This window comes from Lissotriton vulgaris, chromosome 7 (genome assembly GCF_964263255.1).
Source record: "Lissotriton vulgaris chromosome 7, aLisVul1.2, whole genome shotgun sequence".
Taxonomy (NCBI): domain Eukaryota; kingdom Metazoa; phylum Chordata; class Amphibia; order Caudata; family Salamandridae; genus Lissotriton; species Lissotriton vulgaris.
Window position 1 is genome coordinate 948,463,304 of NC_141695.1, and position 576,716 is coordinate 949,040,019.

Sequence of the window (576,716 nt, forward strand, 5' to 3'; positions counted from 1 at the left end):
CAAGAATTTTTTAACAACCAGGTTTATACAGTGCGCCAAACACGGCACTCTGAAATAGTCACCCAGCTCCATGGCCTTAACTTCATTGGCGCCATTATCCGTGGAAACATAACCAATCTGGCGTTTTTTGGGGGACAGCCAGTGAAGGACCTTTGTGTTAAACTCATCCAAAATGTTTTGTGCTGTGTGACGTTTCTCCAAGCCAAACATGGCTATTGTTGCATGTTTCCGAGCAGCTTTAAAAATGCTACAAATGGCGAAGTTTTCCCTTTTTGGGCAAACACTAAAGAAGTCCCAAGCTAGGGACTTGAATTGTCTGTGGGGGCCGGAGGAGGCGGCGCTACTGGTGTTGGTGGTCATGCTGCTAATGCCAGATGAAGTGGAGGATGTGGATTGCCGAACTTTAGTACGTTGTGCACTTTCACCACCACTAATTGAGGTCGAGGGGGATGGAGGTCCCTTCTGGCGAGGAAGAAATATGGAAGCGGTACGTGTTGGTGTACTAGTTAACTCCAATGATTGTTGTGTTTCCATTGCCTCCTCGTCGACATCATCATCACGCTCAGCAGCTTCTCGGGCTAGGGTCAAAATGTCTGTTTGCTGCATGCCCGCTGGGGCTGCAGTGACCTTTATGATGACTGGGTCGTCGTTGTGAGAGCCTTCATCAGCAGCAGTATCCGCCACTTCTTGTTGAGCCTCATCACACTTCATAACTATGAGTTTTTCGACGACCTTCCTTTTACGCTTAACTACCTTTGTCAGATCATGGTGTGCCTCACTCTCAGACGGCCGTGGTGGTTCCCAATTTTCATCCATATCATCAGAATGAGGTGGGCTTGAAGAAGATGTAGACACCACCCTTGATCTTTTCTTTGCTAGGGATGTGGAAGACAATGAATGATCATCAGGAGGAGTGGCTTCCTCAAATGATACCTCGGCTTGATTGTCGATTTCCTGATGTGCCCCTACTTCGGGAGGAACAACTATTGTGGGCACTTGTGACCCTCCATGCACCTCTGCTTGCGCATCTCCTTGCGCTACCTCTCCTTCCACATGTACTTGGGCTTGTACTTGCACATGTGGTTGTTGTTGCGGCTGTGGTTGTTCAACACTTGTCAGATGAGTTACAACAACCTGTGTTGATTGAGGGACATTGCTGCTACTTTCTTGCGATGAGCCAACATCACTGGTCGATGGTGATTGAACAACTAGACTAAGTGCCTCGGCAGCACTCAAGGGCTTGGACTTAAGTTGGCGTGGTGGTGGTGGTGGCACTGAGCCCAATGGAGCGGGGGTGCTGCTCCCAGCTTGGTCCCCAGCAGATCCCGCTGCTGCAGGCGTACTTTTTTTTTTACTCCCAAAAAATGTGGCGGGCGGCACACCAGTCTCCTTGGTAACTTGCTTCTTATGCTCCTTACTGACAACTTTCTTGCTAGAGGAGCTACGGGGAACTTTTTTTGGGGCCATCTTCTTCAGAGCAGGTCAGAACAGATGGCCGCAGTTGCACGAGTTGCAGAGTTGTCTGTGGAGAGACGTGACGTCGCGTGACGTTATGCTGCACACACACACCGCTGCAGGACTTCTTCCTGGCACTGGTGGTTCTCTTGAGTCTTGTGCACCTAAAAGCAATGGAAGACAGAGGAACATCAGTTCAGTTATACACCCCCAAAAAATCAAAAAACACAGAAAAATCAGCACAATCCCATGCCATCCATGATGTTTAAATTCAAGACATCCCACAGAAAGACTAGGCACATGCACCACTCACTACCCCTGGTGAAAAGGCCACAACAACAGCCCAAAAAAACGAAAATCACAGAAAAATCAGCACAATCTCAAGCCCTCCATGATGTTTAAATTCAAGACACCCCACAGAAAGACTAGGCACATGCACCACTCACTACCCCTGGTGAAAAGGCCACAACAACAGCCCAAAAAAACGAAAATCACAGAAAAATCAGCACAATCCCAAGCCCTCCATTGAGGTTTAAATTCAAGACACCCCACAGAAAGACTAGGCACATGCACCACTCACTACCCCTGGTGAAAAGGCCACAACAGCAGCCCAAAAAACGAAAATCACAGAACAATCAACACAATACCAAGCCCTCCATGATGTTTAAATTCAAGACACCCCACAGAAAGACTAGGCCTATGCACCACTCACTACCCCTGGGCATAAAGGTTGAAAGCTAGGCAAAATGGTTGCAGACCTAAGAACACTGCCTGCATTCAAAATGGCCCCCTGCCTCCCAGCACATGGCCAGGGCCTGCCTGTAGCAGCACTCAAAATGGCCCCGACCCACATGGCCAGTCTCCATGAACACCCCAAAAAATCGAAAAACACAGAAAAATCAGCACAATCCCATGCCATCCAGGCCCTCCATGATGTTTAAATTCAAGACACCCCACAGAAAGACTAGGCCTATGCACCACTCACTACCCCTGGGCATAAAGGTTGAAAGCTAGGCAAAATGGTTGCAGAGCTAAGAACACTGCCTGCATTCAAAATGGCCCCCTGCCTCCCAGCACATGGCCAGGGCCTGTAGCAGCACTCAAAATGGCCCCCACCCACATGGCCTGTCCCCATGAACACCCCAAAAAATCGAAAAACACAGAAAAATCAGCACAATCCCATGCATCCAGGCCCTCCATGATGTTTAAATTCAAGACACCCCACAGAAAGACTAGGCACATGCACCACTCACTACCCCTGGTGAAAAGGCCACAACAACAGCCCAAAAAAACGAAAATCACAGAAAAATCAGCACAATCCCAAGCCCTCCATGATGTATAAATTCAAGACACCCCACAGAAAGACTAGGCCTATGCACCACTCACTACCCCTGGGCATAAAGGTTGAAAGCTAGGCAAAATGGTTGCAGACCTAAGAACACTGCCTGCATTCAAAATGGCCCCCTCCCTCCCAGCACATGGCCAGGGACTGTAGCAGCACTCAAAATGGCCCCCACCCACATGGCCTGTCCCCATGAACACCCCAAAAAATCGAAAAACACAGAAAAATCAGCACAATCCCATGCCACCCAGGCCCTCCATGATGTTTAAATTCAAGACACCCCACAGAAAGACTAGGCACATGCACCACTAACTACCCCTGGTGAAAAGGCCACAACAACAGCCCAAAAAAACGAAAATCACAGAAAAATCAGCACAATCCCAAGCCCTCCATGATGTTTAAATTCAAGACACCCCACACAAAGACTAGGCCTATGCACCACTCACTACCCATGGGCATAAAGGTTGAAAGCTAGGCAAAATGGTTGCAGACCTAAGAACACTGCCTGCATTCAAAATGGCCCCCTCCCTCCCAGCACATGGCCAGGGCCTGTAGCAGCAATCAAAATGGCCCCCACCCACATGGCCTGTCCCCATGAACACCCCAAAAAATCGAAAAACACAGAAAAATCATCACAATCCCAAGCCATCCAGGCCCTCCATGATGTTTTTTTATTAAAGAGACCCCACAGAAAGACTCAGTCCACCCACCACTGAGTACCCCTGGGCAAAAGGCCCCAACAACAGCCCAAAAATCGAAAATTACAAAATTGTAGTTGCAGCAACTGTAATGCCCCAAACAAACTTACTTGTGAAATTTCTAATCCAAAAGTGATCCAAAGAAAGTCAAAAAGGCCTCAAACCCAAAAATCCAGCAGCATCCACAAAAAGTAATCCTTCCAGGTGAAGAATCCGAATGAAAGTGACCAGCACATGAAGAAAGCACTGGGAGGAGCCTGCTGGACAGGAACAGGAAGTTGGAGACTGTGGGGCACTTCCTTCCTCCCACCTCCCCCCAAAAATGGACTCCTTGCAAAAAGAAGTGCAGGCAAATGTCAACTTGAGGAGTTATTCTGATAAAAATCATCATTTTCAGAAGGTTTATGCTGCTTGCTGGTGGATTTCTTGTGCAGAATTGCAAATTTTGTATTTTCGCGAGTGCGAGATTGTTGCTGCCCGCCGCATGTACGGGTTCGCAATTGCGAACTCCCGCGATACGTGATCACGGCGTACTCGCATTGACAAACTCTCGCTGTGCAAGGTGGCGGGCGCGATGACGTAATCGCGGTCACCAAACTCCTGCGGGATCTCGCAGCAAGATCCAAAATGGCGCAGCACTCGCAAAATATCGAGAAAAACAACTCGGCAAACGCTGAATGACGGTAAGTGAACGCCGCGTGCCGCAAAATTGTATCACCAAGAAAAATAAATCCGCTGCATGCGAATTTGCGGATTTTCAGTAAATTAGCGAGCGTTTGCGGATTGCGAATTTACCGAAAATCCGCAAAATTCGCAAGCGGAACGGATTTTCCGCCCATGCTTACTAGGGATTCCCATCTCGTTTTTGTTTTCTCTGCAGTAAGTGCAACATGCAGCAATGTGTGCCTCAAAAAGCATCCTGCATCTATAGCTATTTCCTGTGAATCTAAGAATGACCTACCTTTTGCTTTTTTCCTTGTCGAAAAATCTTTAATAGGAACAAAGAATCCTCTTACTTTCCTCAGAGTGACAGGCCCTAGAGCCAATGGTGATGGATCCGGAGCCAATCCTGAATCTTAAAAAACATACCTTTGCTCTACAATAAAATAAGTCTAACTGGAAAATTGTGTTCTGCCCTGCACAAAGAACAGTAAGCTTTAGCTAATGTTCCAGGTTGTGTGGGTTCATTAGGTTTCCGCGCTTGTTAATGTTAAAAAAAAAATGGTGATCAATCATTACTTAATTTCTAGTATGTTAGGGCCTAGGACTCCTCTTCAGAAAATTAGTATGAATAATTTTGTATTGCTGCGGTTTACAATGAATCGTACTAACTAGCGTAAATAAAAAATATTTAATCCTTGCATTGGTCTCTGCACTCCATCTCCCCTCACCTTTCTATCTCTTGCACTACCTGCTATCTGTAGCTTATTTAGAAAAAAGTTTTTTTTAAATTTCTTTTTATTTTTGTTTTAAACTTTGACTCTTTAGCCTTCCTCTTTGCATGATGTTTTGCACATTGACATGCATTATTGATAAATTTCTGCCTTGCAATCTGTTATTTACTTCAGGTTTCAGTTTATAACTCAGACCTGGAGTTAAGGTTTAGTTGTACCTCATGGTATTTGAGCCTGGACACGAGACCTCTGCTGATGACATGTGGAGCTGAGCCCAGGCAGAGGTTCTGTTGTTGAAGGTTGCAGTGGCGGCTGGTTACATTTGAAAGTGGCAGGCCGTAAAAGTTCTCGATGTTGACCTGCAGTGAGCGAGTGAGTCCGACCGTCATAAGTGAGATTCCGAGGGTTCTCCGATGAGAAACGTTTGAAAAAATAATGGGCGACTTGTGCAATTTCCAGCAAATTTGACAAAACAAGACAGTAAGGCAATTTTGAAAGTGTAGTTAGGACATCAATAATGAGATTTCATCTGATAATGATGTAGGTACCTTCTTATTCAGTATAGCCACAGAACTAGATCCTAGATAAGCTATATGACTATACCTCCTTTGAGGGGACCAGCCTCTCCCACATAAAAATTAGATAGCTGTATGAACACCTGTCCAATTGGAGTAAGAATATTTGCCAGGCCTGGATCCTAGCCTGCTTTACCACTCTATTTCTGAGGAGGGCAAAAACACGTTTGCGCTCAGGTCATAAACTGATTGCTACATCTCCAACTGGAGGTAAAACCTTCCTCTACACGTTCATCTTGACTCCTTTATGAAGACATCTCCCAAGGGACTAAAAATCTTCCTTTTAATCAAAGGCCACTTTGTTATCGCATCTGTTGTCCCACACCTAGAACCGTGGTTGTTCTGTCGCTACAGCTCTGACTAGCAGCAAGGCCTCCCTCGAACTCAGACTTAGGGAGGCAGATTTATTTCTGACAGGAGCGTGCCCTTCGAGCCAATACTCGTTCAAAAGAATTGCAATAATCATTTCTTTTTTGCATTTTAATTGCTTGCCCAAACCAATTTCAAAATCTGTCCCACCCCATACACACCCTTGGCAATAACTATACTCTTGTCCGTGAACTGCTGCCACCTTAGCTTTGTAGGCTTGTTTTTCCCATTAAAAAAGCCGGAGTACAAGTCCCAGAATTGAAGGAGAAACCAGGACTGGAGCATTACATCAATCTCATTGCAAAACTTTCGGTTTATATCAGATGACAACAATATTGTCCCCCAGCAAAGGTTTTTAACTCATAGGTGTGTTCCCAGTTTCATTTAGGTCTACTGTGAACGGAAGCCTCAGCTTTTAATATCACAGTTATAAAAAAACAATCATTACATTTACGAAATAAAAAAAACAGAAAACAAACATGCTACTGATGAGTAGGTGCACTTCAGGGTATTTTGTTCCATCCTGGAGTTCAAGCCACGTGTTTCAAAAATGGTCTGTCCATCCCAAAGCTTTGCATTCTGGTACTTGTAGTTCTGTTGTTCTACCTAGTGCAAAAGCTACGAGTAGCAACAACATAATGCATCGTGATGATAGCGCACGTGGGTGCCAGCATAACCCTGATCCCCTGCTCGTGGGTGGGTGTAAAACACTCGACAAATCCATATAAAGAGAAACAACATGAGTACCATGAATCCTCGTGTAAACGTGCTGGGTAATCACCATGAGAACAATCAGTCGGAGCAGAGCAGATTTTCTTATTGGATCAAACAGCAGCAGGGCATATATTTACCCTCAGAACGCACAGTGCCACTTCTTACTTAGCAATCTCTCAGAGGTGGGCCATCTTTTACCGTTGGTACTCGAAGAAAAGAATACAAAATACTTGAAATGCTTCCTACGTTTAGAACTCAATGAGGATGCTTTTTTACATCAGCATTGGGAGTCTGCATGCTAACAACACAGGTCCGAATCACACCTGCACCATCTTTCCTCCACGCCGCCACCCAGTCCAGGAATCTGCTCCTGGCTGTCAGACAGTCCATGGCTATGTAGTGCCATACAAGTGTAATGCACCTAGGATCACTTGGCGCTAATAGTGTCCTTTGCAAAGTGCAGCATGGGAAGTAGAAACCTTGAGTCGGCGCAGCAGTGTGTCTTCAAGAATAGTGTTAAATGACTGCGCAGACTCAATTTGTCTGCTTCCCGCCTGCCTGCAACCTCTCCCCCACCCTTTGCCAACTTGTCATAGGGTGGGACCAGCCCCTTGTGACGAGCTGGAAATGGGTGGGGTAGCCTGCTCTTCACTCCCTGATTGACGTGAAGCCCCGGCACTACAGGGCTTTAGCCTGAAGCGCCCGGGGCAAACTTTAAGCCCACGTCATCAGGGGGTGGAGACTGGACCTTTGGGCTATGCATTTGCCGAGCTGATGACCTTACAGACCTCAGGTCGGTGAGCTCGTCAGCCCGGCAAATAGTTTGCCCAGTGTCACTCAGCGGCATTAACTCAGGCTAAGTGTCAGCCTGGCAGTTTGCAGCACTTCTGGCCCCAACACGGAAAAAAGAATGAAGTATTTACCCGTGCGTGAGTGCATCATGTATTTGAGCAACCTTGTTTGTTTTCATTTTAGAATTTGGTGATGGGGGTGTTATGTTGTATTTTCTCTATTGTATGTTGCTTTAAGGCTCGTGTTGGAGCGAGCCTCTAGAATGCTTGTAGCATCATGAATGTTCTTACTAAGTGAGTCAGTTGGAGCCTGGCTGCATCCCTGTTCAGTTGTGCTTCCTGGCACCACTTGTTCTTCCTATTTACCTTACTTCAATAAACAACTTAAAAGGACTTCTGCTTCATTCTCTACTTTACAATTGGCGACGACGAGGGATACGGATCATTTTCGACGTCGTGGTGAAATTTTTGCATTTTAATTGAAAAAAAAAATCATCATTTGTTTTGTGGAACTGACAATTTAATATCTCTGGAATACGCCTTTGTGAGCCTATTGAACCTGCCATCCCTGCGTGAGCCGACTACGACTTCTACCAAGTTTATTAAGGTAGGCGGAAAGTCGCTTGAACTCACGGTTCTGTTAGGCGGCGCCTGCTGGCATCTTTCAACCGAGTGCAGAGTTCCATGCACGATCGCTTGGCTGCGCGACGATCTTTTGCCTGCGCGACCCCACGATCCACTTCAGAACATCTTCTTCTTCTCCGCACTTTGACGCTGCATTACTTGCGGGATGACGGAAGCGCGCAAGGTCACGCAGCGTGACCCTGCGTAGCGGCCATTTTGGGTTTTCCCCTCATCGGAAATACGCGGTCAGTTTCACACGCAGAATCTCACCACGAAGCACTGAATAACTGAATAAGCAGCAATATTAAGAATATTTATTTTAAATTTAAGCAATTCATTGACATTTCACAGGAAGAACAGGTGAGACTGTCGGGACACTTTTACATTACTTCGTGTTTTGTTGGAACATACTTTATTGTGTATTATTGGAGCAATTTATTATACATATAAGTGTATTACTATTTATGGATACTGGAGATCAACTTCAGGGTACATTGAGAGAGGTGATGGCTCAACAAAGTTTTGTAATCAGCCCTCCACAACCTTTTTGGGCTACAGGATCTCAACCAGGTATGAAGTGGGTAGAATGGAAAGAGTATTTTACCAATTATATTTGTGCTATTGATGAAAATGCTAAAATGAAACCAGAACAAAAGAAAAGAATACTTTTACATTCCTTGGGACCAAAAGGTTTAAAAACGTATTCACGAATGCAGAAAGTAGTTAATGCAGATTTAAGTGAATTTGATAATGCCATTGCAGATATGGATAGATATTTTGCACCAAAAGTGTGTATTGGTGTGGTCAGGCACAAATTTTTCCAGAGGAAGCAAAAGAAAGAAGAATTGGTCGATGAATGGTTAGATGACTTAATAAAACTGGCAATTGACTGTAAATTTGGAAATTTGCATGACAACCTCATTCGGGACCAACTTGTTATGCACAATGACAACTCACCAATTCAGGACCGTCTTTGGGTAAATGGTGATGCACCCTTGGATGATGTACTTGCTATTATGAGGAAGTCGGAAATGTCCGGGAGATGTGCTAATGTTGTCAAGGACTCAATAAAAGAATCAGATAAATCGTCATCTGCAGTTTTCAAAATACAAGGAGCAGCAAAGACTCAGTCTAGACAGTTTCAGAATAGAAACTTTAATCAACCATTCAGGAATCAAGGAAGAGAAAAGGATGTAAATGAGAGAAGGTGTTACCGTTGCGATAGCAAAGAACACATGGCTTACAGCAAATCGTGCCCTGCCTTAAGAAAAAAATGTGGAGTGTGTGGATTGATAGGTCATTTTAGAAAAATGTGTCGCAAGCGCAGTAATGTTAAATGTATCTGGAATGAAGATTTGAGTGCTAGCGAGAGTGGCGAAGATGAGGAAGTTTGAGTGAAAAATGTGAGGGGTAATTATATGCTCAATATCACTGACGAAGCAATGGAGGGTAAACCAATTTGCGAAGTGTCTTTAGGAGGTATAAAGGTAAATGTGTATGCAGATTCTGGATCTCCATACACTATTATTAATGAAGAGATATGGAAGAAGAAATTTACACACAAGAAAGGGGATAAATTGAATGCCTCTGATGTTAATCCTGTGAGCTACACGGGAGAAAGGATAGGTTTGTTGGGTTTCAGATGGCTCACCTTCCTTTTTAAAGGTAGATTAACAAGAGGGAAGTTATACATTACCAAAACGGGACCATCTGTCCTAGGGTGGCATGACCAGAAAAATCTTCACATCATTCTGGACCCTAACAGCAAAGAGAAGGTGTTGGTCTTGGATGAATGTAGCAAGATAGAAGATATCTTGAAAAGTAGATTCACTAATGTAGTGGGAGGAAAGTTGGGCAAGTTGAAAGGTTTTGCGCATAGGATTATGCTCAAAAGTGATGCACAACCTAAAGTGCACAAGGTCAGACCTATTCCCCTGTTAATAAGGGACGAGGTAAAGAAAGAAATTCAAGGCCTTTTGGCTAAAGGTGTTATCGAGGAAGTAGATTCATCAGAGTGGATTAGTCCAGTAGTAGTAGCGAGGAAACCTAATGGCAAAATCCGCTTATGTATAGATTTACGCCATCTTAACAAAAATATTGTGATTGAGAGGTTCCCGTTACCAAAAATTAATGAGATGGTCTCTTCCTTAAGAGGAGCAACTTGGTTTTCCACGATAGACCTTTCTGCTGCCTATCACCAGGTAGTTTTGGAGCCAGAATCAAGGCATTTAACGGCTTTCATCACGCCATTTGGCTGTTTCCAATTTAGAAGAATGCCTTTTGGGCTTGCTTCAGCCGCGGCTGTTTTTCAACGGTTAATGCACAAACTATTTGGTGATATGGAAGGTATTTGTTTTTTCCAGGATGATGTTTTAATTGCAGGTACCAACAAAGAAGATCATGATGTAAAACTGTGGAAAGTGTTTGACACACTAAATTCAGCAGGATTAACTGTAGAGTTATCCAAGTGTAAATTTGGCGAGAGAAGTGTCTCTTATCTAGGACATATCATCAGTGAGGAGGGCATCAGGCCAAAGGTGTCGCTGGTAGAAAGCATTGTTTCATCACCTGCGCCTGAATCTAAAGAAGAGATTAAATCCTTCTTAGGAATGGCAGAGTACTGCGCTAAATTCATAAAGAATTTCGCTTCTAAGGTGTATAATATTAGATCATTATTTAAAAAAATGTGAAATTTGAATGGACAAAGGAGTGTGAAAGGGAATTTGCAGAAGTTAAATGGGAATTGCAAAAAGTAAATGCCTTGTCGAGCTTTGATCCCAATTTAGATTGCCTTTTGACAACTGATGCAAGCGATATAGGTTTAGGCGCTGTACTGTCGCAGGTTGGGGATGGTGGAAAAGAGAGGATTATTTTGTTTGCGTCCAGGGCCTTGTCACCAGCAGAAAGCAGGTACCCTATAATAGAAAGGGAAGCTCTAGCTTGCGCGTGGGCATTAGAGCACTTTCGTGCATTTGTGTGGGGTAAAATGGTAAACATCAGGACAGATCATAAACCGTTAGTCCACATTTTATCTACAGATGGAACTGCAACAGCTTCTGCTAGATTGGCAAGAATTTCAATGCGTATGAAGGAATACATATACTGTATTAGTTACGTACCAGGAAAAGATAATGTAGTGGCGAATTGTTTGTCTAGACTGCCTGCACCGTTAGAAGAGTGTGTTGATGACCCATGGGGGAATTTTAGCGTAGCTTTGATACAAGATTCTGGGGTTCCTGCCATCAGCAGAGTAGAATGGTCTAAGGAGCATGATATGGACAAAGAGTTAGTAGAAATTTCAAAATTTATTTGCAAAGGATGGCCTAAAGAAAAATTTATGAGAGGCAGTTTGAAACCGTTTTGGGAAGTACGTTCGGAGTTATCTTTTGAAAAGGAGGTTTTAATGAGAGGGGACAGGATTGTTCCACCTGCAGGATTAAGGAAAAAAGTTTTACAAATGTGTCATGAGGGACATTTTGGAATAGTGAGAACTAAGTTGGCTGTCAAGAGTTTGTTTTGGTGGCCGAAGTTGGATAAGGAGATAGAGACTTTTGTAGAAATGTGTCTAGTTTGTAGTTCAGCTGATAAATCCTTGAGGACATTGAGACCAACTATGAGCGAGGGACTTATTCCGGATCTTCCCTGGGAGACTATCGCAGTGGACATTTTTGGTCCGATAGGTGACGCGAAAGAATATGGTCTAGTTGCTATTGATCTTTTTACTAAGTGGCCCGTGGTTAAGTTTGTGGAAAAAGTGGACACTCAAGCAGTTTTGAAATTCTTAGATGAAATTTTTATGATGGAAGGGTTGCCTGTGAATATCTTAACAGATAATGGAGTGCAATTTTTATCTAAAGCTGCTAAGGAGTATTTTGACAAGTGTGGTATCAGACATAAAACAACCTCTTTGTACAATCCTAGCAGGTATGGAACGGTGGAACGCTTTAATAGGGTGATTAAAGGTGTTTTGCAGGCGGCTAACAACAAAAATGTGGATTGGAAAATGGAGATACAGAAGGCGGTTTGGTCTTATAAAGTGACTTTGAACAATTGTACTGGTGTGTCCCCTTTTGTGATGATGAGAGGTAGATTACCCAGATGTAAGTTTAATCCAGGTTGGCTATTTAAGGACAGTGTGCAGAAATGGTCACCTGAAGAAGTGAAAAAGAATTTAGAATTAGTTCATTTCAAAAGCAAGGAGTACTATGATAAACGACATGGTGCTAAGGACATTATAGTGAAAGCTGGAGATTGGGTCAGGATCAGGAAACCTTACAAGGTTCTGAAGGGTGAAAATAAATTTGATTCGCCAAATAAAGTTGTTGATGTTTTTAGGAACTCAGTTAGACTAAGTGATGGTAAAGTTTGGAACCTTAAGGATGTTGCCTTTGACGTTTGTCAAAATCATGATGAGGAGCAAGTTGTGTGTAAGAAATCAAGTGATTTTGATTGGGTGGAAGACTACTTTGAAAACAGTGAGTTACAATCTCAGTTAGCTCCAGGTAGTTTGTTTCCTCAATCAAGGGAAGGAGAAGGGATGGTTTGTGATCCTGTTAGGGACTGTCAAGTCGATGGGTCCTTGCCAGGTCAAGGTGACGTAGGGAACAAGGATGGAAACGGGGATTCTAGTTCCACTGGCATAGACGAAAATTCAGAGCCTTGCTTGACTGGTGCAGGAGGCTCAAAAAGGAAAAGGGTTTTGCCTTGTTGGTTTAAAGACTGTGTTAGGTAGGTTATCTTAAGTTTTTTGTTTTTTTTCTCTTTCTTTTTTTTATTATTACTTTCCTCGTTTTTCTTTTTACTGTTATCCTAACTGTATATACATTCTGTTTCTTTGTAAGGGGGGGGGGGATGTGTTGTGTTGTATTTTCTCTATTGTATGTTGCTTTAAGGCTCGTGTTGGAGCGAGCCTCTAGAATGCTTGTAGCATCATGAATGTTCTTACTAAGTGAGTCAGTTGGAGCCTGGCTGCATCCCTGTTCAGTTGTGCTTCCTGGCACCACTTGTTCTTCCTATTTACCTCACTTCAATAAACAACTTAAAAGGACTTCTGCTTCATTCTCTACTTTACAGAGGGGGGGCGAAAGTAAAGGGGGAGGAGCCCCAACGCCCTGCAAGAGAAACCTCTACTGGAAGGTTGTGAGCGGTTATCCAATAGGGTAGTATAACTTATTTTGGAGAAAGTGGAGCAAGTCTGTTATTCTGCTCTCTTCACTTACTCTTACATTCAATAGAGGCAAGGGTAGCTTCCAGACCAAGAGAACAACTTTGCAGCAGAGCTAGTGTAACCATTAAGCAGTTTTTTCTTTCCACGTACAATATTGTGTTCAGAAATTATGAAAATATAAATCTGGATATACAAACCGGCTGAGGATATGCAACAAATATAATTCAATTACAGAAAACATACCGCTTTTTGGTATAATATGGCTTGGCAGCATTGGTTAATATATGCACACTTTAACTGGCAAAGCAACTTAAACGCCACCCCCAGCCCTGCCAAGTGGCACACATCTCACGTTAGAATAACGCATTTCCAGTAATTTTCCTGCTTTTCCGCAATGCCTCAGTTTGTCACGCAAAAGAACTGTGTCCTGAAGTGCAATAAAACCGTGAAGTTCCAGCGAGACAGCTTTGCTGGGACGGACGCATTAAAAACCATACTTGTTTTTCAAAGGCCACAAGATGGCGCAGGTGTACAATGTGAGGTATAGGAATCTCAATATATTATGACGTGGTACTATCCTGCTATCACAGAAATTCATATGCAAGCCAAACGAAATTTAGAGATTTGAAGGACTAAACACAAAACCACACACCCACATAATTAATGTAAAAAAGCCCCCCTGCTCAAACTATAGTATCAAACAGATGTTGATGTCCAGCTGCAAAACTAAGATTCTAAATACATGCCAAAAACTGTTTAAACTGCATAAAAGAGGAGCCTATTTGGAGAAGTGTACAGGGATAAGATCCCCTCAGGGGGCCCTCTCTACGTCAGCCTCGGGTCCCACATGGCAGAGAGCCTGGACAGACTCTGTCAGTTGATCATGATGGTTGCCAGCCAGTGAGGCGCAGGCTGGCTAAGGCAGAGAAGCTCTGTTTCATTTGAGGCAGAGAAGCTCTGTTTAATTTATTGCTTCTCTGCTACCCTGCCCGGCAACAGGTGTCCGACAGCTGTGCGCTGTGCCATGCTACTAATTAGTGTGTGTGACATTATACGGTTCACGAGAAAGTGTCACTCATAGTCGCTGAATGTCACTCATAATTACAATGAAACTATGAAAATTTCACACATAAGCAATCTGAAACCTTGACAGCTATGCGAGTCCACTCTACGACACTCTACTCCACTCTATACCACTCCACTCTTCTGTACACCACTAACATTTAAGCCATGCTAAACAGCAGCCACACTGGTGTACAACAAGGCTAAAACACATTGGCAAAGCACATAACTCTCTCCTAGCCAAGATCTATTGGCTTTGCCAGTGCTTGTTAGATGAGTGACTTATTTTCCTTGTGGTTGAAGCAGTACAACTACTAGCAGCATGGCGCCCATAATTGACAGCTATTGTTTCCTAAGTTAGCACTCTAGTTCTTTCTCTAGCTGCCATGACGCATGGCTTTTTTGGCATCAGGAATGGTTTGTGATACCCTTGTCTGCTTCTGCGATTGGCCGTTTAAAAAGCCCTTACAATGTGTGTCTGTGTGTGTGTAAATAAGAAAGCCGGATGAAGTTGGCAGTGGCTTCTGAGACATGAGCAAGATATTGCTTCCGGGTTCCTGCGAAGGTCTTTCTGGCAGGAGAGAAATGTACTGTCAGAGCTGAGGCTGGTCTAGAAGAGAGGGCGGGGACATGGCGGAGCTCTATGTAAAACCAGGTGAATGCGGAGGCAGAGAAAATTAAGAAAAAGAAAGGGTGGGAGGTTTGACGGCGAAACTCTCGGGGGAACGAGTGTTTGTGCTACTGAGTAAGAAGGACAACGATATACATGGGTTTCACGTAAAGACAGGTTAGGGCAAAAAGATAAGCTGTGCTTTGGTTGGAATACGAAGTAATAACATGGTTGATCTGCTTGTGAAATAGTGGAGTAAAGCGATAGAAGACAATGGGGAAAATGTTGGTGGGATGCGTGAGAGCTGACAGGGGTAAGTTCTTTCGGAGTAGCTTTATTTACCTTAATGGTACAGTAAAATACGGATCGAGCGATGTGTCTGTAGTTTAAGAAGATCGGAAAATGTGTGAGTTCTGATAATGGCTAGCAAGTACATTGAAATACCCCACCTGAGCCACACAACTAATGACATACCGAATACCCATGCAAAATAAAAACCGAGCAAACCCGACTCTTAGGAGAGTTCTCTATACTCTTTCATCTTCCTTCGTCCTTCAACCCTTTTATCTATTCAGCAACCCATCTCTAAACCTCTTCATCGTTCTGTTATTCCCTTCTACCATATATGTGTGTTTATGTATGTATGTGTGTGTGTGTGTGTGTGTGTGTGTGTGTGTGTGTGTGTGTGTGTGTGTGTATATATATATATATATATAATCAATCCTTTTCACGTATCCACCAGTCGTTATAGCCATGTATCCATCGCTTATCCCAACTTTCCTTTAGCTCTTCCCCACATGTCCATTATTCAGTTCATTTGAAGCCTCTCTGCGCGTTTCCTGTTTTCATCATTTCTTTTCATTATGTATGAGCTGCGCTGTGCTGACAAAAGAGGCCCAGAAACAATTAATATTTTAGTGGGAAACAGTTCAACAGCTCTTGGTATCGCTCCTGTCTTATTGTAATTTTTAACAGAGATCTCAAGTTTCCCAGGTCCATGTGAGATTTGCTGTTCCACTGTAGGGTTTTTACTTTGCATTGTTAGACTTGTCTTCATGCTTTGATAATGGATCAAACAAGACTGCAAGTCACAGAAATGTAAAGCAAAACTTGGACTGGATGAGCTGCTCATGCATGGATTTAAGAAACATGACTGCTTTGTTTTATTTGAATTCAGATACATGTTTTGTTTTTATAATGACCCGCCACTGGGAAGTTCTAGTTGGAACCACGTTTTCATAGAAAAAGTATTTTTTTGTTTTGTTTATAACTTTGGCGCTGTTTAGCAATCTGCTCCTACCTGGAAAGTTTCAAGGTGATCTGTTAAGCAGGAGTAGAAAAAAAGCGAGCGAGGTTTCCCAAAATGCATTTCCCTTGCAATTTTCCAATTGAACCATAATTATTGCCCAGATTTCTGGAATTAAACAGATTGTAAAAATGTGTTACATTGCCCCTTAAGAATGCTATACAAAACGTTTTACACTTTATCCTTTATGTAATTTACTGTGATAACATGGTACATGATAGGTTTACAAACCATATTAAAACATTACTGTATGTTTAGCATCTTTTGTACATCATTCCCGGGTTAGATTTTGCCATATGTGCTTTTTACCTGGTACACTTTGTTCTTTCAGAATGTTTAAACTTAAAAAATGCCCTTTTACCTCACTGTAGGTAATCAGGAGAAGGGCTGGAATGACCCTCCTCAGTTTTCGTATGGGCTGCAGAGCCAAGGAAGTGGTAACAAGCGTCCACCTCTGACCAAGCGGGTACCTGCTCCTCTGGAAGGATCTCCACAAGGTTGGAAAGTAAACTTTTGCTACTGTTACATTTATATTTATTCATCTCCTTACTGCACCTATTTTACCTTCAAATGTTGTTGGTTCCTCTTCTGTTTTTCTGTGCTTGTGTAACTTTTTTTGCAATATGGGCTAAAAGTAGGGTCCAACAAAGACTTTTCAGCGTTAGAACAGTATCTATGCATTATTTCTAAATTAATGTGAGGGTCTCTAATAATAACGATTTCAGCACAATTCCTTATAATCCTAGCTGTGTATGCCAATATTAGCTACAAGTTAAGTCCCTTAGTTCACATAACCCGAGTAGCTTGCTTTGGAAGGTATCTTGGCTCTTTATCGTTTCTTAAGATTTCATAGAAGATACCCAATAATTCAGTCCTATTCAAGCTTTGCAAAGTCATATACATGTAGCTATAGCCAACATGTGCTTTGCTGTGCCAAATTAGCCAATGAGCTTTCGCATGGCTTTAAGTAAAATAAAACTCAAGTTCGGTGCAGTCCGTAAAATGAATCATGAGCATAGTGCGAAATAGTACCATGATATTAATTGTATATCCCCGAAGTGTAAAAACATGATGAGAATTACTGTAAAAATATACAAAGAAGAACAGTGAAAAGTAATTAAGTACTTGAAGGGGCCCCCAGGACTGATAGTGGAATTTCAGAAGAACCATACAAGATTAAGAGAAGAAAACAAAACAATGAGGTTAATAGGTTATCAGCGTAGTCAATTTCTCAAACTAAAATCCCAAAATTGAATTGCACATTTTTAACATGCCAGTAGTGGACGTGGTGATGTAAAATGAACAATTTGGAAACTACTGTCCATTCATGGAAAAGTTTGAATTAAAGTGAAAGTATAGTGTTACAGAAGTAATGAAAACGGAGAAATTTGGCCAAAAATGCTTAAATCCAGCGTCACTTAATCTATTAATCTTAATCTATTAAAGACGTACACGAGGTATGATTTGTCTCTCAGAGCCCTGGAAGTGTTCAAAGAGCTTGAGGTTTTTATTTAGCTGTCAAATATCTGTGGTGAGAATTAGCGTCCAATGTAGAAGCTGTTGTTGAGGCATCTTTTACAGTCACTTAGGTAGCAGGGCAACTCGTACTAGCATGCTTCTCGCTTTTCCCAAATCATGGCAGCTAGTACCAATGGCATGTGTGTTGCTTTCATTGGCAGCAGTAGAAATCGCACAACATCGTCAGGTGTTGCTTCTACTGTTGTGACTTCCTCTGCTCATCAGATCAAGAACATTTGGGACTTCAGTGAATTGATTGTAGTACTAGCAGTAACACTCACAGTTGGTACGGCTGTGATGATGGGTGATGCTACCCATGGACAGTACTACCAAAGGCATGATACCAGCTGCCTTAAAGTCAAACCATTTAATCATGCGTTGGGTGATTCCGTATGTATTATTGGAATATGATGTATTTATTCAGAGCAAAAAAATCTTAAAAAGTGGTTACCTTTACATTGGTCTGTGGCTTTTGCAGTGCACTTCTGTGACAAAACCTTTACATATTACACATGCAAAGCATTCATATGTTTAACCATTAGATTATATACCTTCTGCCTAGCAGAGTGTAGAATTTAGCAGGTAAAAATTACTTCTTTTTAGATGGACGATTTGTGCAATTTAATCTTTTATATGGATTTGGATTCTGTGTTCTGATTCTTCTTTTTCATTTCAGTGTTTATTACTTCTGATTAGTCCAACTTCTGTACGTAGCATAGTCCACAAAACAACAAAAAGTCAACCAAATTCTGCTTGTGATTGTAGCCATAACTGCATTAAGGGCTTATTACGAGTTTGACAGTCTCAAAGACCACCAAACAGCCGTGGAGGGAGTTGCGGTGGGGCAGAGAGGCGGGGCAGGGGCAGGGTGGGGATGTGCTAAAAACCAGCATAAGGATAATTGGAGGTAAGTAAACAATTTAATTAATAAAATTAATTTCGTAGCGTGCCCTGCTTCGCAAAATGCGATGCAGCGCGCGCTACGAAATTCGGTTTATTAATTAAATTGTTTACTTACCTCCAAATATTCATATGCCGGTTTTTAGCACATCTCCACCCTGCCCCTCCCCGCCTCTCTGCCCCACCGCAACTCCCTCCACGGGCCGCGGCTGCCGCCAAATCCGTGGTGGTGGTTGGATGGCCTGATTGCGAGTCTGGCGGTCAGACTGCCGTCAGCCCGCCATACTACCCCCGGCACTGCCAGGGTCATTGATCCTGCAGTGCTGGCAGTGTGCGGTGGGGAGAAATGGAGGCAGTGCCGAGCCTGGCACTGCCGTCCATATCACGACTTGCCCTTTCGCAGGTGAAACCACCATGAAAAAGCTGGTTGAACGGGAAGGAGGGGCCTCAAACAGGGCCCCTGGGTGTCGTTGCCCATTTTATTATGTGACTGGGGCAAGTGTTGTGCCCCCTTATGCCTGCACTGTCATGTGCGCACTGTGTGGCATGCCAGTAGTGCATGCACATCAGTGCAGGCACTGCTGGGCTGCTGCATTTTCTTCGGGCTCACTTAGTGAGCCAAAGCATATAGACAGCCAAAACCGCTGCAGGCACCCTGCCGGCCCAGCGGTCCAGTCGTAATGAGGCGGTTTTATTTTTTTGCACAAAGGCCTCAGCGGGTCATAGTGCTTCAGAGTAATTGCTGGAGCATACACTGAAAGGTATCCACATATTAGCTTGCAAAATAATTTCACAAGTTGATTTGACAATCCAAATTAAAACTAAGCTCATATGATTGATGTGAGCAATCCATATTAGACCCAGTTGCTTACTTTATTTTTCCTTTTTTTGGATTTTGATATTTCCAAAAATAGAAGACCTTTGAAAACATATAATACACACTAGACCGGATAGATTAGTTTATGTGGACATTTCGCCAATTTGATCTACAATAAGTAAGTAAGTAAGTAAAATTTTTATTGTATATGGTTAATAAAAACCTTTACAAAAAGAGAGAATTTAAGAGAACTTATTCCAATAAAATAAATAAGAATACATCTACTGACATGTGACCATTTCAGAGTAAAAAAAAAAGTCTATCTTTCATTGTTTGGCTTCAAAGTCTTTTGTTTCAGTGAGACTTTGTATTTTGTCCCATTGGTTGCCTCATTTTCGTTTTTCATCAATAGGAGGCTCACTTTCTGAAAAAAACGGGTGGCCCTGCAGGCTATCTGCAGCTGTTCACTGTTCAGTACTAACATGACTGCCGACCGACAAGTTCTAATATGGGAGAGGCGGAATATTTGGAGTAGATAATACCGTCTCAGGTTGCTCAGAGCGGGACAAATCTACAATAAACACTTTGATTTGCCTCCCACTGTGCTCCTCATCTCTAATGCTGTGGCTCAGGCCATTGTGATAATGTTCGTGTAATCTTCATCTCTCATGCTGTGAGTGGTTCCTTCCAGTGTGGTATACGTCTCACTCTCACTGGCTCCTCCCAGTGCGATCTTCGCCCATAGTGCAGCAGATCCTTCCACTGGTTTTCGTACCCCACTAAGGGGCAGATTACGAGTTTGGCGGTGCAAAACTGGGTCCGCCAAACCCATGCTCAGGCCGTCCGCCGGATTATGAATATTTCTCGTGTTTGCCGGACTTTTCTTTTTTCAAGTCAAGTCAAGTTTGAATTTGTATAGCGCACTACTCACTACATTCCTACGACAGTGCTTTGAAAATGGCCACCACAATGGGAACACCAAAAACAATTCCTGCATGGCATGGACTGTAAAGTAAAAGGGAATGGTGGTTCACTGGTGGCTGCAGCGGGGCAATGGCGGTCCAACTGCCCTAATTGTCGCCAGACTTGTAAAAGCCTGTAGTTAGTCCAACCAGTGTGAACTCCGTCCTTCATGTAGTTACCACTTCTAGCTGGATCTTCATGCAGGAACCCGTCCAATTTTTATATTCTCTCCTTACGCAGTGATCCCTTCCTGTGTGCTCTTAGCCCCTTATGCAGTGACTCCTTCTAGTGTGATCGACATCGTTTATGCAGTGACTCATTCCAGTGTGGGCTTTTTTTTCTCTCGCATAAAGACTCCTCACTGTGTTGTGTCTCCATCATTCATGCAATTACTTCTCCCAGTATGGTCTCTCCTTGCAGTTAAGTGTCTTCCTTCTTATATTTTCCATCCCACACTCGCTGAATAGTATCCCTTTAACAGCGGTTGCTCCAAGAATTGCTGCCATCTATACTATTGTTTGTTACTTGAATTACGCATTAATAAAGCACCTTGCTTAGGAAAGATAATAGCCTTTCAACACTTCAGTAAAGTTATTGTTTGGGACTGCTTTTATCACGAGGCCTTAAATTGTATTTGCTTTGGTAAAATGTAATAATGAATTCAATAATGTAGTATTGAGTTAAATAACTGATTCCTACTAAATGAACGTGTATGTCAGTTAAAGAATGAAAAGATTTTCCCAGATTTAGGAAACCCCTTAAATCTTTTGTATTTTAATTCTTTACTGTTTTAAATCTGCTTCAGTCTTGCCCATTATCGCTGTTAACAGCATTAAAATACCCTTGGATTTAAGCACCAGTTAAGTTGATGTTTAGTACTTACTAGCTTGCACTATTTACTGCATTGCAGTTTTCTCCTTTGTGTATATGTAGATTAAATTGCTCACTGTCATTGTTCAACTTCCACAAACTGAAAGTACTAAAACCCCAAAATTACACTCGTACTTACAGTCTAGTATATGAGTTCTCGTTCTAGAGCATATGTTAACATGCGACAGTAGAAACAAGCGACGGAAGTACTTAGCATTTTAACGTTTGCACATGCTCCAGTTCGGCATTTGTGACCGTCAAAATGTTTTTTGTTATTTTATAATCCCATTTTAGGAGACAGAAAATGTTTTCTGACTCTTAAGATGGATTTCTAAATGGATACTTATTTGTTATCTGGAAGGAGCGTGCTGTAGGCTTCCTTTCGAAATACCAAATCAGTATCAAATGCAGCAATGTTTTACTGATGCTTTAAAAGAGGTGATAAAACATTTGTAAAAAGAAGACTGGTCTGTGTGGGACCACTTCCCCTTTGTGAATGTAAGAAAACGTTTAAGTGGAAGCACTGGTCCTCTGGAATTAAAAAAAAACAAAAAACTTTTCTTTTCAAATGCAGTCCCCTTTTCTTTAAGGTAAATGGGCTACATTCTTTTTAATGTGTGCTTTACTAAAAAGCAATCACCGAGGTGGTGGTCTACTAACATCAAAAGGCTGAGATAGCATTCTCCTGCAGGGAAAAAATGAACTCTTTCAGCACTCCTTGAGATGCGTTTCAACTGTATCAATCGTTAAACAACACAGTAGTTTCAGTCGTATTTATTTTATCTTCTTTTGATATTTAAGGTTGTAATGTTCAATTCACATTATTCATTGCTGTAGAGTATTCACAATATTAACAGGTTTCCCCAATGCATTTCGGGCACTCGCCCTTCTTCACAGGGTTATTCCTGTTAACCGTAGGTTCAATCTCATAACTTCCTCCTATGAGGCGGAGGGTCTGGTCCCACCAGGACCTCCAGGTGAGTAAGACGGCTCGGGGAGCCCACCCCCGGCAGCTTATTCTCCGTGCCTGGTCCCACCCGGGCCCTCTGCCGCTTTGGCACTGCTGGAGGTGGGGGGAGCCCACCCCTGGCTGCTCATTCTGGCTCCCGGCCCGGCCCGCACTCTTGTGTGCGGCCGCGGGAACCAGTGCTGCCCTTCTGGTCTGCCCGCTCCGGCGGGCAGACGCTGCGGCTGCAACAGGACCGGTGAGTCTTCGGGGGAGTGCAACGGCACTCCTCCCTACCCCCACCTTTCTGCATGTCGGAGCCCGGGGATGGAGTCCCGGGTCCCTGGGCCACCATTTCTCTTCACGGGCACAACAGCGCTCCCCGCCTTATCTTCTCTTTGGGGCCTGGAGATGGGGTCCCGGGCCCCTGGGGCACATTTTCGCGGGGTGCGTAAAAATGTGCGACAGTGCCCCCGCTTCTCTTCGTCGTGGGCCAGGGTGGGCTCCTGGCACCCCACTGGGCACTTTCACGGGGGAGCGCGATGGTGCCCCACCGACTAGACTTCTTTTGGGGGCAGCCTTGGGACCTGATCCACCCCGGGGGCACGTCATGGCCCGGCAGCGGAGCCCCAGGCACTTCGTCGTTGGTCCCTCCAGAGGTCGCCTACCTTCTGGGGGGCTTATCTTGGCCCCCAGGAGTCCGATTTGGATGATCTTGGCCTCTTCTTGCTCCTTGTGGCCCTCCACAGACACTGGGAGCACTCTCTTTATCCCTCCTTGTCTCCACTCTACAGGGAGCGGTCTTCGCTGGCTTCCCGCGCCAGCCCTTCGCCTGCTCTCCCACTGGGCCTCTCTTCTCCGGGCGCAGAGGCCCCTGCTTCTGCGTACTTTCCCTGGTCTCTTCTCCTGGCACTGTTCAGGATCCTGGGGGCAGTCCGGGTGTTCCTCCTTGCAACCGCCATGCTCCAGCACCTTGTGCCTTGGCAGACCATACCCCAGAGAGAGCTTCTCTTCCTGTGCAAGCACTTTTTGAAACTTGAGTAGGGGGCTGGCAGGAAGTCTCGGTCTGTCCTATCAAACAGCGACACATCACTTCACTGCCCCTGCTCCCTCCTTCCTCCCCAGCCTCTGGGTTTGTTCAAAATGGCGTCAAACAGGGTCTCTTGCCACATGGTCTCTGAAAAAGCCCCTTCCCTCCTTGGTGCAGGCTGGTGCCTAGCACACAGTGATAGCTGCTAGTGGATGAGCCTGTAGCCCCACCCATCTTCTCTTCGTGGAGAGGAGGCCTTAGCTTGTGGAAAAAAGGTTATCAATCCACCCTGCTGAGGTCAGCCCTCAGGAAGGGTCTGGTTATGGCTGGCTCAGAGAAATATATGACAGTTCTGGATGACTCAAAAGCAGTACAAATATGACTTTGGACTCTGCAGAATACTCTTCCTCACAGCTGTTACAGTGGACTTTAGTGCATGTCTCGAATTTGTAGGCCTTATTAAAGTTACTTTAGCCCATGGGCTCTACACCCCATAGAGGAATATTAAAGTGAAAAACAGTAAAACACACTGACTTTCCCTGGTATGTTTCTTCCCAGTGTATAAACCCCATTCCATGTCACCACCCAATTCTGCAAAAGTCCTGCCACACCATTCACTCTGTAGCTGCTCCTGGACAGCGCACACTAGGAATCTCCCCTGCACAGCACCTACACATGTGCACACTCATGTACACCTGTGTCTGCATGTAACCAGCCGGTGTCCCTTACTCCAGCTGCTGCGCAGTTGCCTGGTCAAGCCAGTGGGACACCAGTAAAATCCCAATGCAGTCTCTTTCATCCTGAGTTCACTGTGGGTGAGTCCCAACTTATGAGGCTCCCCCATAGTAAAAGCTCAACAATTACGTGCTGAAAAAGCGAAAATCCGGGCGGCCCATAGTTTCAGAACCACCTTCTAACAAACCTTAAATAAGAATTGAAGTGAATGTATTCAAAAGAAGATGGAATAAATATGACTGAAACTAAAGTGTTTACTGATTGATACAGTTGAAACGCATCTCATGCAGTGCCGAAAGAGTTAGTTTTTTCCCTGCAGGAGAACGCTATCTCAGTACTTATGACCAATACACCTCGCAATCAGGAGGTGACACACTCAGGCACCCAGAAACTAATGAACTAGTGAAAGTGAAGTTTACTACCAACACACCTCAGGAGTGCAAACGTCAATTTTCTCGCTTTCTAAAACATCAGAAGGCTAGCATCCCTGTGATGGCTTTGCAATTTGACTTACCTCACTAATATTCATGAGGTAGGTCTGATTCTGATACACTACGATTTGGAATTAGTAGATAGCTAGGTTCTTAAAATGCTTTACTGGTTGCAAATTGCGACCTGTATTTTGCAGCCATTAAATAGTATGCATAGCCCAATAATCTCTTAAGATCGCTTTTTCCGAGTTTCATTTTCAAACAGTATAGCAAATTGCCTTCCTTAACTCCCTGTTTGGCTGTGATTAGTGTATGTGAGACTAACCAACCAGACTCGGATCACAGTAGTCACTATAAGTAAAAGGATCCTAGTACTTTTGAGGTGCCTTTGAGTTTACCTGGCACATCTTGTATAGTAAACTAATGGGAAGAAAACAGTTTTTTAGGTCTCCTGGCGTTTAACAGCGCGTCAGCGCTGTGTCCGCCAGGAGATCTTTTGTCAGCGACTCTCAGTCCCAGGAGACAGTCCTGGCCACGCGCATCCTTCCAGGCGATTTGTAACTGGAACGCGCGCTGTGGCCAGGCGCTGTCTCCTGGGAAGCGCAAGCACCCCACACGCATGCGCATACACACACACAAGCGCCCATGCACGCACGCACATACATACATACAGAGACACCCCCCCTGACACATACACACACGCGCGCACACACACACACACACGTGCACCGAGGCCCCCCCCCCCCCCCCTCCCTTCCTCCCTCCCCCGCCGTCACCGTCGCACGCATACATACACACACGAGCATGCACGCACACACACACACAAGTGCACCAAGCCCCCCCCCAGCCTTTTTTTGAACTTACCTGGCCAATGTCGGGGACTCTGCTCAGCACGCGGCGCCCAACCTCCTGCTGGCGCGGCCCCGGGGCTCCACACCGCTCACAGGAGCCCCGGGCCGCGAGACGCAACGACTCCGCCTGCCTCCTCTTCCGCTCTGAACGTGGCTCCGCCCCCGTCACAGGCGACCGTGCCTGACTTCCGGGGCGGCCGCGGCGGCATTCCGGGGGCATACTCGATTCTATATTTAAAGTGCCTCCTACTGTGTAATGTGACAGGCGGCCTGAAATTATGTTTTGCGAGACGTTTTTATTGCAGAGAAACATTTGCAAATGGAAATATAAGCGCCCCTCAGTCCACACACTGATTTTCTAGAGGTTGACAACAGCCTCCTTTTGAGCGCATGGTGAATATCCACAGGAAAACAACATCCCCCCCATACCGCCCACTACAATCATCAATTGGGAATTGGAAGCACCCCCTTTAAGCACCCTATAAGAACTCACTGACGATAAAGCCCCAAGAAGCTCACCCTTACGGCCCACACTCAATAGCAACAGAGAAATATTTACGCCCTGATCATTAACCGAGAGACATTTCCCCTTCCTGCACAGACAATGTCAAACTGCACATCTCATCGTGTTTCCGGTTCCTTTGAAAACATGTTAGGTTGATGAAAGTTTAAGTGAAAGGGGCACTTTAAGTCGTTCTGCAGAAGGATCAGGGGCTGCCTGGCTGTCCTGTCTGGTGCTGCGGAGACAGGGAAGGGGTGTGCTGAAAGCTGAAAGCAATGCAGCCCCAGTGCCAGACTCCCTTGCCTTTTCCCAGTTTGATGCAGAAGTATTTAACAAGGAAATAAAACAGTCTCTCACAAAAGTATGCAGAAAACGGTGAGACCTATTAAATGAGTGCAGAGTGAGTGCAGAGTTGTAATGCAGAGTAGTGAGTAGTGAGTGCAGAGTGGTAATGCAGAGTAGTGAGTGCAGAGTAGTGAGTGCTGAGTGCAGAGTAGTGAGTGCAGAGTAGTGAGTGCAGAGTAGTGAGTGCAGAGTAGTGAGTGCAGAGTAGTGAGTGCAGAGTAGTGAGTGCAGAGTAGTGAGTGCAGAGTAGTGAGTGCAGAGTAGTGAGTGCAGAGTAGTGAGTGCAGAGTAGTGAGTGCAGAGTGCTGAGTGCAGAGTGCTGAGTGCAGAGTGCTGAGTGCAGTGTAGTGAGTGCAGAGTAGTGAGTGCAGAGTAGTGAGTGCAGAGTAGTGAGTGCAGAGTAGTGAGTGCAGAGTAGTGAGTGCAGAGTAGTGAGTGCAGAGTAGTGAGTGCAGAGTAGTGAGTGCAGAGTAGTGAGTGCAGAGTAGTGAGTGCAGAGTAGTGAGTGCAGAGTAGTGAGTGCAGAGTGGTAATGCAGAGTGGTAATGCAGAGTGGTAATGCAGAGTGGTAATGCAGAGTGGTAATGCAGAGTAGTGAGTGCAGAGTGGTAATGCAGAGTAGTGAGTAGTGAGTGCAGAGTAGTGAGTGCAGAGTAGTGAGTGCAGAGTAGTGAGTGCAGAGTAGTGAGTGCAGAGTAGTGAGTGCAGAGTAGTGAGTGCAGAGTAGTGAGTGCAGAGTGGTAATGCAGAGTGGTAATGCAGAGTGGTAATGCAGAGTGGTAATGCAGAGTGGTAATGCAGAGTGGTAATGCAGAGTGGTAATGCAGAGTGGTAATGCAGAGTGGTAATGCAGAGTAGTGAGTGCAGAGTAGTGAGTGCAGAGTAGTGAGTGCAGAGTAGTGAGTGCAGAGTGGTAATGCAGAGTGGTGAGTGCAGAGTAGTGAGTGCAGAGTAGTGAGTGCAGAGTAGTGAGTGCAGAGTAGTGAGTGCAGAGTAGTGAGTGCAGAGTAGTGAGTGCAGAGTAGTGAGTGCAGAGTAGTGAGTGCAGAGTAGTGAGTGCAGAGTAGTGAGTGCAGAGTAGTGAGTGCAGAGTAGTGAGTGCAGAGTAGTGAGTGCAGAGTAGTGAGTGCAGAGTAGTGAGTGCAGAGTAGTGAGTGCAGAGTAGTGAGTGCAGAGTAGTGAGTGCAGAGTGGTAATGCAGAGTAGTGAGTGCAGAGTAGTGAGTGCAGAGTAGTGAGTGCAGAGTAGTGAGTGCAGAGTAGTGAGTGCAGAGTGGTAATGCAGAGTAGTGAGTGCAGAGTAGTGAGTGCAGAGTAGTGAGTGCAGAGTAGTGAGTGCAGAGTAGTGAGTGCAGAGTAGTGAGTGCAGAGTAGTGAGTGCAGAGTAGTGAGTGCAGAGTAGTGAGTGCAGAGTAGTGAGTGCAGAGTAGTGAGTGCAGAGTAGTGAGTGCAGAGTAGTGAGTGCAGAGTAGTGAGTGCAGAGTAGTGAGTGCAGAGTAGTGAGTGCAGAGTAGTGAGTGTGCAGAGTAGTGAGTGTGCAGAGTAGTGAGTGTGCAGAGTAGTGAGTGTGCAGAGTAGTGAGTGTGCAGAGTAGTGAGTGTGCAGAGTAGTGAGTGTGCAGAGTAGTGAGTGTGCAGAGTAGTGAGTGTGCAGAGTAGTGAGTGTGCAGAGTAGTGAGTGTGCAGAGTAGTGAGTGTGCAGAGTAGTGAGTGTGCAGAGTAGTGAGTGTGCAGAGTAGTGAGTGTGCAGAGTAGTGAGTGTGCAGAGTAGTGAGTGTGCAGAGTAGTGAGTGTGCAGAGTAGTGAGTGTGCAGAGTAGTGAGTGTGCAGAGTAGTGAGTGTGCAGAGTAGTGAGTGCAGAGTAGTGAGTGCCCAACCCACTCGCGGTAGCTTGCCTCGCTTTATGTCTCTCTCCACACGCCTAGCGGCCGCCACTTCTCACCTCCTTTGCAGAGTAGGCCTCAGCTAGCTTCGTGCTCCATCTACCAGTTCGGGCCGAATTTGCAATCGGCACCCTGGGCAGTTCTTTCAGGGCTTGCGGGTAGGTCTCTGTGCCCCACGGCGGGGTGGGGGGGAGAAACACCAACCTCAGCGAGCAGCTCCGACTTCACCCGATGGGCACACCAGGCCGCAGGTTGCCTCGTGGCACGGCCTACACCTCCTCGGGCTCGCGTGATGTTCCCAGGCGGAATGTCAATAACTCAAACTTTAATGCTCCGAGATCTATTGCACTGCAAATGCTTGTTTTTGTACTCTTGCGTGGTGAGGTGCCCTAGGGGGAGGAGGAGGCCGTTGTTTTGGGTTTGCGGACAGTCGCAGAATCGAAAGCAGACTTTCAGTGAGTGTTTTTTTCATTTATTTTTTAAATCGATTGTTATGACTATGCTTTTGTCCCTGCCTGTTCAGCTTCATTACAATAGCGATTGCGAAAGCTATCAATTTCAGTGCTACTTTTTCTTGCAGCATTTACCATCTTTATACAACAATTCAGAGTTTGATAACAAATTAATGTAACACATTGTAATATACAATGCCAATAGCTCAAACTTTAAAGCTGGGAGACCTATTGCATTGTAAATGCTTGTAATGAATATGTGTAAGATGTGCACTATTAAGGTGGATTATTCAACCAACCTGCATGTCTTCTGATTAACAGCTGATTCATTTGTGTTGTTTTAGTCCCACCACCTCAGTCTTTTGTCTCGCCAACTCCTCCAAAGATGCCTCCTGCCTCTTCTACACCCCCTCTGGCTCCCCCACCAGCTGGACAGACATATTCTCGAACTGAGGATGTGAAGCAGTCTCCCATTGTGGCAGATGGAGAGTGCAATGTTTCACTGCAAGATGTTTTGGGTCCATTAAACCAGCTTCTTGATGGCTGCAGGGAGGCTGTTCGGGTAGGTGGTACATTTCCATCAAGCAATTCTATATTGGGTGGTAGATATGTTTTATTTATTTTTGTTCATCTCCAAACATGTATTTGAAAATTAGTTCTTTGGCCTAATTTTAAGTACCTGTGTTTGAATTCTGAGCTTACTTTACCAATACAGCATTTATGACTGGGATGTTGGCAAGAATGTTTTTATTATTTAAGTACATTGCATACTTGTTGAGTGCAAAGTAAGCCAAAGGCAGTTTAGTACTGAATAAAATAATCGAACATCATTGAGAAATGCATGCAAAAGCATACGCGTCCAACTTGAGAATACTTTGCAAACGTAATGTCCTCGTATATAGCCATAATAATCCACATCGAAATGAAATAGGAAAGACATTTACATTCTCAACTACATCATAATTTAAATATACCATCTGTTTTTTCAAAACGAAAGGTCATCCAGGATCAGCGTGCTAACAGGTTGCATAATGTGCCAAAACAAAATTTCAACTGAATCGATGGGCTGGCACAAAGGTTTCTGTTTCAAATAGGTGAAACCCTAGATCCTAATAATAATAATAGATTAGCTACCAGAATGGACCGAAGTGGGATTAGCAAATTCATGGCAAAGGAGGGAGTTAATCTAATGGGTTGTTTGGTCTTTAAGATAATTTGTTTGGTCTATAAAGTGGATAACCAAAAAGGTCAACAAACAGTGGTCATATGATAGGAGTTATGCACTTTGACGAACACACGAGTTGTTTCAATGTGCTCCTAAATTGATTTGAATCCACAATGAATCTCAAAGATTTGACTTGCGCAATTTGTTTGGGAGAAAGGCCAATTATTGAAGAGCTCAGTAAGTCACTGTTAAACAGGCTGGTAAATTGAACAAATATGCTGTTTTGATGGTTTAAATTTCAAAGGCCTTTAGCCATACTCCAATTAACGGCCCTGAGGCTGCCTGCCTGCCAAACAGATTATGTCCTACAAAGAGAACAGTTGAAGAAATACCTGGTTGTCATCTGCATAGCTTTAGACACTGATATTGATATCCCCAGGATACCTTGGTCATCTGCTATATTTGCAGTGCCCAATACTGTTATTTCACAAACTGAAGCACTATTTAAATAACTTATTAAATAATTTTTGTTATAATTTCAGAGACTTTGGGTTGCCACATTAATATAGGAGGTCACACCAATAGCTGTGATATTTAACTGTAACCATCTTCCTAAATCTGGAAGACTGGCATCTGTTAGTGGCTTCGAGCATGTGTTGTAGTGCTATACACAACCAAATTAATGATGGGCATCTAAAGTTAAACTTGTTTGAATTTGAGGTTTTTGCAAACTTTATAAAATACAAACTTGGGTGTTGTTCGGTGTTTCTGCTTCATATTGTTGTAATGTCAGTGCATGGTTGGGCATCATCAACCTCAACCCTTGCCTGACCTTCTTCATGGGCTAATGTCCTGAAGGTTGGCAGTGAACGTGGCTTGGAAATTAGGCTGAATTGTGAAAGTAGTATTACAAAAGCACATTCCATAATTATCTCACTGGAAGTGCAAGCCATTTCTTGTTTAAGAAGCCCATCTAAATGAATGACGTTTTGCTGTCTGCCGTGAGCCTCAACCTCAAATATTACACTTTTGTGATGGCACATTGATTTGTATATTTGCCCCCAAATATCTGATATTTGTGTTACTGACCCTATACTCTATTGCTTTTGACACATATGCGATTCATTGAAAACTTTGAAAGTATACATTTTAAAATTATGAATGATTCTGAAATATTTTACACCACACTTGAGCCATGGCATAGTTTTAAACCAGGTTTTCCTCCTTGCCTTTTTTTTCTTTTCATGTCAAAATCAAACATATATTCAGAAACAAGGCTGGCAAAGCAAGTGCTTTACGCTATTCCTTTTTTTACATCAAAACTTTGGCTGATGAGGAATTTTGTGAACTTTGTATGAGTTTGGGCTTTCCACTTGCTCTGCCTGTCTTATTTAGTAGTGAAGAGAGAGAGCATTAGCACATATTGACTGGTAGATTACTGGTAAGGCCTTAAAAATAATATGTCTCCAGAAGTGTTAATCAAGCTGCATCATGTCTTTCTACCCTTTCAGAAAACGATTTGTGATGATATTAGCCGACGCCTTACTATATTCGAGCAGATGTGGAATAGTGGCAAGCTATCACCTTCTGTAAAGAGGCGTATGAACATCCTAGTTCGAGGTGAGTCTATGAAAGATGAACACTGTACAACCAGTAATGCAGGAGTAGAAGCCTGATCATCTGTCCTGCTCTAAATGTCCATGCTTCCAGTGACACAACTGTCTTCATGGCATGGTCCTTAAAGAGGCTACAGATTTACATCCTTCACGATAGTCGGCATTGTTAAATTAAGACACGAGAAATGGCTGTGCTCCATTGTTATGCTCCATACAAGTCCTGTCATAGATTCTATTAGTCTGGCCTCTCATGAGTTACCTTACATTAGCTGTGCCAAGAAACAAGTCCCTTTTGGGATTTATTAAGATCTACTCCGAAAAACAAAACTTTAAGCTTTAGAAACATGACAAAATAATACATAAAAATGAAAAAGCAGCCAACAAGTGGGTAATATGAGGATGGAATAGATGCAGTCTAAATGTTTATAAACCCGACCAGTGGAAATCACAGAATTGAATGTCGTGAGCATAATGTAGGACTCGGGATTAGCAAAACTTTAGAACGTCAGACCTCTTCAAACTATAACTTCTGTTTTTGTAGTATTGTTATAATTGTATAAGATATTAACTTGTATGTAAATGTTATTTTGATTCTAGAGCTACAGGCGCAGAACTGGGATGCTGCAGATGAGGTCCATCGTTCCCTTATGGTAGATCATGTTAACGAAGTCAGTCAGTGGATGGTGGGCATCAAACGATTGATTGCAGAAGCCAAAAGCTTGCCTTCAGAAACATCTTCTCTACTCAATGAAAAGTGAACTGCCGTAGGAAATCCTGGAGACACTCAGTATTGCACAACGTTTGTATCCCAACTTAGATTGGAATCTTCATGAAACTCATGGAATTATAGAACACAAGCTCTAGCTTTTGATTTGGACTTTCTTGCATCAGAAAAAAGACATTTTTTCCAATGGAAAACCTAGACTCTAATAAAGAACTTTTCTAAAGACTCAAATATTTGTGCCCACTCTGGTCACAATTTACATTTGTATGCTTGCTCTGACACAACCATAACCGGTTGAATGATAATGTATAAAACTTACAAGGGATCACTTGGAATCTGCTAAAGCCTACATGGAGGGCACTAGCTGAGATTATGAGTGGCAGTATTGTCTTCCTTAGTTCTGAAAGCTATGATAAAATAATGTTTCCTCAGAATAAAGATGTAATTCTTATCCACAAAGTGAGTATTTATAGCAAAGTTTAGTGCTTGGGGTTTAATGCATACTTTTTTGTAGCTATTAAGGACTTGATTATATGTTTGGCAGGGGGGTTCATTTGTCTCGCCTAATTGCTTAATTATTAGAATAAACAAATAACAGTGTTTTCAAATTGGAACACATCCAGTGACCATGATTACTTGATGTAGGTGAGGATGCTCCAATTAGATGACAGGATCTTCCGGAGGAGTCTGACCCAATATTAGACAATATGTTTGTGTTACTCCCTGCCTGGTCCTAATATGCCTTGAAGGTGAGGAAGAACTCTGGTTGGGTTCACTTGCTTTAAGCCCAACCCCATGTGTCTACTTCTTTGGGGAATCCCTAGGTATTTGTTGGTCCCTGGGAATATTGATGGCTCCTGTCACACCTACACCCCTGAGGACCACAATAATCCTTACTCTTGCATAGCTGGGGTAATGCCGGGTATTTAGCAGTTAGTGTGGTCTTCTACAGCTTTGGGATCAGCCTGGCAACCTTGCATGGCCACTAAGAAGAACATGGCATCAACATTATGCAGCTTCCACCCTCATGCTGATGTCAGCCATCGCTTCAACATTTTCCCACCATGCCTGGCATCCCTGTAATTAAAGGGTGATGCTGCTACTGGATGTGGCGGGGTGTAGGCATGGATGGAGATGATGCCTCTGCCGAGTCTAAAGCAAAGCCTAATGGACCTAGTTTAAAAGAGTAAATTAGGTGTGTACTCTGTGAAGCTGCAGCCTTGTTGGCTGGGTTCCAAATAAATCCTGTAGCAGCTTTGGCTTTTTCTGCATAGAGAAAAAAAGATCCTACTCCCATAATGCTCAATAACTGGTCACAGTCTAAAGGGCTTACTCTTGGCTACAGGCTGCCAGGTGCGCAGATTTGATGAATGCTGACGCCAAAGTAATCTAAATCTTACTCTGTCTACAACACTACACATTTTTCAGAACTCTTGGATGCGCCCCACTATATGGATCCATGTTTGACTAATTTGAAGAATTATTTTTGCTCAGTCGTGACATGTCAGGAGAAAAACACAATTGCCTTACAACTCCTCAAAAAATCCTTGACACACAACATCTGCCTTTGGTGCTTATTTTCTTGAATAATTCACAACTAACATGGTTTCTTCTGGATTAACTTCTCCCATGGTAGACGAGAGGCTTTTTCAGTACTGTCCACATAGAAAGGTTTTTAAATAGTTTTCTTAGAAGTCTTGGAATCTAATCCATTTGACTCGACGAATCTTTCATAATGTGGCATTATCTGCCACAGTTGGTAGTTCAAAGGCTGGAAAACAGGAAAGTAACCCAATACTATCCACTCCGCTTTTGTTTGTAGAAAGTATCTGAGGCTCCTAGAAGCCTCTTGCGAGCTAATCAAACACAAGGTAGCCAGGCCTCCCTATATAGCTGGTATAGGGTTTCTTTTTCCTGCGTTTTTCCCATGTTCAAAGTGAAGGTGCATACATCAGTTCATACTGAATGAATCATGTGGGCCCTCCAGTACATAACTGGTACTGGAAAAGCCAGTGCTTTAGTATAGAGGTGCATTTCACACTTTCCGAACCCTCCAGCCTTGATTCATGACGAATAAATGCTGATTGTTTGTTCGAGTGTTTGGCTCACATGTTGAACCTGCCTTTCGTTGCTTATGTTTAAAGGCCAAGCAGTAAGTGTGTTACACCAGACAATCAACCGGTGACTTTCTCAGTGCTCTTATATGGGTGTAATGTTTGGGAATGTAATGGGGAGATGGTAGGGGTTAGAAGCATTGTATATGAAGCCTAGTTTAAAAAATAAAGAAATGCAGATGTTTTATAATGGGTTATCATTTTTTACTTATTCAGCTATTCTTACACCTTCGTTTTATGCTTTCTGCTGCTGTGTTTTAGGTACTTGGTTTTGGCTTGGTCAAACGTTTTGTCTTGGTTCAGCATGTAAAGCTTGTGTGTCTTGATGCCAGACTCAAATGAATCTATGTACTCATTAAAATGGCCATCTTTCACAGCTTTAAGAGCTGAGACCATCACCATGCCCCCGGTCACCTTGCTGAGCCATTTTTAGGTCTTTGCCTAGTGCATGCACTGCTGCTGCAAGTCTCTTGAAAACAAAAAGAAAACGTAAAAAGGGCTTAGAGCCAGTCCATTATTTACCATTAAGTAGCCTCCAGGTGCCTCTCATTTCCTTGCTTTCCATTGGCCATCGCCTCCCGACTGCTTCAGTTTTCACTGTCTTTTTGTCCCTTTGATGGAGCCTGTAATAAGTACAGTTTCCTGTCCAGGCCAGTGTCCATCCCCTGGCCTGGCACTTCGGGGGTACTTTTTTCTTTTTTTTGCGCTCCATAAGATTTTATCATCTGTCTCCTCTGCTCTACATTCTTGCCAGTCCCACACCCACCCACCCTCCTGCTGTCCCTTGCTCCCCATTGGTATTGTAATGTAATGTAATGTATGTGGTCTTGTAAAGCGCACTGCTGCCCTGAGGCGTCGTGGCGCTGTAGACCGCTGGGGAACCCGTCCTGGCTATCCCTGTGAGATGGTCCCTATCCTGGGTATTTCCAAGGTGAAACTAGGCTTCCCCGGCGAATGTGGGGGGCCGTTGTAGAGATGAGGCAAGCTAATGCCCAGAGTTGCCAAGTGTGATCCCTGGTTAGAGTAGGCACCGAGGCGAGAATTATCGAGTCCGCTGACCCTGGTCCACAACCCTGCCGCTTCGGGAATTGAACCCTGGTCCCGGGCCGTTCTCTGCTTCCGGGTCTGCCGCCTCTAACCAGTGAGCCACAGCACTCCACTGGTGCTTACCCCTTTCCCCTCCCACCATCCCTGGTGTTGGTTGTTTCTCCCCTCCCTCCTCCTGTGATGTGGCACCTACTTGCTTGCGCCCCCTACGACTCTTGTGTTTCTTTCTTATTTTTTGGATTTTAATTGAGATTGCAAGACTCACTTCTTTTCTTGGGCTCCCTTGGAGCCTGTACTGCCAGCAGCTGAAGAGTGTGCGTGTTCACTTGAGCAGGTGCGTTAGCTGGTATGTCAGAATGCTGCATTGTATGCCCAGAACAGTCATACATGAGACCTACTGGCTTTGCCAGTACTTGTTAATGTTTGTGACAGTTCACACTTAAGCCTTCATTTTTTTTTTTAATCCAAAAGATAACCAGGTCATGTGCATACATTTGCGCGGGACCTGGCACAGAGCCACTAAGTGCGATATTTCTAGTAACAACATGGATGGCAACATTTTTCTTTCTCTGAGGAGGGCCTGGCTTCCCCAGGGAGTAGAAAAATCCCTAAATGTTAATTGGCCACCCCCCTTCTAAAAACCATCCTTCATATTTAGTGGTGGGTTCCTGCTCCGGGATTCCAGGGTGTCCTTGATCCCCAAATAGGAATCCATAAGGAAGAGACACTCATGAAAAGGGAAGACTCTACTTTTTCTAGTTGTGCCTCTCTTGACTCAGGTGATGTCTGGTAGGGGGTTGAGAAGTCCCCCTTACTACCTTTTGAGCACGGAGGATGTGAACATTTTTTGCTTCTGGGGGTCTGCAATAACAACAGATGTTGCACTGGGGGTTTCTACCTCTTAAGCTTTAACTGTGGCCATCCGTGCCAGCCTCTTCCCCTTATCCCCTTTTCCGTGCACAATCCATGACCACGCGCCACTGATGTCATTGATGCAACTGAGAAACCGGCAGATTAGTAGCTCTCGTAGTCTATTGCCATATATATGGTCCTTCAAAATAATGATCACTTAACATGTATTCCAGAAACTTCGATTTAAAAAGAGGAATTTTCCACTCGTCAAGGTAGAGGGAAATCTTGATAATGGTCTAGTGAAAAAGAAAATCAGCTGGAAAAGAAATCAAACACTACTATATTTGCTGGTGCTTCAAATTAACTGCAACATAAAATGTTTCCATGTGGTCGCTTAAACTATATGTTTAAAGGTTATTTTAATTAACTTTTTCGAAAGATGATTAATGCTATTTCTTACTTAAAAGTTTGAAATTAAAATGCAGCATTTTCAAATTTAAAGGCTGCTTAGAAAAGTTGGTATGGTTGTTTTTATCCTGCTAAACATTTTTTACATTTCTTAATTGCCTTAAATATTTGTCTAAACATCATTTTATAGTTTGTTTTCTTTTTACACTAGGTGAATGTATGTTTTTTTCAATCAACACACTTATCCTATACATTTTCAATGCTATATTTTTGTAATTTGTTATATGAACTAGTTACTATTTTCTGAGCGACTACTCGCCAGAATCGTTTCTTCATAGGGTTTTCTTCATTTCGAGTTTATTATTGCAACATAGTCCTAAAGACAACATCCACAGTAGAACAGTGAAATCTTCTTAGGTTAGAGGAAAACGAATTAAGACCATTTAAAAAAAAATTGGGGGGGGGGGGGGGGGGGGTAAATTCACTTTCTAATTTTTAAACAGAACAGGAGGCCAGCATGTACGTAGGTTTTCATCATGCAGTATTGCATTATCCAACTTAATATCTATCAATAAACATCTACCCCCACCACCATCCTCCCTGAACACAAGTTTCTTATCTTTATACATCATATCCACTGTAATCTTTATCCATATACCAATCACGTGTCGTGATTATAATAGTGCAAAAACAACAATTGATGGACAGAATGCAGAACAATGTCATACATTCACCCCCGTACAGAGATCTGGGCCTAAATCCATAGTTTTTTTGCACTCCACACCAGCTCAGTCCAGACATGGCCATATGCAAATCAGCCTTGACCCTGTGCCTCATGGGAACAGTCCAGCCCGAACTGCCAAGCCATGTCTTCCCTGTACCGGAATCAAGCATCCTAGGACCGGTTTCTGGCTATCAGCCGTCTTCAGTCAGGATAGCTTGACTCCAGTGGTGTGGAGAGCACGGGACACACGTCTGAGCATACCTGTCCCACTCTGGGTGACAAATGCAAAAACAGCAATTGATAGACAGAATGCAGAACAATGTCATACATTCACCCCAGTACAGAGATGCGGGCCTAAATCCATCGTTTTTTTGCACTCCACACCACCCCAGTTCAGACATGGCCATATGCAAATCAGCCTTGACCCTGTGTCTCATGGTCCAGCCAGAACTGCCAAGCCATGTCTTCCCTGGACCGGAATCGAGCATCCTAGGACCGGTTTCTGGGGTGGTGTGGAATGCAAAAACACGATGGTTTTAGGCCCAGATCTCTGTACTGGGGTGAATGTATGACATTGTTCTGCATTCTGTCCATCAATTGTTGTTTTTGCATTTGTCACCCCGAGTGGGATGGGTATGCTCAGACGTGAGTTCCAGGCTCTCCACACCACTGGAGTCAAGCTATCCTGGCTGAAAACGGCTGATAGCCAGAAACCAGTCCTAGAATGCTTGATTCCGGTCCATGAAGGACATGGCTTGGCAGTTCGGGCTGGACTGTTCCCATGAGGCACAGGGTCAAGGCTGATTTGCATATGGCCATGTCTGAACTGGGGTGGTGTGGAGTGCAAAAAAACGATGGATTCAGGCCCAGAACTCTGTACTGGGGTGAATGTATGACATTGTTCTGCATTCTGTCCATCAATTGTTGTTTTTGCATTTGTGATTATAATAGTGCCACACTTGTTTCGGTCGATCTTTTCGTGGCTGACAAAACTGATATAATTAATCTCCATATTAGAATATTCTCAGGGCCCTTAATTTAGGAGGGCATGTTACCTCTCTCTTTGCTCCCTACATATTTGATTGTATGGGTTGCCACATACATAGAAAGTTATCCTGTTCTTTAGTAATGTGCTATCAACCACACCACTGCCATTGTTTCCCATATTCGCCAATACCAAATCTGCCAAGTTGGGTTTGTTTGCAATGGTGACCGTCTGTCTCGCTTCCCAGTCTGGCGGTCAAAAGCTTAATATTGTGACATCTGGTATGGGAACCCCAGCAATCTACTTAATAGTTGAACTTCCTTCCAATATATGCTTATTGTTGGCCATGCCCAGAATATGTGAAGTTTTGTGGAGATTGCCCGGAGTGAGCTACCATCCAGTAATCACTTTTAAAGCTCACTCACTGTGCTGACACAAAGACTATTTTTAGGTGGAGCCTGGCAGTGCGCATGGGATGTCTGCAAGACGTGGTAGTTACTAAATGGAATGTAACCCCACCTGCTGCGCCCCATAGGTTGACTCCAACATCACTCTTCTTTGCTGGCTCCTGATTGGTTCTCTCACCAGATATATAACATCCGTTTCAAGCTGAGGAGCACCCCTCCGCTACAGATTAATTTTCCTTGATTAGTGGCCGTCTTCTTTGATGCAGGTTCTATTTCTTCTTCCTCCCTTCCATTCCCCCACACTGGCTTTAACAGTGCTTGTTTCTTTTGCGTCATTTGGCTATCAGGGCAAAACACGCTCTGATGACTGCATTTAAAAAAACAAATTATGTTGGTAATGGTTTTCGAGAGGAGACGTGTGGAAGCAGCCTCTACAATGAAACGCCACACTGCTGGACACCTACAACTGTAGTACATGTCCACCCACAGGTATTCCAGATTATTTTTCTGCCACCCCCCCTCTCCCTTTCCGTGGCAGAGAGCAACCAAGGCTAGTCAATTGTCTATGTTGGTGGCTAAATCCGGATGAGCAGTCTTGTGTTTCCGCTGCTTTCCATCCTGGGTGACCTTTCTGTACAGCTCCACTCCCCACCCCTACTGAGGCAGCCCTGCTCACCATGGCGGATTTTTACATTTTCATCTCAGTGAGGTGGGGAATGGGGCCCCCAATTAGGACCATACTTCTGTTTTCCTTGGCCAGCAGGAGAGCGGGATAGCAGGCATCGACAACGAGCACTTTTCTTATTTTCATGAGTTCCATTTATTTCAGTCCCAAGATCTTGGTTAAGGGACTCGTGCAAAAGTTGGACTTTAGGAAAATCAAACCTATTTTGGTACCTGATGGGCTGCAGGTATGATTGGGTCTGTGCATGGTAGGTGAGCTGTTAATGCTTCTTTTATTTGTGAGATTAATCTCAATACGAATGCAGCGGGGAGAGGGAGGCAGAGAGTAGTCTGTTTGTAGGCTAGGACTGTCATTCATAGAATGCATATATTTAGTTTTAAAAATTCAACCAGTTCCATATTTATTGTCGTACTAATTTTCTTGTGCACGAAAGTAAAGAAAATAAGAGCAGTGTTTTTACCAGTTAGGTAAAGCAGCGTCAACAGCTAGCACAGCAGTGGCATAGCTAGTGTGCCAAGGACCCTAGTGCAAGAAAGGAAAACGGGTACACTAACTACTGTATTGTTGTAAAAAACAGCAGTAATCTGGATTTGGTGGGCCCCTCATGCGTGTGGGCCCTGGTGCCACTGCACTCTTGATTGAGAAGGCCCTGATAGTGCTTTAAACTGATTGGCATGGTGGTGGCAGTAAGATGACCCAGCACGGCTGGCACTACACCTTCGTAAACTAGAGAGCAGTTGTAGGGTTCTTGGTGGCGAGATGGGAGAAGGATCTCCCACCGGTGGTTGTTCTTCGGATGCGCGGGACGGTGGCGAATGAGAGGTCAGCGGATCGTAGCTGGAGGTTGGGGGTGTAGAAGGAGAGCCGTCTGTTGAGACAGGCTGGGCCGGTCTTGTGGAGTGCCTTGTGTGCATGGATGAGGAGCTTGAAGGATATCCTCTTGTTGACGGAGAGCCAGTGTAGGTTTCTCAGGTGGGGGGTGATGTGGCCATGTCGTGGTACATCGAGGATCAGTCGTGCCACATCGAGGATCAGTCGTGCCGAGGCGTTTTGGATGCGTTGTAGTCGATTGATGAGCTTGGTCGGGGCTCCCGCGTAGAGGGCGTTTCCGTAGTCGAGTCTGCTGCTGACGAGGGCATGTGTGACTGTCTTTCTTGTATCTGTCGGGATCCATCTGTAGATCTTGCGGAGCATGCGGAGGGTGTTGAAGCAGGAGGAGGAGACGGCGTTGACTTGCTTGGTCATTGAGAGCGTTGAGTAGAGGATGATTCCCAGGTTGTGTGCGTGGTCGGTGGGGGTCCGGGCTGCCCCCAGTGCCGTTGGCCACCAGGAGTCGTCCCTGGCTGACGGGTTGGAGCCGAGGATGAGGACCTCCGTCTTGTCCGATAGCAATAATATACACTCATCAATACTACTAAATAATAACAGACTCCCTGTACAATTTATAATGTTTATCAAAAGATAATAAAAAATAATGATCAACAAGTACCTTCTTACAATGCAAATCTTAGATTATCACAGAGAAAACATAAAGTAAGAATCAGGGAAATTGAACTACGGCCAAAGAGCAGTAAGGCCCCTCAAGAAGAGTCGAGTAGCAAAGTTTGTCAGGAATCAGGAAACCGGTTAGCCTCTATCTGGAAACAGCAAACCTACGACAGCGTTGATCTCCCGCTTCCTCTAAGCGACACCCGACACCTCTACCAAACCCCACCCACTGGGCACCTCAATTATACCCTAAAACCCAAATGTCCAACCCACGTTTGCTTAAATATGAGAATAAACTCTGTCTCTCATTGGCTAAGGATGGGGGTGTACTGTCACACCATTCTCAGCATGACCATTTTATTCAATGTTCTTTCGTCTTAAACTTTCAGCATTACAACAGATTCTTCCCAGGAAATGGAATACATGTTTCCTGTGAATATGTGACGTCATCCCGCATGTTATTATCCCGCATACCATTATCCCTCATTTTTAATCCCGCAAATACAAATATATTGCATTATTTAATAACGATGTCAAAATATCGAAAAAAATCATTCAATACAAGAAAATATACTTTTAAAACGCATATATTGAGCACTAATACTATTTGATCGAAAATTAAATATGTAATGTGCTTCATTACATTGAAAAACACAGTTTATAAACGAGATGTTGAGTACTGGGACGGGGCAGTGTAAAAAATAGGGGTTTTGGGTGGGTAAGTAACTTAAAACTCATATGCAGGTAAGCACTTCATCCGCATTGCCCGCTGAATTCCTGCACACTCGTGGCCCCTTCTAACGACCTTCTCATTCCATCATTCTATAAATTTAGGTGCAATCCTTGTCATTATATGCTCGCATCCACACATTAACAAAAATTATCCTGCACCTACAATGCGCCTACAATGCATTGCTGCACATCGAATAAGTATGGCATAATTATCGGAAAGGGAATTATAAACTAGAGCATATGCAGGTAAGTGCTGCTTTTGCATTGCCCCGCTGAATTCCTGCACACTCGTTGCCCCTGCGCCTACAATGCTTTGCTGCACATCAGATAAGTATGGCATAAGTAGGTAAGCGCTGCTTCTGCATTGCCCCGCGGGATAATTGTAACGCGGGATAATGGTATTGCGTAATAACGTAATCGCGGGATAAAAGTATACGGGATAATGACATATGCGGGATAAAAGTATGCGGGAACAAAGTACTCGTGATAAAAAATGCGGGATAAAGGCTACAAACCATTTCCTGCAGCACATTTCATGTAGCAAGTATTTGTGCTTCCATTGTTTACCTCTGCCATCTCGAAAAGGAAGTTGCTCGCTTCCACTGATTCTCATCCTTTTCTCTGTAGCTTGACAGTCACTCAGAACATTATGAAGGACACGTACAGCTTTTGCGTTCTCTCTTCTTTCTCGAAACTCTCTTTAGTTCATTTTATTTTTCCACCAAATATTAACCCCAGACTGGTATGTAGAAGAGTAGACCCATTCTTGCTTTTCTACAGAAAACAAACATTATTTTCATGAAATTTAATTTCATTGCACACCATCCCAACATTGCACTAACCCATGCACAACCCGTGTTATTTTCTGGCAAACATTATTAACGTGCACAAAAGCAGCATTAGTCTTTTATTTTTCTTAAAGCCAAGAGCATTTGCAGCCTAGTGTCATGCATTAGTTTACACATCCGCAAAAGCATTTCCCCTTATTTTAGTTTTCTTTTCACAGCACACTGTTAATGAATGTTGCTGAGGGTTCAATCCGAGAAAGTTTCATTTTTGCAAAACCGTGCTCCATCATAGCCTGGCACACCTGAGGACATCACAGGCATTGCTTACCTCCAATATAATTTCACTAGACGGTTGTTTTAGTTGCTGCGTGATGACGTCCGCGCACTGCTCTAGGGGAGACGAGAGGCTGATCTGGAATTACTCTCTGCTTGCCATTGAATTATTTACAAGATGTCAATGGAAAACAGCAGGTAGGCAATTATCATGTCTGTAGGTATCAGCAGCTTGGGAATATATTGTCAAACTGACAAACGAGGAGTATCCATCTGGGTGAAGCAGCATCACATGCATGCGCTTTCATACAGTGCTAATGCCTATGCTTCTATATGTCCACGCTGTGCTGATGCTAGTTTTTGTCTTGCTATTGAAGGCAAAACGTGTCATCTATGACTAAAATAGTAGAAGCAAACAATTTAGCTTGCTAATTTTGCCTTTCACTCCCTGCATCAGAATTCACATTTGCTAATTAATCTTCTCAGTGAAGCACCATTTCATTTATTTATATGGTTTTAAATAGCGCAAACATGACTCTTGCGGGTATCGGAGCGCTTTAGAGAGTTACAGCGAGTAGAGTAGTAAAAAAAGAGTAATAGCACATTCAATAAAAATTCACTAACAACCAAGTATCATAGTTCTGTCATCAATAACAACATATTGTTATAGTTCAGCCCACTGCAGGTACCAGGCAGTGTGGAGGACTAGGGGGTAAAGAAGTTACTACATGGAAAAGTGCTAAAAGGTAGCCAGAGAGAAGTATTAATGTGAGCGCCTGAAGATACTTGAGTCAAAGGGCCATATGTATCAAGCAAATTAGCATTCGCAAAGGCCGAAATTCGCAGAATTTCGGCCTTTGCGAATGCTAATTTGCTAAATGGTATGTATGACACATTTTGGCAGCAAAATAAGGAATCGCAAAATTTGCTATTCCTTATTTTGCGATTGCACTTAAGGAATCGCAAATTGTGCGATTCCTTAAATGCAATGTATCAACAGAAATTTAATGCAAAAATGCCCATAAGGATTCGCAAATTACCACCAACTTCTAGTTGGTGGTAAGTTGCGAATTCTTTTAAAAAAGCAATTTATTTAAAATCCAAAGGTGCCATATGACGCTCATACATGCCCTTAGGGCATGTATGGGCGCCATATGCCAACACATGTCATTTTCAGGGGTGCAGCAGGGTGTTCTTGTGACACCCTTGCACCTTTGAAAATATTCCTAAATTGCGATTAGCAAATTGCTAACCGCAAATTTCCCCTTCATTCCTATGAGCCTCCTGGCCCATAGAAATGAATGGGAAATTTGCGATTAGCAATTTGCTAATCGCAATTTAGGAATGTTAAGGAATCGCTAACAAGAAGCGATTTCCTACATACATACCATTTTGCGATTTCTAAATAGCGATTCCTTAAAAATCGCTATATAGAAATCGAAAATGGTCAGGATGATATATATGGCCCAAAGGATCTAGGTAAGAAGTGTGTTCATAAGGATTTCCTTGACTTCTGTCTAGTTGTTATGGGCAGAATATTTTTTATATGTAATGTAAAAAAAGATTTGACATTGAAAGATCCTTTCATATTTCTTCTGGAGGTGGTTTGTTCAATATTCATGGGGGCGCACCAAATAGAAGTCCAAAAAGATGGTAAGTAGAAAATTTCTTGGAACCAGCCATGCCGACACGCTAACAACAACGCCAAAAAATACAGTATCGCAACGATCTCTTACAAATACGAACAGGGATGGAAAGAAATTGGACTTCCTGAATCGATTTGTGGGCAACAACTACAAAGATTGGGAACGTGGAAACATATAAGGCAAGACACAAACTGCACAGATAAAAGACTAATACAGGAAAAATTAAACGAACAGGACCAACCAAGAAACCAGTGCGGGGGCGAGGTTTTTGATCTCTATCTTATCACCCTTGATCTAAACCCCGTTCTGGTCGACTGAATCTTTATTGCCTGTCATTGAGGGAAGGAAGTGCATCTCTTACCAGGTTAGTTCAATCAATAATGGACTCCGCTCGGAAGAACCACAAACTACTTCTAGCTTTCAAAGATTTATTATAAGATTAAGATAAGTTGCAAATACAGGCATCTCAGAATAATATTCACAAGATATATGGGTACGACTACATACATGTGCTCTCTGAAAGCCCTCAGACGAGCAAAGAAAACTACCAAAACTAGTTCTAAAATTAGTAGGGCTGCAAGCATAGACACATATTGTGATCTCTCAGTCATCTACCACCGTAATAAAGGTTTCAGGTTAGGCTGTCCCTACCCTGCTCTGGATGGTATCCCTACTTAACAGAATCCCAACCTAACAAAAGGTGTCAGTTGTGAGCGACTTCCAAGGAAGATCACTCACTCTTAGTCTCTAGGTGAAAACCTATGATCTCCAGTCATGACCCCTCTCTGCCTACCCATCCGCTCTCTAAAGGGTCCTCAGGCATCTGCTCTAACTCCACCCAGGGGTGCTGTCCCTAATACAAAACATACAACAACATTTGAGACGCCCCTTGTGAGACGCCCCTCACGTGGTGTTGCTTCTGGCTTTTTCCATGCTGGTTTCTGTTGGGCCTCGTGCGTTAGAGTTGACCTTGCTTCTCAGACTCTTCTCCGGCCCGCCGATACCCCTCAAACATTCCTGAACCCTCCTCCGTGTCTGTGCCAGTCTCCTGAACAACCCTCTATTCATAAAATGTATAATTGGATCCCCCCTTTCTCTTGCAGACAGACATCTGCAGCTAGGATCCCAATTCTCATAAACTTCTAACGAAAGCTTGCAACATTATTCTCAGCACAGACTAATACGTGTAAATCAAAGTCTTTAAACATTTCAAGCCTACAACATTTCACATACTGATTATATCCTTCGAATCCTTCTTAATTAATAGCATGTTAATACTCTACTTTATGATTAAGTAAACACATCTATAAAATATGACCTATTAAAGATGACTACTAAATGACATTAGTGCAATCCATGTCGTGCAAACGAGTACCTTTCCCAACCCTTGCAGCTTTGGCCCTGAGGCCTACTCCGTAGCATGACATCCTTACATTTTAGCAGCTACACAACATGGATCAGGATTAATCTTGTCCAATAAGGCTATATAGTTTTCACACATTTCTACATTAGTTCCACTCCTATATAAATCTCTAGGTTAACTACACATTTCAGAGTATAGGTGCATATAATCTCAGCACTCATGGCATTTCTCTTCATGACTTGTGCTTACTACGTGTAAATATGATGTACTTATACATTTAGGTCAGTTTGCGCTCTCTCACCAGGTTGGGAACAGGGGAATTACTTGAATACAAGATGCCCTGAAGAAACTCCTTGGTAGGGAGTGAAACGCGTTGGCTGAATTCGATGTATACTATTTGATGATCTGTATTTTAATAATGGACAAAGATAAATAAAGAAATTTTCTACTTACCATCTTTTTGGACTTCTATTTGGTGCACCCCCATGAACATTGAACAAACCATTTAACTGATCTGGAGAGCACAGCAACGCCAAACAGCAGCTGACGTTGGGGTTTGGCAGCACAAAAAAACACATATAGAAATAGGACCTAACTTGGAACTGGATTTTAAGTGCGGCACTGTAGGGTCCCCTGCTGTTCTTTCGTATTAATTTCTTCTGGAGGTGTTTGAACATACGTATGAAACTTTAATAGAGCTTTACCATGCACGGTCATTGCCTGATGGGTTTAACAGTGAGCAGTGTACTAAGCAGTTACACTGTTGGTCTCTGATGCTTCTTCATTGCTTGTTGTCATCTTTGTTTGTTGTCATCTTTGTTTGTGACCTAATTTAAAGGGAGTGGTCTGCGCTGTTAAGTGAGGCAGCATCTTTACTTTTGTTGGCATTATTGATTGCTTCAGTAGGACACTTGCTGTTTCAGTTTCACTTGTGCCCCAAAATTACAATTTGTTATATATATTTTATAGAGAAAGGAGTTTCCTAATGTAATATTTTATAAAAAGTGCAACATCCAGTACAACTACTGGAACCATGGTTAAACTTTACAAAGAAAATGATTACGTTTATGAACATTGGCGCAAGCAGCTGACCAAGAATTCTACTGTAATACATATACATTTAACTTGTTTGAGTGACGATGTGCGAGCCTCATTCACAAAAACACTGCAACAGCAACTCTGGACCCCACAAGGACATAACTAGCATTGCCCCTTTAATAGGTCCCTCGAAACCACCCTCCCTGTCCTCCTCCTTCCCGTCTTACCACTCTCCCCCACACAGAAGCACTCTGTGTTGTCCCTTTAGTGCGTCACTAGCTCTGACTTCAGCAAGCACTCTAATCTTTGCATTTCCATATCCAGCCACCTTCTGCTTTATTGTCATGCTTACCCTCAGACTGACCCATCAGCAAGAGCTGGGCTGCACCACTCCAGTTGTGCTGAGTGGACTGCCCTGCTCTCACGCACTGCTCCTGCCTGCCTCTGACGTGCCCGAGGATGCCCATTACAGATTATTTTTCCACCAACCCCATCTCTCCCCCACACATCCACTGCCCCTCTCGTCTCTTTCTCACACTATCCCAGCTAATCTTGCAATTCCCCTACCCCCTCTCAACCCTCCTTCACACTCCGTCTCCTCTGCCGCCTGCTCACACATGCTACCTTTACATATGACCTTTCCCTGTGCAAACGTCTATCTCTCGCCCCCACCCTCTGGGTGCCCCTCCTACCTCATCCCTCTCCTAATCTCTCTCACACCTCTCTTATGCACTCTTCTCGCCACTCTCATAGGAGTTCACATCAGGTCTTCAAGCACTATTTCTTCCCAGGGCTTTTCTGCGTACACAGCCTCTTAATGCGTCAGTGGCCTGCTTGCCCCTTCTTTCTCGCACACTCTGCTCCTCTATCTAGAGTTAATTCACCACTCCATGCACAAACCACCTATCTATTCTATGCAGCTCTCACCCCTACCTATTAACCATGTCTATAATTCCACTACACGAATACAATACAAACACACAATTTTACCCCACACATTCAAATTCAACCCACACAATACCACTCCAAACCACATACATCACTCTAATCCAAACCACATATATAAAATACATTGTAATTTACAGCACTGTTGGACTTGGCCCTTTTTGGCTAAAGTTCCATAAACATTTTGCCTTCCGCCTAGCCCTTTTTCTGACATAGTGTTGCCGATTTAGATGCTTTGGGCACTTTGCCACTGCTGATCAGTGTCAAAGTGCAAGTGTTCCCTGTATAAAGTCTAATGGTAATTGGTTTCCCATTATTGGTATGTTTGTCTTACTAGTAAAGTCCTTTGTAAAGTGCACTATATGTTCCAGGGCTGGTAATACAAACGCTACTAGTGGGCCTGCAGCCCTGATTGTGCCACCCACACAAGTAACCCTGAAAAGAGACCTCATGCCTGCCACTGCAGTTTGTTAACTGCCTTGTTGTCCTGACAAGTGCACCCACTTGCCAGGCCTTACCTTCCTTTTTTATGCACATGAGACACCTCTATAGTAGGCCCTAGGTACCCCCCTGGGCAGGGTGCAGTGTATGTGAAAGGTAGGACATGTACTAAATGTAAATGTAAATGTAGTGCTTTTATATAGCGCACAAATCACCCCCGAAGGGGTCCCAAGGCGCTGTGCACATAACGATGTGGAACCCTACCTGGCCTTTCCCTGTGAAGTGCCCACTCCTGGGCACCCCCAAGGTGAAGCCAGGCATCCTAGCATTGTTAGGATCGTTGTGGAGATTAAGCAAGCTATTGCCCAGAGCTGCAGAGTCTGACCCATGATTAGAATAGCGGTACAAAAGGGGGTGGTGATGGACGGAGCATCTGAACCAATCAAACACTCACACCCAGTCAAAAGATCTGGGTTTGATCCATTACCGTTTATTAGCCCACTCTGCCACCCCAGTTCAGACATGGCTATATGAAAATCAGTCTGACCCGTCCATCACCACCCCCTTTTGTACCGCTTTTGGCCGCCATAAGTGTGGCAGGGCATGCTCAGACGTGAGTCCCTTTCTCACTTTGCCACTGGATTCAAGCAAGCCGGGCTGAAGACGGCTGGAATGCCAGAAACCGGTCCTCGGAAGCTTGTTTCCGGTCCAGGGAAGACATGGCTTGGCAATTCGGGCTGGACTGTTCCCATGAGGCACAGGGTCAGACTGATTTGCATATAGCCATGTCTGAACTGGAGTGGCAGAGTGGGCTAAAGAACGGTGATGGATTAAACCCAGATCTTTTGACTGGGTGTGAGTGTTTGATTGATTCAGATGCTCCATCCATCACCACCCCCTTTTGTTGTAAGGGATTTTATGTCTTTCCAAGTACCTGACAATTTGTGTTTTCCTCAGCATTTTTTAAATTGTTTTCTAGTCAAATTTGTATTAGTGCTTTTTTAGGTCTCAGCTAGACATCTCGAAGAGACACTGTATCTACTTTGTTGGCTTCAGCCTGCCTATATGCTTCCCATTTGCTGGCTCATTTGCCATTATCCTATTCTTTATCTCCATGTGCCTCTTCCTGTGTTTACCCTTCCTCAATAGCAAAGACCAAGTAAACTATCCATTGAGGGCTCTCATTTTATGGCCATTTTATGAACTTCTTTGTTCTGGGTTTACGAGGCCTCCTCAGGAGCACTGGCATTTTTCAATCGCTCCGAGCGCCGTTTTATTTTTTTTTGCTTATCCTGTCCCACACTCTCTTGGCTGCTTGCACTGTGCTTCTTCACAATCGCTTCCCCTTCATATTTCACATAGACCTGTATCTACTGCCATCGTGGCTGTCAGGTTGCTGGGCCGCACTTGCGCGGGGTGGTTAGCGCTGTGGCAACACAAGGACCCGGACACCAGTTTGCTGCTCCTCGTCGTCCGGACTAACCCTCGGGCCACGCCTCTTTTATTTATATAGTACGCGGCGTGACGTTCCACACCCGCGTATGCGCACGCCTACGTGCGCGAACAACTAGACTGCTAACCCACAGTCCAAAGACATTACATTCCTTTCAACCTTTATTTGAACAAAACACAATAGTCACACATGAGTCACTAGGTAAAATGATATTAATAAAGCATAGCGTGGGCCGTCTGGCCTGTTACCAGTCTGGTGGCTAGGGAGTCTGTGTTCAGCCCACGGCAAAGTCCTCCAGTTGTGAAGACGGGCCGGGTTCCTTCTCAGCCCATAGCCCGCGGCTTCCCCGCGGGGTCTCCTGATGTGGTGTTCTGGTAGGCCGGGGCCCCGTAGGGAAGTGAGGACTGTCGATTCTCGGCGTCTCAGCAGCAAGGGGGCTCGCTGCTGAGCTTTCACCTTGGGTGTCATCTTCACCTCCTGGTGGACTGTTGTTCCCTTCCGGCAGATTAGGTGGCTCTTGGTCGGACTCTTGGCATTGGTGATCCCCTGGTTGAGTGGATGCTTTCTTGAAGAAGGAAATGTTGCGCGTGACGGTCTCCCTTCCCCGTTGGGCTGTCACCATGGTGCCAGTGCGGCGCGTGACTGTCCAGGGTCTCGGTTCAAATGGGAGCCTGAACTTGCTCCCGGGATATCTATCTTTCGCGTAGACTTGGTCTCTTTCCCGAATGGATGGTTCCTTGGCCCTGCGTCGGAAGCTGGCGTAGTCATTTGATCGCCTCCGGTTGAACAGGGTTCTTCGGGTGTTTGCACTGTTTGGAGTCCAGGTATGATGGTTGGGGATTGTGTCTCTGACTGTCCTCCCCATTGCCGACGGGCCTGGGGTGGCTTCAGTAGTGCGATGTGGTGTGAGCCGGTACTCCCTCAGGAACGTGTATATAGCCCTCTCCAGTGGGGCTTCTTTGGCATGGGCAATCCGGATGACTTTGTTCAGAGTGCGCATGAACCTCTCAACCTCCCCGTTGGCTTGAGGCCATCGGGGGTCACTTTCCGGCGCTGGATTCCCCACTCCCTGAGGTCGTCTGCAAATTCTTGTCCCTGGAAGGGTGGTCCATTGTCGGTCTTGACCCACTCGAAGATGCCGTGTGTGGCGATGACCTTCTCAAACTTCGCTATGACTTCTTTGGCTGTGAGGGTTGTCACGATTTCCACCTCTGGGTATTTGGTGAAGTCGTCAATGATGACGAGCATGTATCTACCATTTGGAAGGTGTCCGAAATCCGCGCTGACATGTTCCCATGGCCTCCGCGGGTTGTCTTCGGTGATGACCGGGGGTGGGCATTCGGGTTGCCCCGCAGCCTGGCACCATTGGCATTCTTTGACAGTTTGTTCCACTCTGGTGTCCATGTCCGGAAACCACACCTTTGCGCGGAGTCTGCTCTTGGTTTTCACCATCCCTTGGTGTCCGCGGTGAGCTAGCTCGATTGCTTGTTGGGTCAGGCTCATTGGCATCACGATCCGTGGTCCCCTCAATAGGCACCCTTGGCTGTCAACGGACAGTTCCTCTCTTACTTTCAGAAGTGTCTCTAGGGCGCTCCTCGCCTGTGGTGTCCTCTTGCTCAGTGACGTTTGAAGGGCCCTCCAGTCGTTGGCCTGTAAAGCGTTCACCACTAGTTGGAGGACTTCATCGCTGCGGGTTGCTTCAATGATCATGTCCATGCTCATTGGTAGGGGTCTTGATCTTCCAGTACCACCTTGACATATTCCTCTGTCTCTTCTGCATCCTCCTCTTCTCCACTAGTCGCTGCTCGGGGGTGCCTCGAGAGATAGTCTGCGGGGTTTGTCGCTCCCGGCTTGAATTCCAGTTGGTAAGCGTACTCCTGGAGTTGCAGGATCCATTTCTCTATTCTGGGTGGTGGTTTGGAGACCGACCCTCGGAATAGGGGGATCAGGGGCTTGTGATCCGTGGAGACGGTAAACGGGTGTCCGTATACGTACACGTGGAAGTGCCTGCAGGCCCAATGGATTGCAATTGCCTCCCTCTCAATCTGGGAATACAGTTGTTCAGTTTCGGTCAGTGACCGGCTGGCGTAGGCAATGGGTGCCCAGTCTTCTCCGCCCTGGCGCTGTGTCAGCACGGCTCCCAGGCCATAAGGGCTGGCATCCACGGCTATGTTGGTCGGTTTCGCCGGGTCAAAGTACAACAGAGTCTTATCCGCCGACAATGCGGCCTTGGTGTTTTGGAATGCAACATTTTGTTCCTCTGCCCACTGCCAGGGGGTGGTGGACTTGGTGAGTTCCCGGAGGGGCCTGGTGAGGTTGGACAAGTCTGGGATGAACCTCCCGCAGAAGTTTACCATGCCCAGGAAACTTCGTACCTCCGATATGTTTGTCGGTGCTGGGGCAGCTTGCACGTCCTTTACTTTGTCTGGGTCAGGGGCGATCCCTTGGTCTGAGAAGGTGTATCCAAAAAAACTAATTTTGTTCTGGAGGAATTGGCACTTCTCACGGTGCAATGTCAGGCCCGAGTCTTTTATTCTCTGCAACACGCCCCTTAGTCTTTGGTGGTGTTCTTCAACGGTGTTCGCGTATATGAGCAGGTCATCGCTGACGTTCAAGACTCCTGGGAGCCCGCTCAGAACCTCCCTGATGGTGTTCTGGAAGACTTCAGCTGCGCTGGAGATACCTAAGTTGAGTCGTCGGTATCGTCTGAGACCCACATGGGTGGAGAAGGTGGTTATATACCGGGAATCCGGGTGCAGGGGCAGCTGATGATAGCCTGATCTGAGATCCATTTTGGATAACCACTTTGCTCCGTTCAATTCTCCCAGAATGTCATCAATGGTGGGTGTTAAATGTCGCTCCCTCTTGACTGCCGCGTTGGGTAGGCGCATGTCGACACAGATGCGGACCTGTCCCGGCTGTTTGGGTTTTCGCGCCACCACGATTGGCGATACCTACGGAGTGGGCCCACTGACTTTTTCAATTATGCCCTGTCGCTCGAGAGCCTCGAGTTCTTCTTGCACTTTCTTCCTTAGATGGAATGCTATTCTTCGGTGTCTGAGGGCAACCGGTTGAATGGATGGGTCTATGTGGAGAGACACCTCTTTTCCTTTCAGACACCCAATGCCTCGGAACGTGCCCTTGAATTCTTCAAGAATCGTGTTCAACTCCTCTTCCAATACTGCCATTGCGAATGATATTAGTTGGAGTTCTTCAGCCGCCTGTCCACTGAGGAGCATGCCACTGCCTTCTTTGGTTACATAGACGGTTGTCGGGACCTTCCGGTCCTGGTGTTGTAGTTCCGTTTGGAAGTATCCAATCAGCGGAATCGGGGTCTTTTGTTCGTAGGCGAAGACTCGGATCTTGGCTGTCTTCAAGGCCGGCTTTTCCCGCAATTGGTTGTATACATTTGCCGCCATGAGTTCAATCGAGGCTCCCGTATCGATCGTGGCCCTCACTTCTTGTTGGTGTATTCTTATGTGGCACTTTGGGAGACGTGTAAAGATGAGGCGGAGGCAGGAACTGCTGCTAGGAGATTTCATTCAAGAGAAGAGAGCCGTCCAGCATGAAGGAGAGACAGGGCAGCTGCAACTGCCAAACAGGGAACACTGGAGGAGAATGCACAGTACAAGAAGAACCCACAGGTGACATCATGGAGTTCCAACAAGTATTGCATAATACAGATCACCACACACCTCCCCCCTTTCTAAAAAAAAAACAAGATTGAACTACGATGAATAGTAAATCATACATAGTCATGAAATCTGTTGGGTCTAACAATCAACCTAGAGCTTTTCCTTAAACCATTGTCAACTTGGACATTGGGGGTAGGAACAGTTGCACGAGAAGCACGAGAGGGATCTCTGGCAACGCGAGAAGTGCTCCACCAATTTCCATTTGACAATTTGACAGCATTTTTGCGAACTTCCACAACTTGTTGGGAATCGAGAAACTTGGAAAGACCTTTTTTAACAGTGACAGGATTCTTAATCTTGACCCAGTCACCAGCATGAATTCTATGAAAAGACCTCTTAACATGTTCCACGTCACAAGGCAGAGAACTGGAAGATTTCTTGTTGGCACAATCCCATGCCACTTCCAAATCACAACCTTTGTGGAGACTCTTGACCATCCAAAAAGGAAAAGCTTGGGAGGAAGCTTTCCTTCCTCTCATCAATTCAAAAGGGGAGAAGCCTGTAGCAACATGTGGGGAAATTCTATAAGACCATACAAGATCTTTTACAGCTTGGAAAATACAGCTATTGGAATTGAAGGCGGCCTGCACACATTCAACAATAACTCTATTGAACCTCTCGGTTTTGCCATTGCTCTGAGGGTGATACAAAGGAGTTCTGGTGTGTTTGATACAACAATTGTTCAAAAAAACACTCATTTCCTTGGAGATAAACTGAACCCCATTGTCGGTGAGGATTTCTTCTGGACAACCCTCCCTCAGAAAAATTTTGGTCAGGCAATCAATAACGCTCTTTGAATTGGGAACATTGATAGGTTCAACCTCAACCCACCTAGAGAGATGATCGACGAGGACCAAGAAATACTTGGAAGTGTTGGGAAGAACATGGAATGGACCCAGAAAGTCCAGGCCAATTTTTTGCCAAGCTCTGCTGGGTGGGGGAACAACAGAATCACAAACACCTTCCAAAACAAGGACTTTATCGCTGGTGTCACAGCGTGTGCAAAGTTTGACAGCATCCACAATTTGATTGTCCATTCTTGGCCACCAGAAATTTGACCTGACATTTCTTTTGGTAATGGTGGCACCCAGATGACCAGAATGAGCATCAGCAATAATTTTTTCCCGGTAAACAGAGGGAGGAATAAATTTATTGCCCCTAACAATTTTGCCACTTTCCAAGGAAAGTTCGGAATTGATTTTCCAATAAATTTGAAGCTCAGGGGAAAGAGATTTTTCCTTGGGGCAACCTTTCTGTATGAAAGAGACAACATCCCTAAGTACAGTATCATTCTCAACAGCATTAACCCAATCATTCTCAGCGAAGGAGATGGAAATTTGTGAAATGTTGGCCACAAAACACTCTTCAATTTCTGTTTCCCACTCATTTTCGTTAGGTTCTTGTATGGGTAACCTGGAAAGACAGTCAGCACGTTTGTTCTTGCCCCCAGGAATGTAAACAACTTTGAAGTTGTATTCTAGAAGTTTAGTGGAGAGTCTAGCCAACCGTGCGGTTGTGCGCTTGACGTTTCTGCCGGAAAGAATGTCGACAAGAGGTCGGTGGTCGGTTTGAAGAACAAATGGTCTGCCCCATAAGTAAGATTTAAACTTTTCAACACTCCAAGCACAGGCCAGCAGTTCCTTTTCAATAACAGAATATTTGCGCTCGACAGGGCGGAGAGTCCTGGAGGCAAACCCCACAGTAAATTCTTTACCATAGGCCAATTGTGAGAGAACAGCTCCTAGGCCATATTCACAGGCGTCAACGGTGACAAAAGTTTCTCTGTTGCCATTGAAAGGTTGAAGAGCAGGAGCTTTGGTGATGTGTTCTTTGATGAGCTGGAAACCTTTCTCACACTCATCAGACCAACTGAAGGTGGCGCCTTTTTTGAGTAGAAGTCTAAAACATTCAGTGGTCTTGGCGTAGTCTCTCATGAATTTGGAGTAGAACTCACAGAGACGGAGGAAGGACAGAAGCTGTTCTTTGTTAGAAGGAGCAGGGGCCACAATGATACTTTTGACTAGACCTGGCCTGGGCTTAATACCACATTCAGAAATGGTATGACCAAGGTATTCTACTTCTCTAGTTTTGAATACACATTTACTCTTTTGTAGGGTTGCACCTCTTTTTTCCAAAATGTTGAAAACTTGGTCAATGACTAAATTATGTTCGTGTTCAGTTTGAGTGAAGATAAGGATGTCATCCTGGAAGACGACAACATTAGAGAGTTCCTCAAACATTTCAGACATAATACGCTGGAAAACAGCGGCGGCAGACGCCAACCCAAAGGGAAGACGACGAAATTGAAAAACTCCATCAGGAGTTACAAAAGCAGTGAGATGACGAGAGAGTGGATGTAACTCAATCTGGTGGTAGGCTGCCTTTAAGTCAAGTTTAGAAAACCAAGTGGATGAGCCCACTTTAGCTATCAAATCCTCAATGCGAGGGAGGGGAAAACCATCGACCCAGATAGCTTCATTGAGACTGCGTAAGTCCACACACATCCTGAGATCGCCAGACCTTTTTCTGGCAAGAACAATGGGAGAAAGCCATAATGTGGATTCTACCTTTTCAATGATTTCTTGCTCGCATAATGACTTAAGGTGTTTGGACAAATCTTCTCTAATACTAAGGGGAACGTTCCTAAGCTTGTGTTTGATTGGGGAAACACCATCTTTGACCTTGATAAAGTGTTGAAAATTGGTAATCTTGCCCAAACGATCTTCAAAAATTTTTTTTAATTTGTGCTCCCAGAATTCACTATTAAAGATGTTGCAAACAGGGGTAGAAGATGCAGGAGAGGAGAGATTGCATCCTTCAATGAATACAGGGTTGGGTAAACCAGGTTTAATGGTGACACCAAATTCTGCCTGATGTATGAGTCCTAGAACATTGATACCACGTTTGGCAACATAGACCTTCCCCTTGATGGATTTGCTAAAGATGGAAATTTCGGCCAAGAAATAACCTAGAAGGTTGATTCTGCTTCCTTCAAAGGCCACAGAAAGGACATCAGGAGGAAGTAGACATTTATTTTGCCAAAGGTGAGAATATTTCTCATAGGAAACGATAGTGATGCGAGCACCGGTATCTACCAGTAGTAGGATATGGTGATTGTCAATAGTGGCATCAACTTCAGGATCAGGAACAAGAAAAGTACGGCTAATAGTGTCATTGTCTTTCACTACAACAACATATTCCTGATTGGTCACATCACATTCAGAATGTTCAGTTGAAAGCTCAAGGGAATTTGAGTCTTGAAAGGAATCATTTTCACACATGACACTACGTACATTACCCCTTCTACCTCTCATGCATACTCTTGAAAAATGACCATTTTTCCCACATTGAGTGCATTGTTGATTGGCAGCAGGACAATTTTTAAAATTGGAAGCATGGTAAGAAGAGCCACATCTATAACAGAAAGTACTTTGGCTGAATTGTCTATTAGGCATGAAAGGTCTTCTAAAACTGGTGTTTCCCATTCTTTTGAAATAGCCACAAGAGTCACGAGAAATGGAAATGGGAGATTTGGTGGGAAAAGATACCTTAGTGGAAACAGCACCAGAGATGGAAGTATTAGAAAGAGAAACCTCTAATTGTTTGGAATCTTCTAAGGATGTTTCAATACTTTTGGCTATATCAATAGCCTTGTCAAGAGAAGGATCTTTGCAGGATAAAAGTTTCCCTTGGATTTGTTTGCAAGAGCACCGAGCAACAAGCTGGTCTCTGATAAGTTGAGAGGTGAAATTGTCAAATTCACATTTAGACGCAAGTATTTTTAAGGCAGTAACGAAAGTATCAATGCTTTCTTCGGGTTTTTGAGCTCTAGTAAAGAATTTATAACGGTGTACAACCATATTCTTGGTTTTAACAAAATACTTGTCTAATTTAGCTATAGCTATTTCAAATTCGTCGGGAGTTTCGCCAGTAGGTGGAACATAGACCGGTAAATGGTCAAAAACGTTTTGCCCTTCTACACCAAGATGATAATACATTAAACTTTTTTTTCTTTCTGCACGGTATCTAAGACCATCAATTGCTCCTAGGTAGGCCATAAAGGATCTCAACCAAAGTTTCCATTCAAGAGGAGGGTCTCCAGGAGTCTGAAGAAAAGGAGCAGGAGGAGATACATTTTGCATTATGAGATCTTCAATTTTCCTTTAAGTACAAGGAGAAAAAAAAATTGTTGTAAATATGGCAGATTGGATGTGTTGGTCTTTTGTTAGGAGTAAAATGCGTGCAGATCAGCGTGTCAAAAGAAACAAAAGTTGTGCACGTCAACGTGTAGAGAAACTGCGTGCAGTAGCTGTGCACGTCAGCGTGTAGAAAAGAATGCGTGCAGCAGCTGTGCACATCAGCGTGTAGAGAAAAATGCGTGCAGCAGCTGTGCACGTCAGCGTGTGGATACTGAATACTCTGGCGTGTTAATGAGGAAAATCAGGCTGAGCTATGGCTGTGCGCATCAGCGCGAGATTTGTTTCCTTGTCGAATTGTTAAATAGTGTGCTTGAACCATGCACGTCAGCGTGTAAAGTGTTTAAAGCTGTGCGCATCAGCGTAGAGAACTATTTAAAGCTGTGCGCGTCAGCGTGCGTCGGCTGTGTGGACTGAAAGCGAATGAATCCGATGAAGTATTTAAAACTGTGCGCATCAGTGTAGAGAGAAATTCAGAGTTGTGCGCATCGGCATGCGTCGGCTGTATGAGTAAGCTGTGTAGGTTGAAGTCGACAGCTGGCAAAGTCAAGATAAAGCAGACAGGAATGAGATGGACGCGAAGGCTTTATGACGTAGATGACGTGGTGACAGGCATAAACAGAACGCGTCTTGCTGGTTGCTAAGGAAACATGTGCTGGCGCTGGGCGTCTAGTTGGTTGCTGAGGAAACGCATGCTGGCGCTGGACGTCTTGCTGGTAGTTAAGGAGACAAGAAACGCGATGACGCAGAATGGAGAGATTCCACTACGTCATCATTCTGTAGCGGAGCTCGAAGGTGGCGGAGCAAGCAGCGGAGAAATAACCAGCGTCGATGAGGAGCAGCGAAGACACAGACAGCACTCGGTAGGACTTGACTTTAGACGGTGAAGGCACAGGGAGCGCAGATAAAACGTAGCGCTAGTAGAAAGAGGAGTAGATAGCGCGAAGTAGAGTAACAGTTAACAAAGCGCTAGAGGGTGTGCTGCTTGATTGATTGATGCGCAAAACGAGGCAAATGGTAGAAAAAGAGTCTGTTGGCTGCGACGGCTCTCTGAAGTGAAACGTGGGGGAAATGTTTGAGAAAAAAAAAGGTACTCACAAGAAAGTAGATCGAAGGTATGGAAAATGTTCAAGAGTCCAAACCGTTTTCCTGGAAGTTAGTTAGTGAGTAGATCCGACAGCTGAGGAACAGCTGACCATCCTCAGTCGCCAATGTAAAGATGAGGCGGAGGCAGGAACTGCTGCTAGGAGATTTATTCAAGAGAAGAGAGCTGTCCAGCATGAAGGAGAGACAGGGCAGCTGCAACTGCCAAACAGGGAACACTGGAGGAGAATGCACAGTACAAGAAGAACCCACAGGTGACATCATGGAGTTCCAACAAGTATTGCATAATACAGATCACCACAAGACGCCTCTTCTTCCTCTGTGGCTGGTCGATGGTGAACACGTAGTGGACCGGATAGTCGTTGGAATCATCGTCCATGTCCTCACTGTCTGGGCTTTCTCTGATGGCGTGGGCTGCCTCGGGTTTTTGCTTGGAGGACCTGCAAACTGCTGCGAAGTGATTCATCCGTCCACACGAGCTGCATTTCCTCCCGCGTGCCAGACAGTCTTGAGCGCGATGGGGCATGCCTCCGCTGTATCCGCATTCTTTTCGACGTTCTTGCGGGTTCCTTCCTCCGAATTGGCGTGACTTAGGCCGCACAGCGTTGACTTGTTCAGCTGTGTTGACTTGCTCCGCTTTGACTGGCCTATGGAGTGCCGCCTCCATGTGTGACGCTCTCGCTTGTGACAGTTCTTTGGAGCGGCCTAGTTTCAAAATGTCCGCTAGTGGTTTTCCGTCCTCTTGGAGGATTTTCACTCTCAGGTTGGATGAGTAGCACCCCTGTATTATTTGGCCACGTATCTCCTCTTGTTCGTCACGGAAGCCACAGGTGCTGGCGGGTTCTTTAAGCCTGCCATGGAATGCGTCCAGTGACTCTTCGGCCTCCTGTCGCGTCTGCCTGAATATGAATCGTTCATAATCTTTGCTGGCCATTGGCTTGAAATGTGCGTTGAGCGCATTGAGGAGTGTGACGTAGGTGTGCGGCGTGGCTTCTACCAGGGTCTTGTAAATTCTGTGGATATCCTTCCCTCCTAGATGAAGGAGAAGCGCCCTGCGGCGTTCTCTCGCCGTGCCAGCACCTTCGAAATAGAACTGCAACCGCTCCGTCCAGTCTTTCCAGCGCGGCGCCTGGGACGCAGGTGCGCCGTCGACCACAAACGGCTCGATGGGGGGAATGGCCGCCATTTTGGCATGTGGGGTGCCTCAGTGCACCGATGGGGGCAACGCGGGCGCTGTGACTGCTAGGGGCGATGTCCCCACAATTCGCCTCACTGATGGGCCGCTTGGCAGTGCTTGCTCTCACAGGCCGGCGATGAATGTGGCCACACGACGTGGTGAGGTACTCGCTTATGTGGGCGGAAAGGGTGCGTTGCCTCCACCGGCTAACTGCGGGCTGCGAGTGTCCTTACCCCTGTGCTGCTGGTCGAGGGTAATGGCTCTGCCCCCAGGTCACTACTCCGCCCGTCACACTCTGCTTCTTGGGCACCTCCGCGGGGCCGCAGGTAATGCGCGCCGTCACTCGCCGACTCCAGTGACTGGGGCAGGTAGTTCCGACCGGGCCCACTGCAACCGGGGCCTCTGATGCCGGTCGACCATCGGTGCACAGCAGGAGGGCAGACGGGAGCGGCAGGCGGGGCACAGCATGGGTCCGTTCAGACCCTTGTCGCCATTGTCAGGTCGCTGGGCCGCACTTGCGCGGGGTGGTTAGCGCTGCGGCAACACAAGGACCCGGACACCAGTTTGCTGCTGCGCGTGGTCCGGACTAACCCTCGGGCCACGCCTCTTTTATTTATATAGTACGCGGCGTGACGTACCACACCCGCGTATGCGCACGCCTACGTGCGCGAACAACTAGACTGCTAACCCGCAGTCCAAAGACATTACAGTGGCTGACCGTCAGGCACTTTTGACAGCAGCTCAGCAGGCAAATCACGGCCACTCAAGAGTAAAAGATATGTTACACAGATCGCCTCCACAGATCATGTCGCAAGGCCCTCACTTTGCAACACTCCAGTATGGCCGCCAATCAAAACGCAGAGGAGAAAGGGTGGAAAAATACTCTGAATTCCAGTATCCAAGTCAAGTCAAACACTAAGCCGCAAATATAGATTTTTTCATTTTAGTACGTTACGACATATTTGAGGAGGCGACCATGTTAGGTGTGGGAAAAACATCTTATATAGGGCATGTGAACCACACCCCACACATGCCCTAAACATTCGTCCGGCACTTTCACTTTCACATGATCCCCATCAATTTGCTATCAAGGGACGTGCCATCTTGAAATGGAAATGTATGTGGTTCAAACTTACGTGCGCCACACTCTCCAAATGATTTGACATGCTCGAATTATTTCCATGAAACATCATGCAGCTATAGTTTCATCAATTTCGTCAGCTCAGAAGCAGTTCAAATGTGTGCACAATTGCACTTTGCTTTATTTAATAGCAGATTAGCAAGTTATGCGTTTGCTTTAATTATTGGGAAGATGTGTAACAAAACAGAACTTGACTTCATCTAATGCGCTCTCAGCTCTGCCAAGTGTCATGTATCAGATTAACGCATTTCAGTCATGGTCCTCGCATTACAGCATCACCACTTTTAAAGCATGCGTTATGTGCTTCTTGAGCTCTCCCCCTGCAGTTGCTCAAGAACCACGGCATGTGTGAAAATGTTATCAGTGAACCCTTGTTTGGGAAGCCTGCATGACCTGCCCGAGATCGAGGAGAGGTTATGCGTGTCAGAGTAACTGCTAGGACACAGCTCGGGACTGGTGATGTGAATAACGTCACTAATAAGGTGTGTTAGGGCCTACCTGATTGGATATGCCATAGTGTTGCCAGGACCCCTGCTCCCAGGCTCCTTGAATTATCAGCATGGTCGTACAGTCGGTCATAATCTGAGGGATTCAGCGACGTTTCTTATTGCAATGAAGTGCGCTACGGACACAGGCACACTACATAGACAAGTGAGTTGGAACAAAGGAGAGCGCTCCATAAGACAATTTATTTTACATGTTCTACTCTGTGCAGCAGTTCCACCAGAAATAAATTCAAACAAGCATTGGCATAGCCATTAGGTCTCACCTTTGGGACTTATAAGTATTTAGTTATGCAGCACAATATCCTTTGTGCAACAACATCAACTGTTGCATGGCTAAACACTTATAAGGTCCCAAAGGCGAGACCTATTGGCTATGTGTAACAGAGCGAGGCGGAGTGCTACCGAGGAATGGTGGACTCCCGTAACTGACCCTGTCATGCCTCCTTCCTTACAGACTGACCCCTGGGATACAGGACTGGACGACGTAGATGAGGAACGCGGCGCCTTTAATTGGGCGTACTCAGAGGAGGAGGTGACCCCCTCCTCCTGTATACGTCTGCGAGGTCGGATTGGATAAAGAGCAGGAAGTACGGAAGGAAGCATGTGACATCACCCCGGAGGAGGAGAAGGCGAGGAGCGGCGTCGGAGAGCGGTTGGAAAGAAGCGGAGAAGTCGGTAAAGAAGGACACCGGAATTCCGAAGAACAGGCCGGAAGAGACGAGTCCCACGGAGAGCCAGGAGGCCAACGACCCTGTGAGCCGCCGTGCCACTCTCCCGGGGGAGGAGCGTGGCTGTCCCAGGTACGGGAGCGTATGGCGGTGTGGGTGGGAAGAAGGCGTGCATGTAAATAGTGTACAGCAACCCCCGTTCGTGTTTCCTCGTATTTCCCTACCTCTTGTGTTCATTACCCCGCGTTTAACCCTCACCTTCTGTACCCTCCCCACGTCACCGACTGAATAGCAGCAAGTTCAACACTGGTGCCCTCCCTCCCCCACTTCACACGGCCCCAAGGTGCAATTCCCAAAAAGACTGTAGAACTAACGGTTCCCTCTCTGTTGGTCTTCCTTTTCATGGGCTCCGGAGCGACGAGACAACTCCTTGACCAGACCTTGAGGCCAAGACCGGAAGACCAAAGACCCGAGAGAAGGAGACAACCCCGGTTCAAAGACGGATCCCAGTCAATTTGCTAGGGAGAGACTTACAGTTAGGACCCGGAGAACTTTGCAACCAAACCCTAAACGTGCAATACCAATAAAACCCTCTTTGCTTCCAAGACCTGCTGTCCATCCCGTTTCTGATTCTCTACCGGGTTTGCCTAGCAGTCCTGTCCCAGAACCAATACTCAGACCTCCGGGTAACCCCTCACCCCTACACCCGGTCACAGTGGTGTCAGAAGTGGGATCTACTCCCTCTGAGCAAGAAACGACTATGGAACAAATCATACAGACACTAGTCGATGGTCAGCAAAAACTGGAATGGGCGGTCAGCCAACAAATCAGTACAGCGGATGCGGATCGAGCCCTGTTCCGTAGCACTATGACGCAACAAATGGATAGTTTGCAAAAAGTGGTTCAGACACCGGGGACCGCTGTCTCGGTGGATCGAAGACCGGCCGGACCACATCCAGCCGGAGTCTCCTTACAGAAGTATGTAATTGGAGAAGACCCGGATGCCTTCCTGGTCAATTTCGAGAGGGCCGCACGGGCGTGTGGGTGGCCAGAGGAAAAATTGCCCTTTTTTCTTGCGCCCTTGCTGACGGACGAAGCACAGACGGCATACCAGGTTGCAAATCATGCAGGCACCTCCTCATATACTGCAATCAAGGAGGTGATACTAGATCACCTCGGGATGGACCCCGAAGCATATAGACTCAGGTTTCGGAAGGAGAAAGGGGTCACAGGGGAAAACCCTAAGACACTGTATTTACGCCTGAAAATGGCGGCAGAAAAATGGTTGCGTCCCGAAAGCAGGAGCAAGGAAGATGTTATGACGAGCATTATACTTGAACAATTTATGGAAGCTCTACCCTATGGGACCCAGCGGTGGCTAAGACAGCACCCCGGACGGACCGCAGCTCAGGCTATAGAAATGGCGGCGAATTACACCAGAGCAACTTCTAGACCTTTTCCATGGGAGACTGAAAAACCCTCAAAGGCTCTGGTACCACCCCCTAAGACAGAGAAAAAGAAACCCATCTATGAACCCCTAAAGCCACGGCCATTCCGTCCGGATGTTACTCCAATGAGGGGACCCCAGTGCTTTGAATGCGGGGAGTGGGGCCATATTGCGAGGTTGTGCCCCAGAAAGCAACCGGTTGAGGAACCCATGGAAGTTGGGTATATACCCAAAGGTGTGATGTACTCCGCCGAAATGGGACCTTCTTATTATGTAAGGGTACTGGTGAACCAAGCACCTGTAAAGGCGCTTCTCGATTCAGGGTGCAGACAATCCGTCATACGGGAGAAATTGCTGGTACCATCCCAAATAGGGCGGGAGGGCGTAGTACACATCCGGTGTGTCCATGGGGACGTGAAGACATATCCCCTTGCACGCATCACTATAAACCCGATAGGAAGGGAACCATGCTCAGTGAGAGTAGGAGTGGTTGCGTCACTACCCGAGGAGTTGATCCTCGGGGTGGATAATCCCCATTTCCTGGCCTTATTTAAACGAGAGTTAGCCAGTCGACCGGTGGAGGCCTTCTTATCAGTCGAACCCTGGGTCATAGACAAGGGGTTCAAATTCGCACAAGCCAACGATCCGACCCTTTTGAATGTGTGGGAAGCAGCCTACGTGGCGCAAACCACCGGCACTGTTCAGGGATACCCCAGGTTTAGGATCGTAAACAATCTACTCTATCGAGAAGGGAAAGAGGGGGACCAAGGGCAACTGGTGGTACCAAAAGAGTTCCGTGAACAGATACTGTTCTATGCACACACTCATTTAACCGCAGGACACAGTGGGGCCGAAAAGACCACCCAAAATATACTGAGACTGTTTTTTTGGCCTGGAATCTACAAAGAGACCGAAACCTACTGCCAACACTGCGAGGTGTGTCAGAGGAGAAACCTGACTAAACCCCCAGCAGTGCCTCTGCAACCCCTGCCCATGATAGGTAATCCCTGGGAACGCGTGGGGATGGACCTCATAGGACCCTTGCCCCGCACTTCTCGGGGTCACACTTATGCTCTAGTGGTGGTGGACTACTCCACCCGCTTCCCTGAGGCTTTTCCTCTACACACCCCGACCACCAAGAACGTAGCAGAGAAGCTGGTGGAACTGTTTTCGAGAGTCGGATACCCCCGGGAAATCCTAACGGATCAGGGGACACCTTTTGTGTCACGGATGATGAAGGAGGTTTGCAAGACCCTGGACCTTCAACACATCCGCACTTCCGCTTACCACCCCCAAACGGATGGTTTAGTGGAACGGTACAATAGGACTTTAAAATCCACTCTAAAGAAACTGTTGAGTGCCGAAAATAAAGACTGGGACAAAATGCTCCCATTGGCCCTGTATGTAGTAAGGGCCCAAGTCCAGAGCAGCCTGGGATACTCCCCATTTGAACTATTGTATGGCCGGCAACCAAGGTCACTACTTGAAATAACTAGAGACGTCTGGGAAAGAGAAGAGGCTCAGGAGCAACGTTCACTACTGCACTACACCCAGCAGTTGCGGTCCAGATTAGGCAAGTTGAGAGATCTCGCCTACTCGAATCTAAAGTCGGCCCAAAATCACCAAGAGCAATGTTATGATAAAGGGAAAAGGTGGAGGTCGCTGAACACCTTCAGCTCCCTTCTTCCACGCAAAAATTCAAGAGCGAATGGAAGGGACCATACCAAGTTCTAGAGAAATATGGCAATACGACCTATAAGATACAGCTATCACCCAAACGCAATCAAACATAAAACATAAATCTCCTAAAAAAATGGTTAGGACCAGTCCCACAATCATCTAACCTGGTGCTACCCGAAAATAGTACTGAGACAACCTTGGACTGTTTGCCTATCAATCCAGAACTCACAGATGAGGAGAAACAGACCTTGCTTGAAGGACTCCGCCCTTTTTCTCAGTTGTTCTCAGACACACCTGGGTGCACCCACTTGGCAGAACATGAGATACATACGGCCAAAGGGAGTATAGTAAAACAGAGGCCTTATCGCATCCCAGCTGCAAAAAGGGCAGACGTAAGAAAGGAGGTTGCGAGTATGTTAGAACTGGGGGTTATTAGACCGTCAAAAAGCAGCTGGTCATCCCCCATAGTCATGGTGCCCAAGCCCGATGGGTCCACTCGATTTTGCATGGACTTCAGGGCATTGAATGCAGTGTCCACTTTTGATGCGTTCCCTATACCCCGGGTGGACAAACTCATAGAGCGGATAGGAGATGCCAAATACATAACCACTCTGGACCTGACAAAAGGATACTGGCAGGTGCCCCTAAGGAAGGAGGACCGTCACAAAACAGCCTTTGCCACCGAGGACGGTCTGTACGAATTCAACGTCCTCCCTTTCGGACTCCACGGGGCTCCTGCCACGTTCCAGAGGCTTATGAACAATGTATTGGCCCCTCATACCGCCTATAGTTCGGTGTACCTTGATGACATTGTCATCTTCAGTCAATCTTGGAAAGACCACTTAGAACACCTGGCTAACGTACTGTCCTCTCTGGGTAAGGCCCGTCTTCATATTAATGCCAAGAAGTCCCGAGCAGCCTTCCCAAAAATACCTCGGCTTCATGCTAGGGGATGGGGTAATAGCTCCCCAAGAAGAGAAGATAAAAGCCATAACGGAGACCCCATTTCCCTCCACTAAACGGGAACTAAGGGCGTTCCTGGGCCTTATGGGCTACTATCGAAGGTTCATTCAGAACTTCGCAGACATCGCCTCCCCCCTGACCAATTTGTTGCAGAAGAACGTCAGAAATGCACTGCCTCAACCCCCTCCCCTGGAAGCCAGGAACGCCTTTCTTCACTTGAAGAGAGCCATTACCACCAGTCCTGTGCTTATTCCACCCGATTTCGGGCGTCCCTTTATACTGGCCACTGATGCTTCAGAGACGGAAATCGGGGCAGTTCTGTCACAGATAGGGGAGGACAATGATGAACATCCCGTACTGTATGTCAGCCGCAAGCTCCACCCTAGGGAAAGGAAGTATCCCACGGTTGAAAAAGAGTGTTTAGCTACACGCTGGGCTGTGGATAAAGTTTGTTACTATCTGGAGGGAAGGGCGTTCACGTTGTATTCCGATCATGCGCCACTGCAGTGGATGCAGAGGAACAGGACTCAGAATGCACGGATTCTACGATGGTTCCTCTTTCTTCAGCCCTTTGTGTTATATTCTGACTTACTAGGTATTTCCCTTTTAATCTATCCCTGTACATATTTCCCTTTTAATAGAATCTTTGTTCTTTGTTGCACATGCACACTGTCCATGTCATTCCATTTGGAATTGTTATGATCTGAAATGTTATACTGGGATTGTTAACTTGAAGGTTGGAAGTACTGTGCTGCAGCTGATTAAATCCTGGACTTATCAAAATACCATTGGATTTCTCCTTTATTTACTACAAAATTGGCGACGAGGGTGACCAGTACCTACTACTTCTACATCAGCAGCACAGGCGTGGTACAAAATTGGAAATTGGAAAATTTTTGGAGTGTTTTACAGTGTTTTTGCTATTTTCAGAAACTATTGGATTGTGGATTTATTTTCCAGAAGTACTTGGATTTTATGGAGTGTGACCTGTAAGTTTACAGGGAAGGATCCAATTTTACCTCCGTTTTCTTGGAACTACGTGATTTTCTCTGAATCCAAAGTGAATCTGAATTGCCATCGCTACTACCGCTTTGAGTCTTTACACTGTGTGAAAACTACGATCAGTGTAAGCTTTTCCTGTGAAATCCTGCAATTTTTGGACAAATACATCGTGTTTACCTTCAAAAAACGGCACGCAAGCAAAGTTTTCTGTTGCTTCTTCCGTGCGCCGCCGAGCGTGCTGTATCCATGGAGATAGACGAAGGCAAACGCAACGCATGACGTAATGCGCAACGCGTACGCAGCGGCCATATTTGTTTACCTTTCGAAGTTCACGGACGCTGCCGCGAAGCACAGCGCGTCTCCCTGAGGCTGTTGGTAACGCGTGTGAGAAGCTGTTTGTGCACAGCGCATCTCCCTGAGGCTGTTTGTTTCGCGTGTAACAACATTTAAACAACGAAACTGGAATTGAAGGTACTTTTAGACTGAATGATTGGAAAGTTTTAATCGAGAAGATTTACTACACGTTGGAATTTTGAAATCCTGCGCTGATTTCACTGGAATTTCGCTGATGTACACAGCTGGTGTACTCATTAACTTGTATTTCATTTATTTGTAGCTGTTGGTGTATGGTATTTTCGTTCTTATTGTGTTTCATTTATTTATGCTATTTACATTTCATTTATTTTTGTTCATTGCTGTGATATTTGCATTCACTGGTTAATATGCAGTTCGATCCTCCTTCAAAATTTTTGCAAAGCAAAGGTGATCCTCCCATTCCATGGAACAGATGGAAGGAGGAGTTTATGACTTATTTAAAAGCTATTGATGGGGAAAGGATGGGAAATGAAAGGAAGAAAAATATCTTTCTACATTGTCTGGGCTCCGAAGGGCAAGCTATTTTCAGAAACTTACCATCCATTCCTGGTGATAATGGGGTTTTTGATGAAGCTATGCTTCGTGTGGAAACACGTTTTAAACCCACCACTAGTCTAGCTTTAAATCGGTACAAGTTCTATACCAGAACACAAAAGGAAAATGAATCTTTTGATGATTTTCTAACAGGTTTGAGAGCTCTAGTTATGCCATGTAATTTTGGTGATATGACAGATGAGATGCTTAGAGATAACATAATTGTGAATGTTAAGTGCAAGAAAACACAAGAACAGTTGTGGATTGTAGGCAACCCAACCTTGTTGGAGTGTATCTCTACTGCTAAAGCTTTTGAACAGTCTAACAAATGGATGAAAACGATAGAGGAAACAAGCAATAAGAGTAGTAAGAGTGATAAGTTAACTGAAGAAGTATGTGCGATGAACAATGTTGCAAGAGGTCCCCAAAGTCATAAGTTTGGACCACGTAACCGCATCGTGTGTTTTAGATGTGGGAGTTACAATCATGTTGCTACTTTCAAATTTTGTCCTGCTTTAGGCAAAGAGTGCAACAAATGTGGAAAGGTGGGTCATGTTTCTAACTCATGTAGAGAGGACAAAAAGAGAAGTGGGGATAAAGGGAATTATTTCAAGAAAAAAGAAGTTTCTTGTGTGAGAGATGAGACAGATTACGATTCAAGTTTAGTTAGATATGAACATGCTGTGTCTGATGAACCTAATAGAGTAAGTGGGATGATTGTGTCTATTATAAGTTTAAGTTTGCTTGAGGAGGATTATTTGGAGTCCCCCAAATGTGTTGTTAGGTTTAAAGGAGTAGAGTTAGAGTTGATGGCTGATTCTGGGTCTCCTTGGACCATCATAACTGAGAGGTATTTTGATGAAATGTACAAGAATATAATTTCTAAGAGTGAATTGTGTCCTCCTGATGTCATGGCAAAAGGTTTTAATGGTTCTAGTATTGATTTTATAGGATATATTGCTTCCATGATTTATTTTAAAGACCAATCTGCATATATCAAACTGTATGTGGTTGTAAAGGGAGTGAATGTTTTGGGGTGGCGGGATCAATTCAGACTTCACATTACATTGAATCCACGCAACAAAGATCCTGTCATGGTGTCACATGATTGTGATATGTCAGAAGATGGCATCAGATCAGTAGAAGAGAGTAATGTTTGGAAGACACTGTCGGACGAGTTTCCTAGTGTGTTTTCAGATAAATTAGGTAAATTAAGTGGTTTCACTCATGTCATTAAGCTTAAACAACGAGCTATGCCGGTTGTACAAAAACTTAGACCAGTACCACTTAATGTTAGAGAAGAATTAAGTGACGCACTAAATGACATGTTGAAAAATGATGTCATAGAAGAGATAGAGTCATCCGAATGGGTTTCGCCAGTGGTTTTGGCACGCAAACCTGACAAATCTTTGAGGTTGTGCATAGATTTGAGAGCACTCAATGCGAACATAGTGGTAGATTGTCATCCCCTGCCCAATATCAACGAAGTCGTGAGTATGCTGGGAGGAGGTGTTATATTTTCCACGTTGGACTTGAGATCGGCGTATCATCAGGTTGTGTTAGCAGAGGAATCACGCCATCTCACAGCTTTTATCACACCACAGGGTTTGTTCCAGTTTAAACGGATGCCGTTCGGTTTGGCGTCGGCAGCCTCTGTTTTTCAGAGATCTATGTATCATATATTTAAGGACATGAGTGAGTACGTGAAGTGTTTCCAAGATGATATCTTGATTTTCTCCAAAAGTGATGAGACACACATGGAGCATTTGAGGAATGTGTGTAAGATGTTAGATAAGTTTGGACTTACTATTAAGAGTAAGAAGTGTAAGTTATTTCAGAAAAACATAGAATATTTGGGACACACAATCTCTGGTAATGGTGTTGCTCCAAAAAGATCTTTGGTGGATGCTATTTTAAAGGCTCCCGCACCAGATTGTAAGGACAAGTTGTTATCGTTTCTAGGACTGTGTGAATATTACAGTAAGTTTATTGCAAATTTTGCGACCAAGGTGGAGCCGTTAAGGGAGTTGACAAGGAAGGATGTAGAGTTTTTGTGGGGATCTAAACAGCAAGATGCTTTCGAAAGTGTCAAACTTGATATGGTGTCAGCCCCTACTTTAAGACCGTTTTGCTTGAATAAACTTTGCATTTTGACGGTAGATGCAAGCCTTTATGGTTTAGGTTGTGTGCTTTCACAACGTTCAGGCAAGGAAGATTGGAATGTTGCGTTTGCATCTAGATCTTTGAATCAAACTGAAAGACGGTATGCTGTCATAGAAAAGGAATTGTTAGGATGTGTATGGGGCGTTGAGCATTTCCGGAATTACATTTGGGGTGCAAGGTTTCTAATACGCACTGATCACAAACCATTGGTGGGCATTCTTTCACCTGTTGGAGGGTTAAATGCTACAGCTCGCATTGCTAGATTGATGTCACGTTTGCAGGAATATAATTTTGACATTGAATATGTACCTGGGAAGCTAAATGTGACTGCAGACTGTTTGTCTAGATTGCCATGTCCAGGTACTGGGGTTGAAGAAGATACGGAGGTGGTAACCAGTATTTCTGAAATGTTTTCAGAAAAATACAATGTTATATCAGAGGACATGTGGATTAGAAGTATGAATGAGGATGATTTGCTGTGTAAGGTCAGAGACTATGTGAAGTTGGGTTGGCCTTCCAAAGAACGTATTCCTGCTGAGATTATACCATTCTACAACATTGCTGATGAATTGGCCATTGAGGGAGATCTTTTGTTCAGAGCTGGGAAATGTATTCCACCGTTGGCTGTAAGAGGTGTTATTTTACAAATGAGTCATGAATGTCACATGGGAATGTCTTCTATGAAAAGATTGATTAGGTCTAATTTCTGGTGGCCAGGGGTTGATAGATTAGTGGATAAGTTTGTCAGAGAGTGTCCTGAGTGCATTGAGAGTGATAAATCGTGTAGGTGTGATCCGGCACCTTTAGTTCCTGTGAAGTGGCCAGATCATCCGTGGCAAAAGTTAGGGATTGATATCGCTGGCCCGTTCAATTTTTTACCACAAGAACGTAGGTTTGCCATTGTTGCTGTGGACTATCACTCCAAGTGGCCTGAGGTCAAACTAGTACCTCATCCAAATACTGAGAGTGTTATTCTATTTTTAAAAGAGATCTTTTCCAGAGAAGGTTCTCCGGAATGTATTGTATCAGATAATGGGGTACAGTTCAAGTCCTCACTGATGTCAGAATGTTTGAGTACGTATGGCATTAAGCATTGTACCACTGCTCTGTATGAACCACAAGGTAATGGACTAGTGGAGAGATATAATCGAGTCCTCAAGCAAGACATACTTTGGGCTCGCAAATCTGGAGGGTTGTGGAAAGATAAATTGAGAGAAAAGTTATGGTTATACCGTATTACACCTCATGCCACTACTGAAGTCTCTCCTTTCCGTTTACTAAAAGGTAGAGATCCTGCTTCGGGGTTATGTCCTTGGTGGTTTAAGAAAAGTTGTAGTCATCAAGTGACTGATGTGAATATTAAGGATGTGGCTGAAAAAGTGGAACTCAAACAAGACAAATACAAATGCAATTATGATTCTAGGATGAATGTTAAGCAACCAGTATTCATGGTTGGTGATGTTGTTAGGATTCGCCAACCAGGTTATATTGCTAAAGGAGAAAACAAATTCGGTAAGCCAATGAAAGTTATGCGAGTTTATCATAATAGTGTAGTTACACAAGATGGGAAAAGATGGAATGTTAGAAGAGTTTCAAAATGTGTATCATAGTTGTTTTTTTTATATACACATTCTGGATGTTTTCATTTACAGCGTTTAAAAGTAAATGTCTTCTTCCTTTTCCTTTAAGGGGGAAAATGTGTTATATTCTGACTTACTAGGTATTTCCCTTTTAATCTATCCCTGTACATATTTCCCTTTTAATAGAATCTTTGTTCTTTGTTGCACATGCACACTGTCCATGTCATTCCATTTGGAATTGTTATGATCTGAAATGTTATACTGGGATTGTTAACTTGAAGGTTGGAAGTACTGTGCTGCAGCTGATTAAATCCTGGATTTATCAAAATACCATTGGATTTCTCCTTTATTTACTACACTTTGCCTTTACGGTGGTGCATAGGAAGGGAAGGGACAATGGGAACGCTGATTATCTCTCTTGCATGCCGGTTCTCCCCGATCGGGAGAATCCAGGGGGGGAGGAATGTAACAGAGCGAGGCGGACTGCTACCGAGGAATGGTGGACTCCCGTAACTGACCCTGTCATGCCTCCTTCCTTACAGACTGACCCCTGGGATACAGGACTGGACGACGTAGATGAGGAACGCGGCGCCTTTAATTGGGCGTACTCAGAGGAGGAGGTGACCCCTCCTCCTGTATACGTCTGCGAGGTCGGATTGGATAAAGAGCAGGAAGTACGGAAGGAAGCGTGTGACATCACCCTGGAGGAGGAGAAGGCGAGGAGCGGCATCGGAGAGCGGTTGGAAAGAAGCGGAGAAGTCGGTAAAGAAGGACACCGGAATTCCGAAGAACAGGCCGGAAGAGACGAGTCCCACGGAGAGCCAGGAGGCCAACGACCCTGTGAGCCGCCGTGCCACTCTCCCGGGGGAGGAGCGTGGCTGTCCCAGGTACGGGAGCGTATGGCGGTGTGGGTGGGAAGAAGGCGTGCATGTAAATAGTGTACAGCAACCCCCGTTCGTGTTTCCTCGTATTTCCCTACCTCTTGTGCTCATTACCCAGCGTTTAACCCTCACCTTCTGTACCCTCCCCACGTCACCGACTGAATAGCAGCAAGTTCAACACTGGTGCCCTCCCTCCCCCACTTCACACGGCCCCAAGGTGCAATTCCCAAAAAGACTGTAGAACTAACGGTTCCCTCTCTGTTGGTCTTCCTTTTCATGGGCTCCGGAGCGACGAGACACCTCCTTGACCAGACCTTGAGGCCAAGACTGGAAGACCAAAGACCTGAGAGAAGGAGACAACCCCGGTTCAAAGACGGATCCCAGTCAATTTGCTAGGGAGAGACTTACGTTTAGGACCCGGAGAACTTTGCAACCAAACCCTAAACGTGCAATACCAATAAAACCCTCTTTGCTTCCAAGACCTGCTGTCCATCCCGTTTCTGATTCTCTACCGGGTTTGCCTAGCAGTCCTGTCCCAGAACCAATACTCAGACCTCCGGGTAACCCCTCACCCCTACACCCGGTCACACTATGCCAATGCTTGTTTAGTCTTTCCACGTCATCCATGCCTTCAATACGGATAAGATCAGCAACACAAGATGCTATGCTGTAAAGTGCGCTATAAAGTGCCCTTGAACACCAAACCAACTCATTGTGCTACTGCAAAAAAAATACCAGGTAGTTCTGTGCAAGGGTAAGTGCTATGGTGTTGGGCCCAGAAGCATAGTTTGCACCGCAAATGTTTTACAAACTAGACCTGAACTCCTCACTGAGGCAAATGTACGAGGGTAGACCACACTAAATTAAATGATTTCCTTATGTTATCCCTTCTGCCACGGAAACTCTACTGGCTCCCACAGATGTGAATTAAGTTCAAGGTCTTTGCATCCTTTTCTACGCGTTTCAAGTTGTGAACCCAACTCCAGAACCCATTCAAAAGCTTGTCACTCACTACATGCCAGCATGGACCCACTAATTCAGTAGTGGCACATTGATCTTCCAACTGAAAACCAAACGAAAGCCAAGATAAATAAACATGGAGACAAAACTATCAAAGTACTTGGACTCTGCCAAACATGGAAAAGCTCAGAAGAAAGCTGAAAACATCTAAATTCAAGGAAAATCTTCAAAACATCCCTTTGACTATACAGGACAACTTCCTCCTTTGACAGAGGGACTGGGGACCGTAGTGGAGAAGTGTGGCTCAATGCTTAGAGCGGCAGACCTTGATGCAGAACGCTGGCCAGGGACCAGGGTTCGATTCCCGCCTCGGCGGGTTTCGCGCTTAAATTCCTCTGACCGGATATTCTCGCCTCAGTGCCGATTCTAAGCATGGGTCCCACGCTGCAACTCTGGGCAATAGCTTGCTTAGTCTCCACAAAGGCCCCCTGATACACAAGGGATGCCTGGTTTCACCATGGGATGCCCAGGAGTGGACACCCCACAAGGAAAAGCCAGGAGGGGTTCCCTTGTGGTAGGAGTACAAGCGCCGGGATGCCTCCGGGTCACTGTTCGCGCTATACAAATACGCCACATTTACATTTACATTTACATTTCTAATGATTTTGACATCTTCTATGACAGCCCTATGGAATGGGGCCACCTGCAGTATATCAAAGTGTTTCTGACTCTGCAAAGTCCTGCTTGCTAAAACCTTGCTCCAGGATACTAGTTAAGAGAAATATGTTCACTAGCACATACCACAGTGCAATTGAAATGAATTTACATCAAGAAATAAGGTCACGATGTAGAAAGCCCAGGTTGCACACTATAGCTTGCAAATTGCACTATGACTTGCGTGTGACTTGGGCTTCATTTTGTGATCTGACTGATGTGATAATCAGTTGCATCACAAAATGTGGATTCATAGAAAGTCGCAACACCTCTACCTCATGAATATTAAAGAGGCAGGAAGCATTCTTTCAATCCTCATGAGAATGCCGGCAAATGCAGGGATGGATGCATGCGAGATGCAGCAGACTCGCATCTGTACTAGTTTCGCATTCCTTCCAGGTGAATATTATTCTTAAAAAAGCAGCCAAAGCAGCCGGTGTCCCGAAATAGACAAGCGTGAGGGAGCTAACTGCAAGCCCGGGAGTGGTGCGTGCGTGTGAGCGCAGTCTGCTCATTTTGGAAGCATATACTCGTGCTTGTGGCGCGCCCCTTCGCACTCCTGCAAGGTGGATACCGCCACAAGCACGAGTATGTGCTTCCAAAAAGAACAGAACAACGGCTAAAGGTCTCCTATGCAGACCTAAAAAATCAGCATAGAAGCACGTAGACCCCTTTCTGAAAGAACAAACTTCATAGCTATCTTGCTATAAACCCAACGTTAAACATTTCAGCTATGTGGTTTATTTTGTTTGTTTGAATGTGGATGCTCAAAGGGACCTATCGCTATTATTCTCATGACTCCCCTACCAGGTTGCTCATACGTGCCCAGACTGGTTTCTCTTCCTAGTAGCTTACATCCTTCCTTGGCAGTTTGTAAGTTTTAGGTTCTATTGTTGTACTGGAAAACCATACCACATGGCAATGTCCACCAAATTGTATTTTTTCTCATCGTTTAGGGCATCTGTTAGGAGTTTCAGCTTTTTTTTTCTCTGTAGTGAAAACTCAGAATGGGCTTGTAGCATAATTAGCTTGTTGCCCTGAAGAGGAAAGGTGAGAATTTCTATGCTTCTTTTAGTATGACCTCTTTTTGTGGAGATGAAAACAATTTCAATACTATGTCCCTCGGCATGATGTTGTTGATGTCAACATTTCATGGTCCCTCTTTATGTTCTTTCAATAGCCGCTTTTCCCTCCTTTAAGTGCAATTATATGACGAGTCCACGGTGGAGCCTACTGAGCTTCAGTGTCTTCCAATATGTCTGTGTTGTCACTGAGATTATTCAAGACACATCATGCATGGTGGGTCACCATTGTTTTGGCCCTTTGGAGCATTGACTCTTTTGTTTTAGTCTGCCTTTGGCCAGTTTTCAAGGGCTTGAGCGTGTAATGTTAATTGAATTTGTATAGTACATGGCTACCCAGGAAGGGTTTCCCAGCGCTATGCCACCAAAACATACACTTTAAAAAGATAGTTCCTATTCTAAGAGGTTTAGAACATCCAGGTTTTCAACCTCTTGCGGAAAGTCAAAAAGGAGTGATAGGCCCTCAGATATGGAGGGAGGGAATTCCGTAGATATGGGCCTAAAAATAGAAGGCTCGTCCTTCTTGCAGAGATATCTTGATTCTGGGAACAAAATTTAGGTCAAGATTACTTAACCGCAGGGACCAACTCGGTGTATAAGACACCAGAGATCTAAGATAGATGGTGTTAGACGGGGACCCGGAGGGTCGGCCGAGTACAGGGGGAGAGGCCTCCGGTGAGGGCTGTCTCCGGCGATCGTACAGACAAGTAACTTCCCCCCCACAAATGGACACCACACAAGGATGAGTTCAACACACTTTATATACGAATCTTGAGGCAAGGTGATACGATACAGTGGGGTCAGGAGTCTCTGTAGGGGAAAGGGGTAGCGGGACAGTCTTAGTACCGGTCCGGTACAGGTGCGGCAAGAGGGAAGCTCACAATCCTCGAGCTTGGGGATCCGCAAAGATGGGCCGCGGCAGCGCCAGCAGGCTAGGTCGATGGTTCACAGCAAGGAGGGCCGCGGCAGCGCCAGCAGGCTACGAATACGGAATGAGGTGATGAGGGCCGCGGCAGCGCCAGCAGGCTAGGACGATGGTTCACAATGAGGAAGGCCGCGGCAGCGCCAGCAGGCTACGAAGATGGTGCACGATGAGAAAGGCCGCGGCAGCGCCAGCAGGCCAAGACGATAGTTCACGTGGAAGAGGGCCGCGGCAGCGCCAGCAGGCTTCGGAGATGGTTCACAAGAAAGGGCCGCGGCAGCGCCAGCAGGCCTTCAAGGATGAGTCCCTCACGGTGTCTCTCGACTCCAAGATACAACTGCCTTCCTGCTCTGGAGCTGCCCCAGTTATAGGTCTGGCCTCCTTTGATGTCCGGACCCTCGCACTTGGAGGTCGGGAGGTCCGGGATGAGGGAGTCCAGACACCCAGCAGGGGGTTGGAGCCAGCGCCCGGGGAGGCCGGGGGCGATCAACACCTGGCGGAGGGGAGCCATTGACACTCCTTCTCCCATTGACCTGCCAAGTGGTCTCTTCACCCCCTGGGTGGATGGTGGTGCCTCGATGTCGGGGCCTGGCCAGGCCCAGGGTTGGGGTTGAGCCGAGGCCACGCGGCCTTGTTATGTAGTGTCCAAAGATGGCGGCTGGGCCGGGGCAGTGGTGCTGACGGGGGCCCGGGCCAGGCGATACCGGGGTGTTCGGGGGCTGGAGTTCCGTTGTGGATGGGTCGTGGGTTGCCCTAGCGGGTTGCCGGGATGGTTCTTGTCGGGGATACAGAGAGAGCAGGGGTCCGGTCCTCGTCATGCGGGGAGGGAGCGGGCCTTCTCCGAGGCCTGTCCAACATGCGTCCCCCCCAGTTGAAGGCAGGGAGAGTCACCCATCCTCTTGGGTACTCTCCTCGCCGAGGCGGAAGAAGCGTGACAGGCCGTCTGCGTTGGCGTGGTCCTGGCCTGGACGATGCTCCACAGTGAAATCCATCCCCTGCAGGGAGATGGACCATCGCAACAGTTTCGGGTTCTCTCCCCGCATCTGCATCAGCCATTGCAGTGGTCGGTGATCTGTTTGCACCTGGAAGTGGGTACCGAAGAGATAGGGCCGGAGCTTCTTGAGGGCCCATACCACAGCGAAGGCCTCGCGCTCGATGGTGCTCCAGCGCTGTTCTCGGGCCAGCAGGCGTCGGCTGATGAAGGCCACTGGCTGATCGACTCCCTCGGTGTTGAGTTGCGAGAGGACGGCCCCAATTCCATGATCTGAGGCGTCCGTCTGCACTATGAATTCCCGGCTGTAGTCGGGGGCCTGGAGCACGGGGCGGTGCACATGGCGGCCTTCAATTTCTCAAAGGCTGCTTGACAGTCCGGAGTCCAGTTGACTGTTTTGGGGTTTTTCTTGGATGTGTGTTCTGTGAGGGGCCCCACAATGCTGCCATAGTCCTTTACAAACCGCCGGTAGTACCCGGTGAGCCCCAGGAAGGCTCGGACCTCGGTTTGGGTGACAGGTGGTTGCCAGGCCTGGATGGCAGCGATCTTGAGCTGGAGGGGGGCCACCAGACCGCTCCCCACTTGGTGTCCCAGGTAGGTCACGGACCCTTGGCCAACCTGGCATTTGCTGGCTTTGATGGTGAGCCCGGCCTGCCGGAGGCCGTGCAGGACTTCCCGGAGGTGGTGGAGGTGATCTGCCCAGTGGCGACTGTACACAACAATATCGTCCAGATAGGCGGCGCTGAATTCTTCGAGGCCCGCCAGTACCTTGTTCACGAGTCTCTGGAAGGTAACAGGGGCGTTTTTCATGCCGAATGGCATCACTTTGAAGTGGTAGTGGCCATCCGGGGTAGAGAAGGCGGATCGCTCTTGGGCCCCGGGGGTGAGGCCGATCTGCCAGTAGCCCGCTGTTAGATCGAAGATGCTCAGGTAGCGGGCGGCCCCCATGCGGTCAATCAGCTCATCCGCCCGGGGGATGGGGTGAGCGTCGGTTCTGGTAACGGCGTTCAGGCCCCGATAGTCCACACAGAACCGGAGCTCGGGGGCAACGCCCGGGGCGGCAGCCTTGGGGACCAGTACGACTGGGCTGGCCCAGGGGCTGTCAGATGGTTCGATCACTCCTAGAGCCAGCATTTTGGTGACTTCGTCATGGATGCAGGTGCGCACTCGATCCGGCACTCGGTACACCCTGTGTCGGATAGGGGGGCTATCCCCGGTGTCCACGTCGTGAAGGCACCAGGGGGTGACCCCGGGAATGAGGGAAAACAGGTCTGCGAATTGTAGCAGGAGATCTCGACAGTCTTGGCGTTGCTCTGGGGATAAGGCATCGGAGAGTCTGACCCCTTCCACGGAGCCGTCCTGCTCGAGTGTCCTCAGCAGGTCAGAAGGGGCTCGGAGTCCTCCTCCATCCCACTATTGGTAGCCATCAGGAGGCTGAGTTCTGAGTGTACGAAGTGGGGTTTGAGTCTGTTGGCATGGAGGACCCGTAGGGGGTTCCGGGGGGACTCCATGTCGATCAGGTAGGTGACGGGACCCTTGCGCTCTATCACCTTGAAGGGCCCGGTCCATTTGTCCTGTAGGGCACAGGGTTCAACCGGGGACATCACCCAGACTTGTTGTCCCGGCTCGAACTCGATGGAGGAGGCATGCTGATCATACCATCTCTTCATGTCCTCCTGACTGGCTTCAAGGTTGGCCTTGGCGAGCTCCCTGAATCGCCGGGTCTGGTTGCGGAGGGTCAGGAGATACTTGTATACATCCGGAGGAGTCTTCTGGGGGGCCACCTCCCACCCTTCTTTGACCAGGCTGAGGGGACCCCGGACGGGGTGTTCATACAGGAGTTCGAATGGGCTGAAGCCCAGGGATTTCTGGGGGACTTCTCGGTAGGCGAACAGGAGGCACGGGAGCAGCACATCCCATTGGCGACGTAGGGGTTCTTCTAGGCCCATGATCATCCCCTTGAGGGTGCGGTTAAACCGCTCGACCAGGCCATTTCCTTGTGGGTGATAGGGGGTCGTGAATTTGTAGGTGATCCCGCAGAGGACGGCCCGGGACCAGGGTTCGATTCCCGGCGTGGCAGGTTTCCGGACCAGGGTCAGCGGACTCGATAATTCTCTCGCCTCGGTGCCCACTCTGATCAGCGTTCACACTCGGCAACTCTGGGCATTAGCTTGCCTCATCTTCACTAACGGCCCCACCAGACCGCCGGGGATGCCTGGTCTCACCCTGGAGATACCCATTAAGGGACCATCTCTCAGGGAAGCCAGGAAGGGTTTCGCAGTGGTCGAAGCGCCTTGGGACCCTCCGGGTAAGTAGTGCGCAATATAAATGCCTATACATTTACATACATTTACAGAGATAAAGTTCGTGCCCCTGTCGCTGACGACTTCCCGGGGGAAGCCCACCCGAGAGAAGATTCCCATCAGGGCTCGGCCTACCACGGGCGCCGTCACGGTCCGAAGAGGGATGGCCTCGGGATAGCGGGTGGCGTGGTCCACCAGGACCAGGATGAACCGGTGCCCTTGTGCTGTTCGGGGGTCCAGGGGCCCCACAATGTCTATTCCCACCCGTTCAAACGCGGTGGTGACGATGGGGAAAGGCTGCAAGGGTGCTTTGAGTTTTCGGCCGCTCTTCCCGCTGGCCTGGCAGGTTGGGCAGGCCCGGCAGTGGTTTGCTACATCATTTCGCATCTTCGGCCAGTAGAAGTGGGTCACCAGGCGGCTGTACGTTTTGTCTTGCCCCAGGTGTCCGGCAAGAGGCACATCGTATACTAGGTTCAAGAGGAAGTCTCTGAAGCGGAGGGGGACCACCAGCACCCGGCTGGCCCCCAGCTCAGCAATCTTTTGCTCACTGTAGAGCAGGTCATTGTCCCAATAAATCCAGTGGGCCCCCGAGGTGTCTCCTGTGCTCTGGGTGAGGGCTTGCTGCCGGAGTCCCTCGAGGGAGGGACATGTTCTCTGCTCCTGTCGGAATTGTTCCTGAGTGGGGCCACCCTCTTGACGCCACTGGGCCAGTTCGGGAAGGTCCCGGAGCCGATCGAGTCCTTCTTCGCTGTGTTCCGGAGAACTGGCTTCCAGGGTGGCTCCCTCGTTGACGATCGGGGGAGGAGGCTCTGGCCATTAGGGTTCTTCGGGACTGGGGATGGTGCGGGCGGCCATGGACCGGGTCGTTACGCAGACCCATTCAGGGAGGCCCAGCATCCCCAGGTGCTCTCTTCTCTCGACGGCTGACCAGGGAGAACTCTCGAGGTCGTTCCCCAGGAGGCAGTCCACGGGGGCATCATCGCGGACAGTCACTTTCAGCATTCCGGATACTCCTCCCCACTCGAAGGGGACGCAGGCCATCCAACATAGGCTTTCTGAGTTGTCGGCCGACCGTACGAGGCAAAGGATATTTGGCAAGATCTGGTCCGGGGTCACCAGATGGCAGCGGACTGCGGTCACACTGGCCCCGGTGTCGCGGAGGGCTTCAGCCCGGTGCCCATTAATGTTGACCCACTGGCTGTACTTCTGCGTGTTGGCGGGAAGGGGTGCCCGCGGGATCAGGTCTCTTTCCCCTAGGCAGACCAGGGACATGGCGGCGGGTTCCCACTCGGGCTGGTCTGGCTCGTACTCTTCAGTGTCTTCTTGGGTTTGCTCTTCTCCCAGGGCGGCGGCAGCGACCTGGCGGGGCATAGGGCTCTGGTTCTTCGGGCAGTTGGGATCATTGGCGTAGTGGCCGGGTCGCTGGCATCGGTGGCAGGTAACGTTGGCGCGGAAACCTGGTCGCATCGGGAGGCTCCCCCGGCCGGTCGGGGGCGGGGTGTTGCTGGCGGGAGCCACCGGGACGGTATCTCTTCCCCGACCCTGGCTCCTCCTCCCCCTCGGGGGCGATGGAGCCCTTGGGCGGCTCTGTTCTGTTCGCTGGGCCCGTTTCGGGGAACTCGGGTGCTTTCCCACCGGTCAGCCTCGACGGCGAGTTGCCGAGGTTCAGTCAGTTTACTATCAAGGAGGTGCTGCCTGAGCTCGACGAAGCAGTTATTAGAGAGGTGCTCCCATACAATAAGGTCAAAGAGTTGCTCGTAAGTGGTCACCTTGCTGCCCTTGATCCACCCCTCGACGGCTCGGCTAAAGAAGTTCACGTACTCCACCCAAGTCGTACCCCGGATCCGTTTGCAGTCGCGGAACCTCTGGCGGTACATCTCGGGCGTGAGTCCGTATCGAGTGAGGAGAGCGGCTTTCATGTGGTCGTAGGACGTCATCTGATGGTCCGGGAGTTGCAGCAGGGCGTCTCGCCCTTCGTTGACAAACCTCCCCCATAACCCGGCTCCCCAGTCGCTCCGGGGAATCCGGTGGGAGGTCATGGCTACTTCGTAGGCTTTGAACCATTGCTGGATATCATCGTTCCGGTAATATTCTCTGACGACATCCTTGGGGATGTGGACCTTGGGGTCCGTAGTGACAGGGGGGCTCGGGTGTCCTGGGGACCCCGAGGTCTTTGTTATGCCTCCGAATCTCTAGTTCCTTCAAGTTGCGCTCATGCTCGTAGGCTAGCTTTTTCTCTTCTAACTCTCTCTGCCTTTGTTTCTCTTCTCGCTCCTCTCGGAGCCGTAAGTGTTCCAAAGTTATTTTTTGTTCCGCCAATTTGAGTTCTCCATCCAAGCGAAGTCGAGCCAGCTCCAATTCGTGGAGCCTGCTCTTCTCTCGTTCTCGGGCCTCCTCTGGTGAGAGACCCGGTCTTCTTTCTTCTGTCGGCGCGGTGCTTGATTCGGTTGTCTCTTGGCTTTGGTTTTGGGGTACGGCCGTACCCGTCTCTGCCCAAGATTCCAGGGCGTGTTTGAAGTCCTCTTTCGTGCTCAGTCCTGTGGTAGCAATGCCCAGTTCTATGCAGAATTGTTTTAGTTCTCTGTGGCTGTACTCTTCCAGCTTTTCCATCTGGAATTTTTCCGTTGTTCCGCTCTCTTTTGTTGTCATGGTGGTTGTGTGTCGTGGGGTGAGTCACTCTCTGTACGATTACGCGTTGGCTCGGACCGCGCCGCTGGCCACCAATGTTAGACGGGGACCCGGAGGGTCGGCCGAGTACAGGGGGAGAGGCCTCCGGTGAGGGCCGTCTCCGGCGATCGTACAGACAAGTAACTTCCCCCCCACAGATGGACACCACACAAGGATGAGTTCAACACACTTTATATACGAATCTTGAGGCAAGGTGATACGATACAGTGGGGTCAGGACACGAGGATCCTCCCAATTCTAGTCTCTGTAGGGGAAATGGGTAGCGGGACAGTCTTAGTACCGGTCCGGTACAGGTGCGGCAAGAGGGAAGCTCACAATCCTCGAGCTTGGGGATCCGCAAAGATGGGCCGCGGCAGCGCCAGCAGGCTAGGTCGATGGTTCACAGCAAGGAGGGCCGCGGCAGTGCCAGCAGGCTACGAAGATGGAATGAGGTGATGAGGGCCGCGGCAGCGCCAGCAGGCTAGGACGATGGTTCACAACGAGGAAGGCCGCGGCAGCGCCAGCAGGCTACGAAGATGGTGCACGATGAGAAAGGCCGCGGCAGCGCCAGCATGCCAAGACGATGGTTCACGTGGAAGAGGGCCGCGGCAGCGCCAGCAGGCTTCGGAGATGGTTCACAAGAAAGGGCCGCGGCAGCGCCAGCAGGCCTTCAAGGATGAGTTCCTCACGGTGTCTCTCGACTCCAAGATACAACTGCCTTCCTGCTCTGGAGCTGCCCCAGTTATAGGTCTGGCCTCCTTTGATGTCCGGACCCTCGCACTTGGAGGTCGGGAGGTCCGGGATGAGGGAGTCCAGACACCCAGCAGGGGGGTGGAGCCAGCGCCCGGGGAGGCCGGGGGTGATCGACACCTGGCAGAGGGGAGCCATTGACACTCCTTCTCCCATTGACCTGCCAAGTGGTCTCTTCACCCCCTGGGTGGATGGTGGTGCCTCGATGTCGGGGCCTGGCCATGCCCAGGGTTGGGGTCGAGCCGAGGCCACGCGGCCTTGTTATGTAGTGTCCAAAGATGGCAGCTGGGCCGGGGCAGTGGTGCTGACGGGGGCCCGGGCCAGCCGATACCGGGGTGTTCGGGGGCTGGAGTTCCGTTGTGGACGGGTCGTGGGTTGCCCCAGCGGGTTGCCGGGATGGTTCTTGTCGGGGATACAGAGAGAGCAGGGGTCCGGTCCTCGTCATGCGGGGAGGGAGCGGGCCTTCTCCGAGGCCTGTCCAACAGATGGGGCCGAAATTAGATAGACATTAATGCACATAACACAGTGCTTTGAATTGGACACAATGCTCAATAGGGAGCCAATGAAGATCTTTGAGTAGATTGGCAGTCTGAGAGAACTTCGAGGGATGGAGTAAAAGTCTAGTAACCTTCAACCGTCTGAGTAAACTCTTCTTGAGCCCTAGATAGAGAATGTTTCCATAATCTAACATGGACATAACTAGGGCCTGAATGACCATTCTTTTGGCAGAACTGGAAAGACAGCCCAAGACTTTCTTAAGCCATTTTAGGATGCCAAACAAGTGGCAGCCACCTTCATGTCTATGTCTAAGTAGGGATATTTATATAGCACAACTGATACTCCTAGGAGTGTCCTGCAGCTGTTGCCGAAAGGGTGACAGTGGGGAAAGAAGAAAGAAACTAGGGGCTTGAAAAAAGCCATGTTTTAAACTTTTTATGAAACACAGGTGTTGCCTTCATACATCTGAGGGTCAAGGGCAGTTTGTTCCACAGGGAAGGGCCCAAGAAAGAAATGGCTTTGCCCCCTGACCTTGCCTTCCAGATTCACAGGATTCGGGCAAGGTAGAGATTCGCAGAGCCAAGGTTTCTCTGTGGGGCATGGAACATAATCCTGTTTTGTAGATAGCCTGGGCCAGTTCCGTATAGAGCTTTCTGTGTCACAAGCAGAGTCTTAAAGATAATCTTCTTCCTTACTGGCAACCGATCAAAGATCTAACGTATGGCTGGCCAGGTGAGTGGAGGTAAGAATTGTTTGAGTATGGCCCATAGCTGCTATGTTCCCCAGACGTTTTAAGCTTTCTTTAGCAGATTCGCAATCCATGTGTAAGTTAAAATCCCCCAACAAGATACAGTGTGGGTATCTGAGGGTCAGAGGGGAGAACACTTCACACAGAGAGGATACGAACCCTCCGGAGGGACCAGGAGATCTATAGATAAGTGCCCCAGATATAGATTGCTTAGATGAGAGAGAGAGAGTACGCCCTAAAATCTCAGCCTCTTTTAATTCCATATGGGGCAGCTGGGTCAAGGTATAGCATTCCTTATAAATAATAGCAAGTCCTCCTCCTCTGCCCTTGTCTCGATCTTTCCTTACAATTTTAAATCCTTTAGGACCTGCTGACTAGCTATCCTGGCCAGAGGAATCTGTAAGCCAAGTTTCTGTTATACATAAAGTGTCAGGGTATTCATCACATAGTAAGCCATGAAAATGATTAGCATGCTTTGGGAGGGAGCGAGAGTTGATCAGAACTGCCTTAAAAGGGGGGTTCAGCTTGGGTTGATGAATAGAGGAGTGCTACCTACGATTAATGTTGAAGTCACATGACATACACTTATTCTCTGAGAGACCTAGAGTATAGGGGTTAAAAGGTATACATCTTAGAGTTGGGGCCAAATCATGAAGTTGAAAAGGGCTATAGGAGAGATGGGCAGTCCATTTATGATGGCTCCGGCATAGTGGCTGGCACTGGACGCTTCCTGGATGCTGACGGGTTCAGATGGGCTAAATCGCATCCGAACAGCATCCCTGCTTAAATGCATGTGGGAGGCCCGGTAAGCTAGAGCACGCACTCACAAAGATGGCCGCTCTAGCTGTCATTATAGAGGAAATATGGCCTCCGTGCAGAAGATTCTCATGTACGCAGACTAACAGAACCCCAGCTGCTCCCTTCACTTGAGCAGAATTTGGTGCATGTCCTCCAACAACTCAGGTCAGTGTCCAGTTCAAATTCAGATTACAATTTTTAGTTCAGTTTTTGTTAACGTTCAAGATCATATTCATGTAAATAGTAGAATAATAGCCACCTAGGGAGTAAAATTAATTAAAATCCAGAACGCATTAAAAGCGCACTTAAAAGCAGCAAAAACACACATTAAATCAGGGAAAACAAGCAAGTGTGAGAGAAAAACCCACCACAAACCTTACAGCACCCGCGTCCGCACAGCGTCCCTGCTTAAATGGATGTGGGAGGCCTCGGAAGCTAGAGCGCGCTCTCCCAGAGATGGCCGCTCTAGCTGCCCTGAAAGGGGAAATATGGCCACTGTGCACAAGCTCCTCATGTACACGGACTAACAGAACCCCAGTTGCTCCCTTCACTTGAGCAGAATATGGTGCGTGTCCCCCAACAACCCAGGTCAGTGTCCAGTTCAAATTCAGATTCAGATTACAATTTTTAGTTCAGTTTTTAGTTAACGTTCAAGATCATTTTCATTTAAACAGTAAAATAATAGCCACCTTGGGTGTAAAATTAATTCAAATCCAGAGTGCATTAAAAGAGCACTTATAAGCAGGGAAAAACACACATTATATCAGGGGAAACGAGCAAGCGTGAGATAAAAACCCACAGCAAACCATTTGGTGACTCATGGATAATTTGTTTTACAGCCAAACTACCAAGTTCTTGACTACAGGAGCAGAGCTAGGAATGCTACCCATCACCTTTGGCCAGATTGGGCCCCAAGAGATGAAGGTTACCCACCAGCAACATCTTGGTCTTGTCCCCGTTTAACTTTATTTACAAGTCTTTTACAAGTCTTTTCATTCATGAAAAGACTTATCTTTTACAAATTTTTTTACAAATCTTTTACAAGTCTTTTCATTCATGAAAAGACTTTTAAAAATGGCTTGTCAAGGCTTCTGCGCTGTTATTTTCTTGAGAGGACAAGGACACAGCAATCTGAGTATCATCAGCATATGACAAGATAGTAAGACCACACTTTTTCATGATGCCCACAAGTGGCCTTACATAGAGGCTGAAGAAGGTAGGACTTTAAGTGGAAACTGGAGTGACTCCAGATGGTAGATGTTGTGGCTTGGAGCAATGCTGATGAGATTGGACCTGAAAATTCCGGTCCTGCAGATAGGGCATCAACCAAGACTGTGCCCTGCATGCCCATTGCCTCTAGTCTTTGAAGCAATGTGGCATGGCTCACTGTGTCAAAGGGTGTACTGAGGTCCAAAATGATCAGCTCCACCTTTATCCAATTGGCGCCTAAGATAGTCCATAACTGCTAAGAGAGCTGGTTCTGTACAACGTCCTGTTCTGAAAACAGATTGAGAGTGGTGGAACAGGCCATTGAACTCTGTGAACAACAAAAGCTGTTTGTTCACATGCTTTTCTCGCTCCGTGGATAGAGTGGGTAGTAGAGAAATCAGCCTATAGCTTGACCACGTGTAAGTATCTTTCGCAACATCCGCATTATTCCAAAGCATGTGCCTGAGACTGACTTTACCTGATCGTCCATAGAGAGTTTATTGTCAATTATAATTCCAAGTTCCTTACCTGTTTTTTTGGACTAGGTGCTTACCCCAGTTCCATAGGCCACCATTCCACAGACCATAATTCTTCAGCCTTCCCGAACAAAAGAATCTCCATTTTGTTGGAGTTAAGCTGAAGGAAGTTCTTACTCATCCATGTGGCTATTCTCAACATACAGAACTTAAACTTAGCTCTCGTTGCCGCTGGATCGTCTCAATGGGGATTATCACCTGGGTGTCGTCCGCATACGAGATCATCTGAAACCCGCCAGATCAAATAATGGCAGCCAGAGGAGCCACCTAGATGTTAAACAAGGTACAACTTAAAATGGACCCCTGGAGGACCCCCTTGTCTACTAGATCAAAGAGGTGTTCTGAAAACATGGTCATCCAATCCTTGGCCCCTCTGCAGAGCGCACAGAACAATGGTCAGATATACCAGTGCAATAGTAATTCTATGCAGTTATGTGTTAAGGAGATAAACTATTGGTCAAAATATTGAGAAAGTAAAAGAAAATGCAGTGCACACAAGTGAATGGTGCATTTAGTGTTTGGGGTGTTGAAGTGAAAAAGATGAGAGGAAGTACACACGGGAGAGTGAAAATGTGCAGGAGTGAATAGGAACGAGATGAGGTGTGAGATCTGCAGATTGATGATTTCAGAAGGATATGAAGAGAATAAGGGTACATGTATGTAACTTAAACTGCAGAGGAATGTGGTGTGAACAAGAGTGATTGAGATCACTTCAACAGACCTCTGTAAGGTTTTACCCCAGTCGCATAGTTTGAGAACTGGATCAATTGCAGTATTATTTACATCAAAATCATTGTTACATTTATCTCATACAGCTGACAACGATAGACAAAGGCAATAGTAATGGTTTGCTTTAGGTATTTATTAGTTGTGCTCTATATCTGGATTATCTGGATGCAATAAGCACAGGGAAGCAGTAAAATACCAGTCAGATGACACACTACCGTAAGCACAGATTTTTTGTTTATATGATCAGACGACACCCTTAATCGCACAGGTCACACCCCTTTTAGAGACACACCAGCTTTTTCATCCCACTTAAAGCCCTGCACATAGGGACCGGCAGAGCTGTTTAAAGCTGCCAGCTTACTGGAAACCATAAACTGCATGCTTGTCTCTCATACTTATTCATCCGTCACACTGCTAGGCTGAGTGCCCCATAACAGAGAGAACTGCGCTTAGGTAGTCATCATACATAACATGCAAACACTTCACATACAGGATCAAAACAAAGACAACACACTTCCAACCACACAGCTTACACAGTATAACCGGCTACAGATGTAGGCAAGCATTTCAGTGCCCCACGTAGGGGTAGTAAGTTCTATATAAATGTTGCAGTACAATACTATTGCATCTCCTGCAATATCTGTGCAGCGTCTGTTAATGAAGGCTTATGAATTATTTATTAATCTTATCTTTCTTCTGAGCCTTTCTTTTGTACACTTTTCTCTTCTTCTACCACTTGATGATCTTTGAAGGCCTTCTGGATTTATTTTTCCTGTTCCTCTCTGCCTTTGTCTACCTTTTTCTTCCTCTTCCCCTTCGGTTTATTTAATTTAGTTTAATTGATTTATTCCTTCCATTCGTACATTTGTGGAAATATACCTTTTTTTAGGTGTACACTGGCGGAGGGTCACCCTTTTGTCCACAGGTTCAAAAACCAACAAAGTAGAGATCAGCATTGTAGTAGGAATAAATAACAAGGTTATTAATCATTCATGAGTGGGACCACGCCCACACAGCACTCTCAAGTGCTGGAGGAGGTAGTGCTCTGAAGAAACAGAACACAGGTCTTTTTACAGGTTTTGTGCAGCGTAAGCTTGGGTAAGTATCAGGGACCCCCTGTTAAGGATCAACTCCTGGGTCAGGGAAACAATAATTTTTTGAAAAGGTATACACCCAGGCAGACTTTAGCTACAAGGAACTGGCTAATTCGCAACACATCTTATGAACAACATATGATAGACACACAAATAGTAAAAAACAAGTAGTACAACAGACTGTTATGATATCAAAAATATATTTTTAATCTCGATTTCTTTTAAAAAAATTATATAAAAAAAGGTTTAGTAAATATCACTGTGTATATATGATGTATATAGTCAAGAAATTGATACATTGATTATGAATGGCAATTCCATGATACATTGTTAAAACCAAAACAGAAAAGAAAACAATTAAAAGTTAGTTTCAGAATTATTTCTCCAAATTTTGTTAGACTTGGGCTGTGTCAACGCGTTTCGACAAATCTTTTGTCTTCATCAGGACTTTAGAATATGCAGCCAGGTAGAATAAAACAGGTTTTAGATAAATGTATGGTCAACACTTTCTAGGTTACATTCAGCAACTTTTGTTTTGACTAACCGAAGGTGACCAACAATTCACAACAATTCATATCAGTCCATTGACAATTTTTATATTTAATAAAAACATGTTATGCGTTAGCTCCAAAAGCAACGTCAAATAGAATTCATTTTCTTAGCCAGGCTTGTGTATTGCATATGAATGATAGTACAGAATCTTAGAAACCACAGAGTGCATTCGTTTTAGATACCTATATTCTAGCGGAGCCAGATAAGTAAACATTTTCTTAAAGATAGGAAAGGAAAAGGTACCTTCCCCTTTACATGGGTTACGTAACATTTAAAGGCTTATTCTTATTAGACAAGTTTAGACATCATTAGGGAGTTTATCAAACTAATTCCTTATCTAATCATTAATATATTAAAAAGTATCTGCTGATTCTAACAACCATTCTTTAGTGGACTATTTTAGTGGCTGCTAGCTATGTATATATCCATGTCATCCCTCGGTTCCTCATCTCTAAAAGAGTGGGGACAGCCAAACCGCAATATGCATTTACCATGGTTTGTTGCAGCTATTCAGTGTGATACCTAATCCCTATTTACTTTCAGGGTCATGCTAACCATTCTCTTATTATCTCGAATAATATCTTACCTACAAAGAGAAATTGGTAATGACCTTCCACTGTAACCTTTTTTGGAAGACTGCACAAAAATGAAATACCAATATGTTTTGTCTCTTCTATTAAACAGATATCACATACCGCCCACATCTAATATAGAGAAGGTGCCTCACTCCCAACATCATTTTTGTGCAGTCTTCCAAAAAAGGTTTCTCTAAGAGAAAAAATTTTTGTGCAGCGTAAGTACATGAACAGAAATAGGGAGAAGAAGTTTTAGGAATAGTTATCAGCAAACAAGGGCTGACAAAAACGACATGGTCATCAAAGTGGGAGGGCGAACAGAAATGCTTATGGAAGCAATAGATGATTGACAGTTAACAGATGTACTGGCAGCTACAACTGAGTCAGGAACAGCCGCGGCCCGTGGAGGGAGTTACGGTGGGCAGAAAGGCGGGACGGGGGAGGGGCAGGGTGGGGGGTGCTAAAAACCAGAATATGGATAATTGGAGGTAAGTAAACAATTTAATTATTAAAACAAATTTCGTAGCGCGCGCTGGATTGCATTTTGCGATCCAGGGCGCGCTACAAAATTCGTTTTATTTATTAAATTGTTTACTTACCTCCAATTATCCATATTACGGTTTTTAGCACCCCCCAACCTGCCCCTCCCCCGCCCCATCTCTCTGCCCCACCGTAACTCCCTCCACGGGCCGCAGCTGGTCAGGAAGTCAACTATAGACAGCACAAGCAGAGTGAAAAGATGAAAGAATTACAAAGAAAACCTAAATGGACACCTCAGCCAAAATGGCTGCAGCTCATGCCAAGTAAAATATTCCACATCTTTCCATTCTTTTCACACTCTCAAGGGCTCCCTTCCCTCGTTTATTATGGTCACTTGGACAGCAAAGCTGTCACCACACAATTATGTGAGAATCACCAGGAGAGGGGATTTGGCTCCGCCCACATGTTGGAAGTCAGGCATACATGTGGTGATTGGGCAGAAGTTGTGCTTTTATAAAAGTGCTTGTCCTTCACACAGATATGATAATTTATTTAACGTATCCTGCTGCCTGAGCTTGAAATTTCAGGCGCAATCACATAACATTGTAACGCTATTAGTCTTAGTCTTAGATAACTAAATAACTAAATAATATATTGTGGTTTTCTCTGGCACCAGCAGAGATGGAAGGAGAGCAGTTATTAACTTGCATGGATTAGTAGGCCTGGCTTCACAGTGAAACTCGCCTTTTAACCTACACCAACTTTATTTTACAGTTCAATGCTTTAACATAAATACATATCCACTCCTATGCTATCTTAATGCGTCAAATTATGTACAACACCTTTAAAGTCAGACCTAGTGGCATTGCCAATGCTTGTTTTACATTTTATTTCCACCCCTCAATCAGCCTCCTCGTCTTGGCAACAAAAGCAGCACTGGTTAAATCTGAGTTATTTATGATCCTTGGGCGCCGAAAGTGCTCACAGACAGCAGACAGTTGAAATTGAAACCGTTCTGCACTTCAGAGTCATGTGCTCGGGGCTCAATGAGAGAAGCCCTGGCTATGTACCGGAGGCTGCTCGTATTGTTAGAAGCACTAAATGGGAGACTGCCCTGCCTCCCCTCCCCCAAATCCTCGCCCCTCTGGAACAAGTCAGGATAAAAAACTTGACCCTGCTCAGTTAACCTCTTGGCCAAACCTCTTTCTCATTTCAAAACTTTACATTGTATTTTATTATCTTGTAGCATTTATCTAGTGCCTCTTAGACATAACCTGCCCGTGAAATGCTTTGGGTAGATGAGAAACACATTACTCCATTTGGTGAATTTCGTTGCTGGGGTATGTGTTTCTAGAGTGACCTGTAGAAGTGCTTTGGTGTTATGCATAGAGATCCAAGCTTTCAGTGGAATGAAAAAGCGTAGGGTCTCTAAAAGGTCTGTGGTCTGAGGCACTAAACCAACAATCCTTTGCAAAAGGTGTGGCATAAAACATGTAAAGTTAAATCTTGTGCTGCCCATTGTACCACACAACCAGTATTTTGGTGTCTCTCTGTGAGATTTCATTATAGACCTATCACACAATAACTGGCATGCATCTAAAACAAGACCAACCTATTGACTTTGTCAATCATTGTTAACAGTATTAAATAAATGAACAATGATTTTGTTGTGAATAATCAGAATTTTCTAAAGTTTTAATTTTGAAAATAGGAGTGAATTAAACATTAGAAAGCTTGTGGCAGGGGTGGTAGTCTTCAGAGTGTCTTAAGCACTACCAGTCACATCACTTTTCACTGTTGTCTCTTGGTTAGACACCTATGTCACTGATTCTTCGCACATCTTTCCGAAGTCCTCAATTTGCACCCTCATATCACTCTCTCCTAGATGTACATCCTTGCATCTCCTGTAAGTACAATGTACCCACTAAATTGTAAGCACTGCATTTTCTTTTACTTCCATCTTGTCAATATTTAACAGTGGTGTACCTCCTTCACACACATTTGTATAGAATAATTCTAATTGGCACACATGATCATTGCTTAGTGTGATCTATGGAAAAGCCAAGGATTGGATAAACATGTATTTCGAACGCATTTATGGCCTACTGACAGGTTGCATGATAAACTCGCACTGCTTTAAGCCTCAACTTCAGAGGTCTCACTTGTGACCTGCTACAAACACCCACCCACAACCTGAACTCACACAGACACCTAGAGACGAATCAGCTCCCACAAGATCAATGTGCTGCACGAAAAAAACTACACACACAACATCGGTGAAAAAGCAAAAAGTCGTTAGAGAATGTAAGATTAAGTTAAACATGTAAAGTGTTAACAGGAAATATGACCTTAAGAGTTTTTACAGTCATTGCTATCCCGACCGTTGTTTTCTGCTTGTAATTTAAGGACATCATTAAAGGGCCGAATATGGATCGGTTTCAATGTCCGTTGTTAATTACAGCCGGGTCTGAGACCTAAGGGGGCTCGGCCTACTTAAAGCTCTCTGGCGATCTAAGGGGTAACCCTTACCTCCTAGTCTGTCTTCCTCGCCACAGTAATTACCTATGAGCCTCCGGCTCCCACAGAAACTCCAAGCATAAACCTTTCGCTCTAGTGTCCCTCTCCCTCCTCCAAGATGGCCCCCAGTGGCTCCAGCCAATCCCATAAAGGGATACAGAATCAGCAAAATGACCTGTTCTTTTTTTCGGCTCTACTCCGAGTGCTGTCTCCCTGGTGGTCAGGTGAGTGGGGCTGGGATCTTGCTTGAGCAGCCCCTTATGGCCTTTTGGTATTACGTTTGGTGGATGTAGTGTTCTGTTTGAGTTGTTTTTACACTTGTTGGTTTATGTTTTAGGTTTGTTTCTCTTTTTCCCCATGCGTTTGCCTCCGCGCTCCGTGTCCTGCTGTAGCAGACCTTGGAGGCGCTTCTTTTATGTGATTCGGTCGCTTTGGACCTCACTCTCTATGGGGGCGCCTGGGGTCCTGCTGTGCGGAGCCGATTACAGGTTTGATCTCTTCCCGGCCGCGCGTCCTGCTGAGCAGACATGGCGCGGCCGAGTGCGCTTGTAATTGGGACCGGATTTCCCTCCCGCTTACCTGCTGCTGCGTCTGGATATAGCTCGTAGGAGATCTTTGTGACTTCCTCGAGCGGCGGTTTTCATGCCGTTTTGATGGTGCACGTGCTGGTCTGCCTGCGATCATATGCTCTTTGGGGGCGTGGGTTGAGTGATTTGAATGGTTGCCTAGCAACCTCGGGTCCTTTTTCACCGGGCGTGTGGGGTTCTCAGTTGCCTGTGTTTGTTCCCTCGTCTATGGTGATCATGGAGCGTGGTTCTTCAGACATGCCTGATCCTGGTTCATTTTCAGAGGCTTCTACTTCTGGGGTGACGATTCCTTCTATTGAGTTTTTGCAACAAATGATTAACTCTGCTGTGGCTGCTGCCTTGCAGGGTCAGGGGCCTGTTCCTGCTGATAAAAGGGCCAGATGTGATAGCGCTCCTGCTCTTGATTCAGACGCTAAGGAGGATGTTGACGTAAAGGGTCGCTTTGTGCAAGGGGCGGATCTTAAGTTGGTCCTTGGACACATTCGCAGAAATTTGGTGTTTCCTGATTCTGTGTCCCCTCTTGATGGTGATTTATTCTCCCAGTATCAGCGTCCTGAGTCTGAGTCTTTGCCCATTCATTCTTCGGTATTGAAGGTTTTGGAATCGGAATGGAAGGATGTGGACAAGGGGTCCTTTCCACGTTTTCTGAATAAACGCTATCCTCTCCAGGATTTTGCCGTGAAATTTCCTTCCTCGGTCAAGGTGGATTCCTCGATGGCCAGTATGTCGTATCATGGAGCTGTTGTTTCTGAGGATTCCTCTCCTGCTGACCCTGTAGATCGGAAGGTGGATGGAGCGGTGAAGCGCACTTTTGTGGCTGCTAATTTTTCCATTTGAGCGGCGGCCTATTCCTCTTACACGATCCAGTCCTTGCTTAAGGATTTTCAATCTCTGTCTGAATTGTTGGACCAGGGGGAGGATGTCTCTTCTACTCTGGCGATGATGGAGCAACAGGTTCGACTGCTTTCTGATGTTTCTTTTGATTCGTTGGGGGCGGCGGGTTCTGTGGCTGGGTCTTCTGTCGCTGCGAGACGTCAGTTGTGGCTCCGCTCCTGGAAGGCTGATGCTGCACAGAAGGGTCTCCTGATGAAGAACCCCTTTTCTGGGGTTAAGCTGTTTGGTTCCCCATTGGATGAGATGGTGAAGAAGACTGCAGAGGACCGTAAGCTCCTTGCTCCTGAGCGGGTTGGTCGCTTCCGTGCCTTTGGTTCTCAGAGGGCTTTTGGTCCTTCTCGGAGGGGCCGTGCTGGTCAGCCCTTTCGTGGGAGGGAGCGTGGCCAGGGTGCTCCTTCCTTTGATAAGTCCCGGTTCTCCGGAGCTTCTGCCTCCTCCGCTCCTGCTTCTAAGTCATGACTGGATCGCTCCTGGTGTGGGTCCTGTTGGGGGTCGCCTCACTTGCTTCATGGAATATTGGCGCAAGACTGTGTCAGTCCAGTTGCTGCTTCAGGTGGTTTCGGAAGGTTTGCGTCTTGGGTTTACCCAGACTCCCCCAGATTGTTTCAGATCCACTGCTTGTCCCAGAGACCCTCTAAGACGGGTGGCGCTTTTGGAAGGCATCGAATCCTTGGTAGTCAAAAATGCGGTGATTCCTGTGCTCGACGATCAGTTGGGGTTGGGCGTGTATTCCATTCTATTTTTGGTGTCCAAACACACAGGGGATCTCAGGCCTGTGATGGACTTGAAGTGGGTCAATACTTTCATTTCTCACCAGATGTTCAAAATGGTTTCGCTACAGTTGATCCTTCCTCTGGTGTCTCAGGGGGAGATTTCCTGGCCTCAATAGACTTGAGGGATTCATATCTGCATGTGCCTGTTCACCCCGATTCTCAGAGGTTTCTCCAGTTCTGCATCCTGGGTCATCACTACCAGTTCCAGGTATTACCTTTTGGGCTCTGCTCTTCTCCCAGGATTTTTACTAAGGTTCGGGCTCCGCTTATTGGACATTTGCATGGGGAGGGAATTAGTGTTTTTCCTTATCTGGACGATATTTTGATTTCTGCTTCTTCTCTTTCTAAGGCAGAGTTGCATGTCCAGAGAGTGTGCCATGTCCTGGAGCATCACGGATTCCTAGTGAATGTGCCGAAGTCCTCCCTGGTTCCTGCGCAGGAATTGGCTTTCATTGGGGCTCTGTTCAAGACTAAGTTGGGGATAGTGTTCCTGCCCCCTGCTCGGATTCTGTCCCTGATGTCTGCAGTTCATTTCCTGTTGTTGGGGCCTTCTCATCCTGTGAGCCTGTGGTTAAGCGTTCTGGGTCTGATGTCGGTGTCTTTGTTGATGGTACCATGGGCTCGCCTCCACGTGTATCTGGTGGTGTTCCACATTTTGTTGCATTGGGTCCCCTGTTCCCTAGATATGAATGTTTTGAATCCTATGTCCGAGGATGTTCGAGTGGTCCTGGGTTGGTGGTTGGATGAGGGTCATCTGTCCAGTCTGCTGGGTTGGGGTGCTACTGTGTGGGATTCATCGACCCAGGGGGTTTGGGCTCCCTCAATGATGTCTTGTTCCTCCAACTTCAAAGAACTGGAGGCTGTTCTATTGGGTCTTTTGGCCTTCTCATATCTTCTTCGGGGTCACCATGTGCAAGTCCGGACGAACAATCAGGTGGTGATGTCCTATGTCAACCATCAAGGGGGTTGCAGAGTTCTTTCCCTCAGTTGCCTCGGTCGTCGGATTTATTCTTGGGCGGAGTTGAATCTGTCATCTCTGTCTGCCATTTACCTGCCCGGTCGGGGGAACACTGTGGCGGACTGTCTGAGCCGGGTGTTTCCTTCCATGGGGTCTTTGTCCCTGACGACGTTGATGTTCCGGAGGTTGGTGAGGATGTTTGGTCTCCGATCGTGGACCTCTTTGCCTCCCAGTCAAATGCCAAGGTCCGCTGTTTTTGCGCGATTATGCCTTGCCGGGATGCTTGGAGAGTGGATGCTCTGTCTTTCCCTTGGCCAAAGGGGCTCTTGTATGCCTTTCCCCCTGTTCCCCTGATTCCGGCGGTCTTGCAGAAGATCAAGAGGGAGGGGTCCTTTGTCCTTCTGGTGGTTCCGGGATGGTGTCGTCGCCCTTGGTATCCACTGTTGTTGGAATTGGCTGTTACTCCGGGGTGGGCCTTGCCGTTTGTACCTTACCCTCTGTTGGGGCCTCTTCTTCCTCTGCCGGTGTCCCTGGGTCTTTGGGCCTTGCTCTTGAGAAGGATTCGCTGATGCGTGATGGTTGTTCTTTGAGTGTTGCTGGGATCATTCAGCAGTCCCGAAGGCCTTCTACGCTGAACTCCTACGCGAAACATTGGGATAATTTTGCTTCTTGTTGTGTAGGTTGCGGGTTGTCAGTGGATTCTTTGTACCCGGCTCGCAATCTGGATTTTTTTAATGATGGGTTTGTGTTGGGCTTGGCCATTTAGACTCTTCGAGCTCAGTGGGCCACCATTCGGGCATTTCATGTCCTCCCTTTGATTTCAATTTCTCCTTTGGTGGCACTTCTTTTTAAATCTCTTTCTTTCCAACGTCCCCGTCCTATCCTGTTTCCTCCTCCTTGGGACCTTCCTTTGTGTTGCGTTCCTTGCAGTTGGCTCCTTTCGAGCCGTTGGAGTCGGTGGACTTGAAGTTTTTGACGCTCAAGGTCGTGTTTCTTGTGGCTATTGGTTCTACCAGGCGTATTGGGGAGTTGGGGGCTTTCCTGAGGTCTGCCCCTTTTTTGGTCATTTTGTCGGATCATGTGGTCTTGCACCCTCATCCTACATTTGGGCCTAAGGTGAATTCTTATTTTCACCAGTCTGCGGAGGTGGTTCTTCCGGTTCTTTGCCCTGATCCTTCCTCGGATGAGGATTGCCTCTTGCACCTCTTGGATGTTTGTAGTGCCTTATTGATTTATTTGTCACGCACGTCTTCCTTTTGTAAGGTGGACAATTTATTTGTCAATTTTGGTCTGTTGCATCAGGGCCTAAAGCCCTCCCTCTCCACGGTCAGTCGTTGGATTAAAGAGGCCATTCTGTTGGCTTATGGTTCTGTTTCTGAGGTTCCCTCTCTTCTGGTTCAAGGTCGGTCCACCAGATCTGTTGCTGTGTCATGGGCTGCTTTCAAGGGGGTCTCCATGGAGGATGTTTGCAGGGCTGCTACTTGGTCATCCCCTCATACCTTCATGTCCCATTACCGCCTCCAGGTTAGGGGTGGGGGTTCTGTTTCATTTGCCTCTTCTGTTCTATCTGCGGGGGTTCCTTGAGAGGTTGTCCTTTTTGGTTGCTATGCCTCTTGTTATTAAACTATGTTTTCGCTGCATTGTTGGTGTGGCCTGTTTTCCTTGCATGAAGCTGATTTGCTTTGGTATCGGCTCATGGGTAATTACTGTGGCGAGGAAGATAGACTAGGAGGTAATGCCCCGGTTACTTACCGGTAATCTTCATCACTCCGAGTCCTTGTCTTCCTCGCCACAGTATAGTTTCCCTTCCCTCCCGGCCCTGGTGGTGGCTTCATGTCTGCGGCTTGGTTTTCAGGTCATTTTGGTGATTCTGTATCCCTTTATGGGATTGGCTGGAGCCACTGGGGGCCATCTTGGAGGAGGGAGAGGGAGACTAGAGCGAAAGATTCATGTTTGGAGTTTCTGTGGGAGCCGGAGGCTCATGGGTAATTACTGTGGCGAGGAAGACAAGGACTCGGAGTAATGAAGATTACTGGTAAGTAACCAGGGCATTACTTTGCACCGTTAAAACCATGGGTTTAACGGGGTCGCATGCATTTTTTCAGCTATTATGTTATTTTTGTGACGGGGTGAAGGTGATGGAAAAATGGCTACTTCAGGCTAAATTATCACAGGAACTGGTGCGGGCAAACAACCACATCCTAATTGCTGCACAATACTCTTTTGCATAACGTGGACTGTCTTCTCTGGGTGTTGACTTTTTAGGATTGATAATATATAGGCAATACAATATTGTCTGCTCCACAGTGTGCAAAACCTATTTTTATTTTTAAGGAGAGTATACAAATGCATTTACTACACTGTTGAAATCTTTTTTTGTAATTAAGATCTAATCAGACTCCTCCGACTCTTCTTGGTCTGGATATATAAGAAAGCCAGTGAAAAGACTGTCTGTCCAATAGGGGTCATAGAATAGTCCATTCTGCTCGGAATAGAAGATCTGGAGCCAGACTTCATCTCTCCTCTTTAGCAGAAGTATGGTGGAACCAGAAGCAACATCGTGGTTGCCAGTGTTTGCGTCAAATGTCTTAATGCGGTATTGACCATTGTGCACCAGCCCTATCGCCAAGTGTTTGTTTGCCAACGTGATATCATATGTAAAGTAATAAATTCCAGGAATACTGCATACGTACTTGCCACTGGAGACATTGTAGTGTCCACCCTCATTCATGAGTACTTTGTCAAATGTTATGGGCAAGCGTTCTTTCGGGTAGCTCTTGGTGACAGCAACAGAGAAGGCAGACTTTGCTTTTTTCACACCACACTTGCACGGCCCTGGCATTCCAGTCTCCCCTGGTTTCCCCTGAGGACCTTTCTTCCCTGCTGCCCCATCTTTTCCTGGGTCTCCTTGTATCCCTTTTGGTCCTCGTGGACCTGCTCTGCCAATGGCACCAGCTTTTCCCTTTGCTCCCGGTTTTCCAGGGTTGCCTGTTCTGCCAGGAGTACCTGCAATAGAAAAATGAGATGTTGTTTCAGATCAGTACTCATCCCTGCAGGAACATCTGTACCTATAATAACAGACCGGATTACAGGAAACTGCAGTGATATGGCTTGGCCACCATAAGGAAAACAAAGAGAAGCAGTTGATTAAATTCACCCACGGCGAGAACTGTCCAGGTAAGGATTCAGATGTTGTGCCCGTGGTCATACTCTTGAAGTTCACAGATTTTTTTCACATAGCAAATTACAGTGTATCTTGTTTTCCCTTGTTATGAATTGCAAGACATACTGTCGATGTGGCCTTTCCTGGTACCACTATATGGTTGTGATTACTTAAGTGCAGAGAGTCTATATTTGACTCTATGATAACACTGGGACAAAAACAAAACAAAGAACTGTCTTGGTATGGTTACGATTCCCTTTAAACATGAAGCCAGCCTGTGATCTTCCTAGTTTTGCCCTCAAAAGCAATTCTCATAGATCTTCTTTCTGGCCATGAAGACAAGGCTCTATAATGCATTCCAGATCAATCTGAGGTAAAGACCCTAAGAAGGCCCACTGTGCCTGGCAGTCACAAAGAGCCATGCAGCAAGACCCAAGTCAAGTCAAGGCTGGACACATAGAGAGAAGAGAGTGGAGCATGTTGGGGAGAAAGACAACTGGTGCAATGACAGGGGAGAGGCAGAGCAGTAGAGAAACAGTAAGTGGCACTTGACCAAACATTGACAGGAAACAGTGGGCATCAGGGGATGGAAACATGACAATTAAAACAATAAATGGGAGGCAGTACAGCAGGGGTCCAGCAATTAGAACATAACAGTATGACAGGATGGTGATGAAGAGCAGAACAGGACCCTTAAATTGACTGAGACAAGCCTAGCATCGGGTAGAGTCTGGGGGTGTTGTATAATGGATTTCAATAGGGCTCTCAGACTTTTGCTTGGAACCACTGCTTGACCGGTTTACACCAGTTGGAAAAGCTGGTGACCAAAAGACATGACACTCCGATCAGGCAACCAGATAGCATGTCACATTGTGGATGCCTTACCATCTTCTCCTGGTTCTCCATTCTCCCCATCTTTTCCATCAGGTCCATCTTTTCCTGGGAATCCTACTCTCCCGACTGTTCCTGGAGATCCGGGTTTCCCTGGCAAGCCTGGGGGGCCCTGAGGCCCCAACATGCTGCAAAGGAGCTGTGGTGATTCCCTCGGCAATGTTTCCTCTTTTTCAAGGGACACTCCAACAAGACTGTTAGCAGCAAAGAACAAAATCCAAAGGTGGAACAGCAGAGACAGCATGACAGCCCTGTTCAGAGAGAACATAAATAGAAGATATGGGAAACGACCTTGTCAAACAGGCTTGGCGCTAAGAGCTATACATATCTAAGAACAACACTTTATGGGGCAGTCAGTGATGCAGCAGTTAATGATTGGTATATCAGGAAATCGAGCGCATCTCACATGCCAGTAGGACTTGGCAAGGTCTTCGTTTCCTAGCCACGTTGCACTGTTCTCTCTGGCCAAAGGAAATTGCTGGGTTTACTAGGGTCACGGAATTGTGCCTCACACCACATAGAACCTGAAATTTGCATGGTCTCTTGGGCTATTTTGCTCACATTCTTTCAGCCGAATTAAACTCCACAATTATTCCCAGTCTCAGGATCATAGGAGAAATTAAGTGATGAATAACGGTCCCAGCATTCTTAGTAGATAATTCTTATTTCAGCAACTGCTTTAGCCCAACAGACCAGTTACATCTCATGATAAAAAAAAGGCAGCATCAAAACTCCTTGTGAGAATGCGAGGTTACAAGCTTGATAAAATAAACAAATACTTTTCAGTGTTCTAGGACATAGGCTCACAGACCTGTCTACATATACATCACCCGTGTGTGACTTATCCACAATGACTAGTTTTCACAGAGTCGTAATCGTCCAGGATACTTCAGTGTCCAACTGTTTGATGGAGAGACATAGATTTTGCAAGGGCTAAGATTGCATTTTAAAACTTTGTTTTGCACTTATTACATAAGGAACCTTACTAAAACCTATACGTGTTTATCTCTAAGTTTACAGAAACCCCAAATGAACAGAAAGCCACAACATTCTTTCCAGATCAATTGTTTGAGCATAGTCTGTGGTATTTTCCAGTGGAAAATACAGTCTGGCTGGTGTTTCTGGTCCTTTCTTCTACACGCTAGGAAAACCTTGTGGTACATATGGCAATCACCAACAAGAAATCAATGAATATGTTTACAATTCTAAATTATTTCCAGATTTCGGAATTAGTGCTTAGACTGCTGGCTGCTCAGAGAGTGTGTGAGCTCTCTCTTTAGAAATGTGTGTAACTTGGAAGGTCATAACCAACGTCTTGATTAGTCAGCCATGTCACTGAAATGCTGTTAGTCCATTTCGTCTTTTTTATGTATTGTGGTAGGCCCATGAACCGTTGCTATCTTATGCTACATCCACATGATCCTTGACAGGGGAGACACAACAGCCTTCATTCTCCTCGAGTTCTCTGCAGCAGCTTTTAAGAGGGTCTTGCACTCCATCCTCATCATACTCCTGCACGAGACTAGGCATCCAATGACTTTCTCTTTACTGGATCTTCTTCCTCTTAAAAGATAGAATTCAAGGTGACAGCCTGGTGCCTTATCCTCAGAAGTCCACAACTCATCTGCGGATTGCCTCAAGGTTCATCACTCAGCCCCACCCTATTCTGCGCATACATGATCCCTCTGGCCAATATCACCCACGCACACATCAACATCCTCTCCTACGCTGATGAGACACACCTTATACTCTCCTCTCAGACAAAACCCTCAATACATGATACAAGTTCAGCACCTGCATGATCAAATTCACTAAATGGATGAATGCCAAATGTTTCAAGCTCAATACCAATGACAAAAGTAGTGATCTTCACCAAGAACGCTTCACCATGGGACTTTAATTGGTAGCTGGCTTAACTTGGACCCACACCCAGAACCTATTCCAGGAACCTCAGAATAATCATCAACAGCAAACTGGACATGACTGCATAAGTCAATGCCATAACAGCATTCTGCTTCCACACTCCGAAAATGCTAGGAAAAAGCTTCAAATGACTCCCTAGCAACACTAGTAAAACTCACTCATGTCCTAGTCACCAAAAAGTTGGACTATGGAAACACCCTCTGTGCTGGTATCACCAAGCAACTCACTAGAAGGCAACAAAGCATCCAGAACTCAGCAGTCAGAATCATACTCAACATCTCACACAGAACTCACATCACACCACACCTTAGGGAGCTCCACTGACTCCCGATACACAAGTGAGCCAAACTCAAACTCCTCATACAGACACTCAAGGCACTACACTACTTATACCCCACCTACCTGAACAGTAGCATCTCCTTCCACCAATCACCCTGACAACTCCGCTCTGCAGGTCTCCTACTCGCACACATCCCACAAATACTCAGAGCCAGATTTGGAGGACGGGCATTCTCTAACATCGCTCTTAAAGCATAGAACGGCCTCCTACAACACATCAGAGACTTCTTGTCTCTTCTTAACCGCATCGCTGCGGCGGCAAATTACAAAAAGCAGCTTTACATGACGAGCTCAGCTCGTCATCCGCACACGACCATCGTGGCTGATGACGAGCTGAGCTCGTCATCAGCAGTGAAGGGGTTAAGTAACCCAAGGAGCTGAAGACCTGGCTTTTCAATTAACCAACCTACAACAGAAATTGCTGGGCACACAAACCTGCGCAGAATTAGGATACCCTTGTGGTTGATAATGCATTTTCCAAATACACATAAATGAGGTAGTGTGCAAGTGCTTCTATGAAATGTATTTTGGACCTTCCGATGTGCTATTGATTCGCTCTGGTAGTACTTAGAAGGGGGTTTAAACCCATAAATGAAGAGTAGAACGGGAGATTAACAATCCACATCAAACAGCAAAGGAAAACTTTAATTAATTGCACTGAAAGAGGAATACTTGAAGGAAAAATGAAAATAGTCACCTCTAGACTCCCAAACCACAATTGATAAGACTGCACTTCCGGCGTTCCTCTATCCATTTTACAAATAAGTGTTCGTGAGCATATATTGGTGTGTCATTTACACATACATACCTACCCTACTAAGAAGTGGAAGAGTGCAAATATCTGCCCTGATGCCCCGTTAACATTTGATCAGCCTTATTTTATCTCTCTCGTTCTCAGTATAAAATTGTTTACGCATAAATAAATTATTTGTATGTTGGGGTGCTTTTCTGTATGCAACTCTTTTGTCTGCAGCTTAGATCTGCAGCGCCCAACATAGGTCAACGCAACACCTTATGAGTGTGCAAAGACTTTCACAATGACACAGACCCACCTTTAACCCAGTCACCTATATATTAACCTAACCGCAGCAGTACACATTGCATGCAGCCCCTAATACCATCACATGCACAACATGACTCCAAGCCATATAGTTGGCAAAGGGTTTGTCTCCTCAAAAACACATCTATATCCTCTCACCAGTCTACAAAGGAACCATCCAAAAGAAGTTCACTTACGCTTACCAAAGCCACGTGCACATAGGATTGTATCAAGGCCACAGAATAAGCGAATATGCATGAATCCTTAATAATCATCTTAACTAAAGCAATAGACAAACCATGCACCTAAACAAAACAATGGGCAATGTGCTTTGCCACACACATTACTGGACTTAATGCTCCAGACAGATTCAAAATAGGGTCAAGAGGCCCCCACCTAATGCAGCCCATCAATAAACAGCACACAAGCCTCCTCTAACCTCACCCCCTCACTTTCCATTATTACTCCCCTCTAAAGACTGCAAAGCACAACTAAACAGAATACTTTGACTTTGGTGAATTAGTGCGCAAGAATTGTAAGCAATTACAGTTTAAGTGCTTCATGACCACAGGAATGTGATGTGGCTTTTGAATCCCATGGCTCAGTTGTTATAGTGCAACACTCCTTGCTGAACTGTTTTATTGAGCCCCATACCTCTTTGAAAGCAGAAGTAAAACTAGGACTGTACTTAGTGAGTGAGGGGGAGGGGAAGGGGGCTTTTAGAAATACATTGCATTTTGCTTTAATTGTCTAGCTCAACTGAAATTTGCAAACAGAGCCTTGCAATTTTAGCCAGTCAAGAGATAAGGAGACCTATGGTGGCCTGGTGGCCATCTACATTCTACTGAACCATCCCACCCACTTTGGGAGGAACGCACAACCTATGACCTCTCCAGGGGCAATGAGAGTAAAGGCCTCACTGTCAGTCACAACTGATGCAGACCAGAGGGGTGGGTTGAGCAAGCAAAATAGTGCATAACCTATGTCCTACTTGAGGTAAATCCTGATTTTAAATTGACTTTGTTTAGGGAGCAGAAACCTACAAGCATACATTCTATCAGGCATTAAATGGAATGGGAATCTATACTACTTCCCAGGATTTTAAAAGAAAAACTACAGAATGAAAACGCAACGTTAAAATGTAAAGTTGAGTACAACGCAGACACCTAGGTATTTTGAGGAGCAGCAATAAAATGGGACCTTTTCGTATATTGTTGAATATAACTATTGGGTAATGTCAGCATGGCAAGAAATTTTTGTTTGGTGGATTCTTTGTGTGAATAGGATTAAAGACTTGATTTCAGTAATACGACCTTCCATCCTTGTCCATATAGTTATGAAGGAATGTTAGGCTGTGATTAGTAGTAGACTCTACCTGTAACTTAAACTGTGGAAAGTAGGTCTCTGTGAGAAGAAAAGTTTGGAGAAATGTTCAAAAGTATGATAGCACAACCTTAGGTCATATTGCCAAGCAGCTCAACTTGTGGTGATCAACAGCTGGGCTCCTGGGGACCGGGAGGACCCAAGTTTCTATACAGACTGGTGGCTTATGGGACAAGACAAATATAATAAAGCGCTTTATACGAACCCTAAGAAATTAGACCTTACTGGGCCGACAGCACGTGCAATTGAAACCTGGCACGTTTTCAAGAAGAAACTTGGCTGGCACAACAAAATTACACGTGCGACCCCACTCTGGGAACACAAACAATTGGGCCGCTTGAGTGCCTGCCCTGGGTGGGACCTGATAGGTATCTTAACGGTGGGGGATATGTGGCGTTCCAAGGGATTGGGCTCTTTCGCTGACCTACCAAAAGAATATGACCTTGCACAATCCGAAACATACAGATATCTACAGATCAGCCATGCGCTCAAAACTGCAAAACCGGGGAGGGGCCCACTTCCAGAGGCTTCCCCACTGGAAGACGGATGATACTTGACCCCATGAATAAGAAGGCTATATCCCTCACCTATAATAAACTGATTAACAATCGCCCTGATCCTTTAATACGTCTGCGGCAGCATTGGGAGGCAGATCTGGGTGTGCTGGAAGAAGATGATTGGCGAGACACCTTGGCCTCTCTTAGGTAGGTGGCCATCCTTGCCTTGTCCAACTCAAGATCATACATAGAGTTTATCTTGCTGCGGGAGTCTTGGCTAAGATGGATAGGAGGGCTGATCCTTCTTGCCTAAGACAATGTCACCAGGTGGGAACTTTCTTCCATATTCTCTGGGAGTGCCCAGCTGCTCAATCATACTCCGACTGATCCGGAGCCACTTGCCCCCCCCACCAGCGCCTTGAGACCCTCACGGGTGAGTAGCACGCTATATAAACTCCTGATTGATTGATTGGGGAGCTGTCACCAAACAATTGGAGAAAGCTGGGGGGAAGAAATTGACTGATACTCCGAAACTATGTCTGCTAAATGTCTGGGATGCCACAGACCTCACCCAAACTGAGAAATCATGGGTGTCATTGGGATGGGCCCTCGCAAAACAAAACATTGAACAAAAATGGGGTGTTGGGGAGATTCCATGTATTAGAGAATGGGTTGCAGATATGGACAGAGCTATGATCGCAGAGAAATATGTTTTCAAACATAGAGGATGCCCCCAAATATGGGATCATAAGTGGGCGAAATGGAATGAACATAGGGGAGAAATATGTTTGTCTCCAATTGTGGAACTACGTCGTAGTGAAGTCAGATTACACGACCTACTAAATACTAAGTGAGAGATACAGGAATAATTAGTCACGGTGGTATCAATTTATGTAAAATAACTTATATAGATTTTGCATCTGTTTGTATGCTTCTGAAAACTGCTATTTGTTTTGTTGATCAATAAAAAGAGTTTTTTTAAAAAGTATGATAGCAACACTTTAAGAGTTCAACGCTGTAGGGGCAGACATCTGATGCTATCAGATCCCAAAACAGACAATACGATGCAGATTATACAGATTAAATGAAGCCCAGCGTCCACCCCTATTAAACACTGCTTAACATTTGCAAGCGTGTTCTATCTAGCAAAACAAACCCCAGATTGGGAACAGATCAACAATTATGCCTAATAATAGTTATTCTGAAGAAAACCCGTACCATGTTAAAACAGTGACTGCATCTGTTCGTTATTGCTCACACGTGCTTCATTCCACAATAATTTGATATTTCTGGGAATGCAGCACATTTTGTAAACAATTATGTAGCAACATTTCTTGGATATTTACAGACGGCCCGAAATACTAATAGGCAGCTCGCAACTTGTAGGTGAAAATTATGCACCTCTCTGTCATTTTGTGACGTAACCTATGTACTAATAGGCAGTGTCGCAAAATGACATGTCTAATAAAAATTCGTTAGGTAGGTCACTATTTGCGATCCATTGTGATTGGCTATGAACAGAGAGGTGGTGGCCTGCAAGGAAAGCAGACCACGTCCATGAGGTCACCTTCTCAACAGGAAACCTTTTTTTAAAGCGTCCCAAATTCCTTCCTGGAAAAGGTAGTACTTTAAATAAATGCTCATGTTTGTTCTTCTGGTCCGTTGCCTCCTCCACCTCCCAAAACCACCTGATGTAATTCCCAAAGGAGAAGATGTCCAAGTGGAACAGCTCCCTTTTGTGCATAAATTACCACCTCCTTTGAGATTTTGGTAACTTTTCAATGTTTTGCGATTGCGATCACAAACTTTCAGTACACCTCGTTGCGTACTGCAATAAGGAAGGGATGCCACTTTCAATTCACCTGCTAATTGCAATGCTGAATGAACAGCAGACCTCCTTCATTCACTCACAAAGGTGTTTCCTCAATTAAAAATTGCTTTAGTACATGGCAAATAAGTATTTTATGATTGCAGGCCCTGGGATTTTGTGAATAGGTGAGTTTACAACAGAAAAATGGTTTGGCATATATCTGGCCCCATTTTCCCTTCCAGTCATGTCTGAGCCCAAACTCGAATTTATTTTAGCTTAATCATAGTGGACTATTCTGTTTGACACATTACTTCCCATCCATAAAAATGTTATGAATAAAACCTGCTATCCCATATCGCAATTTTCCAGGGCTGCCAAATTGATGCTGGGTTGGCTTCATCTAAGAGCACAAATCTGTTCACTTGCACCCATTGTTGGAACTATTGCTTCATTCACCGATACAGAGAGAAACATCTTTGAGTGCCCACCCTGCGCACAACACAATTTGCTGTGTTTGAATGTTCAGGAAGAAATTGGGTTATTATTTAGGGTGGGTGACTACCAACCTCAAGGAACAATCACAAGCTTTGTCAGGGTGAACCCTTAAAGTCACTATATTAATTTGAGCTCAGCCCCCTGGTAGCTATGGCACATCGCAGACAGGATTAATTCAGGGCAATGTGTCAAATATTTTCTGCAGTACTAATACAGTAATAAACTTAAAATGCAAAACAAAAACAAAAAACTCCCAACCACATTAGACAAAATAGAGTCCAATGTAATAAGCCAAATGACACCAAAATGGCAAAAATCTGATAAGGGTAACCGGAGATATGCATTTTTAAAGTTTGAAGTGGAAATAGCACCAAAAAGCCCAAAGCGACAGTTATAGTTTATGGTCACTGTAGACCAGGACCTAGGCCAAATTTGAGGCTGACCTCGATGCTGCATGGGTGGGATGCACTAACCAGGTTCATCCTGGTCAAAGATTTTACCTTATGATTTCATTTTTTAAGACCCAATCCACTACATGAGTTCACTTCTAAATTTAGAGACTCACAGGGTGTCAGGCAGAGGCCAACAGCAGGGCCTGGTCCAGGTGCCAATAGGTCAGCTAGGTCAGCAGGGTACTTCAATGAAAAGCCCTGTTGTAGATTTTGTATCCCTGTAGCTTTAATAGGAGGTCAGTGCTATGTCCCTTAGAGACAACTTCTTTGTCCTAGGTTACGGTACAAGATGGAGCAGGTTTTGTCTTTTAGGGCTCCTCTCAGCTCCTCTTCAGATCTTCATCAGGTCCAGAAGTGGGATGCCACATTTGTGCCTACAACCAGCTGGTGGGTGGGAATGACTGCTCAGCATCCCCTAATCAATGAGGTAAATGTTCCCAGCCCTACCGACTTTGAGCATTTTCAAGATGGCAGAAGTCTTCGGCCACACTAAATTTGGACTCTGAAGGCTTTGTCTGTGCAGGGATATCTTAAGTATTTTGGGGGCCCCGGGCCAAACATAATATCAGGCCCCCGGCTCCAATCAACTCTGAATGTATTATCCATTTGCAGCTCATTCAAGCCCTAAGCAACTATGGTTGATCATTGACAATACTCTTTTTTGACCCTCCAGTCCTTTACAGGGACCCCAGTGCTTCAGGGAACACCCATTCAGTGCAAAGCCTTTGAATATTTATAAGATATTGGAGACCTTGAAGCCCCCTTTCATATTATGAAGGAGGCTCCATCATGTTTGCGGTATGCCTCTGTCTTGGACTGTCCTGAAAGCTTAATGATGAGGCACCAAGCAAGATGGGGGCCCTGGGCCAGAGCCCACTTTGCCCATGCCTTAAAATGTCTCTGCGTGTGTGTGGCGGGGGGGGGTGTGCTATAGTAATCATGGTGTCCTCAAACATTCAACACTAAAATCGAGTTTGAAGTATTCACTGTAACTATAATAAACCCAGAGACATATGTCTGGGAGGACAAAAGCAGAATTCCTCACAACTAGATAGTGGATACACAAGACATTCAAGAAGGATTTGACAATCGTATATCAAAAAGGATGTTCACTGCCCCCACCCTTCTGCGGAGCTCAGAAGAGTCATCCCTGCCCATTCAGATCGATATGTCAATCATTGTGTCCTAGTGTGTAGCTCCTGGAAGGAATGTAAAACCTATTTGAAGGCTACTCACTGGCTGAGAGAGCTAGCAGAGCATTCTGCTGATTAGCCATCTGAAAGTTCAGTCCGGTAAAGGGTGACTTTCTAAAAGTTAAGCATTTTTCCTTATTATTTATCAAAAAATCAACTTCACCATGAAATTGTATTTTAATAACTATTAAAATAATAGTTTAATTATGTTCTAGTCCCATTCCAGAAATACAGTATTTGGATTTTAATATGTGCTTTGGTTTTCAAGGACAGCTGGGACTACCACAATATAAAATCATTTTGGGTTGCTAGTCACTGTGAATGCCTGTTAATATTAACTTTCTACATGTCCTACTTTTAACTACCACAGACGCTACCTTGTGGGATATAAGGCCTACATAGAGGTAATTTATTCATATTTAAAGGAGAAGTTTAACCTGCCAAAAGGATTTATTTTAACAGGCCGAATTCCAATTGTTACCATACTACAGCTAGGCTACACTAGTAGGCCTGAAGCCATGTTTTACATTTGTGCTCTAGTGGTGTTTCATTGAGGCTATGCATTGAACTGCATACGGAAATCAAGCCCAAGAAGTAACTACATGCAGTTTGGTATCCCTGCAATGCCCAAAGTACTTGTGCTTTTTTTTGTGCCAATCTTCAAAGACTGGATTGGGTATAAGTACTGGACGTCTAGCACCATATACTGGGGACACTTCTGGATTGAGGACATTCTGTCACAAAGAAGAGCTGTGTTGATGTCAGGAGATATTGCCACTTAGCTGTTTGCTTTGCTGTGCTGGCCTGCTGCTGCTGATTCTGTCCTGGGAGTCAAGAGACTGGACTTTGCTTTCTACATCCTGGTTCCAAGGTTTCTCCAAGGGCTTGAGTTGAGCTTGCTTCCTGTTGGAAGTCTCAGGGCCATCAAAGACATCACCTGCAGCATCTGGGCTTTTCTGCTGAGAGCCCTACTCTGCCAAGTGGTGCCAAATCCAGCTCCTGGGCTCTTGGAAGTGAGTTTGCTGTGTTCAACAAGAAGAAACCAGCCGATCAGTGTGACTTTGGAGGTGCTGCCGCTCTTCGACACTGCACCGCTGCCTACAACGGAGCTGTGGTCCCTGCTCAATGCAATGACTGCGACTTGGAACTCAGGCCTCGATGCCGTCGCAGTGCCTCCGAAACCCCCCACAGAGGGAGTCTCGAGTACCGTGTCATCGAAGTCCATGGCACCCGACTCCACACCAGGGACAGTGGTGTGACATTGACACTGCGAAATCGACACAGTGGGTCATAACTCTCTACACTTTATCGACTATGCACCGCCAACGGAACTGGTGCATTACTGCACCACCTCCCCTGTGCCTTGCAACATCCTGCGCACCGATGTGCCAACAACCTGCACCAATAGTAAGGAACTAACGCTGCACTGGCACCAGTGGCACCTCGAAACTTCTTTGTTTTGTCATCATTTCCAAGTTACTGTAACCGGGGTTTGAATTACTCGGTAGCCGGTGTGCGCTCCATCGCGTTCGACCCCAAACTTTAAGATTCTACTCCGTCTAGCCGGTCGTTATAGCCCCAGTTGCAGCTATTGTGTTTCTGCGTATTATAATTGCATTTAATTCTTTGAAAATTCTTAATTTGATTGGGGTATGTTGGATTTTTTTCGTTTTGGTCTTGCTTTACTCAGATAAATATTGGCTATTTTCTAAACTGATGTAGGGTATCTGTGTGTGTGTATACTGTACTGTACTGTACTATACACATTTCCTCTAAAGATAAGCCTGAATGCTCTTGCCAAGCTACTAAGGGGGTGAACACAGGTTATTTTGAGGGTATAACTTACTTACCCTGACTAAAGTGAGGATCCCTGCATGGACAGTGTGCAAACCACTGCCACCAGAAACCCTGTTTCTAACATTGGGGAATGGGCTTCAAGGCTAGGCAGGAGGCAAATCACGTAATCTCTCCGTGCCTGAAGATGAATGTGTTAGTCTGTAATGCAAGCGGTGCTCATGTAAAGCGCTCCGATACTTTCGGGTTGAGTTTGTGCTATATAACACTTAAAGAAACACAATACAGGTGTTTTCCAACTATAACCCCCTACCACCTAATTGAGAATAAACTGGTTTAGATATGAGGGATATTGTGGTAGCTTTTCAGGAGGATAGTTTAATTTGTCAACCAACTTTAAACTTGTTTTCTGACCAACCCGAACAAGATTACTCGCCTGACCCACCGGATTATCTGGTGTGGAGCGGTTCTAGTTGAGTGGGTGCTTACGGCCGGTCATGTACCCCCAGCATTATAAGGTAAGGGCCTGGAAAGTGTGCTAGGCCTGGAAGTACAGTGAGGTGCTTCCATTGTAGGTCGCTGCCCAAGTGAACGTACTTAGGTGGGGGTAGCATTGTGTACGCTGTTGTAGTAGCAGTTGGTTAGAAGCAATGGCCAGCAAGGTAATGCGTGGCGAAAAGCGCTCTTGCATGGAATACATGATGGAGACAATGATGCGCAAGATGGTTACTATGGATAAGAGATGGAAGAAGGTTGGTAAATTAGGGCAGGACCTTGCGGATCTCAGAGAAAAGGTGGAGGGACAGGGTGATGCTGTGGATAGACCAAGGCGAACCATAGTGCCCCCCAAACCCAGGGGAGAATTGTCCCCCCTTCCCAAGTGGGCTAGACCCAAGAAAGGGGTAACAAAGGAAAAGAATAGGCCAAAAGCACCTGTGCCAGTCCCACAGCCCAGGGATGATGGGGAGGTGCTCGGCCCATCGGTAGTGGTTCCTCTGAGAGGTGTTCCTTTGTGTGCCCCTGTCCCGGTTGTTCCCGCGGGGGTGGTCCGTCTAGGAGTGGTTCCGTCAGATGCCCCGGCCCTGGTTGTCCCGGCAGGAAGCGAAGGCTCTAACCCAGTTCCACAGGACTTAGTGGCACAGTTAGCCGCAGTTCTTCCATGGTTAGGGAAGGCAGGGATGTTTTCTGCATCAGTGAGGGCGAAGGGATTGGGGAGGAACCATTGGCAGAAGCAAGAAGGATGGTAGCTCAGTTTGTGTTAACGCCTGGGGGTATGTCAGGAGAGGAGCTGGGTACATCTTTCCTTCCCAAGCCAACCAGTGGGGTACCTCCACTTGAATCCAACAAGGAAGTGCCAGTGAACAGTCTGGCGAAGGAGAAGTTGACAGAGCCAGCTGGAGCAGCTCCAGTAGGTAGGCAGTTAACATTGCAGCTATTGGGTGTGGGTGAAACCCGCAGCGGGCGGGAGCATTTGGCAAGACACGTGACACAGGAGGTGAAAGAAAGGATTTGGTCAGGAAGTTATGTTAGTATGTTCTCATTGCTTCTTGATGAAACAGAAAGGGAGGAAGCAAAGAAAAAGAAAGACTGGATGCTCCATAGAGAATGGGCAAGTGAACTGTTAAAATTCAGGATTGAGGAGAACTTGAATAACTGGATTAGAGGTTTCTCAGTATTTATGGCAGTGATGGCTGAACGTTTTCCTAACTTACAGGCAGAGATGGCATGTTACCAGAGCCGGATTACTATGGCTCATGACAAATATGGGGGCATGGGTTGGAAGGAGTATGATAAATAGTTTAGGAAGGCTAAGGCAGCTGACCCATCCCTTTCCTGGGACTGCATTGACACAATCTTGCGGTTAAATCAGTTTGGGGTGGCAGCGCAGCCCAATAACGGGGGCCAGTCATTCAAAACCTTTCAGCCCTTTCTGCCTCCTCAAACCACAGGCCCTGCCCCTAGTCCGGGTAGCGGGGGAGGACGGAAGTGGACATGATGGGACTTTTAATAGGGCTGCATGCACCAGGACTCCAGCCACATTCAAGATCAAACACGTGTGCTCTATCTGTGCCAACCCATCGCACCCAGAGTCCAAATGTTTTAAGAAATCAGGAGTTAAGGGAAGGAGGAAACAGGAGTGAGGGGGGGACACGACATATGGCACACTCACCCAGTAATATAATGGCTATGACTCCTTGGCTGAACAAAAACACCCTTCTCATTCCACTGCTAGAACGTTGCTGAAGATTTTGATGTATGGGTTTATGATCCCTGCACCTGACTACGCGGGGCACCTGCATGCAAAAATGGACTCTCTGTTAGGACCAATCACGGCGTGACTGCTAAAAAAATTGAGAAAGAACTACGCCGGGCAGAATAGTTGGGCCATTTGATTGCATCCCGGTACACAATTTTGTCTGCTCCCCTTTGGGGGTGGTTCCCAAAAAAGAGGTCGGAGAGTTCAGGTTGATACATAATCTATCAGCACCCAAAGGCAGCTCATTGAATGATGCTATCAGTGATGAGATTTGTAGTGTAAAATATGCTTCCTTTGACCAGGTGTTGGAGGTGCTCAGGAGCTTGGGCCCTGGTGCATTGCTGGCAAAATTTAATCTGCCTTTCGTTTATTTCCAATTCACCCATTGAATTTTCACCTTCTGGGTTTTAAGTTTCAGGAAAAATTCTACATGGATATGTGTATGCCCATGGGTTTTTCGGTCTCCTGCGCTTACTTTGAGAATTTCAGTTCATTTTTGGAATGGGTTTTTACACAGGAGACAGGGCATCAGTTGACTTTCTTATCCTGGGGTCAGCAGGCTCCCGCAAGTGTGGGTGGGCACTGCAGGAATTTAGCGCACTCATGCGGACTTTGGGGTTCCCCTGGCACCGGGAAAGACAGTAGGACTAACAACAACAATAGAATTCTTGGGCATTGAGCTAGACTCAGTCCAAGGGTGTTTTCGGTTACCGACAGATAAGATTAAGAAATTCAAGACAGCTTGCAGCAATGCCTGGCGAAAGATAAGGTTACCTTGCATCAGTTACAGCAGACGGTAGGGCAGTTGAATTTTGCTCTTAGAGTCATACCGATACCGAAGGCACAACCTTTTTCCCGCTCCATCTCCCAGGCCATGGCCAGTCTCAAAGAAAAGCACCACCACACCTGGCTATCGGCTGAGGTTAGGCAGGACATGCGGATCTGGATGGCATTCCTGCAGGACTTCAATGGCAGGGTAGTCTGACCCGGTCCACCCACTACTTCTGTGGAGTTAGGTTTACTGACTGATGCTGCGGGTAGTGTGGGATTTGGTGCCATACTCGGTAATGAGTGGGTGGCTCAGCATTGGCCAGCTTGGTGGGTGGAGAATGGGGTGACAGCGAACATTGACTCCTTGAAACAGTTTCCAATCTGGGTGGCATTAAATGTTTGGCCAGAACGTCTGCATAATCAATCAGTGGTGTTCTGGTCGGATAACATGACTGTAGTCGAATGCATCAACCAACAGGCAGCACGGTGTAAAATGATTCTCCACCTGTTGAAAGAGATAGTGTTGTTATGTATGACACTGAACATGCAGTTTAAAGCTAAACATGTGCCAGGGGTATTGAATAATGCTGCTGATGCACTCTCTCGCTTCAAGATGCAGGTTTCAGGACACACCTCCCCTCTGCAGAAGCGACTTCAACATGCCCCCAACTACCGAACTTCGTGGCAGCTAGCCTAACTACCAGGACCAGGAAAGCTGATGAAGAGGCGTTTTGGGCATATTGTACATTCTTGGGAAGGGAATGGGCTGAGAAGTGGCATGATACAGGGGCACTTCTGCGTTACTTGGGGGCTTTGAACGAAGAGGAGCGCTCAGCGGCAGCAGCCAGGTGGCATGTGGCAGCAATCTCTTTCTTCACGCAAACTAAAGACAGGGGAGATCCCACCAACAGCTTCACAGTTAGGAAAGCCTTGCTAACATCTTTACTTGGGGCTCTTGACATTATTTGCAACACCACAGGGGAAGCTCTGTTTTTTAAAGCAGCCTTTTCATTAGCTTTTTATGGTGCTTTTGGGATAGGGGAATAGGTGGCCCAGAATAAGCAGGATGTGCAAGGGGGTCTGCAGTTAAAACATGTAAAAATACGAGGTGACGCCTTATTGATATCCATTAGGAAATCAAAAACTGACCATGAGGCCCGTGGTGAGGAGGAAGTACTACATCGGGCACATGGTAACCCTTGCTGCCCCCTAACACAGAGGCATTCTTACAGAATAGACCTAGTACAGGGGGGGGGTGACATTGTTAATCCATGCTGACGGTACCCCGCTCACAAGGTTTCAGTTTTAAAAAGTCATGGATATGGCAGTACATAAGGCAGGTTTGGATCCTAGTTGCTTTGGGACTCATTCCTTCAGAATAGGGGCTGCCACTGAAGCGACGGCAAGGGGTTTTCACAGCAGCAATGTTAAAAAGATTGGGAGGTGGTCCTCCAATTGTTTTAAGTGCTACGTGCGGCTGCACATGTTGTGAGTAGGGCATTTGCCCGGTGCTGATGCATATTCCTTCTCTGCTTACATTTACAGTTTCTCAAGGCTGTCACGCAGGTGGGAAAATGGCGGCGGCACATCACCAGCTACTATCAACACAAGGGCATGCACATTCACGGAGATCAGGACCACCTGTCATTTGGATGATTGGCCATTCATATGTGAGGCGTTTGAATGCAATTTTCTTTTCAGGGAATTACAAATCCAGAGCTGAACAGGCGGGCTTTAGGGTGTCATTTTATGGAAAGGGGGGTCTCCAATTTAGTCAGTTCAGGGGTTTTATAATGGACCTGTTGAGCAAGGGTGGGGCTCCCCCTAGTATCATTATCTTGCACCTGGGAGGGAATGACCTGGTGAATCTGGGTAGAAGGAGCCTAGTGGAAGACATAAAAACAGAAGTGGGCTGGTTAGCTAAGACATGCCAAGGGTGCACCATAGTATGGTCACAGATGATACCCAGATTTCCATGGAGGGGGGGAGTCTGTGAGGGCACTGAATCACTCAGTAAGAAGGACCAATAACAAGATAGAGAAGTTGTTTAGGTCTCCTCATTTACAGACGATTGCCCACGGGTGTATCAGGGTGGAGCCGTGCATCTTAAAAGACGGTGTCCACTTGTCGAAAGTAGGTAATCAAATCCTTTTAGAGAATCTGCTGGCATGGTTAGGGGGCTTCAGAAGCAGGACATGACCCTCTAGTTAGCAATTAGGGAGGGACAGATAGTCGGTCAACTATGTTGGCCTGTGGCGGTAAGGTAATGATTGGTGAGCAGTAAATTTAAGGTCCTTAGAGGGCGGTGCCATTCTTGAATGGAGTCGCCCAAGGGGGAGGGACAAGTGGTCTATCCTAGAACTCCAGGAGCAATTACAGCCGGTTGGCTGGATGGGTGCGGGGGAGTGGGGAGTTACGCTTTACCTAGGCTGGTCGGCCACCCTGCACTTGCACAATGGGGCCAGTAAAGGGTGCAGAACTGCCAGGGCCCCTTATGGAGATACTATACAGAGTGTACGGTGGTAACCGGGGGGAGTACCCTCACGGTGAACGGGCCCTCTGCGAATGCTCACTCCGGTGGGAAGGCGGGCTTAATTAGATAAGGAATGACACCAGTTATTTACCTTGCCGTAGGCTCAAATAGGGATACGCAGAAAAGTAACTGCTATTATGATTATTGATGATGTTATGTTTAGATTTGGATAGGAATAACTTGTATTAGAGTTATGTTAAGGTTAGCCATCTGACATCTGTACTTATCAAGGTAATCAATCTCATTTTTATGTTTTCTGCGTATTTTTGTAAATATTGTAAATATTAAGTTTGTTTTAATTTTATGTTAATAAATACGTCCTGGGGTTATCTATGACCTCCTTATCCAAAACTCTTGTTATTTGATATTATCTGGGTCTTGACAAGGGAGGAGGGGGTAATAGGTAGTACCAGGCCATAGAGAAAAGGCGGGGCTGGCATCGGACACACCAAAATTATGGCAGTCGTGCCGGCCCCTGACGACCATAGAGGCGGGCCTGTCACGCGTAGTAGTGATGCGACAGGCGTGCTTCGATCGCGATTGGTCGTGGGGTCCCGAGCGTGACCCGGAAGTGATTGGAATCATTTCCGAGTCACGCTTGTGGACAACGCCAGGCCGGTTAGAACCGGCCTGGCCATAGAAGCTCCATAAAAGGCTGGGGAGCAGAGGAATCGTCCTCTTTGCTCCTCGTGCCCCCCAGCTTGTCATACCAGCTTCACTAGGAGGCTGTAATTCTGGCTGTAATTCTATTTTCCCACCCACCGTCCCCTAAAGCAAATGTTTGTGGTGTATGCTTTGTACTATTTTCTTTAGTTATGTCCGGGTTAGGTGTGTTTTCCCCTTTTATGGGTCATCTATTGTCGTATTTAGTGCAATTGCTTGGTCAGGCGGTAAGGTCATGATTGGTGAGGATGGGTGCGGGGTAGTGGGGAGTTCCGCTTTACCTAGGCTGGTTGGCCACCCCGCATGTGCACAATGATGCCAGTAAAGGGCGCAGCACTACCAGGACCCCTTATGAAGTATACACAGCGTACGGGGTAACCGGGGGGGGGGGAGTACCCTCACGGTGAATGGGCCCTCTGTGCATGTGCATTCCAGTGGGAGGGTGGGCTTAATTGGATAAGGATCTGACACCAGTTATTGACCTTGCCGTAGGCTCAAATAGGGGCACGCAGAAAAGTAACTGCTATTATGATTATTGATGATGACATCTTTAGATTCGGATAGGAATAACTTGTATTAGAGTTATGTTAAGGTTATCCATCTGACATCTGTACTTATCAATGTAATCAATCTCATTTTTTTGTTTTCTGCGTATTTTTGAAAATATTGTAAATATTAAGTTTGTTTTAATTTTTGTTAATAAATACGGCCGGGGGTTATCTACGACCCCCTTATCCAAAACTCTTGTTATTTGATATTATTTGGGTCTTGACAAGGGAGGAGGGGGTATTAGGTAGTACGGGGCCATATTCTTCATGACTATATTTACTCCTACACAGTTGTGATGATACCTGCTTAAATCGTTTACAAAATACTGAGCGTGATTTACTTATACGATCATCAGCGGCCCTTACTCCTCTTCTCCATGTAATGTAATCCCTTGAATGTAACTGTTAACTTGTTGCTGATGAGAACGAAAAGAGGGCCGTCTCTCGACGAGTGGGGGGTTCATGGCAAAGGAATGGCAGCTGTAGCACTCAGCAGTGCAATGAGACAATCCTGCATGGCAGCGCACGCATTGTAAGCATGTGGCTTGCCTTTGTACTCACGGCCAAGCCCCCTGGAGCTCCTATGCAGCCCTTAAGTTTGCTTTCAATGTGCTCCTATGTTCTAAATTTTGGCGCACTCTTCCATTGCTGTGGAAATGGATTGCACCAAGTTGTTGTGCGCAATTTTCCATCCACACGGGCCCAGAGTCATAGTGTGCGCACAACATGACACACTCCTCACCATCACTGCCAAAATCCATCCCACCCCACTCTTGCCAGGCCCATAAAGTCACACAATGCGGTTATATTGTCTAGGGCGTAGATTTTATTCACTTCAAGCAGGATAATTCAAGACAACCACTACATGGATATAAGTAAACTACTTGGATACACAGAATATACATGTTGCACCCTCTAGTGATATTTTCATGTCAAAGGCACTAAGATATTAAAATAATTATTACATTTCAGCAAAGCATTAAGCTGTCCATCCTCATGAAAACACTACTGCGCACATTCTGCCGGCAGGCTACAATGTGCTACAGCAAACAGTTGCATTATCTGAACCAGAGCATGGCATAATGCACAGGCTCTCAGAGGTACCTGAACAATGTCAAAACTTTCCAGCACACACCTATCAAATACATCAAGACATTAGAATTGTCATCACAGGTGAGCATAGCCTTATGTTGTTCATAGTCTTGAAACCTCTGCTGCGCACCTTGTGCCGGCAGGCCACAGGGTGCCGCAACAAACAGTTACCTTACTTGAAATCCAGGGCACCGCATAGCGCACCGGCCCTCCGAGGTGCCTGAACACTGGCAGTCTCCCCAAGATTCATCTCAGTCCTTAAGTGACGTGTTCGAGCAGTAGTGTTGAGGACCGCCGGCAGGCCGGTCCCCCTTTTTACCGCCAATCCATTGCACACTTCAATCCTACCCCGTCTTGGGGTCCATCCAGTCACTCAACCTCCTTTGTTGAGCATGCCCCTTCGTTGTTAACTGTCAGCGCTCCGCCACCCCGCTTTACCTCAATGCCGGGTGGGTGGGTGGTTTTCCGTCACTCTGCGGCTGTGGTCCAGGGAGACAAAGAGGACGTCCCCCTCGAGGCACTGCCTTAAATACCTGCCAGATAAGATTCGGTTTCGTTTACCCCTGGACACTCCAGAAACCGCAACTTAAGCCAGTCTGGACCCCTCCTCAAACCAGCCCCCAGAGTGATGCTTGGTCACATGGCGCAACTAAGGGAGCTCCTCCTCTAAGCGAGTGGGGCTCCTGCTCAGTCTTTACTGGCTCTCTGCTCCCTACAGACACCGGGGAGGTCTCACTTGGTCTCCAGAGGACTCGGGGCAATCAATTTTGATGGAGCGCCCCCTGAGCCGGGGCGCCGCTCTCCCTCACAGCTGGCGCCGGCATGCCTTCTTCGCACCCGGTCCGCCGATCACACGAGGCCGGAGCATCACTTGCTCCCTTCAGCGGCCCAGGCCCCGAAAGGCCTCCAGCTGCCGGTCGCCGCAGCCACGCTCCCGGTCATCGGGGAGGGACAGAACGAACACCTCCCGGCACCGGTGGGCAGTCACCAGCCGAATCCGTCGATAAATTACGGATTTATGGGGCCTTCAGATCACCCTCTGGAGCGCCGCGGTGTTATCTTGTTTGCCGCCCGGAAACGCCCCCGACAATCTGCATTTTTTAAATCTCTATACCCGTTATTTTACTCTGACCCAGGCACACTTGTGAACCATTGCTGGCAGGAAATAATGTAGCTTGAGTACGCATGGGGTTGGAGATCTTATCTAACGGAGAGCCTAAATAATTTTAACTCTCATCCTTTTGATCACTTAGCTAGAAATAAAGCCGCGTTCAGACAGGCATTAAACCAATCAGCCAACTTCCTATCGATCATATTGGAGAAGGAGGAGTTTGCAAAAAAAAGGCAGGCTTGGTCAGTTATTAATTCATTAATCAAATTGGAGCCACAACTTTATCCTATTTTCCATTGTAAACCGTTCAAAAGAGATAAATGTATGTTGTTACAATTTGAACGATATCCAACAAAGGATGGAATTCCCTCATGGGTACAAAACTGGTCATCAAACAGATTGTGCAGTTTTTATAATAAATTACTATTGCATATTGTATCTATTTGTCCTCGATTTTTACAAGAGAGGACAGCCCTACTAAAGCCTATCCTTAAAGAAAATGGGGTTAGAACATGTTACCAAGCAATTATACCCTGCCCTTCAGGGAAATCTGTTTGCCTGATTACACAGTTCGTAAAGTTTATTCTTATTGCAGAAAAATAGATAACCTCTGAGTGCTCCCCCGATATTAGGGGTAGTCTATAACAATGTATAATCTGTTTTGTTGATATTACAACTGCTGCGATATCGGAATATGCTGATAGTCAATTGTAATTCTATAACTTGATCTTGAAGATGCACGTATGGCTCAGGAGCGGACATTTTATAGGGTTCTATTTGACTGTAGTAACTAGTAAAAATTCTAATCATCAACTTCTTGATCGTGTTGGTGCAGGTTGATCCATGAGAATTATTTTTAAATAATAAATAAGAATGTTATTTGAAGCAAGAAAGGCCCTTGCTGAAGGAATTGCATAAGGCACTTTAACTATGACACTTTAATTCATTATTTTTTAAAGAAAAGTAATGTAGTGTTGGTTGTTTAATGGAAGATTTCATTACTATATGCAAATGAGCGCTGTCTTATGTTGAAACACTCGAATTTTTCATTATTGAATGGAACGTCAAATTAAGTAAGGTTGGCACTTTCGGAATAAAAATATAAAGGCTCTTTATCTACGGCACTTTAACTATGGCACTTTAATTCACTCGGCGTGCTTCAACATCCTACGCATGCTACGGAAGATCTTCCGGTGGATCCCCACCGAGACCAGGAAGACCGTCACCCAGGCCCTCGTCACCAGCCGACTGGACTACGGCAACGCCCTCTACGCCGGTACCACCGCCAAGCTCCAGAAGAGACTCCAGCGGATCCAGAACGCCTCAGCCAGACTCATCCTCGACATCCCACGAACCAGCCACATCACCGGACATCTGAGAGACCTTCACTGGCTCCCCGTCAACAAAAGAATCACCTTCCGCCTCCTCACCCATGCACACAAAGCCCTACACGACCAAGGCCCGAGCTACCTCAACAGCCGGATCAACTTCTACGCTCCCAAACGCCACCTCCGATCAGCCAACCACGCCCTCGCCGCCGTCCCCCGCATCCGAAGAGCGACTACAGGAGGAAGGTCCTTCTCCTACCTGGCCGCCAAGACCTGGAACTCCCTCCCTCCCTCCCGACCTGTGCCTGACCCAAGACCACCTCTCCTTCAGGAAGAAGCTGAAGACCTGGCTGTTCGAGCAGTAGCGGCACCCCCCCCCCCTCCCCCCCCCCCCCCAGCGCCTTGAGACCCTACGGGTATGTAGCGCGCTCTATAAGTGTCACTGATTGATTGATTGATTGATTGAATTTTAAAAAAAGTAATGTAGTGTTAGTTGTTTTATGGAAGATTTTATTATTATATACAAATGAGCCTGGTCTTATGTTGAAACACTCAAATTTTTAAGTATTGATATAGAACGTCAAATTAAGTAAGGTTGGCACTTTTAGAATAAAGATATATCTCCACCCTTCCCGCTGATCTGAAGGGCCAGTCATCTCTTGCCTTTTTCCGGAAGAATTTAAAAACCTGGCTATTTGCAGAATCCTACATGTAATATCTGTTTCCTCCTTCTGCCTCCGACCATTCAGCTGTTTATTCTTCCATCTGTTGCGCCTTGATGCCTTCGGGTTAAGTTGCGCCTATACAAATTGCCAATTCATTCATTCATATAATGGCACTTTATCTACGGTACTTTAATTCAGGATTTTAAAAAGTATCATAGTATTGAAAGTTTTATGGAAGATTTTATTATTGTACAAATAAGCATTCCTATAATAAGGAATAACAAATTAATTGAAATGTAATGCTATCTCCAAAACCGTTATAAATTTAGCAATGTATTGTTGTGCTTTTGTTGTTGGAAGAAAACACAAATGCTCGAATATGTTTATATAATCTTATGTACAAATGAATGCATTTTTTATACTCTTTGATTGTAACAATTTTAATTTATCACCAATAAAGATTTTCTTCTTCCCCGAAGTGCCTGAGTGTGAATATAACGAGAAGATAAGCGAAACCAATTGACTTTGTCAGTGCTTTTTTTAATTGTTCTTATGGCTTTTATCTGTAGTCTCTTGAACATAGGGTCAGTTAAAGACAATGCTTATCATCAGTATCAGCAGTGGCATTATAACTTTCCACAACTGCGCTCCCAAGTCCTCGAATTCTCGAAACTACATGGGTGAACTAATGACTAGGTAAACATATATAAATGTGTAGTTTGCCTGCTACAATAAGATGCTGTAAACTGCTCATTCTGGTGCCTCACTGCGTGACATCTGTAATCTAGATCAAGTTGAGGGGAGTTTAGGGATCATTTGCGTAGCACACTGTCTGTTGAAGCGATTGAGAGGACAGAGCAGCTTGTTCAAGTCCTAGGCCCCAAGAGCCTGATACCTATCTTACGATTTTTTTTAACTTTCATGAAGGTTCTCGTGCCACAAACATAAGTTTGGGAAGATAACGCTGGACTTCCTTGAACAGCCTGCTGCATTTGATGCTCTGGATAAGGTTATAAATATGAAAAGAAGGGAAATGTGTGTGAACCTTATATAAGACAATGCTGTGCCAACTGGGAGAGATTGGTGGGAAAATCAGGGCCAGGTGGAGAGCTGTAGCCTCGACACAGATCGAAGACTAGTCATGGTATAACAAAGGCAGACTGAGAGGATCTCGCATACTTGTAGGCACAACTCTTGCATTCCAACTAGCTCCATGAGATACATTACAGGCCAGCCAGGCTGTGTCTTATTGTCCCTGACTTATCAAGCCAGTCTGTTAGGTGTTGGGGGGGAGGGGATTGGGGGGTGGGGGGCTTTGTGCGCATATCCTGGAGGACCCGCCCCAACCTACAAGATTCTGGGAGGAGATTGAGAGAATGCTGAAGGTATCGATCCATAGGGACCCAATTGTAATCGTAGGTGGGAATAGTATGGAATCCATAACAGTCCCAGGAGACTGGTGCCACTTGTCTAGTGAACGTTTGCATTGCTTTCCACTGGTGTGGGAAGCATAAGCATAGTGTGAAGAATTTGTTACTTGAGCTCACTAGCTGGCAGGAACTAGGGGAGATTACCTGAAAGAAATTCCGCCATGCCCCACTGCCCAGAGATATACGAGCTGCATCTGTGCCTATCCATTGGATCTGGGTGAGATAACATGGCCATGGTAACTGCGGGGGGTGTTATATGTTGTTGTTCTGTCTCTTAGCGCCGGGAAACCCTTATGGGTAGCTGTCGCGCTTAACAAAATCAATTAATAAATAAATAAAACCTGGAAATCCCTTCAGTCATTGGGAGAAGGCACGTTTTCTAGCCGAACTGTTAGGTCGGAGGGTGGGTTCTATGTTATTATCCTATTATATATGGATCAAATGATATTGCCATGTTATACAGAGTTTAAATAAAATGAAGTAGAGCAAGTCACGGTGAGCGCTGGGAACGCTACTGAGAGTGCTATCAGAGTGGAGTTTTGGGAGCTGGGATTCATAGAGAGGGTTTTTCCGTGGATTAGTGGTGAGCAGGGAAGTGACCCCGACAGATGACCTATGAGAGGTGATGATGCCACAGCACATGTGTGTATGAAGGTAGGGTTACTGTAAAGACTCTGCCAGGCTTTAAATAGGAAAAATCATATTTCTAATGCACAATCCCCTAATTTGTCCATAAACAATCCCAGTCGTCAAAGCCTCCGCTACCAATGTACAATATTAGAATCAAAACCAGTTTTAGCAAACAATATTAAAATCAACAGCACACTGCACTGCGCTTGTGAGCGTCGTCGAGGGAGCCTGGCCCTTTCCATCGGGTGTAGGAGAGGGGAAGGATTCTTTAATCTAAGGAAAACGTTAGAAAAAAAGAGTCTGAACAGTGTGAATTAAACACGGTGTTTCATGCAGGACCATGCTAGCCCTTAACCCTAAAAGCAGCTCAGAGACCACCGAAAAAACGCAATTATGCAGACAGGATTGTACAGCGAAGCCTCCTGGAAGGCCTGCTCAAACACATTTTTAATTCATATCCAGGACACAATCTGGTGAACGACCCCTCAAAGAAATACTAATGTTGTTTTTTCCAAGTCCCCTTGTTTGTATCCTACTTCCATAACCGGAGTACATTATACTAAAAGGTGCGTGACATAAGACTCTCCCCAACTTTTAAAGCAACGATGTGCTGCGGGACGCCTCAAGAAGGCAGCGTTAACACTTTGAAATATACAGCATTCTCTATAAACGTAATGTGCACTCACCGGGAATAATCTATGCAGCAGCACTACTGAAAATAGAAATATTTTCGGGCTCCTTGGAGACGCAATGTGAAAAAGCTAAATTGTTTTTTTTTTATTCTTTTTTTTTCACGATGCCCCAGATGTGGGATTTCCGCAGCGTTCGAGCTGAAAAGTAAATTTGTTTTCTCATTTTCCCAGCTTCCTCTCTGAGTCCAGTTTTCAGTTCATCCTTGCCAAGGCATATTTTTATCATGCTGTAACAGGGAACAGCTTCTTCTGCATGTCACGTGGTGCTCGGAGACACGTTCTGTTAACATATGGCCAAGACAATGTGTGGCCATGCCTATTGTTTGAAGCGCCATTCCCGGGGTTTTATTTGGCCTCCCACTCACCTCGGGTTCTTCTAAATCCAGTCTAGAAAATTTGAATGATTATAATAATACAATAATTTTGTGAAATGGATTTTCATGGAGGAAAATCGTGGATATTTTCAAAATGTGACAGTATATCTATTACGAATGTGATAGAAAGAGGGACATTGTGGAAATTTGGATGTCAACCAATGTTCCATCTTTGTTTGGGACAGCTCTAACTATGAGGATGTGTGCGACGCGAGAAAACGGCGAGCGGGAAGTGGGTAGGGGTGGGGACATCTTGGTCTTGGACCCCCGTTCTCTGGGCCTTGCCTGGGTCCCCCATAGGGCACAAGTCCTAAAAAAAGAAATGGGGGGCTAACCAGGTTAGGCATTATGCAAATGAAATCATGAAGCGTACCATCACAGCGCATGATGTCACGATGCATGACATTGCATGTGACATCATAGGAAGTGACTTCACTGGAAGTGACATCACAAGAAGTGACATCAGATATTAAGACCTCACACATATGATTATCAGGCATGTCATGAGTACATTTAAGAGCATTATGAGATTTAACAAATATGATTTGGCATAGGGATTGTACCAAAAAAGTGTTGCAGTCCCAAATCCAAATCTGGGCCTTAATTAATAAATTAATTTTTTTAAGACCTGCCACAGAGAAAGTGACAACAAGGAGAAGCATGGCAGTAGATCTGTTATGCTTAATCGGAGGCAAAGTCTACATTTTAAAATATTTGATTGGGTTAAGGCATCTGCTATGAAGGTGCACAGTACATCTCGGGGAATAGTAAAAATGGTGAGATAACTCTGGAGTGTGAGGTTGCAAGTTGGCTCCAGTCAAGATATTCAAATAAAAGGAGGCCTAATGGCCCTGATCTTCGGCCCAGCTGGAGGTGGAAAAAGAAACTCCCTCAGGGAGGCGAGAAAAAAGCCTGCACGTTGCTGCTGGGACTGAAAGCAGACAACGTACTGTCGCTGCTGAAAGTGTCCCTGCGTCACACTTTAATACTATAAAAAGCCAATATATTTATAAACACAAATATGTGTGTGTATATTTTGTGTGTGTGTAGATATATGTACACATACAAGTATATATCTATTATTATTATTATTATTATTATATTACTATTATATTTAAGTTTATAGAGCGCACAGCTACCCGGAGGTTTCCTGGCGCTAGGGACCAGATGAAGGGAGTGTACCGGCGAAAAAAGCCTCAGAAAGAAAGCGATTATTGGTTAAATAACCAAGTTTTAACCTCCCTACGAAACTTGAGATAGCAAGATTCAGTACGCAAGGATAAAGGAAGAGAGTTCCATAGGGAGGGGGCCAGACAGGAGAAGGAGTGGCCACCAATTCTGGCTCTTTTGACCCTAGGGACCTGGAACCTATGCTGGTTGGATAAACGAAGGCTGCGGGGTGGACAGTACTGGTGAACTAAAGTGCTAAGATAAAGTGGAGCCCTGCCTGCATTAATTCTGTGCATAAAGCAGAGGGCCTTAAATTTAGTACAGCTTTCAATACGGAGCCAGTGCAGGCTACGTAGAGAAGTGGAAGTGGAGGATTTGTTAGGGAGTTTGCAGAGCAGCCGGACCGCCATGTTCTGGACTGTCTGTAGTTTGCGAGTCACCTCCTTGCATGCCCCCAGGAAAAGAACGTTGCCGTAGTCCAGTCTAGAAGTAATTAAAGCCTGGACTACGGTTTTCTGTGTCTCCTGAGAAAGCATCCAAATTATCTTTCTAAGCCACTTGATGATAGTGATGCATGTAGAGGAGGTTTTGACCACGTGTTGCTTCATGGACAACTGGTCGTCAAAGATGATGCCAAGATTTCGTGCTGTTCTAGATTTATATATCTATATCTATATCTCTCTCTCTCTCTCTCCCTCTCTCTCTCTCTCTCTCTCTCTCTCTCTCTATATATATATATATATATATATATATATATATATATATATATATATATATATATATATATATATATATATATATATACATATATATATTCACTGAAAAAACCATAGGTTATAGACCATATATAGTTAGGGATTAGCATTTAAAAAACCTTATTTTATTTGCACAAAACCATTGATATTCCATATATAGTTAGTTGCACTAACTATATATCGCGGACCCGCAATCCACTGCTAATGATGTCACATATTACATCATTCATGACATGGTCAGTGACATCACTGATGACATCACTGATGACATCTCAAATGACATCACTGATGACATCACTGATGACAACACCCAGTGACTGTATGTTTCTGTAAAGTTAAAATATGTCTTACATATTGAAGAATGAGTGGATGTATAAGTGTCTGGATGAAGGATTTAGTAGGTGCATGACTGACTGTATGAGAGAATGATTAAATGTGTCTCACTGAGTGCATGGGTTAGTGATTAAAGTGTCTTAATTTGGCAATCATTATTTATGTTCTTCTGTAAACTGCTGCATGTTTAAATCAGTAGCTATATCAGTAACTATATGGGTTATTGAATGGTTGCCCAAGTATTTGTATGGGAGACTGAGTATGTGTGTGGGTGGCTGGGAGGTGTATAACTCTGTGCATAGATGTGTGAGCAGTTGATTCCCTAGGTGTATGGCTTCAAAAGTGCATGTAGAAACAGCTGTATGGACAGTTGACTGTGTGCATGAGTATATTGGTGAGTGAATGGATATCTCAGTTCTACATGTCAAAGTAAGTACATATGTAAAACACACTCCATGTGAGAGTTGACATATATAAATAACTGAACATAAGAGCCAGTGAATGTGAGAGTGGCTGTATGAATCATTGTGAACTTGTATCAAGGATTGTATAAGAGAGTAAATATGTGTTAGTATATGTTTGAATAAGTAAGGTGTGTATAACTGTATAGTTGAGGAAATGGAGGTGTGATTGATTCTTTGCATGACTGACTAGGTGTGTGAGTAACTCCATGGATGTGTGACAGTCTGTGAGTGCCTGTTTACACTGAGTGTATCTAAGGTTATATTAGAGTCTGAAGATGTATTATCACATAAATGATATCATCAGTGATGTAATCAGTAATGTCAAATGAGATGTCAGTGATGTCATCAGTGATGTCATTTGAGATGTCATCAGTGATGTCATCAGTGATGTCATTTGAGATGTCATCAGTGATGTCATCAGTGATGTCACTGACCATGTCATGAATGATGTAATATGTGACATCATTAGCAGTGGATTGCGGGTCCGCGATATATAGTTAGTGCAACTAACTATATATGGAATTTCAATGGTTTTGTGCAAATAAAATAAGGTTTTTTAAATGCTAATCCCTAACTATATATGGTCTATAACCTATGGTTTTTTCAGTGAATTTTCAAGGTTTTGTAAATGCAAATTCCTAACTATATATGGTCTATAACCTATGGTTTTTTTCTGTGAATTTCATTGGTTTTTTAAAAGCTAATATCTATAGCTGTAAAATATATTCTTTATTAAGTGACGTATCACATAGCCCGTGAGACGCCTCATGATGCATCGCATAACCGTGACGTATCGTCTCTGCAGCGCAAACCAAACCCAAAACGTAAGCGCGCCAAAACACGCTTAAAGATATATATATATATTTTTAACCTTAATTAGACAAAATCCACACGTGCACATATCACAAACGTTCAAAAAACACAATATGTCGGACTCCCGTTACGCTGCCGGTTAGCTGCCCGGTTAACGTACCAGGAAGCACCTTTACCGCGAAAAATCGCATTTTTTTTTTCACCCCCCAGGGAACTTTAATAGCCCCCTCATCAATCCTAGGGGTTCAGGAGGGGTCTGCCTTACCCCTTTCATTCATTTACACCTTTTTTCCACCTCTTTTCTCTCGATCCCACAGAGAGACAAGATGGCGGCCGCTCCAGACTGTTTACAATGATAACAGCCAATCAGCTTCTCCTCAGACTCCCGTTACACTGCCGGTTAGCTGCCCGGTTCGCGTACCAAGACGCGTCTCTACTGCGAAAAAATCGGAATTTTTTTTTTTGGGCCCAGAGTGGCTCTATAATATCCCCTCATCAATCCTAGGGGGTCAGAAGGGGTCTACCTTGCCCCTTTCCTTCATTTCCCCCTTTGTTTTGGCCTCCTCTTGTCTCTCGATCCTACCGAGAGACAAGATGGCGGCCGCTCCGAACTGTTTACAATGTTGACAGCCAATCAGCTACTCGTCAGACTCCTGTTACACTGCCGGTTAGCTTCCCGGTTAGCTGCCCGGTTCGCGTACCAAGACGCGTCTCTACGGCGAAAAAAACTGATTTTTTTTTTTTGGGCCCAGCGTGGCTCTATAATATCCCCTCATCAATCCTAGGGGGTCAGAAGGGGTCTACCTTGCCCCCTTTCCTTCATTTCCTCCTTTGTTTTGGCCTCCTCTTGTCTCTCGATCCTACCGAGAGACAAGATGGCGGCCGCACCGGACTGTTTAGAATGTTGACAGACACCGGAGAGCCAATCAGCTTCGCTTCGCAAAGTTCCGATAAGCGAAAAGTACGCGAACCGGAGCGCTGCCCGGAGCGCTGTTACAGATATATATCTTGATTTAAACGTTAATTTCTCAAAATCCACTGAAGCACATATATTGAGACCTAGCAAAGGCACATCGGGCTAACAGTCCCTACAATTTTGCCAAGTTTCGTGCAAATCCATTCAGCCGTTCGAGCTAAAAGTGAGTCCAACCGCCCTGTGGAAAACTCAATGTTAAAAATGCGTTTTGGGACCCCCCTTTTTTCTCAGCCCCCCCTTGACGAAACCCCCCCAAATTTCCAGGAGCTGCTCAGAAACAAAATGTGCCATTTTCCTGAAAATTTCAGCCGATTCCGTCCACAAACGCCAAAGTTATTAGACATAGAATTTTCAGAAATCCCATAGGGAAAAAATCCTAACTATATATACCTACTGGCGACCGCCAGTAGGTAATATATATATATATATATATATATATATATATATATATATATATATATATATATATATATCACCGGTCGCCAGTAGGTATATATAGTTAGGACCTAGTTACTATAGGAAATTCCGAACATTCTATTGGGAATAACTTTGGCCCTGATTGAGGGATCTGCCTGTAATTTTCCTTAAATTTGCCTCGCTGCGCTCCGCTCCTTCCCTGAAAATTTCGGGGGGATTCGTCAAGAAGGGGCCGAGAAAAAAGGGGGGTCCCAAAACGTGTTTTCCCCATGTTAATTTCCATAGGGACATTCTGACAAGGCTACAGCTCGAACGGCTGAACGGAATTACACCAGATTTGGCAAAATGGTAGGGACTGGTATGCAGCAGTGCCTTTTGTATGTTTGGTGTAAATCCTTTCAGTAGTTCTTGAGAAAATTGAATTTGAAATTTATCAAATGGCATTTTCTATGGGACCTTTAGACACGGCTACAGCCTGAACGGCTGAACGAATTGCACCAAACTTGGCAAAATGGTAGGGACAGGTATGCAGTAGTGCCTTTTCTATATTTGGTGAAAATCCCTCCAGTAGTTGTTGAGAAAATTGATTTGAGCAAATTATATATCTATATGCGCTCAACATTCTATTGGGAATAACTTTGGCGCTGATTGAGGAATCTGTGTGTAATTTTCCAGAATTTTGGTCAGCTCCACTTCGCTCCTTCCCTGAAAGTTTCGGGGGGATTTGTTAAGCGGGGGCCGGAAGGGGGGTCCCAAAACGTGTTTTCCCCATGTTAATTTCCATAAGGACCTTTAGACACGGCTACAGCCCGAACGGCTGAATGGAATTACACCAAACTTGGCACAATGGTAGGGCCTGGTATGCAGATGGGCCTTTGCTATGTTTTGTGAAAATCCCTCCAGTAGTTCTTGAGAAAATTGAATTTGAAATGTTTCAAAAGGCATTTTCTATGGGACCTTTAGACACGGCTACAGCCCGAACGGCTGAACGGAATTACACCAAACTTGGCAAAATTGTAGGGACAGGCATGCAGTAGTGCCTTTTCTATATTTGGTGAAAATCCCTCCAGTAGTTGTTGAGAAAATTGAATTTGAGGAAATGATATATCTATATGCCCCCTTTTCGCGTTTTCCACTCTTGTTTTGTGCTCTCTTGTGCCTCACTTCTCCTGAGAAACAAGATGGCTGCTCAGGTGATCTCAGAAGGATAGTAACATATATAAACGTTATCCGCTAATAGAATTAGCATTAACAAAACCTTTGAAATTTATTGAAAAAAAATATAGGTTTCACACCTGATATAGTTAGGAATTAGCATTTAAAAAACCTTGCAAATTCACTGAAAAAAACCATAGGTTTCAAGCCTTATATAGTTAGGAATTAGCATTTAAAAAATCTTGCAAATTCACTTAAAAAAACATAGATTTCGGGACTTATATAGTTAGGAATTAGCATTTAAAAAACCTTGCAAATTCACTTAAAAATCCATGGGTTTCAGGCCTTATATAGTTAGGAATTAGCATTTTAAAAACCTTGCAAATTCACTTAAAAACATTTTCTGCCTCTGCTCATTTATGATCTGTACTTTGCCTCTTTCTGCTCATTCAGAACAATTATTTTGCATCTTTCTGCTTGTTTCTGACCTTTATCTTGCCTCTTTCTGCTAATTTCTGACCTTTAATTTGCCTCTTTCTGCTCATTTATGATCTCTATTTTGCCTCATTCTGCTTATTTCTGGTCTCTATTTAGCCTCTTTCTGTTAGTTTTTTGCCTCTATCTTGCCTCTTTCTGATCTCTATTTTTCATCTTTCTGCTTGTTACTGACCTTTATTTTGCCTCTTTCTGCAAAATTCTGACCTTTACTTTGCATCTTGCTGCTCATTTCTGACCTTTATTTGTCCTCTTTCTGCTCATTTCTGATCTTCATTTTGCTTCTTGCTAGTCATTTCTGTGCTTCATTTTACCCCTTTCTGTTCGTTTCGGACCTTAATTTAGCCTCTTTCTGCTTGTTTCTAATCTCTATTTTGCCTTTTTTGCTAGTTTTTGACCTTTATTTTACCTCTTACTGCTCGTTTTGACCTTTATTCTGCCTCTTGCTGTTCAGTTCTGATCTCTATTCTGCCTTTCTGCTAGTTTCTGACCTCTATTCTACCTCTTTCTGCTTGTTTCTCATCTTCATTTTGCCTCTTTCTGCTAATTTCTGACCTTTATACTGCCCCTTTCTGCTCGTTTCAAACCTTTATTTTGCCTCATTCTGCTCATAGCTGACCTTTATTCCCCCTCTTTCTGCTCATTTCTGACCTTTATTTTGCCTATTTCTGCTTGTTTCCCACCTTTATTTTGCCTCTTTCTGCTCATTACTGACCTTTATTCGGTTTCTTTCCGCTCAAAGTTGTGGTCCCTGGGGCCCAAAAGAGCCACTGGAAGGGAGGGTCTACGTGGCCCCATCAATTATACTATGAAAGCCCTGGGGGGTGGTGGTTCCGGGTCTTAAAAAAACCTCAGGCGGGGGGTCCGGTGCGCCCCCTCCTTTTTATAATCAGGGATGCCACCGTGACCTGGCCCACCGGGGGCTAAACAGTAGATAAGTGAGGGAACCCATGCTTCTTTTTAAAAAAAAATCTGTGGGCGCTGCAGATCCAGCGTAACTCCCACCCAAAAAATTGCTTTTTACCTTTCGGGCTCCCATGGGTACCCTAGGACCAGACCTAGCAGGTTAGGGTATTCTTACCCTGCCCCCTTTTCTGATTTTGTAAGTGTTTTTTTGTGGGACTCTGGTGTTGCTGAGTCCCAAGATGACTGTCAACACTTCTTTGTTGAAGTGTTGACAGCCAATCAGATTTAAGCACAGGGACAGTTGGATGCTCGGAGGATCAGCTTCCCTATAATTACAGTCTTTTTAATATCTCAAAAACTACTGAATAGATTTACACCAATTAACAAAAAGTGTTCTTTCTGGACCAAAAGCTACCTTTCTGCCAAATTTGGTGTAAATCCGTCCAGCGGTTTGGGCTGTTGTCATGACTAAAATCTCTATGGGAATTAACACTGGAAAAACACTTTTATATACCCCCCTTTTTCTCAGTTCACGCTTGAAAGATCACCCCAAAACTTTCCATGCACAACAAGAAACACCAGGAAACTTTTTGGGGAAAATCTTGTGAAGATTCGTCAACCGGTGCCAAATATATAGGCAAGTCAAAACACTCTTTCCTATGGAAACATGGTCCTAATTATGACTATATTCACTGAAAAAAAACATAGGTTTCAGGGACGTTATAGTTAGTTGGACATTTCACTCGTACAAAACCTGAGAAATTCTGTGGTTATAGTTAGTTCAGCTAACTATAACTTAAGCCCCTGCAATGCACTGCTGATGACATCACATATTACATCATTCATGACATGGTCAGTGACATCACTGATGACATCACTGATGACATCTCAAATGACATCACTGATGACATCATCCAGTGACTGTGTGTTTATATAACGTTTAAATATGTTTTATATAGATGCCAAGGTGTATTGAAGAATGAGAGGATGTATGGAAGATTTAGTAGGTGCGTGACTGACTGTATAAGTGATTGATTAAATGTGTCTAACTGAATGCATGACAACAGACAGACTGATATAGACATTCACACAGTGATGTCACTGACCATGTCATGAATGATGTACTATGTGAGGTCATGAGCAATGTATTGTGGGGGCGTAAGTTATAGTTAGCTCAGGTAACTATAACTGCTGAATTTCATTGATTTTGTATGAGTGAAATCTGAGCCTAACAATAATGTCCCTATAACCTCTGTTTTTTCAGTGAATATATATATTTTTATATTTGTGTATATAAATTACAACTACTGTCACTGGGTCTCTCCTTCTGCCCCAAAAACGGCTTCAAATACACCCAAACAAGAATAGATGTTTTTTTAAGTTCATCCCAAAACTGAAGCTGATTAAATTTCACAAATTAAAAAAAGCCAATGACCGTGCAACTTCTATCGCTGACAAAAATGCACCCAGCAAGTCTTTTCAAATTTCTGATGTTCCGGGATTAAGAGTAGTGCAATCTTTGGCATGTGATGACGAAGAGCCTGAATATGATAACACTCAGCAAGAATTGGGCAGTATGGGCATTGCGTGTAGCAGCTCCGCCCTAAGCCCATTCAAACCTGCATCAACGTTCATGCCAATCATGCCGCGGGATGCCATTGACATTTTCAGTGATGTGGTTGTAAATGATCTCAAGAAACTGAATAGAGAATTGGTAAATAAAAAACACAACAGGAGTTATAAGGAAATACAGTATACCAAACTGGTGAAGAAAATCAAGGATAACAAGAGTATCATTGTCAAAAACGCAGACAAAGGCGGAAATATTGTCCTATGGCCAAGAGACCTCTACATAAACGAGGCTAATAAACACTTGGATGATGCATTGTGTTACAAGAAAGTCACGTTCAATGAATTAAATAAAGTCAAGGAATTGGTTTTTAAAGAGTTATCACAGTGGAAACGGATGGGCTTGATCAAGCAAAAATGAGGGTTTTAGAACATGCTAGGGCCATAAACAATGGAGACCTGACATACCCAGTGGCTCGTCATTTCAAAGAATTTCATAATGGGAATAGGAACCTTTTGACATATTTCTGCTTAGACCATGTACTGCAGAACCCTAGGGGGGGAGATAGATTGATGACCCTTAGGAGACTTGAGTCCAGGTATATTATTGATCTCAACACCAAAACACCGGGAGGCTTGAATTCGCATGAGGAACTGGCAGTACATTTGGGGATAATTGATGGGGTTTGAACTGAAGAGACTCTTTGTAACTGGATCTGATGTATGATTACACCCTTTGGGTTTTGGTCTTTTATTTGTAGGTGGTTGATTATGATTTTGGACATTATGGACATCGTAGTGCAATAGCTCGTCTAGGAGCTGAATTGTAACATGAATGATTAGCCCATCTAAGGGCGTTATGAACGCAACTGAGTAATAAGCGTGATATGGTAAGCTCATCTATGGGCACTATGAAACTGTAACATGTGGTTACAAGCAATAACGCCGATGCACTTTGTAGTTTATTTTGAATGCAAGTGTTGAAATATGTTACACCACTCTAAGATGGCGACTGAGATTTAGCGCTGTTGTCCTATGACTATGTCCATTAATGATGTTTGAACATAAAAACGGCCGTTACGGCGGCGCCATGTTACCATCGACGAAGGCGAATGCCGAAACGCGTCTGGACACCGTGAGCTGAATAAAATCCTAAAAGCTCGCCACCGTGAGTGCTGGTCTTTTGTGGTGCATACTACGAAACTCTGAGCAGTCATATATATATATATATATATATATATATATATATATATATATATATTTATAATTTATTTATTTTTCTCCAATAGCCCACGCTTTGAAGAGGCCCACAGACGCGGGATATTGACGGCCTGCAGCTCCTCTTTGCTCGGACCTTTAACCTCGCCTGGCGTGTTTCGGAGTATAACAGCTCCTTGTTCACAGGCATTCGATTGCAAGTGCAGAGAGTGCGTTCTTTGAAGCTTTCGGGCCATTGGAATACATAAACTACACGCCAGCCCCGCCGTGAAAGAATGCACCGTCTCGACAATAAAGAGAGGCTGCGCGGCGCTTTGGAACTTTGCCGTTGCTGCGATCAGTCCATAAGTTTGGAGATAAAGAAATCGGCAGGACATTTGAGGCCCCACCGGAGGGGTAGAAATGCTCTTTAATTAAGGTTTGCACAGAAGTCACTATGAGGACAACTACTTTCCAATTGGGGACTCGATGTCCCAACATGCAACGTACTATACACAAGCACTGCGTATGACCCACTGGGGGTCTCTGCATGTAATTAAAAGCAGCAATTGGAAGCATCTGTGTGAGCCTGAGCTGCCCATGAGGAAGAGGCTGTGTCCTTGAAACGCGTCAGAGAAAAATGTTACCTGAAATGAAGATGTAAATGTATGTATGAAACTTATATAGCGCAGGACTTACCCTGGGGCATCTCCGCGCTTGATTAGGGAACCCGTCCTGGTATTCCCCTGTGAGATAACCCTGGAAGGGTATCCACAAGGTGAAAGCCAGGCATCCCGCCGCGAAGGGCCGATGTGGAGATTAAGCAAGCTATTGCCCAGAGTCGCAGAGTGTGAACCCGTGAGTCGAGAAGGCACCGGAGCGAGAATTAACAAGTCCGTGGGATTATTGAGCCCAAAACCCGCCGAGGCGGGGAATTGAACCCTGGTCCAGGGCCGAACTCAAGCTCCAGGTCTGCCGCCTCTAACCCCTGAGCCACACTTCTCCACAAGAACAGAAGAAGATGCCGGTTCTCCGTGAACAATAAAAGCTGGTTGGTTTTAAATTGCTGGGAGCGCAATCTTTGAAGCTTTTGGACCATTGGAATACATATATATATGTATATGAGAATCAGCTCCTTACAGTTCCGCTTAGCGCACCACGCCAGCAACGAAGGAGACGGACCAGCCAGGTACAGCAAGATGGTAAGTTTATTTCACAGAGAACAGCTACGCGTTTCGGGCCAACTCGCCCTTGTTCACACTGTAATTGTACTGAAAACAATTGCGTTTTTTTATATGCTTAGAAAGGGAACACACCTCTAGTGATTACATCATAAGTCACATGGTCATAGACATAGACAAAAAGAAAAAAGCATTTTCACTTTTGCTTTTTCTTTCTAATTGTAAAGCATAGTTTTTGCAATAACGGGATAAATCCCAATTAGTTTAATAAATGTAACTGACATCTAGGAAACAAATTTGTTCTGTATAAATACATATATAATATATTGCACATACTATTATTTAAGAAATTCAGCATTAATATGTCTATAAAGTGATTAGTGCAACAATAGAAAAGCAGCAATTGAGATAAAGTGCATATAAGATTGTGTAAAAGATTGTGCAAAGGAAGCAAAAAAGTACATACTGCAAGGTCAAGAAGTAATTCATTATCTGCAACTATATATACACCCAGGTCCCTGAGATAGTTGCATTAAAATTTACTAAAACAACCTTAAAAAACAGTACAAACATGTGCATGTGTATGTCAACCATGGTTCTCAACAAGATATGTGATGAACCATGTATGAACATGAAAAAGAAAGATAAAGGATCATCATACATTTATAAATAAATATACAAATATCTAAAAATGCATAAATAGTGTAAGTAGAAAAATAGTTGAAATTTTCAATTGAAATGAAGATATCAATTTATCTGAAAATAAAGAAGAAAAGTACAATGTATTACGATGAAGTTAAAAAACTGTATCATTGTATATATAAATATCTCTATACCATAGTATTAAAATTTGTCACTTATATCAAAAATAGAGAAACGCCAGCTTAAAGTACAGAGAGTACACATTTAAATGGCAACTGATAGTAATGTCACACTCAATAATAGGGATCCTAACTATTGAGTGTAAAATTGATATACACTGTGAATGACATAAGAGAAAGCAGATGTATAAAATATACAATAGATCATATAAAGTGATGCATCTCTTCTGTGGTATTTAATCCATTAGGCCATGTACTGTCAAATTCTAAAATCATTTTTGTTTCCAACTGTCTGAGCATAAGTTCTCGATCACCACCTCTTCTCAGTAGGGGAATGGCACCCACCATAAAATATTTGAGACATGACACATCTTAGTTGTGGACAGTCTTGAAGTGGCGGGCAACAGGATAAGCCGGATCACTATGAATGATAGCTCTCAAATGCTGCAATATCCTGATATGCACCTGCAGCCTGGTACTACCAACATAGTTTAAGCCACAGGTGCAGGTCAGGACATATACAGCATAATCAGTTTTGCAATTTTAACTGCCAGTAATTGGCTTACCTTCAGGGCAGAAAGGGGTCGAGTAACGAGAGGCATTTATCCCAAATTTGCAGGCTCGACAGCTTGAACATTTTTGAAAACCTTTAGCAGGCTGAAGCCAAATTTTATTCTGCTTGAGTTCGGGTGCTGCCTTGTCCAAGGCAGATCCCATATTTTTAGCCCTTCTGAAAGTGATTACAGGGGACTGGGGAAGCGTAGGCCCCAGAATGTTGTCACTTAATTATATGGGCCAATTCTTCTTCATAATGGCTTTAAGTTGTCTATCTTCTTTGCTAAAGGTGGTTATCAAGCGTGGACAGTTGGCATTGGGAGTCGGTTTGACAGAGATAGCTTGAGTGTCACTTTCCTGATCTTTTTGCTTAAATAGACTTTCTCTAGCTCTAAGTTTGGACTTATCAATAGCCAGTTTAAGTATGTCATCAGTATAACCTTGTGCTTTGAAACGGGCCATCATATCTTTAAGGCAAGATATATATATATATATATATATATATATATATATATATATATATATATATATATATATATATATATATATATGTATGCATGTATGTATGTATGTATGTATGTATGTATGTATGTATATATATATATATATATATATATATATATATATATATTCAATAACAAAAGTCCAGTGAAGTACGCTCTCAGGAATCAAACAGCTCAGCCAGAAGTATATTGCAACCTTGGTTTATTCACACAACGCGTTTCGGCGACCTGCCTTGATCACGTGTGACAACAAAGTGAAAAAAAGTGTGCTTTTTACATACAATAACATGAAAATCGAGGTAGGACTTAGGTTAAATCATCACTAAACGGTCGGACATATTGGAGTGGTCATCATATGTCGACAAGCGTGGCTAAAACCAATGCATCATAATTCAAGTTCACATTGTATTAGATTGTTATACTTGTGTTCCCAATAGTGGGAGAATTAACTCATACAACTACATATACCCGTTGTGAAGTAGCTAATGGTAAGTAAACCAAAACCCTCAGACATATTGGACAGATTATCATATGTCGACTTCGTGGCACTAAACATCCAACATGTGCAACAGTACATATAATATGGATTGCATCAGGAAAGACAATCATGCAATGTTCCAATCAAGAACTGTACGTGCTATATGAGCAAAGAGTCGGCCGTCTAGCACCAAACATATAAAATTATATCGCCCAGCGAAAAATTAATTTCAAATCAAAGCCAGGTCTTATACTGCCTCAAATATCAACATGTACTACAATCTAGATCATACATTTCATTGATAAATAAACTCGTACGAGTACTGAACAGACATATCTCCATATTCCATACGTGCGAGTTTGACAAAAAGGCGGAAGGCACAAATGCAATGATGGCGTGTGAGCCACCAACCTCCGTGGCAAATAAGTCCAAACCCCGGGTAATGAATATCCCAGAAGGAGCATTAACAAGTGTGCCCAAAGTGCTTCGTGTAGCATGCAGCGGGTCAGAACCACATAAAAGTTTGTAGGCATTTTGGATAAAAAAATGTTGCTACGCATGGTCCAAATGGGGATCTTAATGACAAGTGTCCGTTGGAATAAAAAAAGTGCCAATCGTAAGCCACTCTAGGGTAAGGTGCTCGAACATGGTAATTACCTCCTACCACGACTTAAAAAAGTGAGAAATAGGTGAGTGAACGATACCTGACCGTGAAAACGTGTCTAAGAGAAGAAGTGCAAACTGGAAGTGTCATTGACAATAGTGCCCAAATCTGGAATCCATTCAACCAGGAGACCCTGGCTGTACACCTGTAGACAGATACATAAAAATAAAAATTCATTAAAATCATTTCCAAGTAATACTAGCACACTTCAAACATTTCGGCAAAAAACAGGCAAATATTCATCTTTATAATACAATCCTTTCATTTTAGTCCTCTGTAATACAGGGCCGTATATATGTGTGATCTAAGAGTCAGCCCTCAAATGTATTTCTAACTCCTCGTCCCAGTTGAGCCCACCTGGGTATTTGCTTTGGAAGTTAATGATGTGTTTAGACTCTTGTTGTCTAAGGGCTAACAATCTGTCTCCCCCTCGTGGTCTGGCTGGAACCTGTTCAATGAGCATATAGTTCAAAAGGTTAGCATCAGAAAAATGTTTCTCATTGAAATGCCGCACCACCGGGTATTTAGGGTCATGGTTGGTTATGGCTCTGCGATGTTCCAATATTCTCTTTTTCGCACAACATTTTGTGCTCCCTATGTACCACAGGTGACACGGACATTCAATCACATATATCACATACATTGTGCTACAAGTAAGGAATTGGGTTATTTTTCTTGTTACACCATTGTAAGTGACTTCATTTTTGAAGATGCTGTTGCTACAGGCTTTGCAATGGCCGCAGGGGTAAAAACCTTGCAGACCATTGACTGTAACGTCATTGTAAGCTGTGACATCATTCTTGGAAACCAGATCCCTGATATTGCGATTCCTCTTGTATGTAATACTGGGTCTGATATTGACATTATTGCCTATTGTATTATCCTGTCTGAGGATATTCCAATGTTTGGCAATAACTCTTTTGACAGAGGCCGACTGAGAATTATAGGTCAGTATAAGCCTGGTTGTTTCATCAGACTCAACACTTGATGACTCTGCCTCTGTTAGGGTTTCTTTTCTATCAACCTTGTCTGCCCTTGTGATAGCTTGTTTGATAACCCAATTAGGATATCCTCTCTCCTTGAACCTTCCTGCAATAATATCCCGTTCTTTCTGGAATGCTTCAACAGAGTTACAATTCCTCTTTGCTCTCAGTAGTTCACCATAAGGTATGCTCCATTTGAGCACCTCCGGATGACTACTGAGGGCGTGCAATATGCTGTTACCAGCTGTCTCTTTGCGAAACAGTGACGTACAGATAGTATTGTCCTTGATCTCCAGTCTCACATCAAGATATTCCACCATGGTATTATTGATGGTACCTGAAAGTTTGATATGATATCTGTTGGCATTTAATTTGGCAAGGAAGGATTCGGCCTGTTCTTTGTTCCCCTTGTAGACAATGAATAAATCGTCAATATATCGTAGCCAAACCTTGACTCTACCAAAATCTTCCTTTAGGGTGGTGCTGCCATGGATCTCCTGCTCCCAGTATCCCATAAAAAGATTAGCGAAACTGGGAGCAAAGCAAGAACCCATGGCAGTACCATTGGTCTGCCTGTAGAGGGCGCCGTCAAATGAAAAGATATTATTTTTTAGACAAAAATCAATCATCTTCATAACCATGACAGTGTGTTCAAAGAATTTGAGGGGTCTATTGCGTAGAAAGAATTCACACGCCTCAAGACCTTGTTGGTGTTCAATTATGGTGTAGAGTGAGTGCACATCTAACACCATAAAGATCCAATCATTTTCCCATTTAAGGGTGTCAATTTTGCTAAGAAAATCCTTGGTGTCTCTCAGGTAGCTAGGTAGGTTAACCACATACTCTCTAAGGAAGTAATCTACGTACTTGGAGATATGTTCGCAGATACTTCCAATAGAGGAGACTATTGGTCTGCCAGGAGGTTGGGTCTTGTGTTTATGTAGCTTGGGTAAGAGGTACAAGATAGGAAGAACAGGATTATCCCTCGAATTCTTTGAACACACTGTCATGGTTATGAAGATGATTGACGGCGCCCTCTACAGGCAGACCAATGGTACTGCCATGGGTTCTTGCTTTGCTCCCAGTTTCGCTAATCTTTTTATGGGATACTGGGAGCAGGAGATCCATGGCAGCACCACCCTAAAGGAAGATTTTGGTAGAGTCAAGGTTTGGCTACGATATATTGACGATTTATTCATTGTCTACAAGGGGAACAAAGAACAGGCCGAATCCTTCCTTGCCAAATTAAATGCCAACAGATATCATATCAAACTTTCAGGTACCATCAATAATACCATGGTGGAATATCTTGATGTGAGACTGGAGATCAAGGACAATACTATCTGTACGTCACTGTTTCGCAAAGAGACAGCTGGTAACAGCATATTGCACGCCCTCAGTAGTCATCCGGAGGTGCTCAAATGGAGCATACCTTATGGTGAACTACTGAGAGCAAAGAGGAATTGTAACTCTGTTGAAGCATTCCAGAAAGAACGGGATATTATTGCAGGAAGGTTCAAGGAGAGAGGATATCCTAATTGGGTTATCAAACAAGCTATCACAAGGGCAGACAAGGTTGATAGAAAAGAAACCCTAACAGAGGCAGAGTCATCAAGTGTTGAGTCTGATGAAACAACCAGGCTTATACTGACCTATAATTCTCAGTCGGCCTCTGTCAAAAGAGTTATTGCCAAACATTGGAATATCCTCAGACAGGATAATACAATAGGCAATAATGTCAATATCAGACCCAGTATTACATACAAGAGGAATCGCAATATCAGGGATCTGGTTTCCAAGAATGATGTCACAGCTTACAATGACGTTACAGTCAATGGTCTGCAAGGTTTTTACCCCTGCGGCCATTGCAAAGCCTGTAGCAACAGCATCTTCAAAAATGAAGTCACTTACAATGGTGTAACAAGAAAAATAACCCAATTCCTTACTTGTAGCACAATGTATGTGATATATGTGATTGAATGTCCGTGTCACCTGTGGTACATAGGGAGCACAAAATGTTGTGCGAAAAAGAGAATATTGGAACATCGCAGAGCCATAACCAACCATGACCCTAAATACCCGGTGGCGCGGCATTTCAATGAGAAACATTTTTCTGATGCTAACCTTTTGAACTATATGCTCATTGAACAGGTTCCAGCCAGACCACGAGGGGGAGACAGATTGTTAGCCCTTAGACAACAAGAGTCTAAACACATCATTAACTTCCAAAGCAAATACCCAGGTGGGCTCAACTGGGACGAGGAGTTAGAAATACATTTGAGGGCTGACTCTTAGATCACACATATATACGGCCCTGTATTACAGAGGACTAAAATGAAAGGATTGTATTATAAAGATGAATATTTGCCTGTTTTTTGCCGAAATGTTTGAAGTGTGCTAGTATTACTTGGAAATGATTTTAATGAATTTTTATTTTTATGTATCTGTCTACAGGTGTACAGCCAGGGTCTCCTGGTTGAATGGATTCCAGATTTGGGCACTATTGTCAATGACACTTCCAGTTTGCACTTCTTCTCTTAGACACGTTTTCACGGTCAGGTATCGTTCACTCACCTATTTCTCACTTTTTTAAGTCGTGGTAGGAGGTAATTACCATGTTCGAGCACCTTACCCTAGAGTGGCTTACGATTGGCACTTTTTTTATTCCAACGGACACTTGTCATTAAGATCCCCATTTGGACCATGCGTAGCAACATTTTTTTATCCAAAATGCCTACAAACTTTTATGTGGTTCTGACCCGCTGCATGCTACACGAAGCACTTTGGGCACACTTGTTAATGCTCCTTCTGGGATATTCATTACCCGGGGTTTGGACTTATTTGCCACGGAGGTTGGTGGCTCACACGCCATCATTGCATTTGTGCCTTCCGCCTTTTTGTCAAACTCGCACGTATGGAATATGGAGATATGTCTGTTCAGTACTCGTACGAGTTTATTTATCAATGAAATGTATGATCTAGATTGTAGTACATGTTGATATTTGAGGCAGTATAAGACCTGGCTTTGATTTGAAATTAATTTTTCGCTGGGCGATATAATTTTATATGTTTGGTGCTAGACGGCCGACTCTTTGCTCATATAGCACGTACAGTTCTTGATTGGAACATTGCATGATTGTCTTTCCTGATGCAATCCATATTATATGTACTGTTGCACATGTTGGATGTTTAGTGCCACGAAGTCGACATATGATAATCTGTCCAATATGTCTGAGGGTTTTGGTTTACTTACCATTAGCTACTTCACAACGGGTATATGTAGTTGTATGAGTTAATTCTCCCACTATTGGGAACACAAGTATAACAATCTAATACAATGTTACTTACAATATGAACTTGAATTATGATGCATTGGTTTTAGCCACGCTTGTCGACATATGATGACCACTCCAATATGTCCGACCGTTTAGTGATGATTTAACCTAAGTCCTACCTCGATTTTCATGTTATTGTATGTAAAAAGCACACTTTTTTTTACTTTGTTGTCACACGTGATCAAGGCAGGTCGCCGAAACGCGTTGTGTGAATAAACCAAGGTTGCAATATACTTCTGGCTGAGCTGTTTGATTCCTGAGAGCGTACTTCACTGGACTTTTGTTATTGAATATTAATTACCGGCGGCTCCGCCGGAGTGTACGCCACTTGTCTACGGGTCACCACGTTGCAGCAGGAGCGGCATTGTATTGGATATATATATATATATATATATATATATATATATATATATATATATATATATTCACTGAAAAAAGCATAGGTTTCAGCCACGTTATAGTTAGGAATTAGCATTTAAAAAAACCTTAGAAATTCACTGAAAAAACCATAGGTTTCACACATGTTATAGTTAGCTGGACATTTCACTCATACAATGCACTGCTGATGACGTCACATATTACATTACTCATGACATGGTCAGTGACATCACTCATGACATCACTGATGACATCTCAAATGACATCACTGATGACAACACTGATGACATCATCGAGTGAATGTGTGTCTTTCTGAAAAATAAATATCTTTTTTATATGTATATCTAAAGGTCGATGGAAGAATAAATGGGTAAATAACTGTCTAAATGAATGGTTTTTTTTGTAAAATTGATTGTATAACTGACTTATACAGCTCTCACTCACAGTGGGGGAGGGGCTCCTCCCATGCAGCTGCCACGGCCGTACCTGCAGGGGTATAAGTGCCTCCGAAGCACCCCGGATGGAATCCCAGCGGGGCAGCACACCTTGGGTCAGATTCCAGCTCTCAGCGACCCCTACGATCCAGGTCGCAAGTCCCGATTCTGCATCCCCAGTCCTCAGCTACGGCGCGACGCCATCTTGGGAGCCGTCAGCTTGTCCGGGCGCGGCTGATTTCCAGCCCCTGAAGCTCAATTAACGGAGCCTTCCTCCCGATCTCAACGGCAGGCAACAGCGGGGCACATCCTCTAGCAGTTTTGGTGTTCTCTGGGGCCACAGGGCACCGGAATCAATGGCGGATGATGCTTTCAGCCGGAGCTCGGCGAAAGCACGTCTTACTCGGCATGCTGCTGGCCACACCCCATATATGATTAAATTCTTGACTCCTTTCACCAACAGAAGCATTACTGATTATAATTTGCATGATGTAACATAAAATAAACGCAGATGAAAAATCTTCGTAGATGAATTGAATGAAAGATGAGGAGACCATGAAAGAACCTCTTCCATGATTGTGTCTTGAAGTTTTTAAGAAAGGAGCATTATATATGGTACAGCAGCCAGAGAGAAATAAGACAGTCGAGAAATTAGGATGGAGTGAGTGTGAACATAGCTATCAAATAAAGGGAAAAACTCTTCCAAATGTAGAAAGAAGTATTAAAGATGCATTCTACATATGTGGTAAATCAGCTTATTACCAGTTACCACATCATTGGGTTGGTAGTTCCTTTGTTGCATTAGTTCTTCTTTGAATTTATCATACTGATGAGATAGATTTACCTCTTGAGAATTACATTAGATGAAGCAGACAAAGCTTTTAGCAGATTCTAAGTAATATCTTTGAAGCAGTAATAACATCTATAGGAGTAGCACTGAATGATGTAAAGATTAGAAAACTGTCTAGCTTAGTTGACAGGTTTGCTACTAACACCGCAGGTGCTTTAACCGTGATCAATAAAGAAATGCTTGCAATTCCAACTATGATTATGTCAAATGATCTTGTGTTGGATTGGCTCCTCAGAAAGGAAGGTGGAGTTTGCAAAGTCATTAACCCCACTATTTGTCATATTAATCAGTATTTCAATTGAGCTATTTTCTTGAAATGTTGCAAGGGAATTTCATCATCGAAGAGAATGACTTGTGGGTATAAAAAAATGTCAGCAACAAGAGGAAGAAAACAAAAGAGACTTGATGTCAAAGTTGAGGTGAAGCAAAGTGAACTTTATGATAACACAAAGGATCTTGAAGAGATCATACAGAAGAATCTAGAGTTAATGAATGATATACTGTAATAAAAAACAGAAGTGATGATGGAATCATTGGTAGGGGGAAGTGAGTGCTGGTTTTCTGTCAAATAAAAACAATGTGCTATAATTTCAACTAACTCTAATGATGGACCATGTTTACATCATCATCCATCTTGTTTAAACTTTGCACTATGTCATGTGATATTATTGGTGATTCCAGTTCAAAAAGAAACTTTAATAGTTTCACACAAGTTTGCTGAAATTGTTCCCAGATAACGCTTCCTGGATGTGCTAAGCCAAGGACAAATCTTGCTCACCCTAGTTCTGTTAACATTGTATCAGCTAAATTGCATAGCCAAGAATGTGAGAATGATCGAACACTGGTGTGTTAGTGGTGGGAAAATCTCGGAATGTATTCTATGTAGAATTGTTTCTTTTTACTGTTTCCTATTTGTTGAAGCTTAATCATGTATTCTCACCAAATGTATGAACCCCATGGTCTAAAGTCCTATATAAAGGTTACCTTTCTCTCACAAGGGAGAACCCCTGCTCCTATTCTTAGCAGGTGAATCTATGCTGAATGCTGAATGCGGGACATCATCAACACCTCCTTCGACACTGCTACCTTCCCGGAGAGCTGGAAGCACGCCGAACTCAGCGCTCTACTCAAGAAACCATCGGCTGACCCCACCGACCTCAAAAACTACCGCCCCATCTCGCTGCTCCCGTTTCCTGCTAAAGTCATCGAGAAGACCGTCAACAAGCAGCTGGCGCCTTTCTCGAGACGAACGGATCCCTCGACCCCTCGCAGTCTGGCTTCCGGGCCAACCACAGCACAGAGACCGCCCTGATCGCAGTCACCGATGACATCCCAGCGCTGCTCGACAACGGAGAAACAGCGGCCCTCATCCTCCTCGACCTCTCCACGGCCTTCGACACTGTCTGCCATCGTACCCTAGTACAACGCCTCAGCAACGCCGGAGTCCAGGAGAAGGCACTGGAGTGGATCATCTCCTTCCTCGCCGGTAGGACACAGAGAGTCCGCCTCCCTCCGTTCAGATCAGAATCCATCGAAGTCATCTGCGGCGTCCCTCAAGGCTCCTCGCTCAGTCCAACCCTCTTCAACATCTACATGAGCCCCCTCGCAGACATCGCACGCCAGCACAACCTCAACATCATCTCCTACGCCGACGACACCCAGCTGATCCTCTCCCTTACCAACGACCCCGCCACCGCCAGAGCCAACCTTCACGAAGGGATGAAAGAGGTAGCCGAATGGATGAAGAACAGCCGCCTGAAACTGAACTCAGATAAGACGGAAGTCCTCATCCTGGGACCCTCACCCGCCGCGTGGGACGACTCCTGGTGGCCCCCCGCCCTAGGCAGCGCACCCAAACCAACAGATCACGCACGCAACCTGGGCTTCATCCTGGACTCCTCCCTCTCCATGACCAGACAAGTCAACGCCGTCTCCTCGTCGTGCTTCAACATCCTGCGCATGCTACGTAAGATCTTCCGGTGGATCCCCACCGAGACCAGGAAGACGGTCACCCAGGCCCTCGTCACCAGCCGTCTGGACTACGGCAACACCCTCTAAGCCGGAACCACCGCCAAACTCCAGAAGAGACTCCAGCGGATCCAGAACTCCTCAGCACGACTCATCCTGGACATCCCCCGTCGCAGCCACATCTCCGGACACCTGAGAGATCTGCACTGGCTTCCGGTCAACAAGAGAATCACCTTCCGTCTCCTCACCCACGCACACAAAGCCCTACACAGCCAAGGCCCAGGATACCTCAACAGCCGCCTCAACTTCTACGCTCCCAAGCGCCAGCTTCGATCAACCAGCCTCGCTCTCGCCGCCGTTCCCCGCATCCGTAGAGCCACCACAGGGGGACGGTCCTTCTCCTACCTCGCCGCCAAGACATGGAACTCCCTCCCCACCCACCTCCACCTGACCCAGGACCACCTCGCCTTCAGGAAGCAACTCAAGACCTGGTTGTTCGAGCAGTAGCAGTTCCCCCCCCAGCACCTTGAGACCCTCTGGGTAAGTAGTGCGCTATATAAATGCGATGATTGATTGATTGATTGATTGAATGTCTTACTGAATTGTACTGAGTTCTTTCACGCAGGATTCACATGCTTTGCTGCTAATTAACGGAGGACATATTCTGAATTTTCACTCTGTACTTGAATAAATCATTAAAAAAAGAACTATTCTCTGTCATTCTTATGTGAATGTTTCAGAAGTACTTTATGGGCCCTTTTTAGGTCTCGCTCGAGACCTATTGCTGCAGAGATGGCTCTGAACGGAGACAGACCGGGGCACGAGCGCTGATTGCACATCGTGGACGCGCATGCCCAGCCCCCCGGAGCCGTGCACATCTCCAGATTGCCAGCCATTCTTCTCAGTCTCCCGCTCACACACACACTGCATACACACACCCCCCCAACCTACTCATGTGCACACACACACACTGCATACACACACGCTCACACACACACGTGCACACCCCCCCTCCCCCCTCCCCCCAACCTGCTCACGGGTGCACACACACACACACACACAGTCATACACACTCGAAGTGCCCATCTCCTGTCTAGCTAGCCTGATGCACCAAAAAACAGTCCTCCTACTCACTGGGCTGACTCAGGACTCCCCCGCTGCTCTCCAGGCCGGTCTTTCCTCCTCAGGTGTGTAGGGTCAGCGGATCTGGCTCGGCAGCAGGCGGGGCTCTCCATGAGCACGGGAGCCCCGACGTCCGATGTGCACGCTCACGGCACACGGAAACGTGCGCAGCGTGACTTTGAGTGTGCGCCCGTACAGCTGAGGTGCATGCTCCCGACGTTATCCTTCACTTGTTTAATCGGTTTTTAATTTTTTTAAATGGCCTTCCTTTTAACGGTTTTTTTTGTCGCGGGACACCATTTCTTACTGCAGAATCCTCTTTATTGGCACAAGTGCGTCACTGAAATATGAATTAATAAAAATATTTTCATTTTGCCGGACGGCGCGCGCTCCGGCCCGCCACGCCCCCTCCTGCGCTCGAGGTTGCACAAGGAGGAAGCACGTGGGCAGCTGGTGTTAGGAGCTACAAAGGGGCAGGCGAGCCCGTTGGTGAGGATTATGTTCCTTTGTGGGGTGCCCTGGGCTGGGAATGTTGTCTGTGCGGCTGATTCCGTGGTCTTGTTCGTGCAAAGTGCATCCCTTGGGCTGCCCGTGTGTTTTGTCTTGTAATTACCTATTGTGACGGAGGGCGGCCTCACTGAATGCTCATCATATATGTATGTACTTGTGTGTATATGCAAATGTATATAATTGGGGTCTATTGTGCTTTGCTGATGGTACTGATCTGTTGGATTTTCATGATGCACTCAGGTTGACAGTGTAATTGAATCCTTTTGTGACATCCTGGAATAAGGACATTTATCTGACGTATAGAAGGGGGGGTAGGAAGATGCTGAGCATACTGTGGCCGAACTGTTAATGTAGTGTGTGGTCAGCTTCAGGCTCCACGCGCCCCTGCCATAGTGCCTCTTGTAGCGCGCTGGTCTAGTGGGCGCTTTGTGGGGCCCCGCGCTCTCGGGTCCTTGCATCTCAGTACGTCAGTCTGTCTGCTGGCGGGGGGGGATGGATGTATGTTGATACATCGTGCACCATTCCATCGCGTGCTTTTAGCACGCGTTTAATACATCGCAAAGTCCACAACTTCGTCAACTGCGTTGATTGCAATTGGCAAGTACATAACTTCTCAGACTAGGAAATCGCAGGTCATGACAACGCGTCGAGGCGCGGACAGAGGCACAGTGATGAGAAGGTCGCCACCCTGCACAGATCGCTATAATGATGTGCAAAGGTGACCAGCTGGAGTGATGGGGCTAAGCAAGGCAGACAGGAGCAGGCAATGGATTCTGAATGCAAGAGGTTAAGAGGGGGGGGGGCTGGCGCGGCAGCAGGTGAGGAGCGAAAGGAGGCAGAAACAAAAAGCGCTGCAAGTCTGAGAGAAGTCAGGCGCCTCCTTCCAGTTTTGGGAGTTAAGTGTGTTCCGGTTCAGAGGGGACCGACCTGGTCTAGCAGTTCGGGCTGGACTACTCCTGGCCAACCGCTATAATAATGCAATAACAAAACAATGGGGGAGAACAAGTGTAGGCGCAAGGGCAGGGACTCTGAATTGATCACACTTCTACAGACCCTCAGAGGCACGGGCGACAGGCATCGAGTGGGGAGCGGACCAGGGATGATTTAATGAGGTACACTTTTACTTTATAGAGGGCACACCTAATCTGTAAAAACGAAAACCATAATATTGTGGAAGCGGTTGTAGCAATGCAAACTAAATTAACTGAGTAGGGAGTTCAGCTTGGTTAATGTATCTGCTACAGGAGCGCACGTGCGTTCGCCTAGCTCAAGATGAAAACTGTGAGGGGCAAACTCAAGTCTTATCTTTAACGCGATGAAAACCATCGAGAAGGGGGGGTCCCAACACCTGTTTGTGTACTGCTTTCTACAACTGCAAGAATAGCAGCAAGCGCTTTTTAAAAACCTTTATCGACCCAGTTTGCACATTTTATTACGAGGGACAACATTCTGGAAAAATCTAAAAACAGTAATCTTGTGTAACTGATACAATTATCAGGGAGAAAGAGACGTGAACATTGGATAATCTTAACCCAGTGCACTAAAGCGCTTCGATGCCAGCTATTTTTACAGCATCAAACACAGTAGACAGCTCTGCTTAAAGAAATTCCCTTTTACCGTCAGGCAACAGGGTGGAGGCAGGAACTACAGTTATTCATCCAGGATCACAAGCATTGCTCAAGTGGGGGAGCCCAGAGTAAAACCGCAGTTTTCTAGCTTAATTGATGGGGATTTAGCACGGAAACCACATGTCGCCCGTAGGCAGAGTGCTGAATGCAGCCGTTATGAACGTCACTTTTAGCCGGCACAGCCACGTCCCGTCCTAGCTCACCCTGGGTTCCACCCCGGGACTTCCATCTCACAGGTTCTCCCTGCAGTCACAGCTCTGGGACAGGAGGGCAAGGAGCCTGCCCTTTGAAGTGGGGGTTGCAGCAGAGGGCTTTTCACAATGTACTGAAATTTAGACATATGAAAGGTCAACAGTGAGAATTTTAGAAAATAAAATAACCTCTGTTGCCGCCACTCAGCTGACCTCAACACCTCCCCCCAACAGACTTCTTGGCCTTTGCCTAGTAAAACTCGAACCCCTTTAATTAGATCCTGGTGGAATGGCGGTGACACAGGAAACTCTGCAGGATCTATGTGTCAGAAGCGTACCTGTATTCTTGGCTTTTCCGTGGGAGCTGATGACCTGAGGGAGGAGCCCTGCTGAGTAATTCCTAATTCCCTCACCTCCCTGGACCCGGATTTCTCCAAGGCCAGGAACGGAAGGGAAAGGGGAAGTGGATTGACAAGAGAGACTGCCACCCTGGTGCCTAAGGACTCTTCAACCAATGGCCCAACTGCACCTAAAATACGAAGAACAACATAAATACCGTTCCCAGAAGAATTGGTTTCTACACTATTAGCACCCACTAGTTTCTCAATTTACCTTACTCTAGTGTGGAATTTGCTGCTCTCTAATTCTTCATATTTGTAGATGATGCTTCATATTAAACTTCGTTCATACAGTTCAATGTTCATTGATTGTTGATTGTGGTATGATGGAATGTAGGTAGACAGCAGTATAAATTATATGCATACAATTAATACCCCATTTACTGCGCTCAACAGGAATGATGACTGGAAGTTGCAGGAAGCAATGAAGAATATTGGATAATGTTCCAGAAGGTAATCTCTCGCAAAGTTCACAGAAGTACTGGTAGCCCAAGACTGAGGCTATACAACAGGTACACCCTAATAATGCAGGCTTAGAATTCAGGAGAGTTCAGGAGAGTTCAATAGAGAAGAAAATAACAAGGAGCTTTCCTACTGCATTGTCGGTAGTTCAGAACTGCAGTCCAGGATTTCGGGTCAGGAGATCTTCAGAGACTAACGCTGCTGCCGGGTATCAAACACCAAGGACTCCACCAGAACAGGAATTGCTGGTATCTTAATTCTAGTCAGCAGGAGACCAGCCACCGTGAGGTGAGGCGGGAAAAAAACGGAAGCCTCAAGAACGGACAAAACGGGACTAGCTCACGGGCCAAAAACTAACCAGGAAGAATGGCCGCGGGAGCTACGAGACTCGTACTAAGCTAACGAGTCTTCAACTGGGACAAAAGCCCCCCAAAATACGGATAATTGTCCAAACTTCGGAAGCGCTGAGGAAGCGCGACCTTCAGAATCCAAATCGACAGTTGAAGTGCGCAGAGCAGAGGGCTCTCGCGCACGAAATGGCGGACAGGCAGCGGAACGCTAGAACGCTGACCGACGAACTCTAGTGGCACAACCAGGAACCCTTACTGCTCATTAGACCTCTGTTGCGCCACTCTCTGCCGCCAACTCCAAAAGGACAAAAACGGAGTGGCACATGAAAAATGCCCTGAACGAATCTTGTGAGGGGGAAAGCGGGATCTGACAGTACCCCCCACTAAAGCCCCCTCTCTAGGTTTCTGTGGGTAAGTCTTGTGAAATTCAGTGACCAGTCTGGGAGCGTGTACATTAGAACTGGGCTCCCAAGAACGATCCTCAGGGCCGAAACCCTTCCAATCCACTAAGTAGAATAGTCTGTTCCTTTTCAATTTGGAGTCCAGAATTCTTTTCACCTCAAACTCTTGAGCAGACTCCACCTGAACTGAAGTTGGAGAAGGGTCACATCTCAAATCAGGTGGGCTAGGTTTGACCAAAGAGACATGGAAAGTAGGATGGATTCTCATGGATTTTGGAAGAACTACTCTCACACTAACTGGATTAATCATACGATCTACTGGGAATGGACCTACGTAACGAGGTTGGAATTTTCTATTCCCCACTAACCTCATGTGTTTAGTTGAAATCCAAACCTTGTCCCCAGCCTTAAAAATCGGGCTTTCTCTTCGTTTTTTATCTGCTTGTTTCTTGTATCCTGATTTTGCCTTGGATAGATTGAGAGATGCAGACTGGAAAGCTGTCTGCAAATTCTGAATCACCTCTGCTGCTGCTGGGACCTCCACTTCCTCCCTACCAACTAGCATATTGGGATGACGACCAGAGTTTAGAAAAAATGGGGAGAACCCAGTTGCTGAATGAATGGAGTTATTATAGGCAAACTCCGCTGTACTTAACAATGAAGGCCACTCTCCTTCCTGATCCATCAAATACAGCCGAAGGTATTGCTCCAGATCCTGATTTACTCTTTCCGTCTGTCCATCCGTTTCTGGATGAAAACTGGTGGACAGACGAGAATCCACCCCCAACCCCTTCAAAAAGGACCTCCAAAATCTAGACACAAACTGTGGTCCCCGGTCAGAAATGACAACCTTCGGAATCCCATGCAACCGGACAATGTGTTGAATGAACAAAGAGGCTAGTTGTGGGGCCGTGGGTAAGGTCTTTAGGGAAATGAAATGACTCATCTTGGAAAATTGGTCAACCACCACCCAAATCACAGAAAATCCCTGACTGGAGGGCAAATCCACTATAAAATCCATAAGGATAGTATGCCACGGGGACGGGGCTGATGGCAGGGGCATGAGTAAACCTTGAGGAGCCTGCCTAGAACTCTTTCCCTTGACACACTGCTCGCAGGTGGCTACGTGCTGTCTCACCTGAGCTTCCATTCCAGGCCAGTAAAAGGTCCTCTTCACCAATTCCACCGTTTTGACTTCTCCTTTGTGTCCTGCAAGTGGATGATCATGTAGAAGCCGGATGACCCTTTCTTGAAGTTCCTCACTGGGCACAAACATCTTTCCCAGAATATAAGGTTTTCCCTCTCGAATTTCACGACCCTCTCCTTCCGCCAGCCAATTGTGAAATTTCTCCTTTCGAAACTCTTCCATGATTAAATTTCCCAAGTCGTCTTCGGCCACCGTTGCTATGAGTCTTTCTTGAGGGATGATATATCCTTCGGAAACCTTTTCACTCTGTTCTTCCGAACTGAGGCAGGATAAGGCGTCTGCCTTTCCATTCGCAGATCCAGGCTTGTAGGTTAACACAAAGTCATAATCTGCAAAAAAGAGCGACCATCGCAGTTGACGAGGTGTGAGGGTTCGAGCTGATTTCAAAAATTGCAAATTACGGTGATCTGTGAAAACCGTTATCACATGTCTTGCCCCAAGCAAATAATGCCTCCAAACCTGGAAGGCATCCTTGACAGCCAGTAGTTCCTTGTCCGCAATGGAGTAGTTGATTTCAGCAGGAGATAATTTCCGCGAATGATACGCCACTGGATGTAACTGACCCGTCTGTTTATGACATTGGGAAAGGATTCCTCCAATGGCCAGATTTGAGGCATCTGCTTCAATGAAAAAAGGTTCCTTTAAATCCGGGTGTTGTAACACCGGGGCTGATACAAATGCTTCCTTTAGCAATTGAAACGAATCTTCAGAATCTTGACCCCAGACAAATCGCGCATCCTTCTTCAAAAGGCGGGTAATGGGGCTCACCTTTTCCGAAAAATTTTGGATGAACCTCTGATAGAAGTTGGCAAATCCCAAAAAACTTTGTATCTCTTTCACACATCTGGGAGCTGGCCAAGATTTGATTGCCTGGAGTTTGGAGTCATCCATATAAACCCCTCTAGGAGACAGAATGAATCCTAAAAACTCCACCTTGGACGAATGGAAGACACACTTCTCCAATTTCACGAACAGGTGATGCTCCAATAAACGCTCCAAAATCACTCTCACATGACCGACATGTTCCTCCAAACTATTCGAGAAAATGAGGATATCGTCGATGTAGACCACAGCAAATCTATCTAGAAATTCTCGAAGCACATCATTTACAAAATGCTGGAAGGCAGCTGGGGCGTTACAGAGCCCAAAGGGCATGACTTGGTATTCAAACAACCCCAACCGCGTTCGAAAGGCTGTCTTTCATTCTTCTCCTTCTGCCATTCTAACAAGATGATACGCTCCTCGAAGGTCCAACTTGGTATAGATGCATGCGTCCTTGACCTGATCTAAGAGCTCAGAAATGAGAGGTAACGGATAACGATTCTTCTTTGTCACAAGGTTTAAGGCTCTATAATCTATACAAGTTCTCAAAGAACCATCCTTCTTGGGAATGAAGAAGAGAGGCGAGGACACCGGGGACTGGGAGGGTCGTATAAATCCGCACTCTAAACTTTGCTCAATGTATTCCTTCAAGTGCAAATTCTCTGGCTCAGACAATGCATAAATACGACTGCAGGGTAGGGTTGCTCCAGGCTCCAACTCGATTCGACAGTCGTAATCCCGATGAGGTGGTAATTTTCCGGCTTCTTGTTCATTAAACACCTCTGCCAAATCCTGGTATTCCGGGGGAATTTCAGGGAGCTCTACCGCACAAATCATCTGTGCTTGGTCTGCCAAACTGGATGACAACGTGGTCTTCACCTCTTCAAATTGCTCACAGAAACAATGTTCATGACAGAAAGTTGAATTCATTTCCACAGTACGCCTAGACCAATCGATTTGTGGGTTGTGTTCTGTGAGCCAAGGCAATCCCAAAATCATCTGAAATTGAGGCGCATCAATTAAATTGAAACTAATATTGCTTCGATGTTCTCCAGGGCCTACCACCAAAATTGCTTCGGTGTCAAAGACAATAGGTCCTGATGATAAGTTGGTACCATCCACTGCTCTAACCGGCTCCGGCCGAAGTTTCTTCTCAAATTTTATGCCAATGGTTTTTGCAAACTGGATATCGCAAAAATTTCCAGTGGCACCCGAATCCAACATTATGTCGACCTCTTCTTCTCTCTTTTCCCCAAAGCGAATTTTGCAGGACAGGATCAGATGTGGAGCCGCCGACTGGAGAGTGTTCGCTAATGATTGGGGTTTTGGAGTTGACTCAAAAGGAGCTTCCACCAGAGCAACTCCGTCTACTGGTGGAGCCTGTCTTTTACCCATTGCTTGGATTTTGGTTTCTTGGGACATTCTCGAACAAAATGACCAGACTGGCCACAATACATACAGAGCCGTCCCATTTGGCGTTTCTCCCTTTCTTCCTTGGACAGCGGACCACGAACGGTGCCAATTTGCATAGGTTCTTCTGGAACAACCCCTTCAGAGTTCTTGGCCGGTTCCGCTCTAACACGATCAAATCTAGGGGGAACTAGCTTAAAGTCTTTTCTCTTTTCACTACGACGTTCTAACTGACGCTGATCAATTTGAAGCACCAAATCGATGAGCTCTGACACATCCGTGGGCCTCTGGGGAATCTGCGACAACCCATCTTTCAGCTCATCCTTGAGGCCTCTGTAAAAAATTGCAGCTCTTTTTTCAGAAGGCCAATTCGTTTCCACAATTAATTTGTTGAATTGAGCAAGGTATGCCACCAGTTCTCGATTGCCCTGTTTCAGATCCAATAATTCGTTATCTGTAGTCTGGGAGATGGTTCTCCTATCGAAAATCCGTAAGAACTCTTTCTTAAAATCTTCAAACTTGTACAGCACTGGATCATTAGAGGAGACCAATGGCATAGACCACGAAGCTGCGTCTCCACTCAGGTAAGAGAGCATGAAAGCCACCTTGGATTGATCCTCCTTAAACAAAATGGGCTTACATAAAAAATGTAGAGAGCACTGTGTCATGAAGATCTGCGCCTTATTGGGGTCCCCCTGAAACCTCTCTGGGGCTGCCAAGGGAATGGTGGGGGACATGGCATGCACAACTTGAGTGGTAAGGGACGATGAAGTAGTTGGGGAAGGATCAAACCCTGGGGCCCTTAAACCCTCAAAATTAGGACTAGGACTGGTGGACATCTGATCTATTCTTTGCCTAAGAATACTTGCCTCTTGATTAGATTTTCTAACCTCTTCCCTGGTCTCACTAAGTTGTTTCTGCAAGCCTTCCAAAATTGAGGCTAGCGCTTTTACATCTAACCCCTCAGCCATTTTGCTCAGACGGAATAGAATTGGAGGGCACTTCAATCTGTCAGAAGCGTACCTGTATTCTTGGCTTTTCCGTGGGAGCTGATGACCTGAGGGAGGAGCCCTGCTGAGTAATTCCTAATTCCCTCACCTCCCTGGACCCGGATTTCTCCAAGGCCAGGAACGGAAGGGAAAGGGGAAGTGGATTGACAAGAGAGACTGCCACACTGGTGCCTAAGGACTCTTCAACCAATGGCCCAACTGCACCTAAAATACGAAGAACAACATAAATACCGTTCCCAGAAGAATTGGTTTCTACACTATTAGCACCCACTAGTTTCTCAATTTACCTTACTCTAGTGTGGAATTTGCTGCTCTCTAATTCTTCATATTTGTAGATGATGCTTCATATTAAACTTCGTTCATACAGTTCAATGTTCATTGATTGTTGATTGTGGTATGATGGAATGTAGGTAGACAGCAGTATAAATTATATGCATACAATTAATACCCCATTTACTGCGCTCAACAGGAATGATGACTGGAAGTTGCAGGAAGCAATGAAGAATATTGGATAATGTTCCGGAAGGTAATCTCTCGCAAAGTTCACAGAAGTACTGGTAGCCCAAGACTGAGGCTATACAACAGGTACACCCTAATAATGCAGGCTTAGAATTCAGGAGAGTTCAGGAGAGTTCAATAGAGAAGAAAATAACAAGGAGCTTTCCTACTGCATTGTCGGTAGTTCAGAACTGCAGTCCAGGATTTCGGGTCAGGAGATCTTCAGAGACTAACGCTGCTGCCGGGTATCAAACACCAAGGACTCCACCAGAACAGGAATTGCTGGTATCTTAATTCTAGTCAGCAGGAGACCAGCCACCGTGAGGTGAGGCGGGAAAAAAACGGAAGCCTCAAGAACGGACAAAACGGGACTAGCTCACGGGCCAAAAACTAACCAGGAAGAATGGCCGCGGGAGCTACGAGACTCGTACTAAGCTAACGAGTCTTCAACTGGGACAAAAGCCCCCCAAAATACGGATAATTGTCCAAACTTCGGAAGCGCTGAGGAAGCGCGACCTTCAGAATCCAAATCGACAGTTGAAGTGCGCAGAGCAGAGGGCTCTCGCACACGAAATGGCGGACAGGCAGCGGAACGCTAGAACGCTGACCGACGAACTCTAGTGGCACAACCAGGAACCCTTACTGCTCATTAGACCTCTGTTGCGCCACTCTCTGCCGACAACTCCAAAAGGACAAAAACGGAGTGGCACATGAAAAATGCCCTGAACGAATCTTGTGAGGGGGAAAGCGGGATCTGACACTATGTTAACAGACTCATGGTTGGTGGAAACTCCCTGCAGGTGTAACGGTGGCACCCTTATACCTGTAGGAAACCCCCAGCAATGTTTCCAAGCACTAAAGAATGCTGGAGTGCAGGCATTCATCCACCCATCATTCATCCACCCATCCTTTCATCCATCCATCCATCCAACCATCATTCATCCACCGATCTTTTCACACATCCATCCATCCACCCACCCTTTCATCCATCCATTCATCCACCCTTTCATCCATCCATTCATCCACCCTTTCACCCGTCCATCCATACATCCCCCATCCATCCACCCTTCCATCCATCCACCCATCATTCATCCATCCACCTTTTCAAACATCCATCCATCCAACCTTCCATCCATCCACACATCCTTTCATCCATTCACCCATCCTTCATCCATCCAGCCACCCTTTCATTCATCCATCTACCCTTTAATCTATCCATCCACCCATCCTTCATCCATCCACCCTTTCAACCATCCACCCTTCTTTCATCCATCCACCCTTTTCATCCATCCACCCTTTCATCCATCCATTCATCCATCCACCCTCTCATCCATCCATCCACCCATCCTTCATCTATCCACCCTTCTTTCATCCAATCACCCTTTCATTCATTCACCCTTTCATTCATCCATTCACCCTTTCATCCATCCATCCACCCATCATCCATCCATCCACCCTTTCATCCATCCATCCACCCTTTCATCCATCCATCCTTTCATCCATCCATCCATCCATTCACCCACCATTCATCCACCCACCTTTTCACACATCTATCCATCCACCCATCATTCATCCACCCACCTTTTCATCCATCCATCCATCCATCCACCCATTATTCATCCACCCACCTTTTCACACATCCATCCATCCACCCATCATTCATCCACCCACCCTTTCATCCATCCACGATCTTTCATCCATCCATTCACCCACCCACCATGCATCCACCCTTCATGCATTCACCCTTTCATCCATCCATCCACCCATCATTCACCCACCCATCATTCACCCACCCACCCTTCACCTACCCACCCTTCACCTACCCACCCTTTCATCCATCTATCCACCCATCACGAAACACCTTACAATAATATCGCGTGACTGTATTAATTGACACTGCTATTTATTTATTATAACACTCCTTACTATGCAGTCAATTAGAACAGAGGAATGTTGCAGTCAATTTGAACACCGAGCTTCCAATGCAGTCAATTTGAACAGCGTGACTGTATTAGCTTGACTGTATTAATTGACTTTCCAACATTGCTTACAATGCAGTTAATTTAACTTTAGTGCCGGAGCATGACATCGAACGTACTTTCCCGTCTTTTGTGCCACTATGTGACATCATGCTTACTTTTCCGTCTTTTTATGACTGCATTTGGAGCGTGTGTAGAATGCAGTCAATTTTACTTTTGTGCCGGAGCGTGACGTGACAGTGCGCTTACTTTCCTGTCTTTTAATGACTGTATTTGGAGCGTGAATGTATACAATGCAGCCAATTAAAACATCGCATTAACGTTTACATCGTAAAGTTGCGTTGTTGAGGCTTATGTTGCCATGTATTACGATGTAAACGTTTAAGCGTTGCTGTGCCTTGCGATGTAAACGTTATTGCGATGTTCTAATTGCGTTGTAATGTCCTTGCGAACGGATCACTTTGTTGTGATCATTCTAAGAATAAACCAGAAGCTGGAAGAAAGGCAGTTAATTTGGCGGTCAAATGTCAATCTACAGTCAAAGGTCATCCCGAGGTTTTTGACCTTTGAAACGGGTGTATGACACTCACCAAGCTCTGAGGGCCACCAGTTTGGGGACCAAGCAATGGGATTAGCGCCCAGCATCAATACTTCGGTCTTACTGCCATTAAGTTTAAGGCAGTTGGATTGCATCCACGAATTAACGTGGCGCATGCAGTTATTGAAGCGGGCGGCAGTTTCCTCCACTTTGTTGGTGACTGAAATAACTACCTGTGTGTCATCCGCGTAATACACTATTTAAAACCCATACTGTCTTATCACTGCTGCCAAAGGTGTCACATAAATGTTGACAATTTTGACAATGTTTACAAATCTGCACAAGATCCGTGGAATATTAAACACATTTTTCAAAAACGATTTGTGCATTGTGTCTTCTGTGATTGTTTTACTCTGCTCCACACTCACTCAATTCACTAAAATGTGCGGTAGTGGACAGATCACTACATTTCCTTGTGCCTCGTATCTACTTCCTGTGAAAAATAGATGCGGTTCGAAGCACTCCTACGCCACTGTTAAGCGCCATATCAATTAACTGGCGACAGTACTTGTTTATTTGGGTGTTTCTTTTTTTGTTTGAAAGTTACATGGGAATTATTTTACCTGACAATCACTTCACGTTTAAATGGTACTCTCCGAAGACCGAAGATGGGGTAGAGTGTATTTATTTGGCGCAAGAGGTACTTTTTTCTGCTCTGGTTTGTGTCTCTGTGTAGCAGAGTTATGTGTACAGCGTTGACAAGCTCAGTGGTAGGTTACATGAAAAGCGCATTATTCTGCAGAGCTGCCAGTGTTTTGTTCCCAGGTGTTCATTCCCGCTGTGGCCTCAACATAGAGACTGTGACCAGGTAGTAATATATGACAGGGTGACTTCAATAACATAGTGTGACATCACCTAACCTAAAATGAGGTTTTAGCATGAAATAAATAACACAACATCATACCACTACATGCAACATAATTCAACTGCACATAATTAGACTCTACACAATACCACATAAATACAGCCCACATAAACCACTGTCACATAGCAACACTCCACATAGATACTACAGACTATGCCACACAATTCCAAGCAGCATAATTCTACTCAACTCTACAGTTTCACCCCACACAATTCAACTCCACACCTTTCCATTTCACACCACATAATTGTACACCAAACCACATCATTCAACTCAACAACACAATTACACAACACACCACATATATCCAATCCATAGCACAAAATTCCACATCATGCCACAAAATACAACACACCAAATAATTAAACTCCACGACATACCACACCACAACACAAAATACCATTACACATAATCACACTTCATAACTCACAATCCCATTCCATATAATTCCAGTATGCTCAATAACACATAATTAATATCCACACAATCCCACTGCACACTATGCCACTGAATTCCACTACACAAATCCACTCCACACCACACAATTCCACAACTAACAATACCAATTCAACCCCCATAATTCCTCTTCACACCACATGATTCATCCACTCCAAACAAAAACATATGGCTAAAAGACATTGTCATTTACACGACCAATAGCTCTAACTCTCACAAATGCGAGACCGGTGCATTGCAATTGCTTGTTGATTAGAGTGACAGTTCCAATCGTGGAGCAGCTAAGTCTGAGCTACAGGGACTACCCCACTTTCAGGATTGAAACACCAAGGCTAAATGGCATGGCCTAAGTTAGGAACTTGTTGGGTTTCTAAGCACTGGCACCCTTCTCTGCTTTTGTATCCCGTTCTTCTTCTCATTCCCTTCACTTTATTTCCCTTCATTTACTTTCAATACTATTTGCGTTATGTTACTTTCATTCAGTGTCCAGGTTGTGGTTTCCTTTCCACGTTAATTTTACATTTAATTTGTGTATCTCACTCTTGGAGCTGATTATTGCTGAGGTTATCCCGGAATATGTGTAGCCTTGGAAGTGATTATGTGTGTGTGTGTATATATATATATATATATATATATATATATATATATATATATATATATATATATATATATATATATATATATATATATATATATATATATATATATTCATTTACACACACCCATACATGGCAACATTTTGAAAGAGGGTGAAGGGGGGAGGGGGCATATCAGAGAAATGTTTTTCCCTACTAATATTAAAACAGTCAATTTTAGGCAAGAGACTGCTCAAATGAATACATTTTAGCTTTAGAAATCGAGTCTCACGCCTGCCTGAATGGGGTCCGTTGGCATGTATGACACATTTGCACGGAGCCTTTACCAACATGGCCGCTGGTTCGGCAGAGATGCCTCGCTGCTGTGGAGTCTGATCTGGCGGCTCTCCCCCCTCTGACCGGGAGGAGTGGTGATTGCGGCGAGTAGCCTGCGAGGAACCACTCCAGTGTAATCCATGGCTAGAAACCGGAGCCTGCAGTGAGTGATGGCGGTCCCGGGATGTAACCCTGGACATGCCTACCCTCCAGTCCCGACCTATATTGCTTGGCACACTGCAGCCCCTTCCGGAACATACCCAACCCAGGCCCCCAGAGAACACTCTTCATCGGAGCGGCCTGTCCCGCCACTGACTCCCATGGACCTCTTTACTTTTTCTTTTGTCCTGGCCGCCATTTTGCTGCTGTTCTCGGCCGCTTTACTCTGGACCCTGACCCGCCATCTTGTCCATTCCCTCGTCCTTTACCCTTTTCCCTTGTTCCCCCTTGATGATCCTCAAATGTTTCTTCTCTTTTCTGTTTTGCCTTTTCTCCATACCCTTGTATACCTCCCACCCTCTTTTGGTGCTGTGACTGCGTCCCCCCTCCGACCCCACTTAATAGAACTCTGCTCTCCTGTTTTTTTGGGTCTTGACCTGAGAAAATCTACTTTGTCTATATATATGTATATAGAGATAACTCTAATCACTAGTATATGCAGTAGACCTTGGTACTCTCTACCATTCCTATGTGACTCTTAAAGTATATCCATTTGTATCTCTTCCTTGAGTGACTTTACTACTTGTACATTTGCAATTTTTCTTTCTGTTTGTATTTCTTCCTTGTGTGACTTTACATCTTGTACATTTGCTATTTTTTTCTGTTTGCATCTTTTATGTAACGCATGTAATCCTAAGTCCTTATGTTTTGCAACTGGTTCTTATGTAAAGCGCTCTGACAGCTTCGGGTAAAGTTTGCGCTATATAAAATCGCATTAAATAAAAATAAATAAATAAAAATATATACTAACATTAGCTATGGTAAGACCTCCACCCTGAGCCCCCTGCCCTTCTACCCACTTTGTGCCCCTCTGCTAGGAGCATGCAGCCGACCACCTGCATAGTAGGAAAGAAATAAATGAATTATATCAGGCTTTAGAGGGGGGCGTGGGCATGGAAACAAGAGCATATGTTTTTATACAGCTTTTCATGATGAGTTGACCTTCATCCCAAAAAGACTGCCTGGGGAAATTCGGGACGTCTGTTAAGACTATGCACTTAAAAGCGAAGACTATGCACTCAAATGCGAACTCTTGTAACGTATCGTTTGCTTCCTCTTGTATTTTGTTTGCTTTTGATACATGCACAATTGCCACCATTGCCTACGTAACGTTTGTTCTTCTGTTCTGAGTGTCTGCCATTTATTGCAGTATTATACCTCTACTTGAACTTTTTAAGCTTTTGTATTATGCACATGTCACTTTTTAGGTCTCGCCTGAGCCAATGCGGTTGCGCATTGCTCTGGCGAGATTATAGTAAGCGGAAAAGAAAAGTCTACCAAAACGGCTGCGGATCGCATACAGTTCATGTGATCTAAGATCGTGCACACCATCGCCAGCCACATAACACACCCCCATTTGTCTGTGCCTCGGCATCAGACTTCAAAGGCTGACGCTCCCCCGCCCCCCGTGTGCACATCGCGCACCACCATTTATCTGTGCCTCGGCATCAGACTTCAAAGGAAGCCGCTCCCACGCTTCCCCGCCCCCCCATCAGACTTCAAAGGAATGCGCTCCCAAACTTGCTGGCCTCGCTCTTGTGAACCTTTATTTACTTGTTTTCATGGTCTGTTCTTCATCCATCTCTCTCTCTCCTTACCTCTGTTTCATCCCCTCTCTCTCGCTTTCAACCTTGTTGTTTCATATTGTTTGCCCTGGCAATTCTCTTCCCTACAGGCTCACTTCTGTTGCTCGCTGCTTTTGCTCCTATGAATTTTGGCCTATCTCCTCCCTCGCTGATCTTGGATCTCGGCCCCCTCCTCCTCTTTCCTCTCTCCCTCGCCTCTCCCGTGCTTACTGTTCCTGTCTCCTATTCATTCATCTTCCTCATCCAATTTACCACCCTCTCTTCATCTTGCAGACCTACTTCCATTCTTGGCTAAGAAAATCATTGCAGTATTGGTCTGTGCCTACTCGTCTCTCTTCATAACACATCCCATGCTTTGTTAATCAATGTTATATACATAACGAGGGTTTTGTTTACAGGTCTATTAAGAGGATACTTCACTCGGGGGCACCACCACATCACTCGGGGACACCACCACATCACTCAGGGACACCACCACATCACTAAGAAACACCACCATATCACTCAGGGGCACTACCACATCACTCAGGGACACCACCACATCACTCAGGAACACTATAACATCACTAAGGAATCAATCAATCAATCAATCAGATTTATGAAGCGCGCTACTCACCCGCTAGGGTTTCAAGGCGCTGGGAGGGGAGGGATCCGTTACTGCTCGAAAAGCCAGGTCTTGAGTTGCTTCCTGAAGGAGAGATGGTCCTGGGTCATCCGTAGGTGGATGGGGAGGGAGTTCCATGTCTTGGCCGCCAGGTAGGAGAAGGATCTTCCTCCGGCGGTGGCTCTGCGAATGCGTGGGACGGTGGCGAGGGCGAGGCTGTTCGATCGCAGCTGGCGGGTGGGCGTGTAGAAAGTGAGGCGGTTGTTGAGGTACTTGGGGCCCAGGTCGTGGAGAGCCTTGTGTGCGTGGGTGAGCAGTCTGAACGTGATTCTCTTGCTGACGGGGAGCCAGTGCAGGTCTCTCAATTGGGCGGAGATGTGGTTGTGGCGGGGGATGTCCAGGATGAGTCGTGCGGAGGCGTTCTGTATGTGCTGGAGTCTTTTCTGTAGTTTGGCTGTGGTTCCCGCGTAGAGGGTGTTCCAGTAGTCCAGTCGGCTGGTGACGAGTGCCTGGGTGACCGTCTTCCTGGTTTCGGTGGGGATCCATCGGAAGATCGTTCGGAGCATGCGCAGGGTGTTGAAGCAGGATGACGAGACGGCGTTGACTTGTCTGGTCATCGAAAGGGAGGAGTCCAGGATGAAACCCAGGTTTCGTACGTGGTCCGTTGGCTTGGGGGTTGTGCCCAGGGCAGGGGGCCACCAGGAGTCATCCCAGGCGGAGGGGGATGATCCCAGGATGAGGACTTCCGTCTTGTCTGAGTTCAGTTTCAGGAGGCTGTTCTTCATCCACTCGGCGACGTCTTTCATTCCTTCGTGTAGGCTGGTCTGGCGGTGGCGGGGTCGTTGGTGAGGGAGAGGATCAGCTGGGTGTCGTCGGCATAGGAAATGATGTTAAGGTTGTGTTGGCGTGCGATGTCTGCGAGGGGGCTCATGTAGACGTTGAAGAGGGTGGGGCTGAGTGAGGATCCTTGGGGTACTCCGCAGATGACTTCGGTGGCCGCGGATCGGAATGGGGGAGGCGGACTCTCTGGGTTCTTCCGGCGAGGAACGAGCTGATCCACTCCAGTGCCTTCTCTTGGATTCCGGTGTTGCTGAGGCACTGTATTAGTGTGAGGTGGCATACTGTGTCGAACACTGCAGAGAGGTCCAGGAGGATGAGGGAAGCTGTTTCTCTGTTGTCAAGCAGGGATCTGATGTCGTCGGTGGCTGCGATGAGGGTGGTCTCAGTGCTGTGGTTAGCTCGGAAACCGGACTGTGAGGGGTCGAGGTATCCATTTGTCTCGAGGAAGGTGGTGAGCTGTTTGTTGACGGTCTTCTCGATGACTTCGGCAGGAAAAGAGAGAGGTGAGATGGGGCGGAAGTTCTTGAGGTCGGTGGGGTCCACTGTTGGTTTCTTCAGGAGGGCGCTGAGCTTGGCATGCTTCCAGCTCTCCGGGAAGGTGGCGGTGGTGAAGGAGATGTTGATGATGTCCCGGAGTTGGGGTGTGATGATGGGGACAGCCTTGTTGAAGACGTGGTGGGGGCAGGGGTTGGTAGGGGAGCCAGAGTGGATGGTGTTCATCGTGCGGATGGTGTCTTCGGAGCTGACCGGGGTCCAGTTGCGGAGGGTGGTGGGGGGGCGTTGGTTCGGTGGTTGGGTGCGTGATCTGTGCGTCAAAGCTGTTGTGTATGTCGGCGATCTTGCAGTGGAAGAACGAGGCGAGTGAATCGCAGAGGTCTTGCGAGGGTGTGATGTCGTTGTTTCCGACGCTGGGGTTAGAGAGTTTTTTGATGATGCTGAAGAATTCCTTGCTGTTGTGGGAGTTGTTGTCCAGTCGTTCTTTGAATGCTGGTTTTTTTGGTGGTGCGGATCAACTGGTGGTGTATGCGGGTGAGGTTCTTGTGGGCTGTCATGTTTTCTGTAGTCTGGTCGTGTCTCCAGGCTTTTTCGAGGATGCAGCAGTTTTTCCTGGAGGTTTTGAGTTCGTTGGTGAACCATGAGGCTTTCTTGCTGCAGAGTCTGCTGGATGGGTTCCTCAGAGGTGCAAGGTCGTCGGCGCAGTTGGTGAGCCACTGTGTGAAGTTGCGGGCTGCTTCGTTGGGGTCCGTTGCGTTGGCGGGAGGGTTCTGGCTGAGGAAGGTGGTGAGCTGGTCGGCTGTGATCTTACTCCAGCTTCTGCGGGGAACCTGTTGTAGGTGGTGGTGGGTCGTGGTTCTCCTGAAGTTGAAGTGGACGCAGCTATGGTCCGTCCAGTGCAGTCTGGTGGAGTGGCTGAAGGAGCTGTGCTTGCTGGAGGAGAAGACGGGGTCAAGCGTGTGGGCAGCGTAATGGGTGGGGGTGTTCACCAGCTGCTTGAGTCCGAGGTTGGCGAGGTTGTCCAGCAGGGTGGTGGTGTTGCTGTCATTGTTGTTCTCCAGGTGGAAGTTGAGGTCCCCTAGGAGGATGTAGTCTGAGGAGGTGAGGGCATGCGGGCTGATGAAGTCTGCAATGGCTTCGCTGAATTGTGTGCGTGGTCCCGGGGGTCTGTAGATGAGAGTGCCTCTGAGGGTGGTCTTGGGGTCGGTGTGTATCTGGAAGTGAAGGTGCTCGGCGGCGTTGAGGGTGTCGTCGGAGTTGGTCGTGATGCGGATGGTGTTTCGGGTGCGGAGCAGGTACGAGGCAGGTGAAATTGCAGTCTTGGCAGGTGAAGGGTCCGTGGGTGCGTTTCGGGGTGGCTCGGTAGCAGGCGGGGTTAAGGCCGGGTTTGAGTGCGTGGAGGGTGGGTCCGTCGTGTGGGCTGGCATCGTCGGGGGCCAGGGGTCCTGGCGCTGGGCGCGGTCCAGGCGGGGACGGGCGTAGACGGGCTTGCCTTTGGCATGCCTTTGGCGCGCAATCGGCACGCCCGCTGCGCGTGGCCACTGCGCGTACGCGTGGTCCCCGCCATATATGACGAAGTGGGAGGGAGGAGCAGCTAGGAGGCGGGAGCGGGGTGGCGAATGGGGACCGGGGGAAAGGAAGAGGGGGCGGGGATGCAGAGGAGCGGCGGCGGTGACCGGGGGGGACAAGGTCGGGCAAAGCAGTCAGGGAGGGAGCGGCGGGAAAGCAGTCACAGGAAGCGGCGAGGGGGCAGGCCTGAGGGCGGAAGCCCAGGCAGCAGGAGTGGCGGCAAGTAGGGCAGCAGCGGTGACCAGGGCACACGGGGGCAGTGCGGTGGTGAAGTGACCGGGTTTAGGGTCACAGCTTACTGCCGCGCGGTCCCCGCCATATATGGCCAAGTGGGAGGGAGGAGCAGCTGGGAGGCGGGAGCGGGATGGCGAATTGGGACCGGGGAGAAGGAAGGGGGGCAGGCCGCAGAGGAGCGGCGGCAGTGAGCGGGGGGACAAGGGTGGGAAAAGCAGTCACGGAGGGAGCGGCGGGAAAGCAGTCACAGGAATCTGCGGGAAAAGCAGTCACAGGAAGCGGCGAGGGGGCAGGCCTGAGGGCGGAAGCCCAGGCAGCAGGAGTGATGGCAAGTAGGGCAGCAGCGGTGACCAGGGCACACGGGGGCCGTGCGGTGGTGGAGTGACCGGGTTAAGGGTCCACCACCATATCACTCAGGGGCACCACCACATCACTCAGGGATACCACCACATAACTTAGGCACACCACCACATCACTCGGGGACACCGCCACATCACTCAGGGACACCACCACATCACTCAGGAATACCACCACATCACTCATGGACACCACCACATCACTCGGGGACACCACCACATCACTCAGGGGCACCACCACATCACTCAGGGGCACCACCACATCACTCAGGGACAACACCACATCACTCGGAGAAACCACCACATCACTCAGGGACACCACCACATCACTCGGGGACACCACCACATCACTAAGGGACACCACCACATCACTCAGGGACACCACCACATCACTCGGGAACACCCCCACATCACTAAGGAACACCACCACATCACTCAGGGACACCACCACATCACTCGGGGACACCACCACATCACTCAGGGACACCACCACATCACTAAGGAACACCACCACATCACTCAGGGGCACCACCACATCACTCAGGGACACCACCACATCACTCAGGGACAACACCACATCACTCGGAGAAACCACCACATCACTCGGGAACACCACCACATCACTCAGAGACACCACCACATCACTCGGGAACACCACCACATCACTAAGGAACACCACCACATCACTCAGGGGCACCACCAAATCACTCAGGGACATGACAACATCACTCAGGGACACCACCACATCACTCTGGAACACCGCCACATCACTCAGGGACACCACCACATCACTCGGGAACACCACCACATCACTCGGGTACACCACCACATCACTCGGGGATACCACCAAATCACTCTGGGACACCACCACATCACTCGGGGACACAACACCACTCGAGGACACCACCACACCACTCAGGGACACCACATCACTCAGGGGCACCACCACATCACTCAGGGACAACACCACATCACTCGGAGAAACCACCACATCACTCAGGGACACCACCACATCACTCGGGGACACCACCACATCACTAAGGGACACCACCACATCACTCGGGGACACCACCACATCACTCGGGAACACCACCACATCACTCAGGGACACCACCACATCACTCGGGAACACCCCCACATCACTAAGGAACACCACCACATCACTCAGGGACACCACCACATCACTCGGGGACACCACCACATCACTCAGGGACACCACCACATCACTAAGGAACACCACCACATCACTCAGGGTCAAAACCACATCACTCAGGGACACCACCACATCACTCAGGGACAACACCACATCACTCGGAGAAACCACCACATCACTCAGGGACACCACCACATCACTCAGGGACACCACCACATCACTAAGGGACACCACCACATCACTCGGGGACACCACCACATCACTCGGGAACACCACCACATCACTCAGAGACACCACCACATCACTCGGGAACACCACCACATCACTAAGGAACACCACCACATCACTCAGGGGCACCACCAAATCACTCAGGGACATGACAACATCACTCATGGACACCACCACATCACTCTGGAACACCGCCACATCACTCAGGGACACCACCACATCACTCGGGAACACCACCACATCACTCGGGTACACCACCACATCACTCGGGGATACCACCAAATCACTCTGGGACACCACCACATCACTTGGGGACACAACATCACTCGAGGACACCACCACACCACTCAGGGACACCACATCACTCAGGGACACCACCACATCACTCAGGGACACCACCACATCACTCAAATACACCACCACATCACTCAGCCCAACCACATCATCACTGAGTCAGCACCACAACAGCACTGTCCTTACTTGCTACCAACAAGCATTGCCATAGCCAACAGGACTCGCATTAGGAAAGTGTAAGCTATTGGCTTTGTAAATAACAATGATATTAATTAAGATATTTTCAAAGCCAACACATATTTTTAAAAAATGTCATTTACAATACCAATAGCTCACACTTTCCTAATGCGAGACCTATTGCATGCACATGCTTGTTTTTCTCTAGTAACGTACGTTTGCTACCGCTAGTATTTTGTTTGCATACATGTACAATTGACACTATTGCCTCATGTAACGTAACGTTTGCTTTTGTAATATGCTCACATGTAATTTTCTCCTCATGTATCATTACTGTTCCTATTGTGAAGCGCTCTGACACCTTCGGGTAAAGTCCGCGCTATATATAAACGCATAAAATAAATAAATAAATAACACAGAGGGACCCGGTGCATAAAAATCGAAAGTTAAACCCTTCACCACATCACAGACCTCAACCATTGACCCAATGGGGAAAGTGATGATTGCGTTGAAAGGCTGTCCGTATTTTCAGCTGTAGCCAATTGGCGCAAGCCGATTCCTAGCCAATCAGAGCCTGCGCTGCCTCCTTTCGCCAGACCCCCTCCTCCCTTCAGGCACATTTAAGTGTAAAAAACTCGAACCCACTTGGCTAAGATTCCACCAATCCTAGATCACCTTACGCATCACCAGTTCCTCACTCCGAGACGTTCTAGAATATGTTCACCCATTGGATTCACTATTATGTGACCCGGAAGTACTATTTTTACGTATCAATAACATCCGTTGAAAGGTCATTGCGAGAAACTGACGTCTAACAACCTTTTAGTAATGTTATTTACTATCCAGGCATTTGGAAAATTGGGTTCGATCAGTTTTCTGACTAATGTGTGGGTACCAGCGCTTATTCTGTTGTGCGGTTTGGCTTCATGTGGTGTATTATAAGTGGGTCTCGGGTGCTTTCAGACTCGCTTTTTGCGCTCTGTTTGGATGCTGGCTCTTATATTGCACTGGTGTTATTTTATCATGTTGACAAAAAAAGTTATAGTCTTAATATTTGCATCTCGTTACACCCACAGAGTAAAAGGTTAGATCTTTAAATCTAGACAATAATGGCTTCTACAACCGTTGAGGTAATCCCATCGGCGGGGACTGGGGAAGCAATGGGTCTGGAAGAACCAAAGAAGATGACAAGAGAAGACTGGCGAAAAAAGAAAGAACTAGAAGAACAGAGGAAGCTCGGAAATGCCCCAGCTGAGGTGGATGAAGAAGGAAAGTAAGTGTTCTTTGACATAACCATGGAAGAGTGAGGATTGAAGTTGATGGGCGTTGTTCACTATTAGCTATCCCTCCCATTCATCTCTGCTTTCCCATGATTGAATAGTACTTTGTTACACTGGTTTTTAATACAGTTGTTGCGCAGATATGGCATTTGATAATCTTGATTGTTGGAGTATAGTTGCTAGATCATTTTAATGTGAGTGATTGTGCAACAGGTTGTTACACCTGGCTTTAGATTTCCTACGGCACAGACACTGTCTTCTATAAGGGAAAAGATGATCATTTGGGCCAGCTGTCGTAACATTTCTAGACCGTCTCTCGGCAACCTTTTGACACAGTGGGCTGCATGATAGATTGAAGGATGTGGTCAGAATGGTGGACCCTACTTACTTGGGCGTGGGTGGGCAGTGATTATATACATCCTTACTGTGGGGCCTGGTGTCAGGAGGGGTGCGCGGCAGCAATAGCGCGCTGATAACCGGCCATGGGGATCAGGGGCACAGGACAATGAACCACACACACACCATGGCTACACTGTCGTACCGGAAGTCCCGAGCGACCCTGGACCATTTATTTATAGCCTTCTGGTCACGCCTGGCCAGAAGATGATACATTGTGTGGGAGTGTTTCCGGGGCTCAGCCGAGACCCTCGGAAACGCTAGAGCGCTAGAGCGCTACATCCCTTTGCAAGTTGGTCTTTTGAACAATCGCAGTTAACAATTAACACGCAAAGTCTGCAAGCCTCTGGCTAGGCCTCGGGTTCGGTCTGAGGTTGTATTGCTGTCTTCCTCTTGAGGGGGTACGTTGTGTACCGTCTCTTGGTGGAGATCGTGGTGCCATTACAGAGAGATCCTCTGGCGACTCAGGACGGACTGGTTCTGACTCACTTGCAGTGATCTCCCCCGCCGGCGGTTCACTAGCTTGTTCTGTTTCACTAGGAGCAGATGGTATTCGCTTGAACCACGATACATTTCTGGTCACTTCTTCTCCATTTCGCTGTGCTGTTATGGCTGTTCCTTTTGTTGCCTTGATTACCCATAGTTCTGCTTCGTACGGGGTACAGAACTTTCCGCCGGGTCTTCTGGCTCGGATCAATACTGAGTCTCCAGGGACCAGTGCCCGGTCCTGCGCCCTCCTTTTCTGACTTGCTTTGTCATTAGTCCTCCTTCTTCGTTCTAGGGTGAACTCAAGTGAGTATGGCTCAGGTACCCAGTCATCTGCCATGGGAAGTAGGTCTCTCCGCTGCCCTGCCATAATAAGTGACCAAGGTGATCGTTGAGTCGTGCTGTGGGGTGTGCTCCGATATTCTCTGAGGAAATGTTGGAGGGCCTCTTCGGGGTCAGCTTCTTCCTCTGTAGCTATCCGCAGAGTTTTATTAATGGTCCTCATGAACCTTTCTACTTCCCCATTGGCTTGGGGCCATTGCGGTGTGATACGACGATGCCTCACTCCTAGCCTTTGCAAGAACTCTTTGAAGTCGTTGCCCTGGAACGGGGGACCGTTGTCTGTCTTAAATACGTGTGGGATACCAAACATGGCGAAGGCTTTGCTCAAGATCGGCTGGATGTTAGCAAAGCTAGTGGATGGAGCTAGGTCTACAATGGGATACTTGGTGTAGCTGTCTATGAGCACTACCATAACTCTCCCACCTGGGAAACTGCCAAAATCCAGACTGACCCATGACCACGGAGATGGTGCAGGGTCATCCGTAATGATCGGCGCTGGAGCACTAGTTAACTGGCACAGTCGGCAGTTCTGCACTACTGCGCCAACACTCTTTTTCGAGGTCCGGGAACCACACCTTTTCCCGCATTCTGGCTTTCATTCTTCGAGTGCCCTGATGTCCTGCATGGGCGAGTGTTGTTGCCTGTTCTTGTAGCGCTAGAGGAAGTACCACTCGAGGTCCTCTTAGTATGAGCCCATTTTCCGCGATGCTGAGTTCATTGTGAACTTTCCAGAATTGGCCTAAGCGCAGTCGGTCTGCTTCACTCCAGCCTGGGGTATTTCGTAAAAAGCCTTCCCAGGATCCTGATCGTATCGCTTCCACGATCCTTTGGATGATTGCGTTGTTGGCATACTGGGATACAATCGTGTCCCCCGACAATGCTTGGGGGCAGGCCCATTGGGATATCATGTTCACAAATTCTTCCGTCTGTGCGTCTTGTTTGTTTTCTGGCGCTTCTTCGGTGGTTTGATGTCCAGATAAAAAGTCGGCGGGATTCTTCGCTCCGGGCCTGTACACGAGGTCCATTTGATACTGTTGTATTTGAATGGCCCAGCGTTCAATCCGAGGTGGTGGATGAGGAGCAGTGCCTCTGAACAGAGGTATTAATGGCTGATGGTCAGTCACCATCCGAGACGGGTGTCCAGTGATGTATAAGTGGAAATGGTTACAGGCCCATTTTACTGCTAGTGCCTCCCGTTCAGTTTGGGAGTAACGCGCCTCAGTCGCTGTGAGCGCCTTACTCGCGAATGCTAGAGGGGCCCACACTCGTGGCTCCGTTTCTTGCATAAGCAAAGCTCCCAGACCGACTGGGCTGGCGTCTACCAGTTTTTCAGTGTGTCTTGATGTATCGAAATAGGACATGGTGCTTCCGTCTAACAGCGCTTCTTTGACTTTGTTAAATGCCTCTTCTTCTTCTCTGGCCCATCTCCACTGACTTTCCTTCTTTGTCAAGTTTTGTAGTGGTTCCGCGATGGTGGCTAGGTTTGGAATGAACCTTGCACAGTATTGGGCCATGCCCAGGAAGCTTCTAACTTCAGAGGCTGTTGTGGGTGCAGGTGCGTGTCTGATAGCCTGAGACTTTTTGGGGTCCACTTTGACTCCGTCGGAGTTGAATACGTATCCAAAGAATTCCATAGACTTTTGGAAGAACTTGCACTTGTCTTTGTGCAGTGTCACTCCGTGTTCGGCCAATCTTTTGAGTGTGGCTCTCAGTCTTCTATGATGTTCTTCGCTTGTTTTGGAGTGTATTAAGATGTCATCGCTGACGTTTAATACTCCCTGCAGTCCTGACAGAATTTATTTTATGGTGTCTTGAAAGATTTCAGCTGCGGAAGATATGCCGAAATTTAATCTTTTATACCTTCTGAGGCCCAGATGTGTTGAGAACGTAGTGATGTACCTGCTCTCTTAGGCTAATCTTTATTGGTGGCATCCGGCGTTCAGATCTAGTTTTGAGAACCATTGGGCTCCGTTGAGATCAGCTAAGATGTCGTCCACTGTGGGCGTGATGTGCCTCTCCCTTTTTATTGCTTTGTTGGGCATCCTCATATCTATGCAGATTCTCATTTTTCCAGGTTGCCTGGGCTTCTCTGCTATTACCATGGGAGATACCCACGGTGTCGGGCCTGTCACTTTCCTCAATGACTCCTTGTTTTTCCAATTGTGCTAGCTCTTCTTCGACTGCTGTCTGTAGGTGGAATGGAATCCTCCGGTGCCTCTACGCGATTGGTTGAATGGCTTTATCAATGTGAAGTCTCATGGGTGGCATCTTGATCGTTCCTAATCCCACAAAGAGTGATAGAAATAGGTGTAGAATGTCTTCTGTTTCGAGTGCCTTCACGGCATTGGCAAAAGCAATAAGGTTGAGGTCTTCCGCTGTGTGGCTCCCAACAAGGAGGTCAGCTTCTTTGTCGACGACGTGGAACGTCGTCGTCACTTCTCGATCTTCGGACTTGACTTGCACTAGCATCTTTCCTTGTAGGGGAAGTGGCTCTTGGCTGCCATACGTCAGGATTCGGATCGTGGATGGTACCAGCTGTGGTTTTGGGTGAAGGGCTTTGTAGTGCTGCATGGCCATCACATTGACGGTGGCGCCAGTATCTATCACTCCAGTCACTGAGGATCCATCAAATTGGGTTGGGGGACTTTTCAAATCACTTGTGAAGGACACAAAGTAGCACTCATCGTCCTCCTCAGTAGATGAGTCATTTAGGCGCTCGTGGTAGTGATGTTGGGTCTTCGTGGAGCGTGAGGACAGGGTGCCATCTAGAGCTAGGTGTCTGACGGCTCCAGTTATTGTCTTTTTTCCTGACTGATTCTTTCCTCAGAAGCCACCTCTGCATACGCTTGCAAAGTGGTTTTGTATTCCGCATTTCGAGCAGGTCTTTGCTCGCGCGGGGCAGCTGTCCGGGGCATGTTCTTCACGTCCACAGTAGCAACACGACGCTCGTAGTGGTGTTCTGGTTGGCCATCGCCCGCTCCGGCCAGGGTTTCGGATGGCATCTACTCTTTCGGTCTTCACCCTGACTCCGGTGTCCGTACTAGGATTGAGGGCACCTTCCATCACTCTGGATCGGGCGTCTGACAGCTCGTGCGACCAAGCAAGAATCAGTATTTCTTCTAGTGTGAAGCGCGGCTGACGCAGTATCAACGTTATCAGCGGTTTATTACGGCATCCTTGAATCAGTTGCGCAGTAACTTCTTTTGTCGGGTCATCTTCTGTGCAGGTGCTTATCAACTCTTAGGCGTCCATGGAAGGCATCCATAGTTTCCCCTTCTCTCTGTCTTGAGTGCCGGAACTTAAAATGCTCGTAGTGCGGATTGAGTTGAGGGTCAAAGTGAGCATTTAATGCTCAAACCGCAGCGTCGTAATCATTGTCTGCTCCGGTGTTTTGGAGGTGCGCAAAGAGTTTGTAGATTTCATCCCCACCAAACTGTAACGGTAGTGACTGTTGTGTCGGGTGATGGGGACAGGATGGCCCTAGGGAGATCTTTCTGGGACCTACACTCAGGGGCATCTAATTCTGACTAGGCCTAACACGTGGCCATAGAATAAACTCAGCCGGACACTGGGAATAAGTTTGCTTGCTCGGTCGGCGCGTCTCTCTCTGAACGCCCTCGCACGTGCTCGACCTCTTTTTATTATAGGGCAGTCACATGACCAACATGTCCGTCCCTCGGGATATCGGGGGTGGACCTTCAGGAACATAACATTCCTCCTAAAATAAGGAAAAACCAAAACAACTGCAAACATTAAAACATAATTCAACCATAACTTTTATCACTCAGGAATATTGGGACCGATGCCTTCAGCGTCCTTCAAATGCCAGTGCATTCAGTTCAAACATTACGTGCATATATGTAAATGGGAACAGTCTTACGTAAAGTAATCTCTCAGCCAGCCGGAGGGGGTGGGATTGTCACGTAGTTGGCGTAGGGACCCCCGATGAGTCATCAGTTCCGTTCCAACCTCCACTTCTTGTCTTGGCGCCTCTCTGTCGGCCCCCTCCGGATCTGAGGCATCATCCAGGGCCTCCGCGTCACCGCCCACTTCTTCGCTAGAAACCTGATGCTCGTCCCGTGGCCTGACCTCGTGCTGAGATGTTGATTCACCAGTCGGCAACGTAGTTGCAGTTTCGGTTTGTTCGCCGCCTTGCTGGCGCCTTGGCTCGCTGCTTGAGGGGTGATACAGTTTGAAATGAGACACATTGCGAGTCACCCTGTCTCGCCCTCGAGTGGCTGTGATGCGGGTGCCTTTCACCCCACTGACTCGCCATGGTCGTTTTTCGTAATTGAGTTTGAATTTGCCACCCATTGCACGATTCCTGATAAGCACCAGGTCGCCTCTTTTGAAGTGGGGGGCCACAGCCCGGCGTTTCTTACTGATCTTGTCACATGCAGAATTTCTTTTCTTCTCCACTGTGTGTTCATCTATCATTTCAGGTGCCCACTGGGGGTGATGGGGAATGGAGTCAGTTATTACCCTTCCTAGGAGGAGATGTGCGGGAGCTACCCCAGTTGTGGAGTGCGGGGTCTGGCGGTAACTTCGGAGGAACGTGAAAATGGCCATTTCCACTGACTGCCCCTTGTCATGCGCAATGCGAATGACCTTGTTCAAGGTCCTCATGAATCTCTCGGCCTCCCCGTTGGCTTGAGGCCACCTCGGTGTGATGCGCCTGTGACGCGTTCCCAGAGACGAGAGATATTCAGCAAAGTCTTGACCCTGAAATGGCGGTCCATTGTCCGTTCTGAGTTCCCTCATGGCTCCAAGGGTGGCAATGATTTTTTCTATTTTGGGGATAACACAGTCTGCACTGGTGCTGGTGACAATTTCGACCTCAGGATATTTTGAGTGGTCGTCTATCATTACCAGCGTGTGTCTTCCATCCGGAAGACTACCAAAATCCATGCTGACTCTTTCCCAGGGACCTCGGGGCCTGGGTTCCACAATGATGGGGGCCTCACGGGGACTGTCGCCCGTGACTTGACAGGCCGTGCACGTTCGCACCACGTTCTCCACCATGTCATCCATGAGCGGGAACCACACCTTTGTCCGCAGCCGGGCCTTCGTCTTGACCATCCCCTGGTGCCCCACGTGTGCCAGTTGAACCACTCGTCCTGTCAAAGCCGTCGGGATTACCAGGCGATGCCCTCGCAGAAGGCACCCCGCCGCGTCTTCATTCAGTTCAGCCCTCACGTGGTACAGACTGTCCATGATTTTCTGGGCCTCTGGTGTGAGTACTTTCCAGCTCTCCTTGGCTTTCTGCCAGTTGGCCGTTCGGAGTAGATCCTTGGCCCGCTGTATGCAGGCATCCTGAGCCGTGATGCTCACGACCTCTTCCAAGGATATGGGGCGCGGGCATGATCTGGCCACGACCCACTGAACATAGGCCTCCGTCTCTTCTGCCTCATCCATCTCCTCCGGGGTTGCCGGCCTGGGGTGTCGTGACAGATAGTCCGCAGGATTCCTTGCCCCTGGCTGGTACTCGATGGCGCAGTTATATTCTTGCAGTTGCAAGATCCACTTTTCAATCCTAGGGGGTGGCTTGGAGGAGGTGCCTGAAAACAGAGCCAGCAGCGGTTTGTGGTCCGTCACTACTGTGAAAGGCTTGCCATATACGTACAGGTGGAAGTGCCGACATCCCCAATGTATTGCAATGGCCTCCTTCTCGATTTGGGAATATCTTTGTTCTGTGTCCGTAAGGGACCGGCTGGCAAAAGCAACAGGGGCCTAGTCTATCTCATCTCGGGCTCTCTGCATCAGAACGGCCCCCAATCCCGCCGGTCCGGCATCTACTGCAATGAGAGTGGAGTGTCTTGGGTCAAAAAATGCCAATGTGGTGTTGCTGGAAAGTGCGCTCTTAATGTCTTGAAATGCCCTTTCCTGCTCAGGTCCCCAGTTCCATGGGGTGGAATCTTTGGTTAATTCGTGCAGAGGGAGGGTCAGGTTGGCTAAGTCCCTTATGAAACGGCCACAGTAATTTACCATCCCGAGAAAGCTTCGAACCTCCGTGACAGTGGTAGGCGGAGGTGCGTCCTTGATGTCTTTGACCTTGTCGGGATCAGGGTTGACGCCATCGGCTGAGAACACATATCCGAAGAACCCTAGTTTGGTCTGAAGAAATTCGTATTTGTCTCGGTGCAGAGTGAGTCCAGCGCTGCGGAGCCTGCGGAACACCTGCGCCAAGCGTTGGTTGTGTTCAGGAATTGTTCTTGCGTGCACCATGATGTCATCACTGACATTGATCACCCCCGGTATGCCAGTAATTAGTTCTTGGATAACATTCTGGAACACCTCGGCAGCGCTGGATATCCCAAAACTCAACCTGGTGTACCTGCGCAGTCCGATGTGGGTGGAGAACGTCGTAATGTTCCGGGACTCTTTGTCCAGTACAAGTTGATGGTACCCCGCCCGGAGATCCAACTTGGAGAACCACCTGGCCCCGGCCATCTCTCCGATCAGGTCGTCGATCGTGGGGGTGATATGTCGTTCCCTTTTGATGGCCGCATTGGGTACGCGCATGTCCACGCAAATCCGGACCGCTCCAGGCTGCTTTGGTTTCCTTGTGACCACGATGGGTGATACCCAGGGGGTGGGGCGGGACACCTTCTCAATTATCCCCGCTGCTTCCAGCTTCTGTAGTTCTTCCTCGACCAGTGGTCTCAAATGGAACGCAACACGACGGTGTCGCAGGGCCACCGGTTGAACAGTGGGGTCCACATGCAGGTGTATTTCCCGACCCTTGAAGCAGCCAATCCCTTCAAACAGGTCAGAAAAGTCTGCAATCAGTTGCTGCACCGATTCCTCATGCACCCCAAACGCAAATGAGACCACCCCCAAGTCCTCTGCCGTCCGGCAACTCAGGAGCATGCCTTGACCTTCTTCCGACACGAAGATGTTGGCTCGCGTGATTTTGTCTCCGTGTCGGACCGCTGCTTTAAACTTTCCCCGAATGCGGAGGGGAACGTCCTGACCGTAGGCAAAGACGGTGATCGGAGTGGAGCGGAGGCTGGGAGGAGTAGTCATGTCTCCGTAGAGGGATGCACTCATGAGATTTATCGAGGCGCCCGTGTCCACGGTCGCCATGATGTCCTGATCCGCCACTTGTATAGCGCACTGTGGTAGTGTCCTGGTGCGTCTGGTGGCAGTGCCGATCATGTGCACCTTGTGTACGGATCGCTCCTCCTCGTCGTCGTCCATATCACTGTTGCTGGGTCCTCCTTCCGCGCCTTCGGGCTCAGCCACCGTATGTATTGTCTGGCGGGGCTTGCTGAACTTTTTGGACCGGCACACTTTTTCAAAGTGATTCATTTTCCCGCAACCGGAGCATATCTTGCCCCGGGCTGGGCATTCTGGCGCCGGGTGTCTCGGGCCTCCACAGTAACCACATGACTGCGCTGAAGCTCCGCCCTGCGGAGTTGTTGTTCGCTTCGCCCCTTTGGGCTGTGGGCGGACTTGTAGTCTATTAACCGGCTCCACTTTCATGTTGGCCTGTAGAGCTGCTTCCATGTGGGCTGCCCTGGCCTTGGACAGCTCCTTTGTGCGGCCCAGCGTGAGAATGTCTGGGAGAGGTTTCCCCGACTCCTCCAGTATTCTCTCGCGTAGTTTAGCAGAGGCGCATCCCTGTATTATCTGGCCTCTGATCTCTTCCGTGACATCCTGAAATCCACACGTTAGTGCTAGTTTCTTCAGGAACATAACAGTGTCCTTTTAACGTCTGCATCCTTTTCTCTTGTGGCTACCAAATAGTTGTTTAGTCGTCCGATCCGGACCGCCCAACGTGGCGCAGCCGTTGCAGGATCGATCAGCTCGCTGAACGGTGGTAGTGCTTGGATCTGTGAGTGAGCTAATTGTGTCGTTGGCGGCCCCACAGGTTGTACTGGGGGTGGTCCTGCTGGGGGTGGTCCTTGCTGTTGCCCCCCGCTGCGGCACCTGGCGGGTTTCCTTGCGATGGTCCCCTTCGGCAGCACCTGGTTGATCTGACATGACGCAGTCTTTGTTGTCCGGCGCTATTTCCTGTGCTCTTCTGGGTCTTGGAAATTAGCTAAAGGTGTAAACTGTCTTTTACCGGTTTCGCCACTACTTGTTTATTACTGGCGTCTCTTTGGTTTCCTTGCTGACTGGTGTCGTCACCACGTTTTTCTGGTGCTCCTTGGCTGGCTCACTACTTATCGCTGCTGGTCTTGTATGTGCCAGTACTTGTTTACTTGGTGTGCCCTTTTGCCAGTGCTCGTTTATTCTGCGCGCTCTTTTGCCAGTGCTTGTTTGTCTGTGTCACCTTTTGCTGCGTCTCTGCCCGGTGATTGTCTCTCTTTCCGGTGTTGCTGGTGCTTCAGCGCCTTCTTCGGGCCTTCCGCACGTGTCTCTGTGCTCGGTGCGGGCCTCGCTGCTGTTGTGCATGTGCGCGCCTCAGTGCCTTTCGATCAGCTCCCTCGTTAGCTGGGCCTGCCGCTGGTGCTCACGTCTCTCTGGCGCTTCATTCACCGGGCCCTCACGCAGCCCTTGACACATGCTGCTTACCGGTGCTCCCGTTCTTCACTGCATGCACCTTCCGGTATCGGCACTCGTCACGCTGTCAGCAGCCCACGATCTCAGGTGCGGCTTCTTTGTTTCGGGGGCAATCACTGAGATCCCACCCTCGTCGCCAGTGTGGGGCCTGGTGTCAGTAGGGGTGCGCGGCAGCAATAGCGTGCTTATGACCGGCCATGGGGATCAGGGGCACAGGACAATGAACCACACACACACCATGGCTACACTGTCGGACCGTAAGTCCTGGGCGACCCAGGGCCATTTATTTATAGCCTTCTGGCCACGCCTGGCCAGAAGGTGATACATTGTGTGGGAGTGTTTCCGGGGCTCAGCCGAGACCCTCGGAAACGCTAGAGCGCTACACTTACTTCACATGATGTATGCTAGCCATAAAAAACATTTCCAGAGCTCACCCTTTCTTCGTTGTCATATTCAAGGATTTGGAAATATTCTGATAAATAAAACAAGGCCCAAAACCTCAAACAAGTTTTTGTTTGCTAGAAAAAAATTTAACTTTATGCCAACTCCATGCCTATCTCTACCTGTGCATTTACGTACTTTCCAGCTGCACTAATTTTTAGGTCTCAGCCTGGCGAAAAGCAGCACATGCGCTGCTCTGCCATGCAGAGGACCTTTTGGAATTGATACCAGTCCAGCATGCACGCGGGGAGACAAACAAGACAAAAGATATGCACACGGGATTGGATGCTTTACTGGCGGTGTGACACTCTGGGGCCTTTCTTTTCGCCGCCAGTAAAGCCAGTCCCCGCGTGCACATCTTCTGTCCGCCCTGTAAAGAGCCTGTGCTTGTTTTACAAGGATTGGCAAGGAGCAAAGACTTCCTATCTGGAAGTCGTAGTCCCTGTTCACCATCATTGAGTGAAAATGTCACGTTACACTGGTTTGTCCAACAAAAAATGTACTTGAGTAGGATGTTTCTGATTTTATTTATTTAGTTTTTTAATTTTTTTAAATATCTTTATTGAATTTTTTATCATTTACATGAGACAAACAAATCAAACATAAACACATGGTACACGTCCTGTAAGGAAAAAGTAAAAAAATGATCGCTACGTCCACGTGTACATCCTTCTAGTTATTATCTCTTAGGAACCATAGCGTTATATGCACCTGCATTGCACGAGTTGACCTGTTGGAGTAAACTAGTATGGGTATTTAAAACCCGCGCACACTTTCACCTAATTGAGGGGCAGGAATTATCCATCACATGTGGTGTCTCCTAATAGTGATTAATCAGATGCAATCTTGTCTACCATTACAGTGGTGCAAGGTCCCTATGCGGTTCAGCTGCTGTAGAACGACAGACAATAATGCATGTGCGATAGGAGTTGAACATCATCATCTGATGCAATATATCAACATTTTTTTAACATTGAAACCACAACTATTTAATATAAACAGCTACAACTGACTAAACACATAGACAAGTTTGATCTCCTCAACGCTCATCAATCAGGCTTCCGTGCAGGGCACAGTACCGAAACAGCCATGACTCACATAGTGGACGACGCCCTCCAAATCCTAGACCAAAACGATACCTGCCTCCTCATCCTTCTGGATCTCTCCTCAGCATTCGACACAGTTAAACATGAGAACTTACTCGAACTGTTAAACACAAGAATGGGCATATCAGGGACTGTTCTCAAGTGGTTCACCTCCTTTCTACACAACCGCTCACAAAGATTCAAAAGCAACAACCTGATGTCCTCTCCGGTACCTGTATCGCTAGGCATCCCCCAAGGATCCTCCCTCTCCCCAACACTGTTCAACCTAGTTATGGAACCTCTCACTACTTTGCTACAGACATCCAATGTTCACTTTCACATGTATGCCGACGACACCCAACTCTATCTCAAAATACAATCCCCCAAGGACATCATGCTTCTGAACACCACGATCAGAAACACCCAATCCTGGCTTGCAGAGAATCACCTCAAACTCAATGCCCTGAAGACTCAGTTCCTCCTGATCTCACCTCCCGCAATAATCTCTACGGCTCAAACATGGCTTAAGCACTTAACGGCTTTAAATGTACAACCTACCGTCGTAGACTCAGCAAAATCCTTAGGCACAACACTTGACGCCAATCTCAACATGCAGCAGCACATCAGCAAGGCAACCAAAGGAGCGAACTTCCAAATCAATACCTTGAGAAAACTTAAAGCCTTCCTTCCAGCCAAGAACTTCCAAACTGCAGTACAATCTATAGTCATCCCGCACATAGAATACGGAAGCACCGCCCTCTGCGGGCTCCCCCTAACTACAATGGCACCCCTAAGAGCGTCCCTTAACGCTGCAGCGAGACTCATCACTGGCGCAAAAAAACACTCGCATATTTCCCCTGACTTTAAATCCCTGAACTGGCTACCTTTTGAAGCCAGAATACATCTGAAAATCGCCTGCATGACTCACAAGGCTGTACACATGAACTCACCCGCCTACCTCACTCAAAAGCTGACAATCTTGGGTGGCTCTAGAACTACTAGAAGCACAAACAATCTTCTGCTGAAACCTCGAAGATTCAGGAAGGAAAAAACCTATAAACGCTCCTTTTCAGGAATGGCACCCAGGATCTGGAACTCACTCCCTCCTGAAATAAGGCTCATCTCCTCCAACAAACTGTTTAAGAAAGAAGTAAAAGCGATCCTCATGGCTAAATACACATGATCTATTATCCTGTAGCTCTCATGAATCCGCTCCGTAATACCTGCCTGACCCCTTGGTCTACTTGTACTACTTGTATTATGACTTATTTGATTGTATATGTTCCCTCTTTGTATTTTGATGTATTGTTGACGCACCTGTCTGACTTTGCACACTGTACCTACACCACCTCAACCATCCCTACTTTTGTACTACTGATGCACCTGTGTGACTATACATCCTGCACGCATCTACCTCAACTATGCCCACCTTTATGTTCTCTCCAAAAACACTTGTAGCACGCTTAAACAAGTATATGCTTATTTTTGTACTTTTATATTATTGGCGCAACTGTTTGACTATGCACCTTGTACTGACACTACCTCACCTATGATCTACCTCCTGTTTTTTGGCCTACCTATGTAACTATGCACCTTGTACCTAACTACCTCAACTATTGCATTCGATTACTCCATCTCCCCCGTGCCCTTGTAAAGCGCTCTGATATCTGCAAAGATGTTGTTCGTGCTATATAAAACTTTCAAACAAATAAATAAATAAATAAAATAAAAGCAAAAGAAAAGGCGATATCCAATACATAAAAGAACATGTGCCTAACGTACATGCCGTTCAAAGGAGGTCATGTCGAGGGTCGTGTGTGCAGCAGAAGTGAGTTACTTTTCCTGGCTGATGCGCGGTTGCATGGACACTAAGTTATCTGGCATTTGCAGTTGTGTCTGGAATGTCTTGGAGGAATTTGGGGCCATTGCCCAACTGGACAACTGTGGCTATAATGTCTTGTGAATGCTACCCATCTGCTCCACCCAGGCAACAAGTCAGGGAACATCTTCCACCTGTTGCATGGGCAGCACCTGCAATGCCGCATTGGCCTGTATAAGGGCCTTCAGTATATTGTCCCAAGCCTGCACGATGGGAAACTTGCGCAGCCCAGCCGTTTCTTCCCTATGAGAATAGTGCTCTCCGCCTGTGCCCAAACTTCTAAGGATTTCAACCAGTGGTGTGTTTCCGGAGGGTCCTTGTGTTTCCATCTCTTGGTTATCAATCGTTTTGCAGTGATTACGCCTAAATCACAAAATCTAGAGCTTACATTGTTAGCTTTTGTTTGTTTATAAAAACCCAGAATGCAAACCTCCCACATGTTCGGGTCTTAGGGTGTTGGTGCTGCTTGCTAGAGTTTCTGTTATCTTGTGCCAATAGGACTGGAGCAGGCGGCAGGACCACAGCATATGTAGTAGGTCAGCACCTAGAAAATTACATCTCAGGCAGTCAGAGGTGGTGATGTTAAAATATTTGTTGATCTTGTCTGGTGAGAGATACGCTCTATGTAGTAAATACGTTTGTATAAGTTTAAATCGCGAGTTGCGTGGTATATGTGTGGCACTGGCTAAGACACGATCCCAGTCTTTATCTGCCCAGCCTTGACCTCTGTCCTCAGTCCTTCTCGCCCGGAGTCCCTGTGTTGGTTTTAAAACGTGTGTGATCAATGCCTGCACTAGCCAACGGATCACGTGCGATCCCTCTCCCATCACATGCAGGTACTGTAACAACTGATGTGTCTGCGGCTCTACCGTCAAGTCTCCTCATTTTAGTGTTAGTGTTCATATGCAAGCTGCATGCAGGAGGAACTGTCCCACCGGCAGGCCAGTATCCGAGCCAGGGTTTCAAAGGGCAACAAGGCATGGCCCTGCCTCAGTCCAGGGCGTCAGCGCTATGTCCATTTCAAAGTCTCTGCCCGTGGGCGTCCCGGCGAGTGGCAATGTTGGGGTATAAGGAATGGCATCCTTTTTTAGCTGGAGGCTTCTCCGGTAACATTGATGAGCCAGTTCTAAGTGTATCTGTGTCGGGCGAGGAAGTTTTAACAGTGGGTGGAATAAACTCTAAATTTGTATCTGTGTCCATGAAGACGATTCAGTCGCAGTGTCTGCCAGGTTCTTGCCGCTCAGTCATTTTGCGACCCATTGGAGCTGTGCAGCTAAGTAATATAATTCTAAACAAGGAATTGCTAAGCCCTGTATTCCATATTAGACCCCTTACCAACCCTTCCAGCTCACAAAACAATCTCACCGGAACATATACCGGAAGATTAGCAAAATAATATAATAGCTTAGGTAACATTATCATTTTAGTTAGGGTGATACGGCTCATCACGTTGAGCCGTAGAGTCTTCCAGAATTTGCCCGTAAGGAGGAGATGGCGCGCACCAGGTTGCCTTCCAGTGTGTCCGCTGGGGATCTGTAGATGTATACGCCCAGGTATCTGAATGTGGTCGGATAGCAGGTAAGTGTCGTCCCAATAATTATTATATCAGCCTCGCCCACGTCCTCGCGAAAAGAATATGCGCCCAATTTGGCCCAGTTTACCTTGAGGCCTGAGACTTCCTCGAACCTACGGAATATCTCGGATATGGCTGGCAGCATAACATGCTTGTCCCTCACATACAGCAACAGGTCATCAGCATATAGGGACACCGAGTGAAGACCATCTTCCAGGGGTATGCCCCAGTCTGCACCGCTTTCTCGCAGCATAGCTGCCAGAGGTTCCATTGCGAGGGGAAAAAAGCAATGGGGACAACGGGCATCCCTGCCTGGTTCCACGTCTGACCCTTATTGCGTCAGATATGAGTTTTCCTGTGCGGGCCCGTACTGTGGGTCGTTGGTACAGTAATTGCACCAGCTGCAGGTACTCGTCTCCTAACTCGTATTTGTGTAGTACAACTGCAAGGTAAGGCCACTCCACCGAATCAAAGGCCTTCTCCAGGTCTAGCACGAAGCATCCAGAGCGCGGCCAGGTCCACGTTGCCTATCTCTGCACTCTAAATAACCTGCTTATGTTAAGAGAGGTGTTCCTAGTCGGGACACATCCATTTTAATCGCTGTGGACCAAAGATGGTACAAATGGAGCTATTTGCCTAACCAGGGCAGAGGCAAGGATTTTATAATTCGTATTTAGCAGAGCCAACGGACGATAGGAACCGAGGATTTCGGGGTCCCTGCCTGGTTTCAGGAGGGAAATAAGTGTCGCCACATTTTGCGTAAGTGTAAGGGCCGAGACCTCTAAGGCCGCTGCGTATACCCACTACAACTCCAGCACTAATATGTCGGAATAGGCTTAAAAAAATTCAGCCGGTAGTCCGTCTGGCCTTGGAGATTTGCCGTTCGACAAGGAGAAGATGCTATCCCTCTTTTCATCTGGTAGGAAAGGAGCACCCAAGTCATCTTGTTGATGCTTTGTCAACCGTGGCAGTTAAGTGGGATGTTTCTGATGACAAGGAGCTGATCTAGATCTTTCTTTTTTAAATTTCTAAATCAACAAATGCTAATTGAGGAAAGTGAAAGGTCTTGTTTGCTGGTGCTATGTGTATTGTGCCCGGGCTTGCAGCTAGTGCTTTTCCAACACATATTGTGCACATTGTGGAAAGATGCATCCGCTGTTTGTCATCTGCTCAAATATTTACATCCTGTCTTTGGCACCGAGTAGCTGAAAGAACTCTGTTCACTCTGAAATCGAACAATAGCAAAAGTTATGTATAAATAGATGCATGAAGGTCCATTCCTGCCACATCACTGCTTGCACCAAGCTTAAAATGTGACCCAATGAAAATACATAATGATTTTCACGTTTGTTTAGAAATAGGTATCCGATTTTTTTTTTTTAATGATATGTGGGTAACGTTTGCAAAATTACACCTATTTTGTGAAATACATTCCAGTGATGCTGCAAATATCTCTTCAAGAGTATAACTCGCCAAGAAAAATCGCAGGAGCTACCAGGTTGACTAGAAAATGTCTCTCTGCATGACGTGTTCTAATTAAACCAATCTCCTGCAGGTTATAAAACATGCAAACGTTTGGATTAAGCAAAATAATAACAAGCATTTACAATGCAACGGTTTCGCCTTTCTAAAAGTTAGAGCTATTGGCATTGTAAATGACAAATGTTTTATTTATGTGTTGGTTTTGAAAACAGATAAATAAATGGCATTGTCATTTACAATGCCAATAGCTTAATCTCGCAAATGGGAGACATCTTGCATTTGCATCCACAAGCAGACACACAGAGAGCCACCAAGCCACACACACAGAGCCACCCACACACAGAGCCACCTACAAAAATAGCTAGCCACACAGATAGAGACCAACACACACAGAGCCCCAACGCACACAGTCCCAACACACACAGTACAATAAATAAGTTGAGGACTGTGCACCATCGCTCTGTAATGAGTACACATTTGCAGGCAGCTGCACACTGTAAAGAATGCATGCCTATTTTGTGCATATATATTCAACCTAGCTCGTTCACATATTGTAAGCACTCTACTATGTGACCTATACTGAGCAGACCTATGTCACCAAAATACACTGCAAGCACCCACCTATGTAGCCTATGATGTGCAGTTCAACGACCATAGCCTACACATGAAGCTTTATACCAAAACACACTGCATGCCCAGGCCCGTCACCCACGATACACAGTGCAAAATCAGCTCCACCAGCTGGAAAACAAAAACCTAGCTGCCTACCACAATACTTTTCTGAGCATGCTGACATCTGTGTCATACTGAGCACTCAGCTTACAGCCACGGGGCATTATGCACATCAACCTAGAGTACAAAACAGAATGCAATCACATACAGTAAACTGCTCGCTGTCTGTCGCAAACTGACCAATTCCAATTGTCATACATGATACACGCAAATCCAGGTGTAACTTACAGCAAACTACAGCTGGCTCTTGCTAACTTTTCTACGCAGTGCACAACCAGTTGTTACTATTTTTGCACAGGAACCTGCTATGCACTGTACAATGCAAGCAGTTGTTACTTTACTTTATATACATCATGTGTCACCTATATCATAGTATGCACAGCTGGATGACAACCACTGTGCATACAGATGTCACTAATGGTGCACAATCAGCTGTCACTCCTAGTACACCGCACAGCCAGCTGTCACCTGTAAAATGTACGACTAGGAGTTGCCTACAGTAACTGTTCCCAACCAGCTTCCAACAGTGCACAATCAATCGTCATAAGCAGCACACTTACCCGCCGTCCACAGTCCAGCTGTCACCTATAGTCCAATTACACAGCCAGCTGTCACCCACCATACACAGTCATCATTACAGTACACTGGGCCAGGCAAGTGCTGTGAACTGCAATCCACTGCACATCCAGGAGACACGGACAGCGGGAGGGGTGGTGGAAACGGGCACACGGACAGCGGGAGGAGGGCGGGAACGGGCACAGATACAGCGGGAGGGGGGGCGGGAACGGGCACACGGACAGCGGGAGGGGGGGCGGGGAAGTATGCTTTCCGCAGCATGGACAACTTGAGTGTATGAGGGAGGGAAGCAGCAGCATGGGCAACTGGAGGGTGTGAGGGAGGAAAGCAGCAGCATAGACAACTGAAGGGAGGGAAGCAGCAGCAAGGAAAACTCGAGGGACAGAAGCAGCATGGACAACAGGAGGGTGGGAGGAAAGCAGCAGCATGGACAACAGGCAGGTTGGAGGGAGGGAAGCAGCAGTATAGACAACAGGAGGGTGGAGGTATTTAAGAAGCAGCATGGACAACTGGAATGTGGGAGTGAAGCAGCAGCATAGACAACGGGAGGACAGGGGGATTTAAGCAGCAGCATGGACTACAGTAGGGTGTAAGCGAGGAAAGCATCAGCATGGACAACGGAAGGGTGGGAGGGACGCTAAGCAGTAGCATGGACAACGGGAGGGTGGGAGGAGGGAAGCTGCAGCATGAACAACAGGATGGTGGGAGGGGGAAGCTGCAACATGGACAACGGAAGGGTGGGAGGAGCGAAGCTGCAGCATGGACAACAGGATGGTGGGAGGGGGAAGCTGCAGCATGGACAACGGGAGGGTGTGAGGGAGGGAAAGAAGGAATAAGGGAAGCAGCAGCATGGACCACGGGAGGGTGGGAGGGAGCAAGGGAGGGAAGCAGCAATACAGACAACAGGAGGGAGCTACACTGACAATGAGTAGCACAACGACGGAAAGAAAAACATCAACATGATGAAAAGAAGAAAGAAAAAAGAAACCAGACAGAAAGATGAAAGTAGAAGAGAAAAATAGTACCAGACCAGTGGAAGGATACTAATCAAGACAAAGCAATCAGTACTTGGTCCATGAGCCACACAAAAGAAGTGAAGCCAGCTCACGCTGGCCAAATGCAAGACAGCAAGAGTGACAAACCCACAAATGGTAAGCAGTAGGCAGGCTCCTACACTATCTCGTGCATGCAATAGAGCATGCGCTGTTTTATGTGAGACGTAAAAACTGCCATTTAGATTACTCCATAACACATACTTCATAGATTATATTAATTTACACCCATAGCTATGAAAGAAGAAAACGTTCTCCGTATTGTAAAGTCCCCCCCCCCCCCCCCCATAAAATGTTCACTACATTTTAAAGCCCCACGGTCCCACCGACTTACATAATACAGTCTTAGCAAGGGCCATTGGATTTGTGTGATTTTGTGACTGATGCATTGTCCGCATAACTTTGGATTTGCTCCATGATCCAAATCGGTTGTATAATCAGCAGATTTTAACAAAAAAACTATTTCTAGAGTAAGCTAATCAAAAGTTAGTAAAACACGGTTACAAATGCTGCCACACAGTGGGTGGCCCTTCGCAATGGCCGACTAGTCGGTCACCTTTCTGTTGCTTATTGCTATATTTGGATGTTGAACGAGTATTATTGAGGTGAAACCTTTGGTCAGACGATGTTGATTTGTGTAAGAACGACAGACTAAAACTAATACAATGACAAAATGTGGCGCATTATGCTGCATAATTTGCCTTTTCCTGCCACATAATTTGGTTCTCCCTTGTCGCATAATTCTTGAGGCCCTGGTCATATCGTACCTAATTTCGAAGGACTACTTATATTTCTCATTAATTTCCAGACTGACGTTCTAAAATGCGTATAATGTGTTTTTCACAATGCCATCTAGACTTTTTAAGGCTGTCGCCTACGGAGCCTGAAAACAAACTCCATAAATGACCACATGAGCGAAGTGGTTACCTGTGTCTCGGTTACTTCTAGCCAAATTAGGGAGTTTTCAGAAACTGACCAATATCGCGCGCCATATAATAGCTGCGCTTTGGTATTTATGGAGGCTGCCGAGGAAATTCCCTTCCTTTGCACACACGCCGGCTTCCCAAAAAGGCCCAGAAACTACAATGTTTTGCATCCAATCCGGAGGCGGCGCCGACTCCAGGCCGGCTATTGTTATCAGCCATCAAATAATTCATGGCTCTTACAGGCGTATCACACGGATTTGTAGGCACGTTGTGGGGCTGGAAACGAGACACCCGATTCAAATTTCAGACACACACCGCACAGTGCAGGAACGAGGCCAAAACATACACGCAAAGCCATCAACGATATGCCAAGGCGCTCATTGATCACAAAAAGAGAAGCGCCTTATAAAACCACATACACAGTGTATGCATAGAATACGCTCCTCCTTGGCGATCACGCTAAGGGTCTGTAATAACACTCCCACCTTCACGTTTGCGTGACGAAATTGTAGCTCACTGTATGGATTTAACCCCTTGTGATTTTTTTGAGCTAGAGGCCCTCCAACACTACAGCGTGTTATTTAACGGTGGATAGATAGGACTTTAAAATGCTGAGCATTTTCCATCCGTGTTTGCGTATATCTCAGAAACTGTAACAAACTCACTGCAGCCACGAACACGACAACATAAACAAGCTCAGGCGTCCACAGACAAGGGAGAGTCACAGAAGTAGAGCCAGGCAAGGAAAGAGGTACATCCCCGCTGTGGTGACTCCTGCCGTCTGCAGCTCGCAACCGACACCACACTGCTGCGGTAACTCCTGCCGACTGCAGCTCGTCCGACATCGGCCAGCGGCCTCAGTGTGCAGCCCACCCCTTCCAAAACACGTCCAAAATGGCCAAAACATGCAGAGAAAAAAAAATAAACACCCGCCCACCGCCGCAATGACGTTTACAGAGGGGTGGAGAGCGAAAAAATCACCGGAACGCCCACGAATCTGCTCGGGGAATGAGTGACGCATCTCTGTTCCAATGGCTAGCCTCCATTTATGGAGCTAGCCAATGGAACAGAGAGGCGGGACAAAGCCCCAGACTGCTTCTCAAAAGTTTTCTCCTGCGTGAACGCTGCTGTGCAGCAGACGCCAGGCGAAACCTAAAAACTTGCACTTTTAATGGTAGTCCTTCAATGTTTATGGTATGTTTACTACTCACTCTCTATTACTCTCTAATACTCCCTCTCTTCTACTCTCTACTACTCACTCTACTACTCACTCTACTACTCTCTACTACCCTCTTTTACTAACCCTCTACTACTCACTCTCTACTACTAACTCTCTACTACTCAATCTACTACTCTACCTACTACTCACTCTCTACTACTCACTCTACTACTCACTCTGCTCTCTACTACTATCTCTTACTCACTACTACTCACTCTCTCTATTCTCTACTATTTACTCTCTACTACTCACTCTTTACTACTCCCTACTACACTCTACTACTCACTTTCTCCTACTCACTCTACTACTCACTCTCTACAACTTACTCTCTACTACTCTACTCACTCTCTACTACTCTACTACTCTCTCTATTACACTCTACTACTCTATTACTCTCCACTACTCACTCTCTACTACTCACTCTACTATTCACTCTACTACTCTACTCTCTAATATTCACTCTCTACTACTCTCTATTACTCTCCACTACTCACTCTCTACTACTCACTCTACTATTCACTCTACTATTCTCTCTCTACTCTCTAATATTCACTCTCTACTACTCGCTCTCTACTACTCTGTACTCTACTACTCTCTACTACTCACTCTCTACTATTCACTCTCTACTATTCTCTCTACTATTCACTCTACTACTCTCTCTCTACTATTCACTCTATACTACTCACTCTCTACTACTCACTCTCTATTACTCACTCTATATTACACTCTACTACTCTCTACTACTCACTCTCTATTCTCTACTATTCACACTCTACTACTCACTCTCTAAAACTCTACTACTCTCTCCTACTCACTCTACTACTCACTCTTACTACTTACTCTCTACTCACTGCTACTCACTCTCCACTACTCTCTCTTTATTACACTCTACTACTCTCTATTACTCTATACTCTCTACTACTCACTCTACTACTCTCTCTCTACTATTCACTCTCTACTACTCACTCTCTACTATTCACTACTATCCTCTCTCTACTACTCACTCTACTTACTCTCTACTACTCTATACCTACTACTCACTTTACTCTCTGCTACTCACTCTCTTCTCTCTACTACTCTCTCTCTATTACTCACTCTACTACTCTCTAGTACTCGCTCTCTCTATTCTCTACTATTCACTCTACTATTCACTCTCTACTATTCACTCTCTATTACTCTCTCCTACTCACTCTACTACTCACTCTCTACTACTCACTCTACTACTCTCTCTCTATTACACTCTTCTACTCTCTACTACTCGCTACTACTCACTCTACTACTCACTCTCTATTACTCACTCTGTACTTCTCTCTCTACTCTACTTCTCACTCTCTACTACTCTGTACTCTCTACTCTCTCTACTACTCTCTACTACTCTCTCTACTATTCACTTTCTACTACTTACTCTCTACTACTCTCTACTACTCACTCTCTACTACTCTCTACTACTCACTCTTTCTATTGTCTACTATTCACTCTACTACTCACTCTCTCCTCACTCTCTACTACGCACTCTCTACTACTCTCTTCTCACTACTACTCACTCTCTACTACTCTCTGTCTATAACACTCTACTACTCTATTACTCTCTACTTTATACTACTTACTCTCTACTACTCAGTCTCTACTACTCTCTCTCTACTCCACTCTGCTACTGACTCTCTACTACTCTGTACTCACTTTACTACTCTCTACTACTCTACTATTCACTCTACTATTCTCTCTACTACTCTCTCTACTACTCACTCTACTTACTCTTACTACTCTCTACCTACTACTCACTCTCTACTACTCACTTTACTACTCATTCTCTACTACTCACTCTACTTCACTCTCTTTTACTCACTCTCTACTACTCGCTCTCTCTATTCTCTACTATTCAATCTCTACTACTCACTCTCTACTACTAACTCTCTACTACTCACACTCTACTCTCTACTACTCCCTCTCTACTACTCTGTACTCTCTACTCACTCTACTAACACTACTGTTCTCTCTACTACTCTCTTCTACTCACTCTCTACTCTACTCCCTACTACTCTATTACTCTCTCCTACTTACTCTCTATCATTTACTCTCTACTATGCTCTACTCACTCACTACTACTCACTCTACTACTCTCTCTATTACACTCTACTACTCTCTATTAGTCTCTACTACTCACTCTACTATTCACTTTCTACTACTCTACTACTCTCTCTGTCTACTACTCTCTCTCTCTCTACTCACTCTCTACTACTCTGTACTCACTCTACTACTCTACTATTAACTCTATTCTCTCTACACTACTCACTCTACTTACACTCTACTACTCTCTACCTAATAACTCTCTACTACTCACTTTACTACTCACTCTCTACTACTCTCTTTTACTCACTCTCTACTACTCTCTACTACTCACTCTCTCTATTTTCTACTATTCAATCTCTACTACTCACTCTCTACTACTCCCTCTCTCCTCACTCTACTACTCACTCTCTACTACTTACTCTCTACTACTCTCTCTCTATTACACTCTACTCCTCTGTCTACTCTCTACTACTCACTCTACTATTCACTCTCTACTACTCTCTCTCTCTACTCTCTACTATTCACTCTCTACTACTCTGTACTCACTACTCTCTACTATGCACTCTCTACTATTCTCTCTCTACTATTCTCTCTCTACTACTCCACTATTCTCTACTATTCACTCTACTACTCACTCTACTACTCTCTACTACTCACTCTACTACGCTCTACTACTCACTCTGCTCTCTACTATTCTCTCTATTACTCACTCTCTCTATTCTCTACTATTCACTCTCTACTACTCTACTACTCACTCTCTCCTACTCACTCCACTACTCACTCTCCACTACTCTCTACTATTCTCTATTACACTCTACTACTCTCTATTACTCTCTACTCTACTACTCACTCTCTGCTCATCTCTCTACTACTCACTCTACTACTCACCCTACTATTCACTCTCTACTACTCTCTACTATTCACTCTCTACTACTCTGTACTCTGTACTCACTCTTCTACTCTCTACTACTCTCTCTACTATTCACTCTCTGTTACTCACTCTCTACTACTCTCTACTAATCTCTCTCTATTACACCCGACTACTCTCTATTACTCTCTCTACTCTCTATTACTCACTCTCTATTACACTCTACTACTCTCTACTACTCTCTATTACTCTCTACTACTCTCTATTACTCTCTACTACTCTCTACTCTCTACTACTCACTCTCTACTACTCACTCACATTACTATTCACTCTCTACTACTCTCTCTACTCTCTACTATTCACGCTCTACTACTCTGTACTCTGTACTCACTCTACTACTCACTCTACTATTGTTTCTCTACTACTCTCTCTACTACGCACTGTACTTACTCTCTACTACTCTCTACCTACTACTCACTCTCTACTCTCTACTACTCTCTCTCTATTACTCTCTACTACTCTATTCTCTACTATTCACACTCTACTACTCTTTCTACTACTCTCTACTACTCATGCTACTACTCACTCTCTACTACTTACTCTCTACTACTCTCTACTCACTCACTACTACTCACGCTCTACTACTACTCTACTACTCTCTCTATTACACTCTGCTACTCTCTCTCTAATACACTCTACTACTCTATTACTCTCTACTACTCACTCTCTACTACTCACTCTCTACTACTCTATTTTACTCACTCTCTACTACTCTCTACTACTCACTCTCTCTATTTTCTACTATTCAATCTCTACTACTCACTCTCTACTACTCCCTCTCTCCTCACTCTACTACTCACTCTCCAACACTTACTCTCTACTACTCTCTACTCACTCTCTACTACTCTCTCTCTATTACACTCTACTCCTCTCTCTACTCTCTACTACTCACTCTACTATTCACTCTCTACTACTCTCTCTCTCTACTCTCTACTATTCACTCTCTACTACTCACTCTCTACTACTCTGTACTCACTACTCTCTACTACGCACTCTCTACTATTCTCTCTACTATTCTCTCTCTACTACTCTCTACTATTCACTCTACTACTCACTCTACTACTCTCTACTACTCACTCTACTACTCTCTACTACTCACTCTACTCTCTACTATTCTCTCTATTACTCACTCTCTCTATTCTCTACTATTCACTCTCTACTACTCTACTACTCACTCTCTCCTACTCACTCCACTACTCACTCTCCACTACTCTCTACTATTCTCTATTACACTCTACTACTCTCTATTACTCTCAACTCTACTACTCACTCTCTGCTACTCTCTCTCTACTACTCACTCTCTACTACTCACCCTACTATTCACTCTCTACTACTCTCTACTATTCACTCTCTACTACTCTGTGCTCACTCTTCTACTCTCTACTACTCTCTCTCTACTATTCACTCTCCGCTACTCACTCTCTACTACTCTCTACTACTCTCGCTCTATTACACCCTACTACTCTCTATTACTCTCTCTACTCACTCTCTACTACACTCTACTACTCTCTACTACTCTCTATTACTCTCTACTACTCTCTACTCTCTACTACTCACTCTCTACTACTCACACTCTACTACTCACTCACATTACTATTCACTCTACTACTCTCTATTACTCTCTACTACTCTCTATTACTCTCTACTACTCTCTACTCTCTACTACTCACTCTCTACTACTCACACTCTACTACTCACTCACATTACTATTCACTCTCTACTACTCTCTACTCTCTACTATTCACGCTCTACTACTCTGTACTCTGTACTCACTTTACTACTCACCCTACTATTCTTTCTCTACTACTCTCTCTACTACGCACTGTACTTACTCTCTACTACTCTCTACCTACTACTCACTCTCTACTCTCTACTACTCTCTCTCTATTACTCTCTACTACTCTATTCTCTACTATTCACACTCTACTACTCTTTCTACTACTCTCTACTACTCATTCTACTACTCACTCTCTACTACTTACTCTCTACTACTCTCTACTCACTACTACTCACGTTCTACTACTCTCTACATTACACTCTACTACTCTCTCTCTATTACACTCTACTACTCTATTACTCTCTACTACTCACTCTCTACTACTCACTCTCTACTACTCTCTCTCTACTACTCTCTCTACTATTCACGCTCTACTAACTCTACTACTCTGTACTCTCTACTAACACTACTATTCTCTCTCTACTACTCTCTCTACTATTCACTTTCTACTACTCACTACTACTCACTCTACTACTCTACTACTCACTCTACTCTCTACTACTCTCTATTACTCACTCTCTACTCTACTACTCTCTATTACTCACTCTCTACCACTCACTCTCTATTACTCACTCTCTCCTACTCACTCTACTACTCACTCTCTACTACTCTCTATTACACTACTACTCTATTACTCTCTCCTACTCACTTTACTACTCACTCTACTACTCACTCTCTACTACTCTCTCTCTCCTACTCTCTACTACTCTCTCTCTCCACTATTCACTCTCTACTACTCAATCTCTACTACTCACACTCTACTACTCACTCTACTACTCTGTACTCTCTACACAATCTACTAACACTACTATTCTCTCTCTACTACTCTCTCTCTACTACTAACTCTACTACTCGGTCTCTCTACTATTCACTCTCTACTACTAACTTTCTACTACTCACTCTCTACTCTACTACTCACTTTCTACTACTCACACTCTACTACTCACTCTACTACTCTGTACTCTGTACTCACTCTACTAACACTACTATTCTCTCTCTACTAGTCTCTCTCTCTACTCACTCTATTTCTCTCTCCTACTCACTCTCTACTCTCTACTACTCTATTACGTACTCTCTACTACTCTCTACTACTCACACTCCTACTCACTCTATTACTTACTCTCTACTGCGCTCTACTCACTCACTACTACTCACTACTACTCTCTCTATTACACTCTACTACTCTATTAGTCTCTACTACTCACTCTACTATTCACTTTCTACTACTCTCTCTCTACTACTCACTCTCTACTACTCTGTACTTACTCTACTATTCACTCTACTATTCACTCTACTATTCTCTCTACTACTCACTCTACTACTCACTCTACTACTCTCTACTACTGTCTCTCTACTTTTCACACTCTACTACTCACTTTCTACTACTCACTCTCTACTACTCACTCTCTACTACTCACTCACTACTCGGCGCGTTTCGGGACCTAGTCCCTTGGACTCGTGACCAAGGGACTAGGTCCCGAAATGCGTCAAGTTGATAAATGCATATATACATATACGCATACATATGCATGTTATGTACATGAAAGTTTGAAAAACACTAATAAAAGCAAAGCTAAAAAGCCACCTAATTACAAACAGAATTGCTTTAACTTAAACGAGGGTGAGACCTATTGCATTTTCAATGCTTGTTTTCCACTGGCCTGATGTTTAAAAGCTTATTACAATGGCATCTCTCAAGATGGTAAGTGTAAAAGATGTATTAGCTCACATGCATGCAGCGAGAAGTCTTGCATTTGTTTTATTCACAGTAAAAGAAAACCATCAAGGCACAAGGGAATACATAAGTAGAACCATCGCATTTAATATAAGAGGAGCGAAACCTTAAAAGGTTGAGAGATATGTGGTGGGCAGAAACACGTGTGAAGAGAGATTGAGGGTGGTAATATGTTTGCATTCAGAGATGCTGTAGAGTTGTCTGTGGCCGATTACCATTGCTTAATTTGTGCAGGTGTATTTGGCATAGACACGTTTTTTTCACATATTGGCACATATTCACGACAGCCTGTTCCAGCCCCAAACCCGGTCTATTTTTAAAAGAGCAAAGGAGCAAAGTGTTTGCAATCTGATATAAATTAAAAGTACAAAAAAATGCTATAAAAGATAATCAATTTTATTCCCAGGCTAAACTGTAAGGGTTAGGCCGAGCTTAAGCACGTAGATATTGTTATTGTTTTCAATGAAAAAGTCTATTCTGGCCATAAACAAAAAACAAATCTGTTAACCAAGTAAGATGTAGAAATAAATGCTTTTAGAAGTTCTTTTAATATTTGTGGACTATTAGGCAAATAGAATGATGTTTAATATTTGTGACGTGAACCGCAGCTTGCAAAAGCCAACGCGGTTTTCTAATCTGACGTAAACCGTTCAGAATAGCCCACACTGCCCCTGAATCCAGGCCAGGTTTTGTGTACGGACACACATCTACAGGGACATGGCACCATTTTTGTGAAAAAAAACAGAGGTAATAAGTTGGAAATCCCAGAGCCGCAGAGAGCGAGTGGAAGGCGCAGCCCTAGGTTTGCAGCGACTGTAAATTGTACTTTAGCGATCCTACTGGAGCAAGGGGGGAAGAAAAAGTGAGTGTTAAAATAAGGCACGAAAAGTTGCCGCTGAGGGAGAGTACAGCAGCGAGGTTTAGGATATCGAAAGGAAGGCAAACACTACGCAATGTGGGCAGCGTGGCATTAAATCATGCTGCTGTTGTGCATTATAGATGCCGTACCAAGAGAGACGGATCACAAGACAAACAAGTTTGGATTACAGGGGAAAGCAGCGGCGCCGGCAGTGCTGCTTAAAGTGTGTGCAATGTGCGCGCGAGAGAGACAAGCCCGGGACTGGTGCGTGCATGCGCAGTCTGCTGTTTTTGGAAGCACATACTCGTGCTTGTGGCGCGCCGCTGCGCACTCCCGCAAGCTGTATGCCGCCACAAGCACGAGTATGTGCTTCCAAAAAGAGCTGAACGCCGGCTAAAGGCCCTCCTTTGCAGTGCATGCGCACTGCGTAGGCGAGACCTAAAAAACTGAGCATGGAGGCTCAACTTTTCCAAGTCACACCGAGGACTTTTGTTCCAAAAATAAGTATTAATCACCTATCAATAAGGCATGAGTGAATTCTATCCTTTATATAAGAGGCTTGTCAGTCACAGGTGTCCTAAGCACTAATTCACTAGACAGAGGAATACTCTCGTTTTCTGGATACTTAAAACCTGATTCAGCCTATATTTTGGAGATCCTCATCTAGTTCAGAAGAATGGTCTTTACAGTTGAGAACATAGGGGCATACTTGTATTTAAGTGCCCTTTTGACATGGTCACCACCACTTTTTGTGTGGTATCTGATGCAATTTTGACAGAAATGCACTAGGTTCCTGCTATCCAGGTCCCCAGTTTCAGATCTCTTATCCTAAATCTGTAAATTGCACTAATGAAAAGTTGCATTAGTATCTTGTGGACCTAGGTCTAATTTCTACCCAAGAATTGGGAAAGGAGGCAGGCCATTGGGTCAAAACAAGGGTGACCAAAACTTCGACTGGGGATATCCAAAAGAAAGGGGTTACAAAACTTCCCCTGGGGAAAGGGGGTGATCTCCCTCAAGACAAAAACAAAGAGCCTTCTAAAGGCCCCCAAAAACCTATTCAGGAGGGTAGGTACAAGAAGCCTTCCCAGCTCACTGATGGATAGACGGGTAAAAATGTTGAACCTGTAAAGGCTTGATGTTGCAACTGTAGGAAGGTTGGACACCCAAAAGGAGATGCTACCTGTCCCAAAAAAATGCCCCTAGTCCTCCACTAGTTGGCAATAGTGTGTCAAATGTCCTGAAGGGATCAACAGTGTGCCCAGAGCTAATCAGGTTTAACAGTGAAGCTGTCTTAGTTTCCGCAGCGGAGGGTGAGTTGGCCACTTTAGCTCACTGGACCCCTAATTTAAAGAAGTACTTACAATTACAATAGCTCTTAGTGAATGGGACTAGGAAAGAAGCTGTGAGGGATACAGGTGCCAGTGTCACTATGTTGAGAGATGCACTGGTTTCCCCAGACAATACCGGAGTGGAAAAACTTATCCAGTCACCAACGCTGACAGTGTCACCATAGTCCCTTCCATGACTATGGTGACCTTAGAATGTGGGGTTTACTGTCGTAAAGCAGGTAGTGGCTTCTCCAAGACTTTCAGCTGCCTGTCTGCTTGGAAATGATCTGGAGACCCCAGCATGGGCTGATGTAGATAAAAAAACATGAGCACCCATGCTGCAAATCGCTGAGATAGTGTGTGTGAAGACAAGAGCACAAACATGAGTACAGAGTGAAACAGGAGGGATGGAGTCTGAAAGGATGCGCAACCTCCCAAGAGGAAGGGTAAGACAACTGGGGGACCTGCTTCTACACAGCAACAAGCTCAGGACCCCTCTCCCAAGGAGGAGGACTTGTCAGTCCAGGAGGAAACTGAGTCCATGGAACTTGGACCTTAATAGGTTGATCTCCTGGGCCAAGACCGGCCCTTTAAGGAACAGCTGTGCCTTGGACAACAAGTCTTTCCCACTCTTGAGAGCTGCTGAACAGGAAAAGGGAGATGTCAGTGGCTCTCACAGGGTCTATTGGGAGGAAGGACTCCTGTACACCGAGGCCAGAGGCCCAAATCTGGTGCCACTAGGAGAGTGATAGTGCCTCAACTGTAAAGAGAGTTCTTACTCACATTGGCCATGACATCCCCCTAGCTGGGCACATGGGCCAGACTAAAAGTTGGCAAAACAGGAAGATGCCCAAAGGCCCCCTTAATTCCACTGCCAGCGTTTGGAGTTCCAGTTAAAAGGGTTGGTGTGGACATAGCTGGTCCATTGGAACCACCCACAGCCTCAGGAAACACATTTATATTGGTAGTAGTGGATTATTCTACCAGGTACCTGAAGCAATTCCCCTTAGGACTACAGACTACTACAGATCCTGCAGTATCCAAGGCCCTCATTGGTGTCTTCACCAGGATAGGTTTTCTTAAGGAGGTGGTGTCAGACAGCAGTACTAACTTCTTCTCTGCATACCTGAAACACATGTGGAGTGGACTTCAAATTCACTACACCTTACCACCCACAAACCAGTGGCCTTGTTGAGAGATTCAACAATACATTATAGAAACAGGGGAAGGACTGCAGGCTTTAGAGCGTCTTTCTTGAACTAATCACTTCTGTAGGACTCCTAGCGAGCTGGTGGCAGGCCATTACAGGTTTTATCGCAGCCTACATATGCTGAAACTTTTTACTATTGAGTAAAAATGACTTGAAGTGATCTCTCTATAGTAACTTAACTCTGGGGAGATCAATAGAACACCTTTTATATGGACAGATTGCACACACTTTGCACCAGTGAACTTTAATTTCCCACCACTCGATGTCTGCAAATGTAGGGTTTGCACAGTTGCCTTGGTGCAATTATCGTTTACATGTTGCCCTATCTGACTGCGTTTAAACATATTTTCTGGTTCATTATTAAAGGGTTCAAGTAGAACCAAAGGTTAGTGCTAACATTACTGGGACAGTGTGTGTGGCGCTATACCGCCAGCGCCTGTTATACGCTGAGATAAGACTGTTGTAGGAAGCACAGGGCAGCTTCAGACATCACTATGGAAACAAGCATTACAAAAAAGTAATTACACAACCTCACAAAAATTGCATTAGCCGGTTATACTTGTTACAAGGTGGAATCGACAAGGAACTTTCTTTTCAACGACATTCTAGATGCCTCCATTCAACACGTGATATTAAGAGGAGATGCGTGAGTGCACATGTAAACATAAAGAAAATAAAGTTTCATTGAAACTGCTGAGTCACGGAATGGCAGACTCATGAAAGGGGCTCTGTAAATCATGTAACTACAGCAGCGCGACCTTTAACATTAACTGCATCGGTTACTTCTCGATCACTCCTACCCGCTCACTAGGCTGCACTTCTTAACGGAACCGTCCAAAGACACCGCAATATAGGGTTAGTAACAGAAGCAGCTCCGAATTTGAAAATGTTGTAAATTTCAAACTAAAAATACTTCCGCAAAAAACACCTGCATTTACTTTTCCATTACCACGTTTTAACCAAAGACGAAAACGATCCGTTTCTTCCTTTAGAAAAAAAAAGTCCGTCCTCCGATAAGCGCCTTCCAATGAGGACATGTGCATTATGTGTACTCCTGCTCTTTTTCGTAGTAACTCTTCATTTTTTTTTAACCTTTCATTTGTTTTGGGAGCACTGCTATTAAGAGATTCCGGTCTGTGTACCTATGTATCTTCCAGGAGCCATGGCAATACAGATAACACAAACACAAAAGCAGCATGCATCATTCCATCAGAATTTTACAATTTACAGAGGGGTTGAACTATGTCGGGATAGGCGTTCCTTGTCGAGTCTTCAAGCTGTTATACCGTTGCAAGATACTCTAATTAAGCCCATGAGGAAGGATGCCGAAGAAAGAAAAAAAAATAAACACGCCCACCGCCGCGATGACGATCAGAAAAGGGTGGAGAGGGAAGAAATCGCGGGAACGCCCACGAATCTGGTCCGGCCATGACGGACAGATCTCTGTTCCAATGGCTACCCTCCATTTATGGAGCTAGCCAATGGAACAGAGGGCGGATTCCCAAGCCATATAGTATTCTCATTAGGTTTTCGCATGCGCGAAAAGCTGCGCTTTGCGCAGCTTTCACTTAGGCGAAACCTAAAAATATAGCTCTATTCAAAACTTATATTTGGCTTTTGTCAAAACTGTCTTTGTAAGGTCTCACTCTGGCCTAGTTTTATCATGTTCCCTATGACCAATTAGAAGGTCATCAAAACATGTGGAGGATCTCCATTTCAATGTGATTGTATTTTAGTGCAAAGGTAGGATATTTTATTTCTTTAAATGTTCACAATGGTCACGGAGGTCATAACATAAGGATAAGTCATCGAGAGGAAGTGAAAGCTGTTCAGAAATAAACTATTGTTTTCTTTCGCAGATTATATTACGGTCTTATTGACAGAACCCAGAAGCTCATTTTCAGTGGCTATGTTTGAGATTGAAGAGTTTTGTAGGGTTCAAAATTAACCAGAGCAATTCATCTGCGTGGCAGATTCTGAAAAGTTTTTGACAATACATATGTTGAAGCAGCCCACTCCAATATGTCTTGCCCTGTGTGAAATACATAGAGGCCAGCCTCTCCTAAAATTGCACACGTCCATGCAAGGAGAATTTGATAAGCTAATAAGGACATAAACATTATATAGAAACTAGGGGTCGTTATGGCTCTTGGATTGGCTGTATTTCCTCTTTAAAGGTGCCCAAGCTTTTGTACTAAGTGCTTTCATTGACCGTTTTATTACAAATGTTATCCTGACCAAGCACACACCGGATTGAGATGTTTCAATTGACTAGTGCTAACAAGAACATCTAGTTCATGGAGGGTTAACTACGTTGGACTGAATGAGATACTTCGTGCCTGCTCAGCTGAAAGGCACAAGCAGATGGAAGATGGTTGAAAATCTACACTCCCCCCCCCCCCCCCCCCCATTATTATATGTGGCTGATTGCCTTGTGGAGTCAGAGTTGGAGGGTGCTCTGAAATTAGACTTCAATAGTGGTGAAGCCCTTAGACTAGTGCTTCATTGACTAAAACATGAAACAATGAAAAAGCCCGGAACAAGAACTAATGCTAGTCTGTAAGTTTCTAGGCAAAAAGTGAGAAAAACTGGTGCTTGCCAATTGCAAGCTTTGAGATTGAAAAGACTCACAAGAGCACCTAAATAAAGTGGACGAAATTTTCCAGAAGTTCAACAACTCCTTTAGGGTAGAGCTCAAAAACAGGAGCCCACAGGAGAAACTTAACTATGCACCTCTCACTGAATATGCACCTATAACCCCCAACCTTGTTGCTAAACTACCCAATATCTCCAAATATGGATCACCACAAAAATATGGCTCACCACAAGATACTTGCCCTCCCAGCTTACTCCAGCTTGTCATAGGTCATAGCAACCAGCCTCGCATACATCTTCAACACTGTTCTCTACAGGAGTCTTTCCATCCATCCATCCCCCTAATAAAGAAACCTAGCCTGAACCCGGCCGGCCCCACGACCTACTGCCCCATTTCCTGTCTTTCCCGCCTGGCAAAAATCGAGGAGAAAATAATGAATAAGCAGTTGGCCCAATTCATCCACAATAACAATCTGCTTGATCCAAGTCAGTTTGGTTTTAGACCGGGGTATAGTATGGTAACAGCCCTAATTAAAGCCACAGAGGAGGTAAGGGCTGCACTAGATAAAGGAGGCTCTGCAGCCCTTATCCTCCTTGACCTGTCTACAGCCTTTGATACATTTGATCAGAAGCTCCTGATCAACCGTTTAGCAGCACTAGGTGTTAAGGACATTGCGCTGTCCCTCCTGACCTCTTTCCTGTGTAATAGGAAACAGTTGGCGGCCATGGGCTCCTATAAGTCCTCAGCTTTGTGGAAGAGGGGCGGCGCAGTGGCCAGGGTGCCTGACTCCGGACTACAGGGTTGACGGTTTGATCCCCAGTGCCGGCGGCAGGTTAGCCCAGCACCATGTGACTCAGGGCAATAGCTCGCTTAATCTTCCCGACAGCCCCCAGCGCCGGGACACCACTTCGGAGGTAGCTGTGCGCTTTACAAATACTTGTATTTCATTTTTTTTTTCACTCCCTTGCGGGTCCCCCAGGGAATATTGCTTAGCCCTACACTTTTTAACATCTACGTTTCTGAATTAGTCACTCTTATCAAAAGCTTTGACTTTTCACTTACATCATACACTGATGACACTCAATAGTGTCAGCCTTCAGCGACAATCCCAAAATCTCTACACACTTCTAAGAAAGTATGAGAGTTATCAGCTCATGGATGAGTGGCCACTGTCTGATGCTGAACTCAGGCTAAACAGAGGTGATAATATTTGGCAAGTTTTCTCCGGCCTGGTCTCCCTCATCCCCATCCCCCCCCCCACCCCCCCCCCCCTTCAGTAACCAAGCCAAGAACTCAACTATGGTACTCCGGTATCAGTTGCAGTCTCTTCATCCTCTTACTGCCTCGGAATGACTAAAAAATCCGCCCCTACATTCATGCAGATAGCAAAAATACAGTTATCACCACTCTGGTACTATCCAACTAGACTATTTTAAAGGACTCTACATTAACATTCAGGAAAAGCAGACTAATAGACTCCAGATGGTACAAAACGCTGCGACTAGAATACTAGGATTGCTAAATTCCATTCAGATTCTCAAAGTAGGTCGTGTGTCAGGTTAAAGGCTAGGTATTGGTCGATGATAATTCTTTTCAGCCTGGACGTGAAAAAAGAATGCAGGACGAACAAGGGGTAAAAAAACGAATTTACTTCTTGATCTGGCCCAGAAAGGAGACACAACAGTGTGGGAAATGTGTATTAGAATTGTGGTAGTGTTTTTGTTCACCAAATTAGGCATTTTCAGAGGCTGTTCAGCCATAAGGTTTACTCAGCTAAAGAGAGGAAGCAGGCGTATTCTGTGTAAATATGAATTCTCGTACATATGCATTTGTGTTTCTCTTTATTAAAATACATGTGCTGTCATAAAACTGCAAAAAAAAAAAAGAACTCAATATAAAGAATTAGCAAAAATAGAGTTGGTTAGAAAACCTGTTATGTATATTTATGCAAAATTGAGACCCTCACTGTGCCTTGAGTTGCACTTTATAAGAAACCTGATTTAATTGATTGAAAATTGAAGAGTGATAGGAAAAATATATAAAAGTCTACAAGTCTACAAGTTAAGCATCATTAGTGAGCCGTTAATCATTTAAATGTCGATATCCTAACCTCCTTAAAGCAGTGGATACTTAGTTATTTTTGTGTACTCGCTGTTGCAAACGTTTTGAATACCTTCACACTACTTTTCCTGACAAAGGTTTCTATTATTTTACTAAGTGGGCGGATCACCAATTAAATGTGCTTATGTAGAATAGCTTTGTTGATGTTATGAATGATACATGAGATCTCATCTTAGCATGTTTAGGTTCAGTCCACCTGGGCAAAAATAAGTAGTATGACATGCATAGTTTTTTTCTTTGAGAGTTTCTCCCTTTACAGAAAAATAAAGCATGGGGAGCAACTGATTAGTTGGAATATCTAATTGTAACCTGTTAATTTCTTTCATACAGAGACATCAATCCCCACATTCCTCAGTACATTTCCTCTGTCCCGTGGTATATCGATCCTTCAAAAAGACCAACCTTGAAGCACCAGAGACCGCAAGAAGAGAGGCAGAGGGAGTTCACCTATTTAGGGGAATGGTATAAGAGAGGGGTCCAAGAGGTAATGCCACTTTCATTTCTTGTACACACCAACAGCGTGCCCTGAAACAAATACAGAGAATGCCACACATTTTTGATTCTCATTGAAGTGCGTAGTGTCTGATTTCAGCAGCCTGAGGAAAAGTGATGTATAGAAGTTAAAATTGTGGCTGTTCCACTATGGCGAACAATTGCCAAATGTTTTGCAAGTTAAAAGGTCCTCTTGAAAATGTTGACTGGCTATGAGGAAGCCTTAGATCCTGTGTTGTGCAAAATGTTTATTGCGATGAGGAGTTTATTAAAGTATAATTTGTAACCTGGAGAAGGGGGCATCAAGTGATTTTAATTTAGTGTAGTTATAAGCGATCCCTACTTTGTCTTTTACGAAGGAGGTCTCATACCTGTAACTCGGTAAGATTGAATGAAATATTATTGTTCCACTCACTGGTTTGTTTATGCAATAAATAGTCTATATATTTATTTCTAGATATACCCATATATATCAGTCTCTATCTATACCTTCTGCGGTGCTGAAGTGGGATAGCTGTTTAAGTAGCTTCTTAGGTTTAATGTTATTTATCTTTCATTGTTAGCCCTTAACATTGACCAGTCTTTAAGCATAATTTGTGTGCAGCTGGTCAGCTTAATAAGCATCGTCTTAATGAAGTCAGTTGAGCATCCAATATCCAAAATATCTTATTTTAGTTCAACTATTACAAATATTTCATATCCTAATAATCAAATTTACAATTTTTCTTCGGCAGGCTGCCATCCCAACAAAATACCGTGAGGGTGCATGTCAAAACTGCGGAGCTATGACGCACAAAAAGAAAGACTGCTTTGAGGTAAACTTCTGAGGGTAGATTAAAGGAGGGATTTGTTTCAACTATGCTATACTTAATTTCATCTCCACCCCTCATAACATTCTTTCCAAGGCATTGATATAAACGATGTTTTGGAAACTGTATCCCTTGTTAAGCAAAGTAGCCAGTCATTTCTTCACCCTTCCTCGTAAAATGGTTAAAGCTTGAGAAATGATTGAGATTTTACATTTTATACATTGCTATTCTCTTGTTGGGCAGGTTGCATTTTTTACATTACCATTCTCTTGTCAAGAAAGTGAGAGACTGGCACCAGGTTCTATGGGTCTGTGTTGGTGGCCTCAGCAAACCGAGTAAAAACCTTAAATCATGAAAAGAAGAGATAAAAATCAGGGAACACAAAAGAGGGATTTTTTTTTTTTTTTTTTTTTTCATAAGCAAGTTTCATTTTTAGGTCTCGCCTATCCACGCAGCGCATGCGCTGCTCGCCTTGGTGAGACCTATTGTTGTCGGTTTGGTGGGCGAAGGGGGACAGGAGATGTGCACGCGCCCGGACAGGCGATGTGCACATCTCCTCGTGTACGGCTCGCGATTTCACAGCAGATCGTAACCGGCAGCGTACGCGCCCAGACAGGAGATGTGCACGCCTATGGTGTGCAGGCACGGCGCGTTTACGTCCGCTGCTTCCATCGCTCGCTTGCATACAGCGGTGTTAACATCGCGCTCTGTGAAGTCTTTCAGCCGCCCTCTCACCGGTCCTTGTTGTCCTGTGCAAGGTGCACTCTATGTGTGACAGGAAGTCTCAGCTGTGGCCCATGTGATGGGAGAGTTCTGTCACAGCCGGCCTCTTCCCATCCATCCTCAATCATCAGAAACACAATACATTCACCACAACATACTATTGTATTTAATGATGAACTAAGACTTAACATCTGCCAAGGGGGTTAAAAGCGTCATCCATGTTTTAATATGTATCTATCGTTAAAATCTAGTGATGTGACACTGAAACGCCTTTAAGATTATTTATTACACCTTGCCGTCGGAAGAAGTGGTGCCTAAATCAGCATTTAATTACTCTGAAGAGAGCGAGTGAAGGGACGTTTGGATTGGAATGCTATTTAAATGCCCCGCCACAAAACAAATTTGTATGGTCAGTTCGAGAGGCGTCGCTACTCCAGGTCCAGGCGTCTGTTTGAAGGTGACTTTTGTCACTGATGCTCTCTGGGTGCCCGCTGAGGCCACCGGGTTATAACTTGCACTATCACTAGGCCCGAGCAACTCCTCAACTAGACCTCGGCCATTCATAATCTTAATGAGTCAAGCCACCTCAGAGTTTGCTCACAAATGCTGGCTGTGTAAAGTTAGGTGTTAGGGACAGCAAAACGCTCGCGTGTTTTATGGAGTTATAAAGTAAGGGATTGTTTATCACAAGAAAAAATTTATTTGTGGAGAAGGGAAGTAAAAACATAAGTGCATTGTTACCTTTAACATAAACCAAGTCCATCAAATTTTTATACAACGCATGCAGCTGCACCAAGAGACTCGCTAAGTAATAAACATGCTGTACAAATTTCTACAGAAAAGGACGCAAAACGACTACTTTGTTTTATTATGATGGGGGGGCAAATCCTTACCAAGTGCATTAATATGTGGCATTGGAGTGGTGCACTACCCAGGTGGTCAGTTCAAGAAGTATGTTCACTTGTAGAGTTGTATCAAAAATCAATTCTTTATTTTCAAAGTCATCCGACAAAACAAAGTTCCAGCCAACCCATTTAGTTCATTAAAGAATGAACTTCTTCAGAGCGATCGTAATTAGGTGGGACGACGAGGAGAAAGGCTAATCCTACAGCCGTGTCCTGTGATGCACGTGGTGCGGGCCAGCTCCGTTGCGCCCGTCTTAGTTGATACAACCAAGCATCAGTTCTGCATGTTGCCAGTAGTCGCAGAACGAGTGTGGCCTCCTTGATAATGGCCAAGATCCTTGGTTCTGAGAAAGCAGTATGCCTGGGTATGTCCCGATCCGGTCAGAACAGGTGCAGGAGTTGTATGTGCACACCAACCCAAACTATCTTTGGATTTACCATACAGGGATGTAGCAGGGAAGTGCAGCTATCCCGGTCTGCCGTTTCTCGCATTTTTCCACTAATATTTGGCTGTTTACATCATGTATTAAGTAATTTTAAAGGAATTACTTAAAGGCGTTTTTGTGCAATGGAAGGCAACTCTCAACCGCATACCACATCATTGTACTCCACCACATAGCACCCCACAACAGAAAATACAATTCCACATAATTCCACTCCAAAACACACAATCCCACTCCACATGCTTCCAGTACATTCAATACCATGTAAATCCACAACACACCATGCCACATAATTCCAAACCACAAATCCACTTCGCACCACACAATTCCACACCACACAATTACACAACTAACTAATCCAAGCCAACCCACATAATTCTACAACACACCACATACATACACTCCATAACACATAAGTAAACAAAATGCCATTTACAATGCCAATAGCTCAACAAATGCGAGACCTATTGCATTTCCAGTGCGTGTTTACTATAGTTGCATCGGGGTTGCTGTATCATATGGGACAATACTTTTTTATTAGCACTACAAAAGAATCCCATCCTTAAAATACTTATGTATTTATGTGCGTAAAATATATATATACATAATGTTTGTGTGGGTGTATTTCTGAAAGAGACACGTTGGTGATAAATTCCTTACCTTAGAATATCCCCAGGTGTCGGACTGGATCCGGAAAGTTTTCGATAGGCGTCATCGTACGGCTCTGCGTGCTTCATTGGCGTATTCACCGAGATGACGTCACTGGAGCTACTTAGATGCGCCCACGCGCGCTGACGTCAGCTCTTTCTTTTTCTGCTCCAGCAAGCGCAGATCCGGAGAGAGCGGTACCCTGTCACTTGTTGACTAAAGTATTTGTTTGATATAAATTGTAAGTGAACGTACTCCTGGTGCATAGGGATGCTCGGTTTCAAGCTTTGCGAGTCCTGTCCGCTCACGATGTCGCTGACGGACCCGCAACGTGAGTGTCTCTTCTGCCTGGGGCGTGACCAGGACACGGAGTCGTGTTCCCACTGCCGGGCCATGGCCCGAAAACTTTGCTGGAGCGGTCCTGAAAGTGGCTGGAGGCCCGGAAGTCGGCCCCACGTCGTTCCAGGCCCTGGTCCCATGGGAGATCAACGGCCCAGTCGCAGAGCAAGCACCGTCATTTGAAGTCTTCGCACTCGTGAGTCAGGTAAGGCGAAGCACCAAAAGTCAAAGAATCGTTGCTGCTCTTCGTCCTCCTCTCGCGGGACACGGCTGAGGGGGCAGGTGGCACCGCCCCTGCGGCTCCAACAGAACCTGAACACTTACCGTTTGCTTACCCACCTTTTCAGGGTCGATCGGCGACTCCGGCCAAATTGCAAGAGTTTGTATCTGCAATGACACGTATCTTCCGCCCGTGCGTCCCCGTCGGATCGCCTTCGGGTCCCGCGAGCCCCACTGTTTTGTGTTTCTTGACTTCGCCGGCTCGGGCCCTGACGTTATCGACGTCCAGAGGCCTTAATAGATCTGGCCGGGGCTCCCCTTTCTTGCCGGTGGAGCCCGTATGGCCCCCACCAACGTCGCCGCCGGCGCAACGAAGCCCGGCAAGCCAGGAATACCGAACGTGTCACGTCTGGCAGCTGGTGCGGGACGGGTCCCCCATACAACATGGCCTGTACTTTGGAAAATCCCAGCTTGCACAACTCCATCCGGTAGGCCGGGACGGACCATCCCCTGTTGAACCAATCGTGAACCACCAGCAAACATGTGGCTAGGAAGTAGAGGTACAGATGCGTCATGCCCATGCCCCCGTCGAAAGAAGGGATCTGACATGTGGAGAGAGCTAGGCGCGACCTCCCACCCCCACATAAAAATTTGGTAAGTAAGCCGCCCAACTCCTTAAACCAGGATCTGGGAAAACAGAACGGGGTGTTCTGGAGGGCATAGAGGGACCTGGGAAGCATCAACATTATAAACAAGGCGACCCGGCCCAGAGGGTTCAGGGGCAGTGTCTTCCATTTCTGAAGGTCTTCTTTGGCCTTTTTGACCAGTGGGGTTACTTTGAGGGACCAGCCCAGTTCAAGGAGCAGGGTAATCCATATTCCCAGGTATATAAAGTAGTTATGCCGGATTGGAATATTCGACTGCCAATCGTAACAGTCCAGGACATTCGGCTATGATTCTGATCTTTCAGCCCTCGTCCTGGGTTTCGGTCAAGAAGACCTTGAGGCTGCTGGGACTCATGGCCTCCTGCATCCTGCTGACCAACCATGCCAGGTGGCACATGCGGGCTCTGCAGTGGGACCTAAAGTTTCAGTGGGTGCAGCATCAGGGAAGCCTGTCCGACTCGGTCCAGATCTCAGAGGGCACTGCACTACAATTGCAGTGGTAGCTCACGAATCGGCACTGGGTCAGCGGCATATCTCTCTCCCTTCCCCAACCGGAGCACACATGAGGGACGCGTCCCTCCTGGGATGGGGCAACCACATGGGAGAGGTGGAGATCAGAGGCCACTGGTCTCCGGTGGAGTCCCTGCTCCATATCAGCCATCTGGAGCTTCGGGCGATCCTTCTTGCACTGAAAGCATTCCTTCCCTCTGTCAGGGGGAAGGTAGTGCAGGTGTTCACAGACCGCACCACCGCCTTGTGGTATTGCAACAAACAGGGTGGGGTGGGGTCGTGGACCCTATGTCAGGAGGCTCTGCGCCTCTGGACATGGCTGGAACGTCACAGCATTTCCTTGACGGTTCAACACCTGGCGGGTTCTTTGAACGCCAGTGCAGACGAACTCAGCCGCCGGTGTCTGATGGATCACGAATGGCGCCTTTACTCGGAGGTGGCGCAAGGTCTCTTTCAACAGTGGAGAGAGCCTTGGTTAGATCTATTCGCCACCCAAGAGAACACGCAATGTCATCAGTTCTGCTCATTGGAATTTCCAAGGCGGCACTTGCTCGGCGACGCTTTTCGACGCGAGTGGAGTTGCTGTCTGTTGTACGCCTTTCTGCCTATACCACGTCTATCCAGAGTGCTGAAGAAGATCAGGCGCGACCAGGTTCAAGTCATCCTTGTGGCTCCGGACTGGACTCGGAAGAGTTTGGTATCCCAAGCTACTCCGTATGAGCTTGGATCCCCGATCCGACTGCCTCTGGGGGAGGACCTTCTGTCCAGCAGCAGGGACGGTTCTCTACCCGAGCCTGCCCAGCCTCCACCTACATGTGTGGAGATCGACTGGCGAAAGTTGATTCCATTTGACTTGCCTCCCGAAGTCTGTGATGTCATTCTGGCAGCCAGGCGACCCTCCACGAAATCGGTATGCGCCTGCAGGTGGAACAAATTTGTGGCATGGTGCACAGCCAAGACTGTGGATCCCATTTCTGTCCCTCTTTCTGAGGTCCTTTTGTTCCTTCTTTCTCTGGCCCAATAGGGCTCTGCTCTGGGCACTATCAAGGACTAACCAAAGGGGGTGATGGACGGAGTGTTGAACATTGCAAGCACTCACCCCCAGTCAACTGATCTGGGTTTAATCCATCATTCTTTAGCTCACTCCGCCACCCCAGATCAGACATTGCCATATGCAAATCAGTCTGACCCTATGCCTCATGGGAACAGTCCAGCCCGAACTGCCAAGCCATGTCTTCCCTGCAACGGACACAAGCATCCTGGGACCCGTTTCTGGCTAATAGGCCGTCATCAGCCAGTTGACTGGGGGTGAGTGCTTGCAATGTTCAACACTCAGTCCATCATCCCCTTTGGTTTTGCACTAGCAAGCACTACCTTTCGGCCATTTCAGCCTTTCTGAGGCTTCCAGATCAGCCTTCTCTTTTTAAGTCCCCTGTTGTACAGAGATTCTTTTTTTGATATTCAAGTTTTATTGATTTTAAAACATACAAACAATTCAGCAAAATCACAGATAGCAGTAATCCATTTACATCATCAAAATCTATGTGACCCCAGGGCTGCACCCCACGGGGTGTACAACCAGAGGAAGACTTGAGATGTCATTCGCTTTCTTCTACAACGCCCAGCCATTTACCCCACACCCATCGATATTTCTTGGGGGATCCACACGCTGTATATAGAGCTTTCTCTTGTGTTGCGCACCAGTGCGCCCCCTACGCCACTTTCCTAGAGCTGGTGGATCGGGACAACTCCATGCTGCCACTATGTCACGCTTTGCAACTATCATAGCTGTGTTAAAGAAGGTCTTATCTTTCCGGGACCCATTTAGCCCATCTGTGATCCCAATAATGAATGTCGTGGGTTGTGAGGCACTGTCCACCCCAAGACCTCTGTAAGTTCTCCTTCAATGGCTCTCCAAAGATTTGCCAGCCGGGGACAGGCCCAGACCACGTGAAAAAAATCTGCTGGGGCCTGGGCGCACCTAGCGCAGGACGCATCAGAGCGTAAGCCCGCCCGGTGAAGGCGTACCGGAGTTAGGTAAGCGTTGTGCAAGTAATATAATCGGATTAGTCTAAGTTTGGCGGTGGCGGTAATTGTTTTGGGTGCCATGAGCGCATCGCGCCAATCCACCTCATCCAGTGGCCCCACCCAATCTGCCCATTGGTCCTTCAGTCTGTTCAACGAGGTGGGAGTGTTGTTGATTAAAGTGTGGTACATACGGGAGATGCCCCCCCTACCCAAGTCCCCCAGTAGCGTCTGGGCCTCTGTGGGGCAGTATTCCGGGAGCCGGGTGTCATCTATGATGTGTATGTTAAGGTCGTGTCTTAACTGTAAATATTTATAAAATTGGAAGGGGTGCAGGGAATAACGGGTGCGCTTATCTTGGAAAGCATGTGGCCCCCCACCCAAACCTCCCCAAGCTGTGATATGCCTATGAGGTCCCAGGTTTTAAACCCCCGTAGACCACTCACTTCCCGGAGCCAAGCCCCTTGGCAGAGGGCAGTGCATTGGGTCAATTTGCCGGTCCAGACGGTTTGGCGCACCGAAGCCCGGCAAGCCAGGAATACCGAACGTGTCACGTCTGGCAGCTGGTGCGGGACGGGTCCCCCATACAACATGGCCTGTACTTTGGAAAATCCCAGCTTGCACAACTCCATCCGGTAGGCCGGGACGGACCATCCCCTGTTGAACCAATCGTGAACCACCAGCAAACATGTGGCTAGGAAGTAGAGGTACAGATGCGTCATGCCCATGCCCCCGTCGAAAGAAGGGATCTGACATGTGGAGAGAGCTAGGCGCGACCTCCCACCCCCACATAAAAATTTGGTAAGTAAGCCGCCCAACTCCTTAAACCAGGATCTGGGAAAACAGAACGGGGTGTTCTGGAGGGCATAGAGGGACCTGGGAAGCATCAACATTATAAACAAGGCGACCCGGCCCAGAGGGTTCAGGGGCAGTGTCTTCCATTTCTGAAGGTCTTCTTTGGCCTTTTTGACCAGTGGGGTTACTTTGAGGGACCAGCCCAGTTCCAGGAGCAGGGTAATCCATATTCCCAGGTATATAAAGTAGTTATGCCGGATTGGAATATTCGACTGCCAATCGTAACAGTCCCTTGACAGGTGAAGTGGGACCAGTACTGATTTCCCAGGGTTCAGCCGGAGGCCTGACGCTCACCCAAGCATGCTCAGCCAGAAAGAGCAGGACGTCGTCCGCGTAGAGCGCAATCTTGTCCGTTTTTGTGCCTGGCCTCTCCCATCCCTTAACATGGGTGTCAGCCCGCACCAGGGCCCCCAGGGGTTCCATTGCCAGGGCAAACAACAGGGGCGATAGGGAGCAACCCTGCCGCGTGCCCTTAGCAATGGGAAAGGCCTCGGACATGGCGCTATTCACCTACACCCTTGCCCGCGGCTGCGCATAAAGTACTCGGACCAATGCCCGGAACTGGGGCCCGAATCCCATCTCAGACAGCACGTCTTGGAGATATACCCAATCCACCGAATTGAAAGCTTTTTCGAAATCTGTAAGGAGGGGGACCAAATAGGGAGTGAGTAGGTGTCGGTGAGGCAAAGCCAGTTGTACCCTCCGGAGGCTGTAGCCATTGGGCCGGGATGGTGGCATAAAGTTTGATTTCTGTATTGAGGAGGGATATGGGACGGTAATCTGCACAGTGACAGGAGGGAGGCTGGGATTTCGGAAGGACCACAATAGTGGCAATGTCTGTCTCCGGCGGGAAGGAGCCCCGATCAAGGGCTTCCTCAAAAAGGCCAACCGTGTGGGGCACCAGTGTATCACGGTAAACCGCATAATATTCTTGGGGGAGACCATCTGGTCCCGGAGTCTTGCCCGGGGGCGTGAGAGAAATGGCTTCCTCAATTTCTTTTCTAGAGATGTGGCGGTCTAGATCTTTTTGGGCTGCCATTTCTAACCGGGGAGACTGACACAGCTCCTTCCAAGGAGAACTCGGAGCGATAATTCAGGAGTTTGTGCAGCATACAAACGCTGATAGTAGCTGGCGAACGTGTGTGCCATCGCTGAGCACACCGATCCCTGGTCGTCCACCTCTTCCGGAATTATACGGTTCACCCTGGGAAAAATGGCCAGCCTGTGTAAAATTGTGCCATTTTTATCCCCCATCCATAGATTCTTGCCACCGAGGACCTCCATAGGAGCTTAGCCGCGTCTATGGATAGTTGTCTAATCTCGGACGGGAGAAGGACTAGTTGTCGGCTTTGGGCAGCGTCATCAAGCAGGGAAAGTGACTGTTCCAAACGAAGCGCCTGCACCACTTTTGCAGTGATTTCCCGGTGTTGCTCCTGCCTCTGCTTCTCGAGTTGCCCTTTTGCGAAGCCCCAAATGGTTGCCTTTCCTGTCTCCCATAGAGTCCCCGGGAAGGATACGGAGCCCTCGTTGGTGAGGAAGTATTGCTCGAGCTCCTTCCCTACCATCTTCTTAAATTCTTTGCCTTGGAGAAACCATGTATTCATCCTTCACGTTTGACGGGCCGAGGGAGGGGGTCTCCCCGTTCTGAGGAGCACCGGGGAGTGGCCTTAAATTCCTCTGGGTAGGATACGAGTAACTACAACTGTCGAGCAGTCAGTGGCAGGGAGAAAAATCATGTCTATGCATGTCTGCGTGTGGTGGGCTGCAGAGGTATGAATAAAATGGGTGGCACTCAGGTGCCACGTGCGCCACACATCGCAGAGGCCCCGTGACTCGGACAAAGACCTCAATTGTTTTGCTTGCGCAATGCGGACAGCGGAGAAAGGGCCCGTTGTCTCGAAGGCCAGATTGGAGACCACGTTGAAGTCACCGCCCACAACCTTGACGCCCAGAGGGAGAGTGGTTAGCAGTGTGGAGGTCTGTGCCAGTGTAGAGGTAAGCATAGAGGGAGGCGAGTATAGGGACATAAGATGGAAGGGGAGCCGGCCAAAGAACCGCACTCCATCATATATGTGCCTTGAGGATCGTGGGTCACCCGGGACAGAACGAAGGGAAAGCTGCGTCTCATGAGGCTGGCCACCCCACAGGAACCCCTGGAAAAACCGGAGTGCCACACTCAGAAAGGGGCAGTAGTTACCCAATAGATAGGTCTCCTGGAGGAAAAGGATGTCAATGTGGAGGTGTTGCGCATAGCGCAGGAGAGCGGTGCGCTTCAGCCTGTCCGGGATACCGTTAACATTCCAGGACAGGACATGGAGGGAAGCCCTGGTCATAGTGTTGTCAGTCATGGCAGGTGGTGTCTTGGGCTAGGCCGCGTCGCCCCGTTGGGCGGTGTGAGTGCAAGCTGAGGCCGATATGTGTGCGGTTCGACTCTCTATGTGGCGTTAATTGTGAAGCCAGGGTAATTATGAAATGCTGAAAGTAATCATACATTGTATTTTGACATCAGGCTTTCTGATACTGAAGAAGAAAGGCAAACAGACACAACTAGTATAATGTATCGTCAACAAACCCAAAGTGATCCTGAATATTTTATGGTGATCGGTCAATGCACGGCATCCAGGGGACTGGACTGCTGCTTGTTGGGCTATTGGAAGGACTTCCGCTTTGCCTGGGAAACACCTGTGCTGGCCTACCTGTGTGCATCCCTTTGGTCTCCCACAGTGATCTTGCGAGGCTTGTTGGCTTCTCAGGGCTGATGGGCAGAAGCGCGTGGTGAGCGCTTTCTTCCTGGTTGTACTGTGCTGGAAGCGCGTGACGAGCGCTGGTGAAAGGGCCCTTGGTGTGTGGAGCAGCAGGAGGTGAGAGATTGTTAAAGAATTGCTCTCTCCCCTCCCCCCTGGCAGCTGGTGAGTGTGTTCACCCCCGGTGACGTGCGGTGCCCTCCACAGTGAAAGTGCGTGGTGAGTGGTAGAGGTTGGAGCACCAGTTTGTGCAATTGTCAAGTGCGGGGGAAGTGCTCCGCTTTTAAAAGAACTGCTGCTGAGCCAGCATTCGTCCATAGGCTGCTGCGGAGTGCACCAAGTCGGTGTGCCCTGGCTGCGAGGAGCCAATGCGATAAAGCCGGCGACCCCCAGTTGCACAGCAACCAGGAAGTACCTGAAGCGGCTGCACCAGTGGGCTTGGCCTTCCGGCACAATGAACAAGGAACATTGAAGCCGTCCTGAGGCCGTACTTCTGGAACATCCTGCAGTGCAACCTGGGAGGGCTGGGAAGCCTTGAAGGGCTCAGACCACGCATGTAGAAACAAGCATTGGCCGTGTATCCGTGAAAGTGACGTGGCCGCGAAAGTGAAAGTGATTGCGCGCTGCGAGCGATGCGCATGACGAGGAAAGCTAGAGGGCGCCTCTGCTCGTTAGCGCGCGCCCGCGAGCATAACCGCAAGCTTGAGGCCAGCAAAAGCATGTGGTAGCCTTTTCTCTCGCAAATTCAAAACCTATTGCATTCCAAATGCTTGCGGTATCGCTGAATCGCCCCCTTCTGTCTCCCATGGCTCCTGAAGATCTCCCCGTTTGCTACGAATTGAACAAACAAGCCGGTGGTCACAACTGTGCATGAGAGACCCTCCTGCAGTAAGAGAAACTCATTAAACAAAATAGTGTTTACTGACTAAAGAAGACGTACCATGTAACAACCGAAGTAAATGGGCCAGTCCCCATGTGGATAGTGGGGGTGGGATCCCATACTTTACACTTTACTACAGCAAACAACACATTACAGTATATATCAAGATTTACTTCAGGAGGAACTGTGTTGGGGTTAACACCAACTACACGTGTATGCTGGAATATATGTTTGAACATTTTTAGTACTTAATATTGTTATTAAATCAAGAGACACGAATGCTGGCACGGCAGTGCATTACAAAGCACATTGCAACGTTCTTTTCATGCCCCGGTTTCTGCCCCTCTCTTGCAGTTGTGCCTCATAGCGCTGTGTCTGTGTTTATCGTTTGCAGTCCCTTTTAATTCAAGTCCTTTGATTAGCTGAAGGCAGTTTTTGAACAGATGACTGGTGCGATGGCCATTCATCCAGTGCTATCCCGGCATGCACTCTGATGCTAACAGCACTTAGCCAAAGTACCTTCACATCGTCTCGGTGAAAGCCTCGCCTCCCCCCACATACGGCTATATCATGTAAACACTTATGCGCCGTGGCCATTGAACCTAGTGATATTACTGCATCAGGTAAACTGATGGTGTCAGCGTCATGTGGCGGCTATTTTGAGACATTCTGGCAATGATATGTGCTCAAAGCAAGAATGGGAATGTGTAGGCAATGAAATATGGCTGCAATAGTTTACATATTTTATAGTTATTCAAAATGCTAGTTATTGAAATGACACTCGCAAGATGAAAAGTACAGTAAATGATGCACTGCTGTGGTACCATCCAACCGTGTGTCAGTTAGTTAGTGCAAAAGGCCGATGACCGCATTTACCGCCGAGAGATTCAAATACCGCCGGCATACCAGCCCTACTTCTGGCACTCTTCCCCAAACTAAGCGTTTTACTCATTTACGTAAGTGCGATGTTGATTTCCTTGAATCATACAATTGAGATCACGTCCTGTCCTGGCAAACCACTCAACTGTACATTTCAGTACTGAATGGATACCTTACTACTGCTGTTTAAAGAACGCAGTTTCATCTCTTCCGGCGTCTGTTGGAGCTGGACATGTAACTCTGAACGCAGCCCCCAACCAGCGCCCATAATCATACATGCAGCACGTGGCGCTTTATGAATGGCGTTAAATAAAGAACAAATTAATCCAGTAAATGCAAAGTCGTTTTGGGTGAAAGCCCTTCATTGGTTCTTCAATGCAGTGTCGCTAGATATTTTCAACGGGTTAACCCTACACGCACAATTTTCTAGAATGAATCACAAGTAAAAACGCTTTGTACAACATCAAGATGATGCCTTTTTGTTGCCTTTCTGTAAGAAAAACATGCCTGCATTAAAAAACAAGCCTGGGAGTTGTGTGCGCGCACACGCTAAAATAAAATAAAAAAAGAAATTAAAAAAAGCAAGCGAGTGGTGCGCGCTATGGCTAAAGTGAAAGCAGGCTGGCGAGTGGTGTGCGCGCACCATGACGAGAGAGGAAAGCCAGGTGGCACCTCTGCTCGTCATTGTGCACGTAACCGCACGCTCTATGCCAGACAAAGCGTGAGGTCGGATTTTTAAAAGTCCACTTACTAAATGTCTCGCCAGAGCAGTGCATGAGCTGCTTCAGGCCAGACCTAAAAAGGAGCAATTTCCTGCACAAGGAGTATAATTTTACTAGGGACTTACAGTGGTTCCAAAGGGTGTTACAATCAGACCATTTTACCTTGCTTCTGGGAAAGAGCTCTGGCATTGGGGTCTGGTTAGCAGGGACCCAGGGCACATCAGTCGAAAATAATCAGTACCAGTGGCAAAAAGTAGGAGTGACCATGATAAAAAGGGGCACTGTCCTCCAAGCCCAGGCTGGGGAGCTCTGGTGCAGATGTGTTCTGTCTGGTGGGTCGGTGAGTTAGAGGCTCTCACAGTTCTTGGGGTACCTGCTGAAGAGTGAAAAGAACCACAGCAGGGCCACTCTTGGCTTGGAGCTGGCCTATCTCAAAGTCCCTTAACCTGCAGGTAAGTTTTAGCGGCGATGGTGTTACGACTGAACACAAACAAGCCGTGGGGCTTGCATCTGTCGGTGCCTGCTGGTGTAGGGGAGTGGCTTCTCCACTCCAAGGGAAATGTTGCTGGGTCAAGGCCAACTGCCAGGGTGACTAACATATATTACCTGCAGTGTGTGTGCCATGTTGTATTTTCAAACACCATGTCACGCAGTCTGCAATGGCAGCCTGCATGTAATTTGTATGGGAGTCCCTTAGGAGGGTATAATACATAATGCAGCCCTTAGGGGACCCTCTTTAGAAGCCATGCCCTAGGGACGTACAGGGCTGTTAAAGTGAGTGCCAAATGTGTTACAATTAGGCCATTTGACCGTGTTTTTATGGGAGGAGACCTGGCACAAGGGCCTAGTCAGCAGGAACCCTTGGCACCTCCAGTTGAAAAACATCAGTACAAGTGGAAATAAAGTGGAGGTGCCAATGACAAAATGGGGCACGTTCCTTCAACTAGGAAAGTACACATTGAACTGTTAAAATGGAAGATTACCTAATTGAAAATTGGTCGGTATTGCACTGTTAAATGAAGATTGAATATGGAAATGAAAGATGCAAGGTCTACATCTATAATTAAGATAACAGGCCTTCTGAAGGCAAATGCCTATGAAAATGTATGTTTTGCTTTACCACTACCTCATTCTATTTTTCTGTTGTTTGAAAATGTCTATAACTAAATATAATGTATAGTATGTCTATATATTAATTTACCTTCTGTTTTAAATCCTGTTTCAATTATTTTTACCAGCACACTTACATCGCAAAGTTCTGTTGTGATGGGGATGTTGATCACCATTTCCTTTGATGCGGCCATGTTCCTCTTTGTGCACTGTAGGTTGGAGACCCCTGAAATATAGGCATACGTTATTTGTTATGTTCGAGTAAAATGAATTTGAATCTGTTTGTAACAATGGTATTTTTGTTCTTTTAGAGACCCAGGAAAGTTGGGGCCAAATTCACTGGAACAAATATCGCACCAGATGAGCACTCTCAGCCACAGCTAATGTTTGACTATGATGGAAAGAGAGATCGCTGGAATGGCTATAACCCTGAGGAACACATGAAGATTGTGGAAGAGTATTCCAAAGTGGACCTGGTTTGTTCATTTTTTGCTTATTCAGGGTAGAGCTGGGATCCTATTTCCATATGAAGATGATAGTTTGTGCCAACAAGTTTTGTTCAGGTTTCTTGTTACCTTCGACTTTTAATTGGATATGATTGACAATGGGTTCATCTGTTGACTGTTGAAATCGTTTTTTGCCGCCTGCACATTATGGGATAGACACATCAGAACAGCTCAGAGATTACAGTAGGAAAATCTGAACCTCTCATATGTCTAGTACTGTAACTCTAAAAAATAAAGAGGCTGATCTCTTTGGGTTTGTTTTGTAAGGGAATAGGGGAAGAGATTTCAATATGCAGGAAAATATTAGTGCCTCTGTGTCTGTGAGACATATGGTGTGAGGGGTGCAGGGGCGATTCCTAATATAAACCTAGGGGTTTTTATCTCCATGCCAGTGAATGCTTTAAATAGTCCATATGCATTGTACATTCTTCAAGATGATTGGAACTGAAAGGATTGCGGGCACAGCAAATACATGTAAAGAATGCTGGGCAAAGTAAGGGGTCGTAGAGCACAACTGAACCAGGGATGTTGTTAGGCCAGGCGGCAGGCAGATTCTCCTACATTGGATCTCTTATATATTCACATGTTTGAATCTTACCCCGTCATCAGGCTGGGAATCCCGCTACATATAAATAGCAGTATACAGTGTAAAATATAGAGGCAAACAGTATATAATGTAAAATGGCCCTATGTCTTTAACAACATAGTATGTTCAGTAACACATCAACCTCATTTGAAGGACCAAAACTTCAGCCAATGAACTGGATGCTAAAGCATTCCCACTCCTCCTCCTCCCCAGATGCCACCATAGCTCAGATTTTCTTCCGTGTGTGAGGGAGTCCTCTGTCAGAGCTCTGCTCTAACCTTGGGTTCGTTCAGATTATGTGGATGTTTTATTAAACATACTATGTTTCAGGCATATGGCCATTTTACAATATATACTGTGTATTCTATATTTCACACTGTGTATTACTATTTTAATGCATCAGAGATTCCCCAGCCTGACGACAGGGAATAATTCAAGCATGTGAATCTATACAAGATACCAATGTTGGAGAGCTGGAGTTACATTTAAGTAAATCATTTCTTACTCGATCACCATGATGTTGCCACATGCATGGCCAATCAGCCACAAACATTTTTGTGATGAGACCAAACATTTCCCACCTTCTGATGTTTAAAATTCAGAGATTGTGTAGAGCGGTCATCTTGGCTCCTCTTTCCATGAAGTGTCCAGTGCTTCAGTAGTTTTATGAATCTTTCATTCAACTCCCTTTCCCACAAATGTATTAGTTGTAGATGTATAACCTATTACACAAATCTGTGCTGCTACCTAGTGTTATAAGTGAGTGATAGAGAATAAGGGCTGCTTGTCTGTTACATTTCCTGTAAACATACTAGATTGACACCCACTCTTGTACTGGAAGTATGATATACTTGCAGTATTTTTTGTGTTAAGTAATTACCTGGGTATAGTTATTTGACTTTTAATTTTTTACCTTATAATGCACTCTTCACAACCTGAAATAGTGTTAGTTTGTATAATTTCTTTAAGGACTTGTACACCCAGTAACCTAAATGAAAGCAATGACTAATCATTGTATATACTAATAGCTCTGGATAAGAAGCTCCTCTTATAAAATATGTTGTATCCTGACCTGGTGAAATTCATCATCTTGCAAGGAAAGTATGACAAGCTAGTTGTGCAACTACATATTATGGATGGAATATGTAGCACCTTTGGCTATGTGTCTGCTTCACGGCATGTGTTTTTCAAATGTTGCTCCTCTCCATTACAGGCCAAGCGTACACTGAAAGCTCAGAAACTACAAGAGGAGTTGGCTTCAGGAAAGCTAGTGGAGCAAGCGGTGAGTAAAACGGACATAAAAGGGAACAAAGTAACACACAGAATAATTTTTTCAGTATTGTCGGTACCTTTCGGTGGTGCAATTATTATATTGTGGGGAAAGGAAAAGGGGCATAGAGTAGTGTCAAGGCAACAAAGGGACTGGTAGTGGGTGAACACAAAGCGGGGACTGCAGTTGTCTAATAATGTCAGCACCATATTCTAAGCAGACATCAGAGGAGTTGTTGGTAATCAGCTGTTTCCCCTTCAGGACCCTGTATTGCTGTACAAGACCAGTTCTAGTAAGTGGGTAAAATGTTAAGTAGGGCTGTCAATCCACCAGATTAAATTCCTATTGGATTATTTATTTTTATGTACAGTGATAAAAAAAATATCTGCAGTTATGAAAGCCATTACTGTTTAACTTTCTCCTTAAATTGTGGGTACACGTTATTGTGTTTGAGCACTTTAGGACTCAATTATGTTTTAGTAATCAAATTTATTTAGCCCTGTGACAGCCACAAGATTGTGATTACTTCTGTTTTTGCAGTTACATAGGTACATCTGTTTGGAACTCTCATCCCTTTTTGATGGTTCCAATGTTTTAAGCATGATGTTTTGTATCATGTTTCTCTTGCAAAAGAGCTTAGAATCAGCCAATTATCTTATGTTGTATGGGGCTCTCTAATAATAGAGACCAAGGCACATCACACAGATGCTTGTCTGTGTCATATGTAGGAGTTGATGGCTTCTGGTCTTATGAGGAGCATTTTTCCCAAGGCAGAATGTATTATTTTCTTTCTCCCCAAAGTCTTCTTTTTGGTCTCTCCCTGAGTGGTTTATTTATCTCGTAACCCAAGCTCAACAATATTAATACATACTTCTTCTTGCTTCATTTATGGACATTTGTGTCACCTTTATTATTCTTGGAAAAATTATACCTTATCATTCTGGCCCTTGATTTTAGGACAGCAGCTTAATTGCTGGCTCCTGTCTCATATTGACGGAGAAGTACATAGAAATACTTTTATTTTTCTCTCCCACAGGTCCTCTGAGGGTGACATTCATTAGTATGCCTTATAATTTCTGTCCTCGTGATTTAATTTTTGGTTAGTTTTTTTGTAGTGACTCCCTTGAACTATTATTCAGTGCATTACCTGTTGTGTTTAAGATACCTTATCTTGGGCAAAAAGCATACCTAAAAGATGAAGTGTGGTTGTCAGTTGACTTGCTCCCCTCTGGCAGCAAGTCTGTCAGGCATCTTAAAAGTGGTTTTGAGGGGTTTAAAGAACTGGTTTTACTAGGGTGGTAGCTGAATGTGTGCTGAACCTTAGGAGTAAGTAGTAAGCCCTGCTTTAAAGGATTCACTGATGTATTTGTTTTTAAATATTACCACTCTACAGTAAGACCCATATTGTAACTGTGGATTTCTGCTTGACTTAATTGATAAGTGCATACTACATGGCCTTCTTAAGCTACATGGCGAGGCTTAGAAAAACTATAGACTGACACTTTGACAAGATCTAGGTAATTAGATAGACAAATAGGCCAGTATTTGGAATTGTGGGGTCATGCAATATTTTGTTCTTTCTGAAGAGGAGTCACCAATAGATCTGTCTCGACCTGTGAATTATTCTCCAGGTGTAGAATGTCTTCAAGAAACTGGGATATTTTACATTACCACCCAACTGCAAATTATGCCATTATATGTCTTGGCTAAGCTGTTCACTCAATTTTCAGTTGGTGAGATAAATGAAATCCAAACTTTAGTTATATGTGTGAGAAAGTGGCTCTATATATACTGGACTATAATGAAGTACAGTGTGTATAGAGTCGACCAACCCCAAAGGTATAACAGAGGTTAAAGTCAGAACTGACCTTACTCTCAAAAGTGGTAGCTTGGTCGAGCAGTAAGGCAGTACCAGAGGGCAGTGCAAAGCATTTGTTGTGCACACTCAGTCAGCAAAGGATTTCACACACTCAAAGACTGAACTCCAGGCCAATTGTTTTTATATCCAAATATATAGTTGTTTTATTTTTAGAACCAACTGGCATAAAAATATACTTTAATAGGTATGAGTACTCTCATGTAATTACTTTGCAAGGAAGCAATAAAGTTTGTGAACACAATAGATACAGGGGTTGCCGAAGGCAACACAGGTCTAGACACACTTTAGCATGGAGCTCAATGGGTTTTTAGCATATAAGTACAGTTGATTACTACACAGATTACTTTAGTAGTTCCACGACTAGATTCTAGATTCAGTCCTGGGGTCTAAACTGAAACCAATTCAGTAAAATCGTTTTAGTTACTGTAGTGAATTTTCATGAATATAAAGCTGTTTTAAAAGTTCACACTTAGAACTTTTCAAGGTAAATATGACAATGTTATCTATCCAATGGGAGACAACTCAGGTTGCAGGTAAAGTACGATCACGTTACTTTTGTAATCCAGTATTGGGCTCCTGGGGCCAGCACTGGGGTCTCAACTTAAAACATGTAGATAATTGCGTTTCAGCATTTCGTAAGATTTTTAAAGAATATGTCACATTTTCAAAAGTAGACAGAAGAAATTTCAGAGAAAAGCAAACAATGGATTCCTATGGATAAAATACAGGTTACTTATAAACCCGGTAAGGATTACTTTAGTGGTTCAGTACTGGGCTACAAGGTACAGTATTGGCTTCTCCCCTGATCACAGGTGAGTACTTCGGAATTCGGGTGATTTTATATGAATATTTTTAGTTTCCAAAACTTCACACTTAGAAGATTTTTCAAGTCAAACCAGTCCATGTTATCCAATGGCAGGTAAGTGAGTTACGGTTTCCAGGTGAGTACTTGGCTGATGAAGTCAGGGTTCTGGGCATAGACTCAGGGGTCCCCCAGTGTCAGGTAAGTACAGTTAGTTCACCCCCAGCGGCACAGGGACGGCCGGGTTCAGAGGTAGTTAGGCCCAATGATATCCAAATGAGGGAAAGGGGGCCTCCGGTTAGTGGCTGCTGGCTAGCAGGCACGCAGCTGTGGGAGCTGAGCTCCTGGTCACCTGCCCAGGGCAAGGGGGGACGTTGGATAGGATAAAGGTGGCACAGCCAGCGGCACTCGGGCAGCTGGTTGCAGGGTGCTTTTGAGGCATTGGGCGCTCAATGTTATCCAATGGGAAAGGTCAAAGGGGAACAAAGACTGCAGGCTCGGGGACGGAGACTCTCCAGGGGCGACCAGCACTTTGAGAGGTAAGTTGGGATCTTGGAGCACAGGTAGGTACCCCAAAGGGAGGCACAGGGGGCTGTAGGGCGCCGGGTGCAGGGGTGTCTTTGGGTGTCGGAAAAGCTTACCCTCAGCTGGTTGTGGTTGGGGTGGCCCCTGGTTCTGAGTCTGCAGGCGTCGTCTGGATTGTTGAGGAGTGTCTTTGGGCACTGGACTTCGGGTCCCAGTCGCCAGGGGGGACATTTTCGTGGTCTCGGTTCGGTTGGGCCCGGCCCGGGCTCGGCGGGTGCAGAGTCGGCTGGTCCGGAGCTTCCTGGTTGGCACCAGGTGGGTTGTTGCAGCAGAGCCTCTGCTGATGGGAGTCCCAGTCTTTAGGAGAGTCAAGGCAGGCAGGTATTCTGGGTGTCCCAGGGTTGCTGTCCACAGGAGTCGCCGGGATTAGGCAGGAGCAGGTTCCAAGATCAACAGTCCGGTAGGGCTGGGGTCAAGTCTGTCGTCCTGTGGTTAGCAGCTGCACGGCGGGTCTCCTTCTTGATCTTCTTTCTACTTTTCTTCTCGGGATCTAAGGAAGGAAGGTTCAGGGAGCCCCTAAATACTGAATTTAGGGGCGTTACAGGTAGGGCAAGGACAGGGACGAATGCAGGAGCCTAGCTGGGATTGGGCAGAGCTCCCCAATTTCAAGATGGCCGGAGCCCGGGGTTGTGCTTAACCTCATCTCCCCCACCTGAGGGTTGGGGTTGGCACAGGCTGGAACCCCCCTCACCCCCCCTTCCTGACATAGTTTTTTAGGTCTCGCTGAAGCAATGCGTTAGCATTGTTCGGCGAGATTCTAGTAAACGGTCCGAAAAGTCTACCCAAGCTGCGGATTAGACACAGTTCATGTGAGTAAGGTGCGTGCACAACGCCAGCAACATCACCCACCACCATTTGTCTGTGCCTCTGCATCAGACTTCAAAGTCTGCCGCCCCCCCCCCCCCCCCAATCAGACTTCAAAGGCAGCGGCTACCCCGCCCCCTGCTTCAGACTTTAAAGGAGTGCGCTCCCCCGCCCCTGCAATGCCGAGAGCTTGTTTATAGAGAGCGGCTCAGTTTTCTTGTAACAAATCCACCCCTCTAGTTTTATTTCTTACACATTAAATTCCGAGCCCGATTTTTCCACGTTTTGCTTTCTTTTATTTTGTTTTATTTTAGGAGATCGTGGTAACACTTTTGATTAGTGATTTTAAGTGACTGCAGTCTTGTGGGGTTGCCTAGAGAAAGCACACACTTTTCTTTCCTAAACCATTGCCCATTTTTCACGGAGCAGTCCTGCTTTGCTCAAGTAACCTGCAAGCATTTTGTAGGCAAGTGCATTAATTGTGAGTGTTCTGCATCCATGCTCTAGAGCTCGTGAGCATTTAGTAGGGAATGCTTATCTTGCTTAGCTTTTCCTCTTAAGTGACTCCATCCAAATAACACTTGGGTAAAAAAAAAAATGTAAGTTTGCAATAGTGCAGATTTTCAGACGGAAACTATCGTTGTAAAAACGACAGGAAGGACTCTTAGTTCTTTGCAAGGACTGTGGTTACTTCACAGGAACAGAAATACATGGCCTTGCACACCACTACTTGTGATCCTGTGTCTAGTACCTGGGATACAGAAGCACTAATGGTCATTTGATACCACAACACTTAGCAATGTCCATAGAGTCAAGTCAATGGAATCAACTCAATCCATTCACACAACAACTTTCATTCTCATCACTCAAGACATTTGTATCATTACATTTTCTTGGAAAAAAAACCAATAGCATATCTTCTCACAATAATTTCCTTAGAATACAAACTATCACACACCTATACTCACCCTCACCCTCACACTCCCCCACCCTCACACACCCACCCCCCACAACCCCACATCCCCTCACCCTCCCTGACATCCCCTCACCCCCCTCACATCCCCTCACCCTCACACACCCCGTCACCCTCTCACACTCACTTACCCTCTCACCCACCCTCTCACCCTCACACACCCTCTCGCCCTCACACACCCTCTCACCCTCACAACCCCACCCTCACACCCCCCCACCCTCACACACCTTCACCCTCACACACCCTCACCCTCCCTCACACACCCTCTCACACTCACCCTCTCACCCTCACACACCCTCTCAACCCCTCTCACCCTCACACACCCTCTCATCCTCACACACCCTCTCATCCTCACACACCCTCTCACCCCCTCACCCTCACACCCCCTCACACTCACCCCCCCTCACCCCCTCACCCTCACACCCCATCACCCTCACACACCCCCACCCTCACACACCTCCACCCTCACACCCCCTCACCCTCACACCCCCTCACTCTCACACCCCTTCACCCACTCTCTCATCCTTATTCATCCTCTCACCCTCACACACCCTCTCACCCTCACAGACCCTCTCACCCTCACAGACCCTCTCACCCCCTCTCACCCTCACACCCCCTCACCCTCACACCCACTCAACCTCACCCTCACACCCCCTCACTCTCAGACCCCCTCACTCTCAGACCCCCTCACCCTCACACCCCCTCACCCTCACACCCCCTCACCCTCACACCCCCTCACCCTCACACCCCCTCACCCCCCCCTCACCCTTACCCCCCTTCACCCCATCACCCTCAACCCTGTCACCCTCGCCCACCCTCTCACACACCTTCTCACCCTCACACACCTTCTCACCCTCACACACCTTCTCACCCTCAAACACCTTCTCACCCTCACACCCCCTCTCACCCCCTCACCCACCCTCACACACCCCCTCACCCTCACTCCCCTCACCCTCACCCCTTCACACCCCCTCACCCTCACACCCCCTCACCCTCACACCCCCTCACCCCCTCACCCTCACACCCCCTAACCAGCATAGCATAACAAAACATAGCATAGCATAACAAAACACAGTATAACATAGCATAACAAAACAGCATAACAAAACACAACAAAGCATAGCATAGCATAACAAAACGCAACAAAACATAGCAAAGCATAACCAAACATAGCATAACAAAACAAAGCATAGCAAAACAAAACATACCATAGTATAACAAAACATAGCATAGTATAACTAAACACAACAAAACATAGCAGAACAAAACATAGCATAACATAACAAAACATAGCATAACATAACATAAAACAAAGCATAGCATGACAAAACATAGCATAACATAACAAAGCATAACATAACATAACAAAACAAAGCATAGCATGACAAAACATAGCATAACAAAACATAGCATAACATAACATAGCATAATTGTAATTGTAATGTAATTGTAAAAATATTTGTTAAGCACGGTTGCTGCCCATAGGTGTCCAAGCGCTGAGGTGAAGCAGAGAAGTGACGGGAAGAAGAGCTAAGGTACACAGGATTTGGCAAACAGCAGTGTCTTTAGGTTTTTACGGAATAAGAGAAGGTCTGGGTTGGACACAGCATAACAAAACACAACAAAGCATAGCATAGCATAACAAAACGCAACAAAACATAGCAAAGCATAACCAAATATAGCATAACAAAACAAAGCATAGCAAAACAAAACATACCATAGTATAACAAAACATAGCATAGTATAACTAAACACAACAAAACATAGCAGAACAAAACATAGCATAACATAACAAAACAAAGCATAGCATGACAAAACATAACATAACAAAACAGAGCAAAACACAACAAAACAAAACATAGCATAACAAAACAAAGCATAGGAAAACATCGCATAGCATAACAAAACACAACAAAATATAGCATAGCATAACAAAATACAACATAGCATAGCATAACAAAGCAAAGCTTAGCATAGCATAGCATAACAAAACATAGCATAACAAAACATAGCATAATAAAGCATAGCATAACAAAACATAGCATAACAAAACATAGCATAGCAAAACAAAGCATAGCATATTAAAACACAAGTCATAGCATAGCATAACAAAACATAGCATAGCATAACAAAGCATAGCATAGCAAAACACAACAAAACATAGCATAGCATAACAAAGCACAACAAAACATAGCATACATAGCAAAACATAGCATAGCATAACAAAACATAGAATAGCATAACAAAGCAAAGCATAGCAAAACACAACAAAACATAGCATAGCATAACAAAACACAACATAGCATAGCATATCATAACAAAACAAAGCATAGGATAGCAAAGCAAAGCATAGCAAAACACAAAAAAACATAGCATAGCAAAACACAACAAAACATAGCATAGCATAACAAAACAGAGCATAGGAAAGCAAAACTAAACATAGCGTAGGAAAACAAAACATAGCATGACATAACAAAACATAGCATAACATAACAAAACACAACAACACATAAGAAAACATAGCAAAACACAACAAAACATAGCATAGCTTAACAAAACACTACAAAACATAGCATAGTAAAACAAAACATATAATAGCATAACATACCAAACACAACAAAACTTAGCTAGGCATAACAAAACATAGCATAGCAAAACAAAGCGTAGCATCATAAAACACAACAAAACATAGCATAACATAGCATAGCATAACAAAACATAGCATAGCATAACAAAACATAGCATAGCATAACAAATCACAGCATAGGATAGCAAAACATAGCATAGCATAACATAACAAAACATAGGATAGCAAAACAAAACATAGCATAGCATACAGCATCACTCGGCACCACCACAGCATCACTCAGGGGCACCAGAACATCACTATGCGCTACCACAGCATCACTGAACGCCACAGCATCACTCGTTTGTCATCACAACATCACTCAGCGTCACCACAGCATCAATATGCGCAACCATTCAACAATAACTGGTTCAAATATGTTCTCTCAATGTTTTAAGCTTTATTACAAATGTAACCAAAATATGTTAATATTTCACTTCTGTTCTTTGATTTTCGTCACAATAAAATACACTGAATATAATCTTCACAAAAGTTATTTACAAAAGTTTAAGCTATTGCCATTATAAATTACAATAACTTTTAGTTAAGTATTAACTAATAAAACAAATTAAAAGCCATTGTTATTTGTAATATCAATAAATGTAAGTCACGTAAATACAACACATATTGCATTAAAATGCTATAGGTGTCACATTTGCGAAGTTATAACTATTGGTATTGCTAATGGCAAAGCTATTAATTTCGCTATTTTCAAAAACAAAACATAAATAAAAAAATTGTCATTTACAATTCCAATAGCTCAAACCTTCCTAATGCGAGACCTATTGCTTTGCAAATGCTTGTCCTGCCAGTCTTCCCGCCAGAGTGGGGGTCAGGAATGGTGGGGGCTGGTAGCTGGGTACAGCAAATGGTCTGGGGAAGCTCACAGAGGCGGCATGCCTTTGAAGCTTCCCCCTGCCCATCCTGGGGAGGAGACCTAGCACCTCACCCAGGATGTGCATTGTTGCAGGCCCAGGAGAGCTGGGGCTCTCCTACCCAGGGATCCAGCAACATGTCTGCTTTGTGGCAGCCTCTGCAGCCACTCAGTCCAGACGTGGATTGTAGGTTAGGTTTTCAGGGGGTATCTCTAAGATGCCCTCTGGTGCATTTTACATTAAATTCCACACTGGCATCAGTGCGGGTTTAATGTGCTGAGAAGTTTGGTACCAAACTTGTCAGTCTTCAGTGTAGCCATTATGGTGCTGTGGAGTTTGTAATGACAACCTCCCAGCACCATGTACTCTTAATGGCATCACTGCACTTACAGTGCCCAGGAATGGCCATGGGTACTGTACGGGCACAGGGCTCATGCACCTGTGCCCACACCTCTGGCATAGGGCACCCAGCTAGAGGGGTGACTGAAGTATGGCAGGGCAGTGGGTTCTGTGGGCATGGCACACAGAGATGTGTGCCATGTCGACTCTTTGTTTGGTTCTGTACTCAGACACTCAGCCTGCAAAGGCAGTGTGTGGGTGTCAGGGTACAGGGCACGTGAGGGTGGCACAATAAGTGCTGCAGCCCTCATGGGCCTTTTCTGGTCACCATGCCCTGGGTACCTAGGGTACCATTTACTAGTGGCTGACAGGTGGCCAGAGATGCCAATTAGGTTTTAGTTTCAAAACAGTTTTAGGGAAGGAACACAGGCCCTGGGTACCTGGTTGGCAGGAACCCAGGGGCCACTCAGTCAAAGCACATCAGCAGTTCAGAAAAAAGTGGAGGCATTTTCTCACACAACCCCCCCCCCCCCCCCTATCCTCCCCCCGCCACAAAAAAAAACAAAAGGTGATGAGACTAAACTTGCCCCAGGGAGTCTTAATTGTCAAAGTGGAAGAACCTGGAAAGTCCATCTGCATTGGCATGGGTAGTCCCTGGTCGGTGTTCCACTTCAAAGTCCATTCCCTGTAGGGAGATGGACCATCTCAATAGTTTGGGATGTTCCTCTTTCATCTGCATTAGCCATCTGAGAGGTCTGTGATCAGTTTGAACCAACCAGGAAGTGAGTTCCAAACAGGTAGGGCCTCAACGTCTTCAGGGACCAACCCACAGCAAAGGCCTCCCTCTCAATGGCACTCCAACGCTGCTCTCTGGGGAGTAGCCTCCTGCTTATAAAAGCAACAGGTTGGTCTTGGCCTTCCTCATTGATCTGGGAGAGGACCACTCCTATCCCTAGCTCTGAGGCATCAGTCTGCACTATGAACTGCTTGGAGTAGTCTGGTGCTTTTAGAGTGGGTGCTGAGCACATTGCCTCTTTCAGGGTGTCAAAAGCCTTTTGGCAGCTAACAGTCCAGTTCACTTTCTTGGGCATTTTATTGGATGTGAGTTCTGTGAGGGGAGTCACAATGGACCCGTATCCCTTCACAAACTTCCTGTAGTATCCCGTCAAACCAAGGAATGCCCTGACTTGGGTCTGGGTGGTTGGAGCTGCCCAGTCCAGGATGCTCTGGATCTTAGGCTGTAAGGGTTGGACCTGGCCTCCACCAACAAGGTGGCCCAAGTACACCACAGTGCCCTGCCCTATCTGACATTTGGATGCTTTGATAGTCCTGCAGAGTGCAGGGCTTGTAGGACCTTCCCAAGGTGGATCAGGTGATCCTGCCAGGTGGAGCTGAAGACAGCAATATCATCAAGATATGCTGCACTAAAGGCCTCCAATCCAGTCAGGACTTGGTTCACCAACCTCTGGAAGGTGGCAGAGGCATTCTGTAACCCAAAAGGCATCACAGTAAACTGGTAGTGCCCATCAGGGGTGGAGAATGCTGTCTTTTCATTGGCTCCTGGGGCCATGCCAATCTGCCAGTACCCTGCAGTTAAGTCAAAGGTACTTAGGAATTTGGCTGCCCCTAGCTTGTCTATCAACTCATCTGCTCTTGGAATGGGGTCAGCATCTGACTTGGTGACAGAGTCAAGCCCTCTATAGTCCTCACAGAACCTCATCTCTGTTTCCACCCTGTTGATGAGGTTTTGAGACCAGCAGCCCTAGGCTAGCCCAGGGGCTCTCAGAGGGTTCAATCACCCCTAGCTCCAGCATCTTGCTCACTTCAGCTTTGACGCTTACCTTGACTTGGTCTGATTGTTGATAGATTTTGCTTTTGACAGGGTTACTGTCACCAGTGTCCACATCATGGGTAAACCAGCTGGTCAGACCTGGGGTCAAGGAAAAGAGACTGACAAACTGTTGCAAGGCTTGCCTGCAGTCAGTCTGCTGTTGGGGAGTGAGGGTGCCTGAAAAGACTACTCCATCCACTGACCCTTCTTTTGGGCTGGAGGAGAGGAGATCAGGGAGAGGTTCACTCACTGCTTCCTGTTCCTCATTTATTTATTTATTTATTTATTTATTCAAAGTTTTATATAGCGCGAACAAGATCTTAACAGATATCAGAGCGCTTCACAGGGGGGGGGGAGTGGGCAAACAGGAGGGAGAGTAGACTTAATAATTGGGTACAGTATAGTGAACGGTAGCATAATAGGATAACAGTCATGTGCTAATAAGATACAGGTAAACACTCAGACAGTAAAATAAGGCGGTGCCGAGTCTTTGATCTAACTAAAATAGAGATCATGAAATAGCAGAGAACACTCAAATAGACAAAAATATAAGACGGTGCTGAGTCTGAGCTAGCTACAATACAGTTCTAGAGATAACAATAAACATTCAAATAGACATTATGATAGGGCGGTGCAAAGACTCTGATCCAGCTGCCATAGAGATCAGTGGATACCAGTAAACCCTCAAAAGACAATACTATAGGACGGTGCATAGTCTTTGATCCAACTGCAAAAGAGGTCAGTAGGTCATGAACATAAAGTTATTGGAACATTAAGTATCCAATGTTACAAGATCGGTGCAAAGTCTCTGAGCAGCAACAGTAAGGATCAGGTAAACTTGGCCATAAGGATGGCTTTCACTTCTTTCTTGAAGAGTACAGTGGAGGAGATAATCCTCGTTTCAGGAGGGAGTGCATTCCAGATCCTGGGTGCCATTCCTGAGAAGGAGCGTTAGTAGGTTTTTTCCTTACGGAATCTGCGAGGTTTCAGGAGCAGACTTTTTGTACTTCTATTGGACCTTCAACCTCCTGATATAGTCAACTTTTGAGTGAGGTAGGTGGGAGCCTTGTGGTGTATGGCTGAGTGTGTCATAACTGCAATTTTCAATTGTATTCTGGCTTCGAGGGGAAGCCATTTCAGGGATTTCAGGTCAGAGGTTATATGAGAGTAGAAAGGAAGAGACAGTAGTGGTGTATCCAAAAGGAAAAGACCGCACATTCACTGGTGACAATTAGGTATTTGATAAGTACTGGAAATATAATAAATCTTCAGTTGCGAAGACGGAGTGCTCTACAGACCACTATCCCCCACTACCAAGAGAGATTAAATGACAATCATAGATTGACAGATACAAATGAAGCAAGAGGGTCAAATCTGGCACATTCCTAATAAACAAGTGTCTACAGGGACAAAATGGATCTCCTGGTTGTTTCTCAATAAACAAAGATTTTCCAATATCAGTAGTGGTTGGACATCACAAACAAACAAGAAAGTTCAGATTCTTATGTTCTTTATTCAAAATCCATGGGAGTAAGCTTGACAAAAAACAGCCGACACGTGTTTCGTCAGTACTAAAGGTAAGTACTAAAGACTTTTTCAAGGCTAGGCAAGACGTGAAATAACGTTGTATGTCACAAAAGGGCTTGTCCAGGCATATAGATTTAAAATGTGGAACCATATACAAAAGAAAGTCCGGAAAGGTAAAGAAAATGTCCGGATGTTGAAGGATGTGGAATCAAAGCATCCTGGTCTGGTTTATAATAAAAACACCAGGGGCGATCTGCAAGTACCAAGCGCAGGGCTCTCCCCGACGAATGAAGTAGCCAGATGTGCTCAATCAGGACAAAGCTTTATATAAATGTCCAAGTGGTGAGTAGCAAAGTTATTGGGGGTGCAGTCCAGTGCTCACTGTGCTCACTCATAGGTATGTGAGCTTATGTGACGAGCGTCCCTAGAAGACGGGTCCAATATACTGCAGCCAAGCCCCACTGCAGCGAAAGACGTGATGAATCGAGTCCGTATAGTAGCGGAATCAAAGACATACGACGTTATTTCACGTCCTGCCTAGCCTTGAAAAAGTCTTTAGTACTTACTTTTAGTACTGACGAAACACATGTCGGCTGTTTTTTGTCAAGCTTACTCCCATGGATTTTGAATAAAGAACATAAGAATCTGAACTTTCTTGTTTGTTTGTGATGTCCAACCACTACTGATATTGGAAAATCTTTGTTTATTGAGAAACAACCAGGAGATCCATTTTGTCCCTGTAGACACTTGTTTATTAGGAATGTGCCAGATTTGACCCTCTTGCTTCATTCGGTTATATGAGAGTGTTTCCTTGAGCCCGTAATGAGTCTCGCGGCAGCATTTAGGGAGGCTCTTAGGGGTGCTGTTGTTGCTTGAGGGAGACCGCTGAGGGCCACAATTCCATAGTCTATGCGGGGGATGACTAGTGCTTGTACAGCAGTTTGGAAGTCCTTGGTTGGGAGGAAGGGTTTGAGTTTCCTCAAAGTGTTGATTTGAAAGTTAGCTCCTTTCGTTGCTTTGCTAATGTGCTGTTGCATATTGAGCTTTGCGTCAAGTGTGATGCCTAAGGATTTCGCAGAGTCCACGACGGTGGGTTGGACATTGAATGCTGTTAGGTGATTGAGCCATATTTGGGTGGTGGTAATTTTAGCAGGGGGTGATATCAGGAGGAACTCAGTTTTCAACGCATTTAGTTTGAGGTGATTGTCGGCCAACCAAGATTGGGTGTTCCTAAGTGTGCAGTTCAGAAGTTTGATATCTTCCGGGGATTGTACCTTTAGGTAAAGTTGAGTGTTATCGCCATACATGTGGAAGTGTACATTGGATGCCTGGAGCATGGTAGCGAGTGGTTCCATGATGAGGTTGAACAGCGTGGGTGAGAGGGAAGATCCTTGTGGGACGCCTAAATCTACTGGCACTGGAGAGGACAGCACGTTGTTGATCTTGAACTTCTGGGATCGGTTGTGTAGGAAGGAAGTGAACCATTTGAGTACAGTCCCGGATAAGCCCATTCTGGTATTCAGGAGCTCTAATAGGTTCTCATGTTTGACCGTGTCGAATGCTGAGGAGAGGTCCAGGAGAATGAGGAGGCATGAGTCGTTGCGATCCAGGATTTGGAGGGCGTCATCAATTATGTGTGTCATGGCCGTTTCCGTGCTGTGTTTCGCTCGGAAGCCTGATTGATGAGGGTCAAGGAGTTCAAACTGGTTAATGTGTTTTGTTAGTTGGAGTTGCACACATTTTTCCAACAGCTTGGCCAGAGTGGGGATATTGGTGATAGGGCGGTAGTTGTTTAAGTCAGCCGGATCAGCTGTAGGTTTCTTGAGTATGGGCGTGACTTGCCCCACTTTGAGGGAGTCTGGAATGAGACCTTGCTGAAGGGAGCTGTTAATGATTTTAGTCCAGAGTGGGAGAAGAACGGGGATAAAGTCTCTAACAGCATTGGCAGGTAGTGGGTCTGTGAGGTGATTAGAAGGCTTCAAGGTGCCGAGCAGTTTGTGTATTGCTTCTTCAGAGTAGGTGTCGAAAGACAACCAGGAAGCGTTATTTTTAGGTTGGGTGTCGGGCATTTTGGTGATGCTCGGGTATCGACTTACATCATTAAGGAGGTCACTCCTTATGTTGTCGGTCTTTAGCTTAAAGAAAGCAGAAAAGTCTTCACAGTGTGGGATGTTGTTTGTTGTGACGTTTGATAGTAGGGGTTGCGTCTTGGTTTGAGTTTTGACTAGTTCGAACAGCTTTCTTGGTCTGTTTTTTGCTTGGTCCAGCTGAAGGCTGAAGAAATCTGATTTAGCGCGCTTTATTTTCCTAAAGTAGGCCTTTCTCTTGCTCTTAAGTATTTTGCCATCATCACCATCAGCATGGTGAGGTCAACCCTGTCATTGTAGAGTTTGAGGCGGCTCACATGGATAACCCTTTTGGGTGTCCTGCTGGTGCCCAGGTCTACTAAGTAAGTGACCTCACTCTTTTTCTCCAGGATAGGGTAAGGGCCACTCCATTTGTCTTGGAGAGCCCTTGGTGCCACTGGCTCCAAAACCCACACCTGTTGCCCAGGTTGAAATTCAACCCTGGCAGCATTTTGGTCATACCAGTGCTTCTGCAGCTCCTGGCTGGCCTCAAGATTTTTGGATGCCTTCTCCATGTACTCTGCCATTCTGGACCTTAGGCCAAGCACATAGTCCACAATGTCTTGCTTGAGCTCTTGGAGAGGCCTCTCCCACCCCTCTTTCACAAGACAAAGTGGTCCCCTTACAGGGTGGCCAAACAGAAGCTCAAAGGGTGAAACCCCCACTCCCTTCTGAGGCACATCCCTATAAGCGAAAAGCAGGCATGGCAACAGGACATCCCATCTCCTTTTGAGTTTTTCAGGGAGTCCCATAATCATACCTTTCAATGTCTTGTTGAACCTCTCAACAAGACCATTGGTTTGTGGGTGGTATGGGGTAGTAAACTTGTACTGCATCCCACACTCCTTCCACATATGTTTCAGGTAAGCAGACAAGAAGTTGGAACCTCTGTCTGAAACCACCTCCTTAGGAAACCCTACTCTGGTGAAGACACCTAGGAGGGCCGTGGCAACTGCAGGAGCTGTACTAACCCTAAGGGGAATTGCTTCAGGGTTCCTAGTAGCATGATCCACTACTACTAGAATGAATGTGTTCCCTGAGGCTGTGGGAGGTTCAAGTGGATCCACGATATTTACACATACCCTTTCAAAGGGTACCCCCACCACTGGCAGTGGTATCAGGGAGGGGCCTTTGGTTTACCACCTGTCGTGTCACTGGCCTGACAGGTAACACAGGAGCTTGCAAACTCCTTTACTTTTTAGTTCATCTGAGGCCAGTATAAATGGCTAACTAGCTTTTCCCAAGTTTTTGTCTGCCCCAGATGTCCAGCTAGGGGTATGTCATGAGCTAAAGTTAGGAGAAACTCCCTGTACTTCTGTGGCACTACCACCCTCTTGGTAGCTCCAGGTTTGGGGTCCCTTGCCTCCGCATACAGTAATCCCTCTTCCCAATAAGCTCTGTGGGTACCACTGACATCTCCCTGTGCTTCTGAAACAGCTTGCTGCCTTAGGCTTTCAAGAGTAGGGCAGTCTCGCTGACCCTGGCACAGCTCTTCCCTAGTGGGTTCCCCTGGGCCCAGGAGTCCAACCTGGTAAGGCTCAAGCTCCATGGGCTCAGGTCCCTCTAGGGTTTCCAAGTCTTGTCCCTGGGGAGAGGGGTCATGAGAGGTTTGCTGTGTAGAATCTGGTCCCCCAGTCTTCTGGATTTTTCTCTTGGTTGGTTGGGCCATAGTTTCAGACTCTAAACCTACTTGTTCACCCTTCTTTTTGCTCTGTGCTCTGGTTTGCACACACACTAGTCTAGGGATACCCAGCATGGCTGCATGGGTTACTTGCTCAACCTCTGCCCAGGCTGAGGTTTCCAGATCATTTCCAAGCAGACAGTCAGCTGGTAATTGTGAAGAGACCACTACTAGTTTCAGGCCAGTAACCTACCCCCAACCTAATGTCGCCATAGGGCATTGGGTGGTATTGCTGTCCGCATTAGTGACTGGGTAGGTTTTCCCAATCCAGTATTGCTCTGGGGAAACCAGCATTTCCTTCACCATAGTGATACTGGCACCTGTATTCCTCAGGGCTTCTACTCTAGTTCCATTAATGGAGGGGTATTGCAAGTACTTTTTACAATTGAGTGGCCAACCAGCTACAGTGGCAAACTCCATTTTCCCCAAGGAGACTAGACTAGCTTGAGTGTATTCCCAGATTTGCTCTGGCACTCCTCTGATCCCATCTGTAGATTTACTGTCCCTGGGGTAGCTGTACTGGGTGCCTTAGGGGCTTTGTTGTAGGGGCAGTTCTTGTCTACAGTTAAATGTCCCAACTTCCTACAGTTGTTACAATAGGCATTGTTAGGATCAAAGTTTCTTCCCCTATAGGGCTGAGGCACATAGGGAGTAGTGTGGGACCCACCCACCGGCACAGGTTTTTGGGGCCCTTGAAAGACTCAACTTTTTATCTTGGGGATTCTCACCACCTTTCCCCTGGGGAGGTTTTGTGACCACCTTCTTCTGGTCACCCCCAGTGGCTGTCCTTGTCACCCAAGTCTTGACCCAGTGGTCTGCCTTCTTTCCCAATTCTTGGGTAGAAATTATACCTAGGTCTACCAAATGCTGATGCAACTTTTCATTTGTGCAATTACTCAAAATGTGTTCCTTAATAAATAAATTATAAAGTCCAGTAAAATCATGCACATTGTGTCCAGTTAACCAATCATCCAGTGTCTTTACTGAGCAGTCTACAAAATCTATCAAGGATTGGGTCTGGGTTTTGTGAGCCCCCTGAACCTAATTCTGTACTCCTCATTAGTGAGTCCAAATCCCTCAATCCGAGTTTTCTTCATAAGACCCTGCATCTGGCCCAGCAAGGGTCAGAAGCCTGTCTCTGCAGTTACCAGAGAACAGTTCCCATAGGAGTGCCCCCCAGAGAGGTTTCTTTAGTCTTCTGATATCACAAGCCCTCTCAAAGGCTGTGAACCACTTGGTGGTGTCATCACCTTCCTCAAATTTAGGGACAATCCCTTTAGGGATCTTAGGATCGTAAGATTACTCTTTATCCTTATTATTGGTATTGCTGCCACAAGAGATGGGAGCTGAGCCCATCTTTTTCCTTTCTTTTTCTAGAGCCAGGAGTCTGGTCTCTAGGTCTAATCTCTTGGCCAACTTTGCTAAGAAGTTGTCCTCTTCATTGGGGCTCTCCCCAATGTGTCCCTGGGGCCCAGTCCACCTGTGTGGTTCCCAGGCTCCCACAGGCTGACTCTTGGACTTAAGACTACATAGACCCTTTCTTCCCTAGGGATAATGGGGGGGGGGGGAATTATCCTCCTCCTCTTCCACCCCTTCTTCCTCTGGCTGGGTGTCACCCTGCTCAGAGGTGTGGTCCTTTGCATACTCAGTCAGGAGCTCATGGAGCCCTTGTTTGGTTGGATTCAGACCTACAACTATTTTGTTATCTTTGCATAGGGCCCTCAATTCCTTGAAGTCCAAGTGCAAGTAAGGTGTGAAGTCAAGTTCCTCCACCATGTCTACATTATCTTCACTAATAGCTGGGTTCTTTTGAGACATTCTAACCTGACAGTTCTAACCCTCTACCCTAGCTTATAGTGACTTTTATTTTTCAAAAATTCTAATGGGACTTAAGCAAGGCCCTACCAGACTTTTAGTATTTTTGGAAAAGACCAATTTCAGAATTCTAAAGGCAATTTATGAGTTCTGTCGTGTGATCAGATGGTAACCAAGTAGTCCAACAAATGCAAGTTTGTATCCCCCCGCTGATCCACCAATGTGAGAAAGTGGCTCTATATATACTGGACTATAATTAAGTACAGTGTGTATAGAGTCCACCAACTCCAAAGGTATAACAGAGGTTGAAGTCAGAACTGACCTTACTCTCAAAAGTGGTAGCTTGGTCGAGCAGTAAGGCAGTACCAGAGGGCAGTGCAAGCATTTGTTGTACACACTCAGTCAGCAAAGGATTTCACACACTCAAAGACTGAACTCCAGGCCAATTGTTTTTATATCCAAATATATAGTTGTTTTATTTTTAGAACCAACAGGCATACAAATATACTTTTCAAGGTATGAGTACTCTCATGTAATTACGTTGCAAGGAAGCAATAAAGTTTGTGAACACAATAGATTCAGGGGTTGCTGATGGCAGCACAGGTCTAGACACACTTTAGCATGGAGCTCAATGGGTTTTCAGCATATAAGTACAGTTGATTACCACACAGATTACTTTAGTAGTTCCAGGATTCTAGATTCAGTCCTGGGGTCTAAACTGAAACCAATTCAGTAAAATCGTTATAGTTACTGTAGTGAATTTTCATGAATATAAAGCGGTTTTAAAAGTTCACACTTAGAAACTTTTCAAGGTAAATCATCATAAAATCTTTATTTTGGTGCTAAAAGTACCATAAAAGCACAGGTTTTAAAAGACATGCAACATCATGTAGCAGAAAATTGTTATAAAAACACACAATCAATTGTTACAGTCACAATGAAATCACATAGAGAGTAAAATTTATTTAAAAATACGGGCAAGTTATGCACTATTCTAGGGGACTAGGAAACCAAAGAAGACCCCCATAACAGAATACATTGTTTAGCCCTAGATACTTGAGGATCTCCTTATACGCCACATGGCTGCTAAGAAATGGGAAACTGCAAAAACAATAGGTCCTGAGGTGCAATTTTGCATTACTCTAAGTGCTTGCATGAACTGCCGGAAGCCAACATTTCTACAAAGTGGGAACAGCCAATATTTCCTTGGTTTGAGGTATGCAGGGCAAAAGAAGACGTGTTGGTCTGTTTCACTGTCGCATTGACATAGGGGGCAGTTTTTCGGTGCAGACATGCTCCAGTTGCATGTGAAGGCCCGTATGGGTAATACGCCATGTCGCCATTGCACGTAAAGTTTTCTTGCTATGACGGGATAGATAACATCCAGGAAGCCTCCAAAATGGTATGTATCTTTTCCCATAAGAAAGGATACCGTTCTGGAGCCATGCTTAGGATTGCGCATGGCCATATTCAAGCTCTCAGCGCGATATCCTTTCGAGAGCATGGTAGCCGAAATCTGATTACATCCCCTCTCAGGGTCAGTCCATAGGCTTGGAAGTCCCAGTCTAGTAAGTTCCTTCTTGATGAAGGCAAGCCATGGTATTTTACGTGCACTGCTCCTAATAAGTACTTCTTTAAGCTCCTGCCTATAATTAACCAGCTCAGGTGCAACCCAGAGACGGCGCCAGTACCTTAGTGGTCTTAAAGCTAGCTCCTCCTCGATTGGGGTGATCCCCAAATCAAGTCTCAGTGGGAGGAGCGGGGTACTAGGCGGGAGAGCTAATAAATTCCATAAGAACTTATTCTCAACCCTGTAAATTTTGGATTTGTTACAGTGATCCCACAGCTCACCACCATACATACTTGCACCCCTAGCCTGTGATTTGTAGACCTCCAGAGGAGAACCCAATGGCTTTATCATTGAGGTATTGGATAGCCTCAAGATCCCTCCTGCTAATTGGGCAAGCTTTAGCTGGGATTTATTTGCCTGGGGACCCCACGTCAAGCTCTCATTGATCGTGACACCAAGATAAACAAAGGTACTAACTCTTTCCAGTATTATTTTGACCCGGGTAGGATTGGGTCTTGTGGTTCTGGGTGGGTTGAAGATCATGGATTTTGTTTTCAGTGAATTAATCTCCAAACCTTGTTTGTTACAAAATTCTACAAATCCGTCCAGTATTCTCTGGATACCCATCGGGGATTTGGAAAGCAATAGGGTATCGTCGGCGAACATTATCGCCGGTACCCTGTTCCCGGCTATCTTCGGCGCATCATTATTCAGCACCCCATTCAGATGCGTGATTACCCCGTTGACATAGAGGCAAAACAGGGTCGGTGGGAGCACACACCCCTGTCTTACCCCCATGCCAACGGGGAATCTGGATGTGGGAGTGCCACTCTTCCCGCAGCTGACTTGGGCAAAATTTGCCTCATGTAACCTAATCAGGACTGTGAGAAAATGATCGGGGATGCCCAGATCTAAAAGGACTTTCCACAATTTGCCTCAAGGTACAAGATCAAAGGCAGACCGCAGGTCTACGAACACCATACAGAGACTGCCACCCTCTATAAGCACAGTTTTCCAATGTAATAATACTAGGCGAAAGATTTTATCTATGGTGGAGGTGTTCTTCCTAAACCCTGCCTGATAGGGGCTAAGTATTTCAAATACCTCCATCCAATCCTGCAGTTGATCTAAAATAAGTCTCACAAAGATCTTCTGCGGGACGTCAATGAGACTTATGGGTCTGTAGTTGGATGGGAGCAGAGGCGAGCCCTTTTTAAAGATAGGTACTATCTCTGCTCCCAGCCAAGTACTAGGGAGCACCATTCCTCTCAGGATTGCATTAAATACCAAACCGAGTTAGGGGCCCCAGACTTTTGGTTGGTGCTTGAAAAGACTGCCCGTAAGTTTATCTAGACCGGGAGCTTTATTTAATGCAAGTCTGTCAATGGCAGTGCATACTTCAGCCACCGTGACCATACACTCCTCAGGGCAGACAGTACTCAAACCATAGGCCAGTAAATCTACAGACGCATCTTCAGGACTAGCCTTGCAGGAGTACAGAGTCCGGAAATAGTCTTCCCATACCTCAGGCGCTAGGTTCGGTTCTACTGCTTGTTTTGATTGTCCTGAGCCTACACTCATTATTGACCAGAATGTTTTGAAGTCTTTACAGTTTAGGGCAGAGGATAAACTGAACCACTTTTCCTCGTCCCATTCTTCTTTAGCGCACTTGATCTTTTTCATATACTGAGCCCTCTTAACTTTTATTAGGGCTCTATTATTATCTTTTACGGCTGCCACTAACTCTGACTTTGCTTTCCTGCTTGCCTTGTTATACCAGGGGGAACAGGGAGTACTACTTCTTTCCCTAGCCACCCTGGGATTTAGCACTTCAGCCAAGCTGCATACTAGACTCCCATGCAAGGCCTCTATCCGTACGAGAGAGTCAGGTGATGATGGCAAGTCATTCAGAACAGCAGCTTCTGCCAGCAGCGGGACTGCGAGATTGTATAGTTTTGCAATCTGTTCTGGTTTTTCCTTTAGTCGCGACCATCTAATTCTGCGCCTATTGTTTGCCAGGGTCAGATTGTTGATACTTTCGCCCCTCGATGGATCCCCGGCCTACCATTCTTTGGCAAGGCCATTTCTAAAATCAAGGCGTTGTGGTCACTGTCCTCTCTCGGTGTTACATCAAAATCGATACCATTCGGCCATAACCTGGTTTCCACCATGAAGTAATCGAGATGTGATGTTCGACCAGCTTTATTGTATGTGTGTTTGGCTGGAACGTCCGATTGGGTACGACCATTACATGCTCGTAGGGAATGGGTGATGGTTAGTGCAGTGACTTGGACAGCTAGTGGAGATCATGCCCTAACACACGGGGCCTGGGTCATGGGGATTGACCGAATGGTCATCCTCTGCTGTAAGGGTACCTTCATTTAAACACTCTAGGGGCTCGAAATGACAATTTTAAGTCGCCCCCTACCACTATATTGCAATCATTAGGAATAGCTGAAATAAAAGTGTAAAGATCATCAATAGTTCTAGACTCACTGCCTGCTCTAACTGGGCGTGAGTAAACATTAATCAATGCTAGCTTGAAGCGATTTGGCCAAGCAAGGACCACGCATTGTATGTCTCTGGAGTAGGTGGTAAGAATACTAGCTTTACAGCCCAGGTGTGTTCCAACCGAGGTTGCAAGGCCACCAGATGGACGCCCCCTCCCACTCCATACTGCCGGGACGTGGAAGGAGGCAAATCCCACTCTGAATTCTTCCGTGCGTGCCCAGGTCTCTTGGAAGAGGCACACATCATTTTTATCCATAAATGATCCCCATTCTGGACATATGATTTTATTGGATAGTCCAGCAAGATTCCATGTCACAATTTTTATAGATTCTAGGTTTATGGCAGGGACTCTTCTCTCAATTAGTGCCTCATTCTCCACTTCTATAGAGCCAGTTCTACGGCTATTACCAGTAATCATCTTGGCCCCCCCACTGATATAAATTACAGGCCATCTAGCTAATTGAAATTTGGATACATCTGCTGTACTTAGTAGGGCTACCACACCACATGTATCATTCCCTATCAATGTATCCTCCTGCATGCATCCTCCCATTTCCAGCCCATCCATTCCACTATTCGCCCCCTGTGTGCCCCTGGCGTTGATATCCAGTTCACTGGGATTTAGTCAATCCACCATGTCTAAGGAACTGAATCTGTTATATAGACACGTGTCCTCAGCTACCAGGGATTCTCTGCGTCTGCCCTGTCTTGTACCTGTTCTTGTTGTAGAGGCTACACAGTTCCAACCTGCATACCTTTCACTAGTATTGTGCGGTGGAACAGGTGGATAAAAATACGAGAGGGGAAGGGACTGAATGGCTGACGCTGGTGTGAGATAGGGCCACTGGCATACATGGGACACTGTTCGTGTATCCCTAAAATTGATTTGGACACAGTCTCCCACGAGATCCTTAGTTCTTTGACCTACCCATGCTACTCTTCGGACCATCAAAATTTCGCTAGTAACATCTTGTGGTAATGGTCTATTTATTTTTATTTAGCCAGTCAGTTACTTTATTCTTGAGGGTGGTGTGTGTTTCTTCTTGCCCATTCGTCAGTGATGGTACCCCAGCAAGAACCACTACGAGGGGACTTCATTCTGGGGGTAGGTCAATTTGCACACCGCAGATTTGTTCTTGCTAAGGGGTTTTGGGGCAGCATTTGGATTTGTCCTCACTGTGTCCTTGCTTTGGGGTGCCTGTCCGATCCCTTGGCTACAGCCACTGTTTTAACCTGTTGTAGATTCCCACCCTGTATTCTCGACATACTCTCACCTGTCCCAGGTTTAGCCGATGATGTGTTCCCGACCCATAATACACTTTGATGATCTAACACTGATCTCACTCCACTTGGGTCATTTGCTCTATGGGGAGTAATGAGCGATTGCTCCGTGGTAGGGGTGCTAGCGTTTGTTTGCGCGCCAGGGGTTGTATCTAAAGAGTTAGTGAGTGAGAGTAGGTTTGCTTCAATGGCAGCCATTCTATTCAATAGGGACATTAGGCATTCAGCAATTATTGTCCCCACCTTCTCCCAAAAGACACTTTTCAAAGTGACCACAGGAACCACGGGTATGTCCGGTATAATTGGGGGTGGCGAGATCTCCGCCTTCTCAGGCACCACACTTCGGTCCACCATCACTGGCTCCCCACTTTGATCCACATCTTTACTCCCCTCCCCCACACACTTCAATGACCTCCCACCACCCGCACAGTTTTTTCCCTTTTGTCTATGGCCTGCCCTCCGCTTGGTTTTTTGACCTTGTTTATCTTTTAAAGATTCCAGTTTTTGCTTACACAAGGCTGAATTAGATCTGGTTGTTGCACAGCCTGTCTGATTCGGTGTGCTTGATTCTTGATCGAACTCCTCAGTCACAAGTATGGTATTACTGTCCAATGGGGGGAGATCATTGATAGTTACATTTAGGGCCTCCGGGGAAAGAGTGTCCCGCAGTTGTCCATTCTCCATCGAGGTGAACGTGGCGGCAGCGGAGACTCCTGGTCCTGGGAGTCCCTCTGGTTCCCTCTCTCCCCTCCGGTCAAGAAAGCTGCTGTCGGACAAAAAAACCGCTGTGAGCGGCACCTGCGAAGCGGGGGCCGCGAGCGGTGATAAGGCAGTGATAAGGCAGTGGCTAGGGGAGGAGCACGGTGATGGCGGCGGCAGCGGAGACTCCTGGTACTGGGAGTCCCGCTGGTTCCCGTTCTCCCCTCCAAGGTAAATCTGACAATGTTATCCAATGGGAGAAAATTCAGGTTGCAGGTAAAGTACGATCGCATTACTTTTGTAATCCAGTATTGGGCTCCTGGGGCCAGCACTGGGGTCTCAACTTAAAACAGGTAGGTAATTGCGTTTCAGTATTTCGTAGGATTTTTAAAGAATACTTAAAATTTTCAAAAGTAGACAGAAGAAATTTCAGAGAAAAGCATACAATGGATTCCTATGGGGAAAATACAGGTTACTGATAAACCCGGTAAGGATTACTTTAGCGGTTCAGTACTGGGCTACAAGGTACAGTATTGGCTTCTCCCCTGATCATAAGTGAGTACTTCGGAATTCGGGTGATTTTATATGAATATTTGTAGCTTCCAAAACTTCACACTTAGAAGATTTTTCAAGTCAAACCAGTCAATGTTATCCAGTGGCAGGTAGGTGAGTTACCGGTTTCCAGGTGAGTACTTGGCTGGTGAAGTCAGGGTTCTTGGCATAGACTCAGGGGTCCCCCAGTGTCAGGTAAGTACAATTAGTTCACCCCCAGCGGCACAGGGGCGGCCGGGTGCAGAGTTAGTTAGGCCCAATGATATCCAATGAGGGAAAGGGGGCCTCCGGTTGGTGGCTGCTGGCTAGCAGGCCACGCGGCTGTGGGAGCTGAGCTCCTGGTCACTTGCCCAGGGCAAGGGGGGACATTTGGTAGGACAAAGGTGGCACAGCCAGCGGCCCTCGGGCGGCTGGGTGCAGGGTGCTTTTGAGCCGTCGGGTGCTCAATGTTATCCAATGGGAAAGGTCAAAGGGGAACAAAGACTGCAGGCTCGGGGACGGAGACTCTCCAGGGGCGACCAGCACTTTGAGAGGTAAGTTGGGATCTTGGAGCACAGGTAGGTACCCCAAAGGAAGGCACAGGGGGCTGTAGGGCGCCGGGTGCAGTAGTGTCTTTGGGTGTCGGAAAAGCTTACCCTCAGCTGATTGAGGTTGGGGTGGCCCCTGGTTCTGAGTCTGCAGGCGTCGTCTGGTTCGTCGAGGAGTGTTTGGGCACTGGACTTCGGGTCCCAGTCGCCGGGGGGACGTCCTCGAGGTTTTGGTTCGGTTGGGCCTGGCCCAGCGGGTGCAGAGTGGGCTGGTCCGGAGCTTCCGGGTTGGCACCAGGTGGGTTGTTGCAGCAGAGCCTCTGCTGATGGGAGTTCCAGTCTTTAGGAGGGTCAAGGCAGGCAGGTATTCTGGGTGTCCCAAGGTTGCTGTCCGCAGGAGTCGCCGGATTAGGCAGGAGCAGGATCCAGGATCAACAGGCCGGTAGGGCTGGGGCCAAGTCAGTTGTTGTCGTCCTGTGGTTAGCATCTGCACGGCGGGTCTCCTTCTTGATCTTCCTTCTTTTTTCTTCTCTGGATCTAAGGAAGGAAGGTTCAGGGAGCCCCTATATACTGAATTTAGGGGCGTTACAGGTAGGGCAAGGACGGGGACCAATGGGGTCCCTGTCCTGGGGTGGGTCACCCCCTAGCCTTCTCTTCTCCTGTGGAAGTGGGGCAGGAGCCTAGCTGGGATTGGGCAGGGCTCCCCATCTTCTAAATGGCCGGAGCCCGGGGTTGTACTTCACCTAGTTTCCCCACCTGAGGGGTGGGGTTGGCACAGGCTGGCACCACCCCCTTCCTGACATAGTTTTTCCCGCCAGTCTTCCTGCCAGATTGGGGTCAGGACTAGTGGGGGCTGGTTGCTGGGTACAGCAAATGGTCTGGGGAAGCTTACAGAGGCGGCATGCCTTTGAAGCTTCCCCCTGCCCATCCTGGGGCGGAGACCTAGCACCTTGCCCAGGATGTGCATTGTTTCAGGCCCAGGAGAGCGGGGACTCGCCTACCCAGGGATCCAGCAACATGTCTGCTGTGTTGCAGCACACAGGGGTGTGTGCCATGTCGACTCTGTGTTTGGTTCTGTACTCAGACACTCAGCCTGCAAAGGCAGTGTGTGGGTGTCAGGGTACAGGGCCCCTGAGGGTGGCACAATAAGTGCTGCAGCCCTCAGGGGCCTTCTCTTGTCACCATGCCCTGGGTACCTAGGGTACCATTTACTAGGGTCTGACAGGTGACCAGAGATGCCAATTAGGTTTTAGTTTCAACACAGATTTAGGGAAGGATTGCAGGCCCTCGGTGCCTGGTTGGCAGGAACCCAGGGCCCACTCAGTCAAAGCATATCAGCAGTTCAGAAAAAAGTGGGGGCATGCCAATGCAAGAAAGATGGCACTTTCTCACAATCTGGATTCCAACTATTAAGATAGGGTCAAACATTGGTTCTTTGTACTCCCTTCCTTAACTCTCGGTTTTCTGCAACACAAAATAAATTAAATGAATGCTCTTCTCCAGTCTTTCTTCTACAGAACTGGTGATTCATTTCATGAATTGTAGGTTTTGGAGTTTTTAAAGGCAGCATTACCAAGTATTTTAAAAGTAAGATTTTTAAAATTCTTTTTGATTTTTTCTGCCTGATATGGTGCGGACATAGTCTGATTTGCTTTCCCAGAATGACCACGGTGGTGCCACATCCTGTTGGAGTATATAACATTGATTTGGGAGTGGTTACATGGGGTTGTTCTGCCATTTCCAAATGCGATGGATGGAGTGATCAGCCAGCATTTGTCACTGATACTTGCATTGTCATGTGCTGATCACTTTATACTGTACCACCCGAGTGTCGCTCTTTAGAAGGCACATTCTTGATTCTTGAATCTACAGTTAATTTTATATTTCCCCAAATCCACTCATCTCAGAACTTTCTGCACGGGTCTTTCCCCAGCCTATACCATCATGTCTCTTTTCCAAGTTTGTATGGTGAGGGAGACATCTGTATTGTAAGAATACACCTTTGGGAAAAGAAAACTGTGCTCCTCAGTCTTCTTCTTGAATATAGGATTGTTTGTTTGGCATATTCAGTCAGCTGTAATAATTATTAATTAGGTATGCCCACTAATAATCGAGAACATCCGAAAGCGCAGTCCTCCCTTGCGTACAGATCTGTAGAAAGTCTTTCTTTTGAATGAACTATTGCCATTCATTCACATTAGCTAGTCTATAAAGCCACAGGGTTTATAGGTGTATTCTCCAACCAAAAGATATTATCTAAATGAGGACTTCTCTTTCCATTAATGACAGTGTGATACCAGCAAAGCATTGCTAATCTTCTAAAAATCTATTTTGAATTTGCTTGAGGCTCAGACTCGCTTCACTCTTGACACCCCTACTACCAATGAGTTTCAGATATAAAAAATCTTTTAGCACTGTATCCTCTTCAGTGTCCAGTATCTCTTTAGTAGTTTTGAGGTGGAGTAATGGGTTGTGCAAAATCTCCTAAATACTTGTACATAAAGTAATTGATATTTGTATGTTGGCAGCATTCATTCCAAGGACCCAGTGTTTTGCAAAGATACTATTTTCTTTGGAATGTTACCAATTATTCAACTGACCTAAGTGATGAGACTTCTTTTTTTATTTACTTCAGAACTCTTCCAAGAAGCACTGGGGAGAAGACGACTTGAATTCACAGGTAGGAGCATTCATATACTAGAGTCTAATGAATCTTTTTTTATTTCCAGGAAGTTATGCATGTGAAATTTAATTATAAATATATTTTCTCTGATATGTGGGTTGGTAGTTTATATTTTTTCTCTAAATAAGATTTACCTCACAGTTTTGGCCATAATGCATGCTAAAACAAGAGACCTAACGAGTGGGAAGATGAGAGAATAAACAATAGACCATATATTTTTACTTGAGCAGAGTAACAAATTTAATGACTGACAGGGCAGAGAAAACTGCGTTTAGCAGTGAAAAAAGAACATTGTGAGAAGGAAAAGTTTAGACTTTGTCTGGATTCCTGCAATCGAAAGCACGGATACTCCTGTAAAGTAATTGCACTTTTTCACGAAGGTGCAACATGTCATCGTGTTTCCATGTGAACCAGGAAACACAGAGAGAGAATTGAGGAGGTCGCCACAGAGAGAGAGATAGAGGATATTTTTAGATATATAGATACCCACATAGAAAGAGATAGATGTATAGGATGGAGAGAGTTACATTTAGACAAAGAAAGGGATTAAGGGACAGAGGAACTTAATAACTGAGAGATATGTAGAGAATTAGGGGGGTATTTAGACAGAGAGAGGGAGAGACAAATGGAGCCAGAGAGTAATACAAATGCAGAGGGAGATGTGGTGACAGATATACAGATAGATGGAGCTACAAAGAAAGATAAAGTGAAAGATGGAGAGACAGATGGTTCTCACCATGTCCTACCGGAATACAGATGTTCATGTGATGAATAATGCACACAAATTTCACTTTGTCATTATCGAGCAAAGAAGTTAGTCAACGTTCTTGCAGGAAAAAGTGTACTCAGTGATTTATTAAGGTGTGGAAGATACTTAAACATCATTAGCTTTAAATAAACTTTTCCTAACATCATTATCCATCTCTCATTTTTTGACAGGAATACCCACCCATTACAAAACTCATTGAGCTTTGGGATGTTTGCGAGTATTCATTTAAGCATAGCTCTAAAGATCCTGTAAAAGTAGCCGAAGTTTAGGCTAGACTTTGATTGGACAATCCAAAATCCTGATTCGTTCTTTGTGTTCTTTGTGTTTTTAATCATTCATTTGTAAATTTAGTGTTGTGGGCTAGATCAGTCATGTTGCATGAACCATTTTTGGTTAAGCTTTAGCTTTCTCGGAGATGTTGTCATGCTTTCCTCTTGAATGTACTGGTATAGAGAGGAGTTCATGGCAGACTCCTCTTTAGAAAGGTCCAGTGACTGCATAGTAAGTCCAAATTGTCACCCCTTAACCACCATACTGGATGGTTTTTATGAGGTTTTTGCTGAATTGCACATCTAAGCTGTGTAGTAATGTTCCTTTTGGAAAAATAGAGCTTTCTCCTGGTTACCTGTTCATGAAAGACTTAATTGTTCAGTCCTTTCCTATTGTTAGAACGAACTCTGACACATACCATATTGATAGAAGATTGTAAATCCTCTAGATTTACCTTTGGGGTTCTCTGTGATCACCAAGAGCATCATACAGTGCAATTTTGTTGTGCATTTACTATAATGAAAATTCTACATAGATTGGCAATAGTCTTAAACTTACTGCATTTGTATACTTTTCTCCATGTGGAACGATGCACTTCGTATTGTTTTGAAATTTCTTCATATACTTCCACAGACCTATGAGAAAAATCTTTTCTTTCTCTGAGACCATCTGATATTTTTTGACCTAAGCATGATGTGTTATTAGATATTTGACAATGTTTCTTTTTTTGTGTGCAGGTGTGAGCACTTTCTTAGTTATCATCTGCATATGTACCTGTAAGGGTGCAATTTCTGTTTTTCTCAAGGCTTCTGAATGTTTGCTTATTTTTTTGTTTTTGTTTTCTTAAGATATGACTTGGTGACAATTATGTTTTTTTGTCACATGAAATTAGAATAATGTATTGGTAGTACTCTGTGAGGACTAGATGAATGAAATATATACTATGTAAGGCCATTGAATCTTGAGAGGGTGTGCGTTCTTCCCATCACTGTAAGGCCATCTAAGCAGTGAATACTAAGGATCTTCTTTCATATTTCCAAGAAGACCTGTGTTTTTAAGGGCATTCAACAGCATATACTTGTTCTGCTGTGTGGTGTTATACCTAGTCTAGCAGGGCTCAAGAGATTTTCTTTTTTTATACTTGGGCACAAGTTTTAAAACAGCTGTTCGTCATAACAAAGTCACACCTGTAGTCCACCATGCTTCGTATGGAGAATGTCACTTTGCTGTTTGAGCAAGTCTCACTTATGTCAGCATGTTCGTGTTTAAAATTGATTGGTCAGATTTAGATTACTGTGGATATAAACCTCATTGCCCATTCCATCCTGCATTTGTTAGCTTGATTTGAAACTGGCTTATAACACAAGTTGTTATTTGTGGGGCAGGGACGTTGAGAATATAAACTATGATCAGGAACCTAAAACAGTTATATTTTGTCAAACCTATCAAGGTTTCCAACTATCTGACCATCACCTGTTTTAATGGGTATTTCGAGATCATGCGCCTACCTTAGAGGCAAGGGAGCAGTGAACAAGAGTCGTATCCCACTGTGCAATTAAGAATCATCCGTGATCTGGTGTTTTCCACAGCACAGTGAAACTAAGTAGTCCATTTTCCATTCTGATGAGCAGCACACCTCAAGGTAGATGAAGATCATTTTGTTTTTGTTTTCATAGCATACGACAAAGCATGTGTGCACTACCACAAACCCCTTATATTTTTTCCTAATGAAAAAATACTTTCCTCCAAAAATCAAGCTTAATCTCAGATTTTAGAATTTGCAACCTCCTCTTTAGTTCTTTCAAATGTTATATGGTGCCAAAACTATTCCTTCCTTTTATATAGTTTTTAAACAACATGAACACCTTCTTAAACCTTTTTGCTTAGTTGCCTTTTTAATGAATGGAGCATGTAGGAAGCATCTTTTTTGTGATATATCAAAAAGTTGATATACCACGTAAAGAATCCAGGGGTTCCTTTATGAGCGAACAGGGACTTGCTATGCAGCTACAAGATGGCTTCAATGAAAATAGGGATGCCTGGTATCCAACATCCCATATTAGAAAACCCACACTGATGCCGGTGTCGGATGTACAAATACATGCACTTAGAGGACACATTGCTTCCTTCAGAGTGTCAAAAGCCTTTTGACAGCTCATGTGCAGTTAACTTTCTTTGGCATCTTCTTGAAGGTCAGTTCTGTGAGGGGGCCCTGCAATGGACCCTTATCGGCTCACAAATCTCCTGTAGTGCCCAATCAAGCCAAGGAATGCCCTGACTTAGTCTGGGTGCTTGGGGCTACCCAGTCCAAAATTGTCTGGATCTTACGTTGTAGGGGTTGAACTTGGCCTCCACCTACCAGGTGGCCCAAGTATACAACTGAGCCCTGCCCTATCTGGCACTTTCTTGCCTTGATAGTGAGGCCTGTACTTCTGAGAGCCTCAAGGACCTTGCCAAGGTGGACCAGGTGATCCTGCCAGATGGAGCTAAAGAGAGCAGTATCGTCGAGATGTGCTGCACTAAAGGATTCCAACCTGGCAAGGACTTTATTCACCAACCTTTGGAAGGTTGCAGGAACATTCTTAAGTCCAAAGGGCATGACAGTAAACCGATAGTGCCCATCTGCTGTGGAGAATGCTTATTTCTCTTTTGCTTCTGGGATTACACCTATCTGCCAGTACCCAGATGTCAGATCAAATGTATTGAGATATTTCGCTGCCCCTAACCTGTCAATTAGTTAATCGGCGCTATAGGAATTGGGTGTGCATCAGCCTTGGTTACACAAAAGTCTTTACCCTGCGCCCAATGGGAACAGTCCAGACGGGACTGCCAGGCGAGGTCCTCCCTGGACTGGAAACAAGCATCCTTGGACCGGAGGTGGTGAAGTGAGCTAAAGAATGATGATGGATTTAACCCAGATCAACACTCTGTCCATCATCTCCTTGTGTTTCCTTTGTTCGCCCTAAGCTGGCAGGGTATGCCCGGACGTGGGTCCCTTGCTCACTTTGCCACTGGATTCAAGCTAGCCTGGCTGATGAAGGGTGGATTGTTCCCATGAGGCACAGAGTCAAGACTGATTTGCATATAGCTGGGTCTGAACTGAGGTGGCAAAGTGAGCTAAAGAATGATGATGGATTTAACCCAGATCTGTAACTGGGGGTGAGTGTCTGAAAAGTTTCAGCACTCCGTCCATCATCTCCTTGTGTTTGGTTTGTTCGTCCTAAATTGGCAGGGTATGCCCAGACGTGGGTCCCTTGCTCACTTTGCCACTGGATTCAAGCTAGCCTGGCTGATGAAGGGTGTTACCTAGAAACCGGTAACAGGATGCTTGTTTCCGGTTCAGGGAAGACCTGGCTTGGCAGTTCAGGCTGGACTGTTCCCATGAGGCACAGGGTCCGACTGATTTGCAGATTTGAGTCTGCACTGAGATGGCGAAGTGAGCTAAAGAATGATGATGGATTTTACCCAGATCTGTACCTGGGGGTAAGGGTCTGAAAAGTGTCAGTACTCCGTCCATCATTTCCTTGTGTTTGCCTAGTTTCTGAAGATCTACATCTCCAGTGTCTGCCTTTTCTGGGACACTTCTAGGATTGCTCCGAGAGGTACTGCTTTCTTAAGGGGTAAGGATAGACTTACTGTCAACCGCAAGCACCTCTTGTTCTTCCTCATCTTCCCCATCGGGGGAACTTTTATTTTCTGTCCGGAACTGCTGCAGTTTAGCTTTTGTGGGTTTAGGTTGCATGGCAATTTTCCATGTTTTACAGAGCTCCTTAAGTTGGGGTACTCTAAGGTACACATAGGGTGCCACGTTGAGTTCCTGGGAGGGCTCTTCTTCATACATGGTTTTAAAGTAGTTGGGAAGTTTTTAAGAATTTACAAAAAATGCGAAGTACTGGTTAAGGCCTAAATGCTTTACTACTTTTTAAATTTGAAATAGTTTTGCAAAGGGACTTGACCAAGGCCCTAACAGCTAATTTAATACAATTTAGAAAAAATCTCAAATCGAAAAAATGTGTTCAAGGCATATGAGCTGCAGATTGTACACTATGCATTAGATCGCCACCTGGTGTTGGGCTCGGATGAATGCAAGTTGTTGTCTTCTTGGAAGAAGCCTTTGTAGTCATGAGATAGGTGACTCCTCCCTTGGACAGTACTGCGCATGGGCATCGACTCCATCCTTAGATTGTTTTTTTCCGCCACTGGGATCGGATGAAAGTTTCTCCGCTCCGGCTAGAACAAGACTTTTCAGCAACTTCAAAGCGCAGAACTTCCACAAACTTCTACAAACTACCTTCGACATCGACTACGATACTTTCGACGTCATCAGTTCCATTCCGGTCATCAACGCGGGCCGTTGGGCCTACCGACGCTGTGCGGCCTACACCACATGGAAAGAACTCCGTTCAAAAGATGCCCAGTATGTCGAGCAAAGTTTCCACATAGCGACCACCACGAGGTCTGCAACCTCTGTCTATCGCCGGAACACGACGAGTCTACCTGCACAGCTTGTGCATCCTTCCGATCGAAGAAAACAATCCGAGATCGGAGAGCCCGTCGACACGAAATGAGGAGACCAGCTCCAGCACCGGAGGACATCTTCGATGAAGAGGTTCCCCTCATTCCCGAAGAAGACTCACCTGATCTCCAGATCGTATCAGAGGCAGATGACTCCGATGCCTCCATTCCATCGGGCCAGCGCGTGAGTACTTCTGCCCCTGCACCACATATTCTGTCCAAACCGAAGGCCGCCTTCCAGCCCGGCTCCGAAGAAAACAACTAAGCATTCTAGTGCCTCGACACCGAGCAAGCCTCTCCCAGCGGCACTGAAAACTAAAGATGCCTCGGTACCGAAGCCAAAAGACCCGTCGGCACCAAAGCCTAAAACAGTACCGGCACCGAAACATAAAGACGTACCGGTACCGAAACCTAAAGAAGCACCGGCTCCGAAGCCGTCCACTTCTAAACCCTCGGCGCCGAAAAACACGAAGCCTGATTCAGAGGTGCCCAAATCCTCGAACATGCCTACGAAGCCGAAAACGACACCTTTGGCACCGAAAACTACGCCACAGGACGTTATGATAACTCCCAAGGCTAAAGACACACAGCAACCTCCCCTGGTACCGAAAAAATTGACGCCCAAGAAGGTTGTAGAGCAGGAGGAGCTTTTTACACTAGATCCTCGACAAAAGAAGATCTACATCAGCCCAAAGACAGGTCATGTAGGTGCTACACCTCACAAGAAGAGACCAGCAGATGCACCACCCACACCTGTGGTTCCTGCCAAGAAAAAGGACTGTGCAACATCTCCTATGCACCCTTCCTCTCCTATAACTTCTCTTCCTTCTTCTCCTGTTCCTCCTCCAATATCACCTCAAACCTCTTCTGTACATTCTCCATTATCATCACATTCCTCACAGCAGAATGATGATGAATAAAATTTAGGTGGAGGGGAGGACATGCAAGAACCTGATTCATTCCCTTTAGATGAGGGTATATAGGATTTTTCAAACCCAAGAAATGTGTCTATATGGGACTTTACAAACCCAAATGTGCCTGACATTCCTGAACCGGAGTCATACCCATCAAAACCTTCCCCTCCAGAAGTTACCATTGGTTTTGATCACCTGTTAAACAGGGCTGCTGTTTACCATGGGGTCCCTATTCACTCCGATAATGTTGAGGAAGATTTTCTCCTAGATACCTTTGAGCAGTCTCATCGGTCTGCTCAAATTCTTCCCATGATAAAAAGGGTCATAAAACACGCTTCAGATGTATTAAAAGACCCTGTACGCACTAAGATATTAAACCCTAGAATAGAGAAAAAATATAGACTAGCACCCACAGATTCAGTCTACATAAAAGGCCACCTACCACTAGACTCATTAGTGGTGGCCAATGCTAGAAAGAGGGAAAATTCTCAGACTTCTGGAGAAGCACCCCCACCTGACAAGGAATCAAAAGTGATTGATGCGTCAGGTAAAAGAATAGCTGCACAAGCTACATACATTTGGCGTATAGCCAATACATAAGCCTTCCTCTCTCGCTACGATAGGGCTCATTATGATCAATTAGAAAAACTACTTGAGCACCTGACAGATCAGTATAAGGATCAGGCAAAGGACCTTATACAAGAAGGCAAGTTAATCTCCAATGCCTCTATAAAATGCGCACTGAATGCCGCAGACACAGCATCCAGGGCTGTAAATACCAGTGTCATACTTAAGAGACATGCGTGGTTACGCATTTCAGGGTTTAAACAAAAAGTGCAAACCATCATTTTAAACCAACCATTTAACCAGAACCAGCTATTTGGCCCAGAAGTAGACACTAAACTAGAATAATTGAAGAAGGATACCAACACCGCAAAGTCTATGGGGTCTTTACAGTCTACACCAACTAGAAGCTCCTTTCGTCGCTCCTTCTACAGAGGAGGCTCCAAACAAAATGGAGCAGACACTACAACATCTTTCAAATCACTAACGTCCTCTAGCAAGGGATACTTTAGAGGAGGATACAGAGGCAATAATAACAAAGGAAGAGGTCGCGGTAACAAAGCAACCGATCCTTTCCGCCACAAAACTGTGGCTTCCCTCTGCTCCCCCCCACAGCATTCCACTCCTGTAGGGGGCAGATTAACACTGTTCCTGCCTGTCTGGAACTCCATTCCAACAGACAAGTGGGTGAGACAGATTATCCAACATGGCTACTGCCTAGAACTTACAGCAACTCCCCCAACCAAACCTCCCAGGCAGCGTCGAAGCAGAGTCAGACCATCTGACTCTGCTTCGACAGGAGGTTCTATCAATTCTACAAAAATATGCTATTCAAATAGTTCCTTTAGAATAACAAGGAAAGGGGGTTTACTCTCTGTACTTTCTAATTCCCAAGAAGGACGGAACACCAAGGCCAATTCTAGACCTTAGGCCCCTCAACCATTATATACAATCTGATCATTTTCATATGATCACTCTACAACAAGTGCTTCCACTGCTGCAACAAGGCGACTTCCTTACAGCACTAGATTTAAAGGACGCCTACTTCCATATCCCCATACATCCTGCTCACAGAAAGTATCTCCAGTTTGTACTGGAAGGACAACATTATCAGTTCAACGTCCTTATATTCGGGGTGACAACGGCACCATGTGCATTCACAAAGTGCCTGGCAGTGCTAACAGCAGATCTTAGACGACAACAAAATTAAAGTTTTCCCTTATTTAGACGACTGGTTCATAAAAGCCAAGTCATTCAATCAGTGTGTTCAACACACACATCAAACAGTTCAAACGTTGCACGACTTAGGGTTTACAATAAACTACACCAATTCGCACCTGCAGCCTTTGCATATACATCAGTATCTAGGGACTACACTAAATACATCTACAGCCCTAGCGTATCCCAGTCCAGCCAGGATACAAAGCATTCAAGCCTTGGTCAACACTTTCCAACATCAACAGTCTCTGCAAGCCAGAATGTTCATGAGACTAATAGGCATGATGACATCTTGCATCTTCATAGTACCTCACACAAGATTGCAAATGTGTCCAATACAAGAGTGCCTAGCACAACAGTGTAACCAAGCTCAAGGTCAGCTCAAAGACCTGGTGTTGGTCGACAGCCGCTCGCATCGCTCTCTGCAGTGGTGGAACACCAAAAAATTGACAAAGGGTCGGCCGTTCCTCGAGTCTGTTCCACAAGTAGTGCTCACAACAGACGCATCCCTCACAGGGTGGGGAGCCCATCTCTTACATCACACAACTCAAGGTCAATGGACCAAACACCAGAAACAGTTCTATATCAACCATCTAGAGCTGCTAGCAATATTCTTAGCACTCAAGACTTTTCAACTTCAAAACAAAGCTGTCGTAATCCGGACGGACAATATGACAGCTATGTACTATATACAAAAACATGTGTGGACACACTCTCTGCAACTGTCCCGGCTTGCACAGAACATTTGGAGATAGGCCATTCCTCAAAACATACATCTGTTAGTGGAACACCTTCCAGGAGTTCACAATCAGATAGCAGATCTGTTAAGTCGGCAGTCACAACAGATTCATGAATGGGAACTACATCTACAAGTTCTTCAACCATTCTTCCAATGGTGGGGGCACCCACACATAGATCTGTTTGCCACCCACGAAATTGCAAAATGCCCAGCCTTCGCCGCCAGGTTTCCAAACCCACTGTCCGAAGGCAATGCGATATGGATGAACTGGTCAGGCAGATTTGCGTATGCTTTTCCGCCTCTCCCACTCATTCCATGAGTAGTGCGCAAGCTCAGACAACAGTCTCTCACATTGATCTTAGTAGCTCCCGCATGGGCACGCCAACCGTGGTTCACCACACTACTAGATCTCTCTCTGGTTCCACATCAAAAGCTTCGGCTCACACCCTCCCTGTTAACACAGAACCATGGAGAAATGAGACACCCAGACCCAAACCAACTGAATTTGGCGATCTGGCTCCTGAAGCCTTAGAGTCTGGTTATCTGAACATACCACCAGACTGTATGAACATCATTAAAAAGGCTAGGAGACCTACTACCAGAGCGTGTTATGCCGCTAAATGGAAAAGATTTGCCATTTATTGCAATAATAACCAAATTGATCCCCTGGATGCTTCCATCCAGAATATCATTTACTACCTTTTACATTTACAAAGGTCTAACTTGGCATATTCCTCCATACGCCTGCCCCTGGCAGCAATTGCAGCCTATTTACAAAACAGGCAACATCTGTCTCTCTCCAGAGTACCTGCAATTAAAGCATTCATGGAAGGTTTACAAAGAATAATCCCACCTAGATTATCACCTTCTCCCGTGTGGAACCTGAATCTTGTCCTTACAAGACTCGTGGGGCCCCCTTTCGAGCCTCTACATAAATGTGAACTGCAATTCCTAACTTGGAAAACAGCTTTCCTTGTTGCCATTACTTCTCTCAGAAGAGTAAGTGAGATACAAGCTTTCACTATACAAGAACCATTTTTTCAGATACATCCTAACAAAGTGGTTCTTCGATCTAATCCAAAATTTCTTTCACAGGTCATCACTCCTTTTCACCTAAATCAATTCGTAGAGTTACCTGTGTTTTTCCAAAACCCAGACTCTGTAGCGAAAAGAGCTTTACACACATTGGATGTTAAGAGGGCTCTCTTATACTATATTGATAGAACTAAATCCTTTTGAAAAACAAAACAATTGTTTGTATCTCTCTCCTCCACACAAAGGCAACCCCATCTCCAAAGGTGGGATTGCGAGGTGGATTGTAAAGTGTATACAAATATACTATATTAAAGCTAAACGTACATTAACAGTTCCTCCTAGAGGGCACTCCACTCGCAAACTAGGAGCCTCTATGGCTTACTTAGGAAACATACCCCTAGAGGACATATGCAAGGCAGCAACATGGTCTACGCCTCACACCTTCACAAAACACTATTGTGTTGATGTGCAAGCCAAGCAGCAAGCTGCAGTAGGCCAAGCTGTCCTTAGAACTCTATTTCAAACTACTACAACGGATACAGGTGACCACAACTAGGGCAGACACTGCTGCACAATCAATGCATAGTGTACAATCTGCAGCTCATATGCCTCGAACGGAAAATGCTACTTACCAGTATGCATCTGTTCTTGGCATGTAGAGCTGCAGATCTGTACACACCCTCCATCCTCCCCGGGACTTGTATCCGTTCCATTTTTTCATCTTACTTAGATGCACATGCATGGACATCCTTTTTTTTTTCTTCTTTACTTCTACTAACTCCATCATTTCCCATCATGGCGAAAAACAATCTAAGAATGAAGTCGATGCCCATGCGCAGTATTGTCCAAGGGAGGAGTCGCCTATCTCGTGACTACAAAGACTTCTTCCAAGAAGACAACAACCTGCAATCATCCGAGCCCAACACCAGGTGGCGATCTAATGCATAGTGTACAGATCTGCAGCTCTACATGCCAAGAACAGATACATACTGGTAAGTAGCATTTTCCTTTTAGCTAGTGACAAATTTGGATTTCTCTGTGGAATCACCTATCAACCAAGTGCTGCAGCAAATGTTAAGTCTTGCATCACACTGCTGCCACCAACGGTAGGAAACTGGTACTTTGTGATAAATTAAAAAGCTGATATGCAATTTAAAGTGTCCATGGGTTCCCTTATAAGTGGACAGGGGCTTGCTATGCAATCCCAAAGTGCTCTATTAGTGGGTAATGTGGTCGAGCAGCCATAGGCTTAACACAGGGTAGTGCAAGACCTTTGCAAATACACACAATGATTAATAAATTAAACACACAACTTAAGAAGGAGAGCCACAACAATTTTAAAAAATACCCAGTGCCTTTATATATGCTTAAAGCGATACAAAAGGGGATGATGGGCGGAGCGTTTGAGCAAATCAAACACTCACCCCCAGTCAACTGATCTGGATTTAATCCATCACCATTCTTTAGCTCCCTCAGCCACCCCAGTTCAGACATGGCCATATGCACATCAGTCTGACCCTGTACCTCATGGGAACAGTCCAGCCCGAACTGCCAAGCCATGTCTTCCCTGGACTGGAAACAAGCATCCTGGGACCGGTTTCGGATTCATAATCCTCATTAGCCAGGCTATCTTGAATCCAGTGGCCAAGTGAGCAAGGGACTCACATCTGAGCATACCCTGCCAACTAAGGGCGAACAGAGCGATACAAAAGGGGATGATGGACGGATCATTTGAGCAAATCAAACACTCACCCTCAGTCAACCAATCTGGGTTTAATCCATCACCATTCTTTAGCTCACTCAGCCCCCCCCAGTTCAGACATGGCCATATGCAAATCAGTCTGACCCTGTGGCTCATGGGAACAGTCCAGCCCGAACTGCCAAGCCATGTCTTCTATATATGTTTAGGCATGAGAGAAAAATCGTTAAGGTAAATACATTTTTATATCTAAATTATTTTTAGTTGAAAAAGTGGCTCTGCAATTCCTGAGTTCTGCAATGTTATCCTGTGGAAGGAAGAAAAACTTCTGCAAACTGGTATAGTATAGCGACTTACAAGACCCACCAAGGTCCAAGGCAGCACCAACAATAGAACACCATTGGCATGACGGCAGCCAGGTGCCGGGTGCAAATCAACGTTGAGAGCCCAATGTATATCAATGGAGATCAGTAACTGCGAAAGGAGGCTGCCGGCTCTGGACAGGAAGCCAGGGGGGCTGAACCAGAAAGTGTGCTCAGGCCTGTGATGCTCAGGGAGGGGCTGGGGGGCTTTGGTCCTTTTCTCCAAGGCCCAGGAGCGACGAATGCAGTGGTGGCTTCGAGTGTTGGTGGTTCCGGAGGTCTCAGTCTCTTATCTTTTGGAGTTTCTTTAGAACAGGTCCACTGTTCACAGGAGGTGTTGAGTCTTTTTCCAAGACAGGCAGTACTCCTAGGTTTTTAGAGTCAACAGCTGCTGGCCGAGTGAGCTTTGGCACAGTTTTCGACAATGGATGTAGATATGCCGGCAGGTTTGGTACCAGGCCAGCTGCTCCTTCTCTCTGCATTTGCGTCTCTTCTGTGTCCTTCCTCTTCTTAGGTCATCATGATCTGCTTTTCTGGTGCCAGGGGCTCTCCTAAATACTGATATTAGGTGAGTGTAGGGAGGTAGCCAATAGGCTACTGACACCTGGGGTCACTATGCCCATTTCCTGTGGGAAATGGGCGTAACCCTGTCCCAGAATTCCTAAGTATACTACCACAAAGACGGCTACTTATGAAAAATTGTGTTCACCTCATAGTAGCCCCCCTTCTGGGTGGTACTAGCCTGGGGGTGGCATCCCTCCCTCACAAGCTAATATTCTCTCCTCTCCATGTGCCAAAAGGGCTCTGAACAGAAGATTGACTTCTCTCCTATGAGGGGAGCCAGATTCGCATTCCAAAGGCAACAGCTTCTTTAAAGCTTTCCGGCCTAAGGAGTCTAATCAGTAGGTCATCCTGGTGGAGGGGTGTTACACCCTCTTTCTCAACAGGCTTTTGTTCTGGGTCTCCTGAGAGCAAAGGCTCTTACCCTAGGAGGTCATAACAGCATCTTGGGTGGCAGGCTGATAGAAACCAGGCAGCAAGCACATCAGAGGCTGGGAGGTTTTCAGGAGGGAGGTGCCCTCTGAGTGCATGTATTGGTAAACCCGACACTGGTATCGGTGTGGGTTTACCAATATTAGATGTTTGATACCAAACATCCCTATTTTTAGTGAAGCCATCATGTAGCTGAGGAACTCGTTTTCACCAGTGTCCAGCACATGTCTTAAGATGGCTTCCCTGGTCATTTGTGGTGGCAGTCAAAGGACTGACCAGCACAGGGGCATATCTACTCAAGTAGGTGTGCCCTCACATGTAATATTCATTACCCTGCGTTAGGGCTGTCAGGCCATCTGTAGGGGGGATTTACACATTTTACATGCATTGTTTGGGGACCTGGCACACAGGGATGTGTGACATGTCGTGGTTTCATTGTTGTCTGTACCAAGACATGAGGTGTGCAATGTCAGTCTTTCATGTGCTTGGTGAGGGGTCCCTTAGGGTAGTACAATTTGAGCTGCAGCCCTTAAGGGCCCTCTTTAGTAGCTCAAGCTTTAGGTACCAGGGTACAATTTACTAGGGATTTACAGTGGGTGCTAAAGGTTTTGCCAATCTGGTGAACAATTTTACAGTTTGGGGAAAAAGCTCTGACCCTGGGGACCTGTTAGCAGGAACCCAGTGCACTTTCAGTTGAAATCACATGATTTACTAGGTAAAAAGTGGGAGTGACCATGTCAAAGAGGGTCACTTTCCTACAGAGAATATGTTATACTATAATTTCCAGAGTTTAAAAAAATGTTCACTAAACATTTTATTGAAATGAACAAATAGTTAATGGAAACAAATCACCAACCAGATATTTTTTTAAAAAAAAGACAGACAACATGCTTATTTTGCATAATATAGATTACAACAAACTGGAGAAATGCAAAATTATCCCTTCTTGATATTTTATTTGGAATTCGTTTTTTACATGAACTTATATTCATTATTTGGACTTGTGCATTATTCCTTACGTTGGTAACTGGTTGCTCTATTCTGCTACAGCTTCTTCCCAAGATGTTCATAAATGTTATAAGTACCAGATGCCATTTTTAGACCTGAAATCCCAAATGCTACTTTGTTTTTGATTCTTCCAAATGTTTTTCAGGATAGGGATCACAACAGCGAGGATGAAGATGAAGACAAGTATGCCGATGACATTGACATGCCTGGGCAGAATTTCGACTCAAAGAGGCGCATCACTGTCCGGAATCTTCGTATCAGAGAAGATATTGCTAAAGTAAGTCAGGAGTTTGTTTAGATCATGGGTATCCATAGGCCAGTAGTTAAGAAGTTATTTGGTCTATTGTGCTCAAAAGATTTTCTTTGGAAGAATACAAATGTTAAAGCCTTGTATACGAGTTGTGGCTTTTCAATCAACACTAAAGCATCTTCTAAATACCATTTTTGAAGGCAGAACACAGTCACCTGCTCTTAGTGATGTGCTTTTTGATGGAAAAAAGAGCTTGAGCGCTTCATCATAGGCTTTTTGTTTATATTCATGAACAATTGATGTGCCTTCACATGTACTCTATTTTGATGCACTTTTTTAGCAGGGAAATAAAACTCTCTGATCATGGGAAAAAAATGTTGATCATGAGGCAATTTTTTCTGTAAATATTCTTTTAATTTTAAGACCAAATATTCGAAATTGAAATTCACCATAAAAACTCTATTGCATTTTCTGCCTTATAAAAAAATACAAATAGCCTTCATTAGAGGAAATGCTGCTCCACCCCAGTATGTGTTACAGTTACATTTGCTACCTTATTATATTTTTTAGTTTTTGTAAGAGGAATTTCCAAACACAGGGCTTTGACCTATGCGAGAGGACGTCATGCTTTTCTGACAGGAATATAGTGTGAGTGGAGTAAAGTGAAAATTTTGCCTGTGTTCCTCAGCCCTCACTTTTTGTTTCTAAAAGAAATGTGATTTTCTACATGGGTATGAAAGAACGTGAGAGAGATGTTGAGGACTGTTGTTTTGTGGATCATACATTTCTTCAGAATATGACTGGTGTTTACACCAGTTTTGAGGACCAGCACAGTAAATATTACATGGGGGAGCTGTTTTCCTTCTCGAGTACTTTTGGCCTCCACTGTTCAATCTCAAAGGGCCCTCAGATGCTCTTTGATATTTTTTATAGTTCTTGATTTCAAGAAACGCCCATGGCATAGTTAGCTATCCTCTAAAAGGATCCATGATGTCAGACCGATGCACTCCTGCGAGGGAGCTCAATGAATGTCAGTGGACTTAGAAGTTCATTGGAGATTGTGTATTCATTCACATTACATAATACAACCTCCATTAGACTTGCTAGTAGAAGTGGCCTTTATGATTCAGTTGAGCTTTCTCCTTTCTCCAAGAGCATCAGTAACACAACAAAAACCACATTCTACGAATGTTACAGAACAGGACTGTAGAACGAATTGAATTAATTGCATTTTGAAATACTGAGGGACATATTTTCAACCCTTGGTGCACAGGTAAAGAAACAAGGAAACCTGTTAACATTAAAATAATAAAATAATGTGCTAGACCTACTCATGCCAACGTTTAAAGCGTTGTTATATTAAATACAGTACATTACAACTCATTCATGTTAATTAAACAAACATAATCTGTCCTCATTATTTAATTTTACATTTGCTTAGATTTAAGGATCTTTCCTGATGGCCTTTGCTGTGTTCCATGTTTTCTGATATTTAAGATTTAGGGTTTGGAAACCTAGTACAGAATTTCTAAATAGTTAAATAGGTGCAATATATTACCTTTTACATTTTTCCCAATAGATTTAGACGTTTTTCTCATTCCCTCTGTTCCCTCAACTTTGTATTTGTTTTTCTTATTCAAAGTAAGAGGGAAATACAGACTGTTTGGTGAATGGCACAGAAAGGAACAAGGCCAAAATGTAGGGTAACATGTTTGACTCATGGTATAGAAAGCCATGAAATTGTGCAGTCAAAAATGCTTGTATGAGAATATGAAGTCCGGCTTTCAAGGCAGTTTACAAAAGAGGAGATTGTGACATGTCTAGCCACATAATCAGAATTCTGCAAAAAATGCCAGCTATTAATGTGGCAGGTAAATACATAATTAACATTGTGTTATTGATAAACCAATAATATTGATAGGAGTCATGGATCTGCATTGGGTCAGTGCTTCTTAGCAATAAAAGAGCCAATGAGACATATTGGTTGTGTGCGTCTCATAGGTTGATGGCCCTAGCCATTGAATACAAAATTACAAGGAAACCCAGAGAACCGTCATAGGGAAGTCCCCTCAAGAAAATCCACACAAGTTGATGTTCCAGTACCATGAAGGTTTATTAAAGATTTGGAATAGTTACAGAAGGCAAAAAAGTTAATGGTTATTCAGTTGAGTATCAATATCATACATCAATTAGTAATAATGACTGTGCCCTTCCTTAGCATTTGCCAGAACCTCATAGGTTTTAGCACAAGGTAAATAAGGAGACAAACCACAAATCGGCAGAAGGATCGCTCAATTTCGAAGGTCAAGAAAATAATGAAACATTTCTAAGTATAAACTCAAATAGTAATCTGACATAGAATCAACTTGGTAAGAAAGCAAGGGAAATCTTAACTCGCCTCACAAATACAGCTCTTTTTATGTTTTAAAGCAGAGGAACCATACACAAATGATTCATCAATATGTCCTACAAAAGAAAACAAACGCACATTCACATTACACAATACAACATCCATTTGACTTGCTTGTAGAAGTGGCCTTTATGATACAGTTGAGCTTTCTCCTTTCTCCAAGAGCATCAGGAACACACAAAAACACATTCTAGAAATGTTACAGAACAGGACTGTATAACTAATGGAATTAATTACATTTTGAAATACTGAGGAACATATTTGCAACCCTTGTTGTACAGGTAAAGGAACAAGGAAACATGTCGACATTAAAATAATGTGCTACACCTACTCATGTCAACGTTAAAAGCTTTGTTATATTAAATAAAGTACATCTATCTTTTATGCAACTCATTCATGTTAATTAAACAAACATAATCTGTCATCATTATTTCATTTAAAATTTGCTTAGTCAGTTGTAGGATATTAATTGATAGATTTAAGTATCATTTCTGATGGCCTTTGCTTTGTTTCAAGTTTTCTGACATTTAAGATTTGGAAACCTAGTACTGTATTTCTTAATAGTTATACAGGTGCAATATAGTACCTTTTTAATTTTGCTTCTTAGATTTAGAAGTTTTTCTCATTTCCTCTGTTCCCTTAACTCTGTATTTGTTTTTCTTATTCAAAGTAAGAGGGAGATCCAGACTGTGTGGTGAATGGCAAAGAAATGAACCAGGCCACAATGTAGGGGGAATGAGTTTGGGTTCAGAAATTATGACCCCTGCACAAGGATAGCAGTAAATAATAGCAAGTGGTTTCACTGAATTGAAATTGAGGTTGAAACAAACTGAAGTTTCAGTTCCCACTTTAACTCAACTTCATGATCAAAATATTGGTTTCAAAGCTGTCTCCCAATCTGATCAACATGTTGCAAAGCATGTCAGAGGATGTGTCTCCGCTATTCTATTCAGTGTTTCAGAATGTTAATGAAGAATGTTAATTACCTGGATCACCAGTTCTCTGTCATGAGAATCATGTTAACTTCATTAAAAACAAGCCGTTCATCCCTTAAAGAGGTAGTGTTACAGAAGTAGTCACAGCTTTAGATTCTTTATGTGTTCTGTTCTTCAAGAGGTGACTTCAACGCTGCTGGTCGCCCTGACTCGACCTCTCTCCCTGCTTTGCTGTGCCCGGTCTCCCTCCCGCCGCTGCTGTTGTTACCTTAGTGGCCGCCGAGCGGAGGGAGACTACAACTCCCAGCCTGCCCAGCGTCCCGGATCCACTCCAGCGGGGTCATCGCGCCCTGAGGCGCTAGAAAAACGCTGCTCCCTCGGCAGAGCGGGTGTTCTGTTCTTCAAGAGGTGACTTCAACGCTGCTGGTCGCCCTGACTCGACCTCTCTCCCTGCTTTGCTGTGCCCGGTCTCCCTCCCGCCGCCGCTGTTGTTACCTTAGCGGCCGCCGAGCGGAGGGAGACTACAACTCCCAGCCTGCCCAGCGTCCCGGATCCACTCCAGCGGGGTCATCGCGCCCTGAGGCGCTAGAAAAACGCTGCTCCCTCGGCAGAGCGGGTGTTCTGTTCTTCAAGAGGTGACTTCAACGCTGCTGGTCGCCCTGACTCGACCTCTCTCCCTGCTTTGCTGTGCCCGGTCTCCCTCCCGCCGCCGCTGTTGTTACCTTAGCGGCCGCCGAGCGGAGGGAGACTACAACTCCCAGCCTGCCCAGCGTCCCGGAACCACTCCAGCGGGGTCATCGCGCCCTGAGGCGCTAGAAAAACGCTGCTCCCTCGGCAGAGCGGGTGTTCTGTTATCCAAGAGGTGACTTCAACGCTGCTGGTCGCCCTGACTCGACCTCTCTCCCTGCTTTGCTGTGCCCGGTCTCCCTCCCGCCGCCGCTGTTGTTACCTTAGCGGCCGCCGAGCGGAGGGAGACTACAACTCCCAGCCTGCCCAGCGTCCCGGATCCACTCCAGCGGGGTCATCGCGCCCTGAGGCGCTAGAAAAACGCTGCTCCCTCGGCAGAGCGGGACGCGAGCGGGACGCCCGGACGAAGCCCGGACAAAGGGCGGGCCGTCTGAGGCCGTCCGAGGCTGGACAAGGTTGGGTTGGGCCCGTTACTCTGCTAGAAAACCTGATGTAAGGATGTGAGCCTGTGTTATAGCTGGGGGTTATTAATTGAATTATTGACTCTTGGAGCACCTGTTTACCCCGTACTTTTGAAAAGCATTGTCTGTTAGTGAAATATGCCCGGCAAAAAGTTATCCCCTGCAAAAAACACTATGGACAACTATATCTTTCAGGTAGTTGCCAAAATCAATAGTGACAGGAGAACTTCGCTTGGCCGGAGTTCACCGTCTGCCCTGAGTTCACCAACTTCGCCGGCTTCAGCCTGTGCCGAGTCCACGGAGCAACCCATCTCCTACTGTCCACCTGTAAATGAATCTGTCCAAGCTGATATCTCTGTAATGAACCAGTCGGCTCTGATTGAGTTAGACAGCGAGAGTGAGACGGACACTGATCAACAATTACCCGAGGACAAAGCCCCCACTCCGGTGCCTGCTCCACGATCCACCAGAGGGGCTAAAAAGCCACAGCCACAGCCGAAACGATTTGGGCTCAGATCAAGCCGCAAAAAGATTGCATCGCCCCCTAGCAAATCCGCAAGGGAAAAAGAAGTCACTCTGGATGACGTTTCTATGTCTCTTACTAGTGGTCAATTTAAGAACTTACTGAGTATGATAGACACTAAGATAAAGGACATTGTTAATCCGCTGTTAGGCAGAATTGATAAACTCACTAAGGAAGTGAATCGCCTTGGGGGTTTACTGAATCAAACCTTATCTGAAGTAGGCAAACTACCAGAAGCTGTTTCTAGCAGGGTGGAGTCCAGTAAGGCCTCTTCTTCTTTGGTGGGTGGTGGGGTTTCCTCACTACCAGTTCCTTCGGTGGCTCCCTTGATATCCATTATAGATAGTGCAGAGAACAAAAACGTTCCTTCAGATACATCCTCCGCCCCAGAATCTGTAAATGGCTCGGTAGAGTTAATAGTTGAGGCCTCTCCATTGGTCTTGGTTTTAGCCAATGTTCCTCTTTTGCAGCCTGGTCAGGAAGAATCTACCTCATCCCTATTGTCTAAAGCACTTTATTGGCTAACAAATAACATGGTAATAACTCCAAGGGGTAGGCACCAATTGGCTGACGAAATAGTAAAGGCTAGAAGGGTGAGGTGGATAGGTAATAGTACAAAGAAATTTCTGGGTGACTGCGTCATCCTACATTTTTCTGACCCAGAGGTTTTGGCCAATATTCTACCCAACCTTCTACCTCCGCAGCGGGGATCGACTGAAATCATTCCACTCACTTTAGACTTTTTCTATCAGTGTAGTAGGAGGGTCTCTAATAAAACAATGCTAAAAACTAAGTGGAACGTTGTCCCAACAAAAGGGCGGACCAGAGAGGGGTTTAAATCTAGAGAATAGATTTTCAGCCCTTTCCAATCTTGATGACTGTGATTGACTCTCTATAAATCTAAGTCAAGTACCACTAGCTAATGGGGATCCAAATTCGGATAGCTTATCTACCCAGAATGTTAATTGCCTTACTAATGATTTGTTGAATAACTTGGTTGTCCATCCAGAGGGTGAGGCTTGTGTACTAAACTCTTTTCCTGGATTACGCCAGGGTCGCTTGTCTGGAGTTGCTAACCTACTCTGCTGGAATATAGCTGGTCTGACATCCAAGCTCGATTGTGGGGACTGGCTTGGCTTTGTTACCCAATTTGATATTTGTATATTCCAGGAGACTTGGGCTTGCGATCCTGTCTTTGTATTAAGCTATTTGAATTTTTATGTGGCAGCTGTCAAGGGTCCGAAAGGTAGACCTATGGGGGGGCTTACTATCTGGATTCGACAAGCACTAAATTTCTCAGTTAAAAATATAGCTACTGGACACAATGATATCCAGCTTATTAGGATTTCTAATGACAGAACAGGGTCACTTGATATTTACAATATTTATATTAGGAGTTCCAAAGGTCGATCTGAAACATTATTAACTTTGGCCGACCTCATCGAGGAGCACTCCATTAAAAATAACATCGTTATAGCAGGAGACCTTAATAGGACGTTCGAGCCATTGGTTGTGGGAGATGCTTTCACTGGTGCTGATGAGGATTCCTTCTGGGGCATCCCTGAACTACAACTGAAACCAGTCTCCCGGTGGACAGAGGACATAATAGCTATTAATGCACTGTGTCTTGAAAAAGGTTTGAGAGCTATGAACGGGAGAACAGCTGGGGACAGAATTGGTTCACCAACTTTCGACAATGGGAGGCACAAAAGTCGAATTGACTATGTGATCTGCAGTTTGCATCTGTGGCCTGCCCTTTGTGATATGGAAGTCATCATAAGATCTGAGAGTGACCATAACCCCCTAAGTGTGACTCACAAATGGTGGCCTGCTGAATCAAACTTTAGCTGCATGAATGAATTCGTTCCTCCACCCATTATCCCCGAGAACAATATGCGTAGGCTACGTTGGGACACTGTAGCGAGAAATCAGCAGGCTATTGATATTATTAACAGTGAAACCGATCAAGCCATTCTAGCTATGGAACTGGCTAATGCCTCTCCTAAGGATCTGGGTGAAGTGGTTAAAATACATGATACCCTCTTTGGTAAGATCAAGGCGCACTTTCTAAGACCTGATAAACATAAGGGGGTTATTACCAGAAAAGATGCTAGATGGTATAACTCTGATTGTAGGAAGGCAAGACTCGACCTTGACCGGGCAATCAAGAAGCGAGACTGTGTGTCTGTTTCTCTAGCCAGGAAAGAATATAAACTATGCATTGTTAAAGCTAAGAAGGATTGGGACGAGCAACACTGGTGCAAACTGAAAATGGCCAGTGACAGGAAGGATTCCAGGGTATTCTGGAATATTGTAAAATGGGGTTCTGAGAGAGCTGAAGAGTCACCAAGTAATAACGTCTCACAGGAGGAATGGGTTAAATTTTTTAGTTTGCAATACACTCTTAATACCCGGGTCTCAGTTGACGTCAGTACGGCTATGAAGTTTTTTGAAGATGACAATTTTAACTACAAAGAGATTATGTCTGCAATCTGTGCAGTAAAACGCGGGCGAGCTCCAGGACAAGATGGAGTACCCGCTGATATATTCCTAAATGATAGTGAACGCTGGTGCAAATATATACATTTGCTTATAAACTCAATTGCTCAAGGAGCAGATGTCCCTGATTCATGGAGGGGTGCAGTTATTATCCCCGTGTATAAGAAGGGGGACCGAGCTCAGCCCTGTAACTATAGGCCTATTAGCCTTATTGACACTGTGCAAAAAATCGTGGGTCGCGTGGTGGTCAATAGGCTTCTCGACTGGGCTGAGGATTTTAATATTCTATCTCCATTCCAAGCAGGTTTTATAAGGGCAACAAGCACGATCGATCAAGTGTTCCGCTTCCAATTATTACAGTGGAAAACCGTGGTACTGGGGGGGTGTAGCCTGTACGCGGCATTTGTCGACTTGCGGGCTGCATTCGACCTGGTCCCACGTGCAAAACTGTGGCAGGTCTTGCATAGCTTGGGGGTTTCCGATGAGTTACTAACCCTGATATTGCGCCTCCACGAGTCTAACTATGCAAAAATTCAGTGGGGCGGACACGGGATGGTCACTCCTGATTTCCGTGTTGAAAAAGGGGTCAGACAAGGGTGCTCAATGGCTCCTACACTATTTACATTGTTCATAAACGGGGTAGTTTCTCGATTGGTAACTGCGAATGTTGATGCTCCTTCTCTTGCAGGACTAAAAATCCCCATATTAATGTTTGCGGATGACACGCTAATTTTATCAAAAACCCCTAGTGGACTACAGCGTGCTCTGACAATTTTTGAGAACTTTTGTGGGGAACATGGACTGGAGGTGAATACTACGAAAACTAAACTAATGAGCTTCAAGCCGCAGCGTAGCTTTAAGTCCAAAATTATGATGAGTGGTGGGCCTTTAGAGTTAGTTAAATCATTCACATACCTAGGTATCCAAATAACTGATGACCACAGGTGGAGCCAGCATATAAATATTGCTATTTTGCGACACAAACAAATAGCTGGCACAATTAATTCTGAACACAGGAAATCGCTAACCAAACCTGTTAAACCAGCCCTATTGGTATATGAAGCAAAGGCTATTGGGTCTGCACTTTACGGCGCTGAAATGTGGGGCTTTGAAAATCTTACATCTCTACAAGCCTCTGAAAATAAATTTTTAAGAACTCTTACCGGTACACCTAAAAGTACTCCGTTGTTGCCTCTCCGATACGATCTAGGAAGGAAACAAATCAAGGACTTGGCCAGATTACGCCCGATCTTGTATTGGCGCAGACTCTGGACCACTCCTGAGCTCTCACATTATGCCGCGGGTTTTGTGGATGTGATCAAGGCTGATGGCTTTCACAAGATAAGCTGGCTTAAATCATTGAAATCTATATTGTTTGAGCTAGGGCTGAGTTCTTTATGGCAGGACCCTGCTGGGACATCTTTCCCTTCTAAGCGTGTCTTAAAAGATATTTTTTGGGAATGGATTGCTACTAAAACTTTAAATGTTGCAAGCTCTGGGTCCATGTCTTCGCATTTTCTTGAGGCCAAAATGTATCCAGTCTTGGAACCATATTGGGATATCATCTCCAAACCAGGTGATAGGAAGCTCTTATTCCAACTGAGAGCTGGTGCACTTCCTATAAAAATATTGACAGCTAAATGGGGTTCAGGTGGAAGTAGCACCTGCCCAGCTTGTGGGTTGGGGGATGAGTCTCTGGGTCACTTTCTGTTTTCATGCGGATCATATGCTATTCCAAGATGAGTATGGTTAGCTCCAATGTGCAGGAACCTTGGGACATCAAGTAGTTCTGTAGCTATGCGAATTATTTGTACGACTCAAGTTTCTTGGATCCTGATAGCTACAGCAAAATATCTGGGTTGGGCATGGATGCTCAGGCAGAGACTGCTAGTTAAATAACTATTCTCTGCCCGACAATTTAGACAGAGACTGCTAGTTAAATAACTATTCTCTGTGTGACAAATTGGCCCTCATGAATTTGACATTACTGCTTTTTATTTATCAAGGACTATGTATCAAGATAGAGACTGCTAGTTAACCAACTATTCTCTGTCTTGATAATTGATTTTTTGCATTTGTATAATTGCTTTTAGACTCCAGCGTTTCTCATCTTGAAAAGTATTTTTATCTAATGTTTTAATTCTTCTTTTAACCGAATGAATTTCTTTTTTATATGTAACTTATAGTGTTGCGTCAATGTGCTGGATTGTAAATTTAATTTGTTTTTAAAATTCTTGTGTATAATATGCTTTTATGAGTAACAACTCGAATAAAGCACTTTGACTTGTTGACTTGATTCTTTATTCTTCGGTAGACCATCACAATGGACTGTGACACCAACTGTCGTGGTTATCAATATATAATTTCTGGACATACAAAACTTTTCTGTTGAAATCTCAGTAGGTCTGTTTCTATTTAGACCTTATCAGATTTTTAAAGTTTTTTTAAATAAGCTCCACTTGTATTAAGGTGGTGCGATCTTTAACCTCCGAAACCATAAATTCCCAACTTTGCCCCATTTGTTTCATGTAACACAAGGCTGTTTGAGTGAGGGATCCACTTTAATGTCACTTGAAGGAATGTTATAAAATGATGGATACGTTATAAAAAAAATACTCTGAACATGGTCTAAACTTATAATGCACAGTTCATTGCAGCATGAATGGGATGTTATTTATGTAATGCAACAATACTTACTTTTTTCTATAGTACTTGAGGAATTTGGATCCAAACTCTGCTTACTATGATCCCAAGACGAGAGCTATGAGAGAGAACCCATACGCCAATGCTGGCACAAACCCAGATGAGTAAGTGACCATTTTCTTCCTGCTGCTTTGATATCTTGCCACGTTGCAATAATCCAGTGTGACGTAAACATGCATAGAAGTTATTAACAGTGAGATTCTCAATTGGGCTGTTGCCAATACTTCTTGAGAGACTGATATGATTAAACTATAGCAAGGGCCTCCAAACTTTTCGCTAGTGAGAGCTACGTCTGACCGGTGAAAATCGTGAGCTACTGAAAGCCAAGTCACTCTCGCATTGTTACCAGACACCCCCACACCCAGCTTTATTGACTCTAAGCCTAATGTTCATATAGCCATGGTAATGTCCATAGAGATAATTTGAACAGAATACTATGATTAGGGGCATTATGACAGGGTTGCCATGTGTGGGAGCATAGTCTTTAGGGATGTATGCACATGTGTGCTTATGAATGAGATATGTGTGTTTACGGATTACCGAGAGACCTTTTGCCATATGTGGCACCGTTACATGTTTAACACACGTGGGAGAAATTTACAGTGCAGAAAAATGTTCTGCCAAAATATTTAGAGTTAGAGAATGTTTCTACACTTTCAATTTCTCCAACATAACATAACAGCTGTATTTTTCCCTTATAAATATGGCACTGTATTGAGAAAAAATAAACTGAATTAACTTTGTTTATATGGATTCCATAAAACTCATAATTTAAATTTTCTCCCATTTCCAAGTGTCACATTTACAAACACCAAGCATCTTCTTCCCACTTGGTGCCATAATTGTAACAGAAAAATACATTTGTTTAAATAAGAGGATGTTTTTTTTTTTTTTTTTAAATTTTTGAAAACCTTTATTGTGCATAAAAAGAACAAATACGGGCCCACAACCTTCAGGCCGGCCACGATACATTTGGAGCACAAGTGCAAGCAATACGGTTCCCCAGCGGCTTCAGACGGCATAGCAACTATCCCTGGACATATACAGAATGGAACATGTCGCCGAGGAGAAGGAGCATTGAAGGTTAAGTTTTTAAATTTTTTCGGGCAAAATGAAAGCAGTGAAGAATAGGAACGAAGGAGAATTGAGTCCGTACATGAGCTTCACAACATGAGCAGGTAGCATCATCAATGGAAATAACAATGGAATTTAACCCTCCGGGAAATATGGCGGTACAGAGGAAAACAACAGGAGCATCAGTCAGCATTTCAACCCCACCCACAGCGCCACCCACTCCCTGCTAACCCCTATCGCGGACCCAGAACAGAAACAAGATCAAGAAAGCGCAGAAAAATAGAAAAAATAAGGCCCATAGAACGAAATGAAAGAAAAACGGATCTAACCCCCCACCCTACACCAATGCGGAGGCTACGGCCTACCCCCCCCCCCCGACAATGTGCCTGTCGCCCAATAAAGAACCCGAAATATAGACCAAGAAAAGAGGGAAGAGAGAAAGAAGATAAAGAAGGAAAATGGAATGTTAACACTTGAATATATAGGGAGGAAGAAAGAGTAAACTATTCTATCACTCCCAAAGAAAAAAAGGGGGGGATGTGGGGAGGAGCCCACCCAATATCGAGCCTCCCGGACTCTCCAGCCCTATGCAACTCCTACGCCGTGCAGAGCAATAATTCGAAGACATACAATCAAAAAAGGAGCAGAAGTAGTCACATCCAGGTTATCGAGTCAGCACATGAACCATCCCCCCATCACTAGAACGTACGATAGAACATACACACCTCCACTCCACATGAGAGTTTGCCACAATCAGCAACAATAACAGGATAAATTGCGAGGAGGCACAGCTTCAATACACGCCGATGGGGCGTCCCAGACCGAATCCCCACCAGACAGAGCAGCGTAAGTCGTCACACATAAGCCCCTAGCCCTGACCAGACCGCAGACGATCCCTCCACCATGACACCCGGCAGAAGTTCGCCACTGACGAAAGAAAGAAACAAGATGGCCCCCCTAGGTAGTATAAGAGCAGAAAGGAGCAAAATGGACGCCGCCCAGCAAAAACAGTTCTCCTGTCCCCGTGAATCATCAGCGGCAGAACAGCCAGGCATCGCAAGGCATGTAGGAAAGTCTGTAGATCACAGTGTCCATGGATAGCCAGTTGAGGCGCCGACTGCGCAGCAAACGAGGGCTGCAATATCACGGAGGAAATCTTTGACACAAGCAGAGAGGGATACACTGTAGCGTCGTCAAAGGAGCTATCCACCATTCTTGTAGCCGGCAACATTGTATCCCAGGTGGAACTTAGCGGAGGCGGAGCGAGGGAAACAGGTCTGTGGTATAAGCGCCGCCGGATGAATCACAGCATCAAGCTTCTCGCACAGTGTTCGAATATTCGTACACATCTCGGCTCTCAATTCGGCAAGCGCCACCAAGACAGTGTTGTAAGTCACGTCAGGGGAACGTGCCACCCTGACCGCAGTTTGAGGCGCAGTTCGCCATCCAGCAGACCGGTCCAGTGACTGTTCGTCGTCACACTCCCGGGTCACCACGTAAGGGAGCATCGCTTCCATGACGCCCGCCATCACTTTCACACACACGGACAAGCCGTGACTGTGCAGGCGAATCCTCAAGGGAGACAAGGTCCCCGGCCACCAGTCAAGAGCCCCCCCCCGGCAAACTCGGGGCGGGGGTACAACAAAAGGCAGGCTCCGCCAGTCAGCTACACACCAGTACGGGAGGGGGGGGGGGGCACGGCGCAACTCACCTGGACACCCCTCAAGCGAAGCGGTAGCGTAGCATCAGTCAGTAGGAGTAAACTTCGCAGAGGGGGCCAGGAAGCAGCGTCGCGCAGCACAAAGTAAGGCAGATCGCCGGCCTCCCCCCAGCTCGGCTGGGTTACGGTGCTGCAGCAAGCGCCATCTTAGCGGGGCCGCCCGGGTCTCAGCTCCAGGTCCAGGGGCGGTCGCCAGCACAATTCAGCCGGTTCTCGGGCTAGAAGGCTGGTAGGAGTTTCAAAAAGACACTAACAGCCTCAGCGTCCTATCGCCGTCATCCCACTGTCGCGTAGAGCCCGGATAGAAGGCAGGATTAATCGGTGGGAGACAGATGCACGGAGAGCCGGGAGACTAGACGTCCGTCTCCGTCGCCATCTTGGCTCCTCCCCAATAAGAGGATGTTTAAGTGAATAAACATGCTTCATGAACCATTAAGAGATATTTGGCTTAATTGAAAGTGGAGAAAGACATTAATAGTTATTTTTTCAATGAAAAAGGTTTCTTCACTTTGGCTTTTTTCCATTTCAAACCAGCATTTGCAATGCAATAGGTCTTGCATTATTGAAAGTTTGAGCTATTGTGATTGCAAATAATAATGCAACGGCAATAGGTAAAACTTTCATTAATGCGAGGCGGAGTGGGGGACCCCACTGGTGACTGCGGAGGCAATGAAGGTGGTAACCTGGGAGGTGGTGGAGCCTGTGAAGGAGATGGAAAAGGAGGAAGAATTGGAACACAAGGGAGAAGGATGGTGTGCCTATTCTTGTGTTTTAGGATTAGGAGCTGGAGATTGCTCCAATGGCAGCTGTTTTGAAAAAGTCGTTTTTTTATTTCTGAGACAAAATCTCCAAGGGTGTTGATAATGGGAGCTTCGTGGTGATCCTCCCTATCTGTGGATGGATGAACAGTTGCTTTTGCCTTGCATATAGCTGCTCCTGCAGTCTCTGTAGGTATGGTTGCTCCTGATCGTTCGAGAGGGTCAATGCCCGGAGCCGTGACCAGTGTCAGTTCTAAAGCTGTTCGGAGCAGACTGTAACCCGAAAATGGTGAAGCCCCTAAGCCTGTGTGTTGGTGGGAAGACTGGATGCCTGTCCCGTTTGTTGGCGGTGCAATGCCTCTGTCTGAGCCCTTCTCCAAGGCTGGGCACGGGTGTCACCCATACTCCTGACCCCTTTGTCCAATCCCCGGAGTTTGTCAAGGTGATGAGACTTTTTGTTCCTCTTCCTACTGGTCACAGTCGGGGAAAACACCGCCTCTAGGCAAGCTGGGTGGTGTCTGAATCGGTGGAACTCCCTAGGGTCCATAGTCCTCACCTTCTTCAACGTCGAGCTGGGTCTCTACACTGAAGAGGTCATTGGTATGATCGGAGGCTTGCACCCCCATCTTCTGGTCGGCCCACGTTTGTTATCAGCGAACAGGTGGTCTTTTTCGGGCACATGGTGAGGGAGACGTGGCACATAGTATTGTCTTAGTAAGTTGTAGAGGCAGAGATAGGACACCTACTGGTGATCAGACCACTGAAATCTGCCATGGTTCTGTGGGACGGTATTAAAATGGAGCCCGTTTTATCACCCTGAGTGCATTCTCTGTGAAGAAGCAGTCGAAGATGCAGACACATGGCCCTGTAGAGGGCCTGAGGCCCTCATGTTAGGAGTCAAGGTTTAAGTCAGTCTCCAGAGGCTGTTGCTGAGGAGATCCCAAACAAATGGAATCGAATTTCACTGCGTCGGCCCAACAGAAGCATGAAGAATGCGATGAACTCGCAGTCGTGGTAATCCATGTTGGAATCATATGGAGGGGAAAAAAAATAATATGGAGTCAGTGCCTATGTATACTGCCATTAGATTCTGTTCTAGCAGCTGTGATCTTCTAACAAAGAATTCTTTGAGCAAGTGCCAAACAAACAATCCACCCAGCTTAGTTCCCGTGATCGAGGCGCCGCCATGTTTGAAGAGGACACCTCCACATAAAACATGCTCGCGGCCTAGCTGAACAAAGCCTTTGAGCCTCAAGCTGAGGTATTCACACCAAGTTATCACACTCCCAGACACGTTCCATTTTCCTTCTTAGTAGTGAATGACATTTCAGGATAAAAAAGAGACACTGTGGTGAAAGGATGTTTGCCCTGCTTCCATTGTTTTCATATTTGGTTCAATCTTAGCACAGGTCTTTGTGGCCTATGAGCCTTGCAAAATCACCTTTGACATGTGTCTGGGCATGTTAACTTTCCTTTGGATGTCCTCTTAATAGTCCCTTCCAACTCTCTCTCATCCTCCATCCCCCATTAACTCTGCTCTCACCTCTATCAAGAGGCCTTTGAACCAATAGTATCCAGGAGGTGTGTTGTTTCTTGTTCTAGACAACTCATACTACTGCTCCTCTGAATCACGACCCCAGACAGCAGAGTCTATTGAATAAGTGTATTGGATACTTTTGCTCAAGTCTGCCCTGCGAGAGAAAAGCTTTTGCCTGTCTTGTTCATCCAAGAACTCTGGCCTTAGGCTCTCTAGGCAATAGTTAGGAAATGATAAAACTATCCTTACTACTTTCAGGCTAGTCACAATGTCTTGGGCTAGCACGACTGATGCCAGTGCACTTGGCTACATCCTATTGACCCTTCCCACAGAGAAGATGTGATTTGTAATCTGCCGTTATCAGCATTAGAGGATGAAAGTACACCGAGCCCCACCAGTCCGATATAAATCAAACTAACTCCTACCAGTTTAAGGCTGGTTGCCAGGTATCAGGCCAACCTAGCTGATTCCTGGACTCTTGCCCTCAACCTGATAACATTTCCCACTTTGAAGATGTGATCAATAATCTGGCCTTATCTGCATTGGAAGATGAAATTATGCCGAGCCTAACCAGCCAGGAAAAAGCAAACTACCCCCCAACACTTTACGAATGGTCACGAACTGCCAGGATAGCCTTGCTGATTCATTTGGCATGTGGTGCCCTCCTGCTGACTTGTCCTTTTACGAAGACTTGACCCACAGTCTTTGTTTACCAGATTTAGAAGGTGAAAGTATGCTGCACAGATTACCCACTACCACTTCAAGGCTGGTTGTAATGTCTTAGGAGAGTCTTGCTGATTCCTGTGCACTTGGACCCATCTTGTTGACCCTCAGCACTGGAGAGATGCCCTCCACAATCTGCAGGTGTCAGTGTTTGAAGTAGAAGTACATTGAACTATGTCCATGGTAACTTCACACATGTCTAACTTTGACTTCTTGGTGGCAAGGGCGTCGGAGGGTGCAGTTGTCAGGACTTTCCTTCTCAAGTTGCCTCTTTTAGGTGAGGAGCCTCTTCTTCACTTGTAGTATTGTATTGTATCATTTATATAGCGCTTATTACCCCTGTGTGGAGCACTCCACGTGCCTACACACATGAATAGGAAGCCACCCTGTGTAGTGTGTATGATTGGAAAGGTACTGGGCATTGTAGCCTATTCAAGAATTGTCTGCATGCTGTGTGTGATGACCCCCCAGGTGGTTATTGTGTTATGGGACAAAGCTGATAGCGGTGTTAGAGACAGACACACAAACAATATTTAGACCAGCACTTGGGCCATTTTACTACAAACAGACTTTATTAAAGGAACTTTTTTCAGGAACAGTCTTTTAAACAGAGGAAAGATATTTTCAGCAAAATCTGGACGGAAATTGTTACCTCATCAAAACCCCTTTTTCCAACCATTATTTTGCCAGGAGGCGAGTGTGCTACACAAAAAACACAACGTCCTCGGCAACACCTGGAAGCTAATTGCACGTGTCAGAGAAAAGCTGTATTACATCTAGACTGCCCCTAAAGTTCTTTGATACCTACGTTATACTGTTTATCAATATTTTGATATAAATTGAGTTAAGATGGTGAGATAAGGTGTCATTGCTATTGTTTAATCCATGCTTGTTATGTTACATGCTTTTAATAAAGCTCTTATTCACAGAGTTCTTGGCCCCTTAGCACTTTATGGTGCGGAACACGTGACTGTAGTTGAGTTGTACCCTGAAGATCTCCCCGGGGGTGGGGGGTCCAGATCCAGGAAGCCAGAGGGGATTTTGTAGGTCGACAGAATTTTCCAATTTGTTACTAATGCGCCTACACAAGTGGACACGCATCTGTAGGCGCTGGGCCGAGCTTGGGTGGGCAGATTCCATGTCACCAGGGTCCATCCCCCTCCCGCATCTACACTCATTTTAGAGCCCGCCACCAACTACCGCTTTTAATGTCCTTTAACGACCGCCATAAACAGCGGCGGGTCGTCAAGGCCTCATCAGGGCGCGTTAAAAAGGGCCCCTCTGCCGATAGCGTGCACACGGGGATAACGAGGCGAGGGGTACCCTGGAAACAACGCTGAAAGAAAGGCCTGGGAGGCTGCAAATCATTACTGGATGGGGGCTGTGCTGATGAGCAGCAAACCCACGCTCTTCGAAGTGCACCAATGATTAACGTGAAAGAAATGGAGATTAATTATTGCCCCAGTATTGGAACTTTCATAGATTCCCATGCTTTGTATCATTCCCCGTCGTCGGAATGGGAGCCTCGGTAAATAGTAAAAAACCATAGTAGTAAGCACAAAGTGAAAAATAGGCCTAGGCCTCATCTCATTTTGTAGCTTATCCACCTCTTTTTGTAAAAGAGACCAAATTTCTGCAGTAGCCAATCAGAGCAGCCTCACCCCATAGAACCTTCCTGAGAGAAGCTCAGAGCCTCAGATTTTTCTACCGCACGTTGTGCAAGGGAGTCTCCATTGAGCTCTGCTCAGTTTTCTTCAATTTTTTCTGGTTATTTCTTCAACTACTTGGATTTTTTTCTCAGCATGTCGGAGAGGGAAGCCCTTTTTAGAGCCTGTGCCACCTGCTCTAAAAAGAGGTTGTTTGTCGAGGACAAACATGAGGATTGTATCTACTGTTTGTATCCGGACCATAAACCAACAGGCTGTCCGATTTGCAGATCCTTCTCAGCCAAGACCTTGAGGGACAGGGAAGGACGTCTCCTCACATGGCTTCAGAAGATGAAGGACCGGAAAGACATTATTTCTTCGGACAGTGAGGGCTCCTCGTCTATGGTGTCATCCAGAAGGTCTCTGAAAAGGGGTAGGTCCCCCCTTTCTGCTTCAGACGAGTCCCGTCACAAGGCCTTACCAGGGACCTCTGACAGGTCTGACAGGCCGGCTGCCCAAAAATCTCCTCACCGAGGTGAAAAGGAGAGGCAGGGTAAGCCTGAGGAACAACTGGCCTCAAAAAAGGTGAGAAAGGCTTCTACAGTCTCTTCACCTTCCTCAGAGAAAGATCGTGGGGTCAAGAAGCCTTCAACCCCGGCTCAAGAGGTCGCTTCAGACAAGAAGCAGAAATCGTCGACGACTAAGCTCCCAGGTACGTCGTCTACGAGTGTTAAAAAGGACAGCTCTACCAGGGTTGCCTCGTCGACGGGCTCGTCGACGACGGCTGTGTCGACGCCTACACCGTCGACTGTTTTCAAGGCTCCGGAATCCTGCTCGTCGTCGACGAGGGTGACCATCTCCACGTCGACGACAATGTCTGCAAAGCTGCCGTCGACGGTGTCGTCGACGAGAACGACTTCGACGACGACGATGTCGACGACGCCGGTTACCATGTTGATGACGACGAGCTCGTCGACGGTCCCGTCGACGATACCACCATCGTCGACGATGAGCTTCACCTCGTCGACGATGCTATCCTCGGCGACGAAGACAGTATCTATGTCTACACTTCCACTGTCGACACAGACCCAGAAGACCTTCCCGTCGACGACGGCCTCGTCGACGACGGCCTCGCCGACGACGGCCTCGTCGACGACGGCCTCGTCGACGAAGACCTCGTCGACGATGGAAATTTCGGAAAAACAGGTTTTTTCGCGGAAAAGGAAACAGATCACGCCAGAGATGACGTCTCCTCGCCAGGTTCAGAAGTTACCACCTAGCCTTCTATTGGAAGATGACTCTGAGGAAGAGACTTTCAGTGAATTTGGGCAGGCCTATAGCCCTTCTGACCTCCAGGTTAAGGTGCAGGAATTTAGCTCTGAAGAGGAGCAGATGGAACGACAGCACTATGCTCCAGAGCGTTATTATGAGGAGGAACGCACTGCTACCAGGCACGTGCCTCCACAACAGCCTATGCGTCAGTTACCCGAAGGTATGGTGGCAATACCATCCACTTTAGTGGCGGATTTACAACTTATGTTGCGGGACTACAAGCAACGTTTCCCGGCGCCTCCGGAAGCCCAACAGGTGCGCCCCCCGACACCTCCGCCTCAGACATTACGTCCTGTGGCAGACCATTCTTTGCCCCCAAGAGAGCGTGCCACTGCGCTGGAAGTGCGCCCTCAAGAGGTGGTACAGGTACAAGATACTGATGATGATGACGTGGCGTCTTCAGATGCAGACCAGCAAGCGGATCCTGATCAAGATCAACAGGCGCAATGGAATACTGCTGACCCTATAGATCCGGACAACACCGACCCAGATAATATTACGTCGCCTCCAGCGGACGTAGGAGGGTTTCACAACTTAATGGACAGGGCATCCAAAAGATTTGGTCTTCCAGTGACCACAGTTCAATCGGATTGCTTTTTATATGACTTTAAAGAACCATTCAAAAAGTCAGTGAGGTCCATTCCAATCATTGAACATGTCTGGTCTGAGGGCTTGAAGGCTATGCATAATCCGGCCACAGTCCTCCCGGTTCTTCCGAGACTAGAAAAGAAGTACAAAGCACCGGATGGCAGTCCGGCATGTTTACTTGGCCAACCGAAACCGGATTCGGTCATTTCGCAGGCTGCCCAGAGCAAGTCCAAGAATCCTTCTACGCCGATGACTACACCGCCGGATAAGGAGGGCAGGCGCCTAGACAATGTGGGCAAGAGGTTTTCAGCTATGGCCAGTCTCCTGGTTAGGGCAGCCAATGCTTTAGCGATTCTGGGACGCTATGATCGGCAAATGTGGTGCGACCTTGCTCCATTTGTAGACGAACTGCAGGATTCGTCTGAGGAGGTGAAGAAGATTTTGCTCGAAGGGGAACGGGCCTCTTCGGAGGTCATTGATGTGGCAATGGATATTGCGACCACCGCATTCCGAGCACTAGCCGGCTCGGCGGTTCTGCGACGCCAAGGGTGGTTAAAGGCCACATGGTTCAGGCAGGAGGTGCAGAATAAGATCTTGGATCTACCATACGACGGTGAGATGCTATTTGGCAAGCACGTCGATGAGGCCCTGCAAGGCATCAAGAAGGACACGGATACAGCTAAGTCCTTGGGTACATTGCAGTATCGTAAGGTGCCTTTCAGGGGAGCTAGAGGTAGAGGTTTTTCTTCTTATCGTGGAGGAAATCAAAATCGCTACTCTTCTGGATCTCAGTCCAGCCAGACGTATAAGCCACAATACTCTCAAAGGGGTTCTTTCTCTCGCCAGCAGCCTAAAGGACGTCAGGGGCAGCAAAGGAGAGACAACACCAGGAAACAATAGCGGCCAGGTGGCTCTTTCCACTGTTCCTGTTCCCTCATTCACATCTGTGGGGGGCAGGATTTCCCATTGCCTAAACAACTGGATGATTATTACATCGGATCAGTGGGTCCTCCAGATTGTCAGAGAAGGACACACATTGGAGTTTCAAGACCTTCCTCCAACAAGAGCGCCGGATGCCTTCCCTCCAAAACATCTCAGGCTCCTTCATCTCGAAGCCCACCAACTTTTCACCAAGGGGGCGGTAGAGCCTGTGCCCCTTTCGCAGAAGGGGAAAGGGTTCTATTCCAGGTTCTTCCTGGTTCGGAAGACAAAGGACAAGTGGCGTCCAATTTTAGATCTACGGCAGCTCAACACTTATCTCGTGAAGTTGTCCTTCAGGATGGTCACTCTTCAGGACATCCTTCGTCTGCTCAATCCGGGGGATTGTATGGCGACCCTAGATTTGGAAGACGCCTACTTCCACGTTCCTATTCATCCAGCTCACAGGCAATATCTGCGATTTACAGTGGGCAAGAATCACTTTCAATTCAAGGTACTGCCATTTGGTCTCCGGTCCGCCCCACGGATCTTCACAAAGGTTCTAGCTCCGGTGGCAGCTTTTCTCAGGAAACAAGCTATTCAAGTGTTTCCATACCTGGACGATTGGCTGCTGAAAGCTCCATCTGTTCAAGAAGCGTCCAGTGCAGTCCGGACATGCAAAGATCTGTTCGAGCGACTAGGTCTTCGACTCAACAGGGAGAAATCGGTTCTATACCCATCCAGGTCAGCAAGGTTCCTAGGAGCCATCCTGAACACGGACAGTTGCTTAGCCCTTCCATCGGAGGAACGCCAGACCAAACTAATGTGTTCGGCTCGTCTTCTCCAATCTCGAAAGACACTGACAGTTCGCAAGTACAAATCACTTCTCGGATCGATTTCATCTTGCATTCCTTTAGTTCCGCACTGCAGGCTCAGGATGCGTCCACTACAAGAACAACTAGACAGACAGTGGCGGCAAGTCACAGGATCCTTCGACGACAAGGTTGTCGTTACCAAGGAAATGAGAAAAGCAGGCAGCTGGTGGCTGAAAAAAGACAATCTTTCCAAGGGCTTATCGTTCCTCCTTCCTCCATCTCCCCTGATTGTAACAACGGATGCTTCCATGGAAGGATGGGGAGCGGTCCTCCAGGAGCTAAAGGTCAGCGGTCACTGGAGTCCAGTGCAACGCAAGTTCCATATCAACCTCCTGGAACTTCTCGCTATCCGCTTGGCTCTTCAAGCTTTTCTTCCGAGGATTCAAAACAGTGTAGTGCTGGTTCGTACGGACAACACTACAGCCATGCACTACATAAACAAACAGGGTGGCACAAGATCCTCCACCCTTTCCAAGGAAGCCCAAACGCTATGGAATTGGTTAATACAGAACAACGTCTCCCTCTCAGCGGAACATCTAGCGGGGACACTCAATGTCAAGGCGGACGCTTTGAGTCGTCAGAGGACAGTCTCTCACGAGTGGGAACTGGATCAGACCGTTCTGGAGGAACTCTTTGCTCGATGGGGGACACCCTCCATCGACCTGTTTGCGACTCCCCAGAACGCCAAATGCCTGTCCTTCGCAAGCAGGGTTCACCATCGGGAATCCTTGGGGAATGCGCTTTTGATTGCCTGGTCAGGCGCCTTTGTTTACGCCTTTCCTCCCATCCCACTGATTCCGAAGTTGATCAGCAAACTCAAGGTGGAACCATGCAGGATGATTCTGATCGCTCCAGCATGGCCCAGACAAGTTTGGTACTCGGAGCTTCTTCTCCTCTCCCAGGACCAGCCAGTTCTCCTACATCCTGTTCCAACTTTGCTAACAATGTCTCACGGTCAGGTTCTACATCCGGACTTGAAGTCCCTGCGATTGACAGCGTGGCTCCTGAGTTCAGAGAGTTCCAGGGTTTAGATCTCTCAAGGGAATGTAGAGACATTCTAGCTCAGGCTCGAGCCCCTAGTACCAACAGGACCTATCGAGCCAAATGGAAGAGATTCTGTGTTTGGTGCCAGAAGGAAGGTTTACACCCGTATACTTCTTCTCCACACAAGCTCTTGCCTTACATTCTTTCACTGGCAAAATCGGGATTGGCTCCATCTTCGATAAAGGTCCATCTGGCAGCCATCTCTAGATTCCGACGTTCATCTTCAGGTCCTTCCCTATGGTCGGCAAGGATTGTCAAGCAATTCCTGAAGGGTTTATTCAGGGTCTTTCCTCCAGTCCGGCCACCACCTCCGACCTGGCACTTGAATCTAGTTTTGTCATCCCTCATGAAAGCCCCTTTTGAACCTGTACATAAGTCTGACCTTAAGTTTCTTTCTTGGAAAGTGGCTCTTCTCTTGGCCCTGACATCGGCTCGCAGAGTAAGTGAGATCCAGGCTTTCACGATTGAGGAACCATTTCTCCAGTTTAAAAATAATGTGCTGATTCTACGGACAAATCCGAAATTTATTCCGAAAGTACCTTCGGAATTCCACCTGAATGAACCCGTAGTCTTGAAACCATTTTTTCCAAAGCCTTCTTCGCCTGCGGAAAGAACTCTGCACTCTCTGGACATTCACAGATGCCTGAAATTCTACCTGGAGCGAACGAAGCATTTCAGGAAATCTTCACAGCTCTTTGTTTCCTTCAGTGCTCCACGCAAGGGTTGTGCAGTTTCTAAGGCTTGTATTTCCCGTTGGATTTCCAGTGCTATACAATTTTGTCACCAGGCGGCTGGGAAACCTCTGCAGCGAGCAGTTCGTGCTCACTCTACCAGATCCATGGCTTCCTCTGCGGCGTTATTCGCAGGAGTCCCTATCAAGGACATTTGCAGGGCGGCAACGTGGAGCAGTGTCCACACCTTCACCCGCCACTACTGTCTGGATTCTTCTGTGAAGGAGGATGCAGCAGTGGGCCAAGCAGTCCTGAGGAATCTTTTCCAATAAGTCGGTGAGCTTTTCCTTTCTATCCCGCCTTCCTATTGCATATTTTGTATACTGCATTATTGTCATATTTCATGATCCTATGTGTTCTGCTGTTCTTTACAGAGATGTGTCACTTTTTCAGGTTCAGGTATGGCAAAATATGCTTTTCTTTACTGCTAACTACTCTGATACAAAGCATGGGAATCTATGAAAGTTCCAATACTGGGGCAAGAAAACAAGTTACTTACCTGTAACTTTGGTTCCCCAGTATTGGTAACTTTCATAGATTCCCATGCGCCCACCCACCTCCCCTGGGAAAGCTCACTCTTCTGATCTTGGTGGATAGCTGTATACAACGGCAACGAAAATCTGAGGCTCTGAGCTTCTCTCAGGAAGGTTCTATGGGGTGAGGCTGCTCTGATTGGCTACTGCAGAAATGTGGTCTCTTTTACAAAAAGAGGTGGATAAGCTACAAAATGAGATGAGGCCTAGGCCTATTTTTCACTTTGTGTTTACTACTATGGTTTTTTACTATTTACCGAGGCTCCCATTCCGACGACGGGGAATGATACAAAGCATGGGAATCTATGAAAGTTACCAATACTGGGGAACCAAAGTTACAGGTAAGTAACTTGTTTTCTTCTTTCATCGTAAAGGCCTATGGTGCGCACATTTCCAAGGAAGGCAGATACTAGACGGTAGAATAAAAGGTCTGTCCGGTCTGGGTCCCAAAAGAATTACTTTTATCATAATTAGGAGCGAACATACCCCACTCTGTGAAATGTAGGCATCACGCCTGGTGTCTGGCCTGGACAAACATGGCTGCCGCGACGTCAGAATCCTTGTGAGACCTGCCACTGTTATGGCTTTATGATCACAAAAACAATATTAGTTGGAAATTGGTTTTATGGGACAGCTGGGATGCCCCCAGAAGATGCACTCGAGGCACTGAGGGCAGATCTGATGGTGATGGCGCTGGAGAATCTAGCAAGTTTCAGGCCGCTAATGTTTTTGTTGCGGTCAACACAGAATCCAGAGGCAGGCATTGTCCAACAACACTAAGGACAAGGCACCCCCTCCCAAGAACTTAAGCCTTCTTGCACAACGCAAGATATGCAGCCCTCCGTTTCGCCAGGAAAAGAAATGGCTTTTGTCTCTTCCGTGTGAAATGGATCCAAAAATAAAGAAGAAGTGCACGAGCCACTACGAGCCAGTTTCAATTATCGCGCCCTTGTCTGGGCATGATAATTGAAATCACATGGCCGTTTGGTGTCTATTACGCGCACCAAGGGCGTAATAGACTCCAAATTGACCAATTGCATGCAGTCTTTAATAAAAAGACGCACACAAAGGCCAATCATATAGCTTAAAAGGAATCGCACATGCAGAGCGTGTGCGATTCCTAGGTCACCTTCAGTACACCGTTTATCAACTACTAAATGTCTCGTGCTGCACAGTGCACCGCTAGGCGCGAGACCTAAAAAATTAATATTTTTCAGGTATACATACCGGCCACTGGGAGCAATAGGCCTGCTGCTTATAATTGTGACACTTTGAAATGGGAGGAATTAAAATGAAGAGTTAATCATTAAAGTAATTTTTCATTTTCATTTTCTTTCATTTAAAAGTATTCAGAAACATCATTTTGTGCTCATGCTCCAGAACGTTTATTTAAGAGTTAAATACCTCAGTACTTCAGTTCTTTACCTCTGTGCCCCAGCCATGCCCATAAATCTGACTGAGCACTGCTCATTATCAGGCACTGCTTTCTGCAACATGATAATAATATTGGAAAGTGAACACAGCTTTCCCATAATGTTAAAAGAAAAATGGGACCCTGTGCTTATTTAAAAATGAACTGAAGGTTGTGAGCTAGTTTGAAGGTGCCTGGGAACTACTGGTAGCTCGCAATCGTCTCGTTGGAAACACATGTAACGCAAAGGTGTTACTAGCCAATGATTTACATTTAAAGTGAGTATGGATTTGTTTATCCATGCCCTAAAAGTTAAATACAATGTCGTCAAAACAGTTATGTCATGTTAAGTCACGTTCCATATGGTAATAAAATCACATACTGTCTGACCCGATTGTAAAATGAGCATTCTTACTTGACTAGCTAGGACATGCTAACTCTACCTGGAACATCAAGCAATCGCAGAGACTTTGCTTGAGTTCCTAAGCAGAGCATGCATATAGATTGTCAAAGTTGAAACTTCATACCAAATGTATAATAAAATTACAAAGAGACTACTTGTGAAATTATCTTGTCAGCTACAAAGTATTCATTGCCTTGTTTGTGTCCACAATATGCCACATTCCATATGTAAATAGTTTGCATCTACTTCACAGACTAACCTTGAAAGCAGCTGCATAATACAATTTGGTCTAATGGGACCACCTACTCGATACACAGGATTAGGGCCTTTGAGAAACAAGAAACACATTTACATACTAAGGATACCAGACAACTGTTACTCAACTTTCTGACTCTACTGGGCAGGACTCAGAAGCGACCATAAGTGCGAAAGGTGCGAACACTTGAACTCTGACCTTATACACGTCCCATTGTTGTGTTTGAATTTTAACTGGTCAGTCATATGGTACACGTCAACTGAGGTGTCCAACTCGCATCTTTAAGACTCGCAGCACTTCATGACACTATCCCATTTCCGAAATAGACTCCGACTGGAGGAGATCTCTCTCCACTTTGCTGGCAAGAACTGCAGTGTGCATCCTCTGTTACTTGAGAAAGCCTAATATGGAGAGTGCTTCACCAAAATGTTCAGAATGCAAGAAGACTAAGATCAGATGGGCACATTTGACATGATTTGGACACCCATGATAGGTAACAACTGGCAGAATTATGCTTTCTTCACACTTTCTTATCAATTTTGTCTCAAGCTGTATCCTGAAAACCCACTACTAGATGCACTACTCCTAATGTCTTAGAAAATTCTGTGGCCTTTGAGCTCCCAATTTCTTGTTAAATCCCTTTTGGAGGCAAGACACCAAGTGCTGTGGTGGCATCCTCACCACTATTTACATCATAATGACTGTTCTAGGCATCGAGTCACACATTAAACTGACTTTGTGTTTTTATCACACTGCTCGATTACTTACTAAACAAGAAGCCCCTTTTACTAATGACAAAATAACGTGAATAACCATGGAGGCCAATTGATACACTTTGTTGAAGTCAAAGGACCCAATGAAATCCTTGCAAATCATTCACAATTCTCTCACTTCCTTCTCCCTCCCACCTTTCTCTTACAATAAGTATGAACTAGATGTTGATTATTGCATCCCATTTCCCCTCTCAATTCCTTTCCTTTTTCATCTCCCTCTTTTGTATCATACTCTTTGGCCAGTAATTTCCACTTGAGTAAATGAGAGGAAAGCCATTCGATGTTTAAAATGATTTAATCTTGGCTTGGAATATCCACATTAAGGATTGGTCGAATCAACAACACAAGACCCCATGAATACTGTTTTATATAGTTAATTAGTGTGCAACTCCCACCAACATGGATTGACATACCTGTTATTATATTTCTATTTTCTAATTGTCTTCGCATTGTCTCTACATTTGTTTGAGTGCATTTGTTTGAGTGCTTAATGTCTGTTGTATTTTATACAAACATATATTTTAAAAAATATTAACGAAGGCTGAGAGAAGCACAAGGGCTTGTTTGGTGAAGTAACAGTTTTATAAAATAAAGTAACAGAGAAGTGTTGTCAGTCTTGGTACCTATCTTCTTCCTAGTAATATTAACCCCGTAACATTTTCTTACCACAGTGTTCCAGTTCTGAAATCAAATTGTTCTTAGCCAAGTTTCTGGCTAGAACCGCTACTTTTCTTCACTTAGACGAGCCACAACAGTTCTGGGGAGATAGGTACTTGAGAGGTCCAGCAGTCAGAGTCCTCATTTCACTTTTCTCACTTACCGTGGTACAGCCAAGAAATGGTTCTGATGCTGGGATTAGTGGATGCTGAGGATGTTGTAGAGATGCAGTGAGTGTCGGCAATTGTTTTCGGCCTCAGAAATCGATGTCTCATTGTAAGAAAGTGGCTCTATATATACTGGACCAAAGTAAGGTACAGTGTGTATAGAGTCCACAATCTCCAGAGATATAACAGAGGTTAAAGTCAGATCTGACCTTACTCTCTAAAGTGGTAGCTTGGTCGAGCAGTAAGGCAGTATCAGAGGAAAGTGTAAAGCATTTGTTGTACACACCAAGTCAGCAAAAGGTTTCACACACTCAAGAACTGAACTCCAGGCCAATTGTTTTTTAATCAAAAGATATAGTTGTTTTATTTTTAGAACCAACAGGTATAAAAATATACTTTTCTCAGTATGAGTGACTTCAGGTAGTTACTTTGCAGAAAGGCAATAAACTTTGTAAGCACAATAGTTACAGTGGTTGCAATCGGCAACACAATTCTAAACACAATTTAACATTGAGCTCAATGGGTTTTTCTACATAAATGCAGTTGATTACTTTAAGGATTACTTCTCTAACCACAGGACTGGACCCTGGATTCAGTCCCAGGACCTAAGCTGTAAACAGTTAAGTAAAAGCGTTTTGGTTACAGTTGTGATTTTTAAAGAATATAAATGTATTTTCAAAGTTGAAACTTTTCAGTGAAAACCTACCAATGTTATCCTATGGAAGAAATTCAAGTCACAGGGAAAGTAGGTTCTTGTTAATTTTGTAATCCAGTACTGGACTCTTAGGTTCAGCACTGGGGTGTCTACCTAAGACAGGTAAGTAATTACGGTTTAGTAGTTGGTACGATTTTTAAGGAATATTTGTAGTTTGCAAAAATAGAAGAAATTTCACAGAAAAGCAATCAATAGTTTCCTATGGAATACATTTTGGTTACTAGTAAACAAGGTTATGATTACATTCGGGGTTCAGTACTGGGCTAAAAGGTACAGTACTGGCTTCTCTCCTGATCACAGGTGAGTAATTCGGAATTCGTTATTCGGTTGATTTTAGATTAATATTTTAAAGTTTCAAAACTCCACACTTAAAATAAATTTTAAGTGAAACCAGTCAATGTTAGCCTATGGAAGAAAAGTGAGGTATCGGCTTTTAGGTAAGTACTTGACTGGCAGGGTTAAGGTTCTGGGAATAGACTCAGGGGTCCCCCAGGGTCAGGTAGGTACAGTTGGTACACCCTCAGCGGCACAGAGGCAGCCGGTTGCAGAGGTAGTTAGGCCCACAGGGATGAGGGCCATGTAGACTCTTTGTTTAGATCTGCACCAGGACACTCAGCCGGCAAAGGCAGTGTGTGTGTGTCAGGGTACAGGGCCTCTAATTGTGGCACAATAAGTGCTGCAGCCCTTAGAGCTCTTCTCTGGTTACAATGTCCTGGGTACCTAGGGTACCATTTACTTGAGGATGACATGGGGCCAGAGATGCCAATTGGGTTTAGGCTCTAGTACAGTTTTTAGGGAAGGAGCACAGGCCCTGGGTACCTGATTGGTAGGGAACCAGGGCACACCAAGGAAAAGTGCATCAGGTATCAGGCAAAAAGTGGTGGGGGGGGGGGTACTGCAACAGAAACTCACTTTCTTACACTCACTATGCAGCAGGGAAGTCAAGTGCAGGTCCAATCTGAAAGAGACACGTTAGTGATAGATTCCTTACCTTAGAATATCCCCAGGCGTCAGACTGGATCCGTAAACCCCCCTGCGCGTTGGTAGACGTCGTCTGCGGCTCTGCGTCTTCGACTCTTATCTGTGCCGGTAGGGATGCCCGGGTTCAAGCCCTGCTCGAAGTGCGACCGACTGATGTCGGTCACGGACTGTCAGAATCTCCGGGGCGCGATGGGACACCGCTGACCACAACCGCCGAAAATGAGGCCGATCCACACGTCACGAGCGGCTCAGGAACCACAAGGTCCGGCATGCTTAGCGCACTCATCGCGCACCCGGAAATGCGTACTTAATGCGCATTGGACGGAAGGGTCACTGTCGAATATTTTGGTTTTGCAGCGTGAATCTTTCTGGATTCACTATGCTGTGCATTATTCCGCGATCTGGTGGTTGGGTCGACCCAACCACCAGATCTCAGAATAATGCACAGCATAGTGAATCCAGAAAGATCTTCAAGCTGCAAAACTACACCGACAGGTAAGAAACTATTCGTTTTGCAGCGTGAATCTTTCTGGATTCACTATGCTGTGCATTATTCCGCGATCTGGTGGTTGGGTCGACCCAACCACCAGATCGCGGAATAATGCACAGCATAGTGAATCCAGAAAGATCTTCAAGCTGCAAAACTACACCAACGGGTAAGAAACTATTCGTTACTGGCCGTCCGTCCGTTGTGTCCCGCTGTACCTTGGATCCCGGGAACCTGGAGCTGTGTGCAGTTTCGGCCTTGGAGGCGGTTCCGCATTACGGAACTCAGGTACCCAGTTACAGGAAGCGAGCGGCTGCTCGTTTCAGATTACCGACTTGGAGTCCGGGTACAGCGTTGGTTTTTACGCTCCCGGGACGGACTGGAACAGAGACGCCCGCCAAAGGAGGTGGTTGCTGCGTCTCTGTTTTGGGAGGCTTGTTTATTGATACGGACCCCTCGGTGGAGCGCCCGGCCGGGTGTTCCTGAGGCGAGAGTCTGAACTAAGAGGACGCCTTGGCGAGAATACCCCGTCAGTCGTTCTCGAACGGCATTTTCGGCCGTTACTCGGCACAGTGTCCTCTGTTGGATGGATACCGGGACCGGTGTCCATGCAGAGGACGGTTGGATCTCGGCCCTCATGATCCCAGGGCCAACGACTGATGGGTAACGTATGAATTGCCTTTACTTTGCGAGACTAAGAATCGCGTGTACTATAGTTTTCCCTAACCTAATTGTACTTGTGATTATTAAACAAGAACATAGCAGTACACTTGCATCTTGTGGGGTTTTCTTACTAAACATACTCGATCCCGAGAAACAGGGAGATTACACGGACCCCCATCGCCAGTGCCTGAAGTGCTTAGGCCTCGATCACGATGACCACACCTGCTCCGACTGCCGGGCCCTGACGTCGAAGGCTAGGCGGGAGCGGTCCCGCAAGCGGCTCGAGCTCCGGCAGTCGGCCCCGCGCCTCTCCAGGTCCCGGTCCCGGTCCCGGTCCCATGGGAGGTCGAGGGACAGGTCGCGGGGTCGGAGTCATCGCAGCTCCGGGAGTGGACACCGGTCGTCAGGCTCCAAGTCCTCAGGTAAGAGGCATGAGAGGTCGGAGCGACGTCATCGTTCCTCCGACTCACCCCGACGCTCGCACGATGCGGCCGAGGGCTCGGGCGACACCGCCCGCGCGGCTCCGCGGGAGTCGCAAGCGTCGCCGCCTGCCCCACACCTTCGGGTCCCTGGGCACGGCGACGCCGGAGGAGATCGAGCGGTACCTCATGGCCATGAGGTCCCTCCCTCCTCAATCGGGTTCCGCGGCGCCTTCGGGCCCAACGGTCCCGACTGGAGGCCCTAGCGGGTCGGGTGCTTCGGCCCCGACGCCGCCGGCGACTTCGGTCCCGGCGCCGCAGGACCTCACTGGATCCGCTTCCGGATCCGGGTCGTCGCCGGTCGACCTCACGACCTCACCGGCGCTGGGCGCCGCTTCCGACGGCCTTTGGAGATTTTTATTTCCACGAGGAGGCCCCGTCTACTAATCCTGTTTTACTGGAAAGGGGTGACGAGGAGGATTGGGAGGGGTCTGAGGACCCTCTGGCACTGGAGTGCCAGTCTCAACACGACTGGACATATGAGCTTGGGGAGGCCAGTGGTATTGACACATCGCCAGACACTGGATTTGTCTCCCCTCCGACTGTGGCTTCGGAGGGGGGGTCTAGATATAGTGTAGTGTTGACGAAGGCAGCCAAGACCTTACACCTTGAGCTCCCCGTCCTAGCCGTGAGGACTAACCTTCTCACTGAGGTCCTCAAACCGCAGTCAAGCTCCAGCGAGCCTCTGCTGCCGTTCAATGAGGCCTTGTGTGACGTTCTTGTGGGCACTTGGTCCAAGCCCGCCACAGGCCCGCCTGTGGATAGGAACGTGGCCAGACGCTACCACCCGGCCCCGGGCGACCCATGCTTTTTGTCCACCCACCCCACCCCTGAGAGCCTGGTCATCCAGGCCTCAAATTCCCAGACCGCATTCCCGTCGGCCCGCCCGACCTGGAATCCAAGTGATACGAACAGCTTGGGAAGAAGGTGTTCTCGTCTGTGAGCATAGGGCTGCGGTCTGTTAATACCGCCTGTCTCTTGGGCCGCTACACCCACACTTTGTGGGATGCGGTTGCGGACGTGCTGCCACAATGTCCGGAGGAGGTCCGGGCTAAACTCGCCCAAACCCTTGCGGAGGGCCGAGATGCGGCGCGTTATTCCATCCGGTGTGGGCTGGATACAACGGACTCACTGGGCAGGGCAATGGCAACGACGGTGGCGGTTCGACGCCACGCCTGGTTGAGGTCCGCCAACTTCTATGCCGATGTCCAGGCCACACTTCTGGACATGCCGTTCGATGGCCGTCGCCTCTTCGGCGACAAGGCAGACCATGCGCAGGAACGTTTTAAGGACTCCAGGGCTACGGCCAAGTCCTTGGGCCTCTCAGCCCCACGCCAGCAAGCAGGTGCCTTTCTCTCCTTTCGTGGCCACGGAAGGGGCGAACCCACACGTGCAGCCAGCCACGCGCCGCAGAATGTTCAACAGCGCGGTGGCGGCTGTGGAAACCGCTGTGGCGGCGGTCGGGGACAGCGGCGAGGCCAGTCCACATCTCCCTCCACAGCACCCGCCTAGTCCGAGTTTTCAGGCCCATGTGAGGCAGGGTTCGCCATCACCTCTCCCACTGGCGCACTATCACGTCGGACAGGTGGGTGCTGCAGATCGTCCGAAGGGGCTACTCCCTCCCCTTCGAGGCGACCCCTCCATCCATGCCACTGCAATGCCACCGCGTGTCGGGGGATCACTTGCAACTTCTGCAAGAGGAAGTCACGGCCCTCTTGGCCAAGGGGGCCATCGAGCGCGTTCCTGGGCCAGAAGTAGGGTGTGGATGTTACTCCCACTACTTTCTGGTACCCAAGTAGGGCAAAGGGGGCCTACGCCCTATCTTGGACCTGCGGAACGTCAACGGCTTCCTCCGGAAGGAGAAGTTCAAGATGCTAACTTTGGCTCAGGTCCTAGCTGCCCTGGACCCGGAAGACTGGCTGGTAGCTTTGGACTTGCAGGACGCTTATTTCGACATCCCCGTCCTGCCGGCCCACCGGCGTTACCTGCGGTTCATGGTAGGCCAAGAGCACTTTCAGTTTACCGTGCTCCCCTTCGGCCTTACCAGCGCCCCACAGGTGTTCATGAAGGTGATGTCGGTGGTCGCAGCTCATCTGCGCAGGTTAGGGGTGTCAGTCTTCCCCTACCTAGACGACTGGTTGTTGAAGGCGGGCTCGCCCCAGACAGTCATCAGCCACCTCCAGACTACGGCCGACCTCCTGCATTTGCTGGGGTTCTCCATCAATGTGCCAAAGTCGCACCTGTGTCCCTCTCAGAAGCTCCTCTTCATCGGAGCGGTTCTCGACTCGGCGCAGTTTTGGGTTTACCCTCCCGAACAGCGGGTTCGGGATATACAGGCTCTGATTCCCATCTTTCAGCCGTTATCCCGAGTCTCGGTCAGGTTGATGCTGCGACTTCTGGGGCTGATGGCCTCCTGCATCCTTCTGGTGCATCACGTCAGGTGACGGATGCGGGCTCTGCAGTGGGACCTGAAGTTTCAGTTGGCCCAGCATCAGGGCAACCTGTCCGATCATGTCTTAATCTCGGAGGGCACTGCGAGACAACTGCAGTGGTGGCTCACGGAACGTGACTGGGTCAGTGGCAGATCCCTCTCCCTACCCCAACCGGAGCACGTGGCTGTGACGGACGCGTCCCGCCAGGGCTGGGGAGGACACATGGGAGAGGCGGAGATCAGAGGACTCTGGTCTCCGGCGGAGTCCCGGCTCCATATCAACCTCTTGGAGCTGCGGGCGATTTGTCTAGCACTGAAGGCATTCCTCCCCTCTGTCCGGGGGGAGTGTAGTGCAGGTGTTCACGGACAACACCACTGCCATGTGGTACTGCAACAATCAAGGCGGGGTGGGGTCGTGGACCCTATGCCAGGGGGCTCTGCGCCTCTGGCAGTGGCTAGAACATCAGGGCGTGACTCTGGTGGTTCAACACCTGGCAGGCTCTCTGAATGCCAGGGCGGGTGAACTCCGCCGTCGGTGCATGATGGATCACGAATGGCGTCTGAACTCGGATGTGGCGCAAGGCCTTTTCGGCAATGGGGAGAGCCTTGGTTAGATCTATTTTCCACAGAAGAGAACGCGCAATGTCATCAGTTCTGCGCGTTGGAATTTCCAAGGCGGCACTCGCTGCTCGGAGACGCTTTTCGCCGCGAGTGGAGTTGCGGTCTGTTGTACGCCTTTCCGCCTATACCACTTCTGCCCAGAGTGCTGAAGAAGATCAGGCGCGACCGGGCCCAGGTTATCTTTGTGGCTCCGGACTGGGCGCGAAGATACTGGTATCCCGAGCTACTCATCATGTCAGTCGATCCCCCGATTCGTCTGCCTCTTCGGGAGGACCTTCTGTCGCAGCAGCAGGGGACGGTCCTGCACCCGAACCTGTCTAGTCTCCACCTACAAGCTTGGAGATTGAGCGGAGGCAGTTGAGGCCATTTGACTTGCCTCCCGAAGTCTGTGATATCATTCTGGCAGCCAGTCGTCCCTCCACAAAGTCGGTATACGCCTGCAGGTGGAACAGATTTGTGGCATGGTGCACAGCAAAGGCTGTGGACCCTCTCTCTGCACCCCTTTCTGAAGTTCTACTCTTCCTTCTTTCCCTTGCCCAGCAGGGCTCTGCTCTGGGCACTCTTAAGGGGTACCTTTCTGCTCTTTCCACCTTCTTACGGCTACCTGATCAGCCTTCCTTATTCAAGTCCCCCATTGTAAATAGATTTCTGAAGGGCATCACACACATGTTCCCTCCTGTTCCCTTCGTGATGCCCCAGTGGGACTTGAATCTTGTACTCCCTTATCTAATGTGTGCTCCCTTTGAGCCGCTCCATAACTGTCCTCTCCGTCTTCTTACCCTGAAGACTGCTTTCCTGGTTGCCATCACCTCTGCCAGGAGAGTGAGTGAGCTCCAGGCTCTATCTTCTACTCCACCATTCCTCTCTGTTCATCCGGACAAGGTGGTGTTGCGTACACGACCTTCCTTTCTGCCCAAGGTTGTCATGGCCTTCCACATCGTGCAGTCCATTACCTTGCGCACCTTCTTTACGCCTTCGCATCCCTCGAAAGAGGAAGAGAGGCTCCACCGTCTGGACCCAAAACGTGCGCTCTCTTATTACTTAGATCGCACACGCCAGTTCCGGGTGGATGACCAACTCTTTGTTGGTTACGTGGGCGCGAAGAAGGGAAAGGCGGTACACAAGAGGACCATTTCACGGTGGATCATCTTGTGTATTCAGGTATGTTACTCCATGGCCAAAATGGAGCCCCCTGCTGGATTGCGGGCTCATTCCACTCGAGCCACGACAACAACAACTGCCTTGGGCCGAGGAGTCCCCTTACAGGACATTTGTCAGGCAGCTACGTGGGCCTCGCTGCACACGTTCGCAAGACTATACTGCCTGGACAGTCAAGTCAAGAGGGATGGCTTCTTTGGCCGTTCCGTCCTCCAGGACTTTCTGGTGTGATTATTGGTTAGCAGACCCACCACCGGGGTTGGTATTGCTGGGGTATGTATTCTAAGCAATGTTCCCTCTAATTATTTTACTCTGTGTGCAGCAGAGTAAGGTCTCTGTGCGCTGCAGCCAAGGCTATGTGCGCCAAGAACCTGACCGTGCGTGTAGACCAGGGCTTTGAGTGGGATGAAAATACTTGCGGCCGTTACTTTTATGGCCGCGCAGCCAATGCTTGTTTTGCCTTGTGACTTATAATACTCTGACCAGAGCACCCTCAGTGGCACTAATGGACACGAATAGATAGTTTAGAAGTTATTGTGCAATATCTGTAGCCAAACACTTTGTTTCTGATATAATTTACTGCACTAACTGTGCCGCACAATATATTCATTTTAGGTGGTAACAACAGATCTCCTTAGAGGATATGTAAATTCGGTCCAATTCTATTTTAGCATATAGTGCTACAGATTTTCCCCAATCTTTCTTCATCCCAGTCCAAAGAGACCACCCACCTGACCCACACCTAGCCTATCTCTCAACACAACATGCCCAGCCATAATAGTGTGCTTGGGCTCTGCCCGGTTTCACCTTCTTACTAACAGAATAGTGCGGATGCTAACTAACGGGAGGAGCGAAAATGGGAGACTCGCTGACTCTCTGCTCGTCCTGATAGTGCCCGTACTCGGGGCCTTCTTTGTCATCAGTTTATAGTCTGAGAATTTTGAGTAAAACTGCACCCCTTTTTCCTTGGCCAAGTGGTAGTTTCTCAAGTCCTGTATGATGTCTATAATGAGGTTGAGGACGGCGCTGTCTCAGAGCTCGACTGGCTCGTTTCTCTCTTTGCAGCCTCCGGCCACTAGCATGCAAAGCAGCAGCGCCATCTAAAAGGGGCTCCTCGGATGGCTCATGGTGGGCAAGCAGATGAGGACAGCCTCAGACAGCTCCGGCTGTGAGACGCAAACACATGTTCACTGGAGGAAAACTGCAAGACCCTCATCAAAGAATATATAAAAACATCACCCACGCACTTTCCCGGCACTTCTCATATATGAATAACGGCTGTACGCACATAAAATTCAGCTTAGGGAAGCCTGCCTGCTGTGCTGAATGCAGTCTGCAGGGCAGACAGGCTCTGCTTAAATATTGTTCTAAACGCATTTTCTGAGCATTTGAACATTTCCCTTTTCGTCGATGCATTCTTCCATTGACTATGTCTGTATACAAACCCCCCGTCCCATCCGCCCATCCATCCCCTAGCCATCCATCCATCCAACCCATAGTGTCACTCATCTAGCATCCAAGTAAACTAAATCCATCCATCCATTCATCATCCACATATACTTACACGCTATCCACACACTCAAACCCATCCAGCTACCCCTTAAGCCCATCCATCCAACCCATAGTGTCACTCATCTAGTATCCAAGTAAAATAAATTCATCCATCCACTCATTCATCCATCCACATAAACTTACATCCACCATATCTACACACTCAAACCCATCCAACTACCCCTTAAGCTCATCCATCCTTACATACAGCTCATTCACCCACTCAAACCCAGCCAGCTCCCTAACCCACAACCCGTCCATTCATGCGTACATCCATCAGCACAACTCGATTTGAATAAATCTATATCTATCTGTCTGTCTGTCTGTCAGTCTAGCTGCAGAGAGAATGCAGTCAAATATGTATGTTCAGACCATCCACGTCTGCCAATGTGGGTTCCTTCTGTATATTTTCTCTGTCCTTCCCTCCCCTTTGTCTTTTTGACAGCATGTCTATCTTTTTAACTGGATATTGTCATTCAACCTGTACATAAACTATACACAAGCTGTATGCATATATATTTTTCTTTCAACTTTTTCTGTATTTCCCAATGTATGTTTTTTTTGATCTCTGTCTATCCAGTTACCTCGGTGTACAACTGTTTGTAAGTCAGTACATCGTTAAGTGCGTTGTCTATGTTTGTCTTCCGGGCTTTTGTCCCTGCTGGCTTCGCTTTGCCTGTGTAATGCTATGTGTCTGTCCCTTTCTCTCTCATTTTCTGTTTCTGCCTGCTTGCATCATGGCCACCTGTCTCTTAGGAATGTCTGTCTAATGTACCTTCGTACTTAGGACACTTTCCGCTGCTCTGGTTGGCTGTGTGTATATCCGTCTGATCGGGGGTCTGCCTGCTTAGCCAAATACTGTAAAAGTGATTGTTGCATGCGTGCCACTACCACAAATAGTTTCAAGTATTTCAAATACTGGAGCAGGAACCTGCGCATAGTCTTATAAGTAAGCAGAAGTGTGACATGAAATAGATAGTACCTCGCCCCCTCCGATGATTTACCTGCTTTTGACAAGACCTCCATGTGTGCCTTCCTTTCCTGAATTCGATGCCTCTTCCGTGAAAGATGAAGCACCAGAGGAGACAGCAGCCCCTTCCTTTTACATAAAAGTTTGCAGACAGTGCTTTGAATGTACCTATAGAAGTACAGGGACTTACTATTTAGTACCTACTTTCTCCTGAGGGGTGCCAGACTCCCCAATTAAATGTATTGCAGCACTTCTGAAAAGTGCCGGTATTCAAATTAAAAAAGCGCAGGTACTTGGCACCGGACAGAACTGCCCTTTTAAAGCACTGGTTTAGGACTCCAAGAGCAAGCCAAACATGTTCAGTTTGCCAATGCTTGTTTCACTGACAGTCAGAACTTGAGGCAAAATATTTCCATTTTATTTGTCAGGGCCCGATATGCTACTTTACATCACCCTATCCAGATTAATTTCACCTGTTTATACACAATTATTGCGTGTTTTCTTTCCCTAAAATTGTTTCTGCAACTTTATTCTGAAAGTAAACAAACAGGATGGCATGCAGGCTGCGTGTGTGCGAGTCACAAGAACAGCTTCACTCTGTTTTTTATCTGCGTGCCTAGACATGGCAGATTTGTTTGTCAATTGAGCAGGCTACACCATCACCGCTCTTGGCTGCCTCTTATAAAGCATAGGATTCTCCTGAGGTGGCTCAATATGATATTATCGACATCCAAGTGGATGGAAAACAATAACAAAAAGTCGACTTGGCAACCTTTGGCGAGCGTGTGCTGCTGAAGCGCTCCGGCCAGTTGTGGTACCAGGAGGGCTCAGGCAATTCTTACCCTTTGTAGATGACGAAGCCGCAGACCCAAGTGGGAAACCCCGGGAGTTGCACCAGCGACGTGTTACGAGTCACCCGAGTCGCCCAGCGCCCTTCCCGGCCATTGTGAAAATATTCCTGTTAATTGCAGCGCATGACGGGCGCTGTGATTAACAGGAATCCTTTCACAAAGGCCCTTAATCAGCACCCAGTCGCGCTGTATTTAGAAAATAAATTAAGCAAGTCTGGAAGCACAACATGTGCTTTACACACCGTGCTTACAGACTTGTTTCATTTCTTTTCTAAATACAGCGCCGCTGGGTGCTGATTGCGGGCCATTGGGAAAATATTCCTGTTAATTGCAGCGCCTGACGGGCGCTGTGATTAACAGGAATACTTTCCCAAAGGACTCAGACAACTAGGAAAATTGCCGTTTTTCACCACTTGCATTTTAAAAGCGGGTGGCGCCGGCGAGAACGTGTGCGCGCTAAGCATTGAACTATGCGCGCTCAGTGCTTTAAAGGTGCGCGCGAGCGCAGCCGCGCACGTTAGAGGGAACACTGATTCTAAGGTAAGGAATCTATCACTAACGTGTCAGTTACTACTTGTGTAACGATATATCTGTAAGAGACATTAGTTAGTGATAGATTCCTTACCGACCCACCCATTCTCCCCGTTCTGCAAACCGATATCTAGGGTTAAGGTCATCCCCTTTCAGGGCCCTAGTTTCATGGCACCAGTGTTAGTTCTATCATGGCTCTGTGTATCTGGTGCGGAAAAGCTGTGTATCAGAACTGACGTCAGCGCGCATGGGCGGCATCTAAGTACTCTGACGTCATTCCAGCGCTAACAACGCCGACGACGGACGCGGAGCCGCAGACAACGCCTACCGACGTGCAGGGGTATTGCTATGCAAAAATTTCCGGACCCAGTCTGATGCCTGGGGATATTCTAAGGTAAGGAATCTATCACTATCTAATGTCTCTTACAGATATATCGTTACACAAGTAGTAACTTGTGCGTCGCCACTGGTCTCAAAATTGCAGCAGTCTCAGCGGTTGCTTACAGGTAGGCAGATATTTTGTTTGTGGGGAACGAAAAGCAAAGATATGCAGTCCAATCTTTGGTGCAAACCCTCCCTGCTGTGTCCAGGGAGCAGCAGGGCAGTCCTTCTTCTGTCTTCTTTCCAGTTTATGACTGATCTGAGAACTGTGTATCTGGGTGCCACTTTTATGCCAGTTTCTTGTTTGTGGAAGGGAGGATTCGCTAGCCCCCATGGCCTCGTGGGAACTATTGCCCCACGGCAATAGTTCCCATGAGGCAACCTTTATCATTATACAACACTTCCTGAGGGGTTGGCCAGCAAACGGTCTCAATATTACCATCCCCTGTGTAGGAGAAAGTATTCTGTCTGCCTATACAAAGGAGCAGGCAGGCGTAGCTGTGATCATCATTTGCTGCTCTGAGGTGGTAGCCTCTTTGACGCCTGGCCATCTGTGGTCACCACCTGGTAGTCATCCTGCTGGAGGAGGTCAAACCTCCTCTCACCAGCAATTGTTTGTTCCCTGTGCCTGGGAACACTTCACACTTCCTAAAAGGGGACAGCATTATGCAATGTCGAGTTGGCAGTTTTAATGCTGTCGGACTAGATTGCAGTGGCAGGACTCGAGTCACGTTTTTACTCTTTCACTGTATTGGTGGCAGAGTTAAGAGCTGCAATCCAGTAGTGACCTTGAACTTACTAGCCCTGGGTATCTCTTGTGCCATGTCCTAGGGGCTTATGGGTAAGTTAAATGAGTCACGCATGAACCAATTTAACTTGTACTTTGGGAGTCAGAGCACATACACTGTAGCATGGCAGCAGGCCCCAGTACACTACTGGGTTGAAAAAACAGCTTCAGTCCAAAAACATCAGGGGAAGTGTGCTGCTAGATCAAACAAAAAGAGGTCCGGTGCTTGATCATACGAAAAGAGGTTCTTTCCTACAATGGATGGCACAGAGATGCCAGTGAGTATCAGGGTGGGCAATTTAGATGGGAAGCAAACCTGATCAAATATGTAGGCATACAAATGTATCTGATAGGGACATCTGGACACAGATTCCTTACCTCTGAATTTCCAGGCATCAGGCTGGATCCGGGAAGATTTTTCTTAGCAGCACTCCTGCACGGTGGTAGGTGGCATTGGTCGACTCCGTGTGACGTCATCGGTGTAGTATTAGTCATCTCCATGACATCCGTGTGACGTCATCGGTATAGTGTTAGTCATCGTAGTGACAGCCACGTCGTCAGTATAACCACCACTCTGGCGCGCTGACGTCAGTTCTTTATTTTCCGCGCCAGCTGGTGCCAATCCGTTGGAGAGAGCTACCCTCTGTCACTTTTTGACAGACTTTTTGTCGACTTCGTTAGTGTGTTTAGGAATGTTGAGTAAGAAGACTTTTGGGTTCAAGCCGTGCAGCGCCAGTCACTGCGCCATGTCGGTCACAGACCCCCATTTGGTTTGTCTGTGGTGCCTGTAGCACGACCATGACTCCAAGTCGTGCTCCGACTGTCGGCCCATGGTGCCAAAGGCTTTGAGGGAGCGGTCCTTAAAGCTTCTCGCAGTCCAGTGACCAGCACCTCAGAGGTTGCCTTGCCAGTCTCTATCCTGGTCCAGTTCTCGGTCGCGAGGAAGGCCCCATCACCGATTCGGTGATTTGAAGTCCTCTTTGTCGAAGTCAAGTAAGAAGCACCACAAAAAGCACAAGAAGTTAAAGCGTGCTTCGACTTCGCCCATGTCTCGTGATGCGGTGTAGGAACCTCCACGCTAGAGTGCCCCCCTCCCCCTCTCGGTTGGCTCTGTGTTTTCCTCCCGCCCCAACCCCTACCCCTCCCCCCCACCCCCCCCCCCACCCCCCGCCCACAGACAACTCACAAAGAATGTTATGACACCATGGTTCCGAGGACAAAGGAGCCCCATGGTTCCTGTGCCGGCGGCTCCGGCCCGGCTCCACAGTCTCCAAGTGGACCCATTCTGGGTCCGGACCGACGCCGGTCACACCTCAGCAGCAACCATCCCCAGCGTCTCGTCCAGCGTGTAGGTCCTCACTGGCGCCTCCCCAATCCTCATTCCCGACGACACTGAGCCAGTCAGGCGACTTCCGACGCCTAGACCAAAGCTGTACGGCTCCATGCCTTTCTCTCTGCCCTATTCTGAAGGGTTAGGGATGGAGGAAGATGATTGAGAGGGGGAGCATGATCCCTTAGAAATGCCGCAACACCAGGACCTGGACTGGTATGAGGAATTGGGTGATGCATGACAAGGATACTTCTATTTTAAATCTTCTTTATTACCTCTACCTCTACCTCTGCCTTTCACCTGTGTTTGAACACCTCCATTCATCACAACACCTCCCATAGTAGAAAACTGCCCATTTGGAGTATTCTGACCTTTTCCCTGCAAACCTGTCTAAGAACCATCTACAAAATTCTCACCTTTCTGTGCTGCTTTCATTTGTGCCCACATCAATTTCTCTTTCAATTTCTTGTGCCTTGAGTCAATGTGGTTGCTACAATATTTTTCATAACGAAGTATCTCATCTATACTTGTGCTTTGCTAACATATCAAATGCTGCTGAATCATATTGCTAGTTTCTGGTTTCAGTCCAAACACAAACCTATTCACAAAATGTCCCATCTTTTTATCAGTGATACTCTCCATACCACTATATTGTTTAAACACCTATAAAGCCTCTCATATCATGCATGCACTGTTTCCTTTGACTCTTGAGTTGTCTTGCACCTACCTAGACTCTGGCATGCTTTCCCCTCTAACCCTGGCTATGGTGGAGAAAGTTCCTTTTGCCATGGTGGGAGGTCCTTGAACTACAGCTTCCTACAGTGGCGTCAAGACAAACGTCTTGACAGAGGTCCTGCAGCCTGGGGTCTCGTGCTCGGATCCCCTACTGCCTTTCAATGAGGCCTTGACAGATGTCCTTCTGGGGACATAGTCCAAAACCAGCACACAGGCTTCGGTGAATAGGTCGATCGCCTGCTCCCACCGCCTGCACCGCGGGAACCATTTTTCCTCATCACCCATCCCACTCCCAAAAGCTTGATAGTCCAAGCTTCCATCTCCTGAGGTGAATTCCCTTATGCACCCCTGGACAGGGAACCCAAGATGCTGGAAAACTTTGGGAAGAAAATATTCTGGTCGACACTGCATGCCTCTTGGGCTATTACTTCCATTCTATATGGGATACGGTAGTGCAGGTACTGCCCAGAGTCTCTGAGGAGTACCGGGCTCAACTCTCCCAAGCTATATCAGATGGGGGAGACGCAGCGAAATTCGCCATCAGATATGGCTTTGGCTCGCTAGGTTGAGCGATTTCCACCACAATGGCAGTTTGTCGCCATGCCTGGCTGAGAACATATGTTTTTTCGGGGGATGTCCAGGCCAACCTCCTGGACATGCCTTTTGACGACTCCCGTCTCTTCGGGGATAAGGCGGATTCTGCCCTTGAGCGCTTCAAGGATTCGTGGGCCACGGCCAAGTCTTTGGGCCTCACTACTGCCCCCAAGGCTTCATCCAATTTTCTCTCCTTTTCATTGCTACCTGCAGCGCCAACCCTATACTGGCCAGAGGGCACTGCAAATTCAGCAACCTCTACGGGGCCGTGGACGCGGCTCACCCCAGCCTTGTGGATCAGGAACCAGAAGTTGAGCCAAGCCACCATCGCCTCCTCCACCGGAAAACCTTCTTAGTCCGATCCCCCTGGACCACTCTCAGCCAGTTGGTGGCAAAATATGCCATCACTTCAACCACTGGAAAACATTGCATCGGACAGGTGGGTGCTGCAAACAGTCCAGAGGGGTTACTCCCTCCCCTTTGAGACTACTCCTCCCTCTATGCCACTAGCATATGATTGGCTGTCGGAGGATCACCTTGTTTTGCTCCGCGAGGAAGTCAATGCTCTCTTGGCCAAGGGAGCCATACAGATGGTTCCCGAGCGCAAAGTAGGCAGTGGTTGCTATTCCCGCTACTTCCTGGTCCCCAAAAATGATGGAGGACTTCGCCCTATCCTAGACCTCAGAACCCTCCATTTCTTCCTCAAAAAGGAGAAATTCAAGATGCCCACCCTTGCTCAGGTCCTGTCTGCCCTGGAAAAAGAGGACTGGATGGTAGCACTGGACTTGCATGATGCCTACTTCCATATCCCCATCCTGCCTGCCCATTATCCCTACCTGCGGTCCACAGTGGGCCTTGAGCACTTTCAGATCACGGTGCTTCCCTTTGGCTTCACCACTGTTCACAAAGGCGATGGCAGTGGTCGCAGCTCATCTGCGGAGAGCTGGGGTTCCACTCTTCCCCTATCTCGGTTGTTGAAGGTGGGCTCGTCCCAGGCAGTTGTCTCCCACCTCCAGACGACGGTGAACCTCTTCACTATCAACGTGCCAAAGTCACACTTGACTCCCTCTCAGTCACTTCGTTTCATTGGGGCGGTTCTGGACATGATGCAGTTTCGTGCCTATCCTCCCGATGGGCGAGTCCAGGACACAGGAGTCAAAGGCTCCTGTGCAGGAAAGTACATGTGAGAAAGTGCCTCATTTGACGTGGTTAGCCCCCCTCTTAATGCATGGAAACTGATGTGGTTTCGATTGTAGTGCACAGGATCCCTGCCAACCCGGTCCTCCTATGCCAGTGCTTCTTCCCAATAACTATTCCACAATTGGCCCTTCAGGCCATTTTTAAGTCCCTAGTAAATTGTACCTGGGTACCTAAGGCATTGGGACTGAAGAAGGTTCCCTTGAGTCTTCTCACCTCGGCCATGCAGACTGCCACTGCCGCATGCAAGACAAATTGACAAAGTCAACATGGCACACTGCCTGTGTGCCAAGACAACTAGCCCTGCCTAAGGTATAGGTAATTCTCCCCCTCTGTCAGGCTTACAGCCCTAAGACTGGGTGCACTATTACACAGGTGTGGGCATATCTGCATGGGCTGTTAAGTTTCAGCCTCTATCCTGGGTTTCAATGAGACTGACTCTGAGGCTGTTGGGTCTCATGGCCTCCTGCATCCTGCTAGTGACCCATGCAATGTGGCTCATGCGGGCTCTGCAGTGGGACCTGAAGTTCCATTGGGCACAGCATCGCGGAAACCTCACCGACTTGGTTCAGATTTCAGAGGGCACTGCAAAAGATCTGCAGTGGTGGCTGATGGACAGCGAGTTGTTTAACGGCAAACCCTTCTCCCTTCCCCACCCTGATCTCACAGTAGTGATGGATGCGTCCCTTCTGGGCTGGGGTGGCCAACTGGTGGAGGTGGAGATCAGAGGATTCTGGTCTCTGGCGGAAGCCAAGCTCCACATCAACCTGCTGGAGTTTTAGGCGATCCGACTGGCACTAAAAGCCTTTTTGCCGTCTATAAAGGGAAGGCTTGTTCAAGTGTTCACAGACAACACTACCGTCATGTGGTACTGCAATAAACGGGGCGGAGTGGGGCCGTGGACCCTTTTAAGAGGCCCTGCGTCTCTGGACTTGGCTGGAGCGCCCCTGTGGCTCAACACCTGGCCGGTTCTTTAAATGCTAGGGCGGACAAGCTCAGCCGAAGGTTCCTTGAGGATCACGAATGGCGTCTCCATCCGGAGGTGGCACAAGGTCTCTTTCAGCAGGGGGAGAGGCTTGGTTAGATCTGTTCACCTCTGGAGAGAGCGTGCAATGTCAGCTGTTTTGCGTGTCAGAGTTTCCAAGGCGGCGCTTGCTCTGCAACACTTTTCATCGCGAGTGGAGCTCAAGCCTCATATATGTCTTTCCGCCCATACCACTTCTGCCCAAAGTGCCCAAGTAGATCAGCAGCAATCTGGCTTAAGTTATTCTTGTGGATCCAGACTGGGCGCAGAGAGTTTGTTATACAGAGCTTCTAGACATGAGCACTGATCCTCCGGTCAGGCTGCCCCTTCGGGAGGATCTTCTGTCGCAGCAGCAGGGGAGGGTCCTCCACCCAAACCTGTCCACTCTCTGCCTCCTTGCGTGGAGATTGAGCTGCAACAGTTGACAGCTTTTGACCTTCATACTGAAGTCTGTAAGGTATCTTGGCAGCCAGGTGTCCCTCTACAAAATCAGTATATGCCTTCAGATGGAACAAGTTTTGTAAATATTGTACAGACCGGTCTATTGACTCTTTACCTGCTCCCTTATCCGAAGTCCTTCTCTTCATACTTTCTTTGGCCCAGCAGGGGTCTGCTCTGGGCACTTTGAAGGGCTACCTTCCTGCCCTTTCTTCTTTTCTTCAGTTGCCTGAACATCCATCCTTGTTCAAATCTCTTATAGTGCAGAGATTTTTGAAAGGGCTAACCCATTTGTTTCCCCCTTCACCTTTTATAATGCCACAGTCGGACCTTAATTCGGTGCTCACCCTTTAGATGTGTGCAAAGTTTGACCTGTTGCATAACTGTCCTCTGCGGTTGCTCACCATCAAGACAGTTTTTTGGTGTCAATAACCTGTGCCAGGATAGTCGGCGAACTACAGGCGCTATCTTCAAAGCCTCCTTACCTGACGCCCTTTCCAGATAAGGTAGTACTCTGGACTAGGGCATCTCTTCTTTATAAGATGGTAACACCCTTCCATCTGTGACAGTCGATTACCCTGCCCACCTTCTATGCGCCTCCACATCCTTCCAATGAAGTGGAACGTCTCCATTGTCTGGACCCAAAAAAAGCTTTATCGTTCTACCTTGATCAAACCAAAGAGTTCTGGGTGGATGACCCACTCTTTGTAGAGTACGTGGGCACAAAGGGAGGTCGTGCTATCCAGAAGAGGACTATATCCAGATGGGTTATCCTCTGTATACGAATTTGTTACGCTTTAGCGAAGAAGGAGCCCCTGAGGGCTTAGGGGCCTAATCCACAAGGGCAAAAGAAGGCACCACGGCTCTCCAGCATTCTGTTCTCGTTTTGGATCTATGCCTAGCTGCCATATGGTCATCTCTGCACACATTTGCTAGACACTATTTCCTGGGTTCACAGAGAGGGTCTTTTTGGTCGCTTTGTTTTGCAGGATTTTCTGGTCTGAACCGTTCTGCAGGATTTTCTGGTCTGAACCGTTCTGCATTCCCTCCTCCGGGTATGGCATTGCTTGGGTATCTGTTCAAAGGTAAGGAATCTGCGGCTAGATGTCTCTATCAAATGGGCAAGTTACTTACCTTCGGTAACGCCTTATCTGGTAGAGACCTAATCTAGCCGCAGATTCCTTATCGACTCACCCATCCTCCCCGCACTGCGGAACGGGGTTTTAAGTGTCAGGGATGTCCCCTTCAGGGCCCTAGCTGTTCGTTTTTTAACACAACATGGTCAGTCACTTCATTGCTCCACACTTCTGGCGTGGAAAGTGGGGAAAAGTACTGGCGTTGGGGCGCCGGAATGGCAGTTAAATTGACGACGCTGACGTCACGACGACCAACACAATGCCGATAACGTCACTTGGAGTCTACAGATGCCACCTACCGGCACGCAGGGGTACTGCTACGAAAAATCTTTCGGATCCAGCCTGACACCTGGAAGTTCAAAGGTAAGGAATCTGTGGCTAGATCATGTCTCTTCCAAAGAAGGCATTACTGAAGGTAAGTAAGTTGTCCTTTGAAGCCCAGAAGACACCATTGAGTTATGCGTTCTGGAAGACGTTGCCATTAAGTATAATTGGAAGGGAGGTGCTTGCCAAAATGGTGATACTACCTAGGATGATCTATCACTGTACAAATCTCCCTTAGAAAATACCTTTAAAACATTTCAGCGATTTAAACTCCTTATTAACATAACAAATCTGGAAAATGGGGAGATGGAAATTTGCATTCTGTAGATAACGGCTTCCAACATCTAGAAGAGGGTTAGGGTTCCTTAACTAGGAGTGCTACTGAACAGTGGTCCAGCTCCAGTGGGCTGAGAGATGGCTGACTGACACTCCCCTAGAGTAGGTGGCCTGGGCATGGCCAAATAAAAACCTCCTGTTGTCTTTGGCAAAATACAAGGAGGATTTATTTACCGGACCTTGCAGCTATTATGACACAAAGCTCTGGAAAGTTTTGCCATGGTTGTCATAATTGCCCGACATATTCGCCAAACATTTCAATAAAAAGGTTAGTGGAAGGGAAGTAAATCAGCCCACATGACTGGGGATAATGCAGCCTATACACAACGGGGCTCCTTATGGGGGCAGACAACTGAGAACATCCACAGAAACAAGCAAACTAAAAGAAACAGAACTTATTTTTTTTAAAATATGGCAGGTTAGGAGAAAACAACACTGTGACTAAATACTAATTTTAATGGGGTAAGAGTGCTTTCTCTTTGGCCAAGTCGGCAATAATTTACTCTTTGGCAGCTCCATTGTGACTGAATCCTTAAGATTTGGCAGGAGTGTATTCCAAAGATTTCATTTTTGGTTGTTTTTAATTTTTTCTTTCAAGCAGAACCCCCAACACATAGCCCCATCCATGGTTAAATTTAGAAGCATTTGTTAAAGGAAATTTTGATAAACAGTACGTAAAAACCTGTTGTGTTTGAGAACCATTAAACCTCTCGTTCACTACAGAACATCCAACCACTTCCAGTGTCTTCATATAACCTTGCAATATGTGTGCATGCAAGGCCTCTGTATTTTGTGTCACCAGTGTACATAGTAAACGTATCTCTAGTGATAATTCCCACTTCTACTTGTTTCTGGAAGTACTCTAGATGATCCTCCACCTCTTGGTTGTGGCACTAGAATTGCTTCATGCTGGTTGCTTAAGACATGTCGATACGATGGCAAGACCTGCTGCTTTCTAGTCTCTAAGGCTCTTCTCTGTAGGGAGCTGGCTCTCTATATAATGTTCCAAAATTCGATGTACTATGCAGAGAGCCCAGATATCCCAATTAGTGTACAGGGACTTTCTTTAACAATCCCAAGGTGCTCTATTTGCGGTAGTCTGGTCGAGCACCCTTAGGCTTACCAAAGGAGATCAACACCAATTTTATTTAATAAACAGATTTTCATAATTTAGACACCAATATCTTCTAGATCAAGTAAGTACTTTTCGAGTCAGCAATTTTTAGAAACATAGGAAATACAGCTGTCAAATTTGAGGCATGAGCTTAGACCACAGTAATGTTATCCTATGGGAGAGACATACACTACATAGGGTCAATTACAAACGACTTACAGGACTGTTCTTCTGTATGTAAAGTAAGTATGGGGCAAGGTCCAAGAAAACACCCAATGTTAAGTTTTACCTGCCCTGGGGTGTCCAGGTGCAAAGGTGGTTTTTGCGGTGGAAGCCTCAAATGCTACACATTGAAGACAATGGGTAAAGGTACCTGCCAAGACATGCTGCAAGTTGGGCCTGGGGGACCAGTCTGGCAGAACCCATGTGGTGGAAGGGGGTGGACACAGCTCTTGAGGGTCTCCAGGCCACTGAAACACCGTCTGTTTCCGTGCACACGTGCTGGGGGGTTTGGGTGTGTATGTGTTTTATCCAGCGGGTCTACGAGTTTGAGGCTCTCACAATTCTCGGTGCACCTGCACAAGAGGGAGAAGAAGCAGAGCAAGCCGATTTCTGGCATGTAGCAGGCCTTTTTTGGAGTCCCTCGTCATGCAGGTTGTTTTTGGCAGTGGTGTTCAAGCGGAACGCAAACAAGCGTTGGCGCTTGCAACAGGCTCCTGTGTAGGAAAGTGCATGGGAGAAAGTGCCTCTTTTTACATGGTTAGCCCCCCACTTTTGCCTGGAAATTGATGTGGTTTCGATTGTAGTACACAGGATCCCTGCCATCCAGGTCCCACTGTGACAGTGCTTCTTCCCTATAACTATCCACAATTGGCTCTTCAGGCCCTCCTTAAGTGCCTAGTAAATCGTGCCTGGGTACCTAGGGCACTGGGACTGAAGAAGGCTTCCCTAGAGTCCAGTTACCTCGACATGCAGATTGCCACTGCCGCCTGCAGTGCCTGGTGGAGACAAAATGACAAAGTCAACATGGCCCACTGCCTGTGTGCCATGCCAACTAGCACTGCCTAAGATATGGGCAATTCTCCCCTCTGTCAAACCTTACAGCCTTAAGACAGGGTGCACTTTTTCAACTGTGTGTGCATATCTGCATGGGCTAATATGCCCCTACAATAGTTGTCTATTCTTAAATACTGTAAGTGCCAGTGAAGCAATAAAGAGTACATGGGCTAAAAACCCAACAACTTGAGTTCCTGTGACGAGGAAGGGAGGACCGACACTATGAGAGGGAGGCCGCCACCATGTAGCCCTGGTATCAGCTCCTCCCCGTCTATGTCTCCACAGTGTCCGCCACCAATACAGGCTCCCTGCATGAATCCAACAACCGAAACTGAGCCATGTTACTTTAACTGGGCGAAGTTAGCAGGCGTTCCAACCCCCTTCAATGACGTCACCGGAGAGGACGACATAAAAATGTGGAACCCCATTGGAAGGGTGTGCGAGTCACCAGCTCGGAGTGAAGCGGAGGAAGAGACGGTGTTTACGGAGTCAAGAGGCGTAGAGCAAGAACGCCAGCAAAGTCCGAAGAGGGCCATGATCGGGAGCAGGAGACGAGAGGAGCCAGGAGGCCAACGTCCCCACGCGCCGCCCAGCCGCTCTTCAGGAGAAGAGTGGCTTATGCAGGTACGATCGTGTATTGCGCGCTGGGCGGGGATAAGAGTGTAAGCCGATCCCCTCACCAGATCCCTTCTTCCTGAGCACATGCCCTTCCTGTGCACTGCCCACACCTACGTGTTTGTGTACAGCACCGTGTGCCTTCCCTCACTCTGCCTTCCCTTATAACTTAAGTAACGGGGCATTACCTAATACTGCCTTTCATTTTCTTTTGGGGCTTCTGTACGGGTGAGGAATCAACCTGGAGAGACGACGTCGGTCCCCTAAGAGCTGCCCCTTATCAGAAGACGAACCAGAAGCTACCCTACCTTACTACCGCCCCAGCCCTAGAAGGAGGAAATTATTGTTAAGCCTTAATAAATAACCTGCATTCAAAGAACCTTTGTCCTTGCCTTCCTCTATCAAGCTCACAGTTCCCCAGCATCATAATGGCTTCTCTGAACCCAGGAGTGTTTTGTACCAAACTACTCCTCTCAATACCCTGATGCTAGTGTGGGGTTTATTGACCAACGTACCCAGAGGGCACCCCAGAGGTGCCCCCTAAAAACCTACCAACCCCGGTTTGGTCAGAGACTGGCTGTAGGTAGGCTGCCACCACTAGACATGTTTCTGGACCCCTGAGTTGAGAGCCCCTGCTCTCTGGGACCAGAAAGAAAGCACATCTCCCCAGAATGGACAGAGTGCTCGAGAGGGAAGTTTCAAAGGCCTGCCCCCTTAGTAATGTTACCCCCAGCCTCTGCTGCTAGCAGCAGAAGGCAGTCTCCGGTTTACACTCCCACCTTAGGCAGGAAAACTGGTGGGAAGAACTAGGAAGATAAGGTGTGCTCACCTGTGCCAACTCCACCCATAAGGTGAAGTGAAGCTCATCTTTCAGTCCTGGCCATCTTGAAGATGGGGGGACTCCTCCATTCAGGACTAGGACTATGCCCACTCCCACAGGTGGGTGGCATAATTGAGGGTGTAGACACCCCAAGTTATGTGCCCATAGGCTCCACCTGTCACTCCCTTAAAACGCCGCATAATCTAGTATTTAGGTGGCTCCCCCAGACCCTGAAACTATTTCCTGCTGACCTAAGAAGAAGGACGAAGAAGACGCTGTGCAGAGAAGACTGTCAACACCCACTAATTTGCTCAAGCCCTACCGACCTATCTACAGCTTCAAATACCCTGCAAAAAGAATTCACACCTGTTGCGGCATCCAGTGACCTCCACAACCCCTGGGAGAACGGCCTGCTTTTGAAGAAGACCAGGATTCCCAAATCACAGCGGCTCTGTCCTCAAGAAAGCAACACCAAGGACTCTGGTGCGCCCCGGATCTGCGATCCCTGACCACTGTGCACCCGACGCCTCCGGCCTCTGTCCAGGTTGCCCACAGATCCAGAAAAGGTTCCCCAGCACTCCTGAGACCAAGTCCAACATTAGCTGACCCCTCCTGGACCCCACGAAGGTGTCTGCCATGTGAATCCAAATGCTCCCACAACCGCGAACGGCTCCGTTAATAGAAATCCAACTTAAAAGGACACCCCTGCACCCGAAGCCTCTGGGCCTTGAGGGGCACGACTGACCATGTCCCTACAACCTACTGTATCGCAACTTACAGCTGCTGTCACTGGTTTCCTTCGCGCAGCCTCCAGTACGTCGCCTGCATTCTGTTTCCCAAACCGAGTTTCTCCATTGAATTGCATTGGGCACCCAACACAGTGTTTACACCGTGCACCCGGCCGCTGGTGGTGTTTGTATGGTGCTGCCTTGTGGCTCCCCTGTGCTTATTTTAACCTCTGAAACTTGACCCCTGCAACCAATTTACTTACCTGCAAGCAGCAGATCTTCAAGCACCCCCAGTCTCTGTGGGGCATCATTGGGCTTGATCTTCAACTTTGACCTCTGCTCCCCACCACCCCTGTGTGGCTGGTGGTGCATTGTTTATGATTACGTGAACCATAAGAACCATGACATGTAAATGTCATGGTACTTATAGAGCGCACTGTCACCAGACGGTCACCTTGCGGTGTCGCCTATTCGGCTTCCTGGCGCTGATACTCATACCGCTGTGGAACCCCTCCTGGCTTTCCCTGTGAAGTGTCCACTCCTGGGCACCCCTAGGGTGAAGCCAGGCATCCTTAGCGCTGTTGGGGCCGGTGTGGAGGCTAAGCAAGCTATTGCCCAGAGTTGCAGCGTGGGGCCCATGATTAGAATAGGCACCGAGGCGAGAATTAACAGGTCCGAGGAAATTGAGCCTGAGACCCCGCCGAGGCGGGAATCGAACCCTGGTCCCTGGCCAGAGCTCTCCATCAGGGTCTGACGCTCTAACCATTGAGCCACACTCCTCCACAAAAACTCCTCCCAGCCCTTCAGACCATGAGTCCATCTGCTGCCCCTGCAACCCAAAGACTGGATTTATAAGTTGTTCACTTACCTGTAAAACTGCATTGTTTTCCTCCATAGGTTAACATTGCAAAAACAGAAAATTGCGATGTGCCCACTTTTGAAAATCGAAAAGAATTCCTATTTAAAAACACTTACCTTTTTGCAAATATCTTGGTCTTAAATTAAATCTTAGGCAAAGCTTATTTTAAAAATTGGTGTGAATCTCCTTTTGAGTCGTGTGTCAATTATTGGTTATTGTGTGCACAACAAATGTCTTACACTCCTCTGTGTTAGGCCTAAGGCTGCTCGCCCACAATACCACAAATAGAGCACTTTGGGTTTGCATTGAGCCCTATACACTTCTGAGAGAGTAAGGAGTCCTCTGTAGGCCCCCAAAAATCTTTCTAGTGAGGAGAGCCTGGGACAACTCACAAAACAAAAGTGGGTTCCAGGGTAAGAACTGGGACTCCAAGAAGGCGTGATGCCTTAACTGTAAGCAGACAGGGCACCAATCCAAGGACCCTTCCTGTCCTAAAAACAAACCTATTAGGGTGCCTCCAGGGATTGCTAGTGTAGCTTTTTAGGAGAATTTCTCATATGAGGAGCTCCTCCAAGCCTTTGACTGGAAAGCGGCCCCAAAAGGTGAGTTGGAGATTCCAGAGGGGAGTAGACACTTCCACCACCTACCTGTGAATGGAATCCCAGCCTTTGCCTTGAGTACCAGTCACACTGTTGTGCATGACAGGTTGGTACTCTCAAAATAATATATTCCAGGTGAGACTAAAAGAGTAAGGGCTGTCCTAGAGGAGGTTAGTGTTAGGCCTGGGGCTTTAATACTCTTAGAGATAGTCGGGCCTCTTAGTTGGAGAAGGGTGGCAGTTAGTACAGACTTCCCCCTGACTGTCTCCTTGGAAATGACCACCCACAAGTTGGTCTGAGCCAAAGTAAGGTACTGGTCCAGTGCCAGTTCTCACTCAAGGATTATGGAGAAGCCAAACCTACAGTTAGTGCAAGTAAGCCTCAGAGGAAGTGGTAAAAGAAGAAGTTAGGAAAGGTGGGCAACTTTTAGCCAAAGTTCCAGTAAGCCAAGGAGATCCTGCCCCTGTTTGGTAGAAGGGGGGCTTCCTAAGTGGCCCTGGTGAAGCCTTATCTAACCCACAAGATGTCTTGACTAGTCAGGCAATTGTTAAGCCTGAGAGGGTGGTTCCTGAGCTAACAGGAGGTAGAGTGGAAGAATGGTGTTTGCTACAGGATGTAGTAACCCCGCCACTCTAAAACAGCAGAGAAGCTGCCTGAACCCAAAGAAACCTATGAGTTGGCATCTTCACCTCTCAGTGAGGAGCTAATTGGGTGGTTCTGGGAACTGGCAGCTGTCAGTGGCCTCTGCTGAGTGTAAGCCTTTATGGCTACACTGTCCTTGGCATGGTGGTCTGACCCCATGTCAAATAGCATGCTAGGCCCCCTGACCCTGTTGGTCATGATGAGGTTACTCAAGTTGTGTGTAACCTCTTTGGGTAAGATGGGGGTTGCACTGGCTAAGATAGAGTTAGCCGAGGTAGACACCTCTATGGTCAAGGAAAGTAAAGAAGCAGACAAATAATGTTTTAAATTGGTTACTAACACTGTTGAGGTAGGTCAGCTTTGCAGAGGGAATGACCTAAATAGGAGGATGTAAGGCAGAGTAGGCCATGCAACAATCAAGCTGTTTCATTACTCTTACTGGCCTGATAAACTATGAAGACTCTCCCAGGTTTAACAAAGTCTCCTGGGTTGGGGGGGGGGGGGGGGGCAGAGGGGGGCTTGTATAGGATACTGGCTTTTTGTTGCAGTGCACCCCCCCCCCCCCCCTCTCTGCCAACACACATGTTTCGCCTGGTATTTGATGCAACTTTGAAACTTTGACTGAAGTGTACTGGGTTCCCGTTAACCAACATGCAGGGTTGTTATCGCAGGCTGAGTGTCTTTGTGCAGACAAAAGTGAAAACATGACATGTCACACATCCTTGTGTGCTATGTCCCCTAACACTTCATGTAATATTTGTAATTCACCCCTACAGCAGGTCTGACATCTCTAAGCCTGGGTGCAGAATAGTACGTGTGAGGGCATACCTGCATGAGTAGATATGCCCCAGTGCTGGTCTAACCTATACAAGTGACCAGGGAAGCCATTGTAAAACATGTGCTGGACACTAGTGAAAATGGATTACCCAGCTACATGATGGCTTCACTGGAGTTAGGGATGTTTGGTATCATATTGATAAGCCCACACTGATGCCAATGTGGGACTTATCAATACATGTACCCAGAGGTTATCTTAGAGGGTGCCCCCTGAAAACCTACCAGCCTCTGGTGTACTTGCTGACTGGTTTCTGACAGCCTGCCGCCAGAGACACTGTTCCGACCTCCTAGAGTGAGAGTCTCTTTTCTCATAAGACCCAGAATAAAAGCCTGTCCCGGAAGAGGGTGTAACACCCCCTTCCACAGGATGACCTGCTGATTAGCCTCCCTGGGCTGGTGAGCTTCAAAGGAGCCGCCATCCTTGGACTGCGAATCTGGCCCCCCTCACAGTAGAGGAAGCCACTCTTAACCCCCGTCCAGAGCCCCCTTGGCACCTGGAACAGTGGGAAAATGGGCTAGTCAGGTGGGCACACCACCCCCAGGCTAGTACCACCACTAAGGTGGGCTACTGCGAGGTGGACACTATTTCTCAAAGGTAGCCATCTTTGTGCGGGCATACGTAGGAATTCGGGGACAAAGTTATGATCACTTCCCACAGGAAGTGGTCATATAGGGAACATAGTAAACCCATTGGTCAGTAGCCCTTTGGCTAAACCCTACACTTTAGGGAAGGCCCTGGTAGCAGAAAAGCAGATTTTGATGTCCTATGAAAGAGGATGCGAAGAGCCGCAAAAGCAGAAGACTAAAGAGAGCACCTGGCTTGGCCCCAGCACTGCTGTCCTACCTGCCATTCTCTAACCAACCTGCTCCAAATATGACTCTCCTGCAGCTGTGTACCTCCAAAACCTGGGAGGACTCCTCTGGCCCGAGTTGAGACGGACCACCGGTGTCAACAAAGTCTCCCAATGTAAATGTAAATGTCATGGTACTTATAGAGCGCACTGTCACCAGACGGTCACCTTGCGGTGTTGCCTATTCGGCTTCCTGGCGCTGATACTCATACCGCTGTGGAACCCCTTCTGGCTTTCCCTGTGAAGTGTCCACTCCTGGGCACCCCTAGGGTGAAGCCAGGCATCCTTAGCGCTGTTGGGGCCGGTGTGGAGGCTAAGCAAGCTATTGCCCAGAGTTGCAGCGTGGGGCCCATGATTAGAATAGGCACTGAGGCGAGAATTGACAGGTCCGAGGAAATTGAGCCCGAGACCCCGCCGAGGCGGGAATCGAACCCTGGTCCCTGGCCAGAGCTCTCCATCAGGGTCTGACGCTCTAACCATTGAGCCACACTCCTCCACAAAAATTCCCAGCCCTTCAGACCATGAGTCCATTGTGGTTTCACCCCTCGTGGACTCTCCAACGGCACCTGCAGCCTCTGCACACAGGCACCATACACTGCAACTTCTCCCAGTAGGAAAACCCAATGGCTAAAGACCCCCCCCCCCAGGGCCGTGAAGAAGAGGACCGCAAGTGTTCCTATGTCCCTTAGCATTGCAAGCCTTGAACCTCGAAGCCCCGCTACTTTACCCTGATTAGCCTTGCCGCCTCTTTTTGTAGTGGCTGACCTCCATAGAAACGTATTGGGCTCCTGGTACTGTTTTGCATACTGCACCCGGTTGTCCTTGTGCCTCTGGTAGTATACTTCTAGTGCTGCCTTGGACCCTGCCCATCAGTCACTTTAACTCCTGGAGATTGGTCTTGTAAATGGCTTTACTATACCTGTTTGCAGAACTTGTTCTTCCTTCCTTAGGATAACATTGCAAAACTCAGAAATTTTAAAGTGAAACGAATTTCTATTTAAAAACGTAGTGACCTGAACAATTTTTCTCTGATGCCTAAACATATATATACCAATACTTGCTAGTTTTCTCAATTGTTGTGAATCTCCTCCTTTAGTAGTCTCATTTATTGATCATTGTGTGTATTTGCAAATGTCTTGCACTCCTCTCACATAAAGAGCCAACGTCCTACAAACCCCCACACTGGTAAAGAAATCAATGAGGGCCATAGCCACTGCATGAGCCGTGGTAGTCCTTAGGGGAATTGCTTCAGGGTACCTGGTAGCATGATCTACTACTACCAGTATGAATATGTTCCCTTATGCAGTTGGAAGGTCAAGGGGACCAACAATGTCAACCCCTACCCTCTCAAAGGGAACCCCAACCACTGGTAGTGGAATTAAGGGGGCCTTTGGTTTGCTATCTGTTTTGCCACTGGCTTGACAGGTAACTCAGGAGCTGCAAAACTCCTTTACTTTCTGTGACATACCTGGCCAGTAGAAGTGGGTGACTGACCTACTCCAAGTCTTTGTCTGGCCAAGATGCCCAGGTAGGGGGATGTCATGTGCTAATGAGAGTACGAACTCTGTACTGCTATGCACCACTCTCCTAGTGGCACCCGTTTGGGGTCTCTGGCTTCAGTATAAAGGAGCCCCTCCTTCCAAAAGATTCTTCCTTTTCCTGGTCAGCAGCTTGCTGTCTCAGGCTTTCAAGAGTGGGACTGGTCCTCTGTCCCTGGCACAGATCTTGCCTAGAGGGTTCCCCTGGGCCTAGGAGCTCTGCTTGGTAAGGCCCAAGTTCCTGGGGCTCAGTTCCCTCAAGCGGTGACAGATATTCTCCCCGATAAGAATGGACTTGATCTTTTCTCTATTCAGAAGTTTGTTTCCCAGCCTTCTTGGCTTTTCTCTTGCAGAGATGGGCCATTATTCCAGGCTCCATCCTCTTTTTCACCCTGGCCTTTGAACTGTGCTCGAGTTTTCACCCACACCCATTCAGGTATTCCCAGTATGGCTGCCTGGGATTTTATCTCTACCTCAGCCTATGCAGAGGTCTCCAGATCATTTCTTAGCAGACATTGGATTGGAGTTGCAGGGGACATGAACAACTTCTTTTGACCAGTAACCCCTCCGCATTCTAAGGTCACCATTGCCATGGGAATTTACCTTGGTATGGTTGTCAGCACTGATGACTGGATACGTTTGTCCAGTCAAGTACTGTACTGGATATATCAGTTTTCCAGTCATCAGGGTAACAGTTGTACTGGAATCCCGCAGTGCTTCTACTTCAACCCCATTGATATGTGGCTTTTGTCTGTATTTCTCCAGGATACTGTGCCAGTCAGCCAGTAGCTATATCCACCGCACCCTCCGAGACTAAAGTAGCTTTAGTGTGCTCTCTGACCTAGTCAGGGCGCACCAAAGATCCCATGTAGACACTTGCCACCCCAGTGGAAACTGGATATGCACTAGTGGGGGGCTTGTTGGGAAACGCAGAGTCCTCAGTTTGGTGTCCATTAGCCTTACAACTGACACACCAAGCCTTTTTGGGATCCCAGTTCTTACCCTGGTACCCACCTTTGATTGTGAGGTGTCTCTGGACCCACTGTCCTGAACAGGTTTTTGAGGGCCTTGAGAAGACTTTTTACCTTTTCCTTTAGACTTTCTCACAGCGTTCCCTTGGAGGGAGATTAGGAACCCCTTCCTTATGGTCACCCCCACCATGGGTCTTTTTTGACACCCTTGTTTTGACCCAATGGTCAGCCTTCTTCCCCTGCTCTTGGGGAGCAACTAACCCTAGATCCAGTAGGTATTGATGCAGTTTTTCCATTGTAAAATTACTTTCCAAGTACTCGTTTGTCAAGAGATTGAAAAGCCCTTCATAGTCTTGCACCTTACTGCCTTTCATCCAGAGCCACCTGGTGTTTTGACTGAGAAGTTACCAAAATAATCCCAGGACTGGCTTAAGGTTTTGTGAGTCTCCATTAACTTAATCCTGTATTCTTCAGTTGCAAGTCCAAAGCCCTCAATCAGGGTATCCTTCCTGAAGTCATAGGACTCAGCATTTTCCTCATTAGGTGTCAGAAATCTATCCCTGCCCTTGCCTGAGAAAAGCTCCCAGAGTAGAGAGCCCCAATATTTTTGACTGAGCTTTCTCATTTTACAACGCCTCTCAAAGGCTGTAAACCATTTTGTGATCTCATCATCCTCAACATATTTTGGGACAGTCCCTTTGGGGATTTTGAGTTCAAAGGTTTCCTCTATCTCTCTATTTTCCTTATTGCTGCCACTATTCATGGGTGGTATACCCATCTCAGCTCTATCTCTTACAATGGCCAAGATTTTGGCCTCAAGGGCCACTCTTCTGGCTAGTCTCTCCAGCTTTAGGATTGAATCCTCTAGTTCGTCTATGAGCCAGGAGGGGCCTGACCTACCTCCAGGTACAGTGTTAGGAAAGAGGTTCCTCTTCCTCTGGTGTATTGGAAGGGGAACTATCCCCATGAGTACTTTTGCCAGTCTCATCTTCACTGGGTCATCTTCAATAATGTCAGTGTTTTCTTTTGCCTGGGCTCTATCAAACTCCACAAGCAACTCCTGGAGTTGTTCCTTGGCTGGGTTAAGGCCAGCTGTAATTCAAAAAGCCTTACAGAGGTTATTTAACTGCTTCAAACTAAGTTACAGGTTAAGAGGCAAGTTAAGTTCCTCAGCTCCCTCCTCTGAGGCTGTCATGTTTAGTTTAGTTGGAGCCTTTTTAGAAAATCGACAAACCATTCTAAAATAGACTTTTGAGACCTAACTACAAGCATACTTTTTAAATTTGTAATACAGGTTAGACTGGGGGACTGATCATGAGTCCCTAACAGTTCAGATGAAAAATTTAGGAAAAATCGAAAATTCCCAAAAATATTTTGACCAAAGTTAATTGAGGATTCCTTAGTGGAATCACTTATTAACAGAGCGATACAACAAATGGAAAGTCTTGTATCCCAACGCTGCCACCAATGTAAGAAGCTGGCTCGTGATATAGTGTACCAAAATGAGTCCAGTTACCCCTTTAATAGTGTGCAGGGGCTTGTTTTAACAATCCCAAGGTGCTCTATTTGTGGTAGTGTGGTCAAACAGTCTTATTCTTATAAGAGGGGAGTGTTAGGCATTTGTTGCACACACAGAGTCAATAAATGAGACACACACTCAATAAGGAGATCTACACTAATTTATAAAAAAAATGACACAGATTGTTCTATTAATTTAGACACCAAGATCTTCTAGATCAGGTAAGTGCCTTTTGAGTTAGCGATTTTCAGAAACAGAAAATACAGCTGTCAGATTTGAGGCATGAGCCACGAACGCTGTATTTTTATCCGATGGGAGAAACATACACTTTATAGGGTCCGTTGCAAATGACTTACAGGACTATATTTCTGGTCTTAAGTTAAGTAGAGGCCAAGGTCAAGAAAGCACCAAGAGTACCGTTTTACGTACTCAGGTGTTTCCGGGCCCGAAGGTGCTTTTCGTTATGGTAGCCTCGAACGCTACATATTGACGTCAATGGGGAACAGTACCTGCAAAGAAAGTCTGCAAGTCGGGGGTTGGGTACCAGTCAGGCAGAATGGCTCTTGAGGGTCTCGGGGCCAGAGAGACACTCTCTTTTTCCATGTACTCTAGCTTGGGTGCATAGGTGTTTCATCAGGCAGGTCAGTGAGTATGATGCTTTCACAATTCTTGTTGCACCTGCAGAAGAGGGGGAAGAAACACAGCAAGACTACTTGCATGGATATGGCCTCTGTTGGAGTCCCTTGTCATGCAGGTCAGTTTTTGTGGCGGTGGTGTTCGGGCTGAACACAAACAAGCCTTGGTGCTTGCAACAGGCTTCAGTACCCAGGGGTAGGTCAGCATCTCGAAGACTCGATGGGGCTGACCTCCTTGACATTCAGTTACCTCCTCCCGGGCTGCTATTGCTTCGGTAGACCCAGTGGTCAGCAGATCGGTGGCTGCAGGGAAGTGGCTCCTCTACTTCAAGGGAGATGCTGGCAGTTCGGCGAAGTCCTAGGCAGCTCTCCAAAGCTTTAGGAGGATGCAGAGCTGCAGTGCTAGTTAGGACTTTGCATTTGTCGAGACAGAAGCGGGCAGGCATGGTTGGGCGCCAAGTGCACAACTAGTACACAGTTTTTGCATCCCTTGTCTCCTCTTTGTCCTTCAGCTTCTCTTTAGTCAAGTGAATTGAAGATTTTGGTGTCAGAGGACCACCTAAATACTCAATTTAGAGACTTTAAGGGGAGTGAAGGGTAGTAGCCGATAGGCTACTTACCCCTGGGGTCACTACACCCTCTATATGACCACTTCCTGTCCCAGAGTCCCTAATTCCACCAAACACAAGATGGTGGAATCCTTCTTCGTGAAGCACATCAGGTAGCCTACCTTTGGGGTGTGGCTAGCCTGGATGTGCAACACACGTCCTTGCATAGCTAATTTCCCACCTATCCTGGTGCCAAATGGGCCTCGGGTGGCATCTCCTAGGTCTGGGGAACACCCGGGGTCGCATATCAAAAGCTGCAGGTGCTTTGAAGCCCCTGGTCTTTGATATGCTACATCACTACTCATGCTGCTGGAGGAGGTGATAACACCTTCCTTTGGAACAGGCATTTTTTCTGGCCTCAGGGAGCATGGGCTCGTCAGTGGTGGCAGGCTGGTCGATACCAGTCAGATAGCACTCTAAATAGTGGTAGGTTTTCTGGGTGCACCTCTAAGGTGCTCTCTGGGTGCAGGTCATAATAAATCCAATACAGGAATCAGGATAAATGTATTAAGAAAATATGTTTGATGCCAAACTCCATTGGTTTCAGTGAAGCCATGATTTTGCTGGGGAACTTGTAGTAACCAGTGCCCAGTACATATACTTAAGATGGCTTCCCTGTTCGTTTGTCCTATCTAGTAATTAAACTAGACAGCACAGGGGTATATCTGCTTGTGCAGACATGCCCTCACATGTAATATACCAGTTCCCGGTACATATACTTAAGATGGCTTCCCTGTTCACTTGTACCATCTAGTAATTGAACTAGACAGCACAGGGGCATATCTGCCTATGCAAATATTCCCTCACATGTAATACAGTGCACCCTGCCTTAGGGCTATAAGGCCTGCTGTAGGGGTGACTTACATATATAACATGCAGTGACTTTGGTATGGCTTACAATGAGTGTACTATGTCGTTTTTTCACTCGTGGTTTGCAACATGACACAGTCTGCAATGGCAGGGTACATACAATTTGTTTGGGGGGAGTCCCTCAGAGTGGCATGACACGTGCTGGAGCCCTTAGGGACCCTCATTGGTACCCATGCCCTAGATACCAGCGATGTGACTTACTAGGGACTTACAGGGTTGCTAAGGTGTGTGTTAATTAGACCATTTTACCTTCTTTTTAGGGTATGAGCATTGGCACTGGGGCCTGGTTAGCAGGGTCTCAGTATATCAGTACAGTGGCAAAAAGAGGGGGCTTACCAGGAGAAAAAAAGAAGCACTTTCTAACATCCCCATCCTGTTTTCTGACATTCTACATTCAGTCTTCTGATGCCTGCTTCTGTTCCTTTCTTGCTCCCTGTGATACTTTCTTTCTCCCTGTGATACTTTCTTTCTGCTTCTGTTTTAAGTCTGTCAACTTCTACCTTCTTCCGCACATCAACATTGGCTTTACAACTGTCTCCTGACACAAACCTTCTTTCCCCCATTTGCTCCTTGTGACACTGGAACCTGCTCCTCTTCTCTCGTGTGACACAAGCTCTCATGGTCTGATACACTTACTTCTTATCTTTGCTTACTTTTACTGTCACTAGAGCGTTCCATAATTGTCTCATGCCATTTTTCTTAAAGTAAAAAAAAAAATCTGTTTTATCCATTGTAATCGAAGGGCGGCAACTGTAACTTGTTGAAATGTTTGGAATGTTTTGTATTCTGAATATATTTGCTGCCAGAAACAGATATGCAGGCAGAATGATATGTGTTTTACCTAAAACGTTTTTGAAATTTAAACTTAAATTCCCTCTGTTAGTTACTGCAAAGAGTACCGATAATTTTTGTGACAATTCAACAGTGTACCTTTCGCCATTTTGAAGCTATCGACTGAAGATTTGTGAAATGTTACGACATTAATATCAACTGCTCTAAAGAGTATAATATTGTGTATTTCCTGCAGGGTCAGCTATGCTGGAGATAACTTTGTCCGTTATTCTGGTGCAACGATTTCTATGGCACAAACACAGTGTGAGTAACTTCGATTCCCATCACTATATATAGATGTCAATGCAGACCCTGTAGTCCTAGGAAATCCTCAGTGACTGGATTTGGCTGTGACCCCCAAGTTTATTCATAAGGCCTGTACCCCAGCCAATAGTTTTGCAGTTGTAATGCTTTATTTTGATGGATTATGGGATTACTGCATGTTATCAATGCCACAATGCTTCAATCCTGGGCTTTTCATTTACAAGTTGTTGCTTATTTTTGGGTTGGTTCTATAGGAAGAACTGAAAGGAGACAGGACTACAGCTCTCAGGATTAACTAAGTTGGTAAAGAACAAAAGCACAGACTGTATTCTTGGTGATATGAATTCATCTGGTACTCTCTGTACATCCGACTTGCCAATAGTTTTATTTGACAATAGGAGGTGAATGTGTTTATAGACTTTTTTTGTTTAGCATCATTCTACCATGGGCTTGAGTCCATGTTAAGTTCCTTATAAAGCATTGTGACATCCTCGAGATCTAATTTTAAGACAAAAAAGTATGACACATACTATGCAATGATTTTTTTTTTTAAGTCCGAATTCCAAATTGATATTTGGCCCAGAAAATGATTAAAGCAGTTGGAGATAGTGCTTCATCCTTCACCAAAATTGAAAATATTGAATCATTTTTACTTGGAATTGCTTTTTTTGCAAATATTAACCAGGGTTAGCTCACTCAACTACTTGCCCACATATAACCTGGTTTAAGGTTGAGATTGTTCGGATGATAGCAGTACTATGTGCATTAACTCGAATGTCTACGCCCTTTGGTAGTAAGATTCAAACTTTGCTATCTAAAGACATGAGGACGCAGAAGACAGTGTTTGAAAACACCATAGAAATAATCTGTTAAAGCAGATATGGAAACTAATGGTAGGTACTATGAATTCTAACTATCATCGAAACGTTAGGGCTCTTGTTGAAAAACGCATGAATGGAAAAGACTGCATTGAAGTGTTTACAATGATAGTGTTGCATGGACTTTCTGATAGAGAAATGTAACTGCAGATTTTTCACCTTCGGACTATTCCCCTGACCTCAGACTAGACCTGAAAGCTTTTGTGCAGTACCTCTGCGCATCAGTAGGTGGCATTGAATAGCTCTGCACTGATGTCGTCCTGCTCCGGAAATGACTTGAGGGCCTATATACTATCCTCTTCCATGCACTGACGTCAGTTCCTTTCTGCCTTGCCTTCGGACGTGGATCCGCAGTTAGCGCTCATCTCTTTGAGACAGCTTTTTAACCAGAATTTTCAATGTGCACTGAAAATATCACCTCCCAAGACTACAGGATTCAAACCTGGCAAGGACTGTTGCAGACCAGTTTCTGGAACAGCTATTTATTGTAGGAATCTGGCTCTTTATACAGTATACTAAAAAGAGTTATGCTGTGTAGAGTCCAGGTATCCCCTATAAATGGATAGAGACTTGCTCTAACAAGCCCAGGGTGATCTGTTTTTGGGTAGTTTGGTGAAGCGGCCTTAGGCTTATTAGACAGGAGTGTTAGACATTTGATGCACACACTCAAAAATGAGATCCATACCAATTTAAAAAATAACATTTGTAGGAAGCTGGCTCTGTATATACTATACCCAAGTAAGGTATAGTGTGCACAGAGTCCAGTGGATCGCCAGAGGTATAGCAGAGACTAAAATAGATATGTTACTCTTTTCTGTGGTAGTGTGGTTAGCAGTCAGGTTTATCAGAGGGTAGGGACATTTTAATCCTTCATTGGACACTCTCAGGCAATAAATGATTTCACACACCAGAAGACTGAATCCAGACCAGTTGTTTGTATAAAAAGTTATTTTGTTGTTTTATTTCTAGAACCGAGATTTACTAGGTAGCAGGTATGTGAAACATTTCATACAACGTTACTTTTTAAAATAAATTTAACACTGCATTTGTAGAAACATTCATATTACTTTTGCACTTGAGAAAACTGTTCAAAAGCACTTGAAATTACTTTTAGATTATATTTAGATTACTTTCATAGTTTAGCATGAAACATTCTCCTAACACCGTTCAAGCAACACAGGACGTTAGGAAACAGGTTAACTCTGGTGAATTCACTAAGTTACTTTTTGTTTCAGTATAAGACAGTTCAACACAGAATCATTTTCAGAGAAAACCCACCATTCAGTCCTATGGAGAAAAACAAAGTGTTAAGTTTGCAGGTAAGTTAATGGTTTCAGAGTTGAAGTTTTGGAGTGTAGAACTAAGGTTTTCCTAAGGTTCAGGTTGGCGCTCAAGTGGCACGACCAGGGAACTCGGGCCGTGGGCGTCGGGTGCAAAGTGGTGAGGACTTGCTGGTCCGGCTAGATCTGGAGTCCGGGCTTAGGTTGGTATTGGACAAATATGGTGTCCACTGGAGTTCTGAGTTCTTTAGCAAGACAGTGCAGGTCCCCAGGGATCTTGCAGGGGTGAAGATCAAGAGACAGGCCGGTAGGGCTGTGGCCAAAACAGTTGTCTTTGTCGTCCTCCTTTTCTGCAGCACAGCTTTCCGGTCCTTCTTCTTGTCACAAAGAATCTGAAGAGGCAAGGTTCTGGGGTGCCCCTAAATACTAGATTTAGGGGCGTTACAGCGGTGTGCAGGTTGGGACCATTGGGTCCCTTTCCTGGGGTGTCTACACCCTCTAGTAAGTCACCCACCAGTGGTTGGGAGACATAGACGTCTTCCTGTTGGAGGGTTCCCCCCTATCTCCAAGATGGTGGGGACTGAGAGGTGGCCCTTACTTCACATCCCCCACCTGGGGTTGGCAAAGGTGGGTACACCACCCTTCCTGGCTAGGTTTTTCGCTGGTTCTCGCGCCCAAACTTGGTGTCAGAACCGGTGGAAGCGAGTTGCTGATATCAGCAAAAGGCTGGGGCTAGCTAACAAAGGCAGCAGGCCCTTGAAACTCTCTCTTCAGGTACACTGCCCATCCTGTGGGAGTAGACATGACACCTCTGCCAGGATGTGCTCTGTTTCCAGACCCAGAGAGCGGAGGCATCTCTACCCAGGGGTCCAGAACTCTGCCTTGTAGTGGCAGATGGTTGGGAGCCAATCAGGAATCACACTAGAGTTGGTTGTTTTTCAGGGATGCCCTCTATGTGCATTTTCCATTAAATCTAACACTGGCATTAGAGTGGGTTTAATGTGCTGGGAAGTTTGATACCAAACTTCCCAGACTTCAGTAAAGCCATCATGGAGCTGTGGAGTTCGTGCTGACAAAGTCCCCGCCCACGCACTCAAAATGGCTCCACTGCACTTACAATGTCTGTGAATGGCAGAGGCACTGTAGGTGCACATTGCTCATGCCCTCACCTGTGGTGTGGTATCCCTGCATTTTGCGTTGTAAGATCTGCTAGAGGGGTGACTTACCCATGCCACAGGCAGTGTTGGTGGGCATGGCACACAGGTTGTGTGCCATGTTGAATCTTCAGTATGGTCTGCCCCAAAACACGCAGCCTGCTCTGGCAGTGTGTGGATGTTAAAGTGAGGGGCCTCTGAGTGTGGCATAATCCATGCTGTGGCCCTCAAAGGCTCTCTCTGGTCACATTGGCTTTGGTACCATGGCTACCTTTTACAGGGGTCTTACAGGTGGCCCAGAGGTGTGTCAGTTGTGTATAACAAATGTACTATGTTGGGAAACAAAGTCCTGGTGTGCAGGATCCCAGCACACTCTTAGTCAATTTTGCATCAGGTATCGGGAAAAAAGTTATGGGGTAATCATGCAAAATGAGACACTTTTCTACAGCCCCCACCCCCCAAACGAAAGGGAATGAGACTAACCTTTCTTAAGAGTCTTCATCATCTAAGTAGAAGAACCTGAAAGTCCATCTGCATTGGTATGGGCAGTCCCAGGTCTGTGTTCCACTGTAAAGTCCATTCCCTGTAGGGAGATGGACCACCTCAAGAGTTTGGGATTTTCACCTTTCATTTTGCATTAGCCATCTGAGAGGTCTATGGTCAGTTTGGATTAGGAAGTGAGTCCCAAACAGATAGGGTGTCTGCTCCTTCAGAGACCAAACCACAGCAAAGGCCTCCCTCTTAATGGCACTCCAACGCTGTTCCCTGGGGAGTATCATCCTGCTTATAAAACCAACAGGTTGGTCCTTGCCGTTGAGAATAGGTGCTGAGCACATTGCCTTTATCGGGGTGTCAAACGCCTTTTGACAGCCAACTGTCCAGTTCATTTTCTTGGGCATCTTCTTGGAGGTAGGTTCTGGGAGAGGGGGAGGGGTTGTGTAGCCTCACAGTCCAGAATGGTTTGGATCTTGTGTTGCAAGGGTTGTATCTGGCACTTAGATGCCTTGATAGTTAGGCCTGCAGTTTGAAGAGCCTGTAAAATCTTCCCCAGGTTGATCAGGCGATCCTGCCAGGAGGAGCTAAAGACTGCAATGTCATCAAGATGTGCTGCACTAAAGTTCTTCAACCCAGCAAGGACTTGATTCACCAATCTTTGGAAGGTGGCAGGGCGTTTTTTTAAACCAAAGGGCAAAACCGTGAACTGATAATGCCCATCAGGTGTGAAGAATTCGTTTTTTCCTTTGGCTCCTGGGTTCATGCCAATTTGCCAGTACCCTGCTGTTAAGTCAAAGGTACTGAGAAATGTGGCTGCCCCTAATCAGCTCATCAGCCCTGGGTATGGGGTGAGCATGTGACTTATGGCAGCATTGAGATCTCTATAGTCCACACAGAACCTCATCTCCTTTTTCCTCCCTGTGGGTGAGGTTTGGGGACTAAGACCACAGTACTAGCCCTGGGACTTTCAGAGGGCTCAGTCACCCCTAACTCCAGCATCTTGTTTACCTCAACTGTGATGTTCTCCTTAACTTGGTCAGAGTGTCGATAGATTTTGGTTTTGGCAGACAGTCTGTCCCCAGTGTCAACATCATAGGTACACCAGTGGGTCTGACTAGGGGTTAGGGAGATGAGCTCAGCAGACTGTTGCAGGGCATGCCTGCAAGTCAGCCTGATGTTCGCAGTGAGGTTTTCTGAATAGATAACTACATCAACTGTCCCATCTTGGGGTCTATAAGAGAGGAGGTTAGGGAGAGGTTCACTCTGTCTCCTGTTCCTCATTAGTGGCCAACAGCTTGGATACATCAGCCCTGTCACAGAAGGGTTTCAGGCAGTTTACATGGGGTGCCTGCTGGTGCCCAGGTCTACTAAGTATGTAACCTCACTCTTTTTCTCAAGGATAGATTAAGGGCCACTCCACTTGTCCTAGAGGGCCCTCGCTGCCACAGGCTCCAAAACCAACACCTTCCGCCCTGGTTGGAACTCCAGTAGTGCAGCTTTTGGTCATACCATAGCTTCTGGAAATGGTGGCTGGCCTCAAGGTTTTTGGATGTCGTTTCCATGTACTCTGGCATCCTGGAACAAAGGCCTAGCACATAGTCCACCACATCTTGTTTAGGTTCACGGAGAAGGTTCTCCCAACCTTCTTTTACAAGAGCAAGTGGGTGTAGTGAATTTGTAGTTCACTCCACACTCCTCCCACATGTGCTTCCGGTATGCAGACATGAAGTTAGTACATCTGTTTTCCACCATCCCCTTAGGAAGCCCTACGATGGTGAATACACCAATGGGGGCCTTGGCTACTTCAGGAGCTGTAGTAGTTCTAAGGGGAATTGCTTCGGGATATCTGATAGCATGATCCACTACTACAAGTATGAATTTGTTTTCTGAGGCTGTGGGTGGTTCCAGTGGACCAACTATGTCCACACCAACTCTTTCAAAGGAAACTCTAACAACTGGTAGGTGAATTAAAGGGGGCCTTTGGGTGTCCACCTGGTTTGCCACTGGCTTGACAGGTGACACAGGAGCTGACAAACTCCTTCACTTTCTGGGACGAGTAGAAATGTCTGACAAGCTATTCCCACGTTTTAGTCTGGCCCAGGTGCCCAGCTGGGGTGGTGATGAGGGGGTGAGGGGGGCAGGGTGAGGGGGGGTGTCATGTGCCAAAGTAAGTAAGACCTCTCTATACAGTTGAGGCACTGCCACTCTCCTGGTGGCACCAGGTTTGGGGTCTCTGGCCTCAGTGAACAGGAGCCTCTCCTCCCAATAGACCATGTTGGAGCCACTGACATCTCCCTTTTCCTGTTTGGCAGCTTGCTGTGGCAGGCTCTGAAGAGTAGGACAGACTTGCTGCCACAAGCACAGCTGTTCCTTAGATGGTTCCGCTGGAGCCAGGAGCACAACATTGGCAGGTCCAAGTTCCAGGGGCATATTCCCTCTTAGAATGATACGTCCTCTCCCTGAGAGGGGTCCTGAGCGTGTTGCTATGTAGAAGCTGCTCCCCCAGTCTTGTTACCCTTCCTCTTGAGAAGTTGAGCCATCCTTTCATGCTCCAACACTCCTTTTCACCCTGAGCTAGAGTGTGTGCTCTTGTTCTCAGACACACTGCCTTGGGGATATGCAGCATGGCTGCATGTGTCTTCCTTTCTGCCTCAGCCCATGCTGAGGTCTCCAGGTCACTTCCAAGCAGACAGGCGTTTTTGAGTTTTGCAGAGACCACTACCTGTTTCAGCCCAGTAACACCCCTGCCTAATGTCTCTGTAACCCTAGAATGGATAGTAGTGACGCTGTCAGCGTTGGTGATTGGATATGTTTTTCAGTCGGGTATTGCTCTGAGGAAACCAGTGAAGCTCTCACAATAGTGACATTGACACTTGTATCCCTCAGAGCTTCTATTCTGGGCCTGTTCACTAAGGGGTATTTGTAAGAAAGTGGCTCTGTATGTACTGCACCAAAGTAAGGAACAGTGTGCACAGAGTCCACAGTCCCCAGAGGTGTGGCAGAGGTTAAAGTTAGATATAACCTTACTCTCTAAAGTGGTAGCTTGGTCGAGCAGTAAGGCAGTATCAGGGGACAGTGTAAAGCATTTGTTGTACACACTCAGTCAGCAAATGGTCTCACACACCCAAGAACTGAACTCTAGGCCAAGTGGTTTTTTATATAAAAATATATTGTTGTTTTATTTTAGAACCACACATAGATATACAAATACTTTCTCAGAATGAGAGGTTGCAATTGAATACTTTCAATGAGCAATAGACTTTTGACTGCAATAGAATTGCTATAGATACAGTTGTTGCAAAATGCAACATAAACAACACAATAATAACATTGAGCTCAATGGGAATTTTAAGTAAAAGGCAATATCAATTACTTTGCATAGGTTTTTCTTACTCTGGGCTGGATCCTGGAATCAGCCCTCGTGCATCTCCTGTAAACAGTTGAAAGAAATCGTTTTTGTTACACAGGCGATTTTTAAGGAATATTTGTATGTTTCAAAAATCGACAGAAGAATTTCTGGTAAAAACCAGGCAATGTTATCCTATGGAAGAAAATCAGGTTATTGGTAAATCACAGTTGTAATTACTTTTTATGGTCAGTGCTGGGCACAAAGATTCAGCACTGGGATCTCTCCTGGAAACAGGTGAGTAATTTTGTTTTTGTTGATCGAATATTTCAAAGTTTTCAAAACTCGACACTTAGAAGAATTTCCAAGTGAAAACCAGCCAATGTTACCCTATGGAAAAAATGTGAGCTATCGGTTTTCAGGTAAGTACTCGACTGGCAGAGTTAAGGTTCTGGGGGTCAGACTCAGGGGTCTCCCTGGGTCAGGTAGGTACAGTCGTTACACCCTCAGCGGCACAGGGCCAGCCGGGTGCAGAGTGTGTAGGCCCACTGTTAGCCTATGGCGGGCAGGGGGCCTTTGGTTGGTGGCTGCTGGCAGGCAGGCCAAGCGGATGTGGGAGCTGAGCTCCTGGTCATTTACACAGTGCAAGTGGGGAAGTAGAATAGGACAAATGCTGCACTTCCAGTGGCACTCGGGCGGTTGGGTGCAGGGTACTTTTGGGCCGTCAGGCGCCCAATGTATTTCAATGGGAAAGCTGCAAGACGAACAAAGGCTGCAAGCTCAGGGACGGAGATTCTTCAGGTGCGATCACCACTTCGAGAGGTAAGTTGGGAAGCTGTAGGTTAGGTAGCCACCCAGGAGTTGGCCACAGGGGGCCGTGGGGCGCTGGGTGCAGGGATGTCTTTTAGTGTCGGGAAATCTTACCCTCAGCTAATCGCGGTTGGAGGGGTCCCTGGTTGTGAGGCTGGAGGCATCGTCGGGAGCGTCGAGGAGGGTCCTTCGGTGCTGGATTCCTGGTTACAGTGGCTGGGGGGACATCCTCGTGGTCTTTGTTCACTCAGCCACAGTCTGGGCTCGGTGGGTGCAGAGTGTGCTGGATTTGCTGTTCCTGGCTGGCACCAGGGGTTGTAGATCTTTGAGCAGAACCACTGCTCGTGGGGGTCCCAGTCTTTGGATGAGCAAGGCAGTCAGGTCCTCCGGGGTTTTCGAGGTTGCTGACCACAGGAGACGCCGGGTTTAGCAGGAGTTTTTTCGAGGGCCGACAGGCCTGTAGGGCTGGGGCCAAGTCAGTTGGTGTCGTCCTCTTGTTAGCAGCTGCATGGCAGGTCTTCTTTCTTCTTGTTCTTCTTTGTAGTTTCGGAATCGGGATCTGAGGAAGGAAGGTTCAGGGTGCCATTAGCTACTAAATTTAGGGGAGTTACAGGTAGGGGAAGGTCAGGGACCAATGGGTCCCTTCCCTGGGGTGAGTACACTCCCTATCCTGCCACTCTCCAGTGGGAGGGGGGCATGAGCCTGTCTCTGATTGGGTAGGGCTCCCCATCCTCAAGAGGGCGAGAGACCGGAGTTGTGCTTCACCTCGCCTCCCCACCTGAGGGGTGGGGTTGGCAGAGGCTGGCACACCCCCTTTCCTCACTTAGGTTTTCCCGCCTGTCTTCCTTCCAGAGTGGGGGTGAGTTGTTGAGTACAGCAAGTGGCCTGGAGAAGCTCCCCATGTCCATCCTGGGGGCGGAGGCCTAGCACCTCGCCCCAGGATGTGCATTGTTGCAGGCCCACGGGAGCGGATGGCTCTCCACCCAGGGGTCCAGCAACATGTCTTCTGGTTGGCAGCCTCTAAGTCAGGACACGGGTTGTGGGTTAGTTTCAGGGGGCAACTCTAAGTTGCCCTCTGTCGTGCATTGTACATTTAATCCCGCACTGGCATCAGTGTGGGTTTAATGTGCTGAGAAGTTTGATACCAAACTTCTCAGTCTTCAGTGTAGCTATCATGGTGCTGTGGAGTTCGTGATGACGACCTCCCAGCACCATATACTCTTAGTGGCAGCACTGCACTTACAGTGCCCAGGAATGGACCTGGATACTGTAGGGGTACATGCACCTGTACCCACACCACTGGCATAGGGCACCCAGCTAGAGGGGTGACTGAGGTATGCCAGGGCAGTGTGTTGTGGGCATGGCACACAGGGATGTGTGTCATGTTAACTCTTTGTTTTATTCTGCACCAAGACACTCAGCCTGCAAAGGCAGTGTGTGTGTGTGTGTCAGGGTGCAGGGCCCCTAAGGGTGGCACAATAAGTGCTGCAGCCTTTAGGGGCCTTCTCTGATCACAGTGCCCTATGTACCTAGGGTACCAGTTACCAGGGGTTGACATGTGGCCAAAGATCCAATTGGGTTTAAGTTTCAATACAGTTTTTAGTGAAAGAAGACAGGCCTTGGGCACCTGATTGGCAGGAGCCGAGGGCACACTCAGTCAAAGTACATCAGCAATTCAGCAAAAAGTGGGGGCATACCATGCAAGAAAGATGGCACTTTCTCACAGTATTGTAAGTACTTTTTCAAGTTAGGGGGCCAGAGAGCCAAATTGGCTAACCCTCCCTCCCCTTCTGAGACTAGAAGAGCTACTGTTTGAACCCTGTTTTGCTTTGGGAACACTGTTTGGCCCATCTGGAGATTTGTCACATTAGTGCAAACTGGAGGGGGCCTCGGGGCATTTTTGTTGGGACAGGCAGCATCTCCAGTAGAGTGTCCAACCTTCCTACAGTTGCGACACCAGGCCTTTAAGGGATCAAAATGTTTACCCTTATATCCACCAGTGGACTGGGAAGACCTAATACATGCTGCAGTCCTCAGATGCCCTCTCTGATCACAAGGCCCTTGGTACCAGGGGTACCTTTTACAAGGGACCTAAAGGTGGCTCAGTGGTGGGCCAATTGTGGGTAAAAAAGGTACAGGTGCTGGGACCCGATTAGCAGGATCCCAGCACACACTCAGTCAAGTTGGTATTGGGTATCTTGCAAAAAGATAGGAGGTAACATTTTTTGTTGTTGTTTTTTTTAACACCAGGAACTACTTAATTGGGTAAGTACTTTGTTTTGAGGTATGAAAGTATACAGAAATACACTTGCATTAGGTGGGATGTCAGTTTTTCAGCGTACAGCAGTACACTGGAACTTTTATCTTTTAAAGCAGTACTGTTATCCTATGGGAAAGAAACCTACACTACATATTGGTACTTGGCAGCAACTTATGGGACTGTTCTTCTGAACTTAAGGTAAGTATCGGGCAAGGTCCAAAGCAGCACCAACAGGTCAAAGCTGGGGCGATCGGGTAAAGAGGTGCAATTAATCGTCTGGTGCCCCATTGAAGTCAATGGGTAACGGGCCGGTTACAAAGAGGCTGTAAGTAGGGACTTCAGTATGGGTGAACGTACAGGGGGTACTCAGTCCTTGAGATGCTCAGGTATGTCGGGACACCGCTGGTCCACTGAAACTCGGGCTGGTGTGCTCAGCTGCAGTGGTGGTTTCTTAGGCGGGGTCACACTGCAGGAGGCACTCGTGGTTGTAGGGGGCATGCTAAAACATTTGAGTGGGGAACTTATGCAAGCCCCTAACAGTTCAAGTACAGAAGTTTGGAAAAATCAACAACAACAAAAATAATAATAATTTTTTACTAGTTTCAATTGTGGATGTACTTTGTTGAGTCACCTACTGAACAAGTGTTATCAACAAATGCAAAGCCTTGTATTCTATTGCTGAACCACCAATGTAGGAAGCTGGCTCTTTATATAGTGGACCAAAACTAGGCACTCTGTGTAAAGTGTCCATGTAACCCTTATTGGTTTACAGAGGCAAAAATGATAACACTAAATTCTCTCTTTTGTGGTAGTGTGGGTGAGCAGGTAGGCTTATCGGAGGGTAGTGCTAAGCATTTGTTGTACTCACAGAGGCAATAATTGAGACACACTCACTAATGAATCTGAGACCAGTATAGAAAAAATTAAGTCCAAATGTCATGTAAATTTTAAAACCAAGAACTTCGTAATCAAGTGAGCACTTTTTTAAATATTGATTTTCACCACGTGAGTAAAATGTTCACTTAAATGAGTCTTTACACAGCAATGCTTCCCTATGGGAGAAAAGGCATAGTTGTATATAGTTTCTTATGGTTGCTTTCTGTGGGTCTCCTTCTGGACTAAAGGTCGTAGGGGGCTAAAATCCAAAGTACCACCAGCAGTTCCCTGCCCTGGGGCGTACGGGTGAAGAGGTGCTGGTCCGGTTTATGTGTCCTACACCGAAAGGGGGAAAATTGCAAAAAACACAGTTGATGGACAGAATGTAGATAATGTCAGAGCTGATTTGCATATAGCCAGTGTCTAACCCAGGGTGGTGTGGAGTGCAAAAAAACGATGGATTTAGGCCCAGATCCTTGTACTGGGGTGAATGTATGACATTGTTCTACATTCTGTCCATCAACTGTATTTTTGCAATTTTCACACCGAAAGGGGGGGCACCTAGAAATGGGCTGCGGAGGGGGACTTGGGAAGAAGTCCGGGAGCTCCCAACAGGGGGCTCGAACACAAGGGTGCGCAGCCAGTTAATCCGTACCTAGGCTGGGGCACTCGGGTGCACAGTGGAACGGTCGACTGGGCTCTGTGCATCCTAGGGACTTCCAGTCGTCAGTCTCGCCAGTTGAGGGTGCAAAGGTCAGGACTGCTGCGCCACTCTCGAGGTGGGTCTCCATGGTGCTGACATCCCTCAACGGCTACCTTGTCTTAACTGGACTTAAACAGGCCTTGGCTGCTGCCAAGGGTCTGGTACCCTGGGTAGTAGTCCTGTACGGCTCCGGTTGGTCTTGGTGTCCTCTCACTCGTAGGCCTGACCCGATGAGCCTAATTCCGCCAAAACCAGAATGGTGGAATTCTAAGTTTTGTATTTACATCAGGTAGCCCACCTTAGGGGTGAAACTAGCCTGATGGAGGAACACGCCTCCTGATTAGCTAATTTTCCTTACAAACAACAAGAGTCACTACATTCCCAGTAGTGATCTGTCCCATGGATTTACATATGAACAATTTACTGTGGTGGTCCACCAATACAACCACAAAGCGATGATTGCTTCCCAACTTATCAATAGGTCCCCAAAAAATCCATAGCCAGTTTTTCCCCATGGCCGAGCTGGTAATTCCACGCATCTCAAAGGAGGCTGCCTAACCACTTTAACCTTTTCACTGTTACTACACGCATGACAATCCCAAACTACATCCTCTACAGCCTTATCCACCCCTGGCCACTAAAAAAACTGTCTCAACCTCCTCTTCGTCAAACTCCTTCCCAAATGCCCTTCATGAACTATCTTTATCAACCTTGCACTCAACAAACTAGGTGGAACAATGCGATCCTTTCTCAATACTTTATCACCTTGAATGCTAAGCTCATCCTTCACTGTTAAATAAGGTTTTACCTCCTCATCAATCTGACGAAGATCCTTCCAGCCACCTACAATAAGTCTCATCAGTCCCTCATATTCCTTGTCATCCTTAGTACCTTCCTTCCACTCTTCTTGTCCAATTGTAAACTCTCCATTAACACAAACTACCTGATCTTCCATAATCTGCATACTGGAATTATCTTCTACAGGCATTCTTGACAAGCAATCTGCAATCAAATTTTTTTTCAACTAACATATTCTACAGCAAAATTGTATTCCATTACAGACAATAGCGTCCTTGAAATTAGAGGTATCACACTCCCTTCTAAACCTCAACCACATTTGAAAACATGAACAGGGGGCTTATGATCGGTTTTCAAAACAAATGGCAAATCCCACAAATAATACCTAATGAGTCATTCCCCAGCAACAAGCTAGGGCCTCTTTTTCTATGGCAGAGTATAATCGTTCTGCAAATTGTAGCCTGCGTGTTGCAAACCCAATAATTCTTTCACCTTCTTCAGTTACCTGCATTAAAACTGCCCCACGCCTAACATTACTAGCATCTGTTATCAGTATAGTTTTTCTGTCAGATTCAAAATGACCCAGTAAATGAGCATGGGTGAGGGATTTTTTGACACTAATAAAGGCATCTTCACACAAAGGACACCATTCAAACTCACTTCCTTTCTTTAGAAGTACTCTCATAGGCTCCACCACATCTGCAAATCTTTGGTACAAATTTTGAACAGTACTCAGCAAGCCCTAAAAATGATTTCAACTGTTCTTTGTTGATAGGGTGGGGAGCATCTTCTCTAACTTTTTACAATGCTTACCTTAGGTCTAATACCATCAACTGATATTCGATGTCCCAAATAGTTAGCCTGCCGCAACCTCAACTGGCACTTTTCCTTCTTAATGGTAAACCCATGGCTCGCTATTCTTTTTAAATCTTCCTCTATCAACCGATCATGATCTTCAAACAATTTTTCCATAATCAAAATGCCATCCAGGAAGCATAACACCCTTTGCATTCCCTAAAAAATGGTTTTGCATTATCCTTTAAAAAACAGCAGAAGCAGACGCCATTCCAAATGGCATTTTGCAGTTTCGAAATGCTCCCAGTGGTGTAACAAAAGTGGTGAACGGTTGCGAGTCAGGATGCAAATCTATCTGATGATAAGTTGAAGACATGTCTAAAACACGAAACACGCCACCTCCCCCCATCATGCTCAACATTTCACCAATGTTCGGTATTGGCTGCCTGTACACCAATATTTTTTTATTGAGACCCCTTAAGTCAATGCATAGACAAATCTTATTTCCATCCTTGGGAGCGACCACAATGGGTAGCATTTCTATTGGGTAGCATTTCTTAAGCGCATAGTTACCCGGAGGCATCCATTTTGATGATTCAATAGGCTCAATGATGTTTGCCTTCAATAATTTGTTTAACTCTTGCTGGAGTGGCTCTCTCATCATATAAGGTATGGTTCTCATCTTATGCACAACAGGTTTGGCATGTTTCTTGAGAATAATCCGATGAGAAAATCCCTTTAACACATACAGTTCTTCCAGAAAAAAACCTGAGGAAATTTCTCCATAAGCCTTTTAACCCACTCATTATCTACATTGCTCTCCTTTGCAGTTACATGCTCTACCACCTGTTCCACAACCATGACTGGTTCGTTGGCATTGGGGTCAAACACAATGTTTGAGTCCTTCTGGTGTCACGGAGTCCTTCTGGTGTCACCATCCCAAAAGGTCTGAACCTTCATTGGTTACATAGATCCTTCCATGCACCCCATTCTGTTTAAACATTATATCCATCCATTGCATCCCTACAATATTGATCTTTGTGCCTCCATACCCAACAGACCTCACATCAGATTGTTTAAAGTCCTAATTTGTGCACCTAATTCCTTTTAGTACGTTACTTTCAATATCAGAGTAAACAAACTACCTGAATCAGCTAATAACTTGACCTTTGCTGTGCCCAAGGTTATCTCACAAAGAGGTTTTTCCAATTTCTCCATACTTTCTTCTCTTAGCTTCACTTCACTTGCACAATTGCCTTTTTGGAAAGCAATTCCATCTTCATCATTTATGGTCAAACTTTTTATGTTTTCTATTCCTACATTTACTTTTTCCACATAATTCCTTGCATGAGTTGAAGTCTCCATTTAATTTACTGTTAAAATGATCTCCTCGCGTTCCACGTCCTTGTATTCAACTTCCTTGGCACTCGTGGTCGGTGTTTTCCCCTTTGACCTACAGGCTTTTGCTGAATTCCCTCTTTTATCACATGATCTACATGTCGCATTTCTTGCCCCACAACTAACACTAGAACTGATGTGTTCAGGAGACCCACACCTATAACACGTTACAGTTCACCTCTCTTCGACTCTTGGTGGTACACTCACCACTTTTACCAGGCTTCTTATAATTTTCTCTCCTGACTTCCTTTACCTCAACTGGCAGCTCCTTTCCCAATGTCCTTGCACCACCTTTTCCTTTGTCAGTCTTCTTCATCCATACAGCTGTGTGTTCCATATTTCTAGCAATTGGTATGGCTTCTTCCAAAGTAGGATCTTTTGCGAGTAATTACTCTTTTACTTTTTTATTGTTTGTGCACCTCACTATTTGGTCCCTTATTACAGAATGAACTAGATTTTGAAAATCACATGTCACTGCTAAAACACGCAAAGAAGCAACATACGCCATATTGTCCTCATCTTGCCCTTGTATTCTGCAAAAAAACGTATGTATCTCAAACACTACATTCACCTTAGGTGTAAAGTGTTTTTTCAACATTTGCAGCGACATGTTGTATAGATTCTTTGATAGACCATTTCCCGTGCACAGCGATATTTGAGGCAAATCATCATAAATCCTTCTACCTTGAACACCTAGATGATGCAAAAGAATAGCTTATTTGCTTATAGAGCCATATCTGCCCCCCTCCCCCCATATTGCTAACAAATAAGTGAAAAACATATTTTTCCTTTGCTTCTACGGAATAGAAGGTTTACCAGGAACTGGCCAGGAACTCAGAGGTGCTGTCATACATACTCTGTTCGGACATACCTGCAAAAAATGTCAAATTAACAAGCCAAAACAATAATCAACACAACAATCTAACATAACCAGTTGAAACAACAAGATAAAATAATTAACTAAAATAATTACTTAAAATAATTAACATAATTATTTAAAATAATTAACCAAACCAACAAAACAGCTCCAGAAGTTTCAACTCTTGCATGTAGGTTTTCAGCTTGTCTTTTCTTTACTTTATATTCCACTGGGGAAAAAAGTCTGTCTACTATTTCTATGCACATACTACGAGTCCTTGTTCAGTTTCCCACAACAATACGACTCTCAGGAACAGTAGGACATGGTGGCGGACTACGAAAGCAAAGTTTGAATGCTCTGATAAACTTGGCACAGGCTTTTCCTTCAATATCTTCGTTTCAGCACTTGTCTCTTTAAATACGCATTTTGTTTTAGATATACATGGGCGTAACACAGGCTTGTGCACATATCAAGCAGATAATTGCCAGTTGCACATGAAACAGGGTGCAAAGTACTGCGCATGCTGGACTTGTGCCTAAATGACTCGGCTTTAGTTGAACGTATGTGGAGCACAGTCAGAACTGAGTAACAAGCTGATGCTCGACAATACAGAACAGTCACAAGCACAACTGCGGTAGATAGTGTGGTAGGCTGTGCGCGCACTCTGCAACAATAATGGCTGCACAAGTTGCTAGGAGACAAATATTATGTTAATTAAAATTAAGGAAAATGACAAAAGCTCATGTCTTATAGACCTAAGGACATATAAACTCACAGTTTGACGGATTCCACAGGGTGACAAGGTATCTTAATAGCGCTATTTCAGCATATAGCTGCTTTCCAGAGGTGAAGGCTGTATATTCTTCCTCCCCTCTGCGCAGGACTAACTTGTCGCAAACTTTGTAGTAAATTGATGCAAATCCAGTTTAATTTGCTTGAAGTTTATTGGAAAATTCAGTTCAACAACAGCAGCCTCCAGCAGATAAATAATTACGACACATTCCTAGAACACTCCCACAGATGCCATTCTACAGCATCATAGCCTACATCAGATGTGTTCTACATTCCATTCAATGGCTGTTTGGATGATGGTGCTAAGGGGTCCTTTAGGGCGGCACTATACATGGTGCAGCCCTTAGGAACCCTCTTTGGCTTCCTTGCCCTAGGTACCAGGGGTACTATTTACTAGAGACTTACAGGGGTTGCTAAAGGTATTGCCATTTGGGAGAACAATTGTACAGTTTTTGGGAAAATGACCCGGCAATCGGGACCTGGATAGCAGGAACCCAGTGCACTTCTGTCAAAATTGCATCAGCTACCAGGCAAGAAGTGGGAGGTGACCATGTCAACAAGCAATGGCAATGCAGTAGGTTTCACATTATGAAAGTTTGAGCTATTGGTATTGTAAATGACAATTTTTTCATTTATGTGTTTGTTTTGAAAATAGCGAAATTAATAGCTTTGTCATTTACAATGCCAATAGTTATAACTTTCGCAAATGTGACACCTATAGCATTTGTAATGCAATATGTGTTGTATTTACGTGACTTAGATGTATTTATATTACAAATAACAATGGCTTTTAATTATTTTTTTATAATTAATACATAAATAAGTTATTGTAATTTATAATGGCAATAGCTTAAACTTTTGTAAATAACTTTTGTGAAGATTATGTTCAGTGAATTTTATTGTGACAAAAATCCAAGAACAGAAGTGAAATATTAACATCTTTTTGTGACATTTGTAATGAAGCTTGAAACATTGATAGAACATATTTGAACCAGTTGTTGTTGAATGGTTGCACAGATTGATGCTGTGGTGGCGCTGAGTGATGTTGTGGTGGCGACGAGTGATGCTGTGGCGTTCAGTGATGCTGTGGTAGCGCATAGTGATCTTGTGGTGCCCCTGAGTGATGCTGTGGGGCCCCTGAGTGATGCTGTGGCATTCAGTGATGCTGTGGTAGCGCATAGTGATGTTGTGGTGCCCCTGAGTGATGCTGTGGTGGTGCCGAGTGATTCTGTGGAGATAGAGTGAGGCCGAGAGATAGAGTGAGGGCAAGAGATAGAGTGGGGGTGATAGATAGAGTGGGGAAGATAGATAGATTGATAGCGTGAGGGCAATAGATAGAGTGAGGGCGAGAGATAGATTGATAGAGTGAGGGGCGATAGATAGATTGATAGAGTGAGGGGCGATAGAGTGAGGGCGATAGAGTGGGGGCGATAGATAGATTGTGTGAGGGCGATAGAGTGAGGGCGATAGAGTGAGGGCGATAGATAGAGTGAGGGCGAGAGATAGAGTGAGGGCGAGAGATAGAGTGAGGGCGAGAGATAGAGTGAGGGCGAGAGATAGAGTGAGGGCGAGAGATAGAGTGAGGGCGAGAGTTAGAGTGAGGGCGAGAGTTAGAGTGAGGGCGAGAGATAGAGTGAGGGCGAGAGATAGAGTGAGGGCGAGAGATAGAGTGAGGGCGAGAGATAGATAGAGTGAGGGCAGATAGAGTAAGGGCGGGAGATAGAGTGAGGGCGGGAGATAGAGTGAGGGCGAGAGATAGAGTGAGGGCGAGAGATAGAGTGAGGGCGAGAGATAGAGTGAGGGCGAGAGATAGAGTGAGGGCGAGAGATAGAGTGAGGGCGAGAGATAGAGTGAGGGCGAGAGATAGAGTGAGGGCGAGAGATAGAGTGAGGGCGAGAGATAGAGTGAGGGCGAGAGATAGAGTGAGGGCGAGAGATAGAGTGAGGGCGAGAGATAGATAGATAGAGTGAGGGCGAGAGATAGATAGATAGAGTGAGGGCGAGAGATAGATAGATAGTGTGAGGGCGAGAGATAGATAGATAGTGTGAGGGCGAGAGATAGATAGATAGTGTGAGGGCGAGAGATAGATAGATAGTGTGAGGGCGAGAGATAGATAGATAGTGTGAGATAGATAGATAGTGTGAGGGCGAGAGATAGATAGTGTGAGGGCGATGGATAGATAGTGTGAGGGCGATGGATAGATAGTGTGAGGGCGATGGATGGATAGTGTGAGGGCGATGTGTGAGGGCGATGGATGGATAGTGTGAGGGCGATGGATGGATAGTGTGAGGGCGATGGATGGATAGTGTGAGGGCGATGGATGGATAGTGTGAGGGCGATGGATGGATAGTGTGAGGGCGATAGATAGATAGATAGCTGGTGTGAGGGCGATAGATAGATAGATAGTGTGAGGGCGATAGATAGATAGATAGTGTGAGGGCGATAGATAGATAGATAGTGTGAGGGCGATAGAGTGTGGGCAATAGATAGAGTAATTATGTGGTGTGTAACTATGTGGCACAGAATGGTATTTGGAGTGTATGTTGCATTGAGTGCAGTGTAATTATGTAGCATATACTTATGTGGCAATGAGTGGTATTGTGTGGAGTGTGTGTTGCATTCAGTAGAGTGTAATTATGTGGCATGTAATTATGTGGCACTGAGTGGTATTTGGAGTGTGTGTTGCATTCAGTAGAGTGCAATTATGTGGCATGTAATTATGTGGCACTGAGTGGTATTTGGAGTGTATGTTGCATTGAGTGCAGTGTAGTTATGAGGTGTGTAATTATGTGGCACTGGGTGGTATTTGGAGTGTATGTTGCATTGAGTTCAGTGTAATTATGTGGCACTGAGTGGTATTTGGAGTGTATTTTGCATTGAGTGCAGTTTAATTATGTGGTGTGTAAATATGTGGCACTGAGTAGTATTTGGAGTGTATGTTGCATTGAGTAGAGTGTAATTATGTTGTGTGTAATTATGTGGCACTGAGTGGTATTATGAGGAGTGTATGTTGTATTCAGTAGAGTGCAATTGTGTGGCGTGTAATTATGTGCCACTGAGTGGTATTGTTTGGAGTGTATGTTGCATTGAGTGCAGGGTAATTATGTAGCATATAATTATGTGGCACTGAGTGGTATTGTGTGGAGTGTGTGTGGCATTCAGTAGAGTGTGATTATGTGGCACTGAGTGGTATTTGGAGTGTATGTTGCATTGATTGCAGTGTAATTATGTTGCATATAACTATGTGGCACTGAGTGGTATTTGTAGTGTATGTTGCATTGAGTGCAATGTAATTATGTGGTGTGTAATTATGTAGCACGGAGTGGTATTTGTAGTGTATGTTGCATTTAGTGCAGTGTAATTATGTGAAGTGTAATTATGTGACACTGAGAGATATTAGGAGTGTATGTTGCATTGAGTGCAGTGTAATTATGTGGCACTGAGTGGTATTTGGAGCGTATGTTACCTTGAGTGCAGTGTAATTATGTGGCGTGTAATCTGGCAGTGAGTGGTATTTGGAGTGGATGTTGCATTGAGTGCAATTATGTGACGTGTATTTGTGTGGCACTGAGTGGTATTTGGAGTGTATGTTGCGTTGAGCGCAGTGTAAATATGTAGCATATAATTATGTGGCACTGAGTGGTATTGTGTGGAGTGTACGTTGTATTCAGTAGAGTGTAATTGTGTGGCGTGTAATTATGTGGCGCTGAGTGGTATTGTTTGGAGTGGTTGTTTGGAGTGTATGTAGCATTGAGTGCAGTGTAATCGAATAGCAGATTTCACGTTGTGGCATACTTCCCAAAACAAAGCCATAGCTGACCTTCAATGAGAAAGACACAGGAAGGGAAGCTGTAACCTCCTCCTAACAGGAGACTGCTTTGGCAATCAGAATAAAACAAACTTAAGAGCACCTAATGCATGCGGTTTAGAGACTAAACACTTTCAGTGAACACATAGGTACAGCGGATTTGCGCTCAAACAGCAAAAGGCGAATCTTTAATGTGGAAAAAGGGAACTCCATTTTTCAAAATGTAAGGTTGATTTCAGGGATGAGGAGGACAACCTTTCAGAGGGGCCCCAGTCTTCGGGGGGTGATGAGCTATACAGCCCATGAATATATGCAAGTCGGGCGGGTGGTGGTGGGGGGGGGGAAGGGGGGGTTGTCAGTTTGCCTTACACCACTGACTGTTTCAATGTAGGATATCTCAACTCATCCCTAGCAAGGTGCTGACAGTTGAGAATTGGTTTTAGGCTTGTTTTATAACAACACGTGCTGCTCTGACATTTATCGTTTCAGCCAGAAAAACTGTTCCACTGCAAGTTTGCGTTCGCGCAAGGATTGCTATTTAAATCTATATTTAGAAATGGGAATCCGTTTGAGCCATTTGTCAATTATCGCCGCTGACATCTGCTGCGATCTTTGGATCAAGAGTTTAAATCCAAGCTAGGCCAATCCTGATTTGCATTGTTACGACATCGGTGTATTTAGTTGCGATGTCTGTAATTTGAGTTGCTTTTAACAAGGTCACAATAATAGTTGCTATTTACAGCACTTAGAGCTGCATTGGTTTGAAAAAGAGTGCAACATTTTAAAAAAACGTACTATGAGTACAGGAGTTTGGGTAGCAGAAACTGAATCTAAACACAAAACAAACAGTAAACACCATGGCACAAACCAGGAAGCCCAAAATTATCCTAAACAAACTAGCGGCATTGCTGTGGCGGGGGCTGGGGAAGTGCATTCCTTTGAAGTCTGATGCGGGGGCGGGGGAGCGGATTCCTTTGAAGTCTGATGCCAAGGCGCACAGGCTCCCAAATGGTTTGCGATGTGCATGCGCCCGGCTCACATGCACTGTAGGCAATCCGCCTTTGGGTGCATTTGTCAGAGCCCTTACTTTAATCTCGCCATGCAACCCTAACAGGATGGCTAGGCGAGACCTAAAAAGGGGCACTTTCCTATAGTGTATATGTGTACAAGGGAGATGGCCTGATCACAAGTACTCCTATGGGGTGCTTGAAAATGATAAAAAACGAAATTGTTCCGCATACCAGGAACTTGTTCTATGCTCTATGAGAGGGCAAAACACAAGAAGATGGCATTACACCAACATGCCATGATGAATGGCATCAAAGAAAATGAGAGCAAAACGGAAGTATACCAATGGAAGGAGATAGGCCGCCTGTAGGCCACGGATAGAACACAACATGTCTGTTCGAGACTATCGAGCCGAGATCTAAAAATGACGACTAACAGAAAATGTGAATTCAATTGCCTTCGCAGCTGTTAAAGGATTAGACAGCTAGGCAAATTAAGAAGGAAGCAGTTCCATAATCAGGTGTTAAGCCCATGTCTACCAAAGAAGCAGAGAGACACATTTGAGTGGTATATATGGAGAGGGAATTAAGGAACAAGCTTATCCAGCCCACTCAATCAAAAAACAGATAATTTATTTTTACTATGATCAGCTGCAATTTATCACATGCCTATGAAGGTTCTCCCTCCTGCCACTATTACCTCCAGAAAGGTCCCTGCTTAGCGATCAGTTTTTACTATTGCTAGGATCAAACATGTTTTTAAAGGAACTATACCTAAGAAAACCAAGACCCGTTTCTCTGGGAGTAAAATACAGTCATTTTCAAATGAATGCTATATATTTGAACCTGTTTGCAATCCTAAACATTAGCATATATCATGGTAGATGGTTTTCATATCCATGTAAAATCAGCTAGCCCAAATAACTGGTGAAATCTATGAAGAAATTAGGAATTACTTTGACAATCGGACCTGAAATTACTGATCCCCAGTAAATTCTCATTTCTTAAGGTATAACCTGAAATCCACATTGCTTTCTCAAACCTGGAGTCAACGGAACTCACGGCATTGTGCAGTGTCTGTGTGGTGCCCCTATTTTACACTTTATAAATGTTACCCATAGGAGTTCTTCAATATTTTGATTCCTATTTGCCTTTCATCAATTCTTCCTCCTCCAAACCTAATCTGCAGCGAGTTCCTTTGCATGGAACAGCTGAACTGCCTCATGAGGAATTCTGCATGGATCGGCATGTAGCAAAATGAAGCATACTTTCCCCATATTGCTCATGGGTGGTTTTATTATTTGTTTTGTTTGTGCAAATGTACACGGTATTGCAAGAATCCTCAGATACACTCATTTCTCAAGAAAATATCCTACTCTCTAAAGCAAACTTAGTATAAATGTTCAAAGGTTGTGTTTGCCTCTGGTTTAATTAATTCCAGTGTTGCATTTTATATAAATAAAGAGCTTTGAAACTCCAAAACTTTCACCTTTTTTCTTTTCAGTATTTGCCTGGGAAGCCTATGAGAAAGGATCAGAAGTTCACTTACAGGCTGATCCCACCAAACTGGAGGTATTATATAAATCCTTCAAAGTGAAAAAGGAGGACTTCAAGGAGCAGCAGAAGGAGACCATCCTAGATAAGGTAAGATACCAGCATACCTGTCCTCAGCCCATTGTGAAAAGCCTATTTGGGCTTTCTGAACCAGGTTGAGTAAAGGGGCAACTGAGATATCAGAACACAGTCTTTTAGAATGGCTATTTTGATTCCCATCCTTTATCATGCTTACAGGGATGAGGATTAGAATTGAGGGGTTGGTGCCCTTTATGTGTTGGTATGCCCGTGTGCCCTCCGCTCTCCTCTGAGCCATTGCTAAATTTGCAACCAAAATGGGACATCCCCGTATATCATTGTGCTTCTTATTATCGTGTACATCTCAGTCACTTTCACAAGCAATACACCCAGCTTTTGACTTCTCGTATTCTTACCAGTGCTCTCTTAAGAGGTTATCCTCTACCCTTGGCTATAATCACTCTGATCTTCCACAGCAATATAGAACAAGGTCATTGGTTTATTGAGGGTTACAGTACTCCACATAACTTTTGCCCACCCTCAACTCCCATATTAATATTTTATGTAATTATACCTGGCATTGACGATATATTTTAATTCAGCATTTATGTAGAGAGAATGGTATGAGGGAATTAAGGACAATATTTGGTCACAAGCATATGTTGTAAAGCGTTTACTTAGAGTGGTCTGTTTGTGCTTATAAAGCATCACATATCCACCCCTGTACAAAGGCACATCCAGAGTGGTTGGACAGTTGAACATTATACATAAAACTGATAAAAATAAAAACACTTTTCAGCATCTGTCCATTGTACATTCACATGATGTGCATACTTCTGACATATTGTGTTCCATTTGGAAACTACATGTTTTCCCCCAAATTTTCTATTTGGTGTCAAACATGACTAGAATAATGCAACCCTACCTCCTATTGGAGGCCACAATACAATAACGTAGCTTCTTTTACATTTTTAACATACTGTGGCTAGAAGCAAAATCAAGCTCCTCTGTGGAGAGCAGCAGAGACTTTGAGGGATAAATTAGGCTTTGGTGCAGATTTCTGCAGAGAGAGTGGTAAAAACTTTGGGCCTGGTTTTGACTTTGGCCGACCGGTTAATTCGTCACAAACGTGTCTTATAAACCGTCTGTCTTATTACAAGTTCATTATTTACTAAGGTATTTGTTAAAAGGCAGACCGGATATCCGTTATATTAGTGTAACCTATCTGCCAAACTCTAATTAAAGCGCTTTGTTTCTGTTATACGTATCCTCACATGTAAAGCACCACATGGGTACTGCTTGCCACTTCATGCACAGCCGGTAAACGTGCAATAAACACATGCTGCAAATTGGAAATGTTACTTACATGTAATAGTCTGTGCGCAGCCCTTTCATTTGTAAATGAATATCCCTCCTGTAGGAAACAGGGGTTTTGTTGCAGTAGTCGCCAACCACTTTTTAGCTGGTATTTTATACAGCTTTCACTGAATTGCACTGGTTTCCTGCCAACCAGGCAACTGCTGCCTCTGATATGAGACCCCAGGCTTCCCCAGAGAGGGGAAATGCCACCCTCTGCCCTGGTCCCATCTGGCAGCAGGACAGGTGGGAAAGTTAGGCTATGATAGAGGCGTGTTACAATGCCAGGCTGGACACACCTCTAGGGTGACCAGTTTTAAGTGAAAACGAAATTAGGAATTCCACCATCTTGTCTGTGGTGGAATTAGGAATTCTGGGACTGGGAGTTGCCCACTCCCCAAATGAACTGACTCGTCCTGCCACTCTGCAGACTCCAAGAAACCCGGAGGGCTGCCAGTGTTTTGCCAATCGCCAAAGAAACTCCCTTGGAATAGAGGACCTACTCCCCTGTAGCCACAGCCACCAAAGAAGCAGCGCCCAGTACACCGACCCGTGAACTACGGGGACTACGAACACAGCAGCCACTAAGGAAGAGGTTGCAGTGCTCATACATGTCAAATCTGTTCTCCATCCAAGTATGAGGACGCCAGGTCCGACCTTTGCCGCATAGTATCAATACCTGAGGTACTGGAACCCTTGCAGCAACTAAGGCTTGTTGTGTCCAGTCGGGACACCAACACCAAGGAAGACCCAGTAACACATTGAGGGACTTCAGGGACAGCGAGACCCACATCAAGAGTGGCCCAACTGTCCTGTTTGCCCCTCTGCAGCAGAGACAAAGAGTGAGTCTGTGAACACTGTCACCTGATGACACAAAGTACCTATGCATCCACGCCCAAGGGCACTTGTGCAAGGGAGGTGATGGTGCCAACGGGGTCCCTAGATCCAAAAGAGCGGAGCCCATCCTTGGGTCTGGCCAGATTCGACTTCCAGTTGCTGCATGCAACGTCTTTCTGCAGGCCCCCTCCAACCAAGAAAGACTACAGCACCAAACCAGGCGCCAAAGGACACCACTGCACCCAAGCCCCACAGCCCAAGGAGAAGTGGATCAAAGGTGTCCCCACATGCCCAAGCATCTCAAGGGTCTAGCCCCCCTGAGGGTTCCCCCTGACTGGTCCCCCAGTTCCAGCTTGCAGCCTCATCCCAACCGGACCATTCCCCATTGAAGTGAATGGGACACCCGCCACCGTGACACACCTCTGCACCCGGATGCCCCGGAGCCTCACGAGGTGACCTGTTGGTGTAGCCTTGGACCTTGCCCCATACTCGCCTTATGTCTTGGAGAACAGTCCAGTAAGTCGCTGTTAAGTGCCTGAATGCAGCACATGTGTCCCCCCCGTCCCCCCAAATTATTTACTCAAAAAGTACGTACCTGATTTTGATGATCTTGGTATCTAAATTCATATAACAGTATGTGTTATTTTTATAAATTGGTGTTGGAATTCTTTGAATTTCTTATTTACTGCCTTGGTGTGTGCAATAAATGTTTAGCACTACCCTCTAATATGCCTAACTTGCTTGCCCACTCTACCACAAGAGAGCATCTGGGGTGTCATACGTGCCTCTGTAATTCTTTTGGGGTTTGCCTGGACTGTTTATACGGTGTATCTCTTTTTGGTCCACTACATAAAGAGCCAGCTTCCTACATTAGTGATAAAGTGGTGAGATATAAGACTTACTGTACCACTCAGCCAGTATTGTGATTCCACTAAAGAATCCACAATTGACAAAAATATTTCTAAAATAGATTGATTTTATTCCAGATTTGTAACCTGATCTGTTACGGTCTTAGTTAAGTCCCCCAGTCATCGGTTTTTAGAAATGTAAAAAAGTATCTTGGATAGCTAGGCCCTTTGAGAAATATAGTCCGGTAGATTTTTTCTAATTTACTAAAAAGGTTCCAACTGTTCTAAAACATCATGTCTGAGGCAGACAGTAGTACCCAGTCGCTCAACCTGGCTCCCTACGAGAGACTTAAGTTGGTGCAACTTAAGAAACTCTGTCAAGCATTGGGGCCTAAACCTACAAAGGCTCAACCTGCATGCTAAGTATTATAGGGCCATGGCTGAGGGTGGAAATACAAATGACCCAGAGGATGCAGAGATCAGTGATGATGAGTCTGTAGATCCACCCACTGACAGCAACTCTCCTGGAAGTACTGCTAGTAGTATCCCAAATGAAGCTCTGAATCAGCATCCTGAAATTCAGAAACTAAACAGGAGACTGGCCTTAGAAGCCAAACTCTTAGCAATAGAAAAAGAAAGAATTGAGATGGACAAAGGAACCATCTGTGGTGGCAGCAACAACTTAAGTAGGGAGAAAGAAGTTGCTTTCGACTATAAAATCAGGAATTTCCCTAAATAAACAGAAGGCGATGATATCACCAAATGGTTTACAGCCTTTGAGAGGGCCTGTAGGATGAGGAAACTCAACCAGAAGTATTGGGGCTCTCTACTCTGGGAGCTGTTTCCTGGAAAGTGTAGGGATAGACTCCTGACACTTGATGAGACCGATGAGTTCTGTGAGCTCATGAAGGGAACCCTGATTTAGGGCTTTGGACTCACCACTGAGGAATATAGAATTAAGTTCAAGGAGACTCAGAAACTCTTGAGTTACTCCTGGGGAGATTTTGTAGACTTTTCAGTGAAAGCACTAGGTGGTTGGTTGAAGAGAAGTCAGGTGCACGATTTTGATGGGCTTTATAATTTGCTTATGAAGGGACATCTTTTAAGTAATTGTACTTCTAAAAAGTTGCATCAATAACTGGTGAACCTGGGTTTAGTCTCCCACCCAGGAATTGGGAAAGAAGGTTGACCTTTGGGTAAAGACTAGACTGTCCAAGAAGAGTCATGGCGGGGGTGACCAATAGAAAGGGGCTGTGAAGCCCCCACAAGAGAAAAAGGTGGACCATTCTAAAGATAAACATAAGGAGTCGTCTGTAGGCCCCCAAAAACCTGACCATGCGGGTGGGCCCCAAGACACCTTACAAAAGTGGGTAGCATGGTAAGGCCTGGAATCCCTTATAAGTCTTGGTGCTTTGACTGCAAGCAGACAGGGCACTGAACCAAGGACCCTCCTGCCCTAAAAACAACCCCCCATGGGTTGTTAGTGTAGTCTTTGAGGATGATTCCTCAGACGAGGAAGATTTTGTAGCTTTGAACTGGAAAGTGGGACCAAAATGTGAGTTGAAGATTCCAGAGGGAAGCAGACACTTCCACCACCCACTGGTGAATAGAATCCCAGCCACTGCACTGAGAGGTACCAGTGACAGTCACACTATTGTGCATGACAGGTTGGTACTCTCAAACCAGTGTATCCTAGGTGAAACCAGAGGAGTAAGGGCTATTTCAGGTGAGGTAACTGTTAGGCCTGTGTCTTTAGTACCATTATAAATAGCTGGGTTCTTTAGTTAAAGAATGGTGGTAGTAAGTATAGACCTCCCCCTCTATTGTCTCATTGGAAATAACCTCCTAGAGAATAGCCTGTGCCCAAAAGAAGTGTTTGTGCCACTCTAAGGGATTTGATCACTATATGTCATAGTTGTTGTTGTTGTTGATAAGATTTGTGAATTTTGTTTATATTTTTTAAATATGTACAATTGATTTGTGATATTTTCGGTTGTTATGTGTATTGTCAGTAGGACATCACTAAAATGGATTCTCTGTTGAGTTGATTACATGTCCTTCTTTTTATAAAAATGTTGAATAATTAAAAACTAATTAGCCAAAATCAAAGGCTAGGATAAACGTATTGATCTGCGTTTATTTCTGTTTAAAATAATTCTTCAAACTAAGTGGTTGTGAAGGTACATTCTTTTTCTCTAGCAATAATCGGCCCTACCTTCCTTCCCCAATTTTGCTGGGCCAATCCCCTTCTTTGAACAACTCTAAGGGACCCAGCACCAAACTCACACTGACTGCTACTGAAGGCTGTGTGACAAGGTGCTCCAAAAAGTGAAAATACGACTTGGCACTCACTTGTGTGCCATGTCCTCTTACACTGCATGCAATGTTTATAATTCACCCATACAGCAGTCCATGGGCGTTCTGGTGCAGAGGTGTGTCATGGCGTCGGTTGCCCGTTCACTTCAATGAGGAGAGGTCCGTTTGGAAAGCGGCTGCAAGCTGGGACTGGGGGCCAGTCTGGGGAGCCCACAGGGGTTCCCCTATGTGGCATGTGTGGAACCTTTTGTCCACTTCTCCTCGGAATGTGGGGCTCAGGTATAGTGATGTCTTTTGGCATGTGGTTCGGTGCCGGAGTCTCTCGCGGTTGAAGCAGGCCTGCAGAAAGAGACTGCAGGTGGCGACTGGAAGTCCAGTCTGCCCAAACCCAAGGATTGGCTCATCTGTTGTGGGTTTGAGAACCCCTTTGGCACCGTCACCTCCCTTGGACTCAGACACAGGCATCTGGTGGCAGTGGTCGTAGACTCACTCTTTGTCTTTGTTTCTGCTGCAGAGGGGCAAACAGGACAAATTGGCCACTCTCAATGTGGGTCTCGCTGTCCCTAAAGTCCCTAAATGTGCAGGTCGGTCTTCTTTGTCTTGGTGTCTCTACTGGACACAACAAGCCTTGGTTGCTGGAAGGGGGTCCAGTACCCCAGGTATTGGTACAGTGCAGCTCCGGACGGTCCTGGCATCCTCACACTTGGAGGGAGGATAGAGCTAACCTGTAGGAGCACTGCTATCCCTTCCTGGGTGGCTGCTGCGTCAGAAGCCCCTGTTGGAGACATGTTGATGTACCAGGCGTTGCTTCTTTAGGGCCCACAGGTGCAGGGGAGTAGCTTCTCAACTCCAAGGGAGTTTCTTTGAAAATTAGCAAAGCACTGGCAGCACTCCAGGTTTCTTAGATTCTGAACAGCGGCAGGGCAAGTCAGATGCTCCACGAGGGTCTGTGCAATAGGCAGGCTGGCAGGGTTGACGCCAAGTCAGTCAGGCTCCTCGGTTCTCAGGTCAGCAGTCTTCTTCTTTGCCCACTTCTTCTTTTTGTCCGTCTAAATCTGAGGTCTTGGTATCAGGGCCCCAAAATACAAAATTTAGGGGCGTTAAGAGGAATGAGGGGTAGTACACAATGGGCTACTTACCCGTGGGGTCACTACACGCCCTAGATGACCAGTTCCTCTGGGGAAAAGGCATCACCCTGTCCCAGAATTCCTAATTTCACCACAGACAAGATGGTGGAGTTCCTAATTTCGTGTTCACTTCAAACTGGTTACCCTAGAGGTGTGTCCAGCCTGGAAGTGTAACACGCCTCTTGCATAGCTAACTTTCCCGCCTGTCCTGCTGCCAGATGGGACCAGGGCAGAGGGTGGCATTTCCCCTGTCTGGGGAAGCCTGGGGTCTCATATCAAAGGCGACAGAGGCCTTTGAAGCCTCCTGCCTTAACATACTGATTTACCAGCCTTCCTCGAGGAGGAGGTGTTAACACCTCTGTCCAGAACATGTATTGTTCCTAACCTCCTGAGAGGTAGACTCTCATCCCTAGGAGTCAGGAACTTGTTTGTGTTGGCAGGCTGGACAAGGCCCGTCAACCAGAACACTTTGGGTTGGTATCTTTCAGGGGGTACCTTTAAGGTACCCTCTAGGTGCATGTATTAATAAATCCAACAATGGAACCAGTGTAGGTTTATTAATACGAGGTGTTTGATACCAAACACCATAGGTTTCAGTGAAGCCATAATGTGGCTGGGAAACTTGTTTTGACCAATGTGTACCTTAAAATGGCTTCCTTGTTTACTTGTACTGTCAGTAATTGAACTGGCCAGCACTGGGGCATATCTGCTCATGCAGATATGTCATCACATGCAATAAAGTGCACTCTGCCGTAGGGCTGTAAGGCTTGCTGTAGGGGTGACTTAAAAATATTACATGCAGTGTTAGGTGACATGGGTGCCATGTCATCGTTTCACTTTTTGGAGCACCTTGCCACACAGCCTGCAGTGGCAGGCTACACAAGTTTGGTGCTGAGTCCCTTAGAGTTGCACAATATATGCTGCGACTCTTAGGGACCCTCTTTAGTACCTATGCCCTAGAGTTACCACTTACTATGGACTTATAGAGGTGCTAAAGGTCTGGTCACTGGGAATCAAGTGACCAGTTTTCTTGTTTTGAGGAAAGAACACTGGCACTGGGGACCTGGTTAGCAGGAATCCAGTGCACTCCAGTCAAAGTTACATCAAATACCAGGCTAAAAACGGGGGGGCTACTGCAACTAAAACCCAGCTTCCTACACCTCCTTACTCCCACTTGTTTGGATGATGATGACAGCAGCTGTGCAGATCACCACTCAGCCTACACCCTCTGCTGAGCCCTCTGCACCAAGTGAAATCTTTCTTGTCTCGTAACTACTTCCGGAACACATCCAATCTTTTGATTTGACCCACATAATAGGTCTCTCAGGCTATACCATGGCCTCACTGAATTCAAGTGTTCTTTATACTGGTGCAGACTGATCTGTCTGATTATGACCCAAAAGAAATCCCATCACGTTACTCATGCTACAAGATGAGAGCGCGAACTAAAACATCTAATCTTTTGATTTGACCCACATAATGGGTCTCTCGGGCTCTACCATGGCCCCACTGAATTCAAGTGTTCTTTATACTGGTGCAGACTGATCTGTCTGAATATGACCCAAAAGAAATCCCATCACGTTATTCATGCTACAAGATAATGAGAGAGTGAAGGAAAAATACATCACTGTACATTTGGAAAGGTATATTCTGTTAGTGTTTGTTAGACATACATATTTATGTGGGGAAATGGCATAAGAAATTACTAAGATTGCAAAATAAATTCTCACTTTTGTTTTTATAAACCAGGTTTGTACTTAACACTTAAATGAAACCAGGGGAAAGAACAAGAGTCCATTTTAATGTCAGAAATACACCAGAATCCCAATGGGTTTGCACTCTGATATTGTGTGATAGATACGTTGTTCAGTAAGCCTTTTGTTGTTCCTTTTATAGTATGGTGGAGAAGAACATTTGGATGCTCCTCCAGCTGAGCTGTTATTGGCTCAGACAGAAGACTATGTTGAGTATTCGAGACATGGAACAGTCATTAAGGGACAAGAAAAGGCCATTGCTCGTTCTAAATATGAGGAAGATGTTCTCATCAACAACCACACAGTAAGTAACAATGTATACCTTAGTGTATCAGTAAGTGACCATAAGTTACCACAAACATAAGATCCACGTACAACTACCTTATCAGAGGACTACTTAAAGAGTTGACTCTTCCCTACATAACCACCATACTCAAACATAAATATACAGCAGATCCATCTGTATGTAAGCAGTTCTTTGGATTAGATATGTGTACCTAGATATGTGTGTTCCTTTGTATAAATGTGTATAATAGTCTTCTTTATAAATATATAGATTTTCATTAGCTCTGCTTAACAAATGTGCATATTACTTATGGTTATTTTTTTCTATGTTTAACATGTATATAGGTCACTGCATAAAAATATATTTTTATTATAACTATTCATCTACATTTGCTTCACTATTGGGGAATATATATATATATATATATATATATATATATATATATATATATATATATATATATAAAGTCCAAAACAAGTTGCTCACGCAATTGAAGACGCCGCACCCAACATCCGTTTAAACATTTATTTCCAGCTGGCAGCAGCAACACTTGAAACAGGATTCACTGTGACAATGTTTGCCATATCGCCTTACGTGTTTCTGGGATGAGTTTCCCCTTGATCACAGGCTAGACACGCGGGGGCTGGAACTTCGGCACAATAACTTGCAGGTGATTCAAAGTTTTTAAAGACCGCCTGCCTGGGCGTGTCAACGCTAGGTATTGTAGATGTTGTAGTTCGGTATTAGTCCATAGTGGATGTCTTGTTCCTCTCCCTCCGAAAATACTGATACCATAGGGCCACTGATTTCACCCGGGCAAGTGTGCTGCTTGTCTCGCGCCTCACAGGAAGGTATGTTGCTCCTCATGTGTGTCGGGGGATCTCCAGACACACAGACCTGCTCTGCGAGCGGTGGGGTGTCTTCGTGGCAGAGCAGGCCCCAGTACATTCCAAAACAAGTTGCTCATGCAATTCAAGACGCTGCACCCAACATCCGTTTAAACCTTTATTTCCAGCTGGCAGCAGCAACACTTGAAACAGGATTCACTGTGACAATGTTTGCCATATCGCCTTACGTGTTTCTGGGATGAGTTTCCCCTTGATCACAGGCTAGGCATGCGGGGGCTGGAACTTCGGCACAATAACTTGCAGTATAGATATATATATATATATATATATATATATTACTCCAAAGTGATCCTTCAACGCCAGAGAGCGCTCGACAGCGTGTGCACTACCCAAGAGCTGGATCCAAGCCCCGAATTTAATTTTGAACAAAGGGGGGCGGCACAACTGGATACTTAAGTTCAGATTTTATTCACACCATATATATATATATTCACAGAAAAAACCATAGGTTATAGACCATATATAGTTAGGAATTTGCATTTACAAAACCTTGAAAATTCACTGAAAAAACCATAGGTTATAGACCATATATAGTTAGGGATTAGCATTTAAAAAACCTTATTTTATTTGCACAAAACCATTGAAATTCCATATATAGTTAGTTGCACTAACTATATATCGCGGACCCGCAATCCAATGCTAATGATGTCACATATTACATCATTCATGACATGGTCAGTGACATCACTGATGACATCACTGATGACATCTCAAATGACATCACTGATGACATCACTGATGACAACACCCAGTGACTGTATGTTTCTGTAAAGTTAAAATATGTCTTACATATTGAAGAATGAGTGGATGTATAAGTGTCTGGATGAAGGATTTAGTAGGTGCATGACTGACTGTATGAGAGAATGATTAAATGTGTCTCACTGAGTGCATGGGTTAGTGATTAAAGTGTCTTAATTTGGCAATCATTATTTATGTTCTTCTGTAAACTGCTGCATGTTTAAATCAGTAGCTATATCAGTAACTATATGGGTTATTGAATGGTTGCCCAAGTATTTGTATGGGAGACTGAGTATGTGTGTGGGTGGCTGGGAGGTGTATAACTCTGTGCATAGATGTGTGAGCAGTTGATTCCCTAGGTGTATGGGTTCAAAAGTGCATGTAGAAACAGCTGTATGGACAGTTGACTGTGTGCATGAGTATATTGGTGAGTGAATGGATATCTCAGTTCTACATGTCAAAGTAAGTACATATGTAAAACACACTCCATGTGAGAGTTGACATATATAAATAACTGAACATAAGAGCCAGTGAATGTGAGAGTGGCTGTATGAATCAATGTGAACTTGTATCAAGGATTGTATAAGAGAGTAAATATGTGTTAGTATATGTTTGAATAAGTAAGGTGTGTATAACTGTATAGTTGAGGAAATGGAGGTGTGATTGATTCTTTGCATGACTGACTAGGTGTGTGAGTAACTCCATGGATGTGTGACAGTCTGTGAGTGCCTGTTTACACTGAGTGTATCTAAGGTTATATTAGAGTCTGAAGATGTATTATCACATAAATGATATCATCAGTGATGTAATCAGTAATGTCAAATGAGATGTCAGTGATGTCATCAGTGATGTCATTTGAGATGTCATCAGTGATGTCATCAGTGATGTCATTTGAGATGTCATCAGTGATGTCATCAGTGATGTCACTGACCATGTCATGAATGATGTAATATGTGACATCATTAGCATTGGATTGCGGGTCCGCGATATATAGTTAGTGCAACTAACTATATATGGAATTTCAATGGTTTTGTGCAAATAAAATAAGGTTTTTTAAATGCTAATCCCTAACTATATATGGTCTATAACCTATGGTTTTTTCAGTGAATTTTCAAGGTTTTGTAAATGCAAATTCCTAACTATATATGGTCTATAACCTATGGTTTTTTCTGTGAATTTCATAGGTTTTTTAAAAGCTAATATCTATAGCTGTAAAATATATTCTTTATTAAGTGACGTATCACGTAGCCCGTGAGACGCCTCATGATGCATCGCATAACCGTGACATATCGTCTCTGCAGCGCAAACCAAACCCAAAACGTAAGCGCGCCAGAACACGCTTAAAGATATATATATATTTTTTTAACCTTAATTAGACAAAATCCACACGTGCACATATCACAAACGTTCAAAAAACACAATATGTCGGACTCCCGTTACGCTGCCGGTTAGCTGCCCGGTTAACGTACCAGGAAGCACCTTTACTGCGAAAAATCGCATTTTTTTTTTTCACCCCCCCAGGGAACTTTAATAGCCCCCTCATCAATCCTAGGGGTTCAGGAGGGGTCTGCCTTACCCCTTTCATTCATTTACACCTTTTTTTTTTCCACCTCTTGTCTCTCGATCCCACAGAGAGACAAGATGGCGGCCGCTTTAGACTGTTTACAATGATAACAGCCAATCAGCTTCTCCTCAGACTCCCGTTACACTGCCGGTTAGCTTCCCGGTTAGCTGCCCGGTTAGCTGCCCGGTTCGCGTACCAAGACGCGTCTCTACGGCGAAAAAATCGGATTTTTTTTTTTTTTTTTTTTGGCCCCGCGTGGCTTTATAATATCCCCCTCATCAATCCTAGGGGGTCAGAAGGGGTCTACCTTGCCCTCTTTCCTTCATTTCCCCCTTTGTTTTGGCCTCCTCTTGTCTCTCGATCCTACCGAGAGACAAGATGGCGGCCGCTCCGGACTGTTTACAATGTTGACAGCCAATCAGCTCCTCCTCAGACTCCCGTTACGCTGCCGGTTAGCTTCCCGGTTAGCTGCCCGGTTAGCTGCCCGGTTCGCGTACCAAGACGCGTCTCTACGGCGAAAAAATCGAATTTTTTTTTTTTTTTTTTGGGCCCGGGGTGGCTCTATAATATCCCCCTCATCAATCCTAGGGGGTCAGAAGGGGTCTACCTTGCCCTCTTTCCTTCATTTCCCCCTTTGTTTTGGCCTCCTCTTGTCTCTCGATCCTACCGAGAGACAAGATGGCGGCCGCTCCGGACTGTTTACAATGTTGACAGCCAATCAGGTCCTCCTCCGACTCCCGTTACGCTGCCGGTTAGCTTCCCGGTTAGCTGCCCGGTTCGCGTACCAAGACGCGTCTCTACGGCGAAAAAATCGGATTTTTTTTTTTTTTTTTTTGGGCCCGGCGTGGCTCTATAATATCCCCCTCATCAATCCTAGGGGGTCAGAAGGGGTCTACCTTGTCCCCTTTCCTTCATTTCCCCCTTTGTTTTGGCCTCCTCTTGTCTCTCGATCCTACCGAGAGACAAGATGGCGGCCGCTCCGGACTGTTTAGAATGTTGACAGACACCGGAGAGCCAATCAGCTTCGCTTTGCAAAGTTCCGATACGCGAAAAGTTCGCGAACCGGAGCGCTGCCCGGAGCGCTGTTACAGATATATATCTTGATTTAAACGTTAATTTCTCAAAATTCACTGAAGCACATATATTGAGACCTAGCAAAGGCACATCGGGCTAACAGTCCCTACAATTTTGCCAAGTTTCGTGGAAATCCATTCAGCCGTTCGGGCTAAAAGTGAGGCCAACCGCCCTATGGAAATTAACATGGGAAAAACGTGTTTTGGGACCCCCCTTTTTTCTCGGCCCCCCCTTGACGAACCCCCCCCAAATTTCCAGGAGCTGCTCAGAAACAAAATGTGCCATTTTCCTGAAAATTTCAGCCAATTCCGTCCACAAACGCCAAAGTTATTAGGCATAGAATTTTCAAAAGTTCCATAGAGAAAAAATCCTAACTATATATACCTACTGGCTATCGCCAGTAGGTAATATATATATATATATATATATATATATATATATATATATATATATATATATATATATATATATATATATATATATATATATATATATATATATATATATTGTGCCGATGTATATATATATATATCCATATCCTTAAGTATACATACACCCCTTCCATGCACTTATGTATCTTTATATGTATTACTTTATTCCTAATTCAGTGCACTACCATGTCTCTACTCCATACCTCTCTCAATATTTCCTCTACCTCCACTTTCTGACTACTGTTATCCCCAAAATAACCATTTCTAGACTCTTCCCACCTCCACTCCTCCCTTGCATCATCTCAAACCTCTTTTACTATTCAGATCTCCCAAAAAAGCTTTTCTAAACTCTTCCCTATGACTCTCCCCCTGCTCATCCTAGACCTGCTCTTGCTGCTATGATCTACAAATAAACACTTTCTAAACTCTTCCCTCTTCTATCCCTCCACTATTCTTTTCAATCCAACTAACAGACTCGCGTGTCCACCGCTCAAATTAATTTCATATTTCCCTATACTGTTTCACCACTATTGCTGTTTGGGTTGTGGAGTTGCGTGCTACTCCTCAAAGGTATTTGATGCCTCATCAGGGGTACCAAGCGCTATATAAATGAAACCCCTCCCTCTTCTATCCCTCCACTATCCTTTTCAACCCAAATAACACTCACATATCCACAGCTCAAATTAATTTCATATTTCCTTATACTATTTCACCACTAATCCTTTCTGGGTTACGAAGTAGCGTGCTACTCGTCAAAAAGCGATTTGACTCCTCATCAGTGGTAGTAAGCACTATATAAATTCAATTACAATTTGTGGTCTGTTTTTCTAATGTAGGTTCCCCAAAATAGTTAGTTATGTGTATTTTCTGTTGAAAAATATTTGTATTTGACAAATCACTCAGAGCTTTGAAAGGTTGGTGGGTCCTGTCTGGTGATCAGTACTTCATGACTTTTAATCTTGAGGAGCTTATTACAGTATTGAAATGTGAGCATTGCATTGCTGATGGTACTAATGACATGCATGTTTGAGTTGCTCTCTCTCTCTCTTTTGGAATTGTGTTTACTATACTTGAATACATTTGAAGCACCAGCCTTCTAACACATCTGTTTAAAGAGATTGTTTAAATAGTTTTCATGATATGATAGATAAATATTAGTTTAGCATTTCGTCATCCCTAGGACATGGCAGACGTTTTTTGGGATGTGTTGTGATGGTCAGCCAGAGCAACAGTCTGGTTCATTTTGTGGCTCTGCCTTGTACACATGGTAACTTTTTCAAGAGGCACCGCTATGCAGCAAGATGCTGATCGTTATATCTAGCTGTAAGATTGTTACATCAGTACCATACAAAGCCAAAGCAAGCATTGGTAAAGTGAATATGTCTCGCCTTGTAGAACTTTTTTCGCTGTGCGTATGCTTCTTGCCGCTGCTGTGTGTTATTAGCGAAAAAAGGTGCCATGACATTGCTGCTGGTCGCATCATTTTGTAGGCACGCACATGTGTTATGATGTATGCACGCACATGCGTGATGCCTACAGAATGATGTTGGCACTATGCTCTTTTTTTTGTGTCTATTTTTATGGACGGAACTAAAATGGCAGACACGACTAAAAAAAAAAAACTTTTAAAAATGAAAAAGAAATTTTAAGTGCACAAAAATACCTTTCTTGAGGCTAAGAGCCTGGCATCAAATGGCTGCTGCCATGTCCTCCAAAAAATGCAAATTAAAAAAACTAAATGTAAACGCTTGCAAAGCGCGGTCTGTAAAGGAGAAGCAGGCAGGAGGAAGCGTCAGGGGTTGGGGTATAAAATAAAAGATAGATTGGGGAAGTTGGGGATAGCAGCACATAAGGGAAAGAGCAACATGGAGTTGGTTTACAGACGAAGAAGCACACAAGAGGACAGCACTCACGGACCATGGGGGTTGGTATTTGGTAGATGACCATAATGACTCCACCTCCTAAGTCGTACATTTTTTCCACAGCAATGTGTAAGAGGCAGTTTTTTATCATCGACAAAGAAATCTGTCCATCTGCTGATCACCTGGGCTAAGCTGCATCATAATCAGAACGTTTGCCATTTTAGTTGCTTTGTTATGCGAGGGGTAAGTGATAAACCAATTCTGTCAAGCCAGCAAATTCATAGAGCAGCTAAAAGCAGAACTGTTCCAGGGATCAGCTATAAGAGTCAAAGAAAGAACCATGGCATCATGCAGTAAACTAAAGGGAAACTATGATCAAGACCCTTTCGGACTAAAATAATGTCTTCATCACTCTTTCACTTTGGTACATCAGTTTATTTCATTGTATGAAGTAACATTTATTATCCAGTATTGGGGTATCTTTCATAGATTCACATGCCTGAATCATTCCAGTCGTCGAGGCGGGAGTCCCACAGTAAAAATGTATACAATCGCAGTGCCTAAAAACTTTCTAGTAGTAGGCTGGAAAGCCTGAAGGCCTAGCTAGGCCCAAAACTTAGCAGCCTATCTACCTCATTATGTAAAAAGACCTGAAATAGTAGCCTCAGCCAATCAGCTGTCCTCACCCTCTAGAACCTTCCCAGCCCAGGCAGTTCTCCTCAGATTTTCACTGCACTTCATGTGTAAGGGAGTCTCCCTGAGTGCCTACTCAGTTTTTGTCTTTTTCTCTTCAAAATGTCTGAAAAGAAGGCTCCTTTCAAGGCTTGTGGAACCTGCTTTAAGAAGAGGGTCCATGTGGACGACCAGCACTCTGGCTGCATTTATTGTCTGCACCCCTCACATGTTGTGAAGGATTGTAGAATTTCCCGTACCTTCCCTTCAAAAACCATCAGGGATAGAGAGGCAAGGGTTCTTTTGTGGTTAAAATCATCTTCCAGAGATGATGAGGACAAGGCCTCTACCTCCAGCAAGAGAGCCAGATCCAGAGAGAGCTCTTCTCCTGAGAGGAAGAAAAAACTTAAATCCTCTCAACGAGTCTCAGAACCCTCAAAGAGTGCATCACTTCCTTCAGGACTGTCCACTGTGAGTACTACTACTTCTACCTCTTCAATTTCTTCTGTTACGACCACCACTTCAGCTATTACTTCTCCTGTGGTGTCTGCTAAAATTCAGATGTCGAAATCATCGTCGACTGTCCCGTCGTCGACGGCCCCATCGACGAAGATCCTTTCAGCTTTGTCGACTAAGGCTCCGTCGACGAAATCTACAGGCCCGTCGACGGCAGTTCCATTGACGAAGCCATCTACGGGCTCGTCGACGAAGTCACCATCGACGGCCTCGTTGACAAAGGACTCGTCGACTAAGACACCATCGACGGCCTCGTCGACAAAGGAATAGTCGACGAAGACACCATCAACGGCCTCGTCGACAAAGGAATCGTCGACGAAGACACCAACGACGGCCACGTCGACGAAGATACCATCGACGGCCTCGTCGACGAAGGATTCGTCGACATAGACACCATCGACGGCCTCGTCGTCGAAGGATTCGTCGACGAAGACACCATCGACGGCCTCGTCGACGACGACACCATTGACGGCCTCGTCGACGAAGGATTCGTAGAAGAAGACACCGTTGTCGACGGTCTCGTTGACGGCAACATCCATACCGTCGACGGCAGCTCCGTCTACGGAAATGTCATATATGAGAGCTTTGTCATCAGCTCATCTTCTGCACGACACACCTCCAAAGAGGATGCAATATACTCATTTTCAAATTAAAACTTATCAGAGAGACTACTCTCACATTTCTCCACTGGTTCCATCACATCTTTTGGAGACCTATATGGATGTGGAATCTGATAACGGCGAAGAGGATGAGGGACCTTTTGGGGTTGCCCGTCACCCTTCACAATTGAACATCAAATATCAGGAGGATGATGAGGACTATGACCAGGATCATTATGCGAATGAAGACTTGTCAATGCCATACCATTCGCCCCAGGCAAGACCCTCTCGTTCAGAGGACACAAGTCATCTCCCACCTACTTTGATCCAAGATCTACAAGCAATGCTGGCACACTATCGCCAGAGATTTCCTCCAGCTCCAGTTACACCTTCTGTGCAGCCTGTTCAGGCTGACATACCAAGGCCTCCTTCACCGCAAGCTTTGTTGTCACCAAGGCAGGACGCTGACCCTGCACCTCAAGCTGACACTGATACCTCTTCTCAGGATGATAATGAGAGCAGGGAAGAGGGCGAGTTGCCGGGTCATACACCTAGGGATCCGTGGGATGATTATGTCATTCCCATGCCTTCACCTCCTATTCCACGCCCGTCAGATTCTCCGCCGGAGGATATTGGCGGTTTTCACAATCTTATGCACCGTGCTGCTAGTAGATTTGAATTGTCTGTCACAGTTGAGCAGTCTGCTTTTTGCATGACTTTAAAGAAGGGTATCGCAGAGTCACCAGAGCCATACCTATTATCGATTACATATGGAAGGAGGGCCTCAACATCATGAAAACGCCTGCTTCCATTCCGGCAGTCCTTCCAAGAATTGAAAAAAGTATCGAGCTCCTTCTGATACTCCATCTTGCTTAATAGGACACCCTCGACCGAACTCGGTCATATCTCAGGCAGCACAACAGAGGTCCAAAAACCCTGCCACTCCAATTTCGACACCTCCTGACAAGGACGGCAGGAGACTGGATGCAATTGGGAAAAAGTTCTCTGCTAATGCAGCGGCCTCCATTAAGGCAGCTAATTCACTTGCTATTCTGGCCCGTTATGATAGGCAGATGTGGTCAGATCTGTCTGAGTTCCTTGATCTGATCCCTGAGGATAGTCAGCAGGAAGTACGCCGAATCGTACTTGACGGTGAAAGGGCGGCATAGGAAATCATTGATTGTGCCCTTGATATTTCCAACACCAACTTTAGACAATTGGCAGGAGCAGCAGTCCTTCGGCGTCAAGGTTGGCTTAAGGCTACCACCTTCAGACCTGAGGTCCAAATGAAGATCTTGGACATGGCATACGATGGGGGATTCACTTTTTGGGAAACACATCGATGACGCCTTACTGGCGATTAAAACCGATTCGGACACTGCCAAATCTCTAGGTACCCTTCAATACAAGAGGGGGTCCTTTAGAGGAGCAAGAAGCCGTGGATATCTTCCAGAGGGAACTATTCCAACCAGCAAAATCAGCAGTACCAGTACAAACAGCCGTACTATCAGTCATCTTACAGACAACCTGCCTCTGGTAGTTTCTCTCGTCGGCGAGGGAAATGGCGTTCAAACAATCAAGGGCGTGATTCCAACAAGCACCAATGAGCTGAGCTTTGCCGGACGTCAGTCATTTATCCTCCCCTCCCCGTGGGCGCCAAAATTTCTGCTTTTTACCAACAGTGGCGGAAAATAACTTCGGATCAGCGGGTCCTGGATCTTGTCAGGAATGGACACACTCTGGAGTTTTTACAGAAACCACCAACAGTGCCGCCCAGGGGTCCTCCTCCCCCTCGTCTTCACTTACTATTCAAAGAGGCCTTAAAGATGCTACGCAAGAATGCGATAGAACGAGTTCCTGCCTCTCAAAAAGGGAAAGGATTTTATTCTCGCTTCTTCCTCGTAGAGAAAAATTCAGGAGAGTGGCGTCCAATATTAGATCTGCGCAAACTCAACAAATATCTGAAGAAGCAGAGTTTTCGCATGGTGACGCTAACGGACATTCTGCATTGTCTCAACAAAGGGGACTTTATGGCTTCTCTGGATCTGGAAGACGCCTACTTCCACATTCCTATTCACCCAAAACATCGCAAATACCTAAGATTTGCAGTGGCTGGCGTCCACTTTCAATTCAAAGTGCTTCCATCCGGCCTGAAATCGGCACCAAGAATATTCACCAAATGTTTGGCTCCGGTGGCGGCCATGCTGAGGTCACAGGGAATACAAGTTTTCCCATACCTCGACGACTGGCTACTAAATGGACCATCAAGAAAAACCACGATGGAGGTGGTCAGGAGTTCTTTTCTCAAATCTGGGACTGACCCTCAATTCCAGCAAATCTCAGCTTCAACCTCGTCAGGAGTTGACTTTTCTAGGAGCAGTGTTAGACACATGCCAGTGCAAAGAGTTCTTGACTCAGGAACGGCAAAACAAACTATTAAGGCTGGCAAAACAAATATTTGCAAGAAGGTCAGTTTCGGTTCGGACATTTGCTTCCCGTTTGGGGATGTGCTCGTCTGCAATCAGCCTCATCCCTATGGCGAGACTCAGGATGAGACCACAGCAGAAGGAGTTACTTCGACAGTTGAGGCAAGTCGACGGATCATTCGACGATCGCATCAAAATAACATCCAAGATGAAGCAAGCCCTTCTTTGGTGGTCGAGGGCGCACAACCTGTCGCCCGGCCTCGCATTTCTTCACGAAATACCGGAGTTCATCCTTACAACAGACGCTTCCATGGAAGGCTGGGGAGGTCACCTCCAGGACCTTCAGATTCAAGGACGATGGTCTCGTCAGTACCAAAAGAAACACATAAACAGCTTGGAGCTGAGAGCCATTTTTCTATCCCTACAAGCTTTTCTTCCAAGGATTGCGAATTCGTCAGTGCTGGTGCGCACGGACAATACCACCAGCATGTATTATATAAACAAACAAGGAGGAACGAAGTCTCTCACCCTGTCGTTGGAAGCTCAAGAAATGTGGAAATGGGCCATACTCCATGGCATATCCCTCAGAGCAGAACATGTACAAGGTATTCAGAACTCTCTAGCCGACAACCTCAGCAGGACTTTCATGAGCTGTCACGAATGGGAACTCGAGCAACAACAAGTGGACAAGATCTTTCAAACATGGGGAACACCAACACTGGATCTTTTTGCCACGCGACAGAACCGCAAATGCCTGTTTTACGCCAGCAGGTTTTCTCAACAGGGATCAAGGGAAAATGCCCTTTTGATGAGATGGTCCGGGATCTTTGCATACGCTTATCCTCCGATCCCACTCATTCCGAAAGTACTTCAAAAGATGAAGAGGGAGCATTGCACTCTCATCCTCATTGCTCCCCGTTGGCCAAGACAGTATTGGTTTCAGGAACTTCTTCTACTCTCTCAGCAGTTCCCACTTCGTCTCAAACCGACAGTGTCCATGTTAACAAGGGAAGGGGGCCAGATCCGCCATCCGGATCCTCAGTCGCTGCACTTGCACGCCTTGCTTCTGACTTCCTAGAGTTCAAGGATCTTAACATCTCCTCAGACTGCAGGGCAATCTTATCACAGGCCCATGCGCAAAGTACCATCAGGACATATCGTTTTAAGTGGAAACGGTTCTGTTCTTGGTGTGGAGAAAATAATGTTCATCCACTCCAAGCTCCACCTGAGGACATTCTTCCTTATCTGCTGTCCTTAGCTAGAACAGGACTGGCTTTCTCATCCATTAAGGTACATCTGGCGGCAATATCCAGATTCAGAAAGTGTTCCAACAAACCATCTTTATGTTCATCAATTTGATCAAACAATTCCTTAAAGGGCTCTTCCGAGCTTTTCCACCAGTTCGGCCTCATCCTCTTCAATGGGATCTTAATATTGTGTTGTCCCAACTTCTGAAAAGGCCCTTTGAACCTATTCATAAAGCGGAGCTGAAGTTTCTAACTTAGAAAGTGGTGATTTTACTGGCTCTCACCTCTGCCCGCAGAGTCAGTGAGATACAGGCCTTCACAATTGCACACCCATTCTTGCAGTTTTCTAGAGACTTTGTGATGCTTAGGACCAACCCAAGAATCATCCCAAAGGTGCCGACCCAATTTCACATCAATCAACCTGTCAAGCTCAAAACTTTTTTCCCGGATCCTAAAACTCCGACGGAGAAAGTTTTACATTCCCTAGATTTGAAACGGTGTTTAAAGTTTTATCTTCAAAAAACAAAGGACATACGCAAATCTAATCAACTTTTTGTTGCTTATGGTCAAGCCACCTTGGGTCAAGCTGTAACAAAGGCAACTATAGCTAGATGGTTGTCATCTACCATTCTCTTCTGTCATGACAAAGCTAACAAACCTTTGGCAAGAAAGGTTAAAGCGCATTCCACCAGAACAATGTCAGCGTCCACGGCCCTCTTCGCTGGAGTGACGCTGGAGAACATTTGCCGAGCTGCTACGTGGAAAAGTGTGCACACTTTTACAAAGCACTACTATCTGCAGTCGGCAACTCATGATGATACAGCAGTTGGGGAAGCGGTGCTGCAGCATCTTCTTCACTAAGGTTAGACTCTTTATAGTCTTTTCTTCTTCATTTGACTGTTTTAAGCATATGTATTTTATCATGATGTTTTATTCTTTTCTAACGCTGTCCTAATCTGTGATGTACTTTATGAAGGTTTTTGATGCATATGTTATGTAAACAAGTTTGTGCTCTATAACCTTCCAGGTTGTGTGGGGGTGTATACGATTTATTTTGTCTCCCACCTTCCTCTAACAACAGACGTGATGTCACTGCTTGCTACTCTGATTCAGGCATGTGAATCTATGAAAGATACCTCAATACTGGATAGGAAAACAAGTTACTTACCTGTAACTACGGTTATCCAGTATTGGTATCTTTCATAGATTCACATGCACCCACCCTCCTCCCCGGCAGGGCAGTTCTATTTTATGGATACTTATTCTCACTTGTGCTGGGAAAATCTGAGGAGAACTGCCCGGGGTGGGAAGGTTCTAGAGGGTGAGGACAGCTGATTGGCTGAGGCTAGTATTTCAGGTCTTTTAACATAATGAGGTAGATAGGCTGCTAAGTTTTGGGCCTAGCTAGGCCTTCAGCCTTTCCAGCCTACTACAAGAAAGTTTTTAGGCACTGCTATTGTATATATTTTTACTGTGGGACTCCCGCCTCGACGTCGGGGAATGATTCAGGCATATGAATCTATGAAAGATACCAATACTGGAAAACCGTAGTTACAGGTAAGTAACTTGTTTTCTTACAACTAAATGTTTAATCAGAAATGCACTTAGCAGATTGTTTTTTCATTCTTTAGAGAGGGAAAGTGCCAGACATGCTTGTTAAGACTCTATTTTGGCTTGTCAGTCCCATATAGCAATTGACGGTTCAGCCATATATTTTCCCAGGCACGACTATGACCATGCCTAGCTTTTCCACCTCTAACTTGTTCATACTCTGTGTTGACTATCACCCTGGACATCTGTAACAATCATGCATGCCAACAATGCATGCCATGCCACACTTGGTACAATACTCACAGTTACTTCTTTCACCCCAGACACCTTTCAGCCCTTCCTCCAGATGAATTCTTTGAACAAGGCTATTTGTGGGCCGAGTGTTGGAGTAGTGTTGTAGCGCATCCGGCTGAGAGGCATATAGGATGCCCCTTATTCCAGTAGGGAAGAGACACAGCATGCAGAAACAGCGTGTCACATCTCTAGAATCCTCTCTGAGAGTTCTCATGACTAGGGTGCGAGTAGCACTGAGGCATAAACAAAGATTCTTGCTCCTCCATGCTTTCCCAGCTTGTGTGTGTGTATGTAAATGTATAGGCATTTATATAGCGCACTACTTACCCGTAGGGTCCCAAGGCGCTTCGACCGCTGCGAAACCCTTCCGGGCTTCCCTGAGAGATGGTCCCTTAATGGGTATCTCCAGGGTGAGACCAGGCATCCCCGGCGGTCTGGTGGGGCCGTTAGTGAAGATGAGGCAAGCTAATGCCCAGAGTTGCCGAGTGTGATCGCTGATCAGAGTGGGCACCGAGGCGAGAGAATTATCGAGTCCGCTGACCCTGGTCCAGAAACCTGCCGCGCCGGGAATCGAACCCTGGTCCCGGGCCGTCCTCTGCTCTCGGGTCTGCCGCCTCTAACCAGTGAGCCACACTACTTCACTCTAACCAGTGAGCCACACTACTTCAGCTTGTCCATATTTGCGCCTCTGCACAGAGACGCATGCATCATTGATTCTGATCTGATCAAAGAGTTCTCAATGGCAAAAGAGTAAATGCATGGGGGTAGAAAAAGGATAAGGCAGTGAAAGAGGATGTTAAAGAAATCCCTTTCCTATAAAATACAAGCAATATTGTGGAGGGCAGGAAGAATTTCGAAAGCAAACTCAATACAGTGGAAGGGTAAAGCAACAAAGGCAAGTATGGGTGTGATAAAGCAACATATGGGTAAGCAACGCGGAAGGCCCTGGGAGTCAATGGGTAGAAGCACTTGTGAGAAAGTGCCCTCTTTCTTGCATGGTATGCCCCCACTTTTTGCTGAATTGCTGATGTTCTTTGACTGAGTGTTCCCTGGGCTCCTGCTAATCAGGTACCCAAGGCCTATGTTCCTTCCCTAAAACTGCATTGAAGCCTAAACCCAATTGGCATCTCTGGCCACATGTCAACCCCTGGTAAATTGTACCACAGGTACCCAGGGCACTGTGACCAGAGAACGCCTCTAAGGGATGCAGCACTTATTGTGCCAGCCTTGGAGGCCCTGTAGCCCGACACTCACACACTGCCTTTGCAGGCTGCGTGGATTGGTGCAGAACAAAGTCACCCCTCTAGCTGGGTGCCCTATGGCAGTGGTGAGGGCACAGGTGCATGAGCCCTGTACCCCTACAGGGCCCAAGTCTATTACTAGGCACTGTAAGTGCAGTGCTGCCTTTGAGAGTATATGGTGCTGGGAGTTTGTCATTACGAACTCCACAACACCGTAATGGCTGCACTGAAAACTGGGAAGTTTGATATCAAATTTCTCAGCACATTAAACCCACACTGATGCCAGTGTGGGATTTAATGTAAAATGCACAACAGAGGGCCTCTTAGCGATGCCCTTTGAAACTGGACCAACTCCTAGTGACCTGACTGAGTGGCTGCTTAGGCTGCCACCAACAGACATGTTTCTGGACCCCTGGGTCGAGAGCCTGCTGCTCTTGGGGGCCGGAAACAATCCACATCCTGGGACTAGGTGCCAAGCCTCCTCCCCCAAGATGGGCAGGGTTCACGAGAAGGGAATCTTCAAAGGCATGCTGCCTTCGTGTGCCTCCCCAGACCATTTGCTGCTTTCAGCAACTGGTCCCCACTGGTTCTACCCCCCACTGTGGACAGGAGAGCCAGCTGGAAAAACAAGTGAGTGAAAGAGGTGTGCCCAGCTCTGCCAACTCCACCCTTAAGGTTGGGGAGGCGAGGTGAAGCACAACTCTGAATCCTGGCAATATTGGGGGGACCTAGCCAACCAGGAACAGGGTCCTGCCCCCCTCCCACTGGAGGGTGGCACGATAGGGGTGTACCCACCCCAGGGAAGGGACCCATTGGTCCCTGCCCTTACCTACCTATTTAGGGGGCACCCTGAACCTTGCTTCCTCAGATCCAGACAAGGAAGAAAATGAGAAGAAGGACCGAAGAGCCGTGCAGAGCTAACAAGAGGACGACGCCCACTAACTTGGCCCCAGCCCTACCGGCCTGTCTCCCCCTCGAACCTGCTACTGTGAGATCCCAGTGTGTCCTGCAGCCAGCAACCTCCAGAAACCTGGAGGACCTACCTGCTTTCACTTCTAAAGACTGCATCTCCAGCGAACACCGGATTTTTTTCAAACTGCAGCTTTTGGCACCAGCCAGAGACCGCGAATCCAACCCACTCTGCACCCGCCGAACCCTGCCCTAGCTCGATGGAAAAAACATCATGAGGAGGTCACCCCGGCGATCCTGACCCAAGATCCAGTGACCCCTGACCTGCCTCAAGCCTTCAGCCGACACCTGCAGCCTAAATCCAGAGGGACCCCCTAACCTCGACCAGGAGCTGGTAAGAAGATCCGACCCCAAAAGGCACCCCTGCACCCAACGCCCCACGGCCTTGTGTGCCCAAACCGACGGTGCCTAACCAACCCTTAACTTCCCAACTTTCCTTTTCAATTGGTGGTCGCACCCAGAAGTCCTTCGTCTCCCTGCCTGCAGTGCTTTTGCAAAGTGGCAATTGGCCATAGAAAACAACAGGGCGCCCGATGTTGAAACAGCACTCTGCACCCTGCACCCGGCCGCCCCAGTGCTGCTGAGGGTGCACCTTTTGTGCTACTTTGTTTCCCCATTTGCCCTGACCTTAACCCTAGGAGCTTTGCTTCCACAACCCAGTGGCCTGCTTGCGAGCAGCCACCAACCGGAGGCTCCCTATCCCCCTTGGATAACATTGGGCCTCAACACTCTGCACCTAGCCGCCCTAGTGCTGCTCAGGGTGCAACAGTGCATCACTGACCCTGTGGGACCCCTGAGATTACCCCCAGAACCTTAACTCCCACAGTTAATTACTTACCTGTGAACTGTTAATCTGTTTTTCCTCCTTAGCATAACATTGACAATTTTCTTCCAAAACGTTTCTAAGTGTGGAGTTTTTAAATCTAAAAATATTCTTTAAAAATCGGGCATATAACCAAAACGTATTTACTTACCTGTTTACAGAAAATGTCCCAGTGCTGAATCCAGGTATCCAGTACTGAGTAAGAAAAGTAACATACAAAGTAACTTACCTGTAATTTACTGAAAAAGTCTATTCATTTCAATGCACTGTTTTTCATCAAAAACACAGTGGCGTTTTGAAATCTAAAAATATTCTTTAAAAATCATGCGGATAACCAAAACGTAATTACTTATCTGTTTCCAGGAAATGTCCCAGTGCTGAATCTAGGTATCCAGCACTGAGTTAGAAAAGTAACGTAAAAAGTAACTTACCTGTAATTTACTAAAAAAGCCTATTCATTTCAATGTACTGTATTTGCTAAAGTGCTGCAATTTATTGCATCCTCTGTAAATCAAACAAAGTACAATTTCTCTTGCATTTTCAAACTGTTCTATATCCAGTAACTTATTACTGAAAAGTATTTAATGCTTACCTGTGCCAGGCTTGCTTGGTTCTAAAAATAAAACAACTGCATATATATTTTTATACAAACCCAATTGGCATAGAGTCCAGTTATTGAGTGTGTGAATTAATTTGCTGAGTGAGTGTGTACATCAAATGCTTAACACTGTCCTCTGATACTGCCCGACCACTCTACCACAATTAGAGAGTAAGGTTCTATCTAACTTTAACCTCTGCCTACCTCTGGGGTCACTTGGACTCTATGCACACTATACCTCATTTTGGTGTAGTATATATAGAGTCAGTTTCTTACAGCACACCAGTGAGCAGAACATGGAGGAGAGTGGGTAGAAGCACTGGTGACGAAGAGCACCAGGAGGTAATCAGTACACAAGTCAATCAAAGCGACGGTTAAGAGGGAATGCTTCCTGAAAGGGACAAGCACAAGAATGACAAATTGGGACATGAATAAGAAAGAGGCAATCGAGAGTGACCATGAAAGTCAACCAGTAGTAAACAGTGGGAGGGGTCAAAGTTCTAGTGTTTTGTTGAGGAGCCACAAAATGCCCCACAGCATACAGTGCACATGCTGTATATAGGTTCGACCTAAAATGGATCAACAAGTGCCCTCTTCTCCATTTTTTTACTGTTCAAGAGACCGAGAAATATAAGGCATGTATCTTCTCCAGGCATTACTGTCTGAGGGGAAGCAGTGTTTGCAAGAGAAGTCTGGGATTAAAAGCTGTACCAAAATTCATTGTAGTTCTTCTTTTTGTATTTCAGTGTATATGGGGCTCGTATTGGAAAGATTTCCGGTGGGGCTATGGCTGCTGCCACTCTTTTGTCAAGTTTTCCTACTGTACTGGAGAAGCTGGAAAAGAAATCGCTGTAAGTGTTTGGAGAATGTTATTCAATACGTACTGGCTGACCTAAAACAAGCATTCATATAAATGCTACCTAAAATGCATAGCTGAAAGTTTGCTTTACAAGTGTAATGTTTATGCAATTAAAAGCATATGGATGGATCCTTTATGTGTTTAAAGCCATACATATTCACTGCTCTTGGCTCTATAAATGTAATCTGAATGCTGCTTTTTTTTGTGAATGATTCCCATTTGAGGAGTTATTGGGAGAGGTTGCTATCAAACCATGTAAACCATGGTAGCTATCATAGTGCGACAGGTACTCTTGTTACCCTACGACCAAACGGAGTAGATCTACATCAGTTTTTGCATTGGCAGAATGATGGTCACCAGTAGGGTAGTTATAACCATTTTTCCACAAGACAGGCGTTTTTTGACTTGCCTACAACTTTGGCACTGTTTGATGAATCTTCACAACATTTTCAAAGAGAATGTGCTCCAGTGATTCTTGTTGCACACAGAAATTTTGGGGCGATTCATGAAGTGGGGATTTAAAAAAACGGGGTTAAAAAAAGGGTGCGTTTGCATTGCTAGTTTCCCATAGGACATGTCAACACTCACGGCTACAGCCCGGACCACTGAATGGAATTACACCAGATTTGGCAGAAGGCTAGATTTTGATCCGTAGATTGTGCTTTGTTTTATTTGGTATAAATCCATTCAGTAAATCTGGAGAAATGTAGGTTGAAAATTATAGTGATATCTGTGGTCACCAAGCCTTAGCGAAAAAAGACGAGCTTGTGGAGGGAAATGCACAGCTCTAATTGGCTGCCAACACTTCAAAAGGAAGTGCTAGCAGCCATCTTGGGACTCGCTTCACCGAGCCCAAACCCCCCAAAAAAGTTAAATAAAATAAAAGGGGCAGGGTAGGAATATCCTGTCCCATGCCATAGTCTTTTACTGCGAGGTCACAATGAATTTGTGGTAAACTTCTTTGTAGAACATAAGCGCGTGCTTACGCAATTGATTTAAAAAAGCCCCGAATGGGGCAAGTCCTGAGGGGATATGTAGCAGTATGCGTGGCGGGCCGTACGCCTTCCTGGGGAAATGAATAATTGAACTACGAGCAGCCCGCGCAGGCCCCTGCAGCCCTGGAGCCCGCCACCTCACCAGGGCAATGTTTTATAGAAGTGCGGGAGGACCAACACGGCCCCCACAGCCCAGGGTACTGTCACCTCCCTGGGACTTAAGTAAAAGTAAATGCATGGGGGCTGCATGGCCCACCTGCAGACCCGGAGACTTATCACCTCCCCGGGGCAAATGACAAGAATGGAGTGGGGCTGCTGGCCCACCTCCTGGAGCCATACATGGCCCTGGGGACCACCCCCCACCCCCACCAGGGCCGGCTCCTGATATGTCCCGGGGTGCCCACTCCAACACATCTATTTGCTATAGTTTGGCGAGAGCTTTACAGCTCTTGCCAAGCCATAGCAAACTGTGCTTCGCTTTCAGCAAGTGAGAGCATTTTTCTCTGCTTGTTCAAAGCGTGGCACAATTGCTTTTACAAACAGTGAGCCGCATGTTAGCAGCTCTCTATCTGTAAAAACAGTTCCGGCTCCCACATCATTGCTCAGTGGATGCCCCGGTGAGACCAGGGCACCCTCAACAGAGGTCGCCTCCCATGGGGATTGCAAATGCTGGGGGCGGGGTCCCTTCCAGCCGAAATTTGCCAGGGAGCGGGTCCCCCTCCCCCATTTCATAATGTCCTAGCCCCAGGGGATGGCTCCCTGGGATCCATAGGAGCCCAGGGAAGGGGGCACACTGCCCCCTCCTGTAAAAAGTAGTAAAAAAAGCCCAGCACCACAAGTCGTCTGAGGCCCCACCCCCTTAAATCACCACTTTGCAAATGCACCTCCTGGTGCACAACTGGATGGGGAATGAAGTCCTCTTGGCTGCAGAGGGCTCTTGGGGGCCAACTAGCCCTCCTGTTATCTCCAGTTAGTCCCAAACAGCAGGAGTGCTGGGAGGACTTCAAATGCCATGTCCCCTTCCGTCACCACTCTGCAAACGCACCTCCTGGTGTACTGCTGGTTGGGGGATAAACTCCTCTTGGATACTGAGGGTTCTTGGGGGCCCAGCAGCCCTCCTGTTACCTCCAGTCAGTCCGACAAATCAGGATTCCTGAGATTTGGTTGGAGGCCCTCCCCCTTTCGCCTCCACTTTGCAAATGCAACTACCAGTTAAAAAACATATAGAAATGTGCTCAAACAAAGGTGACGAGGGCCTTATAGTTAGGAAATAGAATTTGAAAAACCTTACAAATGAAAAAAATAGGGTTACAGGGACGTTCTAGTTAGGCTCAGATTTCACTCATACAAAACAATTGAAATTCCACAGTTATAGTTACCTGAGCTATCTATAACTGACGCCCCAGCAATGCATTGCTTATGACCCCACATATTACATCACTCATAACATGGTCAGTGACATCACTGATGATATCTCAAATGACATCGCTGTTGACATCATCCACAGAACCACTCACACACACACACTAAAACCCCATACAACCTCTTGTATGCCCACAACCACTCACATACCCAATCACAGATCCATACCAGGACTCAAAACCCTTTCACTCCTCCATAGACACTCATTCACCCACTCATTCATACATCCACTGACACAACCATTCACTCACCCATACAGCTACTCACAGAGCCACACACTGACACATCCACACAGGTACTCACTTATTCACCTACACAGTCACTTACACACCCACCCACACAGCCTCTCAACACAGCCACTAATTCACCCATACAAGCACTCACACACCTACACAACCACATACCCATTCACACATCCATACAAGCACTCACTCATACGTCAGTCGCCCATTCACAGTCACTCTCCAATACATGTACCCACCCATCGACTCACTTAACCAAACACCGACTCACTTAACCAAACATCCACTCAAACTGCCATTCACTCACCAATACAGCTATTTACACATCCAGTCTCATCCATCCAGACACCCACTCACTCACCCATGCAGTCAGTGCACACCCAGTTACCCACCAATAGAGCCACTCACTCACCCATACAGCCACTCACTCACCCATACAGCCAGTGACAGACCCACCCACGCACTCACTAATTCAGCCACTCACACGCAATCTCACTCACCTACACATCTACTCACACACCCACTTATACACCCATACAGCAAATCACACACCCATATGTACACACAAGGATACATACAGTTACATAGCCACTCACATAATATATGTTAAAATACTATCAATCAGTAGTAGTACACCTAGAATACTAATTTAACTTTTGTAGTAGGTTAGTATATATGTTTAACACCCATAAACTCTTAAAAACACTGACAGTGACTTGATATCATCAGAGATGTCATCAGTGCTGACATTTATCATGTCATGAGTGATGTAATATGTGAGGTCATAAGCAGTACATTGCGGGGGCATGAGTTATAGTTAGCTTAGGTAATCATAACTGCGGAATTTCACTGCTTTTCTACGAGTAAAATCTGAGCTGAACTATAACGTCTATGTAGCCATTGGCTTTTTCAGTCTGTATGTGTATATATATGTTATATGTATATATGTATGTATAACCGTCTTACAAAATGTCGTCTGACCAGCCCAGGACCATGACTTCAGCTGTGCTTTCAATTGCCTTTTGGTATTCACCTAACTCTACTAATGTGGAGAAATCAAGGAAAGAAGAACCTTTTACCTGGCTCATTAAGTTTGGAAAATCCTGCTTACATACTTTTCACCTTCACTAGTGTGACTGACTTCTAAATTTCTGGCGCTGTTAACTCATTTAAAGGTAATAATTACGACTGCAACCCATTGTCCCAGCATCCTGACTGATCAGGAATACTCTGAAATCCTTTAACTCTGATTTAGAACATTGAAGCAATCGTATAATAGTAAAAGTCCCTTTTATAATGACTGTATCTTCAACACAGGGTACCGATATTTGTGAACTAGAAGATGAGCCTGTAGCAGATGAGATAATGACCAAGCCAAAAACTCTTGTTGAGGTAAGCTATCCATTCATCGCTAACCCCCACCCCTTTCGTTTGCTTTTCCTTGGTGCCAGCCCTCTCTGGTGTGATTACTGATTTACTGGTTCTGCAAATCTGCTAGGAATGGCTTGATTACCTCAAATTCTAAATATCAAAGTGCTGCTTGATAGTGTTTTAAAAGTTTAATGCAGGATGTCAGCATTGCTTGCCTCTTTTAACCCATTAACTGCTTTTTAATTGCTGAGCATTTTTTGATATTGGAGCACTTTGTGCTTAAGCCTTAATAACTTTTTCCAACAAAAGTATCAACACCATACTTGTGTCCTTTTTTCCAACATGTTGGATTTTATAAAGGAACACTGGGCCAAGTATTGTAACATTGTATTTGTTTATTTTAATGGGAAGGTGCTATTCAAAAACCTTGTATTATTATTTCTAAAAATGACATCCACAAAAAGTTTGAAGGGTACCATCTCCCCAACTTTCAGGAACAAGCCAATCTGTTAAAAAAAATAAACAGATTTGCATCTGTTTAACTGACAGACTATAATTACTATGTTTTTTCTATGTGATCTACCTACTTGCTGTTTGTAGAGGAAATAGCTGTGAAGTCCATAAGTGAACCTGGAAAGTTGTATAGTTCTCTGGTATTTGATCTTTCAGAGATTCACATTTCTTGAATCATTCCCTGTCATAGTAGTAGGAGTTCCACAGTAAAACTAGAAACGCAGTGTAATGTTAAACATAACTTGGTAAGACCATAAAGCCTTGGCTTTAGTAAAATATCTCTAGCATTTAAAAGAGACTAAACTTCAACCAATCAGGTAGGAGCACCCTCTAGAACACTCCCCTCAGAGGCCTCTGTCTCTCTGATTTTCTACCGCACGTCGTGTGAGGGAGTCTCTCTTGAGCTCTGCTCAGTTCAACCTGCTATCCAACCTTCTGAGAGATTTTACCAGTGATCATCTGCTTCAGATCTGACTGTACAAGGTCAGAACTGGCTAAAAAAAAAAAAGGTATTCACAGACCATGTTGAATCTTTAGAAAGAAGAAGCTGCATTTGAAGGACCAACACAGCGACTGCATATACTGCCTCTGCCCATCTCACAAGGTAAAGGATTGTAAGATCTTCCATACTTTTTCTTCAAAACCCCTAAAAGACAGGAAGGTTAAGTTATTGTTGTGGCTCCAAAAGCTTAAAGCCAAGGAAGATCCTGTTTCAGCGGAAGACAGTGAGAACTCTTCCTCATCTACCAAAGGGGTTCAAAAGAGGGAGAGATCAGAAGTTTGGTTACCACACAAGCCTCCCAAAACATCTTCAACAAAGACCCACCATGGATCTTATAGAGAGCACAGAACCTCTGAAAGGCATTCTCACAAGCTACATATTTCATCAGGAAAATTCAAAATCTGAACCTTTTACACCTTCTCCTCAGGTTTCTCACATGTTCAAGAGACTGTTGTCTGCACCATTGACAAAGAAATCACCGACTTGCACACCATCGACAAAGAAATCTACTTTGATGGGAACAGCATCGACCAGGACAACGGTAACAACAGTGATCATGGACTGTTCAGACGACGACAACTACATCAACAATACAGTAGATGGTTGAGTTGGTCCCTGCTACGTTGCTGATGAAACAGCTGACAGTCATGCTAGTTACATCTACAGTGCTGGTCAGACTGCTACCAGCAAACTCGTCGATGAGAGACAAAACAAGGGAAGAAAAAAGGATCTGGAAAAAACAGTATCTTTTAGGCGAGAGCATACATCTCCAAACAAAGTATTATTCTTGCCACCTAGTCATCTGCTGGATGAGGATGACACTAATGATGATGGCTCTTTTGGTGTGGCACACTGTCCATTAGAGCTGCATGTAAAGTATCACCAAGATGATGACTAGGAGTAAGAGGAGTATTCGGGCAAGGAGCATTACCCGCCTCAGCAAGCAAGCCTACATTATTTAGATCAGTTGCAGCCATATCCACAGCAACAATACCAGGAGGATGTGATATGCCTCCCAATGTGTGACTGACCTACAAGTGATGCTCGCTGATTACCACAAGCGATTCCTAACTACAGTTGCCTCGCCTAGGCAGGTTACCGTGCCTTCTCAGACTCCATGGGTGCAGCCTTCCACTATGCAAATGCAAAAAAATATCCCAAAAGCTGCCTCCTAAATGCATGCACCACAATCCAAAACCATGCTAGTGGAGGATAGATTGTTCTCTGATGAAGACAGGAAAGAAGGGGAACTTGGAGATATCCACACTGAGTGGGATCATTATCTCATTCTGACTCAGTCATCCCCAATACCAACACCTACGGATTCCCCGCCGGAAGATATAGGAGGTTTCCATAATCTCCTAGAGAACACGGCAAAAAGGTTTGACCTTCCAATGCCAACAAAGCAATCTGACTGTTTCTTATACTATTTTAAAGAAACCTTTTGTAAAACTGTCCAAGCTATCCCTATTGTTGATTACATATTGGCGGGAGGTATCAGAACAATGAAAAATCCAGCTACAGGGGCTGCAATGTTGCCACATCTAGATAATAAGTATAAGGTCTAGAACAGTGGTTCTCAAACTTTTGACCCCTGAGGACCCCCATTGAGCCACCACTGGAAGCCGGGGACCCCCAAGCAATTTGTAGGATTTAAATTTCAAACATTAAAACAGTAATTCAGAAAAAATTAGCACACGTGTGCACACAAAACAAATACTCAAATTACTAATGATTATGGGGCATATTACAAGCCCCTATCACCATGGGAACATCACTTTTTGAGATGTTCCCGTGGCGATAGGGGCTTTGCTTTATTTACAAGGCAACGTTAACCCACTTAAAGTGGCTTAACGGTGCCTTGCAATTAAGACCCCCTTTCACCCAATGCTTAGCGTGAAAAGGGTGGGCAGTGGGTGTTCCGATGGGCGTTTCCCCTGCAACACCCATTGATTTTGACGCTGCCCCCTATTTACAAGGGCAGCATAAATGGGAAGCAGCGCCAAAATTAAGACCAGAGAAAACCTGGTCTGAACTTGGCGAAACAAGGGGAAATGCTTAATTTCTCTTTGTTTTTTCAAAACGCCTTGGATTGTTTATGTTCAGGAAGGTGACCCTTCCTGCACATCAACAACCTTAAAAAAAAAAATGACATTTTGTAACTTCCATGTGTGCTGCATTAAGCAGCACACATAGAAGTGACAAAATTACATTTCAAGATTTTTTCTGTGCAGGAAGGGGGATCTTCCTGTACATAAACAATCTTCCCCTGTTAAGTGTAGCGCCAGAGCTGCACCATATTCTTGTAAATATGGTGCAGCCCTGCGTTTCTGAAGGGGCGAAGTGTGCTGTTAAGCCAAGAAGGCTAGTGACACTATCCGCCACTTCTGTTGTATTTTATATTGAAAGAATTTGCAAGAAAACAAAAAAAGTTAATGGGAAGGTTGGTGCTGCATCTCCGTGACTTTTCAATGTTTGGCTTTATTTCGCAGTACGAGGCTCCTGCTCCTTCCCGGGCCAGACTGGAAACCCAAAGCAGCCCTGGCAAATGATTTCAGACCAGTGCCCATACGGTGCACACCAAGTGCAGTGATTGAGCCTGACCCCTACAAAGGGGGCTTTGGGAGGCTCTCCCCTTAAGAAATTTAGGAAATAATGGTGCATTCCACAACACATTTATCATTATATATTAAATTGTATTAGCTTTTAAAGAATAGTAAATGAATACCTGACTATGCACAAGAATGTGACAATCTTTCTGGGGGTTCTTCAATGATTCCCCCAGTATCACCCTCCAACAGTGCTTCTCATCTCTCCATAGCCCCGCTCTGTCACGTGTATTTCATTTTTTATAGCATCTCTCATACTATTGTAGAATGTCAGAGCACTTTACATCACACACATCTAGAGACAGTGAATCATATGTGTCAATCGGTGTATAGAAAATGTTACATAATACAAAGGGGACTACAATGTGTGGGATACACATGTCATCCATACTGGTAGGCATTTTTAAAGAGTGCTTGGTCTGGAGAAGCACAAAGTTAGGATTCAGAACATAACACAGTGGTTAGCATTGGCTTTAACCCCTTCCAAGCTGATGACGAGCTGGGCTCGTCATGGTGTAGCCTCCTCGTACACTGATGACGAGCCCAGCTCGTCATAAAACAATGTAAAAATAAAATCGCCAGCACAGGAGGGGAATTGCCTTAGCAGCCATGGGGTTAATAATAAAAATGTATTTCAACCCAAATAAACCTTTTTAGAAGCATCAGGATAATGAAAGACTGAGAAAAAACATAAGAAACTAACTTGTACTTGCAGTTTGCAAGCGGCTGTTTGATGACAGTTTCCATATAAAATACTGTTTTTGAAAATACATGATACAAGTTCTTTGCAGTAGGCATATTAACCCTCTGTGCTACATTAGTTCAGTAAAAGCTGCCACTGGACAAAACTCATGTCTCTCCAGCAGGGACATTAATCACTGTTGTTATCTTGACACTTTTATTGTTCTTTGAACACAGCTAATTAAACAGATACTTTGCAGTGCTTTTAAAACTGCTGCCTGCGGACCCCCTAGGAATGTGTCGGGGACCCCTGGGGGTCCGCGGACCACAGTTTGGGAAACACTGGTCTAGAAGATTCTCCAGTATGCCTGATTGGACCCCTGAAACAAGACTACATGGTCACACAAGCGGCCCAGCGCCTTTCAAATAATTAATCGGCTCCAATATCGCACCACCTGATAGGGAGGGAAGGCTACTGGCCAGCATCGGAAATCGCTTCTCTTCAATGTCGGCATTAACGGTACGCGCAGTAAATTCATTGGCGATGCTTGGAAGAGAAGACCGACAGTTCAACCTGCATTGGTCCAACCCCAATGACCATGCGGTATCCTGCCTTTAATCATTTCTAAATTATCAAGATTTGACTCAACACTGTGACCAACCAACCCACATTAAAGGTGAAACTCTAGACCTCATCATCTCCAAAGAACAGACCATCACCTTAGAATCTACACCCCTTTTTGATTGGTCGGACCATCCCAGCATCCTCTTTTATTTCAACATGGAGGTGGTGTTGAAGAAGGCTCAACCTCTTAAATCAAAGATATGGATATCACTATCGACCTAGCCTCTAAGAAGGCGCAATTGCCCTCCTTGATTGCTGCCTCACCCCATGACGTATCTGAAAAGTGCAACTCGACCTTCATGATAGCCAAGAACAATGCGTCTTGGGGCACCTTTTCCCCTTTTAGTGAAAGTGACATAAAACAGATTCCCCAGATTACTAACCTGTCTAACCACTTCAGTGACCCGTTGCCTCCGGCCATCTTCAAGGAAATCAAGAGCGCTCTCATCCCCACCTGGACCAGGATTGTAAATGCTTCTTTATCAAGACTCGATCCCTGACTGCCTAAAAGCTGCCCAGGTCTCACCCATTCTAAAAAAAAACAATGCTGACAAATCCGATCTCAATAATTTCCGTCCTATCTCCAACAACCCCACTCTAGCAAAACTTCTTGAAAAATGTTTACAATCCCAACTCTGTGCTCACATCGAGACTTACCAACTTCTTGACCAGCATCAATCTGGTTTTCGGAAGGGACACAGCACCGAATCGGCCCTCACACTCGTTATGGATGACATTTTGAAAATACTAGACAAAAAGGAATCCTGCCTAGTGATCCTCCTTGACCTTTCCTCAGCTTTCGACACAGTTAATCATGACATCCTACTATTCATCCTACAAAACAGAATGGTTTTCTCGGATCGGGAGTCAAGGCAAATCATTCTCTCTCTCAGCCCTCTCCAGTACACATGGGGTCCCTCAAGGATCCGCCCTTTCACCAATCCTCTTCAACCTCTTCTTGGAACCTCTAGCTAACGCACTAAACTCCACGAACATTCTCTTCCACATGTATGCCGACGACACACAACTGTATCTGAAAATGTAATCCCTGGAAAGCATCATCTCACCTAACTCGATACTCACGTTTACGCAACATTGGTTAACTGAAACCATCTCCTACTCAACGCCTCCAAAACAGAGTTCATGCTCATTCCCCCACCCCCTCGTCCCCCCCTCCATCCTCCCCTCACGGATCCACATCCCCAAGCTAGATCTCTGGCTGTCTCACCTCACTGCTTTCAGTTGCACTCCGATCCTCATTGACTCAGCCAAATCGCTCGGGTCACCTTAGACAAGCACCTGAATATAAAGTCTCATATCAGCAATGTATGTAAGGGTGCAAACCACTTGTTGAGAACCCCCAGAAAATCAAAGCTTTCCTGCCTATAAGTGATTTCAAGCAGGTGGTCCAAGCGCTTGTTTTGCCAAGGTTAGACTATGGCAGTGCTACTCTTTGTGTCCTACCCAAATATGCCTTGGCCCAACTCAGGGCATCACTGAACACCGCTGCTAAATTAGTTACGGGTGCCAAAAGAAACAAGCATATATCCCCAGTCCTTAAATCTCTCAACTGGCTACCCTTTGAAGCCCAAATTCAGCTTAAGATTGCAGTCCTTGTGCACAAAGCCCTTCATCTCAATACTCCTACGTATCTGGTGCAAAAACTTGAACTATCTTGTGGTGAGAGGGCATCAAGAAGCGCCTCTACATTCCTCTTGAAACCTCTTGTCCTTAACAAAAAGAGAACTTGTCACTGAGCCTTCTCCAGGGCCGCCCCAAAGATATGGAACTCTCTGCCACCTGAAGTACGCAGCCTCTCCTCGACGACGGCGTTCAGATTGGAAGCCAAAAGATTCATAATGAGTACATTCTTACCGTAAGGGGAGGAGGCACATCCAACTCGTCTGACTTTGTTCTTTTCACGTTGGTACCTCCAGCTACAATGGATCATCTCCTCTGTTTTTTTCACATGCGGACACCTGTTTACTGTATTATCTTCCTTTTTTTGCTGCTGTTTCCCAATTGATGTTTATACTAACCCCTTGTTCTTTCTTTCTGCCTATTGTAAAGTGCTCTGATATCCTTCGGGACCTTGTTTGCGCTATATAAAACTTTATAAATAAATAAAGATGTGGCACTATATATAGATAGTCTTCCAGGTGTCAGAGTAAAGGCCAAAAAGATCCTACTAGGAGCACTTGCCTCCTCAGAAGTCATTGATTTGAGCCATGGACATTGCGCCCACAGGTTTGACAGCTAGCAGGAGCTGCAGTCTTACGGAGGTGTGGTTGAAAGCCAATTTTTTAGACCAAAGGTGCAAAGCTAAATTTTAGACCTGCAATATAATAGTGAATCCCTCTTACCTAAACAGATTGAGGCCTTCCAATCCATAAAGTCTGATATAAATACCGCAAGATATTTAGGTAATGAAAAATTCCTTTTCGTGGCGTATGAGAATGGGGCACTTTTTGTACAGAGGAGGTTACCAACCATACAGGTATCCAACATACCAACCTGGGTCACAACAGTTTTGCCCACAATTCCAGCAGTGACAACCTCCTCAAGCAACCTACACAAGGTAAACCCAGGAATGAAAGCTGGGTCCACAAGGCAAGGTCAAAGGAAGTACGCAGCCTCTCCTCGACGACGGCGTTCAAATTGGAAGCAATCAGATTCCTAATGAGCAAATTCTTACCGTAAGGGGAGGAGGCACATCCAACTCATTTGACTTTGTTCTTTTCACCTTGGAACCTCCAGCTATAATGGATCATCTCCTCTGTTTTTTTCACATGCAGACACCTGTTTACTGTATTATCTTCCTTTTTTTGCTGCTGTTTGCCAATTGATGTTCATACTACCCCCTTGTTCTTTCTTTCTGCCTATTGTAAAGCGCTCTGATATCCTTCGGGATCTTGTTCGCGCTATATAAAACTTTATTTAAAAAAATGGTGACAGTGATGGACTACAGGCACTGGCTACAATTTGTCTCGTCCGGCAAGCCTTGGAGGCAAAATATCCAATCCCCTTCCTGAATGGAAGAAAATAACAGACAAATAGGAATTGGATTGAACGACATTGGGTCACACACTAGAATTCATTCAAAAACCACCTCTGCAGTAGACTCTGCCAAAACATCTTCATATTCTCAGGATAGAAGTCCAGACCGTGCTCACTCAGCAAAGGGGAAATAGAATGAGTCCTTGGAAACCTGAAGGTAAAAGGTGTCTACTCCTATTTTTTCTTGGTCAAGAAAAAGTCAGGGTAATGGAGACCTTTCCCAGATTCAAGAAAATTGAACAAATATCCCAGGAAACAGACATTTGGCATGGTCACAACTCAAGATATCATACAGCCTCTGAACCAGGGAGATTATATTACATTAGATCTACAAGATTTTTATTTTCTGTCCCAATTTATCCAGGCCATCAAAAAATGTTAAGGTTCTCAGTAGCCAGCAGTCATTATTCGTTCAAAGTGCTCCCATTCAGCCTGAAATCAGCACCCTGTATTTTCACTAGGCTGTCTAGCTCCAGTACCAGCATTTCTAACAAAGGAAAACACCAGTTATTCCCATCTCACAATGACTGGTTGGTCAATGCACCTTTCCATCAATCTGCACAGAGATCAACTAAGGCATGCTTACGCCTTTTCAAAAAACCAGGCCTTACATTGAACCTATAAAAATCAGCCCTTAAGCTGTCCACAAGGATTATGTTCCTGGGGTCCACACTGGATAGTGCAGAGAAAGGGATATGCAACTCCAGAAAGATGAACAAGATTGGTGGACTTGGCCCATTTAATGCAAGGAAAAAAGTGACTTTCAGTTCAAATCCTTGCTACGAATGAAGTCCTCATGCATTCCTTTGGTACCGTTCCCATGCCTCCGGATGCAGCAATTGCAAGAACTGAACAAACAGCGGATCCAAACGCTAGTGGCTTTTGATGATATAGTTTTGTGTCACTCCGTGAATGCGTACTGCACTCTTGGTGGATTCGAGAGGTGAATCTCTCTACAGGCCTAATGTTCATACCCCAAGTTTCCCGCTTGGTAATAGCAAAAGACGCTTCCTGAGAGAGTTGGGAGCTCATCTCCAAGATTTGCAAGTCAGTGGCAAATGGGATTCATCTCTATTACTTCTACATATCAACGTTCTGGAACTCAAGGCAGTACACCTACTCTTACAAGCTTTCCTTCAGAGAATGTAAAGGTCTGTAGTGCTCATCCACACAGACAACACCACAACCATGCATTATTATCAATCAGCAAGGTGGTACAAGATCCCAAGCCTGAAAAGCAAAATGTCATAACTGACTTGCAAAATGAAAAACACCTGCCATGAATGGGAGATCAATAAAGAAGCCCTAGAGGAAATTTTCCATCAATGAGGCACACCAAATGAAGAACTGTTTGCAACCTCTCAAAATTATAAATGTCAATTCTGTGCAACCAGGGTTGTGAGGGTATGCGTTTTCCATCGCATTATCAGGACTCTTTACCTATGTTCAAAGGTTCAAAATAAGCTTTATTCGATATTTAACAAAGAAATATCATATAAGCGTACATTATTATGCAGTATTTTAAAAACACGATGATGAAAAAAAAGAGGACATAGAATTTCAATTTAAAATTCATCAGTTACTTAAGAAATAGTTGAACACACTGTTAAGGGCACAATTAAAAACAGCAGCATTTAAAGAACGACAATTGTTATCACCAGTATCATTCTAGGGATACATTTAAATTAATCAACCAAAAAAAAATCACAGGACCAGGTTACATAATTATTATTAAAACCAGATTCCATAAATATCTTTTTCTAATGTGCAGTTAACAAGGATAGCTTAAAATAAAAGGGAAATAAATTAGACCATTTAAGACAATCTAGAATAAAAGCGCATGGTACGCAGGGACCCCCTTTCAATGGGTTTTATAGTTCTACACTCTGGGGCCAGGATAAAAGTCAAACAGGTCACAAATACAAATAGGGCCATCTTCTGTTCTGGGCTGAGAGAATCTTAGGTAGGGGACAGTGTTCCTATGTTTGAATTTAATTAAAATCAGATCTCCTGGACAGTTTTTGGGCAACGTGCCCAACCATCCTACCCTCCTGACGCTAACAATTCCGCCATGTAGGTCAGGTGGCAGCGGTCTATTGTTGTTGAGCCAGAAGATGACTTTGTGCAGAAGGTCCTGATTTGTTTCAAATTTGCCCTGTCTAAGCTCTGGCACCCCAGAGAGAACAGTCACATAGGGGGCCGCTTCAGGGGGTAAGTTGATTCGATGCCTTCTTTCATGAGGGATCCTAGGTGCTATTAAAGAGTTACATTTTTTTGGGATGGGTTTGCTGGTAGGGGGATCGATTGATGGTGGTGCTTTTCTGTGTTCTATAGCCTTAGGGTTCTCATGGTTGGTGGAAGGCGAATGAGCAGTATTTACATTTGGTGAGTTAATCCTTTGTACTATTTTTTCCACGCTGGACAACCTTTCTCCCAGGTCCTGAATTTTTGTGACCAGGGGTGATAGGGCCGCATTCAGCAATCGTTCAATGTGGGCCAATAGGGTGGATTGGAAGGGGGAAGCAAAATCATTTGATGTGGCCCCCACCTTCTGTGGCGTAAAAACAGTTGAAATAGCGGGGGGTGATGAGGGGCTACAGGACATTTGATCAACATTAGCAGGAATCTCCTCAATGTTCGTTTTGGTGATTAGGGCCTGGGACAGCGTGTTAACTTGGGTGGGAATCATTACAGGCAATAAAGGTAGTTCCTGGGGAGAGCTGTTTATAAGGTCAATATTCCTGCCAGATGTGGGTGGAGTTGATATGATAGGGGCGTAGTTAGTGCCACACAAGGCATTCAGGTCTTCCCAGAAAGACATATTTTTAGGACAACAAGAGCTCCCAAATAGAAACTGGACGGGTCAGGAACAAATGACAATAGGAAGCGGAAGGGGTTAGGTATTTTTCTGTACCTGCCTCTGTGATGGAGCCAAGTGTTGTGGCCCGTCCCGTCCTCCTTGTGCCTCTGAGGGCCACAGAGGGCCCGCCCTTTGCCCGGGCTTCGCCCGTCGCCGTCCCGCGCGCGTCCCGCGGGGCGGGAGGTGTTCCGCGGTCTTGAGGCGCCTCCAGGCGCAGCGGGAGCGTCACGAGCGCGCCAGGACCCGGGGCTGCTGGGAAGTGTAGGCGTTCACTGCCCGCCTTTGTCAGGAGACTCCCAGGTGGTCCGCTCGCTCCGTTGCCTTTGCCGTTCCCCTCACGGCTGGATATGTGGAAGGTTTGCCCTGCCGTTCCCCTCACGGCTCCCCACCAGTACAGGTAAGTTCAAAGAATGCCCCCCGGCCCGCTCGGCGCTCCGCGGTCTTGAGGCGCCTCCAGGCGCAGCGGGAGCGTCACGAGCGCGCCAGGACCCGGGGCTGCTGGGAAGTGTAGGCGTTCACTGCCCGCCTTGGTCAGGAGACTCCCAGGTGGTCCGCTCGCTCCGTTGCCTTTGCCGTTCCCCTCACGGCTGGATATGTGGAAGGTTTGCCCTGCCGTTCCCCTCACGGCTCCCCACCAGTACAGGTAAGTTCAAAGAATGCCCCCCGGCCCGCTCGGCGCTCCGCGGTCTTGAGGCGCCTCCAGGCGCAGCGGGAGCGTCACGAGCGCGCCAGGACCCGGGGCTGCTGGGAAGTGTAGGCGTTCACTGCCCGCCTTGGTCAGGAGACTCCCAGGTGGTCCGCTCGCTCCGTTGCCTTTGCCGTTCCCCTCACGGCTGGATATGTGGAAGGTTTGCCCTGCCGTTCCCCTCACGGCTCCCCACCAGTACAGGTAAGTTCAAAGAATGCCCCCCGGCCCGCTCGGCGCTCCGCGGTCTTGAGGCGCCTCCAGGCGCAGCGGGAGCGTCACGAGCGCGCCAGGACCCGGGGCTGCTGGGAAGTGTAGGCGTTCACTGCCCGCCTTGGTCAGGAGACTCCCAGGTGGTCCGCTCGCTCCGTTGCCTTTGCCGTTCCCCTCACGGCTGGATATGTGGAAGGTTTGCCCTGCCGTTCCCCTCACGGCTCCCCACCAGTACAGGTAAGTTCAAAGAATGCCCCCCGGCCCGCTCGGCGCTCCGCGGTCTTGAGGCGCCTCCAGGCGCAGCGGGAGCGTCACGAGCGCGCCAGGACCCGGGGCTGCTGGGAAGTGTAGGCGTTCACTGCCCGCCTTGGTCAGGAGACTCCCAGGTGGTCCGCTCGCTCCGTTGCCTTTGCCGTTCCCCTCACGGCTGGATATGTGGAAGGTTTGCCCTGCCGTTCCCCTCACGGCTCCCCACCAGTACAGGTAAGTTCAAAGAATGCCCCCTTTACCTATGTTTTTCCTCCGACCCTTCTCCTCGCAAGGATTCTCAGAAAGAAGAAGGCGGAGCCCTGCAGGATGATGCTCATAGCTTGAGATGGCCAAGGCAACATTGGTTCACAGAGCTACTTCTCCTATCAGAGAGACGGCACATCCATTTGCAACCACTTTTGTCTCTGCTGACGATAAACCAAGACCAAGTACTTCATCCAGACCTAAGAACCTTACACTTAAAATAGTTTGCACACCTGAACTTCCCAGAAGAATGCAGAGATATTCTAGCCAAAGCTAGAGCAGATAGTAGCAACAAGGCGTTCGAGGTATGAGGGCTGCTGAATTCATATCTGTGCATAGATCGCCGCCTAGTGTTGGGTCCGGATGATTGCACATTGTTGTCCTGGAAGAGTCTTCGAAGTATCACAAGATAGGTGGCTCCTCCCCTGGACTACAGTGCGCATGGGCATCCTCTCCATCCCCAGATTGTTTTTTTCCGCCATTGGGTTCGGATGTCTAATCTCAACTCCAGTTAAATAACTTGTACTCTTTCTATTCCTAAGGCCAAAAGGCCTTCATAGCGTCGGTATTGTATCGTTCGGTGCCTGGCCCTTTCGGTTCTTCGATCGGCGTCGAAAGAAGATTCTCTCGACAACACAGGCCCAGACTACATCGACGATGGAACGGACCCCGTTTAAGCGGTGCCCCGTTTGTCATTCAAAATATTCGAACTTAGATGTGCACCCAGTGTGCAATACCTGTTTGTCCCCCGACCACGACGAGTCGAAATGTTTCGCCTGCTCAAGGTTCCGCTCAAAAAAGACTATTAAACTTCGACGCGCGGCGAGGCAGTCGGCCCAGCGGTCGGCTCCAGCACCTGCAAACATCTTCGATGCCGGGGACGAGGAACTCTTCCAGGATGAGGAAGAGGCGGAAGACGACGTTCCCGAAGAAATGTTGGAACCGGCGTCGGAGCAGGACTCCAATTTCGAGGTGGACGAGCAAGATGGGGAGTTCGTCCACGACCAAGACGTCGTCAAGGTAGGGGACGACGATCAGGCCCTTGCGGCCGTTGATGACGACTCCGGTGGGGAACCGAGTCCGCCCGCAGTTCCGGGGCCTATCATTAACATTCAGCCCTCTCCGGCTCCGTTCGAGGCATCGCCGAAAGGCCTTAGCCAAGATCCATCCTCTCGGTCTACAGCCCCACGACATAGCCAGGCTAAGACCCTTTCAAAGGAGCCATCGGTCGATTCAGCGAAATCGAAACCAAATCAAACGGAGCCGAAATCGAAACCAAAACTACTCAAAATGGTGGTCGGTTCGACGTCGACGACCACCTCGAAGGTTGTCGACGATCCTTCGACGCCGAAGATACCTGTCGGCGCCAAGACTGGGACATCGAAGCAGGGCTCGCCCACCAAGAACGTCGCCTCAAAGGCCTCTGCGTCGGTGCCCGCGTCGACGACCAAACATGGCGAGAAGGGCAAAGGACTTCCGTTGGGAAAAGGTCTACAGCCACCCCTCTCAGGACTCAAGACTGGGCTGGCGAAAAGGGTCGAAGCCACGGCCAAGGACGCCCCGACATTGTCGTCGACGTCCAAGGATGGAGGTGCACTGCGCCGGGAGCTCGATTCGACGCGGTCAAGCGAGCGGCCTACACAGGCGTCGAAGAAACCCGAAACGAGCGCTTCAGGTTCGAAGCATGCGGAATCGACGCCACTTAAGTTTGGCCTTCCGCCCACGGTCCGTCCAAAGCATCTCGAGGTTTCCAAAATGGCGAAAGTGTCCTCACATGCACAGGTTATCTATCATGAGCCTTCTTACGGCAACCTGACTCTGAGTCGGGCAGGCTTACCGTCCACAAGCGGAAGATCGCGCCTGAACATCCCTTGGAAGGTTACAGGATTCCCCTCAAAAAGAAGATGGTCTCCACCACCTCTCCGGTTCTTGTTGAACCTCTTCAGGACTACTCGCACCATACTGTTCAGTCTCCAACACAGAATGAGGAGGACTTGAATGCGGACTATGGCCAAATGGCCTTCTCTTACAACACTGACACTGATCAGGATGTCTCAAATCAATGGTCAGGAGCAGGAGATCAAGGCGATGACCCTGATGACCCCCATACCGCTCCAGACTCTCAGTCCTACATTGTGAAACCATCACCAACTGAGGACACTACAGCATTCAATGCATTAATAGAGCGAGCAGCCCTCAACCATGACGTCGAAATGCATGCTGAGCCAGTGGATGAAGATTTCTTATTTGATACCTTCTCCACATCTGAACGCTCCACCAAGACTCTGCCCATGCTTAAGGGGGTCCTCAAGCATGCCACAGCCATTTTCAAGGAGCCAACCAAAGCCAGGGTTATCAATCCCCGGATCGACAAAAAATACAGGCCTGCATCAGTGGACCCAACCTATATCAGAGGCCAGCTCCCCTTGGACTCCCTCGTGGTGGCTAATGCACGCAAAAGGGCTAATTCTCAATCAACTGGTGACGCTCCCCCTCCGGACAAAGAGTCCAAAATCTTTAAAGCGTGTGGCAGCGCAAGCCGCTAACATTTGGAGAATAGCCAATACACAGGCCCTGTTGGCTAGGTACGACAGGGCGCACTACGACACCCTAGAACAATTAATGCAGCACATGCCTGATATGTACAGAGAGGCAGCTGAAATGGTTATACAAGAGGGTAAACTGGTCTCCAATGCGTCAATCAAATGCGCACTGGATGCAGCAGACACTGCAGCGAGGGCAGTCAATCCTAGCGTGATGCTGCGACGCCATGCATGGCTGCGCATCTCAGGGTTTAAATCCGAGATCCAAACTACTCTTCTCAATCAGCCGGTTAATCCGGACTTCCTGTTTGGACCCGAAGTTGACACAACACTTGAGAAAATGAAAAAAGACACTGAGACAGCGAAATCCATGGGGGCTCTCCAGTCACAGCAGTTTCGGGGCGGTTCCTTTCATCGCTCCGGTAACAGGGGAGCAACAAGAGGACAGGCTCTACAGCATTCACAGTACGCCAAGGGCAACACGCAATCTGCCTACACTAAAAACACCAGAGGTGGATACCGTGGGAACAACGCCAAAGGGAGAGGCCACGGCAATAACAACGCCAGGTCCTCCACTCCCAACAAACAGTGACTTCATGTCACTGCCCCCGACCATCTAACACCTGTCGGGGGGAGACTCCAGCAGTTCCTGCCACTCTGGGAAAACATCACAACAGACAGGTGGGTGAGACAACTTATCCGTTACGGCTATTGTCTAGAACTAACCTCCCCCCCCTACCCCAACATACCCCCAAGAAACCGTCCTATGTCCGCAGAGCACTCGCTCTTATTGCAGCAAGAAGTACTCTCCATGCTGCAAAAAGGAGCCATAGAACTCGTGCCTGCCGAGGAAAGGGGTGCCGGGGTGTACTCCCTGTACTTCTTGATTCCAAAAAAGGACGGGTCCCTGCGGCCCATTCTAGACCTCAGACCCCTCAACCAATACATCCTTTCGGAGCACTTTCACATGCTAACCTTACAACAAGTCCTGCCGCTGCTCCGTCAGGGCGACTTCCTAGCCACCCTGGACCTCAAGGATGCGTATTTCCACATTCCTATTCACCCAAGTCACAAAAATTATCTCAGGTTCACAATCAACAGTCAGCATTACCAATTCAAGGTTCTGCCGTTCGGGGTCACTGCTGCTCCCAGAGTTTTCACCAAGTGCTTAGCGACTGTGGCAGCGCACCTTCGCAGGGAAGGTGTTCACGTGTATCCCTACCTGGACGACTGGCTCGTGCAGGCCAAATCTGCCATGCAGTGCGGCCGCGACATGTCGCGGACCATTCACCTCCTTCACAGTCTGGGGTTCTCTCTCAACTACGCAAAGTCTCACCTGCAGCCAGCCCATGTGCAACAGTACCTGGGGGCAACACTAAACACCCAGTCGGCCACGGCGCAGCCGAACCCAGCCAGGGTCGACAGCATGCAAACGCTCATCCGGAGGTTCCAACCTCAGCAATCCCTCCCAGCGCAGGTTTTCATGCAACTGATCGGCATGATGGCATCCTGCATATTTATTGTCCCGCATGCGAGGCTGCACATGCGACCCCTTCAAGAATGCTTAGCCCGTCAATGGAACCAGGCTCATGGCCATCTAAAAGACCTAGTGTTGGTGACCGGTCGTGCTTACAACTCTCTGCATTGGTGGAACCCACAAAACCTTTGCAGGGGACGACCGTTCCAAGAGCCTGTCCCACAGATAGTGCTAACGACGGACGCATCTCTCCAGGGTTGCGGAGCACATGTCCTCCACTACACAGTGCAGGGACTATGGACAGCACAACAGCAACGGATGCATATCAATGTGTTGGAACTCATGGCGATCTTCATGGCACTGAAGGCATTCAAGTTGCACCTGTGCAACAAGGTCGTGTTAGTCCGGACGGACAACATGACCGCCATGTATTACATCCAGAAGCAGGGAGGCACGCACTCCCCGCAGCTGTCTCACTTAGCCCAGAGCGTGTGGAAGTGGGCCATTCAGAGGAACATCTTCCTCATGGCGGAGCATCTCCCTGGTGTCGACAACCAGATGGCGGACCTGCTCAGCAGGCACAGTCATCAGATGCACGAGTGGGAGATCCACCCGTCGGTTCTCCATCTGTACTTCCAACAGTGGGGTCATCCAGACATCGACCTCTTCGCCACAAGCGAGAACGCAAAATGCCCAAACTTCGCTGCCAGGTTCCCACACCTGCAGTCTCAGGGCAATGTGATATGGATAAACTGGTCAGGCAGATTTGCGTACGCTTTTCCGCCAGCCCCCCTCATACCTCTGGTGGCGCGCAAACTCCAACGTGGGCACGGCAAGCTTGGTACACCACGTTCCTGGAACTTTCAGTGGTGCCTCACCAACGGCTGCGCCTCACTCCCAGCCTCCTCACTCAGAGCCATGGCGACATTCAGCACCCAGATCCCCAACAGTTGAACCTTGCGATTTGGCTCCTGAGGTCATAGAGTTTGGATACCTGAACTTGCCTCCTGAGTGCATGAACATCATCAAGGAGGCAAGATGACCCACTACCAGGGCCTGCTATGCAGCCAAATGGAAGCGGTTTGTTATTTACTGCTCCAACAATAACATTAATCCGTTGGACGCATCTACGCAAAAGATCATATGTTACTTATTGCATCTGTACCAATGCAACCTGGCATACAGTTCCATCAGGATCCATCTGGCGGCCATAGCCGCTTACCTTCAAAACAGGCAGCACCTTTCCGTTTTCAGGGTACCTGCCATTAAAGCCTTTTTGGAAGGACTTAAGAGGGTGATCCCTCCCAGACACCCCCCTTCACCAGTCTGGAACTTAAATATCGTTCTCACCAGACTCATGGGGCCGCCCTTTGAGCCACTCCATTCCTGTGAAATACAGTTCCTCACCTGGAAGGTGGCCTTCCTAATAGCTATTACATCGCTGCGGAGGGTCAGTGAACTGCAAGCCCTCACAATTCAGGAACCCTACCTGCAAATCCATGCAAATAGAGTGGTGCTTCGCACCAACCCTAAATTCATGCCAAAGGTGGTTTCGCAGTTCCACCTTAACCAAAATATAGAACTGCCAGTTTTCTTTCCTAACCCAGATTCAGTGGCAGACAGAGCACTGCACACCTTGGATGTCAAAAGAGCTCTCCTGTATTACATCGACAGAACAAAAGACTTTCGAAAGACTAAACAGCTGTTCGTTGCATTCTCTCCACAACATAAAGGCAACCCTATCTCCAAGTCAGGTATAGCCAGGTGGATTGTTAAATGTATCCAGATCTGTTATCAGAAAGCTAAGCGCACATTAACAGTTCCCCCTAGAGCGCATTCCACACGCAAGTTGGGGGCCTCCATGGCTTTCCTGGGTAATATTCCTCTAGAAGACATATGTAGAGCAGTCACATGGACCACCATACATACATTTACCAAACACTACTGCGTAGATGTACACTCCAAGCAGCAAGCTGCTGTAGGACAGGCTGTTCTCAGAACTCTCTTTCATACTGCTGCAGCTGGCACCGGCACCCGCGGTAAGGAGGAAACTGCTATTTATTCTATGCACAGATATGAATTCAGCAGCCCTCATGCCTCGAACGGAATATGCTACTTACCAGTATGCATCTGTTCTTGGCATGAAGGGCTGCTGGCATTCATATCGCCCGCCCTCTTCCCCGGTGCCTGTCGCAGCTGCAGCTCTCAGAATCATTTTCAGGCATGGTCATCACTTTCAGTATTACACTCCATCTCTGCCACAATGGCAAAAAACAATTTGGGGATGGAGAGGATGCCCATGCGCACTGTAGTCCAGGGGAGGAGCCACCTATCTCGTGATACTTCGAAGACTCTTCCAGGACAACAATGTGCAATCATCCGGACCCAACACTAGGCGGCGATCTATGCACAGATATGAATGTCAGCAGCCCTTCATTCCAAGAACAGATGCATACTGGTAACTAGCATATTCCTTATTGTCTTAAATAAAAACGTTAATTTATCTGGTGCCAACGGTCAGGCGTGCACCCAATGTTATCTACACCAGAAGAAATTTTTCCTTACTTGTTACATTAAGGTACACTTAGCTGTCATATCTCGCTTCAGAATGTAGAAAAAGGTAGGGCTAGGACCTTTCTCAAGATTTGCCCGGCGCTAACCGCCCTTGTACCATTCAAATTACCAAGCAATGAGGCAGGCGCCGGAGACCAGAAGGCAGGAAACAGAAGTTTATTCCGACGGAGCAGAACACATCAGATCAGACAACAAGGTATCGTCTCGAGGTGCTCTAACAGCCTCTCGGAGGCCTGGCCTCTTATACACTGGTTTATGGCATGTGACCTTTCTTTATTATAATCAGAACATTGTGAAGCCAGGAAAAAGGCATCCCCGTAATCCTCGTGTCAATCCCACCCCCCATATACTTCCACAATAGAGGTCCTCAACCTGCTGATAAGAGGAGGGGGTCATCACGCAGCTGAGTGTTCCGTCGGGTCTTAGGATGTGTGCGCCTGATCATATCACAGGGGGTGGGGAGGCCTGGATCAATAGAGGGTCCTTTGAAGGAGAGCGACCTCATACAATAAGGGGCAGTAAATGATATCTCCCGGTTTAGGCGATGGCCTCGGACCTGTGTGGGCAGCTGGACACGGGGGAAGAGGTCATCAAAGGAGGGGTATTCATGCCGCGTGGACAATCGAGCGCGGAGGGAAGGTTTATAAACAGAGGGGCATTCATGGGAGGAGAGGAGATGCTGGTCAGGCGCAGGCGTGACTCCCAAGGACAGGGCCATGCAGAAGGGTTATGCTCATGAGGGGGAGGGAGGGGGAGCCAGGCTGCGCGGAGGATGCTTGCTGGGTCAGAGGGGCGCGCTGGTGATCGATCGTGGACATTGAGACCATGATGCCTAAAATGGCGATCGTGCACGTTGTACGTGGGTGACAAGCTGGCGCAGATAATGTTTAGCTCACAAACTAGAATTCCACAAGAAGATCATCGATGTAGGAAGCTGGCTCTTTATATAGTGGACCAAACCGAGGTGCACTGTGTAAAGAGTCCAGGCAACCCTTATTGGTTTACAGAGGTAAAAATGATAACACTAATGGTCACTTGTGGTAGTGTGGGTGAGCAGTTTAGACTTATCAGAGGGTATTGCTAAGCATTTGTTGTACTCACAGAGGCAATAAATAAGTCACACGCTCAAGAAGAAATACGAGACCAATTTAGAAAAATAAGTCATATTTTTATATAAATGTTGATACCAAGAGCTTAGTTATCAAGTAAGCACTTTTTTGAATATTGAATTTTACAGTAAGAAAACAGTTTACTTAAATGCTTCTTTACACAGCAATGCCTTCCTATGGGAAAAAGGCATATGTTGCATACAATTATTTACAGTCGGTTTCTTGAGGTCTCCTTCTGGACTTATGGTTGTAGGGGGCCAAGGTTCAAAGTGCTGTAGGAAACTGGGGTTTTGTTGCAGTAGTCCCCTCACTTTTGCCTGGTATTTGATGCAACTTTGACTGAAGTGCACTGGGTTCCTGGTAACAAGGTTCCCAGTGTCAGTGTTCTTTCCCGAAAATAAGTTCACTGGTCAATTGATCCCCAATTGACCAGGTCTTTAGCACCTCTGTAGGTCCCTAGTAAGTGGTACCCCTGTTACCTAAGGCATAGGTACTAAAGAGGGTCCCTAAGAGCTGCTGCATATATTGTCCACTCTAAGGGACCCAGCACCTAACTCAGGCAGACTGCCACTGCAGGCTGTGTGACAAGGTGCTCTAAAAAGTGAAAACACAACATGGCGCATACCCTATGTGCCATGTCCCCTAACACTGCATGTAATATTTGTAAATCACCCGTACAGCAGGCCTTACAGCCCTGCATGTGAGGGCATATCTACATGAACAGATATGCTCCTGTGCTGGCCAGTTCAATTACTGACAGTACAAATGAACAGGGAAGACATCGTAAGGTATGTACTGGGCACTAGTCAAAATGAGTTTCCCAGCTACATAACGGTTTCACTGGAACCTATGGTATTTTGTATCAAACAACTCGTATTAATAAACCAACACTGATTCCAGTGATGGATTTATTGATACCTGCACCCAGAGGGTACCGTAGAGGTACCCCCTGAAAACCTACCTACCACTAGTGTGTTGGCTGACGGGCCCTGTCCAGCCTGCCACCACAGATGTGTTTCTGACCCCTGGAGTTGACAGCCTCCTGTTCTCTGAGGTTGTAAACAAAGCTTGCCCTGGCAGGAGGTTTTGTCACTTCCACCAAGCAGGATTAGTGGTAATTTGCATATCAAAGTAGAACGCTTCAAAGGCCTCCACCACCTGTGATATGCAACTCGGACAGGGGAAACGCCACCCCCTGCCCAGGGCCCATTTGGCACCAGGATAGGTGGGAAAATGAGCTAGTGAGGAGGCGTGTTCGCCCTCAGGCTAGTTCCACTCCTAAGGTGGGCTACCTGAAGTGAACACGACTTGGAAAATTCCACCATCTTGGTTTTTGGTGGAATTAGGTCCTCTTGGTCAGGGCTGTGCTCACTTCCCAGTGGTTATATAGGGGGTGTTTTCACCCTAAAGGTAGGTAGCCCATTGGAAAGGACTTCAGATTCGACAGACCAAAAGAAGAAGTGGACTGAGAAGTTTGCTGACCCGAGAACAGAGGAGCACGACTGACTTGGAGTCAACCATGCCCGCCTGCCTGCTGCACCCAACCCTCGTGGAGAAACCAATTTGCCCTGCTGCTGTGCAAACTCTAAGAAACCTGGTGTAAAGCCTGTGCTTCATACATAGCCAGAGAAATCGCTTAGAGTAGAGGAGCTACTCACCTGCAGCCGCAGACACCAAAAGAAGCAAGGTCCAGTTCACTATACTGCTGCTCACCAGCACTGCCGCTGCTGCCGCCCAGGAAAAGGCTCCCATGCTCCTACATCTCAGAACCATCCTCTCTCTAAGTGTGGGGACGCCAGGACCAACCGGAGCTGCGCAGTGCCAATACCTGGGGTACCAGACCCCTTGCAGCAACCGCGGCTTGTTGTGTCCAGTCAGGACACCGTTGCCGAGGAAAATCGACCTGCATGTTGAGGGACTTCAGGGGCAGTGAGATCCACATCAAGAGCAGACCAGTTGTTCTGTTTGGCTCCCCTTCTGCAAAATCAAAGGCAGAGTGAGTCCCCGACCCCGCCACCCAACACCTCAAAGTGCCTCTGCACCCTTGCCTCATTGCCCAAGTCCGAGGGCGGTGACATTGCCTACAGGGTCCTGAGACCCAAGCCCTTCCTTGGGTCTGGCCAGACTGGACTCGCAGTTGCCACCTGCAGCCTCTTTCTGCAGGCCCCCCCAACCGCAAGTGACTCCAGCACTTAAACAGACACCCAGGCCCGAAGCCTGAATTGGACCAATGGTGTCCCTACGTGCCCGAGTGTAGGAAGCTGGCTCTGTATATACTATACCAAAGTAAGGTATAGTGTGCACAGAGTCCAGTGGATCCCCAAAGGTAGGTAGAGGCTAAAGTAGATAATACCTTACTCTCTATTTATGGCAGTGTGGGCGAGCAGCAAGACTTTATCAGAGAGTGGTATTAAGCATTTATTGTACACACTCGGGCAAAGACTTGTTTGTAAAAAAAAAATATTATTTAGTTGTATTTTATTTCTAGAACCAAGCCAGGCCTGGTGCAGGGAAGTGAAATAAAACTTTGCAAAAACAATACAGTTTAATGCAGTTGTATGTACTTATTTTGAATACAAGTAGGTCAATTATTTAGAAACAAGGTGATTACTTTTCAGTTACTTTGCAGTTACTGTATGATTACTTTTTTGATTACTTTTCTTACTCCGTGTCAAATGCCTAGATATCACACTGGGACATTTCCTAGATAAAAGGTACGTAAAGCTGTTTTTTTAAGACACAGTTGCTTAGGTTTCTATACAAAACACCTACCCCGCTTAGAAGTTTTTTTTTTTTAGAGGAAAACAGTCAATGCAATCCTATGGAGGAAAATTAGGTGATCGTTTTGCAGGTAAGAAAACGGTCTTGAGGGGCAAATTTCTGAGGTTAAAACAAGGGTTCCCTCAGGGTCAAGGATGCACTTTCAAAGCACCCTTATTGGCACTAGGGCTGCCAGGTGCAGAGTGCTGAGGCCCAATGTTATCCAATGGGGGATAGGGGACCTCCGGTTGGTGGCGACTAATGAGCAGGCCACAGGGTCTAGGGAGCAAAGTTCCTGGACTTAAGCTCAGGGTAAAGGGGGGTTTCAAGTTAGCACCCAAAGTGCACCTAGTGGAGAAGTGTGGCTCAATGGTTAGAGCGGCAGACCCTGATGCAGAGATCTAGCCCGGGACCAGGGTTTAATTCCCCGCCTCGGCGGGTCTTGGGCTCAAAATTCCACGGACCTGATAATTCTCGCCTCAGTGCCTATTCTAATCATGGAGTCCCACTCTGCAACTCTTGGCAATAGCTTGCTTAATCTCCACAACGGCCCCCACAACGCTAAGGATGCCTGGCCTCCACCTTGGGGGTGCCCAGGAGTGGACGCCTCACAGGGAAAGCCAGGATGGGTTCCACAGCGGTATTCATACAAGCGCCTTGAGACCCTTGCGGGTGAGTAGTGCGCTATACAAGTATCAATTTACATTTTACATTTACCCACAGCGGCACAGGGGCGGCCGGGTGCAGGGTGCTGTTTTGGCTTCAGGTGCCCTGTTTTTAATGGTGATCGACGCCTGGTTGTCGACGGCGGAGGACTTGGGGCTCTCGACGTCGGTCGCTTAGCCTGTAACGACAGAGGTGAGCCAGCTCTCGACGCCGAACGTCGTGACGACGACGACGAAGGCGAAGGCTTCTTACCCCTCGACGCCGAACGTCGCTGGTTGACGTCAGCGGAGGAGTCACACTTCTCTACGCCGGTCGTCGCCTGGTTGACGACGGCGGAGGGGTCTTATCTCTCGACGCCGATCGTCACCGAGTTGACGATGGCGGAGGGTCTGGACATCTCGACGACGACATACCTGATCTTCTTGACGGCGAGCCCGCCGTCGACTGTGATAAACGTTGTTTTTTAGAAGAATGACCCACCGGTTGCTCCTTTCTCAGCGCCGAGCCCGACGCTGAAACTGTAGGACAAGAAGACTCGCCCTTTGAAGGTTCTCTGGAACTCTTGGAGCTCTTCTTGGTTGGTGACCTCCCTCTAGAAGACCTATGGGCTAGGCCATAGACTCGAATTCTCTCCCTGTCTTTCAAAGTTCTTGCTGACAGGGACTCACAGTGAGGGCAGGTCCTTGGGTCATGGTCTTCAGGTAGGCATAGGATGCATACCTCATGGCTGTCCGTCTTTGCCTTCTTCTTGCCACAAGAAGGGCATTTGTCAAAAAGGGAAGGCATATCAAGATGAAAATGCCAACCAACAAGAGAAAACCTACTTGACTAGTTGAAAAACGTCGAAGTAAGGTTAAAAATGTAGAAAACTGAGAGAATTTTCTGTCAGAAACAGAAAAAGAGGGGAGCTGTGTAACCAGGATCCTTCCTGAAGGAGCCGGAAAGAACAACTGATCCAACTGTCACCCCTGAGGCATGATGGGATACTGGGGGTCATGAGTGCCTTAAAGGCACGGTGTCAGTTTTTTGTAGCATGCAGCTACAGGTTAGCGTTTCAGTCTTTTTAGACTGCGTGTTTGCAATGCAGCCTGGGAGCTTTCTATGCTTTCAGGATATAATAAGAATTTCTACTGCTTTTTAAGCATTAAAACAGTTTCAAAACAATCTTTGGTGTTGTTTTTCATGTTTCTAATGCATATGTTTCATGTATGGTGGAAATTATTTACAGCACAACCCAGCTCTTTTGTGGATTGGGCTGCAAATATATTATATATATATATATATATATATATATATATGGTGGAAATTCTTTACAGCACAATCCAGCTCTTTTGTGGATTGGGATATATATATATATATATATATATATATATATATATATATATATATATATATATATATATATATATATATATATATTCACTGAAAAAAACATAGGTTTGACACATGTTATAGTTAGCTGGAAATTTTACTGACATAAAACCAATGAAATTCCACGTTATAGTTAGTTGGACTCACTATAACTTGCGCGTGCAATGCACTGCTGATGACGTCACATATTACATCACTCATGACATGGTCAGTGACATCACTCATGACATCACTGATGACACCATCCTTGTGACATAGTGACAGACCTCCTTTCACTGTAATGTAATCCTTGAAGCACATATTAAAAAATAGAAACTGAAATTTAAAAAAAAAATGCAGATACCCATATCAGTTACAACAAGTAATTCCACCATCTATATACACATCCACTCATACATATACTCACTCATCATATGAAATGATACACCTATACATCCTGTTACACACCGACAATCATCGAAAAGTTACTCACAGACATACTCACACGTGCAAATAAACTATTGAACATCCATTTATTTGAATAGAGACTTATACGCACACTTCCACCTTACTTCTATTGAAAATTACACATATTTATTCTCTTAAACAATCACTTATAGAAACACATACTTATTTAAACATGAACTCTTTCAATCTCTTACTCTCACATATACTCACTTATATACATCAATATTCACATATACTAGATTAAAACATATGTCGTTACTGATAAAGACACTAGTGAGACAGTCATTCACTCACTAACAAACACATATAAACACTCATCCACCCATACAGTCCTGCACATATGCTGTCTTCAAAACACATACAAACAGAGAGTCAGTCACTCATGCATCTATGTGCTAAGTAATACCCCCACCAAACCATATAGACACTCATACTGATACTAAGAGAAACATCTAATAACCCATATACATACGCATGTAGCTACTTACCAACACATGTAGCCACTTATACACAAAGTGAAACACTAATATATATATTTAAATATTTAAACATTACTCACTAATATTTATTTTTCAGAAAGACACATATTCACTGGATGGTGTCATCAGTGATGTCATGAGTGATGTCACTGACCATGTCATGAGTGATGTAATATGTGACGTCATCAGCAGTGCATTGCACCCGCAAGTTATAGTGAGTCCAACTAACTATAACGTGGAATTTCATTGGTTTTATGTCAGTAAAATTTCCAGCTAACTATAACATGTGTCAAACCTATGGTTTTTTCAGTGAATTTCATAGGTTTTTTAAATGCTACTTCCTAACTATAACGTGTGTAAAACCTATGGTTTTTTTCTGTGAATTTCATTGGTTTTTAAAATGCTAATTCAGAAAAATTTCGTGTATGCAACCTATACTTTTGGCAATAAAGTTCTGGCAATATTTTTTTCGAAAACAAGCCATTTTCTTCACTGTTCAAGTTCCATAGAGACTCCTTGTAAAGCAATACAGAATTCGAAAGTCTGTACCTTGCCTTTTTTTAAACACATTAAAATGTGTCTGTAAATAAAAATAGCCTTACTAAACTTTCGTGCGCGACCCGGTGTGCGCACTCTCGGCAACAGTTGTCAATAAAATGAATATCGCATTTCCAGGCTTTCGTGCGCGACCGAGTGCGCGCACAGGCCTATATATTTCGTGAAAACGTTGCGATTTGAACTTATTGAAATTCTTCATACACCCCTCAAAGAACTTATAGTACGTCAAAGAGACTGTACCTAGACTTCTTTTTTATTCTTATGAAACTTTTCAGTAAATGGAGCCGAATGTCTTTTTAAACTTTCGTGCGTTACCGGATGTACACACCTTGGTATTTTTTTTTAGAAATATACAACGTTTCATACTTTAACAATTGTGCGCTTAAATCCAGCTCAGAAGATATACAAAATCATGATGGTAGTTGGTTCAACCCGGACCGTTTATCAAAGGTAGATCGTCCGACTCCACCGGAAGACAACCCTAATAAAAAGGACATATATATAAAATGCGGACTAGCCGCTGTATCGTGCTAGCAAACTATAACATATAAATCGTTAGAAAAAACAAAAGGAATCGAGCAAAATCAGTAGGCCACTGATGAGATCTTTTTTTGACCTCGCTAAAATAGAAAAATTAGGAACAACCCCTCATGAGAAATATGAAACTAGTGAGAGAAACCGAGCTCAACGCCATGATGGCTGCAAGACAGCTCGGCTCCGCCGCCCACCCCACCCAAAATAACGACAAATATTATAAAGATACACAACACACCAGCAAAGTAACAGGGTAAAACGTTTTATTAAATAACTATTTACATGGCAGCCTACTGCAACATGAAAACAACACTTTCAATTGGTTCTTAATAGTTTCAATTCTGGAATTTACACGCAGCACTCCACCCACTTCCCTCACTATCTTTTCTACTCTCAGGAGACAACAACGTCCTACATCTTTTGGAAGACTTTGGTGAAATGGCTACCGTATCTCATTCATCTTCCGAATCTGACCAAAATGATCGACTACCTTTAATAAGAAAAAATAAATCTTTCATCTGGCAATTTTTCACTTATTCTGAAGATCAAAAGAAAGTGAATGCACCAAAAGTAACCTGCACGATATGTGACTTGGTTCTCTTAAGAAGAAATCCAGCAAAAAAATATTTATTTTCCATACATACCATGGTGCGGCATGTCAAACAAGTGCACCCTCTGCAATTTGCAGAGGCAACGACAAGAGCCCTGGCCACGCTATTACCATTAGAGGTGGCCAGCACATCTTCTGATCGACGACCTGTATCTCCATGCAGTGCAGAGATGGACTTCAGAATAACCTATAACCTATGGTTTTTTCAGTGTTTTTCTTTGTTTTTTAATAGCAAATATCAAAAGCTTTTTTGTGGAAAATGACTACAATTAGGTATACATAAGCGGCGTTCATTTATGTTCACCACAGCCATTGTTAAAAGTAAAGTGAAAGTCGCGAAACAGTGGCCACGCCATCTAGTCCCTTTTAGGCCCCATCATGCACGTAAGTAACAGCCATTTTCTGTGTCATGGCCTCTCTGCCCACTGCCAATAGCCTATGATTGTTCAAAATTGGTTCTCTTTGGGTCATTCTCTGTTCACAAATAAGCATAAAGTCGCAATACTCTATTTAGTTTTTAAAAAGGACATATATATAAAATGCGGACTATCCGCTGTATCGTGCTAGCAAACTATAACATATAAATCGTTAGAAAAAACATGAATATAGAGAGAGGAACCGAGCTCGACGCCATGATGGCTGCAAGACAGCTCAGCTCCGCCACCCACCCCGCCCAAAATAACGACAAACACTATGCAAATATTATAAATATATACAACACACCAGCAAAGTAACAGGATAAAACGTTGTATTAAATAACTATTTACATGGAACCTACTGCAACATGAAAACAACACTTCTAATTGCTTCTTAGTAGTTTCAATTCTGAAATTGAACACCCAGTACATCCAGAGGTCATGTCCGACAAGTTGTGTGGGGGGATGCCTTGCTAATGCCGCCACCCCCACCACCTACTGTAGGAAGGACTCTGGATATGCTTGGTCCCTGAGAGGCTTCAATGTCCCTGCCTTGCACAAATGTCATAAGTTCTGGATGTTGAGTGCCATACTTCAGGGTCCAAGAAACGCGGACTCGGAGGGGGCGCTTGGCTCCTGCCCCCTCCCCAAGTCTTGTTCCCCTGGTATGGCCTGAGATCGCCCACGACATAGGCGGCCGGCTCCCGGGGTCAGGCGGAACTTCTTGCGTTTTAATGCCTCTTCCATTCTGGACCTTGTCCCACAATCCGTTTGACCTGAAGACACGTCCTGCGGTGCCCTGGTCCAACCATCACATTTACACCGTCTCACCCGCCATCCGGCTGAATTGCACCCACTCTTCCGATACAGCGACAGGCGGCTGCCACGGAGCTCAGGAAATGGCGGTCGGCTCCACAGACTTGGGCCTGGCCTGCAAGGATGGCTCTGGGCAACCCTGGAACTCGGACGCTTGACTGCTAGGGCATGAGCCCCATTCCCAAAAGCGTCCCGTCAGCCTTGAAGATTCTACAAGAGTCACCGAGGCCCCCGACTCCTGCAGACTTCCGGTGGGGAGCGACTGCCATGATTGCTCGCGGAATGGCCACGACGTAGCCACGAGGTGCTCTCATGCTGACGCCAGCTTCAGTCTGAAACATCCAGAAACACTGTAGACTACCAATTCGATCAGTTCCGGTGTAGCCCCAACGACGTATCGCTTTCTTGCGTAATCCGTCATATGACGCGCCGCGTTAGCGCACCCGGAAGTGCTACGGTGCGCGAGGCGCGAAGCGCAGCTTCCCGGAAGCAATGCGGAGCGCGTAACGTAAGCAATTACATTTCAGTTGGTTCTCCCTCACAATATTTTCAATGTCACATAAAACTCACCCATCACCCACTGCCATCTCTGGCTGTTTCCATGGTAACACCTCATTCTGCACCTGGCTGAAGGCACAGGTCAAAAGTTCATATCTCAACGTTCTACAGCAAAGTAACAACACTGTTTTCCCTCCAGAAACACCTGCCAATCCACAGCTCTGTTACATGTCTTTTTTTTTCACACCCAATAGTACTTTTCGTTTAACATAAACATTAACATGCAACGTACTGTTCAATCTCCACTTCTTACAATCAACCAATCATTTTTATTTTTTAAACCACACCCAGCCTCTTCCTTTTTCTTTATTTAGAATTTCAACTTCTAACTACCATTCCACTTCCAGAACCGATCGGAGGACGACTACAAATCCCTTGAAAATGAAGGTCTGGCTAAAAGGACACAGTTATATTCACTGGAGTGAAAAATATGCAGTAAGCAGACGAATTTGCAACCTCAGCTTACCAAATGTACACATAACATGGATTTCCAAAAGAGGATTGAAATGTCACCAATTGATTCCATTGGTGAAAACTTTTATGCATCTCCCAGAACCAGACCTTATAATTGTGCACTGTGGTGGGAACGATCTAGGCACAATCACTGGGGTAGGTCTGGAAATGCTTCTAAAAGACACCTTTCGACAATTGATGACACTTTTTCCTCGATCTGCCTTGGTATATTCCAATATATGCCAAAGACAGAAATGGAATTGGTCCAATCACCATTGTGCACAATTTGAGAAAGCAAGGAGACATGTAAATAAATCTGTTTCTGCGTTCCTCAGAGATTATAGCATGGGTTCTATTTACCACAACAACTTGCGATACCACATGCTAGACGTCTATAGGAAAAACGGAGTTCATTTCACGAATGAGGGAAACAGAATCTTCCTCTGCAACATCAGGCTCTGCATCGGTACTTACTTATAAATTCAGAAAACACTCAATTAACACAATGGCTCTTTTCAGAGCCACCTTATATCTAAGCACTCAAACTTCTGATTTATCTCCATTTTCACACTCTTGTAAAAAGGTGTGCGCGACCGAGTGCGCGCACCACGCAACATTTTTTAAAAAAATATATATATATTTTCGCGTTTAAGGGCCTTACTGCACACCCTGAGAAAACCTACGCAGCAAAACAATCTCTACCTTCTCCCCTTTTCATATTCCAACGCTTTGAAATCAACAATATATTTACTCGCAATGACAAAATGGCGGTCAACACTTCCTGATTTCCTTCGAATCGAACGTTAACAGACGTCACGCAACAAAATTCCGCTCGCGCGCGCAGCCGTTTGGGTGCGCGCACGTGTGCGCGCGTATAGATATATAATTGACTTTAACTTTAATTTCCTCAGCAACTACTGAACGGATTTACACCATTCCAAAAAAAGCGTAATCTGCGAGCCGGACTGTACAGTTTTGCCAAATTTCTTATAAATCCATTCAACCGTTCGACCTGTAGCCGAGTCTAAAGGTCCTATGAAAAATAACATGGAGAAAACACGTTTTGGGACCCCCCTTTTATCTCAGCCCCCACTTGACCAATCCCCCCCAAACTTTTAGGGAAGGAGCACAGCGGACCGAGCCATCTTCTTTGAGAAATTCGCTAAGATTCTTCAACCAGGGCCAAAGTTATAAAGTTATTCCAAATAGAATGTTGAGGATTTCCTATGGAAACTAGGTCCTAACTATAACTACCTACTGGCGACCGCCAGTAGGATAGATATATATATATATATATATATATATATATATCTATATCTATATCTATATCTATATCTATATCTATCTGACGAGGCGGGATGCCGAAATGCATACGCCGCAAGAGCAGCTAAATAAAGTCTCCATATCCAATCCTCAAGTGGGTCTCGCTTCTTTCGTTTGGAGAAGGTGTTGGACATATATATATATATATATGTATGTGTTTCCGGCGTCCCGCGCATGGGCGGGAATATTCTAATGCTTATGACTTTGACGAGGATACCCCTGGAAGAGAACTAGGATTACAGGTAAGTAACTAATCCATCCATGTCAAAGAAAACTCAACCATTGTTGACAATGCTTCCATAGTCACCAATGTACAGGACTTGTGGGCGTCTGTGAAGATGCAGTCAACGACCATATCCTTGTTGATAACGTCAATGGCCAACCACCATCCCCGACAGCGACATTTTCGAGTTTGTGACTAATATTGACAACCAGACCTCCATAGACTACGACAGCACTGCCTATGTCTAGATCATATTCGACAAATGCCCTTGCTCCCAGCGCCAACATTAACTACTCTATCGTCCTAGATTACACCTTCAACAGTTTTTTCCATGCCAGTCACTTTTTCGCCTGTTCAAGTGCATGCAAGTTAGATGTCCCCCTACGTTCTGGAATTTGTAGGAGAGACAATAAATGATAATGCAATGCAAACATTCACTGTCAAAGACCCCTTTCTCCTATTCACAAGGGGCAGAGTCATCTTGTGAACCAACCCTAAATTCAGATCTGTCATACTATGTTCATTCTTTCTGAATCTAACAATGTCAGCAGAAAGATTGCCGCCTTTAGACGTATGCAGATGCATTAAGTTCAATAATGTAGGAAGCGGGCTCTGTATATGGTATGCTCACTAGGTGGTTAAACTGTGCACAGAGTCCAGAGGTTTCCCAAAAGTGTACAGGCCTCAGTGTAAAACCCAAGTGTTCTATTAGTGGTAGTGAGGGCGAGCAGCCTTAGGCCAAACACAGAGGAGGGTTATGTTATGTTATGTTACTGGGGTTTTGTAAAGCGCTCAGCTGCTCCGAAGAGCGTCCTGGCGCTATAGATCATTACACAAATACCAGCAACTAACAAGACAGCCAAAGAGGCACTAAAAATCAACAGGATCTACTTACAGGGCAAAAAGATGAGTTTTAAGTCCATTTCTGAAGGTAGACAGATTGGAGCACGTTCGCAACGTCAAGGGCAGAGTGTTCCAAAGACGGGGGGCCAGGTAACTAAAAGAGCGACCTCCACAACGAACACGTCTCACTGCCGGCACGATTGTATTGGCCTGGGCAGCCGACCTCAAGGGTCTAGATGGGAGATAGAAGTTGACCCTTCTCTGCAAATAGCCAGCGCCGAAATTGTGTAGCGCCTTAAAAGCTGTGGTTTAAGGTCTTAAAGGAGATGCGCTTACGAATCGGCAGCCAATGCAGAGTAACAAGAAGGTTGCTGGCCCTGGCTCTTCTGGTAAGAGCAAAGATTGCCCTGGCTGCCGAATTTTGGACTACCTGCAGGCGGGTCAGCAGATATTCAGGAAGACCCAGATAAAGGATGTTGGCATAATCTAGGCGTGAGCCTATCAAGGCCTGCACCGTAATCTTCTTGTGCTCCAAAGATAGGTACGGCAGAAACTTTCTCAACATCCTTAGGATGGCGAAGCACTTTCCCGTCAGGCCAGCTACCTGGGCCTTGAAGGAGAGGGTGTTATCAACCAGCATGCCCAGATTCTTAGCTGTAACAGAATCGCTGGCAGGGGGGAACATGGCCGAAGGCCACCAGTGCTTCCATCTCGGGTCGGCAGGACAACCAAAAAACAATATCTCAGACAAATCCGTTGCATTTGAGGCCGCTTTTCCCGAACCAATCAAACACAAACTCCAGACACTTCCGGATGGCTGCTCCATCGAAGTCACAGCCCCAGTCACAAGTGAACAGGAGCTGTGTATCATCCGCATAGGAGACGATCTGAGCCCCTAGCTCCTCTACTCGCGCCGCTAACGGTGTCATGAAGATGTTAAAAAGAGAGGGGCTGAGTATGGAGCCCTGCGGGACCCCCACCTCAAGCTGCGGCATAGGGGCATAGGGGCGGAGAAAGAGGGAGCCAAGATCGTTTGTCTGCCAAGAAAGATTGAAACCATTCGAACACCGTTCCCCTCAGGCCAATCTCCCAGAGTCTTTTCAGGAGAAGGTCGTGGGGAACAGTGTCGAAGGCCGCCGCCAGATGTTGCACAACATGGACCAATAATGGACACACGACTCAAAAAGGGAATCCACACCAATTTGATAAAAATAAGCTTTGCTTTTATTTTTTTTAAGACTAATATCCTGGCAATAAGGCAAGTACGTTTTTAAATAAATACTTTTCACTTTCAAAATTTGACACTTAGAATATTTTTGAAGCAGTTTAATGTTGTTCTATGAGGAACACAATAATGCGGTTTAACAGGTAAAACCCACACTTAAAAATCCAGTCTTTGGGCCCAAAGGTCAGCAAGGAGTAAGGGTCAGGGGAGTACCAAAACTGCTTCACAAGTGGCACTGGAGCAGCTGGGTGCAGAGGTCGAAGTCTGAGTTAAACCCAATGCTTTTCAGTGGATACTGGGAGTGCCTGGGGCCACAGTGCTTGATGGTAAGTGAATCAGTTGCAGGGGGCCAAGCTTTGGGGGTTAGCGCAAGAATAGGGGTGCCCACAAATCAGCTCAAAACATACACCACCAATGGACGAGTGCAGGAGCAAAGTCCATGTTGGGTGCTCAATGCTTTTCAGTGGAGTTTCTTCTTTTGATAAAGAGGCTGCAGGCATTGCACTGGAGGTTGTAATAGGGAGACCAATGACAGCAGAGCTAATTAGAGGTGTAGGGATAGCGCAAGGGCACCTTCTGTTCAGCTCACCAAGGCCCAAGATCTTCAGCTGCAGGGGTGCCTTTAGTTAGAATCTTCTTATCCAGAGCCGGTTGCAGTCAGGGAAGCCTCTGGATTTAGGCTGCAGGTGTCATCGTTGTGGTCAGGAGCTCTCAGCCTACACTGGATTCGAGGTCAGGATAGTTGGGGAGACTTCACTGGGCAGGTGGGGCATTCAGACTCTGGCTGTGGGTGTGGGTACAGAGTGGGCAGGAGGTGCGGATCTGCTGGATCCGGAACCTGTGTAGTACCTTTCCTCTGTATAGGGTCGCTGTCCTCAGAAGATTGGAGACTTTTTCAAAGGCAGCTGTCCTCCCAGGGTTTTCAGAGGTCGCTGGCTACAAGACACGTTGCAGGTTGGCAGAAGTTGGAAAGAGGTCAGTAGGGCCGGGCCCAAGGCAGTCTTCATCTTCAATCTTCTCTGCAGGGATGTCTTCTGTTCAAGGCATATGAGCTGTAGATCACATACTTGGGCATAGATCGCTATCTGGTGTTGGGCTCGGATGTTTGCACTTTGTTATTGTAGAAGTCTTTGTAATCACGAGCTAGGTGACGACTCCTCTGGTTAGTAGCGCGCATGGGCATCAACTCCATCCTTAGATTGTTTTTTCCGCTATCGAGTTTGGATGTAATTTGCTGCGATCCGGGTCGACGTTGTTTCGATTCCCCTTCGACGTACAAAACACTCACCGATCAACGGTATTGTTTCAATCGTGATTTCTCTCGGCGGGTATCCAGTTCTAAAGAACTTTTCGAGTCCAGTCGTCGACGTGGGCCATTGGGCTGATCGCCGCCATCAACCAGCATATGGAAAGGACTCCATTTAAAAAATGCAAGTGTGGGGCTACATTCCCACACACAGATCTCCTCGAGGTGTGCAACCTTTGTCTCTCGCCAGAACAACGAGAGTCGACACTGCCAGCCCTGTAACTCTTTCAGGTGTAAGAAGACCATACGTGATCGCCGGGCTCGATGTCACAAAATTTCCAGATTAACAGTTTCGGCGCCAGAAGACATTATTGAGGCAGGCACGGAAGATCCGGAACCAGAGACAGGAGATGAACAGGCCAGCGTCTCCGAAGCCGACGATTCAGACTCAGAAGACCAGACGATTACCCCAGGGCAACCGAGCTTGAGTACTGAAGTTGACGCCCGACCCTGAAAACACAAAAGGCTCCGGTAACACCTTCACCTTCGGGTCTGTGTCGACACCGAGACAAGTTTTAAGAAGCCCCGCCTCCGTGCCCGGCTCCGAAGCCCACAAAGCCCTCAGGCAGCTCGTGATTGAGTCAGCCACACCACGGTGCCGAAAAATCATCTTTGGCACCGAAACATAAAACCAAGTTCCGTCGGCCCCAGAATATTTAGTACTTAAACCGATACCAAAACTAAAAGACTCTTCAGCACCGAAGCAAATTTAACCCAAGTCCTTAGAGCCGGAAAAAAAAAAATTCTCGGAGTCGAAAACTCCACCTAAGCTAAAGGAGACAACCCCTCCTAAAGCTAAGGAAGACAGGCCAAAACACCACTCGGAGCCGAAGTCCTCGGCGCCCAAAAAAGACAGCGGATCCAAAGAACTTTCCCATCCAGATTCACCAGATCCTAAGCAAAGAACACTCCATATTGACCCCATTACTGGCCACGTCACCTCCATACCACCTAAAAAGAGAAAATTGGACACCTCAGAAACTCCTGAGATACCCTCTAAGAAAAAAGGATCATCAACCTCACCTATGAGGCCTTTATCTCCACGACCAGCAAACATTATACCCTCTCCAGCACACTTTCAGGGCCTCCTCTTTCACCTGCACCACAAGAGGATGATGAGGATATAGGGATGAGGATGAGGGAATAGACCCACATCACACAGATACAGATGATGACACACTCATTACCCCACCTCAAGACTCTTGGGACTACTACAATGTCCCAGATGTGCCTGAGCTAGATGTATATACTTCTAGACCATCCTCCCCAGATGATAATGTAGGATTTGCGCAACTGATATATATAGAGGTGCAAAATACCATGGGGTTCAACTCCATTCAGACCCTCTAGAGGACGATTTTTCATTAGAGACATTCTCCCAGCCACAAAATACTACAAATACTCTCCCTATACTCAAGGGGATGATTAAACATGCCCCTGAGGTTTTTAAAGATCCTGTCAGGGCTAAGGTGCTTAATCCTAGGATGGAGAAAAAATACAAGCCAGCTCCAAGCGATCCAGCTTACATCAAAGATCAACTCCCTCTGGACTCATTGGTAGTGGCAAATGCCCGCAGACGGGCAAATTCCCAAACCGCAGGTGATGCCCCTACACCAGACAAAGAATCAAAGCTCCTAGACGCATCAGGTAAAAGGGTTGCGTCTCAGGCAGCAAACTTCTGGCGCCTTGCTAACTCACAAGCGTTACTTGCAAGGTATGACAGGGCTCACTATGATAAACTTGAAAAACTCATGCAACATCTTCCAGATGAGTACAAGACCAAAGCGAATGATCTCATACAAGAGGGAAAGTTAATCACGAACACCTCAATAAAATGCGCCCTGGATGCTGCAGCTACTGCATCCTGCACAATTAAAACAAGCGTGTTATTATGTAGACATGCGTGGCTGCGCATATCTGGCTTTAAGCAAGAGGTGCAGTCTACCATCCTCAGTCACCCTTAGATCAGGAATACTTGTTTGGACCCACTGTGGACATATCTTTAGAAAAGATAAAAAAAGGACACCGATACAGCTAAATTAATGGGGACTCTACAAGCAACAACTAGTAGAGGTTCCTTCTGTTGCTCCTCTTATAGGGACGCCTCCAAGACCACTGGTACAGACACTTCTTTCGTTTATAAAAGCCCCACTCAAACTTCCCCTAACAGAGTATATTTTAGAGGGACTTACAGAGGCAATAACAACAGGGGCAGAGAACGTGGTTCTAATACCCGCAACTCCGCCACCACAAAACAGTGACCTTCCTCCACCCCCCAGACCACTCCATTCCGGTTGGCGGAAGACTATCACATTTCCTACCTGTCTGGAATTCCATCACCACAGACAAGTGGGTAAGACAAATTGTCCAGTATGGTTACTGCCTGCAACGTACTTATCCCCCCCTCCCCCCACACATACCTCCCAAACAACGTCCAATGTCCACAGAACATCTAACGCTTCTCAAGCAAGAGGTTCTCTCTCTCTTGCAAAAACATGCAATAGAACCAGTTCCTCTACACCAGCAAAGCAAGGCACATAGGTTTACTCCCTTTATTTCCTCATTCCCAAAAAGGACGGCTCACTCAGGCCAATATTAGACCCTTGACTGTTAACTCTGTATATACAATCCGGCTGCTTCCACATGGTCACGCTACTACTTGTTCTCCTACTGCTCCATCCAAGGCGATTTCCTTGCCCTCTAGATCTCAAGGATGCCTACTTCCACATTCCTATTCACCGTGCTCACAGGAGATACCTACGGCTCATAGTGGATGGACAACATTACCAATTCAAAGTCCTTCCATTCGGGGTCTCAACAGCACCCAGAGTCTTCACAAAAGGTCTCACAGTGGTAGCAGCCCATTTAAGAAGACAACACATTCATGTGTTTCCTTACCTAGATGACTGGCTCATAAAAGCCAAGTCATGCAGCAGTTGTGTACAACAAACACACAACACAATCCAGCTGCTGCACAACTTAGTATTCACAATAAATCTCACCAAGTCACATCTCCAACCATCCCACACCCAACAGTATCTGAGTGCAACAATAGATATTTTCAAAGCCCTAGCATACCCCGATCCAGCCAGGATAGCCAGCGTGCAAGCCCTCATAACAAAATTTCAAACACAACACTCGCCACCAGCTCGAGTGTTTATGCAGTTAATAGGGATGATGGCCTCTTGCATCTTAATTGTCCCTTACGCAAGACTCCAAATGCGTCCGTTACAAAAATGTCTAGCACAACAGTGGAACCAAGCTCAGGGTCATCTTACAGATCTAGTGTTGGTAGACAGCGGCACATTTCGCTCTCTTCAATGGTGGAACACACAAAATCTTTCCAAAGGGCGGCCGTTCTTAGACCCGTTCCACTAATAGTACTAACAGCGGACGCATCGCTCACCGGCTGGGGAGCTCATCTCTTGAACCACACCATTCAAGGTTTGTGGACCCCTCAACAAAAACTCCTCCACATCAATCACCTGGAGTTACTAGCCATATTTCGTGCCCTAAAGTCTTTTTTAGAAACATCTCCTAGGCAAAACTGTCCTCGTCCGGATGGACAACATGACAGCAATGTACTATATATACAAAAACGGGGGAACACACTCTCTGCAGCGATCACGCCTAGCGCTGTGCATTTGGAGCAGCGACGGCTCGTGGAGGGAGTTACGGTGGGGCAGGAGGGTGGGGAGGGGGAGGGGCAGGGTGGTGGTTGCTAAAAACCGGCATATGGATAATTGCAGGTAAGTAAACAATTTAATTAATAAAACGAATTTCGTAGTGCGCCTTGCATCGCAAAATGCAATGCAGTGCGAGCTACGAAATTCGTTTTATAAATTAAATTGTTTACTTACCTGCAATTATCCATATGCCGGTTTTTAGCAACCTCCACTCTGCCCCTCCCCCTCCCCACCCTCCTGCCCCACCGTAACTCCCTCCACGAGCCGTCGCTGATTTGGAGATGGGCCATTTCTCAAAATATATACCTTTTATCAGAGCATCTACCTGAGATACACAATCAAATTGCGGATCTGCTCAGTCGTCAACAACAGCAGATTCACGAATGCTAACTTCATTCACAAGTTCTTCTTCTGTTTTTTCAAATGTTCGCCACACATTTAAACACAAAATGCCCAAACTTCACCTCCTGGTATCCACACCCATTGTCCAAAGGCAATGCAATATGGATGAACTGGTCAGGCAGATTTGTGTACGCTTTTCCGCCTCTCCCGCTCATTCCGTTACTGGTGCGCAAACTCAAGCAACAGTCTCTCACAATGATCCTCGTTGCTCCAACATGGGCCCGACAACCATGGTTCACGACACTGCTAGACCTCTCAGTAGTTCTGCACCAAAAACTTCACCTCTCCCCAAAGCTTCTCACACAGAACCATGGAGGGAGAAGACATCCAGAACCAGCTCAACTGAACCTAGCAATCTGGCTCCTGAAGTCTTAGAGTTTGATTACCTCAATCTCCAACCAGACTGTATGAACGTCATTAAAGAAGCTAGACGTCCTACCACTAGGGCATGCTATGCAGCTAAATGGAAAATATGTGTTATTTACTGCAATAACAACATAATCAATCTACTTGATTCTTCAACTCAAAATATTATCTGCTATCTCCTGCATCTACAAAGATGTAATCTGGCATACACATGTATACGATTACATCTGGCTCCTATAGCAGCGTACTTACAAAAAAGACAACACGTATCATTGTTTAGAGTACCTCTCATCAAAGCATTCATGGAATGCCTTAAAAGAATAATTCCTCCCAGAATTCCACTGAGGTCGGCGGAGCGGAGCTGTCGGTTCAGGATGTAGAAGGTGAGTCGTCTGTTGAGGTGTGCCGGTCCGGTGTTGTGGAGCACCTTGTGTGTATGGGTGAGGAGCTTGAAGGTGATCCTCTTTTTGACGGGAAGCCAGTGCAGGTCTCTCAGGTGTGGTGTGATGTGGCCGTGGCGAGGGATGTCTAGGATCAGGCGTGCGGAGTCGTTTCAGGAGTTTGGCTGAGGCTCCTGCGTAGAGGACATTTCCGCAGTCCAGCCTGCTGCTGATGAGGGCCTGGTTGACCGTTCTTCTGGTTTCGGTGGGGATCCACCTGTAGATTTTGCGGAGCATGCGGAGGGTGTTGAAGCAGGACGACGAGACGGCGTTGACTTGCTTGGTCATGGAGAGCGTTAAGTCGAGGATAAATCCCAGGTTGTGTGTGTGGTCGGTGGGTGTAGGTGGGGATCCACCTGTAGGTTTTGCGGAGCATGCGGAGGGTGTTGAAGCAGGAGGACGAGACGGCGTTGACTTGCTTGGTCATGGAGAGCGTTAAGTCGAGGATAAATCCCAGGTTGCGTGTGTGGTCGGTGGGTGTAGGTGCTGTTCCCAGAGTGGACGGCCACCAGGAGTCGTCCCAGGCTGAGGGGGTGGATCCGAGGATGAGGATCTCTGTCTTGTCTGAGTTCAGCGTCAGACGGCTGTTCTTCATCCACTCGCCGACGGCTTTCATTCCTTCATGGAGGTTGGCTTTGGCGGTGAGAGGGTCCTTGGTGAGGGAGATGATCAGCTGGGTGTCGTTGGCATAGGAGACTTTGTTGAGGTCGGGTGACGTGGGCGAGCGGTGCCATGTAGACGTTGAATAATGTCGGGCTGAGGGATGATCCCCGTGGTACCCCACAGATGATCGGAAGCGGAAAGGGGGAGGCGGACGCTCTGGGTTTTGCAGCGTGAATCTTTCTGGATTCACTATGCTGTGCATTATTCCGCGATCTGGTGGTTGGGTCCGGATTCGTAGTCTTTTTTTCTCTTTTTTTTTTTTTTTTGTAGCCCAGGTGGGCGTCGACGTCCCACCATTTGGTGCACCTTCGTGACGTCGGCAGGCTTCCTGCGGAAGCTCCCACCCTTGGGCGCCATCTTCAGATTCTTTTTTCCGCCGTTGGGTCTGGATCGTCGCATGAAGCTCCGGAGAAGTTTCAGGAGAAAAGAAGGAAATACACACGTTTTTGGAAGAAAAAGGCCCGAGGAAGGTCGGAGAAGAAGACCTCCTAGAGCCAGAACGGAGAAGGAGGAAGAAAACATCGAGGTTTTCGACAGCCAAGGGGAAAGAGCGGACAGGGGACCCCCTGACCGAGCACATGGACAACACTCCATTCAAGTTCTGCCGTAATTGCCACCACAAGTACGAGCAGAAGGACCAGCATCCGGTCTGCAACCTCTGCCTGCCGGTCGACCACTCCAGCGAGGATTGCAACGCCTGTTCAGTCTTCACGCCGAAGACTTTGAGAGTTCGAGAGAGACAGAGGGTGGCCCACCAGACGATGCAAGGGAAAGGGACCACGTCAACGCTTTACGACCTGGGTGCCTCCTCCGAAGAAGAGGAGAACATCGCCGAGGGACCAGATGACTTCACGGTCGTAGAGACCAATGTGAGACCTTCAAAAAAGGTAGGAGAGTCTACGACCCCGAAAACCCAGACAGGGCCTAGAAAGCCTGAGGGAGAACCCCGAAAAACAGAGGCTAAGTCCTCGAAAGGAGCACCGGCGACGAAATTTTCGACGTCCGAAGTTGCATCCTCCGAAAGGCCCAGCGGATCCTTCGAAAAGGACTCCCAGATGGCGAAGACCAGCGAAAAGCAAAGGTCGTCGAAGCAGGCCCTCGAGAAGGGACCCGCGAGCGAGAAGACGCTCAAAATGGCCTCGACGTCGAAGGCACCGTCGAAGAGACCAGCCGAGAAGCTCGACGGCAGAGATGGAGAAAAAGAGAAGAAGGCTCGAGGCCGAAATGGAGAGTATGCTCCAGAGGAAGAGAGACTTCGACGAGAAAATGAAGAACTTCCCTCGAAGACTGCGACTGCCGCCTCGAGCACCGCAGCGGCAGCCGAAGAGGTAGAGTTGCAGGAGGATTTCGAGGCCGAAGAGCCGCCGAAAACTCCAAACCCCACGGATGAAGGGGAAGAGGAGGACTTCTACCGCTCGGAGGGAGATTACCTCCGCGAGAGCTACTACTCAGAATCCTCGGCGTCGTTAGACGAAGAATGGCAGGATCTCGAGGCCGATAACCCCGAGGAACCTGTGGAGACGTATCCGTCGAGGCCTTCGCCGCCAGACGACATCGGGGCTTACTATGAAGTCGTCAAGAAGGCTGCAACAGTCTACAATGTAAATTTGGAGGAGGAACAGACAAAGGCAGACTTCCTGCTGGAAACCTTGCTCCCCTCACAGACGAAAAGCAGTTTCCTGCCCATGCTGAAGAGCGTCACGGCACAAGGAGCTGAAGCCTTCAAGGAACCGGCTACATGCAGGTCAGTGACCCCGAGGACGGAGAAGAAATACAAGTTCTCCTCCGGGGACCCCCCTTATATCCAGGGCACCGTAGCAGCTGACTCTATTATCGCGGCAACGGCCAGGAGAAGGGCCAACGTGCCAACCACATCTGGCCCACCACCTGATAAGGAAAGCAGGAGGATGGACCTCACTGGAAGGAAAATAGAAAGGAATGCGGCTATGCATTGGAGGATGGCGAACTCCAACGCACTCCTGAATAAACACCAATATCAGCACTGGGATGAGATGAGCCAGTTGCTGAAACACATGCCTGAGGAGTACAGGCAGAGGGCAGCCCACCTCGTGGAGGGGGGAAAGGACATAGCAAACACATGCCTGAAGACGGCCCTAGACGGGGCAGAAACATCAATCAGACTGATGGCCATAGGTATCACTGAGAGAAGGCAAGCCTGGCTCAGAATATCAGGCTTCAAGGCAGAAGTACAGAACAACATCCTGAACACCCCCTTCAATGGGGAGACGCTGTTCGGAGCATCGGTGGATGACAAACTGGCTCAGCTGAAGAAAGACAATGAGACAGCCAAATCAATGGGAGCCCTACAATTCAGGGGGATGCGGAGAGGCACCCCCACGAGGAGACCAAATGGTAGAGGTGGAAACCAGCAATCACATTCGCATCAGTCGCACCACCATGGTCAACAGGGTGACAACCAATGGCACCAGGGTCAACAGAGGCAGAATTGGAGCTCCCAGAATAGGGGCCAGTCCTTTCGAGGGAGAGGAAACGGACGGGCCAGAGACGGAGAGGTGGTGATCAATCCCCCCAAAAGTGACTCCACGAAGAGGGAGGCGCTCACCCACCCAAAGCCTCCGGGGGGGAGAGCCACCTACAGCTAAGGAGAGGCTCGCACGGACACGGCTAAAGAGAACACACAACACCAGTAGGGGGAAGGTTGAGATTTTTTCTACACGTTTAGTATTCACTTGTCTGTGGTTATTTTTCTACACAAGTGGAGAAAATAACCACAGACAAGTGAATACTAAACATTATACAACACGGATACTGCATAGAGTTGAAAAGATATCCACCAAACAGAAGGCCAAAGAGAAGGGGTCACAAGGGCAGAGAACTGCAGCTGCTCCAGGAGGAAGCTCAAGAACTGCTCCTCAAAGAGGCCATAGAACCAGTCCCGCACAGAGAACGGAACAAGGGGGTGTACTCAAACTACTTCCTAGTACCAAAGGCGGACGAAAGCCTAAGACCTATCTTGGACCTACGCTTCCTGAACACCTACGTAAAAACTCAAAAGTTCAAGATGACTTCCCTGCAAGAGGTCATCCCACAAATAAGGCCCGGGGACTACTTGTCCACAATAGACCTAAAAGACGCATACCTGCACATCCCCATGAACAGGAAACACAAACACATGTTAAGATTCAAGGTGAACAAAGACCACTATCAGTTCACAACCCTGGCTTTCGGGCTCAAGTCAGCGCCAAGGGTCTTTACCAAATGCCTCGCGGCGGTGGCCGCACACCTACGAAGGGAGGGTATACACGTGTACCCCTACCTGGACGACTGGCTCGTGAAAGCAAGCTCTTACACGAGGTGCAAAGCCCACGCAGAACAGGTCACAAGAACGCTCACGAACCTGGGCTTCTCCATCCACTGGAGGAAGTGCTCCATGGACCCAGAACAAGTGAAAATCTTCCTGGGAGCCCTGATCAACACGGTCGAATGCAGAGTGACACCCAGCGAGAAGAGAACACTCAGCCTGCTGAGGGAGAAACGTCACTACCAGAAGGGGCAAGTTCTGACAGTGAGGACGGTGAGCAAGATCTTGGGGATGATGGCGTCATGCATCCACCTGGTCCCCAATGTTCGGCTAAAGATGAGACCACTACAGGAGTGGCTGCAACAGCAATGGTCACAAGCAGAAGGAAGTTGGGAAGATCTAGTGGTTGTTACGCACAATGTGCAGGAGGAGATGACATGGTGGACGAAGGAGAATATAACGATGGGGAAGCCTCTAACGCCACCGGACCAAACTGTGACCATCACCACAGACGCATCCCAGAAAGGATGGGGCGCACATATGAACAGGCTCAGAGTGAGGGGTCTGTGGAACCCAGGAGATGCGGTCAAGCACATCAACTACCTGGAACTGAAAACAGTGTTGCTGGCCCTCAAGGCCTTCCAAAAGCACCTTTACAACAAAAGGGGGGTGGTACAGACAGACAACACCACAACGATGTTTTACAACAAGCAAGGGGGGACTCAGTCATTCCCTCTGTCGAGCTTGGCTCAAGAAATATGGAGATGGGCGATCCCACTCAGGATAGACCTGCTTGCCATACACCTGCCAGGGAAGGACAATGTGGAAGCGGATTGGCTCAGCAGGCAAGCATCGGTTTCCCACGAATGGGAACTGAACAACCAAGAGACAGAGAACCTGTTCAGGTGGTGGGGCACACCAACAATAGACCTGTTTGCAACACGCCAGAATGCAAAATGCCAACACTTTGCATCGAGGGAACAGGAACCAATGTCCCATGGGAATGCCCTATGGATAAGCTGGTCAAAGAAATTTGCCTACGCTTTTCCACCGACGCCACTGATCCCCAGAGTCCTGAACAAGTGCAGGTCGAGCAACATGACTCTCATCCTGGTGGCTCCCCAATGGGCGAGGCAGACTTGGTACTCTCAGATTATGGAGATGTCGCAGGGCAGAGCACACAAGTTCCCAAAAAGAAGAGACCTTCTCTCCATGGAAGGGGGACAAGTTCTACACCCAGAACCAGAAAGCCTCTGCCTGTCAGCGTGGCTCCTGAGGACTTAGAGTTTGCACATCTAAAACTACCAGAGAGCACACTTCGGGTGCTGAGAGAAGCAAGGAGACCCAGCACACGGAAGTGCTATGGGGAGAAATGGAAGAGGTTCACGCAGTGGTGCCATAGGAAAAACCTGGAGAAAAAACTGACTAGAGAGTCTACAGTACTCAGATACCTCACGCACCTGATCAAAGCCAAACTAAGCTCGTCCTCGCTGAGGGTTCACCTGGGAGCGATTGTGGCATACACAAGAGGAGAAACAGGGAGAAGTTTCTTCACTTCCAGAGTAGTGAAAAGGTTCTTGGAAGGAGCGAAGAGAATAGCGCCACCCAAGAGGATGCCGCCGCCGGCATGGAACTTGAACGTGGTTATCCAGTATTTGGGTGTCTTTCATAGATTCACATGCCTGAATCATTCCCCGTCGCCGAGACGGGAGCCTCCGGTACATAAAAAAGTAATGTCCTAAGGACATACATAGAGAATATAGGCCGAAGGGCCTCCCCTTTTGGGGCCTTTCCACGTCCTTATGTAAAAAGGACCGAACTCTCATCGTTAGCCAATCAGCTCCGACCTCCCTCTAGAACCTTCCCGGGAGGAGCCTCAGTCCCTCAGATTTTCTACCGCACGTTGTGCTAGGGAGTCTCCAACCTGAGCTCTTCAGGTTTTCCTGGCTTCGAAGTCTCAAACTTCGCTGAAGTACACTTTGTACGGAAAGGATATATATCCTATCTTCGACTACATGTCGGAATCTGATAAGAAAGCTTCGTCCATGGCGGACTCGCAGAAGAAAGCCCTTCTAAGGGCCTGTTCCTCCTGCGGCAAGCAACGGATTCAAGCGGAGGACAAGCACGACCTGTGCTTATATTGCCTGTACCCTGACCACGTCACTGACAAGTGTAGGGTGTGTAGAGCCTTCCCAAAGAAGACTGTTAAGGAAAGGGAAACTCGCCTCCGCGAATGGCTCGACAGGCTTAAGGTCCGAGACACTCTGGAATCTTCCGAGGGTAGTGTCTCCGCGACCTCCAAAGTCTCCAAGAAGAGACCCAGGGTGCAGTCCCCTGGAGAGACAGACACTCCTCCTAAGAAGGCGCACAGGAAACCTTCGGAGGCACGTTCCACCACCTCCTCCGTGTCTGTTAAGGATGGCCCGAGGTTCAAGAAGCCCGCTCCATCTACTAAGCGGACCACCTCGGTCACGACCACTGTGTCGACCACTACGGCCTCATCGCCCTCCGCGACGGCCACGACGACCGCCACTGCGTCCTCGGGCGCACCGGTCTCCTCGACCATTCCTCTGAAACCTTCATCCAGTACGAATACAAAGTCTTCGTCACCTAAGAGGTCTAAATCTACAGGTACGCCTTCGCCGAAAACATCTCATACCGAAGGATCGTCACCTAAACGGTCGAGGTCAAGTTCAAAAGGCACGCCTTCGACAACGATATCTCAAGTCCAAGGCCCTACCACCAGTAAGACGGCGAAACTCTTATCCCCGCAAAATTTGATGCCATCGACCCTAACGGAGGTGCCCAAGTCACCAACACATCCGGCGGGCGCGCCATCTTCACGCACGTCGTCGGAAGAGACCCCGGCGCCATCTTGGAAAGAATCGAGATTGGTCGAAGTCTCTATTCACTCGATTCCAACGCCCTCGGTTCACCCAACGGTGGAGTTGGCACCCGAGCAAGAACAGGAGACACTCCAGAGTGAGGAGTCAGACGAAGAACAGGAGGATCACGACGAACACCAGGACGTCCACGAGATCCGGGACGAACTTATATATCAGGGGCGCTCCCTGAACGTCGACACGGTGAACACCCCGATGATCTGTTTGCCACTGTCTCTGGTCAACGATTTGAAATCCCTGGTGCAGGACTATAAACAACGGTTCCCGGACGCCGACAGCGGCACCCAGGTGCCGGTCACCCAAGCGCAACCATCGGCCTCGCAACCTTCCGCTCCCCAGGCCCGTCCTCGGAACCAACCCCAACCTCGCACTCGACCGCAAACTCAGGCGGAGGACTCATCGGAAAGCGAGGAGGAGGAGACGGACTTAGAGGAAGGCGAGGTGCAAGACGCCGCCTCGGACCCCAGAGACGACGATGCCGATGCTGCGTCATCACACCATTCGTCTGCCCCGGCATCCCCGCGACCGCGCCACTCTGAGGCGGCGGACGTGGGAGGTTTCCACAAACTGGTGGACAGAGCTGCAAAGAGGTTTCACATGGCAGTGGAATCCGCGGAAACGGAATGCTTCCTCCATGATTTCAAGGAACACAGCCAGAAATTGGCCACGTCTATTCCACTTATAGACTTTCTGTGGGAACAGGGCAAGAAGCTGATGCTCACGCCTGCTTCGGTGCCTGCGGTGGTTCCGCGCCTAGACAAGAAATATAAGGCCCCGAACACCGCACCTGCCTGCCTGACCGGCCACCCCAAACCAGACTCGGTTGTGACTCAGGCGGCACAAAAACAATCCCGCAACCCTTCCTCGCCGCTGTCCGCGCCCCCTGACAAGGAAGGGAGGAAGCTGGACACCATAGGCAAACGGTTCTCTACCACGTCCGCCATGACCATCAAGGTAGCGAATTCCATCGCCCTCCTTGGCCGCTACAACCGCCAGCTATGGGAAGACATAGCTCCTTATCTACAAAGTCTGCCAGCCGCGGTCCAGGACGAGGTGAAAGCTCTTCTAGCGGAAGGACAAAACTCCGCGGCAGAAATTATCGACTGCGCCATCGACGCAGCCATGACGGGATTCCGCCAGTTGGCCGGGGCTGCCGTGCTCCGCCGCCAAGGCTGGCTCAAAGCAACGTCCTTTCGGCAGGAGGTCCAATCTAAGGTGCTGGACATGCCGTTCGATGGTCAATTCCTCTTTGGAGAGAAGATAGACGAAGCGCTCCAGGCCATCAAGAAAGACACCGATACGGCGAGGGCTCTGGGCTCCCTCCAGTCCCGGAACCAATCCTTTCGGGGGGGCCGCTCCAGAGGTCAGTACTCCTACAGGGGTTCCTACCAAAATCGGTCGTCCTATTCCTACAGCAACAGGAACCAGCCCCAGCACAAACAACAGTCCCGTCAGTCGTCCTACGGGAGGTCGTCCTTCAGAGGCAAATCCGCCAAGAAGGGCGCTGGCGGCCGCCAGTGACCATTTACTCCAGCCAGTCCCACCACCGTCTCAATCCTTTCGAATTGGGGGAAAACTGACCCACTTCCTCAAAAATTGGCAAAAAATCACTACGGATCGGTGGGTACTACAAATAATTCAATTTGGACATTCCCTCGAACTGGTCAACACCCCTCCCAACACTCCTCCGCTGAAGCGTGCTCACAAACACCTGCACCTCCTTCTCCAGGAAGTATCCGCCATGTTGGTCAAAGGAGCCATCGAAAGAGTCCCAAAGTCCCAGAAGGAGAAGGGTTTTTATTCCCACTTCTTCCTAGTCCAACAGAAAGGGGACAAGTGGAGGCCGATCTTAGACCTCCGGGCGCTCAACGCCTTCCTGCGGAGTCAATCCTTCCGGATGGTCACAATCCAGGAGATCCTGGGAGCACTGGAAAGAGGAGACTCGATGGTCTCCCTGGACTTACAGGACGCCTACTACCATATCCCCATCCTCGTAAGGCACAGGAAGTACCTACGGTTCGAAATAGCGGGCAGACATTACCAGTTCAAGGTTTTGCCTTTCGGCCTCAAATCCGCACCACGTATCTTCACGAAGTGCTTGGCGCCAGTGGCAGCCTTCCTGCGGCAAAGGGGTCACCAGGTGTTCCCCTACCTGGACGACTGGCTGGTGAAGGCGCCTTCCCCGGAAGGCACGACGGCTTCATCCAACGCCTGCAGCGCTCTTTTTCAACAGCTGGGTCTGACGATCAACCTCAAGAAATCCTGCACTACCCCTTCAACGAGGATCACCTTCCTAGGGGCTACCCTAGACATGAAGCGCGCGAAGGCTTTCCCCTCGGAGGATAGGACCAACAAAATACTGTCCCTGGCCGCGGCGGTGGCCAAGAAGCCTCGCATCAAGGTACGGACATTCACCTCCTTGCTAGGGATGATGTCTTCATGTATTCTCCTCATACCACACTGCAGGCTCCGCATGCGTCCCCTGCAGGAGGCGCTGGCGAGACAATGGAAACAGAGTTCCGGCTCCTTCGAGGACATTCTCACGATCACACCGGCCATCACAAAGGCCCTTCTGTGGTGGAGAAACCGAACTCACCTGACGGCCGGCTTGCAGTTCCTCCTGCCACCGGCACCACTGGTCATCACGACGGACGCCTCACTGGAAGGCTGGGGAGCAGTACTGTTGGACCTTCGCGTCAGCGGAAAATGGGACGCCCAGGAGAAACAACTACACATCAACCTGCTGGAACTGAGAGCAGTGTATCTGGCTCTGCAGGCCTTCCTGCCACGTATCGGCACTTCCCCGGTGCTCGTCAAAACAGACAACACCACGACGATGCACTACCTGAACAAACAAGGGGGAACGCGATCTCTCTCTCTCTCACGAGAATCGCAAAAAATCTGGAACTGGTTGGTGGCGCACGGACTCTCCCTCAAAGCGGAGTACGTTCCCGGGAAGGACAACACTATCGCGGACGCCCTCAGCAGACAGACCTCTCTCTCCCACGAATGGGAGCTGGACGGCGACACGGTAGCCCACGTCTTCTCGCAATGGGGGACCCCGAGGATCGATCTCTTCGCGACGGCAGAGAACGCCAAATGCCAAAGCTACGCAAGCTGGCATCCCCAACGGGGGTCACTGGGAAATGCTTTTTCCATCGGCTGGTTCAGCGTGTTTGCGTACGCTTTTCCTCCGTTCCCACTGATACCGAGGCTCCTCCGGAAGATGAAGACGGAACCGTGCACCCTGATACTGATTGCTCCGTACTGGCCGAGACAACATTGGTTCTCGGACCTGCTTCGCCTGTCCATCAGGCCCCCGATTCACCTGCAACAACACCCGAACCTCTTAACGATGTCCGGAGGCCAGGTACACCACCCGAACCTCCGTTCGCTCAACTTATCGGCCTGGCTCCTGAGCACCGAGAGTTCGGAGACCTAGAGATCCCGCAGGACTGCAGGGCAGTACTAGCCAAAGCGAGGGCGGGCAACACGAACAAAACCTACTCGCTGAAGTGGAAGAGGTTCTGCCTGTGGTGTTCGGAACACGACTTACACCCCCTCCGGGTCACCCCGGTACAGCTGCTACCGTACCTCCTCCACCTGGCTCAATCGGGGCTGGCTCACGCCTCCATTAAGGTTCATCTGGCTGCGATTTCAAGATTCACCAGGACCCCATCTGGATCCTCCCTATGGTCCAGTCGACTGATAAAGCAATTTCTGAAAGGGCTCTACAGATCCTTTCCGAGGCCTCGGAAAGTCCCTCCAACCTGGCAGTTGAACTTGGTGCTCAACCAACTCATGAAACACCCATTCGAGCCCATACACCGGGCCTCACTCAAACATCTTTCCTGGAAAACGGCACTCCTGCTAGCCCTGACGTCAGCCAGACGGGTCAGCGAACTTCAGGCGCTGTCTATTCAGGAACCGTATCTCCAATTCAGGCACGACCGAGTGGTACTCAGGCCCAACCCTAAATTCATCCCTAAGGTGCCGTCGGACTTTCATCTGAACGAACCAATTGTCCTCAAGTCGTTCTTTGCGAACCCTTCCACGGCAGCGGAAAGGGCGCTGCATTCCTTGGACCTTAAAAGGTGTCTCAAATTCTACTTGGACAGGACCAAAGACGTCAGAAAGTCTTCTCAACTCTTTGTAGCCTACAGCAACCCGCGCATGGGGTTGCCCTTGACGAAACAGAGCATCTCCCGCTGGATTTCTTCAGCGATTGCTTTCTGCCATGATCAGGCCGGACGGCCTTTGACGGACCGAGTGGCTGCCCACTCTACCAGAGCGATGTCAACGTCAGCGGCGCTCTTCGCTGGAGTGACGATCCTGGACATCTGCCGAGCGGCGACCTGGAAGTCCCCGCACACCTTTTCCAGACACTACTGCCTGGACATCGAACTGCAGAAGGACGCTGCAGTGGGACAAGCGGTGCTGCGCCATCTCTTCCAATAAGGTGAGCCTTACCTCGTCCCGCCATCCAGGTATGCACATTCTTCATGGTCTTTGTTTATCTCTGCTATATGCATGACTGTATATTACCATGTTTCTCTCACATTGTCTGTGATTTATGCAGGCCTGCTGGTTGTGGGAATGTGCTTTACCACTATGCATGTGTAACTGCTAACTACTCTGATTCAGGCATGTGAATCTATGAAAGACACCCAAATACTGGATAAGAAATGCGTTACTTACCTGTAACAGCAGTTATCCAGTATTGGTGTCTTTCATAGATTCACATGCACCCCTCCCGCCTCCCCGGTAAGGACTCACGTACCTCTATGTCTACAATGCGACACCCTAGCTGGGTGCGTACGAAAATCTGAGGGACTGAGGCTCCTCCCGGGAAGGTTCTAGAGGGAGGTCGGAGCTGATTGGCTAACGATGAGAGTTCGGTCCTTTTTACATAAGGACGTGGAAAGGCCCCAAAAGGGGAGGCCCTTCGGCCTATATTCTCTATGTATGTCCTTAGGACATTACTTTTTTATGTACCGGAGGCTCCCGTCTCGGCGACGGGGAATGATTCAGGCATGTGAATCTATGAAAGACACCAATACTGGATAACTGCTGTTACAGGTAAGTAACGCATTTCTACTGACGGAACTCATGAAGCCACCGTTTGAACCCATCCATAAAGCGTCACTACAAATGCTGACAATGAAGACAGCCTTTCTAGTAGCAATAACATCGCTACGCAGAGTGAGCGAGCTACAAGCTTTGACGCTGCAAGAACCGTACATACAAATACACAGTGACAGGGTCGTGATGAGGACAGACCCACATTTCATGCCCAAGGTAGTATCTAAATTCCACATGAACCAAAGTATCCAGATTTCTAGCTTCTTCCAGAAGCCCACGTCAAATGCGGAGAGGGCGCTCCACACTCTGGATGCAAGGCGGGCAGTAATGCACTATATAGAAAGGACGAAAGAACACAGGAAGACAAAACAATTCTTTGTGTCCTTCGCAAGGAGTCTCCTGGGTAGACCAGTGACTAAGAACACCATAGCAAGATGGATTGCCAAAACAATACAGCTCTGCCACATGCAAGCTGGTGAAGAGCTCACGGAGGGACCACAAGCCCACTCAACCAGAAAGAAAGGGGCAACGATCGCCTTCCTGGCAAACACGCCCATCCAAGACATATGCCTGGCGGCAACATGGGCTTCAGTGCACACTTTCACTAAACACTATTGCGTAGATGTGCAGATGAACAAGGAAGCACAAGTGGGCCAAAGAGTGCTTCAACATATCTTTAACAACCAACGCTCATCTTCCACCCAGCCGCCACATGAGTGACAAAACCGCTACGAAATCTATGCACAGCATAGTGAATCCAGAAAGATTCACGCTGCAAAACGAATCGTTTCTTACCTGTCGGTGTAGTTTTGCAGCTTGAAGATCTTTCTGGATTCACTAGCGAACCCACCCACCTCCGCCAGAAAGATGAGGCTGGAGAAGGTGGAAGGACATGGAGCAAGATAGGAACGTTTAACAAAGACATATATACGTGAAGAAAGTTACGTTGAAGGAAAGTTTAATACACATAGCCATGGATTCACCACAAAGGAGAAAAGAAAAAAGAATCCGAAGATGGCGCCCAAGGGTGGGAGCTTCCGCAGGAAGCGTGCCGACGTCACGAAGGTGCACCAAATGGTGGGACGTCGACGCCCACCTGGGCTACAAAAAAAAAAGAGAAAAAAGACTACGAATCCGGACCCAACCACCAGATCGCGGAATAATGCACAGCATAGTGAATCCAGAAAGATCTTCAAGCTGCAAAACTACACCGACAGGTAAGAAACTATTTGTTCTGCCGTAGAGGAAGGAGGTGGTCCAATCCAGAGCCTTGTATCTGATTCCTGCATCGTGGAGGCGGGTGCAGTGGCAGACCGTGTCGAAGGTGCCAGATAGTTCCAGGAGGATGAGGGCCGCGGTTTCACCATTGTACAGTAGTTCCCTGGGTCATCGGTGGCGGCGATAAGGGCAGTCTCATTGCTGTGGTTGCTGCGGATCCCGGACTGGCATGGGTCCATGATGTTGTTCTCCTCTAGGTAGCGGGTCAGCTGTCTGTTGACGGTCTTTTCGATGATCTTCGTGTGGAACGGTAGCAGGGAGATGGGCCGGAAGTTCTTGAGGTCCCTCAGATCCGCCTTCGGTTTCCTGAGTAAGGCGTTGATCTCAGTGTGTTTCCAGCTCTCCCGGAAGGAGATGTTGATGGCCTTGCGGAGATGGGGTGTGTTGGTGACGCTAGCTTTGTTGTAGATGTGGTGTGGGCATGGGTCTGAAGGAGAGCCGGAGTGGATTGTGTTTATGATTTTGATGATGTCGTTGTTGTTTATGTTGGTCCAGGTGAGCAGGGGATCGATGTGGGAGGTGGCCACGGGGTCTGCGGTGTCGGTGGTTGTCAGGGCGGTCAGGTCGTTGAAGCGGTCATGGATGCCTGTGATCTTGCGATAGAAGAAGGTGGCAAGGGAGCCGCACAGGTCTTGCGAAGGTGGGATGTCATTGGTGTTGGAGCCGGGGTTGGAGAGTTCCTTCACGATGTTGAAGATCTCTTTGCTATTGTGCGCGTTGTTGTCGAGTAGGTTCTTGAAGGAGGCTCTTTTGGTGGATCTGATGAGGTGATGGTGTCTATGGATGGCGTTCTTGTGGGCTACGTAGCTGTCTGGTGTCTGTTCGCTGTGCCATTTCTTCTCTAGTGTGTGGCAGGTTTGCTTGGAGGTCTGGAGGTCCGCAGTGAACCAGCTGGCTTTCTTGTTAGTGTGCCTGTATCAAAGGCACAATATAAAAGCTGGAATTGCTAGGTGGATCGTTAAATGCATTCAAATATGCTACTAAAAAGCAAAACGTACCTTATCCATTCCCCCTAAAGCGCATTCCACACGCAAAATAGGGGCATCCATGGCATTCTTAGGAAACATCCCCCTGGATGACATTTGCAAAGCCACAACATGGTGTACACCGCACACTTTTCACAAAACACTAGTGTGTAGATGTGCAGGCAAATCAACAAGCTAGTGTGGGCCAGGCTGTACTAAGAACACTTTTTCAAACTACTGCAACGCATACAGGTAGCCACCGCTAACAGGGGAACTGCTGTATAGTCTATGCCAAAGTATGTGAGCTACAGCTCATTTGCCTTGAACGGAAAATGCTACTTACCAGTATGCATCTGTTCTTGGGATGTAGAGCTGTAGATCTGCAAACGCCCACCCGCCTTCCCGGACACCTATATGTGTTGCAGTACTATCTTACTTAGAAATAGAAAGATGTCGGTGTGTAATGTATCTAACTAACTCCATCATCACCCTTCATGGCAAAACAATCTAAGGATGGAGTCGATGCCCATGCTCACTACTAACCAGAGGAGGAGTCACCTATCTTGCGACTACAAACACTTCTACCAAAACAAAGTGCAAACATCCGAGCCCAACAACAGATTGCGATCCATGCAAAAGTATGCGGGTCTACAACTCTACATGCCAAGAACAGATGCATACTGGTAAGTAGCATTTTCCTTCTCCTTAGGTCGTTGCAGATCTATTTTCCAGGTTTAGGGAAGCCACTTAAATACTATGTTTTTCAGCGTTTTAGGCGAGTAGCAGGTAGAGCTGATGGGCACCTTACCTGGGGTGACTACACCCTCTATTATGCCACCCTCCTGTGGGAGAGGGAATAGACCTAGACCTGATTGGAGAGGTCTTCCCATCTTCAAGATGGCGAGGAATGAAAGATGTGCTTCTCCTCGCCTCGCCCACCTTAGGGGTGGAGTTGGAAGAGGTGGGCACACCTCCTATTCTCCTAAGTTTTCCTACCCAATGTGGGGGTGTAAGCCGGGGGCTGCAATCTCCTGCTAGCAGCAGAGGGTGTGGGGTCGCACTGCAAAGGTGCATGTCTTAGAAGCTTCCCCTTTGAACACTGGCCCATCCTGAGGAAGGAGGTGTTTCACCTCTGCCCAATATGTGCATTGTTTCTGGTCCCAGAGAGCAGAGGCTCTGTACCCAGGGGTCCGGAAACATGTCTGGTGGGGACTGGCTGACTACAGCCGGACGGAGACCATACCAGGGTTGGTAGGTTTTCAGGGGGCATCTCTGAGGTGCCCTCTGAATACATGGTTTAATAAATCAACCCTTGTCCAAACAGGACAGCATGATGGCTCCCTGCCTCCATCACCTTCTGACACAACAAAGAACAAACGTGTCTAAGACTGTTGAATTATACTCTGATGTACCCTTGCAAGTTATCAGGCGTGCAGCTACCTAGAGGAGAAGGAACACGTTCATGAAGCACTACATACAGCCTTGATGTAAACACAGAAGCCGACTCGCCCAGCAGTGAGTTAGGCAGTCCTCCAAAACCTGCATGTGAATGTGCATTAAGCATGTGAATATATAAAAGATCCTTTGCTGGAGAGAAAATGTGTTACTTGTTATTCCATTTTTTCTGGTTGGGTATCTTTCATAAATTCATATGTGATCCTCACTGCTCGAAGGCACTTTTTTTAATATAGTCTTCTCACATTTTCTGCTTTGAAATCGAAGGTATGCTGGCTTCCAGGAGGTACAAAAGGGGGTAGTGATGGACGGGGCATCTGAACCAATCAAACACTCACACCCATTCAACAGATCTGGGTTTAATCCATCACCGTTCTTTAGCCCTCTCTGCCACCCCAGTTCAGACATAGCCATATGCAAATCAGTCTGACCCTGTGCCTCATGGGAACAGTCCAGCCCGAACTGCCATGCCATGCCTTCCCTGGACCGGAAACAAGCTTCCGTGGACTGGTTTCTGGCATTTCAGCCGACTTCAGCCCGGCTTGCTTGAATCCAGTGGCAAAGTGAGCAAGGGACTCACGTCTGAGCATACCCTGCCAACTTATGGCGAACAAAGCGGTACAAAAGGGGGTGGTGATGGACGGAGCATCTGAACCAATCAAACACTCACACCCAGTCAACAGATCTGGGTTTAATCCATCACCGTTCTTTAGCCCACTCTGCCACCCCAGTTCAGACATGGCCATATACAAATCAGTCTGACCCTGTGCCTCATGGGAACAGTCCAGCCCAAACTGCCAAGCCATGCCTTCCCTGAGCCGAAACAAGCTTCCGAGGACCGGTTTCTGGCATTTCAGCAGTCTTCAGCCCGGCTTGCTTGAATCCAGTGGCAAAGTGAGCAAGGGACTCACGTCTGAGCATACCCTGCCAACTTGTGGCAAAGAAAGCGGTACAAAAGGGGGTGGTGATGGACGGAGCATCTGAACCAATCAAACACTCACACCCAGTCAACAGATCTGGGTTTAATCCATCGCCGTTCTTATGGCGAACAAAGCGGTACAAAAGGGGGTGGTGATTGTACCGCTTTGTTCGCCATGGGTTGGCAGGTTATGCTCAGACGTGAGTCCCTTGCTCACTTTGCCACTGAATTGAAGCAAGCCGGGCTGAAGACGGCTGGAATGCCAGAAAACGGTCCTCGGAAGCTTGTTTTCAGTCCAGGGAAGGCATGGCTTGGCAGTTCGGGCTGGACTGTTCCATGAAGCACAGGGTCAGACTAATTTGCATATGGCCATGTCTGAACTGGGGTGGCAGAGTGGGCTAAAGAACGGTGATGGATTAAACCCAGATCTGTTGACTGGGTGTGAGTGTTTGATTGGTTCGGATGCTCCGTCCATCACCACCCCTTTTTGTACGGCTTCCAGGAGGAGCAGGAGAGCTGGTACTTCCACCCCATTGACTGAAGTTTGCATTGCTTCAAATTAAGTGGATTTTTTACCATACAAATACTGTTGTTGAGGCTTCGGGCCCATTTAATAGTGTTTACTGCATAAACAAAATTAACAACGTCTTTTGGGCTTGCGTGCTTCTACCAGAGACAAAGCTACAGCCACTTCGTTTGAGTCCCTATCTTGCAGCAACGAGGGCGTCATTACACACATTCACCAAGCGTTAATGTCTCGGTGGTCAGGTCATCAGTGACTGGCACTTTGCCCATTCAGTCCTGCAGGACTTTTTAGTTTGATTCATTTTGCAGAATCTTCTCCGGGAAGGGATTGCTTGGTGATTTTTTCAAGGTAGGAAATCTGCAGCTAGAAGTCTCTATCAGATGAATACATTACTTACCTTTAGTAACATCTTATCTAGTAGGTTGTCGATCTGCCAGATTCCTTACCGACCCTCCCATACTCCCTGCTCTGTGTTCTGATTCAGAAGGGTCACCCTTCTGAGGGCCTTATCAGTTGCCAGGATTCTTCATGGCCCTGCGCTTCTGGTGTTAAAAGTCATGAAAAGAAATAGATGTCAGCATGCTGGGATGGCGCCTACATAGCCACCATGCATGTCACTTTGGCGCAAACGATGCCAGCAAGGAGACAAAAATAGAACCTACCCACACACTGGGGTACTGCTAGAAAATGTTCAGATCCAGTCTAACATCTGGGGTTTATTCTAATGTAAGGAATCTGCATCTAGATAGTCACTACCAGATAAGGCATTACCAAAGGTAAGTAATGTGTTATTCAATCTCACAAAGCACATATTAACCTAGTAGTCCCTGGCCCTGAATGAAATTACTTTGTGTTAGGATGTGTTCCTTGTGAAACAGAAGAACATCATTCTTCACAGTGAAGTTAGCCAATGACTGAAGTGGGCTAAGCCATTGTCCTTTGAGGTATGCTGTAGTGGGCCAACTATAAATGCCAGTGATGCAACAATAGACCAGTGGATAAAGATAACTGTCTGAAAGCCCAAGTAGTATTTATAGAATGCCATTGCTCACAGTGAAGTTATCCAATGGTTGAAGTGGGCTGACTCATTGCCTTAGCACCCCTCTCCTAAAAGCTTAGTGATACAGGCATCGACTAGCTGGCCTAATCCAAGCACTTTTCCGATTTCTACCCCTCATAGGGAGTCCAAAAGGATAGAAACCTTTGGGTACAGTGGGTATTTTCTTCCACCAGTTTCGCCTTTTGTCCATCAATGTCAGTTGCCTGCTGGTCCGCTATTGCTATGCTCTTTGGGGTTTGGTAGCTCAAATCCTTCCCAGATGTCCCAGAAGACCTTCAACCTGTCCTCACCCAAGCTAAACAGGACAGATGTGGCATGGCCAGATGCGCAATTTGAAGAGTTTCTATATGTCACCATCACTGGCTGTAGTCATTGGGGTTTTCAGCTGATGTTCAGTCATCCCTTTTGGATATAATTTTTTTTTGGCACACACTCCCTGGGCTTAAGTGTCCAACCTCGCTAGTGGATCACAGCCACTGGGTTGGAGGTTGTATCCAACTATTCTTGACAGTGTGGTAGACCACAATATCGGATAAGTGGGTCTTGCAGATCATCCAGAAGGGGTATTTTATCCTTTCTGGCCACTCTGCCGCTCCTTCCACCATTCCCAGATCGATTGATGGAGGACCATCTGTCTGTTTTGTGGCAGTAAGTGCAAGCACTTTTTGCAAAGGGGCTATTGACCTGGTGCTAGCATCAGAAGTGGGCTGTGGTTGCTACACCAACTACTTCCTGGTGCCCAAGAAGGACGTAGGCTTTTGTCCTATTTCAGATCTGTGCCCTCAACACCTTCATCTGCTAGGGCAACGTCGGGATGCTTACCCAGGTCTTGTCTTCCACCCTGGAGAATGGAAGGTGGTGTGTGACCTACAGGATTACTGTTTACATAGGACTGTCCTGTAGACCCACCGGCGCTACCCTTAGTTCATGGTGAGACAAGATCTTTTTTTAATTCACTGTACTCCTCTTTGGAATCACCAGTACCTCTCTGGTGTTCACAAAAGTGATGGCAGTGGTGGCAGTACATCTTCAGGGGTAAGGGATCCTAGTCTTTCCCTACCTAGACGCCTTGCTGTTGAAGGCGAACTCTTCCTAGGCAGTCGCCAACCACCTCTAGCCTACAGCAAGCCTCCACACATCTTTGGGATTCACTATCAAAGTTCTAAATTCGCACCTGGCTCCCTCTCAGACCCTCCCCTTCATACGAGCCATTCTGGACACCGTTTAGTTTCATGCTTTCCCCAGAAAGAAGAGTCCAGTACATTCAGACTATCATCCCAATCTTTCAGCCGCTGTCCTGAATTTCAGTGAGGTTGTCTCTGAGGCGGAGTCCTGCATCCTGCTGGTTAAGCAAGCCAGTTGGCATATACGGGCACTGCAGTGGGCTATAAAGTCTCAGTTGGCCCAACATCAAGGAGACCTTTCTGATCATGTACAGATTTCAGAGGAGACTGCACATGATCTGCAGTGGTGGTTACTGGACAGTGATTTAGTCAGCTGCAGGCCCTTCTCCCTACCCCACCCAGAACTGACAGTTTGACCGATGTGTCACTTCTGGTTTGGAGCGGGCACCTTGGAGAGGTGGAGATCAGAAGCCTCTGGTCCTCCGGCGGGCACTCCGTTCCATTTCATGCTCCTGGAGCTGCGGGCCATCCTCTTAAGAGTTGAAAGCCTTCCTTCATTCCATCAAGGGGAGGCTGGTGCAGGTGCTTACAGACACTACCGCCCTGTGGTATTGCAACAAGCAGGGCGTTATGGGATCTGGTCTCTTTGCAAGGAGGAGGCGGTACGCTTCTGGAAATGACTGGACCATCAATGGATTTTCTTGGTGGTGATCTACCTGACAGAACCTATGAATGGCAGGGTGAACTAGCTCAAGCCGCAATGTCCGGTGGATGAATGAAGTCAGTGCAACATTCATCTCGGAGATGAAGGACGTCACCGTACCAGTATTAGTATGGTGCGCTGACGTCCTTGTGCTTGAAGGCTGACAGAGGAGCTATTACGCATCACCCCTCTGTATTTATTTTAAATGGGGAAATGCTCTAGGTTAAGTAGTTGAGCAAATCCTCCAGGACTCCATAGAGGACAAGACATTTACATAGCTTGCATTACAGAGGAAATGGGCAGTAGGTCAACAGCTAACCCTTTGTATTAGGAAGCAGGCAAATACATGTATTCTACACAGAAGTCTGAACACACCACCATCTTTTTCAGATGCATCTGGACAAACTGAACGAAGATAAGAAGAAGAAAAAAAAGAAGAAGAAGAAGCACAAGAAGAGCACAGATTCGGACAGTGACAATGAAGAGCGCATCAAGCGAGAGAAATTGAAAAAGGTGCGTTAACCAATTTTCTTATTGCATACTTTGTAAAATATATTACATCTTTGCATCAGAGGGACCGAGAATCGAAAAAAAACATTTAAATGGGGTTTTATCATTCTATTTAAAATCCCTGGACTAAGAGATGTACATATTAGGGTATTTATTTTTCTCTTTATTAAATATTTTGAGGCAATTGTTACTTAGCCAATAAAACATAACCACAAGGAGAATTAAATGCAAGATTTGTACATGCATACATGCACCTGGACTTCCCTTAAAAAAGAAGAGAACTATATATATGTCTGTATCTGAAACGAAACCTCACTCAAGAACTAAAAATATAAAAGGAAAAGTACAAATGGACCAAACAAAAAAATGTGAAGCACTACACTGAGTTAATGGGCAAGATATTTATTTGGTCATATATATATCGTAGATTATGTTTCGAATCAATTAGAAAGCAATATACAGACCCACCGGGATTTTCCGGCTTTAGATGACAAATTTTGCTGCCAAAAAATGCAAAATGTGTTCCCCAAAACCTCGAAATTCAAAGTTTTTCAGTGGTAGACAGAAAATGTGCATGCCACAAAAATACCACACGGCTTGTGCTTGGTCATTCCTGAAGACTGTACTATGTCACAGTCTGCAATTCCTGAGTCTCCAGTAGCACAGCACCTCGAATTGGAGGATGTGCGGAATGAACTATAAAACCTGAGCTTTCTTGTATCAGACAGCCGGCATTTCAAGAAGTTTTGAGGTATGGGAAGGCATAAGAGTCGGGGAGGGTTAGGAGGGCCAGATTAGTCGTGAGAGGGGGACAAGACCGGAGTCATAGCCACAGCAGGAGAGTGAGGTGTGGCAGAAGAGAGGAAATGCTGCCTAATGCCCCTGGGCAAGTTGCCTATATATTTTTTTAAAGCATAAAAATAATAGGCATGGGGGAGGTTAGGGATGCACAGGAGAGAGGTAGAGGCACATTCAGAGCAGGTAAGGAGTCGCAGGCTAATTGCACATTTTAAATGCAGACGGCAGAGCACGTTATCACCTCTGCTGCCTGCTAGTCTGTTGCTCAACCTCCAATTACTGTCTCAGTGATAACGCAGACCCAGTAAAGAGAGTCTGTTTTTTTCCTCTAATTTTGCAGGCACTTTTGTAAAAAAAAAAACAAAAAAAACCGCAGGATTTTTACAAAAGTCGCGATTTTGCAATGTTATTGTAAAATCGCAATATCCTGGCAGTCTAAATCTATTATTGCGCCCTTTTCAGGATGTAATCTTTTTAATAAGTTTGTGTTTTAATATTAATTTTGTTCATGACCTCATAAGAGATCTACAAAAGTTATTAAAAAAAAGTTACAGACTATCCATAAACAAATATTAAATACATTGGAATGTTGTTAAATTAGTAGCAGGAGCCATGATGTGCGTCAAAGCATCTGGTCAGTGATTTATAATATTCTTCATAAATATTGGGCATAATAACTATGATGAAAAGTATGTAGAACTGGCATAGATTAGGTTCAAAACCCAAAAATGGACACAGTGTTCAATATTCATTCTTTCCAGCTTTCAGTAACTGATTTAAAAGGAATCTCTCAGTCGAAAGATCCCCTATTATTGCAATCATTCTGCCTTCTAATGTAACCTTTTGTTTGCTGTTTCAGCAACCGTTTTATAAGAGGCAAAACCTATGCAGGGCAAAGTATCTCCTAAAAACTGCCATTCCCTAATCTTTATCTTTTGATTTGCTTTAATCTGGAACATGAACTTCAATGATAAAATATCATTCAAAGACATATCAGAATTTCATATGGCAAATGTCACATTAATGAGAAATTTAGAAGAGGTACATGAGATCAGTGAAAATTCTTCCTTTAGCAACGCTACCCGAGTGCTACATGGGACATGTTAACCTTGAGAGCCACAACTTATTATAGTCCCAAGTACCTTAAAATAACAAATAGCTAACCTACGTTCTAAATGAACGGGCCCATAATGGCAAAATTGGACAGATGTGTATATATATTTACTAAAATACAAGAATGCTTCTTTGGACAGAATAAATACATTTGCTGAAAAATGTAAGTTCATAATTATGAAAGAAAGAATGCATATTAAAAATGCAAGAATTTACTAAATGTTTTAAGCTGATAGGAGTGGTGATTCATGTTGGTTTGGAGAATTGTTCATGATATGGCATAATTTATTGGTGAAGGGGGGGGAATGCAGCAGTGATTTCTTTTTTTTTCCCTTCGAAACCTTTGCATTTATTTTTCAAACCTTTGCAAACATTTCTGGAGAGCCTCTCTTTTTTCTAGTTTCTACATAGGAATCAAAATATTCTGTATAGAAAAGCATAGCAAAATGTATTACTTGCAGAGAAATAATCTGTTTACATTTTGCAGCATAGCTGAATTCTATTATAGTGTAAATGATCTGACAATGTGATATTCTATTTGCTATTGCAAAGCCGAAGATTTGCAATTTCACAAAGGAAGAAAATTGGAAACTTCCCAAAACTCCACTACAGACAAAATAAATGTGCTAAAAGCTTATTATCACTAAACATAGTGCTTCTCTCCAATGCCACAGGCTATGAAATCATGCAATCTAGGTAATGTGTCTGTTGTAAGAACATGTAAGGTCTCTGTAACCTTAGAAGAATGTGTTGTTTGAGCCTCTGTGATCTGACCTAAGTGACAAATCTGTAGTGTACGACTTGATGTTATGAGGTCTGTTTTATATTTTTTATTTTACCATCCTGCAGTGTTCATAAAATGTCTGTCAAGTTATATGATTGATAATGTTGCAAATAGAAAGGAGGAAAGTAGGCGTGAAAAGCGATCACATTTCACAGTGAGGTTATTACACTGCCTTTCAAACAGTCTTCGTAGTAGGGCATCCCAGAACAAAGGCAGGACGGAGCACAAAGTTCCTCTTGGCTCCCATCCCCCATTAAGAGAATGCAGGAGATGGGATAAGTGTTGAAAAAGCTTGCAACATCAAACAACTAATGAAGTTGAGAAAATGAAAAGAAGATAGCCGCTTTGCCAACAGCAGCCGAATCTTCTACGTCAAAAAAGAGAAAACCACCTACTCTTCACTCCGAAGAACGTGCACTCGAAATTGAACGCAAGAAAAGAATAGAAGCAGTTATGGTGACACCTCATTTGCCTCCTGCCTGAACAGCGTAAGATCTGGCTCACCGCGTGAACCGGTACGTGCAAAGATCTTAAAGCTGCTGGATCTCGAATCCCGGCGAGTTCTCATGAGACTCTTGAATGCCTCCTTAAATGAGTCCCACGTGCGACCGGATTGGAAGCACGCAATGGTGGTCTCTCTCCTAAAAAAGGCCGGAGCTGATATGTCTAACCTCGCCAATTTCAGACCGATATCCCTGTTGCCCGTTCTATCTAAAGTGTTGGAGAGGCACGTGAACATTCAGCTTACCCATCTTGTGGAAAATCAGGACTTTTTACATTCTTCTCAGTCCGGCTTTCGTGCGCATTATTCCACTGAGACTGCGCTACTCGGGGTAACTGAGAGGTTACGGCACGGTATCGATCGTGGGGAAACTTTTGCCCTCATCCTTTTGGATCTGAGTGCGGCGTTCGATACCCTGTCTCATTCCACCTTATTGAACTCTCTCCAGTCCCTGGGAGTAGATGGTCCCGCATTGGCCTGGATTGCTTCCTTTTTAAGTGAACGCACTTTCCAGGTCTTCTCCACGAAAGCCGTATCTGACATTTGTCCTTCGGCGTATGGCGTCCCTCAGGGGTCCATTCTCAACCCTTTATTATTTAATATTTACATCAAAAGTCTAGCTTCCATCGTAGAGGATGCTGGGCTAACAATTTTTTTTTCATACGCCGACGACACACAAATTGTTTTCTCCCTCTCCAGCACTGAAGGAAACTGCGTGTCTAGTCTGAAAACTGGATTGTCACAAGTGGCTGAGTGGATGCAGAGGCATTTCCTCAAGCTAAACGGTGAGAAGACCGAGATTGTCATCTTGGGGAAACATAAAGATCTCTGGGGCCCGCAACACTGGCCTGATGCCATGGGTCCCCTCCCCCAACCGGTCTCCGTGGTTCGCAGTCTTGGATTCCTCATAGATTACAAGCTCTCTACGAGGCAACAGGCTACCAATGTGGCTGCCATCTGTTTTTCCACCTTGAGATGGCTCCAGAAAATTCTCTGGATGTTGCCATATGCCACTAGGAGAACCGTCGTCCAGGCGTTAGTAACATCTCGTCTGGACTATGGTAACGTCCTCTACCTTGGTGCCGATGCTGCGACCATAAATAAACTGCTGGTAGTACAGAACTCATCAGCCTGACTTTTATGTAACATCCCGAGGAGATCTTCGGCCACTCAGGCTCTTCGCGATCTACATTGGCTCAAGATCCCGGGCCGCATTAAATTTAAAGCCCTATGCTACCTTTTTAAAATTAAGCAGGGCTCAGCCCCTCTGTATCTTCAGAGCCTTGTTCAACCGTACAGGCCTAGCCGCACATTAAGATCCTCGGCTAACTGTGACTTCGTCATTCCAAGATTTAAACTTGTGAAGATGGGGGGGAAGATCTTTCTCCCATCTAGGCCCCAAATCTTGGAATGTGCTTCCCATTGCTCTGAAATCTGAGACTAACATGTTCTGCTTCCGCAAAATAATAAAAACTTTACTCTTCCAATAGATTTCCGGCCGTTTTAGCTGTTAATAATGCTGTTGTAATGTCCTTTTTAGGGCTCGCCTGCTGTGCGCATGCGCATAGCTGGCGAAGCTCTATAGGGGCTTAAATAAGCTTTACCTAGACTGGCGATTGACTGGCGATTTGATGCTGTGCCCGTGGGCTTTTAGGTCAATGCGCAAGCGCATTGACCTAAAATGCGCGTGCACATCATCAAATCGCCAGTCAATCGCCAGCAGCACTCCTCCCCTGCTGCTTCACACCCTCATGCCGCTATCCCCGCTCCGCCCCCTCCCTTTACCGCCGTGTCGCATTTCTCATCCCCCCTCCCCACAGCAATTCCCTCAGCCGGACGTACTTTCACTTTGACGGCCGCTGGCCGTCTCTCGTGTTTCTCCTTGTTTCGCTCTAAATGATTATTTTGATCTGCGGCTCTTCATTTGGGAACTGAATTAAGTGTACCTGATTTTTAAGCCCCTTGTAGATCTAAATGTGAGAATAGCAGCAGACCTCACATTTATGGGAACGTTTTTGTTGCACTTTGCATTTCGAGACAGCTTTAGCTTGTCCGATTTCCTCAGTGAGGGTTTTAACACTGTTTTTTTTAGTTCTGGTCACCCCTGACCTTGGACATTTAATCCACTTTTGCGCTCAATGTTCCCAACCAACCTTCTGTTGGCATGCTTCCAAGTAGAAGTGCTGATGCAGCGACCCATAAAAACGTCTCTTAGCCCCTTTCGAATAACCTTAGTTGCCTGCTGGGGTTCTCCATGCCCTTCTTTGAATCCGGCTGGGAGTCTGTCCGATCTTGCTCTGAGGTTTGCTATTAGCTCAGACGGCTGTCAACTTCAAACAAAATATACAATCTAGGAATTCCAGCGTCTGAGCGGGAGAGGGACAGCACTGCATGATATTTTTGCTTATGAGGAAAAAGTAAGCAATTCAGGTGTGGGCCAAACGTGCTCAACCATAATTACAGGAGCCTGCGCGCTGTTTAACTATCGGCATTACAATTACCACAGTGAGAAGAGTCGGTGTCAGACAAGGTAATATTTTCATGTTGGAAATTGGCTTTTGAAATAATCGAAGTTCATATGCCTGTTGTTCTAAACCACAAGTACTAGCTGTGTGACGGTTGGAACGCTGCATCCACCACCACCACCGCATCCACCATCACCACATCCACCGCATCCACCACCACCGCATCCACCATCACCACCACATCCACCACCACATCCACCACCACATCCACCATCACATCCACATCCACCTCCACATCCACAATGACATCCACAGCCACATCCACCACCACATCCACCACCACCACCGCATCCACCACCACCACCCCATCCACCACCGCATCCACCACCACCACATCCACCGCCACTGCATCCACCACCACCACCACCGCATCCACCACCACCATCGCATCCACCACCGCATCCACCACCGCATCCACCACCACCACATCCACCGCATCCACCACCACCACATCCACCATCAACACCACATCCACCACCACATCCACCAACACATCCACCATCACCTCTACATCCACCACCACATCCACCACATCCACCACCACCACATCCACCACCACCACCACACCCACCACCACCACACCCACCACCACATCCACTTCAACCACCACCCCATCCACCACTACCACCACCACCGCATCCACCACCACATCCACCACATCCACCATCACCACATCCACCACAACACCACCACATCCACCATCACCACCACATCCACCACCACATCCACCATCACATCCACCATCACATCCATCACCACCACATCCACCATCACATCCACCATCACATCCACCATCACATCCACCATCACATCCACCATCACATCCACCGCCACATCCACCACCACATCCACCGCCACATCCACCACCACATCCACCACATCCACCACCACTTCACCACCGCATCCACCACCACATCCACCACCACATCCACCGCATCCACCACCACATCCACCACTTCCACCACCACCACATCCACCACCACCACATCCACCACTGCATCCACCACATCCACCACTGCATCCACCACCACCACATCCACCACCACATCCACCACCACATCCACCACCACATCCACCACCTCATCCACCACCTCATCCACCACCTCATCCACCACCTCATCCACCACCACAGCATCCACCACCACCGCATCCACCACCACCACCACACCCACCACCACTACATCCACCACCACATCCACTACAACCACCACCCCATTCACCACTACCACCACCACCGCATCCACCACCACATCCACTACAACCACCACCCCATCCACCACTACCACCACCACCGCATCCACCACCACCGCATCCACCACCACATCCACCATCAACACCACATCCACCATCACATCCACCACCACATCCACCATCACCACCACATCCACCAACACATCCACCATCACCTCCACATCCACCATGACATCCACCGCCACAGCCACCACCGCATCCACCACCACCGCATCCACCACCACCGCATCCACCACCACCGCATCCACTACAACCACCACCCCATCCACCACTACCACATCCACCACCACTGCATCCACCACCACCACCACCCCATCCACCACCACCACCGCATCCACCACCACATCCACCATCACCACATCCACCGCATCCACCACCACCGCATCCACCATCACCACCACATCCACCACCACATCCACCACCACATCCACCACCACATCCACCATCACATCCACCACCACATCCACCATGACATCCACAGCCACATCCACCACCACATCCACCACAACCACATCCACCACCACCGCATCCACCACCACCACCCCATCCACCACCACCACCGCATCCACCACCACCACATCCACCGCCACTGCATCCACCACCACCACCACCGCATCCACCACCACCACCGCATCCACCACCACCACCGCATCCACCACCACATCCACCATCACCACATCCACCGCATCCACCACCACCACATCCACCATCAACACCACATCCACCACCACATCCACCAACACATCCACCATCACCTCTTCATCCACCATGACATCCACCACCACATCCACCACCACCACATCCACCACCACCGCATCAACCACCACCACCACACCCACCACCACCACACCCACCACCACATCCACTACAACCACCACCCCATCCACCACTACCACCACCACCGCATCCACCACCACCGCCGCATCAACCACCACATCCAACACCACCACATCCACCACCACATCCACCATCACCACATCCACCACAACACCACCACATCCACCATCACCATCACATCCACCACATCCACCATCACATCCATCACCACCACATCCACCACCACATCCACCATGACATCCACCGCCACATCCACCACCACATCCACCACATCCACCACCACTTCACCACCACATCCACCACCACATCCACCACCACCACCACATCCACCGCATCCACCACCACATCCACCACCACATCCACCACTTCCACCACCACCACATCCACCACTGCATCCACCACCACCACATCCAACACCACATCCACCACAACATCCACCACCTCATCCACCACCTCATCCACCACCTCATCCACCACCTCATCCATCACCGCATCCACCACCACCGCATCCACCCCCACCACCACACCCACCACCACTACATCCACCACCACATCCACTACAACCACCACCCCATCCACCACTACCACCACCACCGCATCTACCACCACATCCACTACAACCACCACCCCATCCACCACTACCACCACATCCACTACAACCACCACCCCATCCACCACTACCACCACCACCGCATCCACCACCACCGCATCCACCACCACATCCACCATCAACACCACATCCACCATCACATCCACCACCACCACCACATCCACCACCACCACCACATCCACCAACACATCCACCATCACCTCCACATCCACCATGACAGCCACATCCACCACCACCGCATCCACCACCACCGCATCCACCACCACCGCATCCACCACCACCACATCCACTACAACCACCACCCCATCCACCACTACCACATCCACCACCACTGCATCCACCACCACCACCACCCCATCCACCACCACCACCGCATCCACCACCACATCCACCATCACCACATCCACCACCACCGCATCCACCACCACATCCACCAACACCACATCCACCACCACATCCACCAACACATCCACCATCCCCTCCACATCCACCATAACATCCACCAACACATCCACCACCACCACCACCACCGCATCCACCACCACCACACCCACCACCACCACACCCACCACCACCACACCCACCACCACTACATCCACCACCAAATCCACTACAACCACCACCCCATCCACCACTACCACCACCACCGCATCCACCACCACCGCCGCATCCACCACATCCACCACCACCGCATCCACCACCACATCCACCACCACATCCACCATCACCACCACATCCACCATCACATCCACCATCAAATCCACCACCACATCCACCACCACATCCACCATCACATCCACCATCACATCCACCATCACATCCACCGCCACATCCACCACCACATCCACCACATCCACCACCACTTCACCACCGCATCCACCACCACATCCCCCAACACCACCACATCCACCACCACATCCACCACTTCCACCACCACCACTTCCACCACCACCACATCCACCACCACCACATCCACCACCACCACATCCACCACCACCACATCCACCACTGCATCCACCACCACCACATCCACCACTGCATCCACCACCACCACATTCACCACCTCATCCACCACCACATCCACCACCTCATCCACCACCTCATCCACCACCTCATCCACCACCTCATCCACCACCTCATCCACCACCGCATCCACCACCACCGCATCCACCACCACCACCACCACACCCACCACACCCACCACCACCACATCCACTACAACCACCACCCCATCCACCACTACCACCACCACCGCATCCACCACCACATCCACCATCAACACCACATCCACCATCACATCCACCACCACCACCACATCCACCACCACCACCACATCCACAACACATCCACCATCACCTCCACATCCACCATGACATCCACCGCCACATCCACCACCACCACATCCACCACCACCGCATCCACCACCACCGCATCCACTGCAACCACCACCCGATCCACCACTACCACCACCACCGCATCCACCACCACATCCACCACCACATCCACCACCACATCCACCATCACCACCACATTCACCACCACATCCACCATCAAATCCACCACCACTTCACCACCGCATCCACCACCACATCCCCCAACACCACCACATCATCCACCACTTCCACCACCACCACTTCCACCACATCCACCACATCCACCACCACCACATCCACCACCACCACATCCACCACTGCATCCACCACCACCACATCCATCACCTCATCCACCACCACATCCACCACCACATCCACCACCTCATCCACCACCTCATCCACCACCTCATCCACCACCTCATCCACCACCGCATCCACCACCACCGCATCCACCACCACCACCACCACACCCACCACCACCACCACACCCACCACCACCACATCCACTACAACCACCACCCCATCCACCACTACCACCACCACCGCATCCACCACCACATCCACCATCAACACCACATCCACCATCACATCCACCACCACCACCACATCCACCACCACCACCACATCCACAACACATCCACCATCACCTCCACATCCACCATGACATCCACCGCCACATCCACCACCACCACATCCACCACCACCGCATCCACCACCACCGCATCCACCACCACCGCATCCACCACCACCGCATCCACTACAACCACCACCCGATCCACCACTACCACCACCACTGCATCCACCACATCCACCACCACATCCACCACCACATCCACCATCACCACCACATTCACCATCACATCCACCATCAAATCCACATCCACCACCACATCCACCACCACATCCACCATGACATCCACCATGACATACACCAAATCCACCACCACATCCACCACCACCACATCCACCACCACTTCACCACCGCATCCACCACCACCACATCCACCACCACATCCACCACTTCCACTGCATCCACCACCACCGCATCCACCACCACCGCATCCACCACCACCGCATCCACCACCACCGCATCCACCACCACCGCATCCACCACCACCGCATCCACCACCACCGCATCCACCACCGCATCCACCACCTCATCCACCACCTCATCCACCACCTCATCCACCAACGCATCCACCAACGCATCCACCACAACCACCACATCCACAACCACCACATCCACAACCACCACATCCACCACCACCACATCCACCACCACCACATCACCACCACATCCACCATCACCACCACATCCACCATCACCACCACATCCACCATCACATCCACCACATCCACCATCACATCCACCATCACATCCATCACCTTCACATCCACCATGACATCCACCACCACATACACCACTTCCACCGCATCCACCACCACCGCATCCAGTACCACATCCACCACCACCACCACATCCACCACCACAACCACATCCACCACCACAACCACATCCACCACCACATCCACCACCACCACCACCACATCCATCACCGCATCCACCACCACCTCATCCACCACCTCATCCACCACCGCATCCACCACCACCACATCCACCACCGCATCCACCACCGCATCCACCACACCCACCACCATCACTTCCACCACCACCACCACTTTCACCACATCCACAACCATCACATCCACCACCACCACATCCACCACATCAACACCACATCGACCACCTCCACCACCACCACCACATTCACCACCACCACCACCTCCAGCACCACCACCACCACCACCACCTCCACCACCACTACCACATCCACCACCACCCCCACATCCACCCCCACATCCACCCCCACATCCACCACCATCACCACCACATCCACCACCACATCCACCACCACATCCACCACCACCATATCCCCAGATCCACCACCACCACATCTACATGTGTGTGGCTCTGTGTGTGTAGGTGCAAATGCAATGTTCTTGGATTGTCGTCACAATAAAATACACTGAACATAATCTTCACAAAAGTTATTTACAAACGTTTAAGCTATTGCCATTATAAATTACAATAACTTTTATTTAAGTATTAATTATTTACAAAATTAAAAGCCAATGTTATTTGTAATATCAATACATCTAAGTCACGTAAATACAACACACATTGCATTACAAATGCTATAGGTGTCACATTTGCAAAAGTTAAAACTATTGACATTGTAACTGACAAAGCTATTAATTTTGCTACTTTCAAAACCAACACATAAATAAAAAAGTGTCATTTACAATACCAATAGCTCAAACTTTCCTAATGCGAGACCTATTGCATTTCCAATGCTTGTTTCTTCTTCAGTCTATCCCTTGCGCCGGGAAACCCACTGCGGGTAGCTGTTGCGCATTATAAGTTTTAAATAAATAAATAAATAAAATGGTGGCTATACTACAAAAAAAGAAAGATTTCAATACCTCGTACAGGCTTTCAGCATTCTATTGAAGTCTTTGGGGGAAGGATATGGAGGAACTAGAGCCTCAGAAAGAAGAACAAGAGCTCTTTTACGAATAAGAGGAGACAGAGGGACAGAGTCTTTATCATGACGCCAAGGAAATTGAAGGTGTTGAAGACTAATGGCAGGATCTCGAGGTAGATTCTCCCAAGGAAGCCATCAACACTTATCTTTTAAGACGATTGCCTTCAGGTGATGTGTGGCCATGTATAGTCAACTGGTCTAAAAAAAAGAAGCAGAAAGGTATGGGGTGCACTAAAAGGTACAGACTTGTATCATGCTGGAAAACATTGATACCATAACAGAGCAAGGTCCATGTCCTTTCTACGCTACCAGCCATCATGAATCAAAGTAAAGAGGCTTGCCCCAGTATTGGAACTTTCATAGATGCCCATGCTTTTGTATCATTCCCCGTCGTCGGAATGGGAGTCTCTGTAACAAAAATAACATAGCAGTAGGTACTAAAGAGAGAGAAAAAGGCCTAGGCCTCATTCCCTTTTGTAGCAAATCCGCCTCTTTTTGTAAAAGAGACCAAACTAAGCATCAGCCAATCGGAAGAGCCTCACCCCATAGAAGCCTCCTGAAGGAACCTCAGAGCCTCAGATTTTCTACCGCACGTTGTGCTTAGGTAGTCTCCTTTGAGCTCTTCTCAATCTCTACTCTTTTGAGGATTTTCTTCAGTTTTTTCTTCAGAATTGTGTGCTGTCCCTTCCAGGATGTCTGATAAGGAGAAGAAGAAGGCCCTTTTCAAGCCCTGTTCCACCTGTGGCAAGAAAAGGTTATTTGTTGAGGACAGGCATAAAGATTGTATATATTGCTTGTACCCAGATCATAAGGCTGCGGACTGCAAGATCTGCTGCACCTTTTCTACCAAGACCCTCCGGGACCGTGAGGGTTGGCTCCTCACCTGGTTCCAGAAACTGAAGTCCAGGAAAGACCCAGTCTCCAGCGACAGTGAGGAGTCCTCTTCAGCTTCATCTTCAAGAAGGTCAGTCAAAATGGGTAGGGCTTCCCCTTCACCTTCTGTGGAGCGTCCAGTTAAGGCCTCAAAAAAGGCCCCCCGCGAGTCTGAGAGACAGGGTCCAGTCGAATCTCCTCACCACGGTGTAAAGGAGAGGGAGGGACCATCTACACCGTCCACTGAGATGAAGACTGCTTAAGTCTTCAAAAAGCCATCTTCTCAGTCTTCTGAGGAGTCGGACAGGAGTTCCAAGTCGTCGATGACGTAGCAGAAGGCTCCGTCGACGAAGGTGTCAAAGCCCAAGATTAAAGTGGTGCCGTCGACGGGATCGTTGCCGTCGACGGTGGTGACAGCGACGTCGACGGGAACATCGACGACAGCGACAACGAAAATTTCGTTGACGGTGGTGACGACGACGGTGTCGTCAACGAGTGCTTAGACGACGACTACATTAACGACGACGACGGCAGGAGTGTCAGTGGTCTCGTCTCGTCGATACCCATCTCGTCGTCGACAGTTCGTCCGTCGACGGTACCTATTCCGTCGACGACGTCAACAACCGCAGGTTTACCTTTAACAGCTCCATGGTCGACGGGATCGTCGACGATACTGTCGTTGACCGAGAACATTACTATTTCTTTGAAAAGGATTACTTCAGACATGACGTCTCCAAGGAGGGTTTCCCGCTTTGTTGTTAGAGGAGGATGATGAAGATTCAGATGATGAAGATCAGGAATCGTTTGGGTATGCACACAGTCCATCCCAACTGCTGGTGAAATGTCAGGAGACGGATTCGGAAGGAGAATATCTTCAGGAATGTATTTTTCAACATTCTTCTCTACCACAGGGGTTCACAAGCCAAGAGATGGTGTCTGTTCCAACCTCTCTTACAAGATCTCCATAACATGTTGCATGATTACACATCAAGGTGCTCTCCACCTGCTGCTACTATGGTTAGTCAAGCCTTGGCTGCCCCTACGACCCCAGTGATGATCTCTCCAGAGTTGCCGACTCAGGTGGTCTCCCTGCCGCAAACACCGGCTCCACAGGTACCTTCAACGCACTGGACATACAGGATGATTCCTCGGTTGATGATCAGAATCTCGATGGCAGGCCTAATCAGGGCTTAGAATGGGATAAGTACGTAATCCCGGACCCGGCGTCACCATGTCCAGACCCTGTGGACTCCCCTCCGGTGGATAGCAGGGGTTCCATAAGTTAATGGAAAGGGCATCTGACAGATTTAAGCTACCTATGCTGTCTGTTGCCATGGAGTGTTTTCTATATGACTTTTAGGAGCCATATAAGAAGGTGACTAGATCTATCCCGCTTGTACAACATGTATGGGAAGAAGGTCTGAAGGCTATGAAGAACCCGGCTACGGTGGTCCCTGTCCTACCGCGCCTGTAAAAGAAATATAAGGCGCCCGAGGATGGTCCGGCGGTTTTGACTGGGCACCCAAAACCAGACTCTGTGATTTCGCAGGCTGCACAGAGGAAGTCCCGCAACCCATCGGCTACTTTGACTACTCCCCCTGATAAGGAAGTCAGGAGACTGGATAATGCTGGGAAAAGATTCTCTTCAATGGCTAGTCTTCTGGTGCGGGCAGCGAATGCATTGGCGATACTGGGCCGATATGATCGCCAGTTATGGTGTGACATTTCGCCTTATTTAGATCAACTACCCCAGGAGGCGAAAGGTGAGGCAAAGAAGATTCTACAGGAGGGGGAAGCAACATCAATGGAGATAATTGATTGTGCCATGGACATCGCCACAACGGCTTTTCGCTCACTAGCTGGGGCAGCGGTTCTTCGTCGCCAGGGATGTCTTAGAACGACTTGGTTCAGGCCGGAGATCCAAAATAAAATCGTGGATCTACCTTTCCATGGAGAGGCGTTGTTGAAAAGCATATAGATGATACTCTCCAAGACATTAAGAAGGATACAGAGACGGCTAGGTCTCTTGGTACACTTCAATACCGAAAGGCTCCGTTCAAGGGTGCCAGAGGCAAGAGTACTACATACAGAGGCTCATACCTGCAGCAGCGGTACTCGTCATATGGGTCAGCATCTCAACAATACCGACAGCCCTATCATCAGAAACAAGGTCAAACCTCTACTTTCTCAAGATCGAATACTAGAGGGAAACAGAATCGCCAGGGATGTGATACGTCCAAGAGGCAATAGCGGCGTCCTTGCTCTTCCTGCTGTGCCCACCTCCACAAGACCATCTGTAGGGGGCAGGGTATCTCAATACCTTCACAACTGGTCCAAGATAACATCAGACCGTTGAGTGCTAAACATCATTCGAAAGGGCCATACTCTGGAATTCACACAAATCCCACCATCCAAGCCCCCTGCTGCCATTCCGTCAAAACATCTGCATCTCCTGCAGCTCGAGGTTCATCAGATGCTCTTAAAGGGAGCTGTGGAGCTGGTCCCCTTATCACAAAGAGGGGAGAGTTTCTATTCCAGGTTCTTCCCGGTAAAGAGTACGCTGGAGAAATGGCACCCTATTTTAGCTCTCAGGGAGCTCAACACCTATCTCATTTCCCAATCCTTTTGGATGGTCTCGCTTCAAGACATATTATGTCTCATCATTCCAGGGGATTTCATGGCCACGCTCTATCTCGAGGATGTGTATTTTCACATACCCATTCACCCAGCAGGTTTCTACGGTTTACAGTAGCCAAGAGCCACTTTCAATTCAGGGTTTTACCCTTCGGACTTCGCTCGGCCCCAAGAATCTTCACCAAGGTGCTGGCACCGGTGGCAGCTTTTCTGCGGAAAAATCACTTTCAGGACTTCCCTTATCTGGTTACTAAAGGCTCCGTCCATGGAGGCTGCGAGGGAAGCAGAAGGGCCTCCCACTTTCGAAACAAAGTATTGCAAGATGGATTTCCAGTGCCATTCTCTATTGCCATTCGACATCGGGTAAGCCGCTGACCAACAGGATTAGAGCACATTCCACAAGATCCGCGGCTTTGTCGACTGCTCTCTTCGCGGGAGTGCACATCAGAGACATTTGCAGGGCTGCGACTTGGAGCAGCGTGCACACCTTTACGAAGCATTACTGCTTGGAATCCTTGAAGAAGGAGGACACTGCTGTGGGCCCGGCAGTCCTGGGGAACTCTTCCACTGATTGGTGAGCTTTCCTTACCATCCCTCCTTCCTTTTCTGCACATTTTGTATCTAAGGTGAGTAATGATGGCTATTGCAATGTGTATTTACGTATTCTCTTATGAAATTATGCATACTGAGATATTTATATATATTTATGCCACAAAATGTGCTTTATTGCTTATGGCTAGCTACTCTGATACAAAAGCATGGGAAGCTATGAAAGTTCCAATACTGGGGCAAGAAAACAAGTTACTTACCTGTAACTTTGGTTCCCCAATATTGGTAACTTTCATTGATTCTCATGTGCCCACCCTCCTCCCCGAGGAAAGCTCAGCCTTCAGCAGATGTGGTTACTGTTACACAATGGCTACGAAAATCTGAGGCTCTGATGTTCCTGCAGGAGGGTTCTCTGGGGTGAGGCTCTTCTGATTGGCTGATGCTTAGTTTGGTCTCTTTTGGCGGATATGCTACAAAAGGGAATGAGGCCTAGGCCTTTTTCTTTCTCTTTTGTACCTACTGCTATGTTATTTTTGTTACCGAGACTCCCATTCTGACGACGGGGAATGATACAAAAGCATGGGAATATATGAAAGTTACCAATACTGGGGAACTAAAGTTACAGGTAAGTAACTTGTTTTCTTTTATGGAGCCAGCAACATGCAGGGCAGTAACTCCTAGGGTGGAGAAAAAGTACAAACACTCCACCAAAGATCCAGCATACATCCAGGGCAATATAGTGGCAGATTCAATCATTGTATCTACTGCTAGGAAGAAGGCAAATATTCCTAACACCTTTGGCCCACCTCCAGATAGAGATAGCTTAAGAATTGATATGATGGAAAGAAAAATAAAAAGAGGAGCCGCTACAACATGGAGGAAAAGCGGACTCAAATGCTCTCCTAAACAGATATGCTCATCAGAACTGGAGAGATGGTGGAACTAATGAGACACCTGCCTGAACAATATCAAAAAAAGAGTGAAAACCCTGTCTGAAGAAGGGAAAGGCATTCCAAACACATGCCTAAAGTCAGCACTTAATGCTGCAGACTCAGCAGCAAGAGAGATTGTGACAGTAACAGCATTCAGATGTCATACCTGGCTGAGAATATCGGGCTTCAAGAATGAGGTGCAAGCCAACATTGTCAATAGTGCATTCAACAGTGAACCTTTGTTTGCCAAAGCAGCAGACAACACCGTGCAACAAATTAAAAAAGATTAGGATTCCGCTACATCAATTGGGGCCAATGTAATGGTCCAACAAAAAGAGGAATCCGCTCATCTAGAAAACCTACAGGAAAAGATGGTTTCCAGACAGGAACACTGCTTCAAGGTTTACAGATCACAAACCAGCTTCAGTCTACATCACATCAGTGGTAGATTCAAATACCACAAAAATGGTCCTTTCGTGGGCCAACAAGAGGGAGAAGCTTGCCATCAAGAAGGGCAGCGACAACATCAAAGTGACTCCTTAAGTTTGGAGTTCCACCCACGCACAACACCAGTGGGGTAATAATTGGAACCTCCCTCCAGGAGTGGAGTGAAGTAACTTCAGAAAAGTGGGTGCTCAATAAAATACAACACGGTTACTGCATAGAGTGGAAAAACACCCACCAACACTTTAGTCAAAGCAAAGAAAGCACTTAAAGGAAGAGGTAACATATCTTCAGAAGGAAGTAAAAGAACTGGTACAAAATCTAGCAGCAGAAAGAGTGCCTGCGAGAGAGAATAATCAAGGCGTCTACTCAACATATTTGCTGGTTCCAAAACCAGACAAGACACTGCGACCTACACTAGACCTCTGTGTAGATCTCCTTCTTGTTGTCATTTATTGATCATTATGTGTATTTGCAGATGTTTTGGCCTCATCCGTGTTCAGTCTAAGGCTGTTTGACCACACTACCCCTAACAGATCACTTTGAGAATGCATAGTAAGCCCCTGTCCACTCATAACGGAAACCATAGACGCTTTGCACGTTATATCAGGTTTTTGATATATCATATACAGAGCCTGTTTCTTTGGAATAAAGTCTGGCCCAAGGGTTTTCACTAGGTGCCTGGCAGCTGTTGCAGCACATTTGAGAAGAAAAGTCATACACATCTTTCCACATCTAGACGATTAGATGGTAAGACCGAACTCAGCACACAAGCAAAAAATACATAAAGACAGTGAGGACAACACTACACAGACTTGGATTCACAATAATTATGGAGAAGTCTTCACCAAAACAACAGAAACTCTTCAAAAGAACAAAGATAAAGACAATTCTGGGGAAATCTTACCCATGCAACAAGACGGTAATAGCTATAACACAAGAAGCTCTCTGATACCAGATGGGTCAGTCTCTAACAGTGAGTAATGTTTGGAAATTATTGGGGATGGTGGCTTAAGGCATCCCACTAATATCACATGCGGACTTCACATGAGACAAATCCAAGAATGTATACAGAGGCAGTGGTCACAAGTGAGAGCTAGGAGGATGTAGTGGTTGTCATGCAGAAAATTCAAGAGATGAGTTGGTGGAACAAAATAAAAATTACTTCAGGAATACCAGTTATGACTACAGCTCCAACAGTGACCATTTCCACACACACCTCAGATGTAAAATGGGGAGCACACATGGGGAAGCTTGATCTAAGAGGAGTATGGCATCCTTAGGAAACAGTACAACATTTAAACCTTCTAAAGTTAAAAAACTGTGTTCCTAGCCTTAAAAGCCTATCAACAACAGTTGTGGAGTAAATCAATACAAATACAAACGGGCAATACTACAACATAGTTTTGTCTCTTTACGCAAGAGGGAACAAAGTATTCTCCCCTATCAAAGATGGCACAACAAATATGGAGATGGACCTACCACTGCACTGACAAGTTATAAAAAAAAGTGCAGACAGTCACAGATGACACTCATACTAATAGCCCCACAGCAGCAAGACATATTTGGTACTCCGATCTGACGGAGATGGCACTAGATATGGAAAGATTGCCATTCATAAACTACTTTCCATGGAAAGGGGAAGAGTTTTAAATCCAGAACCAAACACATTGAGCCTAGCAGCATAGCCCATGAGGACATATAACATGGCCTTTCAGGACTACCTGAAAAAACAATGGCAATGCTCAGCGAAGCAAGGAAAGCATCACCTAGAAGATATTACAGTGCAAAAAAGGAAATGATTCACATATTGGTGCCAAAAACATAATCTGCCTCAAAACAGGGCAGCAATTATATATTCAACGTATTTGTTAGACGGTCTTACTTATGACTCACTAAAGGTACATTTAGCAGCAATAGTTGCTTACGCAAGGGGCTACATAGTAAAATGTTTGTTCACTGCTCCAGTAATCAAAAGATTTTTAGAAGGGGGTTAGAAGAATAGAACCACTAAGGAAGGCACCAACATCTACATGAAATCTCAATGTGGTGCTCATACAGTTAATGAAGGTACCATTCAAACCAATTGCGATTCTCCTATTAACATGACCAGAGAATCTGGATTTTATTAAAGACACGGAGGCTAACATTATGCATTAATCTTTTTAATGCAGCTCACAGCCGCTTACATCACAAAGGTTAAGAATAGAACTAAATGACATAACAGTGTCCATAAAAGGCGTGTGCCAAGATAAATCAGCCTCTTTTAGAATGCTTTGAACGAAGAACAGATCTTGAAACTTGAAGGGAGTATACTTGAAACTTGTAAAATCCATGCGGGTCATCAATTCGAATTGTCTGATAGAAAATAAGGCAAGTCAGGAAAGGCACAAGGAAACCTTCAGAAGCAAAGAAAAGCAAGGTTAAAGGTAAGAAACATTCAAAACATTGTAAACCAAATTAATCCTCAATATCCCTCAAGGGAGGGACGGGAGGGATAATGTTAGCCTCTATGTCTTTAATGAAATCCAGATTCTCTGGTCATGTTAATAGGAGAATCGCAATTTCATTACAAGACAGGAGGCTACATTATACATGTTGGTAGCCTTGAATCACAACATCAGAAACATGTTCAATTGTTTTACAATAATGATGAGCGAAGGTAGAAGCATTAGACCAATCAGCAGCTTTAAGGATAGTATCCAACTTACCACCTGACCAGTATGATTTGCTGGCCATTGCACTTCTTAGTGAATTAGCTTGAAATTTTGAAAGGTCAATACCAGCGAAATTCATAGCCAATTTAACCCACCTTGCGATAGAGGAGGATGAGATGGGTTTAAAGGGTTTAACGTAGGAAACGAGGAGTTGATTTGCATCAGGGGGTCGAAGATTAGACATCTTGGAATCGTATTCCTTCATGCAATCAACCACACAGAGCTTTTTACAAAAATCAAAACGTGGATAGAAGATAAAGTCAGACATGGTCTTAGTTCTCCTAAAAATTTCAAATTTAACACCGAACATGTCATAACATCTATTGGAGATGTCCAAAGCTTTAACATCTGAAACTCTGCGACAGGAGATTAAACAAAGAAGAGAGGCAAGTTTAATTGAAAGACATTTTCTGTTAAGAAGGGAATTATCAGGCCAGGAGCAAAAAAGGTCAAGTAACAATTTAACATCCCAAACAGATTGATATTTAGGTCTGGGTGGTCTTTTAAGTCTGATACTTTTAAGGACCCTACAAACAATAGGGTTTTTACCTACCGTTTTACCGTTGACAATAGAGTGACCTGAGGAAATGGCAGACCTATAACAGTTAATGGATCTATAAGAGAGGCCACTGTCGAAAAGTTCCGCAAGGAAATTGACTAAATTAACGATAGGAGCTTCCACGGGATCGAAGTCCCTTTCCAAGCACCAACTAGACCATTTTTTCCAGATGTTATTATATCTTTAGTGTGTTCCAGGTGCCCAAGATTCTCCGAGGAGTGTAAGAGCAGATGACGAAAGTCCAGACAATTGGTTAGATTGCCTGACACTTTCCAAGCAAGAAGGTTCAGGCTCCCTGAAAGAACCAGGTGGTGATCTTCTCCGTTTGCGTTTAGGAGGAGACCTTGAGAGGCCGGGATTAGGAGAGCAATGTCGTAAGAGAGTTCCGAGGCTGTGGGGAACCATGCTTGAGACGGCCAGAAAGGAGTTATCAGGACCAGGGAGCACTGTTCTTGTCTCACTTTCTGAAGAACCCTCTGAATCATGGCAAAGGGGGGAAAGGCGTAGGGTCTGAGAGGGGCCGAAGGTTGGAGAAAAGCGTTGACAGCGAGAGCACCCGGGTCTGGCATCCAACTGAAATACTGTGGAAGTTGGGAGGACAAGCGACTTGCGAAAAGGTCCACATCGAAGGGGCCCCAAAGGTCGGACAGGGAATTGAAAATGGTTGGATTGAGTTTCCAATCGCTGAAGTCTACTAGGAACCTCGAGTTCCAGTCTGCGGAGAGGTTGGATTTTCCGGGGAGGTATTCGGCCCTCAGGGAAATCTTGTGTTCCAGACAGAACATCCAGAGTTTCTTGGCTAGGTCCGAAAGGTCGGCAGATTTCGTACCGCCAAGACGGTTGATATACGAGACTGCGGAGACGTTGTCCATCTTCAGGAGGACGGATCTGCCTTGGAGAGATTGTCTGAAGCTCATCAGAGCATAGAGCCCGGCTGTCATTTCTAAGAAATTTATGTGGTGGGAAGATTCCGAAGGGGTCCATATACCACCAGTGTCCTGGTCGAGGAGACGAGCACCCCAACCGTGAAGGCTGGCGTCTGACTCTAGAACGAAGTCTGGAGATGAACCAAATATAGCTCTTCCATTCCAGGCGTCCAAATTGTCCAGCCACCAGGAAAGTTCCAGTTTGGCTTCTTCGTCTAGAGAGACTTGGTCTCCATACCAAAGTCCAGATCTGAGAGCTTTGGCTTTTACTCTCTGAAGAGCACGGTAGTTGAGGGGGCCAGGGAAGATAGCTTGTATCGAGGAAGAGAGTAGACCAAGGAGTCTGGCTAGTTCTCTCAGGGATAAGGAGTGATGTTTGAGAACAAATCTGATTTCTTTCCGAATTTTGGCAATCTTCTTCTTGGGGAGTAAGAGAAGACAGGTCGAAGTATCCACGGTGAAGCCGAGGAACTCCAGAGATTTGGAGGGTAAAAGGATTGATTTTTCCCTGTTTATAATGAACCCAAGACTTTCTATGAGGTTCATAGAGGTTTGCAAGTCTTCTAGAATTTGAGAGTGAGATTGGGACATTATTAGTATGTCGTCTAGATAAATGATGAGACGAATACCCCTGGCTCTTAGGATGGAGACTATCGTTCTCATGATTTTGGTGAAACACCAAGGGGCGGAAGAAAGACCGAAAGGGAGGGCCTGAAATTGAAAAAGGCGATTGTCCCAGATGAATTGGAGAAAGGACTGATGTTCTATTGCCATGGGAATGGTAAAATAGGCGTCTTTTAAGTCCAATTTGACTAGCCAATCTCCATGGAGAAGAAGGTCTCTGAGCAGATGGATGCCCTCCATCTTGAAATGACGGTAGACGAGGTACTTGTTTACCTCTCGAAGGTTTATTACTGGGTGCCAACCCTTGTCTTTCTTTTCGACTAGGAAAAGGGTACTCACGAAATTTTTTTGAGACCAAGGGACCTCTATTATTGCGCCCTTCTTTAACATAGAGGAAACCTCTTCTTTGACAATTTCTAGATGCTCCGGAGAAAGAGTCATAGGATTGGGAATGGTAGATTGGAAAGGAATCTCTGTGAAGTCTATTTTGAAGCCCTGAACTGTTTCTAGAACCCATGGATCTTGGGTCAGGGATTCCCAAACATGAAGGAAATGTTTTAGTCTGCCGCCGACTTTTGGAGGGGAAGAAGAAAGGGGTGCACTTACTTGAGGTGGTGTTGTTGGGAGCACCATGAGCGGGAAAGCCTCTTCCGCGTGAGCCTCTTCCTCTTTGTGGGAAGTACTGTCTGGAGTTGGAGGGGTAGAAGCCTCTACCTCTACCGGATGAACCTCTTCCTTCCGTAGGTGAAAGGCCAGAAATTACCACGGCCGGAAGAACGGCCTCTTCCACCGGCCTGGCCAAAAACACGCTTCATGTTGTTTTGGGCTTTGTCTAAGGCTGTAAAGGTCGCCACTTACTTGCCAAGGGTTTTGATCATATCTTGTCCAAAGAGGAGGCCATTAGGTTTAGTTGTTGGCTCTTTCTCTGCAAGGTCCCCGAGTTTGGGGTTGATTCTGATGAGGACAGATTTTCTCCTTTCAATATTGAGGGAGGAGTTGGCATTACCCAGTAGTACAATTGCTCTCTGGCTCCAACCTTTAATCAGGTTAATGTCTAGGGGTGTGTTGGAGATATGTGATTCCTCAGCGAGGTCTAGGATTCTGGGTAGGGGACCCAGAAGGTCAAGAAGGTAGTCTTGACATGTTTTAAGGGCTCTTTCTAGACCTTTTCTTTTGTCCTTGCGTAGTTTGAATAGGAACTTGATTAAGTCGGGGTCTAGATTGGGAGTCTGGCACTCATATCTCATGGTGTTGCGAGATTCTCTTTGAAGAGAGTTTCTCAGCCATTTAGTGACGAACTTAGCTACATGGTCGTGGGGGTACCACCTTTTGCTGTTAGGGTGGGAGATGTTTTCTGGGGAGAACATTTCGGCACCGAGAGGATCAAGGATCGCGTCCTTTGACGAGGGGGAGGAGTTCGCCTCTGAGTGAGGGTTAAAATCCCATTCATCGGTATTTTGCTCGTCAAGGTTTAGGACGAATTCGTCCTCAGGATCCAGGGAGAATTAGTCTTCCTCTGAACTAGAGTTGGCGCTTGTTAAATTCATGCCGCTATGGGCAACGTTACCTTTTGGGGCGCTTGGGCCACCCATGCTTTTTGAGGTGCTTGGACCTCCCATGCCTTTTGAGGTGCTTGGACCTCCCATGCCTTTAGAGGTGCTTGGACCTCCCATCTCGGATGAGGTAGCGCGACCTCCATCGGTATTCATACAGTGTTTAATTTTTTTGGTAGATTTGGAGTGATCAGCTTCCAGGTCTGAAGTGTCATCATCAGGTAAGAGGGACCTTTTATTGGACATAAGTTCACGGAATGTATTTAACATACAGGTCCTCATCTCCTTTTGAAGGAAGGATTTGAAATTATCAGAGTTATGGTTGGGGGAGCTTGCCATGGCGTCATCTGATTCTAGATCAGAAATGACAGGTAAGTAGGATTACAGGGTTTGGAATTAGCTCCCTTAATATATATATATTTTTTTAATTTTTTATGCTTATATATCAAGGGCAGGAAGCTTAAGCTGAATTAAATAGTGGTAATTTGAAAGTAGTAATAGATATATAGTTTTTTTTTTTTTTTTTAAATGAGCCAGTAAAATGAGCCAGTAACTATTAATGCCGATTAAAAGGTAGGGAATTTAAGCCTAAGAAGGCAGCTGATGCGCTAGAATTGGTGTATTGACGCGTAGAAATGCTACCGAAGGACTTGCAGTGGAGGAACAGCTGATCGTAGGGCAGTCGGTAAAATAACCGAAGCGCTCGAGCAGCTGATGCATAGCGACGGAGGAATGGCACTTAGGAGGCGTATCGCTTCGCGCCGCCGTTGCTAGGGTGCATTCCTCAGACTCGCGTTGGAGGGATTTAGAGATTGCGTTTGTTCGCGTTTGAGGGGCGCGAGTGTATCAGCGCCGGTAAATAGATAAATACTATTAAAGATCGCGTCTGTTCGCGTTTAAGGGGCGCGAGTGTATCAGCGCCGGTAATAAATAATCCTATGGATGACGAAGGAAAGGAGAGGGTTTGCACAGGAAAACGCGGGGCTGGAAAAACGGTCGGTTTTGGGAGGACACGCGACAACCATAGATTGGAAGTCGAGGGGATGAAGGGGGGAGATCGTGGGGAGAGGCAGCGATCGAGGGGAAGGTTGGGAACGAGTCACACAACAAAGCAGGTAAAAAACGTGGAAATAGACATTTTCATTTGCTAATAATGACAGTAAACAGTTCAATAATAAAGTTAGACATCATGTCAGAATAAAAGTACAGTCATAGCTGGCAAACTGGTATAAAGTTAGTAAGGATTGTAAGAGGTTACTTATCTGTTGTGAGCCGCATTTAAAAGAGGCTGATTTATCTTGGCACACGCCTTTTATGGACACTGTTATGTCATTTAGTTCTATTCTTAACCTTTGTGATGTAAGCGGCTGTGAGCTGCATTAAAAAGATTAATGCATAATGTAGCCTCCTGTCTTGTAATGAAATCTTTAAGGCAAGTTTAAAGTTGATCATATTTAAAGCAGCATTTTTTTGTAACAGCTATGACTCAGAGTAAATTAATTTCAAGCGCTCACCATACAGAAATGAATGAAATGAAAAGAAAATTTATAGAGCACGATAGTTACCCTAAGGCGTTCTAGCGCTACAGACTGGTGCTGGTGGTAGGGAAGAAAGTTAATCAAGGTGAGAAAAAAGCAGTGTTTTTAGCTGCTTGCGAAAGGACAGTAGATTCGGTTCTGTGCACAGATTGAGGGAGAGGGAGTTCCAGAGCTTTGATGCGTTGTATGAAAAGAACCGGCCTCCACATCTGTTTTTTTTGATCCTGTGGACTGTCACCAGGAAGGAGGTTGATGATCTGAGTTGTCTTACGGGGTTTTATGCAGTGATCAGAGAGTGATTGATGGGAGGTCCAGTTTTCCAGTAGGCTCGATGGGAAATACAGAGAGTCTTGAACTCAATTCTTCGTCTAACTGGCAACCAGTGGAGGTTCCTCAGACCGGACTTTACCGAAAGACGCCGGGGGATTTGGAGAAGTGTACGTGCCGCGCAATTCTGTACAATCTGGAGAGTGTTGAGGGTGGATTAGGGGGCTCCTAGGTACAGGGCGTTTCCGAAGTCCAGTGTGGAAAGGACAAGTCCTTGGACCATTATTTTCCTGGCTTGGAAGGGCAATAAAGGAAGGATCTTTCGTATTAGCCTGAGTAGGCCAAAACAAGTCGCCCATAGTTTAGTGGCTTGGGCGTTTAGGTTGAGGCATTTATCAAGCCATATTCCTAGGCTCTTGATTTTTTCCTTAGGGGTGGGAGGTGGACCTAGTGAGGGAGGCCAGAGTGCCTTGAGAGCTAATGGGGAAGGGTTGCCTAAGAGCATTAGCTTGGTTTTATCGCTGTTCAGTTTGAGGTATGACCGGGTCATCCAATTGGTGACTTCTTCCAGGTAGGCCCTAAGGGTTTGTATTTAGTTGGTTGAGGGACACCACTAGCTGAGTGTCGTCCGTGTATGTGAGGATTTTGATTCCGAATGGACGGACTACCTCAGCTAGTGGCCCCATATAGACATTAAACAGTGTTGGGCTCAAGGACGAGCCCTGTGGAACCTCGCAGAGAAGGGGCTTACTTGGGGAAGTGAAGGTACCCTCAAGTACTTGAAAAGAACGATCGGTTAGGAAGGATCCAAGCCAGGATATAGCCTTACCCGAGATCCCGATGTTTGCAAGCCGTAGGAGAAGTGCGCTATGATTGACAGTGTCGAAGGCGGCACTTGGGTCCAGAGGATTATGGCCGCTGATCCTCCCTGGTCCAAGATCTTCCGTGCCTCCTCCGTCACTGCCAATAGCGCAGTTTCGGTCCCATGCATGGGGCGAAAACCAGTTTGGGAGTCATCGGGCAGGTGGTTAGACTCGATGAAGTCTACTAGTGAGGTGTTGGCATATTTTTCGAGTATTTTACTCATCCAGGGGAGTAGGGAGATAGGCCTATAGTTTTTTAGGTCTGTCTGGTCAAGGTTTGGTGTTTTTAGAAGGGCCTTAACCATAGCGCATTTCCAGGGAGGTGGAACTGAGCCCGTGGCTAGAGAGGAGTTAAGTAGGTTGAGTACCGTTGTGAAAATTTTGTCATTTACCATATTCAGAGTGCGTGGAGGGGCCGGGTCATTGGGGGAGGCTGATTTTACCAGAGGTAGTATGGAATTTAATATCGTGAGGTTGAGAGGAGGAAAGGATTGCAGGGAAGCGGTGCGGTGGATATCAGTGGAGGGGATAGTTGCTGATTTGAGCAGAAGTAGGGAAGAGCGGAAAAGAGGAATAGATAATATGAGTATTTTCAGAGAAGAACTTAGCTAAATTATTACAGCGGGCTTGTGCATTGGAAGGGTCGAGGGGCTGCTCTCAGCGTTTTAGGAGGGTTTATGCAATACGGTAGATTTATTTTGGTTATGAGGCTGCTGTGTTGATTTTCTCTGCAAAAAAGACTGATTGGGCCGATTTAATCTCCCTTTTGTAAGTCCTGAGCAAATCTCTGTAGTTATTTTTACTGGCGGGGGTAAAATCTAGTCTCCACTTCCTTTCCAGACGTTTGCATTTGGATTTTAATTCACGTAGTACAGGGGAGTACCAGGGGGCAGTTTTAGAGCTATTCTTGGATTCCATGCGATTTAAAGGGAGTACAGAGTCTAAGGATTTGGAAATCCAGCTGTTAAAATCCTCGTTTGCTGAGGTGGGGTCTGGGTTGTTATGGGGTCTGGTGTTATCCAGGGTCGTCCGCCATTCATCCAGAGGTAGTTTGGACCAGTTTCTATGTAGAGAAATATTAGTTTGTTGCGGTAGGTGTGAGTTAGGAGCCGTCCAGGCGAAGGAGATTAAATGGTGGTCCAACCATGAGATGGGGGAAGGAGTACAGACTTCCAGCTCAGGACAGTTAGTAAAGATGGGGTCGAGGAGATGGCCTTTCATGTGGGTAGGATTGGCTACTAACTGGGTAAGTTGTAAGGCCGCTAGACTGTTGAGCAGGTGAAGGGAACTGGGATTGGAGGTGTCGTCAAAATGGATATTGAGGTCCCCCAGAAGAGTGAAATTGTCTGGCGTAGTCGCTAGACAAGCTAGTATGGGAGGGAGGTTGGAGGCGAAGTCACCTAAGGTTCCAGGGGGACGGTATAGAAGAATTCCCGAAAACGTATAGGTAGGGGAGAAATCTACAGCAAATGATAGGCTTTCACAATCCGGAATTGGATGGTGAGAACTACGGCACTGAAACGTGTCCCTGAAGATGATGGCTTTTCCCCTCCTTCCCAGTTTTACGATCTAGGCGAGCTATTTGGTACCCAAGGGGAATGGCTTGGACAAGGTCTGGTTCAGAATCATCAGTAAGCCATGTATCAGTCAAGAAAACGATATCTGTATCGAGATCCTAAATAAGTAGGTGGATTTCTAGGGAGTGTTTTACAAGGGATCTACAGTTTAGAAGGAACATCTTGTACTTAATCAGGAGAATTTTGTTAGGGGATGCTCCCTTAAAATGAAAGCCGCACGAGGAGCAAGTGGTCTAGGGGGTAGCTGGGTGCCAAGAGTGGTTGCATGGTTTAGGGGCATTGCACCTTAGCTCGTGGAGTTTACAAGAGCTATAGGATGTTATTACTGGTGCTGAAGATGTAAGGTTTAAGGCCCCTGGCCCCGGTCGGCCTCGGACGGGTGCAGACGGGCTTGCCTTTGGCGCGCCCACTGCGCTCGTCCGCTGCGCGTCCGATAAGGTGTGGCCATTTAAGTCAATGAGGGCGGGAGGGGCGAGCAACTAGTCCGCCGACCCAATCCTCAGCTAAGATGGCGGCTAGAGAGATCCCCACCCGACAGCACCTAATCGGCTGCGGTGGGAAAGTCCGAGTGAAGGTATGCGCAAAAGAAGCAAGGACACAATGTTAAAAACAAAGAAGCACGATTTTAAAATAGGCGCGATGTTGAATTCCCGGCTTCTGCCTCAGGAATAATCAGCCAGCTAGTCTGCGCGCGTAGGCAGCGGCGTGGCTCTTAAGTCAATGAGGGCGGAAGGGACGAGCAACTAGTCCCCCGACCCAATCCTCAGCTAAGATGGCGGCTAGAGAGATCCCCACCCGACAGCACCTAATCGGCTGCGGTGGGAAAGTCCGAGTGAAGGTATGTGCAAAAGTAGCAAGGACACAATGTTAAAAACAAAGAAGCACAATTTTAAAATAGACACGATGTTGCATTCCCGGCTTCCGCCTCAGGAATGATCAGCCAGCTAGTCTCAGGAACCGTACATTCAAATAGATAAAGACAGAGTAGTCTTAGTAACTAAAACTCAATTCCTTTCTTAGGTCATAGCTCCGTTTCATAAACCAAACACTACAAATTCCAAGTCTTTTCCAAAATCCAAAGACTCAAGCAAAAAAAGCTTTGCATACTCTGGATGCCCGAAAGGCAAATATGTATTACATAGATAAAACAATTAACATCAGGAAAGGGAAACAACTATTGAATTAATTTCAAAACAACACAGGAGAAACAGTTACAAAAGGTACACTTTCAAAATGGACAACACAGACAATCAAAATGTCATAAAAAAGCTGGCCTTCAACTAGAAGGCAAGCCAAGAGCACACTCTAAAAATCTGAAGATAGCGGCCAAGCATGGAGCTTCCGGGAAGGGTGTCTGAGGTCACATGGAACAAGCACCAAATGGTGGGGTTGTTGATGCCAAACAAAACAAAAGGTCTACTATACACAAGAAATTCTGGACCCAACTTCTAGATTGCAGAATACTGCATAGCATATGAATCCACAAAATTCTTCAAGCCGCAAAATTACTCCTACAGGTAAGTAACCTAAGTAACCATTTTGTTTTGATGTATTCTTAGATCTCTGCCCCATTAATGGTAGAAGCATCTACTTTTGCTGATGGCATGAAGTCCCCTTGGCTTCAGAGGCCTGTCCATAGGGGCCAACAAGTCCTCCTGTTCCTTCCAGTCCCACACAGCGGGATTGCTGAGAGATCTTTGGAGGCCACAACCCTTTTCTCCACCTCTTTGCAAAACAGGTCTCCTCGTGCACTGCTGGTTGTGGGATGCATCCTTGGATGCTAAGGATTCTTGGGGGCCCAGAAGTCCTCCTGTTCCCTTCAGTAAGTCCAACACAGCAGCATTCCTGAGAGCTGGTCAGAGGCCCAGCCCCCTTTCTCTACCAGTCTGCAAATGCGACTACTCGTTAAATAACGCATTGAAATTCACTTAAAAAAATCAAAGGTTAGAGGGATGTTGTAGTTAGGCTCAGATTTCACTTGTACAAAACCAGTGAAATTCAGCAGTTCTAGTTAGCAGAGCTAACTAGAACTTGCGCCCTCGCTTATGACCTCACATATTACATCACACATGACCTGGTCAGTGACATCACTGATGAAATCTCAGATTGCATCAGTGGTCACATCATCCACTTACTGGGAGTGTTTTAAAAATGTTTGAGTGTTTAAGATATATATAATAATATATATATATGCGTGATCAAGGCTTAACCGCCGAAACGCGTTGTTGTTGCCAATAAATCTTTATTTAATTGCACAGAAAAGGTGTCCGGGCAATCTGTTCGTAGTGAGCTGATGTTGGAGTATATATATATATATATATATATATATATATATATATATACAGCTCACATTGATCCTACTGAGAAGAGCATCAGTGATCTAGAGGGTTTAGCTGTACTTGAAGACCTATTGGAAGAAGGATTGAGTCAAGCTGCACCGTCAATCGATACAGCTGGAAGGGGTACGTCCATAGGCATAACCCAGATTGGTGAACCTAGTACTTTCAAGCCAACCTCTCGGTTTCTCCCACAGACACCAATGGATGCATTGGATGTTTTTTCAGAAGCTTTGAACCAAGACTTACAGAGGCTTTCCAAACTCGAAGAATCACAGAAGAAGAACATCAACTGGAACCTTTCTTTTAAACAACGGAAAGCAATCACTAGCTTGCAACAGGACGACTCTATAGTGATAAACCCTCCGACAAGGGCGGGAATGTTGTTATCCAGAGTCGTGAGCAGTATTGTAAGGAAGCCCTCTGTCAATTACAAGACCGCAATAACTACATGCCTACAACGGAACGAGAGTATCAGGAGAGTATTCGGGATTACCACTCCCTTGTTGAACAATGGTATGGAAAAGGAATACTAAGCAGGGAGAAATACTTATTCCTACAGAATAAACAACCGAAACTACCGAGTTTTTATCACCTCCCAAAGATCCACAAACACGCCACGCAACCACCAGGGAGACCTATCGTGTCATCCATCGGTGGATTAACTGAAAAAATGTCGAAATTCATCGATTCATTCTTGGCCCCATGGGTTTCGCAGCTAAGTTCTTACACCAAGGACTCCAAAGATTTTTTGAGGCAAATGCAAGGCGTGGAATGGGAGGATGATTTATTGATGATCACTATGGACATCTCGAGCCTCTATACGAGCATCAGACTCCATGACGGAATTACAGCAGTTAAGACTTTTTTGAATCTTCGACCCGCCCGATACCTGGAGCACAGTAAAATGACTTTGGACTTTATATCTTTTTGTTTAAATACCAACATTTTTATCTTCCAGAATCAACGATACAGGCAAGTAAGGGGGACTGCGATGGGCACCTGCTTCGCCCCCAGCTACGCGAACCTTTTCGTGGGCTGGTGGGAGAAGCAGGTGGCCTGGGCAGATGATAAAACCCCTTGGGTGGACAATGTGATATGCTGGAGAAGGTACATTGACGACCTCTTCCTTATTTGGAGGGGGTCTGAGCTCTCAGCACAAGAGTACATTACGATTCTTAACCAAAATGACCTTAACCTGCAATTTACCTGCTCAATGAGTAAGAGAGAGGTTAATTACTTAGATCTCAGGGTTTTCGTTGATTCAGGCACAATCCAGACCGCCCTCTACAGAAAAGAGACGGCGGGTAACTCTATCCTCCACGGACGCAGTAGCCATCCGACCTCCCTGGTTAAGAGTATCCCCTACGGGGAACTGTTGAGGATTAAGCGCAACAGTTCTCTGGAGAGAGATTATGCAGAGGCCGCACAAAAAAGCGTGAGACGCTTTATATCTCGCGGCTATTCTGCATCTACCCTCCAACAAGCTGAGAAGAAGGCAGAGAAAGTTGAAAGACATACCCTCCTACAGGATAAAAAGATCGATATTCCCAAAGGTGGAAGTGGCATTATAAGACTCATTACCAACTATTCAGTGACAGCTAATAAAGTTAGAGCCATCATGGTCAAAAATTGGGGGATCCTCCAATCTGACAATGTGATTGGGAAGGACCTACAGCAACATCCCATGATAACTTTTAGAAGATTAAGATAACTAAAAGACAGACTGGCCACTAGCCACCTACCGAAGGGCAGGTCGAAAGGAGAACTGCAGGCAATGCATGGCTCGTACCCATGCGGGAAATGCAAGGCCTGCAGTAATAGCCAGAGGGTATTAAGCTATCAGGTGCCACATAGGGAATCTAAGATCAAAATTAACAAGTTCATCACTTGTTCAACCACATTTGTGGTATACTGCCTGAAGTGCCCCTGCGGACGGATGTACGTAGGAAGCACTACGAAAGCAGTTAAGCTCAGGATCTTAGAGCATCAACGGGCCATTGCTAATAAAGATGAAAGCTATCCGATGGCCCGGCGTTTTGCGAGTCACCATAACAGCGATAGAACTCAACTTAGCTTCTTCAGCTTAGACTGCATCCCTCAAGACATTAGGGGTGGAGATCTGAAACGGCGGCTTAGACGTTTGGAGTCACGATACATTATCGACCTCCAAACCAAGTCACCAGGAGGACTCAATGCAGGGGAAGAGCTACTATCACACCTATAAACACGATCCCCGAATCCTGAACTGTGTCACTGTCTGTAGTAAACTCAAGCAATACTGAAATGCTGCTGATATCATTTGGTTTACAGATTAACCCCCCCCCCCTCCTCCCCTTTCTTTTGATTTAGGGTAATTTGGTATGGCAATGTAAATCCTGGTATTTAATTTGTGTTTAATCACGGCCATCCAGGCCTCAATCATTGCCATGTTTGTGGAGAATATGGGGATTAGGTTACTTGGACTGTATACGAACTTGGAAATGTTCAGTCGAGCAATGACTCTTATGCTGATTTATGTTTTCAGGTACAATTTGTAATTAACAATCGCCCATCCAGGACTTAATGTTTTGAAACATATACTTTCATTAACAGACATGATTGAAGATGATTAATTGCACAGCTATGTACGCATTGCTCGAGCAAGCTTATTCTTTGCACTGTAAATAGCGTTATTTCATCACTCCAAGATGGCGCTTTGATTTGTATTATGATCCGTTTTTTGTTTCAATGAATTATGCCTGATTTAACTTGCGCCTTGCCGTCGCCAGCTGACACTGACGAAGGCAAGTGCTGAAACGCGTCTGGTTTGGATTAATTTTGCGCAAAATAAACCTTACTTAGGTTTAAACCTCTGCTGTGAGTGCCGATTTGTTGCTAACTTGTTGCCGGTTGCAGACTTGCGGAGCTTCGAGATATATATATATATATATATATATATATATATATATATATATATATATATATATATATATATATATATATTCTCGCTCAGATTCTTTGTTTTGTAAAAGAATTACCGCACTCTTGGGGGGCGCTTGTAAACTTTTTATTTTTAGCAGCCTGTAAACAAACTCGTTTCGGCACGGAGCCTTCTTCGGTGTTCATGGCACAGCGAAGACAGCATGTTAATAAAGCATTATTCACATACATAGAAGTAAAGAAGGGACAATTACCCCATAGCAAGCATAGGCGCCATATTGAAGTTGCTCATTACCTATTCAAGAGCATACATCAAATTCGATTATATAGTGCATGGTTATGTTTACGCAAAATGATCCTTTCATTAATCATTATGCTACAAATTACTTAATACTTAATACAGCCTTTAATCGGCATGAACCAGTGTGGTGCTAGCCAACATTAGTATAAATCTTTGGTGTGGCTTTGTTGGTTTGCATCCTAACCTCCGGTGGTGCACGTAAAAGGCGAATATCACGCACCTCTCATTTAAATATCTAAAACACTCCTCTCCGAATCAAGAAGAAGCCTGCACTCCTGTTTAATGGAAAATGTCTAGTTTAATAGCTGGTAGCACTTGTTTTAAAAGTAACAGGAATGGGTTTCTATGTATATATGTTTTAAACTACCTTCTGTTACAAAATGTCGGCACTCCTGAGGGTTTCACTGGATTTTATTCCGGAAATTAAATATTCATCAACACGTTTCGGCTGTCAGTCGCAGCCTTGTTCACGATGACTAGCACCACTTTTTACAATTCATTTTATGTGTTTTCACCTCCCCGAGGCTACTATACTTAAATGCGAGGGGGGGGGGGGGCCGTGCCCCCCACTGCCCCAGGGACCACCACCTCCCGGGCAATTTTCTAAATGGGAAGGGCCCTTGGGACCACTGGCCCTTGGGACCGCCACGACCCCCACCCCCCCAGGGCTGGCTCCTGCAATGTCCCAGGGTGCCCACCCACAGGACCTTGTGGTTTGCCATGGGATGGCGGTCAGCTGCATCCCATAGCAAACAAGTGTGTTCCACTTTGAGCAAGAGCATTTTGCTCTCACTTGTTTAAAGCGAAGCACACTTTGCTTTTTACACCCAGGGAGCTGCATGTTCGCAAATGCAATGATAGAGGCATACACCAAAGCTCATGTACTTAGTTCACCTTTATGTAGGTCAGACAGAATCTTGGTGGGCCACATACCTTCTTAGATTTTTTGCCTAGTAACTATTCCTGCCACCTCTACGACTGTTATAAACAGCAATTTTCCAATAGATTGATCAGTAGCCATCCCAGTGGTGTAAACTATCCGTGATCATTGCAGGTTTCAGTCTAATGTTGTAAAATGCTATTTATAACCTGAATATTTGAAATATGTGCACACAAAGCAGTTGAAACCCATATTGCGAGTCCCTTCCTTATTTGCCGTTTGTTGAAGGTTTGCAATTAAACACATAACCATTGTCTGCGATTTTCAAAAAGTCCTGTTGATAAATCCCTGCAACAGTTTTTTTCCACTTTTGACTCTAACATGCACAGTTCCAACTCTGCGCTGTAGGGGAAGGCTGCTCTGTTGGGCTCTTAGTTCTGACTGCACAAGTCTCCAGTGACGTGCTGATACCTTGGGCAAGGCACACCTGTCTGTTATTGATTACTCAACAGTAAATCATTTTGGCTTGCAAATTCCAAATGTTGTTATGTATTGTCGCAGCAGCAAAAATAAGGCCCTTTAGTTGTAAATGCTGTCTTAATTTTTACATACATAATGTCCTAATAAAAATATTTGGTTAGATCGTTGTCTGACATATCTGAAAGAAACACGTTAGTGTTAGATTCCTTACCTTAGAATATCCCCAGGCGTCAGTCTGGATCCGGAAACTTTTGCGTAGCAGTACCCCTGCGCGTCGGTAGGCGTCGTCTGCAGGCGTCCCCTGCGGCTCCGCGTCCGTCGTTGGCGTCGTGCGCCGTGATGACGTCGCTGGAGTACATAGACGCCGCCTCCGCGCGCTGACGTCAGTTCTTCTTTTTTCCGCGCCAGTGGACGCAGATCTGAAGAGCAGTACTCCGGTCTTTTGACCAAGTTTTTCGATTTATTATCACTTTGTGCCTGTTAGGATGCCTGGGTTCAAGCACTGTGATGACTGTGAACGCACGATGTCGGTCACAGACCATCACCGCCTCTGCCTCCGGTGTCTGGGCCCCGACCACGACGTGGACTCCTGCGTCGACTGCCGGGCCCTCACCAGCAAAGCTAGACGGGAGCGGTCCCGCAAGCTATTGGAGCTCCGGGTGTCGGCCCCACGTCGGGACCGGGAGCGGTCCCGGTCCGGCCGGAGGTCGAGAGAGCGTTCGAGGGAGCGGTCGCGGGGCCGCGCCGAACGTTCCGGAAGCCGACACCACTCGTCATCTTCGTCAGGTAAGAAACACAAGAAGTCGGGGCGTCGTCATCGCACCCCCGACTCCCCCCGACGCTCGCGCGATGCGGCCGGGGGTTCGGGTGACCCCAACCCCGCGGCTCCGCGAGAGTCGCCGGCGCGGCCTGCCCCATACCCTCAGGTCCCTGGGCACGGTGCGACGCCTGAGGAGATTGAGGCGTTCCTCATGGCCATGAGGGCCCTGTCTCCTCCGGCGGGTTCCACGGCGCCTGCGGGCCCAGTGAACCCGTCCGGGGGCCCTAGCGGTTCTGCTGACCCTGCCTCGACGCCGTCGGATGCTCCGATCCCGGCGCCGCCGGCGGCGCCGATCCCGGCGCCGCTAGGGCCTTCGGGGTCGACGCCGGATGGACGCCCATCCAACCCGGCGCCGATTCCATCGGGGTTGCCCGCGGCTCCGCCTCCGCGCGACGCCGGTTCCTCGGTGCCGGCTTCGGGCGGCACTGGGGGTCCGGCGCCGATGGGGCCCATGAACCCCGAGGAGCCGGTCTACGTCGTTGACTCCGAATACGGAGATGATGAAGAATACGGTGAAGGTTGGGAGGGGTCCGAGGACCCTCTGTCACGAGAGTGCCAGTATGATCCGGACTGGACAGGTGACTTGGGGGATGCCAGTGGTCTGGACGACTCTCCTAACCCTGGTTTGATCTCTCCTCCTTCCGTGGCATCGGTGGAGGGAGCTGCTTACTCTGTGGTGCTGATGAGGGCTGCCAAGGCCTTACACCTTGAGCTCCCCGTCGCGGCCGTGAGGCCTAACATCCTCACCGAGGTTTTCAAACCGCAGTCATGCCCACAGGAGCCACTGCTGCCGTTTAATGAAGCCTTGTCGGACGTTCTGTTGGGCACGTGGTCCAGGCCCGCTTCAGGTGCGCCTGTTGATCGGAACGTGGCCAGGCGCCACCGTCCTTGTCCGGACGACCCCAAGTTCCTGTCTACCCACCCCACTCCTGAGAGTCTGGTGATCCAGGCCTCGACCTCCCAGTCCGCATTCCTGTCGGCCCCGCCCGACCGGGAATCCAAGAGGTATGACCAATTTGGCAAAAAGGTCTTCTCGTCCATTAGTTTGGGCCTGCGGTCTTGCAACACCGCCTGCCTCTTGGGCCGCTACACCCACTCTGTGTGGGATACGGTCGCGGAACTGCTGCCGGAATGCCCCATGGAGGTGCGGGCAAAACTCGGTCAGGCTGTAGCTGAGGGCCGAGATGCAGCAAAATATTCAATAAGGTGTGGTCTTGATACGACCGACTCGCTGGGCAGAGCTATGTCAACGACGGTGGCGATTCGTCGTCACGCCTGGCTGAGATCCGCCAATTTTTCGGCAGATGTCCAGAATACGTTGATGGACATGCCGTTTGATGGCTGTCACCTTTTCGGTGACAAGGCGGACCACGCGCTGGAACGCTTCAAGGACTCCAGGGTCACGGCCAAGTCCTTGGGTCTCTCGACCCAGCGTCAGCAACCGGGTTCGTTTCGCCCCTTTCGTGGCCAAGGAAGGGGCGCCCCCACACGTGCTGCCAGCCACGCGCCGCAACAGTCATCTCAACGCAGTGGCGGCCGTGGAAACCGCCGTGGTGGCGGTCGGGGACAGCGGCGGGGTCAGACCACACCCTCCCCCCCAGCATCTACCTCAAAATCCTCCTAGTCCGTGCTTTCGGCCCCATGTGACGCCAGTGGGTGGCAGGGTTCGCCATCACCACGCTCACTGGCGCACGATCACTTCGGACAGGTGGGTGCTGCAAATCGTCCGAAGGGGCTACTCCCTCCCCTTCGAGACCTCTCCTCCAGCCATGCCACCGCAGAACCACCGTGTGTCGGGGGACCACTTGACGCTTCTGCAGGAGGAAGTTACGGCCCTCTTGGCCAAGGGGGCCATCGAGCGCGTTCCTGGGCCAGAAGTAGGGCGTGGTTGTTATGCCCACTACTTTCTGGTGCCCAAGAAGGACAAGGGGGGCCTACGTCCTATCTTGGATCTAAGGAACGTCAACGGCTTCCTCCGGAAGGAGAAGTTCAAGATGTTGACGTTAGCTCAGGTCTTGGCTGCTCTAGACCCACAAGACTGGATGGTAGCGTTGGACTTGCAGGACGCCTATTTTCACATCCCCGTCCTGCCGGCCCACCGGCGCTACCTGCGGTTCACGGTAGGCCTGGAGCACTTTCAGTTTATCGTGCTTCCCTTCGGCCTTACCAGCGCCCCACGGGTGTTCACAAAGGTGATGGCGGTGGTCGCAGCCCATCTGCGCAGGTTAGGGGTTTCAGTCTTCCCCTACCTAGACGACTGGTTGTTGAAGGCGGGCTCGCCCCAGACAGTTGTCCACCACCTTCAGATGACGGCAGACCTCTTGCACGACCTGGGGTTCTCCATCAATGTGCCGAAATCACACCTGTGTCCCTCTCAAAAGCTCCTTTTCATCGGAGCGGTTCTGGACTCGGCGCAGTTTCGGGTTTATCCTCCGGAACGGCGGGTTCGGGATATTCAGGCTTTGATTCCCATCTTTCAGCCGCTATCCCGAGTTTCGGTCAGGTTGACGCTGCGGCTGCTGGGACTGATGGCTTCCTGCATCCTTCTGGTGCATCACGCCCGGTGGCGGATGCGGCCTCTGCAGTGGGACCTGAAGTTTCAGTGGGCCCAGCATCAGGGCAACTTGTCCGACCACGTCTTGATCTCGGAGGGCACTGCGAGGCAACTGCAGTGGTGGCTTACGGACCGCGATTGGGTCAGGGGCAAGTCCCTCTCCTTTCCCCAACCGGAGCACGTTGTCGTGACGGACGCGTCCCTCCAGGGCTGGGGTGGCCACTTGGGAGAGGCAGAGATCAGAGGCATCTGGTCTCCGGCGGAGTCCCGGCTCCATATCAACCTGTTGGAGCTGCGGGCGATTCGTCTGGCACTGAAGGCATTCCTCCCCTTTGTCAACGGGAGTGTAGTGCAGGTGTTCACCGACAACACCACCGCCATGTGGTACTGCAACAAACAGGGCGGAGTGGGGTCGTGGACCCTTTGCCAGGAGGCTCTGCGCCTCTGGCAATGGCTGGAACGTCAGGGCGTGACTCTGACGGTTCAACACCTGGCAGGTTCTCTGAACGCCAGGGCGGACGAACTCAGCCGTCGGTGCTCGATGGATCACGAATGGCGTCTGAACTCGGACGTGGCGCAAGGCATCTTTCTGCAATGGGGAGAGCCTTGGTTAGATCTATTCGCCACAGAAGAGAACGCGCAATGTCATCAGTTCTGCGCGTTGGAGTTTCCAAGACGGCTCTCGCACGGCGACGTCTTTCGGCGCGAGTGGAGTTGCGGTCTGTTATACGCCTTTCCGCCTATACCACTTCTGCCCAGAGTGCTGAAGAAGATCAGGCGCGACCGGGCCCAAGTTATCCTTGTGGCTCCGGACTGGGCTCGAAGGTATTGGTATCCCGAGCTACTCAGCATGTCAGTCGGTCCCCCGATCCGCCTGCCCCTTCAGGAGGACCTTCTGTCGCAGCAGAAGGGGACGGTCCTCCACCCGAACCTGTCCAGTCTCCACCTCCATGCTTGGAGATTGAGCGGCGACAGTTGAGGCCATTTGACTTGCCTCCTGAAGTCTGTGATGTTATTCTGGCAGCCAGGCGTCCCTCCACTAAGTCGGTATACGCCTGTCGGTGGAACAGATTTGTGGCATGGTGCACAGCAAAGGCTGTGGATCCTCTTTCTGCCCCTCTTTCGGAGGTTCTTCTGTTTCTTCTTTCTCTTGCCCAGCAGGGCTCTGCTCTGGGCACTATCAAGGGCTACCTTTCTGCCCTTTCAGCCTTTTTGAGGCTTCCTGATCAGCCTTCTTTGTTCAAATCCCCGATTGTAACTCGATTCTTGAAAGGCATCACTCACATGTTTCCACCTGTTCCGTTTGTGATGCCTCAGTGGGATTTGAACCTGGTTCTGACCTTTCTAATGTGTGCTCCCTTTGAGCCCCTTCATTCTTGTCCTCTCCGTCTCCTGACTTTAAAGACGGCTTTCCTGGTTGCCATCACCTCTGCCAGGAGAGTGAGTGAGCTCCAGGCTCTTTCTGTCCAACCTCCTTTCCTGTCCATTCATCCTGATAAGGTGGTTCTGAGGACTAGGCCTTCTTTCCTGCCCAAGGTTGTTTCGGCCTTTCACATCGGGCAGTCCATCACCCTCCCTTCCTTCTTCCCGCCTCCGCATCCTTCAAAGGATGAAGAGCGGCTCCATCGTCTGGACCCAAAACGTGCGCTTTCATTTTATATGGATCGCACACGCCAGTTCCGGGTGGATGACCAACTGTTTGTTGGCTACGTGGGTGCGAAGAAGGGACGGGCGGTCTGTAAACGAACCATCTCTCGATGGGTCGTCCTCTGCATCAAAGCGTGCTACTCTTTGGCTCGGAAGGAGCCTCCTGTTGGGCTGAGGGCCCATTCCACTCGGGCCACGGCGGCTACCACTGCCCTGGGCCGGGGAGTCCCCTTGCAGGACATTTGCCAAGCGGCTACGTGGGCCTCGCTGCACACCTTTGCGAGGCACTACTGCTTGGACAGTCAAGTCCGGAGGGATGGCTTCTTTGGCCGTTCTGTCCTCCAGGACTTTCTGGTGTAGTTTTTGTATTGGTTTGCAGACCCACCACCGGGGTTGGTATTGCTGGGGTATGTATTCTAAGGTAAGGAATCTAACACTAACGTGTTTCTTTCAGATGAACAAGTTACTTACCTTCGGTAACGATATATCTGTAAGAAACATTAGTTAGTGTTAGATTCCTTACCGAACCCACCCATCCTCCCCGTTCTGCGAACTGATACCTAGGGTTAAGGACATCCCTTTCAGGGCCCTAGTTTTTACATGGCACCAGTGTTGGTTCTCTCATGGCTCTGCGTCTTCTGGCGCGGAAATGCTGTGTGCAAAGAACTGACGTCAGCGCGCGGAGGCGGCGTCTATGTACTCCAGCGACGTCATCACGGCGCACGACGCCAACGACGGACGCGGAGCCGCAGGGGACGCCTGCAGACGACGCCTACCGACGCGCAGGGGTACTGCTACGCAAAAGTTTCCGGATCCAGACTGACGCCTGGGGATATTCTAAGGTAAGGAATCTAACACTAACTAATGTTTCTTACAGATATATCGTTACCGAAGGTAAGTAACTTGTTCTTTCGGTTATTGATTGAAAACTTAAAACGTTGTTTCAGATTATCTCAAACATTTGCAGAACTTGTATCCTTTTTTATGCTTTACTGTTTTTAACTTGTTCGTTTTTCCTTTCGACATTAGGCTCTGAACGCTGAGGAGGCCCGACTTAAGCACGTGCAAGAGCTCCTTCAAATAGATGAGCGGAAGAGGGCATACAACAGCATATATGAGTCCAAAGAGCCCACTGAGGAGGAGATGGAGGCATATCGAATGAAACGTCCAAGACCAGATGATCCTATGGCATCCTTTTTGGGGCAGTAAATCAACATCACAAACTGTTCCTTGAACATTTGAACTGATTCCCCTATGTATATAATCACATTCCCCAAACTATACTGTTGTTTCCCAGACTAAGACGTACTTGTGTCGTTCAAAAAACTTTGAGACTTGACCCTTTACTTTCTCTCACAACTATGACTGTTTTGCCACTTGCTGAAAACTGATTTTCTTCTTGTCATATCATCCAAATCAGGACTGCTTAAGTAAATAATAAAGACCATTCTTGGTACATAATAAGTAATTTTATTACTTAAGGATGATTCTCAGTGTACCACGACATCCACGGTCCTGAGAAAACTCTAGGTTATGCTGTCGATCTTCTATCCTATAACCCTTGCTCACTTGTCCGTTTCCATGATTTCTCAGTGCCTTGTGAATCATGAGCGGATGCTCCTGTCTTGTAACTGCGGATAAGATACTAACCTCATTCATGTCTACAGTGTATAGCAGTATAAGAGTGATAAGATGCCACTTAACTAATATCTTCTCTGGTGGGTCTGACTTAATTTCAGTAAATCAGTTGTTGTTTTGTTCATTAAGTATTCTTTGTCAGATCACTGAACAGTGAAGATAATATGGCTTGTTGGGGTACATGAAGGTAATGAGCAAAGGTTCAATTTTAGCTCTTTAGAATAGCAGATGGTTTGTGGTTTTCTAATTTATGTTGGGAGACTGTTCTAGAGATTGGCAGTTTGTATGGAAATAAGAGGTTCCACCAGTGTGGAAATTGTGAACCTTTAAATAGTACCATTCTTGATCTGCGCAGGCTTCTCGGTGAGTACTTGTGAGGATTTGAATGCAAACAAATTAGTCATGCACCATGAATGGCATGATGTGAAATGAATGAACGTGTAATGAGTATGGTGTTAAAGTAGATCTGCATAGCCACAAGCATCCAGTGATTGTCTAATGTGATAAGATCTTGATTTTGGAGATCCATTGTACTATACTGGTGTAGTTTGTTAAATGTTACTGGGGTGGGGCTATGATTGCAGCTTGGACTTGATGAATGAACTCGGGTAAGGGAAGTTATATCTTCCCAGGGTGTAGGAGAAAACATGTTGTCACTACCTGGTTCATATAAGGAATTGGGAGAGGTTTGTGCCATAATCAGTCCAAGGTTCTTTACCTTGCTGCAATAGTTCAAAGAAGGTCGGTTCCTAAGGCTGCAAGAGTATAAAGTGGACCATGATTCCCAAGTGAGCATCTCATTTTTCCTAAGTTTTTTTTTTTAAACATGATTATGGGATGTCCAGTGCCACAGGTGCAAGCATCTCCGCTGGATGCTTTTATGGTTTTAAGATGATCTTTGTTCTATGTTTCATCAGAGTAGTTATATCAGGAAAGATTGAAGGTTTTGATGGTGAGAGTGGTTATGGAGTTTTGTTTGATACCTGTACTGAACTTGAAGGATAAAGACCATAATGAACGATAGGGAGACTACTTGACGTCTGTGTGAGGTATGAAGCGATGAAGTCAAAAACAATCCCTTTTAATTCAACATCACAATGTCTGTATAGTAAGAATGAAAGTTGAACTGTCTCAAATGTATTTGTCAAACAGGGGTGCATGAAATTAGTTCTCGTCAACTGTTGATTTAAGATTACCACAAATGGTAAATAATAATGCTTGTGTGCTACATCCAAGCCTGTGCTCAGTTAGGAAGTCAGATAAGCTTTGTTCTTCAAAAACGCCGATTAGTACATGATGGCTCCTCCCAAAAGAACTTTGTTTACTATATGTAAACCAGCATTCCGTCTGAAGTTTGATGGGTCTGAAGAACCTACATCTTGTTACTGCAGTTATACTTTGATGTACAAGTCTTGAAGTCATTGAAGAATGGGCCAGAATGGAAAATGACTGTGAGGATGTCTCTCGCAGGGAAAGCTCCTGATGTGCATAAGAGAATGTCCTTGAAGAGGTGTTGCAGGCGCAAGCAAGCTGCAGCAGGGGAGCCAGAAGTACCATTGGAGTTTACTACGTGTACCAATTCCTTCAATTCCAGAATTATGAAACACTAAAGGGAATGGAGCTGGATTGCAGTCTCATGGAAATACAAGGTTGGACCAAGAGGGCCTTACTGGAGATGCAGGTTTTTTGTTATTCGTCATTAGGGCTTTTGAGATGTGCCAGAGGCTTTCACAGAGAGCTTGTCAGTGAGTGAATCTTTCTGTGGCGCACTCATGTTTCCATCATTAATTGTGGATTTCGCTGAATGTGTAATATGTAAAATAAGCTCCTCCAACGTTGTACCTTTTATATATTCACATGCTTGAATCATTCCCCATAGTTGGGCTGGAAATCCCCAGTACATTAAGACAGCTGCACACTTTGTAAACATATACAGTGTAAAAAGGCCACAGGCCTTAAACAGCATAGTATCTTTAGTAGTATATCCACCTCATCTGAAAGAGCCCAAACTTCAGCCAACAACAACAATAATAATACTTTATTTAGCTTTTGAAAAAAACTATTATAGTCAAGTTTACAATGCATATACAAAAGCACCATGTCTATAAAACGTCTGCCACATATTACGTTGCCTAACTAAAAATACTCAATATTAAAAATAAAAAATAAATACAAAGCAAAAAGGGGAATATCATAATCGCCCTATTAATCACAGCTGGAACTGAGCCTGCAGCAGATGCTAAAAAACTAAGAACATCAAATACAGAGTTCCCTGAAAGCATTAATTAAAAAATAAAAGCAGGATGCACATGGCTAAAATTAGCCTTTTTTGAACGAGGGATAATGTAGGTCTTCCTCTGTAGCTCATAGTAACTACTAAACATTAAAAAGTGGAGGATATCCTGTGGGGACTTGCCGTCGCAGCTGCTGGGTAACATGCTCTGACCCTTGTTCCGCCCACGTGGATGATCGAGAAGATGAAGAAAGAGGTCTAAGCATGACCTGGTCAATAAAAAACTATTGTAAGAGCCGGAAAGCCCTAAAAGATATGGTTCAATGAATTGCACTGTTTCCAAAATAGTAAATCTACGTACACTGAGCTTCCTTAGCTCACAATCTTCACTGTCTGATATCTGCGGTCTAAAAAAGGTCTCCTTAACCCAGCCCTGGTCCTTCCTGCTGGTTGATTCCGAGTTACAAAATAAATCTGCTCTTCCTAGATGCCTGAAACATTCCTGTATGTAGTTGAGCCAAGGGATATAATGAGCATGGTCAAGGGCCATGCAGTCCTTTAAGATCTCTTTGTTCAGATCGGTCCTGTCACCAGGCCAAATTTTAATCCATAGTGAAAGAGGGCGGAAGGCCTCAAGGTCCGAAAGATAGTCCATGCCAGGCTCTTCTTATACTATACAGGTGGAAGTGCCCTGGGGTACTCTTAAAAGCTGTCTCGGAAAGTTGTTTTTTCTATTTGTAAATCATCGTGAGTGATATAACCCCAGAATTCACTACCATACACCACCATGGCAATACACTTGGCCCAATAAATCTGCAGTAGTCTCCCGATCGGTCTCCTGTCTAGGTGGGAGCCAAAGTTAAAAATAGCAGCCTATACCTGTAAAAATACCCTTTCTTTCTGCTCTTTAAAGGCCCCCTGTTCAAATTAGCGTCCAACGAGACCCCCAGATAAGAAAAAACACTAATGTTTTGGACTGGTAAGGACGCAACCTTAAAGGTAAAAGACTTTCTTGAGCTAGGTCCCACCTGCATCACATACGATTCACAGTTGTTAACTAGCAGGTCCTGATCTTCCATAAATTGTACAAAGGAGCTAAACAACGTTTGCAGCCCCTCGCTGCCCCGGCTATGAGGAGGGCGTCAGCGTGCAGTAGTACTGGCAGACCACCCAAACCTATCTGGGGGAAGTCCACTTTTGTCTCCACTATTACCTTCTCCATATTGTTAATATATAAATTAAACCGAAAAGGAGCCAGTATAGAACCCTACCGAACCCCTCTCTGAATTGGAAACTGTTGAGTGACCTTGAGATCTTTGGTATAATGTATATAATGTACCACAGCCTTTGTTGTCCCTATGGACATCTTGTAAAAAGAGAAGGATATCTCTATCCACCCCCATGGCTGACAAAGTCTGCCAGAGCTTACTTCTATTAACACAATCATACGCAGATGACAAATCCATAAAGACCAGATAGATGGTACAAGGACAGATAACTGTATACTTTTGAAGAATTTCAAACATTGGTTCACTATTGACCTACCAGGGTATAAACCATATTGAACACCTGCTAGGATGTTATTTTCATGTGCCCAACTGGTCAACCTGTATAATAAAATGCGTCCAACCCCCTTGACCACTGAGTCCAGCCGAGGGATTGGCCTAAAGCAGGGAGTGCTATCTCTGTTGCCTTTTTTAAAACCTGGAACAATAGTGGATGTAGCCTAGGTACCCAGAGCGTCAGCTCTGAGAGCTGCATTAATAATTGAGGTGAGAGCTGGCACCCACAACTGCAGATTGAAGGTCAGGGGGTTTCCAGTCGGGTCCTGGTGCCTTGTTTCTGGACAAACCCACTATGCCCTTCCTTACTTCCTTATCTGTAATTATTAAAGCAGATTTCCCTTTTCCTACTCCACAGGATGCACTAGCATCTACCGGGCACTGAAACATTTCCTCGAAGTGACTTACCCATTCATCTTCTGTAATGTGATCATCATGAGCATTTGCAGCACCTGCTGCCACAAAAAGGCTATTTACCATGCACCAAAACTTGGAGCTGCTCTTTAGGTACTTGCCTCTGTGAGCTTGCTCCAGGCCTCCTCCCTCAATTCGGCCTTGCGTCTTGCTAGTTCTGCTTTATACAGCCTTCTACAGGCCTGTACCAAACCTGGGTCCCTTGGTTTGGTACCTAGTGCTTCCCTCAATTTCCTTGATGCACGAGAGCAATCTGAATTTGGCCATCTTGGAGCCTGGTCCAGGTGCAGCAGGGGCGAGGTCTTAAGTAGGTCTACTATAGTACAGGAAATGACTGTGAAAGCCACAAGGACATTCCCCGTCTCCGCCTGTGGGGCTGTGCAGGTTGCCAACTCCTTATGGCATATAGCTGATAGGGGCTCAAAAAAAGGTCAGGGATTATCTGAGCCCACCGGAGCCTTCTGCCCCCATCAGTAACTTTCAGTATGCCCCCCAACCCCTGCCCCCTGGTTTTGGCTAATGGAGGCCAACTAGTCTTAATACACAAGGGATTGTGGTCACTGTAGATACTTCCTTCTATTGAGAAATCCGAGATAAATTAAAAAAGAGGGGTTGAGACAAAAGTAAAGTCAATAAACAATTCACATCCCCTCCCTGTAAAGGTGAGGTTAATGGGTTTCCTGCCTTGGTCCAGTTTACACATGGCCGAGGTTAGATCAAACTCATTCCCTAGGAAGTTGAGAGGGTCTCCCTGACTGGTATGTTCTAGATGCGCTTCTGTCAAACGAGGGCAACCCATGTCTCTGGGACCCATCATACTTGGGTCCCCACATAAGTGGATGTAGAAATCTCCTACATGATTAAAGTTACTATAGCAAGCGGGAAAATATTCAGGTTTCTTAAAATGAAGCCAGACACAGAAATATTACAAAGATCAGAAATGGAGGATGTAGCGTTATAGAAATTCAGAAGCTGCAGTTTACCTGACCAACAAGAAAATGACCAGGTTTGCAAACATAAGGTATCAGTAGGCAACACAACCGGTCTACATTGCACTGCTAAGGAAACTTAGACTACCAAATCCCCCTTGGGTAACCCGCCCTCTTTGGGGGTAGCAGGCACAAAATGTCATGTCAAGTCAAGTAAAATAATTTATATAGCGCGCTACATACCCAGAGGGTCTCAAGGCGCTTGAGGGAGGGTGGGAATTTACTTGTCGAATATCCAAGTTTTAAGTTGCTTTCTGAATGCTAGGTGGTTCTGAGTAAGGCGAAGGTGAGTGGGAAGTGAGTTCCAGGTTTTAGCTGCCAGGTGGGAGAAGGATCTTCCTCCCATGGTGGTTTTGTTGATGCGAGGTACAGCAGCAAGAGCTTGGTTGGAGGAGCGTAGCTGGCGGGAAGGGGTGTAGACGGAAAGTCGTGTGTTGAGGCATTCGGGTCCAATTTCGTAGAGAGCTCTGTGTGCGTGGGTTAGGAGGCGGAATGTTATTCTCTTATTGACGGGGAGCCAGTGGAGGTTTTTCAGGTGGCTAGAAATGTGGTCTTTCTGTGGGATGTCTAGTATGAGTCTGGCTGATGCGTTCTGGATGCGTTGGAGTTTTTTCTGAAGTTTTGCGGTGGTACCGGCGTATAGGGTGTTGCCGTAGTCAATGCGGCTTGTGACCAGTGCGTGGGTGACCGTTTTTCTAGTTTCGGTGGGGATCCAGCGAAATGTTTTTTTGAGCATGCGAAGAATGTTGAAGCAAGATGATGAAACAGCGTTGACTTGTTTGTTCATCGAGAGTGTGGAGTCTAGGATGACGCCCAGGTTTCGTGCGTGGTCCGTCGGGATGGGTGCTTTTCCAAGGGCCTCTGGCCACCAAGAGTCATCCCAGGTGGAGGGGGAGGTGCCTAAGATAAGGACTTCTGTTTTGTCTGAGTTCAGTTTCAGGCGGCTGTGCTTCATCCACTCGGATACTTCTTTCATTCCTTCATGTAGGTTGGTTTTGGCGGTGTTCGGGTCTTTGGTGAGTGAGAGGATCAGTTGAGTGTCATCAGCGTAGGAGATAATGTTGGGGTTGTGTTGGTGTGCGATGGTCGCGAGGGTGCTCATGTATACGTTGAAGAGGGTGGGGCTGAGTGAGGATCCTTGTGGCACGCCGCAAATGACTTCAGTGGCCTCTGACTTGAATGGTGGAAGGCGGACTCTCTGAGTTCTTCCGGTAAGGAACGAGGTGATCCATTCCAGTGCTTTTCCTTGTATTCCTATGTTTCTGAGGCGTTGTAGGAGGGTGCTATGACAGACTGTGCCGAAGGCTGCGGAAAGGTCAAGGAGGATGAGGGCGACTGTGTCTCCATTGTCCAGTAGAGTTCTAATGTCGTCTGTAGCTGCAAAGAGTGCGTTCTCAGTGCTGTGTTTGGCTCGGAAGCCGGACTGTGAGGGGTCGAGGGAATTGTTTGTTTCGAGGAAGGCGGCGAGTTGGTTGTTGATAGCTTTCTCAATGACTTTGGCCGGGAATGGTAGGAGCGAGATGGGGCGGTAGTTTTTGAGTTCGGTGGGGTCAGCTGTGGGTTTTTTCAGGAGGGCGCTGAGTTCGGTGTGTTTCCAGCTTTCCGGGAAGGTGGCGGAGTTGAGGGAGCAGTTGATGACGTCTCGGAGGTGTGGTGCTATGATGGAGTCTGCTTTGTTGAAGATATGGTGAGGGCAAGGGTCTGTGGCGGATCCTGAGTGAATGGAGTTCATCAGGCGGATGGTGTCCTCAGTGGAGATAGCGTTCCAGTCATTAAGGATGTTCATGGGGGGTGAGGGTATGGCAGAAGGTTGGGAGGGTTGGTCTCCGGGTTGGTTGTCGAAGCTGTTGTGGATGTCTGCGATTTTGTTGTGGAAGAACGAAGCTAGGGAGTCGCAAAGGGTTTGAGAGGGAGTGATGTCGTTGGAGTTGGCTGAGGGGTTGGTAAATTCTTTGACGATGTTGAATAATTCCTTGCTGTTGTGGGCGTTGTTGTCTAGTCGTTCTTTAAGTGCGGCTTTCTTGGCAGTCCGGATCAGTTGGTGGTGTGTGCGGGTGGCATTTTTGAAGGAGTCCTTGGTGCTGGAGTTTGGGTCTTTTTTCCAGGCCTTCTCAAGGGAGCGACATAGTTTTTGGATTTCTTAAGATCATCGTTGAACCAGGAAGCGTTTTTGCGGTCTGGATTGATTTGACGTTTTTTCAAAGGTGCTAGGTTGTCGGTGCTGTTGGTTAGCCATTGAGTGAGGTTAATGGCTGCTTGGTTGGGGTTCGAAGAGTGGGCAGGGGGGTGTTGAAGAAGCGATGAGGAGATCTGGTCGATGGTGATTTTGTTCCAGTTTCTTCGCAGAGTAGGTTGAGGATGGTTGTGGGATGTGGTCTTTTTGTAGACAAAGTGAACGCAGCTGTGGTCCGTCCAATGGAGAGCTGTGGTGTGGCTGAAGGAGATATGTTTGCTTGAGGTGAAGATGGGGTCGAGTGTGTGTCCTGCGTAGTGAGTGGGGGTGTTAACAAGTTGTTTGAGTCCAAGGTTGGCGAGATTGTCTAGAAGGGTGGTGGTGTTGTTGTCGTTGCTCTTTTCCAGGTGAAAATTGAGGTCTCCCAGTAGAATGTAGTCCTCGGAGGGGAGGGCGTGTGGGGTGATAAAGTCAGTGATGTCATCACTGAATTGTGCACGGGGTCCCGGTGGGCTGTAGAGGAGAGTGCCTCTGAGTGTGGTCTTGGGGTCGGTATGGATCTGGAAGTGAAGGTGCTCGGCGCAAGCGAGGTTGACGTCTGAGCTGGTTGAGATGCGGATAGAATTCTTATGGACAATGGCGATGCCTCCTCCTGTTTGCTTGGTGCGGTCCTTACGGATGATCTTGTAGCCTTCTGGGATGGCAATGGTGATGTCTGGGGCTGAGGAGGCGTTCATCCATGTTTCTGTTAGGAAGGCGACGTCCGGAGAGATGGTGTCTAGTAAATTCCAAAGTTCGATGGCGTGTCTGTGGACCGAGCGGGTGTTGAGCAGGATGCATCTTAGGTGGTTGGTGTCAGATCTCTGTTTGGTATTCGTGAATGTGGGGTTGGACTTGGTGCCGTCGAACTTGCAGGAGTTGCATGAGAAGGCTCCATGGGTGTGTCCAGGAGCGGCTTGGGAGCAGTTAGGGAGTCGGCCGGGATTTAGGGCTAAGAGGCAGGAGGCGTCATATGTAATGCGGGAGGGATGGGTGGTGCGGGGGCCAGGGGGTATGGCACTAGGCGCGGACGGGCGTAGACGGGCTTACCTTTGGCGCACCTTCGGCGCGGCCGCAGCGCGTGGACTCTGCGCGTTGGTGCATCTGACATAAGTGGAGAGGTGGAGGGGGCGGAGCGTGGGAGGGGGAGCTGGGAGGCAGGGGCGTAGGGGGAGGGACGGTCTGCAGGCACAACAAAATGGACGAGGAGACAACAACAGGACCGGGTAATGCGAGCAGGCGGTGGAGGACGGGCACAATATCAATTAAAAACACAATGAAAGCAATGCGGAGCGTTCCCAAATGGAAAAATGCTAAACAGGCCAGGCAATGCGGATATTTCACAGTACAACTATACAGAGCATACAAAGCAATGCAGAGCGCTACGCAGCGGAGCGGGTGTAGACTCAATTAAAATAAGTTTCAAGTATGGCAGAGGTGGGGGAGCAGCGCTACGATACCAGAGGTAGCGCTATTTTGATGTAAATACTGGACTTATTATATAAATTGTAACTTAACCAGGACCACCGTTTTTCTACATTGACCACGTTTTCTGTAGGCATATTATGTCAAATCTTTTCATAAATAAAGTCCAGCCACAGAACTTGCTTGCCAGCTCTGCTATGTTCAATTATAAACATTTACAGGCCTTGCCATCCTACAATCCCATCATCTGGAGAACCAGGAATCATCTGATGTCTAGGGATTAACGGCTCCACTGAATCAACCACAAGAAGTCAATCACAAGTGTCAAGCGATCCCAGTGGGGCAAAACTGTTAGAAAGGGGTATATCGAGAGTCTCCAACTGCCGACCAGTCTGAGCATAAACAGGGAACCTCCAAGGGTTCATCTTTCTAAGCAGTGTTACAATATCTGGGGGGGGAGGGGTGTCTGTAAAAGTGCCCCACGGGAAGGGCCACAATGGTCGAAACAGGGCCTCTGGGGTTACTTGGGTTAGCCGCAATAAGGATCCTCTCTGCCACATGAGGTCTATTAATGTTGATAATGACACAATTTCCTTCGCAGTTTTTTTTTTTAGATCTCCCAACCCATTTAACTCTACACACAATGTTACTGAATCTCTCCACCCTTAATTCCAGTGCTATGTTGGAATACAGCCAAAGCAAGATGTTATTCTTTAGTTGACAAGTCTTCTGAGACGCCCATTGGAAGCACCAGAACATTCCCCCAAACCACTACATACGGTATAGATTTGGGTGGAAGATGTAGAGTTATTGGCCTCTGCCCAGATGCCCCGGCCCCTGAGCTATCATTCCCTCCTCTCAATAGCTCACCCGATGTAGATTTAGGATTCTCAACACATTCACTACTAAAACCTATACTTATAATTGCGGAGACTCTGTAGTCAGGGAGGCGAACTCGGCACATACAAGTAGAGTCAAAACGTACACTTTTTAGGACGTTTTGTAGTACTACAAAGTGTAGTTTGAAAATCAGGCGCTGGGTGTGGCTGTGGATGTGGCGAGGAATCCTGAGATGAGTGGTGAACAGAGTGGTTATCACAAACTGATAAGAACTTAAATAACACCAATGAGATATAAGAATTATGTAATGTAACATATCTTATGTGCTGTGTCTGGAAATGTTTATTACTCCACTCTGTACAGTGTTTATTTCGATTGTATTCTTTATATTTCCCGTTAAATGTTATGTCATGTATTATTGTACGCTATGAAGTTTTTTCGTTGTATGTGTTGTGCTTCATATAACAAATCTGCTGAAGTCAGTTACAGCACTATGTAGTGTTAGGTATGTTCAATTATTCTTACATTGGGGATTGGTCTGGCTAGCCAGCATGGGGGATGCCAGCTGAATGTGCTCCGTGCAGTCAGGCCTCATCATCCGCCATCCTGCCCACACACACTAATAACTCATCGCTGCAGTCCTGAGGCTCCATTATCGATGGGTGGGAGCATCGCAGAGGTCGTGGGTATTGGTGGGCGCCCTGGAGTGGAATCTCGGCCGCTCGGACCTGCACTGCAGAGGAGACTGCAGATGTGGACAGGTCCGTCCTCGCCTGGCAGCGATATGCAGTGGGGCCTGCTCAGCCCCTGATAGCACCGGCTTCCGCCTCGTCAGGGGCTGAGGCTGCAGATGAAGCTAGATGTGGCCGTGAGAAGACTGGACAGAATTCTGTGGAGCAGAGTTGCCGACCGCCCATTGTGGTGACTGGGGGTGTGTGGCTGGACTGTCCTCAACCTACATTCCAGCAGTTGGCGCGGGTTTTGTTGATTTAGCTTTCCGCTGGCCCCTGGGGCCTGCAGTGTTTGGGGCCAGTGCTGGGGCCTGCCTGCCACCCAGGCTTGCCAGATCGAGAACCCCCTCCCTCATGAGCTTGATTTTCTACTCATATGGTTGGCGGAGCCTGTAAAGTACCTAGGGATTTGGGTCCACCATGATCCTGGAACGGTCCTCTGTGCGAACTATGGCACTGCTTGTACGACACTGGGGCAGCAGGTGGATTGGTGGGTGAAACTTCCACTATCGCTGGCCAATCCCACTATCGCTGGCCAATCGTATCGCCCTTATTAAGATGGTTATGTTACCCATGTTTTTATATCTTTTTAGTAACATACTGATACCACTACCCAATTTTTTTTTTTAACCAGTGCGCTCTGTGCGCATCAGGTTGATTTGGGGAGGCGAACAAGCCCAGCTGGGAGATACTTACTTTGGATTGCAGGAAGGAGGGTTTCAGTGTACCCGACACATACCTGTATTATTTATGCACGCACCATACGCACACTATTAGTACAACTCCCATTACTTTATCCCACATATTGCAGTAGAGGACGGTGACGCACATCCCATCCCTCTAAGTTCGATACTGACCCACACCCGTTGGAACACGCCACACACTTAAATCAACACGATTGACACAACGATAGCAGCTTGGAAGGCGCTAGGCCGTATGGCTGGGAAACTACCACTTTATTCCCCTTTGTTACCAATTGCTTTCCACACCGACGTCCCGGTGACACATGCAACAGGTGCTATGCATACCCTGAAACTAGCCGGCATTGACGAAATGCAGGACCTATAGCCCGACAGCACTTTCCTGAAGGACGATGACCTCCGCTATGTGCTGAATAAGACGCCGTTTTTCATTTTCTGTTTTCATAGATTGAAAAAAGCGTTGCAGGCACGCTACCATACATTCCCGACAGAACCCCCGTTGCTGTAGGCCCTGCACTCCCTGCTTTTTAGCCCAACGAGATATAAACTTATTACCAAACTCTACCAAGCTGCCAGGGATGAGAATATCCCACCACACAATGGGAGTCTGGAGAAATGGAATGCATACCTAGACACACAACAGGAATGGGAGCATTGCTGTCAATTGACCAGCGCACTAACATCAAATGACAACCTAAAAATAATCCACTTCCAATACCTCCATCAGGCCGATTACACTCTGCACAAACTGCTAAATTATGGGCTTAGAGATACTGTTGCATGTAAGCGATGCGGAGATTTGGGTGCTGAATTCTGGCATCTGGCCTGGGCATGCAGATGGGTGACAGTGTTCTGGGCTGATGTGATATGTAAACTGGTTAATGTGGCTAATATTGAATTGCAGTGCTCTCCACAGGTGTGTTTGCTGGGCCTCGTACCGTTCCTGAAAGGTAGCATAGGTAAATTTGTGAGGATAGCTCTCCTCCTAGCCAAAAGACGGGTGGCGATGACATGGGAGGGCATAGCTGGGCCATCGACTGCACAATGGCTCAAAGATCTGGTGTACTGCCAGGAAAACTTGGCGTTATATATGCAGAGGAGTTGCCTACCTCCTCCAGGCTTAAAGACATTTGGGAGCCCCTGTTGCAATATCTGCGTTCAACTGAACAGGATGAGTCCCTTGACAATGCTGGACATTAAGCATGCATTTCCCCACCTAAGTGTATGATGTATCACTATATTGTAACAATTGAATATTGATAACTGTGTTAATGTACAGTACAGCCACAGGTTGTTTAAGTTGTCATTAAGTAACATGCCTTTTGATGCTGTTTATGTAATTTGCATAAGAATCAATAAAAAACGTTATAAACAAAAAATAAAAAACTATATGAATTGTCTGATCTGTGGGGCGTGGCCAACTGCTGTAAGATGGTGGACACAAGCTTAATATACTCCGAATCTCAAACTACGATCCTGAGCCAGCCATCTTCTTATAACCATAGCATTGCCTCCGCTGTGGGCCTTGAGTGAAGTGGAGTGCCTGCAGAGCTCGTGGTGGCTCTTTGAGGGCGCCATATCACACCTGCGCCCACAGGGCACATTTTGGTGTGCTGAAACCAGAGAGACCTGAGTGAGCCAGGCTGAATTGCTCTGGTGGCACAAGGCCTAAGGACAGCCCCACCTGCCTAACTATAGTTCCCATTGTGACATGGTGCAGGTGTTAGGGGATGGGTCAGCCGAAGTGGCTCTGGTGGCATCCTACAGCACTTGAGCTCCAGCCCCCCGTTGGGAGAAGGTGCAGATGGGTGGAGCGCCGTAGAAGCTGAGGAGACCTGGCAGTAGTGCTGCCCTAATTGCTCCAGCGTGGACCGTGGGTGGGTGATCCTGCCGGCAGTCGCAGTGGCTGGCAGCAGTGTTGATCAACGGGCCTATGGACAGTGGTGAGTGACAATACCCGGGGGCGGAATGTGACCGTGAAATACACCTTCCTGTATAGGTTCTTACTTGGCGCTATAGTGTGGCGTGGCTGGTTTTTACAAAGTGTACAGCAATGGAAGCGCTGCTTTTGGGCTGCCCTGGGCGGCAACTGGAGTGAGGATCGGAGTGTGGAGGGGCGCTGCACTCTCTTTCTCCACCCCCTTCACTGACGTCAATTCTGCTACAAGTGATATAGACCCTCTATAGCCTATCTTTGGAAAGTGGATCCTGTATAGAGGCAGGAGGCCTATGCGACCACACTGATAGACAGAGTTGGGAATTTATCACGTCTGTGTGGACGGCAGATGGACCGATTACGCCATTGCCCGCCACCATCATCCTGGGCGATCTGATTGAGCTGTGATGGTGGTGAAACATGGCGAAGCGGGCACCCAGACCACCTTTGTTGGGACGCCAAGGAGTGAACTCCCCTGATGTGCAGAGGTGTGAGAAAGGGGAACCCTCTTCAAGTAAAAAAGTCAACCACATTCTGGTAGCCCTCTCAACAACGCATCAAGACCTACGCAATCGCATAGATGCTGTGGCAATTGACCTGAATATACGGCAAGATGACCAGAAGAAGATGGCTGGCCAAGTCACACAGGTGGAAGACACCCTCGGGGGACTGCAACCCAATGTAAGAGATCTTGAGGGCCAATTTTGAACATTAATGACCAAGGTGTGGGAGTTTGGGGACAGGGCGGATGGTTCTGAGGGCTGAGGGATTTTTGAAGGGAGTGGAGGGCTCAGATCCAGTTTCCTTCTTTGAGCAGCGACTTGCTCAGGGGGAGGTTCCGTTGGTTCTCTCTCCACTGTATTAGGCAGACAAAGTACATAGGGTCACAGGAAGGCAGCGGCCGCCGGGATCACTCCCCAGACCGGTAGTGCTTCGCCTACTGAACTTTAAAGACACAAAGGCTATAATGAAATCGGTCCCGAGTGCAGGTCCCCTGCAGTATGAAAATGCCGACATCTTTATATTACCAGACTATAATTTGATGTTGCAGTGTCAGAAAACATCCTCTGGGGTGTTAATAAACATCTGAAGGGAATTAGACCTCAAGTATTTATTGTTATACCAATCAAAACTTAAAGTGATAGCCGACCAAACCAGCTATTTCTTCACAGAACCGATGGAGGCATGGGACTAGGTAAAACAGAGGCCCTAAGCCCCAGCCACGCTGGCCCAGCAGCCTGGAAAGGCTAAGAAGTAACACACTTTGAGATAGCAAGATCGGGGGAAGGCGAGGTCTCATGCAGAAGGGGCGCTCTCTTTAGAGCAAATGCTAGACCAGCAGCAGCACACATTGACAGACGTGACGAACAGATTACTTACCTTCATTAACGATATATGCGTAAGAGACATTTATTAATTATGGATTCCTTATCTTCAATTTACCCCCAGGAGTCAGACTGCATCTGGATACATTTTCTTAAGCAGTACCCCTGTGCGTCGGTAGGTGGTGGTGTTCGTCATTGGCGTTGTGATCGCCGGAATGACGTTGCGGTATCTACTTAGACGCCCCTGCGCGCTGACGTCCGTTCTTCATGCGACATTCCACGCCAGAAGCGCAGAGCCATGCAAGACACTGACCACTAGTGCACAAAACTAGGGCCCTGAAAGGGAGTCCCTTACCATAGAAGTCAGTTCGCAGAAGGGGGGAGATGGGTGGGGTGGTAAGGAATGCATAAATAATAGATGTCTCTTACAGATATATCGTTACCGAAGGTAACTATCTTGTTCATCTGAAAGAGACTATTAGTTATGGATTCCTTACCTTAGAATAGATGCCCTGCAATACCAACCCAGTCGGTGGATCTGCGAACTAGGTTCACACCAGATAGTCCTGGAGAACTGAACGGCCAAAGAAGCAGTCTCTCCACACTTGGCTGTCCAGGCAGTAATGTTTAGTGAACCTGTGCAATGAAGCCCACATGGCTGCCTGACAGATGTCATGAAAGGGATCACCACGTCCCAAAGCAGTAGTGGCTGCCGTCGCCCTGGTAGAATGGACGCGCAACCCTACTGGAGGCTTCTTTTTTGTCAAGGAATAGCAAATATTAATGCAAAGAACGACCCAACAAGAGATGGTCCGTTTTTGCATGGCCCGACCTTTTTTGGCGCCCACATAGCCAATAAACAGCTGATCATCCACCCGGAATTGTTTTGTGCTATCCAGATAAAATGAAGGCGCATGTTTTGGATCCAGATGGTGGAGCCTCTCCTCCTCTTCAGAAGGATGCAGGGCGAGAAGAAAGTGGACAAAGTGATGGTCTGTCCTATATGGAAAGAGGTAACCACTTTGGGAAGAAAGGAAGGCCCAGTGTGAAGGACAACCTTGTCCGGATGAACAGCCAGGAAAGGAGGTTTCGAAGAAAGAGCCTGAAGCACACTCACCCTGCGAGCAGAGCTGATGGCAACCAAAAAGGCAGTTTTGAGCATCAAAAGTCTGAGGACAGTTATGTAGCATCTCTAAAGAAGCGCACATAAGGTAAGTCAAAACAAGATTCAAGTCCCACTGGGGCATTACGAAAGGAATAGGAGGAAACAGGAGAGTAATGCCCTTAAGAAATCGATTTACAATAGGGGGCTTGAAAAGAGAAGGTTGATCTGGAAGGCGAAGAAAGGCTGATTGCCCAGAGCAGAGCCCTGCTGGGCCAAGGAAAGAATGAAGAGGAGAACCTCTAAAAGAGGGCCAGAAAGGGGGTCCACAGCCTTTGCTGTGCACCATGCCACAAATTTGTTCCATTAACAGGCGTATACCGTTTTGGTGGAGGGATGCCTGGCTACCAAGATAACGTTACAGACTTCAGGAGGAAGGTTGAAAGCTGTCAACTAACATTGCTCAATCTCCAAGCAAGGAGGTGTAGGCTAGACAGGTTTGGTTAGTCCCCTGCTGCTGCGACAGAAGATCCTCCCAAAGGAGCAGTCTGATCGGAGGATCGATGGCCATGTTCAAGAGCTCAGGATACCAGACACTTTGTGCCCAGTCCGTAGCCCCAAGAATGACTTGGGCCTGGTCGCGCTTGATCTTCAGCACTCTGGGCAGCAATGGTATAGGCGGAAAGGCGTATAGAAGACCGCAACTCCACTTGCGATGAAAAGCGTCGCCTAGCAAGTGCCGCCTTGGAAATTCAAACGTGCAGAACTGCTGATATTGCGCTTTCTCTTCGGTGGAGAATAGATCTAACCAAGGCTCTTCCCACTCCTGAAAGAGACCTTGCACCACCTCCGAGTGAAAATGCCATTCATGATTAATCATGCACCGGCGGCTGATTTCGGTCGCCCTGCCTTTCAGGGAACCCACCAGGTGTTGAGCCACCAGGGACAAGTCATGATGGTACAGCCACTTCCAGAGACAAAGTGCCTCCTGACAGAGTCTATGACCCCACCCTGTTTGTTGCAATACCACATGGCGGAGGTGTTGTCAGTGAACACCTGTACTACTCTTCCTTTGACAGAAGGAAGGAATGCCTTTAGTGCAAGTCTGGAGCTCCAGAAGGTTGATGTGAAGCCCGGACTCAGCCAGAGACCAGAGGCCTGTGATCTCTGCCTCCCATGTGGCTGCCCCACCCCAGAAGTGATGCATCCGTCACCACTAAGAACTCTGGTTGGGGAAGCGAGAGGGATCTACCATTGACCCAATCCTCGTCTGTTAGCCACCACTGCAATTGGTGTGCAGTGCCCTCCAAGATATGGACGCAATCTGAAAGATTCCCCTGATGCTGTGCCCACTGTACATTCAGGTTTCACTGCAGAGCCCGCATATGCTACCTAGCATAGTCCACCAGCAGGATGAAGGAAGCTATACGGCCCAGCAGCCTCAGAGTCAGTCTGACAGAAATCCAGGATAGAGGCTGAAACATCAGTATCATAGCCCGAATATCCCAGACTCGCTGCTTATGAGGCTGGGCCCAAAACTGTGCTGTGTCCAGAACCGCCCAATGAAAAGGAGCTTCTGAGAGGGAATTAGGTGTGACTTTGCCATGTTCATAGTGAGCTCCAGCGAATACAGGAGGTCTACCATAGTAAGTCAGTCGTAAAATAGGGGAAGAATGGAACCCCTGATCGGCGTAGATGTGCTGCGACCACCGCCATTACTTTCGTGAACACCTGAGGGCAGCAGGTAAGGCCACAGGGGAGCACGGTGAACTGAAAATGCTTGTGGCCTAGCATGAACCGTAGGTAACGGCGATGGGCAGGCAGGACGGGGATATGAAAATAGGCACCCTGCAAGTCCAACGCTACCATCCAGGCCCCAGGTTCGAGGGCAGACAGGACCTGAGCCAGTGTTAACATTTTGAACATCTCCTTTCGGAGGAAGCCGCTGACGTCCCTGACATCCAAGCTAGGACGCAGGCCTTTGTCCTTCTTGGGTACCAGGAAGTAGTGGGAATAACAACCAGGACCTACTTCTGGCACAGGGACTCGCTTGGTGGCTCCTTTGGCCAAGAGAGCCATAACTTCCTGACAGAGAAGAGCCAAGTGATCCTCCGACATGCGATGGAAGGCAGGCAGCATGGAAGAAGGGTTGTCTTGAAGGGGAGGGAGTAGCCCCTTCTGACTATCTGCAAAACCCACCTGTCCAATGTGATGTTTAACCAGTGGAGGAGGTGATGGGGAATTCTGCCGCCCACCGGCAATTGGTGGCCCTGAAAAGTCGGACTAGGAGGCTGCTGCAGAGGGGGTGCTGGTGACCCACGACATTGGCTCCCATGTCCCCGGCCGCACAGAGGCTGGACAGCTTGCGCAGGCCTGTGGCTCTGGGCCAAACATTAAGGGGCGAAAAGCTGACTGCATGGGGCGAGAGGTGGTAGCAAGGCCCAAGTATCTGGCCGTAGCCCTGGAATCCTTAAAACGCTCAAGCACGTTGTCCGCTTTGCCACCAACAAAGCGATGGCCAACAAAGGGAATGTCCAAAACTTGATTGGACATCACCCGATAAGCCAGTGGACATCAGTCAGGCATAGCGTCTCAGGGCTACCGCTGTTGAAATTGTCCTGCCTAGCGAGTTGGCAGTGTCCAGTTCACATAGTTTGGCGAACTTCACTGCGTCTCTACCCGCAACAACGTATGGGTGAGCATGGCCCGGGCTACCTACGGGCACTGTGGCAGCACACAAAATCGCAGTAACGGGCCAAGAGACATGCAGTGTTCACCAAACTCAGTCCTAAGTTGGCGGAAGAAAACATCTTCCCAAGATGGTCCAGCTTCTTGAATTCCCTATCAGGTGGAGCAGCAGAGCAGGGAACACATGTCACTTGGCCCTTGGAAGTGGGGGCTTGGACCACCAAGCTCTCAGGAGTAGGGTGTTGGGAGAGGAAAATGGGGTCACATGGGGCCAGGCGGTGGCGTCAGGCAATCATCCTATCCACAGGAGCCCCTGTGCTGGGCTTGGACCAAGTGCCCAGAAGGATGTCTGTGTGGCCCTCATTGAACGGCAGCAGGGGCTCTGAAGAGGCTGCTGCGAGTTGAAGTACCTCGGTCAGGAGGTCAGTCCTGATCACCACCGTAGGAAGCTCAAGGTTCCAGGTCTCACCGCCCTGCGCAACACCATATCCTAGCAGTCCCCCTCCTCCGTAACCACGGTAGGGGGAGAAAGCTTGCCATGGTCTGGTTAAGTATCCAGACCACTGGCCTCACCCAACTCCACTCTCCATCTAGTTCTTCCAGCTGGTCTGCCAGGGGGTCCACAGACCCGTCACAGTCCCCCTCACCCTCCTCTGGTAGCCACTGAGGGCGATAGGGAACACCCGGGGGGAACAGAGGTACTAAAGTACGAGTCGGCACTGGTACCGACGTTGGTCGACGCAGGTCCGACTCCATGTCCATGTCGAGGGGGAGGCTGGGGTCGACGTAGGTTAGGGACACAACCGGCGTCAGAGGGGGCGGAGGGTTAGCCAATGGATTCGGCGCTGGAGGAGGTATTGTAAGGTTGACCGGCGCCAATCCGGATTCAGGGCTGGATTCCTGGGGGCCCTGCAGCGTCGAAGGCCTAGAATCCCCAGCCGAGTCCACGGGGCCCGATGGCGTGCCGTCAGAGTCTGGCTGCTCAAAGATGGAGCGGAAGCCTTCGTAAAAACGTCGGAGTTGGGCTGGGGTTGCTCCGGCTCCCGGGAAGAGGTGGAGGCTTGGAGTCAACCCAACACACTCCGTGGGCGGAGCCGGACAACTATGTTCTGCATCCCGTGTCGGCCTAAGGACAGGGAGAACTCAAAGAGCGACTGTGCTTTTTCGCTTTCTTTTTGTGCTTCGACTTACCCGAAGACTTTGACCTGGAGTGGTGGTGATGGCTCTGCGACCTCTCTCTCGACTGGGACATCAGTGGGCGCGGAGCCCCCTGCAGGGTCTCCAGAAGCTTTCAGGACCGCTCCCGTAAAGACTTCAGGGCAGTGGCCTGACAGTCGGAGGACGACTTCGGGTCGTGGTGGCACTCCAGACATCAGAGGCACACTAGATGTGGGTCCGTTGCGGACATCAGCTTGTGGTAGGAGCCACAAGGCTTGAAGCCGGTTCACCAATTTGATATCCCTGTGCACCAGGAGTCGAACAACTCGAAAAAAGATGTGGACGAAAGTCGAACAAAGACAGTCAAAAAGTGACTAGAGGTACCGCTCACTCCAGATCTGCACTGGCTGGCGCAGAAAAAGAAAGAACTGATGGCAGCGTGCAGGGGCAGCTTCTAAGTAGATACCGAGATGTCATTCCGGCAATCACAATGCCAACTAAGAATGCAGAGTCGACCAACGCCACCTAATGACGTGCAGGGGTACTGCTGAAGAAACATTCTCCCGATCCAGTCTGACGCCTGGGGGTAAATCTAAGGTAAGATATCCATAACCAATAGTCTCTTTCAGATACTCCTGGCAACAGAATGCCGCTCTCCCCTACCCCTCAGGCTCACTGATGACTCACAGTCGGACACTGGATCAGTCGTCTCACACAGCAGCATTGACTCACTTATACTACCAAATATTAACCCACAAACAGCAGATTTAGTGATTTGACTCAATGTCATTTTGTTAGTAGCTATGCTGTTAATGTTTTAATGGAGCACTCTGGTGAATTCCTGCCTTCTTGCATAAATGCTGGCGAGTATTGTACTTATTGCAAAATGTTGGTATTGCAATGGGTCGAACTGCACTAGCAGTGTAGTTGGCTAAGGGACCTGTTATTTGTTTTCTTTATTTTCTTCCTCAGGTATGTGTTCGCTTTGTATTATAGTAACTAGGGTGCTGCCATCTTCCGCTGGCCACCTCGCCCCTTCCTTTAAGTGGTCCTATCCACTCCCTCCATGCCAGGAACCTTGTAGGAGATTCTAGTAAGAGAGTTCCCATGAAATGGGTCTGCTGATTCAATGTTTGGGTGACCGCCCGTTGGCGCCTACGAGAGGGGAGTTGGGAAATTTGTATTCCTTGGTTATGCAGAACATGAAACACATTATCCATAGGCACAGGGATACCCGCCAGCCCCAAGTTTTCATAGCCCTAGGACGAACCTCAATGTATTCACATGGAACATATGGGGAATCGGAACAGCACATAAACGGCATTTAGTTTAACAATATTCGAGCAGGTGTGCAATACACATCACATTACTTCAGGAGACACATGTAGTGGGCAGGGTCGGATTGGGCAGTTGAGCATTGGCCGAAGTGCTGGTGCCTGAGAGTGACACGTTGGCTGTATTTTAAGGGCCTCCGTTTCATTCCTGCCCTGCCAGACCATAGTACTTCAATCGAAGGTTGGCGAGCGAGGGTGGCTAGTATGACCATCGGCCGTACTGGGGGCCAGGTGTTGCTCCAATAGCTGGTCCATTCTTACATCAGCCCCCCACTCTGTGGCTTGGCCCAAAGTAGTCTTCACTTGTCCCTCCTCCTGCCAGGCCATCACATTCAGGCAATGAAGGTTGGAGAAGAGTGGGATTATGCAGGGGCCTTGATGGGGCGGCAGGATTTTCTGGCTATGGGCCATTCACACCTCAGCCCCCACCCGAGCAGCAGTAGCTGTGTCCTTTTCCTTGACCCCTCCCCTACAAGGCCATCGCCCTGAGGCTATGGAGGGGTGAAGTAAGACAATCATTCCTGGCTTCGTGGTGTGTATTTGCATAGGCCTCCCTCTGAGCCAACCTTTATTAAGCTTTTATTAAACGAGAGGAGCTGGTTTTACAGACAAACCTGCTGACTTAGAAGTTGCAAACCAGTTTCCATTCCCAGCGTCGGTCCAACATTCTGTGATTCTGGACAAATCACTTACTCTCTCAACACCTAAAGTAACAAGCATTGATAAATGCAATAGGTTTCGCCTATGTGATTAATAATACTTTTTTTTTTTCACAACTGATTTTATTGATTGATTAGGCAAAGCATAAACACAGTTCTCCACAATCAGGAGGGTACTTCCAAGTAGCAAGACATGTCTCAATATTATTACAAACCTAATCAATTGAAAGGAACACCCCTCCCGTCTCCCCCCCCACCACCCCAGCCACCCAATGTCCCAGCTACCCACCCCTTATCCCACCCTAACCCGATGCACGTGATCACAATAAGCCTCATTATTTGAATATGTTACAGCAGTCGTCGAGTGCCTCCTTAGGCCTGAAGGTCCTCCATCGTAGGTAACCCATCATCTGGGTCTGCTGGAGGCTCTAGAGTCAAACCCCTGTAATCTGCCCACCGTTTCCAGATCTTATAATGTTTTCGGGGGCATCCTCTGGCCTCAAACACAGGTCGCTCCAACCCCATGAAGTAATCTAGGCCTGCCTTCTAGGCACCCAGTGGGGGAGCCCGCTCACCCATCCATGCCCTCGCCAGGTACCGCTTGGCGACCACCAGACCCAACAACATAAGATGACGCTTGTAGATGTTCCCACCCACGTTCTCCAAGACATGTAGAAGTCCCAGCTGGGGAGTGCGGGGGAGATCCCATCCCAATACCTCCGACAAACAGCTTCAAACACCATTCCAGAATCGAGTCAGACCAACACAAGACAATACCGTATGCATCAGCGTACCTCTCTCAGTCCCACAGCGCAGGCACTCCGGGGACGCAATCAGGCCCGCCTTTCACAATCTCTCCCGGGTATAGTAAGCCCTGTGCAGATATTTAAACTGGATCAATCGGAGTCGCACTGCAATAGCAGCCCCATGCGGGGACTCCAAAGCCTCCCTCCAGTCGTCCTCGTCCATGGGGCCAACGTCCTTTTCCCAGGTCTCTTTCAACAGAAGCAAAGAAGAGGAGCAATGAGTGACTAGCGTTTGATAGATTTGAGACACCTTTTTATCCCCAAGGTCCCCCATGAACATTTTTGCTTCTACTGGACTAAACTCTGGTAGTTGTTCCAGGCCAACCAAGCTAGGTGCGAGCGCGTGGCGAAATTGCAGATACTTGAAGAATTGGGTCTTGGGCATATGGAATTCAGTGCTAAGCTCTTGGAAGGACTTGAGAGTGACCCCGGTCAGAACATGTCCAAGTGAATAAATCCCGATCGAATCCCAGCAGCTAAACCCTGTCAGCGAGGCCAGTGCGGGGAGCTGTCTGTTCTTCCACAGTGGGGTCTCCGCTGTCAGTCTACCCCACCAGCCTATACGACGCAGTACTTGTCGCCAAATCACGAAGACCACCTGAGTGGCACGTGGCAGCCCCCTCCGTTGCCTAGCCGAATACAGTAGCGTGTGCAGCGTGGTGTCTCCCATCAACGAGCGCTCAAGGGCGTATGCAGGGTCTCCTCTATCGAAATACCATTATTCATTTAGAACCAAGAGGTGGGAGACCTGATAATAGGACAGGAGATCCGATGTGGCCAGACCCCCACAATACGTGGACAGGAAACATGTCCGTAACGCCACCCTGGCGGCGCCCCCAGCCCACAGGAAGCGACCCAAAACCGAGTTGGCCCGACGAAACCACCAGGGCTCGATCCGATGTGGGTGATTCTGCAGTTGGTATAACAGGTGCGGGAGTGCGACCATTTTGAAGATCGCGGACCTACCGAATATGGTGAGGGGCATTCGGGACCACCTCTTGATGTCTGTTTGGACCTTCTCCCACACTGGTAACACGTTGCGCTCCCATGCAATGTCAGCGGACTCGGACAGGAAGACTCCCAGGTATTTCAGTCCCCCGGCCGCTACCTGCAAGGCCGATGCCCAGGAGTACCTACTCACTCCTCCGCCCAGTACCCAAAGGGTGGACTTACGCGGGTTGAGAAAAAGGGCTGACACCTCACCAAATACGCGCATAATTTCCAAGATTCGGGGGCCTGATCGGTTTAGATCCGTGAGGAAGAAGAGGACATCATCCGCATAGAGTGTGATTCTGTCGGAGAGTCCTTCGCCCCACACGAAGCCGCGAAGCTGCGCGTCGATGCATACCCAAGAGGCCAGAGGCTCCATGGCCAGCGCAAAGAGATAAGGGGACAGTGGGCATCCCTGCCGGGTCCCCCGGCCAACTGAGAATCTCTCCGAGATCGCCCCGGATAGCCGCACTGAGGCAGTTATATCGGTGTATAGCAGTTTAACAAATGAGATAAACACCGGGCCCAGGTTGAGGTGAGGCAGGAGAGCAAACAGATATGTCCAACTGACCGAGTCAAAGGCCCTGTCTATGTCCGCTAACAATAGGGCCGCCCGCTCACCAGGGGCCCCTATGGCGTCGATAGCCGTCTGCGCTCGTCTGATGTTGTGTCGTGTCACCCTATGCGGCATGAAGCCCGCCTGGTCCGGGTGGACCAGGTCCGCCACATATGGGAGGAGGCGATTTGCCAACGCCTTAGCCAGCAATTTAGCCTCGATGTTGAGCAGGGATATGGGGCGATATGATTCATGTCGGTCCCGGGGTCTACACTGCTTCTGAAAAACGACAACCTTGGCGTGTCGCCAGTCAGCCGGCAAGCTACCCCGTTCCCGCACCGTCTCCAGCGCTGTCCTATAATGGGACCCCAATTGGAGTTGGAATTTCTTATAAAATTCGCATGGAAAGCCACTCGGCCCGGGTGCCTTCCCTGTGTTGGGCTGCCCTAACGCGTCTCCCAGCTCCTCCGCCTTGAGGAGGAGGTCCAGAGATTTTCTCGTCTCATCTGAAACTGCCCTTGGGGGCAGGTCTGCAATGAATTTGTCAATCGCATCTGCCGGAAGACAGTCCTGTTGAGCATATTGTGCCGCATAATAGCGGGCAAAACTCGCTGCCAGAGCTGCCGGATCTGTTATAGCTACACCTTCTCCGTCAGTGAGACCCGGCAATGTAATTGGTTGCATGGTGTGTTGACATAATCTATGGAGCATAGTACAGGACTTATCTCCCCACTGATATATCCTGCTCCGCGTGGCCAGCCATGCTTGTCGAGCCTCGTCCATTAAAACAGATGCGTAGGACTGTTGCGCCTGCAGGAGCAACCGCACCTCCACATCGTCGCCCCCTCTCCGGCACCGCTGTTCTAACAGCTCTACTTGGGCCGCGGCCGCAACAATGGCCTCTCGACGTCGACGACGGGGAGCAGTGCTATGTCTATGCCCCTCAGCGTAGGCTTCATGGCCTCCCAGACCGCCACTGCATCTATACCCTCGACTAGATTTTCCTGCCAGTAGTGGGCGATCGCACCCCGCATGTGCTGAATATAGTCAACCTGCTGAAGGTGCCACAAGGACATCCTCCATCGGAACGGTTGACGCTTTCTATGCAGCTCAATCCTGACTGCAACAGGGGAGTGGTCGGACAGTCCTCTAGGCAGAATCCCCGCCTCCCTCACCCTATCGAGGAATGCCCCCGGCATAAAAACATAATCCAGTCGTGAAAAGGAGTCATGCACGGCAGAAACATAGGTATACTCTCGCACTGTGGCATGCATGTGTCTCCAAACATCCACCCAGCCCAACCCTTCCACCATCGCTCTGTCGGGTAGGGGCAGCAGCCGCCATCGTCACCTGCAGTCTCCTGCGGTCCATGCACACATCCATTACATCATTCCAGTCGCCTCCCAACACAGCCAGGGATTCCGGGATGTCCGCCCACACTTCAAATAGCCTCTCAGCCAGGGACCACTGTAATGGGGGAGGAGCATACACACTCCCAAACACCACCGGTTCAGCACCCACCATTCCCTTGATAAAAACATAGCGGCCCTGTGGGTCAATCCAATGTCGCTCATGAATGTAGGTCAACCTGTGGTGAACCAGAATGGCTACCCCTCTCGAACCCCTGGAAAACCCCGCATGATAGACCTGTTGGTAACCAAATCTCTGCAGGCTAAGCACTTTTGTTCCCATCATGTGCGTTTCCTGTAGCAGCAATACATCGGCAGCCTCCCTTTTACCCCATCGCAAGATCGCCCCCCTCTTAATTTTGTCCAACATCCCCCTGACATTCCAGCTCAGTACTCGCATGGACTCTCCAGGGAGTCCAGGAATCGGTGCATCAACCATAGTCACATTGGACAGGACTCTGAGGACCCCAGCACCTGGCCCAGGCACACAGCACATTTAGTTGCAAGGCATTAGGAATCACGTGCAAACCCCTCTGACCACCCCAGACCCCCCCCCCCCTTCACCCCCCCCCAACACCGTCCCCCCAACTTCCCCTCACGTGTCCCCCGCCCCCCACCCCTATACCTCACGGAACCCTGAAGTATCTGTCGCGGTATGGGGAACCTCGGGCCCAAAACGGAGCACCCAAGGCCAACCATGCCAATGGATCCCAACTATTCACTCTAACTAAAGAACCCCCCCTCAGGGCCAACCCCCACCCGTGGGGGAACCAGGCAGCCCCATAAAACAGCACCCCAAACCCCACTCCGCTACCTCCCACTAGCACCAGCATGTAAGGCAGTGGCAACTCAGTGTCATTATCACAAGCCTAGGGAAGCCCAGCTATAGTCTGTGATGTGTATCCTCGCCTTATGCTCAATGTTCAGCTGACCAAGCAGTTGCGAGCCGCGCTCTAGTGATCCCCTCGGCGGGCCAGCGGCACCAGCGGATAATCTTATTCCCAGAGTTTTCAATTTTCTTTCCCGGAATGATCGGTATCGACCTGTGTCTCATCAAGCTGGCCACTGCGAGAGGAGGAGCGCTTCCTTGATCGAGATTTCCTGCGTCGCTTACCCCTGGTAACGGGGTCACCCCTCTCCTGCGACGATCCACGCGACGGGCCGGAGCCCAAGCCCGGCTGGGCATTCGGCCGGACCCTGACCGTCTCATCAGTCCATCTGAAGACCTCCTCCGGGGTATCGAAGAAGTGGGTCCGCGACTGAAAGATCACCCGGAGGCGGGCCGGATAAAGCAAGGAGTACTGTATCTTCAGACCACGCAGCTTAGCCTTAGCTGCTATGAAGGAGTGGTGTTGCTGTTGTATCAGTGAAGTATAGTCTGGGAAAATCATGATTTTATGATTTTCGAACATGAGTGACTCCTTGGCTCTTGCTTCCCGTAGGATGATGTCCCTGTCGTGGAGGTTCAATATTCTAGCTATGACCGGCCGAGGTCGTTCCCCGGCGGGCGGCTTCTGCATCAGGGCTCTGTGAGCGCACTCTATCACAAAGCATTGTGACAGGGCGTCCGGGGGAAGCCAGCTCTCCAGCCATTGAGTCAAAAATCGGTCCATGGGTCCTTTCTCGCAGCCCCCTGGAAAGCCCACAAAGCGAAGGTTATTCCTGCGCGTCCGTCCTTCTGCATCCTCCACCCGGAGCGCAAGGCCCTTTTGAATTCTTTCCATCGCAGCCACCTTCTGCTTTAATGTCCCCACATCGCCTTCCACTCCAGTGATCCTAGATTCTGCCTCCGTGATGCGGGCCACTGCGTTGCGAAGATCTTGTCGCAGCAAGGTTACATCAGCCCCCACCGCTCCTATTTTAGCGTCCAACATGTCCCTAGATTGGGTGATCACCGCCATCAGTGCCGCATTATCGGGTCCTGCGCCCTGGCCACCCCAGGAGGCACCAGGCCCCCCGCTAGGTCCGGTAAATTTGTCAATGGGCCCCTGTTTGGTGGACCCACTCCCTCCTCCGCCTCTGGTCATGACAGGGTCGTATAGGGGGGCAGCCTCCCACTAGCAGATGGCAGGGCTCCTCAGGACGAGCAGCTGCACAACCAGGATCCAGCAGGGCTACGTCCCCTCGACGGTGCTTCTGCCCCAGGGTATACGGGTCCGCCGCGTGGTCCTCCACCAATGCCCGGAGCGCCCTAGGTCGTCACTCAGCTCCAAATGCGCATCAAGATAAGTGGCATGGGTCCCATCCGGCTATGCCGCTCTGTTCGTGCGGTTCCTGTCGCCAACCAGCCCCCTCCCAAGCACCTGTCCCAGGTTTCCAGGGGTCTCCTACCCCTCCATCCAATGGTCTCAGGCTGGATGTGGTTAGTCGCGTCCAGGCTCCTCAATAATGGGGGTCCCGACACCCACAGCTCGGGTCCCACGCCGGCAGGCAACTGCTGTCTCTGAGTCTTATGTCTACACACACGGGGGCTGGAGGTACTCAACGGATCATGCTGCTACACTCCAGCCGCCGTCCCAGAGCTCTCCCGGGAGCCAGGTGCCACGCCAGCAGGATCCCACAGTCGGCCACAAGTCAGGGATCCCAGTTGGTGCACCAGCGTTGCCCCCAAGGCTGCAGGCGGGGCCGCCCAAGTCGCTGTCCGGGCCGGCCCCGGGCCCCACCACTCGCAGCCGGGGATCGCGAAAATCCAGGCCCCGGTCTCCAGGCCGCCGCACAGGCCGCCGCTGTCTCTTGGCGCCCCCACCACTCGTGCAGCCACTCAGAGAGCGGAGGGTGTAGCAAAGCTCCTACCCACTGCTCCGGCGCCGAGTTGATCAATCGGGGCGGCACCAACAGCCGGGGTCAGAGGTCAGCGCCAAAGTCGCCCGTCCCGACTCTACCAAAATCGAGGCCCCGCCTACGCACGCCGAGACTAGGCCTCAAATTGTTCCAGCCGCTTTCTCCGCCCCAATTAGCTCGGGAACTCTGCTCGGCTGAGTCTCCCACGTGACCCTTGTGGACCCTGGTACTGACCCAGCGGTCCGCCTCCTCGGCAAGCTTCCTAGGGTTAGTCAGCTTGCTATCTATCAGATTCTGGCGCAGCTCTGGAAAACAATTATCAGACAAGTGCTCACATGCAATCAAACCAAAGAGACCTTGAAAATCATTAACCTTGTTGCCCTTTACCCAGCCATCCAATGCTCTGCAAAAGAAAGTGACATATTCAACCCAAGTACTGTTTTCTAACTTTTTGCATTTCCTGAACCTCTGCCTATAGAGCTCAGGTGTCAAACCATATCTAGACATCAATGCTTCTTTCACGTGGATGTATGAATTGTGGACTTCAGAAGGCAAGTCTAACAATGTATCCCGCCCCTCACTAAGGAACCTCCCCCACAACCCCGCTCCCCAATCTCTCTCAGGGTGGGAAGACATGGCTACCTCATAGGCTCTGAACCACTGACCAATATCATTTTTGTAAAACTCCTTCACCACATCCTTGGGAATATACACTCTACTTTCTGAATGTACCAACAGCATGCTGCTACCAGAGGGAGTAACTTCTAAACTGTTGGTTTTAAACTCCAACTCCCTCAAAACTTTTTCATGCACAAACTGTATTTTCTTTTCCTCAAGATCTAATCTTCTATTTTCTATTTCCAGTTGCCTATTCACCTTGAACTTGGTCATCTTCATTTCGTGCCTTCTTGATCTCTCTGTGTCCTCCAACTCCTCTGGAGACAGACTTTTGTTAGAACCAATGCTACCTGCAGGGGAAGGTGCCTTCCTTCCTCTTGAGCCCTGTTGTACTTCTGCATTATCATCCTCCTCAATCTCAGGAGTTTTCCTTGCTTCACCCAGGCCCTCAGCGACTTGTAGAATTCTTCTTTCTTGGTGCACCCAACAGTGGAAACCTTGAATTTCTTGCAAAAGTACTTCAGTTGCTTTACTGTGTAGCATTCCAGCCTATCCTCTTTCCATTCACAATTAAGGGAGGCTACAGATTCTGCTCTCTCTACTGAGACTGAATCAGACATCTTTCAAAAATAGGCAATCCAAAAAGGAATCTACCAAAAAGTATGTGGTATCGTTATGGTCTGCACTCACTAAATAGTGTTCACCAATCACTGTACATGAGTCACAAATGCAAATCCAGAATCCTCACCGCTGACTGACAATGTTAGATTTGGGGGTCTCTAGATGGCACAGGTAGGTACTTGTGACAATTAGGGACCCTCTCCTCTAGTCAGTATAAGGGGATTACACTCATAAAATAACCCCTACTCACCCTCTAGGTAGAGTGGCGCGAGCAGTCAAGGCTTATTGCAGAGGCGTTGTAAGTTATGCAGTTGTGACCACATACAGTAACCCAGTGACAACACTACAAATGGACACCACACAGGTTTTATATCAAAAATAAGTAAACTTTATATAGAGTTACCACAAGATCATAAACGACAAAAATACACACTATGATTACTTTAAGATGGTAGATTTAAGCTTAGTTCAGTTCAGTTTTTAGATGCAACACTCTGCTTCAATGTACCTTAGGTTGCGTTGCGCTTCCATGACAAGCAATGTCGCAGCGATGGGAAATGCGTCAAAGTTCAGATACAAAGAAATAAAGACGTGAAGATATTCCAAATGCGGCACGCTTCTCGGGGATGCGAGAAGCTCTCGGTTCGATGCATGGACTACAGCGGCGACATCCAAGATGTGACGGGATCCGCTCCAGCGGCGACGCTCTTCTCCCACGATGCGTGAAGCTTCCGCTCAATGCGACAACTACAGCGGTGACATCCAAGATGCGGCAACAGCAGCTCCGACTGCGGCGCGCTTCTCGGGGATGCAAGGTGCTCTTGGTCGATGCGGTGCAATGCAACAGTTCCAGCGGCGACACCCTCCTTCAGAGATGCGATGGCAGGCACAGCAATGGCGACATGCTCCGACCTTGTTGCGAGATTCTTCTCCTGATGCGGTGCAGTGCGACAGCTCCAGCGGCTCCACCCTCCTTCTTCGGAGTTGCGACGGCAGTGACGGCGACACGCTTCCTCCTCATTGCGGCACGCTTCTCTCCAATGCGGTGCAGTGCGACAGTACCAGCGGCGGCACCCTCCTTCGGAGTTGCGACGCCAGGCACAGCGGCACGCTTCTTTTCGTTGAGCCGCGCTTCCAGCTCCTTGCGACATGCAGTTCCTCAGAAGGCCCAAAACAGCAGTAAAGTAAAGGTTTCTTCTTGTAGTCCAAAGTGATCTAATTTCATGGGATCAGGGACCCAATATTTATACCCCAAAATCCTTTGTTCTCTGAGGGGAGAGGGGCCTTTGCCCAGTCCAAACCAGTTCTGAAGCACTCTGATTACCAGACTTCTCCTTTCCTTTCACAGTGCAGGGCAGAAACATCAGACGCCCCACAGGAGATGAAGCCAGCATTGTGGAAGGCAAGTACAGTCCTGGAGCACTTTGTTTACAGGACTCCTTCTCTTCTTTCAGTGTGCAGGGCAGAAACATCAGCCGCTCCCCAGAGGGTAGAACCAACATTGTGGAAGGCAGGCACAGCCCTATTCAAGGTCCAGGTGCAACTCCTCCCTCCCATCTAGATGCAGATCTCTCTATTCACCACTGGAAGACTCAGCCTGTCTCTGGGAATTCCCCGGCCCTGTCACTCACAAAACCAGACATAAGAATACACAACCTAGCAGAGGCAGGTTTGAATGGTTAGTCAAGCAAACACCTACTTTCTAAAAGTGGTATTTGCAAGCACAGAATATTAAAATAAACTTTACTAAAATATGTATTTTATTATTCTGAGTTCAGGCATACTAAACACGAATTTCCACCATGTTCTCTGAGACAATTAGGATTATAAAATGTAATTAATCTAACAGCCCGTTCTGGCCTTTGGAGAACAGGTAGCCTTGCAATAGTGAAAAACGAAAATGGCTATAATTCACTATTAGGACATGCCACACACATCAGGGCTTGTCCTACCTTATACTTACAATGCACCCTGCCCTTGGGCCTACCATAGGGGTGACTGATATGAAGAAAAGGGAAGGTTTAGGGACTGGGAAATGGGTGCACTTGCCCAGTCAGCATGACAGTACCAGACTGCACGCAAGCTCTACAATGGCAGACCTTGGACACATTTTACAAGGCTGCTTCTGTGGGTGGCACAACCAGTGCTGCAGGCCCACCAGCAGCATTTGGATTACACGCCCTGGCACACTCAGTGCACTAGACTAGGGTCTGACAAGTGAACCAAACATCCAATCATGGAACCACTAATCCATACATCAATTTACAACCGTGAGCACTTGCACTGTGGCACTGGGCAGCAGTGGCACGGTGCCCAAAGCATCTAACACTAGCAAAAATACATGAGGCAACAGCAAAAATGGAAGGGAGACCCACGCCAATGATGCCAGGTCTAACAGGACCCCTTCTCCTTTGGGAATGGTGTGGAAAACGTTTTTTAAGAGCAGGTAGTGGTCCCACAGAGCGGGTCAAAAGGAATTGCACTAGCCCATAACGGAGAGCTGCGGGCAGCAATGCAGGGGTTAGCCTCTGCAAAACCCCTGACCTCGATGGCCCTTATGCCAGAGTTTTACAAGACCTACGAGGGTATACTGATTCCTAAACTATTGGAGATTTTTCAGGCTGCCTTGGAGGAGGAGCAGTTGCCACCGACACTTCACAAGACTCTTATAATATTACTGCTATAACCTGACAAGGACCCACTCGAGGTAACATCATACCGTCCTCTTTCAATGCTAGCCACAGACTGTAAGATATACAGCAAAGTCATAGCTGGCCTCCTGATGGAGTATATGCCAACACTGTTGGCAACCAATAAATTATCCATGGGGAACCAAATCAATCACATCATGGGCACCTGCTTTGGACTAATGCGAAGCTTAATAAAGGTCTTTAACTGGATCCCTGTGGAGGCAAGGAAACCTCTAGTTCAGGGTTTAATCATAAACAGAATGGACTACGGTAATGCGCTCCTACTAGGCATAAACGAGCACCATCTGAATAGGCTCCAGGTCCTTCAGAACACCGCAGCCTGTCTGGTCCTCAACTTACCGCGTGGGTCTCCATCGGCCCCCTGTCTGAAAAGCCTCCACTGGCTCTCGGTGAAAAAGTGAATCCTCTTTAAAACCTTATGTTTGGTCCATAAACATATGTATGAAAATGGTACAAAATACTGCTCCCCAAAGTTAACATGGTATCTGCCTCGAAGAGAACTAAGATCTAGTAACAACTCCTTGCTCACCCCGTTAAGTATACAAACATCCAGCAATGGTGGTTGCGCTTTTTCCTTCCTTGCACCCGCCTCGTGGAATAAAATGCCCCTCAACCTCCGTGTCATCTCTGAACACAGTTGCTTTCGCAAAAAGGTGAAGACCTGGCTTTTTGCGATTTAAGTCTTTTTCAGCCCTCTAGTCAGAGCCGTTCTGCACATGCCATGAGACTCTTTGGATGTGATATGTGCGCGCTACAAATGCTTTTGACTTGACTTGACTTGACGCACGCAGACCAGAATGGTTTTATTCCTGGTCGATCGACCTCTCTGAACATACACTGGCCTTTCGCCAACTGTCCAGTGATAGATCTAGAACGTGCTTTTGATATAGAAGGTTGGGAATATATCTTTGCGGTACTCTCGCGGTTGGGGCTTCCAATGATGCTGCTCCGCCTCATTTGCCTATTATACACAGCTACCACTGCCAGGGGACAGCTTATTTTGGCCCCCTTTGGGATCAGTCAAGGTACGCACCAGGGGCGCCACTGTCACAGCTTCTATTTGCATTGACAGTGGAACTATTAACCCAGCAATTGAGACGCGCTGGGCAGGAGTGGGGCATCTATCTTGGAACCAAACTACATGCAGTCTTCCTATACGTGAATTACGTTCTTCTTTAGATCTGGGACCTTAGACAGGGGCTTGGAAGCATCAAACTGGTGCTTGAACAATTTAAGAACGCTTTGGGGTTGGGAGTAAATTGGGCCAAGACCTGTCTCTTCCCAGTGAGTTTGACATGCCTGCCACAGCTCTTCATGGTGGGACCCCACCAGGTGAGATGGGAGCTGTTCCACTCTTTGTTACCTCGGTATTTGCATATACCATGACACCTAAGATATAATAAACAGCAATCTTACTAGGGCAATTGCGTCCCTAAGGCCGCAGATGACCTTTTGAAGCACATAACCTCTTACGGTCCAGGGGCAAACTTTACTCTCCAAGATGGTGATGCTCCCCTGACTCTTATACTACTTCCAAAATCTACCAGTCAGCATACCAAGCTCCATATCCCATGCACTACACGGAATGCTGCGATTCTTTATTTGAAACAAGGGGCACAGATGAGTCGCACTGAGGAAGCTCCAACCGCCCGTTGCATTAGGAGAATTAGGAGTCCCCAAATTCGAGCACTATTACCTGGCAGCACAGTTGAACTCATGTTGGTTCGCAGACCAGCACTTGGCTGAACTGGGCTCACCTTCGCTGGACCGAGCCGCTCAAATGATACACAAGCTCTCCCCACGCTCTAATACGCTTTTGACCATAGTATATGCTAGATATACCGGAAGCCCCCTTTTAACTCCAGCACAGGTGCCATACATGTTTGAAATCCACCTAACCTTTCAGGGACTTGCTTGGTAGCGATGGGTTAGAACTCTGGGAGACAGAATGAGTGGACCCACTGAGAACTTGTTCCAGGACGGTGCTCTGAGCCCTTTGAACACTTATGCAAACACCAGAGTATCCCCCCAGGTCATTTCCTAGCACATAATATGCCGCTGGCCGAATTACAGTGGCATTGGCACATCACAGACTGGGACCGTGATACACATCTGCTGTTGTGATCCATGTGATGGGCGCCTTATCAGGTTATTCACACTTGCGATGGCATCCAGCGCCCACCTCACAGGACTTGATACAGCCCACAAGACTACACTAGGAGTGGGCCACCGGCCGAGAGCTTACCCCTAAAGAATGGGATAGGGCACTTATAAATCCCCTTAAATGTTCCCAGAACACAAAATTCCAATACATCCAGCACAACATTTTGCACAGAGCCCATCTCACCCGAGCGACTGCAATGAATCTGTGGGAGCGAGTTTGCATGCCCCAGATGTGATTTTAGTAATTCTGACAAGGTACACTTGTTCTGTAATTGTCCAGAGGCACAGCTCTTAAGGGGGAGAGGGGGTGGAGGGGCAATCTTGGATGCCCTGGTGATGGTTATGGGCAGAATAGATCTCCGCACCATGGAGGTGGGGATCCTAGGGTTCTACTGACTTGGACCGAATTATAACTAAGCAAGCTATTGCCATGACATGGAAGGATGCCTGTCTCCCTGGTATGCGATATTGGTTTGCGGCAACGCTGAAGTGGTGCAGAGCCGAGTCTGCAGCATTGAGTGGGGAGGAGCCAGGGGCCTTCGTGAATTTCCCATTGCAATAGAGTGGGATATCCTTGTGTGTGAGTTACAGGTCCTCTCTGAGGGGACATGGGGGAGGTTTGGAACCGAGGCATGAATGTGTTCCCTCCCACTCTCAGAGCCATAACTGGAGCACTCTCCCTTCTCTCCCATCCCGCTCACACCCCTTCTGAGCATGGTCTGGACTGCTGTGGATAGTAATACATGTGCCGTACTAGATATCTGCCCTGTGCCACACATATCTCCCCCATTCAGGAGACTCAGATATGGACATTTAGAACTTTTAGTGTTATCCACATTATGTGTTAAAGATATCTTAAAAGAAAGAACACATATTTTTGTATATGATATTCTGATCCATTGGAACATTGTGCATTGATTACTTGTGCTACCATACTGTACTGTAGTGTATAATGTACTTCTAAAAAATAAATAAAATTGGTTTTAAAAAAATGAATTGTCTGAGCTGTGTTGTATGTTTACTCAGTGGTCTCCCAACGGTGTTTTGTTGGATGTTATCTGTTACCTAGTGAAATGTGGTATTGTGTGCACAGCAACGTCTAAGTAGCTGCTGCATACTCATGACTGCACAAGTGTAGCACACACCACGAAGTGTGCACAGATTTGTTTTATTAAAATAAATACAGTTGTGAGCTCACTGATTCTCAGCTATATAAATATGGAGGTTTCTATCAAAGGAAAATCACACCATTGTGGCCTCAAGCCAACAGAACTGTGGAGCGTTGCATATCTTGAAGAATGACAGGGAAATCGCCAATCTCATTGTAATACTCTGCCAGCAGCTGAAGGACTATCAAGACACACCTTCTGGCATCGATGCCCTGTGCCAAACTGTTCTTTAAGAAGTAAATAAAAGCCTGGATCCTACAAAGTATAAACTAATGAATGAACTCTATTCTCTATGTTCCAAGAGTATCGTGGTGTAATAAACTAGACTACAGTTCAGAAGTATGTAGCAAAGTTAGAAGATTGAGGAGTGAAATACACTATCTTAAGGGCTGTAGGAAGCTGGCTCTGTATATGATATCACTAGATGGTAATAATGTGCACAGAGTCCAGGGGTTCCCCAAAAGTGTACAGGGCTCAATACAAATCCAAAAGTGCTCTATTAGTGGTAGTGTGGACGAGTAGCCTCAGCCCTAACACAGAGGAGTGTAAGACATTAATTAAACACACATGATCAATAAAAGATAAGACTCAAGAAGGAGATCCAGACCAATTTTATAAAACTATACTTTGCATTTTAAGACCCAGACCTTAGTAATCAGGTAAATCAGGCAAATATGCTTTAGTTAAAATTACTTTTCACTTTCAAAAATCGACCCTTAGAAACTTTTCCACACTGTCCAATGTTATCCTATGGAGAAAACAATATTGCTGGTGAGTACCAAACTTACATTTCGGGCTTCGGAACCCAAAAGTCAGCAAGGGCCAGGGGTCAAGTATGTACCAAAACTGCACCAGCAGCGGCACAGGGGCAGCTGGGTCCAGAGGTTAAAATTGGAGCTCAACCCAATGCTTTCCAATGGAGACAGGGGGTGTCTGGAACCACACTACTTGCAGGTAAGTGAATCGGTTGAAAGGGGCCAAGCTGTGGGGGGTTGCAGAAGCACAGGCAGGGGGGCACAAAGCAGCACCAAACACACACCACCAGCGGCACAGGGAACCACGTGCAAATTTGACATCATGCGCTCGGTGCTTTTCAATGAGGATTTTCCTGATGACAAAGAGGCAGCAGGCATGCCACAGGAGGTCGCAAGAGAAAGAACGACAGAAGAGGTAGGTTGGGATGTATGGGGTCATAGAGGCACCATCGTTTCAGCTCACCAAGGCCCAGGGGCTTTGGTGGCTAAGGTGTCTTTGGTCATCAGAATCTTCTTAACAGAACCGTCGTGGAGGGCAGGAGAGGACTGCCAACGCTGGACACAAGGTCAGGATCGCTGGGGAGACTTCACTGCACAGGTGAGCCACTCAGACTCGGGCCGTGGGTGTTTGATTCCGAGTAGGCTGACATCGCGGATCCGCCTGGATCCAGAGTCTTTGAAGTCTGTTTCCTCTGAACAGGTCTGCTATCCTCTGAAAATTATTGAAGGCAATAGACCTTCCAGGGGTTTAGGAGATTGTGCTGCAAGACAGGTCGCAGGTTCTGTGGAAGCAGGAGACAGCACAGTAGGGATAAGGCCAAGGCAGTTGTCATCTTCTAGCGTCTGCTGCAGGGTGTCTTCTTGCTTCTTAGGTTGTCCATGTCTGGGTAGCTACCTAAATACTAAATTTAGGAGGCGTTTTAGAGTAGTAGCAGGCAGGGCACCTTACCTGTGGTGACTACACCTTCTATTATATTGCCCTCCTGTGGGAAGAGGCATAGTCCTAACCCTGATTGGAGAGGTCCCTCATCCTCAAGATGGTGGGGACTAAAAAGTGTGCTTTACCTTGCTTCCCTCCACCTTAGGGGCACACCTATCTCATGAATCTTCCCACTGGTGTTCCAGCCCAAAAGGGGGATGTAAACCAGGGGCTGCCATCTACTGCTAGCAGCAAAGGCTGGTGTCGCCTTACAAAGGTGGCAGGCCTTTAAAGCTTCCCTCTTTGAGCACTGGTCCATCCTGGGGAAGCATAATGACATCTCTTCCCAGGATTTGTGCATTGTTTCTGGTTGCCGAGCCGGGGCTCTCTGACCCAGGGGTTGGTAGGTGATTCCTCTGGTTATATGGTACAATAAATCCCACACTGGAATTAGTGTGGATTTATTAAAATAAGTAGTTTAGTACCAAACTCTCCTATTTTCAGTAAAGTCATCATGGTGCTGTGGAACTTGAGTTGTCGTGAGTTCCCATCTTATGGTTTCACAGGTACTTAAAATATTGGGAAATGGTGCCCAATATAGTAGAGGCATATCTGCTCATGCAGATAGGCTCTCACCTGTAGTATAGTGCACCATGCCTTAGGGCTGTAAGGCCTGCTAGAGGGGTGACTTACCTATGCTGCCAGGTAGTGTTAGCTGGCATGGCACCCAGACAGAGTAACATGTTGACTTTGTTGTTTTGTCCCTCATAGGGGCATGCAGGCTGCAAGGGCAGTGGCATGGTCCCAGTGATGAGGATCCCAAGGGACCCTCTTCAGCTCTCAGGCCCTAGGTACTCTGACTACCAGTTACTAGGGACTTACAGGGAGCAGAAGTACCAACTGAAAGTTTCTTTTGGGGAAGGAGCACTGGGACAGGGCACCTGGTTGACAAGGACCCTGTGCACTACATTTGAAACTACATCAAAAACAGGCAAAATGGATAGGCTTACCTTGCAAAAGAGGCACATTCTCACAAGGGCTTTGTCTATAGCCAAATTGTTATTGATACCATAAAGGGATGAATGTATTTTGGCAGGACTGGACTAGGAACGCAAACCGGCCCTGGCAATTGAGTTGGAGTGGCTGCGGGAGTGAGAGATTACGCATGGAAAAAATTGCAGGGATCCGATAATGCAGCTATGCTGCAAAACCGGCCCCCAATAAAAAAAACGCCCCCCCCATGGGTCCAAAACCGACCCCCCACCCTGCTGGCCCAACGGGGAAACGCCCAATGTCCGCTACGCCATTAAAGATAATGGGGTAACCCAGTAACCCTCAGAACCTTGGTAACTGCGCTAAAGAAAAATGTGGCTCTGTCGGGTAGATCAACTGATTTGCGCTAGGTATTTGATACGTTAAAAGAAAATATGTCTCACGCATATATCCAAGTAACACACCAAGAAAAACAAATTGTTTATGCACAAAAAAGGTTTTCTTTACTTCATATTAGTATAGAGGCAAATCAATAAAAATGGCTGTCTGTGACATAAAACACATATGGCGAAGAAACCACTGGTTATGGTGTACAATTAGTGACTGGTAGTGATATGGGTCAAAGTGCTGTGCAAAGGTGACTTAATAACATATATATAAAACAAATGTTATAGCTTGCAAGTCCAGAACTAAATACATAAATCCCAGCAGTAATTATGATTTCATGTTCAAGTCAGGGAAATTGCGTGGACTAATTGAGACAGTAACGTCAACGTTTCGACCCTTGACAACTGTGCAGTAGATTATGCATCAGAGGCGAGTCTTCATCAGGACAGGGGGGAGAACAATGACAGCCTGTTTAACAATAATTATATAAGTAAGTGGTGTGTGTACTTGGCACGAAAAAAGCACAAGGTGCAATAGCAACATCATGCTTACCAATGACTTTAGGTCCCAGTATATGGGTATTCAACTTGCAGCAATTTTCAGGAGGTGTCAGCCGACACCTCCGTCTCACAACCAGGGATTGTGGTCTGAAAATAATGCAGAACATTAATCATATGTGGTACAGGGTCCTGTGCCACAATGGATGTCAGTAACGGTATTCCCTACATACCTGTTTAAAACGTAACTTCCGTCTTTACCAGCTGGTGGAAATAATTAATAAGGAGCCGCCAATACGATCTGATAACTGTGGAGGAAAAAGGGGCTATCAGTAAAATGCCCGAACCACTCGTGGAACACATTACGGTATCTCACACCTGTGTTAATGTAATAGGGGTAAGGGGAGTCTGCGTGCAGTCTACACCACAAATGCTAAGACTACTAATTAGACGTGAAAACAACGTGTGTCTAACGCCATGGTAGTGGGGCGTCAATTGTTACATAGACAGTGAAATACGGACCCAATTCATGAACACATATAACTTGTGCATCTAACAGAATGGCAATGATACTTAAAACCAGGAAAGTGGTGTGCATAATCGTTGCGGAATAATTGCAGTGATAATGCGTGAAAAGGTTGTGCAATGCTCGCTATGACCAGTCCAGCCCTGTATTTTGGAGGAAAGATGTGAACAGGTTTTAACCACCAATGAAAATTTGTTTAGCACTCGTATGATCAAGAGAAAAACGGGCGTAGATCTGCGAATCATAGCAATGAAATCTATGATGGAGGAAAAGTATTCATGTTAGGAACTGTTCTGAGAAACATGTGGAGGCTCTTGAACAATATCGTTTTTGACAATGGACTAACCTGGCTGCAGCATTTAGGCAACAGCTAGATAGAGGTTTTGTAATCAATCCATGATAAAAAATATTGGCTGAGTAACCTTCTTTACAGGAGGACTCAGGGGAAGAGGAAATATTTTCTGCAAGGCGCCCAAAGCTAGGAAGCAGGGTGGAGATCTGAGGCTTAAATGAGATACAGGCATTGTATAATATAATTGTTCAGCATGATTGACTGGGCTGGCAGGTGACCGACCATAGATGTAGGCCACTATGCGTTGTTCCAGAGAAAACGGGGGTACCAAAGAGCAGTACTACTGTTTTCTAACTATTCTTTTTTAGGTGGCTCTGGAACATCCATTTGTATTGACAGCAAAATAAGACTACAACAAACCGAATGCATTAGGCTGTCACACAAAACTTCTGGACAGTAAATCATCAGCTCCCCTCCTACTTCCTACAGCAACAGCTCTCCTAGTACTGGTAACACTGAGCACTCCTCTCATGGCGCCCTCCTCCCTACAAACTCCCTGACCCCACCCAAATCCATTGACCCTTCCAATACACCCCAACCCTACACGGCTTCCAAGATATCCTCTTCTCAACATGTTGCTTACCCAATATCCCTGGAGGTTAACTTATCCCCGAACCCCCTTGTCTCCCCCCTGCCCTCTTTGTCCTCTAGGCCCCCTTTCCCGCAGTCTACTATTCCTGTCCTCCTAGGAACGAGTCGACTCCTTTTCCCGACGTCACCTAGACTCCCTCAACAACGAACCTCTATCCTCCCTGATCCCCCCACTCAAGACCTTGACTCCTCACCCCTCTATTGCATGTTGATTAACTGCCGATCCGCATCTTGCCATGCAACTGATATTGCGGAAACCATTCTCAATGAAAATATAGACATTGCATTCCTTACGGAAACCTGGCTCAACCCTCACTCGACTCCTATCCTTGACTTGCTCATTCCTCCTGGATACTCCATCATTAGGAAAGACAGAGTAAAGCAAATAGGAGGTGGCTTTGCCCTAATTTTTAAAAAGGAACTTAATCTCACGCTAGTTCATCTCCAGGATCCTTCTTCCTTTGAATACCTTTGTGTTGATCTCACTGCCCCTGGCTCCTCCACCATCCGTTTACATACTATCTATCATCCCCCCGGCAATCCCATCCCCTTCACCGATGAGCTGTCTGATCTTGTCACTCAATCTTTGATCACTCACTCCAATAACCTCTTTCTTGGCCACTAAAATATCCACTGAAATAATAACGACGACCCGTCTGTTATCCGCCTTAAAGATATCATGGACATTACTGACCTTACTCAACTCTGCCAATCCCCGACTCACACTAAAGGCACCACCCTTGATGCTATTATGACGAGCAAGGATCTGGCCTCTCTCTCAACGATTCTTCCAGTCGATTGGTCTGATCATGGTCTGATCATCACCTTATCCTCTTCACTTTGAACTGCTCTATTACTCTCCCCACCCCTACCGGCACTTTACCCTTGAAACATACTCGTAATCTTCACCTTATTCCCCCTGGCGAGTTGGAATCCTCTATCAAACCTGTTTACTCTTCCCCCCACCTCTCTCAGCACCAATGACCTAACTGAACATTACAATAATTCTATCCTTCAAGCGCTTGACCAAATCACCCCGATCAAACTTAAACAACAACAAAAAAATACCTCCCAAATCCTGGTTTAATTCCAACCTTAATAATGAAAGACGGACCCTCAGACAGTCTGAACGCTCATGGAGGAATCATCCCTCTCCTGATAACCTGTTACTCCTTAGAAATGCCAGAGCCAAATATAAGAAGCACATCTTCGCTGAAAAAGCCTCCTTCCTCCGCTCACAACTTGACCAGGCTAAAAACCGTCCCAGAGAACTCTTCAGCATTGTTAAAAAACAAACTTTCTCTGGCCCTCCCAAGAATAACAGCCACTGTTGAAAGATGCAAAGAAATCGCCAGCTTTTTTTGGAATAAAGTAAACTCGATTGGACTATCCTTCTCTTCTCCTCCTCTCCCATCCCAATTTTCCCTAAGCCAACAACACCTCCCTAACATTCCTACTTCACCTTGCTCCTCTGCCCCTCCATGCCACGACCCCTCTCTACTCTTCCCTACTCTACTCCACCCCTCTCCACCCCTCCCTACTCTACTCCACCCTGACGCTATCTTTAAAGACACCCTTACCAAAAACAATACTTCCTGGAAGGAATTTTGTCCAGTATCTCAATCTACTGTCAAGTCAAGTCAAGTCAAGTCATAAAATTTGTATAGCGCACTACATACCCAGAGGGTTTCAAGGCGCTTAGGAAGGGGAGGAGGATTATTTGTCAAATATCCACGTTTTAAGCTGCTTTCTGAACGCTAGGTGGTTCTGGGTGAGGCGAAGGTAAGCGGGGAGTGAGTTCCATGTTTTAGCAGCCAGGTATGAAAAGGATCTGCCTCCCATGGTGGTCTTGTTGATGCGAGGTACATTGGCGAGGGCTTGGCTGGAAGAACGTAGTTGGCGGGAGGGGGTGTAGAAGGACAGTCGAGAGTTGAGGCAGTCTGGTCCGATGTCGTAGAGTGATTTGTGTGCGTGGGTAAGCAGTCGGAAAGTGATCCTCTTATTGACGGGTAGCCAGTGGAGGTCTTTAAGGTGACCAGAGATGTGTTCGTTGCGTGGGATGTCTAGTATGAGCCTGGCTGAGGCGTTTTGGATTCGTTGGAGTTTCTTCTGGAGTTTAGCGGTGGTACCTGCGTAGAGGGTGTTTCCGTAGTCCAGTCGGCTCGTGACCAGAGCGTGGGTGACTGTTTTCCTTGTTTCGGAGGGGATCCAGCGAAATGTTTTTCTGAGCATGCGAAGAATGTTGAAGCAGGAAGAGGATACGGCGCTGACTTGTCTGTTCATTGAGAGTGAAGAATCCAGGATGACGCCAAGGTTCCGTGCGTGGTCTGTCGGGATGGGTGCTTTTCCGAGGGCTTCCGGCCACCAGGAGTCGTCCCAGGCAGAGGGGGATGTACCTAAGATGAGGACTTCTGTTTTGTCTGAGTTCAGTTTCAGACGGCTTAGTTTCATCCATTCGGCAACTTCTTTCATTCCTTCGTGTAGGTTAGTTTTGGCGGTGTTGGGGTCTTTGGTGAGTGATAGGATCAGTTGGGTGTCATCCGCGTAGGAGATGATGTTGAGGTTGTGTTGGCGTGCGATGGCCGCGAGGGGGCTCATGTATACGTTGAAGAGGGTGGGACTGAGTGAGGATCCTTGTGGTACGCCACAGATGACTTCGGTGGCCTCGGACTTGAATGGTGGGAGGCGGACTCTCTGTGTTCTTCCGGAGAGGAAGGAGGTGATCCATTCAAGTGCTTTTCCTTGTATTCCGATGTTTCTGAGGCGCTGTAGAAGGGTGCTGTGGCAGACTGTATCGAATGCTGCAGAGAGGTCGAGGAGGATGAGGGCGACTGTGTCTCCATTGTCCAGTAGAGTTCGAATGTCGTCTGTTGCTGCGATGAGGGCGGTCTCAGTGCTGTGTTTTGCTCGGAAGCCAGATTGTGAGGGGTCGAGGGATTTGTTGGCTTCGAGGAAGGCGGCGAGCTGGTTGTTGACTGCTTTCTCGATGACTTTGGCCGGGAATGGAAGAAGCGAGATGGGGCGGTAATTTTTGAGTTCGGTGGGGTCCGCTGTTGGTTTTTTCAGAAGGGCGGTGAGTTCAGCGTGTTTCCAGTCTTCTGGGAAGGTAGCGGAGTTGAAGGAGCAGTTGATGATGTCTCGAAGGTGCGGTGCTATGACGGAGTCTGCTTTGTTGAAGATGTGGTGAGGGCATGGGTCTGTGGGGGATCCTGAGTGGATGGAATTCATCAGGCGGATTGTGTCCTCAGTGGAGATTGGATTCCAGGCATTAAGGGTGTTCACGGGGGGAAGATGGTCAGCAGATGGTAGGGTGGGTTGGTTTCCGGGTTGGTTGTCGAAGCTGTTGTGGATGTCTGCAATCTTGTTGTGGAAAAAAGAGGCTAGGGAGTCGCAGAGGGTTTGAGAGGGGGTGATGTCGTTGGAGTTGGCCGAGGGATTGGAAAATTCCTTGACGATGTTGAAAAGTTCCTTGCTGTTGTGGGCGTTGTTGTCAAGTCGATCCTTGAATGCTGTTTTCTTGGCTTTTCGGATCAGTTGGTGGTGAGTGCGGGTGGCGCTTTTGAAGGCGTCCTTGGTGCTGGTGGTTGGGTCTTTTTTCCAGGCCTTTTCAAGGGAGCGGCAGAGTTTCTTGGACTTCTTGAGATCATCGTTGAACCATGAGGCTTTCTTGCTGCCAGGTTTGCTTTGACGTTTTTTCAGTGGTGCTAAGGTGTCGGCGGTGTTGGATAACCATATGGTGAGGTTGGCGGCGGCTTCGTTGGCGTTAGAAGAGAGGGCTGGGGAGTTTCGAAGGAGCGATGCGGAGATTTGGTCCGTGGTGATTTTGTTCCAGTTTCTTTGCAGGGTAGGTTGGGAGTGGTTGATGGGTTTCGGCTTGTTGTAGGTGAAGTGAACGCAGCTGTGGTCGGTCCATAGGAGATCCGTAGTGTGGCTGAAGGAGACGTGGTTGCTGGAAGTGAAGATGGGGTCGAGTGTGTGACCTGCGATGTGGGTGGGGGAAGTGACTAGTTGTTTAAGTCCGAGGTTGGCGAGGTTGTCCACGAGGGTGGTGGTGTTGTGGTCGTTTAACTTTTCAAGGTGAAAGTTGAGGTCTCCCAGAAGAATATAGTCTTTGGAGGGGAGCGCGTGTGGAGAGATGAAGTCCGTGATGTCTTCACTGAATTTTGCGCGGGGTCCTGGTGGTCTGTAGAGGAGAGTGCCTCTGAGTGTTGTTTTGGGGTCGATTTGGATCTGGAAGTGAAGGTGTTCGGAGTTGGCGAGGTTGGCGTCAGAGCTGGTTGAGATGCGGATAGATTTCTTATGGACGATAGCGATTCCTCCTCCTGTGTGGCTGGTACGGTCTTTGCGGGTAATCTTATAGTCTTCAGGGATGGCAATGGTGATGTCTGGTGCGGAGGAAGCATTCATCCATGTTTCCGTAAGGAAGGCGACGTCTGGAGAGAAGGTGTCTAGTAGGTTCCATAGGTCAATGGCGTGCCTGTGCACCGATCGGGTGTTGAGAAGGATGCATTGTAGGTGGTTGGGGTCGGGAATCTGTGGTGTGGTCGTAGCGGAGAAGTTGTCGGTGCTGCTGAATTTGCAGGAGTAGCAGGAGAAAGGTCCATGGGTGTGTCCAGGAGCGGCTTGGACGCAGGTGGGGGCGCGACCGGGGTTGAGGGCTAGGAGGGTGGCGGCATCATAGCTAATGCGGGAGGGCTGGGGAGCGCGAGGGGCAGGGGGTCTGGCACTGGGCGCGGTCCAGGCGCGGACGGGCGTAGACGGGCTTACCTTTGGCGCACCTTCGGCGAGACCGTAGCGCGTGGACGCTGCGCTTGGGACCATCTGTCCATAAATGGATAGTGGAGGGGGCGGAGCGTGGGAGGGGCGGGTGGGAGGCGGGAGCGAGGTGCAGGGAGGGTCTGGGACGGGCCGAAAATAAACACCAAATGGCGCTCTGGTCAACAAATGCTGCGAGGGTTCCCAACAATGAGGGCAATACTGACACTGGAGCGCTATGAGGGCAAGAATAGTGCAGGACAGCAAAGGAAAGCGCTATACGAGATTCAGGCTACTAAGCGCTGTGCAGGCAAAATTACGGAGAACACCACAATTGTAATTAAATTAAAATGGATAGCAAGGCACAGCCGCTGTGCAGAGCGCGGCGTAGCTAGGTGAGCAAATATAATTGATAGCGAGGCAGTATGCAGCAAGCAGGTACGATACCACGGGAGGAGCAGGGGGAGCGATCCGCTTCTGGAGGCAGCAGGGCGGTCATTAACACCATCGCTGCTGATGGTTTTCCCCTCCTGTGCTGAGAGCCTTTGATTACCATTGTTCATGACGAGCTCAGCTCGTCATCAGCACAGCTCAACCGTGCCTCATGACGAGCTGAGCTCGTCATGAGCATTGAAGGGGTTAATATCATCTCTAAACTCAAACCATCTTCACACACCAATGACCCTCTCCCCGCCCAGTTGGTTCAGGAACTCAAACACATCATTGCCCCCACCTGGACCAATATCATCAACTCCTCCCTTGCCACTGGTTGTGTCCCAGCATCCCTTCAACTAGGTCAAATCTCTCCCATCCTCAAAAACCCCACCGCTGATCCTAATGACTTTAACAATCCACGCCCTATCCGTAATCTTCCCTTCCTCTCCAAAGCCCTTGAAAAATGTGTTCTTTCCCAGTTAGACAAACATATCACTTCCTTCAATCTCCTCAAAGTTTTCCAATCTGGCTTTAGAAAAGGATGCAGCACTGAAACTGCCATGCAAAGTATCGCTGATGATATTCATCGCTCTCTTGACAAAGGCGAATCCTCCCTCCTTATCCTCCTCGACCTCTCTGCTGCTTTTGATACTGTTCACCATCCCTCCCTTCTGAATACTCTCAAAGAACGCTTTGAGTTCAAGGGCACTGTACACCAATGGTTCACCTCATATCTCCAAAACAGATCCTAACAAATTAAACTCAGTCACTGCCTCTCCAAACCCCAACCTGTCTCACTCGGGGTCCCACAAGGCTCTATCCTTTCCCCAACCCTATTTAATCTATTCATGGAACCACTCACCCTTATTCTCAATCATGCTAATATCAGTTACCACCTCTATGCTGTCGACACACAACTATACTACAAGATCAAATCCCACCATGACATCCTTCTCCTCATAATACCTTGAATAAAGTCCAAGCCTTGTTCCATCTTAATCATCTCAAACTGAATCCCCAAAAAACTGAAGTCATCCTTTTCACTCCCAAAAACCGTTCTCTGCCTTTTCAACTCTGGATCAATGATATCAAAGCTCTCAACTGCTCCCTCTCCACCTCTAACTCTGTCAAATCCTTGGGCATCAGCATTGATAAGAATCTAACTCTCATCCCTCACATTAAAAATGCTGCTAAAGGTGCTCTCTTTTCCCTTCTGCACCGTAAAAAAATCAAACCTTTCATTCCAGCGGATGACTTCAAAATTGTTGTCCAATCTCTTGTACTTTCCAGAATTGACTATGGCAACGCCACCCTTGTAGGCACCCCAAAAGTCCACCTTGCCCCGATCAAATCGGTCCTCAACCTGGCTGCCAGACTTATCTCTGATTGTAAACGATTTGATCACATTTCTCCTATCCTCAAAAACCTTAACTGGCTCCCAATTGAAGGTAGATCCACCTTCAAGATGGCATGTATTACTCACAAAGCCCTTCACCAAAACACCCCCTCTTACCTCTCTGACAAACTACAAAAAGCTAGTTGCTTCAGGTCCTTGAGAAGCACTAATGCCCTTGTCCTCATCCCCCCGAGACTCAAATGTACAAAGACACAATCACGTGCATTTTCTGGTAATGCCCCTACGATTTGGAACTCTCTCCCCAAAGATCTTCGCTGCAACCCCTCCTACCCTCTCTTCAAAAAAAGGCTCAAGTTGCTTCTTCTCAACAAATATTGGGGTACCTAACGTCTCTATCTTGATTCAGTCCTCATTTTCTCTCCAATCTCTTAACCGTCCTCATCTCCCTCACCCATCCCTTAATTACTCTCTTTCCTCAATTACCTCGTCTAACTGAATTGCCTTATCCCATGCTAGATTTTATTCACTCTGTAATTTTGTTTTTATTTTGTTTCAAGATGTTTATTTTGTTTATCTGTCTGTAAAGCGCTCTGATACTCCTGGGTCCAGTAGCGCTATATAAAACCTTTTAAATAAAATAAATAAATAAATAAATAAGTGTCTATAATGACTTTGAAGGAGTTGGCTGTCCTAGCGATAAGAGGAGTTACTGCACATATCAAAATTAACTGTGCCATCGATAATTGGGACCCGAGATGGGTAATGGTAATGCCTATTAACTTTGCTGCTCTGCAAGAATGTGGGAACAAATAGATAGAATGTAAAAAGAAAGTGTGGGTAAGCAGCTATTTTTGTGGGGTGCGGAAGAAGTGGGAAGGTGGTGCAAGGTGCGCTCCATAACACTTTGAAAATTCCAACAATTAACTAATCAATCAGGGATGACCAACTTCGAGAACCCTGTGTAAAAGTGTGCTAGTTTACGGGGCTTAAGGGCTTGAGCCACCCTGGAAATATTTTAGTGATGTCATTGTCCCCTGGAAGAATGAATGCCTTCCTCTGCAAACAATTGCTGTAGAGATGCATTATCTGCTCAAGAGCCAAGAGAAGAGCCCAGCCTAGGCTGCTGAGAGATGTCTCCAGCTACTCCAGACACCTAGTCCTGAGGGCAATCGCATCCTGCCATAGGTCTGCAAGAAATTAAATCACATTCCACAGAAGGTGTTTATTTTATTCTTGAACATGTGTGCATTGCATGGATCCTGTGGGCGAGAGGGACAAAGTGCTCAAGTCATGGCAATTAATAGACATTTTGCCACTGTCAAAGATGACTTGAGGCTGTGTCTGTTACCATGGGAAGGCTTAGTGGATACAGGTGGTGTGCAGGCTATTGTGAGGTTGCCATTTGAGATGCAAACCTGCATATTCTTCTGCTAATATTTTACTACTTATTTGAAACAGACTGAAATGCTGTATGTACACATATTTTTAAATTGTGCTTTTTCACAGACAATATTACCAGCTACCAAATGGGCCCATAACATTTTGCATACTGACATGGAGTTACTTTGCAACAATAAGAGAGCATACCTTCTCTAAAAGAGTATATAAATAAACATAGCTGCCAAGTTTCCCAGGTCCATGTGTCGCGCTTCTCTAGTCCATATTTTTTCTTTGAATTCTGCGACTTGTAGTCCTGTTTCAGAATGAAATAAACAAGACTACAAGTCTCAGAATACTGAGGAAAACCTGAACTGGAGCAACACATGACACCAGGGGCGATTCCTCTATAAAAACTTGGCAGCGTTGACTGGGACCACCACAGGCCGAGAGACTCATTAAACAACTTTCCCTTCTGAAAAAAAACATAACCGTTCTGCCACTCGTTTTTCCACTACTGGTGGGGCTACACCGCTCTCGCTGTTGGACGACCAGGACCCACTGAGGTTATAGATACTGGGCGCGCATGTTAGATTGGCTGGTGTTTCCTGGCCATTTTATGGTGACACACACATTCATGTGGGGTACTGAGGATTGCATGGTATTTGCTACTGCGTGGTAGACCTCGTTCATATCTTCTTGGCTCAAAAAAGGGGTCTCTAACTTGTCTGAGCATGTTCGTTTCCCAACGTACTAGAGGGATAATCCACTACTGGAATGTTTCTAACACTCATGGTTTTGGATTTACAGTCTTTGATGAAATGGCCTGACTTCCCACAGTACATGCAAAGTTTCTGATTGCGTCTTCGGTTACGTTCCTCAGGACTCAAAGGGCCTCTGACCCCTCCTATCTGCATAGGCTCAGCAGTATCGATTGACGAGGAACCTTCGATTACAGTTCTAGGTCTGGATGCCGGTAATCTCAGCTCGTAACGATGTTTATCGCCATTCCTTTCTAGTAGTCTATGATCCAACTGTACGGTAAGATGTATAAGCTCCCCACATGTGGTAGGCATGTTCACCACCTGGGCCAGAACATCCTTCAATTCCCCTCTCAATCCTTGATAGAACAAGGAGACCCTTTTTGCAGATGGCCAATCAGTTTCGATAACAAGACGGTTGAAATAAGGTATATAGGACAAAAGGTCTTGCGATCCCTGTTTGAGTGTAATTAGCTCCTTGTCTAAGGAAAGCATATGTGCCTCGCAGTCGAACAATTTGCGCATTTCCTCACAGAATTCATAAAAATTAGATAATACAGGATCTTTTCTTTCTATCAGAGGTTACGAACAACTTGCTGCGTTACCCCCTAAATGAGCATGAAAGCTGTCTTCGCTGAATCATCATGAAAGACAGTGGGCTTGCACATGAAGTATAACTTACACTGTCCTAGGAACGTGCCAAACTTCTTAGGGTCCCCTAAGAACCTTTCTGGAGGTGCCAATGGCAGTTGCACTGGTTGAATAACCTGAATCATAGTAGGGCATTGCACCCCTTGGGTTGTGGGAGGGTTTATCTGTGAGGGAGGTGGCAAAGTATAATCCCTAATATAATGTGCCCCTCTGAAACTGGTTGGACTAGATCTGGTTAAGCCGGCAACCTCACGCCTGAGGGTGCCCATTTCATTCCTCATCTCCTGATTCTCCCCTCTAAATGCGTCTACTTCCATCCTTAACGCTGTAAGGGTCTCCAATACAGTAGTTAATACTGTATTGGTATCCATCGCTCAGGCTGTATATATACTTGGGCTTGTCACTCTGTCACAAACAAGGCAGGTTGACTAACCTCATAAAGCAGGTACAGCAGAAGCGATGATGTATCTAGTTTCTCTCTTCCCTAGGAGCGGCACCTCATGTGAGTCATACCAGTATACACTCAACAGGGAGGACCTCACCAGGGGAAGGGAAAAAATGGAGAGATAAAATATAAAGGACTGGCAGCCAGAAACCATCTACAGCACATGGTACTTGGAGAGCTGCTGCAAGTGAGGTCTGCAATCTGTTTCCTGCATAGAGACACAAGGAACATTCATAAATACACCCCCTACCCCTCCAAGCATCAGCAATAATTTAGGTGTATAATGACCCACTCACTTAGATATGCTGCCACAAGCCTCTGAGCAACAAAGTCACAAAAAGGTAAAAATAAAGTAAAAGGAGTTCAAAATAATCCACTGTGTGAAAAGTTAAACCCTAGCTTTCAGTTACCAATCGTCGATAACTTGGGAAAATACTTAGCTTATAATCGAAGTCTCCTCTGGCTCTATGCGCAGGGATTCCAGTCCGAGCCTCTCAACAGCTCTGTGGTATTTTAGGCATTCCGCAGTTCCAAGGTCCAAACAAATCCAAAAGTATTGAGAGCCTCGCAACGGCTCTCACGTTAGTTACCTCACTAACGCCTATCACAATAGTCCTCTGTAACTGCAGAGGTCAGGAAACTTCATGTCAAAGCTCTACAGTCTCGGCGCCTCTCTCTCAGCGCGGCTCCCAGCGCCGATCTCTCTCAGCGCGGCTCCTGGCGCTGATCTCACTCAGCGCGACTCCCAGCGCTGATCTCAATCAGCGCGGCTCCTGGCGCTGATCTCACTCAGCGCGGCTCCCGGCACTCGAAATCCAATCCAGAATATGTCCGTTAAAAGATGTAACGGGTCCGAACTCCACAAGATCCTCAGACCCACAAGTTTGCTAGTCAGCTTCCACGAACATAAAACACCGCTATTACTCAGGTGACAAGCACCGGATGCTTCCTGGGAGGGGCAGATATAGGAAGCAGTAAGCAGAAGGAAGGACAGAGAGGGAAGACAGACTACCCAGCAGGCTTTCTGGGACATGTAGTCCTAACAGCTAAGGCAACTAAAACGTGACAGGAAAGTAGGACTACTTTCAACGTCAAAGCCCTCAGTTTCAGAAAAAGAAAGTTGCGGCCTTAACCGCAAGGTATGCCACGGATAGTGAGAACACAGCTTCGGAATCTGACATGGGCGCTAACACTGCTCGACAGAGTAGTGGAGGTTACAGTAGTGCGGCAAGCACTGCGTCCGTATCTGAAGGCGACAGCAACTGAAACGTTCATTAAAGTAGAGACTGCTGACACTAGAGTGGCTCCCCCTGATAGACTATATGAAATAGTCCTTTTAAGTGAAGGTGGCATACAACGTAAAATAAAACAGATTTTTGGGGAAAATCTGACCTCTACATATGACATTTTGTTAACTGAGGCAGACTGGCCCCATCTTTAGTTTTGGCCGCTCCGAGAGGGGAGGAGGTAATCCTTCCTATTTTTGCACACACAGTGCCGAAGGAGCAGGCGCCGAATTTTGCAGAAGAGTGGGTTAAGGTGCTTGCACCAGCTTTGTACCGTACTCAATGTGGATGGGACAAACTTTCACCCAGACATGAGATTCCATTGCGGTCTATGCCACAGCCTCAAACCCAAATATCCCATGCGGCGAGAAGCGAAAGCTCTTGTTGCAGAAATCCTTGATCAATTGGAATATCAAGGTGTGATTGAAACATGTGCGTCACCCATGAATAATCCTTTTTTCACTGTAACCAAACCTGATGGGTCGTACCGCCTAGTATTGGATTACCGGCTTTTGAACTCTTATTGTCGGACCTGTGCGGTACTGAATACTCACAGTTTTGCCCTGGTTGATAGTCTTGTGAGAAAACGGTTTAAGACCACACTTATTTATTTATTTATTTAGTAGTTTGTAGAGTTGAGTGAATCAACCAATCCGGATATCTTGACGGCTATTCCATCTCAGTATAACATCTTCCGTCAGGATAGACTGAAGGGGAGGGGAGGTGGGGTGGCTCTTGTTGTTAACAAGCGGGCCACCTGTTCCATCATTCCGATATAACCGATTACAGGTTCTGAGTCCCTGGCATTTTCTATTACTCTTGCCCCCCATCAGGCTGTTAGTGGGCTGTTGGTCTACAGACCCCCTGGCCCGGCGGGATCTTTCTTTGACGATCTTCAAGCCGCCGTGGCAGGGTTAGCTTTGAGGGTGGAGCATTGCGTGCTGGCAGGAGATTTTAATTTCCATATGGATGAGGGCGAGGATCCTGATGTGACTAAGCTATTTGACATCACGACTTCTCTGGGTCTGGTGCCTTTTCTATCTGGCCCCACACATGACAAGGGTCACACTCTGGATCAAGTCTTCTCCACTGTGCCGCTGGAGGATATACAGCTTGTTCCGGTGCTCTGGTCTGACCATATGCTTGCCAGGTTCTGTATTCATGGCCGAGAGAAGTTGCATGGTACTTCATCCAGACCACAGGGGTCTGCTTCTAGGGCTCTCCATCTTGTGACTCCCGAGACCTTGGCCCAGGCTTTTCTTGAGCATCCGTGTCCCTTTGCAGGTGACTTAGACCGGGATGTGGACTCATTGCAGTTGTGGCTGACGGATAGGCTGAATGATCTTGCCCCGGTGCGGGCGCCTAGGGCTATTTCTAAACGGGTCTCAGCTCCGTGGTTCACGGAAGCGCTATTTTCTGCCTGCCGGCAGTGTAAGGTGGCCGAGAGAGTTTGGCGCTCCCAGTATGACCCGGCGGCGGGACTGGCCTATAGGATTGCTATTAAAGCCTACCACCGTGATATCCTTCGCGAGAAAAAGGACTTTTATGCAAGGAGGATTGAGGCAGCTTCGAATTCCTGCAAGGAGATCTTAACTGTGGTTAGGGAGTTCATAACCCCTAGATCCAATCTCTCTCAAGCCTCTCCCTCTGAGTCTTGGGCTTATGACCTTGCTCAGTTTTTTACTGATAAGATCAAATCGATCCAGGACTCCTTTTTGGGGAAGTCAGTGGAAGCTCATCTCAGCAGTGGGGTTGAGTTGGATTCTGTACCTACTCCTGACTCGGTCCTGTCAGTCTATCCGCCAATTTCTCTCTCTGCATCTCTGGCACTCTTGGCGAATCTTAAATCTGGGTCACCGCTAGACCCTTTTCCGGCCAAATTTCTGGCGAGGATGGCCGATGTGGTTAACCCTCTGATCAATCCACTCCTGAATCGCTCTCTGAGGGAAGGGATGTTCCCGCAGGCCTGGAAGCGGGCTATGGTGATCCCCCTTCTTAAAAAGCCGGGGTTAGACCCGGAGGCGCCGGCCAATTATAGGCCTATATCGCTGCTTCCAGCGTTGGCAAAAATTACGGAAAAGCACGTTCATAGTGTGTTCTCAGTTTTTTTGGAGTCCAACAATCTGCTGCACCCGTATCAATCTGGCTTCCAGCCCAATTTGAGTGCCGAGACGGCGTTGTTAGAAGTGTCTGAGGCTATTAGGGAGGTTCTTGATTCTGGAGGCAAAGCCATGCTTGTCATGCTTGATCTGTCGGCGGCCTTCTACCCGTCCCCCATGAGGGGCTCCTTACCAGACTATATAACATCGGTCTGAGGGGGACGGTGCTCAGCTCGTTTACATCATTCTTAGCTGGCCGTCGACAAACGGTCTGGGTCCCCCCGGGTTCTGCTGAGATGCCGCCACTGGGAGTCGGAGTTCCGCAGGGTTCTGTGTTGAGCCCAACTCTCTTTAACATCCTTATGACCCCTGTGGCGGCACTGGCGGAGTCTTACGGGGCCCAGATCGTTTCCTACGCCGATGACACCAGCTTCTCTTCACATGTAGGAAAGGGGAGGATCTGGATGAGGAGAGCATTCGGGATTGTCTCGGGCGGTGTTCAATTGGTTCCAGCGGTGCGGCCTTAAATGTGACTCTGTAAAGTCGGAGGTGCTGTTTTTGGCTGTGCCGCGGAGCCTGATTGGCAGGCATGGTGGCCGGCAGATATGTTCCCCCCAGCCCAGGCATCCCAGGTGGCTAAAAACCTGGGAGTTAAGATCGACAACAATCTGACGATGAGATCTCAGATTCTCGGCCTCACGGGCTCATGTTTTGGCATCCTTAGGATGCTCCGGAGGTTCCTTCCTCTGCTCTCTGAAGAGCACAGGAAGATAACGGTGCAAGCTCTGATCGGCTCCAGATTGGATTATGCCAACGTGCTTTATTTAGGTCTCCCGGATTATTTACTGCAGCGATTACAGGTCGTGCAGAATTCTGCGGCGCGTGCCATTTTCGGCCTTCACAGGCGAGCCAGAGAGGCCGGACTCTTACAGTCACTCCATTGGCTCCCTATCCGTAAGCGGATAATTTTCAAGGCACTGACCCTGGCCCATAAAGCCCTCTTCGGTCTGGGAGCTAAATATCTCCAACGTAGGCTTGCTTTTTATCGTCCTACTAGAGCACTGCATTCTAACTCTCTGTCTCTTGCTGTGGTGCCTCGAGTCAGGATGGCTCGGATTGGGGGGCGTTCATTTGGTCTGAGAGTGCCCCAGCTCTGGAACACTCTGCCATTGGTCTTACGCTGCACCTCCAATCTGTTGTCCTTTAGGAAAGGCCTTAAAACTTGGCTTTTTACTCTTTAGTTGTACTGTCTAGCTGTTTTCTGGATTTTTTTGTTTGTTATGTTTTCAGGAGCTGCCACCATAAAGCGCCGGGACACTCCGTTGGAGTAGCCGTGCGCTATACAAAAATAAAGTTAACATAACATAACATAACATAGAGCGCTCAGCTACCTCCAACGGAGGTGTCCCGGCGCTGAAGACATTATCTCGAAAGGGTCAGAGGGATGTGGAAGGGAGTGGGTAGATTAGATGAGGGAAAAAAGTCAGGTCTTGAGTTTTTTTGGGTATAGAGGCTGTGACGTCAGGAATCTTAGCTCTATAGGAAGCTGGTTCCACAGTTTGGAGGTGGCCACTGCAAAGGCCCTTCCTCCCGTGCGTGCCAGGCGGAAACGGGGGCAGATCATAAGGCGGAGATGGTTGGATCTGAGGTTTCGGGGTGCTTGTGAGAACTTCATTCTACGACGCAGGTAGGTAGGGCCTCGATCATTAGGAGCTCTAAAAGCCAGGATTAAGGCTTTAAATTGAATGCGTAGTCTCACTGGGAGCCAATGAAGTTTGATCAGATGGGGTGAAATGGAGTGGCGGTAGTGGATGTTGCAAATCAGCCTGGCCGCTGCATTCTGGACTCTCTGTAGTTGGTTTATGAGGTACGCCGGGGCACCTGCATACAGACTATTTGCGTAGTCCAAATGAGCGGTAATGAGGGCATGGACTACTGTCTTACGAGAGTTTTGTGGGAGGTAGGGGATGATTTTTTTTATCATGCGGAGCTTTCCAAAGCAAGATGAGGTGACTTTATTCATTTGAGTCTTGCAGGAGATGGCAGTGTAAAATTGGAAGCCTAGGTTACGGGCAGCTGGGACTGGTTCCGGGGGAGGGTTGAGTTCAGTCGGCCACCAGAGAATGGAAGGTGTGGGGGATTTCTGATTAAAAAATAGGACTTCAGTCTTATCTGTATTAAGTTTTAAGTTATTGGCAGACATCCAGGAAGCGATATTCATCATGCAGTGGCGAAAGTTGTGGAATGATTTTTCGGAGTGGTCTTTGAAGGAGAACACTAGTTGGGTGTCGTCAGCGTAAAAGATTACTTTGCTCCCCAGGACTAAACCACTTTTGCCAGTGGTTTTAGATACACATTGAATAAGAGCGGACTGAGGGGCAGACAGAGCACTGGGATTAGTAAAATCTTTAACAATGTTAAAGAGGGCTTTGGTAGAGTTTTTTGCATTGGCAATAGTTTCTGCGAAATAGGTGCTCATGGAGTTGCGTTTGAGTTTGCGAAACTCTTTGAAGGCTTGTCTGTAAAGAGCCTTGGCTTCTGGGTCATAGGTCTGCCGCCATTGTCGCTCCATCTTTTTATACCTCCTTCTGTGTTCCCTTAGTTCCTGAGTGAACCAGGGGGCTAAAGGTTTTTGTCTGCGGGAGGTGAGGGTTTGTAAGGGGGCTACTTTCTCAATAGCAGTCGTGAGATCATTATTAAGTATAAGAACCGCTTCGTTGAGATCGTCAGGGAGAGGGTTTAGGCTGTTATAATATAGTTGCTCTAGGGCAGTACATGAGATCTTGTGCCATTTTCTGCCTTGTTTTCTAATGGCAGACTCCTTCTTGACAATTTGAGTTGAAGATACCTCGAATGGGATTAAAAAATGATCAGACCATGTCAGAGGTAAGGATGGGAGGGTTTTTAGCTTCTCGCAGTTGGAAAAGATAAGGTCAAGGGTGTGTCCTGCGGCATGTGTGGGGCCCTTTACTCTTTGTGTCAGATTTATATTTTGCATGGATTCTAGGAGATAAGTGGCGCGTTGCAGCTACTTACATCAACGTGATAGTTGAAGTCTCCCAGTACTGTGTAGTGGGGTGTTTAATAGACAGATCTGCAGTGACTGGCAGTAGTTCAGAAATGGCAGACTGAGGGGTGTTCGGGGTTTGTAGACCAAGATCCCCGAAGAAATGGCTGTGGTGGAGTCCGTGACAGAGAAGTATAGTGCTTCAATGGGCTTTATGTTCGTAATTTTTCTAGGAGTGATTTTCAGGTGACTCTTTAAGATTACTGTGATTCCTCCACCTGTTTTGGAGCCTTCACAGCTTAATCCAGTAAAGCGGTAACCGGTGGGTACGGCAAGAGAGATGTCTGGGTTGGAGGAGTCTTTAATCCAGGTCTTAGTTAGAAATAATACGTCCCAGGATGTGGAGGACAATAATAGCCAAATATCACTGGCGTGGCAAGGTAAGGAGCGACAGTTCACCAATCCCATAGAGTAAGTTTTGGTGGGTGAGGGCTGACTAGTTGCGGGGTCATGGGGGCGACTCCAGTAGGGACAAAGAGAGAAAGGGCAGTTGTGACATTTGTACAGGAAAGGGCTAGGTAAAGGGAGGTTGCATGGTGTAGGGGGAAGTGCAAGATATCTTACCTAGGTCTAAAAGCTGTGACCTGGTCCACGTTAGTCTCTGAGCGGGTAGAGGACTGACAGCATTGCTGGCCCTAGGCCCGGAGATGGCGCGGACGGGCGCAGACGGGCTTGCCTTAGGCGCGGCTTCGGCACGCAAACGTCGCGCCCGCTGCGCTCGCCAGCTGCGCGTTCGGAACATGCACATAATTTATAGAGTGTGGGGGATGGCAAGGAGGGGCGTGGTCTCTGAAAAGGGGCATGGCCCTAGGGTGCGCCGGTAATGGCGGCAAATGCTGTTTGTTGATGTTCCCGCGGCAGCGCTAGGATCCGCTGCCGGGTTTTGTCAGGAGCGTGAGTTGCAGGTAAGGTGGGTTTTAAAATCAACACACACAAATAGTGACTCTCAGTTGTTAAAAGTGCTCGCTAGTCAGGCTCCCGGTTTCCGCCTCAGGAGATGCTATCTTCTGAATGACGCTAGCATTCAGCGTCGTTATATAGTCAGGGCGATGGGTGTGGCCTCTGAAAAGGGGCGTGGCCCTAGGGTGCGCCGGTAATGGCGGCAAATGCTATTTGTTGATGTTCCCGCGGCAGCGCTAGGATCTGCTGCGCGGGTTTTGTCAGGAGCGTGAGTTGCAGGTAAGGTGGGTTTTAAAATCAACACACACAAATAGTGACTCTCAAATGTTAAAAGTGATCGCTAGTCAGGCTCCCGGCTTCCGCCTCAGGCTCCCGGCTTCCGCCTCAGGAGATGCTATCTTCTGAATGATGCTAGGATTCAGCGTCTTTATATGGTCAGGGCGATGGGCGTGGCCTCTGAAAAGGGGCGTGGCCCTAGGGTGCGCCGGTAATGGCGGCAAATGCTGTTTGTTGATGTTCCCGCGGCAGCGCTAGGATCCGCTGCGCGGGTTTTGTCAGGAGCGTGAGTTGCAGGTAAGGTGGGTTTTAAAATCAACACACACAAATAGTGACTCTCAAATGTTAAAAGTGCTCGCTAGTCAGGCTCCCGGCTTCCGCCTCAGGGGATGCTATCTTCTTGACATATCCAATGGCTTTTTTAGCCATAAACTGTCCTCTCTTAGTAGTCAATAGACAGCTTTCACTTCTGGCAGAAAACAGAGACAGTTCAAAAGATTAGCCATGGGCTACAAAACCAGCCCGGGCGTGTTGTCTCTCTGTTGGAGAGAATTGACCCTGATGCGTACTTGTATGCTGAAGATATTTATCTCACAGACGACGAATTATGGCCACAGCTGTGTCGCATTGACTGCATCATTGTTATGTTTGCAGACTTCGGTTACAAATTCAACTTTGCAAAATCGCACATTGCAGAGTACACAATGTTGTTCTTGGGCTATGAGCTCAACAATGAAGGTCGAGGTTTAGCACCTCACTTCCTGGAGAAGTACGCATAGTTGCGCACTCCAACAACTCTGAAAAAACTACAATCTTTACTGTTTTTTTTTATTTCAGTCGTACTTACATTCCCAATTATGACCAGCATATCAAGCCGCTATATGCCTTGATACAACCAACTTTACCAAATACTGCTGGCTGCCGGAACATTCACCTATACTGCAATCTTTGCTGTCTGATCTTCTTGAATCTAAATACTTACTGACACATGATAACCACACAAACCTGGTAATAAGAATTGTGCCAGGTGCAGTGGGGTTCACATACTCAACGTTTAATGAAGGCGACACAGTTCCTATTGCTTACAAGTCACACTTATACACTTCGGCTGAAATGCGATTTTCTTCTGTTGAAAAAGTTTTGACTGCAGTGCAGATGGCGATTCTAAAAGAGAGAGCGTTGTCGCAGGGGAAACACATGTTTGTTGTTACACCTTATCCTGCCCATGAGGCAGTGACGAGAGCCAGTGTGCCAAATTCTAAAGCTTTGCATCCACGCTGGATACAATGAGCCACATCACTGACGTCTCCGGATGTCACGTTTATCTTTCTTCATTGTAGACTCAGGAGTACTTACAGTATGAATTTGTTCATCCTTCTCCTTTTTCCTTGCGCCCGTTCGAGGATTACCATTGTATCATTTACACAGACGGTTTGGCGCAACCAGCGACGGTATCTAAGCATGGTTTTTCAGCGGCCTGTGCAATAGTGGTGGGTACCACGGTGAATGGAGAGTTCAAGTCCGATTTCGGGCACACACAGACATTAGGGGACTGTACCGCCCAGTGGGCAGAGCTACGTGCTCTGGTGCTTGCACTGGATTATGCTGATTCTTGTGTGACTACTCTTTTTGTAAGTGACTACTGTGTTCAGTCTATCAATGACAATTCATTCTTTTGGACTCAGAATGAATATCGAGATTCCAAAAGTATCACAATCAAACACAAAATGCTTTGGGTCCGAGTCACAGAACTTAAAGAATTTCTGACTCTCGTGAATGTAATTCATACTCTTGGTCACCAGTGCGTAGGAGTACACACTGTTGGTAACAGTCTTGCTGACGAATCAGCAAAGACAGTAGTGGCAACTTATGTAGTAGCAGCAGTTACACGTTCCAAAAGTAAAATTGATGACATCTTGGCAGCCATTGCTGCAATAGAAAAGAGAGGTAATTACCCTAGAGGTTTCCCTTCTAAATACTCTTATCATTTAAGTCCTGATAAAGTTCCCTATGTGAGAATTAACAACGTTGGTGACAGATTGATTCCCAAAGCGGACCGCAGACTTTCCTTGATAACAGCTGCTCACGAGGGCATGGCCTTGGCTCATCCCGACGTCTCAGCGACTGTATCTATCTTTCAGCAACGTTACTGGTGGCACGGATTGTACAAACTGACTCATGAATATGACCTTACTTGTGACATTTGCCAGCAGATTAAACCTTCGACTGCTGCGCGTCCACCACAAACACAGCTGTACATATCTAATAAACCACTTGGGTGTGTTTGTTTAGATCACTGCGGTCCTTTCTCTTCAGATACTGCGTATAAGTTCATCTTAGTTGCAGTGGATTCGAGCACTCGCTTTTTATGGGTCTGGTCACAACGCAGCGCTGATGCTTGAACTGTCATCAGGTATTTGCGTGTCTTTGTGAGAATTTTTGCTAGTAGCACCCTCCATTCCAACCAGCGTCCGGCGTTCGCCTCTAAGGCGTACAAAGAAGCCATGAGGTCTTTGGGGGTGCAGGTCAACTTTTCATCTCCATACAGACCAGAGCGCAATTATGTTATGGAGCGGATGAGCTGTGATTTAAAGCAATCCTTGACAGCTAGGGTTTTAGGTACTGGCAGAAACTGGCTGGCCCATCTGTATAGCTTTCAACGTGCACTTAATAATTTTCATAGAAGGTCTCTGGGTGTGCACTTAATAATTTTCCTAGAACGTCTCTGGGTGGGCGGACCCCATACAAAATGCTCTTTGGCATTCAAATGTTTGTCCCGGACCTTGAGGGTCTAGACACGGTGGCGTCTGCCACACCCTTTGAAGCTGATGATCATTCTGCTATATTACAGAACCTACAAGAGACTTGTGACAGTCTTGCAAAGGAACACTTGCCCTCCACATCTGATGCTACACTTCAGATTCCGGTAGTTGACTGTTTACCTCGAGTCGGTGACCTGGTCCATGAGAAGGTGGAGAACAAGAAGGAGTCCGGCCCCTCATATCGTGCACCAGTTCCTGTGCTTGGCTTGCAAAGTACAAGAACAGTCATTTTACCTTCACTTCCTGGTCGCAGGAATAACAGGTACATCTTCAATGACAATGTCAAATTACAACGAATGTGCTTTTCCCAACCCTGCATGGGAGACTCGATGTGTCCATCTGGCCTTCCATTCCGACCTTGAAAGAGTTCAACAATATGAGTAGAATTAGGGCTCTAATGTCCCAGAAAGAAATCGCTCTTTTTGTTCATGTGAAACATTTGTCCTTCACATAGCTAACACCCGCACCAAGGTGCATGCGTTTTTAGATACTGATCAACAACTTCATTTTGGCGCTTTGATTCACACTCTATTCAATGCCTCATCAACAACTGCGTTACTGGCAATTTTTTCCAGCATCTTCGTCGGATTACCATTGATTCTCGCCTTGGCTGCTTTTGATTTGTTTGCTCAGAAATGGCTGCACAATCTGTGTCACAAGACAGCATGCCCCGGCCAACCGAATGCTTGAATACTATAGAACGCTACCTTTGGCCACTTTATGTGTAGCATATGGATTATCATTCCGATTCTCATACTTTACTTGCGTGCAACATGTTTTCCATTGCCTGGATTACTGTTTTGAATAGGCTCTGGATTTGTGTCTCTGCAAAACGGTGTTTCCTGCTCCAGATTTTGATCAACTGATGAGTACCTTAGTGGCTCATGAGTTGGACTGTTCTGGTATTGGGATTATATCCTGTGCAGCGGCGCATGGAGACCTACAGAATTGTAATCTATGCACATGACTTCCTGGCATGAAGTTATCTCGAAGAACACGCAAGTTGTCCTCTGATGGTGCTAGAGGCTCCAGCTATCGAACAACATGTATGTTACTTCCATTTATTAAATTGGACGGGTGAATTATTTTCTGATGATAACAATGACTTCCTCTTGGAGGCTGTTGCAACATACTGTGCATACACGCATATGGACTAAATTGGTACTTGCCCATCTTCACTGCCTGCAGTATTCAATTAAAAAAGTTACTATTTCTTCCTTGATCTTCAGTGTTGCGCCCTTCCTGGGTTTTTTACTTTTTTCCGTACCACTTCGAACTTCTCACTCCTAATTATCCGTTTTGGCAAATTTTGAACTTGGTTCTGTCTCACTCGAACTTGAACTCTGTGTTCCTAAATTGCTTCCCTTCTTGTACGTGGTTCGATCAGGGGAGGGTGTAGTGAAGACAGGGCCCTGCTTGCACTATGGCTATGTTAGCATAAGCTTATTAGAAGTTTAAATGCCATTTTGCCACTTTGCAGCCTTTGCACACAACACTACATATAACTGTTGTTGTAAGTTAAACTGCTTGATTTTTCTCGCATGAGAACGCTCTGTTTTCCACGTCCCTAGACTTACATCGCGACCATAGTCTGTACACTACAGAAGCCTTCAAGGTCACCATAACAATGTATGCTTTTATTAAGGTTGACCGGCCCACTCTCTAGACACAACACACACAGCTGCAACCACAGAATTTCTAGTGCCTTTAATATTGCACTGCATGCATGATTTGGGCACTTGGAGTAAAACCTTGTCCAGTGACAGAGAGCTTTGCTGATCCTGTGATGTGATTCACCTCTGCTAATCTTGGAGGTATGGAGTTCCCCATTCAAACCTAAGAGACCTTCTTTTATTATAAAACCTAGTTCCTAGCAGGGGAGTGTGGTTCACAAGGTGCTATATGACTTGTTTCCACTATCACTGTAACATGATTTCTCCCTTTGTGTATTATGGAATTGGATCAATGCTGATTGTTTTATTCCTAATCATATGCCTGCTTATGTTGCCAAAATACTGCATCTTAGAGCACGTTGTTAAAATAAACATTTTAAACTTTTCCCATCACTGATTACTCTCATTGTGGACTGCTATGAGAATAAAAACGAAAGTGTTCTTGATTCCCACCATTCCTGAGAGTCCCCCTAGTCGCATGTTCTGGGTTGTCTAATCATTGGTAGCTTCGCTGTAGGACAGAGAGCTAATGAGACACGAATACTAGTCGGATAGGGGTTCTGGGTACTGAGGTGAGTTTTTGGTACACCACAATACACTGAGGTCCTGGTTTCCTGTGCATAGTTCTGTGCATGAGCAGAATCCCCACAACAACTCTACCGAAACAACTCTCAGCCTTCCCTTACGGAAGTTGTTCAAGATCCAGAATGAGCTGCAGCGAACTTTGATTAAGGAGAAAGTTCCGCGCCAGCAAATCGCCTGCATAGTGGGCCTTCTGTTAGCATTCATCCAGGCCATATTTCCGGGGCCGCTGCCCTATTGTGCCTTGAAGCGTCTAAAAGCAAAACATTTGCGGAAGGGGCTTACTTATTCCCATACAGTTTCCCTATCGGAGGAGGCACGGGAGGAGATTAGTTGGTGGCTCTCTCACATGGAAGCCTGGAATGGGAGAGCGATTTTCGGCTCAACCTCAGACCTGGTTATCAAGTCAGACGCCAGCAGGCCAGGTTGGGGCGCCAGGTGTGAAGATTTTGCCACAGGAGGATCGTGGTCTCCGCAGGATCAAACTCTGCATATTAATCGGGACACCCGTTCAAAGGTGCTTTCGGATCTTGCAACAGACCTGTGGTAGTTTTGCCCCGGCCATCATATTTCGGTGACCGCGGAATATCTTTCTACACAGGAGAGTCAGGTGGCAGATTGGCAATCGCGGGACTTCAGGGATTCCAGTCTGTAGAAGTTACATCCAGATGTGTTTTCAATGGTGCAAGACCTTTGGGGTCTTTTTTCAGTGGATCTTTTCACCTCCAGGTTGGACCATCAAGTTCCTCGTTTTTTCAGTTGTAGGCCGGATCCGCTCGCAGTGGCCACAGACGCTTTTCTGCAAGATTGGACTCAGGAGCAGGCCTATGTGTTCCCGCATTTTGCGATGATCACTCAGGCGTCAGCCCAGATCAGGCGGCAGCAGGCTCAGGTGGTTCTCATCACATCGTAATTTAGATTCATCATGTGGTCGGTAAGTTCAATCGCCACTAGGTGGTGCCCCATACTAGCTAGTCTTTAAAATGTGTCCCAGAAGATTGTTTTTGAGTTTGGGCGACTTGCTCATGCAACCGTGAGGAAGGGTCTTTAGTCCCTTGGGCGCCACTAAAGCTTCAGGAAAGCTAGGTTTGACAGTATTAAAAGACAATCATAGTAATTTTCTCATGATTTAAAGGATGGAATAGCAACTTACAAAAATGTCGATGATATCCCTTTTCCATCTATCTCCCTCTTCATCTATGAAATATTTGGGTTTCAGCATAGACAATGCGTTATCACTAACAGTGCACATAAATACGTTTGTCCAGTTCTCAAACTTTGTCCTATAATCTTAGAAAAAAATAATTATCTCCTGACACCCTAGCTGTTTGTGTGCTATTCATGAGATGTTGGCAACTCCTTTATCTGCAGCTTTCACACTACAGCTCGACTCGTATCAACAAAGACTAGGAGCCGTACAGGCCGCTCCATGGTCCAAAGAGTGGTGGGCCCGCCACAGCGAGACATCTGGTTTCAATTATCGCGCCCGTGTCTGGGCACAATATTTGAAACCACATGGCGGCCGTGCGGGTAACCGACACCAATAGGCCATGGGCGGAGAAAATGCGCCCGCCTTTGGCCAATTGCATGCTATCTTTGTTAACAAGACGCATGCAAAGGCCAATAGCATAGGAGAAAACAAAAAGCACAAGCGTGTGCGATTACTAGGTTAGTTTTTAAACCCCCTACAAGAAGTCTCTTGCTGCTGCTGCTGCTGCGCACTGCAACGCTAGGTGCGAGACCTAAAAACCCGGCTTCATTATATGTACAAAATTACAGAAGGCAACACTTTGTACAAATAAGAAAAATGCTTCAAAAAGTCATAGGCTCTTCTTTTATTGGTATTTTCAGGTGTAAAATGTCAGCATATGTTCACAAACAGAAAACAAGTGAGCACAATGTGAAAGCTCTTAGCTAGGGATACATTAAAGATAGTTCTGCTGTTCATAACAAGCAAAAAACAGACAATGGAAAATCCTTTGACCGGGAAGACATTTATAAAAAATAGCCTTTTTCCTCTAAACACACAGTTCACAGAAAATAGCCTATTTGCTCTAAACACACAGTTCACATAAACTCCATCAAGTGTCTCTCTCGAATTGCAGAGATATGCCAGCATTTTTATCCACTAGCAGAAAAACACATATTTTGTACAAAGATGGTAGTAATGTACACCGCAACTTTGTGTAAATGACAATGAAATCAGACACTTGTTCTGTTGAGTGTAAATGAAATGCTACCGCAAAAAAACACCAAGAGACGTGTTGTTCCCGGTAAAAAGTAATATATTATATTAAAAACAACAAAACTTTGACTTTGGTTCTTTCCTTTGTGCACATAAATCATTGAGTCTAGCTATTAAAGTAATTCATCTTCATTTAGCTCCTTTCTGCCAGAGCCTTACCCTGTTCTCTTTGGAAAAAAATTGTTCTTTTTTTTCTGATCAAACTTTGCACCAATTCGGGGGCGTGGCTACGAGGGCGACAATGGCGGACGTGGCTTACTAGAGCTCCCGCCAGCCCGACATTCATTTGCACACTTATCCTGACCCCCGGACCTGAAATTTGCCACACAACGACTGCTGCGGTAGCGGAAGACGGGGTGCACCCTCCGATGTTAAAATCTGGCTCCCTGGTCCCGGGCCGGTGAGGTTGACGGCAGCGGCGCCTCCGGGCCTACATGCAACGTGGTGAGCCGGGGCCTCGATTTTGGCAGACCCCGGCCGGAAGATCCGAACATCGGCCGGCAGTGACAGTGCCGGCGCCGGAGGGAGCTGTGGTGGGTGGGTGTCGGCAGATGGCTACATCGGCTGGAGATTCAAGTGGGATCCCCCATGTTGAAAAAGAAAAATAGCCGCATCGAGGCTGGGAGCGGACGGCGGCTGGGCGGACGGGGGTGAGAGCCCTACCGGTATGACCATCGGCACACGCACTGCTTCGGGAGAGACGCGATCTGCCCGACCGCCTGGGTGAGTGGCCCCCCCCACGCAGTGCAGCCCCCAGCGGAAGGCGATCTGAGTCCTGGGGCGAGGAGCGGTGCCTCCGACCCACTGAGAGGTGCTCCGGTGCTGGCTGGGCTGGCGAGACGGCTGGCGGACCCCGGGGCCTGCTCTGACCATCCTGAGCCGGGACCTAACTTTTCCGGGGGGCGTCCCTGGGGCTGTCCCCCGGAGTTGCCCAGAGAAATAGTGTTAACTGGGCGCATAACATTTGGATGCTCTGCTGTGCCCCTTTCGCCCACCAGATCTGTGTGCAGGCGGCCTGGGCAGTGAGGGCGGTGGTGACAGGTGTGGGGCCTGGAAACCGGGGCCTGGAGTGTCGCGATCCCCGGGGACGAGGGACCGGGTCTAGAGCTACCATCCTCGGAGGGGCTGGGGCACCCTGCCTGCGGCCTCGGGTGCCTTGCCGTGGTCCCGGCCCGGCTAACAACTGTGGCCTTTGCTGGTTGGGTGCCTGGATCCTGGAGGAGCTTTGTGGTGGCGGTCATGGTGCGGCGTAGCGCCCAGTGAGTCCCCCCGGCCTCGGATTCAGTAGGCCACGGCCATTCTAGTGGACATTGGATTTGGACTGCGGTAAGCGTAGGATTTGCCACTGGCACGGAGCAGCTCACCTAAACATCCTAGACATGACCAGAGGCGGGGGTGGAAGTGGCTCCGCCAAGCAGGGGCCCATCGACAAGTTTACTGGACCCAGTGGGGGACCCGGCGCCTCCGGGGGTGGCCAGAGCACGGGGCCTGACAACGCGGCCTTGATGGCGGCCATCACCCAGTCGAGAGACATGTTGGACGCTAAAATCGGTGCGGTGGGGGCTGATGTGACATTGCTGCAACAGGATCTCCGAAACGCAGTCGCTAACATCACGGAGGCCGAGACCAGGATCACGGGGGTGGAGGGTGATGTGAGCACCTTGAAACAGAAAGTGGCCGAGATGGACAAGATTCAAAAAGGGCTGGCGCTCCGAGTTGAGGATGCTGAAGGGCGAGCGTGCAGAAATAACCTCCGCTTCGTGGGTTTTTCGGAGGATTGCGAGAAGGGGCCCATGGATAGATTCTTGACACCGTGGCTGGAGAGCTGGCTTCCCCCGGACGCCCTGACGCGTTGCTTTGTGGTGGAGCGCGCGCACAGGGCCCTGACGCAGAAGCCGCCCGTGGGAGAACGACCTCGGCCGGTTATAGCCAAAATACTGAACTTTCACGACAGGGACACAATACTGCGGGAGGCGAGGGCGAAGGAGTCTCTGCTGTTCGATAATCACAAGATTATGATTTTCCCGGACTATTCCAAACAGGTACAGCAGCAACGTCATTCCTTTCTGGCGGCGAAGGCCAAACTGCATGGACTGAAGATCCAATATTCATTGCTGTATCCAGCCGGCCTTCGAGTAGTTTTTCAGTCCAAAACCCACTTCTTTGATACCCCGGAAGCTGTGTTCAGGTGGACGGATGAGACGGTCAGACTCTGGCCGAACGCCCAACCGGGCCTGGGCTCTGGGCCGTCGCATGGATCATCGCAGGAGAGGGGTGACTCTGCTGCCAGGGGTAAACGACACAGGAAATCTCGGTCACGGAAACGCTCCCTTTCCCGCAGCGGCCTACCGGATGAGATGCAGCTCGACACCGATCAATCGGGGAAAGAGAACTGAACCCTGTGGGAGTCCAGCTCTCCTCAATTAGCGCTTATCCATTGATGGATTCCACAGAGGGCCCTACGTGACTGCTTCATCGGCCGAGCGGCGAGTATCTGGTGCTGTGCGACCTGGACCTTGGTTTGGATCATGGGAACAGTACTGTTGGTGTCTGGCTGCCTCACTCAACTTGAGCTCAGAAAGTTGTGGTACAATGGGGTTCGGGGTACTGACTTGTAGGGCTGCCTAGTCCCCCCACGGAAGGGGGTGGCCCGGAGGGATGGTCTTTTTGGTTGGTGGGTATAGTTGGGATCCATTGGCATGGTTGGCTTTGGGCGCTCTGTTTTGGGCCCGAAGATCCCCATGCCACGACAGGTACTTCAGTGTTCCATGAGGTATAGGGGAGGGGGGTGGGGAATGGGTGTTGGGGAGTTGGGGGGGCAGAGTTGGAAGGGAGTGACAGGGGTGGGGGGTGCTTTGGAGGGGGTGCACGTGATCTCTGCTGCAGTGACGTATATAGTGTTGAGTACCTGGGCTGGGTGCTGGGGTCCTCTAAGATTTTTCCACCAGGACTATGGCTGATATGTCAAGGCAGGAACTCGCTGGGGACTCTATGCGTATCTTAAGCTGGAATGTCAGGGGAATGTTGGACAAAATTAAGCGTGGGGCAGTCCTGCGATGGGGTAAAAGGGACTCAGCTGATGTGATGCTATTACAAGAGACGCACACGATGGGGACAAAGGTGCTTAGCCTGCAGAGATTTGGTTACCAACAAGTATTTCATGCTGGGTTCTCCAGGGGCTCGAGGGGAGTGGCTGTTCTGATCCATCGGAGGTTGTCCTACACCCACGAGCATCAATGGATTGACCCGCAAGGTCGCTATGTGTTTGTTAAGGGCATGATTGGTACAGAACCGGTGGTGTTTGGTAGTGTGTATGCCCCCCCCCCTTTACAATGGTCCTTGGCGGAGAGACTATTTGAACTGTGGGCTGAGATCCCGGAATCCTTGGCCGTGATAGGTGGTGACTGGAATTTATGTTGTGGACGTGAGCCTGGACCACAGGAGGCTACAGGGGACTATAGCAGCCGCCTCCCCTACACGGCTGAGAGCGATGGTGGACGGATTGGGCTGGGTGGATGCCTGGAGACACTTGCATGCTATGACGCGTGAATATACGCATGTGTCTGCTGTGCATGGTTCCTTCTCACGTCTGGACTGCGTGTTCGTACCGGGAGCTTTCCTTGATAGGGTAAGACAGGCCACAATTCAACCTAGGGGACTATCCGACCACTCCCCTGTTGTGGTGCGGATTGAATTGCGCAAGAAACGTCAGCCATTCCGGTGGCGGATGTCCTCGTGGCATCTCCAACAGGTGGACTATACACAACATATGCGCAGCGTAGTTGCCCACTACTGGCAGGAGAATCTGGTCGAAGGAGCGGACGGGGTGACGGTCTGGGAGGCCATGAAGCCCACTTTGAGGGGCGTAGACATAGCCTGGTGTACTGCTGCCCGTCGTCGAGAGGCCATCGTCGCGGCTGCGGCACGGGTGGAGGTGTTAGAACGACGGTGTCAGGGGGAAGGAGACGACGTGACGATACGACTGCTCCTGCAAGCACAGCAATCCTACGCCTCGGTTTTAATGGACGAGGCTAGGCAGGCGTGGCTAGCCACGCGGAGCAGGATATACCAGTGGGGCGATAAGTCCTGCACCATGCTGCATAGGCTATGTCAACACACTTTACAGCCAATCACACTGCCGGGCCTCACCGATGGTGAGGGAGTTGCCATAACGGACCCGCCGACTCTGGCGGCGAGCTTCGCTCACTACTATGCGGAGCAACATGCTCACCAAGACAGTCTCCCGCCAGCCGCGATAGACAAGTTCATTGCTGACCTGCCCCCCCGTGCAGTCTCAGACGAAGCCAGGAAATCCCTGGACCTCCCCTTGACGGCGGAGGAGCTAGGGGATGCGCTAGGGCAACTCAACACGGGTAAGGCGTCCGGGCCGAGTGGATTCCCCTGTGAATTTTATAAGAAATTCCACCTACAGCTGGGACCGCACTACAGGCGGGCGTTGGAGGCGGCGCGGGAACAAGGTAGCTTGCCGGCGGACTGGCGCCATGCTGAAATTTTAGTTTTTCAGAAGCCCGGTAGGCCTCCTGACCGACATGAGTCTTATCGCCCCATATCACTGCTCAACTTTGAAGCCAAGCTACTGGCCAAAGCGTTGGCAAACTGCCTTCTCCCATATGTCACAGACCTGGTCCATCCGGATCAGGCGGGCTTCATGCCGCATAGGGCGACACGACACAACATCAGACGTGCACAGGCGGCGGTGGACGCTATGGGGGCCACTGGGGAAAGGGCGGCGTTACTACTAGCAGACATCGACAGGGCATTCGACTCGGTCAGCTGGACGTACCTGTTCGCCCTCTTGCCACGCCTCAACTTGGGCCCAGAGTTTATCTCCTATGTCAAGCTGTTTTACACGGACATCACCGCATCGGTGCGTGTGTTTGGAGCGATTTCAGGGAAATTCTCGATTGCCAGGGGAACACGACAGGGATGCCCCCTGTCCCCCTACCTCTTTGCGCTGGCCATGGAACCACTGGCCACCTGGCTGCGCATCGACGCACAACTTCGTGGCTTTGCGTGGGGGGCAGGACTCTCGGATAGAATCGCGCAGTATGCGGACAATGTCCTTTTCTTTATGACTGATCTTAACCAATCTGGCCCTCGAATATTGGAAATAATGCGCATATTTGGAGAGGTGTCAGGACTCTTTCTCAACCGCGCAAGTCGACCCTATGGGTGCTGGGCGGGGAGACGGGTGTATACCCCTGGGCATCGGCCTTGCGGGTGGCGGTCGGGGGTCTGAAATACCTAGGAGTCTTCCTGTCTGAGTCCGCCGCTATCGGATGGGAGCGCAACGTGCTGCCTGTGTGGGATAGAGTCCAATCGGACATCAAAATATGGTCTCACATGCCTCTCAATATCTACGGTAGGTCTGGGATCTTCAAAATGGTCACCCTCCCGCGCCTCTTGTACCAACTGCAGAACCATCCACATAAGATCGAACCACAGTGGTTCCGTCGGGTGAATTCGGTACTGGGCCGCTTTCTGTGGGCGGGGGGTGTCTCCAGGGTGGAGCTGCGGACTTGCTTCTTATCCACGTATTGTGGAGGTCTGGCCACATCAGACCTCCTGTCCTACTATCAGGCCTCCCACCTATTGGTTCTGTACGAGTGGTGGTACGGCGATAGCAATAACCCTGCATACGCACTAGAACGCGTGTTGATGGGAGACGCCACGTTACATACGCTGTTGTACTCGGCCGGGCGACGGAGGAGACTACTGCAGGTCACACAGGTGGTCTTCATGATCTGGAGACAAGTACTGCGCCGTATGGGCTGGCGGGGTAGACTGACGGCGGAAACCCCACTATGGAACAATGGACAGCTCCCCGCACTGGCCTCGCTGACGGGGTTTGGTGGCTGGGACTCTATCGGAATTTCATCGCTCGGTCATGTTCTCGCCGGGGTTACACTCAAGTCCTTCCAAGACCTTAGCACTGAATTTAGTATGCCCAAAACCCAATTCTTTAAATACCTACAATTCCGTCATGCGCTTGCACCTAGTCTGGTTGGTTTGGATCAGCTTCTCGAATTTAGCCCAGTGAAAGTCTCCAAAATATACCAAACGCTGGTCACCCATTGCTCCTCTTCCCTATTGCTGCTGAAAGACTCCTGGGAAACAGACATTGGTCCATTGGACGAGGATGACTGGAGGGAGGCCCTGGAATCCCCCCGTGGGGCTGCCATAGCAGTGCGACTCCGGTTCATACAATTCAAATACCTACATAGGGCCTATTACACCAGAGAGAGACTGTGGAAGGCTGGCCTCATTGCGACTCCGGAGTGTCTGCGCTGTGGGACTGAGAGAGGCACATTATTACATATGTTGTGGTCCTGTGTGGGTCTAACCCGATTCTGTAATGGTGTATGGAATTGTCTGTCGGAAGTGCTGGGGTGGGACCTTCCCCGTAGGCCCAGGCTGGGTCTTCTGCATATCCTGGAGAATGTGGGTGGGAACATCTACAAGCGTCACCTTCTGTTGTTGGGTCTGGTAGTGGCCAAACGAGATCTGGCGAGGGCATGGAAGAGTGAACGTGCTCCTCCACTGAGCGCCTGGAAAGCTGGCCTGGATTATCTCATGGGGTTAGAGTTACCAGTGTTTGAAGCCAGGGCTGCCCCCGGAAACATTACAAGATCTGGAAGCGGTGGGCAGACTATAGAGGGTTAACCTTGGAGCCCCCAATTGACTTGGATGATGGACTGCCTGCAGATGGGGACCTCCGGGCCTAGGAGGACACTCGATACTTGCTGTACTCTATTCATGTGTTGCGGTTGAAGGTGATCACGTGCATCGGGTTAGGGTGGGATAAGGGGTGGGTAGTCGGGGTGTTGGGTGGTTGGAGGGGTGAGGGGGTGCGGGAGGGGGGCGATTTGAGCGATTAGGCTATGTATACACCTTGCTATATGATTGCCATTTGACAGTGTCCTCCTGACTGTGGAGAACTGTGCCTATGCTATGCCTAATCAGTCAATAAAAGCAGTTGTGAAAAAAAAAACTTTGCACCACTTCAAAATATGAATACACTAATTGCAGGAGCGTTTAGTGGAGGCAGGTCCAATCACATTTTCAGTTTGCTACCTATGTGTAAAGCAGGCATGCCCTTTTACAAAAAACAGGACACACATACTAAGGGATGCAGTAGTTTGGGAAGAATCAATTTCCACCACATAAAGGAGTAGAAAGTTTCCAGGACTCTACTCAAACCTCTGGCTAAAGGAACTGACGGTAAGTTGTTGGACCAGGCCCTTTTTACATAGTCGCTCCCAAATGTTTTGCCTGGAAGGGAGGTGCTGGGCTCAGTATCACTTACACCTGAATAGGCTGTGTCCCATCTCCACACAAAGGGCTGCATAGTGCATATGCTATGCATAGTGCATAAGACTTTAGCTAGTATGGGGCCAGGTCAGGGAAGGCAGGGAATCGGTGCACTTCAAAGGCATGCCTCAAGAAGCTTCACCCTCACTTCAAAGTCACAACTGGGTATAAATACTGTACCTCAGACACCACCATTTAAATACAAAGGCCTCAAAAATCATAAAAATGTTACTACACTTGCAGGTCTAGTGACTTAAATATTCTACTAGACCCATTTGTAATGCTCTTGACCCATGAACGAGTTTCTAATTATGTGAGCGCGGGGAACTATTTTAATTCATTTGGCGGCCATTTTCTTCATTATCACATACAAGAGCATCTTCAAATGTGCCAGTTCAACATATCTGCCGTACAAAAAACTCTTTTGTTTGATTTAATAGACTAAACCTTTGCTTTCATATATAATACAAATCTAGCCACAGGATACACATGACCCCTGACATGCCTCTTAGTTCATTAACAGCATTGTCATCAGGGCGGGAGCAGGAATGTTTCTCAAATCATGTTTGAATAAATACATAATTAAAGCATGAAGTGGTAGCACACTTTCATTGGTATTCAGCACATTTTACATTGAAATGGCCCAAAACTTTTGAACTAGCATGTGGTTTTACTGATAAAACTATAGAGAACAAACAATAATATTTGGAAACAGAGTTCCTATTTAACTCTGAGTGCATCACACTTCTTAATTCCAAAAAAAATGTGGTTTCATAATTCCCGATTTATTTTGAATTCTTTGTAATATTAATTAACAGGCTATTTATTTAAATGTGATGTGTTAGAGAAGATTAACTGACATCTTCAGACAGCTCACTTGACAAAACCTCTTACTCTAGTAAAAGAGAGAAAAATAAACTCCCATTTTCTAAACAGCAGTTAGTAAAAAGGCAAACTTCAATTTGAACTTTTTCTTTCAACAGACAGCAAATGTGTCAAGATAAAACAAGATTTAATGGCATCTTTATTGCTCATTCACTTTCTGAATGAACAGAACTCCTTTCCAGCCTAAATTCACTCGCCAGGTGAGACTAGTAGGTGCTAAAAAACTGATAAACTTTTACTTGCAATTGCGATTGGGCGAGTAGATTTTTCGAGGCCTGAGTACACTTCTGGACTTGTGGATACTCTTCCAGCTTTGCTAGTAAAGGACTGGCACTCTGCTGGATCCAGAACCTGCAGTGCCTAAATCCACCTCTATAAGCATTGAGTTTGAGCTGGCAATCACAGAGTCCTACCCTTTTCCCAGCCCTAGGAGTTCTGTAAAGAGAGGGGACTTCCAACAAAAGCACCAACTAAAAGGTGAAACTGCAAAAGGTACTGAGGGCCTTGGTGGAAGTCCACCAGTCACATGCTACAGCAACTATAGGAGGTAATGAGATGGGCAGGCACAGAGGGGATCTCAGTATCAAGGGCCAGCAGCCTACTGAATGGGATTACTTGACCCCTGATTTGTAGTTACATACCAGGGCAGGCAGCAGTATATCTTCCCACTGCCTGTCCCCAGAAGAGCTGGCGGAAAGGAGGGAGGATAAAGAGTTTAGGCTCGAGATGGCCAAACTCAGATTTCCAGTAAAGAAACTGGCCATGGAGGCAGAATAAAAGAAGGCTGGGGCTGAAAGGGCCTTGAGTGAGAAAAAGTTGTTACTGGCTCTTAAACTTTTACTTTTAAGGAGCTGGACTTCAAGGCCAGACACACATAGTCCATCAGTGATGGAGGCAGAATAATTACAGTGCGTGAAGGAGACAAGAAGGTCCGCATACCCAAATATCTGGTGCCCAACTATGTGGTAGGGGATAACGTAGAAAAGTGGTTTGCCCCATATGAGGTAGCTCTAAAGGTACACAGGACTCCAGGGGAGTGGCTTGTGGAAACACATGCCTCCAGTATGGAGGGAGACACTGCTTACACTAGAAGTGGAGGACCAAACTAGATATGATCCCATGAAAGCCATCATTGCCACTAAATTTGGCCTCACCCCAGACAAATAGCCCATCAGGTTCAGGGTCAGTCAGAAGATGTAGAATCAGTCTTTGGGAGACTTATTGGATTAAGACAGCAAGGCACTGAATATCTGGGTGAGGGGCAGCAAGGTTAATGATTATGTTGGGCTGTACAACTTTATCTTGAGATGATCAGTACCTGTTTTCCAGAGCTGTGGCAGTACCTAATTGGCAGCAAGCCGACTGATCCCAGGAAGCTTGCTGAGGAGGCGGGCCTCTGGGTCGGTACCAGAGTGTCTGAAAAGTTAAGTGGGAGTGACCCCAAGAAGGGTGATTCAGATGCCCCCCAGCAGAGTGACTGGGAGGATAAAGATGACCCAAACAAGTCCCAGAGTAAGGGAGAGAAAAGGGTCCCCATGCCACATCTGAGAAACAGGGGGTGGTTCTGGAGAGTGGTGGCCCATTCTGAAGAGTGGTGGCCCAGGGCGCCCCATTTCCAACCCCACTGCTTAGAGTGCTCCCAGAGGACACAAGCAGGGGCACACTGTCTGTCCAAAGAAACCACCCACTGGTGGGACTGCTACAGGGTTTGCCAATATGTCCTTAGGGCTATCTTGTCCCCAGAGAAAGGTCAAATACCATGCCCTGATATCCCTTAGCTGGTAGATGGACTCAGAGGGTGAGCTGGTGATCCCTGAGGGTGGGAGTCACCACTTCCACCAGGTGGAAGTGAATGGGAACCAGTCTCTGCTCTGAGGGACACCAGAGCTAGCCAGACCATTATAGTAGAAAGTTTAGTTTTTCCAGAGCAGTACATCAGCCAAGTGCCTAGGGTAACTCAGGCACATGGACAGGACTATGACCCTCGTATTACTGGAGTGGAGTAGGGAAGTGACCCAGAGGAGATTCATAGTTAGGCCCAGATGCCCATACACTGTGAGCTGGGGGATGAGTTGTCCACAGTGGTAGTTGCAATGAGACAGATGACTGCCAAGGGCATCTTGACAGTTCTGTCTTCCAAGCAGATGGTAGGGGAGTCCAGGTGGAGGGGAAGGGTGAGGGAGGGCTCGCCACTGTCTCCTTTTCTGCCTCAGGGTACAAACCTTGGATTGATTAGCCAGTGTCAGGATACCACCCCTGAAATGGCAGCAGGTAGAGTGGAAGTAGGGTGCAACACCTGAGGCTACTGTCCCCCACTCTGAGACACCTCAGAGGTCAGACAAAACTCCGGAGCCCATGGGGAACTCTTTGCCAGCCCCAAGGCCGGAAAATAGGCCTAATACTATACCTGCTGAAAACCTTCACCTTCCAGTAGATAGCCTGTGGCCTGGCTCCTTACAGTGGCAGCTGGAAGTTGCCTCTGTTGGTTACTGTCTTTATGAGCAGAGTTTTCCTTTGGCTGGGGACAGACATTTGATCCAAGGGATGGAAAGGGCCACATCAGTTTGTTGGCTATGGTGGTACTGTCTGACTACTGGGATGCATCTGTGAGCAAGTTACAGTTAGGTGCTGCACAGATGGGTTCCACAGATGAGAAGGGTTCCCCATGGGTCCGGTCACTGGCTCGGGATAGTGTAGGCAGAGGGCTCAAACTGAATTCAGAAAGGCATTGAACTGACATGTGCCTCTGTAGTATATATCCATTTTCCACATTCTATCGCCTAAGCTGGGAAGTCCATCAAGGTATTAATTATTCTCCCCTGGCTTTAGGCTGGAGGGAGGTTGGGTTGGGACAGACCCTTTTAACAAGGTCAACCCCAAACTTTTTGTCTTCCTCCTAATTTTTGCTGAATTTGTTTTGTTGGCCTTAGGACTCTGTGCACGTTACCTTTGCTAACCAGTGCTAAAGTGCTTAAGTGCTTGTGCTCTCTCCTCTAAGCATGGTAATATTGGCGTATCACCAATTGGCATTTTTAATTTAAGTCGCTAGTAAAGTGGTATTAAATGTAAAGGGTGTTTAAATGAAATGCTACTAGTCGGCCTACAGCACAGAAATAGCCCTTTAAATATGTCGCAGGTGTGCCATTGAGAGCCTGTGTGTGCAGTTTTAAACTGTCATTTTGACCAGGCCAAATAAACCTGTTGCCATGCCCAAAATCTTACTTTTTAATACATATAAGACACCCAAGTATAGACCTTGGACAGCCCAGACAACAGGGTGTATTATATTTAAAATGCAGGATATTCCCTTTTAAGTTTTACATGCCATGGTAGTGAAAAACGCTCTTAAATTTGTTTTTCACTACTGAAAGGACTATTTCGCCAATAGGATAACATTAAAGTTGCCTTATTACGTTATATAAGTGTAATTTCCAAATGGCAAGAGATACCTGGTTCATGTTTGGTATCTCTGGAATCCTAATTAAAAAGCCTAAATGATGGTGAAGTTGGATTTTAAATTACAGTTCTGAGAATTCCACTTTTAGAAAGTAGGCATTTTTGTGCCTTAGCCATTTGGTACCTGTAGACTGTCTCTTGTTACATAACTGGGTGTAGTTGGCAGTGGGACTTGTTTTCCTCTTAGACAGACAAACACAATTGGAGCTTAGGTGTAACTAGATAGGCAATCACTCGCAGGATAGGAGGAAGGAGCTGGGCCCAGCCTCCTTACACCTGAATAGGCTGTGTCCTGTCTCAACACAAAGGGCAGCATACCCCCTGTAGTTAATCTGGAGCAAGGGCAGGGAAGGCAGGGCATCTGAGCACTTCAACAGCATGCCTCAAAAAGCTTCTTCCCCCACTTCACTGGCACAGCTGGGTATAAATACTGAACCTCAAACACCATGACTCCAGTTCACTTCTGGATCTGCGGACACCCTGCCTAGAAGAATGTTTGTGGTGCTGCTAAAGGACTGCTACTCTGATGGAATGCACTAGGCTGGACTGCACTTGGCTGGACTCCTGCTGTGCTGTGCTGACTTGCTGCCCTCGTACCTGGAGGAGAAGGACTGGACCTGCATCTCTTGAACCCATAACACAGAGGGACTCCAAAGGCTAGTTGGCTAGCTTACTGATCTGAAGCCTCAGGAACATAATAGGCTTCCAACAACCTTGCATCTGCGCCAGGACTCTGTCATCTGTGAGTCTACCCTACCAAGTGGTGCCTCCCAAGTCCTGAACCCTTCGAAAATGGGTTTAAGGTGCTTTGCCAGGCTCTGTGGATCGAGTGGGACTGACACATCTCTACTGCACGGCGCAACCCTGAACAGAACCGATGCATCTCCACTGCTGCGTAGATCTGCTGCATTGACTTGCATAGCCACCACATCCTACATCGCCTCTGGACCCGCCACTGGGCAACAATTAGAAGATTTTGCCCACCTGATACAGTCTCCCACGACCCTATTCATAGGTTCTACAAGTCCATTGGACTGGAGATGGTAAAGAGAACTTTTAACATGTTTGACATTGCATGACTGTAAAAAAAGATTAAAAAACAGCACTGGTAAACTGTGTACCGTTATCTGTCATTAATGTTTCAGGAAATCCTTCCCTCATAAAAAAAAATCCTTTAGAAAAGAAATAACACTAGTAGAAGAAACTTCTTTCGCAAACTAACTCAGGCCACTTTGATGCGTAATCAATCAACAACATAATAAAACAAAATTCTCCAGATAACATTTCTAGAGGACCCATGATGTCTAACCTCACCTTAGACCAAAGTACAGAAGGGCATTCAATAGGGAGAAGAGGTGGAGTGGCTACCTTCAACCCCTTGTCAGCTGACCGGCAAATGGAACACATATCGACAACGTCATTCACATCACTGTCCATGGAGGGCCACCAAAAACAGTCACAAACTCGTCGCTCAGTAAGAGTTGATCCCAAAGGATCCTCATGAGCCCTAGCAATAATACTTCTTCTGAGACTCTGTGGAGGAATAAGTCTGTCAGCTCTTACCAAAACACCACCCTCCTTCGAAATTTCTGACTCAACTCTCCAGTAAGATTACACGTATTGAGGGAGAGTACGTTCTCTGGGCCAACCAGAGATCTGACAAACTCATTAGAAAGAGCCTTCACCCAACTCTCTTTAGTGCCAAGACTTTGCTCAGGTAAACCAATTGAAGCAATTAGAAAATCATCTAAATCCTCCTCTCCACAATCTGTGACATCAGACTCCCTTCCCTTATCCCTCATGGGGAACCATGATAAAAAATCCGCCCTGACATTTCTGCCGCCAGAAACATGGACAACATCAAAGTGGTATTGCATCAGGCAAGACACCATCCTGAGAATTCTCGAAGAGCAGCATTTACTGGTGCCAGCACTTAGTATATTGATGAGTGGTTTATGGTCCGTCCTTAACAAAAAACGCCTTCCCCAGGCATAGGGACGGAACTTTTCAATGGCCCATAGACAGGACAAAAGTTCCTTTTCTATAACGGAGCACTGAAGTTCCCCATTCCTCAGAACTCTAGATGCAAAAGCAACAGTATTTTCACCACTTTGGGAATCTTGGATCAACATACAACCCAGTCCGACCAGACTTGCATCAACTGTAATACAGGAGGGTAACCCTGGATCATATGGTTTAAGGGCACCACTATTGGTAAGATACTCTTTAACATGACTCAGAGCTGATGCACATTGATCTCACCAAGAAAAAATAATACCTTTCCTGAGCAGACCACTAATGGGTCGAACTATGGAGGCATAGTTGGGAATAAAATTTGAATAATATTCTAGTAGCCAAAGTAAAGACTTGACTCCTGTTTTATCCACAGGAGCAGGGGTATGAGTTATATCATCTAACAGTCCTTGTCTGGGTCTAATTCCCTCTCCAGAAATGTGGTTTCCCAAATATTCAATCTCATCACAGAGGAACTTGCACTTTTCTGACTTCACTACCACCCCACGATCCTTAAAAATGTCCATTACTTTTTTTAACAGAGAATTATGCGATGGAATGGAATGTCTTTAGTAAGTATGAGTACATCGTCTTGAAACACAAGAACCCCGTTGATGCCACCTAACATGTTTTGCATGACCCGTTGAAAAACGGAAGCCGCCGACGCAAGACCGAAAGGCATCCATTTATATTGAAATGTGGCCAAAGGGGATATAAATGCAGTAAGAGGACATGACTCTGGGTCTAGCTCTATCTGATGATATGGGCTGGCCATATCCAGCTTTGAAAAATACTGAGATACTCTAACACTTGAAAATAGATCACAAATTTTAGGTAGTGGGTGAGAGTCGACCCAGATTTCTTTATTGACGGACCTCAAATCCACACGAACACGCAACTTACCACATTTCTTGCGTGCAGCGACCAAGGGCAAAAGCCACAGAGAAGACTCTGTTGGTTTGATAATCCCCTGATCGCACAGGGACTTAAGTTCTGTCTCAGGATCGTCTCTCACACTGAAAGGTAAGCCCCTTAATTTATGTTTGACTGGAGAGGCTACATCTTTGACAACAATTCTATGTCTGAAACTACGAATTGTTCCAAGCCCACCAGAAAAAAACTGATGGCAAACGCTCTTTCCACTTGTCAAAATCTTGCTCTTCAGAGATTACAAGAACTTGTTCAGAACATCCAGGTTTGAGAACCAGGCCAGATAGGCCATCTTGGTACCAGCCCAGAATGTTCAACCCTTTGACAACAACATAAATCTTGCCACTAATTTTCCGATCTTTGAAAATTAACTCATCCTCAAAATACCCCAGAAGATCAATTTTACAACCTTCGTACGAAACGGGAGAACGGTCAGGAGGTTGAAGCCGTCTGTCTCCCGACGTTTCGAAAAACAACTTTTGAGTTAACAGTGATTCTAGCGCCTGAATCTACCAGCAGATTTAGTGGTTTACCTCCTGTACAAATCTCAACAATGGGATCAACGCATTCTATGGGATCATTAACATTTGAAACATGATCAATAAATTCAGTAACTAGTGAAATAATTTCTAAATCAGATTCATGATCTGACTCCAATACGCATATAACAGACCTTTTCTGATCATTGAATTTTTTTAAAAAACAAACCTTCGCAAAATGCCCAATTTTCTTACAGTAACTACATACTACATTGGCACCTGGACACTTCGCTCCCTTTTGGTGAGGAGTATTATCACAATGGTAACACATGTGTTTCATATTGTGGACATCTGATACACTTCTACCTGGGCCAGAGTTTCTGCTTGTCAAGTTTTTAGTTGAAGATTGTCGAGATGCACTTTGTTTGCTCTTAGAGATGCTAGTGACAACTTTTAGAGGATCGACATGTTTATCCTCTAGTTCTTTCAAAGACACTTGAGAAGTCTCAATGCTTTTAGCTATTTTGACAGTTTCCTCCAGGTTAGGATTAGCTAGAGACAGGAGCTATTGATGGGTTTGTTTGTCTCTACAATGACAGACAAATTGATCCCTGATCAATTGATCTGTAAACGTTTCGAATTGACAGACGCTAAGTTACGTAATGTAGATATATATGAGTCAACATCCTCACTTTCATTTTGTTGCCTCTTAAAAAATGTATGTCGCAAGACCATCAGACTGGGTTGTTTGTCAAACCTTGTTTTAAGTTTTGTAATAGTGTCCTGGTAGTCATCGACATCATCCCCAGGAAGATGAACAATTTCAGGAAGGTACTTGAAGATAGATCTGCCTTCAAAACCCAGAGAGTGAAAAAGAAGATATTTTTTTCTGTTTATTACTAAACCTAGAAGCACAAATTGCTCCCAGGTATATTTGAAAAGCATCAACCCAACCCTTCCATCTAACAGAAGGGTCTCCTGGAGATTCAAGAAAAGCGGAGGGAGTTACAGATTGCATGTCTGTTATCTAACCTAAATATAAAACCCTAATCAAGAAAATGAGAGAAAAAGAGAAAAGAATATAAAACACACAAAATACAAACTAGCTGTTAACAGGGTTGTTGTGGCAAAAAAATTGTCAATTGAAAACCAGGTGTGCGAATCACCGTGAAAAGATCCGTCACCGAAGAAAGAAGAAAAAGAAAAAAGAAAATAAAATAGAGGTGTGCAGATCACCGTTATGTAATCTGCCTTTGAAAAGATGAAATTGTCCATGAACTTACTGACAAGTTGTTATTGAGAATGTACTGGTGTGCGGATCACCGTCATGTAATCCACTTCTATATACCAAACAAAACGCCGTTGTAAATAAAGAACAAGTCAATAAAATTTTGAAAACAGGTAATTATTGAAGATAAATAAGTGTGCGGATCACTGTCATGTAATCCGCTAAATTATCCCCAACGCAATCAGCCACTCGCTGCAGTTTAAAGAGATGAGAGAGCAATCCTTGTTTGCGAAGGTCACTAAGCAACACTAGGAACACGTTCGGTTGTCATGAAGATGAACACTGTGATGTGCGTCATAACGTCGACAGGCAACACTCTGAACACGTTCGGTTGCTGGGATGGAGTAGGCTGTAACTTTCGTCAACAACGTGGAGAAGCGTGATGAGGTAAAGGTCAGGCAAATCAGGCAGATAGGCGTCCGTGCTTTAACAAAGCTAGGCCATAGAGAGTAGGCCTAGCGTCTACGCCTGCACGATTATTTGAAGCTGCCTGACACCTGAAATTGATTGTCTCTCACCAACTGATTGTACCAAGAGATATCAATGACGAAGTAAGTCCCAAAATATAGCCAGAAGAAATTGAATGCGTGCGAAGAGAGTAGACTGTCAGAAGAGTTCCAAAAGCGGTTGAATATTGAAAATTGAAATGGTGGAGCGGTGAGTAGATACAAAAGTCATATGAAGGTGTGTAAAAGGAACAGTCTTATCGCCATAATCCGCCTCCAATCTTTACTTGAAACACATGTACAAATTGAAAGGTGCATGCTGAGTCCGAAGTGTGGCTGTGTAGCACGAATCGTCGCCACAAAATTGTAGTAATAAACTCTGTAGACAGCAGATAAGATGAGTCAAGTTTATTCATAAACAGCTACACAGCAGACAGGAGAGTCGGTGGCACACAGCTGGCTCCAACTGCTCTCTGGATCATTTCAAATGCATAGAACCCAGTGCCAGAGCATCCAGGCAACCCTTAACATTCTACATAACAAAGCCTGGAAAGCAGTACATATCAAATCAATACAGTGTTGTGTCAAACACTTATGCTAAATGAACTAGCAGAGAGTACAACACCCTTCAAACATGTACCCAGGGTATCTATCATATAACAAGGGACAACGGTTCCTGACGACTATGTGTTTGATGCTTGATAAACAGAACGCCCAATGGCATATTAGTTTTTCAGCACCGCTTGGCAAGCTATATTCTGAAGATAGACATGTTTATTCCGAAACACACAACCTTCAACCACAATCGCTCTAAAGTTGCTTTATTCATCAGTGCATCAGACTGCAGCAAGTAGTTTGTAGCTACTTTGCATACAGATGAGGGAAATTTGTTCTGAACTCCCTACAATATTGTTTTAGAACATAGCCTAATAAACAATTAAGAACAACCTTCTGAGCAAATAGCACAAAAAAGGGAGGGACAGGCTTTGGTTCTCGAGGTAAGCAAACGACCATAGAGTCTTCACTGCAAACTACTGTTGTGGTAAAAACACCAAATTGAAAATCATTAAAGATTTTGTATAGGTGTTTCTTGAGTATGATGTACCTTTAGAAAAGGCAAACAACCCATCCGTCTTTGCTTTTCTTAACCAACATGTAAAAATATTGGATTCATCAGGTCTATTTTTCTTGATACCAAGTTTTTAAGTACAGTAAATCCCAGCACTGTGGCACAGCCAGCTGGTCAAACCATGACTAAGTATGGTATTGATTTCAATGATGTCTGTGTGTTTGACACTGATAATGCATCATACATGAACATTTGTTTTTCCTCAGCTATTAGTGGTCTACTTGCAAACTGAATCCACATCACATGTTTAGCTCACACAACGAACTTAGTTGCAGGGGTGTTTCACAAGTCTTTCATATTAACACTTTCATGTAAAAAGATGTTCCTAAAGCTGTTTTCCCTTCTCAGCGGAAGGAAATCCTGTTACCTGCAACACTTAAAGCACACAAATCCTGCCAGGAAAGCAACCATGCCCCCAAACCCCTGCTCTACCAGACGGTGCCCGCAATCACCAGTTTAAAAGTGAGATTTTGCTAAACTAAATCAATGCATTCTTGTACCAAAATACATGTTTACTTTGAAAGGCTTATGTCACATACTGTTTTTACAAATGTAGCTAATCAAATATATTTTTTTCCTTTAATGATATGCTTGCAGATGAAATTAAATATATGAAGTTGCAAGTGGAACTTGCACTCTCATTAGAAAAGCCAAGTCTTGACAACACTTCTAAAACGGATTCCAATCACAGATTTTCGTGTCCACTGAGGTTGTTGACATCATTGAAAAACTGAAGCTCAATCTTCCGTCACATATTCAACTTGTATGTGACAGAGGTAGCCACATTTTTTGCTATTGTGGTGCTATAACGTCTTTACAGCAACAACTACTACTGGAAAAGACCCAGGAGGCTTTTGTCAATGCTTCCTCAAAGCTTTCTAAGGACATGATGGAGGATGGCAAAACAGGCTATGTTTATCTAAAAGCAGTCAGAATTGTCAACCTGCAAAGGTACCCTTTTTGTCAGAAACGACAAAAGACTATTAATTAATTCCTGGATGGAATTATGGGCCAAGTGAAGAATTTGACAACTACTAGAAGATATTAGCACCCAACCACATCACCAGTCAAACTGTGTGGACCTGCTTTGAAAATGTGCAAGTTCCTGCATACCTATATTGGACGCCCTTGCCCTTTTATGTGTAAACAGGGTAACAAACTCAGCTGATGGATGTAGAGCGCAGCTTTGAAGTACACAAACTAATTTACTCCGAGAGACAGAGAGGGTTTTCAGAGAACAGTATTAAACAATTAAGGGCAGATTTATAAGCCCCATGCGCCACTTTTGCGTCACATTTAACATGGGAAAAGTGATGCAAAAGTGGCGCAAAGGGCTTGTAAATCTGCCCCTTAGTGTTCCTGTGTTTCAATGCCAGACAAAAATATTCATTAAGTATTCATTAAGTGTAAGCAGCTTCTAGCAAAAAAAGGAAGGGATGACTTATACTTAATGGAAGAAAGTGACCACTTTACGAACAGTACAGCGGAGTCCACAGGAGACAGAAAGGATAGAGCAGCAAGCCCCAAGACGAGTGCGGGCCACGCAACACAGAGAGACCATACATCAAGAGAGCAAGACTCGCCCAGAGGGTGTCGCGGAAAAAAAGAGCCCATAAAAGAAACATGGCCACCTTCCAAAAAAGCGAACACATAGCTCGCCGACTTAGTACTGAGACAAGCTTAAAACATAAAAAGGATGGGCAAAACAAAAAATCTACGCTGTACGGGCCCAAACCCAACACCAAACTGGTAAAGCAGAAGAAAGGGACAACATGTACCGCACAAGGCAAAGAAACATCAAACCCCCAACAAAGCAAGACACAAAATACGGCACGAGGGAATAATGACCAAATCCAGTTTGAAATCCCAGGCAATAACCAAGAGGAAACTTCTAACACCACAAAAACCCCGGAAGGCAATGACATCCGGAAACTCCTAGTTGGGACAGCCAAGAGTCCACCCCCTACTGCTGATTTAAAGGTTCTACTACACCATGGAGGCCGAAGTGTAAATATAAACAACAAGGGGGAAGCTGTCCACGGGGGAAGTTCAGAGGCAGTCCATACGAGGGAACCCCCGTTCAAATGCAACACGAAAGGGGAAACTGGGAAAGAGAATAATCAGCCCAAATGACCACTGTCATCAATTTCATCAAAACACATCGAATCAAGCACCAAATCGACAAGTGCAAAGCGCGCAACACAAACACCTACCACGACGGGGCCTCGTCACGAAGCTAGCATCGACTGTAGGACTGAACATGAAACAAGTGCCGGAAGCTGGACTAGGAAGGACGAACAACACCTCCAACAACTGCTATTTACCCCGGAATATGAAACACAGGGGATGCACAACATTCTAAACAGGGGCAATATACTTAAACTTCTCGCAAACATCCAAGGGCCACAACACCTAAACTCAGCGCATTTACTTTCAGTGGAATTCTGTAAGCAAGAAAACAACACCACACTGGAACAAACTCTTACGACATGGCAAATGTAGGAGATTACACAGCTAATAATGTCCTCAAAGAAAATATTCGACACATGGGGCATAAGACTCTAAAGACCGGTGAAACCACGCTACCCAGGTCCACTCAGGGAACCATCGGTGATGAAGGGCAAAGCGAGACGCACGCCAGACAGAAAGGAGCAGGTACACTCAGTACTCCGGAACGCAAGAGGGCACATCCCACCACCGGCAAAACACAGTGTGGACAACTTAGGAAGACAAGAAAATACTCAAGATGATGTTGACTACTGGAGCTGGTTAGCTGGAACGCTGAACAAGGAGAAAGACAATTGACCCTGCCAAAAACAGCCAACGAATAACATCCAAGACATCCTCCATTTAATATCATGGAACATAGCCGGTGCCACGAAATGGCTAGAAGACGGCTGGCCCCTCCGTAATTGGGCATCATGCGACATTATCACCCTACAAGAGACATGGGCCCTAGAGGAGCTACCGCTTGTTGGGTACAGGCACTTCAGCAGAAAAAAACTGCAAGTATGGTCGTTTAAAAGGGGGGCTATCGGTTTACATTGCAACAGACATCAACATCAGATCAGAGCAAATAGCCCCACACGGGCCAAACGTGCAACTAATAGAACGGTCTCTTACCAGCAGAGCGGCCCCCGTACTACTAGTGAACCCTTATGCACACCCTTACGTGAAAGAGAAGCAAGCCCAGTTAAACCAGCTAGTAAATACAATTAACGCCATACGAAACAACAACCCTTCCTGGGAAATCATCTTAACAGGTGATTTCAACTCAAATTTAATCTACACTCCAGAAGAGGACGAAAAGTTAGCTGCAGAGAATGAATTCTGGAACAGAACACCACAATACCAGCTCAAAACAGAGCGCCATGAACCAGCAGGGCAACTTCTGGTAACAACCTTCGAATATCTGGGCCTGCGGATCCTCAATGGTAGAACTTCAGGTGATTACCCTCCACAGCATACTCATCTTGGAGGGTCGACAACATCAAGACTTGACTACACAGCAGTATCACTCCCATTATTGCCCTTCTTACAGATATTCGAAGACAGCTCCCTCTCAACCAACTAGAAATGATTGAAATGGACAACGGACAACATTGAAGACCTTTAAGCAAAAGTTCAGGGAATAAAAATAGAAAGCAAAACAAACACAGATAACCAGATTCAAAACTGGGAGAGTTTTATGGAAGAGTTAACAACAATTATGTCTGTTTATCACAAAAAAGCACGGGCATCAATACATAATATGCCACTCCAGAATGTACTGGTTAAACTCAAGCTAGAAATACGGAAAAACGCAAGAGCAATAAAAAAACATAACCACGACATCCACAGACAGGGACCAAAGACAGAATCTTAAGAAAAAACTACAAAAAGACAATGTAGGAATACAAAAGAACACTGAAAGATAATTTTTGGGCAAAACTACTCAGCACGGAAAATAACACCAACTCAAGTGCATTTTGGAGAATAATCAACGGACTAAACCGTCCCGCAAACCCAATAACATCAAATGTCCAAAGCTGACTGGGCCGCACTAATAACAAAGAGATTCACAGACACAACACCCCTGAAACATCTAGAATGGGGGCAGAGAACGCAAGAGTTGCCCAAGGCATACTTGGAACAACGAATCAATAACGTGAAGGCCACACAAAGAATAAACACCCCCTAACCTGTGGCCGACACATAGCACACTGCACAGAAGAAGCACACCTGAGAGAAGAAAGCAGAGCAGTTCAACCACCAGGCACGGATCAATGGTCTGCACTGCACTACTTAGAACAGGCACAATCAACGGAGAGCTACGTGATAGCAGACATACTCAGATACCCAGGGTTCAGTGAGGAAGACATAAGAAGAACACTTAGGAAGAGCCGTGGCAGTGGGGCCCCAGGTCCAAACAGCATCCCCCCAATAGTTTTTAAATCTGACCCGGATTTCTGGAGCAGAAGATTTAAAAAACTGTTTGATGAGGTAGAGAGAGAAAATCAAATTCCGTCAAGTTGGCAAGGCTCAGTAATCTCACCCCTCTTCAAAGGTGGAGACAGAACATCTCCAGCAAGCTACAGGCTGATAACACTTTTGGATGTAGACCCGAAGTATTACGCATCACTACTCCTTGAAGATCTGACTAGCTGGTCCGATAGTACAAAACGAATCCCACCTAATCAAACAGGCTTCAGGAAAGGGTGTGGGACAATAACAAACATTTTATCACTCTCACTGTTAGCTGATAAATATATACGAAGGAAACAGCAGCTGCATCTCTGTTTCATTGACTTAAAGGAGGCCTTCGACAGCGTAGACCGCAATATTCTATGGGGGAAACTGCGTAGCTGGAATGTCACAGATAAAATACTCAGAGGAATACTGCTCTTATACTACAACACATGGATGGAAGTAAAACTGGGAGATGGAGCGCGGCTATCAAGAAAGATTAAAACCAGCAAAGGGCTTAAGCAAGGCTGTGTCCTGGCCCCTCATCTCTTCAATCTTTTCATGGCAGACCTCGCACCAAGGCTCAATAAAATCATATCTCATCCACCCAAATTGGGCACTTTACCTCTAATCCATTTATCCTACCCGGATGACGTCGAACTGATGGGTCTAACCAAGATTGGCCTACAAAGGTCACTTGTGGGATTGTCGGAATTTATAGCCAATAATAACTTGGAGATGAATACCACAAAATGTAAAACAATGCGCATCACCAGACGACGGACTGTTAACCAACATATCCAATTGGAAGGTAAAAAGAAGCAGTGCCTATTTACAAGTACTTGGGATTTTACTTTGACAATCGGAACAATCACCAGCAGCAAAAAGCCTACATCTCCCAAAGAGCAAACGCTCTATCGTTCACCTTCAGGTCCCTATCAAAAAAGCTTAATGGGCCATCATTCAAACCCCTACTGGCAACAATAAAATCCAAAATGCTACCTAAGCTATCATATGGCAGCACCGCTCTCTATGGGAAAGATGCAGACCTGCTTAACAAAGTACAGAAGGCAATCTACAAATCAGTCTTCCAAATTGATCAGGGAGCTGCACCAGCGCAGACCAGATTAGAATTTGGAGTAACAAATGAAACGCTGGGAAGGAAGTATGCAACCATCAAGCATTCAGGACATTCAAGACCTGGCTCTTCGAACAGTAGCAGCATCCCCCCCCCCCCCCCCCTTAGCGCCTTGAGACCCTCACTGGTATGTAGTGCGCTTTACAAATGCTATGATTGACTGAAGCATTGGTATAGCTTGTAACAAAACATAGCAGCCTCGGAACTGAATAAGACCTTGTGGGACAAAATAGAAAATGACGCAAAGTCCCCATACAACCAATACTTTAAAAATGCCTTAACAGACACCTGCATAAGAGAACTCTGGAAAACGAATCTGCCTTACCCGGCTTTTAAGCAAGCCATTAACAAATCAGCAAAATTCTACTCACTGCTAGCGGACAAAACCACTTTTAGCACGAGAAAACATGCTTGGATGGTAATATCCAATTACAAATAACTCACTCCAGCTCCATACTTAACAATTACGTTCCCGGTCCACGGAAAACTACAGCTAATGGCCTTTCGCCTGGGTAAATTCCCATCCATCATGGACCAGCCAACTTGGGTCCATGACGGGCCCAAAGACTGCAGACTATGTGGGAGTAGTAAGGAGGACTTCATTCATCTTGACTGCATTTGTCCAAACTTATCCCAAGCACGAGGCATCTTTCTAAAAAATCCATGAACTCCAGAGTCATAAGAACGTGCAGATCGGCAATTATGGCGACCTTAGCCCCAACTGACACTCCATTGAATTGCCAACTAATAAAGTTTTTCTTAGCTCATACACATGCACTAAAATGTAACCTTGTGCCCTGCTCACAAAAAAAGAAACAGGTCAGCCAACTCTGAAGTAGAGTGTACTCCTGAATACAACATTAGAACATTCGGAGGAACACTTCACATGTACCAACAAATGCTTCTGATCCATTTTATAATAGTATTCTGTATGTTAGACTGACTATATTTTAAAAATAATCGCACTTGAAATGGAAAGTTTTATGGTTTAGAAAAACAAAAAGATGGAAAACACCAAAAGTTTTATTCGTAGTGTCTGATTTTACAAAATGTATTGTTATGGTTTTAATTAACTGAAACAATAAACTTTTTCTATTCCTATTCTATTATATTATATGTTTGTGCATTTTTTTATAGCACAAACTCGTTCCAAAGGTAGTGGAGCTCTTCACATCAACTGCATACGGAAGGTGCATTGGATAGACTCAGCGATTTGTCCAGAATCACAGGATGTAGAGCGGACACCAGACTCGAACCCAGGATCCCATGCCTCACCAAAGTCGGCAGCTCTGGCCCTCGTCGTGGGTAGCAGAAGGGGAGTTGGTAGGCCGAGCCTATATGAAAGTTCGGTTCATTATGGGCGCGAATCTCAAAGAGGATTTCGAGCTGAGCCACAGCTAGGCATCAGGCGCGACCTCTAGCCTTTAAGAACACGCATTGGCAACCGTGGAATTAACCGAGATGTGCGTTTTCCTTTTCGGTGTCGGGAAGATTTCACTGGGGAAAAAAAAGAACGATTAGGAAATACAAATATTTAAAGTGTGTCATTTTTGCAATATGTGCATTTTCTTTGGACAAGATAGAGATGTCAAACATACCTCACAATTATCAGTTCGGTGGAATTTTGAGCCCAAGACCCGGGGAATTGAACCCTGGTCCCGGGCCAAACCTCTGCATCAGGGTGCCACACTTCTGCACAATTCCGTTGTCTGGCTTCTTGCTGCCCATAGCCAGGGCCGGCGCTAGGCATGGGCAGTGTGGGCAGCCGCCCAGGGCCTCGCGCTCAGGGGGCCCCCTGCTTCACCGTGAAAGGCCACGCTTTCCCAGTTAACCTCCAGGGCCCCCTGCCCCACGCAATCAAATTACAAATGCGAGGTGTCTTGACCTTGCTGTCAGGGTGTGATGGCATTCCTGGGTGCACAGGGGTGGGGGGGAAGGGACAAACAATGTAGGGACTGCACCGCAACTGGGCGAGCAATTATGTGTGCTCACAGTGTCAGGGGGAGGCAACACCTCTGCTAAGTACCGGCCATTGCCTTTCTGCATTTTGTTGCTAGGTGACAGAAGGCCCCCTTTGTTAGAAGAACCAGCCAGACACAGGTAAGGAGAGGTGGGTGAGGGGAGGAGGGAGCAGCCAGATCAACTGGCTCGTGTTTACTTTTGTATCGCCTATTTTTTTTATTGGAATGTGCATTTAAAATGGATGTAGAACTGTCACGTTAGTGTTTTACGAAATGCTTCTATACTGCTTGGAGGCCCAGGGGAGGGAGGCCCCCTTTCCCTGGGCCTCTAGGCACTAGAGCAAGATCCAGGTGTGGGGCCCCCCTCCTTGTGCCCTGTAGCCAATACTCCCTCTTTCCTTTCTTTGTCCCCCCACCAAAAAAACCATGCTTGCTGGAAAGGTTGTCTTTTTCTGACATTTTTCACTTTAAATGTGCTCCCTCGGGACGGACAGAAATAAAGGTTAAAATTGAAAAATACCTAAAGCAAGACAGTGTGGATCGAAAAAAGTGGCAACATTGATTTTATTCAAACCCAAAGCACATTAGCGCCACTTTAAAGAGTTTACCAGTGAAGCGCTACTTTTGTTTTTATGAGATGGGGCAGAGGCAGGGTGACAGAGGCAGGGTGACAAAGGCAGGGTGAGAGAGGCAGGGTGAGAGAGGCAGGGTGACAGACGGAGGGAGACAGACGGAGAGAGACAGAGGGAGAGAGACAGAGGGAGAGAGACAGAGGGAAGGAGAGAGATATGGAGGGAGAAAGACAGAGGGAGAGAGACAAGGAGGGAGAGAGACAGAGGGAGAGAGACAGAGGGAAGGAGAGAGATAAGGAGGGAGAAAGACAGAGAGAGAGAGACAGGGAGGGAGGGAGATAGAGGGAGGGAGACAGAAGGAGAGAGAGAAAGAGATGTGGGTATGCTGGTCTGGTGGCTCAGTGGACAAAGGCATCTGCTGCAGGGACCTGTGTGAAACCTCATGGTCACAATTATTTTTTGCTTTCCCCCTCTGACCCCACCCCCACCGGTGCGGCCCTCGGCCAAAAAACACACTGTAAATTTGCCCCCCCCCCCCCAGAGAAAGTTTGTGAGTTCCCATGCCCTAGATGGTCAGTGACCCAGTCATTGAGGTCACAGGACCCTTGAGCAAGGAGGCTCTAGGGCGGTGGGACCGGTGACATCGCACTGAGCACTCACTTCAGGTGGGGGCATCATCTTTGCAAGTATATTATGTTTTTAAAAGCACTTGCTGCCTCCTTCCTGGCCTCCAGCAATTTTCAGCAACAATAAAAATGTCATGATCAGTCCAGTGATTAATGTTCCTCCTTGAGAGAGATCGAAGTTTAGTCTAGTGGAAGTTTTGACTCGTGGAAAGGTAGAGCAGAGGATTAATGTGCCTGCTGCAAAGAACATGTACCATGCAGATCACAAAGTGCACATATTGTAAATAAGTCAGTTAATAAGTCAAAATCCATCTTTCTAAGACCTGGAACTAGCTTTTCCATCCAATGTGACAAATGTAATCCATTTAATACAGTTTGAAAATATATGGACGTATTTCAAAATATATGGACGTATTTCATTTGTATATTTATCTTTTTGTCATTGTTACTGATATCCACGTTAGGTCTCTTCAGTGATCCCAAATAAGATCAATAGTCCCGCAATGTCACTTTCTGTGGTCACTTCTTGTGATGTTACATGCAAATTAGAGGGGCCTCACATCTTCCCTTTCGCCCGGGGCCCCAAAAGTTCTAGGACCGGCCCTGCCCATAGCTATTGTGATACATTCTAAACAAACGCCTACGTATGTTGTAAACCAACTCATTTTCAAGCTGACTATTTCACAATAGAAAAGGCCCCGCTATCTTCATCAAACCGCATTGAAGTGCAACCACACCCTGCCTTCTTCCCGTAGGTCTATCTTGCTCTCCCCGGCGGTGGGCGTGTCTGTGAAAACAGACTAATGGCAACATAACATTCGTTGAAGAATCACCAATAGCGAATCGGGGTGCGGTTAAATGCCCCGGGCTGGCTGTTCTATGCTTAGTGTTGAACGTGTAAGGTTCGATTGAAAAGCGTGAGTAATGTTCTATTTGTTTTGTTTTCTAATTCTCGCTATAAGCAGTTTGTTATGTGGTGTTAGGCTTGACACTTTTGAAAGCTGTTTGAAGCGTTTTTGTTGGGTTTAAAGTCGGTGTTTAAGCGGAGTAGTAAAGTGTTTTCTACCGTCTGCTTAAATGTGTTTCTATCAATTGAACATTAGGAGCCACCAGGTGTCAAGTCTGGTGGTTGTATGAACAGTCCCTGATTTAATCGTTCGGTTTACTAGTTCATTAAACGCTTTATTTAACATTTTGGCACATGCGATTTTCTCTACCTTTTATGACGCACTGTACAAAAATACAAAGTGGAAATGGGTATGAATTTTGTCGCTCGACGGGCCATAGGCATCTTGAGTGAGTTCTCCGGGTGCATTGTTGGGTAGCTAAGAACTAGATTACAGGCCTGGAGTG

The 576,716-nt window shown here is 46.8% G+C and overlaps 4 protein-coding genes across 7 annotated transcripts in view; 3 read left to right on the top strand and 1 right to left on the bottom strand.

Annotated features, from left to right (window-relative positions):
- The first annotated feature begins 14,599 nt into the window (after positions 1–14,599).
- SRA1 (steroid receptor RNA activator 1) lies at positions 14,600–34,152 on the top strand. Of its 2 annotated transcripts, none has more exons than XM_086931392.1 (5): positions 14,600–14,846; positions 16,479–16,604; positions 28,693–28,910; positions 31,025–31,133; positions 31,727–34,152. In XM_086931392.1, the coding sequence occupies exons 1-5, from the start codon at positions 14,822–14,824 to the stop codon at positions 31,885–31,887; spliced, it is 639 nt and encodes a 212-aa protein (XP_086787518.1). In that variant the 5' UTR covers positions 14,600–14,821; the 3' UTR covers positions 31,888–34,152. The 2 variants fall into 2 exon arrangements, with proteins under 2 accessions (XP_086787518.1, XP_086787517.1); XM_086931391.1 differs by lacking the exon at positions 14,600–14,846 and adding an exon at positions 14,858–15,114.
- Positions 34,153–97,940: 63,788 nt separating this feature from the next.
- Positions 97,941–124,571, bottom strand: C1QTNF2 (C1q and TNF related 2). Of its 2 annotated transcripts, XM_086928825.1 has the most exons (3): positions 124,385–124,571; positions 99,740–99,996; positions 97,942–98,697 (listed from the first exon to the last, which is right to left on the bottom strand). In XM_086928825.1, exons 2-3 carry the CDS (start codon positions 99,987–99,989, stop codon positions 98,081–98,083), a joined length of 867 nt encoding a protein of 288 aa, XP_086784951.1. In that variant the 5' UTR covers positions 99,990–99,996; positions 124,385–124,571; the 3' UTR covers positions 97,942–98,080. The 2 variants fall into 2 exon arrangements, with proteins under 2 accessions (XP_086784952.1, XP_086784951.1); XM_086928826.1 differs by lacking the exon at positions 124,385–124,571 and having other exon boundaries at positions 97,941–98,697; positions 99,740–99,991.
- A 45,862-nt stretch (positions 124,572–170,433) lies between these two features.
- SLU7 (spliceosome associated SLU7) lies at positions 170,434–483,601 on the top strand. 2 transcript variants are annotated; one of them, XM_086931394.1, is made up of 16 exons: positions 170,434–170,527; positions 170,814–171,010; positions 206,672–206,825; positions 207,568–207,648; positions 221,621–221,785; positions 223,615–223,683; positions 251,310–251,354; positions 265,589–265,720; positions 275,918–276,015; positions 328,067–328,134; positions 350,898–351,037; positions 359,346–359,507; positions 377,749–377,853; positions 381,838–381,912; positions 441,686–441,808; positions 483,170–483,601. In XM_086931394.1, exons 2-16 carry the CDS (start codon positions 170,847–170,849, stop codon positions 483,347–483,349), a joined length of 1,761 nt encoding a protein of 586 aa, XP_086787520.1. In that variant the 5' UTR covers positions 170,434–170,527; positions 170,814–170,846; the 3' UTR covers positions 483,350–483,601. The 2 variants fall into 2 exon arrangements, with proteins under 2 accessions (XP_086787520.1, XP_086787519.1); XM_086931393.1 differs by having other exon boundaries at positions 170,481–170,624.
- Positions 483,602–576,201: 92,600 nt separating this feature from the next.
- The window catches only part of LOC147702805 (securin-like), a 7,090-nt gene continuing 6,575 nt past the window's right edge, over positions 576,202–576,716 (top strand). The window contains exon 1 of the mRNA XM_086928828.1: positions 576,202–576,280. The gene's annotated coding sequence lies outside the window, so the exon portion shown is untranslated. The remainder of the gene's footprint in view (positions 576,281–576,716) is intronic.

Bases quoted from the DNA above. Each gene is read 5' to 3' on its own strand.
- SLU7 (XM_086931394.1), top strand. From the start codon at position 170,847: ATGGCTTCTACAACCGTTGAGGTAATCCCATCGGCGGGGACTGGGGAA. The intron at 207,649-221,620 runs GTAAACTTCTGA...TTGTTCTTTTAG, and splicing joins AAAAGAAAGACTGCTTTGAG to AGACCCAGGAAAGTTGGGGC. The intron at 351,038-359,345 runs GTAAGATACCAG...TTCCTTTTATAG, and splicing joins AGGAGACCATCCTAGATAAG to TATGGTGGAGAAGAACATTT.
- C1QTNF2 (XM_086928826.1), bottom strand. From the start codon at position 99,989: ATGCTGTCTCTGCTGTTCCACCTTTGGATTTTGTTCTTTGCTGCTAAC. The intron at 98,698-99,739 runs GTAAGGCATCCA...TTTCTATTGCAG, and splicing joins TGGAGAACCAGGAGAAGATG to GTACTCCTGGCAGAACAGGC.
- SRA1 (XM_086931391.1), top strand. From the start codon at position 15,075: ATGGGGAAAATGTTGGTGGGATGCGTGAGAGCTGACAGGG. The intron at 15,115-16,478 runs GTAAGTTCTTTC...ACCTCACTGTAG, and splicing joins ATGCGTGAGAGCTGACAGGG to GTAATCAGGAGAAGGGCTGG. The intron at 31,134-31,726 runs GTGAGTCTATGA...TTTTGATTCTAG, and splicing joins TATGAACATCCTAGTTCGAG to AGCTACAGGCGCAGAACTGG.